General features: G+C 44.3%; 5 protein-coding genes across 21 annotated transcripts; 2 read left to right on the top strand and 3 right to left on the bottom strand.

Annotated features, from left to right (window-relative positions):
- Nucleotides 1-30,059: 30,059 nt before the first annotated feature.
- ASPHD1 (aspartate beta-hydroxylase domain containing 1) lies at nucleotides 30,060-51,782 on the top strand. Its single transcript, XM_033944066.1, has 3 exons — nucleotides 30,060-30,777; nucleotides 51,204-51,317; nucleotides 51,673-51,782. The coding sequence occupies exons 1-3, from the start codon at nucleotides 30,060-30,062 to the stop codon at nucleotides 51,780-51,782; spliced, it is 942 nt and encodes a 313-aa protein (XP_033799957.1).
- An 18,094-nt stretch (nucleotides 51,783-69,876) lies between these two features.
- On the bottom strand, nucleotides 69,877-100,732 carry KCTD13 (potassium channel tetramerization domain containing 13). 4 transcript variants are annotated; one of them, XM_033944315.1, is made up of 7 exons: nucleotides 100,669-100,732; nucleotides 100,181-100,420; nucleotides 99,122-99,291; nucleotides 86,867-86,956; nucleotides 86,713-86,765; nucleotides 78,894-79,089; nucleotides 69,877-71,162 (listed from the first exon to the last, which is right to left on the bottom strand). In XM_033944315.1, the coding sequence occupies exons 2-7, from the start codon at nucleotides 100,413-100,415 to the stop codon at nucleotides 70,920-70,922; spliced, it is 987 nt and encodes a 328-aa protein (XP_033800206.1). In that variant the 5' UTR covers nucleotides 100,416-100,420; nucleotides 100,669-100,732; the 3' UTR covers nucleotides 69,877-70,919. The 4 variants fall into 4 exon arrangements, with proteins under 4 accessions (XP_033800206.1, XP_033800209.1, XP_033800208.1 ...); XM_033944318.1 differs by having other exon boundaries at nucleotides 86,867-86,953; XM_033944317.1 differs by having other exon boundaries at nucleotides 100,635-100,689.
- Nucleotides 100,733-101,345: 613 nt separating this feature from the next.
- On the top strand, nucleotides 101,346-167,930 carry LOC117360496 (nucleoside diphosphate kinase-like). 6 transcript variants are annotated; one of them, XM_033944322.1, is made up of 6 exons: nucleotides 101,717-101,831; nucleotides 106,746-106,923; nucleotides 108,377-108,509; nucleotides 121,360-121,461; nucleotides 121,642-121,754; nucleotides 166,766-167,930. In XM_033944322.1, the coding sequence occupies exons 3-6, from the start codon at nucleotides 108,381-108,383 to the stop codon at nucleotides 166,887-166,889; spliced, it is 468 nt and encodes a 155-aa protein (XP_033800213.1). In that variant the 5' UTR covers nucleotides 101,717-101,831; nucleotides 106,746-106,923; nucleotides 108,377-108,380; the 3' UTR covers nucleotides 166,890-167,930. The 6 variants fall into 6 exon arrangements, with proteins under 6 accessions (XP_033800211.1, XP_033800215.1, XP_033800213.1 ...); XM_033944323.1 differs by lacking the exon at nucleotides 101,717-101,831 and adding an exon at nucleotides 101,848-102,009; XM_033944320.1 differs by lacking the exons at nucleotides 101,717-101,831; nucleotides 106,746-106,923 and adding an exon at nucleotides 101,346-101,539.
- A 4,111-nt stretch (nucleotides 167,931-172,041) lies between these two features.
- On the bottom strand, nucleotides 172,042-447,853 carry TAOK2 (TAO kinase 2). Of its 4 annotated transcripts, XM_033944805.1 has the most exons (20): nucleotides 447,720-447,853; nucleotides 444,703-444,959; nucleotides 444,524-444,595; nucleotides 380,990-381,091; nucleotides 351,619-351,664; nucleotides 350,937-351,033; nucleotides 334,841-334,954; nucleotides 311,511-311,602; nucleotides 311,188-311,281; nucleotides 274,281-274,362; nucleotides 273,825-273,992; nucleotides 273,458-273,664; nucleotides 272,566-272,694; nucleotides 272,112-272,348; nucleotides 266,854-266,982; nucleotides 266,181-266,384; nucleotides 246,913-247,152; nucleotides 225,479-225,691; nucleotides 198,510-198,692; nucleotides 172,042-173,945 (listed from the first exon to the last, which is right to left on the bottom strand). In XM_033944805.1, exons 2-20 carry the CDS (start codon nucleotides 444,832-444,834, stop codon nucleotides 173,454-173,456), a joined length of 3,033 nt encoding a protein of 1,010 aa, XP_033800696.1. In that variant the 5' UTR covers nucleotides 444,835-444,959; nucleotides 447,720-447,853; the 3' UTR covers nucleotides 172,042-173,453. The 4 variants fall into 4 exon arrangements, with proteins under 4 accessions (XP_033800696.1, XP_033800693.1, XP_033800694.1 ...); XM_033944802.1 differs by lacking the exons at nucleotides 172,042-173,945; nucleotides 198,510-198,692; nucleotides 225,479-225,691 and having other exon boundaries at nucleotides 243,280-247,152; XM_033944803.1 differs by lacking the exons at nucleotides 172,042-173,945; nucleotides 198,510-198,692; nucleotides 225,479-225,691 and having other exon boundaries at nucleotides 243,280-247,152; nucleotides 444,703-444,979; nucleotides 447,720-447,812.
- A 22,863-nt stretch (nucleotides 447,854-470,716) lies between these two features.
- TMEM219 (transmembrane protein 219) lies at nucleotides 470,717-550,159 on the bottom strand. 6 transcript variants are annotated; one of them, XM_033946697.1, is made up of 6 exons: nucleotides 550,008-550,158; nucleotides 530,688-530,892; nucleotides 521,463-521,739; nucleotides 517,665-517,812; nucleotides 516,716-516,869; nucleotides 470,717-470,925 (listed from the first exon to the last, which is right to left on the bottom strand). In XM_033946697.1, the coding sequence occupies exons 2-6, from the start codon at nucleotides 530,847-530,849 to the stop codon at nucleotides 470,791-470,793; spliced, it is 876 nt and encodes a 291-aa protein (XP_033802588.1). In that variant the 5' UTR covers nucleotides 530,850-530,892; nucleotides 550,008-550,158; the 3' UTR covers nucleotides 470,717-470,790. The 6 variants fall into 6 exon arrangements, with proteins under 6 accessions (XP_033802588.1, XP_033802589.1, XP_033802590.1 ...); XM_033946698.1 differs by lacking the exon at nucleotides 470,717-470,925 and adding an exon at nucleotides 483,850-483,939 and having other exon boundaries at nucleotides 550,008-550,159; XM_033946699.1 differs by lacking the exon at nucleotides 470,717-470,925 and adding an exon at nucleotides 487,147-487,230.
- Nucleotides 550,160-553,102: the final 2,943 nt, after the last annotated feature.

The raw sequence follows: 553,102 nt of genomic DNA, 5'->3' as shown, positions 1-553,102 counted from the left end.
ATTACGGGCAGGAGGGATCCCAGGCCCTCCTGCCCTCGATGCAAACCCCCCTCCCCCCAATGACCGCCCCCCAAGAACCTCCGACTGCCCCCCCAGCTGACCCGCGACCCCCCTGGCCGACCCCCATGACACCCCCACCCCCCTTCCCCGTACCTTTGTGTAGTTGGCCGGATAGACGGGAGCCAAACCCGCCTGTCCGGCAGGCAGCCAACCACGGAATGAGGCCGGATTGGCCCATCCGTCCCAAAGCTCTGCCTACTGGTGGGGCCTAAGGCGCCTGGGCCAATCAGAATAGGCCCGGGAGCCTTAGGTCTGGGGGGCGGGGCCTGAGGCACATGGGCCCAACCCAACCATGTGCCCAAGGCCCCGCCCCCAGGAGGGACCTAAGGCTCCCGGGCCTATTCTGATTGGCCCAGGCGCCTTAGGCCCCACCAGTAGGCGGAGCTTTGGGACAGATGGGCCAATCCGGCCTCATTCCGTGGTTGGCTGCCTGCCGGACAGGTGGGTTTGGCTCCTGTCTGTCCGGCCAACTACACAAAGGTACGGGGAAGGGGGGTGGGGGTGTCATGGGGGTCGGCCAGGGGGGTCGTGGGTCGGCTGGGGGGGCGGTCGGAGGTTCTTGGGGTGCCGCGGTTGGCTGGGGCAAGAAGGCTTGAGCTCCCTCTTGCCCTGATCGTGTCAGGGAGTCGGGGAGTCGGCGGGGCAAGAGGGCTAGACATCAGAGAAAGGGCGGAACCGCCAAGAGGAAGCAGCAGGAGCTTCTACATGATGGGGGGGTCGGGAGGCTGTGGGGGTGCGAGCAGTCCTGCGGGGGGGGTGAATCGGACGTCGGGGTGGTGGGGCATCAGGCTTTCAGGGTGGGGACAGGACTTCAAGGGGGAGAGGAGAGTCGGGGCGGGCGAAAGGAGAGTCGAGGTGGCCAGAGGAGAGTCGGAGCGGGCGAAAGGAGAGTCGGGCGGCGACGGGAGAGTCGGGCAGCATGCGCGGTATACAAAAATTTTTTTACATATATTTCGGTTTCCCGCGCGCTATACCCGTGTGCGCGTTATCTACGTGAAAATACGGTAATCAGGCAACCCTGCGGCTACCTCTGACAGAAACCGGCATTGGGAGGGGAAATCCTTCCTCCCGACATTTAAACAGCTGATAACTGTGGATTAGAGGGCTGATTCTCCTCTTTGGAAGGAAGCCGACATCTAATCAGGCACCCCTGTGGCTACCTCTGGCAGAAACCGGCTTAGGGAGGGGAGGTCCTTCCTCCCGACATTTAAACAGCTGCCCAACGCGGATGCGTGCCCGAGGCCGTGTGTCTGAAGGGGCGTGGCCTAAGGGCAGGACATGCCCCTTTTGCGCCCCTTTGTCGCCACAAGGAGTGAGGAGCAGGAAGGAGATGATTATAGGGAAGAGGAAGGCTAAGATTACTTCAATAACTGTTGTTTCAAGCCCTATGGATCACCATCTTCAACCCGGATCTTCATTACCTCCAGTAGGTAAGACTGATTTATATTCTCACTCAGCCTATCTCTCCTCGGGTGAACCTACACTTCCACCTCAACCAGCTTTAAACTCCCCGGTGCAAGATGATTCCTTCCCTAAAGAAGGAATGGAATCAACTTCTCCTCAGATAGATGAATTGGACTCAAAGACATTAACTGCAGGGAAACGACTTACACCACTATTTCCAGTATCAATGCCTCTAGTGTCTACAGTTAGTTCTGTTACTAGTGATAAAGTTTAACACTTCAGGATGTCTGGACAATGGTGAATAGAATAGAGAACTCCCTACAGGGCACAGTCGTTAAGCTTTGCCAATTTTCAACCGAGATTACTAATAAAGTAACTGATCATGAAGCTCAATTAGCTTTAGTAGAAAAGAGAGTGGATAAACTAGATCAGTGGTCTCAAACTCAAACCCTTTGCGGGGCCACATTTTGGATTTGTAGGTACTTGGAGGGCCGCAGAAAAAATAGTTAATGTCTTATTAAAGAAATGACAATTTTGCATGAGGTAAAACTCTTTATAGTTCATAAAACTTTCCTTTAACAGTTAAAAGGAAAGATATATAAACTATAAAGAGTTTTACCTCATGTAAAATTGTCATTTCTTTAATAAGACATTAACTATTTTTTCTGCGACCCTCCAAATACTCTATTTTTTTCTGCAGCACTCACATTTAAAGTTCAGTATCTTTTCTTTCTCAAAACTGGCACATTTCAATCACTAAATTGAAAATAAAATCATTTTCCTACCTTTGTTTGGTAATTTCATCAGTCTCTGGTTGCACTTTATTCTTCTGACTGTGCATCCAATATTTCTTCCCCTTTCAACCTCCTGTATGCTTCCTCTCCTCCAGACCTCATTCCCTCCCCCAACTTTTTCTTTCTTTCTCTATGTCTGTCTTTCTCTGATTCCGTGCCCCATTTTTTGCTTTGTTTCTGGTTCCCTGTCCCCCCTCCTTTCTTTCTTCCTTCCTTCCTTCCTCCGTGCCCCATTTTTTGCTTTTTTTTCTGGCTCCCTGTCCCCACCCCACCTTCTTTCTTTCTTTCTTCCTTCCTTCCTGCCCTCCCCCATTCCACCGCTGCCGCGGAATAGGCTGCTGCCGCTGCTGCTATCGGGAACAGGCCGAGATCTCCCTGCTTCTCTTCTGCACGGGGCCGACCAACTCTCACTGCCCAACGTCAATTCTAACGTCGGAAAGGATGTTCTGGGCAGCCAGGCAGCGATTGGCTAGCCAGAACTTCCTCTCGACGTCAGAATTGACGTCGGGCTGCGAGAGTTGGTCGGCCCCGCAGGGAAGAGAAGCAGGGAGATCAAAGAACACGGTGCCTGCCTGATCGCCGATGGCAGCAGTGAGAAGGGAAGGGAAGCAGGTTGGGCACCACTGCTCTAGACGAGCCGCGAGCCGCACTCTAGGGAGAACAGTGGACCGCCCCCCCCCCCCTTGGTACGCCACTGGAGCAGCAGCGTGTCTGGCCGGCTTGTTCGTTCAAAGCCGCGGGTGGTGGCTCCTTGCGAGATCCGTGCCTGCGTCTGAAGCCTCTCTGATGTTGTGACATCAGAGAGACTTCCGATGCAGGAGTGGATAGCGCAAAGAGCCAACAACCCGCGGCTTTGAACGAACGAGCCGGCTGCTGCTCCAAAAGGAAGAGAATGATGCCTCCAGACTGCGGGCCGCAAATAAAACCTGGAGAACCACATGCGGCCCTCGGGCCACGTGTTTGAGACCGCTGAACTAGATGCATGTTTGACTTCTGGTGTGAAAGATAATACTGTTTTGCATTTACAAATGGAAAAAATGGAAAATGCCCGGAGATCAAAAAATCTTAGATTTTTTAATTTTCCTATATCTCATTTTCTTTCACCTTTAGAATTGTTAAAAATGTATATCAAAGATATTCTTCACTATAGGCAGGTTGAAGGATTTACGCCTGATAACCTTTATTATATTCCAACTGGTACTAAAGTTATTGCTGAAGAAGGAAGTTTTGATCATGTGGTATCCCCTGACAGTCTAAATTTATCCCAGTTTTTAGAATCATCTAAAGATTATATAGCTAAGAGAGCGACATTATTAGTGACATTCAGAACTGAATTGGAAAATCAAGCCATATTGAAACTTTATTTTGCAAATAAAACAGCATTATTTTGTGGCCAGAAATTGAATATATTTCCTGATGTCTCCAAACAGACCCAATATAGGAGAAAACAATTTTTACAGCTTAAGGCTCGTGTCTTAGCGGTGGGAGCTTTATTCTTCTAGAAGTTTCCCTGTAAATGCTTAGTGATATGAGAATACTAAATTTGTCTTTGTTGATCCAAATCAATTGGAAAATTTTCTTCAAGATAAATCCCCTGTAAATTCTAATGAAAAAAATGGTGATGCTGAAGGTTTGTGATGTAGCACAATATAATTAAGCCTGATTAGATGTGGATGAATTGTATTTTCCTGATTTTATTATGTTTCTTTTTGGGGGGGAAATCAGCCCCAATAATGTGGACTGGAAGTTCAAAAATGATGGGTGACTACTTTATGTTTGAATTTCTTTTTTGTATTACCTGTATTTGTTATATGATGTAATAAATGAATAAATCTATAAATAAAAAAAAGAAAATAAACATTCTACATGAAACAGACAGCAGCATGGAATCCTTATGGCTAGAAATTTCATGTGCAAAGAGAAGGAGTATACTGTTAGAGCTGTACTACCATCCACCAGGACAGAAGAACAGACAGATGAAGAAATGTTTACAGAAATTAGGAAAGGTGGCAAATTGGACAATAGTGTAATAATAGGTGATTTCAATTACCACAATATTGACTGGAAAAATGTTACATCAGGGACAATTACCACAATATTGACTGGAAAAATGTTACATCAGGGACTGCTAGTGAGGTAAAATTCCTAGATGTAATAAATGACAGCTTCTTGGAACAACTGGTCCAGGAATCAGTAAGAAGGGGGGCTATTTTAGATCTAGTCCTTAGTAGAATGCAGGGTGTAGTATGAGAGGTAATGGTGTTGGGTCTGCTGAGGAACAGTGATAAAAACATGATCAAATTTGAGCTGATATCTATAGTGGAGTCACTAAAGAAATCCACTATGTCAGAATTTAATTCTTGAAAATTCGACAATGATAAAATAAGAAAAATGTTTTTAAAGAAGATAAAAGGATTGGCTGCAGAGGTTATGACTTTAAATCAAACATGGAAGCTGTTTAAAAATACCATCTTAGAAGCCCAGACCAAATGTATTAGCAAAGGTGGAAAGAAGAGCAAATGTCAACCAGCATGGTTAATAAATGAAGTGAAAAAGGCTATTATAGTCAAAAGAACATTCTTCAAAGAATGGAAAAATAATCTTAATTTTCCGTACAAATGGGACACATTGCCCTGACCCCACTTCTGAAAAAAGCTAATCTAGATCCATCCTCCCCTTCCAACTATCGTCCTATAGCAAATATTCCTCTCCTGACCAAAATGCTCAAGGCTATTATATCCACTCAGCTCTCATCTTACTTAGAGAGATTCTCCATTCTATTACCTTGCCAATATGTAATGTAATGTAATGTAATTTATTTCTTATATACCGCTACATCCGTTAGGTTCTAAGCGGTTTACAGAAAATATACATTAAGATTAGAAATAAGAAAGGTACTTGAAAAATTCCCTTACTGTCCCGAAGGCTCACAATCTAACTAAAGTACCTGGAGGGTAATAGAGAAGTGAAAAGTAGAGTTAGAGGAAAAATAAAAATAAAATAAACATTTTAACAAGACAGCATTGATCTAAATACTTTGGAAGGTAGAAGAGAGGAGAGAAAGGAATAGAAGCAGAAGGGGGAGCCGTTGAACAGTAGAATTCTGGAGAAATTTAAATGATAGAAATAGAACAAAACAAAGACAAAAGGCAAAACAATAGATAAGATTAAAGATAAATCATAAGCTGGAAAGAAAAATAAAATAAAACTTTGTCTTCAATCCACGGTTTCAGCGTCAGTGATGAAGTGGAGCAAGTAAGTTTAGGAGGAGCGATTGACGTTTCCAGAAAGGGCTTCTTCAGGGAAGAGACTTGGCAGACAGTCCCAGGATGCCTATGTCTCCTCCCCTGCGATGTTCTCCCATCCATGCATTCCCTCCCAGACACACTGCCCGTGCCCCAGCCGCTCCAAGGAGGCTGCCCCAGATGAGGCCCACGGTGAATGCAGGATTCAAACCCAATTTTAGCACTGAATCCCTGCTGGCCTCTTTAATCTCAAAGATTCAACAACTTCAATCTCATAATAAGTTTGCTATCCTACTGCAATTCAATCTATCTGCGGCCTTTGACGTTGTTCACCATGATATCCTAATTTACCAACTTTCTGAGGTAGGCATTGATTCCATAGTCTTAGACTGGTTCTCGAAATTTTTACGATCCCGCTCTTACACTGTTAACATGAATGGAACCATGTTTTCTCCTTGGAGACCGCTATGTGGTGCTCCCCAGGGATCACCCCTGTCCCCTATTCTTTTCAACATTTATATGTCTTCTTTGAAATTCTTCCATGTAACTCCCTTTGAAACTCTATTTACATATGCAGATGACATCCTTGTCCTCCTTGAGGTAGATTTGAACCTCGCTAACCTCACCAAAAATATAACAGCTTGCATAACAAAACTCCAATCCTGGGCCTTCACTGTACAAATGAAGCTGAATGAGTCCAAAACAAAACTACTCTGGCTTGGCCCAAAATTAGATCAGTTACCCATGCTCATTCCACTATCTTCTGGTCCCACCCTGCAGATCGAATTCTCAAGCAAAGTTTATTGACTTTACACTTTCCTTTAATGATCATCTCAACTCTCTGGTAAAAAAAATGTTTTTTTAGTCTTCACATGTTGAGGAAAGTGAGATCCTGCTTCCGCCAACAACACTTTGCTGTCCTTGTACAATCAATCATTCTTTCCAAACTGGACTATTGTAATTCCATCTATCTAAGTCTAACCAATAAAAATCTTCAAAGACTTCAGCGGATCCAGAACACTGCGGCTAGGTTGATCTTCACAAAAAGCAAATTCGACCATGTTTCCCCGCTTCTGTCAAAACTTCACTGGCTTCCGGTGATTTCTAGGATTTACTTTAAATGTACCTGCCTAATATTTAAGATCCTACATGGCATTCTTCCTCCCCTAATTCCACTATCCTAGAATTCTTCGAGACCTGACACTACCAGATCTGCCCACAAACTCAAACTATCTTTCCTCTTGTTAAAAGGCTTCATGTTTGCAGGTAAATTAGGGAAATCCCTTTTCTTCAAATTCACTGAGCTTTGGAACAATCTCCCTGCCCCGCTGCTGAACCTAGGCTCATTCCAATTATTCCGAAAGTATCTGAAAACCTGGCTTTTCTCCAAAACGTAAAGCTATCTATTTAAAATGTAAAGCTAGCTATCCTCTTCATAACCTCTAATTTCTTATTATGTCCTTCACTCATTGAATTTACCTGTAAACTGTGCTGAGCTCTATCTTTATGGAGATGATGCAGTATACAAACTTAAGGTTTAGTTTAGTTTAATGAAGAAAATAAGAAGCAACATAAGCATTGCTAAGTTAGATGCAATGCATTAATAAAGATGGCTAAAAGAGAATGTGATAAGAAACTTGCCATAGAGGCAAAAACTCATAGTAACAACTTTTTCAGATACATCAGAAGTAGAAAGCCTGTGAGGAAATCTGTAGAGCCATTAGGTCATCAAAGAGCAAAAAGGACACTCAGGAATGACAAGATCATAGGAGAGAAACTGGAGTCTTAATGGAGGAAGATGTAACAGAAACAGTTTTCAAGAGTGTTGACATGGAAGAACCAGTGGTGTACCAAGGGAGGGGGTGTTGTCCACCCTGGATGCAACCCATAAGAGGGTGTTCCCTGAGCTGGTGTCATGGTCCAGGAACGTTTTCCTTTTTGGCAGCATCAGTCTTAATCTTGCTGCTCTTCCGGTGTCAGGCCTTTCTCTCTGTCAGGTCCATTAAGCAGGCAGGACCAGCAGAGAGAAAGGGACGAAGCTGTGAGTTGTGAAGGTTGCCGTTGTTGATAAGAGAAAGAGAGAGAGAGGTACCCATCTCAGGGGGGAGGAGAGAGGGGAGAAATGCTGCACCTGATTGGAGGGGGGGAGATGAAGGCGTAAGGAAGGAAGCCATCCAATTAGGGGGAGAGGGGAATGAAGACCAAGAAAGGGAAGGGAATGGAATGGAGAGGAAAGAGATGCCAGACTCGGTGAACCTGGAAGATATATTTTGCCAAATTGACAAATTAAAGAGTATTAAATCAGTTGGACCAGATGATATACAGTGGGTGACTGGGTGACCAGTCATCTGGATGCCGGGGAGTCCCTGGACATGATATATTTGGACTTCAGCAAAGCTTTTGATAGCGTCCCACACCGCAGGCTGTTGAACAAACTAAAATCAATGGGATTAGGGGATACATTCACTAAATGGGTAAGGGATTGGCTAGATGGTAGGCTTCAGAGGGTGATGGTGAACGGTACCGCCTCCAAAATGTCAGCAGTGACGAGTGGAGTACCTCAGGGCTCCGTCTTAGGGCCGATTCTATTCAATTTATTCATAGGAGATTTGACCCAAGGGCTTAGAGGAAAGGTATCACTGTTTGCCGACGACGCCAAACTATGCAACATAGTAGACAAAAGCAGTGTGCCTGACTTTATGACGCAGGACCTACGGCAGCTAGAACAGTGGTCATCAACTTGGCAGTTAGGCTTCAATGCTAAAAAATGTAAAGTAATGCACCTAGGCAAAAAAAATCCACACAGAACTTACACACTAAATGGTGAAACCTTGTCCAGGACCACGGTGGAACGTGATTTAGGAGTGATCATTAGCAATGATATGAAGGCTGCCAATCATGTGGGGAAGGCTTCGTCCAAGGCAAGACAAATGATGGGCTGCATCCGTAGGGGTTTTGTCAGCAGAAAACCTGAAGTTATAATGCCACTGAACAGATCCATGGTGAGACCTCATCTCGAGTATTGTGTTCAATTCTGGAGACCACACTACCGGAAAGATGTATTGAGAATTGAGTCGGTTCAGCGAATGGCTACCAGGATGGTCTTGGGGCTCAGGGATCTCACGTATGAAGAAAGGTTAAAAAAACTGCGGATGTACTCACTGGAGGAGCGAAGAGAGAGGGGGGATATGATTGAGACCTTTAAATATATCACGGGGCGTATAGAGGTGAAAGATGATATCTTCAGTCTTACAGGGCCCACGGTAACCAGAGGACACTCGCTGAAAATCAGGGGAGGGAAATTTCAAGGTGATGCTAGGAAGTACTTCTTCACCGAAAGGGTGGTCAATCATTGGAACGAGCTGCCTCAGCAGGTGATTGAGGCCAACAGCGTGTCAGATTTTAAGAGAAAATGGGATATTCATGTGGGATCTATAGGGGAGTAAGAATCAGGGAGTGGATCATTGGTATGGGCAGACTCGATGGGCTATGTCCCTTTTCTGCCATCAATTTCTATGTTTCTATGTTTCTATATGTACCCTAGGGTACTGAAAAAACTCAAACATGAAATTACTGATCTGATGTTAATGATCTGTGACCAGTTGTTAAAATCATCCATAAGATTGAAGGGTGGCCAATGTAACATCAATTTTTTTTAGAGTTCCAGGAGTGATCCAGGAAAATACAGATTAGTAAACCTAAGTTCAGAGCTGAGCAAAATAGTGGAAACTACTGTATAAAGAATAAAATTATGGAATACATAGAAACATAGAAATAGACGGCAGATAAGGGCCACGGCCCATCAAGTCTGCCCACTCTAATGACCCTCCCTATTTATCTTTGCGGATAGATCCCACATGTCTATCCCATCTGGCCTTAAAATCTGGCACGCTGCTGGCCTCAATAACCTGGAGTGGAAGACTATTCCAGCAATCAACCACCCTTTCAGTGAAGAAGAACTTCCTAGTGTTACCGTGCAGTTTCCCGCCCCTGATTTTCCACGGATGCCCCCTTGTTGCCGCGGGACTCTTGAAAAAGAAGATATCTTCCTCCACCTCGATGCGGCCCGTGAGATACTTGAATGTCTCGATCATATCTCCCCTCTCTCTACGTTCCTCGAGTGAGTAGAGCTGCAACTTCCCTAACCGCTCCTCGTATGAATACATAGACAAACATGATTTAATGGGACAGAGTCGGAATGGATTCAGACAAGGGAAGTCTTGCCTCACCAATTTGCTTCAGTTCTTTGAAGGCATGAATAAACATATGGATAAAGGTGAGCCAGTTGATGTAATGAATCTAGATTTTCAGAAAGCTTTTGACAAACAAGAATGCAAGACGGGCAATGTAATTGTATTGGGAGACTTCAATTTCCCAGGGATAGACTGGAAACTAGCAACCTCCAACTGCGGCAAGGAGGCCAAGTTCCTGGATGTGCTAGGGGATTGCTTCCTGGAACAAATGGTAAAAGAGCCGACAAGAGGCAACGCCACCTTGGACTTGGTCCTAAATGGCCTCACGGGACCGATAACAGAAGTGGAAGTCGTGGTTCCACTGGGAACGAGTGATCACAATGTAATCAACTTTAAACTTGACATCGGGAAAGGGAAACATGCCAAAACCTTAACCACCACCTTAAACTTTAAAAAGGGTAAATACGATCGCATGAGGGCCATGGTAGAAAAACGACTAGAGAAGATGGTGGACAAACTTGAAACGGTAGATCAGGCATGGTCCCTACTGAAAAATACTATCACAGAAGCACAAGATCTCTACATTCCGAGGATTTCCAAAGATCGGAGAACAAAGAGCAAAAGAGAACCGGCATGGCTTACCATACAGGTGAAGGAAGCCATAAAAGAAAAGAAGGACTCTTTCAAAAAATGGAAATGCATAAAGACAACCGAAGCCTGGAACAAACATAAAGATGATCAGAAGAAATGTCACAAGGCGGTGAGGGATGCCAAACAGGATTATGAGGAAAAAATAGCCCAGGAGGCCAAAAACTTCAAGCCCTTCTTTAGATACGTGAAAGGGAAAAAACCTGCAAAAGAGGCAGTGGGACCCCTGGACGACCAGGGAAGAAAAGGGTACATCAAGGAAGATAAACAAATCGCAGACAAACTAAATTCCTTCTTTGCGTCTGTCTTTACGAAGGAAGACACCTCAACAATACCTGAAGCAGAGAAAGTGTTTCCAGGAGAAATAGAGGACAGCCTCACCACAGTTGAAGTGGACTTAGACCAGATATACTATCAGATCGACAAACTTAAAAGTGACAAATCCCCTGGACCGGATGGAATTCACCCGAGAGTCTTAAAGGAATTGAAGGTTGAAATCGGAGAGTTATTGCACAAACTTGCAAACCTGACAATCAGAACTGGACAGATACCGGACGACTGGAGGATAGCGAACGTCACGCCAATTTTCAAAAAAGGATCGAGAGGGGAACCGGGCAACTATAGGCCTGTGAGTCTTACGTCGGTCCCCGGCAAGATGGTTGAAGCACTGATCAAGGATAGCATAGTCCGGCACTTGGACGCACACGACTTGATGAAACCCAGTCAACATGGATTCAGGAAAGGGAAATCATGTTTGACGAATTTACTCCAATTTTTTGAGACCGTAAACGAGCAAATTGATAGTGGGAAGCCTGTGGACATAATATACTTGGACTTCCAGAAAGCGTTCGACAAAGTTCCACACGAAAGACTTCTCAGGAAACTACAAAGCCATGGCATAGAGGGAGATATACAAAGATGGATAGGCAAATGGCTGGAAAACCGAAAGCAGAGAGTGGGCATAAATGGGAAGTTCTCCGACTGGGAGAAAGTGACTAGTGGTGTACCCCAGGGCTCGGTACTTGGGCCGATCCTTTTTAATATTTATATCAATGACCTGGAGGAAGGAACATCCAGTGAGATCATCAAGTTTGCAGACGATACAAAACTATGCCGGGCAATCAGATCGCAGGAGGATAGAGAGAAACTCCAGAGCGACTTGTGTCGGTTAGAAACATGGGCGGAGAAATGGCAGATGAAGTTCAATGTGGAGAAATGCAAGGTAATGCATTTAGGCAATAAGAATAAGGAATACGAGTATACAATGTCAGGTGCAACTCTGGGGAAGAGTGAACAAGAAAGGGACCTGGGTGTACTGATAGATAAGACCCTGAAGCCGTCGGCACAATGCGCGGCAGCGGCAAAGAAGGCAAATAGAATGTTGGGCATGATAAAGAAAGGAATCTCGAGTAGATCGGAGAAAGTTATAATGCCGCTTTATAGGGCAATGGTCAGACCACACTTGGAATACTGCGTCCAACATTGGTCTCCCTACCTAAAGAAGGATATAAAACTGCTGGAGAGGGTGCAGAGACGAGCAACAAAACTGGTGAAGGGTATGGAGAGACTGGAATATGAGGATAGACTTATAACACTGGGATTGTTCTCCCTTGAGAAAAGGAGAATGCGTGGGGATATGATCGAGACCTTCAAAATACTGAAAGGAATCGACAAAATAGAGCAGAGAAGATTATTTACACTGTCCAATTTGACACGGACTAGAGGACATGGAATGAAGCTGAGGGGGGACAGGTTCAGGACTAATATCAGGAAGTTCTGCTTCACTCAGAGAGTGGTTGACACCTGGAATGCCCTCCCAGAGGAGATTATTGCGGAATCGACCGTCCTAGGCTTCAAGAGCAAACTAGATGCATATCTCCTTAAGAGAGGCATATAAAGATATGGTGGACTATAAATTACGCCAGGTGTACACCTGGCGGGGCCTCCGCGTGTGCGGATCGCCGGACTTGATGGACCGAAGGTCTGATCCGGTGATGGCAGTTCTTATGTTCTTATGTTCTTATGTTCTTATGTTTAAGTTCCTCATGAGAGACTCCTGAGAAAATTAAAAAGCCATGGGATAGGAGTCAGTATTATGTTATGGACTGGGAATTGGTTATTGGCCATTTTTCTCATTGAAGGAGGGTGAATAATGGAGTGCTACAGGGATCTGTTCTGGGACCAATGCTATTTAACATATTTATAAATGACCGGAAATCAAAACCACAAATGAAGCGATTAAGGGTCCCTTTTATCAAACTATGCTAGAGGTTCTTAGCACGGGCTGGCGAGGTACATGCTCCAATGCTCATAGAAATTCTTTGACCATCGGAGCATTTATCATGCTGTCTCAAGCTAAAAACCTCTAGTGCAGCTTGATTAAAGGGGAGATAAAATTGTAGATGACACAAAACTAATCAAAGTTGTTAAAACACATGTGGACTGTGAAAAAGTGCATGAAGACCGTAGGAAATTGGAAGACTGGGCATCCAAATGGCAGATGAAATTTAGGGATAAATTCATCAAGGAGCGCTAACCAATTTAGCGTGTGTTAATGATTAGCATATGCATGGGCATCTATCAGGGCTAGTTCTGGGTGACAGTTTCATAAATATACATAAGCACCTAAGTTGTCATTATACAATAATAGTGGCATAATCATAAAACCAAAACGTAAAAAATAATCCACTTAAGTTGGCACTTGGACATCCTAATTACAGGGACGTCCAAATGTCGATTTTCAAAACCATTTTCCTGGACATCTAGTGAGACGTTCTGCACACTGTGCATCCGGAGTTCAAGAGGGCGTGTTGGGAGGCGTGTTATGGGCGAGCGCAGGGTGTGTTTAAACTTGGGACGTCTTGCGGCGATAATCAAGCTTTTCCCAGGACGTCTTAGAAGGAGCTTAGACAACCAGAGCTAGACATGTTTTAGAAGCATCTAAGCACTACAGAGGTACCCAAACTGACTAGATGACCACCGGGATGCATGAAGGTATGAAACACACACACACATACACATTCCCCCAGAAGTCACTCCCCAAAGATCTACATAAAAAAGTACATACCTGTCTCTAGAACAGCAGCATCTGATATAGGGAAGCCTTGTAGAGCAGCAAGCAGGTGTGTGGAGTTACTTGGTGGATGGTGTAGGGAACCATAGAGAGGGGATTCAGGCCTATATCCCACTCTATCCATTACTTTTATGGAGGAAAGTGTGAGCCCACCAAAACCCTACTATATTGCCATTTAAGTGGCACCTAGAGGAATAAGGGCTAATGGGGTTGGTAGACAGATGGATGTAGTGGGTTTGGGGGGAGCTAATCCTACATTAATCAGTTAGCATGTGGTAATGCAGACGCATTAATTGATTAGTGCAGAAATGTCTACTCTTCACCTTAGACATGCCCTTTGAAAAGATTTAAATGATTTTTTAGCATATGGTTTATATGTGCAGACTGCAAAATTACCGAGGGATGCCACAACACATGCTAGTGCTTACTGCAGCTTCTCATAAAAGGACTCCCCTGTGCACGCTCATTTACCGCTTGAATCTTGTTATAAGTATTTTTCTATAACTATGGGCTCCTTTTATCAAGCTGCGCTAGCAGTTTAACGCGTGTAATAGCGTGCGTTAAAACTACTGGCCGCGCTAGCTGCTACTGCCTCCTCTTGAGCAGGCGGTAGCTTTTGGCCTGCGCGGGGGGGTTAGCGCGTGATGAAAAGTCACGCGCATTAACCCCGCTAGTGCGGCTTGATAAAAGGAGCCCTATATATATTTTTTTAAGTCTTTAATCATGTATCTTCAAACTTCAGCTTCTACAAGAAATTCTTCTTTAAAAAATAAATATTTATATACAAGGTCTGATAAGTAAGTATGCAAACTCATTCTAGAAAAAGTGCTACATTGCTGAATATCACCACGGTCACCTTCTTTTTTTTAAAAAAAAATTTCTTTATTCATTTTAAAGCCATAAGTAAGTGCACAATATAATACAATCATATAACTCTATAAAAGCACTTAAATACAATTACAATTATAATCTATGACAAAAAGATATATCTCCCCCCCCCCCCCGCCTCCCATAATTATATCTAAAAACTGCACTCAAATTGAGAAATTGAAAAATACATTCCAACCCGCCTTCCAACCCACCCACCCTGGACGTGTACAACCAAAGGACATAGTCACCGATCACTCTTTGCAAAATTTTGTCAATGGCTCCCAAATCTTCAGAAACTTCTTATAATGTCCCTGATGAATGGCCATATTAAATTCCATCTTAAAAACGTGACAGAGAGACTCCCACCAAAAGGAATAGTTCAGTCTATTCCAGTTTTTCCAATTCCTTAGAATAAGCTGTATGGCAACCCCTGTCATAATAAAGAGAAGTTTATTATTATGAGATGATATTTAGCTTTTAGCTCTCATCATATTGCCAAATAGCACAGTGTCATATGTTAGTGCCACTGGATTTTCCATTACTTTGTTTACCTGATCCCAAATGGATCTCCAAAATTGAAGTATAAAGGGACAATAAAATAATAAATTATTACATTATATTACATTACATTAGTGATTTCTATTCCCTAATGTCCCAGGTTCGAGATGACAGTGCCAACACCTATTAGACTTGGAACTATCTAATTTCTGTAACCGAACTGGGGTCCAAACTACTCTATGTAACAAAAAAAACCCAAGTTTGTCTCATAGATGCAGACACCGTACATTTCATCCTCCAAGTCCAGATTTGTGGCCATTGAGACGCAGCAATCTGATGCTTTATCTCAATGCTCCAAATGTCATGAAGAATAGTTTTTGGTTTCTTATTCAAAAATCCAGATATTAATTTATACCACTGAGCGGCCTGGTGACCCAGGAAATCCACCTGGAAGTACAGGAATGGCAAACTATATTGATTTCTAAGATTCTTCCAGTCAGGGAACCCCTCCTGAATGGCCTGCTTCAACTGCAACCATCTATAACTTTGAGATTTAGCAATGTCAAATTTTTGTTGCAGTCGTGAAAACTCATGCAGCTTTCAGTCTGATACTACATCATCCGCCTTCATCTAGTGTTTCCAGATGACCTTAAACCCGCCAATATGAATCTTGGGGTTCAACCAAAGGGACTGAGAAGTGGATTTATGAATTGGAATATCTGTTAAATTAGTAATAAATCCTAAAGTCTTCCAGGTGTCCATTAAAATTATATTGTCCTTATACAACCTAGGCATCTTGATACTCAAAACATGACACAATCTCAAAGGAGACAGGAGTTGCCATTCCAACCTTAATCAGTCTGGAAGATTTTCCATGAGCTTGGGGAGGATCCATAACATACCCCGACGCATTATATAGGCTTGATGGTACCTATAAAAATTTGGAAAATTTATCCCACCCTCCACAATTGGCTTTTGTAAGGATACTAATGCAATTCTTGCAGTTTTCCCCAGCCAAATAAATTTTGTAAGAATACTACAGTGGAACCTCGGTTTGCAAGTAACCCGGTTTGCGAGTGTTTTGCAAGACGAGCAAAACACTCAGCAAACTTTTGCCTCGCAAACCGAGCATGTTCTGGTGTACGAGCACCTCCCCCCCCCTTGCTCTAACCAGCATCGCACCCCCTGAACCGGCATCGCAACCCCCCCCCCCCCCGCGAACGCCCCCCGCGAGAACAGCAAAGCACCCCCGTGCTGAAAGTGGCATCCGCCTGCCCTTCCTCCCAAGCACGGTCCTTACCCCTTCTGCTCGTTGTAAGGGTGAATGCGAGCTCCCGCCTCTTGCCTGGGCTGGGCCTTGAGCATCTGCGCATGCTCAAGGTCTTCTGGCTCTCGTTCTTTCGGAGAGAACAAGATCTCCGAGAGAACAAGAACCAGAAGGCCTTGAGCATGTGCAGATGCTCAAGGCCCAGCCCAGGCAAGAGGCGGGAGCTCGCATTCACCCTTACAACGAGCAGAAGGGGTAAGGACCGTGCTTGGGAGGAAGGGCAGGCGGATGCCGCTTTCAGCACGGGGGTGCTTTGCGGTTCTCACAGGGGGGGGGCGTTCGCAGGGAGGGGTTTGCGATGCCGGTTAGAGCGGGGGGAGGGGGGTGATGGAGCAGCGCCGGTAGCCTCGGGGGGGGGGGGTTGGTGGAACGAATTGTTCAAGTTTCCGTTATCTTCTATGGGGAAAATTGCTTTGATATATGAGTGTTTTGGTTTAAGAGCATGCTTCTGGAACGAATTATGCTCTTAAACCAAGGTACCACTGTAGTTTAGTTTAGATACAAGTTATTTGAGTATAGACTGAGAGTGGACTATAGAAATTTAGGCAGCAGATTAGAATGGAGAAAGAAGGGTAAAGGTGGGGTTTAAGGGGGTTAGGTGTAGACTGAGGGTGACCTTTAGTTGAAGAGGAGGGTCTTTACCATTTTCCGGAATGTCAGTGAGTCCATTTATTTCATATTTTATTCCAAGGCCTCAGCACCACCACTCACCACTCAAATCATTTTCATAACGGTAAGCTTTATGTGATAAATCGTCACTGTCCCATATTGTTTTAAATATATATTTATATAGTTTCAATACGGGCCAGTGATGATTTTTCACATAAAGCTTACCGCTATGAAAATAATTTGAGTGGTGAGTGGTGATGCTCAGGCCTTGGAAGAAAATATGAAATAAATGATGCACTTACTCTCCTCCCCAGTGCTAAAAAAAAATTAATTTTATTATTTAGAACATGTGTAGCATATGCAAAAATTACTACAGGAGATCTCAGCATGCTCTGTGGAAAACTTAGGGCCCCTTTTATCAAGCTGCACTAGAGGATTTTAGCGTGAGCAGGCACAGTAAATGCTCCGATACTCATAGGATTCCTATGAGTATAGGAGCACTTACTTTGCTTGCCTGCGCTAAAAACCTCTAGCAAGCTTGATAAAAGGGGGGGGGGGGGGTTAAGGACCCCTAAGTTGCTTCTGCCGTGGAGGAGATGTAACTTTGTGCCGCAGCTTTTGGGGAAGCAATTTATGTAAATTCAAAACTCGATCTTGTTCAAAATTGGCTTAATAACAATAAATTAGCATTAAATATAAACAAAACAAAAGCTATGATCTTTAATTGGAAAAGAGACATCATACTAAACTCGCCTTTTCTACTTAATAATAAGCCACTTGAAATTGTACCTAAAATGAAAATCTTAGGAGTTATAATTGACGAAAAACTAGAATTTAAAGATCATATTAACAACATAGTTAAAGTCTGTTTCTATAAATTACATTTGATTAGATCTATATCCAAATTCCTTGAAACCAAATCCCGCAATATCTTAATTCATTCTCTTGTAATAGCAAAATTAGACTATTGTAACTCTTTGTTACTTAATATTACTTAAAAAGAAAAACGACAACTTCAAATTGTTCAAAATACTGCTATTAAATTAATCCATGACGCCAAAAAATTTGATCATGTAACTCCTCTCTTCATCGAATCACATTGGCTCCCTATTTGCCAGCGAATAGAATTTAAGGTCTTGTTACTCATATTTAAAAATCTGATATTCAATCAACCCCAATGCATTTCTAAAATGTTAATTCCTTATAGTTCCACACGCACACTCAGATCATCTTCCCAAAACTTATTAGTTGTTCCCTCTTTAAAAATAATAGGCACTCGACGATTAGATATGTTCTCTGTAGTTGGCCCCCAATGGTGGAATTCATTGCCCCAATACATAAAAATTGAAAAAGACATTTTATCTTTTAAGAAATCCCTAAAAACATTTCTTTTTAAACGGGCTTTTAATATCTAAAATTTATTTTATTTTTAATTCTGCTTTTAAAATTCCCTTATTCCCTAATGTTTTTTCCTTTAAATGTATTTCCCAATATAATAGATGTAACTTTAACCCCCCTTCCCTCCCAATTGCTGTTGGTCATGTTGGATTTCTATTGTTTATATATACTGTATGTGTTTTAACTTAATTGTATTTTTTACTATGTACATCGCTTTGTATAAAGATATAGCGATTCATCAAATAATTAATAAACCTTGAACCTTGTCTGTAGTTTGCTTTTATGTGTGACTTTTCTAACTAAGCACCTTCTAAATAAAATGACCCACCACATTGTTGAGGTAAATATGAAACAGAAAGAGGGGACAACAAGAAGCCCAGTTCTTAGGCTCTGGTGCTGGTCTGATTTTTACCTGGACAGGTTACACTTCTGACCTGGTGGCAGAATACTACACTTTGCTGCTATACTTGCTGTTTCTCACACTTCCCTAAGGACTTTGCACAGGTCACCCTGCTCATTCTTTCTTGGAAAGCTTTTAATTTTCTCTGGTAGCTGTGGGCAATGTGCCTCTCTGATGCCTTTGAAGGCTATATTCAGTTGGAGGTAGTCAGTGTTTCTTTAAACACCGACTACTGCTGGCTAAAATAGACATATATATTTAGTGCTGGGTCCTATTTAGGCAATGCATTAAATATTTGAATCTTTGATGTTACCCAGAAGCTATCCAGGTCGCAATGGGACAATTCATCGTGGCTGTTTCATCTCGACATTTCATCACAGCTACACTGAAATGGCAGTGCTGAATTGTCTCATTGGCAGCCTGCACTCACCCGAGTTAAGACAAACCGGCCCTGGGCTGAAAACTTCAGAACTCCCTCTGTTAGTGTGAGCACACTAAAACCCCGCAGTGTGGCCGTTACACAGCACCAACTGTCACCGACTTAGGACCTGGGGAGGAAGGACAACTATTCTCCCCCAAGACTGTGTACAGTCACTTCCTAGCGCACTCCCAAAGCACTCCATGTGTCTCACCTTCCACCAAAACAAGGCCTCTGGCCTCCGGCAACGCCACCTGCTGTAAAACGGCACACAGCGAGGAAGAATTTTGGGCAGTCTGGGGGGCATTGCACCCCTAAATGCTGAACCTGCCGCATCTCCATCCTCCTGCAATGCCACCTGCTGCAGTGGGGAAGAATTGGGATGGGGGTGTGGGGGCATTGCCCCCCAAATACTGGTTTGGGGAGGACATCGCCACACTGAATCCTTAATGGCAAAGCAATAATTCATCATAGCACGATTCAGTGTTGAAACGGCTGTGCTGAATTGGCCGCGATGAACTGGCTCTGATGAAACGTCCATAAATCGCCCTTGACCCATCCAGGTACGGCCAATAACACTGTGCAACAGAGGTTTTGGGGCATGAATTGTAGTGGGTGTTCTATAGTGATTTGGGGTTTCTGAATTCATAACTGACCTTAATTTTTCAGAATAACCCTCTGATTTTTGGCAAAAAGAGCATTATAATGCAAAAATTAACATTTTCACTATATTTTCTAATGCTTGGAGTAAATGTATAACATTCTATGAAATATTAAAACAGTTTGCCTCAAACTAGATTTTTGTTTCCCCGATAATCTTGGCAGTTTTAGTGATGAGCACGGGGAAAGGTGTCACCAGGACATTGCTACAATGGAGAAACGATATCAGGGCAGATGGAATTCATCAATGCTGGCTGACTATTGTAGAACATTACGGTAATTAGAGATGCTCCAAATCTCATTTATAAATGCACTTCAGCAGCAAAACAATTCTAGAAAATAATATTTATAGGAACTCTTAAATCGGCGCAATGCATTACTTTGACTTCTCATGCTGTAAATATTTGCAATTTGCTCAAAAACTATACGTGACAGAAGAAAACTGATGCTATTTTCATACATAGGAGGTCAAATTCTATAAAGTATACCTCATTTTCTTTCCCCAGAAAAGAAGTTTAAATTGGTGCGCAGTGTAATTAGTGCAATACCCATACCCACATAGGTCACCAGGCATAGTTGGGACTGCTATTCATGTGGTTCAAAGTCCAACGTCCAGCATTGAATACTGCCAATGCTGAATAACTCTTGACCATCCTAACCCCACCCTCTAACTGCCCTGGCACAAGGCGGGTTTCTTTTTCATTTTGAGAAGAGTATGCTGGAAATATAGTGGAGGTTTTTTTTTTACGCCAATGATATGATGTTACAGTTTGTGTTTACTTCAATGCCTGGTATTCTGCGATTCTGCATTGGGAGGATGAATTTTAAGAACATAAGAACTGCCATCTACGGATCAGACCTCGGTCCATCAAGTCCGGCGATCCGCACACGCGGAGGCCTAGCCAGGTGTACACCTGGCATAATTTTAGTCACCCATATCCCTCTATGCCTCTCGTAAGGAGATGTCCATCTAGTTTGCTTTTAAATCCTAGAACGGTGGATTCCGCAATAACCTCCTCTGGGAGAGCATTCTAGGTGTCCATCACTCATTGCGTGAAGCAGAACTTCCTGATATTTGTCCTGGACTTGTCCCCCCTTAGCTTCAGTCCATGCCCTCTTGTCCATGTCACATTGGACATTATAAATAATTTTTTTTCCTGCTCTATTTTGTAGATTCCTTTCAGTATTTTGAAAGTCTCAATCATATCCCCTCGCAGTCTCCTTTTCTCAAGGGAGAACAATCCCAGTCTCTTAAGTCGTATTCCAAGTTCTCCATACCTTTTATTAGCTTCGTTGCTCATCTCTGCACCCTCTCCAGCAGTTTTATATTCTTCTTTAGGTTGGGAGACCAATGTTGGACACAGTATTCCAAGTGTGGTCTGACCATTGCCCTATAAAGCGACATTATAGCTTTCTCCGATCTACTCGTGAGTCCTTTCTTTATCATGCCTAACATTCTATTTGCTTTCTTTGCCGCTGCTGCGCATTGTGCCGACGGTTTCAGGGTCCTATCTGTCAGTACACCCAGGTCCTTTTCTTGTTCGCTCTTTCCCAGAGTTGCACCTGACATTCTATACTCGTGTTCCTTGTTCTTTCTGTCTAAATGCTTTTCTTTGCACATTTCCACATTAAACTTCATCTGCCATTTCTCTGCCCATTTCTCTAACTGACACAAGTCACTCTGGAGTTCCTCGCTATCCTTCTACGATCTGATTGCCTGCAAACTTGATGATCTCACTGGATGTTCCTTCTTCTAGGTCATTGATGAAAATATTAAATAAGATGGGCCCAAGTACCGAGCCCTGGGGCACACCGCTAGTCACTTTCTCCCAGTCTGAGAACTTCCCATTTATGCCCACTCTCTGATTTCTGTTCTTCAGCCATTTGCCTATCCATCTTAGTATATCTCCCTCTATTCCATGGCTTTGTAGTTTCCTGAGAAGTCTTTCATGTGGAACCTTGTTGAACGCTTTCTGGAAGTCCAAGTATATTATGTCCACCAGTTCTCCACTATCAATTTGTTTGTTCAAGGTCTCAAAAAATTGAAGTAAATTCGTCAAACATGATTTCTCTTTCCTGAAGCCATGTTAACTGGCTCTCATCAAGTCGTGGGTTTCCAAGTGCTGGACTATGCTATCTTTAATCAGTGCTTCAACCATCTTTTCAGGGACAGACGTAAGACTCACAGGTCTGTAGTTGCCCGGTTCTCCTCTTGATCCTTTTTTGAAAATTGGCGTGACATTCGCTATCTTCCAATCATCCGGTATCTGTCCAGTTCTAATTGACAGATTGGCAAGTTTTTGCAAAAGCTCTCCGATTTCAACTTTCAGTTCTTTTAAGACTCTGGGGTGAATTCCATCAGATCCAGGGGATTTGTCGCTTTTAAGATTGTTGATCTGGTAGTATATCTGGTCCAAGTCCACTTCTACTGTGGTGAGGCTGTCCTTTATTACTCCTTTGAACACTTTCACTGCTGAAAACGTAATTATTTGACAATGCCTTCCTATGCTAATGCTTATTTCATCTGATAATATCCTCTTTAGATTTCCTTGACAGCAACATATGATTTAAAGCATGTTTGTATTTAGGAACTGCTGGAATTAGACTTGCTTTGTATGCAAATGTGAATTGGTTTGGCTATTTACTTTAGAATCAATCATTCAAAACCAAATTTGGAAAAATTAAACAGTTTACATCTTATAGTACTTTTACTTTATTTGATTTTTGATACCGCTGCTGTCTGGGTGGGGGGGAGGGTGGGAGGGTGGATGGTTGGGAGGGTAGGGATTGGAGTTGTATTCTGTTATGAAAATGTGATGTGCTGCGTTGTGGTGTTTAATAAAAATGATTGAAACATAGAATCATAAGAACATAAGAACATATGCAGTGCCTCCGTTGGGTCAGACCATAGGTCCATCCCGCCCAGCAGTCCGCTCCCGCGGCGGCCTGAACAGGTCACGGCCTGTCTGAGTCACCAGAAGGGGCCCCCTTGCCACCTTGGTTTCCCATTGAGTCCTATCTTCCCATTGAAGTCCTAACCCTCCGGTCTTGCACATGCACGACCTGGTTGGATTTCTATACTTATTACCTGGTTAGCTTTCTATACCTGTGTTACATCCCAGAACCTCTCTCAGTATCCCACGATCCCCCTATCCCTCAGGAATCCGTCCAATCCCTGTTTGAATCCTTGTACCGTACTCTGCCTGATCACTTCCTCCGGTAGCGCATTCCAAGTGTCCACGACCCTTTGGGTGAAAAAAAACTTCCTTGCATTTGTTCTGAACCTATCTCCCTTCAGTTTCTCCGAATGCCCCCTCGTGCCTGTTGACCCCTTCAGCCTGAAGAATCTGTCCCTATCCACCTTCTCTATGCCCCTCATGATCTTGAAGGTCTCTATCATATCTCCCCTGAGCCTCCTTTTTTCCAGAGAGAAGAGCCCCAGCCTATCCAAACTCTCGGCGTATGGGCAGTGTTCCAGCCCTCTTACCAGTTTCGTTGCTCTCCTTTGGACTCTCTCAAGTACCGCCATGTCCTTCTTGAGGTACGGCGACCAATATTGAACGCAGTATTCCAGATGTGGACGCACCATCGCGCGATACAATGGCATGATGACTTCCTGCGTCCTGGTTGTTATGCCCCTCTTTATGATGCCCAGCATCCTGTTGGCTTTTTTCGAGGCTGCTGCGCATTGTGCAGATGGCTTCAGTGATGCATCCACCAGCACACCCAAGTCTCTCTCAAGACTGCTGTCTCCCAACAATGCCCCCCTCAATTTGTAGTTGAACAACGGGTTCTTTTTCCCTATATGCATGACCTTGCATTTGCATTTGCCATTTGTTTGCCCAGTCTTCCAGCTTGTCCAGGTCCCTTTGCAGGTCCTCACACTCCTCCCTGGACCTAACTCTGCCGCACAGTTTGGTATCGTCTGCAAATTTTATAACCTCGCACTTTGCCTCCTTTTCCAGGTCATTGATAAATATGTTGAAGAGTAATGGCCCCAGCACCGATCCCTGTGGCACACCGCTCGTGACTCCCCGCCAGTCAGAGTATTGTCCCTTTACTCCGACTCTCTGCAGTCTACCAGACAACCAGTGCTCGATCCATCTGTGCACATCCCCTCCCACCCCGTGGTTCCACAGCTTCCTAAGCAGCCTTTCATGTGGCACCTTGTCGAAAGCCTTTTGAAAATCAAGGTAAATGATGTCTATAGGTTCCCCATTGTCCACCCGACTGCTTATTCCCTCAAAGAAGTACAGAAGGTTCATTAAGCATGACCTTCCCTTACAGAATCCATGCTGGCTTGTTCTCAGTAGGCCATATCTCTCGATGTGCTCGCAAATACTGTCCTTGATCATAGCTTCCACCATCTTCCCTATAATTGAAGTCAGGCTCACCGGCCTGTAGTTCCCGGGGTCACCCCTCGATCCCTTCTAGAAGATAGGTGTGACATTTGCCAATTTCCAGTCCTCTGGTACCTCTCCAGTTTTCAAGGATAGGTTGCAAACATGCTGGATTGTGCCCGCTATTTCTTGTCTTAGTTCTTTCAGAACCCTTGGGTGGATCCCGTCCGGGCCCGGCGATTTGCCGCATTTTAACCTGTCTATCTGCTTGAGGACATCCTCCTTACTTACCTCTATGTGTTCTAATTTTTCAGCCTGTTCCCCACTCATGAGCTCCTCTGAGTCCGGTATATTAGATGTGTCTTCTCTCGTGAAAACCGACGAGAAGAACGTGTTCAACCTCTCAGCTACCTCTTTATCCTCCTTAATCACTCCCTTCCTATCCCCATCGTCCAACGGCCCCACCTCCTCTCTCGCTGGTCGCTTCCCCTTTACGTAACTGAAGAATGCCTTGAAGTTTTTCACCTCCCTGGCCAGCCCCTCTTCGTATTTCCCTTTTGCTTTTCTAACCTCTCGGTGGCATTCCTTTTGGCATTTCCTGTGCGCCTGGTGATTTTCCTCCGTTGGGTCCTTTTTCCATCTCCGGAAGGACACTTTCTTGTCGTTTATTGCCCTCTTTACTTCTGTTGAGATCCAAACCGGGTCCTTTGACTGCTTGTTCTTGCCGCCTTTCCTGAAACTTGAGACGTACATTCTTTGTGCTTCCTGCAGGGTGTCCCTGAATAGGGTCCAGGCGCTTCCTACAGTCTCCATCCTAAGGAAGTTTTTGAGCTTCCTCCCCACCATTTCCCTCATAGCAACATAGTTCCCTTTCCTGAAGTTGAGCGCAGTTGTTGCGGTCCTCCTTACTGTGGGTGTCCCCCTTTCTAATGTGAATCGGATCGCGTTGTGGTCACTGTTGCCTAGAATCAATCATTTGATCTGACGTCTTTTGTTGGTGAATGTCGTTTTGTCTTGATTTACTGATATTTTATAATGGGGGGATGTTTATGATGTTGTATAGACATGTATGCATCATATGTGGAAATTGCAGGGAAATAAGATTTTATGTATGTGATATGGAAACCGCATAGTTGTATACGGTATATAAATGTTTTAATAAATAAATCTATATATATAAAATCGGAGGTATGTATGTGTGTATGTGTGTGTGTATGTGCCGCAATCACGCAAAAACGGCTTGACCGATTTGAACGAAACTTGGTATGCGGATCCCTCACTACCTGGGGTGATATGTTCTGGGGGTCTCGTGGCCCATCTGCACACGTGGGCGGAGCTACAAACAAAAAATCAGATTTCACCCATTCATGTCAATGGAAAAAATGTAAAAAGCTGCCATTCTCACAGTAATTCCAACTACCTGGGGTGATATGTTCTGGGGGTCTCGCGGCCCACCTGCACACGTGGGCGGAGCTATAAACATAACATCAGATTTCACCCATTCATGTCAATGGAAAAAATGTAAAAAGCTGCCATTCTCACAGTAATTCAAAAACGGCTTGACCGATTTGAACGAAACTTGGTATGCAGATTCCTCACTATCTGGGGTGATATGTTCTGGGGATGTCGCGGCCCACCTGCACACGTGGGCGGAGCTACAAACAGAAAATCAGATTTCACCCATTCATGTCAATGGAAAGGATGTAAAAAGCTGCCATTTTCACAGTAATTCCAACTATAAAACACTTTCTATGACACTATAACCACTAGGGACATCGTTTCTATTCTACCACGGACACCATACATATAGAGTTTGTATGTTCTAACTGTGTTTGTAACTGTTTCCTTCATGCACCCCAGTTCATAATGTTATTACATTACATGAGTACTCACATATGCTGAACTAGGAACACAGGTTCCATTCTGAACCGGGAAAAAACTGCATGGAGTTTCTTTTCAACCTTTGGATAGGTTCCTGGAGGTTAAGGGGATAGAGGGGTACAGATAGAACTTGAGGTAGGTTATTGAATTGGTCAGTAACCACTTCACAGGTCGCGGACCTGATGGGCCGCCGCGGGAGCGGACCGCTGGGCAGGATGGACCTCTGGTCTGACCCAGTGGAGGCAACTTCTTATGTTCTTATGTTCTTAACCTGAGTTTCCACATTTGGATGCCACTTATTCCAACAGATCTTCCTTTTCAGTTTAAGAGATTGCAAATTCCAGTGAGACTTGCATTCTCTATCACAATCAACAAATCACAGGGACAGACTATTATATACTGTGGAGTGGATTTAAGATCCCCCTGTTTTTCCCATGGACAACTCTATGTTGCTTGCTCAAGGGTGGGTTCACCCAAGAATTTATATGTTCTTGCTCCTGGAGGTGAAACTAAAAATGTTGTTTATAATCAAGTTTTGTGTTAGTTGTATTGTATTCATTTTGTCAAATATTTCACATTATAATTTGAATATTGTACTTTTTATAAAGCTGTTAAAAAATAATTTCATTCACCACTATAAAGTATCTTTATTTGAATCCATTTACAGTGTTATTGCTATAATTAAATACCCGTGCAACGCCGGGGCATCAGCTAGTAAATAATAATGTACAGTGCTGTTGTGATGTGTGAGATTTTTTTATCCACTTTTTGATACTCAGTGCATGCTTTCTCTAATGAATAACCCTTCTGGGCACATATATTTAAACAGTTTGGTCTAGTTTTTTTGGACTATTCAGAGAATGCCATGGTAGTCAGAGCGGATATTCAGTGGGAATATCTGCTAATATGATTTAACTGGGTAGAAGTTTCTCCAGCCAGTTAAATTGTTTTGTATATCAATCCCTCTTGTATTTGGCCCTGTGCAAAAGGAATTGCGTTTCTGATTCTATTTCTTCACAATGCTGCACTGAATACAGCATCCACCAGCCTTCCTTAACGTGGGTGAGATTTGGGGTTCAGCAGGAAGGGTAAAGGGGGGGACAATAAAAGTAGCAAAACATTGGGAACAGAAATGGTGCTTTTCTCTATTTCAATGGTAATGTTTTGTGGGAATTAGTACCCTAATTCTTTTATTGCGCTATTTGATACCTTCTAGTAGAACGGTATAGAAAATTGAATGAATAAATAAATAAATGAAAGGACAAACAAGGGAAGAAGAAGAGGTCGTGAGGGTAGGGGCTATAGAGGGAATAAGAACAGATATGGGGGTCCTTTTACTATGGTGCGCTAGTTTCAAGTTTAATAGGTATTTGATTAATCGCTTATCTTTTTTACTAAGCGACATACAACCCCCCCCCCCTCCCGATTCACGGTTTCCCCAATTGCGAATTCAGTTATTCACAATTTTTTTTTTTTGCCTTGATTTTTAATTGAGAAAGGCTGCCCCGGACATCCCCCAGACCTTACCTGGTGGGCTAGCGGCGACGCGGGCCAGGAGCGATCTTCCTACGCTCCTGCCCCATGCAGAGACGTGCTGTGCACCTGTGCTATGAGTTCCCGTGGTCTCATGAGACTGCAACGGAAGTCTCGTGAGACCGCGGGAACTCGCAGCACAGGCACGCGGCACGGCTCTGCACGGGGCAGGAGCGTAGGAAAGATCGCTCCTGCCCCGCGTCGCCGCTAGACCACCAGGTAAGGCCGGGGATGCAGAAGGGAGGAAGGGGTGGGTCAGAGCCAGCCCAAACAATGATTCGTGATTTTCCTTATTCGCGGGCTGGCTCTGCCCCTAACCCCCGCGAATATTGAGGGTCTGCTGTAATGCTAACATGTCCATTATATTCTATGGATGTGTTAGCGTTTAGCGCATGCTAAATCGGCTAGCACGTCTTAGTAAAAGAGGGGAATGCTGCAAGAGTTAGGGCCTAAACTATACAGTATAAATACACCATTGGTATTTTCTATGAAGTTATTGTTGTATAATTTAATACAATGTGTAAATATTATGCCAATAGTTACACTTGTGTGGGGGGTTTCTAAGGAGAGGAGGGCAATCCCACCTTCTTATGCCCTTCTTCCTCAGATGGAGGCACCAGGTACTAAGCATTCAGAGACCCAGACAACATGACTAAGGGGGGGGGGGCTCCTGTCAGGCTTACCCTAAACCCAGGGACACCCTGCAAGGCAATCGGACACAGGAATGTAATATGTAAATAAGCTGCTCCAGCTCTCTGCCCTTCTAGCGCCAGAGAAATGCATTCCCCCAGCCTGATGCCAAGGGATTTGCTGGTGGTTAGCAGGTCAGACAGGACGAGCGACAGACTGGGTTAGCGAAACAGGCAGAAGGAAGGAGGGTGTAAAAGCATCCGAGACAGAAAGGCAATGGGGGAAGGGAGGAAAAAGTATACATTCTGCATGGTTAACACCTCCCCCCCCCCCCCCCCCCCACACACACACACACACTTTTTTTTTTTAGTAAATGTGCAGATTTTATGGATTTATACAGAGAGGGCGAGTATATGACTAGCTGATCACCTAGCTCAGGTTCTCTCCCTCCCCCCTTTCTCTTTTCGCATTGCAGTGACTCAGCTGCAGCCTCGCAAGGGCAGGCAATGCTCTGATGAGAAAATCAATATTGCACTGCAGCAGGAAGAGAGGCTTGTAATGCCGAGGTGCTGGATCCTCTCAAACCCCCACCCCGCCTGACTGTCCTCAGCTATTGTACAGCAGTCCAAGAAAGGAAGAGGAATCGCATTACATCGGAAACAGCAGGCCACACTTCAGGCCTGCCCTTCATCACCCCTATTATTATCCTGGAGGTCTACCAATACACCTGAATTCTGCCCTGCAGTAAAGGCAGCTTCTTCCATCAACACACACGTAGCTATGTGATGGCTATTACATATGTGACTATATATGTACACATACCCCTATTCATTTCAAATTTTTCCTTTACTGTATGTAACATTGGAACAAGTTGTTTAGTCTACACATGGCTCTGGGAATCCACAAAAAGATACTTTGAGGAAGGGGCTTGGGAGAGAGACATAAAAACCCAAAAGAATTCCAAGCTCTCCCTGCAACAATGTTCCTCAACTTGGTCCTGGAGTACCCCCTTGCTAGTCAGGTTTTCATTATATCCCCAATGCATATGCATAAACTTGATTTGCACGCACTGCCTCCATTATATGCAAATTTCTTTCATGCATATGTATTGTGGACATCTTGAAAACTTGACTGCCATTTTTACCACTGGATTTTTTTATCGTTGTACTTTTTTCATTGAATTTTCATGTTTTTATATGTCAATAGATAATAAATTATCTCCAGAACATCTGTATCCACAGTTTTTTTTGTTTTGTTTTCATTGGCAAGGGAGTACTCCAGGACAGAGTTCAGAAACACTGCCGTACCACAGCCATAATAAGTCAGAACATTACAGGAAACAAAAACCATATTCATCCTCCAAGAAAACTCTGACAAGATTGAAATATCTAGCACAAAAACTGGTGAAACTACAAATTAGGGTTTCAGAGGATGCATGAGACAGTGCTATCCTACAGCTATCTCATGACCCTCCTCCTGATTGCTGTGCTGAGATTACACCTTCCCCCCCCCCCCCCCCATCATTACACCTCACCCCCCCCATCCACTTCTAAGCAGCTAGGACTTGAATTGGTTCCAATTTTCTTTGAAATTCTCAGCCACACTACCTTCTTCTCTTTCCTAAGCATCTCTGTATGAACCAAGTACAGTATATAGGAGTTTAAAACAAGAACAAAGACGGCATTTAAAGTATCTGTGACAGGCTAGAGAGTGTTAGAGGAGGGCTTACAAGGGAAAGGGGAGGAGGGAGAGGGAAAGAGAGAACGCATCAGATCACAGACAGATTAGAAATGGATGCAGCAGGGAAAGTCTGGTTTTAATCCCAGCTCAGAAAGGGATTTTAGAGAGTGGATACATTTCAGCCATTTTTTACCCTCTCCTGTTGCAATGCCGATGTTCAACCATAGTCTTCATTTTCATCTGTGAGGACAGCAAGCTAATGCCTAGGTGCAACGCAAGTTGCTTTATCATTAGTGCATTCCCCCTTCCTCCCAGCCCTCTGGACACAGCAGTGGAACTGTTCAGGGTCAGAGCCACGGTACGTGATCCATTCGAAGAGTAACAGAGAAGGACAGAGTATGCTGCAGCAGGACAGTGAAGAGTGGGCCACCAAACGACTTCTGGACCTATTTCTGGCACTATCCACACTACCAGCGCTGGTGTTCCTTTGGCACTGTTACCGTATGGGCTGGGAGGAGACACCACAGGCCACCCTCGTTCCCCTAAGCTTCCATGAAGAGCTACTGTTTGGTACAGACCTGGGCTCTGGGACAGACCGTCGCCTCTACCATTACCTTCAAGACTATGCTGGGCGCTACTCCTGGTCTGGCATGAGCAGAGTGCACAGGGGAATACGCCGGCAGTCACTGAACTTCAGGGAATCCCGTGGTGTGCAGAATCCTGATGTCTTCTTCCTGCCTGATCTGCCCTCCACACCATACCTCTCCCATGATACACAGCGGCACGATGTCGAGACACTGGAGCATGGATTCCCTGCCATCCTCAAGGACTTTGGGGGTATTCAGCGGGATTTCACCAATGACACCAACAGCGCAATGGCTGCAGAATGGACACCGAAGCCTGGAGGGGGACAGTACACTTTCTACCTCTATCGAAAAGGCAGGCGTATAACTGGAAATTGCTGCAGCTGCCCACGAACATACCGCTTGCTGAGATCCCTACGCACCTTCATTGGAGGCAACGTCTTTGGAAATGCCGGCTTCTCTCTACTGTTCCCTGGTGCGACAGTCCCTGGAAAGTGTGGGCCAACCAACACAAGGGTGAGATGCCAACTTGGTAAGATTGCTCTCCCTGCCCACCGATGAGTTTCGGGGTTACTTCTTAGAGGGGAGGAGAAATGAGTGTTTCCTGTCAGGCCAAAGGAAAGAGACTTGTAGTCGGCATTCCGTGCTACTCCAGCCTGGTGAGAGCATAACCTGCTGGTGCTAGGGAGGCATTTCTGTTATTTGCATTCAGTATCGGGAAACCTGTCTTACAGCACAGCAAGACCATACTGAGCTGGGGTTGTGCCCTGTGCGACTCGCCCACTGGCAGTGCCAATGAGAGGAGCTGGTTGGCAGGGAGCCATTTTTGGTTCCCTCCATATTTGCATCATCTGTGGCTGCACCACTCACACAGCGCTTGGTAGGGCACTGCCCTTGCTGTTGGAGTCCAGAAGGGTGTGCTTTTTCCTAGCGGTGCTACAGCAGCAGTTTTCTCCTAGCAGTGGGACCCCAGAAGGCTTGGTCTCTCTCACCAAACGCCATGCAAGAAAGCTGGATGAGCCTTTACCCAGCATCTAGCACTGAGTTGGCTTGTGATCCTCACAGATGCCAGAGCTAAGCCAGGCCTGGTTTCCTTGCCACTCTGTGCTTGGGGAACACTGTACATAAGAACATAAGAATAGCCTTACTGGGTCAGATCAAAGATCCATCAAGCCCAGTAGCCCGTTCTCACAGTGGCCAATCCAGGTCACTAGTACCTGGCCAAAACCCAAAGAGTAGCAACATTCTATGCTACCAATCCAGGGCAAGCAGTGACTTTCCCCATGTCTTTCTCAATAACAGACTATGGACTTTTCTTCCAGGAAATTGTCCAAACCTTTCTTAAAACCAGCTCCTTGCCCCTGGCCCACACTTGCTTGTTGTGTAAACCAAAATTACATAGAGGGCAGTTCTTAAAAGAGGGGCCTATTCTGTATTTTCCTTTACAGAATACTAGCATAACTGAGTATTAGAAAATGACATAGAGACAAGTTTTTCCCCGTCCCCGCAGGAACTCATTATCCCATGAGAATTTGGTTGAGGAAATGGGAAGAAGTCATGCCTCAGAAGTTTGCTATAGAATTGGTCTTGTGTGCTCATCTGGAGCCTGAATATCCAGGCCACATGAGAGATGCCAGGCCTTACTGTCCTAGGCAACAGCATTCAGCAGCAATTATTTATCATTTACTAGCTGATGCCCCGGCGTTGCACGGGTATTTAATTATAGCAATAACACTGTAAATGGATTCAAATAAAGATACTTTATAGTGGTGAATGAAATTATTTTTTTACAGCTTTATAAAAAGTACAATATTCAAATTATAATGTGAAATATTTGACAAAATGAATACAATACAACTAACACAAAACTTGATTATAAACAACATTTTTAGTTTCACCTCCAGGAGCAAGAACATATAAATTCTTGGGTGAACCCACCCTTGAGCAAGCAACATAGAGTTGTCCATGGGAAAAACAGGGGGATCTTAAATCCACTCCACAGTATGTAATAGTCTGTCCCTGTGATTTGTTGATTGTGATAGAGAATGCAAGTCTCACTGGAATTTGCAATCTCTTAAACTGAAAAGGAAGATGTGTTGCAAGTTTCGTTCAAATCGGGCAAGCCGTTTTTGCGTTGGCAGCTTTTTACATTTTTTCCATTGACATGAACGGGTGAAATATGAATTTCTGTTTGTAGCTCCGCCCATGTGTGCAGGTGGGCCGCGAGACCCCCAGAATATATCACCCCAGGTAGTGAGGGATCTGCATACCAAGTTTCATTCAAATCGGGCAAGCCGTTTTTGCGTTGGCAGCTTTTTGCATTTTTTCCATTGACATGAATGGGTGAAATCTGATTTTCTGTTTGTAGCTCTGCCCACGTGTGCAGGTGGGCCGCGAGACCCCCAGAACATATCACCCCAGGTAGTGAGGGATCTGCATACCAAGTTTCGTTCAAATCGGTCAAGCCGTTTTTGAATTACTGTGAGAATGACAGCTTTTTACATTTTTTCCATTGACATGAATGGGTGAAATCTGATGTTCTGTTTGTAGCTCCGCCCACGTGTGCAGGTGGGCCGCGAGACCCCCAGAACATATCACCCCAGGTAGTGAGGGATCTGCATACCAGGTTTCGTTCAAATCGGTCAAGCCGTTTTTGAATTACTGTGAGAACGGCAGCTTTTTACATTTTTTCCATTGACATGAATGGGTGAAATCTGATGTTCTGTTTGTAGCTCCGCCCACGTGTGCAGGTGGGCCGCGAGACCCCCAGAACATATCACCCCAGGTAGTGAGGGATCTGCATACCAAGTTTCGTTCAAATCGGTCAAGCCGTTTTTGAATTACTGTGAGAATGGCAGCTTTTTACATTTTTTCCATTGACATGAATGGGTGAAATCTGATTTTATGTTTGTAGCTCCGCCCACGTGTGCAGGTGGGCTGCGAGACCCCCAGAACATATCATCCCAGGTAGTGAGGGATCTGCATACCAAGTTTCGTTCAAATCGGTCAAGCCGTTTTTGCGTGATCGCGGCACATACACACATACACACATACACACACACATACATACACACATACATACCTCCGATTTTATATATATAGATTAACATTTTATATACTGCCTCATTTGCAATGCAAGTCCAAGCCATTTGAAGGTGCATAACAGCCAAAGAATGGGAACTTCAGAAGATCTAGATCAGCCTAAGCTACCCAATGAAAGTCCTTGGGGGAGGGGTATACCTTCAGTGGTTTTACCAAAAGCAGAGCCATATCATTCACCTCATACCAGTGTGTTTTAGACATTATTTATTTATTTAAAACATTTTTTATCCACCTTTATCCAATGCGGCTCACAGTATTACATACAAATTTCAGGGTTTGCACAACATAAAAATCCCTGAGGATTTGCAATGGATATGCCTTTGAATTGTCTTCTCCCATTTCAAATGCCTTTATTCTTTCCCCAAGTTTTTCTGAGGTAAAACAATCTGCAGTAGAGCCAACCCTAATAAAAATCCTGGCCCTAGAGACCATAGTCCCAGTGGTAAGAGTGGTTAACATAGCTGGTTTTAAAAAAGGTTTGGACAAGTTCCTGGACAAAAAGTCCATAGTCTGCTCTTGAGACAGACATGGGGGAAGCCACTGCTTGCCCTGGATCAGTAGCATGGAATGTTGCTTCTATTTGGGGTTTTGCCAGGTATTTGTGATCTGGATTGGCCACTTTGAAGACGGGATACTGGGCTAGATGGACCTTTGGTCTGACCCAGTAAGGCTATTCTTATGTTCTTATGTACAGTGTTCCCCGAGCACAGAGTGGCAAGGAAACCAGGCCTGGCTTAGCTCTGGCATCTGTGAGGATCACAAGCCAACTCAGTGCTAGATGCTGGGTAAAGGCTCATCCAGCTTTCTTGCATGGCGTTTGGTGAGAGAGACCAAGCCTTCTGGGGTCCCACTGCTAGGAGAAAACTGCTGCTGTAGCACCGCTAGGAAAAAGCACACCCTTCTGGACTCCAACAGCAAGGGCAGTGCCCTACCAAGCGCTGTGTGAGTGGTGCAGCCACAGATGATGCAAATATGGAGGGAACCAAAAATGGCTCCCTGCCAACCAGCTCCTCTCATTGGCACTGCCAGTGGGCGAGTGGTAAGGAAACCAGGCCTGGCTTTGCTCTGGCATCTGTGAGGATCGCAAGCCAACTCAGTGCTAGATGCTGGATTGGCCACTTTGAAGACGGGATACTGGGCTAGATGGACCTTTGGTCTAACCCAGTACGGCTATTCTTATGTTGTTATGTTGTTCAGCACTCTGGGGACCATTTGATACTCCATCTGTTTTGTAGTCCTGAAGAAGGATGGGTCATTCAAGCCAGATGTCAACCTCAAAGGGGTCAATTATTTAGTTTCAAGTTTATTAAAAATTTGATATACCATCTAAGAGTTATCTTTCTAAGCAGTTATAAAACAGAGGAACTAAAAAGAGAAAGAAACAACTCCATTATCTAGATAGAAAAGGAGAAGAAAAAATGGGGGTCAGGACCCTTCATTTTCACACGATGTGTGGGTGATGGTCAGGAGAGGGGAGATTTTGTCCTCCCTAGACCATCAGAAGCCTGCTTTCATTTTTTAGTCCAAAGAACCAGAGCTATCTAGTTCAAGGCATTGCTGTTTGACCCGAGTACAGCCCTGTAGTTATACTGACAGTTGCTGCCTTCCTGCATTGATAGAGCATCTTGATTCATCTGATGTCATGTGGTAGACCACTGTCAGGGACTTGAGACTCCTGGAGATTCTGGGCTGAGTAGTGAATTACAAGAACAAGCTAGTTCAAATTAGTCCTTGAAGTACATGAGTGCGCTTTTTAATATGACAGTGGGTCAGATTTTCAAGACCCATGAAAGAGGCCAAGATTCTACTCAGAGGCTCCCAGTAGTTTAGGATTATCTCCAACACCTAGGTTCTATGGCCACCACGCTGCATTTGATTGTGTGGGCCACAGCTCATATGCAGCTTCTCCAGTGAGTATTATTAGTCCAGTCATCTCTGCAGTCTCAGATTTTGGATTTCATCTTCCTCTGATGCACCAAGCTTGAGCAAGCCTCTCATAGTGGCTCTTCAATGATAGCGATACTTTTCGAGAATGGACCTTTTGCGGCTGCTGACTTTGGGCGACTAGCGCCCTATGTCCAACATGTGGAGGTAGAACACATGGAGGGCCATAATCAAAAGAAACGTCTAAGTCCAATTTGGACTTAGGGTGCTAGTTGCCCAAAGTTGGCAGCCGCAAAAGGTCCATTCTCGAAAAGCACGTTCAAATTTTTTTTTTCCCCAAAACTCATCTTTCTGTATGTCCAGGCGTTTGATCATCCAAACCGACAGTACATCTATCTTTATACCACATTCTTGACCAAATATTCGTCCAAGTCTGAAACGTCCAGAACAAGACCTTTTGGATGTGGGAGGGGCCAGAAAAGTGATGGACTAGGCACCCAGACATGGCAAGAGAGCATTGAGGCACCTTACAGGGCACTGCTGTGAACTTCACAAAATGGGTGCCACATAAACATCTCACCAGATTATGGTGATCCCCCCAAACCCACTGTACCTACCTATCGACAACCCCAATAGCCTGTATGGCTGCAGGTGGCACCTGTATGGTAGGAGAGTAGGTTTGGGGGGGGTTGGTATTATGTGCCTCGATCCTCCTCTCAAGGGTTCACTTGCCCACCCCCCAGACTACATAAGACCTCTGTGCAGCTCTACTAGGCTTTCTTATGCCAAGTGCTGATGTTTCGGAAGCAGGTATGTACATTTTTATTCTGATTTTTATGGTGCTATGAGGAGGTCAGTGAACACGGGGGGAGTTTGTATGGGATCTTTACTTTGTCCCTGCAGTGGTTCTCTGGACACTTTGGATACCTTTTGGGCACTTATACCTGTTTTTAGATCGCCTAAGTCACAATGTATAAGTTCTATCTAAGCAGTTTCATCAAACTTTTGATTATCCCTGCAGTATGACTAAGGGCTCCTTTTACAAAGATGCGTTAGGGCAGTGTTCTTCAACCTTTTTACACCCGTTGACCGGCAGAAAAAAAGAATTATTTTGTGGACCGGCAAACTACTAGGACTAAAATTTAAAAACCCCATTTCCGCCCCATCTCCGCGAGCTCAGTCCCCACAAATCATCTGATCCCATCCACACAAGCCTCAGTTATGATTTTATATTGAATGTATTTTATTAAAGTATAAAAAGAAACAATATTCTGTACAATTGTCATTTTATAAATACAAATAATTCAGAGCAGGATCAACAAAACCCCTGTCTCCCCTCCTCTTCACATATATCCCCTCTACTATCAAGAAAACCGAACAAGCCAAATTATTACAGAATGCTACACAGAAATATCATGCTAACAGAATACTGCAGTCACACATGACAGGAATAGTTTTAGGGGAGTGCAACTAGGGCAACTGCCCCCTGGTCAGAGAGCGCCCTAAGCCAGCTGGAAGCTAAAGAAGCACTGCCTGTGTTTTGCAGTCCCCAGTTATGTCTAACACCAGCTCTAGCAGGATATATATTTCAAATCTGATATATTCTAATCACAAAATAGAAATAAAATTATTTTTTTCTACCTTTTGTCGTCTCTGGTTTCTGCTTTCAATCTTCTTTTCACTCTCTTCCTTCCAGCGTCTGCCCTCTCTGTCTCTTCAATCCAGCATCTGCCCCTTCCATCCACTGTCTGTCCTCTCCCCCTTCCATATGGTATCTGTCTTCTTTCTATGCCCCTCTCCCCTTTCCATCCAGCTTGTGCCCCCTCTCTCCTTTTTACATGATTCATTCCAGCTTCACTGCTCTTCATTTTTATCTCTCCTACGCCAGATCTATCATCGTTGTCCCTCTCTGCTTATTTTTCTGCTGACCCCTTCCTATCATCAATCTCTCTACTTTCTCATGCCTGTGTCTCCCCTTCCCCTCCTCTAATCTCTCTGCCAGCTGTTTCCTTCCTTTTTTCATTCTCCCTTCCCTCCTCCTGTCCAGCAGTAACTCTCTTCCCTTCCTCCCCTCCCAGCAGCATCTCTCCTTCTCCCTCTCCAGTAGCAGCTGTCCCTTTTTTTCCCTTGCCCAGGAGCTTCCCAGATTCCTTTCCCTCCTCCCTCCCAGAAGCATCTCTCCTTCTCCTTCTCCCTCTGCAGTAGCAGCTGTCCCTTTTTTTCCTTGCCCAGCAGCTTCCTAGATTCCTTTCCCTCCTCCCCTCCCAGAAGCATCTCTCCTTCTCCTTCTCCCTCTCCAGTAGCAGCTGTCCCTTTTTTTCCTTGCCCAGCAGCTTCCTAGATTCCTTTCCCTCCTCCCCTCCCAGAAGCATCTCTCCTTCTCCTTCTCCCTCTCCAGTAGCAGCTGTCCCTTTTTTTCCTTGCCCAGCAGCTTCCCAGATTCCTTTCCCTCCTCCCCTCCCAGAAGCATCTCTCCTTCTCCCTCTCCAGTAGCAGCTGTCCCTTTTTTTCCTTGCCCAGCAGCTTCCCAGATCCCTTTCCCTCCTCCCCTCCCAGAAGCATCTCTCCTTCTCCCTCTCCAGTAGCAGCTGTCCCTTTTTTTCCTTGCCCAGCAGCTTCCCAGATCCCTTTCCCTCCTTCCTTCCCAGAAGCATCTCTCCTTCTCCTTCTCCCTCTCCAGTAGCAGCTGTCCCTTTTTTTCCTTGCCCAGCAGCTTCCTAGATTCCTTTCCCTCCTCCCCTCCCAGAAGCATCTCTCCTTCTCCTTTTCCCTCTCCAGTAGCAGCTGTCCCTTTTTTTTCCCCTGCCCAGCAGCTTCCCAGATTCCTTTCCCTCCTCCCCTCCCAAAAGCATCTCTCCTTCTCCCTCTCCAGTAGCAGCTGTCCCTGTTTCCCCTTGCCCAGCAGCTTCCCAGACTCTGGTAGTGGTTTTCTCCCCTCTAAGCAGCTCTTCTTACTTCCCAGCGCAGCGATTCACGAAGGCAGCCTCGGATCCTTTGTTGGGTCGCGCCGCCTCTGAGGAAAGAGGAAGTTGCATCATCAGAGGCAGCCGTGACTCAGCAAAAGCCCCGAGGCTGCCTTCGTGAATCGCTGCGCTGGGAAGTAAAGGAGAGCTGTAGAGAGGGGAGAAAGCCACTGTCGGAGACTCCCCAAGATCTCTCCGTCCCAGCGCAGACTTCGGATGTTGATCTTGCCGGCCCTGTGCGGACCGGCAGGAAGTTGAAGTCAGTCAGTCTTGCCGGCCCTGTGCGGACCGGCAAAAATTTCCTGTGGACCGGCACCGGTCCGCAGACCGGCGGTTGAAGAACTGTGCGTTAGGGCTTTAACACACGGAATAGCGTTCGCTAAATTGCCGCCCGCGCTAGACCTTAACGCCAGCATTGAGCTGGCGTTAGTTCTAGAAGCGTAGCGCGGGTTTAGCGCATGCTAAAATCCTGTGTGCGCTAAAAATGCTAGCACACCTTAGTTAAAGGAGCCCCAAGTCTAGGTTGGCCCACATCCCGCCCTAACCACTCCTCCAAAAATGCCTCATTCTGCTTTGTGCGCAGAACGAGATTCAGAGGACTAAAAAGTCTCTGGATACGCCTAAAAACCCATTTTGATTATCAGCACTTGGATGACCTGTCTTTTTGATCATCCAAGTGCCGACTTTGGTAGGTTTTTAGACTGTACTGTACTGTATTTCTGTTTCGATTATGAGCCCCATATTGTACCATTGATGATGTAGTTTTTCATGCTTATGGTAGAGTCTTTCAATGATACAAAAAAATCAATTGGAGAACTATATGAAAAGTATTTATCTATGGATGACTTATAATTCCTTACAAATAGATGTGGCTGAAACAAAAATATTATGGAAAGGGCCTGCTGTAGTGCCAATGGAATGTATTGTTTGCACTATAATATAAAAGTTAAATCAGAGGTTAAAAACCTAGGGATAATTCTTTCATCCTTACTAACATTGTAAACTCAAATTGATCAGGTGGTGAGAAAGACTTGGGTAAAATTGAAGAGTGTGTAGCAGTTGAGACCCTATCTCCATTAGTTTCATAGCAATTTTTTATTATTTTCAGTGGCCTCTTTTGTCATATTTTGAATTAATAAGGTTTCATCGTTTAAATAGCTTTTTCGCCTCTACTTTTCATCATCTGGAGAAAAGGACCTGTGTAGCCTGGAAAGCTTGTGCAAACAATATGTCTGTATAATTTTAATGTTGGTTCAATAAAAGGGTATCAGAAATTGCAAAATAAAATCTAGTCCTTTTGAGACTTGGATTACCTTCATAAGTAGCTCACTTGAATTATTAGCCTTCTACTGAATTAATCAAATTTTTTTTGCTATATGTTTGTCTCTATGGTGTGTTAAAGCTCTGTGGTATTTTTTTCCCTTTTTTAATGGAAATTAATCATATCATACAATGTTAGCTGGGAAAAAACCCCATTTAAGCATTAACACCAGAGCAGATTTTCACATGGTAGTGCAAGTGACTGTTATAAATCAACTTGGTTATTGCAATACTATCGTAGTAAAGAAATGACAAAGAATCCAAAATATCACTGCTCATTTGCCCCTCCTTTTACAAAAACGCGGAAGAGGTTTTTAGTGCCGGCCGGCATACCGAATGCTCTGCGCTGCTCTGACGGTCTTAGAGTTTCTAGGAGTGTCGGCACAGAGCGTTCAGTGTGCTGGCCGGTGCTAAAAACCTTTTGCCCGGTTTTGTAAAAGGGGGCATTGATCACATACGAGACAATGCAACTCTATTACTTTCTAAGTTGCATTGGTTACCTACAGGATCTAGGTTTCTTTTTAAAGTTTTATGTACAGCATTTAAAGTTATGCATAGAATACAACCATCTTATTTGAAAAATAATTTGAAAGATATGAGGTACATAATCGAAATGAAAATAAATCAGCACTTGGAGGATCAAAAAGACAAGTCATCCGATAATCGAAACGGGTTTTAGATGTATCTAAAAACAACTGAGGCCTTTTCATTGCTGCTGTACACCCAGAGTGGAAAAGGGCGTTTCTTAAGGAGTGGTTAGGACGGGAGGTAGGCAGGATGTGGGCTGACCTAGACTTATCCCCTCTTTTACAAAACTGTGATAGCAATTTCTAGCACGGAGAGCCACGCTGAATGGCCCACGCGGCTCCCGACACTCATAGGAACTCAGTGAGCGTCGGGATCACCATGGGCCATTCAGCGTGGATCCCGGCACTAAAAACTGCTATTGCAGTTTCGTAAAAGGAGGCCTTAGTCGTCCTGTAACGATAATCAAAAGTTCAACGAGACTTCCTAGATGGAACTTATACATTGTGACTTAGGCGATTTTAAAACAAGTATGTGCCCAGAAGGTATCAAAAGTGACCAGATAACCACTGCAGGGACAAAGTAAAGACCCACACACACTCCCCCAGTGATCACTGACTGTTCCAACAGCACCACCACAAAAATCGGAATAAAAAAGTACATACCTGCCTCCAAAATATCAGCACCTGGCATAGGAAAGCCTAGTAGAGCTGCACAGAGGTCTTATGTAGTCTGGGAGGGTGGGCTAGTGAACCATAGATTGGAGGACCGAGGCCCATAAGCCACTCTAGCCACTACATTCATGGTGAAACATGTGCACCTACCAATACCCCACTGTATTGCAATACAGGTGGCATCTGCAGCCATAAGGGCTTTGGGGTGGTAAATACGTGGGTAAAGTAGGTTTGGGGAGGGCTCACCATGACCTATAAGGAAGTTGTGGTGAGATGTTTATGTGACACCCTTTTTGTGAAGTTCACAGCAGTGCCCTCTAAGGTGCCCCACTACTCTGTTACCATGTCTAGGTATCCAGTCCATCACTTTGCTGGTCCCTCCCACATCCAAAAGGTCTTGTTCTAGGCGTTTTTGACTTGGACAATTTTTTGGACAAGAATGGGGTATAAAGATAGACTACATAGCGATCTGGACGATCAAATGGCTAGACGTACAAGTAGAAGATTCTCGGAAAAAAAATTATTTTGGATGTATTTTTCAAGAATAGACTTTGGACGTTTCCGACTTTGGGTGACTAGCAACTTAGATCCAAAATGGACTTAGACGGTATACCGGACTCTAGTGCAGTTAATAGCCTGCCTACTAGAGTGTCAGAAACAGGAAATACACGGACTTTTATGCCCTTTTTGCAAACTAATATATACAAAAACTACAATTTTCATTTGTTACTTCTATAACTTTCTACAATTATTATTGGTCCTAAGCTCACACTAGCAGGTCACTTATCTAACTCTTACAGGTCTAAATGTTAAATGTACAGAAGGGCAGGGCACATCATGGCTCAAACTCTTATCTATTCAGCTTACAATGTGGTAAGGTAGGGACATACATTTTAGGCAGATGAAGTCAATAGATTGTACACTTTTTTCAGCTATGTAGGCCAGAGCAATATTTTAAACAACAGTTAACCATTTCATGACCCTACATTCCCCCCTTTCAGGCTGGCGTACCTAAGGAGCCAAGCCTTACAAAATAAAGTTAGGGGTCAGGAAAGTCGGGGTTCCCAGTGGGTAAGGGACGATACTGGGAGAGGGCAAGGGCCAATGCAGCAGTGGAACGTTTAACAGCAGAGTCCATAGTTCAGTGGAGCAGCTTTATGGCTATGGGGACCACACAGGGCAGGCAGCAAAGGAGCAGAGAAGACAGGGCGGCAACCAGCAAGATGATCTTCAGTACTGAACCAGAGGGCAACCAGGAGCTGAAGGTACCAGAGATCCAGTCTGCAGTAAGATCACGCCAGGTTTGGACAGGAACATGAGCCAGTTTGGTGATACGATCCACATCGTCCTCAATCATTTTACTCAAGTTCAAGGCAGCAGTTGAAGAGGTTGAATTTACCACAGACACCACCTTCTGTCTAGAGCTAGGCAGTTCTGATAGATAGCAGTGTGCATTTTAGCATTCGCTCTGACAATGGTACTCAAAGCTCAGGTGGTCTTATTAGTTATCAGTTCGAATATAGCTTGTAGACAAATAATGCAGTTCAGCATGTAGATTGGGGTCCGATAGCCCCAGGTGTCATCTTCGGTCCATGTGGCAGGTCCATAAGCAGCAATGATCCATTTTGCAGGACAGTCATCACCCCATTCACCTATTTTAAGGGAATTGGTGGAAGTAGACCGCTATTGGCGATCCCTGGTGTTGAATACAGGGGCTCCCAGGTGTTCACCATCGGCTAGCGGTAACAGGAAGAAACTGGGACGGATCATGCAAAGTACACATGTACCAGTCTAGTTAGCAGGCAACCAAGTGTAGGCAAACAGATCACAGAGCCAATATCAACTATCAGGAGCTGACCATCATTCATAGGAAGTTCCATTAAGCAGTGTCTGAAGGGCACTGAAGACAGTGGGAAGCAACAATGGAGGTTCACAAGGCCCATCGTGATGGTCGTGGACCTCATCTGGAATACTGCGTACAATTCTGGAGGCCTCATTACCGCAAGGATGTACTGAGGCTTGAGTCAGTCCAGCGAATGGCCACCCGGATGGTCTCGGGACTCAAGGATCTCCCGTACGAGGAACGGCTGGATAAATTACGGCTATACTCACTCGAGGAACACAGAGAGAGGGGAGACATGATCGAAACGTTCAAATACCTCACGGGCCGTATCGAGGTAGAAGAAGATATCTTCTTTTTCAAAGGTCCGACGGCAACAAGAGGACATCCATGGAAAATCAGGGGCGGGAAATTGCACGGCGACACCAGGAAATACTTTTTCACCGAAAGAGTGGTTGATCGCTGGAATAGACTTCCACTTCAGGTGATCGAGGCAAGCAGCGTGCCTGATTTTAAGAAGAAATGGGATCGTCAGTGGGATCTCTTCACAGAGATAAATAGGGGAGGGTCATTGGGGTGGGCAGACTAGATGGGCCGCGGCCCTTATCTGCCGTCTTTTTCTATGTTTCTATGACGTAAAAGTGAGGGTCTGTGAAGTCAGGTTTAACATGTCCAACTGCATTGCCTCCCATAGCCACTGTTCTCCCATACCAGTCCCTCCTCATACAAAACATTAAGAGTCTGACCTATAGTTTCAGCAAACTGTATAAACAGATTTCTAGTGATTACAGGATATTAGCATCTACTTTCATAAAACTGGGGAAACACCAAAGAGTGATGGACAGGAGCACATGAGCGGGATACAATTCGGACATATACAACAGTACCTGGGTCTCACCTTTTACCATCAATATACAATACCATGCGGTCTCTGGCCTTTTGGACTTGGACATTGGCATTCCAGTTATATGGGTCAGTGAGAGTGAAAACCATGGGATTACAGTAGCCTGTAGTACACAAGGGGCCGGAGCTAGGACCTATAGTAAGGGAGGCAGACGGGGTATTAGGGGGATATTTGTGTGGGTTATTGTAGGTAGCCCACAAGACACTTTCTCATGAAGAACAGGCTTCACCATTAGTGAAGGTTTCCTCATAGAGGCAGTTCTTAAAGGCATCAGGTTATACAGACATATATACTTAGCACTTTTGGTATAATAACGCTGTCAATCTAGGGAGCCACACAAAACTGTATTAGGGGTAGTACCATGACCTTGAGAAACATCAAATAACACACATGTATCACAATACAAAGACACCGGGCGAGTAGGGTCTACAATAAGAGTCTGGTTGATAAGTGGACCCTCAACATTATCAATGCAGATTTCCGCCCACTTTTAAACTTCATCACCAGTAGGTTGGAAACAGAAAATACCCTCTGATGTTTGACACTTTCTGTACTTAACTCCTTCTTGCAAACAAACATCAGGCAAAGGGCTAGGGGCACTTATTAAGTACAATAGGAAAGAACTACAGAAAAAGAAACATAAGTGAGGGCAACACAAATATCATATCTATATATACTAACAGATGAAACTCATTTTTCTTTGAAAACTTCAAACAGTTATACTCAAGACACTTGCTAAAGGCAGTGGTGAACCACAGGCAGTCAATTAAACTCAAACACTTATAAAGAATTATATTCAGAACACCTGCTAAGTCCAATGGTAAATATTCAGAACTTTTGAGGTCTTAGAAAGCTTCAGCTGAAGATCCGTGTTGTAGTGGAACCAAGTTTCATGTCCAGACATCTTGACAACTGTAAGAGAAGAAATTAGGACAGTAAAAGGACCTATCCACCTAGGTTTCAGGGAGTCTGACTTCCAAGTTTTAGCCATACTGTATTTCCAGGGACATACCCATGGACTTGTGTAGCTATCGGTAATGGGGCCCTTTCCAGGACCCATTTGTGGAGCTCTTGAAGGGCTTTAGCTAAAGATTGGACCTGACTCTGGAGGATATCTGATCCCAGAGTAGCAAAAGAACCAGGGCCTGGGTTCATAATGGGTGGTGGCCGGCCGAACATGAGCTCAAATGGGGACAATTTAGTGGGTTTAGATGGGGTGCATCTAATCTGAAAAAGAACAGAAGGCAGCAGGACAGGCCAGGACAGATTAGTTTCTTCAATTCATTTCGTGAGAAGGGTCTTAAGAGTTCTGTTTATTCTTTCGACCTGACCAGAGCTCTCAGGATAGTAAACAGCATATAATTTCTATTCAATTTGGAGGGCCTGAGCAATTTGTTGGACAACATCGGCAATGAAAGCAGGGCCATTGTCACTGCCTATAGAAACAGGGAGACCAAAGCACGGAATTATTCAGGAGGTGTTTGGTTACGTCTCTGGCGCGTTCAGTGCAAGTAAAGAAGGCTTTGACCCATCTAGTCAGGGTGTCTGTGAAGACTAGGAAGTGACTGAGGAAACGGGAAATGGGCATGTGGGTAAAATCTACAGACAGAACCTGCATCGGATATGTTCCAATAGGTTGGTATCCAAGAGGTGGCAGTCATCTGATTTGGGAATTTTATTCTAGAACCGACAACACACTGTCGGACCATATTCCGGACTAGCTGATCAAGGTGATTGATAAAGAAATGTCTCTTGAGAGTCAATTTTATAGCGGGTTCTCCAGAGTGTGCCAAATCATGGCATCTTTTGACAATCGTGAGGGCCAGGTGTTGAGGAATAACTATGAGGGTACCCGCTGTGCTTGCGTTTGAAGTATCAGTGTGTAGGTCCAGAATTGGCACTTGAATTGGCGCATTTTGTATCCACCCCCCTTTCAGAACAGACTGGCCCAAAATAGTGCATGCCCAAGTCTGTTTCTGAGAAGTGTATTGGGGTGTAAGGGAGTCCAGAAAAGGAATGATGGTGTACAGAGGAGCCGAAGGAGGGGGCAGAGACTGGCAGCTCGGGCTGTGCAGTTGGCAAGGGCATTGCCACGAGAGACAAGGTCCGTCACGCGTCTGTAAGCATGGCAGTGCATAACAGAAACACGTGAGGGTAGTTGTACGACCTCAAGAAGGTCAAGAATGAGGGGAGCATGATGGATCAGGCGGCCGGAGGCTGTAATGAAACCTCGATATTTCCAGATGGCCCTATGGGAATGCAAGGTAAAGAAAGCATATTTGGAATCAGTGTAGATGTTGCAAGACTAAAGAAGCAGAATATCGCAGGGCAGAAGTGAGGGCATACAGCTCAGCTTCTTGGGCGGAAGTGCCAGAGGGCAGGGGCCTGAGTCAGAAGTTTTGGAGGCATCATACAGAGGGTGGGCAATAGGAGAGAAATCAATGATCCAGATGGGACAGTATCCTGCAATACTGAGAAAGGTGCTCAGAGCCTTGCAGTTATCAGGGACAGGGAGACTACAGACAGCCTGGACACGGGTGTAGGAAGGGACCTGGTACCCTGGGAGATTTGAAAGCCAAGGTAGGTGACACGAGGAAGGCATACTTGAAATCAATGTAAATATGGCCACAGGAAAATTTAAAAGGCAGACCCACTATCTGTATCAAGTTCCTACCCCAAAGAGCTGACTTGTAAAATGCAGTTCTGGATCCACCCACTAAGCAGGGTAGTCTGACACAAGCGCTCTCTAAAGCAGCAGTCCCTTCACTATCAGCTGACTGGCAAAAATATTTACTTCCATATAAAAGCATTCCTAAAAATTACATTGTTATACCTAAACTTACATGATTTATAAACAGAAATACAAAATAAAGATTGGAATATACAGTATAACTTTGGATTGCAAATAACTTGGTTTGCAAGTGTTCTATAAGACAAGCAATGATTAAATTTTAACTTGCTATACCAGCAACGTCTTGCAATACACATACATACAGTATAGAAGCATCACATTTTCACAACTGAGCCAATGGTTCCTCTCTATATGACGCTGCAGGAATGCAGTGACTGTTCCAAATGAGCAAGGGCTTGCAATACAAGTATGTATATTTTTGTACACGAGTACCCTGGACTACAAGCATGCTTCTGGAACAAATTATGCTCCCAAACCAAGGTTTTACTGTACTCACAAGTTTAAACATTGTTCATTTTTTTTTACAATCAACATGGGTCTCAGTAGAGACTTAATCCCCCTTCCAACAGAATTTCACAAAGGAGAGAGAGAAGTGCTTAAAGATCAAAGAGATCAAATTACAGATGTAGTCCTTTTCAGAATTTTTAAATTTAGACAAATAACTACTAAATTTGGACAAAGAACTTCTTTTTAGCATGGAATATAAGTTCCAGAAATCATATTTTTCATTTACATACATTTCTGAATATACATAAAAATTTTATAACATAGCCAAAAACTTCAAATGCAAAACCACTTATCTGTTTCAGGAGAAACCGCATTTGAAGTGCTAAACACTTCATAGCCCTTATCACAAAAGGAGGAGGAGTGGTACTCCCCTCTCCTGCTTTAAACAACTGACAGTTTAAAACTTCACTGATACATTTGGACAGACAGAACTCATAAAGAACCCGGGATACTGCAGGACTTGGGAATTAGATGAAGGGAAGAAATTGGCAAGGTCTGAAGCAAGGGCGGTGCTGAATAGAGTGGGGCTATTTTAAAGCCCTGGGATAGACGAGTCCAGGTTACTTGGGAGGTTTGTCCAGTGGAAGGGTTTTCCCATTGGAATGCAAAATGGGCTGACTGGAAGAGGAACCGACAGCAAACGAATGCATAAAAACCTGACGGGTTATGTCCTCTTCCAGGGAGCCAGAGGGGGCCAGCCCACACCAAATATCGGCCATTCTAACTGGCACAGACAAATAAGGGTTGATTTGTTAAGTGTAATCAGAGATAAATCCCTTTTTTTAAATTAGCTAACATATCAAGGGATCCCCACAGGTAAACAGACATCCCCCCATTGTGCAATGGAGGACAAAAACACTTCCCTGAATTCCTGGCCCTGCCCGTCTCCGGACTAGGGAATCGCAGTACTAACAGGTCCACACTCGCTTCGTCCTCAAGGACGTCTCAGACACTCTCAAACACACAAAACACAACAGATTTCAGTTCAGTTACTCAACCAGAAAATAACAGTTCCTAGAATCCTTCCCCACAACTTTTCAGCGACAGATCAAGTGGCTTACTAGGCAGGAAATGAGAGACAGGATAGGGATGATCAATCCCCACTTACCAGATGGTGGCCACTCCAGGACAGAATTAAACTGATACAAATTCTTGTACTTTAAACTGAGACTAGATAAGTCAGTTGAAGCGGTCAAACGTTCTGAGGTCTGCTAACCCCCCAAAAGGAAGGCAGCCGGCTAAGCAGACACGTCAGCCGTAGGACCAGAAACAAGTGACCAATCGAGTAACCAGTGGTCAAGAGACCTTCAAGTCCCTGTTCGGAAGCCAAATGAAAGGTCACTTGGACACACAAAGTCAGAGGTGTGAAGAAAGTACAAGAAATTTATTACGGTATACCGGACTCTAGTGCAGTTAATAGCCTGCCTACTAGAGTGTCAGAAACAGGAAATACATGGACTTTTATGCCCTTTTTGCAAACTAATATATGCAAAAACTACAATTTTCATTTGTTACTTCTATAACTTTCTACAATTATTATTGGTCCTAAGCTCACACTAGCAAGCTCACACTAGCAGGTCACTTGTCTAACTCTTACAGGTCTAAATGTTAAATGTACAGAAGGGCAGGGCACATCATGGCTCAAACTCTTATCTATTCAGCTTACAATGTGGTAAGGTAGGGACATACATTTTAGGCAGATGAAGTCAATAGATTGTACACTTTCTTCAGCTATGTAGGCCAGAGCAATATTTTAAACAACAGTTAACCATTTCATGACCCTACAATGCCACTCCACGTTTTTAAAAGAAAGTTGCATTCCTAATATGTTCATAACTTGGAATATTCCTCTGAAAGAGATTCAGATTAGAGAGAACACCATTTCAAGTGTTTTTCAGATGTGGTTCTTACCCTCTGGAATGAACTTTGTGGGGAGCTGAAAGTCTTACATGTTTATTGGGCTTTCCAAAAGCAACTGAAAATTCAAATATTTAAAGATTATTGACATACAATAACAATATAATACTGATTGCAGGTTATATCTAAGTTTGAGGATGTGGATTGAATTTTAGAAATGCATATTTTGTTTTTGTTTTAGAATTTTAACATTGTAACCTGCTCCACAATTATTAGGTCAACAAGCCTATACACGCCTGAATTAAATTTAATTTAATTAAACTCAACAAGGGCTCTAGGTCATGCTGGGCAGAATATCGAACAGAGGATATTTGCAAAGTGATGATTTGGTTCTCTTTACTGTTTATTACAAAGCTTCATAGGTTCAAGGTCTGGATCAGAGAGAATGCAGGCTTTAGAGCTGAGATTATCTGAGCAGGGAGGATGGAGGGGAGTAAAATATTTTATTTATTATCTGTTTGAAGATAAGTGCTGTTTATATGTTATTCTTCTGATTGTATACTTTGTGCTTTGTATAAGTTTTGAAAATGAATAAAGCTTTACAAAAAAGAAGCTGAGATTATCTGAGCAACCCTGGCTTCTTCCCTTCCCACCCCTAATTTGGAAAAACTTGAGTACTGCCCATGCATGATGAGGGAAGTGAAATTTAGCCTTACTTATTAATTTCCTTTCCTTGAATCCTGCTAGACCATTCTAGGAGTCACCTGGGAAGTCCTGATGTTTTGTTGCACTTCTGCTTAAATCGGTTGGTTCCAATAAGACAGGGACAATGTAACAAAAGGAGTCAGAAAAGAAACTTGGCTGTAATTGAAAAGACTGACTCAGGTAAATTAAACCAACATACGAGAAGGACCCGCTATACTTTAACTTAGCTCAGAGATATATAACTCTGAAGAGGGGGAGGTTACCCCCTCTTGGGATAAGAGTTTTTCATCCAATCATAGAATGATTATTAGTAAAAACGGATCCGACTCATGAAGGTATAAAATAATTGAAAATTGTATATATAACTTTGAATAATACTGCTTTCAAAAAAATTTTAGAGAGTTCAAAAGGTAATTGCGTTCAGGTTGTCACTAGAGGTGTGAAAGTGTACTTAACTTGTATGCAAAATACAGCTTCTCAGGGTCCCGACGTGGCCCCGTTTCGGCGTCTGCTTCAGGAGACCCCGCCAACTGAGAATGAAATTTTTGCGAAAGAGTCACACCATGTATAAATTCTCTAACTGTGATCTGAAATGCAAAAACAAAAGAAAAGAAAAATGCACCAGGAACGAGCGCTGAAACTCAAAAGGCTACTGTAACTGTGCAAGGTGTTTAAGCATTAATAACTGACAAGGCTGGAAGGAGCACAAAGGAGATGTACCAGTCAAAAATTGAAAAAGTTCCGTGCAACGGAGAACGCCGGCACCCGCTCCGATTTTTAAACCGGAGCGGGAGGGGAAAATCCGAGCGTAAGAACGTAATGACGTCATAGATTCACATTGCAGAAGCATGAAAAAAATTTCCTTCCAGCCTTGTCAGTTATTAATGCTTAAACACCTTGCACAGTTACAGTAGCTTTTTGAGTTTCAGCGCTCGTTCCTGGTGCATTTTTCTTTTCTTTTGTTTTTGCATTTCAGATCACAGTTAGAGAATTTATACATGGTGTGACTCTTTCGCAAAAATTTCATTCTCAGTTGGCGGGGTCTCCTGAAGCAGACGCCGAAACAGAGCCGCGTCGGGACCCTGAGAAGCTGTATTTTGCATACAAGTTAAGTACACTTTCACACCTCTAGTGACAACCTGAACGCAATTACCTTTTGAACTCTCTAAAATTTTTTTGAAAGCAGTATTATTCAAAGTTATATATACAATTTTCAATTATTTTATACCTTCATGAGTCGGATCCGTTTTTACTAATAATCATGCTATGATTGGATGAAAAACTCTTATCCCAAGAGGGGGTAACCTCCCCCTCTTCAGAGTTATATATCTCTGAGCTAAGTTAAAGTATAGCGGGTCCTTCTCGTATGTTGGTTTAATTTACCTGAGTCAGTCTTTTCAATTACAGCTAAATCGGTTGGTTAGCTGATAATTTGTCTGCTGTGGGGCTTGTTGGTTCTCCCCTCTGCTTGTGTGGCTTGTTCTGTACATATGTCCTTTTTCCACCAGTTGTGGAGAAATTGGGGGGTTCTGGTCAGTATTTTTCTATTGCATTATCAGGGGATCTAAAATTTATTGGGTTTTCTTTCATTGCTTCACTGCGCTTTGTACAGATGACTGAAGGATAGGCTATAGGCAAAGGCCCTGTTATAGAACATGGTGTTACTACATAGCTGTGTTCTCTGTCTCCATCTACTGGTAAGGTGACATGAATCCTGATAGACTAGTCCAAATGTATGGGTTTAAGGAAAGGAATGTAACAGGTAAAATTATATTTAACCTTTCTCTTCAGTTATAACTTATTTTCTCTGCACTATTACATTGGATCAGCTCATGCTATTGTTCCTAGATCCAAACTTAAACTTCATGACTTGTCCCCCACCCCGTTCCCAATCTATAGTACAGTTCTGCTTCTGCCTTCCAGGTCCTGCTTATATCCAACATTGAAGATTTTATTATTATTATTTTTGTCATTCTGTACTGCAGGCATTAAGATCCCTCCTGGTTGTGAACTAGTAGTAGGTGGAGAACCCCAGTGCTGGGCAGAAGGACATTGCCTCCTTGTGGATGATTCCTTCTTGCACACCATGTCACATAATGGTAAGAGAATACCCAGCTACATCCAAAGTACAAAGACAGCATATGAAATTGCTAATACTTCACGCTAATGATGTGTTAAGTAACATCAGAAAGGTTTGTACAAACTAATGAAATGGACTGTAGACATTTTGAGGGAAGAAGCAAAGGGAAGGACAGTAGCATGAAGTGATGACTGAATTACTACAGCTACTTTCTTTCATTCCTCCCCACCCCACCCCTCTCACAATGTGCCTCAACTCAGTTTCCTCCTGGTCAATCTCAAATTCTTCTAGTTCTCCCAACCCATCTCTATCTCTCTCTCATTCTCTGTTTGAGCACATTTTGGTACTGTCATTTTTCTTTCACCCCTTTGCAGGCTTGGCAGAAGATGGCCCACATGTGGTGTTCATGGTTGACCTCTGGCATCCCAATGTGGCAGCAGTTGAACGGCAGGCGCTAGATTTCATTTTTGCTTCAAGACGATAAAGTGGAAAGAGATGCCCCTAGAGGCTTCCATCACAGAGAAGGGCCAGCAAGCCAGGCAAGAAAGCAATAGCTCAAGAGCTCTTTGTATACAACAATTTCCCTCATGACTTACTATGTCACAAGAAGGTCAAAATAGGGATGGCACCTCCCCCTAGCTCATCCAGTTCTAGTTTTACCGTGTTGAGTTTCTGGACTCAGAGAGGATGGACTTACTTTCCTAGAGAAACTGGAGTCCATGGGTATGAGAGCTAAGACCAACTTGTCAGAAAAGATCTAGGATCCTAGTATCACCTAACATGAATAGGAAAGGGACATTGCCCAGGTTTCCCCTCATTGTGCGGCACAAGTTACTGCCAAGTCTAGACTAATCCACTATTATTACATCTAAAGAGCCACTAGCTGTCCACAGCACTGTAGTGATACATAAGATAGATGAAGTCCCTGCTCCATGAAGCTTGTGTTCTAGTTATAAGCTAGAACTGTAGTTACCAGTTTTAAGTATCACCATGGCTTAGGCCCCCTTTTATGAAGCTGTATTAGGCTTTTTTATTGCCTGCCACAGCAGTATTAGCTCCAGCGATAAAAAAGCCTAACATGGCTTCATAAAAAGGGGGGGGGGAAGGAAATGGAACTGTTGGGAGGGGGAAGGTGGGCAGGCCAAGAGCAGGGGTAACAGGAAAAAGGAGGCCAGATTAAGGAGCCGAGTGACTGTTCTCTGTTTTGTTCCAGACTCAACTCCTCTTCTCCTCTTCCCTGCAGACTGCCTGGAAGGGAAGGGCTGGAACAGCATTCCTGCTGCTCTGGAGTCTGAAAGGAAGTGGTGGAACCTCATTCCAGGCTGTTCCCACAGAAATTAAACCATGAGTATCACCATAAAAACATATTCCAGATTTGAGAAATAAAGATCACGAACAGCTAGGGTTTCTAGATATAAAAGCAATTCCAAAGAGATGAGTTTTAAGCAAACGACGACTGCCACAGATGAAGCAAAACAAAATTGTATTTAATTAATTTGTATTCCACCTGATTCCTAGGCAGGCTCCAACCACACATACATAACTATTAAGGGAAAGCAGCCACCAAAATACAATCACAAGAAATATAAGGCTCCTTTAACGAAGCTGCGTTAGGGCATTAACGCGCGGAATAGCGCACGCTACATTGCCCCGCATGCTAGATGCTAACACCAGCATTGAGCTGGCGAGTTAGTTCTAGCCATGTAGTGAGCGGTAATATCCTGCGTGCGCTAAAAACGCTAGCACACCTTAGTAAAAGGAGCCCATAAACTCACAAAATAAAAAAGTAACATAGTAAAAGACGGCAGATAAAGACCCGAGTGGTCTATCCAGTCTGCCCAACCATACATGCTCCATATATTAATTTAGTTTAAATGGTCCTTTTTCTTTTTTTACTTATTTATCATATTTTCAATATATATCAAGTATCCACTTGTACAGAAAGATGAGGTTAAGTAAGAAAACTAAATACATTACAAATTATAATAATATATCCAACCATAGTAAGAAATTTAAACTTAACTTCAGCTCAAGTCTTCAAATTAAAATCCAAGAAGGAGAATCAGCAAGCAAAAACACAAACTGAAAATTTATATGAAGAAAACAGAAAATTCAATCAGCCAGAAACCCAGAGCCCTGCCCGGTAGTATGCTTAGGTTCCATCTACTGGAGTCTCCATCAAAGCTCACTCCAGCCCATCTTAACCATCCCAGCCATTGAAACCCTCCCCAGCCTGTCCTCAACTGAATGTCCATATACGGGACACAGGCCGTGCAAGCCTGCCTAGTACTGGCCTTAGTTCCTTCAATGTATACCCATTATTTTCTCATTAGAGAGCCTCTGTGTTCATCCCACGCTTGTTTAAACTTACCGTTTTCTTCTCCATCACCTCTCTCGGGAACGCATTCCAAGCATCAACCACCCTTTCCGTAAAGAATAGAGAATAAAGGCCACGCTAGGCATGTTGTGCAACAAGAAAGGGAAAATCTTGAGTTAGAAATAGCGGAGAGGTTATAAACAGCAGCAACTTGTCCCTAAGCAGGAAGAACAAAGGGGAACAGAAGAGAAGAGGAAGGACAGAGCTGCAAGTGATACAATGAATTTTAGAGAGATTATAGGACAGGCAGTTGAATGGCAGACTTTTGAGGAGGCTGCAGTAATGCAAGCAGGAGGCAACAACGGAAAGGATAAAGTATCATCAACATACAAAATGAAGTATGTTTTATTGACATTTTGTATGGGAGCAGACCAGGAAAGAGGGATTAGTCACTGATTTGAGGACAGGAAAGATCATAGCCTTAATCAATCCATGGTAATAGAAAAATGTAAAAGGAAGTGAGTTTTAAGAAGAAATCGATAGACTTGGTCATATTAAGTTTGTGATGATGGGGAAACATTCAAGCAGTTATGTCTGATAAACAAGCCATGATCCAAGACTAGATTCCAGATTGGTCTTGGTGCACTGAGCTTATTACTCCCACGTACCAACTTGCTTAGCTGCTTCAGTTATCTCCGTATATCCCTGGTCACCTTCTCTATTCCTCTCAGGCAAGATCTTTCTGTCTCTTCATCAAAGCACCTGCTACTGCGTATTTCTAAGGACTCTGCTTTTTCTTGTCTTGGACCTTATCTCTGGAATGAACTCCCTGCTCAGATTCATTTTGAAGCATCATATCCCAAATTTAAGAGAACAAGCAAAATGTGGTTTTTCTAACAGGCCTTCTTACAACATTGTAACACATTAAATGACGGCAGATAAAGACCTGAACGGTCCATCCAGTCTGCCCATTAGTTATAACCATTAAAAATACATGATTAAACTAACTTGTCTCTTCTTTGATATTTCTGGGTCATAGACTGTAAAGTCCACTTGGTATTGTCTTAGGTTCCAAATGCTAAAGTTGCCGTCCAAACTCATTCCAGCCTATCCAACCATCCTGTTTGCAGGATATCTACCATAAAATCTGGCCAGTAACATCCTCATGTTCCAAGTTAGTGGAGTTCCCATTGATACTCTCCCCAGCCCATTCTACACCAAATCACCACATATAGGACACAGACTGTACAAGTCTGTCCAATAACGGCCTTAGTTCTTTAATTTACATTCTTCGTTTTCTAATTAGAGATCCTCAGGGTTCTTCCACTATTCTTTTTCCTGCTCCCCTACTCCCTGCCTATTCAACCTCATGTCCTCCTGCTTTCTTTCTCTGCCCCACCCTGACTCTTTCCTTCAACTGTAATATTTTAATTTCATCATAAATGGCTCTGCTGTTCCACAGCAAAAAGGCACCTTTGATTCTGCATCTTTGCTTGGATTTCATGACTCTCTCCTATTTTTGGTTCTCCATTTCTCTTCCTTTGTAATGTTTGGGTATCCCTTAGTGCAGTACTTCTCAACCCTCTCTTAAGGACACACCTAGCCAAGGCCGGTTTTAGACAGGGAAGAGATTAAGAAGGGGGCCCCTGATTCCCTCTCCTCACTGCCCCTCTCTCTCTCTGATCTCCTCTCCTGCCATTACTACCACACACAAGACAATTTGAAATGACTTCACACAAAAAACACAGACTGAGCTTTACTAATTACAGAACAAGAAATCACAAACAGAAATTGAACTGGTATATAGTGGTGTTTCAAGGCCTATAATATCCATGTTTGTGTATATATGTCTAAGGTCAGTGATTCTACTGATATGTAGTTTTTGTGCATAAAATCCTGTAAGTTCTGTTTCCCCCCCCCAAAAAAAAAATGTGTTGGCATTCTAGGGAATAGTTGCAATGCTGCCTTTTTATATGTTGCATGACTACTAGAAGGGCAGAACTGTGGATAGTCACCCTACCACATAAGGTTGACTGTCTGAGTGCCAGCACCTTTTTATCCTAGAAAAAGCTACCAACGATCAAGAGCAGTACAGCTGCTAAGGATGATGCTTCAATAGTAGCCTCTACCCTCAGTCACTAATAACTTTATCAAGGACCAGCAGAGTATAAAGGGATGAGAGATAAACAAAGTAGAGATAGGCTTCTGGAGAACAAGATGGCTCTTGTGAACCTCAGGGAAGAAGTCAGCCGCTGACTGTGAAGGGCAGGCACAACTGAACATGCAAATATGGCAAAGAAACAAGGGCTGGAGGCAAATAGTACTCATCAAACATTGTATACTTGTTTGGTTTGGTGCTTAATTGTAAACCACTATGAAGCCTTGACATAGGCCATTTAGCGGTATATCAAATAACAAATAAATAAATAAGTACAACTACAATAGAGTCTGAGTATCTATCTTGTGCTAAGTGGTTGCGATAGTCCAAGGTCATCCCTATGGTTGGCTATAAAGGGTTTTGGACCAGATTCAGTAAATGGATCCTAGAGTACAAGGAATTTCCCAAGAAGCTAACTAGAAAAGAGAATGCGGCTTGGAACAGCTTTGTCACAGTGGTTTGGGGCTTCCTGGGCAATCAGACGGTCAAAAACTATGTGGAGTTGGTTGAAAATCTGGTGAAGAATTACAGTAAAATGGGCTGTAGGATGTCTCCCAAAGTCCATGTCCTTGATGTTCATCTTGAGATACTCAAGGAGAACATGGGAGCATACTTGGAAGAGCAAGGTGAGCACTTCCAACAGGATATACTGGACTTTGAGCATCACTGCCAAGAACAATATAATGAGAAAATAATGGGAGACTACATATGGGGGATGATTTGTGAAAATGACTTATAATCGCAAATCTTGAAAAACTACTCACTTCTAAATCTTCTGTGGTCATCTTTGTATAACTTCAATAAAAATACAAGTTAATTGTGATTTATATGTTGGTTTTTATGACTTTATAAGAATGAAAAAAAGAAAATTTGGCATTTCACATTTTAAATAAGTAAATTGCAAAATTTGACTGTCCTGGTCACAAAAGCAAACTTTTATGGAAATAACAGACATTTTCTATACTTTTTAGGCATGAGCAATTAGGAAATTACACTTACCAGTACTACCCAGGAACAAAAATCAGGTTACATAGTGATATTCATTGTGGGTACTCTGAAAGTCTGACTGGCTGGGGTGCCTTCCAGTAGCGTAGCCAGCCCTGCAATTTAGGGATGGCACAGGGTAGACCGAGGGGTGACCCCCCCAAAAAAAAAGTTCCAGCATGCTCAGAGCAGGAAGGAAACAGCAGGAACTGTGGCACTGTAGTTATTTTGCTGGCAGGGCTCAGCATCCCAACCAGCAAGGTAAAACGGGGTGCTGGAGTTCTGGAGCCCAAAGTGGGGGAGTACAGGCCCCCAAGCGCCCCCCCATCCCCTCCCCTCCCCCTGGCTATGGCACTGGCTCAGGATCAAGTCTGGAAATCAGTAACTTAGACAAAAGCAATCCTTTAAACTACACACAAGTGAGTTTAAAGTAGGTGGTGAGTTTTGAATTACAAATTATTATGTATCAGTAGCGCAGAGAGGTAGTAGCATTCTAAATACAGTAGATACTCCCTACAAAAGTGTAAACATATAAACAAGATTTCCCTGGATTGCTTTAAAAAGCATTTATTTGACTCTGCTAGTAGGGGGAGAGGGACCTCACCCTTCTGTGCCTCCTTCCTAAATAATTTTGTAGCATACAATTATTTTCACTCCTTAAATGAAATTTAAGCCTCTTCATATTCTTGCTATCCAGTATTTGAAGTTTAATTTGAAATTCTAGTGTTTTATCCTAGCTGCCAATGTAAATAGACTCAGTAACTATTGGAGCATCTACTCTTGGATTGGAGATGTTTACTCAGTCCACCATGATTAAAATCAAAGAACACAGCTGACTGTAAGTACCATATACAATAAAGTTTTACTGAAAAATAAACCCCAGTACAAGCTGAAACTAGTTCCTGATCATCCTCTTTCACTAGATCTTAGAGGAAAGGAGGAAAACAGGCCAGTGCTGCAGCAGTGATCACCACCATCCTAAGGACTTCGGCAACACCATGTGTAGGGACGGAAGATTCTGATGAGGCAGGGGCATAGGAGAGAAACAGCACAGGTAGGTAGAAAAAGCATTCTTCTATCCTCTTCCAATTTCAGCATCACTTATACCACCCCAAACTCAGCTGCATGGGCTACCATAACACTCCTCAGTATGGAGCCCCTTCAGACAGGGCCGACTCAACTATTAAGTAGACTGGACAGTTGCCAAGGGTAGAAGCAAAGAGAAGCTACAGCCAACATAATAGGCTGTGACAGCAACAAATTTATCCATGGAGATTTTCAAATAGTTCATTTATCCAGGAAAAGCGTTGTCATTATGTAAAAAGACAAAGAAAAAAAGCACAAGGGGCTTTCAATTCCTGGATAATTAGCTTTAATTAGAGTTTATTACCCAGGATGTGAAGGCCCCTTTGTGCTTTTTTCTTTGTCTTTATATTTGTTTCTACTTTGGTTCCCTCTATATCTGGTCATATAGTTAAGAAAACCAGATCAGAGTCCAGAAGAAAAATGCCCCACAATGAGAAAAACTTAACAAAAAACGTAGGGATGAATAGAGGACATCCAACGAAAACAAGGAGAGCACCCAAGGTGAAGACAAGTATAATTTATTGTATAAGGCCACAAGAAGTATGCAGAAAACACAACAGGGCACCGTGTTTCGGTGATAGTACACCTGCCTCAGAGGGTCAAAATACTCTGTGTTGCAGGGTCCTCTGGAAACAAAATCCTGTAGGTAATTTACAACATATATACACAGTCTATCTCTGAGTAACAATGAGCAATCCTGGCCAGAATTCTTTCGAAAGAACTAGCTCCTCCCCCTACTAAATGTTTATCAGCTCCACCCTCAGATCTCCCACAGGTTAAACTCTCAGCTTTATCCTCCCCCTTCTCTAGGGCAGAAACCTCCCAGCTCTGCCCAGTGGCGTATCAAGGGGGGGGGGAGAAGCGGGGGGGAGGAAGTCCACCCCGGGTGCAGCCTTAGGGGGGTGCACAGCCGGCCCGGTGCCTATCACGCTCCCACCCTCCCAGCGAGAGCAACAAACCTCCCTCCAGTAGCGTCGGCTGCTTCGCAGCTTTCTCCTCCCTCTGCCGCGTCACTGATGACATCATCAGTGATGCTTCACCGGCAGGAGAAAGCCGCGAAGCAGCCACGCTACTGGAGGGAGGTTTGCTGCTCTCGCTGGGAGGGTCGGAAAGGTTCACTTGGGGGGGAGAGATAGGAGGGTCAGCGGGGGTTCGCTGGGAGGCAGGAGAAGCGGTCTGCCTCGGTGCTCCAAGGCCTGGCGCCATTATCTTCTTCGGGCAGCAGCAGCTTTTACAATTCGCTGCTGTTGCCGGCTTCAGGCCTTCCTCTCTGTCAGGTCCTGCCTACTTCCTGTTTTCATGAAGACAGGACCCGACAGAGAGGAAGGCCTGAAGCGAGCAACAGCAGTGAATTGTGAATGCTGCTGCTGCCCGATGAAGTTCAGGACACCAGGCCTTGGGTGACAGAAGGAGGAAAGGGAGCAGAGGGGGAGAGAATTGGGGAGAGTGTTGCTGTACCCAACTGGAGGGAATGAAAGGAGATGCCAGGGCTTGGAGGGAAGAAGAGACGCCAGGGCATGGAGGGAAGGAGGAAGGTATGCCAGATCAAGCGAAAAGGAAGGGGGAAAAGAAGGAGGAGATGTCAGAGCATGGAGGGGGAGGGAGAGATGGAAGAAAAAGAAAGGAGAGAGATGCCAGGAATCAGGGAAGGGATGATGCTAGACCATGAGGTGGGAAGGAAAGAAAGGAGAAGAGAGAGATGCCAAAGCATAGGGGAGGGGGTGGTGACAGAGAGAATACAGAGAGGTGACAGAGTTGAAATCAATCATGTACAAAGGAGAGAAGGGGCACAGGATAGATAGTTTATGGAAGGAGAATAGGAAGATGCCCTATGGAAGAAAGAGAGCGAGGGTGCACACTGGATAGAAAGAGCACAGAGGGCAGTGAATGGAAGGGGCGAGATAGAGGGTGAACAGTAGATGGAAGGGGTAGAGAGAGGGAAACAGACACTGAATGGAAGTGTGGGGGAGAGGAAGGACAGCTGCTGAATGGAAGTGTGAGGGAAAGGGGGAGCAGATGCTGGAAGGAAGTGGGGTGGAGAAAGAAAAAAAGGGCACATGCAGGATTGAGGGAAGAGGATAGAGTTAGTTACTGGAAGGGGTGAGGGAAAGAGGTGGCAAGCTATAGGTAGACACAGTGAAAGAGGGAAATTGAGGACTGAATAGTAAAAAAGAATTTAGACAGAGGCAGAAAATAAATTGAGAAGGAAGACTAGGGAAGAACAGAGGAAGGGAGCAGAGAGAGAGAGAGAGATGCCAGAGCAGGGGGGAAGGAGAGGAGACAGATACCAGACCAATGGGGGTGAAAGAAGAGATGGCATACAGTTTCTGGAAGGGTATAGAAGGAGAGAAGATGCCATATAGGGGCAGAGAGATGGCAGACAGTGGATGGAAGAAAGAGAGTAACAAGAAGATGAGGAAAGCAGAAACCAGAGAAGACAAAGGTAGAACAAAATTTTTCTATTTATTTATTGCTTTAGGAGACATGTGTCACTGTTTCTGTGGTATTGCATTGTATGCAGATTCCAGCTTCTTGCTGGTTCAATTTAAACTTTGTCTATGTATTTCTATTTTATCCCCCCTTTTACAAAACTGTGGAGCATTTTTTAGCACCAGTCGTGGTGGTAGCAGTTCTGATGCTCAGAATTCTATGAGTGTCAGAGCTGTTACCACCGTGGCTAAAATCCACACTACAGTTTTGTAAAAGGGGGAGGGGTTAGTTTGTGATGACATATTCCATACTAGGCAAAGGTGTTTTCTGTGTTCTGTGTGTTCGAAAGACATGGTTTTCTGTTAGGATTGACTGCAGGATTGATCTGTACTAGTTTGGCATGTTTAGTTTTACAATGGGCGTATTGCTGTTGTACTTCTCACTGCAGTATGTAAGATGCTGCCTTTTCCTAGGTACTCATGTGCGACGTGTGGCTTGTTACTAAAAATCATGTTTTTCGTACAGATGGGGGGGGGGTGCCAAAAAATGATGGGCCCCGGGTGTCACACATGCTAGATACGCTACTGGCTCAGCCTTCAAGTTCTTTCTTCCCCTCCCCCACCAAAATGCCCAGTTTCATCCTCCCCTAGCACCCCCAAGCTCTGCCTACAACATGCTCTCCTCCTGCCCCAGAACAATTCCAGTCTGCATTGTCAGTGTCCTGCTACATCAGTCACCTACCAAAAGATATATTGGGCTGCATTCTCTGCCACCTGAACTCAGACTGCTGATTTAAATCTGACTCCAGGCAGCAGAGAAGGATGTAGCTCACTGTGCAGCCGCTATAGTCATCCTCTTGCCTTACCAATCTGGTAGTTTGTGCTGGAGGAATATTCTGCAAAATTCTCCCAGGAGTCACTTGGACCTACCTACTGTGCCATTGCAGATCTGATAACAGCTGTGCAGTCTCCATTTTTCAAAGTCCCTTTAGCTTGGCTTCTATATTTTTTTGACTTTTATCACCTCTGCTGAAGCTTGTTTCATAGTAGGAAATGGTTACAGCTTGGTGGTCACCTATATTTGTTGTTTAACAATAAAGAATGACTTGGCAGGTACACATTTAGATTATTGCAGTTCCTTGTTTCCGCACTAGAGAAGTTCTATATAGTTTACTTGTTCTCTGCCATGAAAAATTAAGCAAATTCATGCAGCACCAGATTTTCATCCAGTAGCATACTAAGGGGGAGGTGGCGGTCCGCCCCGGGTGCCAGCCCTGAGGGGGGTGCTCCCAGCCTTGCCGTTCAATCCCCCCATCCCCGAAGAACCGCTCGCCCCCTGGCCTCCCTGCACCACCTATGAAGCAGCCCGCAGCGGGATCGCGATGTCGGCGATCCCTGAGCTGCTTCGGCGCTGCTTCCTGTGCCGCGGTCCCGCCCCTCCCCTCCTCTGACGTCGGAGAAGGGGCGGGACCGCGGCGGAGGAAGCAGCTCTGAAGCAGCGAAGGGATCGCTGACATCACGATCCCGCTGCGGGCTGCTTCATAGGTGGTGCAGGGAGGCCAGGGGGGCGAGCGGTTCTTCGGGGGGGGGGGGGGGACTGAACTCAAGGCCGGGAGCACCCCCTCAGGGCCTGATTCAGGTGGTGCAGGGAGGCCAGGGGGGGTGAGCGGTCCTTCGGGGTGGGGCGGGCAGGCAGACCTTCAAGGGGGAGGGAGGGGTGATAAGCAGGCAGGCCTTCAAGGGTGGGGGACAGGCAGGCCTTCAAAGGGGGGACAGTCAGGCAGGCTTTCAAGGGAGGGACAGGCCTTCAAGGGGGGGGGACAGGCAGGCCTTCAAGGGGGGATAGGCCTTCAAGGGGATCAGGCAGGCAGGCCTTCAGGGGGGGACAGGCAGGCAGGCAGGCCTTCAAGGGGGGGTGCAGGCCTTCAAGGGGGGTGCAGGCCTTCGGAGGGGGGGTGCAGGCCTTCGGGGGGGAGTGCAGGCCTTCAGGGGTGGGATGCAGACCTTTAAGGGGGGACAGGCCTTCAGGGAGGGGGGCCAACTGAGAATGAAATTTTTGCGAAAGAGTCACACAATGTATAAATTCTCTAACTGTGATCTGAAATGCAAAAACAAAAGAAAAGAAAAATGCACCAGGAACGAGCGCTGAAACTCAAAAGGCTACTGTAACTGTGCAAGGTGTTTAAGCATTAATAACTGACAAGGCTGGAAGGAGCACAAAGGAGACGTACCAGTCAAAAATTGAAAAAGTTCCGTGCAACGGAGAACGCCGGCACCCGCTCCGATTTTTAAACCGGAGCGGGAGGGGAAAAACCGAGCGTAAGAACGTAATGACGTCATAGATTCACATTGCAGAAGCATGAAAAAAATTTCCTTCCAGCCTTGTCAGTTATTAATGCTTAAACACCTTGCACAGTTACAGTAGCCTATTAAGACGTATTTCCTCAGGTTATTCCTGAGTCTGTCCCTTTTCACCTGAGCTTCCTTTCAGTCAAAACTTGCCTCCTGTGCATTTATGTTATGTAGGTTTTTAAATGTCTCTATCTCCCCTCACATAACAAGATCTTTAAGTCATGCCCCATACACTTTATGATAAAGACCACCGACTTATTTTAGTAGCTGCCCTTTGGACCAACTGCATCCTGTTTATATGTTTTGAAGATTCGGTCTCCAGACCTGTACATAGAACTCTATATGAGGTATCATCAGACACAACTACCTTTTTCCTCTGGCCATTCCTGTCCATGTGCAAGGATCCTTCTGGCATTTGCCATCATGTTTTCTAACTGTTTAGCCCCATTAAGATCCATCAGATATGATCACCTATGTTCCCTCTTTGGCAGGGGTTTCAAAGTCCCTCCTCTAGGGCCATAATCCAGTCGGATTTTCAGGATTTCCCCAATGAATATGCATGGTGTATACTAATAGATCTCACACATATTCATTGGGGAAATCCTGAAAACCCGACTGGATTGCGGCCCTCGAGGAGGGACTTTGACACCCCTGCTCTAAGCTGAGCACATGAGCAATTGCTCATACATTCTAGGAGTGTCGCTCACAGATTTTACTTGGTCGCTCACAAAAATACTTGCAAATCTGGAAAATTGTTGTTTTTTAGAACCTGTTGCTCACATGAGAAAAAATCCTTAAAGGGAGTATTGATGATCACCCACAAGTCCTGCTCTTTTTGTGCACAGAGCACTTCACATAAACCTACACCGTACTTCTCCTTTGGGTAGAACAGAAAGGAAGAACTACACTACCTTAATTTGCCCTGCTTACCTTCTGCTCCAAGAACTTCAGTTGAGACTGAGACAGGCAGGAAACAGTTAACTGGTTGGAGAGAACATGACCATAAGGAATAATCTGGAATCTCGTTGAGAAAGTGTTATTGATCTACAAGAGACAAAACCATTTGGAAAAAGGCTAAAATGTATTTTTCAGGTTTTATCACCTCAGCATACCAAAACATAGAGCATGGGCAGCTACTGCCTTGCTCCAAAGCAGCACACAAACACACACACACCCTTTGGAGATAACATTCCCATCTTAGAAAAATGGTAAGCCAATGTGAACAGAAAAGCTGCCATCCAAATCCATGGCCAGATTATACTAATAGCTTGAACAAAAGCACAGCAGATCACCATGATGAAAATATGAACAGTATTTATAAAAACACTCCCTATCACCCCCCCCCCCCCCCGAGGCTGAATTATACTATAAAATAAATAAATGCATACCATATTATTATGTCTAACAAAACTACAAATGCTCTATCTAAAATACCAATTACCGTATATAAACCATTATATCTTTTATATACCTAAATCACTGTTGACAATTAGACTGGTCAGTACATAAGAACATAGGAGGGAATAGCATTACTGTTACTGGGTTAGACCAATGGTTCATCTAGCCCAGCAGCCAGTCCTCAAGGTGGCCAATCTAGGTCACTAGTACCTGCTACTGATCCAGGGCAAGCAGTGGCTTCCCCCATGTCTTTCTCAATAACAGACTATGGACTTTTCCTCCAGGAAATTATCCAAAACTTTCTTAAAACCAGCTACGCTATCTGCTCTTACCACAACCTCTGGCAATGTGTTCCAGAGCCTAACTATTCTCTGAGTGAAAAAAAATTTCCTCCTATTGGTTTTAAAAGTATTTCCCTTTAACTTCATCGAGTGTCCCCCATTCTTTGTAAATATTGATAGAGTGAAAAATCGATCCACTTGTACCCGTTAGTATCCACTTAGGATTTTGTAGACTTCAATCATGTCTCCCCTCAGCCGTCTCTTTTCCAAGTTGAAGAGCCCTAAACTTTGTAGTCTTTCCGTATACGAGAGGAGTTCCATCCCCTTTATTATTATCTTGGTCACTCTTCTTTGAACCTTTTCTAGTGCCACTATATCTTTCTTGAGATAAGGAGACCAGAATTGAATGCAATACTTCAGATGAGGTCGCACCATGGAGCAATACAGAGGCATTATAACATTGTTAGTCTTGCTAACCATCCCTTTTTTTTTTTTTAGTTCAATATGTTTATTAGTATATATAAAACAAAACAGAAACAAGGAAAATTTCTAACATCTTGTTTGCTTTTCGGCCACACATTGGGTGGAAGGTTTCTTTGTATTGTCTACAATGACACCCAGATCTTTTTCTTGGGTGCTAACCCCCAAGGTGGACTCTAGCATCTGGTAACTGTGATTTGGGTTATTCTTCCCAAAGTGCATCACTTTGCATTTGTCCAGAAAATGCTAATCCAGGATCTCATTTATCTGGCAGTTACTAAAAACAAATGCAGGGATCCTTTAGAATATCTGTAAACAAGTACTTGAACCTTAAGCCAGATACTAAAATCAACTAGCAGAAACATTAACCATGGGATCTCCAGGCACCAGAAGCTCCACGTATCACAAAGTCATCACCCTGAGGGGACTGTGCACACAAGACCAAAAAAGACAGCCAGAGCCCCATAACAGTCTTCACCATCCACACTTAGGAAAAAACAGAGGCTGCTGCAGCTCAAGGGATTCATAACAAGCCAAGCAGAAACCAATTAGCTACAACTAATTTATCTAATTAGTTTTCACCTAGGTATTCAGCTAGGGATACTAAAAGCCTGTTTCTGTTCATTTAGTTTTGAAAACAGACCACCGCTCTCCAAATAGAAATAGAGTGGACTTTTGTCCTTGAAATCTCCTGCAACAATAAATTGCTGAGTCTCTAAGGTTCAACAGGCTTCCATCATTTTTGCTACTCCAGACTAGAGAATGACACGGGGACAAAATTTTCCCCATCCCCACGGGAACTCATTTTCCCGTCCCGTTGAGTTCTTTTCCTGTCCTTGCCCCATTCCTGCAAGATCTGTCCTCATCTGCATAAGCCTCAAACACTTTAAAATCATAAGCGCTTGAGGCTTGTGCAGTTAAGGCAGAGCTTACAGGAACGGAGCAGAGACAAAGACAGCAACAAAATTTGCGGGGATGGGGACAAATTTATCCCCTTGTCATTTTCTACTCCAAACTAACCCCCTCTTCTATTAAACTGCGCTAGCGGTTTGTAGCGCAGACAGCCGCGCTGAGTGGTTAACATTATTGTTGAGTTAATTCTTGAACAGAACAGTTGGTTTAAGCCTGTTGCTATAGGTGCCTCTGCTTCACATGTATTGGGTGGCTCTCAGTGCTTGGGTACTAACTGTAGGTGGAGCTAGAGAACCCAGTGAAGTAAAGCAGAGGCAGAGTGAAAAATGCGGAGTGGATTCCTTCTGCAGAAGCTTGTGGCTATGGGGAATAACCCATCTGTCTAGAACAGGGGTGTCAAAGTCCCTCCTCGAGGGCCGCAATCCAGTTGGGTTTTCAGGATTTCCCCAATAAATATGCATGAGATCTATTAGCATACAATGAAAGCAGTGCATGCAAATAGATCTCATGCATATTCATTGGGGAAATCATCAGACCCAGTATCCTCAATCCCTGAAGTCTTCTTGGTCAGGGAGTAATGGCATCTCATCCTACTTCCTATCCCTCTTGTTTCCCTCCAATTGCTCCTCAGCCTCCTTAGGCTAAACTCCCATAGGGGGAGAAGCTCATTGAGATGGACCAATCTGCTCACTAAAAATAGTTTGTATGCCTACAGCATTGTATGGCCCCCCTAGTACCCCACATAGACATCAAGCATGAGCTGGACAAATTCAGGTGTAAACCCTAGTTGATGGTGGTTAGTCTGTTTTGGCATAGAAACCTCGTGCACCAACAGTCCTGGCCCAGGCTCCACATGCATGCATTTGGCTGAAGATGCAGAAGCACTATCCGAGGGCATTATAGATGTAGACTTGCCACATAAAATGCCTCCAGTGGCTCAGAGGTCCTCAGACAGGGGAGGGTGTGCTCCCGGTACTCACGGCACATGGTACATAATTGCTCCTCAGATACCCATCTGGCACAAATCTGACATGATACTGAGGTCAAATGACCAGAAGAATCCATATTTCTTATCTTTAATATAAAACATGAGGTTTAAGAGTCAAACAGAGGCATTTAAAATTGGCCTGATGAATCCAAAATGGCCACCACAGCTGCATGTGGATGCCACAAAATGGCTCCACAAAGTCAAACCAATGTTATATAGCCTCAGAAACCTCAAAATTCCATTTTTAGAGTCCCCTCTCCCCCTGACGATCCCCTTAGAGGTCAGTGGGACGTATTCACAGTACAGCCAGTGCTGTGCCTCTCTCAGCTCAGAAGCAGGCTGGGAATGCTGGAAACCATTGTCTCAGACCAACCAAAAAATTAAGTACCAAAATTAAAAAAGGCATTGCTTCTTTCTTCTGGCTGCAATTCAAACTGAGTTAAGAGCCCAGGTCCCTGAAACCCCACAATCCTTGGCCTCTTCAGTGGGGGAAGCAGCCAGTACTAGATAAAGCCCTCTGGTCTGAAACTGGTACCCAAATAGCCTGCACTCAAGCCCCAAGCCCCTTAGTACTTGAGGAGCGAGCAATGTTTCAAGGGAAATGGTCTCCGAGCCACAACAGTTAAAGTAGGCTGGCCAGGCAGGTACCCTACAACAGAGTCTCCCTCCCGGCTACAGACCACAACCCAAGCGGGTCTGTGTCTTCACTGAGGCAAAGCTGACCCAGGAGTGCTGGGTATCTCTACAGCACCAAAAGTCTCAAAGGTGGTCAGAAAAAACCAAAATAACAAAGTGCAGAGCACAAGACACCTTCAACTCGTGTATAGAAATTACAATTAAGGAGGTCAGAGCTGGAGCACAGGAGGAGTCAAAAGTGTAAATGAGGACTTCTACACCAAAACTCACAAGTAAAAGATATGCATCCTACTGGTCAAGACTCATATGCCACTTTGCTAGTGAAAATTATGGCATTAATTATATTTCAGTGGTATATCTGGTGGCTAATTTTAGGTGGGTCTGAGTTCCAAAGGGATGGGTACTAAGTTTTCTATGCATCCCTTCTCCCCCCACCCCCATACTCAAAATACAAATGTCTGAGCTTGCAGAGATCCCCAGGCCCTGCCAGCTGAAAACTCTTCTTAGTCAGAACTCTTTGAAGCTAGGTAGCTGGCAGAAAAACGTGAGCATATGAACTGGTGGGAGGATGGTAGTAGCAGCCACTTTGGGACCCTCCCACTGTCTATTTGGCTTTGAACAGCTATGGCTGGGATGAGTCTTCAGTTGGAAGGAATCCCTATGCCATGCTAGCCATAAGAAGAGTGTGTCAAATTTGGGTGGGCCCCTGCCCACCTGCACCTATTCATGTCTGTGCCACTGTTGTGTGCTGGGCTTAGAATAGACATCCTGAGGTGATTTCTGCAAGCCTTTAGCTAGGGAGCATGGACACAAAGAACAAGTTATTTTAAAAAGCTGTAGAGGTGGGCTTTGATTGTGCTTAGTGCTACCTAGCAAGGACAGCAAAAATGCCATTTGCTTCCTCAGATCCAGAACAGCTATCTTGATTCTAATCACAAGGAGCTGGGAGCAGGTGAACTCCCTCCCACCTGTATCCTCAGCAGGCTGCAAGCAGACCATAGGCAGGTGTAGCAGTCTACAATTTAAGTAAAATCAGATGAACTTACCGTAAATATCATTTTACATTTCAACTTTCATTATTAAAATATTATTTTGCAAAACAATACAATACTTATCTCTCTATATTTATACCCTGAACACACTCCCTGAAAAATCTTACTCACTGGAGTGGCAAATCTCATTCTTTGGGATGGGCCACCCTTAACATCTCTGTGCAAGTCAACAATCATGAAACACATTGTGATTTCCAGTACTGAAATAACAGGGGGAAACTGGTATGCACTGGCATAGCTGTCTCTGGGTCTCAGTAGCAGAATAGCATTATCAGAACTGTGTACATGCTGAAGGAAGTCTGCATTGCCACTGCAACTAAGCTAAGGACACTCTTCGTCAGCATTGAACAAAACCAGGAAATCAAAGCTATATGCAGTTTTATTGTTTCAAATATTTCTTTATTGTTAAGAAACTCTGTAGCATCTCCTCTCATTTTAAAGAAAGGATTCTCTGCACATTACAATAAATTAAAACATTGAATAGTAATAAATTACACCAGTAAAGGTGTAGCCTGAGAACTGAGCCAGAGAGAATCAAGTTAGAATAAATAAAAACCCATTTTATTACAGGAGACTAGATCTTGGTCCTCACAAATATATCAAACAGCGTTTGAACATTCTCCTTATCTAGTCTCTCGTACCGATTCCAAACTGACTTTTTGGCTTCAATTTTGAAAAGACCTTCCCTCTAGCCTGTCCAGGTTCTGAAGTTCTCATATGCTCCCAGCCTTTTCTTCCCTTTTATGGTATTATGCTTTGCTAATCCTACTGAAGGTATATACTGCCACCTCTAATGAGTTATTTCAGGACTCTGATATAAAACAGCTGTCTGATCTGTCTTCTCAGTTGCCTTCTCTGTCTCTCCTCTCAACTGCCGATACAAGAGGCACATTGGGGGTCAGAAGTGCTCAAGCACCTACAACTACTGTATGCAAACATGAGACCTCCCGCTTATTAAACCTGACAGATCAACTGAGGATAACTTCTAAGTCTGGGGCTAAGCGAGGGATCTGAGAGCTGCCAAGTTACCCAGTTCTAGGAAAGAGACTTTATGGCCAGTCCTTGTTTTGAACTTAATCCCAAAATAGTATGGCATTCTACATCCCTGATTCTACCCACTGGATTCAGTACTGCAAGTCCTATAACACAACAGGTTGGGGCTGTCAGAAATTCAGGAATGGCCTAAAATCTCTCTCCTAAACCAGGTAGCTTGGCAGCACTGCAGAAAATCTACAATAGAGCTCCTTAGGGACCCCAAAACCAGTAACGTTTGTAGGATACTCACAATGAATAAACTGAATCTCCAGTGCATGAAACTTATCTCATGCATATTTATTCTGAATGTCTGTAGGGTCCCAGGACAGGTATAAGGAGCTCTGGCTTAGGTAATTAGAACTATACATACAATGAGGATAAACAGCACAGTACCTGCAAGTTCAGTTAACATAAGGGCAATTTGTCATCTCTACTTTGCCTAAAAATGATTCTAGCCAATTGTTCATTAAAACATACCCACTCTTGCAAAACAGTTCCTTGTATATTTCCTCTAGAGTCCAATCAGACCTTGAAGGGTCCTTCATGCTGTGCCCCAGAACTGCAACCAAGCCTGTTGGGCAACACTACCCCCAAAACAAACATCTCCAGGGTACTTTAATCTTGGAAATTGAGTTTTGCTCTCAAGTGGTGGGCACGGCATTCTTTGGCAATTTTCCTACTTTATACATCCCTGGCAAAAAAAGGTAATCCCCTCTATACCGAGATGTACTGTCCTATTAAAACCTCCAGATTTAAAATAAATTCTTCTCTGATACTGTGTTCTTAAGAAAAGAAATATCACAGCATTACTAGATTATTACATTCAGCATGGTTAAATGGGCAGGAGAGGCTCTTGCCTGGTTAAATCATGCTGACCAGGTTGGCAGCAGATATTCAGTGGCTCTTAACTGGACAGTGCCATTGGATGTCTGCTCTGACAACCACAGCATCAAGCCTGTCTAGAGCTGGCGCAAGGACAGAGCTAGGAATTTTCTAGGTCTAATTAAGCTAATGGCAGCCTGTAGCTGAATATTGTCCCTATCAATTCTAGTGGTGGAGGAATTACTTCACATCAATTCTTTACAATAATAAATCAGCACGTGCATTCTTATGATACACCACTAGAGGATGCTAGAGTGCCACCAGTTACCCTTTTTTAAAAAACTATCCTAACTTCTCCTTTCAAAAATTAAACTTTTAATGAAAACTTATAGAGACAACCTGGACAAATTATTTGTCTACCTCATAAGAATGAAAATTTCTTCCTTTCAATATTAGTGGGATCACCAGGCAGAAGTAGTAATGTGGGAAAACAATGGAGAAAACAGGAAAGGTCAGTGACCCAATAATTTGGTACAAGAGGGAACAAGGAAAAAAGAATTTTGGCATTAATAAGACTGTGGTTATGTAGGACTGCCTGGTTCTGCTCAAGCCACTGAAATGATGAAACAGGAATCTCAAACACATGGAAGGTTTAGCAAGATGTAGCACAGGGAAGGGATAGGAAGTGGTCTCAGTCCTTGAAAATGGCCTGGTGACCATGGGTCCGCTCATCATGCATAATGTGCCGCCGAACGTGGATTCTCCGCACCCTCCGATGGTCCCGCCCATCCTCATCTTCACCACAGAGTGCCCCCCCTCCACCACCAGAAGCACCCCCTGTGGCCTCCAGCAATGCCCTGTCTGGCACTCGGGGAGTCTCATAGATGAGGATATTCAGCGTTTCCTCAAAGATGCGAGCTTCTGGGAACTCCACCTGCACAGGGGAAGAGGGAAAAAAATGAGAAAATTTAAAACATGGTAATTTGGCAACTCTGCAAAACCCGTCACCTGCAGTTATTTTGGGTTTTCCTGGCAATCCCCAGCACTCTTTCTTAGTATCCCTCTCTTAGCATCCCCCTTCACTGACCCCTTACTCTCTCTCAGCATTTCTACTCCCGCACCCAGTGACTTCAGCATGCTCCCCCAGTATCTATCCCTTCACTGATTCAGTACTGATGCCGATTACTCCTGCTCAGCACCCGAGATGCAGCAGCTGTCTTCATCAATTCTGTGCAGCTATTTTTTGGTTTGAGGGCTGTGTATGGGCCAGAGGCAATTGAATATTTTGCGACTGTCTCTCTAGGCCACTACAGAAAGGCTGGTCCTGTTCTGATGAAGTCATCTGGATGCAACAACAGCAATAAGATGACATCACTGTAGCCCAGCACAGTAAGACAATTTTCAGGGTTTATTCCTCAATGGGATGTTTTATCAGGGTTTTCTGGTTATAACTGAGAATAATGAATACTAAGTGCAAGTTTCATGGTTTTAATTTACTGAATTAAATAGCCAGTTCAAAGGAAACATTTTATCCGAGGCACAGCCCACTTGTACTACAGCAAAAAGTCAATGTCTCAGTCGCCAGCTGCTGGCAGAGGAGCATAAACCCATCTGTTTCTGTGTTGGTCTGGAGGGACACTAAATCTGCTGCTGCTTTCTTAATGAGCGCATACATTTGAACACCTGGTTTGGTGTTTTCCAGTTTCCACTATTTATGCAGAGCTCTGGTTGGAGGTGTCTGAGGCTTGGTAGTGAAGCATGTCCCTTCATTAAGACATGAGTCTTCATGTCTTGTGTCCATGGTGACCATGGGCTAGAACTTTGCTGGTGTTCAGGGCCTATTGTCTTGTTTCTGTTGACTCTTTGTATTCCATTACTTTGTCTATTGTTTTGTGCATTCTGGACATATAATACATTCAATTACATTAATTCTTGCTTTAGACATTAGCCATTTATATATCAATACCTTAAGTGCTCCTATTTTTAGCCTCTATTGGAACTCCTGTTTGCTGATGCTGTAAGTTATTCCGTCTTTGGATTTTTTTTTAAAGTGAGGGACTGTTTACAGAATATGTCTTGGCATAGATGGTAAACATGCAGTGACAATTAGTTTAGTTTATTATCATTTCTAGCCCGCCTTTATCCAAGGCGGGTTACAAAATGTACATACATAATAAAACAAATAAAAATACATAGACAACAATTAACAAAACCTTCCTGGGGGGAAGGAGAATTGAAACAAAACCTTCCTGGGGGGAAGGAGAATTGAATGTAACATGAAGTCCCACTGTACAGGCCTCCAGAGAAATCATGTATGCAAGACTAGATAAAGACATGTTGCTATATTGATTAGAGGGATTGAAATATGGTGCGCAGACAGTTATAGGATTCTCCCACTTGGATGTAGAGACCTGTAATTGTCTTGTCAGCGGAGATGGGACAATCTGGGTCAGCCAGCCTCTAAGCAGATCTTTTCCATGTGGATTTCTCGCTGCAGTGAATTCTGCCACAGCAAAGTACGCCAGCCACCTTCTGGCAGAAGCAGCGCCCACAGATAGCGTGCTGTAGGTCCTTCATGTGGATTAGGTATAACCAATTTCTAAATGAGCCACTAAGATTGAGGCAATGAGGCACGGGTAGATTAAGTGATGCTGCTTGTGTAGGAGCGGAGCTGCTACTGCTAAGTATTGTGAGAAGACTCATGGCACAGAGAGAATGTGCCTTGAGTTAAGGAACTCATTTGGGCATCTCAAAGGATCACAATCTAATCCTATTGAATCCATGTAATAGCAGGGCCTGGTTCTATTGCTACAGAAGAAGCTGTATTAAAGAAAGCATAGCATGTATGTTATGTGAATATTCCAATGTGCTTTTATTAGATTTTTTTAGCCCAAAGTAGTTTTAGTAGAGCAATCAATATCTGCAAATGTGTGGTATCTTCAAACTAAAGGAGAATGGAATATGGATAGAGAAGGCTTTTATTTATGTAGGGATGCAATCTGCCATAACCTAAGAGCCAACTGAGCTTCTCAAAGACGTTAAACAGCCTTGATTCCATACCTGGAGAAGAAGAATCTTCTGCTAGAGGCCTAGGTTTTGAGGACAAGGAAAGCAGGGCAAATGTTTAACGTACTATTATCTGGTAGATTTCAGTATACGGTACTTGCTATGGGCCAGAATACGCTGAATGCCGTTACTGTGCAGGAGAATAATAACTAGAGGGGCGAGAATTAAATTAAGGAGATGAAACTCAAATGAGGATCTGGTTGAGTATGGTTGTAACTAGGATCTATATTTCCTGTACAAAATATATTGCCACCTGTTCTAGGTCCTCCATATACATTATAATCAGCACATTTCAGTGCTAGCACATAGTGCCTTAGCACTCTACAGGATGTCTGGTTTTGTTTACTAATATTCTTCAGACTTCTTTGCAGCAGGATACTTGAGAACGTTGCGACAAGGGGTACAAGGGGATATCCACCGATGGATCAAACACTGGCTGGCAGGCAGGAAACAAAGGGTTGGAGTAAAGGGCCATTACTCAGAATGGCGATGGGTCACGAGTGGAGTCCCACAGGGGTCGGTTCTGGGACCACTCCTGTTCAATATATTTATAAATGACTTGGAGACAGGGACGAACTGTGAGGTTATTAAATTTGCAGACGACACCAAACTCTACAGCAAGGTTAGAACCAAGGAAGACTGTGAAGACCTGCAAAGGGACTTAACGAGATTGGAAGACTGGGCAAGGAAATGGCAAATGAGTTTTAACAGTGAGAAATGCAAAGTCATGCATGTAGGGAAAAAGAACCCGATGTTCAACTATAAAATGGGGGGATCATTGCTGGGGGTGAGCAACCTTGAAAGAGACCTGGGGGTGATGGTGGACACAACACTGAAAGCGTCAGCACAGTGTGCGACAGCCTCAAGGAAAGCGAACAGAATGTTGGGTATCATCAAAAAGGGTATCACAACCCGGACGAAGGAAGTCATTTTGCCGCTGTATCGGGCAATGGTGCGCCCACATCTGGAGTACTGTGTCCAGTACTGGTCGCCGTACCTCAAAAAGGACATGGCGGTACTCGAGGGAGTCCAGAGAAGAGCAACAAAACTGATAAAGGGTATGGAAAACTTCTCATACGCTGACAGATTGGAAATGCTGGGGCTATTCTCCCTGGAAAAACGGAGACTTAGAGGAGACATGATAGAAACCTTCAAAATCATGAAGGGCATAGAGAAGGTGGACAGGGACAGATTCTTCAGGCTGTGGGGAGCCACAAGTACAAGGGGGCACTCGGAGAAATTGAAAAAGGACAGGTTTAGAACAAATGCTAGGAAGTTCTTTTTCACTCAGAGGGTGGTGGACACATGGAACGTGCTCCCGGAGGCTGTGATAGGCCAGAGCACGCTACAGGGGTTCAAGGAGGGTCTGGATAGGTTCCTGAAAGAAAAGGGGATTGAGGGGTACAGATAGAAGTGGAGGTAGGTTACAGAAATAGTCAGAAACCACTTCACAGGTCGTGGACTTGATGGGCCGCCGCGGGAGCAGACCGCTGGGCACGATGGACCTCTGGTCTGACCCAGTGGAGGCAACTTCTTATGTTCTTATTCTGCACAAATCGCTGTGGTAAATGAAAGATATATATTATTTGTGCCTGTCCCTGACCCTACTCTGGCATAGGGAATGGCAGAGAAGGTGTTAATTTAGCTTGAGAATCCTTTCACATTTGTTGCAAGACAGAAGTTTGTTTTTTTTACTGGCTGGCTGAGGTTCTGATTTATTGTTCTGTTTTTTTTTTTCATTGCTTTGTTTTGGTAGCCTTACCTGCTGTCTGCTCAGATACTTGAAGGAGGTGGTGAGGGGAAATTTGGAAAAAGCTTTAAACTAAACTAAACCTTAAGTTTATATCCCGAATCATCTCCATAATTATAGAGCTCAGCACAGTTTACAAAAGCTTAATATAAGGAAGGAACAGCATAATGGGGTTGGAGGTTGAGTATAGGGGGGGGAAGAGAGCCTTACAATTTTGTGAATAGCCTAGTTTTTAGATGCTTTCGGAATAGTTGGAAGGAGCCCAGATTCCGTAATGGGGCAGAAAGGTTATTCCAAAGCCCTGATTCTGAAGAAGAGAGATTTCCATAATCTTCCCACATAGAGGATAACTTTTAGTGAGGGGAAGGATAGTTTAAATTTTTGGGTGGACCTGGTGGTATCGGGACTCAAGGAGTTCCAAAATAGTGGAATTAGGGGAGGGAGGATGCCGTGTAGGATATTAAAAGCTAGGCAGGCGCATATAAATTGAACCCTGGAAATTACTGGAAGCCAGTGAAATTTGAACAGAAGTGGGGAAACATGATCAAATTTGCTTTTTGCGAAGATCAGCTTGGCCGCAGTGTTCTGAATTTGCTGATGTCTTTGAAGACTTTTTTTGGTTAGACTTAAATAAATGGAGTTACAGTAGTCTAGTCTGGAGAGGATGATAGATTGTACAAGGACGGCAAAATGTTGTTGGTGGAAGCAGGATCTTACTTTCCTCAGCATGTGGAGGCTAAAAAAGCATGACTTTACCAAGGAGTTGAGATGGTCATTGAAGGAAAGAGAAGAGTCAATAATGATGCCTAGAACTTTGCTTGAGAACTCAAGCTGCAGTGTGGCGCCAGAAGGCAGTGAGATGAGGGTGGGTAGCTGTTCTAATTTTTGGCCGAGCCAGAGTAGTTTCATTTTGGACTTGTTCAGTTTCATTTGTACTGTGAGGGACCAGGAGTTTCGTTATGCATGCTATTATGTTCTCAGAGAGGTTGGTAAGGTTCGAGTCTGTCTCAAGAAGGACAAGGATGTCATCAGCATATGTTTAGAGTGTTTCAAGGGAAGATGGAAGAGTTTCATGGAAGACACATAGATGTTGAAGAGAATAGGGGATAGAGATGATCTCTGTGGGACTCAGCAAGTCGGTTTCCAAGGAAAGGACGTGGTATCATTTGTGTTAACAGTGTAGGAGCGGAATCGTAAGAATTTCTAGAACCACTCTAAAACTGTGAAGTCAATGCCTATCTTGGAAAGTTGATAAATTAGAATATTGTGGTGGACAACATCAAAAGCTGCAGAAAGATCGAATTGTAATAGGACAGCAAACTTATTATGAGAAAGTAGTTGTTGCACCTTTGAAATTAATGAGGCCAGTAGGGATTCGGTGCTGAAGTTGGGTCTGAAGCCATATTGGTAAGATAAGAGAATGGAGAATCTGTCTAGGTAAGATGAGAGTTGGGTAGATATGATGGCCTCTAGCATTTTGGTAAGGAGAGGGATATTTGCTATGGGACGATAGTTAGATGGAGAGGAAGGGTCAAGATCAGCTTTTTTCAGTAATAGGGTCAAGGCAATATGTCCCATTTCTGCAGAAAATAGGCCCGATAGTAAAGCAGAGTTTGTAAGTCTGGTGAGGGATGAGATGACCTGCGCGGGAATTTTCTCATATAGGTAGGACATTGCCTTAGAAGTACCCACTATGGCGGTATAGAAAAATAAAGTTATTATTATTATTACCCTGTTCCTTTAAATTTGTAGCCTGTTAAGAAATATCCAGCTTCTGTGAACCTGTAGGAGAAATCATTCAAGGATTTTGTGTTATGGGGTGAAAGCAGCAGTCCCTAAGCTGGAGACCTGGCTCTACCCAAGCTCTCCGCCACCAGTGCCAAAACTAGGTGTGGGAGGGCAATAGAAGATGGCCAGTAGTGAAAGGGTGGCTCTGTTGACAGTCTCTGTATGCTGTTTGCTGCGGGACAACCTGCCAGTTCCTGCCAATTTGCTTCTGTTATCCAACATTGGAAAGTTTGCCTCCCTCAGCAGTGCTGAAACAGGGCCCTAGGGGGAGAAAACTGTTGAAGTGTCTATGGAAGTTTGTGACAAAGATATGCTGGCAAGAGGGAGAAGCTGCGCTGTGTGACAGGCTACTGCTTCGCCGATGGGTGACAGCTGCAGGGTCCTAGTACCGTTTTTCGGGTCATCTTTCCTAGCAGTGCCAATACAAGATCCTGGGGGAAGGAAGGGAGCAAACAAAGCGGATGACAATTTGCTATCCAGATATTTCTCAGTGTTATGGGGCTCTATATAAGGGATGAGAGCAGCAGTCCCTAAACTGGAGACCTGGCTCTGCCCAAGCTCCCAGCAACCAACACCAAAACTAGGTGTAGGAGGGCGGTAGAAGCTGAGCCGCGTCAAAAACAACCGCCACTGCTTGTGCTGGTCTCCGGGAGGTAAGCTTCCGTAGTGGTCCTAAAGAGCTTCAGATTCTATGTAAGATGACTCCTTTTGTTATTTTGATGCCAATGTGAAGGTGTGTTTCTCTCTTTGTAGTTAATTAGTTTTTTATGTTTCTGTGAAGAACTCCATGGTTAATAAAGATTTCAGATTTAGCTGTCCCTTGCAGTGATAGTAGTTTGATTGGCTGTTAATCTCCTCTTTTTTCTTTTTTTTTTTTTTTAAATACAGTACTATAAAAATCTAGTGAAAGAGAGAAGAGCTGTGACTATTAGGAGCAGCTAAGGAAAAAAACAAGTATTAAGGGGAGGAGCCACTGAAGGCCAAAAGCTTACTATTGCTAGGGGAGAGCACCGGCACGCAGGATCAGTCCGAGGACTTCGCCAACAAGTGTGCCTGCATCTCCCTTGCTTGTCTCCAGAGAACTCATCTATCACTGTTATTAGTACTGAAGGTTTTCCCTCTGAAGGATGTATGGAAGATCATCATGCAGTGGAAAATAATGCAAAGGCTGGTGCTACAACTGCTGAACAAAAGGACTTCCACGCTACATAAATCACTGTGCAAAGGAAGGACTGATGTGCTAAACTCCAACTGACTTGTGCTAGTCTACACAAAAACACTTCCCACATCTATACTGGAAGCAGCTGCTCAGCTCCTTACTGAAATTGTTTGCCTGACACAAGTAAGAGGTCTGCATCTGTTTGCACTTAGGATGGATTGGAGGCCATTCTTAAGCTCTATGAAACTTGGTCTGAATCCTCATGGCTTTTCGTATCCCTTCCACTCCTCTCTCTCCCAGCAATTCTAGTTGATTTCCTGAGGTTCATTCAAGCAGGGTTTCCCTATGAGCCCAAGAAACTTCTTGAGGCCCTTTTATCCCTTAATTCCCAACATATGTATACAGAAACCGCTTTGATTGTACCCACAGAAAGGTAGTACACTTCTCCCTCCATATCCACAGGGGTTAGGTGCAGAGCCAGCCCACGAATATTAAAAAACCACGAATAATATTTGGGTCGGTTCTGCCCCTAACCCCCGCGCTATTTTAAGCCCTGTAAGCCCCCCCCCCCTTAAGCCTTACCTGGTAGTCTAGCGGGTTTTTGGGGCAGGAGTGATCTTCCCACGCTCACAGGAAATGGCTGCCTTGAGCTCCCGTAGTCTCTCGAGCCATTTCCTGTGAGCAATCTGCACAGGGCAGGAGCATGGGAAGATCGCTCTTGCCCCGAAAACCTGCTAGACCACCAAGTAAGGCTTAAGGGGGGCTTACAGGGCTTAAAATAGTCTGAAAAATTAAAATGGGTTTTTGGGTTTAAAACCGCGAATAACCGAATCCGCAGATTCAGAGGGGGAAGTGTATATCAAATCTATGTCTCTCTGAAGGACCTATTTCCCCTTACCCACCTTGGTTTGCTTCTTCTCTGTAGCGTAAACGATAGAAGTGCAGCAGACCTCTGCAATCTTTCGCCCCTGGCCATAGAAAGACCAGCAGCAGATCTCATCACCCAAGACATCCTTGAGAAAGAGGACCCGGCCATTGAAGCGTAAGGCCAGTTTGTCAAAGAGCTCAATATTCTTCAGCAGGTTGTCATCTGAGTTACTGCGAGCAGGGAGGGAGGGAGGAAGGAAGGCAGAAGGAACAGAAAAGAAGCTTACTGGGGATAATTTCATACTAGATATCTTACAAAAATTTCAGGAACAAACACAGCTATTTTATATGTTTTATAAAGACAGTTTTAAAATAGGCTATTAAAACTATATCCCCAATAGTGCACAAATGCTCTCTCCCAATTTACACATGCTCCAAGGCAGATACAAATAGAAGCATGCACTCTATGATGACGATTCTATAAGTTGGACCTTCCTGGTAGGTGCCCTGATGAACTTGGCATCAGTGTGCCTTACATTTACATGCCTGTATGTACACCTGTCTTGGAAGGGGAGTAACTGAGTGCGCACAAATGCCACAAGAACATAAGAAATGCCGCTGCTGGGTCAGACCAGTGATCCATCATGACCAGCAGTTCGCTCATGCGGCGGCCCTCTGGTCAAAGACCAACGCCCTAACTGAGAATAGCCCTATCAGTGTACGTCCTTGTTCAGCAGGAACTTGTCTAACTTAACTGTATCCATGACTTCCTATTTGTCTGTCTTGCCTGTTTACACTGTAAGCTCTTTCAAGCAGGGACTGTATTCTTACTCTTTGTGACTCTGTACAGCGCTGCTTGCGTCTGGTAGCACTATAGAAATAATTAATAGTAGTAGTAGTATTCTATAAACTGTGTGCATAACTAGGAGACGCATCTCTTGCCATATTCTATGTCCCCTTGCATTTGGGCACTATCCACTGGATTCTATATATAGTGGCTAAAGTTGTGTGTGCAAATTTGGCCCCACGTGGCCAAACTGCATGCACAACTTAATTGTTTAAGTGCATTTTTTTTCAGCGCCATATATAGAATCTGACCCTATGGCACTTACATGCAGTCTTACAGAATTGCACTTAGGGCGCTCACATGTCCAAAGGAGTATCCAACCTCAGGCTCACAGTTATAGCCTTACCCTTCATGTGTGCATATATACACCTTGCTACTCTGGCCCAACTCTATCCAAACTACGTTTCCTGACATGCCTAAATGCACAGAGGCAAGTGCTATCTTTTGGTGCTTTTACTTTTTATGTATGTATATCCTCGTGCAATTTTGCAATATCAATGTTCCCTACGTAAAACATGCTTTACTTTAGTTTGATTATATGTGGAAAATATTTTATAAAATTACGACTCCCACCCACTTCTCCCTGTCTCCCCGTTTCCCGCCATACATTCTCAAACCACCTCTTCAGGCACTTTTGTTTCTTTTCCATAATACAGTATACATCATATTAGCATTTAAAACAGGCTTGTCGAACCTATGTCCATCCAGGTGCTTTTTTTTTTTTTTTTTAATTTCTTTATTCTTTTTCAAACTTACATCAAGTGCACAAAAAGAACAACATGAAATACTATCATATAACACTTGAACATCATACATTATATTCTTAATATGTAAATTAATTAAAAACCCTCCCCCCTCCCATCTTTCTATACAATCATTAAAACTATCATATTCCTTCAAAATTTCAATTTCGCTACATCTTATCTTCCAATCCCCCCACCCCCCTATGTATATTATCAAAGAAAAATGATGCCTATTCACTACAAAAATCAACCATCGGTCTCCATATCTTTAAACAATTTTTATAACTTCCTTTCTGTATTGCAATTGCTCTTTCCATCTTGTAAATATGCTTTTTTTATGGCCCTAATGACTGAGGGCGCTGAACTCAAAACTAACAAATTTCCCCTCAAACATCTGGTAGTAAATACCCAGCCTGCTTCTAAATGTCAAGAGCAGGCAAATAATGTGGACAAATTAAAAGCGAGGGTCCTGCCACTCTCCCCTCTACCCCACCTCATAGCTTGTCAGCATTATTCTCTCTCTCTCTCTCTCTCTCCATTCAGGCCATCTACAGCACTTTCCTTCAACCAGCCCCTCAGCCTATCTACACTAGAGTTGCATGGGGACACAAATCAAACCCGTACCCATAAACTTCAAAAGTAGGTATTTCATTTAATTATGCTACTGAATTAAAGACTCTAAACTAAATTAAACTAAACCTTAATTTTATATACCGCGACCTCTCCATAATTATAGAGCTTGGCATGGTTTACAAGAGCTTAATAAAGGAAGAAATAACACATTGGGTTTGGAGGATGAGTATTGGGGGGGAGGGCATTACTCTAGTAGAGACACATTTACAAATAAGCAAAGACACTTTATTAATTTGGAAATATTAATTGGGAAGAATACATACTTTGTAAACGGGTCTCTGCCAGAGCCTCTAAGGTAAATATAAAATATAAATACTCCAGCTGATGAGGACCCTCAAGCTATGTCAACTGAGGACTTCCTCTGAAAGGTGGCCGAGGGTCCCTTTTGCCAAGCTTGGCAAGCAGAAGTAGCGTCCCCAAGTCACACCTCAGTGGCCCAGGGATGCTGCCAGTGACTGCTACGCTTGATGGAGAGGAGTTCTGGCCACCTATGGAGGAGGTCCTCAGCAGGCGGTGTTTGGGGATCCCCACCAGCCACATCAAGGGTCAGCAAGTACTTCAACACTGGAGAAATAAAACCAGAAATCCAAAATAGAAGCTCTGGGCATAGATTTTGGTTTTGCAAAATATCTTCGAGTCTGGCCGCCCGTTAAAAATCCGTTTCTGGTCTGGGACCTTAATGTAGTGCGGTCTGGCTTGCCAGTCCTCCTTTCGATCCACTGAGATGTTTCTCTCTGGGATTTAACTCTCCAGACTGTAGTTTCTGGTCGCTCTCTTGGGACTGTAGAGTTTCCGGTTGGCAGGCACTATCATGTCGACACCCTTTGCTCCGAGTTCCTGAGAGCAGACAGTTCCTCCTTTCTTTTTGCCAAAGGTGGTTTTGGTTTTCCATATCCATCCGAAAGTGCGTTTCCAGGTTGTTCAACTGAAGGGTTCCAATCTCAGGATCGTCTGCTGAAGAACTTGGACATGCGCAAGGTGCTCCTGCATTATTGCTGAGTCTCATGAGTTTCGCTTTCTGACCACCTGTTGTGGTGGCTCATTTTATTCTGCGGGGTTCTCCCGCTTCTAAGGCTACGATCTCTAGATGGATCCGTAGAGACATATAGTCCACTTACATTCTTGTGGGGCGACTGTCCCCTATTTCTGTTAAGGCACTTTTTACTAAGAGTGTAGCTTCTTCATGGATGGAAGCTAGTTCTGTTTCTCCTGTGGAGATTTGCAGGGCGGCGACATGGTCTTCTTTTCACATGTTTCCCAAGTTTTACAGAGTGGATGTTGCTGCCAACTAGGTCTCTGCTATTTGGGTCCTCGGTCTTAAGGGCTGGTGCAGCAAGCCCACCCTAGCTTATTTGGGGGACTGCTTTTGTACGTCCCTATAGTCTAGATTAAAGAGCTGCACAGGAACAGGGTCAAGAATATCCCACGGGAATAGAAGCACCTCAAGGGGCTCCCACAAATATTATCTCGCTAGCGCCTTCTTCTTCCTGCCCTCCAGCAGTACTCTCCCCTCCACAAAGCCAAGTGCTGGCATCCTCCCTGTGCTCAACTATCCATCCAGGTCTCCAGGTGATAGTCCATTACTGAATTCAAGAGATCAACCAGATCCTTGCCACACAACAACTGTCCCTAAAAAGGTAGCCACGCTTGAGTTGCCTTGGAGGAGGAATCACCAGCCCATTGCCGAACCTAGAGCATTCGGCGGGCCGGAATAAAATCTGCTGACACGCTTGCCAGCACCTTCAAAAGTCATAGAAGCCATCTGCCATGTAGGCCATCCCAGCCCACAAAGCTGAGGAAAATGCGTTTGTAGCTGAGCTAGACAGGCATGTGCCACAAAGGACATAGGCACCGCAGCTCCAATGGCTAAATAGCTGGTTTAAAACTTTCCGGAAAACCACATCCACCTGGCTGACTTGCATAGCTTTCAACACAACTGTCCCATCACTATGGAGAGAGTTGTTCTGGGTCAGCTGAGACAACAGGGAAACTCCTTTGGGCTGCCACAAAGCTGCGGACACTCCTGCAACCAAGGATGCAAGCTAGACATAGACCAAGCTTTTCATAAAGGACCCTCCAAAGAGTCAAACTGCTCCAGAACTATGAACTCATATCCGGATGCCAGGAAAAGTTGAAGATTGCGAACAAATGCTGCAGAGCTAGGGAGAAAAAGTTGAATAAATGAAAGGAGCGGGCTGATAATCTACACTCAACTCTGGTAAAGATGCAGCAATGCGATCCGGTAGCGCCTCAAATTTAAACAAGCACCTGACAGTTGGATCTTCTCTAGGATCCAGAGCCCCAAAGGGATCCGAAGATCCAGCACTTAATTCCAGATTTCCAAATTCAGGAAGTGCAGCACTGTCCAGAAAGAATCAGGAAAGTCTGGAGCCAGATGCTCGGACCCCAGATACAGTCTGGGAAGGAGGAACAGATTGTGCAGGCAGAGGTGCAGAGACACACACCCCCTCCCCAAGGCCACTCAGTTACTGGAGAGGGGGGAACAGAAAAGCACCCAGCAGCCGGACCCCTGGAGTAAAATATGGACCCGCAAAATCTTATAAATTCTGACAAGGTACCTGGACCCTGGGGCAGAGAGTCACTCTTAGATGACTCATACTTGTGCTTCTTAGGCTGCAGAGAATCCATCTCGCGGCGGACAAAGCCGCAGAACCAAGCCCTGAAAATAAATGTGGCCACCCCAACATGCTAGCTGAGCATGTAATCACCTGCTTCTGAGAAAGGGAGTTTAAAAACATAGAAAGATGACGGCAGAAAAGGGCTATAGCCCATCAAGTCTGCCCACTCTACTGACCCATCCTCTTAAGTCTATACCTAGTGACCAATTCTTCAGATCGACCCTCATAGGGATCCCACATAGGCATCCCATTTATTCTTAAAGTCCAGCACGCTGCTGGCCTCGATCACCTTCACCGGAAGCTTATTCCAACGGTCAACCACTCTTTCTGTGACTAAGCAGACCAGCTAACAGGTACCCCAAAGGGATCAGCCTGTCAGCTACAAACTGAAGTCTGTGAATTCTCCAGCAGGCAGAGCTTCAACTCCATGTTAAACGTGAAAATACCTGCGAAAGGGACGAAACTAAAATAATAAAATGTGGAAAGCAGAATCTACACAGCTGCAGCCATGTATGCAAAAGAAAAGACTGCTAGAGGGCGCTAAACTAGCCTGTGAAGTACACTAGAGGCAGAGTGAAAAATCTGTAATGGATTTCTTCAGCAGACCATGCGAATGGTGAGAATTAACTCTATAGTCTAGAACAGGGGTGTCAAAGTCCCTCCTCAAGGGCCGCAATCCAGTCGGGTTTTCAGGATTTCCCCAATGAATATGCACGAGATCTATTAGCATACAGTGAAAGCAGTGCACGCAAATAGATCTCAAGCATATTCATTGGGGGAAATCCTGAAAACCCGACTGGATTGCGGCCCTCGAGGAGGGACTGTGACACCCCTGGTCTAGAATGTCTCACCTATTGCAGTGGAATAGGAATTAAGGGAGTCATTCTCCTTAATCCTATTCAGCTTATTTCCATTTCTTCTCTACACAGGCAGAGCTAAGATTGAAACTGGAAAGCTCCAAGCACATAAACACTGAACTGAAAAAAATACCGAATAAAATAAAGGAAGAAGCAGGATCGTGTGCACAAGGGAAAAACCGCAGCTGGCAGTAGAGCTCCCAGTGAAGTACAAGGATCACAGAAAAAAATCCAGAGTGGATTCCTTCTGCATATGGCTCGCGGCCAAGGGGAAATAACTCGCTTGCCTAAAATGACACACCTATTGTACTGGAAAGCAAGTTCAATTGCAGCCTCACTACTTAATTGGTAACACGAACACTTGTAGTTTTGTGAAATAAGGCTGCTACACAAGGAAGTTGGGAAATTGCCACTTTCATATGTAAGTACTGATACCTCCCCATAAGGGAGCTGCCAGGCCCCGCTGTTCATTTGTTCAATATGCATACCTGTATTTGTAAAATAGTTACTCTTTCTGTACATGCAGGCAAAAACACAAACACTCCTGCAGGTATTTTAGAAAAGGCTCTGTGTTGACCACTGGAACTCAGCAAGTTCCCACCTGGATGACCCGTTTCTGATCTCAATGTTCTCTGTAACATGGGACTTCATATCAGGGCTTCTCAAACCTGTCCTGGGGACCTGAAAGCCAGAATTGCCTATTCACTGTAAATATCCTGAATACCAATCAGCATAAAAATATATAAATAAATTGTTTTATTGCAGCAAACACCAAGAAGGGCTGCATGGCATTTAGCAAGTGCTAATCATTAGCATGCCTTAATAAAAAGACCCCTTAGTCCTGAACAGGTGTAAATGTGTGCAGATGCGTCCGAGCTAGGATTTTTGTAGGTTTTGTGAGATTATTTTATACTACTATTAATTATTTCGATAGCGCTACAGATGCACACAGCGCTGCACAAAGTCACAAAAGAATAAGAAAACAGTTCCTGCTTGAAAGAGCTTACAATCTAAACAGGCAAGACAAACAAACAGGATGACATGAATATACAGATAAGGGGAACGGTTAATCAGCAGGCTAGGTTGGAGGGCAGACGAGTAGGATTAAGGATTGAAAACTATATAAAAATGATGGGTTTTCAGTCTGCTTTTAAACAAGGGAAAGGAAGGGGTTGACGGACAAATTTGAGTAATTTATTCCAGGCATAGGGGGCAGCTAAATGAAAGGAACGAAGTCTGGAATTGGCAGTGGAGGAGAAGGGTAACACTAAGAGTGGCTTATCTGAGGAACGGAGTTCTCTGGGAGGTGTATAAGGAGAAAGAAGTAAGTAGAGATATTGAGGGCCAGCAGAATGAACACACTTGTAGTTCAGCAATAAGATCTTGAACTGTATGCGATGGCAGATAGGGAGCCCTTGAAGTGACTTTAGGAGAGGGGTGACATGAGCATACCGAGGTTGGTAGAAGATGAGTCATGCAGCAGAGTTTTGCACAGATTGAAAGGGGGAAAGGCGACACTGCGGGATACCAGTTAGAAGATTGCAGTAATCTAAGCTTGAAGTTATGAAAGCTTGGACAAGGGTCCGGATAGTGTGCTCAGAGAGGAAGGGGCGAATTTTGGTGATACTGAAGAGAGAGAAGCAAAAGCGACAGATCTTAGCAGCTTGTTGGATATGCACAGAAATTGAGAGGTCGGAATCGAAGACCACTCCAAGGTTGTGAGCAGAGGAGACTGGAACAATGACAGTATTATTATTTATAGAGATGGAGAAATGAGGAGGAGGAGCAGAGGGTTTAGGAGGAAAGAGGAGAAGCTCAGTCTTGGGCATATTTAGTTTAGGCAGATATGTGTCTTTATAAAACAGGCTCAAAATTGTTGTCTACTTGCACCTCCAGCCTAGGTGACCTGTTATAAAATTAACCTCTTACATGGATTTTTGGACAAATATGTAGGGCAGTAGTATATTAAAGGTCAAGTCATCATGTAAAAGGTCAAATGGAGTTTGAGGGAGTCGGTGTTGAGCTGAATTAATGGGGAAAAAAAGCAGGGGAAGTTTTAAGTAATGTGAAGAGAGGAGAGGTACGTCATTAACAGAAGTGACAGCCACTCAAGTGGTCCTCAAACATGCTCTCACCTGGTGTACGAGTACTTATTGTTGCTCCTGTTGTGGAGAAGCTTTACCACAGGCTAAGGGAAAAAAAGAGAGAAGGAAAGAGGATGAGATATGGAGGCAAGGGATCAGTTGTTTAAACCATTGCCCCAGCTGTTTCTGGGGCTTTCCCTCTCACCTTAGCACAGGATGTGATTATTTTCTGCTCTTCCTTTGACGAGGTCACCATTGGGATCAGGCACACTGGGTCACAGCCTTCATTTCTCTGCTGATAAAGAGACAGAGAGAAAATATAAGGCAGAGAAATGATATGATATCTGCAGAAGATAATGGTGTCAGTGCCACTATGTGCATCTTTGGCAGACAAACTTTTTATTTATGCTATGGGCTCCTTTTACTAAGGTGTGCTAGCGATTTTAGTGCGTGAATGCCGAGCGCGCTAGACGCTAATGCCTCCATAGAGCTTGCGTTAGTATTTTCGTTTAGCACAGGGTTTTGCGCACACGCTAATCTTCAGCTTGCACTACAAACGCTAGTAAAAGGAGCCCTATATTTTTATTGTATTATGCCATGGCTTTTTCCCTTCCTCCTTTTTTTTTTAATTCTTTATTTATAATTTCAATATTACATATCAAGCTCAAACTTGTACAGAAAGTAAAAGTTAAGCCATCAAGAATTATACATATAAAGAAAATATACTTCCTAAAGCAATCAAATATGTGCTTAAATTCCACTCAAGCCCTCCAAATTAGGATCCAAAATGTTACCAAAAGTGAGACTAAAGGTAATTTTAACTAGAAGAAAAATAAGGTTTAATTAACTGAGGACAGGACTATCTTTTTTCCTTTGTATTACATGACATTAGCTCTTTTCTTTTTTCAGGCGTGAAAATGATAAGAACATGGACAGTTCGAAAGGTTCAAAGAAAACAAATTTTTGTAAAGAATAATGCACCTTATGTATCAAGACTAAATTGATAAGAAATTCAAGTGAGGTATACAATTTTAATATGTAAACTATTTATACACTTGATGTAAGATGTAAAATGAATAAAGAATTAAAAAAAAAGAATAATGCACAATACATTTACACAGATGACGCAAATAGAAAGTTGCCCCTAGAGCTAACACCCCTAGTTTTAGAAGTAAAAATTCTCGACATCTCTGGGTATCACGAGCTAAATCTGGATACATTTGTATTTTTAGACCCAAGAAATCTTTCTGTTTATTTTTAAAGAAAAGTTTCACTAACCAAGTTTTATTTGGCGCTAAAGCAACCGTCAGAATTAAAGTGAAGGCATGACTTGTTCTTTATCAGAAAGTTCTAACATCAAGGAAACATTTAATGGTTCTTGAACCGATACTTATTGCTGCTTTTTGGGGTCATTAGGAAAATAATAGACCTGCTTTAATGGAGGTACTACCTCCTCTGGAATTTCCTAAACCTCTTGTAGATATACTGCACAAGCATTTTTAACACCAGCCATTGGCAGTAACAGCTTGGACGCTCATAGGAATTCTATGAGCGCCAGAGCTGTTACAGCAGAGGCTGGCGCTAAAAACATAAACACGCTCGAGAAATGGGCTGCGATACGGCCAATGAGGTTTAACGTGTATAGGTGTAAGGTGATGCATGCGGTAACAAAAATCTTATACACAAATATAGGATATTCGGTGCAGTAGGCGGAGAGACTCCCCAGGAAAGAGACTTGGGAGTACTGGTCAACAAGTCAATGAAGCCATCCGCGCAATGCGCAGTGGTGGCGAAAAGGGCTAACAGAATGCTAGGAATGATTAAGAAGGGTGATCACAAACAGATCTGAGAAGGTTATCATGCCGCTGTACCGGGCCATGGTACGCCCCCACCTGGAATACTGCATCTAGCATTGGTCGCCGTACATGAAGGAGGACACAGTACTACTTGAAAGGGCCCAGAGAAGAGCGACTAAAATGTTTAAGGGGCTGGAGGAGTTGCCTTACAGCAGCGATGGCGAACCTATGGCACGCGTGCCAGCTGTGGCACGCGAAGGCCTTGCAGCTGGCACGCGGGAAGGTCCGCAATAGAGAGCTGCACGGGTCGCGGGGATCCCGTGGGGACGCCTCCGAGGGTCGCGGAGTTCCTGCGGGGCTGGATGTACTAAGTCGCGCGGCTTTTCTCCCTACCTGCTCTGCTTGCAGCACAGAGCCGAACGGAAGTCTTCCCGACGTCAGCGCTGACGTCGGTAAACAAAGCCCTCCCTCCCTCCGACGTCTGCGCTGACGTTGGGAAGACTTCCGTTCGGCTCTGTGCTGCAGGCAGGGTAGGTAAGGAGGAGTAGCCTCGCGGCTCGAGTGGCTACCAAGGGAGGGGGGGCGGATCGCCCCACCCCGCCCCGTGTGCAGCACAGCCGGCCAGGTCCCCTTACTTTTGTGGAGCTAACCCGACCGACCGACAACAGCCCTGGTCCGACAAACCTCCCTGCCCTTAACCGCGAATCTAAATTACCTTCTTACAGCAGGGTGGGGACAGAGGGATTCCTCACGGGGACGGGTGGGGATGGGTGGGATTCCTCACGGGGACGGGTGGGGACGGGTGAGACTTTGGCGGGGATGGGTGGGGACAGGTGGGATTTCTGTCCCCGCGCAACTCTCTAGTCTGCAATTAAGATATGCGGCGCGGCGGGAGGTGAGTGTGCCGGTGTCTGCTTTGCAGCTCATCTGGCAACAGGGCCGGACTGGCCATTGGGAGGACCGGGCATTGTCCCGGTGGGCCGTGGCCCATCCTCCTGTGCTGGCTGCAGTCCTGTGAGTGGATGTTTAGCCTGCCTGTCTTCCCCTTAGTATCCTATGAGCCAGGCAGTGTGTGAGGGGGAAGTGGGGGGAGGAAGAGAAGCTTCACACTGAGTCTGTCACAGGAACTCAGTGAGGCTGTAGTGTGACTCCACATGTGACATCTGTAATCAGGAACAGTTCCTAGTGCTCCCATGCTAGAGAGGTGAGGATATGGGGGGATGTTAATGTGTCTAATAATGTGCTCCTCTATAAAAACCTCTGTATCTTCCATGGGGGACATGCTAAATTCGAGGAAATAAAAAAGCTGCTTATGATGATTGCATAGAGAAGTTCAGTAAGCTGAGAGGAGGGCTGGGCTCTCTGTGAACAACCAACACACTAATCCTCTGCGCTGTACCTTATGGAAAACTCAATATAGCAAAAAACAGTAAAGTGTATATGTGGCCCTTCACAGTGCTTTTGTAAACATCATAATAAAATAACAAAGGCTCCAATAATGAAAAATAAAAGTCCTTTTCCCATACACTCAGGTTGCACAAGTCCGGTTTTCACCCGGACAGTATATTTTTTGACCAAAATGGATGTCTACAATTAGTAAAATTCCCCAATCACATATTTTTTTATGGGGACGGATTTGTATACAGCACTTCATTAGATTTTTTTTATTATACAAATTTTATCTTTTTGTAGACTTGAAGTCTTGAACAAAGAAAATGAGTACAGCAAAAACAGATAGTGGAAGACCATTCCAAGAGGCCTGGACAGAGACATATGGAGTGATTGAACGCAGTGGGAAAGCATTGTGTATTATGTGTAATGAAAGTGTTGTGTCTCGCACATCAAGTGTCAAACGTTACTTTGAGACCAACCATAACAGTGTTGCTGAACTTGGTTTAGCTCAAAGAAAAGAGTTCCTTGTAGGAAAATTAAAGAAATATCACTCCCAGTCTCTTAGTTTTAGCAACTATCTTTCAAAAACTAATCATCTTACAGTTGCCAGCTTTCAAATTTCACTGTGCATGGCAAAACATGGTAAGCCCCTCTCTGATGGAGATTTTATCAAAAAGGCAATTTTGGCTGGGAGTAATTCACTCTTCCATGATTTCCAAAACAAGGATAAAATTGTGCAGTGCATCTCTGAGATGCCGCTAAGCAGAAATACTGCAAAAGATAGGGTTCTGCGAATGGCTGCTGATGTTAGTCAACAGCTTACTTGCGACTTACAAAAAGCACCCTTCTACTCCATGTGCTTGGATGAAAGTACAGATATTACTAACCATGCAAGACTAGCGCTCATTTTGCGTTATGCTACTGGTGACATCATGAGAGAAGAGCTTGTAAAACTGCTGTCTTTGCCTGGAAGAACACAAGGGATAGATATCCCAATGCTGTGATGGAGGCTTTTTAATCACTAGACATAAGTCCAGAAAAAGTAGTTTCAGTTACTAGCGATGGAGCACCTAGCATGGTAGGGACAACATCAGGATTCATTCATTTCTTTGATAAGGAAGCAAAACATCCACTGATTCAATTTCACTGCATAATACATCAAGAGGCTCTCTGCGCCAAAGAAAGCAGCAAAAAACTTGACGATGTCCTCAAAGATGTAACAAAAATGGTGAACTTCATCATGGCGCGTGCTCTTAATTTCGACAATTTCAAGCCCCTCTTGATGAGGTTCAGGCACAATATAACACTTTACTGATGTACAATAATGTCCGGTGGCTGAGCAGAGGACGAGTGTTAGAGAGATTTGTGGCCTGCTTGGAAGAAGTAAGGCTATTTATGAACGAAAAGGGGGAAGACTATCCTCAACTCACCAACATGGCCTGGCTTACCAACCTCATGTTCTTTACAGATTTTACTAACCACTTTAATATACTAAACAAAAAATTACAAGGCATGGGAAAAACAGCAGAAAGCATGTTTAGTGACATCAAAGCTTTTGAGAGAAAATTGCATGTTTTTGAAAAAGACCTTGAGAGTGGACAGCTAAAATATTTTCCCAACCTAAAAATACATTTGGATAATTCTACAACATTTGTGGACAGTCATAAAAAACACCATGAAATCCACAAAGCATATTCCACCATTGTAGCCGAAGCAAAGGAGAATTTTAGTAAAAGATTTTCTCAGTTCCGTAAGATGGAGCAGTGGTTCCCAACCCTGTCCTGGAGGAACACCAGGCCAATCGGGTTTTCAGGCTAGCCCTAATGAATATGCATGAGAGAGATTTGCATATGATGGAAGTGATAGGCATGCAAATTTGCTTCATGCATATTCATTAGGGCTAGCCTGAAAACCCAATTGGCCTGGTGTTCCTCCAGGACAGGGTTGGGAATCACTGAGATGGAGACAACCCTTTCATTTATAACTTCCCCAGAAAAGCCCACATTTGAAGATCTTGATCTTTCCTGCTTACAGTGGTTGGATATTCAAAATTTGGAAATGGAGCTACTGGAATTTCAAGAAAGCTCTATCTGGAAAAGTAAATTCAATGACCTGCGTGCGGCTCTTGAACGTATTGAGTGTGAAAGGGTGACAAATGAAATCACTGCTAGCAGTTCTGAAAATGAAATCCTAAAAGCGTGGAATTCTCTGCCAGACAATTTAAATCCATGAAAGCACTTGGGATTGCTCTTCTTACTTTGTTTGGGTCATCCTATGCTTGTGAGCAGCTGTTTTCGGCTTTGAATCATATAAAATCTGATGCTAGAAACAGATTAACGGATGACATGAGTGCTGCATGTGTTGCTCTGAAATTAACGCACTATGAGCCAAGGATTGACAAGTTATCAGCATGCATGCAACAACAAAAATCACATTAATTTTTTTCAGAGCATGCCCAATGCATATGTTTACATGAAGCAGTGTTTTCAGTTTGCAGTTAAGACACTTTCTAAGTTAATTAAATATTATTTAAAGATGTTATTTAAAAAAGGGACTTTACATGGCCCTGTTGTATTCCAATCTGGAATTTCCAATAAAAACGGTTAGTTTAATTGAAAGCTCTTTTGTTTTCTTTAAATCATATTATTAGAAATGTAAAGATTTAACTATTTTCTAATTTGATTGTAAATTTTACAAAAAAACATGTATAGACTCTTTGGGAATACACACCGAGTCTTGACACAGTTAACAGTTTTAAGAAGTTTATCTTTTTTTTTACTCAGGATACATTTGACATGTTATGTGAATAATACATTTAAAATATATTGTGTAACTGAATCAAATTCTTCCTAAATTCATTAAATTGAATGAAATCATTAAAACATTATAAATTGCCAATAAATTGAAATGAAAACCAAAGGATTGTGAATCAAATTGATTCTCTGACAATACAAAGATTGCAACCTTTAAAAATGATGTTACATAGTTCAGGCAACTTTATAAAGAGTTTTTAGATACTAAAATCTTGTTATTAAGGTTTAATTGACGTGCTGGCACTTTGAGGAAATTCTTTGGTTTTGTGCGGCAGTTTGGGCACTCGGGCTCAAAAAGGTTAGCCATCACTGCCTTACAGTGAGCAATTAGAGAAACTGGGCCTCTTCTCCCTTGAAAAGAGAAGACTGAGAGGGGACATGATCGAAACATTCAAGATAATGAAGGGAATAGACTTAGTAGATAGACGGGTTGTTCACCCTCTCCAAGGTAAAGAGATCGAGAGGGTACTCTCTAAAGTTAAAAAGGAATAGATTCCGTACAAACGTGAGGAAGTTCTTCTTCACCCAGAGAGTGGTAGAAAACTAGCTCTTCCGGAGGCTGTTATAGGGGAAAACACCCTCAGGGATTCAAGACAAAGTTAGACAAGTTCCTGCTGAACCAGAACGTATGCAGGTAAGGTTAGACTCAATTAGGGCACTGGTCTTTGACCTAAAGGCCACTGTGGGAGCAGACTGCTGGGCATGATGGACCACTGGTCTGACCTAGCAGCGGCAATTCTTATTTTCTTATGAATCATTTTACATAGGAATAACATAAATAAAAAGTGCAACTGCAAAATTTGAGTCACTAAACCAAAGAAACAATCACCCTATTTCTCTTTCCCTTTATCTCATAAGGCTTTTTAATTTTCACAGGAGTCTGTCATGAGGGACTTTGTCACAAGCTTTCTGAAAATCTAGATACACCAACCACATTTATTCACATTTTCAAATAAATGAAGCAAATTGGTGAGGCATGACTTCCCTTGGCTGAATCCATTAAGTTAGAATAAAATAAATACAGAGATAAATTATGTTAAATTGCCCTGTGACACCTCTAATACCCCTTCTCAGTTCCAGGGCCAGACATGTCTTTACTCGGCATAATATAAATTAGCTAAAAAGAAAATAAAAACAGATAATTTAATTTAATTTATTTCTTATATACCGCTAATTCCGTTAAGTTCTAAGCGGTTTACAGAAAATATACATTAAGGTGCATTAAAATTATAAGTAAGATAGGTACTTAGAAATTCCCTTACTGTCCCGAAGGCTCACAATCTAATTAAAATACCTGGAAAAATGACAATTAGTAGAGTAATAAAGAAAAAAAAAATAGATAACTAGAGTTCATCCATGTTTCAATTTATAGTGTAATTTTTGGGTCACTTTTCCGTATACTTAGGACCAGATTTCCTGAAAGTAATGACATATGTCTTTTAATATAAAGGTCATTTTATCAATGTTCGTTAATTCCCCAACTTTGGAAAGCCATTCTCCAATTCCAGGACTCGCCTCTCCTTCTGGCAAGAACCACTTTAGCCACTAGAACAGCCACCCAACCAATTTAAAAGAGGGCTTCAAGTTTTATGAATTTCTTATGTACCACCAGCAAGCCCAAAAGCTATCAAAGCACTTTACAGGTTATAACTGTGCATAACGAAGTTGAGAAAATACCAATTTAAGATCACTGGGATGGCCTTGTCTGCAGAGCCTCCTTCAAATACCATTGCATTCTATTATAATCCCACCAATATCAAAATACTAACAAAACAGAATGAGAAAACCCACCTTTAAATAGCTTGTGATACAAGTTCCTTTATTAGGGGTATTAGGGATATGGAGCTAGCACCCAACTAGGAGTCAAGTATTGTAAAACCACAAAATGCTCCTACTCAAGTCATCAGCAAAAACCTCCCCATCAGCATTTCATACATATCTCTCTTAATGCAATTTTTTTTCTTTTTTTAAAGTGATTTTCCAAAAATCTTCTAGTAATCTTCAATCAACTTTAAAGACAAAATTTAAATATAAATCAATTCTGTACTTTCTCCAAAAATCTGTGCACAATGTGTTATTAAGTATTCTAGTATGTCTCTCTCTGTTCATTCTATATTTTCTCCAAATGTTAATGCACTGTTATCTCCTCAATATTTAGATTAGGACTTTCCTTTTGATAATGGTGTTCTTTTCTTGTTTTAACTGATTTTATTGTGTTTTGTAAGCTGCATTGGTCTGTTGTAAATTGCGGGATACCAAATTTTAATAAACATAAATGTAATCCTGGGGAGCCAGAAGTATATCTAATAACAGTCAATATCAAAAGAAACATCTCATATTCGTTCGTTCTTCAATCAAAAAACAAGTTATTCATTTATACAGCAACAGGATATTATCTGCAAACACTTCAGGCTGGATTTTCAATTTATGTCAGGCCTCTTCATCTAACCTCTTCACAATAACCTCTCTAACAACTCAGAATTCCTATGACTCCTCTTTCATAGAGCTCTTGTGAAGTCATTTACAATCTACCCACCACATTGTTTCTGCAAACTGTGGAGAAGAAGCATTTATAGCACCATATGTAAACAGTCTTTCACAGAGATTCAACAAGCAAATAGTTTAACCATCATCCCCTGCTCACATATATGAGTGTGCTTCTGGGCGATACTGCTCTGCAAATTCTTTATACATTTTGGAGAGGAGAGTTTTTGTCTTTTTGCCCCAGGAGTCTCTCTTCCAGTATATGATATGGCCTCCTTACATTCTCCCTGTTAACCTGGGCAGTTACAATATACCTAACTGAAAATACCAAATAAAGGGGCTCCCAATGCTAGCTTTGATTTGTTGTCATGATAGCTGATCTTTCTGACAACGGGTAGTTTTCTATCTTCTCTAGGCCCCAGTCCTTCAAATTCCACTGGATTTGGCCAAATCCTGGTGTTCAGAAAGGAGAAAGATCATCCAATCTACCAGACAGAACCAGGGTTCCTTCCATAGCCTAATCTGTAAAACAGTGAGAGAAAAGCTGGACTAACAGATATAAAAGTGGGTGATTTTGAGGCTTTTCTGTGTGCAACATTTCCCAGACACGCCTACTCAAAAATCTATCAGGAAGCAAGCACATCTTGTCCAAGAGAAAAGCCACAGTAAATCTCTGGATTTATCAAATGTAACCTAATGGCTTTAACTATGGCCATTTTATAGTAAACTCAACTTCTTAATAAACCTTGGAGCACAACTGATAAACTTTCCTGTGATAATGCTTAAGTGCTCAACCAACACAGGATACACTCGTTATTAAGGACAGTAGGAGCGGTCAGAGACTGATAAGAAACTATGATGGCAGTTCAAAGTCCGTCTGGAGGACCTTTGCACATGCGTGCAACATCAATGTCCGCACACTTCTGGATGCCTCGAGCTGAAGCCACTACGTTTAGTGTGTCGCAGCTCAACGAAGTTTGCGAGACACTGTTTTAGCATATACATAGCACAAACCCTGTACCATTTTTATTGCCTTCCTCTAAACCACCTCAAGTCTTTTTATGTTCTTGAAGTGATATGGCCTCCAACATGAGAAACAATACTCCAAGCGAGGTCTCACCAACAACTTGTACAAGGGCATCAACGTCTCCTTTCTTCTGCTCATTACACCTCTCTATGTAGCCTAGCATTCTTTGGGCAAGGGCCACCACGTTGTCACATCGTTTTGCCACTTAAGATCTCCAGTCACTGTCATCCTAAGGTCTCTCTCCTGATCTGTAAATGTCGGTCTCTCACACCCCTAACACATACTACTATTCTGGATTTCTGCACCCTAAGTGCATCACTTTTCAATTCTTTGCATTAAATTTTAACTGCGAAACATTTGACCATTCTTCTGATTTTTATAGCTTTCTTCTCATGTTGTCCACTCCCTGTCAGGAGTCCATTCTGTTGCAAATCTTGGCAACATCCACAAAGACAAACTTCTAACCCTTCAGCATACAAATATGTTGAAAAGAATCAGTCTCAGTACCGGTCCTGGAAGCATTTCACTACTTACATTTTTGGCATAATTTTCCTTTGGTCAAACCAAGGGCTAGATGCACTAAAGTCAGCGATCCTCAAACGATCGTCGCTAAACCAGCTTTGATTGGTTTAGCGACAATCTGATTTGCCGACCCGATGCAGAAAATGGCTCACTGCTTGGTTTTCTGCAGGATCACTCATTCTCCAATCCAACCATGAAAATAAGTTCATTAATATTGAAATGCCATGTAAATTAACAGAGCGATTGATGGTCTAACATGGCTTCCTGATGCACACAAAAGTGATCACTTTTAGGAATCCAAAAAAAGCAACTGGTCAAGACCAGTTGCTTACCTGTCTTAGCGATAGGTCAGCCCCTTTTTTTTTTTAACGGACAAAGATACAATATCTGTTTAAGTTAAAAAAATAAAAAAGGAAGGAAAAAGTCCCCCCCCCAATGAAAGGCACCAGGGACTGCCCCCACCCCCATGCCTGAGAAAAAATTGGCAAGAGGGATGCCCACTCTCTCCTGCCATGATGAAACCTCCCCCCCCGTGACAAAAAATTGGCAGGAGGGATGCCCACTAACTCCTGCCATTGGATGCTCCCCCGAACCCTGTACCTTTGTCGTAAATCGGGAGCAGGTGAAAAGCTCCAATCTAAAATAGCAGGCTTTCCCTCGATGCATCATGTGATGCATGGGGAGGGTCCTAAGGCCCTGACTGATTCAGACACCTAAGGCCCCTCCCCAGGGGAGGGACCTTAGGTGTTTGAGTCAATCAGGGTCTTAAGCTCCTCCCTCTGTATCCTGGGATACAGAGAGAGGCGCCTAAGACCCTCATTGGCTTGATTCCACGAAACTCACTATCCTTTCCTTGAGCATTACCTTCTTTACCTTTCCAACTACTGAAGTAAAGCTTACCAGCCTATAATTTTCTATTTTTTCTATTTCTTCTTTATCTCTACTTTTATGAAGTGACCACATCCATTCTTCTCCAATCCCACAGAACCTTCCCCATCTCTAAGAGGACCCACCAGAACATCTCTGAGCTCTCTCAAGATTTTGGGAGGGATCCCATTTGGCCCCATGGCTTTGTCTATTTTCAGATTTTCAAGTTGTTCATAAAAGCCTTCTTCCATATACAGGTACAGTGCAACATCAACTTCATTAGCCTACCAAGGTCCTACTCCAAGATTTTCTTTGGTGAAGACAGAACAGAGCATTTGATTAGCATATCTGTCTTTTCCTCATCATTTTCCACACAACAGTTGATAGTGTCTTCAAGTCTCACAATTCCATTTCTAGCCTTTCTCCATTCAATTGAATGGAAGCTCTAAAATGAGGGGGCATGGGATGAAGGTAACAGGAGACAGACTAAGAAGTAACCTCATTAAATACTTTTCTCACAGAAAGGGTGGTGAATGCTTAGAATTGGCTCCTGGTGGAGGTGGTGGAAACAAAAGATGTATTTAAATTCAAGAAAACTTGGAATAAATACATTGAATCTCTACAGGAGATGAAGGGAGATAGCATGGATAGACAGACTAGATAGGTCATAAGGTCTTTATCTGCCTTCATTTCTCTTTGTTTAATATACGTGAAAAAAAGCAGCAGAAGAAAGAGTAATATACTAGACATGGAGAAAGGGGGGAGGAAGGGATATTGCTGGATTATGATGGGGAGTAGGACTCTGAGCCATTCTGGGGAGACAAGGGCATAGCTACCTAAGTATCAGAAACTCTTGGGCTGGCCCTGTTTCGGGCCTTTTATCCTTTAATTCCCCTTAACATCCCCATTATCAAGTTTAGGTTATTGTTTGGTCTCAACCTGTTATCAAATTCTCTGATTTTTTAATGGGGTTGCCTGAGGACGGAGCTCTCACAGGCAGGACTGCTCAAATCTTTTGCTTCACCTATGCTCTCAGTGGTTTAATATTCTCTGTGCTGAATAAGGAATATTAACAAATCCTCTCTATCATCCATCAATGTGATAAGACACACAATCCATACAAACCGTCAATAGGCCTGGAACAAACTGCACTAATCCCTAAGGTATGCTCTGTCGCTCACAGTGTTCAAATCCAAGTTAAAAGCCCAATCTTTAAGAGTGCTTTCAACTCCTAACTCCTCTCACTTGGGTTCTGCATCCCCAATCCCTATATGTCATGTCTCTGTCTGTCTGTCCCAGTTAGATTGTAAGCTCTTCAGAGCAGGAACCATCTACTAAATGTCAAAATGTACAGCACTGCGCACGCCTTTCAGCGCTATTAGTGATAAATAGTAGTAGTGGTCTTCATTCATTTCCTTTCTGTTTTCATTTGTCATGCACTTTATATATTATTTCTTTGAATAAAAGGTGTGGTCTTTTTTATTATAGCTACATGTGTCTTCCTTATTTTACCTTTCTCCTTGCAATGTTCTCTCACCATGCCACTGCACCCATCTTACCTGCAGTGCCAGTTGACAATCCTCCACCAGTCCCTGGATCAGATAGTACCGAGCCTCACACATCACCTCCTCCAGCTCCCGTTGCGTCTCTGGCAGTGACACGGATCCATCTCGCAAGTAATTCAAGATGGTGCCAAAGTGTTTCCCACTCCGGTCAATTAGAATCCAGCCTACATCACAGAAAGAGAAGAAAGGACATGGTTTAAGGAAGATGAGAAGAGGAATCAAAGCCTCCTTTCTATGGTCCAAAGAGATATTTTTACTGCATGAAACCTCTCTTTTCCCCATTCATTACCTTCCCATCTTTTCGCACTTCCCACTACTTGTCAAGGGTTCCCATGCTTTGTCTTTCAAGAAAGGTGTAGTTGTAGAATGTCAACAAGGTGGTCTTATAACACTTAAGAGGCCCAAGCATACGTTTGTAGAGGGATCCCATTATTTTCTCCATATAAACCTCTCCTTTCCCTTCTTCCTAGGGCTGCCACCTGTCTATGTCTGACAAAACAGGCTAATTCAATCCTACTTTCATCTCCCTGCCTGCAAAAACTGTATAGGCCAATCATAACCACAAATCCACATAGGCAACAAGCTAAAACCAGGGTTAGGCTAGCTTGTTTCTTATGGCAAGGAGTCACGTAGCAACCCTACCTCACTCCTTGTTTTCTTTTTCTCTCTTTCCCACTCCTGTTTCCTGCAACCCTAGACTCCAGCAAACATCTCCCTAACTTCCTTGGCATCTCCTCCTCAGGCTTTATTAAGCAAGCAGCAGCATTTTGGAGGCCATACAGTGGCAGGAGGAGATAGTGGAAACATACAAAGCAGTGACTATCATGGGCTGCCACAATAGTGGAACTCACTCAAAAGGTAGACAGGCTTCCCATTGGCTGAAAGCTAGTCTTGCCCCACTGCCAGGCCAGTGCTCTCATTTCTCAGGCCAGGCCAATTGCTCTCCTTTCTCAGGTCTACATGGGATCAGTATAGTGGTAAGGTCCTTGCACATGGACCTCTTCATAAGCAGACTTGAGGCAGCAGCCCTTTAAGCAAGTAGTGCTTCTGTACCTTCACTATCTGTTAGCACCTCCATCCTTCCACTGAACATGGCTTTCAGCATGGTGTCCTGCTTGGTAAGGGTCTGCACGGTCGTGTAGTGCAGAGTCCCCCCCACATTCAGCTTCACGTACTTGCTGCTCGGATTCAGGGGCTTCAGGTCGAAGGTCACGCCAGCCCTGTGTGGCCGGGTAGGCACCAGGGAGTGACCCAGCTCAGGAGCGGGTAGGGAAGCTTCCGCTGACATCTCGACTGTGATACAGAGACAACAAAAGACGGGTTTGTTATAGCGATCGACATCCTTCAGTCCCGCCCTACCATTTCAATACTGAGATCCACAAACACACAAGCTCTGTCAACAAGCCTTAATTCTGCCCTGCAGCAACCTTTGCTATTTTAGTGCTGAGCCATCCCCACTTACAGATTCATGTGTGTTGTACACGTCTATATTGATACGTATACTCACGTCGAACCAGCTACAAAAGATGTGAAAAACCAACCTCTGATAAGTGGCAGATAGTCTGTCGACGGCTCAGCTTGGGTGGAAGCTGTTTCTTTGTTCCTTCCGGGATTTTTTTTTTTTTTTTTTCAAATTAAACTTTATGGAGAAACGTCAGTGAAACAGTAAACATGGGAACCTCTCCCTGTGCACTGGACAATATATCAACTACTATCCAGCAGCGTTTAAATCTCAGACTTGCAGTGCTGTACAAGCTATAATAATTATTTTATTTTTACATACCAACTGATGTTACCTAAACAGAGATGTTATTTTCATGTCTGCTATTAGAGAGAGGGGATTTATTCAGATAGATTGTAAGCTCTTTTAAGCAGAGACTGTTTCTTCTGTATTTTGATGTACAGTGCTACCTATGCCTAGTAGCGCTATAGAAATGATTAATAGTAGTAGTAGTAGTAGTAGTAGTAGTAATAATAATAATAAATTAGGGGTGAGGGAGTTCTTTCCTGACATTATGCAGTGATATAAATTACAAGGTAAATGTAGGGGCAAAAAGGATGAGGAGATTGTTGTACGGGACGGGTCAATGAAAGAAGAGAGAGAGCGTAGGAGTATCTGTGTTGAAATAAACTACAAATCCCTGCATGCACTAGTAAAGTAAGAGTTGACCATAAACGGCAAGTTGCTGCTGGGTTAACGGAATACCATTTCCTGAATCCCCTTCTCTTTGTACACCTAGCCATTTTTTTCACATCCTTTTTCTTTTTCATGACTGAGCCATGCACTGCTGCATAACTTCAGAGTTCACTAATCTGGAAACAGAATGACAAGCATGACTGGTCTGAGTGGCTCTCGGGGATATGCTGTCTGTCTGTCTCAGTTTATTCCATGCCGTCTACCTCAATAATACAGTAAGTTTCCTGGTTTGGGCGATATCCTGTCAGTCTCTCAATAGATTAGTTCTCTGGTCTGGTGTCTGAGACAGTGATACTTCTTCCTGGTGTTAGTGTCTCTGAGTGACATCCTGCACTGCTCTGGGTGTCCAAGGGGAGATATAGTCTAGTACTGAGTGATAGGCTTCCTTTCTGTGTGTTGGGGGCGTGCTTTGAAAGACACGCCTGTAGGTGTTTGAGGAATAAATGTTCAATTGCAGAGATCCAGCAAAGACTCAAGAAGAGACAGGACAAACATACACGGAAAGAGGTAAGGACAACAACATTGAGACAAGAGAACTTAATAGAGAGGGAGAAAGAAAATATAAAAACAGAAAAGCAGTATTAAACAGAGACAGTATGAAAATGAGAGAAAGTATGATAGTCAGTTTAAAACAGAGATAAAGTGTCAGTTTGAAGCAAAGAAAAAGAAGTACAGAGAAAAGAAGGTAAGTGTGAGAGAAAGAGACCGTGTGGATGATTAAGAGGATATTTGAACTTCTGAATATCATTTTGATAACTTTTCAAGGTCACTGTAAACTCCTTTCTCTTTTATCTGATCATAGAGCTATCACATATGGCTACTATCATGCCTGCTGCTAGAACAAATCATTGTAATGGTGCTACTGTGCTGATCATGATCAAAACTCTTTTACCCAGCCCCCCCCCCCCCTTATAAACACTAATACTGCTTCTCAAATCCAGTTTTCCAGGGCCCCCAACAGAGCTTATTTTATATAACGATGGCCACATGGAATATTATGTTTGCATACATTTGCTTTGAGAACTAGAACTATTTGCACATTTTTTGGTTATGTTGATGTTCAGTTCTGGAGGATCAGCTTTGAAAACCACTAATGTGAAGCAGAAAAACAGGACTCAGGAAGGAAATACCTGTTATCCAATGCCTCACCCTCTCAGATTCAGATATATTAGATTACAAGAAAGCGATCTTGGACCAGATGCACAGAGTTCCAGCAACCGGGTGGAAAACACCGAGTTGGGAGCAAATTTCATTTTCTCAGCAATACAAATAGAATGAAAATTATGTGCACGTTATTTGTGCAGAGTACTGCAGTGAAAGGGGGAGAAACGGTGCCTGCGCAAAAGAGCTGAGCATTAGGCATAGCTCTTGTGCACAGGCCCAATAGAGTGCAAGCAAAAAAAAACAAAGGGAAAAACTCCCAAAGAAAATAAAAAAATTCCAGTCACAGCTGAAGCCTCTTTTACTGTGGCAAGTTTGGAAGTCTTTTTTTTTTTTTTTTTTTTTTTTTTAGTTACATGGTGGCTGTTAGGTGCAGGATACACATGCATACAACACATGCACATTACAGGCCATCCAGAATGTTGCTTGTAGGTTTATATTCTCAGCAACAAGATATGATAATGTGACACTTTTATATTAGATTCTATTGGCTTCCTTTTGAAGTAAAGGTGTTTTTAAATTATGTACATTGGTTTTCTTGATCTTCCATGGAGAAATCCCAGACTTTATGATTAAATTAGTAGAACTACCAGCTGTTGAGACCTATTATTTGATTAGCAATCATCTGAGGCTAAGATTTTCAAATCCTAGAGGTATTAAATATAAAACAATAAACGCTTCATCTTTTCCATATCTAGTGGCAAAATGGTGGAACTCTTTTCCAATACAATTAAGAACTATCCTCCCTTATGACAGTTTCCTTAAAGGCCTGAAGACCTATCTGTTTGCAAGAATCTCATTCACACTAACAGATGATTTTGTAAAGGGTTGAAAACCTATCTGACTGCAAGTTACCTCTTTCACTGTAACAGATGAGCAGATTTTCTCTGTTTTGATCTTAATGTAAGATTGTATGTAATTCCTGGAGATGGCCAGCCTCGAATTAATTTGGAAATCGCATTGAACTTCAATTGGGATATATCAGCAATTCATAAATATTTATGTAATGGAGTGTAATGCTCTCCATTTCTCCAATTTGATTCCTTCTACCTTAACATAGATGCAAAATCAGAGTTCATGTGAAAGCTTTCTTACTCTCACACTCTTTGAGCCCTATTTCTCACTCCTAGAAACATGATGGCAGATAAAGGCCAAATAGCCCATCTAGTCTCATTAGAGCTTCACCACTTTCATCAGAGGATAGCCTTAGAGAAGTAAACCAAGTGGTCCAACTAGTAGGAAGAAATCTGAGCACCCCTTCCAGCCTACTACATCCCCTTGCTCTGTCCTTCATTTTGTCTGTATTCTTTCAGAGGCTCCAAAGAAAAGCCAATATCATTTAATGCTGCCTTGATTCATTTGCAAAGCAATTTTACACGTCATTCTAGATTTATACCGTGGATGTACCTTCTGAAAATTCTCACTCTTTGGCCTTCAATCTCACTCCTAGGTATAATAATAATAATAATAATTTTATTTTCATATATACCGCCCCACCATCAGTTCTGGGCGGTTCACAACAAGTTCAGGGAAGAACATACAATATCACAAGGTCCATCATGAGTAATCAAATACAGAAAATAATAATATTCTATTTAAAAATTTCCTAAAAACTAATAATAAGAAGGCATATTAATTAAAAAAAAGGCAACCTACAGCAATTTCTTTGGAAATCTAGTTCAACTTTAGTTAAAATACAATTTAAAATCATCATTCTAGTTTATCAGAAAGATATGTTTCTAAAGATTTCCTGCATGAAATATAAGAATAAGTTTGAGCGATGGTTCACCTCTGGCATCTCTGTCTTCAGAAATTTTAATTGATTTCCACCCCACTCTATTGTAGACCTTTGAGCTTAAAAAGTTTCTATTCAGAAACATCCTATTATTAGTTAGTTCTTTTTAATAGTATTGCCGAACATACCAGTTGGAATACATAAACCTAACCTTTCATGTTACCTACCTTCTTTCAGTCTTTCTTTACTTTTATAAATTGTAGTTCTTCGCTTTTTTCCTTATTGTCATATTTTTATTAGACTTCTTTCTATTTTACACAATTTGCATTATAAGCCGCATAGATATAACTTGATTAGCAGGCTATCACATAATAATAAACTTGAAACAAAGATCCAATTTTGCCCTTTCACTCGCATCCCAGTGTTTCTTCTTTCCATGGTATCCACAGTTCAGTTCTGTAGACAATAGAAGGAAATGACTGAGTCTGCCACAGCCCTGAGTTCACAGGCCTCACTTCTCACACAGAAGTACAATAAGGAGATCCAGAGCCTTTGTGGGAGAGAAGGGGATAGGAAATATGGATCAGAGGGAGCACAAGCTTAGTAAACCTGTGCATAAATCCAGGCCTGCCCTCAGGTACAAATGAAGGATCTGTATAATGTATCTGCTCCTGGTGGAAAAGTCCATAGTCTGCTATTGAGACAGACAGGGGAAGCCACTGCTTGCTCTGGGATCAGTAGCATAGAATGTTGCAATGGAATGTTGCATAGAATGTTGCAACGGGCAATGGTGCATCCGCATTTTGAGTACTGCGTCCAGTATTGGTCACCATACCTTAAGAAGGATATGGTGTTACTTGAGAGAGTTCAGAGGAGAGTGACACGACTGATTAAGGGGATGGAAAGCCTTTCATACGCTGAGAGATTGGAGAAACTGGGTCTCTTTTCCCTGGAGAAGAGAAGACTTAGAGGGGATATGATAGAGACTTACAAGATCATGAAGGGCATAGAGGGAGTAGAGAGGGACAGATTCTTCAAACTTTCAGAAAATAAAAAAACAAGAGGGCATTTGGAAAAGTTGAAAGGGGACAGATTCAAAACGAATGCTAGGAAGTTCTTCTTTACCCAACGTATGGTGGACACCTAGAATGTGCTTCCAGAGGACGTTATAGGGCAGCGAACGGTACTGGGGTTTAAGAAAGGATTGGACAATTTCCTGCTGGAAAAGGGGATAGAGGGGTATAGATAAAAGATTACTGCACAGGTCCTGGACCTGATGGGCCGCCGCGTGAGCGGACTGCTGGGCGCGATGGACCTCAGGTCTGACCCAGCGGAGGCATTTCTTATGTTCTTATTTGGGTTTTTGCCAGGTATTTGTGTCCTGGATTGACCACTGTGGAGATAGGGCTAGATAGACCATTGGTCTGACCCAATATGGCTATTCTTAAGTTGTTATATATTATTTTTTTAAAAATGTGCCATTTTATCTAACCTTATCGTAGTATGCTTAATTACAGGGTAGGCTATCCTCAGAATCACACACAGTACCTGAAAGCTACTAACTTTCAGATTCTTTCCCAGAATTAAGTTATAAATGCAGAACTTACAAATGATCCTGTTCTAGGAGGGAGATAAAGGCCAGTCCTGGATTTCTGCCAACCTCATCCGAAGCATTATGGGACATGCAGCATAGATTTTAATAACTAGAATCAGGGACTACAAATATCACACTGCTTTAGGATGTAACTTTAAAACTAGGACAGGTAAAATAAAGTCTTCCTCCTGGAACAAGTAACTTGGCAGCTCTGTTAATGTGTATGTACACACTGTAAAAGTCTCTGTACAATGCCATCTTTTCACTTATCCACGTCTTCAGCTGTCCCCACCCTCTGTTCCATCCAAGTCTTGAGGTTATCATAATGTTTTTCCTATTTTCCTCTAAGTTTCACCCTCAGTCCTCATCCATAAAATAATGTGGGCCAACTATTTATATAATTTTGTTGAGCTTGGATTAGCTTCTAGATAAATGGCAATTTGCATTAAACATGGTCAGCGATGTACCTGCTGCTTGATGCAGCTTACATCCCCTCATGTTCTGTTTAAAGTGTGAATGGCGTTTATGTTTTGCTTTGATTTCTAAATAAGGATCCTCTGTGTTTATCCCACGCATTTTTGAATTCCATCACTGTTTTTGTCTCCACCACCTCTCTTGGTAGGGTATTCCAGGCATCCACCACTTTCTCCGTGAAAAAGTATTTCCTGATGTTACCTCAGTTATGTTCTAATTCTACTATTTCCTGTTGCTGAAAAACATCTGTTTGTATATCAGTACCTTTTAAGCATGTAAACAGATTATAAATGTTAATGAAATGAAATAGATTCATCCTTGTCTCTCCAACTCTTCATTCTTTTCCCTCAGGCTTCTTTAGCCCCTTGTTCTTCTCTGATATCTTTATTTTTCTAAGTTCTTTCAACCCATACTCTCACTATTCCATTTTCCTCTTCTCATTTGTATTTGTTCAAAGAAATCTAAAATAAAGTGTGAGGCAGGAGGAAGAAAGACCAACTAGTGGAACAGGACAGCCAAAGCTGCTGTTGCTGGATAATTTTCCTAGCTGGGAGGAGCTAAAACACACACTACTGCTGGCTTGAGGCTCAGGAAAGAAGAGACAGGACCGAGCTTTTATCTTCACACTGAACCAGGGAAGTATACAATTAGCTGAAAATAGAATTAAAAATAGGAAGAGGAGTAGAAAGGGCAGGGCAGAGTGCAAGAGAGAAAAAGAGGGGAGTCAAAGTTTGGAGAAACACCACTCTGTTACATCCCTTCATAGACTGATCTGTCAGCAGCCATTGCTTCGCTTCTGATCAAAGGGGCACAGAGGGAGATCATGTAAGATGCTGACACTGTCACATTATACAATTCTAATTATGACTGTAGCTTCCTCCAGGACAGGGGATGAACTCAGCAAAACATCAGAAGGTTTGGCCCTTGGGAAGGGAGGGGAAAGGGGAACTTGTATTTCATGCCTGGGGAGGGAGAAGGATGAGATGACTCATGACAGGATATGAAAGATGCATGCCTAAACAGGTCCAGGCAGGCCAGTTATGAATTGTTGATAATTATCTATGACAATAGCTGGGTTGAGTAACCTTATACTCCTTTGCCATGGGAGAGGGGGCAGAGGAGGTCCTGTACAAGAAAACATGTTGGAAAGTATAAAGGAAAGAATTACCCAGTTTCAGGCTGGAGATTAACATAATAACATAAAAGTTGTCATTTTGAGACAGACCGAAGATCCGTCAAGCCTAGTATTCTATTTCCAAGAGTGGCCAATCCAGGTTACAAGCACCTAGCAAGATCCCAAAAGAGCAAAACAGATTTTATGCTGCTTACCTCAGAAACAATCAGTGGGATTTTCCCAAGTCCATCTTACTAATAGCAAGGGCATGGATCGCAATGTCCCTCCTTGAGGGCCGCAATCCAATCGGGTTTTCAGGATTTCCCCAATGAATATGCATTGAAAGCGGTGCATTCATATAGATCTCATGCATATTCATTAGGGAAATCCTGAAAACCTGACTGGATTGCGGCCCTCAAGGAGGGACTTTGAGACCCCTGAGCTAGGGTTACCTTATGTAGGGTTACCGGATGTCCAAATTTCCCCGGACATGTCCGGAGGTCTGGGCAGCTTTTCAAAACCTGACACTTTGTCCGGGTTTTGAAAAACCTCCTCAAATCGAGTCGGGCAGGGAGGAAGTTCACGCATGCATGGACTTCCTCCCTGCCTGACAAGAGCAGGCAGTGGGGGGTGGGGCTAGGGTGGGACTGGGAGCAGGATTAGAGCATTACAGGGCAGGGTGGGCATTCCACCTCAGCAGACTCCCTTTCTAAGGACAAATGTTGTTTAGAAGGGGTCTGGATGACCTGATAGCCAGCGTGGCAGATCAATGGCCCAAATCTCTGCCTGACAGTAGACCACGAGCCTCTAGAGCAGCAGTTCTCAACCTGTGGGTTGTGACCCCTTTGGGGGGTCGAACAACCCTTTCACAGGTAACATGTATGCTGCGGGGGGGGGGGGTAGAGATGATGGTGGAAGAGTCAAAAAAAATCAGCAGCTGGAATTCACTGTGCAATCTTGTTCTCTCAATATAGGACAATGGCAAGTAACCAGGAACGTACTTTCATTGCCATCAAACCAGATGGAGTGCAGCGTGGACTGACTGGGAGCATCATACAGCGCTTTGAGAAGAAAGGGTTCCTCCTTGTGGGGATGAAGTTCCTGAAGGTGTGTGTTAGTGATAATTTCTGATGTGCCCATTTCTGCCTTATGCTTCATGGTCCTCTCCATAGCTAACACTTCTCTGCCAGTCGGGTTCAGAATCAGTTTGTAAATTGAATCTCATGAAATAATTGTGCTCCACTAATATTCAAGCTGTTGCTTTTATTTGATTTGTTTTCATTTATACATTACAGTTTCATTATTGACTATTATAATATTATATGAGCAGATCAGAACCTTGGTTTTGGGGAGTTCCTGTGTCCCTCCTTCTCCTGTCTTTTACTCTAGAGCTCTTGCAAGCGTTGGAATGAACTGAAGGGGAAGCAGAATCCTGAAAGAAGGAAAAGGTTTCAAAAGCTGTGATTGACATCTTTCTGCAGTATGCTCGCGAGAATGGACAGAGTACCCTAAGGGTCAGCATACCATTCCTATCTACTAGAAAAGATATTATCAAGGTAAGAACTTAATCTCTTTTGTAACATATTTTTGTCCATTTTTATAGCTCTCCTGGGTCATTTATGGTGCCAAAATCGCTGCCAAAGTAGCCATCTTGGATTTCCTGATTTTATTTTAAAAGTATCTCCCTGCTTCAAAACACCTCATTTGGGTCTAGAATCAATCAGGATGGACTCCATAGGTGACTCCTCAGGTATCATGACATTTTGCACTGAGGAGTGACCATGCACTGCATGCCAGGGCATGTGAGAGGGGGTGAGAGCATTGGACTTAGCCCCTTCCCAGGACCCTCCAGAGACTCAGAGGCAAAGAAAACTCGAATTGGGACATAAACCCTGCTAGAGTCCTCTACAGGCGATTCAGCCCCACCAGCGAAGCGAAAGTACGCAAACACCATTTTTACAGGGAGATCCCCTGAGGGAGTCCTAAAGAGATCCTCCAGGGACTTGGGTTAGGTTTTTACTCTAATTTTGTGTCCTTCATGTAATGAGGCCTATGTAAAGTACAAACAGTCTCCAAGCCCAGCTGAGACTGTGTGGTTTAGCACATAGGAGAGTTTGTCTTTGCAGAATCTGGCTCCTTTTCCAGAAAAGGGACAATAGAAGCCTGAGGTCCAGTCAGAGAAGTCTATGCCTCTTTTCTCCAGAAGTACCTACTCTATAGGAGACACAAATTCTCATGGGTACGAGGACAGCCAGGAGGTTATAGCAGCCCTAGACCAGGGAGAGGATCCAACATAGTGCAGGCTCTGTAAGCCATCCAACTTAAATGAAATCTTTGTAGTCTCTCTACAGCAGCGGTCTCAAACACGCAGCCCCCCAGGGACTATTTTGCGGCCCACGATCTGTCCTCTCCACTTCACAAGTTTTCCGATTGTGGACAGGACAATAGCATACAGACCGCGACTGCGGCTCACCTAAAGCAGGGTTCCTCAATCTGCTTCCCTTCCCGTCTCACTGCCCTCCTCCAAGCCACCACAATCGGGGAACAGGCCAGCGCCGAGGTCTTAGCTCTCCCTGCTTATCTTTCCCAGCTCGGAGCTGACCAATTCTCGCCACCCGACATCAATTCTAACGTCGGGGAGGAAGTTCCGGGCCAGCCAATCGCTGCCTAGCTGGCCCAGAATTTCCTCCTCGACATTAGAATTGACGTCAGGTGATGAGAATTGGTCGGCCCCGCACTGGGGAAGGTAAGAAGGGAGAGCTAAGACCTCGGCGCTGGCCTGTTCCCCGATTGCGGCAGTGGCGGCCTGTTCCCCAATGGTGGTGGCTTGGGGGAGGGCAGGGAGAAATAAAGAAAGAAAGGGGGGGACAGGGAGACAGAAAGAAAGAAGGGAGATGGGACACAGACAGAAAGGGGCATGGAGAGAGAAAGACAGAAAGAAAGGGCGGGCATGGAGAAAGAAAAAAAGAAAAAAAGGGGGCACGGAAAGAGAGAGAAAGCCAGACATATAGAAAGAAAGGGGGCATGGAGAGAGAGAGAAAGAAAGAAGGTGGCAGGGTGAAAGAAATAAAAAGTTGGGGGTTAGAAGGAGACAGATGCCAGACCAGGGGGAAGGAAGGAAGGAGGGAGGGAGAGAAAGGAAAGAAAGATGTCAGACCATGGAAATAGGGACGGAAGAAGAGAGAGATAGAAGGGAAGGGAAGACATGGAAACGTAGATTTTGAAAAGAAAGTAGAAAAATTGAATATTAAGTTAATGCCAAAGATGGATGCAAGGCAGAAAGTGAAGACGGAGAGAAAAACAATCAAAGGACAAGAAGGCCCTGGAAACAGTTAAAAGCACAGAAAAATAAAGTCACCAGCCAACAAAGGTAGGGAAAATGATTTTATTTTCAATATAGTGATTGAAATGTGTCAGTTTTGAGAAAGGAAAGATATTAAACTTTAAATGTGAGGGCTGCAGAAAAAACAGGGTACTTGGAGGGCCGCAGAAAAATAGTTAATGACAATTTTGCATAAGGTAAAACTCTATAGTTTATAAATCTTTCCTTTAATTGTTAAAGGAAAGATTTATAAACTATAAAGAGTTTTACCTCATGCAAAGTTGTCATTTCTTTAATAAGACATTAACTATTTTTTTCTGCAGCCCTCCCAAGTACCTACAAATCCAAAATGTTGCCCCACTAAGGGTTTGAGTTTGAGGCCACTGCTCTACGGGAACTGGATTTAGGGATTCTGCAAACTGCTTCGACATAGTGCTCACTGCTGAGCAGCTCTAATACCCAGGTCACATTTTTCCCTTTGCATTCTGAGATCACTATGATGCTGACTGAGCCCTGAGAAATACCAGAGGGGCCCTTGCGAGGGGCTAGGGCAATGTCTAAGCTGTATCCTATGGCTTTCAATTTCCAGCAACTGTTTACATCATATGAGGTAGATTCTTTGTTGGCACAGGTTACAAATCATACTTCGCTTCCTGGCAAAGGGGGTGTGGTTCTGAAGAATGCTCAGGACTGCAGATTGGATCTGATTCTCAAAAGGCAATTTGAGGCCTTGGCTTTAGGTCTTAAGGCAGCAGTGGTGGCTTCCTTTGTGGTATTTGCCTGCCATAAAAATTGCCGCTGCTAGCTCAGACCAATGGTCCATCGTGCCCAGTAGTCTGCTCCCATGGCGGCCCTTGGGTCAAAGACCAGTGCCCTAACTGAGACTGAGACTAGCCTTACCTGCGTACGTTCTGGTTCAGCAGGAACTTGTCTAACTTTGCTTTGAATCCCTGGAGGGTGTTTTCCCCTATAACAGCCTCCGGAAGAGCGTTCTAGTTTTCTACCACTCTCTGGGTAAAGAAGAACTTCCTTACCTTTGTATGCAATCTATCCCCTTTTAACTTTAGAGAGTGCCCTCTCCTCTCTACCTTGGAGAGGGTGAACAACCTGTCTTTATCTACTAAGTCTATTCCCTTCATTATCTTGAATGTTTCGATCATATCCTCTCTTAATCTCCTCTTTTCAAGGTAGAAGAGGCCTAGTTTCTCTAATCTCTCACTGTATGGCAGCTCCTGCAGCCCTTTAACCACTTTAGTCGTTCTTCTCTGGACCCTTTCGAGTAGTACCGTGTCCTTCTTCATGTACAGCGACCAGTGCTGGATGCGTTATTCTAGGTGGGGGCATACCTTGGCCCGGTACAGCAGCATGATAACCTTCTCCGATCTACTCGTGATCCCCTTCTTAATCATTCCTAGCAATCTGTTCGCCCTTTTCACCGCCACCGTACAGGTCTCATTCCTGGGGGGTCTTTCCGAGTACCGCACCAGACATCCTGTATTCGTGAATACATGCATCACCTTACATTTATCTATGTTAAACCTCATTTGCCATGTGGCGGCCCATTTCTCGAGCGTGTTTATGTCATGTTGCAGGTCTTCGCAATCCTTCTGCCTCTTCACCACTCTGAATAACTTTGTATCGTCCGCAAATTTAATCACTTCATTCATCGTACCAGTTTCCAGGTCGTTTATAAATAGGTTGAAGAGCACGGGTCCAAGTACCGAACCCTGCAGCACTCCACTCGTGACGCATTGTCCAGTTACCCCCAATCTCTGTTTCCTATCTTCCTGCCAGTTTTTAATCCACATGAGGATTTTGCTTCGATTCCATGGCTTGCAATTTTTCAAAGTAGTCATTCATGCGGGACCTTGTCAAATGCCTTCTGAAAATCCAGATATACAATGTCGACCAGCTCACCCTTGTCTGTCTGCCTGTTTACTCTCTCGAAGAAGTGCAGCAAGTTCGTCAAGCAAGACCTTCCCTTGCTGAAGCCGTGCTGACTGGTCCTCATCAGCTCATGTCCGTCAAGGTGATCAGTGATGCTGTCCTTTATCAGCGCCTCTACCATCTTTCCTGGTACCGAGGTCAGACTCACCGGTCTGTAGTTTCCCGGATCTCCCCTCAAACCTTTCTTGAAGATCGGCATGACATTCGCCACTTTCCAGTCTTCCAGAAACCTTCCTGATTTGATCGACAGATTGGCTATTAGTTATAGCAGTTCAGCTATAGCCCCTTTCAGTTCCTTGATCACCCTCGGATAGATGCCATCCGGTCCCGGAGATTTATTGTTTTTAAGCCTATCAATCTGCCTGCATACTTTTTCTAGACTGACCGTCAAACCTGTCAGTTTCCAATCCTCGTTTCCTGCGTATAGCCTGCCGGCTTCTGGTATATTGCATATATCCTCTTCAGTAAAGACAGATGCAAAAAATGTGTTCAGTTTGTCAGCGATGGCTTTGTCCTCCTTTAGTGCTCCCTTTATTCCATGGTCATCCAACGGCCCCACCACTTCTTTCGCTGGACATTTCCCCTTAACATATCGAAAGAATGGCTTGAAGTTTTTTCCTCCTTGGCTATTTTTTTCTCATAGTCTTTTTTGGCCCTTCTTACCGCCTTGTGGCACCTGCTTTGATGTTGTTTGTGCTTTTTCCAGTTTTCATCCATTTTTGACCTTTTCCTTTCTTTAAACTAGGTCTTCTTGTCTCTGATCACTTCCTTCATTGCTACAGTGAGCCATGTCTGTTCCCTGTTCTTTTTCCTCTTGGATCCCTTGGTGTTATGCAGTATATATAGATTTTGTGCCTCGGTGACCGTGTCCTTAAAAAGGGACTATGCTTGCTCTAGCATTTTTACAGTGCTTATCCTCTTCTTAATCTTCTTCCCCACCATGAGTCTCATCCCTTTGTAAGTCCCTTTTTGGAAGTTTAGTGCCATGGCCGACATTCTGGTCTGATGTTTAGCCCCTGTGTCCAGTCGAAGCGGATCATATTATGATCACTGCTTCCCAGCATCCCTTCTACACCTAGCGCCGGTCCGCGTAGTCCATTTAGAATTAAGTCCAGAATTGCATTTCCTCTCGTATTTTCCTTGACAAGTTGTTCCAGGAAGCAATTGCCTAGAATCCAGGAACTTGGTCTCCCTACAGCAGCCGGAGGTGCCTAGGTTCCAGTCTATCGCTGGATAATTGAAGTCACCCATAATAATAGAAACATAAAAACATAGAAAAAAGCGGCAGAAAAGGGCTATAGCCCACCAAGTCTGCCCATTCCAAGTTTCCCTCCCCCTGAATTCACTCCCTTAACCCTTTCAGGACCAAGGGACATATTTGTCCCATAACTTTAAAATCCTATAAATTTTGATTGGGATAGTCTACAGTTCTAAATTTGATATGTACGGATTCCATAGGATACTGCCTTTATGTAAACAAACTGGTTCCGACATTCATTCATTAGCGTCGTTGCCAGATTGACGAGAAGATTCACTTGCCACACTGTCCATAAGCCAGAAGTGTGATTTTTTTTTTTAAAAAATAATGATATTTCACAAAAAAAATCAATTTTTTGGCATCTGCAAGCCCTTTTTACCATAAAAATGTCGTCAAAACCACAAAAATTGGCCTACGATCCTTATGATCCTGAAAGGGTTAAAGATCCCACGCGAGTATCCCATTTTCTCTTAAAATCCGTCACGCTGCTGGCCTCAATCACCTGTAATGGGAGTCTGTTCCAATGATCCACCACTCTTTCGGTGAAGAAGTACTTCCTGGAGTCGCCATGAAACTTCCCTCCCCTGATTTTCAGCGGATGCCCTCTGGTGGTCGAGGGTCCCATGAGCCAGAAGATATCATCTTGCGACTCGATACGTCCCATGATGTACTTATACGTTTCAATCATGTCTCCCCGTTCTCTTCTTTCCTCAAGTGAGTACAGCCGCAATTTTTTTAGTCTTTCTTCATACGTGAGATCCTTGAGCCCCAAGACCATTCTGGTGGCCGTTCGCTGAACCGACTCGATCCTCAGCACGTCCTTTCGGTAGTGTGGTCTCCAAAACTGAACACAGTACTCTAAGTGAGGCCTCACCATGGATCTGTATAACGGCATCATGACTTCAGGTCTCCTGCTGACAAAACCTCTGCAGATACACCCCATCATTTGTCTTGCCCTGGAGGAAACCTTCTCCACTTGATTGGCAGCCTTCATGTCCTCACTAATGATTACCCCTAGATTGCGTTCTGCCGTGGTCTCACCATTTAGTACATAAGTTCTACGCGAGTTTCTCTTTCCCAGGTGCATTATCTTGCATTTTTTAGCATTGAAGCCTAGCTGCCAAGTAGTTGACCATCGTTCTAGCAGCAGTAGGTCGTGTGCATATTATCAGGTCATGGCACTAAAGCTTTTGCCTACTATGTTGCAAAGTTTGGTGTCATCGGCGAACAGTGATACCCTTCCTTTAAGTCCTTGCGTCATATCTCTTATGAATAAGTTAAATAGAATCGGACCCAGGACTGAGCCCTGCGGCACTCCATTGATCACGTCTGACACTTCGGATGGGGTACCGTTCACCACCACCCTCTGAAGTCTACCGCTCAGCCAATCCCCAGCCCATGTAGTTAGTGTCTCCTAATCCCATCAATTTCAGCTTGTTCAATAACCTTCGGTGAGGGACGCTATCAAATGCTTTACTGAAGTCCAAATATACCAAGTCCAGTGACTCTCCGGCGTCCAGTTGTCTAGTAACCCAGTCAAAAAGCTAATCAGATTAGATTTGCAGGATCTACCCTGGGTGAACCCGTGTTGGTATGGATCACGTAGGTTTTCTTCGTCTAGGATTGTGTCAAGATTCCGTTTGATCAGTGTTTCCATGAGTTTACCCATTATAGACGTGAGACTCACTGGTCTGTAGTTTGCTGTCTCTGTCCTGCAGCCCTTTTTGTGGAGTGGGATTACGTTGGCGGTTTTTCAGTCCAAGGGGACCCTTCCTGTGTGTAGGGAAAGATTGAAAAGAACAGATAATGGTTCTGCCAGGACTTCACTTAACTCCTTGAGCACCCTGGGGTGTAGGTTGTCCGGTCCCATGGCTTTGCTTACTTTGAGTCTTGATAGTTCGGTGTAGATGCTACTGGGCGTAAATTCGAAATCTTGAAACGGGTCTTTCTGGTTATCTCCCGTCTGTAGCTGTGGACCAGCTTCCGGCGCTTCACAGGTGAACACTGAACAGAAGTATTTGTTTAGTAGTTCTGCCTTGGCAGAATCTGATTCCACAAAGTTACCATCCGATTGCTTCAGGCGTTCTATCCCATCTTTGTTTCTTTTCCTATCACTAATATAGCTAAAGAAAGATTTATCCCCTTTCTTAATTTTCCGTGCTAGCTCTTCCTCCATTCGGAGTTTGGTCTCTCTGACTACTTTTTTGACAGCTTTAGATCTGTCTAGATAGTCCTCTTTCGCCCCCTGTTTTCCTAAATGTTTGTAGGTGATAAATGCGTCTTTTTTTCTGTTTAACTAGGTCTGAAATTTCCCTTACAGTTGCGTTTAATCTCATCCGTCATCTCTCCATCAATTTCTTCGGACTGCCCTTGAGGTTGGTAGTAGATGACTATCTTTGTTTCTGTTCCTTTTTCCCCATAGAGACTCTACCCTATTTTTCATTTCCGGTGTGTTATTTCCGGTAGACTCAATGCCCTCTTTGATGTATAGGGCAACGCCCCCACCTTTTTGACCCACTCTGTCTCTGCAGTATAGCTTGTATCCTGGTAGCATAGTGTCCCAGATGTTGCCGTGATACCGATGATATCAAGGTTATCTTTTTGTGCCATAGCTTATAATTCACCCATCTTATTCTTCAGGCTCCTTGCGTTCGTGTACATACACTTGAGTTTGCGGCCTGTTACTTTCTTGCATTTCCTTCCCTCTTGTGTCATTTTTGATCCGTCAGGATTTCTGTCTTGCCTATGATCCAGTGAGTCTTCCCCTCTATCTTTCTGCACGGTATTCTCTGGGTCGACTGTCAGCTTTCCTCTTCTTCGACTTTGGAGGTAAGCACCTACCCCCAGATGGTACAGTCGGCGGTAGATTATATTGCAGGTGCTATGTATGACATGTTTAGAGTCATGAGTAAAGTGTCTACTTACTCTATTTCTGCCACAGGATGCTTAGGATCAGAAAATGGGCAGGAGATTCGGCTTCTAAAACCACATTAAGCAAGCTGCCCTTTAAGGGACAGATTCTTTTTGGCAAAGCGCTAGATGACCTTATAACCAGTGTAATGGACTGGCGTCCTATCTCTCTCAGATAGCAAACCACGTGCGCCTCAAGGGTCAAGTTGTGACTCCATTCAAGGCTACAGGTGGCCTCAGCAGTCTTCAGTGAACTTCTCTTCACAGAGGTCATTTCAAGGGGCTAGGCAGAGGTTTGTTGCCTCTAGATGAAACCCTGCATAAGATGCCCATTCAGCACATAATTCCAAAAAGTCCCAATGACGTCAAATCCCTCTCCATTCTTCCCCAGATAGGTGAGAAATTTGCAGAGTTTTGGGAGGCCCGGGAATGAATTTGCACAGACCAGTGTGTACTGGACATAATACAAGAGGGGTACAAGCTGAGATTTTTTTCATAGACTTTCCAGCGGGGAGGCTGGAGAAAGCAACCAGAGTAAAGCAACTGTGCAACAGCTGCGGTAGATCCAGGTGGTGAAAGTGCCAGAGGCTGAATCGGGCTTGGGCAGATACTCTATATACTTCATCATGCAAAGAAAGATTCAAATCAATTAGAGACAGATTCTGGATCTCAAGTCGGTCAATGCAGCCTTAAAAGTGCCCAAGTTCCATATGGAAACAGTAAGATCAATTATTGCCTCGGTTGCTCCGGGGGAATATCTAGCCTATCTGGATCTGACAAAGGCTTACTTGCATATTCTAATTTTTCCAGCTCATAGAAGTTTTCTCAGATTCCATGTGCAGGAGAAACATTTTTAGTTCTCAGTGTTCACATTTGGACTTGCAATGGCACCACCCACGTTTACCAAGGAAATGGTAGTAGCAGCAGCACATTTGCACAGAGCCAGGATTCAAGTTCATCCATATCTGGATGACTGGCTCATCAGGGCTCCATCCCAGACAGAGAACCACAGGGCAGTGACGCATGTAGTCCAACTCTTGCAGTTTTTGAAAGAGTCATCTGTACCCCTCGCAATTCCTGGAGTACTTGGGGATTCTATTCAACACGACAGAGGGCTATGTCTTTCTTCTGGAGGCTCACAAACAAAAGCATTTTAGAGATTCTAGCAATGTTAGCCCCAACGGCATGGCATTATCTACAGTTACTGGTCTATAGTGGCGGCAATAGAGGTAGTACCGTGGGTGAAAGCTCATCTCCAATCTTTCCAGAATGCACTATTGTCCTGCTGGTCACCACTGACAGACTCCCTTCAGATGCCTTTGGAGTAGACAGTGGAAGCCTGTCAAAGTTTGCGATGGTGGCTATGGCCGGAGACACTGTCCAAGGTTAACCTCTACGCATATCAATGTAGGTTTTCCTGACTACAGATGCCAGCCAGATGCCGGCTGTGGAGGTTATTGCGAGGGTCTTCTGGCCCAAGGCCGCTGGGAGCCTTCACAGAGAGCATAGCCTATCAATAGACTGGAACTGAGTGCCATTCGAATGGCGTTACAGGCCTTCCAAGAAACCCTGGAATGGAAAGTTGTCGTAGGCTTCTCAGACAATGCCAAATCAGTGGCTTATATCAAAAGACAAGGAGGCACCAAGAGTGCGCCGTTAAAAATGGAGGCCCAACTGTTTTTTGCTGGGCAGAGAACCATCTGCTAGCCATCTTGGCAGTGCATGTAGCAAGAGTGAACAATGTTCAAGCTGATTTTCTCAATCAACAGATGCTGGACCTGGGAGAGTGGTTCCTGTCCCAAATAATGTTCGACAGGATTGTTCAGTGCTGGGGGCATCTGACATTCCATATGATGGCGTCAGCCTGTAATCACAAGGTCAAAGGTGCGAGCAGTGAAACACCAGTGTAGGCGCTCTAGTACAGCTTTGGCGTTCCAGGGATCTATTATATGTGATCCCACCTTGGCCAATGATAGACCAAGTCATTCGAAGAATAGCGATACATCGAGAACTGGTGATCCTCGTAGCTCCAGATTGGCCACATTGTCCATGAATGGACATGAATCTAGTTTGACTGCAAAGAGATCAGAGTCTAAGATTTCCTCTCAATCCGATGCTGCTCACACAGGGTCCAATCGCCTAAGAGAACTGGAACGCTTTGGGCTTACAGCATGGTCTTGAGCATGCAGACCTAGTATGAAAAGGATACTCAGAAGTGGTCATAGTTACACTCCATTGCTCCAAGAAGCCAGTGACAATAGCAGCTTATGCAAAAGCCTGAAAATCATTTCAACTCTGGTATTTGGAGCAACTGATAGTCGGTTAGGGCTCCGATTGTTGCAATCCTATCTTTCCTTAAGAAGGCCTAGAAAAGGGCCTGATGGTCAGTTCCTTAAAAGTTCAGGTGACCAGTTTTTCTTGTTTTCAAGCTTGTTTGGAGAGAGGTTCACTGGCCTCTCACCCAGACATTTCCAGGTTCTTGAGGGGAGCAGTGCATTTGCATCTGCCAGTGTGTCCAGTTTGTCCTTTATGGAACCTTAATCTCATATTGAGGGGCCCTGAGTAAGGCCCCGTATGAACCTTTGCAGGAGGCCACACTGACGGGCCTCACGGTAAAGATAGTCTTTCTAGTAGCCATCATTTCAGCTAGAAGAGTTTTGGAGCTCCAGGCCCTGTCATGCAGAGAACCATTCCTCAGAATTATGGAGGCAGGAGATTCTCTGCATACAGTTCCCTCTTTTCTGCCGAAGGTGGTGTTGGTGTTCATATGAATAAGAAAGTCAAACTGCTGGCATTCCAGGCCAAAGGCATAAAGAAACAGGACAAATTACTAGCACAGCTAGATGTCAGAAGGGTTCTCCTTCATTACCTGGAGGTGACCAATGATTTTAGGTTGTCAGATCATCTCTTCATCCTAACAGGCTCTGGATGCAGAGGAAGGCCGGTCTCAAAGGTCTTGATTGTCAAATGGATGAGGGTGGCTATTTCCTCTGCTTACATAAGATGTGATAAAAGTCTACCTGTTTCCTTGAAGGTGCATTCCACTAGAGCAAAGTCCAGGATGGTTTTGCCTGAGATTTGTAGGTCAGCTATGTGGTCCACACTATACACATTTACTAAATTTTACATAGTGGATGTAGCAGCACAAAAGAGCATCACTTATGGGTCCGCGGTGCTAGCAGCAAGTTTTTCTGTCCCATCCTAGGCTCAAGGGACTGGTTTGATATGTCCCATAGGTTCAAGATTCATACTTTTTGCAAGAGAATGGAAGATTAGGTTCTTACCACAATAATCTTCTTTCTAATAGAAAAGCACATGAATCCTGAAGCCTCGCCTATCATTTTTCAGTATAGATGGCTTTTAGCACGAGACAGGTATTTTTCTGCAGAGGCTTGTCTAAAGGAACTCAAGACGAAGCAATATGAAGCTATGGCTTCAGAGAGACAGGAGTATCTATAAAGGTTTGCTCTTGACAAAGTCAAAGCCAAACAAATGTTAGTGCTGGTTGCACTTGGGTAGGGGAGGGTCATTAGGGTGGGCAGACTGGATGGGCCGTGGCCGTGGCCCTTATCTGCCGTCTATTTCTATGTTTCTATGTTATTCTGCCTTGTTGATGCTATGTTGCATTTGTTAATGACTTGCGAAGCATATCAAAAGTTTCGGAGTTTCAAAAATAATCGGAGTTTCCTCATGCCCCTCCTTATTTTTCTCCTCTTTCAGGGGTTATCTCTGCTTTGGTACAAACTGAAGAGAGAGGGCAGTGCCCGGTGATTCAGGGAGGTGGAGTTGAAAATATAAGATGATACCTTCTGCATCCCTCCTGTAGAATTCAGACTGTGAATCAGTGCCTTATAATTTTCTGCTGGTTTTAGAAACAACAGCAGGTAGTTTGTCCCTTCCTATTGCAGTAAAATCAAAATAACCCTAAAAATAAAGACAGGTAGCATTTTAGACAAAAATTTCCTTCTGCAGACCTTGTGTGAACCCCATATTTTTAGGTACATTTCAGTCACATAATAGCACCTGTTGAGGAGTGTCTGTCTAGCCATACACAAAAGTTTGTTTTGGCATGCTCCCGCACCATTCATGTATGCTGCTATCTATTTAGGCACTCATACTGCCTTCCTTCTCACCAATTATAACTTCCCATTCACTCTCTCAGCCTCTTTGCCACTAACTCACTCAGCCCACCTACTCACTCATAACGCCTTTGGTTTCCTAACTCACTGGGCTCCTCCATCACAGATAAGTCCTCTATCCACTCACTGGTTCACTCATGCCCCCACACTCACATGCTATGCTATATTTTAGTTTATTTCCTGATTTTGACTATGTCCTGTGACTCTGGGTTGATATCTTGAGGTCACTTTTGGTCTTCTTTTAAAATTAGTACTGTTCTTGGTTACGATTCTGCTCTCAGCTCTCATCTTGCTCATATTCAGATTGAAGAAACTGTAATGTTATTAAACAATGTGTATAAATTGTCATAAAACACAAATTGGTTTCTTTTCCTGTTCCAGGCATCTGACTCCCTCTTGAAGCAACACTATATTGACCTGAAGGACCGGCCCTTTTACCCAGGATTGGTGAAATACATGAGCTCAGGTCCTGTTGTGGCCATGGTATGTGCATCACCAGGGATTCCTTGCACCTTCCTGATGAGCTGGGTGATATATCTTAAGATTCTGCACATTTTCCATTCTGAAAGATTCTGAGGCATAGCCTTGGGATTCCCTGGCTCCTGAGGATAATTTGATATGTCCTGAATTGCACTGCCTATGCTCATTTTTCTATGCTTGCAGGTTTGGGAAGGACTGAATGTGGTAAAGACAGGCAGGGTGATGCTGGGTGAAACCAATCCCGCTGAATCCCGTCCTGGCACCATCCGTGGAGACTTCTGCATCCAAGTGGGCAGGTATGAGCCTCCAGCCCTTAGCCTTTATTTGTCCTCTCCTTCTGTCTGTGTGTGTCACAAACATTGATGAGGCAGACTTCCAGCCCCATCAGGAGCACATGGGTGCAACGGGGAAAGACTGGACAAACTTTTGACCTCCCTCTTTTTCAGTGTTTCCAGTTTGTCTTTTATACAGGCTTGTTCTGAGGGAAGAGGTATATTTCAGACTCACTAGTGAACAAACTTTTCAGAGTCAGGGGGATCCCCAACCTTTGTCAGATAAAGGCTCCCAGCATCTCTCTCTCCAATAGAGTGGAGGGTGTCACTTAACTCTATCCCCTTTTCCCCCTCCCCCCAATACATTTAAATCCTTTAGTTCTGCACTAGCAATGAGCAGCAACACAGTACCCCTCTTTGTGCCAGCCCGAGCCTTCCCTCTGATGCAGCTTCCTGTTCACAGGACCAGGAAGTTGCATCAGAGGGAAGGATCAGAGCCAGCCTGAGCAAGGGAAAATGAGCTCCTGTTGGCAAAGATCTAAAGGATTTAGGTACGGGGTGGTGGTGCTGGAGGAATAGAGTTAAGTGAAACCCCCTCCCAATCACCAGGGGGGTGAAAGGGAGAGATGCTGGGCAGGGAAGAGGAGCAGAGTCGTCGTTCCTACCCTCTGAGCTCAGGCCCAAAATTGGGTGCCTGGCTACGGCCCTGATTTTCCCTCTTTATAGACCAGCCTAACTTTTTTTTAGTTCAATCACTGCAGCAAACGTCATATAACAAGGAGCTTTCCAAAACCCTGTAATAATGATTGCTAAATCCAGTTAGAACATAAAAGTTGCCATATTGGGAATGACCAAAAGATCCATCAAGCCCAGTATGGTATTTCTAACAGTGTATATATATATATATAAATTTCATTGAAAATAATATATACTATATCATGCACCCCCTATCTCTCCCAATAACTCGATCTTTTAACTATAGGTGGATAAATAACCTCAGAATTAGAATGTCTGCTTTGTTATGTATGTGAATAGCAGTACATTTCACAATTTCAATCATAGGCTGTACCAACCTCCCCCCTCAATTTATATCTATGTATTTTTTATCTTTTATTTTATATATAACTTTTTTATCATTTTCTTTCCATTTTCTACCTTTCAATTTTTTATTGAAATTACTCAATTCAGTCAATAAATATATTCCTCAATAAATACTTTAAAAATTAATTGATCTGTTTGAGGAGGGCTGATTTCATTATTCTTTTATAATCATTTCATCGAGTTAAAGTCCATGCTCTTTATAGATAAATTCATAAATTTTCTTCATAATCGTTCTCAATCTCATTCATTTGAAAAACTGATGATGCAGATCTTATAGTCATATCTCATAATCTGCACAGTATTAGAGGACATGACTTCTAAAACATTGTATTTCCTTCAGTTCTACTTAGCTTAGTAGCTCATTCGCTTTTTTCTTTACAGCCAAGCCGCTTCAATACAACTCCAATGCGGCCAGCGTTTCACGGTTTAATCCTTAACCGCTACCTCAGGGATTTATTCGGAGTGATTAACTAAGGCATATATAGATAAATATCCTTATTACTTCTTCCCTTCTTTTAATGTATTCCAATAGAGACCCATGTTATAACAGGTAACACACCTTATCTGTCTCCAGACCTGAAGTCCTCCCCGTAGCGATTACAGAAATGGCGACAGTGTCTTTTTTACTTCGTTAAGCAGAGTGACGTCAAACTAATCAAAATAAAGGAAATGGAACTTTGAACTACACGGCAAAAAATAGGGTACATCCACTCTCGTTCTTTTCATTAGGTGGATATCTTTACCATTCAATAAAAATGATCCATTCCATATTTCTATTAAGTCTGTTTGGGATCAAAGTATTCAGTTTATAGATTGTGGCCGGGCCGGTCCCTGAGTAGGTGGGAAACCAGGCTCAGACCACAGGTAGATTTATTAATGCGCCTTTTATATGGCTGGATGAACAAAAACCCAGAGGACGGATTTCTTAGGAACTGGAACCAGGTTTCCATAGCAAAGCAGCAGATGAATCCAGAGACTAGTGGGTATAGCTCACATCGACCAGCAGGTGGAGATAGAGAACTGATTAACAGTTGGCCTTAAAGCCTGGTGTTCCTCCTGTTGATTCAGTTTTGCTCTATCTCCCAGCAGGGGTGGAGCTAACTCTCTAGCTCCTGGATTCTGGCTGCTGCCGGATAGATTGGTGTTCTGTTGGGATTCCTCTGTTGAGACTAGTTCTCTTCAGTAGGTCAGGGGTGCCTGGCTGACTGGTGCCGGCTTTGGGAGGTACACCTGGGCCCTCCCAGGTCCCTTCTCCACCCTCCCCTCCGTTGAATTGAGGGGTTCCTTTAGAAGCTGCAGGAGTGCTGGCTGGCTTCTTCATTCCAGTATAAAAAAAAAAGGGGCCGACTTCCTGCTTGTACTGAGCCGTGCACTGGTTGACTCGGCTTTCAGTGCATTTACCAACGATAACCTGGCTTCGGGGGTAAGCGGCTGAGCATTTGGGTGAGTAATTTCACTTACTCGGTTACCGTGGTTCTTGGTCGCGTTCCCGGGTGCCGGGCTTGTTGGTGGGCAGAGTCGGCGTTCGGCGGCGTTCGCCGCGTGTGTAAAAAAAAAAAAAAAAACACGTCGGAAGTTTTGTTTGGTTGCCGAGGGGAAGATGGCTACAGAGGCTGGTCAACAGTGTTCGCGCTGTGGGAAGCGCCGAACACTGTCGGGTTTTTGCTCTGCCGGGTGCTTGGACGCACCGGCAGACGATGCCTTTTTGAAGGCTTGTGATGTGGCCATTTCCCGGGTGCGGGAAGCTCGCTCGATGTCCCCGCCGCTCGAAGTCAATGCAGGATTGCTGCAGGGCTCTGCCACGGAGGAGAGGAGTGAGGCGGCGGGGGGGGAGTCGAGAGCGCTGGAGGACGGCGCGGTCCCGCTCCCCGGCATGGATCAGGGCGGTTTAGCGCCCCTTAACTGGGGCTCATTTTCGCCTGAATTTGTGATGCTGTTACACCAGGCTTTTAGGTTGCAGTCTTCGCAGCCTACCCAGCCGGTGCCGGGGGCCGGGCCGTCCCTTGCGGTACCCTCTACCTCTGCGGGGGGGGATGGGACTGATGCCAGACCCACTGCGGGGGCGGTAGGGTCCCCAGGGCGGTCGCAGGGGGCAAAGAAGCGCAGACTAGCGTCTGCGGACGCAGAAGATAATTTGCCAAGGTCCCCTTTCTCGCTTCCTGAGTCGTTAGAGGAAGGTGAGCTATTGGATTGGGACGCGGAGAGTCCCCCGGTTAGGAAGGTGGATGACCCTTCCGCTCTCCGTTTGTTCCATAGAGAGGAGCTTTCTTCCTTAATTTCAAAGGCTTTGCAGAGTTTGAACATTTCTCAGGAGGACGCTAAGGTGTCAGGTAACCCCCTGATGGCAGGTACACGTATGCCACCTAAGTCCTTTCCGGTACATGAAGCCATGCAGGAGCTGATCTCGGCGCAATGGGATGCGCCGGAGGCCAGTTTGCGGGTGGTAAAAGCCATGAGGCTCTTGTATCCGGTTGACCCGACCGAACTTGAAAAGTTTAGGTTACCTAGGGTGGACGCTTTGGTGGCAGCGGTGACAAAAAGGACTACCTTGCCGGTGGAAGGGGGAGTTACACTAAAGGATGCGCAGGATAGAAAGATTGAAGCATCCCTAAAAATGTCCTTTGAAGTAGCTGCGGTTACCTTACAGGCCGCAATCTGCAGCTCTTACGCGGCGCGAGCATGTCTGCAGTGGTCACAAGGGATGACCGATAATTTATTGGAGTCTGGGGGTTCTGTCCCTTCAGAGCTGGCTGATTTGGAGTCAGGCTTGGCTTATTTGGCAGACTCCTTATATGATATTATTCGGGCGTCTGCGAAACAGATGTCTCTTTCAGTGGTATCACGCAGATCCTTATGGCTCCGTCATTGGGCGGCCGATGCAGCGTCCAAGCTTCGGCTGGTGAGACTCCCTTTTTAAGGGGGTTTATTGTTTGGAGAAGATTTAGACAAACTGGTGAAGGATTTTGGGGATGCCAAAACTCAGCGTTTACCGGAGGACAGGGCTAGGCCCCCGGTGAGGTCTTCATCGTCTAGACCGCGTTTCTGGGATGTTAGGCGATCCAGGGCTGGTAGACCTTTCTTCAGATCTACATCTGGCCCGTTCTCTGCTTCGAGACCTCGGTTTCAGCAGAGGAGTTCCTTTCGTACGACGAAACCCTCTTCAGGGCAGTCAACACGTACCCCAGCCAATCGCACTCCACAATGACGGGGGCTTGGCTCCCTCCGCCTTGCCCTTAGGGGGTCGGCTTTCAGCGTTCCGGGCGGAGTGGGCCACAGTCACGTCCGATCAGTGGGTGTTGGACATTGTTCAAGACGGGTACAAGTTGGAGTTCGCCTCTCCCGTCGTAGATTCTTTCTTGGTGTCCCCGTGCAATGGGGCGGCCAAGGGAGACGCGGTCCGCAGGACTCTTCAGGTGCTGCTCGATCTGGGGGCGGTGGTTCCGGTGCCCCCAGAAGAGGTAGGCCGCGGTATATATTCCCTTTACTTCATTGTACCAAAGAAGGGGGGGGTCCTTCAGACCGGTGCTGGATCTCAAAGGGGTCAACAGATTTCTCAGTGTTCGCCATTTCCGAATGGAGACGGTGCGCTCGGTTATTGCGGCGGTAAGACCGGGAGAGTTCCTCACGTCCCTCGATCTCAAGGAGGCGTACCTCCATATTCCGATATGGCCTCCGCATCAGCGGTATCTGCGGTTTGCGATTCTGGGCCAACATTATCAGTTTCGGGCAATGCCCTTTGGCCTGGCAACGGCTCCCCGCACGTTTTCTAAAGTCATGGTGGTGGTAGCCGCCTTTCTACGCAAGGAAGGGATTCGAGTGCACCCTTACTTAGACGATTGGTTGATCCGCGCCTTGTCCCGACAGGAGAGTTTGTCGGTAACTCAGAGAGTGATCTCTCTCCTTCAGTCGTTGGGGTGGTTTGTCAACTTTCCCAAAAGCTTTCTGACCCCGTCGCAGTCTTTAGTGCATCTGGGGGTGCGTTTCAACACGGCTCTGGGGAAAGTGTTTCTACCCCGAGACCGGGGGGAGAAATTGCAGGCGCAAATTCGCCTACTTCTCGGGTCGGCCAGACCTCGAGTGTGGGATTATGTACAGGTGCTGGGCTCCATGGTGGCGACTCTGGAGGTGGTCCCCTGGGCCCGGAGCCACATGAGGCCCTTACAGCAGTCTCTGCTCTCTCGCTGGTCCCCAGCTTCTCTGAACTACAATGTGCGTCTCCAATGGAGTCTTCGAGCAGCTCGCAGCATGCACTGGTGGCTCCAAGAGTTGCATCTTTGGAGGGGCATGCCGTTGGCCACGCCGGATTGGGTGGTAGTTACAACGGATGCCAGTCTGCGGGGCTGGGGAGCCCAGTGCCTGCAAACGTCTGTGCAGGGAATGTGGTCCTCCCAGGAGGCTCAGTGGCCCATCAATTTGCTGGAATTAAGAGCGATCAGGCTGGCGCTGCGGGCTTTTCAGTCACTGATTCAGGACAAGCCGACCAGGATCTTTTCGGACAGTGTCACGGCGGTCGCATATGTCAATCGTCAGGGGGGCACCCGGAGTCCGCAGTTGGCCGAAGAGGCAAGAAATTTGTTTCGATGGGCAGAGGGGCATGTTCCGCTTCTGTTGGCGGCACACATTGCAGGTCACGAAAACGTGCAAGCGGACTTCCTCAGCAGAAATCTTCTAGATCCGGGCGAATGGGAGTTGTCGGCTCGAGCGTTCGGCCTGCTAGTCCGTCGTTGGGGGTTGCCAGAGATGGATCTCATGGCCTCATCCCGCAAAGCGAAGGTGCCTCGATTCTTCAGCAGACACAAGGAAAAGGGATCGGAGGGGGTGGACGCGTTAGCGCTCCCATGGCCTCCAAATTCCCTTCTGTATGTGTTCCCGCCTTGGCCCATGATAGGGCGGGTGTTACAACGCATCTCTCGCTTTCGAGGCAGAGTAATCCTGGTGGCTCCAGATTGGCCGCAGCGGCCGTGGTACGCAGATCTGATGCAGCTTTCGGTAGGCGATCAGGTAGCGTTCCAGGTAACTCCGGACTTACTAACTCAGGGTCCAATATTGATGGAAGATCCGGCCCGCTTTGGTCTTACGGCCTGGCTATTGAGAGGTCAAGGCTAAAAAAGAAGGGCTATTCAGAACGGGTGATTTCCACCCTGCTTAAAGCTAAGAAAATTTCGACGTCAGCCTCCTATGCGAGAGTCTGGAGGATTTTTGAGGCATGGTGCGGAAGACAGGGAATTGCGCCTTTCCATGCATCTCTGCCGGCTATTCTTGCTTTCCTACAGGAGGGCGTAGAGAAAGGGTTAGCATATAACTCTTTAAAGGTTCAGGTGGCGGCCATTGCCTGTTACAGGGGCCGGGTGGCTCGCTCGACGCTCGCGTCACAGCCGGACGTGGTCCGTTTCCTCAAGGGGGTTCACCATATCCGCCCGCCGGTAAAGCGAATTTGTCCAACATGGAACCTTAAACTCGTCCTTGGGAAGTTGCAGGGGGCACCCTTTGAGCCCCTGTCAGCGGCCACTTTGAAAGATGTCACGCTGAAAACAGTATTTTTGGTGGCGATGGCTTCAGCAAGGCGAGTATCGGAACTGCAGGCGCTTTCTTGCAGAGAGCCCTTTTTACGTTTTTCGGAAACTGGGGTGTCGGTGCGTACGGTGCCGTCCTTCCTGCCTAAGGTTATTTCTTCCTTTCATGTGAACCAGAGTTTGTTCCTTCCATCCTTCCGGAAGGAGGATTGGGGAAAACGATTTTTGTCTTTGCGGCTACTGGATGTACGACGTATGCTTCTCCATTATTTGGGGGTGACGAATGATTTTCGTAGGTCGGACCATCTCTTTGTTTTGTTCGCGGGTAAAAACAAGGGGATGGCGGCGTCTAAAGCGTCCATTGCGCGTTGGGTCAAGGAAACTATTGCTTCGGCGTATGTGTTGACAGGGAAGAAAGTACCGGAGCACCTTCATGCTCATTCCACTCGGGCTTTGGCTACGTCTTGGGCGGAGTCCGGGGGGATGTCTTTAGAGGAAATTTGCCGGGCGGCCACTTGGTCATCGGGAAATACCTTTTCAAAGCATTACCGGTTAGACGTAGCGGCCCGTTCGGAGGCAAGTTTTGGCGCTGCAGTGCTGACAGAGGCGGCATTAGCGTCCCACCCAGTTTGAGTTTGCTTTGCTACATCCCACTAGTCTCTGGATTCATCTGCTGCTTTGCTATGGAAGGTAAAATTATGGTCTTACCTGTTAATTTTCTTTCCTTTAGAAGCAGCAGATGAATCCAGAGCCCCTCCCCAAGTGCACTGTCTGTGTGTAGGGTGTTTGGTTGATTGGTTTAGTTGGGCTATGGTTGGTAATTGTATTATTTCATGGCTGAAAAAAAAAAAAAAGAAAAACACATTTTCTACTGGAATGAAGTTTTGTGGCTGCTCATTCTCCTTTCGGGATGCTTGGGCAAAGTGCATAACTGAATCAACAGGAGGAACACCAGGCTTTAAGGCCAACTGTTAATCAGTTCTCTATCTCCACCTGCTGGTCGATGTGAGCTATACCCACTAGTCTCTGGATTCATCTGCTGCTTCTAAAGGAAAGAAAATTAACAGGTAAGACCATAATTTTACCTTATTGTAGTTCAAAAAAAACCCATGTTGGAACATATAGCACGTTCTTCACATTTTCCTTTACCAAGCATAACATGGGCTTCAGTCCTTGTGCCCTGCCTGGAGCTTCCCGGTCCATAAAATAAAGCAGGTTAACATCCTAAACCTTCCAACAAAACAAAGCAAAGGTTTGGCTTTCAAATTCTCCCACACAAAAAAGTGTCCCGGGTTAATGAACGTAGCCAAGCCCAACCTGGGCTAACTTCCAAGATCTTCTTACCCCTCCAAGTCCTCTACAGGTAAGTTAACTAAACAGTTCTCACAATTACTTTTCAATTGGGCAGAATTGCCCTGGCCCTGCTCCAAACACTGCTAGTGTCCAGGGCTTCAATTAGCCTGGACTGGATTATTGAGAAAAGGGGCAATACATCTCACATCTCATACTCCCCTAAGTCCATGTCTTCCGCGGGCTCACTCTCCCCAGGAAAGCTGTTCATTTCCCAGTCCATGGATCCATAACCCTGGCTGGTTCTCCACCCTGTGTCCTCGGGCTGCTTCACCCAACCCCCGTCTTGCCTGGGTGTTAGCTCCTTGCCAACCGGTCCTTTACACGCCCCTCTCTTGGTGCACCCTCCCGGGGTTTGTACAGCCAGGCAAGGTCGCGACCAGGGCCTTCAATTTCCCACCTGCTGGGTTGTCTCCTGGATAGCAAATGGGGCTGAAGAACAGGAATTCCTTGGAAGCTGCACTCCCTGCTGGTGGCTGGCTGATTGTGATTAGCACCACCTGAGCTCCTCAACTGATTTCCCCTTGTTGGTATTTGAGGCTTTCTGACCTGCATACCTCGAGTGTTAACCCCACCCCCTCCTGAGTTGGGTTTAGGTTTCAGAGTAGGAGGAAAGGAGTAATAGGGGGAAGAATTCGGTTCAAGTCCTCTCCCCCTCTGGCTCTTAGGCTGGGATATGACCGGGTTTTTCTCTTCCCTTCCTGGCTGTGCCGGCTCCATGCCAGGTTTTCTCGGGCCCAGGGCAGGGTGCATGCTGAGTTTCGTAGTTCTTTTGACTGGGACAGGGGCTTCCCTGTCACAAGATCCATTTCTGTTCATTTTGAGCCAGAAATCTACTGAATTCCCCTCCTCTCCTCCCCTTATATACTTGGTCTAGAACCAAAACTTTCAAAGATGAAAATTCATGTTGTTTGTCATTACAATGTCCCATTACTTTTCGTTTAATATTACTTTTGTGCTCAGTAAGTCTAATATTTAGTTTGCGAATTGTTTGTCCAATATATATCATATCACAGGGACATCTAATAACATAAACTACTCCCTCAGATTTACAATTTGTGTTGCGGTTAAGTTCATATTGTTTTCCATCATATGGATTCACAAAACATTTCGTACACTCCATGATTCCACACATTTGACAACTACCACATTGGCTATGTCCAGTCATCACATCAGATCCTTATGTATCTTCTTCTGGTAGTACTGATGGGCATAGTAGTTCCTTAAGATTTTTACTCCTGTGATATGTTATCAATGATTAATTAATCTTTTAAAAAGCCTCCTATATTCAGAATGTTCCAAATATATCTTCAGTATACATTAGTGCTGCCCGATTCAGGAAAAAAAATTTCAATTTGATTCAGCCTATTGAATTGGTTTTTCGATTCAATTCGATTTTCCTGCCCAATTGGGTGTTTTTTTTTTCAAACATCCTCGTGGATTTATTTTATAGCCTCTTCACCCCCTTTGCCTTCTTCTAACTACACTGGCGCTGTATTGTGTAAACAAAATTAAACAAACAAAAAAGACTTTTCCTCTCTCTGTTAAATCCTAGCTCACGTTTGCGGTCTAACACCAGCTCTGGCAGGATACACATTTTAAATCTGACATATTGTAATCACAAAACAGAAAATAAAATTAGTTTTTCTACCTTTTTGTTGTCTGGTCATTATTCAAATTTTGTTGGTCTCAGACTCTGGTTGTTTTCTGATAACTTGCTTGCCAGGGTCTCCTTCTTTCTTCCTGCTAACCATCCATCTTCTGTCTCTGTCCTCCCCTTCCGTTTCCCTTCCCTCCCCTGGAGGTCTGGCATCTTTCCTTTTTTTTGTCTCCCTCCACAGATCCACGTTTTCTCAACTACCCTTTCATCCAGCATCTCTCCCTCCTTCCCCACCACCCCAGGGTCCACTATCTCTCTCTTTCTTTTCCCAACTACCCTCCTATCCAGTATCTCTATCCCCCCTCCACACCATCCCTTGTGTCCAACTTCTCTCCCTTTCTGTTCCTTCCCTCCCTAAATCCCATTGTCCATCATCTCTCTCCTCCTCTATTTTCAGACCCATTTCTTCCTCCCCAAAGTCCGGCATATGCACATCTCTTTGAACCCCCCCCCCTTCCCTCCCTCTGTGTACTTCTACACCAGGGCCCCCCTCCCTGAAGGTCTTCCCCCCGAAGGCCTACACCCCACCCTTAAAGGCCTGTGCCACCATCCTTAAAGGCTTGTCCCCCCCCTTAAAGGCATATCCCCCCCTTTAAAGGTCTGTGTCAGTTTTGTTTGTGGCCCCCATGATATTAGGTGGTAGGGGTTAAGTGAAAGGCGTACTGACAAACGCTGGTCCCAGATTCAGTTCCCTCACTGAAGTTTCACCAGGAAGTAGAATAATAGGCACAGCCAGAGGTGATTGCATAAAGAATATATTATAGAAATAGGCTTACAGAAAAGCAATATTTATAAGCATTACAATTAAGCAGAGAGCAAAGCAGTTTCCCTGCCTTACAGATTCCAGAAGGAAGTGTGAAGTTTCAGGGAAAGGCAGAGAGAGAGAGAGAGAGAAAGAGAGCCAAGACCCCTCTCCTCCACAGATTGATAGATAGATTGATAGCTACATTGATAGCGCAGAGAGGAGGCTTTTATACCTTGGCTGAATATAGAAACCTGTATGCCCCAGTATCTTTCTGTTTAGAACTTGCAAACTGTTTGAAACAATGGTTAATTTAATTGCTAAGGAGGGTGTGATACTTGGAAGCATGGTGATGGGATTAGTCTCTGGCTTCTTTGTTCCATGCACCTGGACCCATTGTCCTAAGCACCCTCTTAATCAGACATTAACACCTTTTAGCTAGTCATGATTCAATCAGGGCTACTTGAAACTTAAAACATATCAATCAGGGCTACTTAAAACCGTCTTCCTGCCCTCAGGGTCTATCTGCATTCCCATGCCAGAGTCAGACTGATATAATTTCCCATAGGCCTCGCTGACATAAGTAATGCCAACTGAAAATGCTGAATGGTAGCGACAGCTAGGCTGACAGTCTGCATCCCACCCCTGAAGACCTGTCCCTCCTTGAAGACCTGTCCCCCCCCTTTGAAGGCCTGCTTGCCCCCCCTTGAAGGCCTATCCCCCCTTGAAGGCCTGCCTGTCCCCCCTGAAGGCCTGTCCCACCCCCCATCCCGAAGGACTGCTCACTTCCCCCCCCGGAAGGCCTGCGTGTTCCCCCTGGCCTCCCACTGGGGTCTGGCTTCCCCCCTGGCCTCTCCGCACTGTTTACCTTCGAGGAACAGCCTGCAAACAAGATCATGGTGCTAGCGATCTTTGTACTGCTTCGGAGCTGTTTCGTCTGTCGCGGTCCCGCCCCTCCTCTGACGTTAGAGGAGGGGCGGGACCGCAACAGAGGAAACAGCTCTGAAGCAGTACAAAGATCGCTAGCACCGCAATCTTGTTTTCAGGCTGTTCCTCGAAGGTAAAGAGTGCGGAGAGGCTGGGGGGGAAGCGGGAGGCCAGGGGGGTGGAAGCCAGACGCTGGAGGGGGGAAGCCGACAGCAGCACTTCCCGACTGACCTTCCCCCCTCCCCCTCTAAAGCAGGTGCGGTAGCGGCTGGCCAGCAAGAGCAGCGCTGCCGTTCCAGCTTTAAGGGGCGAGGGGGGTGGGTCAGGTGAATCAGGAAGTCTATTTTTTGTTTTGTTTTGTTTTGAACCAATTCAAATCGATTCAACCGAAGTGAATCGGTGAATCGGGCAGCACTAGTGCTAAGGGCATTTGATAACGAAAGTTAGTAAAAGGACCTCCTAGTGATTTATTAGCAGGATACATGTCGCAATTAGACAATGTAGCAGTTCTATTTAGTTAATATACTTCTCCCTCCGTATTCGCGATGGTTAGGGGCAGAACAGACCCGCGAATATGGAAAAACCGCAAATAACTTTTTATATGTTATTTGCGTTTTTTTTGTAACAGCCACCGTTAATAGTATTGAAATTGTGAATAACAGAAATACAGCTTCTTTCTTCTCGAAGACAGGGAGGCAATGGAGAAATCATCGTCTTTTCGCTAGTAAAGCACAAAGAAAAGTCCGCTCGGAAGAGAAGCAGGGGGAAGCCCAGCGAAGGAAGTTCCCGGGGCAGAGACTGTGTGTGCGCGCTCTTTCACAATTCTAGGCAGCCGCAGCCTTCCTTCTTCAGAATTAGCATTATTATTACTATCACTGCATTATATTTTCCTCACGGGACGTAATAGACGACCCTTTGCTCTTCCTTCTTTATAAGTGTGCAACTAGCTGCTTGTCTGCGCACTTTATTTTCATCGAAAAGGGCCCGAGGCAGAAGAGCTCACAAGAGCTTGCCACGCTTTTTATTTATTCAGTGTTTTGGGGGGGGAGGGTTTATTTGCAGAATGGTGCAATCACCGCGTACTTTTGTTTAATCGCATCTGAAGCTAGGAAGCAGCGTTTTTCTGTGTGAATGCTGGGAAGTGAAAAAATTTTATTGGTACTGTACTTTACTAATGGATGATGTAATTTGGGAGGAGGAGCCAGCATGCTAAAAATAGCGAATAAGTGAAACCGCAGTGCTGAAACCAGAGGGAGAAGTGTATTTCAAACATAAAACTGTGGCTTAAACTACTGGTTCCACCACAAATAAGTATCCATGCATTTAGTAGACATAAAGATTAGGGAAACGTGCCTTGAGACACAGGAAGAAGGAAACTGCAGGCAGCAAAAGCAGATAGGTAATCTCTACCTGGAGAAATCCCAAATGTCTTAATTCACCTCTAGTACTTCCTTGTATTGTAATGTTTATCTTAGGTAGTCCACAATGTACTAAACTGTTCTCTTTTTCTTACTGTAAGTCGCCTTGAACCCTTGTAGGCATATAGTGCAATGCACATATACCAGATTAGATTAAAAGACCATAAACCCACAATTTCCCAAAGCAGTGACAGGAAAGTGAAGTCGGGGGCGTTTCACACCTCTCTCTTAAGGCAATGTGGCACAAGTCCACTGCTAGTGAAAGTGACTTGCAGGACCCGGGGGGAAGGGGGGGCTCGTAATTGGCTCTCACTACACTAATTTTGTGTGCATGTGTGCATTTTCTTTTCTCCTTGAAACAATGAAAGTATTACACACACACTGCTCCTCCCCGCCCTCACCCCACGCCACCTTTCCCGCGAGGGCTATCCAGCAGCCGGGCTGAGGCGCGGGCCCAGTGGCGGGATGACAAGGAACGAACCGGGCGGGCTTCACTCCGTCAGACCTCTGGCATTTCCCAACAACTTCGCCGCATGGTGCAGCCGCACCGAGGTGAGAGCGCAGTGGCTGGGCCCGGCACCGAGAGAGAAGTCATTACCGCCGAGCGTCCCTGAGGGCAGAGACAGCCCGCGCACACGGTGGACAGAGTGTGAGAATGGCCGGCCGCCTAACTGCAAACTGAAAATTCCAACGGCTCCTGCCACGGCCCCGCCGCACACGCTCGGCCCCTGAGGCGCAGCATCCCTTTATTGACTGGCGGTGACCTGGGAAGGGGTGGGGGAGGAGGAGGAGGTGGGAGCTCGCATGCAACGGACCCCCCCACCTCCTTCTCACCCCTGGATTCCGTTCCGTTTCTCCTAGCGGACCTCGTTTCCCCCCCCAGAGGGACCCGATGGACTGAGGGAGAAGGAGACGGAGTGAAGCGGTGGCTGCAGCGGTTGCGGGAGCTGCGAAAACTTTCTTAAAGGGACAGTAATGCCGGCTGCTCGCATGCTCTACACGTTCCTCTCACTTCTTAGCATCATGAGGGGGTTTTGCTACTGGAGGGACAATCCCCCCCCCAATAAAACACCACCTTCTGTTTCAAAAAAAAGGTGACTCAAGAAACTGAATGTCTGCTGGTGAACTCTGCTGCCTTTTTTTTTTTTTTCCTCCTCTTGACGATTTACCTTTTAAGGGGGATTTTGAACCTTGGTGTGGATGGAGAATTTTGTGACTGTAAAATAATTTTGAAAAGGGCCTTCTTTTCTCCATCAGCGAAAGTGGGGGGAGGGGGGAGGGTCAGGCGAATCAGGAAGCCAATTTTTTTTTTGTTTTGAACCGATACGAATGGATTCACCCGAAATGAATCGGTGAACCGATTTGAATCGTGAATCGGGCAGCACTAGTATACGTGCTGTTTCCCAGCTGTTTCCCAGAACACACGTCACACAATCATCCTGAGTAGTTGAATTCTCTCTGGGATTCAGGAGCCATTCTCTATCATTAAACAGTGCTCTTTTATATGCTGCTTTTATTATCTTCATAGGATAGCCTCTTTTTTTAAATTTATAAATTTATTCATTGTTACAACAAATAAAAATAGGAATACACACTAATGTAGAACAAAAATTATTACCGTATTTTCACATAGATAACGCGCACCTATGTAAAACGCGCACACGGGTATAGCGCGCGAAATACACAAATTTATGTACAGAAATTTTTATATACCGCGCACACCCATATACCGCGCATGCTGCCCAACTCTCCCATCGCCGCCTGACTCTCCTTTCGCCCGCCCCGACTCTCCTCTGGCCACCCCGACTCTCCTTTCGCCCGCCCCGACTCTCCTCTCCCCCTTGAAGTCCTGTCCCCACCCTGAAAGCCTGATGCCCCCCCGACGTCCGATTCACCCCCCCCCCCCCGCAGGACCGCTCGCACGCACCCCCACCCCCACGGACCGCTCGCACGCACTCCCACCCGCACTCCCACCCTGAAGGACCGCTCGCACCCCCACAGCCTCCCGACCCCCCCCCCGCCATCATGTAGAAGCTCCTACCGGTGTCCTGCTGCTTCCTCTTGGCGGTCCTGACTCCCCAACACGATCGGGGCAAGAGGGAGCTCAAACCCTCTTGCCCCAGCCAACTGCGGCATCCCCGACACGATCGGGGCAAGAGGGAGCTCAAGCCCTCTTGCCCCCCCGACTCCCCGACACGATCGGGGCAAAAGGGAGCCCAAGCCCTCTTGCCCCGCCGACTCCCCAACTCCTCGACAATATCGGGCCAGGAGGGAGCCCAAGTCCTCCTGGCCCTGGCGACCCCCCCCCCCCGCTAGTTGTTCGGGCCAGGAGGGAGCCCAAGTCCTCCTGGCCCTGGCGACCCCCCCCCACGCTAGTTGTTCGGGCCAGGAGGGAGCCCAAACCCTCCTGGCCACGGTGACCCCCTACCCCCACCCCGCACTACATTACGGGCAGGAGGGATCCCAGGGCCCCTGCCATCGATGCAAACCCCCCTCCCCCCAACGACCGCCCCCCCAAGAACCTCCGACCGCCCCCCCCCAGCTGACCCGCGACCCCCCTAGCCGACCCCCACCCCTCTTCTCCGTACCTTTGTGTAGTTGGCCGGACAGACGGGAGTCAAACTTGCCTGTCCGGCAGGCAGCCAATGACGGAATGAGGCCGGATTGGCCCATCCGTCCCAAAGCTCCGCCTACTGGTGGGGCCTAAGGCGCCTGGGCCAATCAGAATAGGCCCGGGAGCCTTAGGTCCCTCCTGGGGGCGGGGCCTTGGGCACATGGTCGGGTTGGGCCCATGTGCCTCAGGCCCCGCCCCCAGGTGGGACCTAAGGCTCCCGGGCCTATTCTGATTGGCCCAGGCGCCTTAGGCCCCACCAGTAGGCGGAGCTTTGGGACGGATGGGCCAATCCGGCCTCATTCCGTCATTGGCTGCCTGCCGGACAGGCAAGTTTGACTCCCGTATGTCCGGCCAACTACACAAAGGTACGGGGAAGGGGGGTGGGGGTGTCGTGGAGGTTGGCCAGGGGGGTCGCGGGTCGGCTGGGGGGGGCAGTCGGAGGTTCTTGGGGGGGCGGTCTTTGGGGGGAGGGGGGTTTGCGTCGAGGGCAGGAGGGCCTGGGATCTCTCCTGCCCGTAATGTAGTGCGGGGTGGGGGTGCGGGTGCGTGCGAGTGGTCCTTCGGGGTGGGGGTGCAAACGGTCCTGCGGGGGGGTGAATCGGACGTCGGGGGGGAAACTATGTAAAAAAAATTTTGTATAACGCGCAAGGGTGTGCGCGGTACGTAAAAACCACGTATAACGCGCGCGTTATATGCAAGAAAATACAGTACATTAAAGAAAATAAATCTTTCAATTCCAAGTCCACATTATGGATAGATTCTTTTTTCATATTTTATTTTTAATTCCTGTGCTTGTATTTTAAACTCATCTTTTGAAGAACAGATACGTCTTAGATGTAAAAGGTAGTCCATTCTTTAAGGTGTTGGGTGAAAACTAGAATAGTGGAGCAGAGTTTTTATCCGTTGTTTTTTTTTATATACTGTTACTATGTCGTCATTTTGTATCTTCACCAACACATCAAGAAACGAGATCTCAGTCTTGCTATACACATGGGTAAACTTCACCTTCTGATGACAATTATTCAGATAATCAATAAATTCTTCAGCTTCTCCTCTGTATTTTTCCAAATAAATAAGATATCATCTATGTATCTAATCCATAGACACATATGGGGGTAAAAGTGAGAAGAGTATACCCACATATCCTCAAAAGTTGCCATAAAAAGGTTGGCCACAGAAGGGGCCATTGTTATCCCCATAGCAATTCCTGATGTTTGAAAAAATAACTTTCTTTCGAAAAAGAAAAAAACTTTCTTCCATGACAATCTTAACTAGTTGTTCAATGAATTCTGTCGGTACTCTATGAATATGCGGTCTTTTTTCTAAACAGGTCGCAATGATAGACAATGCCTCTTGTGGTATGATTGTATATAGTGAACAGACGTCCATGGTTACCATAAACATATCATTATAATAATAATAATAAATAACAGTTTATATACCGCAGTACCTTTAAGTTCTATGCGGTTTACAAAAGATTAGTGAAGTACAAGTTGAGATAATTTAAGGGATGTGGGAACAATAGGGAGAAAGGGTAGGAACACCGTTAGAGAGGGGAAAGAGAAGAGTGGGTCAGCTGTCTAGGTATTTCAGGAATAGGTGAGTTTTGAGGCATTTCCTGAATTTCTCTTAAGTGGTGGGCAACAGGAGTTGTTCTAGGTCTTTGCCCCATAGAGCTGCTTGATGTGAGAGAAGATGCTCATGGTGTTTTTTTTAGTTTGCAACTTCTAACCGGGGGAGAAACGAAGTGCAAGTGTGAGCTTCTCTTGTGTCTGTTGGCTGAGAAGGAGAAGAGGTCAGTGATGTATTTAGGGGTTAGACCATAGAGAACTTTAAAGCAAAAGCAGGCGAACTTAAACTTTACACGAGCTTCCATCGGCAGCCAGTGTAGCTGTTTGAAGTATGGCATCACATGATCGAACTTCATTAGACCGAAGATTAGTCTGACCACAGTGTTTTGCATTAATTGTAAGCATTGCATATTCTTTTTGCTAAATAGGGATTGCTAAATAGGCGATGTTACAGTAGTCGAGTTGACTCAGTATGAGGGATTATACCAGGAATCTGAATGCAGAGTTATCAAAGTATGCTTTAATGGATTTAAGTTTCCAGAGGGTGAAAAAACCCTTTTTGATTAGGGAGTCCACCTGATCTTTCATGGTGAGGCATTGGTCCAGAGTTACACCCAGTATTTTAATGGTGGGCTGTATGGGGTAGTTGTGTTTGTTGATGTCTAGTGAGGTTTTGGTGTCAAGAGGGCGTGGTGAAGCGACAAAGAATTTTGTCTTCTCTGTATTGAGCTTGAGTTTGAAGTCTTTCATCTAGTGCTCCATCAAGTTTATGGCTTCTGATGCTTTTGGAATTGTTTCCGAGATGGAGGTGGCAAATGGGATAATGATAGTAAAGTCATCAGCGTAACTGAATAATTTTATCCCCAGCTGGGTTAATTGAACGCTCAGTGAGGTCATGTAAATATTGAAAAGCAGAGGGGATAGTGGGGATCCTTGCGATACGCCGGATGGGTTGTTCCAGGTGTTGGAGAGATCATTGTTGAAGCGAACCTGATAGGTGCGGGATGAAAGGAAACCATTAAACCATTTTAGCACTTCGCCCCTGATGCCAATAGCGTCTAGGCACTGTAGCATTTTCATATGGTCTACAAGATCAAAGGCTGAGCTCATGTCGAATTGCATGATCAGGGCATTGAGGCCTTTGCTTAAAAGTAGATGCAAGTAATCTAAGATGGCCGCAATTACCGTTTCCGTGCTGAAAAGCGGTCTAAAGCCGGATTGAGTCTCATGAAGGAGTGAGAACTGGTCCAGGTATTCCATCAATTGGGAGTGTACCAGTCCCTCCATGATCTTTACGATGAGTGGTATGGAAGCAATTGGTCTATAGTTGGTAACTAGGGCTGACGATTCTTTGTTATTTTTTAGGATAGGGGTTATTATTATGTGGCCTTTGTTGGTGGGGAATTTTCCGTTTTTCAGGTTATGGGCTAAGTAGTGCAGTAGTGATAGTTTAAATTCAAGTGGTGCCGCTTTCATGATTTCTGGGGGACATGAATCCAGGAAGCAATATGATTTGGAGTATTTGTTATATAATTTGGTATAGTTATTCCAATCTATGTCTTGAAAGGAATTCCAGATCATGTCTGCAGGGGTTTCATTTCCTTGTGTGTTAGCTATATGGTGATCACTAGGTTCTTTTGTTGAGCAATTGTTTCTTAGGTTTTTAATTTTTGAGTCAAAGTGCAGGGCTAGGTCGTTTGCCGAGGGTAATTTAATGTTGTGTGTAGGTAGAGTGTAGCGGGTGGTGTCGAATAAGTTAGTAATCAGATTGAACAGCTCTTTTGTATTAACTCCTCGTGAGCTGTTGCAGGATGAATTGATTTTGTTTGAGTAGAATGCTTTGCGTTTATCTTTTATCAGTTGTTTGTAGGTTTTTATATCGACTCTCCAATTGTTACGGTCTGATAATTCTCCTGTTTTTTTCCATATTCTTTCTAGACGTCTGGCTAACTGTTTCTGTAATCTATTAAGAAATTCTGTAGTGTCTCTAATATAAGAGGATAAAGAAACTTACCAATATAGATGGACGAAGCTTCCAACAGCGAACCCCTATTTGAAATTATAGGGCGTCCTGGTGGCTGTTCAATCAATTTATTTATTTTTGGTAGCAGATAAAATACAGGGAGTGCAGGGTACAGTACATTAAGGAATCTAAATTCTTTCTTATTCAAAAAACCTTGTTCCTTTTCTGAATATGTGATTTTTATTAATAATCAGTTGTAGATCTTTTGTAGGGTCCCCTTCAAGTTCTGTATAGTCAGAGCATAAAAGTTAACGCCCCGCTTCTGACAAATAGTCTTCTCTATTTTGTAATACAATGGCCTTTCCTTTATCCGCCCTGTGGAGTATTAAATTCCTAATTTGTTTTAATGTATAGATTGCATCATTTTCATCTTCCGTCAGTTGTGTCTCAATTTATATATCTTTTTTTTCTTTTTCTGAAATTTCTTTTGAAACCAGTTGATAAAAAGTTTCAAGAACAGGGTCCATAGGTCCCGGAGGGATCCATGTAGATTTTGGTGTAACAACGGAACTTGCTCCTATATCCTCCGTATTCTTCTTTTGTCTAAAAAAGAGTTTAATTTTCAATGTCCTCACAAATTTTTCAATGTTGACTTTTGTTTGAAAATAATCAGGTCTTTTAGTAGGTACAAATGTTAATCCCTTCGACAGAATTTGTCTTTCATCATTAGTCAATACATGTCTAGAGAGGTTGATTATGGGAATTTCTGATATTGATTGGTCTGACTTTTTTGAGAACGTGTCTGCGGTCGTGAATTGAAATTTTGGAATTGTCCTCGTGTATTTCCTCTTCTCCAGCATCCCCATCGTTGATATCTCAATCTGTTGTCTAAAAAATCTTCATCCAAACTATAACTAGTAGTACACTTCTCCCTCGTTATTCGCGGGGGATAGGGGCAGAGCCGGCCCGCGAATGGCGAAAAACTGCGAATATCCGGCTCTGACCCACCCCCGCCTCCCTTCCGCCTTCCCCTGGCATCCTGGCCTTACCTGGTCTAGCTGGTTTTTAGGGCAGGTGCGATCTTCCTACGCTCCTGCCCCGTGCAGATAGCCATTAAGAAATGGCTGTGGGGAGTTCCCGTAGTCTCTCGGGATGCCGGGGGGGAAAGACAAAAATATGTTTTTTTTCCCTCCTCCCCCCCCCCAAAAAAAATCACGATTATGTGAAATCGCGAGTAGGGAAACCGCGAATGGGGAGGGGGAAGTGTAGATGACTCAGAAGTTTATCAAAAGATACTTTCTTACTATTTCCATTACCATTCTGCCCACTCTTCTTCTTATTCAAGCAGGGGTACATTTGATATTTCTCATAATCCTCTTCATCTCTCTTAAACTTCCTAAATTTATCTCTCTGGATTTCCACATGAAACGTATCTACCCGTTGTTTCATACTATCTTGCTTGCTCTTAATTTCTATCTCCCCTGAGTTTTCTTTCAACTGTTTCAATTTTCCTTCTATCTCTACTTTCATATCTTTCATACTTTGTTGTGTTCTTTCAATAATTAGTATCATAAGATCCAGGGCGCATTTATTAAGTATTGCTACCCACTTTTCATTAAACTCCTTATCTTCAGTAAATAATCGTGGTTCTTTATAAATTCGAAGTCCCCTAGGGATATATTCTTTTTTATAGTACTCAGTTAGGGTTCCTTTTACTAAGGCGCGTTAGTGGTTTTAGCGCGCGCTACAATATCGCACGCACTAAATGCTAATGCCTCCGTAGAGCTTGCGTTAGTATTTTTTGTTTAGCACATGGTTAGCGCGCGCTAAAAACGCTAGTGCACCTTAGTAAAAGGAGCCCTTAGTGTTGCTCCATGAAGTTCTGCTCTAAAAAAGTTATATATAAAATAAAATATAAAAAATACGTAGATATAAATTGAGGGGGGAGGTGTTATAGCCTATGATTGAAATTGTGAAATGTGCTGCTATTCACATACATAATAAAGCAGTCATTCTAATTCTGAGGCTATTCATCCACCTATAGTTAGAAGATAGAGTTATTGGGAGAGAGAGGGGGTGGATAATATAGTATATATTATTTTCAATGAAATTTATATATATACTCTATAGTGAAAAATACACTGAAAGTATATTAATTTCTAACAGTAGCCAACCCAGGTCACGAGTACCTGGCAAGATCTAAAGAGTAAAATGGGGAAACTCACTGCTTATTCCTTGGATAAGCAGCATAAAATCTAAGTCCATCTTAATAATGGCTTATGGACTCTTGTTTTAGGAAATTATCCAAACCTTTTTTAAACCCTGCTAAGCTAACTGCATTCATTAACCTCATTCTCTGGCAACGAATTGCAGAGTTTAATTACACATTCTTTGGTTTGTTTTAAATCTACTACATAGTAAGAGGATTGCTGGGAAACTTTATCTGAATTCTTTGTTTTTGAGGCCTACCAACACATACCATTGCAGTTATCATCACAAATCAGTACAAGAACTTCTTCCAACAGCTAATTTTATTTGGTAGCTCATTAGACTACCAGTTTACTGGTCATGGTAAGTCCACAGCATATTCAGCAAGCTTTGACTTGGCCTCAAGATTTACTAAGTGCATGCTTCATTGGGAGTTGCAATTTAAATTCTTAATGAGATTGTACATAGCCCCATCTAGAGCATTTTGAGCAACTCTGTGTGCTAAGGACCATTGTCAAAAGTGTGCTCAGTCTCAAGCCTCCTTGGGATATATGTTTTGAACATGCTCCATGATACTTTATATTTGGACTGCACTAGGTAACTGTTTCCCCACACATGGTGTGTGATATTTTATTAATACTTCTAAGTCAACAGGCTTAACAGCCTTTGTTGAACAATCTGTTTTGATGGGAAAGAAATTTATCTTGCAAACCTGGCTTTTATCTACACTGGCTTCATTATCTCAGTGGAAATGTTAATGATTGCACAAGCATCTTTAGAAAGGCATGGATTCTCTGACATGGACTCTTCCCTCGGAGAAAAGTTTCATGTGATATTGTTTATTGAAAGCTTTTATACCACTACTAATGAAGGGGGTGGGATCATGCCATATGCTTGTAACAGACTTCTCAATGCCTGAGCCTTTCTGCTATTTTCCTTTTCACACATCAAAATTATTGGTTGGGAGGGGATGGAGTTATTTCACATTTCTTTTCGGCATAATCATTACTGATGACATTTTGTACTCGTTTGCTATGTTATAATTAATAAAGATGACTAACAGTGCACGTGGGGTTTAGGTTCAGGCCTATGCCTACACAACCAGACCCAGATTCAAGTGGTAAAGAAAAACTCTTTAATGCTTAAAAGAAAGAAAAATCCTGAACCCTTTTACTTCACAGGAAAAGGTATATAAGCAGCAGTCTCTTTTTTCAAGAAGTAAAAGTCTTGGTATTTCTTAGGTCTTGACTGCCATGTCCCAAACACAGTCCTTCTTGAGACAGGTAAGAAGTTCTGGACCATCCAGACCTCAGAATGAGACTCATAGGTAGTTCAGCAAAGGAAAAGGTTGGCTTATCTCAGCCAAGCAGAGTCTCTAGGGTTTGTAGTCAAGGTGCATATAGAAATCACCTCTTCCTTCTTTCCTGGGCCTCACTAACCTAGCTCTGGCCCTACCTCTTATATTTCTTGGTCCTTGCCTCCCTGGCTCTTCCTTCCTGTGTCACTTCCCCCTAAGGAGGAGCTATCTATATTAAGGTGACTCTGGCATCATGAGGGAGTGGTAGTGGTATCCAGCAAGGGGAGTGGTAGTGTTTTATAGACTCCCTCACAGTGACTTTAAAAAAAATCTACTACTTAGTAGCTTCAGCGCTTGCCCTCTAATCTTAGTAGTTTTGGAAAAACTAAACAAGTGATTCACATCTACCCATTTCACTCCGCTCAGTATTTTATAGCCCTCTATCATCTCCCCTAAGCTGCTTCTTCTCCAAGCTGAAGAATCCTAGTCGCTTTAGCCTTTCCTCATAGGGAAGTCATCCCATCCTCTTTATCATTTTTGTCACCCCCTCTGACCCTTTTCTAATTCCATTATATCTTTTTTGAGATGCGGCGACCAGAAATGCACACATTATTCGAGGTGCAGCTGCACCATGGAGTGAAATCTTTGATTTCCGTTCCTTTCCTGGTAATTCCTAACATTCTGTTTGCTTTCTTAGCTGCTGCTGCACACTGAGGAGAGGTTTTCAACTTTATCAGCAATGACACCTAGATCCTTTTCCTCGGTGGTGACTCTTAATGTAAAACCCAGCATCAAGTAGCTATTGTTCAGGTTCCCCTTTCCTAGGGTTAGCAGATATCCGGGAAAACCTGGACATGTCCTCTTTTTAGAGGACTGCCTGGGTGCCCAGATGGATGTTCCAAAACCCAGTAGTTTGTCCAGGTTTTGGCAAGCCCTACCTCTCAGCCGCGTCTGAAGGGCCTCTGAGCATGCGCGGATGACGTCACACAACATCTGCACATGCTCAGAAACACTCCAGATGTGGCCTGGTGGTTTGGGGGCGGGGCTAGAGTCGGAATGAGGTGGGGCCATGTGTCTGGGTTTTTCTGGACAAAAATCTGATAACCCTATCCTTTCCAACATGCATCACTTTACACTTGCTCTTATTAAACATCAACTTCCATTTGTTGCCGGGTCTCTCAAGGTCCTCTTGCAATTTTTAACAATCCTGTTGCAATTTAACAACTTTGAGTAACTTTGTGTCATCAGCAAATATAATTTTCCAGTGCAATAGGTGAGACATTTTAGACAAGTATCCCAATGGCCGCATGCTATATGCAGAGGGAATCAACTCCGGATTTTTTCTGTGACTTTTCCTGCACTTCACTGGGAGCTATAGCACCACTTGCAATTTTACCCATTTGCAAGTGTGCCTGAAAGAGTATTTCTTTTCTGCTCTTCCCTTTTTCTTATTTTATTTGGTGTTTTTGTCCTCTTTTAGGGATTTCTTTGTGCTCGGAGCAATTCGTAAGCTCTGTCTTTGTTGAGAACACACAGACTTCAGTCTGCAGCTGACAGGCCGATTCCAGTGGGTACCTGTTAGCCAGCCTGCATTTATTTCTTAGGAGCTTGGAGCCATCCCCACATTTTTCTTCCTTCTGCCAAACAGAGGTTCAAGCGCAGGATATTAGGCATATCTAGGAAACTCAACAGTGTCTCGCAAGGTGCTGGCTGTATTTTTTCACCTCCACCCTTTCCTGAGTTCATCTGTCGGTCTACGAGGGTGGAGATATGGTCAGACACCATGCTTGACTGGCAGCCAGATCAGCATCGAAGAGACATTCCCAGCATGAAGCAGTGATTCTCTGATTCCAGCTACTTTAGATGGCTGAGGCAGGCTGCAGCACATTTCCAGCACAGGTCACAATGGGTAAGGCTATCACAGCCTGTGAGTTGGATTGGAATGGGGGGAGGGGGGGAGCGGAGAGGGTTCAGAATTTGGCAGTTTTGAAGGTTTCTGCATGTTCCCTTGTGTTCCCAACCCTGAAAAATCCTAAAATCACTGATTTTTTGACTTTGTGAAAAATATTGCAACTTTGGTACAAATTTCTTAGTGACAGCCATCTTGGATTTTTAGCGATCTTTTTTTCAAAAGCTCCCTGCACTTTCAAAACTGCAGTTTTTGCCTCAAAACTTGTTGGGATGGAGTCCTTGGGCTCTCCTATTAGGAATTATTGTCAGGATTGCGCATATGTAGTGCCTCAGGAGCGTACTTGCAACATGTGCCATGTGACACGGCTGGGAGGGGCAGTAGCCAAAGCTTAGCTTCTCCCCTGACTGATCAGGAGACTCAGTCTCCCCTGACTGTGTAGGGGAGCTTAGCTTCTCCCCTGACTGTGCAGGGGACAAAATGCTCAGATAGCCTGTTGGGATGGTCTTCTCTCTGTTTGGAGCTCGGCAGGGCTGAAGGTTCCACATGGCAGGACGCAGACCTTCTGCATTCCAAGAACATAAGGTATAGTCATCAAAGAGTGGCCCTTTGCCCCAGGGTCCGGAGGCTTTCCCAGATAGCATCCCAGATAGAGCCATGTCTCATTGGTATCCTATGTGCAGGAGTGCTGGCAGCACAGGTGACTAAGCGCACCTCCCTTCCCAGTGAGGGTGGTGTGGTATTTAAGGACATGCAGGACTGCCAGGTGAATGTGGTCTTCAGGTGCCTATTTGAGACACTGGCTTGAGACATAAAGGCTGCTCTAGAAGCATCCTTTGTCATATGCACTTGTCTGTCCCAGCTACGTGCTCTGGTGAGTGAGACTGTAGATCAGGCTTCTTTTGGCTAGAGTAGATTATGTGGCTGATGCCCTGACTGGCCTTATGCAGGTCCTGGGTAGGCTGTCAGCGTATTCAATATCTGCTGACAGAATGCTCTAGCTTAGACAGTGGGCCAATAGTTTGGACGATCTCATCCATTCTGTAGTGAACCGTCACCCTCTGACTGTGCCTGACAGCAGACCCAGAACCTCTAGAGGTTCAGGGTGCTCTATTTCGTAGTTCCAAACATTCTCACCCATAGTCAAGCTCCATGTCTCTGGGATTTTCCCAGGGCTATAGGTAGAGGTTCTCAGGCTCCTGGCATAGCCAGTCTTCACCTCATGTTTGGCTCCCTCTACTAAAAAAAACAAACACAAAAAAGGCACTCTGCCGCCAGGCCAAGGGAGGTCTTTCTATATTTCAGGGTTGGAATCTCATCTCATCTAATCAGAGGATTCTGAACATTATTTGTTCTGGCTATGACCTAGACTATGGCCAGCCTCTGTGAACTCTCCCATGGGGCACCCAGACAAGGCAGGCAAAGTGTGCACCCCTGTACAAAGATTGTTGGCTATAATTAAGCTTTTCTCTTTTGCAACCAACAGACATAAGAGAATGTAAACGTAAAAAACATCATCAAAATTTTTTTTCATATCAAGCAGCGCTATGGGGTAAGGATTTAGAACAATTGCTTTTGCTTACTTGCACTTATGGGAAATTTAGGAGACATCTAAAAACATATCTGTTTTCAAAGTATTTAGGCAGTTAATTTGTCAAAATTTTATTATGCACTATTTTGATCATTTTAGTGTCTCTAATTATTGGCTTTTAACTTTTTTAGTTCTATTCAACTTATTTTATTGTGTTTTTTTTAACTATTGTAAACCGCATAGAACTTTACGGCTTTGCAGTATATAAATTATTATTATTATTCAGGCTATGGAACCGGTGCCGCCCTAAGTCTTGGGCTCACACAGTTACTTCATGTTCATTCTCGTGCCTCAGGAGGATTCAGACAATTGAAATTCAATCCTGGATCTTACACACATAAATGCAGCACTCAAAGTTTCACGCTTTTGCATGGTATCAATGTGGTCTGTCATAGCGGTGGCAGCTGTGGGAGTTTCATGCCTCTGTAGCTATGACAGAGGCTTCCTTCCATATTCTCACACAGGCACTTCTTCCAGTTTTATCTTCTGAGAAATCTTTACCAGTTTTTTGCCTGCCTAATCCATTTTATACTTCTTCTAGGTGATAGTGGTCGTACCAGACCACTGGAAGAAGATGGGGCTGCAGGTGCACCCGTTCTTGGACGTTTAGCTGTTCAGAGCCCCCTCGCCATCAAAGCTCACTCCAGTAAGATGGGCTGGAGTGAGCTTTGATGGACTCTAGTAGATAGAACCTAAGCATATTACCGGGCAGGGCTCTGGATTTCTGGCCTAGAAATATCAAAGAAAAAGGACCAATTAAATTAAATGATTAATTTATGGAGCATGTATGGTAGGGCAGACTGGATAGACCATTCAGATCTTTATCTGCTGTCATTTAGCATAGTTACTTACCGTAACAGGTGTTATCCAGGGACAGCAGGCAGATATTCTTGACTGATGGGTGACGGCACCGACGGAGCCCCGGTACGGACAATTTTAGAGTGATTGCACTCTAAGAACTTAGAAAGTTCTAGCTAGGCCGCACCGCACGTGCGCCTTCCCGCCCGACGAAGGCGCGCGGTCCCCAGTTAGTATAAGCCAGCTAATAAGCCAACCCGGGGAGGTGGAAGGGACGCAAGAATATCTGCCTGCTGTCCCTGGATAACACCTGTTACGGTAAATAACTATGCTTTATCCCAGGACAAGCAGGCAGCATATTCTTGACTGATGGGTGACCTCCAAGCTAACAAAAAGAGGGATGGAGGGAAGGTTGGCCATTAAGAAAACAAATTTTGTAAAACAGATTGGCCGAAGTGTCCATCCCGTCTGGAGAATGCATCCAGACAATAGTGAGATGTAAATGTATGAACTGAGGACCAAGTAGCAGCCTTGCAGATTTCCTCAATGGAAGTGGAGCGGAGGAAAGCTACAGAAGCTGCCATAGCTCTAACTTTGTGGCCTGTGACAGAACCTTCCAGTGTCAGGCCCAACTGAGCATAACAGAATGAAACGCAAGCAGCAAGCCAATTGGATAGAGTGCGTTTAGATACAGGATGACCCAACTTGTTAGGATCAAAGGACAAAAAAAGTTGAGGAGATGATCTGTGAGGCTTAGTGCGGTCGAGATAGTAAGCCAAAGCACGTTTACAGTCCAAAGTATGTAAAGCCTGTTCTCCTGGATGGGAATGAGGCTTCGGGAAAAAAACAGGTAGGACAATGGACTGGTTAAGGTGAAAGTCAGACACAACCTTAGGGAGAAACTTAGGGTGTGTACGCAAAACCACCTTATCATGGTGAAAAACAGTGAAAGGTGGATCGGCCACTAGTGCATGTAACTCACTGACCCTCCTGGCAGAGGTGAGAGCTATAAGGAAGATCACTTTCCAAGTGAGAAATTTGAAATGTGCTGTGGCCAAAGGTTCAAAAGGAGGCTTCATTAAAGCAGAAAGAACTATGTTGAGATCCCAGACCACAGGAGGGGGCTTGAGAGGTGGTTTCACGTTGAAAAGGCCCCTCATGAACCTGGAAACCAAAGGATGAGCAGAGAGGGGTTTTCCATGAATTGGCTCATGAAAGGCAGCAATGGCACTGAGATGAACTCTGATAGAAGTAGATTTGAGACCAGAGTCAGACAAGGAAAGAAGATAGTCCAACACCAGTCCCACTGCTAGAGACATGGGATTATGGTGATGTAAGAGGCACCAGGAAGAAAACCGAGACCATTTCTGTTGATAACACTGAAGGGTGGCCGGTTTCCTGGAAGCATCAATGATAGAACGGACAGGCTGAGAAAGGAGTGAGTGAGCCGAAGTTAGCCCGAGAGATACCAAGCTGTCAGGTGCAGAGACTGTAAGTTGGGATGTAGTAGGGACTGTTGATGCTGAGTAAGCAGAGAAGGAAACAGTGGAAGAAGTATGGGTTCCCTGGAACTGAGTTGAAGTAGAAGGGAGAACCAATGTTGCCTGGGCCACCGTGGAGCGATGAGAATCATGGTGGCTTGTTCCCTCCTGAGCTTGAACAATGTTCGCAGCATGAGCGGTAGAGGGGGAAATGCATATAGGAAGAGATTGGTCCAATCCAGGAGGAATGCATCGGGTGCCAGATGGTGAGGGGAGTAGAGGCTGGAGCAAAACAGGGGCAGTTGATGATTGTGAGGAGCTGCAAAAAGGTCCACTTGAGGAGTGCCCCATTGAGCGAAAATGGACTGGAGAGTTAGGGAGTCGAGAGTCCATTCGTGAGGTTGGAGAATTCTGCTGAGATTGTCTGCTAAGGAATTCTGCTCCCCTTGAATGTAGACAGCTTTCAGGAATAAATGACCGAGCTGTTGCCTAAGACCAAATCCGTTGGGCTTCCTGACACAACAGGCGAGAACCCGTCCCTCCCTGTTTGTTTATGTAGTACATTGCAACTTGATTGTCTGTGCAAATGAGTAGTACTTGAGGAAAGAGAAGATGTTGAAATGCCTTGAGGGCATAAAACATTGCTCGGAGTTCCAGGAAATTGATGTGGTGTTTCTTTTCTTGGGCAGTCCAAAACCCCTGAGTTTGGAATTCGGTCAAGTGAGCTCCCCAGGCATAAGGGGATGCGTCTGTGGTGATCACGAGATGATGAGGAGGTAAATGGAACAGTAGACCTCTGGATAGATTTGAAGATGTCAACCACCAAAGAAGCGACTGTTGAAGAGATGATGTCACAGATATGTGTTGTGAGCAAGGATCCGTCGCTTGTGACCACTGGGTTGCTAGGGTCCATTGAGGAGTACGCAGGTGGAGACGTGCGAAGACATGTACTGTCGAAGCTATGTGCCCCAAGAGCACCATCATGTGATTGGCAGAGATGGTAATCTGTTGAAACACCTGCCGACAGAGATGAAGGATGGTCTGAAGGCGGTTGGATGGAAGAAACGCCCTCATCAGAACAGTGTCCAGAATGGCTCCAATGAATTGAAGCCGCTGGGTTGGAATGAGGTGTGATTTGGGTAGATTGATTTCGAAACCTAACAGTTGAAGGAAGTGAATGGTCTGGTTGGTGGCAAGCAGAACCGCCTGAGGAGAATGAGCCTTGATCAGCCAGTCCAAATAAGGGAAGACTTGAAAATTGTGAGAGCAGAGATAGGCTGCTACCACAATCAGACACTTGGTGAATACCCTGGGAGAGGAGGCCAGACCAAAGGGTAGCACCTTGTACTGATAATGATTTTGATTGATGAGAAAGCGTAGATATTGTCTGGACGTCAGATGGATAGGAATATGTGTGTAGGCCTCTTTGAGATCGAGGGAGCATAGCTAGTCGCCCTGAGTGAGAAGAGGGTAGAGGGTGGCAAGAGAGAGCATTTTGAACTTCTCCTTGACCAAACATTTGTTGAGATCTCTGAGATCTAAAATAGGTCTGAGGTCTCCGGTCTTTTTGGGAACTAGAAAGTACCTGGAGTAAAATCCCTGACCTCGCTGATCTGGAGGAACTTCTTCGATGGCATTGAGAAGGAGGGATTGAACTTCTTGAGCAAGAAGGAGGGACTGAGACTTGTTGGAAGCAGACTCTTTTGGCAGGCCTAACGGTGGAGGAGTCTGAAAATTGAGGGAGTAGCCGTGGGCTATGATAGAGAGCACCCACTGGTCGGTGGTGATTACCTCCCATCGAGCCAGAAAAATTTGTAGGCGACCTCCTATAGGCTGTGGAAGAGGACATGAGGGAGGATGACTGGCAATGCCCTGGAGAAGAGAGTCAAAAGGGCTGAGTCGGTTTAGGCTGAGCAACAGGTTTTATGGCAGGCGGCTGTTGTTGGCGAGCCTGTTGTTGTTGCTGCCGCTGTCTCCGAGGCTGAGGAGGATGAGGCTGAATTGGCCGAGCAGAGAAACGACGCTGATACAACGTCTGCTGCCTAAAAGGACGAGTAGGAGGGGGGTTTCTTTTTGTTTTTCAATAAAGTATCCCACCTCGTCTCATGAGCCGAAAGCTTCCGAGTGGTGGTATCCAGAGATTCTCCAAACAGCTCATCACCCAGGCAGGGAGCATTGGCAAGGCGGTCCTGGTGGTTAACATCAAGTTCTGAGACGCGAAGCCATGCTAATCATCTCATAGCTACAGACATAGCAGTAGCTCGGGAGGTCAGTTCAAATGTGTCATAGATGGAACAGACCATAAACTTCCTGAGTTGCAGGAGACTGGCAGTGCATTGCTGAAAAGCAGAAAGTTTGCAATCTGGAATATATTTCTCAAAAGTGGCCATCTGCTGTATAAGATGTTTCAGGTAAAAGGAGAAGTGAAAAGCATAGTTACCTGAACGGTTGGCCAACATAGCATTCTGGTAAAGTCGTTTACCAAATTTGTCCATAGCCTTGCCCTCTCTGCCAGGAGGAACAGAAGCATACACACTTGAGCCTGCAGATTTTTTGAGGGTTAACTCCACCAGCAAAGATTCGTGTGGAAGCTGAGGTTTGTCAAACTCTGGAATAGGAATAACTTTATAAAGTGATTCCAATTTCCTTGGAGCTCATGGAATGGTGAGAGGAGTCTCCAGATTTTTGTAAAAAGTTTCCCTTAAGATATCGTGAAGGGGTAATTTCAAAAATTCTTTGGGAGGTTGGTCAAAGTCCAAAGCATCCAGGAATGCCTTGGACTTTTTAGAATCAGACTCTAATGGGGAGAGAAAGGGTGTTTGACATCTCCCTAAGAAATTTAGTGAAGGAAGAGTGCTCTGGCTAGCAGGATCCTGCACTGATGGGTCAGCCTCATCCGATGAAAAATCCTCCTCGGTACCGAGGGGATCCTCGGAATCATCCCATAAATCAGGGTCACGTACCGATGGAAGACGGCCCTGAGAGAGAGGAGTAGAGGATTCGGTATGCCTGGTTTTGCGTACCGATTTGCCGGAACACATCGACACCATACTTGGTGAATGTAAATCGGTACGGGTGTCAGAGAGCGGTACCAGATCAGAGATAGCATGAAGAGCTCGACGAAGAGACTTTGGCTCTGCCGATAAAATAGGCATAGACATAGAAGCAGATTTAAGCGGTGCCGATAACGTCGATGCCGACAAAATGGGCTGATCGACGATCGGTACCGTAGGCTCAGTAGGTACCAACACTGGAAGGTTCGGAGTTAGCAGAGCCGGGAGCAGGTGTTGTAATTGCTCCTTGAGCTGGACCTGGAGGATGGATGCTATACGCTCATCCAGAGACGGTCCCGATGGCACTGGTACCGCTTTTTTCTTGCTCGGTACCTGCGGTGCAGCTCGACGCTCCGGGGAAGTTGATGCCGATGAAGAGGCAGTCACTTCTATGGGAGCGGAGCGTTTACGGGGCCGGCGTGCAGTTTTCGATGGTGCCAACAAGCCCCGCCAGGGCCGACCGAAAAAGTAAAAAAAAATAGACCTTTTTTTTATTTAAGTAAGAAAAGAATAAAAAAGGGAACGTGAAGAGTTTCACGAAGAAAAATACGCGAGCGGGAAGGCGAAAAAAGGATTATCCAACAGCCGTTGGAAAACACGCGTCTTCTTAGCTCCGCGGAAACTAAGAAACTGGGGACCGCGCTGAAGGGACACGTCTTGTAGTTTTCCATAGAATGTGTTTTGGAGCAGTAAGAAACCCAGGCCCTGTTTGTTTTTCCTTCTCTGTAATAATGCAAGGACATCCATGTTTGAAAAGATGTGTGTTCTTATGCTATGTTTAATCCCTTCTCTGTAATAATGCAAGGACATCTATATTTGAAAAGATGTGTGTCCTTATGCTATGTTTAATCCAGATATTGTTTGCCTTCTCTTGCCAAATATTATAAGGCTATTCTATTATGTAGTTTTCCTTAAGTTGTGTTTGAAGTTGTAAATCCAGATTGTTTGCCTTCTCCTGCTGATATACTACAAGGCCATTGTATATTTGAGAGATGTGTTTTCTTATTCTGTAGTAAAGTGAATCTAATTGTTTTCTTAGCTGTATTTGTATGAAAATTTAGATAAGGCTTTGTTAGCCAAAGCACCTTTAGACTTTGGCTTTAGATAAGTAAAGGATTTTGTTATTTCTTTTAAAGTTGCATGTGATCTGATATGGTTTGCATTTACGTCATATGCTGACGACCCTTACCCATGTAAGATGATATAAATTGAGGTACAGAATATCCAATAAAGTGGACATGTTTGAGAGACAATAGGTGTCTGTTTTCTCTTAGATATTGTCCCCAGATGCATCTGCTTGTCAAATGACAGAGTGTGTACGGCCATAATCGGGCCTTAACAGTGGGGGCTCCTCCGGGAGGGACGTTGATATCACCGGTATTTTGTGAGTATTTCTGAATTTTGAATTCTGTTCTTTAATACTCACGGGTATTAGGTGCCCTGTTCCCACCCTTTATTTGTTAAATATAGATTTTTGGGAAGTCTATAGCGGAGTTTATAACAATAAAGAAACTCCTATTGTTCTTTTGGGAAGAACTATATTACTTATAGAGCTGCCTGCGCACTCTGTCGTTTGTGGGGTTAACACTTTTTGTATGTGCTTTCTCTCTTCTCTCGCTATTCTTTTCTATTGTTTAGAGATAAGATTTTATAGAGTATAAGACTATATTGTATATTACTGTTCTGTATCTCGCTTATAAGGTAAGATAAGCGGGATTCCTGCATTGCTATATTGTTTTTGTAATGGGTCAGAACGGTAGTAAGGTTCCCCCCCCCCCTAAGAAAGCTGAGACCTGTAAGGCTTACGTTGCCCGTGTATGTGACACGGGATATTATCTTATTGATCCTTGGATAGATAATATGGCTGGCTGGACTGAAGGACTTCATAGTTCGAGTCCGTTTCCCCGAGATGGGGCAAATGATACGTTTCATATGGATATGATAAAGGGATTGTGTTTGGGGGATCATGAGGCATGGCCATATTATTTAGGGGATCCACACTGGGACAAAGAATATATGAGAAGGGGAGGCATTAATTGGCTTACATATGCTCCTTATTGGTCAGCTACTGATAAAGATAAAACATCCAAGCTGTCCATTCTTTCCCCTGCTCAATTACATGCTGCAGAACAATCTATCTGTGCTGCTAGCCCTCCTCCTTATCATTTACAAATTCCTTCACCCAGTGCTCCTCTTAAACTTTATCCCTCTTTATCTAAGGATGATATTGACCTCCTTATCGGTAGTACTCTTATTCCTCCTCCCCCACCACCTCCCGTCCTGTCCGGTGCAGTTGCATCAGGACAGGTTGCTGACACTTTGTCCCAAGACATTACATTTCCCACTGTATCCACGACCAGCCCCACTGTTCGGGGGCCGATAATCTCTTTTTCACCCCTCCACACTCGTAGCGGTACTCAAAGGGTTGCGGAAGTACAGGAGCTGATGCAAGAACAGATGCCCTTTCTCACAGTGGGGGATACTCTTTTGAAGAAACCCATTGAGTTAGAAGACATTAACAAGATCATTAAACACTGCCCCAAGCCTCTTGTCTCTGCTAGTGCGACTTTTCACTATTTAAAACGAGCATGCAAGGGTCGAAATTATACGCAGGAAGATATGCGCCTTATTATAGATGGCATTGTTGGACACAGTTCCCCTTGGGACTGGTCTAACGTCCCTAGTATTAGTGTTTTAGAGCCTGCTACTGTCACAGCTACTGCTTATAGACTGAATACTGAAGCAGGAAATGCTGTTATGTGGAATGAATTACAGGCAGAGCTTGATCGGTGTTTTAAGTCTCGATCTTCCCTTCCTATTGCAGTAGCCTGCAAACAGAAATCAGGTGAAACTGTTGTGGATTTCTGGAAGAGGTTTAATGAAACCTGGACCCAAGAGGCGGGTCTCAGTTCTCATGCTAATATGGATTCCCTACTTATTCAGACTTTCCTTTCTAACCTCCGTTCTCCCTTGCAAATTCTGGTCAAACAAATGATTTCAGAATGGCCCACTAGTTCTCGTGCTGAATTTCAAAATAAATTAATGGAAAAAGAGGCAGCAGGTTGTTTTGAGATCTCTAAACCTCGGGAAATCCTGCATCAGGGCCAGCTACCCACCTGGGGACCGCGCCTGACTACTACTCGTGGAAGAAGGGGTCACGGGTTTCGCAGGGGGAGGGCTCCAGTCTCCGGTCGAGGTGGTAATAATCCATCCAGAAGTACTGGATGTTTTAATTGTGGGGACCTTAGTCACTGGCTTAATCAATGCCCTCATCCCAGACCCCCCGCATTACCAGTTCAGCCCGCCCCACCGGTGGTGCCTACCCCTCCCTCTACTGTGAGACCATCTGCCACTTCTCCTCGTTTTCCTATCTCCTGGCACAGCCCCCCTACTCCCCAATGAAGGGGCCCGGAGGTTTACACCCCAGCATTCACTTTGGTCTCTGCCTTTGCTAAGGATTCTCCTATGATATCTCTTATTGTACAAGGGAGTCCAGTGCCTTTTCTTGTAGATTCGGGTGCCACTTGTAGCACCATCAGTGAGGATTACTATCGGGGCCCACGCATGAATGCTGAACCTTCTATGGGAATTAATGGGGTTTTGACTAAATCCTATCGTACCACACCCCTGTCTGTAGCTCATCCTGATACAGGCTTTACTCTTTTTCAGCACTCCTTTCTTATTATTCCCCATTGCCCTGTCAGCCTTCTTGGTCGAGATCTTTTTTTTCCTCTTCTCATTCAGCTCACTACAGATGATACAGGAGGTTTGCATGTCTTTTCCTCCGTTATTCCCATTCGCCCTCCGTCCACCCTTTACCTTTCTACTTGCCCTGACACACTTTTGCCCCTTCCCCCAGACTCTCCGGTCTGGGCTTCTACTGACACTGATGTAGGCTTTATTTCATGTACCCCCTATCGTGCTTCTCTGAAATCACTCATTCCTGTTTTCATTAAGCAGTACCCAATCTCCCAAGAAAAGGAGAAAGTCATGATTTCACTAATTGCTTCATTTCTTTCCTCTGGTATTATTAAAACCACCATCTCTTCCTACAATACGCCCATCAATCCTGTTGTCAAAGCTGATGGCACCCCCCGTTTTGTTCAAGACCTTAGGGCTGTTAATGCTCTGGTGATTCCCATTGCACCCATTGTCCCGGATGTCCCTTCTCTACTCTCCTCCATTCCACCTGCAGCTCATGTTTTTTCAGTCATTGATTTGAAGAATGCTTTTTTTTCTGTCCCTGTTGATGAGGACACTCAGCCCCTTTTGCATTCACTTTTAAGCAACAGCAGTATACCTGGTGTAGAATGCCTCAAGGATATGTTGATTCCCCTGTGGTTTTCTCCATTGTCCTGCGGGCTACTTTACAGTCATGGACTGCCCCCCATGGTTCTATTCTCATTCAATATGTGGATGACCTTCTTTTGTGTTCCATAACTCAGGAGACCTGTCAAGCTGATAGTCTGCACCTTTTACAATGGTTGTCTCTGTGTGGTCACAAGGTGTCACGAAAGAAACTACAATGGTGTAAAACTGAAGTGGAATACCTGGGTTTTGTCCTGACTCATGGTCAGAGGAAAATTAGCACTTCTCGCATTGCTGCTGTTCTGAGTTTGCCTCGCCCAGCTACTCAAAAAGACATGCTTACTTTTCTTGGTATGATTGGTTACTGCCGCCAATGGATCCCTGATTGTTCCTTCTATGACCAGATTTTGAGACAGACCCTAGGTACTGAAATGACTGATCTTATCAGATGGACTAAAGAAATGTTGGACGCTTTTGGACATTTGAAATGTGCTTTGGTTTCTAGCCCCGGCTTGGGTCTTCCTGATTATGAACAAATGTTTCATCTCTTTGCTCGTGACAATTGTAAAACTATGGCGGGCGTCCTGGCTCAGGATCATGGCGGTAAGTTACGCCCTGTTGCTTTTTTTTCTAAAGTTACCCCTGTTCAAGTTCAAGGCATGCCTGCCTGTTTAAGGGCCCTAGCTGCATGTGCTATGGTGGTAGAGATGGCTACTCCTCTAACCCTTGGTCACCCCACTACCCTTCATACTTCTCACGATGTCCAAGCCCTCCTTCGCAATATTCATACCCAGCATATGTCAGCTCAGCGCCTTAGTGGTTATGAGGTCATCCTCCTTTCTAATCCCAATCTCACCATCAGATATTCTGCCCCGACATATGGCCCTGCTCTACTTTTAAATGGTCTTTTGGGTCTTAAGGGTGAACAGGATGCGCTTCCTCCTGATCATTCCTGTGTCTCCTTGATATATCAAGACACTTCCCCTCGCCCTGATTTGTCCTCTACTCCTCTCCCTGATGCTTCCTCCATTTTTGTTGATGGTTCTTGCTCACGTCCTAGTGACAACACCTTCCACACAGGATATGCTGTGGTTGAACTCCCTGATATCATCCATGAGGCCTTTTCCCTCCCCTATCCATCGGCACAGGCTGCTGAACTCATTGCTCTTACTCGCGCCTGTCACCTTTTCTCTGGTAAACGCGTTAATATTTATACTGACTCTAAATATGCCTTTGGTGTTGTACACGACCATGGTGTTATCTGGCAGCGTCGCGGCTTTGTGGCCGCTGATGGTAAGCCTATTTCTCATTCTTCCCTTGTTTCGGATCTTCTCTCTGCTTTACTCCTGCCTGCTGCAGTTGCTATTCTTCATTGTCGTGCACACACTGGCCTTCAGACTGAAGTTGCCAGAGGTAATGCTCTGGCTGACCGCATTGCTAAACAAGCTGCTTTGGACCCCCCTCCTTCTTCTGTTCTCTTTCCTCTTCTTTCTCCTCCTGCTTTTCCCCCTTCTTCTCTTTTTTCCCAGCTTCAATCCTTTGTTACCCCCTCTGAACTTGATGCCTGGCAAATTGCTGGTGCCCAAAGCCGCCCTTCGGACGGACTTTGGTGCAAAGAGGGGAAACCCTGTATACCAGCCGCTAGTTCTCCCTTATTCATTGCTCAATATCATGGCATTGGTCATCGTAGTGCTCGCTCGACACTCCAGCTCCTTGCCAGTGATTTTTTCATTCTTGATCTTCGCTCCCTGATACAGACATATATAGCTCGATGTCTAACTTGTCTCCGTGCTAACCCCAACATACCCCATAAAGCACCACACCAGCATCTTACTTACCCCACTTCTCCTTTTTCACACTTACAGATTGATTTTACTCATATACCTCATGCCACTGGGACCCGCCAGGATTATGCTCTTGTTATTGTTGACATGTTTTCCCGATGGCCTGAAGTCTTTCCCACTACAAATGAAACTGCTCAGACTGTAGTGAACATTTTACTTCGTGAAATCATCCCTAGGTGGGGATGTCCCACACACATCAATTCAGATAATGGTCCTGCTTTCACTGCCAGAGTATGCAAAGCTTTAGCTACCGCACTCCGTATTGAGTGGAAATTTCATCTTCCATATCACCCACAGAGTTCTGGTATTGTCGAACGCATGAATAGGACTATCAAAGACAAAATCAGGAAAGCCACAGCTGGCACGTTTGTGAATTGGAAAAAATTCCTCCCTATTGTTTTAGCTGAAATCAGGATGCAGCCTCACTGCACCACTGGCTACTCTCCCTTTGAGATTCTCATGGGACGACCTTTCCCCGCCCCATGGGTAGACAGACCCTCCATAGTTGAGAGTAGTGATCTTCCTTTGATACAAGAAGAATATGTTCGGAAGCTCATTGAAACATTAGGGCATGTTGAAAGAACTGTGTCTTGCACTTCTCCTTTCTCTCCACAGACTCCTACCCATTCCTTCCAGCCTGGTGATGAAGTCATCATCCAGAAGCTTTTCAAGGATCGGAAGCAGACGGATTTCCCCTTTGGCCCTCCCACTACTGTGATCGCTGTGACCAGGACCGCTGTACTCACTGAGGAGTCTCCTGTTTGGATCCACGCAAGTCGCTTGAAGAGGGTTAACCTAAAACCCCAGAAGCAAGCCGTCTCTGCGCAGATTTCACCCCCTTCAGAGGAACAACATGATGATCTCATCACAGCATTCCACCAACTTTATCTTTCTCCTCCTGGCAGCGCTGCTGCTAGTTTTCTTTCCTGTATGGATCATTTCTAACTGTGTCTACAGGGATGATGTGTCCTGGGTTCACGACACTTTCTGCCCATACCCATCTGTAAATAACACTCCAACAATGTACTCATCTGCAAACAGCACCCCCGGCGCCTCTTTGCGACTGAGACGTCAAGCTGGACTACTCCCTCGCAAAGGCTGTCCTTCAATTGGAATTCAGAAAGATAGACAGTATACTACCTTTTGGTATAATTCCAGTAGTGTGCAAGTTGCCACCTTCTCCTTTGAGTATTGTGACATTATGGACTGCTCATCAATTGATATCCCAAGGCTATGCCATTGGTCCTCAGAGATTCCTAAAACTAAAGATATATATATATGTGTTACTGACTTACGTTGGGGGGATAAGTGTGCATCCTGGGGAGCAGTAGGGTGGAATACTGGCACTGACTGGGCTTATAGACCAGAAAGTGCTCTAAAAAAAAGTGGATCAAAATGGTAAATCTCTGCTTACTCGTATGACCCTTCGTAAGACTGGAAACTGTTATAGGAGAAGGGCTCCTGAACAAATTATTAAGCTTTCTCTTACTATTGACAACCCTAGACCTACTGATGAAGGTATGTACGTTATGGGCATATGGTTTAAGGGTGGGTCTAGCTATCCGACCCATCAGTTTTTCTTACGGGATCTATCTACCTCCACTCATCCTCTCCCGCCATTTTGTGGGGGCCCCAAAAATACTAACCCACTGGCCCCTACATTCAATAAACTTACTGACATGATGGCTATTGCCAATCCCACTTTTGAAGATACTATGGCTGTTGAGGTAGGGTTTTCAGAACGTAACCTTTGGTTAGAATGGATGAAATTCACTGCTGATCAACATAATAAGAGTAATTGTTACATATGTGCTCAAGCTAGACCCCATCTAGGAACCGTACCTCTGGACCTCCCTCCTGGTATCCAACCATGCTTTTTTGGGTTATTTACCAATATCTCCTCTAATTTTACTGATCCCCTTTGTGCGCTGTGGCGTTCTAAATACCCTTTGCTGCCAGGACAGAAAACACTTGACATAGCCGTTACTATCTATAAGGGTAATTACACATGTCATGTTTCTAATTTGACACAGGGAAGTTTTGTGGGCAACTTTCCCCCAGGTTATTGTTCTGTCTTGGATTATAGGTATGCCCCATTGTTACAGCATCAGATTTTCACTCTAGGTGATATTTACTGGCTCTGTGGAGACTTTAGGCTCCGTGTTAAGCTACCCAGCCAGTGGATAGGCCAGTGTGCTTTAGCTAAGGAGGTTATGCCTCTGCATATCCTTTCTGAAGGGCACTCTTCCTCTTATTCACTTTCTTCCTCTCCTCTGTCTCGACATAGACGTGATCTCCTTGGTAGTTTTGATCCGCATGTATATATAGATGCTATAGGGGTCCCAAGAGGGGTCCCAGATGAATTCAAGGCCCGAGACCAGGTTAAGGCTGGGTTTGAATCCCTTATTCCCCTTATTACTATCAATAAGAATGTTGATTGGATTAATTACATTTATTATAATCAGCAACGCTTTGTGAATTACTCTAGAGATGCCTTGCAAGGTATTGCTGATCAGTTAGGCCCCACTTCTCAGATGGCTTTTCAAAATCGTATGGCCCTAGATATGATTTTAGCTGAGAAGGGGGGTGTTTGTAAAATTCTTCCCAGTACTTTATCGTGTTGTACATTTATTCCTGATAATACAGGTCCTACAGGAAAAGTTACTATGGCCATTCAGAAATTAGCAGACCTCTCTGCTGAGCTCAAACATAACTCTGGTTTATCTCATCCTTGGGACCAGTATTTCAGTTGGATGCAGGGCTGGGTAAAAGACCTTCTTATTGTCTTAATCACTATTATTATCTGCATTCTTGTCTCTTATGTAAGTTTTCGACTGCTCATGCGCTGTGTTATTCGTATTACAGCTCCTAAAACTCCTCCTCGAGAGACATATTTGGAATATCTCTCCCTCCAAGCTCATGCTGTACATTCATGACGTCATTTACATGACGTAAGAGGGGATTTGAAGGGACACGTCTTGTAGTTTTCCATAGAATGTGTTTTGGAGCAGTAAGAAACCCAGGCCCTGTTTGTTTTTCCTTCTCTGTAATAATGCAAGGACATCCATGTTTGAAAAGATGTGTGTTCTTATGCTATGTTTAATCCCTTCTCTGTAATAATGCAAGGACATCTATATTTGAAAAGATGTGTGTCCTTATGCTATGTTTAATCCAGATATTGTTTGCCTTCTCTTGCCAAATATTATAAGGCTATTCTATTATGTAGTTTTCCTTAAGTTGTGTTTGAAGTTGTAAATCCAGATTGTTTGCCTTCTCCTGCTGATATACTACAAGGCCATTGTATATTTGAGAGATGTGTTTTCTTATTCTGTAGTAAAGTGAATCTAATTGTTTTCTTAGCTGTATTTGTATGAAAATTTAGATAAGGCTTTGTTAGCCAAAGCACCTTTAGACTTTGGCTTTAGATAAGTAAAGGATTTTGTTATTTCTTTTAAAGTTGCATGTGATCTGATATGGTTTGCATTTACGTCATATGCTGACGACCCTTACCCATGTAAGATGATATAAATTGAGGTACAGAATATCCAATAAAGTGGACATGTTTGAGAGACAATAGGTGTCTGTTTTCTCTTAGATATTGTCCCCAGATGCATCTGCTTGTCAAATGACAGAGTGTGTACGGCCATAATCGGGCCTTAACACGCGCGCCTTCGTCGGGCGGGAAGGCACTCACGCACGTGCGGTGCGGCCTAGCTAGAACTTTCTAAGTTCTTAGAGTGCAATCACTCTAAAATTGTCCGTACCGGGGCTCCATCGGTGCCGTCACCCATCAGTCAAGAATATGCTGCCTGCTTATCCTGGGATAAACAATGTTACTATGTAAATTAGAATTTGCCTGACCTCTTGTATACTCTTTCCTAGTATCTCCTTGTCAAGTTCCTGACAAAGTGGTTGCAGTACAGACGCTTCAGAATTTTCTAGACCTTGGGGCAATTATTTCCATGCCAAATTCTCATTGGGGAATAGAAAGATATTCCATCTATGTTATAGTACCAAAGGCACATCTTGGTCATGGTAGTGGGTCAAAGGGATCATAGTAGTGCATATGAGACAATTGCAGAGTTCTCTTCTGAGTCATTAATCATCAATTTCATGGAGTTTGGAAGTTTAGCTGCTTTGGACAGTCCAAGCCAGAAGCAGCATAAACTGGTGGCTTCTGTTGCAGAATCTGCTTCAAGAAGTAAGCCTTTAGACTCTACACTGGAGAGCAATAACAACAGATGCCAGCCTTTTTGAAATGTCAGGGTCAGATTGTGCAAGGAACTTGGTTGATACAGGAGAAGTCTGGTCCATAAACTGACTACAGCTCAGGTTAGTTCATCTGGCACTTTGCAAATTCTCTTCAATGATATGAGGCAAAGTAACATAGTAGATGATGGCAGATAAAGACCCGCATGGTCCATCCATTCTGCCCAACCTGATTCAATTAAAAATTTTTTTCTTCTTCTTAGCTATTTCTGGGCAAGAATCCAAATCTCTGCCTGGTACCGTGCAGTCTCCATCAAAGCTTACTCTAGCCCATCTACACCATCCCAGTAATTGAAGCCCTCCCCAGCCCATCCTCAACCAAACGGCCATATACAGACACAGACCGTGAAGTCTGCCCAGTACTGGCCTTAGTTCTTCAATGTTTACTATTATTTTCTGATTCTAGATCCTGTGTGTTCAGCCCACGCTTTTTTGAACTCAGTCACCGTTTTCCTCTCCACCACCTCTCTCAAGAGCGCATTCAAGGAATCCACCATCCTCTCCCTATAGAAGAATTTCCTTACATTGCTCTTGAGTCTACCACCCCTCAACCTCAAATTATGCCTCTGGTTTTACCATTTTCCTTTCTCTGGAAAAGATTTTGTTCTATGTTAATACCTTTCAAGTACTTAGTACTTGAACGTCTGAATCATATCTCCCCTGTCCCTCCTTTCCTCTGGGGCAGTGTATTGCAAACTGTGTGCCCCCTGAGATTTCAGGTGTGCTGCAGTACACTGGGGAAGAGGAGAGGTGCTGGTGTCGGCTGACTATCTACAGGACGTACCTCTCGCGATCTCCCAACGCTGGCAACTCTTCTCTCTGCCGGCCCTTCTCTTCAGCGCAGGTTCTTCTCTCGGCACAAGGCCCGTTTGAAGGGCTTTTGCATATGTGCTGACATCGGCACGCTGATATCACGCGCATCACCCTGACGCCTGCACACTTCCAGGTGTCTCGAGCCGGGGACACTAGGTTTAGTGTGCCCCAGCTTGAAAAAGTTTGTCAGATACTGCTTTAAGGTATACATATTCAGGGCTTCCAGTCTCTCCTCATACGTCTTTTGGTGCAAACCTCCTATCATTTTCATCACTCTCCTCTGGGCCACTTCGAGGCTCCTTTGCCAGATACAGTCTCCAAAACTGAATACAATACTCCAATTGGGGCCTCACCAACGACCTGTACAGGGGCATCAACACCTTCTTTCTTCTACTGGTTACACCTCTCTTTAGTAGTCAGAGTTTATTCCAACAATATAACAACCATTGCTTACATCAATAAGGAAGGCAGCACCAAGAGTCTAGCAGCATCTCAAGAGTCTAATTTCTTGCATGGATGGAAAAAAACTCACCAGTTCTATTGGTGGCTTTCATTGCAAGAGTACATAAAAATCAAAGTGGATTTTCTCAGCAGGAACTCTGTAGACCAGTGTGAGTGGGAATTCTGTCTTCCAGCATTTCAGCTCATCACAAAGCAGTGGGGTTATCTTTTTCTAGATCTCATGCCAACAAAGCCAATGTAAAGATTCTGCATTTTTCAGTGGGAAGGAGGCCTAATTCCAAAGGTCTGGATGCCTAGATTCAGCCCTGGCCTCCAAATCAGTTATTTATGTGTTTCCTCCGCTGCTAATGCTAGGTCAAGTTCTTCTGAGGATTTTCAATTATATCAGCAAAGTCATTCTAATAGCTCTGGAGTGGCCAAGGAGACTGTGGTTTGTGGACCTAAGACTCAAGGTCAATCAGCCATTACACCTGCCACAGTGAAAAAAGGCTTCTTCAGAAGCTCCTGGTGCTGTAAAATTTAGTTCATTTTCATCTTACAGCTTGGCTCTTGGAAGGTCAATGTTGAAACATAAAAGTTATTCAGATAATATGATTTCCACTTTGCTTTAACCTAGGAAATTTTACATATCCACAATTTATGTAAGGATTTGGAACTTGTTCAAGTCAGGGTGAACTGAAAGAGCAATATCTCCTTTCAAGGCTCCTATAGTTCACAATTTAGCCTTTTTTCAAGATTGTCTGCAAAAAGGGTTGGCGTTAGGTTCCTTCAAAGTTAAAGTGGCAGTGTTGACTTGTTTCCAAGGATGTATAGAAAGATTCTCTTTAGCATCTCACCCAGATCTTGTACGTTTTCTCAAGGTTGTTTCACAAATTGAACTCCCTCTCCTTCGTCCACATCGAGTGGAATTTGAATATTGCACTTAAAGTGTTAGAGAACCCTCTGTTTGAACAGTTAAGGAAAATGATTCTGAAGGATTTCACTCTCAAGACAGTATTATTATTAGCTATTACTTCACAGCATAAAGTTTCAAAGTTGCAAGCATTCATGGAGGCAGTAGTAGTCATTAGAACAGTTCCTTCTTTCATTTAATTTGAATCAGTATATGGTTCTTCCTTCCTTTTATAAGGATGATTATGGACATGAATTTAATTCACTTCATTTGTTAGAAGTACACAGAATACTCCTCAAGTACCTTTAAGTTATCAACAAGTTCAGTAAGTCAGATACATTGTTTGTCCATTTGGGTCGACTGAAGAAGGGAAATGCAGGATCTAAGGCTACAATTGCATGTTGGATTAGATATGATCTCTTCTAGAGAAAAACAATCTCATATTGGATTAAGAGCTCGTTCTACTACAGGTATGTCAACATCTTGAGAAGAGTCTCATACATTAACTCCAGGTGAAATTTGTAGGATAGCTTTCTGGAGGTCTCTTCATACATGTAATGCTAAGCATTACATATTGGATTTGAGGGCCAGAGTGGAAGATTCCTTTGGCATTGCAGTTCTCAAAGCAGGAATTTCTTCAACTCACCCACCTTAAGGATTTTGATACATCCCACAGTTTCTGGATTGGTCTATTAAGGATAACAAGGAAAAAGAAATTAGGTCTCAAATTTTGTTTCTTTTAGTCTTATCAGACCAGTCCAAAGTCCCACCCATCTGCTATAATGTTGATTTTGGTTTTGGCTGCAAGTGTACACTGTTCCTTCTTGTTTTACTGTTGTTTTATTTGTATGCTGTTCTTTTCTACTGCATGTGTTTTGTTTTACAAATGAATTTAATCACATAAGTAAAGTTTATTGTTTTAATCTCCATTGCTTTCTTTCAAAATACTGAACTTCTGTAGCTGCACAGTACCAAAGTAGTGTGGGTTGCACAACTCTTTATTCTCTGCCTCCATCTACTGGTTGACAGACACAAAATTACAGGGCCCAAACTGATTTGGTAGGACTAAAAGAAAGACAGTTATCAGGAAAGACCTAATTTCTCCAACGAACTGCAAGTGCCAGAGTACAGGAGTTATAGAATTATAAACTTAACCTGTTTATCAAATCTTCCCACTTTTTTGCAATTTTGCTTCAACTGTTCCTTTCCAGAAGGGAGTTAATGACTCATGTTTTCCCTTCTTGTTCTCAGGAATGTTGTCCATGGTAGTGATTCTGTGGAGAGTGCCAAGAAAGAGATTGCACTATGGTTCAAGCCAGAGGAGCTGGTGACATATTCCACCTGTGTTCATGACTGGATCTATGGGACTAATTAATCAGCACAGAGAAAGGGCTCATAAACAAGGTGCTAGGCTTGCTGTTGGGGTGAGAATCCTAGAGACTACCTTGTGTAGAGTCTCTGTGTACCTGAAGACTGAGGTGATAGCCATCCAGTGGTGAGGCAAGTAGGACTTCCAATTGGTTTTAGCTTTTTCAGGACAGCTTGAGCTAATCCTGGTTACCCAGTGCATGCAGGCAGGCACTTGTACTTCTGGTGTACCTAGTGATCCCCTTAAAGAAAGGGGGACAACAAGCAAAAATGGAGTAAAATCAGGTCTAGATCAGCATATCCTGAGAATCTGGAGCAATATTAGCAGCCCTAGAGAACAAAATTGATGTCTACTAGTGTAGTGTTTCCTAAGTTGGTCCTGGACTTTCCCTCTTACAAGTCAGATTGTCAGAATATCCATGATAAATATGGATACACTTCCTCCAATGTATGCAAATCTCTTTCATACATATTCATTGGGATATAAACCTGACTGACAAGGGGTACTCCAGGATAGAGATGGGAAACATTATACTAGTGCAGGGGTGTCCAACCTCGGCCCTTGCTAGGTCGGGCTTTCAGGATTTCCCAAATGAATATGCATGAGATCTATTTGCATACAATGGAAGCAGTGTATGCAAACAGATCTCATGCAAATTCATTGGGGAAATCCTGACAACCCGACTGGATTGCAGCCCTCGAGAACCGACATTGGACAACTCTGTACTAGTTTAATGACATAACTTCCTTTTCCAAGCTTGTCCCTGAGATGCCTGCACAAAATGGTTGTTGCCTTGGTATATGGGATACCAGCCTGCACTGGACTCTTACTCCTTGTAGATGTAGGCTTGTTACCTGTTCTTTGATTCTCCCGTGCCCTTCATTCTGAATGTTACAGGCTAATTGGGCAATTTCAGTTATCTATGTTACAACATTCCTGTATCTGTCTTTTTCATTGCTGTTACTAATTTAAAAATTCAAAGCACCCTCTAATAAAGAGACAAGTGTATGTTTCTCTGTCTGTTTTCAGCTTGTTAATTTGTTCTTACATGTGTATGAATTTCACACTGGAAAAAAAGATGTTAGACTGAACAAGTGCAATTGACATCCATTCATTTGTCAAAAAAAAAAAATGATACTGCACAAGCAACAGCAAACTTTTTTTAACATATTGCCTCCATCTTAGAACAAGAACATTAATCAGTAGCTTCTCTCACACATAAACTTATAAAACACCTACATGCTAAAAAAAAAGAATAAAAGAATTCACATTTTTAATAGCCAACATTTTATTAAAATTTATTTCTTTTTTGTTTTATACAGTATGTTGTAAGTCCTTCTCATACGCAGCTAAATTGGTTACTAATAGATTTTTTTCTGTTTTGTTTTTGCTAAAAAATTTTTATAGTACATTCTTTTGGAGACCACTTTTTTTAAAACTTTTTTTGCTTTCAATAAAAAAGGAAAATTTCACTTCATACACTGAAATTCCAGAACCTGTACACATCGAAGGAAAATAAAATGCCATGAACAAACAAAATTTGGCACAAAAAATTAAAAATATCACTACGGTAGTTCTTTTGTTTTTAAATAAAATGAAAATACAAAACAGTGAAATTATATATATCTATATATATTTATTTATATATATATATACCCTTTCCCCATTTCTTCCCTCTGCCTTTCACAGACAACATCCACATCCACTTACGTTATAGACAACAAAAGGGCTTTGAAATTGCAAAAGTGGCACAGAGCCTGGTTCTCTCTGCCTTATAAAAGAACTAGGAAATAAAAGAACTGAGAAAGTGTAACATATCCTTACTTTTTGGGCAAATATTGTAACAAGATAATCTGATGATGAGCTTTTATACATCTCCCCTTCTACCACCAAGGAATTCTAAGATATTAAAAGACTGTAGTGACTGATGTTAAATATACACCAATACAGTGGTACCTCTGTTTACGAGCGCACCAGTTTGCGAGTTTTTTGCAAGACGAGCAAAACACTCGGCAAACTTTTGTCTCGTAAACTGAGCACTGCCCTGATAAACGAGCACTCAGAAATGGTGGCCCAGGGGTGAATACCTGCCTGCGGGTGTTGCAGTGATTCCAAAGTGGTGCCTTCCTTCCCTCGAGGTCCCCATGCAGGTGCCCTCCCGCTTCGGCCAATGCCTCTGCCGTCCATCAGCGCTTCCCAGCTCCCATCCAAGCCGGCCGCCATCCTGAACGAGCATGCGTGCAACTTCACCTCTCCTAAGTCAGCCGCTGCCCCGACAACACGCTCACCACATACAAGCACGCAGGACGTCCTGTGTGCTTGTACGTGTTGAGCGTGTTGTCGGGGCAGCGACTGACTTAGGAGAGGAGAGGTGAAGCTGTGCGCATGCTCATTCAGGATGGCAGCCAGCTTGGATTGGGAGCCAGGAGGTGCTGACGGACGGCAGAGGCATCGGCCGAAGTGGGAGGGCAGCCACACGGGGATCCTGAGGGAAGGAAGGCACCACTTTGGAATCGCTGCAGCACCCGCAGGCAGGTACTCACCCCTGGGCCACCACTGCAAACTTTGGTTGTGGAATGAATCTTCTGAGTTTTCATTAAGGCCTATGGGGAACTTTGCTTTGATATACGAGCGTTTTGGATTACGAGCATGATCCTGGAACGGATTATGCTCGTAAACCAAGGTACCACTGTATTTGCTTTAGAAATAAGGTATATTTTGATTAGACTGGAAAAGATTGATGGGCAACTTTCCAGTGAGTACATGATAAAAAGTAATATGTTTAGATGGGTCATTTGGCCTTTATCTTGGGTCATTTGGCCTTTATCTGCTGTCATGTTTCTATGTTTAAACCAAAACAATTTATTTTCGAAACATGGAAGAACTTTCTAACTGCAAGATAGTCAAGCACTGGAATGATTTGCTTAGGAATATGGTGGGAAAAGCTATTAAAGGTTTACAGTTCCTCATAAGATGTTGTCTGGAGGCAGGAAATTGTATGATATCACAAGTTTCCAAATTGAGTCCTTTGTACCTTCATCCAGGTCTGTTTATAGGAATAACCAAAATATGCTGAAGCAGCCTATTTTTTTTCTGATTAGATGTGCAAATATAGTCACTAGTATTATTCAAAATAGTATATGGCTTGATTTGAAGGTGGAATATAAAGAAAAGTTCCAAAGTACAATTAAAATATACACCAAACTAAAAGGATTTTTTCAGAGACCAAGATGGCGTTGGGGGCAAATCTGTGTGCAGAGCGTCTCTGAGATTGAGATTCTAACAGATGCTCACACTTTTGATGTTTCTTCCTTTTTCCTGATGGTGGGGAAATGAAAAAGGAGAACACGGTTGGGTCCTCCAGTGACCAGGAGCCCAAGGTGACTGTTACAGATAACTATTCCCGAAGTAACTTCACACCATACGATGGAGAAATTGGCTTCGGGAGAGATGCTGGAACCAATGGCAAACCTTAGTCTTGATCGGGTTTCTTTGAGCCCGGATCCGGGGCAGGCTCCGCTCCAACCCGGAAGAGAAAGCCCCGCAGGTTACTTTGAGTACTAACTCTACTGGAGATGGAGGTTTGGCACTGACTCTTGGAGGAACAGCAGGAGAAAAGTTGTCAGAAGAGAATGGCCCTGCTGCAGCCCTGATATCAGCACCCTGCAAAGTGGCTACAGAAACATCAGATAACTGGATAGATTTGGTCAAGCCTCTAATAGTCAATTTGGATGCCTATGGAAGGCTATGAACATCATGGACTCCCAACATGAGGAAAGCTCTGACTACACTATGGAATGATAGTGTCTCTATCAATTCCATGGTGACTACTTAAGGTGAATTGCTCAGACAACACGATGAAACTATCCAAAAGCATGAAGAACAGATTAATCAAATTAGGACCTTAGAAACTGAATTTATTAAGGAGAGGTCTGTTACCCAGAAAATTTTAGAATTTATGGAGAACAAATAAAGGAGAAATAATTTAAGAATTCTGAACTTTCCAAAATCCCCAATTTATCAGCTGTTGAAATGATAAGGAGATATATGAGAAAGATATTGTTAATTTCTACTGAGAATTTACCTCCAATATTGAGAGCTCAATATATCTCTATTGGGAATAAAGTAGGAAATTCAACTCCTAATATGACTAGGGGGGATGATGTTGAGATGAATCTAACTAAATTTCTGGAAAACTCCTTGGAAGTAATTACAGAGAGGACTACCCTCATTGTGACATTTGCTTTGGAATTTGATAGGGACTTAGGTCTCCTTTTATCAAGCCGCGCTAGCGGGGTTAGTGCGCCGGACATCTCATCCCACGCTAACTCCCGCAGCCGGCTAAAAAAACTAACGCCTGCTCAATGCAGGCGTTAGTGGCTAGTGCGGCAGGCAGTTTAACGTGTGGTATTATGCGTCTTAAACCCCTAATGCAGCTTGATAAAAGGACCCCTTAGTCCTTCAGACTTATTTCAGACATATTAATGAGCAATTTCTAGGTTCAACAATACGTTTGTTTCCTGACATATCTCAAGTAACAGGAAAAAAGGAAGGACATTTTGGTATATAAACCTAGAATCCAAGCCTTGGGTGCATCCTTCATATTGAAATTTCCTGCAAAATGTTTTGTGACTTTAAATGGAAAAAAATTACCTATTTTTTTTAACCAAAGCAATTGTTAGATTTCATTGTGGCTAAAGAAAGGGGAGGCTTACGATTGGGTCAATAGTCTCTCCTATAGCTTAAAACGAACCAGCTGCCGATTTTGCACTCCTGTCACTGTTCCCCCCCCCCCCTTTTTCTTTTATTTAAAGTTTTTCCTTTTTTCTTTGTTTTATTTCCTTTACTTGGTTTCCAATATTGTGGACTAAATATGATTAATTTACTATTGGGTGACTTGTTTCACTGTAGAAGTTCTGTGGGTTTATCTTATAGATGTGTATTCAAGTATTATATGCTTGTCTATATTGTAAAATATTCAATAAAAATAAAAAGATATACATCAAAGAGGAAGAGGGGAGAGTGTGGCGCAGTGGTTAAAGCTACAGCCTCAGCACCTTGAGGTTGTGGGTTCAAACCCACGCTGCTCCTTGTGACCCTGGGCAAGTCACTTAATTCCCCCATTGCCCCAGGTACATTAGATAGATTGTGAGCTTTCCAGGATAGATAGGGAAAAATGCTTGAGTATCTGAATAAATTCATGTAAACCATTCTGAGCTCCCCTGGGAGAACGGTATAGAAAATTGAATGAATGAATAAATTATGAAAAATGGGATATCTGAAGAACAATCAATGGCATCATCACTTATTCTTTCTGCTTTTTTCCCTATTTACAAGCATAATTGTGTCATCAGAATGAATCACTGCGGTTTGGGAAAGGCCAAGAAGAGCTTTAGTTTTGTGATTGGTGTCAGAATGCAATATTATAGTTAGGAGTGGGGAGGAGGTGAAGAGGTCAGTCAAAGCATTTGGAAACCTTTTGTGAGTTTTGAATGACAGTGTCACTCTTCTTCCATTTCAGGACATGATAGGCTGCAGCAGCATATTACATAGAATATCATGCTCCAGTTTTGGAATGCTTCTCAACAGCTGAACATAAAACATGTCAATATGCACCAGGTTCATTTTCCTTTACAATCCTCTGTAAAATTGAATACTGTCAAGCCCTTGCCATGCACCGAGGGACATCACAATGTTGCAGTACCACTCTATGAGGTTCCAAAAGTGCCTGTTGACATCACAATTCAGCTCTGCCACTGAGAAAATAAACATGTCACACTAGTTTAGCACACTGAACAAACTGATAAAACAAACAAATAGAAGTGGATGGTTATCACTTTTAAAAAATGAGAGAGATGGTAGATAAGTTGTCCAGTTGACATCAGAAGACTAGAAAGAGACCCATCCTTCTCTGATGGTAAGGTCACCACCCAGACAAATCATTGGGCTCTACTCATGTAACATGATTATAGAAGCTATATGTCTATGATTTAGGGGAGGAGGCAGAAAAACTCTGACTTTTAAATAAATCTATAACTGGTGGGGGGGGGGGGGTAAGATTTTATACAGAGATCTACAGAAAAAATAAAAATCATTTGTTCAAAAACTCACCAACAAACGTTCAGGAGGAATCTGATAGTCTTCCTTCAAGTTTGTTTTGATCCCCTGAAACTCACCACTGACAAACTATGAGTTAGAACCTGGTTGTGGTGACAAGCACTTAACCTTTAGTAGGCACCAGAACAAACTACAGAGGTAGAAATACCTCAAACCCCTTCTCCTCTTCCTCCTGGATACATTCTCTTTTTATCCTTTTCTCCCATTCTGATTCAATAGGCTATGAGGGAGAGGCAGGGGTCTTCAGAAGAGAAAGAGCCCCAGCAATCCAACCATAAGGGTCAAAGCAAATTGTTGGGCTACTCCATCTCTGTGCTGCCAGTGGCCTCTGCTGGGACTGACTCCCATAACAAATGCACTTATATATATATGTTTGTTAATATCTAAAGATATTTATATTCACAAACTCTTCGCTCTATTCATGGTTCATGTCTGTTAGAGAGGGTGGAGACTTCAAGAGTACGAGAGATGAGTGCCATTGGAGATCTGAGAGGTCACACTTGTGCTCCGGGTGATTCCCGGCTCTGAGGGGCTCCCAGAAGCTGTCCGACGCAGGGGCTGTGGACTGTTGCGAAGCATTAGGACATTGGTACGGCCTCCTGTGGAAGAGGTGGTGGAGGCAGAAACAGAGGAAGAAGAATGACCCCAAGCAGAAGGCGGAGCCAGCATGGGGGACTGGCGCCATGCATGAGGGGTCCCACTATTTTGAACTCCATGGCTCCAGTGTGAGCCACTGCGGGGCACTGGGCGGGAAGGCCAAGGTTGTGGTGGAGCAGAATATCCCTGGTTGAAGGCTTCTGCTGGGATGCCTGTTAGTGCCATGTTGCTGAAGCCTAGACGCATGCTCTCTGAGTCAAAGGCCTCAATTTCCCGAGCCTGGCGCTCCAGAAGGCTGCGAATCCGCTCCGACCTCTCATTCTGCAGTGCCAGCATCTCTTCCTCAATCTAATATGGGAGGAGAGTGATAAGAGAGGAATAAAACAAAGGTAAGAAAGAAAGCAAACAGAAGAGAATAAAATAAAACCACCACTACCAAACTGGATCACACTGCGATTTCATCTTGCCCAACATTCTGTGCCTGATAGTAACAAGCAGTGGGCTATATGATAAATATTACTTATGGTGAGTTGTCCATCCAAATCACACCTTTTCAGTTTCTATTATTGATGGTTTATAAATACACTCCCCCCTCCTCCCCAATATTTAGTGGGACTTAGCCAGCCAACAACAGCTTTTGGGTTGGATAAGTACTGTTCGGCTGGCTAAACTCCAATATTCAGCGGGAGATAGTCAGCTATCTCCCGCTGAATATCTCTGCTTGCCGGATTGGCCAATGATCAGCTATGTTGCATGACACAGCAGGTCACTGCCAATATTCAGCGGCTGGCTGGCTAAGGCTAATGGCTAGAAAGACCCGCCTAAAAAGCAGATCTTTTGCCACTCTGCCTTAGCTGGCCAGCTGCTGAATACTGGCTTGGCCAGCTTTGTTCAAGGCAGTGAACTTTGACCTGCATACAGCTCCGGCAATGAATATTCAGGATTGTCGAGGACTGCTTAGGTAGCCGGGCTGCCTCCCACAGTCTCAATATCAGGCCCACTGAATATAAGGTTACAGCCCTATCACACTAAATAGTCTATGAGTTATATCTACTACATATTCCATGGATTTTGTAAAATCCCTTTTGTTTTTTTGTTAGTTTATTTTCAAGTTTATAACACTACACCAATATGCAAGTGTTCTCTTTACCAAACAATTCACTCAATAACACTTAAAGTAAATTCTCCTAACATACGACCCCTTCCTTCCCAACCATCTTGATCAATCCAGTGTCATATCAAAAACGCAATATAAAGGAGAGATAGAGAAGTAAAAAGAATAGTACCCTGTCCCTCAGACAGACCTTTCTTTACTTCTCACCCTGACTAAATAGACCAGGGGTAAGCAATTCCAGTCCTCGAGAGCCACAGGCAGGTCAGGTTTTCAGGATATCCACAATAAATATGCATGAGAAAGATTTGCATTCATTAACTCTAAACCCAGAGACTTTTAAAGATAAATTACAAATTTAAATAATAGCTCATCAAGTTCAGTTTTCAGTTCTACCAATAGTCGTGGTTCTGGTGATCTGCTACTCTAGTTTGTCAAATTGCCCCATCACATCTTCCAAGTTTACAGAGATTTGTTTCAGTTTCTCCAACTTATCCCCATTAAATATCCATTCCAGAAATGGTAACTGCAAAGAATTCATTTAGGGAAAAATTCTCACAGATGCGCCGAAGGTTAGCTGGCAGTAGGGTGCCCTACTGCCAGCTAACCAACCAATCCAGAAGCAAGTTTTCTAAAAAAAAAAAAATTGAGGTACAAACGGCGCCTTCATTTACAGCACCAGTGTTGCGCTTACAGAAGCACTTAGGGTCATGTAAGGATGCCTTGGGCTAGTGTTGGCATGGCTTGCACTAGAAGTGGCTTTAAGCATCCTTAGGCACCCCTAGGCGCCTTAAATGTAGGCTTCTAAAATGTTGGCCTACATTTAAGGCACTGGTATAAAAAAAAAAAAGTGGAATTCTATAATCAGTGCCGGTTCGTGATTGACATGCTATCGGTGGTCACTTCTTAGGCAGCCACTGATACCTGCACCGATTATAGAATCCCCCCCTTAGTCTTTCTACTAAGGCCTTATCCTTCCTAGTGCTCCTTTACCTTTTTATCGTCTGGCAGTCCAATTGATTCTTCTACCATCTTTTTGCTTCTAATGTACCTAAAAAATGTATTAATATATGCTTTTGACTCCAAGGCAAGCTTATTTTCTTTGCCTTTCTTATCAGGGTTTTGCACTGGATTTGCCATTCCTTATGCTGTTTCTTATTATCTTCATGATTACAAGTCAACAAAGTTAAGAGTGTCAAACTCTCTGTATGGGCGCTCCCAGGCAAGCAAGCTATAGTCTAATTAACAAACGAACCTCAAAATCCAAAGAATAGCCTCCTGAAGTACTAAGACTTAAGACAGGGAGATGATAGACTATCACAGGTCCTGCTCCGGAAAAAGAGCTTGAGAGAAAAAACTCCCTTCACAGGGAGAAAAATCTCAAGGCTCAAAAAACCGGGCATATATAATTAAAACTTGATACTTGAAGGGAGTGAAAATCAAGAGGTAGGTCACTAAACTGGGGAGGCAAATTTTCAGATGTCATTTAGCATTAGAAGAACAAGCAAGCGTTGAAAACATCAAACTTAGCTTTTTGCTGCAAGTTCGGGTCACTTTCCTTGTTGCTGTCTGTGCAGTGCAGTCTATCTGCCTCTTTACTACAGTCCAAGCACTAAGAGACATCCAAAAACCGCCATAGGTTGCCAACTCCCAGATATGTTTCAATCAACAAGAGTAACCTTGTTACGCATATTAGTTGCTGCGTCAGGATGAACGAACCTCTCCATTAACGACTGCACAGAGTAAAGGAGGCGGGGCACTATAAAAACTGACCGGGATAACATCACTGAAGGCGCGAAAATCAAAAGTTTAAAACTTAAAGGGAAAAATCTTCTTTAAGCAGCAGTGTAAAGCTGCTGCCGCAAAGCCCAGAGAGAGAATACTTAAAGCACACAAAAGATATCTTTATGAACGAATGTTAGGAAGTTCTTCTTTACCCAACGTGTGGTGGACACCTGGAATGCGCTTCCAGAGGATGTTATAGGGCAGAGTACGGTACTGGGGTTTAAGAAAGGATTGGACAATTTCCTGCTGGAAAAGGGGATAGAGGGGTATAGATAGAGGATTACTGCACAGGTCATGGACCTGTTGGGCCGCCACGTGAGCGGACTGCTGAGCGCAATGGACCTCAGGTCTGACCCAGCGGAGGCATTGCTTATGTTCTTATGTTGTTTTTAGATTTTTTCTTTTTATTATAATCTTTTAGATTTAATAACTTATTTTTAAACTTATTTTTTAAAAAATATGAAACATCCCACCCACCACAGACAAAAAAATCATTGTGACAACAGAAAAACAAAAATCATCCAAAAATAGCATTTAATAACTTGAAGGAATTCATTTCAAAATTCATATGAGAAATTCCTTATGAAAAAAAAGTAAGTAGAAATCATTGGAATACTGCATTTAATAACTCAAAGGAATTCATTTAAAAATTCATTTGAGAGAATTCCTTATGAAAAAGATTAAATAGAAAAATTCAATAAGGAAATTTAATAAGAAAATTAATTTGAAGAAAGCCCTCCATTCTACCATCGTATTTAGACCATAGGGTTCTATGGTCTGTAACTCAAATATCAGCCTCTGTTCCCTTCTACGTAACCACTTTTTGATGTCTCCACTCCTTTTTGAAAACCACAGTTATTGGAGGATGGTACATCGTAAGTCATCGAATTTATAGCCTAGATCTTGACAATATCATGCCAGCGGGGCTTCCAGTTTCTCCCCTTTTCATACATGAACAGTATTCTATCAGTCTCGTATTAAAAGACCGGGAAGTCTGACTGATTTAGATCTTCTCACACAGACATTTGATCATGTATATCACGTTCTTAGAACTACATGTAAACGATCCTTTTATTACACTACTTTTGGTTTCCTGGGCCCATTTGACGCTAATGCCTTAGATCGTAACATCAGTCCCAAATTGATCAGAAGTATAACTACTCAAACACAGCCAAAAGGCCACCAGTAGACCTAAAGAAATATAAATAGCTCATACATAGAGACAAAGACTAAATATCTCAAGTGCCCAAAGACGGTGACCAGAGCCAATCATAGTCACTCGACTTATATTAGGGCTATCACTGATACAGTGTCTTATTTTCTCTATGAGCAATAACTCTTTAAGAACGTAGAATTATAAACTGATATAGGCATTAATTTATGCTGTATAATACTTAGCTCGGGTCATAAATCATGCCCGGCTTTCATCCCCGACGGAAGATCTCCGTTTCGCTCTGGATAAACTAATGAGAGCTTCTTCAGGACAGCATTATGTTATGCCGATTATTACGATTTAACACCCGCAACTGACAGTGTGGAGGCTTAAAGATCGTAACATGACATATTGAACAGTGTCCACAGTTTTTAAATCCTTGAAAATCTGTTTTTTCTTGGGGTTCACACATCAGCGTTACAAAGACGATCTGAATAAAGATCTTATCTTGAAAGATGAAATGATTATTTTTTAAGGCTAGCTCAGTAAGGGGAATTCAGAAGGAACTTGCCAAGAACGCAGACGAGCTTCCAAGGCATCTATGACAACTTGAAGCGCTTCCACTTGTGGAATGAAGGTGTATAGTGAGTGAACATCTAGAGCGGCAAGCACAGCTTGTGTTGAAATCCTTGGTGTGTTTTTAACAATTTCAAAAAATTTTATTAGAGAAGGTACTGAAGTAGTTAACGGGATGATAAAAGAGTACTTATATTTACAGACTCTTTCTAAAAGGGAGTCTCGGGCAGAGACGATGGGTCGTCCTGGAGGAGAATCGAGATTTTTTTTTGATTTTTGGAAGCGTATAAAGAATAGGGGTTTTAGCTTTACAATAATTCAAAAAGAAACTCGTTTTTTGATAAATATCCAGACTCCAAAGCTGCTGCTGTTAAGATATTAATTCAATACAACAGATACTCATGTGGGTTCTCATTGAGCGGGCTCTAGGTGGAAAGATCTGAAAGTTGTTGAATTTCCATTAGGTACAGCTCTATCTTTATCGGCTCTGCGAACCACTATATATCTTGTTCTAATTCACTCAACACATTATTTTCTTTTTTTTATTTATTTATAAAATTTACACATTTATTGTCAAGCATATCATCTTGTACAGAAAGTGAGATCAAGAAAACATAATAATATTATTTACTCTCAAACCTGAAAGCAATTCAAAATAATAAAGAAAGTATACATCCTAACTTAATCACACACTAGTCCTCAAATTAAGATCCAAGATTAACGATAAGAGTAGAAATTAAATTAAAGTAAAACGTTTTAACAAGAAAAATCACTTAAGCTACTACTGAGAAGTGAGCTAATTATTATTATCACAATGGTACAGATGGTTCTACAAACTCAAGTCGTTTCGCAGAAAGGAAAGTAGTCAAGTGAGCTGGATCTACAAATACATATTTCAAGGAACGGTATCTTATGACACATTTACAAGGATACCTAAGAAAAAATAAACCCCCTATTTGAGTCACTCCTGGTTTTAACATTAAGAATTCCCTTCTTCTCTTCTGAGTCTCTCTCGAGACATCAGGAAATATCTGGATATGAAACCCCAAAAAGTCCTTGGCCCTATTTTTAAAGAAAAGTTTAAGAATCCAATCCTTGTCTGGGGCCAAAGCCACAGTCAATAAGAGAGTGGCTGGAGTAGCCAATTCTCTATCTGATTGCTCTAACAAAGTGGAAACGTCCAAGGGTTCTTTCTGTGGTATTTCTTCATCTTCTTTCTTTTGAGGATCCTGATTTCTTATAGGTAAATAATAAACCTTTGTAAGAGGTGGTAAAGCATTTTCAGGTATTTTAAGAATTTCCAGAAAGTATCGCTTTATCATATCTCGTGGAGAAATTGATAATACTTTAGGAAAATTAATTAATCGTAAATTATTAATCCGAATATTGTTATCTAAAGCTTCCAATTTTCTCTGCATAATCATATTGTCTTTAACAAATAAATCTTGGTTACTCTTAATTGTTTTTAAGTTCTTCTTTTCTTCTTGGATATCTAATTTCAGTGATACAGTCTCTTCCTTTAAAGTTTTTATCTCTTCTTTCTGGATTTGTATTTCTTTGTCCAAATTTTTTACCTGTAAGTTAAGGGCATTTCCGAAATTGGACACTAAGTCCCAGAGAGAGTTTAGAGTGACTTCAGAAGGTCTAACAGGAGAAACAAAAATTGGTTGTGTCATTAATAAGTGTTCACTCGGCTGTTTTACCTCTCCGGAGCCTTGATCCCCTTTAGCTGGAGTTGTTCCTACCGCCGGTTTTTCTAAAAGGAGTAACTCACTTTCAGCTTTCTTCAATTGCAAGCCCTCCGACATGCTGGCCTCTCGAGAGGAAAACACTTCCTCCTCCGGCGTGCTCTCCTCTCGCGGTGAGCTTGCTCCCAGCGGCAACGGCTGCAGGGGCGGTGACCTTACGTCGGGGCTCAGAGAAACTTCTAGCCCAAGGGAGTTCGCCGCGGCACTACTCTCTGCCGGCGCTCCCAGCGGGCGATTCCCCGACGATACCTGCTCACTCAACAAACGCCTAAAAATGGCATCCACTGCAGGCAGAGGGGTCTCCGAGCGTCGGGAGGCACCACCGACGCTTCTTCCCCTTCTCTTAGGCATGTTCCAAAGGTAAGAGAGACACTCGTACGCGTCTACTCAGCAGCAGCAAGCGGCAGCCATCTTGGATCAACACATTATTTTCTTGTAGAGTCATATTATGATAGAGTCTAGATTTTCTCTTTTCAAAATTTACAACATCATGTAAAACAAGTATGTGTCCAACATCAGATCAAGTGATCCCGGGGGAAACCAGTCACTTTTTTCATATGTGTCAGAGATATTTCTTTTCTTCTCTGTATTACCCAAAAACAAGAAGGAGAAATTAGGTTCTTACCTGCTAATTTACTTTCTTTTAGCTTCTCCAGACCAGTAGAGGTTAACTTTACGAATGGGTATATATCTAATCATGACCAGCAGGTGGAGACTGAAAACAAAACTCTGGGACAGTATATACTATCCTCCCTTCTCTATTTCCCTCAGTCTGCCGAATAGCCAAGCAGAACCAAGAACTGGAAAACAGGAAGAAAACAATACTCCGAACAGGAGTAACAAATAACATACCCAAATGCTGTTGGAAAATGCAGAGGAGAAATACCCGAAGGAAAATGTCCCCACAGCTCGCCAGCTAAGCCAGCCGAGCCACAGCCGCTGTTCTTTAATTCTCCCCGGCCCTAGAAAAATACTAGAACCCGCAGCAAAAAACAAAAACTGCCCGCGAAAACAGCCCCAACAACAACAACAACAACAGACAGGGTGGGGACCTCTACTGGTCTGGAGAAGCTAAAAGAAAGTAAATTAGCAGGTAAGAACCTAATTTCTCCTTCTTTAGCACTCTCCAGACCAGTAGAGGTTAACTTTACGAATGGGACGTACCAAAGCAGTCCCTCTCACGGGCGGGACCCCCGAAGGGCCGATACCAGAACACGCTCACCGAACACCGCGTCCCGACGCGCCTGAACATCTACCCGATAATATCTAACAAAAGAATACAAGGAGGACCAAACCGCAGCCTTACAAATATCCACCGGAGGCACGAGCGACGACTCAGCCCAAGAAGCCGCCTGACCCCGAGTGGAATGAGCCTTGAGAAACTCCGGAACAGGCTGCTGTTTCAGAAGATAAGCGGAAGCAATCGTCTCCTTGATCCAGCGCGCAATAGTAGCCTTAGAAGCGCCAGCTCCCCGACGAGGACCAGCCAGGAGGACAAAGAGATGATCGGACTTCCGGAATTCCTGGGTCCGCTGCACATCAGAGCGAAGGACCCGACCGACATCCAACTTGCGCAGCTGCCGTTGCTCAGAAGAGCCCTCCCGACCACCCAAGACCGGGAGAACCACCGATTGATTGACATGAAAAGGAGAAACAACCTTCGGCAGAAAGGAAGGAACAGGCCGCAAGACGACCCGCTCCCTAGACAACTCCAAGAAGGGAGCCCTACAAGAGAAAGCCTGCAGCTCAGAAATACTCCTAGCAGAAGTAATGGCCACCAAAAAGACCGCCTTCAAAGTAAGGTCCTTCAAAGAACAGTCGTCCAAGGGCTCGAAAGGCGGGCGCACCAAAACAGAGAGAACCAGATTAAGATCCCAAGAGGGAACCGAGGGCCGTAGGGGAGGCCTAAGCAACTTGGCCGCCCGCAGAAACCGAATCACATCAGGAAGAGCCGATAAACGCTGACCTGACACCAACCCTCGAAAGGTCGACAGGGCCGCAAGATGAACCCGGAGAGAAGACCAAGCCAGGCCTCTATCCAGGCCATCCTGCAAGAACTCTAGAATGTTAGGCAGAGAAGCGCGAAAAGAGGTCACTCCCCGCGCCCGACACCATTCCTCAAAGAGACGCCAAACCCGCACATAAGCCCGAGAGGTAGAAAGCCTCCGGGACCCCAACAGTGTAGCGATCACCTTGTCTGAATATCCCTTCTTGCTAAGGCGACCCCTTTCAAGAGCCACGCCGTAAGACAGAAGAGAGACGGGTCGAACAAGGGAATGGGACCCTGCATCAGAAGGTCGTCCGAGAGAGGCAGAGGAAGAGGAACCGCCACCAGGTGTCTCACCAGATCCGCATACCACGGACGTCGAGGCCAATCCGGAGCCACCAGCACCACCAAACCCGGATGGTGAACAATGCGAAGAAGCACTCTGCCCACCAGCGGCTAAGGAGGGAACACATACAACAGCCCCTCCGTTGGCCACGGCTGGACCAGAGCATCCAGACCCTCGGCCAGCCCTTCCCTGCGACGACTGAAGAAGCGGGGCACTTTGGCGTTGCCACTCGTGGCCATCAGGTCCATCAGGGGCTGCCCCCAATCTTGCACTATCAACCGAAACGCTCCGGCGCCGAGAAACCACTCTCCTGGATCCAGGAAGTGACGACTGAGGAAGTCTGCCTGAACATTTTCTACCCCGGCTATATGAGAAGCCGAGAGGTCCAGAAGATGGGACTCCGCCCAAACCATGAGCCGAGCCGCCTCCTGCGCCACAGGAGTGCTCTTGGTGCCCCCCTGACGATTGACATAAGCCACCGCCGTGGCATTGTCCGACAGGACTCTGACCGACTTGCCCAGCAAAAGGGAGTGGAAAGCTAACAGCGCCAGCCTGACCGCTCTGGTCTCCAACTCGTTGATCGACCAGGAGGCCTCCTCCGCGGACCAGGTGCCCCGAGCTGAGTGGCCCATAAACTGAGCCCCCCAACCGAGGAGACTCGCATCCGTAAGGAGCACCGTCCACTGCGGGAGATCCAGACCCACCCCCTGAACCAGGTGAGGGGTCCGGAGCCACCAGCGCAGACTGCAGCGCGCCAAGCCTCGCAGGGGAACCGGAACATCCAAATCTTGCCTCCGGGGAGACCACCTCCGGAGCAGAGCATACTGAAGAGGACGCATGTGGGCCCGCGCCCACCTCACCACGTCCAGGGACGCCGCCATTGACCCCAGGACTTGGAGGAAATCTCGCGCCCGAGGACCCCGGGACGCCAAAAGCAGGCGAATCTGAGATTGCAATTTGCTCACCCGGGCCTCTGGAAGGAAGACCTTCCCCAAGGAGATGTCGAACATAACCCCAAGGCACTCCAGACGCTGAGCCGGGACCAACCGACTCTTGGAAAGGTTGACCACCCAGCCCAGCGACCGGAGAAACTCCACCACCCGAGCCGTAACCCGGGAGCTCTCCTGCAACGACTTTGCCCGAATCAACCAGTCGTCCAGGTAGGGGAGAACCAGGATGCCCACCGACCGCAAGGCTGCCGCGACGACCACCATTACCGTGGTGAACGTCCGAGGAGCCGTGGCCAGACCAAAGGGAAGCGCACAGAACTGAAAGTGCCGCCCCAAGATCGCAAAGCGAAGGAAGTGCTGATGAGAGGCCCGAATTGGAACCTGCAAGTAGGCCTCCGTCAGATCGAGAGACATCCAGAATGGGCCGAAAGGTCCCCTCCTTTATGGCCACCACAAAGTAAATGGAGTACCTGCCGGTGCCCCACTCCGTAGGGGACACCGGCACCACTGCCTCGAGATCTAGCAAACGCTGAAGGGTCCGACGAAAAGCCTGCGTCTTCCATGGAGTCTGACATGGAGAAGCGAGGAAAAGGTCCGGCAGAGAGCGGGTAAACTCCAGAGCGTAACCGTCCCGCACCACCTCAAGGACCCACTGATCGGACGCGATCTCGGCCCATTTGGGGAAAAATTTGCGCAGCCGGGCCCCCACCGGAACCAAAGGGGGCGCCGGCAAGGAGTCATTGCGCAGGACGGGAAGCGGGGGAACCGGCGGAGGGATTCCCTGCCCCCCGACGGGCCCCCCGAAAGGGCTGCATGCGCTGGAAGAACCGACCCCGGGAAAAACCCTGAGCCGGGAAAGAAGCAGCCCCACGCCCCGGGCGATACTTGCGAAATTCCCGCAAACGCCCCCGGGCAGCCCCACACCTAGACGCAGGGCGGGCACGGTCCTCAGGCAGACGGGGCACCTTCGAGTCCGTCAGAGTCTGAATCAACTCATCTAATTCCTCTCCAAACAAAAAGACCCCCTAAAGGGAACTTTAGTAAACTTAGCTTTGGACGCAGAATCCGCCGCCCAAGCGCGCAGCCACAAAATACGCCGCGCGGCCATGCCATAGACTTAGCCGAAATCCGCACCAAGTCATAAAGAGCATCTGAGAGGAACGAGGCAGCCATCGCAATCTTCGCTACCTCCTGATCCACTAGAGACCAGTCATCAGACTCCCGATCCAGGACACGCTCAGCCCACCGAAACACGGCGCGAGCGACTAGCTCCCCACAAACAGCCGCCTGGACCCCAAAGGCAGAGACATCAAAATCATACTTAAGAAGAGTCTCTAACGCACGCGCCTCCGAGACCCTAAGAGCAGAACCGTCCATAACAGGCACGGTATGCCGCTTAGGAAGTGCCGAGACCACCGCGTTCCCCATTGGCGAAATTAAGGTAGCCCTACCTCCCTCCGGGACGGGATACCCAAGAGCCAAGGCGCACACCAAACGAAACTGCGCCCATAGGCCACTGCGCCAACACAAAATCCCGCAAATCCTGACGCACAGGAAAAGAGCGGGAACCAGGACAGACCCCCTGAAGCAGAGGGGCCCCCATACGCGGGGTCTCCGGCGGCGCCACTGCAAAAATGCAGCACCAAGGAGACCTGCTACACAGGTCTAAAAGCTCATCCCTCTGAATAAAAAAGCGCACCACGGACGCAACTGCTCTGGAAGACGGGAAACCCGCCGCCCCGCTGCCAACAGGCGTCCCCTCTAGAGGATCCTGGAAGCCCGCCAAAGCAGCCAGGTCCTCAACCAGGCCAACACGCTCCTCCGCCCACCAATTCGCAATCCAAGCCCCCCCGCGGGCGCTTGGATGAGGGAGGAGGAAGAGGGGACGCCAAACGAAAAGAGGGAGGCAAAGCCATAGGGGGCGCGGAGGGAAACCCCCCCCGAAACCCCCCAGGCGCACGTGGGACCCCCAAAAGTCCGCACAAAGAAAGAAAATAAATTGGGGGCAAAAAACCCCTGGGGGTCCCCAGGGACTCCCTGCCCCAGCAGGGGTCCATGCTGAAACCTGCCCCTGTGTTCGCCATACAGGGGGAAGGTCACCTGAGGTTGCAGACAAAATGGAGGGGCCAGACAAAGAAAATGGCGAAGTTCCCGCCAAAAATGCTCCCTCCATGGCCTGTAGCGGCTGAGAAGACTGAACAGTCCCAGCCGCTAAGACAGGCAAGTCGGCATCAGCTGTCAAAAAATCAGCTGAGAGGGAATCCTTCGGGGAATCCCTCCGTGGGCGGTTGTGGAAGACCGGGCTTCCCCACTGCTCCAAGCCGACTCGCGAGGCACCATCGGCGGGGAGCTCTGGGCGCCTGCAGCCGCTGCCGACGGAGCTCCACCACCTCACCGACCCAAACCGCCGAGTTCAGGCCGGCCGCGAGTGCCTCGCGGCTGGACTAAAATTGTGGCCTACTCCCCCGGAGAAGGGCACAATTGCTCCAGACGCGACCTAGCTATAAAAAAGTGCTGGTTACATGAAAAAATACAGTAAAATACAGTTTTCTTAAAGGGAAACAACCCTTCAGACCAGCACTACCTCAGGATTTTTTTTTTTTTTTTTTTTTTTTACAGAACAGACTCCACAGGCTCTCGAAGCAATATGCCTTGCTTGACTTAGGGGGCAAGGCTTACTGCTGAGGCTCCTCTAAAAAAATGTGGGGAGGTGGAGGAAGTGGGGGGAGGGACCCCGCTCGTGACCCGCCGGGTTTGACACCCCCGAGGTCGGACGGACCCCCAAACAGGGCCCGACCAAGCTCCGTCCGGCCAAAAACAGGGACAATAAACCCCTAAACAAATTCCAACAGCCCTACCAAGAGAGATGGGTACAGATCACTCAACACCTGCTGGAGACTGAAAGAAGACTGAGGGAAATAGAGAAGGGAGGATAGTATATACTGTCCCAGAGTTTTGTTTTCAGTCTCCACCTGCTGGTCATGATTAGATATATACCCATTCGTAAAGTTAACCTCTACTGGTCTGGAGAGTGCTAAAGAATAGTTGAATCTTTCTGACAAATTTCTCCAAGTCAATCCTAAACTGAAAAGTATCATGACCTCTCATAGGTACAAAAGATAGTCCCTTTTCCAGCACGTCTAGTTCTGCTGAGGAAAACTGACGAGATGTTAAATTGATCACAGCGAGTCGTGCCTGCTCTTGGATCTGGTACGGTATGTCCCTCGACATCCTTTCTGCGGACGTCTGCAATTTCTTCTCCATCCTCCTTGGTTTGAGCCTGCAAAGATGACCCTTCCCCCGATGCTTCTTTCATTTTCTGAAGAATATTTTTTTTAGCTTTAATAGCCATGGACAAGTTATTATATAAATTACCTGCTTAGCAGAACAATCAGTGTGGGACTTTAAATAAAATATTTTCCCTGCATTAGGGTTTATGATGTATTCAATTTCTCAAACGTGTTTTCAATATACACATTTGCCACATTTATAATGCCTCCTCCTGGTGCAATCATCATTGATCTTATTCATAAAAGGTGACAATATCTCAGCCAAGTGTCTACCCCAAGTAAAGGCAAACATGGGAGAAAACTGCAATTGAGGATTTAAATCCAATATTCCCCAATACTTTTTAATTGCCTGCCTTACTCTTATAGCTTGCTTGGAATATGGTAACTCACAAATTAAGATATTACTACGGCTCTGCTTATTATTCTCACCCATCAATCATTCCCTATGGAGCTCATAATCAAAACTTAAACATGTCTAAAAACCTGCCCAATTCGGCACTTGAACAACCTAAAAGACAACCAGTTGTCCAAGTGCCGATAATCAAACCAATTTTCTGGACGTGTTGCGGGACTTTTCAGGCCTCTGAATCCTGCTGTGCATCCAGAGCTAAAATGGGCATATCTGGAGGAGTGGTGTGGGCAGGATAGAGTATGACCTAGACTTAGTCGTCCTTCAGGGATAATCAAAGGTTTTACTAGACATCCTGGAAGAAACTTAAATGTTTCGAGTTAGACAATGTAAAAACAGGTATAAGTGCCAAAAAAGTATCCAAGTGACCAGATTACTACAGAGACAACGTAAAGACACACACACACTCCCCCAGTGTTCACTGACCCCCTCACACCACACAAAGATCTGGAGACAGGTATGTACCTGTTTCCAGAACATCAGCACCTGGTATAGGAAAGCCTAGCAGAGCTGCACATAGGTATCTTAAAATAGTCTGGGGGTTGGGATAGTGAACTATAGAGAGGAGGACCCAGGCCCATAAGCCACTCTAACCACTACATTTATGGTGGAACATGTGCGCCCACCAAAACCCCCTCTACTGCCATATAAGTGCCACCTGCAGCCATAAGGGCTATTGGGGTTGTGGACAGGTGGGTGTAGTGGGTTTTGGGGGGCTCACCATAACCTATAAGGGAGTTCTTGTGACATGTTTATCTGGCACCCTTTTTGTGAAGTTCACAGCAGTGCCATGTAAGGTGCCCCACTGCTCTGTTGCCATGTCTGGGTGGCCAGTCCTTTACAAGACTGGCCCCTCCCATGCCTAAATGGTCTTGTTCTGGGCGTTTGGGACTTGGACAAAATTTTGCTATAAAATGTGGTATAAAGATAGACATTCTGGCGGTCTGGACGAACAAGAGCCTGGACATCCAGATAGATGATTTAAAAAAAAAAAAATTCTAGACATATTTTGCAAATGATGAGGCTATGGAGACGCTCATGGCCACTCCCCTTTACTTGCAAAAAAAATATTGATCTTTAAATTGAAAATAGTAATTTTTAATGACCAGTCTAGACCAGTGGTCTCAAAGTCCCTCCTCGAGGGCTGCAATCCAGTTGGGTTTTCAGGATTTCCCCAATGAATATGCATGAGATCTATGTGCAGGCACTGCTTTCAGTGCATATTCATTGAGGAAATCCTGAAAACCTGACTGGATTGCGGCCCTCAAGGAGGGACTTTGAGATCCCTGGTCTAGACAAATCTTTCAAAAACTGCTGCTTCTGTCCCCTAAGCTGGTGCTGACTTCAGCTATCATGAATTACATCCAGTGCACATTCCTGAGGAATGTTCATGTACAACATATTCTCCAATATCTGAATTAAATGAGATAGATCCTTCATATGAGGGAGATTCCACCACAATAGATTGTAAGTGAAAGTCTACATACTGAGGCAATGGTTCTTAAACAGAACCTTTACTAGAAACAACGGGATGACCAGGAGATCTCTCTAATGACTTATGAATCTTTGGCACAAAATAAATTTAAGGTACTTTAGGAAATGGATTATGCATATAATCAAACTCCTTAAACGTGATCAGGCCTGCTTCCCTGGCTTTTATCAAAAGTGTTACCACCTATTCTAAAAATTCTCTAGATGGATCTTAGGCCAACTCAAAATAATATTGACAATCTAATAACTATACCCTGTACTACTATCACACCTCCCTTATCAGCTCTCAAAATGCATATAGATGTATCTTCCCAGAGAGATTAATTAAATTGTTGTACTGAAACATTCCTTGTGCTTCAATATCCTCTGATTCTTTCCATATCAACCTTTGAAAAGTTTCAATAATAGGATCTAATTATTCAGGAGGAGTCCAAGAAATTTTACCTTATATTTTTGAAGAAAAGCACTCTGCTTTACCCTGCTCATCTCTCCATGTTGAGTGAGAAATACCCTGAGATGTAACTTACGAATAAATTTATTGCGATATTATAAGAACATAAAAATTGCTATACAGAGACAGAACAAAGGTCCATCAAGCCCACTATCCTGTTTTCAACACTGGCCAAACCAGGTCCCAAGTACCTAGATAGATCCCAAATAGCAAAACAGATTCTATGCTGCTTATCCTAGGAATAAGAATGGATTTCCCCATGCCATCTCAATAATGGCCTGACTTCTCTTATAGGAAATTATCCAAACCTTTTTTAAACCCCGCTACGCTAACTGATTTCACCACATTCTCCGGCAACAAATTCCAGAGTTTAATTTTACATTGTATCTATAATAATAAAATTATTATAGATACTTTTATACTTTTACCGCTGTATTCCCTGATCCCTGATCTGTAGGGCTGTGGTCGGCAGGAGTGAGCATGCGAGACACCAGGACTCCTCCCCCCGAGCCCCAGACACGCTGACCGGCGGGCCTCTCAAGCTGCAGGGATGGCGGAATCACTACCGAGACGGCCGTTGGCTTCAGGCACGTGCGGCGGTTGTTGGCGTCTGAAGGCTGCGGCGGCTTGAGGTGGCTGTCGGCGGAGGGCAGACGCGAACGGAGAAAAGGGGTGCTGCTGGACAGGGGAAAAGGTGCTGATGGACAGGAGGGCAGAAAAAGGAAGGGAGGTGTACTGCTGGACAGGGGGAGCAGGAAAGAGGTGCTAATGGACAGGGGGGGCAGAAAAAGGAAGGGAGGCGTACTGCTGGACAGGGGAAGCAGGAAAGAGATGCTGATGGACAGGGGAAGAGGTGCTGATGGACAGGGGTGGTAGAAAAAGGAAGGTAGGCGTACTGCTGGACAGGGGGAGCAGGAAAGAGGTGCTGATGGACAGGGGGGCAGAAAAAGGAAGGGAGGCATACTGCTGGACAGGGGGAGCAGGAAAGAGATGCTGATGGACTGGGGAAGAGGTACTGATGGACAGGGGGGGCAGAAAAAGGAAGGGAGGCATACTGCTGGACAGGGGGAGCAGGAAAGAGATGCTGATGGACAGGGGGGGAAGAAAAAGGAAGGGAGGCCTACTGCTGGACAGGGGGAGCAGGAAAGAGGTGCTGCTGGACAGGGGGGGCAAGAAAAAGGAAAGGAGGCCTACTGCTGGACAGGGGGAGCAGGAAAGAGGTGCTGATGGACAGGGGGGCAGAAAAAGGAAGGGAGGCATACTGCTGGACAGGGGGAGCAGGAAAGAGATGCTGATGGACTGGGGAAGAGGTACTGATGGACAGGGGGGCAGAAAAAGGAAGGGAGGCATACTGCTGGACAGGGGGAGCAGGAAAGAGATGATGATGGACAGGGGGGGAAGAAAAAGGAAGGGAGGCCTACTGCTGGACAGGGGGAGCAGGAAAGAGGTGCTGCTGGACAGGGGAAGATGTGCTGATGGACAGGGGGGGCAAGAAAAAGGAAAGGAGGCCTACTGCTGGACAGGGGGGAGGTATAACAAAGGGAGAAGGGCTGCTGCTGGATAAGGGGTGCAGTGAAGGGGTGGTGGTGGACACAGGGGAGGTAAAAGGAAGGGAGAATGGACAGGGGAAGCAGGCAAGGGGTGGTAGTGGACAGCCAAGGAAAAAGAAAGACAGACGAAGGAATGACAGAAATAAAGAAAGCGGCTAAGGAGAGAGAGAGAAAGAAATAAAGACAGACACACACACATAGATTCTAGCACTTATTAATGTAATGGGCTTTAAGACTAGTAAAGAAATATTTTCTCCGGTTTGTTTTAAATCTACTACTCAGTATCTTCATTGCATGTCCCCTAGTCCTAGTATTTTTGGAAAGAGTAAACAAGTGATTCACATCTACCTTTTCCACTCCACTCATTATTTTATAGACCTCTATTTTATCATCCCTGAGCCGTCTCTTCTTCAAGCTGAAAAGCCCTACCCTCTTTAGCCTTTCCTTATAGGGACGTTATCCCATCCTTTTGATCATTTTTGTTGCCCTTCTCTGTATCTTTTCTAATTCCGCTGTATCTTTTTTGAGATACGACGACCAGAACTGCACACAGTATTCGAGGTGCAGCCATACCATAGAGCAATATAAGAACATCGTAACATTTTCAATATTGTTTTCCATTTCTTTCTTAGCAGTTGCTGCACATTGAGCTGAGGGTTTCAACATATCCTCAAAGATGACACCTAGATCCTTTTCTTGGATAGTGACTTCTAACACAAAACCCAGCATCACATAGCTGTATTTCGGGTTCCTCATTCCCACATGCATCACTTTGCACTTGCTCACATTAAATGTCATCTGCCATTTTGACGCCTAGCCTTCCAGTCTCACAAGGTCCTCTTGCAATTTTCCACAATCCTCTTGCAAAGAATTATATACCCTGTGGGTATAAATAAGCCAAATTGGAAAACTGCTTCAAGAAAGCATTTTTGACAATATCCTTCAAACATGGTGCTTCATAGGGTGCTACACCTTTTCCCCAAGCAGGCAGAAGTGCTGCAGAATACACCTGCAGAAGGTTCAGAACCAGATATAAATGAATTCCTTTGGGATATTTTTGCTGTATCTGTGTGGGATCACCAATGTTCTCCTGAAAACTCGACAAAGCACAACGTGCAAAATTCTTCATTCTGCAGAGTTCCAAAGAAAGTGCAGTTTGATTTTCTTCACTTACAGCTTCCTGTCCCCTGCGTTGAATGAAGCCTTTGGCTGTTGTGGCCCAAAGTATATCCCCTGGCCCGCTATTGGATGATGCATGACATGACAGCCGGAGAAGACGTCTTGATAAATGTGAAGGCTCTGGCAAAGAGTTGTGGGTGGAAACCTGGAACTGATATTTATAGAGTATTCCATAGTCCTCCTAAAACAAGACCCTTGTGGTGTCCTGAAGATACTCTCTACACTTCATAATGTCCAGCTGTCTGTCCTTTTCATATTTTGGGGGGAAGGGATTAGGTGAAAGCAATGTTACTTACCGTAACAGTTGTTATCCAGGGACAGCAGGCAGCTATTCTCACTAGTAGGTGATGTCATCCGACAGAGCCCCAATACGGACGTCTCACAAGCATATTTTGCTTGAAGAAACTCAGAAGTTTCGAGATGCCCGCACCGCGCATGCGCCAGTGCCTTCCCGCCCGATGGTCCGGGCGTGTCTCCTCAGTTCAGGTAGCCAGCAGAGAAGCCAACCCAGGGGAGGTGGGTGGGACGTGAGAATAGCTGCCTGCTGTCCCTGGATAACAACTGTTACGGTAAGTAACATTGCTTTATCCCAGGACAAGCAGGCAGGTATTCTCACTAGTGGGTGACCTCCAAGCTAACCTCAATGGGATGGTGGGAGAGTTGGCAACTTAGGAGAATAAATTCTGTAGCACTGTTTGGCCAAACTGTCCTTCCCTTCTGGAGAAAGTATCCACACAATAATGAGAGGTGAAAGTATGAACCGAGGACCAAGTGGCAGCCTTACAAATCTCCTCAATCGGTGTCAATCTGAGGAAGGCTACAGATGCTGCCATTGCTCTGACCTTATGGGCTGTGATCTTATAGGGAAGGGGTAATCCAGCCTAGGCATAGCAGAAAGAGATACAAGCCGCCATCCAGTTGGAGACGGTGCGCTTTGATACAGGTCGTCCCAACTTGTTTGGATCAAAGGAGACGAAAAGTTGAGGAACAGTTCTGTGTGGTTTGGTGTGATCCAAGTAGAAAGCCAAAGCATGTTTACAGTCCAGAGTGTGAAGAGCTGATTCTCCAGGATGAGAATGAGGCTTAGGAAAAAACACAGGAAGCACAAAGGATTGGTTGAGATGAAATTCAGAGACCACTTTAGGCAGGAATTTCGGATGAGTGCGGAGGACAACCTTGTCATGATGGAACACTGTGAAAGGTGGATCCGCCACTAAGGCCTGAAGCTCACTGACCCTGCGAGCGGACGTGAGGGCCACCAGAAAAACCACTTTCCAAGTGAGAAACTTCAATGGAGCCTTGTTGAGAGGCTCAAAAGGAGGTTTCATAAGTTGAGAAAGGACCACATTAAGATCCCAAACCACTGGAGGAGGTTTGAGAGGAGGATTGACATGGAAAAGTCCTTTCATAAATCTGGAAACCACAGGATGAGCAGAGAGAGGTTTCCCCTGTAGAGGCTGATGGAAAGCCGCAATAGCACTCAGGTGGACTCGTATAGATGTAGACTTGAGCCCAGACTGAGACAGGTGTAGAAGATAGTCCAATACAGAAGACAGGGAGGCTCGCTGAGGCTCCTTACGATTAGAAGCACACCAGGAAGAGAATCTAGTCCACTTCTGGGGGTAGCATTGTCGAGTAGCAGGCTTCCTGGAAGCCTCCAGCACCTCCCTCACTGCCTGGGAAAACTGGTGAGGAGTTACGTTGAGAGGAACCAAGCTGTCAGGTGGAGGGACTGCAGATTGGGATGAAGTAGAGATCCCTGATGCTGAGTAAGCAGTGAAGGAAATACTGGTAGAAGGAATGGCTCCCTGCTGCTGAGTTGAAGTAGAAGGGAGTACCAAAGTTGTCTGGGCCACCGAGGAGCTATTAGAATCATGGTGGCAAGGTCGGATTTCAATTTGACCAGAGTCTTTTGAATGAGAGGAAATGGAGGAAATGCATACAGAAAGCGAGTTCCCCAATCCAGGAGAAAGGCATCTGCCTCGAGACGATGAGGAGTGTAGATCCTGGAGCAAAATTGAGGTAGTTTGAAGTTGTGGGGAGCAGCAAAGAGGTCTATCTGAGGTGTTCCCCACTGAGCAAAGATCTGACGAAGGAGGTTGGAATGGAGCGTCCATTCGTGAGGCTGGAGGAGACGACTTAAGTTGTCCGCCAAGACATTGTCCTTCCCCTGAATGTAGACAGCTTTGAGGAAGGTGTTGTGGTGAACCGCCCAATCCTAGACTCTGAGAGCTTTCTGGCAGAGGGAGGCCGAGCCCGTGCCCCCCTGCGTGTTGACGTAATACATGGCGACCTGGTTGTCTGTGCGAATTAGGACCACCATGTCGTGAAGCAGATGTTGAAATGCTTGAAGAGCATTGAAGATGGCTCTGAGCTCCAGAAGATTTATTTGATAGAGTCGGTCCGCACTGGTCCAGAATCCCTGAGTGCGAAGACCATCCAGATGAGCTCCCCATGCATAGATCGAAGAATCGGTGGTGAGGACCTTCTGGTGGGGAGGAGTGTGAAACTGCAAACCTCTGGATAGATTCGAAGAGGTCATCCATGAAAGCAGAGACTGCCGAAGAGCAGGAGTGACTGTGATGTGCTGAGTCAACGGGTCTGACACCTGAGACCATTGAAAAGCCAAGGTCCATTGAGGAATCCTGAGATGAAGTCTGGCAAAAGGCGTCACATGAACTGTCGAGGCCATGTGGCCCAGGAGCACCATCATGTGTCTCGCTGAGATGGACTGGCGAGAAGACACTAACTGGCAGAGGTGAAGAAGAGCATCCAGGCGCTGAGGAGGAAGGAATACCCTGAGCTGAATGGTGTCCAGAACCGCCCCGATGAAGGGGAGAGACTGGGTAGGCTGTAGATGAGATTTGGGAAAGTTGATCTCGAAGCCCAAACTCTGCAGGAACCGAATCGTGGACAGGGTCACCGAGATGACCCCCGGAGCCGAGGGGGCCTTGATGAGCCAGTCGTCGAGGTAGGGGAATACCTGAAGACCTCAGTTCCGGAGTGCAGCAGCCACTACCACCAGACACTTCGTGAAGACTCTGGGAGACGAGGACAGGCCGAATGGAAGCACTCTATACTGCAGATGTAGATGTCCCACCCGAAATCTGAGGAACTTGCGAGAGGCTGGATGAATGGGAATGTGAGTGTAGGCCTCCTTGAGATCCAGAGAGCATAACCAGTCGTTCTTCTCGAGGGGGTAGAGAGAAGCAAGAGTCAGCATGCGAAATCTCTCCTTACCAGAAACTTGTTGAGGACCCGAAGGTCCAGAATGGGTCGCAGGTCGCCCGTCTTCTTCGGGACGAGGAAGTACCGGGAGTAGAATCCCCGGTTGTGTTGGTCCACAGGGACCGGCTCGACGGCCCGAAGCCAGAGTAAAGCCTGAGCTTCCTGAAGAAGAAGGGCAGTCTGTGTCAAGTTGGAAGGATACTCTCTTGGAGGGTGGTCCGGGGGGACCCGATGGAATTGAAGAGAGTATCCTTCCCTGACGATGGAAAGGACCCAGAGGTCGGTGGTAATAACCTCCCAGCGATGAAAGAAATGATAGAGGCGACCCCCAATGGGAAAAACAGGAGGATGCAGAACGAGGTTGGTTATGCTCCCTGAGAGAGAGTCAAAAAGGCTGAGGAGCCTTGGGGACAGTAGACGGTTGAGGCTTCTGTTGAGCCTTCTGTGGAGGTTGTCTCTTCGCCGGTTGTCTCGCAGCCGGAGCTTGCCTCGGAGTATAACGCCGCTGATAGATCAAGGGTGGTCTAGTAGGTTGAGACTGTTGAGGCTTAGGCTTGGGCCGAAGGATAGACTGAAAAGACTTTTCATGGTCAGATAACTTCTTCGTCACAGTCTCGATGGACTCGTCAAATAAATCCGCTCCTGCACAAGGAACATTGGCAAGTCTGTCCTGGAGGTTCGGATCCATGTCAATGGTCCGAAGCCATGCCAATCGACGCATAGCCACGGAACAGGCGGCAGCCCGTGCCGAAAGCTCAAAAGCATCGTAAGAGGATTGCATCAACTGGAGACGTAGCTGGGACAGCGAGGCCACTACTTCCTCGAATTCGAAGCAAGCCTGAGACTCAATGTAAGGTGTGAACTTCCGAAGCACAGGCAGGAAGAACTCCAAATAAGTTGCAAAATGAAAAGTGTAATTCAAAACTCGGGAAGCCATCATCGAGTTCTGGTATATTCTCCTCCCAAACTTATCCATGGTCCTGCCCTCGCGACCCGGAGGCACCGAGGCGTACACCTGGGACGGATGAGAGCGCTTGAGGGAGGATTCGACCAGCAGGGATTGGTGAGAGAGTTGAGAGCCCTCGAACCCTTTGTGATGAACCGTGCGGTATCGTGCATCCAACTTGCCCGGAACCGCAGGAATGGAGTATGGTGTTTCAAAACATCTCATAAACGTTTGATCGAGTAGTTTATGTAGAGGCAGGCGAAGAGACTCTGCAGGAGGATGAGGCAAATGCATGGTGTCAAGGTATTCCTTGGAGTACCGAGAACCGGTGTCCAAGGTAATGTCCAGGTCATCCGCCATCTGCCGGAGGAAAGAAGAAAAAGACAATTGATCCGCCAGCACAGGCCTCCAAGAAGGACTGGATGAAGTCGAGGCCTCGGGATCCACAGAGACCTGGGATCGACAGGGAGAATAAGAGGTACTCGGTTCCTCATACTCCGGCCCCTGTGGAGGAGACATGTCAGATGAAGAGTACCCCATGTGTTGCAGCTTCTTCTGCGGCGAAACCTCAGAGTGCCGCAAGGAGTGCCGTGAAGAATGTCTGGACCGATGCCCCTCTCGGGGTCTGGAGGGAGATCTAGAATGACTATGTTTAGCATGGTCCCCCGACGCCTCAAGCGAGCAGATGGGACTCGAGGCCGTGGAGCGAAGAGGCGGGAGATTTGACGCCTCTCGAGATGCAGTCCAGGCCTGATATGGAGTGCGGAAGAACTCTTCCTGAGACTTGCGATGCCCAGGGCTTCGATTACCCGAAGAGGAATGCCAGACCTCTTCGTCTGGAGGCGTGATGGGCTTTAAAGGGGGCATGTCACTAAAGGAGGCCCGCCTCGAGGGACCGGCCGCCGCACGCCGCTCCTCCTCGCTAAGCAGCGAGACCGACCGGCAAGGAGGAGGAGGAGGGGGCGGTCCGCCCCCCGGAATCGGAACCGGGAAGTCACCCTGGATGGTGGCGATTAACCTGGGTCCCATGGTTTGCATGAGCTCGACAAACTGAGCTTCCAAAAGGGACCGCAACGAAGCCGATATGGAGGGATCCGCACCGAAAGGGGGTCCTCCAGCACGGTCTTCGCGCTCCTTCGTGGTCGAGTGCTTTTGCTTGGAAGCTTTCGGCACTTTGATAACCACGGGTGGAATGGTAGAAGGCGGTACCTGATCCGAAGAGACGGAAGGCACCGGCGCCGAAGACGGGATCGAAACCGGGACAAAGGAAGCCGGCTTCAGTAGACTCGGAGCAGCAGGAGTGGTGGTGGGCTTCGTATGGGCAGGCGAAGCGGCAGCCGAAGTTGAAGATGAAGGTTCTTTCGCAGCTTCCATTTTGAACATCGACTCCCACAAAAAACAGCGACGCTTAAACACCCGCGCTGTAAGAGTCGAACAAGGCCGGCACGATTTCGGGAAATGTTCTGGACCAAGACACTGCAGGCAGCGTCGATGCGGGTCCGTCAGCGAAATCGCACGCTGGCACTTGCTACACTTTTTAAAACCAGTAATTGGCCGGGACATAGGCCGAAAAAGCTCCACCGTGAGATCAAAGGAGCGGGGCCTGAGCCACGCGGCCGACCCGGCCGAATCGCCGGAAGAAAATTTTTTTTTTTTTTTAAAGGAAATAAAAGAAATAAAATACACGATAAGAGTAAAAAGAACTCAAAACCGCGGCTATTAGAAGGCAAAAAACAGGAATTCAGTCAGCGCAGAATCGAAGTAAAACTTCTCAGCTCCGCAGAAAGAAAAGAACTGAGGAGACATGCCCGGACCATTGGGCAGGAAGGCACTGGCGCATGCGCGGTGCGGGCCTCTCGAGCCTCTCGAAACTTCTGAGTTTCTTCAAGCAAAATATGCTTGTGAGACGTCCGTATCGGGGCTCTGTCGGATGACATCACCCACTAGTGAGAATACCTGCCTGCTTGTCCTGGGATAATTTATAATTAAAAGTTTTTTGCACTTACTTTACATATTTTTAATATTAAAAAAATCCTTTTTAATACACTGTATGGTAATATTAATATCATGCATGGTTAATACATTTATGATAGATCTAATATAGGCCCCATTTATCAAGCTGCGTTAGGGTTTTTTAATCACTGGTTTCTGCAGTTAAAGCTCCAACGCTCATAGGAATTCTATGAGCATCAGAGTTTTGCCGCAGAGGCCAGTGATAAAAATCCCTAATATGGCTTGATAAAAGGGGGCCATAGTAAGATTATTGATGCCTTAGCATGTTTAAATGTAATTATTATGTTAAAAGATTTGTGTATTGTGAACAGAATATTTAGCTTCACTGAATTGTGTTTTGAATTTATGTAGAAGCTATTTTTGGTGTTTCTCACCATATTGTATTAATTATATAGGATATAGCGTTAACTGTGTGCTAACTTCATGATATATCTGTCAGCTTTTCCTGGGTCAAAGATCATACTGATATAAAGTAAAGAAGGAAATAAAGAGATCAAAAACAAGTGACCTACCTATACTAAAGGACCCATTCTCAAGTCCAATAGCACCTGGAGAAGACCTCAGTGGACCCAAAACAGTTCAATAAGAAACAGCCATCCTTAGTTCCAGTAATGGCCAGAGGGACTTCCACTGCACTAGACAATATAACAGAGCAGCACTCAGAAGGAGCCTCACTGCATCTGAATGAGTAATACTCACCCTCTGCTCTAGCAGGGCTCGTCGGATGGACACCCGTTGTTCCAGGTCCTTTATTTCCCTTTCATGCTGTGTCTCTGTATGGATCTTTATCTTGCTCTGGTAAGCATTGAGGAGTTCCAGCTCCTGCTGTAGTTGCATTCTCAACACCTGGTACTCGGCCTCCTGAGTCTCGTCTAGACGCAGCTGCAGAAAGCAGAAATGGAGGAGACAGGAAGCTCAGGCGAATGGTAAATTATGGCCTGGAGGAAAGCAATTTAAGTATAAGGTTTTGCTATCATTTAACTATGAGTCTTCTTGTAAATAGTACTTGAGGTCATTAGCTGACAGAAGTCCAAGGCTGCATTGTTAGAATCAGCTCTGTCAAAGCCTGACTTCTACTCCCAGACAAATCAAAGCTTCTTACCTGTTCTCCAGGAGCAACAGGAGATCCTCATGCATAAGTGTTATCAACTAACAAAGCCCAGGCTGAAGAAAAGTAAACAATGTGTTAAGAGCTTTCTTGAGCAGTGCACCTCACATGTGCATGATTTCCTATGCTAGTGTGAGGCCATCTCAGTTTAAAAAAAAAAAAAGCTATACATATTAGAAGAAGCCAACTCTTGGGGGAGACAGGCGAGTTTTGTGAAGACTGATCCTGCTGTCACTGGAGAAGACCTATTAAGAGAATCAATATTGCTAATCTCTGAGGGCAAGCAGATATGTACTCCTTACACATGGGAATTCTTAGCCACAGACTGCCTTGTAAAAAAACAGAGGGGAAAAAAGAAAACCAAGTTATAAACATATTTCTGTAAGTGACAGAACTTTTTTTTTTTTAACACAATGACAATCTGAAAATAATTTTTTTTTAAAATGGCTTTGAGGAGAATGTATGTGGATTCGAAACCTGAGATTTCACAGAACACAGTGGCTAAATCTAGTGCATGGTCACAGTCTTGCAGAACTTTTTCATGAAGGCATACCTAAAATGTATCACAGACATAGTTATGGCTCTAACATTATAACAGTCTTCATGGGTCAAACCTGTAAGGGCAGAAGTGAAAGATGTATACTGTCTAACTGGATAACAGATTACATTTAGCTACAGCAGTCACAGGTTTATTGGGGTCAACCCTCCCACCCCAAACCTGGGTAGACTTACAGTGTACTCCAAGTACAAGACTAAGGCTCTTTTGTAAATATATGCATGGTAAAAATTGGTGGAAGGACAATTCACTGATTAAGATTAAAATTTGACAGGAACTTAGGCTGTGTGTATAGAATTGAACTACTGCCAAAAATCTTGTATAGGGTTTATTTATTTAATTAATAGTCTTATAGCCTATGTAAACCAGAAATGCATTCACAATCAATAAAACAATAAATCACTAAGGCCTGGAGCTCACTAAAACTGCGTGCAAAAGTAACCACCACCAAAAGAGACCTTCCAGATCAAGTATATGAGCTAAATTTAATGGTTTGAAAGGAGAGTTCATCGGCCTAGATTAGAACCACACTCAGGTACCAAAACACAGTAGCAGATGAAGGGAGGTTTCAATAGAAGCCAGTCCTCAAAAATCAAACTAAAGATGGTAGAGAAACAGACTTATTTTCTATATGGTGGTCATATGCCCAATTGCAAAGGTGAACCCTAATGGAGTAGGTTTTTACACCTGACTCTAAGGAGAACGTGTTGAAACAGTTTTGAGTGGGTCAGGAAACGAGGTCTGTGGCTTTCAATCACCTCTTCAGCTTAAAACTATAACACCTATATTAGGGTCTCTCCTAGAAGTCAAAAGAATTCAGTAACTGAACATTGTCCTTTCAATGTCCAAGCTGTGAGGGCTGGGGCTCTGAGATTAGGCAGAAGCAGAGTTTACTTATTCTGTGTTAACAAAATTGGGATAGGACCCCAACCAATCATTTTCCCTGACAATTCCTTTAGTGGCAGGAACCAGATTTGTCTTGGCCAATAAAAAGCAGTGTATATCAGTTACCCCTCTTTTAATTTTTAAACTTTGTCTTTAGGGACCTGTAAGATATGCTTATAAAAAGTCTCTCTCCCAATCTGAAGAAAGGCACTGGAGGCTACTTAAAACTGAGAACCTTTTGAGCAAGTGGAACCAGTTCTGATGATACCAGTAGAGTGCTTTATGTATCATGGTTCTCAGCCTCTATGTCTTTGCTATGAATGAGATGTGGGGATGTGTAATGGAGATGCCAAGATCAAGGCATGGACAGGACATCCCTTGCAGTCCATATGAGTCTGGGACTACTGAACAAAAGAAGATTGTTTTGCATTTTTATTTCTGGTTAAAAAAAGCCTATTTGAGGGGTTCCAAAGATTGGAAAATGCTGTGCAAAGTTTTTCAGTCCTGGGACCACTCATGAGATTGAAGAACTTAAGCCTGTCAGCTGTTACTGAATACCAGGAAAATAAGTTGGAAGGCTCAGGAAGTCTCTCAGCACCCGTGTTTCTTTTAGTTTCTGTTTACTTCTTGTTTCTCGTTTGAAACTCACTTTGGCCACATCGCTGGACCCAGGAGCAGGCAGAGAGGCTTGCCGGCGTGGGAGCGCACTTCGCCCCTCCCCCCTTCCGACAGGACTGCACAGTGCCGACATCGCTGGACCCAGGAGTAGGCAGGGAGGCTTGCCGTGTGGGAGCGCACTCCGCCCCTCCCCCCATCCGACGAGACTACACTGAGCCAGTTGGAAGGCTCAGGAAGTCTCTCAGCACCCGTGTTTCTGTTAGTTTCTGTTTACTTCTTGTTTATCGTTTGAAACTCACTTTGGCCACATCGCTGGACCCAGGAGCAGGCAGGGAGGCTTGTCGGCGTGGGAGCGCACTCTGCCCCTCCCCCCTTCCGACGGGACTGCACAGGGCCGACATCGCTGGACCCAGGAGTAGGCAGGGAGGCTTGCCGCGTGGGAGCGCACTCCGCCCCTCCCCCCATCCGACGAGACTACACTGAGCCAGTTGGAAGGCTCAGGAAGTCTCTCAGCACCTGTGTTTCTGTTAGTTTCTGTTTACTTCTTGTTTCTCGTTTGAAACTCACTTTGGCCACATCGCTGGACCCAGGAGCAGGCAGGGAGGCTTGCCGGCGTGGGAGCGCACTCCGCCCCTCCCCCCTCCCGACGGGACTGCACAGGGCCGACATCGCTGGACCCAGGAGTAGGCAGGGAGGCTTGCCGCGTGGGAGTGCACTCCGCCCCTCCCCTCACCCGACGAGACTACACTGAGCCAGTTGGAAGGCTCAGGAAGTCTCTCAGCACCCGTGTTTCTGTTAGTTTCTATTTACTTCTTGTTTCTCGTTTGAAACTCACTTTGGCCACATCACTGGACCCAGGAGCAGGCAGGGAAGCTTGCTGGTGTGGGAGCGCACTCCGCCCCTCTCCCCATCCGACGAGACTACACTGAGCCAGTTGGAAGGCTCAGGAAGTCTCTCAGCACCCGTGTTTCTGTTAGTTTCTGTTTACTTCTTGTTTCTCGTTTGAAACTAACTTTGGCCACATCGCTGGACCCAGGAGCAGGCAGGGAGGCTTGCCGGTGTGGGAGCACACTCCGCCCCTCCCCCCTCCCGACATCGCTGGACCCAGGAGCAGGCAGGGAGGCTTGCCGGCGTGGGAGCGCACTCTGCCCCTCCCCCCACCCGACGAGACTACACTGAGCCAGTTGGAAGGCTCAGTGAGTCTCCCAGCACCTGTTTTTAGTTTGTCTCTTTCTTTTTGCTTTATTTGAATCTCACTTTGGCCGACATCGCTGGACCCAGGAGCAGGCAGGGAGGCTTGCCGGCGTGGGAGCACACTCCGCCCCTCCTCCCCACCCGACGGGACTACGCTGAACCAATAAAAGATTCAGCGCTTAACAGCACACTGTCTAAGACGCTCATAGCACCTTCGTGAAGCGACCAAGAAGCGATCCACCCCCACAACACTACCAAACGTAAAACCAACCGGAAAACAGCAGCCAAACCACCAAAGACCCTTCTACCACCTTTCACCAACCACCAAACAAAAAAAAAAACAAAACCCAAAATGAAGCTAACCTCACGAGCCCAGCACTTCATACTGTTAATCCTTCTTTTAACCAGCGGGAAGACAGCAGCAAATAACCTCCTCCCTACACCCGCTACAGATATAAATAAATCTCTCTTCCAAAATAGGAGAACATCAAGTGACAGAAACTCAAACCTACAATCTAACTAACACTCTACACTCCATTACCACAGATGGGGAAGAAGACCAACACACACTAAGACTCGGAAAAGATAGAAGGGGACAGATTCAAAACGAATGCTAGGAAGTTCTTCTTTACCCAACGTGTGGTGGACACCTGGAATGCGCTTCCAGAGGACGTGATAGGGCAGAGTACAGTAATGGGGTTTAAGAAAGGATTAGACAATTACCTACTGGAAAAGGGGATAGAGGGGTATAGATAGAGGATTACTGCACAGGTACTGGACCTGTTGGGCCGCCGCGAGAGCGGACTGCTGGGCACAATGGACCTCTGGTCTGACCCAGCAGAGGCACTGCTTATGTTCTTATGTTATGTTCTTATATATCCAAACACAACCCACAACTATCACACAGAGATATCCACACTCAAATGTACCTACTTAAATATCAGAGCGCTAGGTCCAAAAACAAAGCTTATAAAAACCTGGATAACACAAGAAAACCTGGACTGTCTTTTCCTCACAGAAACCTGGCTAACCTCTGACTCAGACCCCAGAATAACTGAAGTCTGCCCACAAGGATACAAAATTACAGTGGTCTGCAGAGAAAAAAAAGAGGCGGAGGCCTAGCAATCTTAATCAAACAAGATCTAACCCTTAATATAATTGAGAAAACATCTAACCCGTACATGGACCTTTTAGCTTGCCAACTCTCAAGCACCACACTAAAAGACACACTAAACTGCATGCTCTGCTACATAGCACCGGGAAACTGGTCTTTAGCAAGAACCGAAGTGGAAGACTTCATATACCAAAACTCACTAATAGCAACCTACAACCTACTCCTAGGAGACCTAAATCTACACCTAGATGATCAATCATCCAAACAAGTAGACAACTTTCTCTCATTTCTCAAAGCCTTATCCTTCTAAATGCTAAATCCACAAACAACTCATGAAAAAGGCCACCAACTTGATATTGCAGCCTTCATGACCCACCAACCATACTTAACAGAAATTCATACATCTAACGGAACATGGTCCAGATCCATCTGGTCAGACCACTACACCTACACTTTCAACATCAACTGGACCAAAAACAACAAAAAAACTATAACAAAACTCAATAAAGTAACATACACCTCACGCAAACACATCGAACCCTCCATATTCTGGTCTAAAATAGATGAAACTATTCTAGAAAACAACCCCGAGGACTTCATTTTACATTGGGAAAGACTTTGCTCCAACACCCTTGATGATTTAGCCCCACTGCAAACCAAATCCAGACCCAGCAGGTGATCAGATAAATGGATCGACTCCGAACTGCTACAACTCAAAAGACAATGTAGACGACTAGAGAGAAAATCGAACTCGGATCATACAAAATCCGCCTGGAAAAAAATCAACAAACAATACAAATCACAATTAAAGGACAAAAGAAAAGCACACTACACCAACCTAATAGGCACTGAAACCCAAGACACCAAAAAACTATTCAAAATTCTAAAAACCCTAACCGACACCAAACCCTAACTGACCTCTAACAATACTACCCCCCCCATCAGCCACTCTATTAGCAGAACACTTCCAAAATAAAATTACCAATGCAAGAGCTACCCTCAATGACACCTCTACCCAGCCTAACGAATTCACAATTCTCCCCATAGATAGAGATTCTACTGCAGCAGAAAGAATATGGTCTCAATTCCCCAACATACAATGGCCTGAATTCAACAAATACTACAAAAAATACAGCCATGCATCCTGTGACCTCAACAACTGTCCACCATATCTTCTAAAAACATCCAGCACAAAATTCTACGCTCTTCTTCTAAACTGGATACAAATCTCGCTAATAAATGGCCACTACCCTGCCAACCTCAGCGAAATCATCATCACCCCGATCCTCAAAGACCCCAAAGGACCGATAGATCAAACAGACCCATTGCCTCTATTCCACTCTACGTCAAAATAATAGAAGGACTAGTTGCCAAATTCCTCTCCAATTACCTAGAAAACCATAACATACTCCATCCCACACAATCTGGCTTCAGAAACAACTTCAGCACACGGAAACACTACTAGGATCTCTCTTGGACACAGCCAGACAATATCTCAGCACAGGAAAGAAAATGATGCTCATACAACTAGACCTTACCGCTGCATTCAACTTGGTGGACCATAACATTCTACTACAAATCCTGAATACAATAGGCAGTGGCGTACCTAGCATATGCGACACCCGGGGCCCATCATTTTTTGACACCCCCCATCTATATGAAAAATATGATTTTTAGTAACAATCTACATATCGCACAACAAGAGTGTACCTAGGAAAAGGCAGCATCTTAAACACTGCAGTGAGCACTAGAACACCCACACATACATTGTAAAACGTAAACAGTCGATGCTATCAGAAAGCCATGTCCCTTTCATACACACAGACAGATACACCTTTGCCCAATATGGAATAATCACAAGCTAAAATAGAAATATGTAGACAAAAGTTAAACTAAACTGCCAAGAAACCAGACTCTGCATACAATGCAATACCACAACACCACAAAAATAGTAATACATGTCCTCTAATACTGTGCAAAATATAAAGACAGTAGATGTAAATTTGAAAAACTGATACATAACAATCACCACTTTACAAATTAACAAATAAAAATAAAACAATAATGAGAAATATGAAAATACCATTTTATTGGACTAATCCCCGTAAGCTCGGTCCTCATCCCCACAAACCACCTGATTCCATCCACACATATTGAACTTATTATATTAAAGTATAAAACGAAACAATATTCTGTACAATTGTCAATTTATAAATCAGCATCTTCTCCATTTCCCTTCAGCGTCCTCAGCCCACTCTCTCTCCACTTTCCTTCAGCGCACGCACATAAAAACAAGCAAGTAATTTTATATCATTTTCATTCTATTCATTCATAGAAATTAAAGTCTAAATAATGCCAGTCACATAACAAAACATGATTTTACAAAAATAATTCCCTGCAGTCAAGCCTGCAAGGATAACTAGATGTCTTTCAGCAGCTCCCCTCCCTCCCTCCCCGTTACCTTCGTGGCCAAGTCAAAATGATCTACCAACAATAAAATTTTAAAAACACAAAGCACATTGTATGCAGAGAAAATGTTAATTATCATTTATATTTCTCGGGTTTTCAAAGAGGTCAAGGCAGATGACTTTATGCAATGTCACCTCAGTAACAACTATACAAAAATAGACAAATATACCCCCTCCCTTTTTATTAAACCGCAATAGCATTTTTTAGCGCAGGGAGCTGCGCTGAATGCCCCACGCTGCTCTTGATGCTCCCTGCGCTAAAAACTGCTATTGCAGTTTAGTAAGAGGGGTCCATAGTGCAAAATATAGACAGCATATATAAATTCTCAAACAGACACATTTTGATCACTAAATTGAAAATAAAATCATTTTTCCTACCTTTGTTTGGTAATTTCATCAGTCTCTGGTTGCACTTTATTCTTCTGACTGTGCATCCAATATTTCTTCCCTTCTTTCAGCCTCCTGTATGCTTCCTCTCCTTCAGACTTCATTCCCTCCCCCAACTTTTTCTTTGTTTCATCCTGTCCACTTCTTTCTCTCTCCATGCCCACTTTCTTTCTTTCTGTATGTCTGTCTTTCTCTCTCTCTCCGTGCCCCATTTCTTTCTTTCACCCTGCCCCCTTCTTTCTTTCTCTCTCCATGCCCCCTTTCTTTCTCTATGTCTGTCTTTCTCTCTCTTTCCCCATACCCCATTTTTTTCTTTCTTTCACCCTGCCCCCTTTCTTTCTTTCTGGATCCCTGTCCCCCCCTTGCTTTCTTTCTGGCTCCCCCTCCCTTTCTTTCTTTCTCCCTTCCCTCCTCCATGCCACCGCCGCTACCACCACCATGCTGCCACCACCGCTGAGGAAAGGCTGCCACTGGCCATCAGAAACCTGCCAGCGCCGAATTCGCCCTCCTTCTTTTTCCGCGGGCCGACCAACTCTGGCTGCCCGACGTCAATTCTAACTTCGGAGAGGATGTTCCGGGCCAGCCAGGCAGCGATTGGCTGGCCCAGAACGTCCTCTCTGACATCAGAATTGCTCGGCTTTGGGAAGAGAAGCAGCAGGGAAGGAGAGTTCGGCGCCGGCTTCTTTCTGATGACGGCAATGGCAGCCTTTCCCCGGAGGCAGCCTATTCCCCGGTAAGTGGCCAGCTGAACACACCCTCGGGCCTTGCACCTGGGGCGGACCGCCCTCTCCGCCCCCCCCCCCTTAGTACGCCACTGACAATAGGTATCACAGATAAAGTATACACATGGTTTGAAGGATTCCTTAAATCAAGAACCTATAGAGTACAATCAGACAAACAAAAATCTTCAGGGGAGATCAAGAGGGGAAATTATCATGCATGGAGGTAAGCCTCGAAGACGTTCTCAGGCAGATAGATAGATTAAGAACAGACAAAGCTCCGGGCCCAGACAGGATCCACCCGAGAATACTGAAAGAGCTCAGAGATGAAACAGCAGAGTTATTGCAGCATATTTGCAACCTGTCCTTGAGAACAGGGGTAATCCCGGAGGACTGGAAGATAGCGAATGTTATACCAATCTTCAAAAAAGGATCAAGAGGCGACCCGGGAAACTACAGACCGGTGAGCTTAACCTGTTCCGGGGAAGATGGCCGAATCACTGATCAGGGAAGGTATCAATGAGCATATAGAAAAAAATAATCTGATGAGATCAAGCCAGCATGGTTTCTGTAAAGGCCGATCATGCCAGACAAATCTACTGCATTTCTTTTGAGGGGATAAGTAAGCAATTGGACCATGGTGACCCCGTAGACATCGTATATCTAGATTTCCAAAAAGCCTTCGACAAAGTGCCCCATGAACGTCTACTGAAGAAACTGTGGAGTCACGGGGTGGAAGGGGACGTGCACAGATGGATCAAAAATTGGCTGGCGGACAGGAAACAGAGGGTAGGAGTAAAGGGGCACTACTCTGACTGGATAGGGGTCACAAGTGGTGTTCCGCAAGGGTCAGTGCTGGGACCACTGCTGTTCAATATATTTATTAATGATCTAGAAACGGGGACGAAGTGCGAAGTTATCAAGTTCACGGATGACACAAAACTCTCCAGCAGCGTCAGAACTGTTGAGGAATGCAAAGAACTGCAGAGCGACCTGAACAAACTGAATGAGTGGGCAAAAAAATGGCAGATGAGCTTCAGTGTGGAGAAATGTAAAGTCTTGCACATAGAGAAGGGGAACTCCATGTACAGCTACACGATGGGAGGGAGGGTACTCGGGGAAGGCAGCCAAGAAAAAGATCTGGGGGTATTGGTGGATAACACAACGAAGCCGGCGGCGCAATGTGCAGCGGCCTCAAAAAAAGCGAGCAGAATGTTGGGCATTATCAAAAAAGGTATCACTACCAGAACGAAGGAAGTATCTTGCCACTGTATCGAGCAATGGTGCGCCCACATCTGGAATACTACGTCCAATACTGGTCGCCATACCTCAAGAAGGACATGGCAATACTCGAGAGGGTCCAGAGGAGAGCAACGAGGATGATAAAGGGTATGGAGAACCTTTCATATGCCAAACGGTTAGACAGGCTGGGGCTCTTTACCCTGGAGAAGCGGAGACTGAGAGGGGACATGATAGAGACTTCTAAAATCATGAAAGGCATAGAGAAGGTGGAGAGTGACAGATTCTTTAGACTAGCAGGGACAACTAAAACAAGAGGTCATTCAGAAAAACTGAGAGGGGACAGATTCATAACGAATACAAGGAAGTTCTTCTTCACTCAGAGGGTGGTGGACACCTGGAACGCGCTTCCCGGAGAGGTGATAAGACAGAGTACAATTCTGGGGTTCAAAAAGGGACTGGATGACTTCCTGGAAGCGAAGGGGATAACAGGGTACAGATAGAGGTTTACCTTACAGGACATTGAGCGAATAGGGTATGGATATTTTAGGTTAGGTAGGGAACACTTTCAGGTCATGGACCTGGGGGGCCGCCGCGGGAGCGGACTGCCGGGCACGATGGACCCCTGGTCTGACCCGGCAGAGGCAATGCTTATGTTCTTATGTTCTTAACCTTGGTCAAACCCCTGCGGAGTTCCCCAAGGATCCCCTCTATCCCCGACTCTCTTCAATCTCTATACAGCCACCCTCAGCTCTCACCTGGACAAACAAGGCATAACCTCCTACAGCTATGCCGATGACATTACCATTCTCATGCCCTTCGATCAACCTGAACTCTCCATGACGAACACAATATACCAAACACTAAAATCAATAGCAATCTGGATGAAAGATCACAAACTGAAATTGAACCCAGATAAAACGAAATTCATCCTCCTAGAAAACAACAAAATACCAACCATAACCAACATTGAAATCAACGCAATCAACTACCCTATACAAACCACCCTAAAACTGCTAGGAATAACTATCGACAGATGCTGCACCATGCAACCGCAAATCAATGAAACAATACAAAAGTCATTCTTAGTCATGAGAAACTTAAGACAAGTTGGAAATTCTTCGAGAAAACTCAATTCCAGCTCATAGTTCAGTCCTTAATACTAAGCCTACTTGACTACTGTAATATCATCTACCTCCCATGCCCTACAACCATAACAAAACAATTACAAACTATCCAAAACACAACACTAAGACTCATCTACTCATTAAAGAAACATGATCACATTACAGAAGCATATCTCCAATCGCACTGGCTTCCGATCCCAGCAAGAATACAATTTAAATTCTACTGCCTACTATTTAAGACTTTATACGGAGACAGTATAAACTACCTGAATAACCACCTCATCCACAACACCGCAACCAGACATAGGAAAACTCACACCCCATTCTCATACCCCCCAATTAAGGAGGTCAAACGGAAAAAAACTATATGATGGCCTCCTGGCCACTAAAGCAGCCAAACTAGACAACCAAATCTACTGACGGCATCCCTCGACTACAAGACTTTTAGAAAAGAAATAAAGACCATACTCTTCAAGAAAACTCTGAAAAAAGAAATAATACCGAAAGTCAAACTCCACCTCTCACTAAAGCCAACTACCCCAAACAAATAACCTTACCCATTTCTTACTCTTTTTGAAAATGACCAATTTTTTTTTGTAAGTTCTTGTTGTAATACATCTTGGATAATTCTTTTGTAATCCGCCTTGAACTGCAAGGTAATGGCGGAATAGAAATCCCTAATGTAATGTAATGTAATTTGGATGTGACTGGTAATGGCAAAATTCCCAAATATTGATTGATATAAACACAGCAACTTGGTTGTCTGTCTAAACCAGTGGTCTCAAACTCGAATCCTTAGTGGGGCCACATTTTGGATTTGTAGTACTTGGAGGGCCGCAGAAAAAAATAGTTAATGTCTTATTAAAGAAATGACAACTTTGAATGAGGTAAAACTCTTTATAGTTTATAAATCTTTCCTTTAACAGTTAAAGGAAAGATTTATAAACTATAAAGAGTTTTACTTTATGCAAAATTGTCATTAACTATATTTTCTGCGGCCCTCCAAGTACCCTATTTTTTCTGCAGCCCTTACATTTAAAAGTTTAATAGCTTTCCTTTCTCAAAACTGACACATTTCAATCACTATATTGAAAATAAAATCATTTTCCCTACCTTTGTTGTCTGGTGACTTTATTTTTCTGTGCATTTAACTATGTTTCCAGGGTCTTCTTGTCCTTTGACTGGTTTTCTCTCCATCTTCACTTTCTGCCTTACATCCATCTTTGGCATTAACTGCTTTCTTTTCAAAATCTATGTTTCCATGACTTACCTTCCCTTCTGTCTCTCTTCTTCTGTCCCTATTCTCCCTGTTTATCTTCCCCAGCGCGGGGCCGACCAATACTCGCCACCCGACTTCAATTTTAACGTCGGGGAGGGACTTCCGGGCCAGCCAGGCAGCGATTGGCTGGCCCAGAACTTCCTCCCCGTTAGAACTGACGTTGAATGGCGAGAATTGGTCGGCTCCGAGCTGGGGAAGATAAACAGGGAGAGTTAAGACCTCGGCGCGGCCTGTTCCCCGATTGCGGTGGTGGAGGCCTGTTCCCCGATTGTAGTGGCTTGGGGAAGGGCAGGGAGAAGTAAGACCTCAGGCGCTGGCCTGTTCCCCGAATGCGGTGGCTTGGGGGAGGGCAGTTGGAAGGGAAGTAGATTAGAGACCCCTGCTTTAGTCGAGAATAGATTGCGGGCTGCAAAATAGTCCCTGGGGGGGGCCACATGCGGCCCGCGGGCTGCGTGTTTGAGACCGCTGGTCTAAACTAACATTGATCAATTTTAGAGTAGAAGAATATTCAAATGCAACAAAATATTGCTTAGAGTTCCAGATGGTTGATTTGTAGCAGCTTTTCACATGGCAGCTCGGTTTGCTAAGTAAGGTGGGAGTCTAATTGTGCTACCCACCCAAAGCTGGAAGCATCTTTAGGACCAAGTGGTACTCCAGTGCTGCAAATAGGACATCCACCACTGCATCACAGTTTGCAGTAGACCTAAAGGGTTAAGTGTAGAAAGACTGCTTGTGCTGGCTCTATTGGAACTTGAAACTCAAAGAGGTTTTCAAACTATAGATGGACAAATAGGACTACATATCGCTATAGCCATCTGTCCTAGCAGATGTATATATAGAGGCTTTGGCTATGACAGCCAATTTTGCAGAAATGAAGCATCAAGGATTAGAATCTGTCTGATAGCAGAAAAGCTTTCACTTGTACCATGCCTAGAATAACTTCTGCAAAAGAAATCTCAGTCATAGGGACAAGGTTGCTTTCTTGAAAATGATGATGACGCCTAGACTCTGTAGTATGCAAATTTGTTTAGACTCTGAGGGCTAAAGTTAAGCTCTCTAAGGAAGCAACCAAAAACCAGTCGCTGAGGAATGGAAACACCATGAAATCTTGCTTATGCAGATTTCAACAAACTGTCCACAATGATTTTTAAAATCTTTTTGTTAGATAATGACTCCTAATATCAAACCTACCACTGAGTACTAGTAATTGGGATTATTTTTCCCTATATTCTTGTAAACATTAAATTTCATCTGCACTCAGATGCCCTGTCTTCTAGTTTCACAAAATCCTTTTTGCAAATCCTTAAAATATATATATCTTCTTCACAAGAATTGGGAAAGCTTTGCTTTTGTGTCCATTCATCAGAACAGAGAAAAGCCCCAAACAAATCGAGGGAGTGAGACTTATTCTTTGGAAGAGTCACATAACCTCAGAACCTTATAATTCATTCCAAGCTCTGGGAGAGCTTGACTAAATCCTGCTTGTCTATTGAAAAAAAAAAGCCCTCTTTCTCCAATTCGTTTTCAATCTGCTTGTTGTTAGTTTTTATGCCTTCTTGTTTTGGTGGTTTAAAAGGTTAATCATTCCCTATTTGATTTTTCCATGCTGTTCTCAGATGTCTCTTTTCCAAACTGAAGAGTTCTGAGCTGTTTTGCTTTCTTCATAAGGGAAGTGTTCAATCACCTTTATCATTTTTGTTCTCCTTCTCTGAATCTTTTCTGGTTCTGCTATATTTTTGAGATGGGGCAATATTGAAGGTGTGGACACAGAAGGGACAGAGGCATAATGAGATTTTCTGTTCTGTGTTCCATTCCTTTTCAAATTTTCCTCATCATTCAATGAGTATATGCTTTTATGACAGCTACACAAACCAGTCTCCAAAAAGTATATGTAACTGCTATAGATGCTTAAAAAGATACAAAAAAAAAAAAGCAGTACTCGTCAATGAGTTCTTACAGGGGACTTGCCTGCATACATAAGCACTTGTAAACAAACAACTATTTAAATAATTAATTAATTTGTGAAACTATAAAGTGTGAAGGGTCAATGAAGGGAGAGAATTTCCCAGCACTTAACACAACTGGGCGCAAATTGAAAACCCACTTACCCGCACACCATCACTGGACACCTCACATGTGCTCAAAATAATTAATAAGTGTTCAAACTAAACAGTGATATTGAAAACCTATACATCACTCAAGTACAACTGTAAAGCAGGGAAGAATCAAGAATGCTGCCAAAACCGGCAGGCAGTTGGTGACACGTAGCAGGCTGAGGAGAGTATGGAGCACTACAGCACACTAGACTGAAAATTTCAACACACTATCCACAATGACTTGGGGTGGGGTGACTCCTAACATCAAACTCAGCATTGTGCACCTGTTTCTCCCTATGTATCTGTTTAAACATTAAATGTCATCTTTTTTTGGGGGGGGGGGAGGGATACCCTGTTTCCTGGTCTCATAAGCTCTTTCTCTAAATCCACACAAGTTTCTGCTGTTTTAACCGCTTTGAATGATGCCATCTGTAAAATTTGATAACCTCATTCACTGTTCCTTTCTCCAGATTGTTTATGAATATGATAAATAGTACAGGTCCCAGTGCAGACCCTTGGTCACTCTACTTTGCATCAAGTGCATACCAAATGATAGATAGCAAAGGCCAATAAAATAAAATGTTTTTGGTGCCTTGGGTTTTTGATCTGTTCTGGGGCTATTTAGGGTGCTGATTCAGAAAATTGCATTGGATAGACCACATCAGCTCTAGTTTCTTGGATATGGTTATATGATAGTAGATATGCCTTTGGGCAAAAAAAGATTGGCTTCCGAGGGAATATATGCTGGTTGGAGGACAAATGTAATCAATCAACCTTTGATAGCACGAGATATAATCATACTGCCACCACTACATATAAAGCTAGGCCTGATGAAACAATTTGTAAAGGCTCTGAATAAAGACGGTTCATGCATTGAATACATAGCACTTACCATGGAAAAAATGAAGGCAGGAATTTTCAATGGTCCACAGATTAGACAACTTATAAATGACCTACATTTCATAGCATCAATGAATGAAATCGAATCATGTGCCTGGTCCTCATTTGTTCTTGTTGTGAAAAAATTTATTGGAAACAAGAAGGCAGACAACTACACACAATTAGTAGAGGATATGTTCTTTTATTTCAACAGGCTTGGCTGTAACATGACTATTAAAGTCCATTATCTACACAGTCACTTAGATCGTTTTCCAGAGAACCTTGGTGACTTAAGCAAATAGCAAGGTGAAAGATTTCACCAAGACATAAAAACAGAGGAAGCCAGATACCAAGGAAGATGGGATGCACACATAATGGCAGACTATTGTTGGAATCCTATGCGGGTAAGGTCCTACTCTTAGAAGCCTTACAAAAAGGAATCTCTTGTGTGTCAAATGACTGGAAAATTTGTATCATAAACCTGTGTTTTTGGTATAAGATAAGTAGATTTTCATGCTGTACACTTATTTTTTAATTTCAATATGTTTCCTTCATGCTTAAAAGATATTAATTTAAACATGATATTGAAATATCCTGATTTTTTAATGGGCGAGCAGTGTGAAGAGTGGTATATGGCACATGTTCTGTATCTCAAAAACTAGAGCAGATAGGAGAAAACTGGTGCCATTTTTGGAATCAGAAGGTCAAATATACCCAGAAACAGGTCTAACATTTGAGGCACCCAATTGAGTGTTGGCTAGTGCAATCATACACTAGAGGCCCACATTTTGTTGTTAGGCTCTTGTCTGCATTTTCATACTATAAATACTGTTATTTTGGGTTGCTAATGGGATAGAGCTGTTAATCTCATATAAAATACTATAAATTTATTTAGTGCACATTATGTGAGTTCATCAATGACCTATAAAGGGCCAATAATAAAGCTATTGATAAGTGCAGAGTTAATCACCTATTTTAAAAAATCTAAATTGGCTCTTGGTATCTCAGGAAAAATGTCTCTCTTGCCCTCTTAATTGGGATAATAAACTATAAAATAATAAGTAAACACTTTTTTCTACCTTGTCTGGACATTTTGTTTTTCCATCATTTTGGCCACAATTTCTCTTTCTGCTTTTGTCTATCTTCTACTAATTCTCTTTCTAGTGTCTGCTGTTCATTTTTTTTCTCCTCTTCCCTCTTGCTCCATTCCCTCACTATGCCTGTCTCCAACATATTGATTTTGCCCTTTCAGCTTTACTCCCTTTTTTTCTTTACTGCCTCTGTCCATTCAAATCTCACCTTCTTTCATACTCTTCTTTTTAAATTTTCAGCTAGTTATCAATTTTCCACCTCCTCTCATTCTGTAGCTTTCCAATTTCCCTTCTCACTCCTTTCCCAGCTTCCTATTTCCTTACTCCCCATTACCACTGTATTCAGTGTTCTTTTTCATCTTCTACTTTTTGACCTCTTCCATGTGGCTCATCATTTCCAAGAATCGCCCTTCCTCTCTCATCAGGCTATGTCTCTCTGTCCCTTTCTCTCTTTCCTCTAGCATCTTCTTATCCCACCTCTATTCCCTCCTATGGGTTGTCCAGAAATGTTTCTATAGATTAAGAATGATTCGTTCCCTTTCTAATTTACTGGAAGCTGCCGCATTGAAAACTTTAATTCATTCATTGGTTATTTCGTGTTTAGATTACTGTAATGCCCTCTATAAGGGAATCACAAAAAAGGAGATCAGGCAATTACAGATCATTCAAAATACCGCTATTAAAATCATTAGCGGGGCAAAGAAATATGATCATGTCACCCCTCTTTTAGTCGATGCTCATTGGCTGCCAATCGAATACAGAATCAATTATAAAATTATACTTTTAACATTTACCACTAAAATGAATAACCAACCTGATTTCATTAACAGTCTTTTAATCCCGTATGTAACAACTAAATCCCTTCGTTCCACTTCTCAAAATCTTTTAGTTATACCATCATTAAAATCAATAAATACTTTACGTACCAACAACTTTGCTGTCACTGCCCCTTCACTTTGGAATCTACTGCCTATAAATCTCCGCAACGAATTAGATATAAAACAATTTAAAATAGCATTAAAAACATTTCTATTCCGAGACGCCTTTTGTTAAATTGCCACTTTTCTTTCTTTTCCTTTTTTGACAATTTTTTTACCTAACCTACTGTTTTAGCCTTTATGATTTATCTATCCTATACTTATTGTAGTTCCTCCCCATCTGCCCTATTGTTGCAGTATGTTTGAGTAAGTCGTTTGTCTTCCCTGTTTTAATATGTTTAATTTGTTTTTGTGTAATTTTATTATGTTAACCGCTTAGAAGTTGGATTAAGCGGTCAAACAAATTTTTAATAAACTTGAAACTTGAACTTGAAACTTGAACTTGATCTTTCATCCTCTCTACCCATGGTTCAACATCTCTCCCTCTCTTTTCAGTTCTTCTCTCCCTCCTTGATGCTGAACAATAGGTGGGTGGGAGAGAGGGAAAAAATATGCTGCATCTCTTTCCCTTCCACCCTCCGATCTAACATTTCTCCCTCTCCTTCCATTCCCAAGTCCAATTCTCTCCCTTTCTTTTCCCAACTGCCCTCCCATGCCATATCTCTCCTTTTCCAACTATCCTATCCTCCTATTCTATATATCTTCCTCCCTCTATACCACCCCTAGATCCACCATCTCTGCCTTTCTCTTTCCAACTGTCTTCCCTTCAAGTATCTCAGTATACAAGAATAAAGTTATTATTATTATTATTACCCCTTCACAGCACCCCACGTCCAACTACTCTCCTTTTCTCTCCCTCTGGAACATTGCCCACCATCCCTCTCTCTAGTACCCTGTCTCTGGCCCTATAAGTTCTTTCTCTTCACTCCCCACCCCCAGTCTAGCACGTCTTTGAAACCCATCTCCCATTCTACTTTTTTATAAAACCACTCCAGAGGGCTTCCTGGCCCAGCACATCCTCCCCTTCACCTCTGCTCAAATCCATTTTTGTTGCAGAGAAATGTCAGCTGCGGCAGCGACTCTGAAACGCAGCCTGTGGCCTCCCTCCGCACTTTCCTTGTGCCTCTGTGCACTTGTGCAACTTCCTTTTTCAGCTTGGGTGGACTGTGGCACAAGGAAAGCGTGGAGGGAGGCCATAGGCTGCTGCATCTGGCATTCCCCTGTGACAAAAATGGATACGAGCGAAGATGAAGGAGACATCGGACCCGCGCACTTAAAAGGGGGAGGATATGCCAGCTCCACAAGGGTCCCCCAGAACCTTGGGGCCTAGGGCAACTGCCCTGTTTGAACCCCCAAACGCCGGCCCTGGGCCAAGAGCAGCTGCTGTTTGCCCTCTAAAAATAGCCCTAAAGCACCACACCGGCAGCCCCCCTGACGTTTTCGGGCCCGAGACTCATGCCTACTGGGCCTACCCTTTAATACGGCCCTTGGCCCGCTGTGACTGTCTTTAAGATGGAGGCCCTGAAAGTGGCGTCCTTCCTGTCTGCTACGTCCACCCTATAGAACCTGGTAAAGGTATGAAGGGTAGCCCATGTAGTGACTACAAATCTACTTGGGCAAGACAGCCCTATTCTCTATCCACGAGGCAGCAACTTCTCTAGTGGAGTGTGCTTTCAATGCTATCAGTAGTTGTTTACCACAGCCCACATAAGTAGAGGAAATGGCCATTTTAATCCATCTGGACATCAAGGCTTTAGACACTGACCTCCCTTTCTTGGCATAACTGGTGAGAACAAAAGGTGATCTGAAAGGTGAAACTTGTTGGTAACTTCGCGTATTGAAGAAGCACTCGCTTGACATCCAGCAAACGCAACACTTTATCCCTTTTTCTAAGACCCCGTAGAGTAAAAAGTGAGCAAGCAGACTTCTTGATTGACGTGGAAGGCCAAGACTACCTTTGGTAAGAAAGACAAAACCGTGTGTAAGGACAGCCCTGTTTCCCTGAAGCTAAGGAATGGCTCCCTGTAGGAAAGAGCTTGTAACTCGGAAATCTGTCTCACTGGCTGCCACCAGGAACACTGTCTTGGCTAAGATCCAAGAGGGAAACCTCCTTTAAGAGCTCATATGGAGAAGTACTAAGACCTTGCAACACGATGTTAAGATTCCAGGAAGGGAAGGGGGAACGCACCAGATAGCACAACTGCAAAGCCCCTTTAATGAGTTGGGCGACATCTGGATGAGAGGCCAAGGAGCCTTGTTTCCCCTGAGATAAGAAACAGGAAAGCCCTGCTACTTGCACTTTGAGAGAACCTATTGAAAGCCCTTTCTGAAGTCCCTCCTGCAAAAAATCTAGAACAACCAAAATTGGAGCTTGCCAAAGCTCTACATCCTTCACCGCACACCAGCGCTGAAAGGACTTCCAGGCCTTAGCACAGGCTGCCACCATGAATGGCTTTCTTTGCTCAACAATGTGGTAACAACCACATCTGAATAACACTTGTGTGTCAGGGCCGCTTGCTCAAGAGCAAAGCTTTAAGCATAAAGTGTTCTGAATTCTTGATAGGAACTGGTCCCTGAGTGAGAAGATCCACTTGGACCAGAAGTCTGAGGCTTTCATCTCTCTGGAGATGAGCTAGGTCTGCATACTATGGTCTATGATGCAAATCGAATGCACCTAGGTCTACAATGTCAGGATGTGTCGCAATCCTACAAATGACTCAAGTGAGCATGGGTTATGGGAAAACACATACAAGAGCTCTTTCCTCCAGCCACGGTTGGACGCTTCCAATCTTTCACTTCCAAGCTTGGCTCTTCAGCTGTAAAAACAATCACAAGTACCTCTTCTGGGCAGAGAAAATGGGAATGTGAAGAAGTTAGGGCTTTGTCAGACTGAGGGAGGCGAGAAATTCCCCTGGCGCCACTGCTGCTATGACTGACCAAATGGTCTCCATGCAGAAGTGCAGTATCTTCAGAGCCACATTAACTGATTTCATACTGGGATAAAAGTGGAATGAAATCGGTTCTGCTATCTTCCCAGTCCATGACAGACTGACCCTCTTGGGCCAAGTCTGAGTCCTCGTCTGGTCAGAGCATCTGTCAAGAGGATAACCCTCGCGCTGTCGCCTCTGGTGCACTACTAAAAGCCACCGAGGACCTTCGGCAGTTCAAATAAGCATTCTACATAAGGATCACAAAATCTGTACTGGCAGTCCTCCTGAGCTCTGTGACCCTCACAAGTCTGTACTTGGCCAATACAGATTCAGAGAGTCCTGGAAGATGTCTCTTCCCTTGGAATGTGCCTCCTGTGGATCCCCAGCCCTGAGGAGGCTAAGCCTGAGGCTTCCACCCCTCCCCCATGTGCTCTGTTGCAAATGGGATATGGATACTCCTCGGTATGCCATCCAGCACAAACTTGGCATGATATAGGAGTACAAAGACCTGAGAAGTCCATCCAAGTTGATTTTGAGCAAAAAAATCGAGGGGTTTTGAGGCAGATGGAGGCAAAAGAAAATGAGATTGTTTAAAATACAAGATGGCCGCCATCAGACAGATCATGCAAAAAATGGCCCATGCGACCTCCCTGAAGGAAACAAAATCACAGGTTTTGGAGAAAGGGGATATGGGCTTTGGGGTCAGAAATCCTCAAAATTAACTTTTAGAGACAAGACCCTAACATTCAGGACCACTAGACACATTGCACTAGAAATATGTTTTACTGCGTAATCTGCATTTTCTCTTATCTACACTAGTTTTGTGTGGTAGTACAGTCTTTAGTGCTTTCTATGTTACTTTGCTGTAATGCATTATATACTGGTGCCACTCTGCTTGTCTCATAGAAACATAGAAAATGACGGCAGAAAAGGGCCACGGTCCATCAAGTCTGCCCACTCTAATGACCCACCCCCCTAATTTCTTCCATGAAGAGATACCACATGCTTATCCCATTTTTTCTTAAAATCTGGCACGCTGCTGGCCTTGATTACCTGCAGTGGAAGATCAGTCCAATGATCAACCACCCTTTCGGTGAAAAAATACTTCCTGGTATCGCCATGAAGTTTCCCACCCCTGATTTTCAACGGATACTCTTTTGTTACCGTGGGTCCTGTAAGAAAAAAGATATCTTCTTCCACCTCGATACGGCCCGTGACATATTTGAATGTCTCAATCATGTCTCCCCTCTCTCTGCGCTCCTCGAGTGAGTATAGCTGCAACTTACCCAGCCGTTACTCATACGGGAGATCCTTGAGTCCCGAGACCATCCTGCAGGCCATTCGCTGAACCAACTCAACTCTCAGCACATCTTTTTGGTAATGTGGCCTCCAGTATTGTACACAATATTCCAGATGAGGTCTCACCATGGATCTGTACAACGGCATTATGACTTCGGGCTTTCGGCTGACGAAACTTCTACGGATACAACCCATCATTTGTCTAGCCTTTGATGAAGATTTCTCCACTTGATTGGCAGTCTTCATGTCATCACTAATGATTACCCCCAAGTCTCATTCTGCTGTAGTTCTTGCTAAGGTCTCACCATTTAGGGTGAAAGATCTGCATGGATTTCTGCTGCCAAGGTGCATGACCTTACACTTTTTGGCATTGAAACTTAGTTGCCAAGTCGTGGACCAATGTTCCAGTAAGAGTAGGTCCTCCAGTCATTCCTAGCTATCTGCTCAAAGACAAGCACATTGTCCATTTCTTATATATTTTTTCTGTGTATTTTACATTAACTGGACCCCTGAGGAAGGTGTGTTCGCTGAAACACGGACCGTGTGGAGTCCGGTTGGACTATTACAGTTGAATTTTTATGGTTTTATTATGAAAAGTGTTTAATAAATCATTTTCAGAACATCTATATCCACAGTCTTTTTTTTTTTTTCATTGGATTCACTTTACTGTGGATTATTGGGTCTTCTTTTTTCTTTTTGTTGTGTTACCCAAAGTATGCTGCCATTCAGTAAGTGACTAGTTGCTTATCTAGATCATGTTACACTGTTTTCAAAGGATTGCACTAGCTCCCAGTAAAGCAGCACATTTGATTTTAAATATTAATTTATCTTGCCATTTATGCAAGATTCCTGTACATTTAGTTGACATTTTTCATAACATTCTGGGACTAAGAAATTAGATGTGCCGTCTATTCCTTTTTCTGTTAGATTATGATTTCAATCATTGAGTTGAGGATATACAAACTGTTGCTGACTGTAATCCACTTTCAGGCAAATGATCTAGTTTTCTCCCTTCCTTTGTTTTATGTTGCTTGTCCAGACTCTTGTTCTTTTCCATTCAGATTGTAGTTCTCCATTTTTGGGGTTTTGAGTTGTAAATCACCATGGCTATTAAACAAACAAACAAACATTTTCAGGAAGCAGGATAAGTCCTCTTTATCTGGTTGAAGATTTGGTGGCTAGGATTGGGGAAGAGGGAGACAACGGCAATGTACAGTTACATAGCATTTGGGAGGTAGATATCAGGAATACTGACTTTATTTCAGTATTGCTGTTTTATGGTTTTGTTTTTTAATTTCTCTGTTTATTCATTTGAAAATAATATCAAGCATTACACTTGTTAAGGAAATACGAAGAAAAGATTTTTTTTAACAAAGAGAAATAATAACAAGTAACAATACAACTTCTTCTTAGACCCCAAATAAAACCATGGGGGGAACGTCCTCCTAAAGGGACTTTAAATTTAAAGAACAAGAAACAATAACAAAAAAAAAAGGCTTTAATGGATATATTCCTCTCATTTTATAACACCCATTAGTCCCTGATGATCTTTTTCATGTCTAGAAAGCTCCTAAGATGTTCTGGAACAAAAAAAGTACATTTCATCCCCAAGTATTTAATGAGGCATTTACAAGGGTAAACCAATTGGAAAGTGGCTCCAAGATCTTTCACTTCTTGCCTCATTACTAAAAACAATTTTCTCCTTTCTTGTTGTCTCTTTATTAATATCAGGATAAATCCAAATACGCTATCCCATAAAAGGAGCTTGAGCTTTACGAAAATAAAGCTTCAATACAGCATTAAGATCTTGCTGAAACACAAATGAAATGAGCAAGGTAGTTCTTTCCTCAATTTTTGTAGTAGATGTTTCCAGGATTTCTGAGATATTTCCCAATTCAAGTGGTTGAGGTATAGGTCCTTGATTTACTGCTGGTGTTTCGCTCCCTAATTTCTTTATAGGACAAGGTAAATAATAAATCTTATTCAAGGGAGGAATAAGTTCAGGAGCAAAACTCAGAATTTGAACCAAATAGTTCTTGAATAATTCAATAGAAGAAATTTCTACCATCCTTGGGAAATTTAATAGTCTCAAGTTCAATCGTTTATTATAGTTCTCTGGTTGTTCTATTTTCTTATGTACTAAAAGTTTGTCCTTAATCAATTGAGCATTAACTTCTTTAAGAGCATTTATTTCTTCATTAGCAGCTTGAAACTTAAATTCATTTTCATTTTTTATTTCCTCAATTGTTTTTGCAAAAGAATCTACCTTTTTCACTAAGGAAGATGTTTCCTTCACTGTTTTTTGTAGCGTTCCGTCCATCCTCTGGATCGCTTTCCAAACATCTAGCAGGGTCACCTCCGAGGGGGTCGAGAGAGTCAAATGACTGTCTTCCACCAAAGGTTGCATTTTATTCACTGAGACTCCTTCCTCCGTCTTGCTTCCCTCACTGGAAATAACTCCCGCAGCCACTTTGGCATCGGGACTTCTCTCCTGCACAGACGGGTCGGTTGCGGGACACGGAGGTACTATCGGGTCAGGAGGCGAGAGAGAGACTTCCAGCTCTGGAGAGGCGCCCAAGTCCCGGGACGCCAACTCAAGCTAGCCTCGCGATCTACTCTGGAGAGGAGTTCTAGCGGTAAAATCCAGCAGAGTCTGTCGCAGGGGCATAGAAGTTCCAGCCGGTGAGGGAACAGACATAACTAAGCCCTTCCTTTTGGTATGTGGCATTTCGTTGAGGAAAAAAGGTCAGAGACTCGCCAGCAACACACTAGTCATGCCACCATCTTGAACCGCCCTCCCCCCCCCCTGTTTTATGTTTTTACTGTAATTTATCTAGGACAGCAATGAATAGTATGGCATATAAATTATAATAAATGAAACGATGCAGACTGATGCATCAGTCACGATTCTTGGCTAGCAGATCAGCTTCTATGATGGTTTTTCCTTTGCCTGTTGGGGCATACTCTGATTCAGACAGTGCCTCAGTGAATGCACTCTGAATAGATATTGGAGCATCTGGTACTGATGCCCTTATTCTACTTTAATACATGCTTCTGTGATCAACTGAATCTCCTTCAGCTTCAATGTCAATCCAGCTGATACAGATTCATTTCTAGGTGGCAATTCAGCAGCTGAACCTTCCTGTCTAGTTCTTCATTGAAGACTTCAGATGCTAATGATGCTTAGGATTCAGGAAGCAAGATGATATTTTCCTAAACATTTGAGGTGCATTGTTGGCTGGACCCCTGGCCAGAGCACTGTATGCTCCAGATGTTTATTTGCATTTAATATACTACCCTTCATTTTACGTAACAAGGCAGTATACAATCAAAAGTAGAAAAGCTGAAAAATCATATTTACAGTTGAAAGCAGAAATTAAGGAGTGAAAAAGATAGTAGAGAGGTGCCATCTATGACAGTCCTATCTTAAATGGAAACTCCATATGTTTTATTAAATGAATGAGTCTTGAGAGCAGCTTTAAATTTAGTATACAATGGTTCTCTACCTGTAATGGGTCAGGCAAATACATTCCATAATACTGGTCCATGAAAAAAAAATGCACCACCTCATGCTGATTCAAGCCATGTTGAACTGGGAGGAATAGAGGAAATGGAAGCCATAAAAAGAATACAGAAAATGTTAGGAGGTAAGATGAGGCTAAATATGAAGAAAGACTAGTATATAGTGACATATGAATCAGAGTGAGCAGTTTAAACTGTACACAGTATGTGACAGTAAGCCAGTAGGTGTTGAATGGACAGTGGGAAACAATATCAGATGTAGATGATAATGAATGGTTCTCTGTTTTGATCTTGTTCCTGGTGTTACGCATCAATACAGATACTTCCTGACATTGGTTCCCTCAATGCCAATGTAATCATTCATCACATAAATTGGTGAAGCTTTGACAACAGTCTATCTCGATGGCCTTTACTGATGCTCAGCATCGAGGAGGGTAATGTCAATAATCCACAGCACCCAGTACACCTCTACAGATCTTGGGAGTTGTTGTCTTCAATGCACAAGCCATAAATAGATTAACCAAAGTAGAGAATGACACGGGGAAAAAATCTGTCCCCATCACTTCCCCGTCCCCGTCCCACCATCCCCTTCACCACCCTGTCACCATCCCCACAGCATCCATACAAGCAGAAGGAAAGTGTGGGGACGTGGCCCACCTTACCGGTTTCCAGGGAGCAGGGAAGGAGAGGAAGAAGAAAAAAAAAAACACCACGCGATCAAGAAGGGGAGTTGGAGTTGAGGGGGTGTTCTTTCTTTGCTCCTGAATCTGGTTGAGCTGATCGCAATGGAATCCAAGATTAGCTGATCTTGGATTCCCTCACGATCAGCTCAACCAGACTCCGGAGCAAAGAAAGAAACCCCCCCCCCCCGGGAACCCTGGGCAGGCAAGCAGAAGGAAAGTGTGGGGACATGGCCCACCTTACCTCTTAGAACTTTCGTCCAAGTTCTAGCTCCGAAGTTTCCAGCTCCAAGTCCGCAGTTTTTGTGTCGATGACTCCAGTCCAGTGACCTGTCCTGTTCACAGCTCCAAAATCCTTCCCAATCGCTACTGCTGTACTACTACAATCCATTAAATGGGGTTTTCAAAATCATGTGTGGCAGTAGATTTGGTCCCCTCACTGCATGAGCAGGAAGAAGTGACCCAATCAAGAGCCAGTGCAATAAAGGAGGCGGAGTCAATGTGGCAACGGCACAAGTTGGCAATGAGGACAGCATGGCCGCCGGAGGAACTTGAAGACCAGTCACCAGGCACGGTAAATTACGGTCACGAAGAAGGGGGTGTGTTTATCTGCGGGGACAAATCTTTTTACCGTTCTTGCGGGCGGTGAAGTTTTGTTCCCGTGTCTGCTGCGATTTGGCCTATAGCGTTTCCGTGGCCTGCGTGCAAACCATGACTTCCCACGGGGTTCGCTCACCGTGTCCTTCTCTAAACCAAAGTGCTTTCCTTCTGCTCTCCACAACCACAAGACCCAAAAGCATCAGCTTTTAAAAAGTGGAACATTGAGGGATACTGTATTCAAATCCTAAGCATGACAGGCAATTTGTGGATGTCTGTGGCATTGCCGTGTCATATTACCTGCACTTTTTGAAGCTGTTGGAAGCCTGTTTCTGAGACATCAGTAAAAAAAACAAACAAACAAAAAAGGCAAAATGAAACAGCTCCATGCTTTGACCAATGCAGACTGTTGCAACCAAAAATAAGCAAACTGTAAAAGAAAAAAGGAGAAAAATCTAGGGAGGACAAGTGTGAAACAAAGGTGGCTGTAACATGAAAAGGCATCTTTTAGGCTAAAAAGTTACACGTGAAATCTGTGGGGGAATATGCCCACTGTTGGGCCTCAAGGAGACCCCAGGTAACACTTTGTGACAACACTAGCACAGAAGTCCTACACATGCACTATTTTAGGAAGCTCAGTTTACTTTTCTCCAGTATAGGCTGACATATAACATGACCCATGTATGACGACTGCATATCCTGCCTATCATTAAAACACAAAAGATACATAGACACAGAGAGGGATCAAAAGACTGAAATAAATAGTAAGAAAGTAACACAGCAAAATGGAAAGGGTACAAAAAGGCATAGAAAAGAGGATCTGAAAGTCAAAAGAGACATACACACAGAAATACAGAAAGGGGACTTACCACTTGTGTGCACGGTTTCTTGTTGATGCTGTTGCCCTACTGCTCGGCCAGAATGGACAGACATACACAGAGGCACACAGATAGACACAAACAGAATCGCGCGCACAGAGCTAGGCAGGAGAGGGGGATGTACCGCCTGCGTGGAGAGCATCTCATTGATGCTGTGGTCATACTGCTCAGCTAGAATGGCCAGCTTCCTTGTCTGCTCGTCCTTGAGTCGCTTCAGGATAGCCTTGTGCTCACTCTTGGGCGTGGTCTCCAACAGGTGATTCCTCAGTGCTTTGTACTGCCGTGTCTGTATCTTGCATGTGTCCTGGAACTGCTTCTTGATTTGGAGCTCCTTGGACTGTGTGAGGGGGATGGTAGGCAGGAGCAGAGATCCATAAGTGAAAGGACAAAAGGGTGGAGGGCAGAAAATTAGGGAGTAAGAAAACAGAAAAACAAACAGATTGTGAGGATGTAAGGAAGGACATGGCAAAAACGTAAGGACAGAAGAAAGAGAGCAAAAAAGTTAAGGTGGAGCAGGATGAGAGGGTTAATGATAAGATGGGGAAGCAAAAAAATGGAAAGCATGTAGGAAAGAAATGAAATGAATGCAGAGATATAGAAAGTTAAAAAAAAAAATTATGAAGGAAAGAGAGAATGAGAAATTGAGAGGAAGATGAACATCATAGAATCAGATAAGAGAAATACATTTTAAAGATATGGGATGGAAGAGGACAGGCATAAGAAAATCAAGCCAAGGGAAAGCATAGAGGCAAAAGACATTGAGGAACATATGAAATCAAATATCAAACAGAAAGCAGGATTGTGGTACACAAAATGAAACAGATGAGAAAGTGTGAAATTTAAAAATAAAAAATCAAATATGAAATAGAAAGAAGCAGATTGCAAGTAAACAGGGGGAAAGATTGGAAAAACACAAGAGAAAAAAAACAGGAATGTGAGCAAGGAGATTCCCAAAACAAATAATAAAATCCTTTAGATCATTTAAATAACTTCAAAAGTTCAACTACTGTGTGTCCCATTCTCCCTACCTACTGAGATGCAGCAGACATTGCTCAGTCTTTTGGCTTTACCGCATTGCATTCCCATCTCTGAAGATCGTCAGTCAGTACCTATTGCATACCTTTCTCCATCTCTGTTTTATTGCTCTGTATACTTTCACCTCCACTCAGTGAAGCTGTTCCATGTACCCATCAACTACACTTTCTGTGAAACTATTTCCAGCTACATATTACAGCACAAAAACTCAAACAGTAATGCACAGGAAGAAATGAAACACCATTTTGTTTTTCAAGAGAGTGATAGTTAGGAAATGCAACTATTAATATATTTAAGGTGGATGAGCTGTTCTCCAATTTCTTTCTCAATTAAAGAAATAAATAAAAGTGAAAAGGATTAGATGCTCTCCAGTTTTAGTGGAGGATGGGAGCCCTATGAATGCTGTTCACTGGACAAAGGACAAGTTCCCAATATTTATACTAGCTTGTAGAAATGCAGAGGTAATCAAAAATCAGCACCAAACTGTAATCTTCATATTTGCTGTCAGTGAAAGTTTTCAAGACAGTTGGGTATCTCATTAAGGTTGCTAAGAAAAAGCCTGAAAGTGCAGACTAGGCCCACACCCTCTCCCTTACTCATGCTATCCAGAGGAATTATTTTAGATCAGTGTTCTTCAACTGAGTTGCCCCTGGAGAACTCAGAGCTGTTTTGTTTTCCTGCTGCTATTCTGCTTCTCTACACAGGCTCAGGTCAGAAAGGAGAAAGTGGATGAAGAGTGATATGCTTGAAGGAAAAGGCATTTCTCTGTAAACAAAAGAGAATGTATTTGGGTATGCTTACAACCTTGAGGATACCCTCTCTTTCTTTGAAAATGGGCTGGTTGGGATGGATAGCCTTGACACACACTGGTCAAGTGTCATAGCCATGCATGGAAAGATATTTGGCAACTCTCCTTCAGCTCATTAGAATCCAAAGTGGCCCCAGCTTAAAAATTAATGAAGACCACTGTTCTAGATGATCTCCATTAGGGCTGCCCCTTTGGTAGATGATATTTCCAGAGAAACAGAGTTTTGTGGCTTGAATAGCTATTTGGGAAATAGAGTGGATTTAGCTTGAGAAAGATTGTTAAGCATGATTTAATCTATTTCTTCCTAGTGAAGGTGGGAATTTTTTGAATTTAGGGAATGTATTCATTTTTACTGTTCCATTATTATGCATTTTACCAGCATGCTATTTTAAGATATACCTTGATTACTGCATTTATTACCTGATATAAGCCACTTTGAATCAAACTTGTTTCCATTAAGAATATAACAATGTTGTTTCCACCCGCCAGGAAATTAGCCCTGGTGTATAAATGATCCTACTTCAGGTGTTGTCTCTGCTGGAAGATGTTCTAACACTCCCAGCTTATATATCTTCATATAGTATGTATTCTATGTGCATATCAACGAATACAGAGCTCAGTATGTGTTTTTCATCTTCAGTTGATCTGTCCAAGCTAAGTAATATTCAAATACCACTGGGCAAAAAGCTGGTTCACTACTGTCTTCATCAGAAATGATTTATCCATACTATTTTAATAATCCACATATGATTGGGAAAGTTTCTGTTACATTGTCTGGAAGAACCAAAGGCCCCCCACAAAAACTCAGACAAGGCATATTAATGCCCTCTCTGCAGATCTGTTACTAATTGGAATACGGGAAATAACTACCAATAAGAATTATGTGCAAAGGAAAGTAAAGCTATTATAACAAAGTATTATGACCTTTTTCATCAACATATTTCAATACAAACAGAAATATGGAAAATTTAAAGCAGGTCAGCTTGTGAAAAAGGATACTTAAGAAAAGAGCAGAATTGGGAGAAAATTGATAACTACGTATTATACCAGTATTCTAACCACTGCCAGAACTGGTGCTCTGTAAATTTTATTTGTTTTCCCTAGTGTGTTCACCAGACCAATCCATAACTTATGAATTATGCCTGTCAACAAGTAGATGGAGACAGAGAACAAAGTCCTGCAAGTCCTGGCCTATAAGGAAACCTTGCAGGCTTAGATATTTAGTATTTCTCTGTCTCCAACAGAGATAGGCAAACTGTACAGTTTCAAGGGTGGCCTGGCAATGTGAGCTCCTGGGCAAGTTGGAGAGCTGGCATCCAGTTGAACAAGGGGTATCTTGAAGATTGAATTTCATTGTCATTTTAGGGGTCTCAGAAAAGTCTGAGTTAACCCTCCCGACCCCACCCCACTCTACCTGTCCTTCCCTTTTGCTTTCTGTGAAGAGTCAAAAGACAAATGGATTTGATATACCACCGTTCTGTGGTACAACCCAAACTGTTTATATTATATTATTATATGCAAGTACTTTCTCTATCCCTAGTGGGCTCACAATGTAAGGGCTGGAGCAATGGATGGTCAGGTGACTTGCCCAGACTCACAAGGAGCCTCAGAGGGAATCAAACCCCGTTCCTCAGGTTCTCAGCCCACTGCACTAACCATTAAGTTACTCCTTAGACAGCTAATCTTCAGATTGCATTTCTCAGAAGTTCTGCTTTACAAGAGAGCAGCAAGACCAGCAGTGACTAATGGACTCAGGTGAGGCAGAGCTGGCATCTAAAGGCAGATGGAAGAGTCTTCACATTCAAGAGCACTCGTTCAGGTTGCTAGAATCCTAACAGAGGTGTGCTTCATGCTGAGAGTGGCCTGTTGCATTACTTTCACAGCTGCAGCAGTATCTTGTTTGTAGCAGTAGGCTGGAAGCCCCACTTGAGCGTATTAATAATAATAATAATTTTATTTTTATATACCGCTAAAGCCAAAGTAGTTCGAGGCGGTTTACAATAAGAAGAGCTGGGCAGTCAGCGAAGATATAACAATGAAGTCCTTGAATACAATGAATTTTTAGAACAACAATGATGTCTTAGAATAGATGCATATTTGTGGGGGGGAAGAGAAACAGAGTGAAAGTTGGATTGTAGGGACGTCAAGTACAAGTAAGTGGAATACAGGGGAAAGTCTTTAGGAGTTCTTGGTTACAAATCGGTTAAACAGGTTGGTTTTGACTAGTTTTCTAAAGTTAAGGTAGGATGAAGAGTGCGTGATGAGATTACTTAGCCAGCCGTTCTGTTGGTTTGCTTGAAACGCAAGAGTTCTGTCAAGGAATCTTTTGTATCAGCAGTTTTTTATTATTGGGTGGCTGAATATTTGTATTCTGCATTTTGGCCTAGTGGAATAGTCCAATTTAAAGTGGGTGATCAGGTATAGGGGGCCAAACCCAGAATGGATGTAAAACAAAGGCAGACAAATTTGAACAGCACTCTTACGTCTAGGGATAGCCAGTGGAGTTTTTGGTAGTAAGGGGTTATGTGGTCCCATTTTTTTATACTGAAGATCAGTCGTACTGCTGAATTTTGTATGATTCGGAGTCTTTGAATGGTTTTCTTGAAAGAACCCAGATAAATGATATTACAATAGTCGAGCAGGCTTAAGATTGAGGCTTGCACCAGTAGTCGGAATGAAGCTGTGTCGAATAACTTTCTGATGGTTCTTAATTTCCATAGTGTTGAGAAGCCTTTTATGATCAGTAGCTCTGTGTGAGAATCAAGAATGAGGTGACGGTCCAGCGTCACTCCCAGGATTTTTATGGTGTCGACGAAAGGGAAGTTCTGTCCGTTCAGGGAAATTGAAGTGTCTTTGATTTTGTTGTTCGGGCTGGCTAGGAAGAATTTGTTTTTTTCGGAGTTGAGTTTCAGTTTGAATTCAGTCATCCATGATTCGATTTGCTTTAAAGTTAGTTCTAGATGTTTCTTCATCTCAGGAGTCAGGCTTGTTAGGGGAAGGATTATGGTGATGTCATCGGCATAGATGTCAAACTTGATTTTTAGTTTTTGTAGTAGATTCATCAGTGGGGAAAGGTAAATGTTGAATAGAGTGGGAGATAGGGGGGAACCCTGTGGGACTCCGCATAGGATTGCCCAGTTGGAGGATTGATTATAATTGCTATAGACTTGGTACGATCATTTAGTCAAGAATCCTTGGAACCATTTTAATACATTGCCTGAGAGTCCGATTGTCTCTAAGCAATCTAGTAGAATGGCATGATCGATTAAATCGAAAGCACTACTCAGGTCCAGCTGGAGGATTAGTGCACTGGAACCTTGGCTGAATAGATTCAGGAGGGAGTCCAGTAAAGAAGCAATATCTGTTTCCGTGCTGAACCCGGAGCGAAAACCCGATTGGTTGTCATGAAGTATGCTGAATTTATCTAGGTGTGTTACTAAGTCCTGGTTTACCAATCCTTCCATCAGCTTTACAAAAAAAAGGGATGTTTGCAATGGGTCTATAATTCGATGTCAATTGGATAGATTCCCTGGGGTTTTTAAAAATCTGTGTGATTAGAATCTGACCTAACTCCTCGGGGAATGTACCAGACGATAGTAGAGAGAAAAGCCAGTCGTGTAGCTTGGCTTTGAAGGTGACTGGAGCAGCTTTCATGACGTTTGGTGGGCAACTGTCCAATCTGAAGAACAAATCGGCATATTTCGAGTAGAGTTTGCAGAATTGATTCTAGGTGGGGGTAAAAAAATTGTTCCAGTATATATCTACCCTGGATTCGTCAATGTGTTGGGCGACTGGGTAGTTCAGATGGTTGGATGTGGAGATCGGTAGGTTGGATCTTAGGTTGTTGATTTTGTGGTTAAAAATTTCAGCTAGCACGTCGGCTGATGGTGGAGGGGTCTGTAGTGGGGCGGAAAAAGTCCTGTATATCGTAGAGATTGTTGACGAGTTTGAATAGGGTCTTGGTGTTGGTGTTGGGGGAAGCCTATTTTTTGCGTGTAAAAATTCGTGCATTTTGTAGTTATGAGTTTTTTATATTCTTTTAGCTTTAGTCTCCAATTTGTTCTACTTGTATTATCTCTTGATTTCAGCAATTGTCTTTCCAGTTTTCTTAGTTCACGTTTTGCTGTTCCTAACTCGGCATCGAACCAGCCGTCCAGATTTTGTTTCTCATTTTTTTTAGTTTGATGGGGGCCATCTTGTTTAGGATTTGTGTGCTCGTTTCGGTCCAGGAGTCTACGGAGAGGGAGTCCGAGTCTGAGGAGATGTCGTAGTGTGTCCAGAATTCCACTGGGTTTACTAAGCCTCTGGTGGCTGTCATTTTTCTAATCCTTTTAGCTACCTTGAGTTTGGATGAGGAGCGTTTGGATTGTCAGTTGAGTTGGAAATTGCATAGACGGTGATCCAACCTTAGGGTATCAGTCCAGGTGGTTTGGTACCAGAATATTTTTGGGTGGATAAGGTTTTTGGATGAAAAGGTGACTAGATCTAGTTGATGTCCTTTTTGATGGGTTTTTTTCTGGGAGAGGCACAAGGAAGTCTAGCAAATTGATAAAGGATAGTAATTCGCCCTGCTCTACCTGCTCTAGGTGGATGTTCAGATCACCAGTTGTAGGGACCAGTGGTAGAGTTTGTAAGGAGGAATTCAAAAAAGGTTTCCTTGGCAATGGACCATTTCTTGGGGGGAATGTAGAATAGTGTGATGATTAGGTTCTCTTCTAGTTGGTCTGACCAGAGTTTACAAGAGAGGATTTCGATGTCTGCTGAGGATTTCGAGGCTAGGATGAAGGATTCAAATGAGTCTTTTACAATGATGGTTAGTCCTCCTCCTCTTCCCTTGTTTCTGTATTAAATGCTGTCTTCATTGTGGACTTTGGTTTTCGACATTAACACAGTGTGGCTCTTGCTCTGCTGCTCCTTCTTCATCTCCGGGGGGAGGGGGGCGGGTGTTCAGCAAAGAACAGAAAATTATTTTTCAGCTGAGCCCAAGTACAGTATAACAGGCGCGGTGGTTGAAGCTACAGCCTCAGCACCCTGGGGTTGTGGGTTCAAACCCCGCGCTGCTCCTTGTGACCCTGGGCAAGTAACTTAATCCTCCATAGCCTCAGGTACGTTAGATAGATTGTGAGCCCACTGGGACAGATAGGGAAAATGCTTGAGTACCTGATTGTAAAACCGCTTAGAAAACCTTGATAGGCGGTATATAAAATCCTAATAAACTTAAACTTATGCAGGGCTGTATGCTGTGTATGGTATGGTGCTGACAGACAGCAGCCTCAGGATGCAAGAAATCTAAGAGGATTATCTGGAGCTTCTCAATAGAAAAAACCCTGAGGACAACACCTCCCTACTTTGAGTTTTTACTTCATAGAACATTTTTGATGAAACATGCTTAAAAGACTCAGGATATGGTTCCCACACCCTCAGCTCCCATAACCTCAGCCAACATAAGAACATAAGAATCGCCACTGCTGGATCAGACCAGTGGTCCATCGTGCCCAGCAGTCCACTCACATGGCGGCCCCCAGGTCAAAGACCAGTGCTCTAAATGAGTCCAGCCTCACCTGTGTACGTTCCAGTTTAGCAGGAACTTGTCCAACTTTGTCTTGAATCCCTGGAGGGTGTTTTCCCCTATAATAGACTCCAGAAGAGCATTCCAGATTTCTACAACTCTCTGGGTGAAGAAGAACTTCCTTACATTTGTACGGAATCTATCCCCTTTCAACTTTAGAGAGTGCCCTCTCGTTCTCCCTACCTTGGAGAGGGTGAACAATCTGTCTTTATCTACTAAGTCTATTCCCTTCAGTATTTTGAATGTTTCGATCATGTCCCCTTCTCAGTCTCATCTTTTCAAGGGAGAAGCAGCCCAGTTTCTCCAATCTCTCACTGTACGGCAACTCCTCCAGCCCCTTAACCATTTTAGTCGCTCTTCTCTTGCCCCTTTCGAGTAGTACCATGTCCTTCTTCATGTATGGTGACCAGTGCTGGATGCAGTACTCCAGGTGAGGGCGCACTATGGCCCGGTACAGCGGCATGATAACCTTCTCCGATCTGTTCGTGATCCCCTTCTTTATCATTCCTAGCATTCTGTTTGCCCTTTTCACATCCTCTTTTGAAAACTCTAGATCAGTGTTCTTCAACCACCGGTCCGTGGACCGGTGCCGGTCCACAGAAATTTCCTGCCGGTCCACAGGGCCAGCCCGTGCATCAGGGCCAAAACAGTGTTCTTCAACCGCCGGTCCAACGTCAGAGGGAAGGCTTCCAGATGAGGCACGGGACGCACAAGGAGCTGCTGCCCGCAGCTTTGTGCACTGCATCAGTGAGGAAGAGGGAGCCAGCTTGATGATAATACCAGGGGGGGCATAAAATGGCCAGGCGGGAGAAGGCCAGAAGATAAGGCATAGCATGGAGGGAGGGAGACAACAAAGGTAGGGGGAATTATTTTATTTTTGAATTTAGTGATTGAATTATGTCAATTTTGAGAATTTACATCTGCTGTCAGTGTGCTTTGTGTAGTTTAATTTTGTGGTTAACCATTATGTGTTGTAAATAAGATTATATTGTGTATCTGTGAAAAATGAATGGAAAAAATAGTGTTACAATTAGTACTATTATGGAGGCAGGGTCTGGAGGGGAGATTGGATAGAGATGGGTGGGGTCTGGCCCATGACTTAGCCCAGTGTTCTTCAACCTCCAGTCCACAGAATAATTATTTTATTTCTGCCGGTCCATAAGTGTAAAAAGGTTGAAAAACACTGCTCTGGATAACTGATACTCCCAATCTGTCACAATTAACATGTGAGGAATCTGTGGGAACCCAAAGTTCAGCCTTATTGAACCCTTGGAGAAATCCCTATGGGAGAAGGCGAGGACCCCTCTGTAGTATGTCTGTTTCAAAGAGAAGAACTCTACAATTATTGGAGGCCTTAAGTATTCCTAACGCTCTGCTCCAAGAGATTCCCTTGAAGAGGATTCATTTTGGAAGGGATTAGAAAATGTTCTAAGGTTTCCCAGTTCATCAGGCTATTCAACAAAGCTAAGAGTTAGCAGAGCCATGAGGAAGCTATGTCCCCTGTCTCTGAAAGAGAAAGGAAAAATAAGACATTCTAAGGTGGATGCACTGGAAATGATGATAACCAAAAAGATCACCATTCCTTGGAAGGTGAATCTGTGCTAAAGGATATTCAGGACTGATAGTTGGCATCAATACTCGAGCAGGCATTTGAAGATTCTGCTGCTGTACGTCTCCAGGCAGCAGTCCTACAATTCTAGAGCATGTCTTCACTGTCTTCAACAAGAATAAGAGGTCATATCTCTAGATGATAAAGAGATGGCTGATGGCTCTGCATGTCTGAAAGCAGGTTTAGCTTATGTGGCAGATGCCATGTATGACCTTATTCACACATCGTTGAGGGATATGGCTATCATGGTCTCAGCTAGGTGCCTGCTTTGGCTCCATTATTGGTCTGCTGCAGCTTCCAAGACATATCTTAGCAGGCTCCCCTTTAGGGGAAGTTGTTCTTTTGAAGAGGATCTCAAGAAGTGGGAGCCCAAGCCGCAGAAGTTATCTGAGAATAAGCCTAGACCCTCTTTTTGGTTGGTCTCTAGCAAGGTTTAGTGATACCTGGAGGTATTGGTCAGGACCCTCTGGGTCTTTTCAGTGATCCTATTTTCAATCACAGACAGTGCCATTTTGGGGTAACAGGAAAGGAAGAGGCAAGTGAACTCATGCACCGGAAGCTACAAACAGCTACTCAATGATGTGCTGAAGTCAATTCCTCATCATTTTAGATAGGTGGCCATCTTTCTGGTTTTATTGGAGGAATGGACTCAAATCATATTTGACCAATAGTTATCAGATATGGTTGAAGTTGCAACAAACAGGAGTATTCCCATTCTCCCATGGATTCTTTTATTATTCCCCCTGCTACGTCCTAGCCAAGATAGTAGGCTTGCAAGTCACCATTCAAAATCTTTGGGTAGAACTACAGCTCCCAAATCCAAAAGAGTGGGGATTATAAAATATGCCATTTAAATCTTTGCCCCATAAACAAAGGAATTTTCAATCCAATCCTAAACCTCAAAGGGGGTCAATCAAATGCTTTGTCTCTCATTTCAGAATGAAGACCTTACAGTCAATGATTGTTGCAGTCAAACAATGGGAGATTTCAGCAGCTCTAAAGGGCAATTCTCTAACTTGGTACCTAATGTTCAAAGTCAAGTGCGTGTACATGTTATAGAGTAGCAGCAATTATGCAAAACAGAGGTGCCAAAAATTTGCAGGTACATTCAAAGTTCTAGGTAGGATACAAGCCGAAGTTACTTAGCACATAACTGCAAGGAGATGTACACGTGGGGGAGAAGAATGGGCATGCCATGGGTATGTCACCAAATGATGTGTGCAACTTACAGAATACCACTGCTTGTGGTATTGCGGTATACAAATAAAAGTTATTGCATTACATTAATTTCTTTTATTCCGCCAATACCTTGCGGTTCTAGGCGGATTACAAAAGGATGAGATTTTGGTCATATCCAGAAGATTACAGGGAAGTTATTGGTTGGAACATTTATACTCTGGTTATTATTATTACTGGTGCACTTAAGTGCACCAAGTAACACTTGTAGCCACTAGCCACTGTCCTAGGTGAGCATGCCTATATTGTGGCATACCAACAAGGCTTTGTGCTAGCACTCTTTAATGGTTTAGGCATCCCCTGAAGCCATAATAGAACTAGCACTAAGGGAATTAGAGCCATATTTTGAGTGAAGCAAAGAATGCTGTATACTGCTCTCACCTAAGCAGTATTTTGATATAGCCTTTAGAAAACCCTTGACAAGCCAGAGAAATGGGTTGTAGGGCAAATTAAGATAAGTGCTGGCAGTTTGAATGTTATTTTGCTTGCTAATGCAAGGTAAACACTGCATGGAGATAAATTCTGATAGCAAGACAAACATTGCACCCAAGTCAATATAAGGAGACACTATTTTGTCTATGTTTTTGGCTCCAGCTCACATTAAAATAAAGAGAGGATTTTTAAAAATTGATGATAGAAATCTGTTACCTACTTTATGCTAGTTGTCTTGATTGGTTTCAACCAGTGCAGGTTTCTGAGATCTTTATTCCTCTCTGTATAAATGGCTGGATATTTCCTCTGTTCTTATTTCTAGCAATCTCTGTTGTGGTATCTTGCTTACATCTTGGCACCAAGTTATAGAATTACTCCACTAGACCTCACAATCCAGTTTACTACACATCAGAAATTCTAGAGTTCTGCAATTCTGAGCCAGCATTACCAGTTTCAAGCAATGCTTTTGGGTTGGCCATGGCTCCTAGGACAGTTTCCAAAATGGTGGCAGTCATAATGCATTTCTCTGTTGAGAGAGAGCAAGGGTTCACCCCTTTCCGGATAACTGGTTGATCAGAGCCAACACAGGGCATGAAAGTGTGCAACATCCCAAGCAAGTCAATCGTTTCAATCTCTAGGTTGGTGATAAATCTCCACAACAGTGGTTCAAACCCATTACCAATTGAATTAGTTGGGGCAGAGATTTGACACCATGGCAGCAAAAAGTTTTCCTTCTGAAGCACAAAATTGAGATATTCCAATTTTAGATTCGACATCTCCTAGGCATTCAGACTTCTCAATCCTGCAATTATATGCAGGTTCTGGGGTCTATGGCAGCTACCATAAATGTGGTGTCTTGGGCTTATGTCCAAATACGTCCCTTCCAGAGGTCTTGGCTTAACAGTTGGTCAGATCAGAAAGCTACAAGTACCATTACCACAGACAGTACAGATCAAAGTCAGCATGCAACAGTGGCTCCATTCTTCAATCTTCTCAAAGGAGTATATTTGAGACTATAACCTGGATGATTGTGACCCCAGATGCCACTCTGTACAGCTGGGAACTCACTGTCAGAGACAAGTGGTTCAGGGATTATGATCAGTGATCCTCTTTATCTATCAACTGTCTAGAACTGAGAAATGTATGCAAGGTGTTGCAGGCCTTCAGCGCTCTGACCATGGCAAAACCAGTCAGTGTATTTTCTGATAATAAAACAGTGGTAATATACATAAACAAGCAATGAGGCATAAGAAGTGTGACAGTAGCCCAGGAAGCATTTCTGCTTCCTCGCTGGGCAGAGGTGCATCTTCTCACTTGTTTGGTGGATTTCCTGAGTAGGCATACCCTCTGTCCAGGGGACTGGGAGCTATTATCGATAATCTTCTATCATATACAGACTTGATAGGCTCTACCATTCATGGATTTGATGTTTCCAAGTTCAATGTGAGGATAACTTGCTTTCTCAGATGCCAAAACAGTATTCCAAGGGTCTCGACACATTGATCCAGTCCTACAGGTCTCCTTTGTGTGTTCAGCAGCACCTGGCCAATCATTGGCCATGGAGAGTAGACTACTGCTCATCCAAACCCAGTAATTATAGTGGAACCAGACTAACATAGAAGACCTTGGTTTGCAGATCTAATTTGGATCCATTGTACTTAGCCTCTCCATCTTCTCCAGAAGAGCCTCCTAGTGCGGATCTTGTGGTGATGAAAGATCCCTCTCCCTACTGCCTTATGGCTTGCTTCTTGAGCATCGCACTGAAGGCGGTATGGCTACTCTGAACGTGGTTTAATGGACAGAGTCAGCATGGATTCAGTCAATGAGGACTTATCACACAAATTTGCTTCATTTCTTTGAAGGCATGAATAAACATGTGGATAAGATGAGCTAGTTGATGTAGTGTATCTAGATTTTCAGAAAGCTTTTGACAAAGTCCCTCATAAGAGACACCCAAGAAAATTAAAAAGCCAATGTTCTGTTGTAGAATAGAAACTGGTTAATGGATAGAAAAGAGAAGGTAGGGTTAAATAGTCATTTTTCTCAGTGGAGGAGGGTAAACAGTAGAATGCTATTTATCGTATTTATAAATGATCTGGAAGTCAGAACAAGTGAGGTGATTAAATTTGCAGATGAGACAAACTATTGTGACGAATTGCAGGAAGACCTTACAAAATTGAAAGATTACGCATCCAGATGGCAGATGTGGACAAATGCAAAGTGATGCACTTTGGGAAGAATAATTCAAATCAAGGTTACTTGATGCTAAGATTTACCTTAGGCTCCGCACCAAAGAAAAAGATCTAGAGGTCATTGTAAACAATATACTGAAATCTTCTGCCCAGTGTGCAGCAGTGGCCAAAAAAGCAAACAGTATGCTAGAAATTACTACAAAAAGGATAGAAAAATAAGATGAAGAATACTACAATTACCTCTGTATCATTTCATGATGCAACCTCACCTTCACCTTGAGTATTACATGCAGTTCTGGTTGCCACATCTCAAAAAAGATATAGCAGAATTAGAAACGGTTCAAGAAGGGTGACCAAAATGATAAAGGGAATGGAACTTCTCTCATATGAGGAAAGGTTAAAGAAATTAGGGCTCTTCAGCTTGGAAGAGACAACTAAGGGAGGATATGATAGAGGTCTGCAAAATCCTGAATAGTGTAGAATGGATAAAAGTTAATCAGTTTTTACTCTTTCAAAAAGTACAAAGATGACTTAATAAATTTACATGGTAATGCTTTTAAATAACTAACTTTATTTTTTTGTATACCGCCATACCCGGAAGAGTTCTAGGCGGTTCACATCAATTAAACAAGCTTACAAGTGGTTTACATCAATTGAGCAGGGTTACAAGCGGTTCGATATCAATTGATCAAAGTTGCCAGGGGGGGTGAGGGAGGGATGTTGAGGGGAGAGGGGTTGTTTAGATGGAAGAGGCGATTGGATCCTAGTCTTGGAAGAGGCGGGTTTTAAGTAGTTTTCTAAAGCCGAGGTAGTTGGTGGCCTTGAGGGCCATTTGGGATAACCATGGGTTTAGCTTAGTGGCTTGGAAGGTGAGGGTTTTGTCGAGGAATTTTTTAGAGTGGCAAAGTTTAAGGGAGGGGTAGGCAAAGAGTTGGATTCTGCGGGAGTCCTTGATGCTGTGCTTCAGTGAGAAGTGAGGGATGATGTAGCTTGGGGATAAGCCAAATACCGTCTTATAGCAGAAGCAGGCGAATTTGAATAGGACTCTGGATTCTAATGGCAGCCAATGGAGTTTGTGGTAGAAAGGGGTGATGTGTTCCCATTTTTTCAGGCCGAATATGAGGCGGACAGCAGTGTTCTGGATCATTTTGAGTCTCCTGATGGTTTTTTTTGTGGAGCTCAAGTAAATGATATTGCAGTAGTCCAATATGCTAAGGATGGAGGTTTGTACAAGCAGGCGGAATGAAGTGTCGTCAAAGTATTTTTTTATGGTGCGGAGTTTTTTCACTTAACAAATAGTTGAGCTTTGGAACTCATTACCAGAGGATATGGTTACAGCGGTTATCTGGATTTAAAAAAGGTTTGAACAAGCTCCTGGATGAAAAGCCCATTGTCTGCTATTGAGAAAAACATGGGGGAAGTCACTGCTTGTCCTGGAATTGGTAGCATGGAATATTACTAGTATTTGGGATTCTGCCAGGTACTTGTGACCTGGATTTGCCCACTTTTGGAAGCAGGATACTGGGCTAGATGAACCATTGGTCTGATTCAGTATGGCTATTCTTACATTCTTAAGATATTATTTTGATTCTGCATGCCAGAAAGAGATGGGATGTCTTGTCAGACTGTATCTCCCATTAAAGCAATGACATTTTAGATTTTAGCTTCCTCTAGGAGAGTCACAAGAAGGGATTGGCCTTACATTCCCCTAAGGTTCATAGCTGTGCTTACATTTTATTTTTTGAGGCCATCTTTGGCTACTTATCCCAACTTAGTTTGATTCTTAGAAGGGTCGATACACTTCAGGCTCCCACTGTGTCCATGAAGTCCCAATTGAAGTTGAAATTTGGCACTTAAGGCACTAGGCCTTCCACCTTTAGATTCCTTGAAGGTGATGGCTTAAATATCTTGTGATTTTTCTCTTAGCCATTTTATAGACTTATACGATTTCTGAACTTCAAGCTGTTTTATAGAGATCCCTTTCTGGGTTTTATAAAAGCCAAGGTTTCAGTCCATATGGTTTCCACCATTTTTCCAAAAGCAGTTTCTCCATTTTACTTAAACCAATTTCTAAACCTTTCTCATTTTAGGAGGGAAATCTATGGGACTTTGATGTCAGCAGAGCCCTCATGAGACACTTTAGATGTAACCACCAAGTTCTGAAACACTGGCAGATTATCCTTTATGGATGAGTTAAGAAGGGTGAAACAGCCTCCAAAATTACAAATGCTCATAGAAACAATTTCCTTGGTCTATATTCTCAATGGTAAGCAGGTGCCAAGGGCCTAACAGGATATTTCACTAGAGGGGTTCCACTTCTTGGGCAGAATTTCATGCAGTGTCATTGGATGATATATGTAGAGCAGCAATTTGGTTCTCTCGTCATGCATTTGAAAACACTAGTCTACATATGGTTGCTAGATCAGGTTCCATTTTCAGTACTGAAGCCCTTAGAGCAGGAGTTCTGACTTCCCACCCAGTTTTAGAATGCTTTGCTACATATCTCTACAGTTCTGGACAGGTCTGGTGAGCATGTTAAGAAAGGATAAATAAGATTTTTTTTCTGCTAATTTTCTTTCCTTGAGTTCCATCAAACCAGTCCAAGTCTTCTCCCTATACCAATTATTCTCTGGCGTTGATTCAGGTTATATTCTTTTGCTTTTTCTGTTCCCCTCCCCCCCCAAAAAAAAAGAAAGAAAGAAGAGTAATGAATCAGAAAGAAGGGGAAAACAAGTTTCCTTTGTTTTGTTATAGAAATTTACTCTGGACTGCACCCATCCTGTAGAAGATGGAATCATGAAGGCTGCTAACTTTGAGCTGTTCTTGCAAGAACGAATCAAAGTAAATGGAAAAGCTGGTAATCTGGGTAGTGGAGTGGTGACCATTGAGAGGAGCAAAAGTAAAATCACTGTAATCTATAAGGTTCCCTTTTCCAAGAGGTATCTGAAGTACCTCAACAAGAAATATCTAAAGAAAAACAATCTTCGTGATTGGCTTCGTGTCGTTGCTAATAACATAAGAACATAAGAACTGCCATCTCCGGATCAGACCCATGGCGGAGGCCCAGTCAGGTATACTTCCAGATTAACCAGGATAAAGAGGAAGAAAATAGATTTAAAGGCTCCCTCAAATGTTTTCTTTTTAAGGATGTATTTGAAAATTATGATTAGGGCATTAGTACCCCTAAGTTTACTTGCCTAACTATCAAGGCACCCTAATTCTTTTTCTCGTTTTTCCTCCGCCCTCCTTTTACTCATCCCTTAAATGTTTCCTTTACTCTAAAATTGTAATTCCCCCCTCTTTTCCAACTTGTCTCTAGTCAGTCTAGTTTTGGTGAATGTTCAGACATGTATGTTTTTGTTTTTTAATTTGGTGTCCCCCATTTTAATAGATATATATTGCTTAGAAATTTTAATAAGCGTTTAATCAAATTTTAAATAAAACTTGAAACTTGAATCTTAAACACTTCAGTATTGGATAAGAAGAGGGGGGGTGGGATTAGGAATGATAATAATAGATAACTGTTAATTATTAAGATATGAGTGGGAGGGGTGGGATTCTTTTCTATATATATATTTGGAGGTATACAAATAAGATTGTCAAGTGATTAGTTAATATATTTCTGGATGGTTATTGTACACTTGTTGTAATTTTTGAAAATGAATAAAGATTAAAAAAAAGAATTGAAGTTCTAAGCCTACATGGTGCCTTTATAGGGTAGCACTCACAGGACTGTTCTCCATCTCCATTTGCTGACTGACAGGCCTAAGTCATAAATTCTGGACTGATCTGGTGAGACTCAAGGAAAGAAAATTAGCAAGACAGATCCAATTTCTCCTTTAATACTTCTTATATATGTGATACTTGGTAATTGTTGCATCAAAGGAAGAGAATCAGGCTAAGTGTGAGTGTGTAAACTGGTAAGCCTAGCTTCCAATCCAACTTCTACCACATCACTTCACCATCATCAAGCACCCAGGGCCATCTTCAAATAAATAAACCTTCATGGTCATCATTTTGTATTTACTAGTTAAATTGTTATTAAACCTCTTTTATTGTATATTTGCCAAGTTTACCTCTTTAGATGGAGGGATTAGAAAAACAGCTTGTCCTCTGATTTTGATGCTGCTCTTTCATGGGCCTACTGTAACTGGTGGTATTATGTTTGGAATTAACCCAGACACATGGAAATCTGGATATTCAGGAATCACCAAGGGGACCTTCAAACAGATGTAATCCTTGCGATTTCTTAAATAAAAGCATGAAAGTGCTGAAAACATAACATATTTCTTCCCATATAAACGCTAGGGAATTAAAGTACTCTGAACTGTTCAAACACCCGATCACTTCACACAGTATGAAAAGAGAGTTGCAAGTTCTTTTCCACAAGAAATTGCAAAGTATAAGCCTTAAGAGTTTTCCTCCTAATGACCATAATGTCTAGTATGAGCACCTGTATTTGCATCTGTGTGTCTCCTCTAGCTAGCTCACATTTGCTCAGCTCACTAGGTCATACCAACTTTTCTTCATAATAGTTTTGATTGTTGAAGGCTGACAATGGAATGCAAAGTTTAAGACAAGTTTACAGAATATAGCATTAATAAAGAGTGACAATGAAACACAGAATTTGAGAAGTGCTCTACACAGATTTGATCAGTTATTTATGTGCTATTACTGAATTATGGCTATACTATGTCTGCCTTCATCAGTTAGAGAGAAACTACAGCTAGAGTTTTGCATTCCATTGTTATCCTCTTGATTGCTGCAGAGTAACATAAAACTGATTTTCAATAATCTGAGAAAATATGAGCTAGCAGAGTCACAGAGCAGTTACACATGTACCATCTAAAGGAGAATCATTTATATACAGGGCCAGGGGTGTTAATGAAAGACACTGTCAAGGGGCACAATGCCAAAGCTGCCTTCTCACTGCAAATATGCTTTTTCAAGAGAAAGGGAGATAAAGGAAACCAACTATCACAATTCTGCTCTCCCTTACCCATTAGGATTTATGAATGGACAAAGCAAACCCACACATCACAAGTCACTTAAAACAATTTTGGCTTTTTATTAAAAGAACAAAATGTGTACAAATGTTGGGTGATACGGGGCAGGGATAGATGGAGAGTGTCAAGAAGGTGAAATCAGACATCACTTTTAAATTAAAAAAATATATATATCACAGCAAAATAAAAAAGGCACACCACAGACAGTTGATTTTATAAGCTTACAAAAATGTACAATAGAAAATAAAATTTAAAAATCAAATAAATACATTTAAGAAGCAAAATGCATTACAAATAAAAATAAATATATCAATTTATATATATAATTTGAATATTTGTTTTATATGCAAAATGTGGTTGGGACATTAGGAAGGTTTGTGTGATTATTAATTTTTTTGTGGGGTGGAAGGTATCAGAGGACCCTGCCCTGAGATACTCTGACTGGTGGAATACAGTTATAAGACTGTTTTGCCCTGAAAGAACTAAGGCACTGAAGGCAAGATGCTATTATAAAATCAGTAGCAACTTCTATTAGAATCTCACTCACACACTCAGATCTCTCACACTTTTCTTTACATGTGTTCCACAGTTGCTAATATTGGACAGCCCCAAGATATCCCATAGAACCAAGGAAAATGTGTGAGACAATATCTGAAAACTAGTAAAAAATTTTAGTTGGCTACATTTACTTAATGTACAGATGGAAAGAAATATGCACACAGAGAGGGACCCATCCAAGAAAAACAGCTACAGGTCTCATAATGACACTATGGACTCTCTCCCCATCCTGAGCTGCGATCATACCAATGCAAGGTGACAAATGTGCTTCCAAGATTAAAAGCCTTTCCTATCTAGCATTGGGGGGAGAGGGGGAGAGAATCAACAAAAATGAAACAACAGCGACAATATAAGGCTAGCAGCTCAGAAATTAAAACTTCAAGAAAAGGAGGTAGGAAGAAAGATAATGTACTCTATTCTGTAGAGTGCAAGAGAAAGACTGTCAATGAATATACCAGGAACAAATAGGTAGGTCCAGAGAGTTATAACAAGTTTAACCAAGTTAAACACACAAGCTTTAAGAGGTGAAGACATATTAGTAATGAGACAATAAGGATGCAGACTCTCCCAGAGAACAGTGCCCAGAAAAGCTCAGCTCTTTAAGTTATCTGCAACTATTCAAAGTAAATTAATCCCTAGCATGCACTGAGGTTTAAAGGCTCATGGTCAACCAGCAACCATCCATACACAGGAAAGTGGAACTCCTTTCACTGCAAGAAATAAAAACCCTCACACATACCATCATAGACACAATCAATCAATCACACACACAAACAAAAATACTGTGCAAACTTACTGCATTTTAGGCCACTACATAGAAAGTGACAACTCTTGTTCAGTGGCAATTGCCCTGGTCAACAGATTGCTGATTTTATATTTGGTTTGTCCTTTAAGTTACTAAAAGTGTTTTTTCCCCTTGGAAATTTTCAGCAGCAAAATATTATATTCATCCATTACAAGTATGGTGCTGAAATCTTGTTGGTATGTCTTTCCTACAACCAGTGTTAGCGATATGACACATCACACTTTCACCTGAGATTTCAATACAAACAAGGAGCAATCAATTGTGCATGACATCACTGTCACAATATGAGTGCCTCCAGTAAAATGATCATTAAATCTAGCAAAGAATATTGTTTCTCATCTTGCATCCAACTGCACAGTAAAGAATCCCAATAGTTTATTTTATAAAATGTGGATTATGGGAGTTCCTGACTAGAGCAACAATATCTAAACAAGAACCCTTTTCTGCGTAATCAGATAAACAAGTTTTTAAAAACAAAACAAAAGTCTATGTATATCAAACATCATTTAGGGGAAAAACGTCAAGCGTTCTGAAAGGGAAGTAGAAGAAATTAGAGTTGAAAGTGCACAACAAGACATGGCTATTATTCTGCGTTTGATTTAAGTCAGGGTGTCTGGCTCTAGTAATACCTGGAGGACAGCTATCCTCTACAAAGCTCTCCTTGTATTATATACAGTATCTCCAGAGTGTGATCTAATTCAAGGAAGAGAGAGTACAGACTGCTCAAGAACAGGCAAAATTGATAAGCCAAATTATCAGAACACAGGATGAAAACAAGATACTTAATTCTCACAAGTATGTGTCTCAATCATTCCCCCTTGGGTGATACCTATAGGTGCCTCTGCTCTGTGACCCCCTAGCTTACATACAAGTTTACTGCTTATACATCACTAGATTTTACTTGATTAAAATCTGTTGGTTTACCAGTCACTGCAGAATGACAATGGAACACAAGGCTCAGGAAGTATTCACTCTACTTGTGACATTTTGTGACCTGTGGCTTCTCAGCCATTGGCTCTGAACAAGTGATACAATGGCCAAAGCAGGTGATGGCTCATCTCCAGGGTGGTGGGCGGCGATTGCTACCTCTCCTCACCAGCTGTGTACCACGGCGGCGGGAAATAAACAGGACCTGTCGCTGTGCCCTGCTCAGAAGACGGGGGATGCGGCTGGGTTTCTCCTCTGTCAATAACCTCATGCCCTTCAAATATAGCAGGGCTGTAGGGGGAAGCTTGGTACTCAGTTTCTTTGCTAGTGCCACCAGCCACAGGTTCAGCCTGCGCATAAGTTGAGTTGGAGGGGATACCAGGGTGCTCCAGACCCAGTGCCAACCAGACACACCATCTTTGTGGTGCCCCTGAGAAAGAACTGGGATCCTGCTTCTGAAACCAGCCTTATAGGTCTTGGGGAAGAGGTAGAAAAGGCGCTTCTCGCTCACCACGCCACAGCGCTGTAGTGCTCGGAAGGCAGGTCGGGGCAGACGAAGAAGGGCCCGGAGCCAGAGACGAGAGACTTTTCGAGGTAAGCAACGTAGGCACTCTCTGACAGGCTGGAAGACCAGCACCACAAGCAGGTAGAGGGAAAGGAAGAGGTATGGAGAGGTGAGGAAATATACAGCAATCAGGATGACTGGAACATAGTAGAGGTACAAACGGTAGCTGAGGGCCAGAATGATAAGACAACCACCCACCTTGGCCACCATCAAAAAAACAGAGGCAGAGACCAAGAAAACACTGTGTAAGAGGATATATGCCACAACTAAGGACACTGCCACAGCTTCTGAAGCCAAAAGGAAGGCATCAAGTCTTGATCCCCCACCCCGCTGCGCCAGAGTCAACAGCACCACCAGCAAGAGGAAAACAAATGGGAAGCCAGGATAAGCTGCTATCAGGAAGGCCAAGGTTGCACAGAACACATGGGGGAGTAGGGTAGGCAAAAAGGAGCTGCGCTGGGCTATGGGTTCTGGAGACGGTCCATCAGAGAAAGAAGGGTCCTCAACATCTGGCAGCTCTAAGCCATCCTCATAGGAGGCTGGGAAGGCATGAGTTTCCAATGACTCAGAGCCTCTCTTGCCGGCTGAAGACTGCAACTCAAAATATGGCACCTCACAGAGGCAGCCATCAGCAGGGCCACGCACCCCGGCCTCCTCCTCTACACAACTGAGGGGTGCTGTGTCCCCAAAGCTGCTGAGGTTGAGGGAGTCCAGATCACAAAGTTTCCCCTCTTCCTCTTGCTCTGGCCTATCTGCCATAGCTTTTGGGAGCCCCAATTCGTGCATTTCACCCTCTGCATCTCCCAGGGGACCTACTTTGAGGCTCTTGGGTTGCTGGCGGACTTCAGCAGCATGCTTCTGGCGTAGTTCCTGTTCACGGCGTTTGTTGTATTCCATTTGATTGGTGAGCTCAGTCTGGTGCTGCAGGCGGGTCAACTCAGTGCGAGTACGTTGCAGTGTGTGCAAATGACGGAATTCCAATTCCTGTGTAGATTCATGCTGTCGGAGCAACATAGCACACTCCAAGTCCTTCTGTGTCTGCTTCTTATTCAAGTCCTGTAGGACAGAATGGAGAGTTCAGGGAAGGAAATAAGATGCCACAATTACTGAGAACCACATGACTTACTATTAAAATTTTTCAATACATTGTCAAGGTGTTAACTAATGGTGAAACACTAATAATTGGCAGAAAGTAGGTGCTTACCTTTAATAGGGATAATTAGCTACATATTAGTGATGTCATTCAACAGTGCCATGGACATATTAGTCCCCCTAGAATTCTGAAAAGCCTCAAAAGGCATTTCTGAGCATATGTTAGCCACCCCCCATCATAGTACCCACTTATTTTCACTCCAAATACAGGCAGGCTTATTCATGAGGGGAAAACAGTTGTGTTTGTGAGGCTAACATCCTGCTGTCCATGGAGAACCTCCTTTTAAGGCAACGGAAAAGTTGAATTAGTCAGCTACACACTAGTGACTCCCAAGCAAATGGCTGTGAAGGGATGTTATGTAGAGAAATCTATGTCCACCCTTTACAGCCCATGCATGCTGTAGTAGAATGAAGCCATGTAGATGAGGTTAAGTTAAAAGTAAAGCAAAGACAACAATGGAGAATACCAATGAGTGATAAGCATTATTGGGAAAAGTACAGAGAAAATGAAAAGGAATATTGAAGGCCTTGCACTATGGTACACCAGATCGTGAGCAACGCAAACAAAAGTAAAATAATGAAAAAAGGGAATTCAGACCCCAAACAATGGGCTCAGAAAAGACTAAAGGCACACTTGGTGCATTGAAGAAAAAAAAAAGGTTACTGAAGATCCAGAGTTGAAACTGTTCAATAAGAATATATTTTAGATCCGCTGATATGTCCACGATGGAAGAAATACAGCTCCAAGGTACACTTGGCCAAAAAAACCTGTCACGTCTATTTGTAGATGGAAAGCCAGTTATTGAGATTGAGAGTGTGACTTGGCAACAGTCAAGTAATTTGGGTCCTGGGGGACAGACAAGAGTATTGGGTTTTTTTCCACAAAAGGCAAGAGCTCCTTATAGTCTTCTGTATGAAGCCATTTTGTTTAGGACAGCTCAGATTTGGTAGATTTTGTGTGTGTTTGCTTATAAGTAGATACTGAGTGCATTCTAGAAGCCAGCTAGCTAGAGTCCTATTTTCTATGGGGAGCATGTGTGAATTTAAATCCAAGGAGGCAGAACACAGTGGAGATTGCCTATGGTCTCTGATTTCCTAGCGATGAAGGCAATTGCTACTCTATAGTATGGAGTACAAAGTTTTTCCATCTAGACAGGAATGCAGCTGAATGCAGTCACTACAGGATCTGTCAAGGGTGAAAATACCGGCAGTCAAGCTACACTATGAACTGAAATAAGCGTGCTGGTAGAAACTACCAGCAGATGAATGTCAGATTTCCAATGGCTTTTTCCAACATCTCAATCTAAGAATTCATTTATCTTGAGCTATTACATTTTGAGCATTCTTAAGATCAACAAAATTATTTTTCAAATTATCCAATCTAGAGGACTGCTGGTTCAATTTAGTATCAACATCTTGTATTTTTAGAAGTAGAGGATAAGGATATTGAAACAAAAACCTTTTACAAAGTCGCAATGGTTAGCCACAAAGTCTCCAGTGTTACCACTGATGTTTCTCTAGTTGATGTAGTGGAACAGAGACAAAATAAGTAGTTTGAGAGGTAGCAGTTTCAGTTACCAAATCTAAAAACCTCAATATACCAGGCTTCCGCTAGTTATCAATGCTTTCCTCCATCAGTGAAGCTGAAATTGATTGAAACACCTGAGAAAAATCATCATCGCCTGGAATCTGTTGACGGATTTGGCCTGTGCTCCTGAAGTCACATAGATCCTTCCTCCTTGCATGGTGTTTCCTTAATGTTTAGTCCTGGGCATGGACAGGGTTCAGGTCCTAGCAGGTTCACTGGCCAAATCAGGACTCTTCCCTGGTCCAACAGTGATTCTGCCCAAAGTAGCAGTGACTGTATAGGTGGTAATGATGCTCTGATAAGAAGAGAAGTTACAGATGAGGGGGGAAGAGTTCCCCTAATCTTGCCTCATCATTTCAGCATGTAAATAAAGTGAATTCAAAGAGAAAATGCCTCAGCATCACGCTCCAAATGCCCATCTTGTCTCTGGAAAAATTTTCTTATTAATAGTGTTCTACTTGCACCTTGTAGATTTCTCATATGAAATAAGTTATTCCATGCTAACATGGTGAGTTATAGAAGCTAAGAGGTAAACAATCAGAGGTGGATGCAACAAGATATCCTATCCTTTGATGACTGGAGCTATATAGATATAGAGCTTTGCTGGTTCCATCAGGAGGTGGAAAACAAGGACTTTCCTAATTTCTGAGCATATTAAATCTGTGTTTCATGTGAGTTGATAAGACAATTATGAGGGTGAATCAAAAATTAAAGGCAATTGTTAAATTATGTGATAACTGGAACAGAGCTAGCAAAATGCAACATATGTACTCATACATTGCCTGCTGGATAGTTCATTCACACACAACACAGTGCTTGGCTTTTAGTCATGTGGCAGCCACAAGTTCAGAAACATGTATGCTCCAAAGACAACATACAGTAGTGTGCTGTCTTTGGACAAAGGGAATGAAACCTGTGGTAATTCATCATCGGATATTGACTCAGTATGTACATAGCACCATGAATCAATGAAAAGTTTAAGAATGGGTAAAAAGGTTTAAAGCAGGAAGAACAGGTGTAACCAACCAAGGTTGTTCTGGTCATCCATCAACATCGTGTACACAATAGCATATTGACAGGACGGATTGCCTTGACTAAAGAAGACTGACTGATAACGGTGTCTCAGTTGGCTGCAAATTTGGATATCAGCTATGGATCTGCATTTGCCATAATGCATGGTGACTTGGGATACAGGAAAGTCTGTGCACGATGGGTTCCCAAACAGCTTACTGATCTGCACAAACAACAGCATGTGGAGTTTGAGACCCAGTTCCTGAGACGGTAGGAAGAAAACTTGAGTATTCTGGAGAGAACAGTCACCATTGATGAGATATGGGTTCATTACTGCGACCCGGAAAGCAAAAGACAAAGCATGCTGTAGCAGTAGCCTCTGGAAGGGAATGGCCACAATATATTTTGAGCTTGCAAGATATTTTGGTAAGCCATAGCTATTTAATTTTCCCAAGGTCATTTGATTTAGGCTTTAATTCTAATGAAAAGAAGAAAAACCATTTTCCCCTCCAGAATCCCAAACTGATTCAGCATGTGTCTTTAAAAGGGGAGCAAATTTATCTGCATGTGCAATGGGTTTGTACTATTTTGTTGGAGTCTATTTTGACTGTGTGCCATGTGTGGATTGTGGATCTTCAGCATATCACAATGCTAGCAGTGCTGGAAACTGAATGAAAAACTACCCTATTTGGCATCTCCCAAACCAAGGAGAAATGGCAGAGCAACATCAACATAAGAGGAGTGAAACATACAGTGTGCAAAGGGATAAAGAAGCATGCTCTGTGCATCACAACCACAGTATAGAAACATAGAAACATAGAAGATGACGGCAGAAAAGGGCTACAGCCCATCAAGTCTGCCCACTCTGCTTATCCACCCCCTGTCTATACCCTACTGACCCAATTTCCTTATCTTGACCCTCGTAGGGATCCCACATGGGTATCCCATTTATTCTTAAAGTCTGGCACACTGTCTGCCTCGATCACCTGCACTGGAAGCTTGTTCCAATGATCAACCACTCTCTCTGAGAAGAAATACTTTCTGGTGTCGCCATGAAATTTTCCGCCCCTGAGTTTGAGCGGGTGCCCTCTTGTGGCCGAGGTCCTTTGAGAAAGAAAATATCATCTTCCACTTCGACACATCCCGTGAGGTATTTAAATGTTTCGATCATGTCTCCCCTCTCCCTACGTTCCTCGAGAGTGTAGAGCTGCAATTTGTTCAGTCTCTCTTCGTACGAGAGACCCTTGAGCCCCGAGATCATCCTGGTGGCCGTCCGCTGAACCGATTCAATTCTGCGCACATCTTTACTGTAATGTAGCCTCTAGAATTGCACACAGTACTCCAGATGAGGTCTCACCATGGCCCTGTACAACGGCATTATGACTTCAGGCTTTCGGCTGATGAAACTTCTATTGATAGAACCCAATATCTGCCTTGCCTTAGATGAAGCCTTCTCCACTTGATTGGCAGTTTTCATGTCTGCACTGATGATTACTCCTAAATCTCGTTCTGCTGAAGTCCTAATTAAAGTTTCTCCGTTCAAGAAGTACATCCTGCATGGATTTCTGCTTCCGAGGTGCATGACCTTACATTTCTTAGCATTGAAGCCTAGCTGCCAGGTTGAGGACCAACTTTCCAATGTAAGCAGGTCCTGCGCCATATAATTCTGTAAACTGCATTCACTTACTATATTACATAGTTTGGCGTCATCGGCGAATAGTGTTATTTTACCTTGAAGCCCTTGAGTCAGATCCCCTATGAATATGTTGAAAAGAAGTGGATCCAGGACCGAGCCCTGCGGCACTCCTCTGGTCACCTCTGATGTTTTAGAGAGGGTACCATTAACCACCACCCTCTGAAGTCTGCCACTCAGCCAATCATTGACCCATGTAGTTAGTGTCTCTCCTAACCCCATCGATTCCATCTTGCTTAGCAGCCTGCGGTGTGGGACACTGTCAAAAGCTTTACTGAAGTCCAGGTACACGACGTCCAAAGACTCTCCCAAGTCCAACTTTCTTGTTACCCAGTCAAAGAAGCTGATGAGATTGGATTGGCAGGACCTACCCTTGGTGAATCCATGCTGACTGGGATCCCAAAGATTCCCTTCATTCAAGATAGTGTCCAATTTGCTTTTAATTAGCGTTTCCATGAGTTTGCACACTATTGATGTGAGACTCACCGGTCTATAATTCGGAGCCTCTGTCCTGCAACCCTTTTTATGCAGAGGAACGACATTAGCTAATTTCCAGTCCAGGGGAACTTTCCCCTTACTTAGGGAGAGATTGAATAGCTCAGCCAACGGTTTCGCCAGGACATCGCTCAATTCTCTGAGCACTCTTGGGTGCAAATTGTCTGGTCCCATGGCTTTGTTCACCTTGAGTACTGCCTACTCTGCTGAAGCCCCAAAGATCCTCAACAATGCTTCATTTTGCATCAATATGTTGTAGGATTTAGATAAGTTCCTGCAAGAAAAGTACATTATTAAGATGGAGTTGAGAAAATTCATTGCTTATTACTAGAATACGCCACATAACATGTTTTACTCTTTTGGGATCTTGCTAGGTACTTGTGACTTGTTTTTGTAACTGCTGTAAACAGGACATTAGGCTTGATGAACTTTCAGTCTGTCCCATTAGGGTGATGCTTATGTTTTTATATACTTAAATCATTTACTTCACTGAACTGACCGTCCAAGTACCACTGGAAGGAGGTGATGATTTGTGCTTACAACCAGCTGTAGAACATACATGGTGGCAATAATTCAGAATTCCTTGGCTACTGCTGATGCATCAGGTTGAGTTGAGGAGCTAGCATCAAGGCACAGAAGGATAGCAGGATAGGATTTCAGAACAGGACGCTGACTAAAGAAAAGAAAGTTATTAGGTAAGAATTTCTTTTTCCTTTCTTATTGTCAGCTTACACAGTTCTAAACCAGTGAGATGTACTAAAGCAGACCTAATGGTTGGGGAAAGACAAGGCCCCCTGAATGACTGCTTTGCCAAAGTCCAAATAGACCATGGCAAGAACATCCAACCTGTAACGCTAGCAAAAGAATACAGCAAAGACCATGATGCTGTCCTGCAAATCTCAGGTGAAACAGCAGGAGCCTCCATTCAGGAAGCCTCCTGAGCCCTGGTTGAGTACCTTGAGGTACTGAACAACCCATACCTATATAGACGGACTCAATAGCCATCTTAATTCACCTTGCAATAGATGCTTTAGAGGCCACCTGACCCTTCCGAGGGCCATGAAAGAGCACAAAGAGATGATATGAGAGACAAAACGATTTGTCTCCTTCAGGAACCAGAGAAGCCCTCCGGACATCCAATTTGTGAATCTTCCAGTCCACAGAACAGCCCTCTGCCTTGAAGGAGAGCAAACACACCATCTGATTCACATGGAACGGAGGCATCACTTTTAGCAAAAAGGACACCGAATTCACTGCAAAAGACAGATACGGTTCCCGGCATGATAGAGTCTGAATTTCTGAGAACCTCTGAGCAGAGGTGATCACTACCTTAAACACCATCTTAAGTGTGAGATTCTTGATGGAAGCTGAGTGCAAAGGCTCAAATGGAGCCACCGACAATGCCTGGAGAACCAAATTGAGGTCCTACAAAGGAAAAGAAGGAGAAAGCAAGAATCGTGCAACCTCCCTGTGCAGAGCCAGAGAGATGTACTTCACCTTCATCCAAAAGCTGGAAAGAGCCACAATGTGGACCCTCGAGGAGCTCAAGGCAAGCTCCTGTTCCAGGACCCCCCCCCCCCAACACACACACAAATTAGAAACCTGAGCTCTCCAGGGGGATATGGCCCACAATGATTCAAAAACTCACCAGACCCTGACATAAGCCAGGGACATGGAGATCTTCCTAGACTGAAGCAGTGTAGGAATCAGTTCACAGAAACACTTCAATAAGTGCCACCTTTCAAAAGCCACACCATAACCAAAAGGGATCTGGAAACTCCATATCTACGAGCCGATGACAAAAGAGCCCCTGACCCTTGGGCAAAGTAAGAGGGATGTCAACCAGTAGGAAACAGACATCTGCATACCAAGGTCTGCATGTTCAATCTGGTGCCACCAACAAGACCAAATGAGAGTGATATGTAATCCTGCACAACACTCAGCCCATCAGAGACCACAAAGAGAACACATAGATCAGCTCTGCTACTAAGGCTAAAGCAAGGCATCTATCCCGAGCCGATGAGTTTCTTTATTTACTGAGGAATTGGCTTGAGCCTTCGCATTGACTCAAGAAGCCTTCAAGCTGAACTGAGGGGACCCCCAATGGACCACTATGACCTGGCCTACTGTTCCAGCTCCTACTCTCCTGAATCCAGAAGAGATTGGCTGAGAAAGTCCATTTGCACATAGTCCTTGCCTACAATATGGACAGCCGATCGAGACTTCAGATTTGCTTCCACCCAATGGCAGAGGGTCACCACCTCCAAAGCCACAACCTGACTCTGGGTCTCAACTTGCCTGTTTATGGACAACACAACAGCGTCTCAACATCACACTAACCACTTTCTCTTCCAGGAGTGGCTGAAACTCCAGCAGAGTCAACAGATCTGCCCAGGTCTCTAAGGGGTTGATGGACCAGAATGTCTCCTGGCTGGACCTGATTCCCTGTGCTGCTTGCCCTAGACAGCAAGCTCACCAGCCAAGGAGATTCACATCAGTAGTGACAAGCATCCACTGAGGAGGATCCAGAGGGTACCCCCCTCAATAGATTCACTGGACTGTCCCACCAGGCCACACTAAGCCTGACCAGGGGAGTAAGTAGAAACTGAAGTTCTCAGAGGACAGAGCCCACTGGGATAATACAGCCTGCTGTAGGAAGGTGCATATGAGTTCTCACCCAAGGCACCACCTCCAAAGAGGCTGCCATGGAGCCCAGGAACTGCAAATAGTCCCAGACCATGGGCTACAGAAGCTCACAAAACTGACATTTGTGCCCGCAGCTTCTCCACTTGCCCCTCCAAGAGAAAAAACATCACCTGGCATGTGTCAAAGTGAACTCCCTGGTACTCCAGAACCTAAGATGGAAAGAGATGGCTGTTGGCCCGATTTATGACCCAATCCAGGAGAGAAGACCTAATTGGTAGCCTGCCTATCATCCCTGCTGAGTATGCATGAATCAACCAGTTTTCCAGGTAAAGGTGTGTTAGATAGATTGTGAGCCCACCGGGACAGATAGGGAAAATGCTTGAGTACCTGATTGTAAAAACCGCTTAGATAACCTTGATAGGCGGTATATAAAATCCGAATAAAACTTGAAACCTGAAACCCAAGCCCCTTGTCATCGAAGATGCGCTGCCACCACCACCATGGAAAACATGCAAGGCGCTGCAGCCAGGCCAAAGTGCAAGGCACAAAACTGAAAATGCTTTCCCAGAACACAGAAATACACAATAGGATAACAGAGATAAGCCTCCTTGAGGTCCAGAGAAGTCAGGAACTTCCCTGGCTGCACTGATGTCATCACTGAGCACATCTCCATCCAAAAGTGCTGGACATTAAAACAAGAACTGACTCCTTTGTGGTCCAAGATGGGACAAAAGGAGCCACCCTTCTTTGGGACCACAAAACACATGGAGTTCCATCTCAGGCTGCACTCTGTCACAGGTACAGGCTCCACCGTTCTGATAGCGTGCAGGTGCTGCAGGAAGGCAGTGATAGCTTATTGCTTCAAAGTTGAGCCCTAAGTATGGCAATAAAGGCACTGGGCACTAGATGGTCTTACTCCATAGAATATTTCTTGCCGACCACCTCTAGAATCCACTCATCTGAGGTGATACAAATCCACTTGAACCAGAAGAGAGACAGCCTGCCTCCTACCAAGAATGACAAGGGGTCTGGTGCACCCTCATTGGGCAGAATGGAGGGCCACGGCTCTACTGGAAGCGCTAGCAGGACCAGCTTTTTTGGGACCTTGAAAGGAACCCTTCTTGAAGGACCTGCTCTGGCTGCCCCCTTGAGACAGAGCAGAGGGTGGGCTGAGACCATCCCAATGCCTTAGCATGCCTCTTGGAAGCAGAGGAATGCTGAGGGTCTTTCTGCTGCAGCTCAGGGAGTCAGAAAGGCCATACCTCCCTCATATCCTTAACCAGCTTCTCCAGATCCTTGCCAAATAGCATCCGTCCCCTATAAAGCTGCTGACTCAACAGCTTTTTAAAAGCCACATTTACCACTCAGTGGCACAGCCACAACCATTGGCAACCAACCACTAAAGCGGCAATTGAGCAGGAAGCCAAGTAGACCAGTTCATACAAAAACACCCAAGGCAGTCCTTGACTACAAGCAAATCACCTCTGTAGACTCCAGGAAATAATGCAACCACTGCTGCATGGCCCTTGCCACATAATAGCCACAGATGGTGGCCTGAATACTGGAGATCCCCATAGAAAAGGCAAGAGCTGCTACTCCACCTTCAGATCCAGGTTCCCTTGGACCAGCACAGCAGTCTCCTTAGTGAGCAGGTGATCACAGCACTCACATTAGAAAAGAATCAATATCTTTCAACCTCCACCACAGCAAAAGTTATAAAGGTGATCCAGTGTCCTGACGTCTTTAAGGGGTCCACCATCATGTAGATAAGAGCCTTGTGAAGAAGAAAATGCTTAGAGGGCCAGAGAGGGCCTCCAGCAGCGGATCCCCCTCAATGGGGTCAGCAGCCAGAGTCTGAAGCATAGAATGGACCTTGAAATCCCCACACCAGATATATCAATAAGATGAGACAGCTCCTCTCATCATCATATGGAACCACTCTTCCTCACGTTCTTGAGAGGGGGGAGCCTTAAACTCAGAGTCCTCCATGGAATGAGAGTCCGAGAAGTCCTCTGAATCTTCCCCCACCTCTTCTGAGGAAATATTGGTGGCTCTCCACTTGGTTCTACACTGCTTAGAATCCAAACTGAGGCCCCACCAGAGGGGAGGGGGGGGGTCCTACCTTCTGATTACAACTGTTGTTGGACCAACTGTGTTAAGCTCTTAAGCCAAAAAGCTCCAGGGGCCCCCCCATGGGACTTTCCCCCAGTGTGGTGGAGGTAGGCCCCCAGCTCAGATGTGGAAAGGACAGGCTCCTGCTGCTGATTTAGTGGGAGATGAATTCCCCAAGGGATTCAAAATGGGTAAAGGGGTGGGACTTGATATATGCTTTTTCTGTGTGTGGTTACAATCAAAGCGAGATCCCTCGGGACCAAGTCAAAAGCCTCACCCAGTGGAACTAAGGAGTAGAACTGGGTGCTGCGAAGCCAAGCTCCAAACTCAACCAGGTGTTAAATTCTGGTTGCCTTATCTCAAAAAGGATATAGTGGAATTAGAAAAAGTTCAAAAAAGAGTGACCAAGATGATGGAACTCCTCTTGTATGAGGAAAAACTGAAGAGATTAGAGAAAAGAGATGGCTGAGGGGAGAAATGATTGAAGTTTACAAAATCCTGAGTGGTGTGGAATGTGTACAAGTGGATCAGTTTTTTACTCCATCAAAAATTACAAAAACTAGGGGGCATGCGATGAAGTTAAACCAATAGGAGGGAATATTTTTTCGATCAGAGAACAGTTACTACTACTTTTAATCATTTCTAAAACACTACCAGACATACACAGTGCTGCACAGAGTCACAAAGGAGAAAGTCCCTGCTCGAATGAGCTTACAGTCTAAACAATCAAGACAAAACCGGATAGGGGTTACTGTTAAGAGAGGATGGATAAACTGCTAGCTAGGGTGATTAAGCTCTGGAACACATTGCGAGAGGATGTGGTAAGATTGGTTAATGTAGCTGGTTTTAAAAAAAGGTTTGGACAAGTTCCTGAAGAAAAAAATCCATAGTCTAATATTGAGGCAGTCATGGGGGAAGCCACTGCTTGCCCTGGATCAGTAACATGGAATATTGTTACTACTTGGGTTTTTGCCAGGTATTTGTGACCTGGATTGGCTACTATAAAGACAGTATACACTGGGCTAGATGTACTATTGGTCTGACCCAGTAAAGCTATTCTTATGAGTACAAGCTGGCACATATGTACTCAATTTCCAGACAAGTATGTTGGCACATTCCACTGAGAAGCTTACACTAAACGAAGAAGCTTGGAAAGATATTTGTGTAATAACTGGTGACTAATGCAGGTCAAATAAAATATGTGTTACATGATCAAATTTTCTCTTTCCAGATATCAAATCTGTAGCAGTATTTTGTACTAGCTTCAATCTATTTTAACTGTTTTTGCCCAACCCATTATACAAAGTTGCAATAATCTAACTGACTGATTATCAATGCAAGAACTATATTTACTTAATCAGATAAAAATGGTCTCAACTATTAAATCATGCTTTTTCCAGATGTGGTTGATTAAACTACTACATTTATTTGCAAGCTAAAACTCAAAGACCTATAACAATGAATCCCCATGGTCCTGACACACTGTGCGCCTCTTTAGATATTACTCAGGCCTGACCTATTCTGAGATAAGAGTTGTTCCACATTATTCAGCTTGGCTTCTAAATGCCGATTCTTGTTTGTTTTTAATACATATTTTCTGGTAAACGGTTACATATGGCCTTGAACAATAATTTTTCTCCCTTATTTTCTCAGCAAAGCTTGCCTCCCATCTGTGCTTCAAGGAGGCCTCTGCTGCTAACCACATTTAAGCCTATACTTGGTCTCTTCTGCATAGCTTCATCCTATCCCAGCATGCTATATAGGCTGTAAAGAGTGAATACATGCTCATCCACATAACATTCCTTCATAGACCTCTGCCTGGAAGCCACTAGTGTGCGACTAACTCATCCTATTAGTCTGTAGAGAAAATTAGATTACTTACCTGTACTGGGTGATTTCCAAGGAAAGCACAATAAGTTATCTACACAAACCCACCTGCATTCCTCCCTGGTGAACCTGCCTACAGCTAGAGTGGTAATAGGTAGACAGTGGCTAGCACATTCTCAGAAATGCCTTTCTAGGCTTTCCTGTAAGGGAGCTCATCAATCTAAGGCATTGTCCGATGATATCACCAGTATATGACCGACTCTTCCAGCTTGTCCAAGGAGAAAGAGAAATCACATACTTGTAGCAGATATTCTCTGAGGACATCAGGCAAAATATTCTTACAGGTGGGTGATGACATTCGACAGAGCCTGGCATGCAGCCTGTAAAAATAAATTTATGCGCTGTACTACACATGCATGGGTGCCTTCCCACCTGATGCACCTGCACAGGTCCCTCAGTCCTATAATACAGCTGATAGAATACAACTCTAAGAGGAGGTAGGAGAGTATGTGAGAATATTCTGCCTGCTGCCCTCGGAGAACACCTACTACAGATAAGTAACTTCACTTTCTCCAAGGACAAGCAGGCCTTCTATTCTCACAGGTGAGAATCCCTAGCTACCAGGCTCACTGAAAACAACAAGGCTAAAGGCAAAAGAGACTCAAAACATTGAGTTCTGTTCAGCGATTAACCTAAGAAACAAAATAAATGCTAATGTGGAGAGACGCAACATAGAACAGAATAAAAAATGGGCATGGGGTGAAGTTGGAGTTGGATTCTAAACACCGAACAAATTCTGCAGGACTTTAAAACTGAACCAGCTGTCATATCAGGAATTTTGTCAAAGCCAATAGCAAGAGGTGAATATGTGAACAGATGACCACATTGCAGCTTTGCATATCTCCTCTATGGAGGTTGATCTCAAGTGTGCTACTGATGTCGCCATAGCTCCAAAATTATAAGCCTTGACATCACCCACAAGAGTCAGCCCAGCCTGAGTATAAGTAAAGGAGATGTTTTCTGCTAACCAACTGGAGATTATGCATTTGCTGATAGCTACTCTCAATTGGATTTGGGTAAAAATAAAAAGAAAGCTGGGTGAACTGTCTATGAGCTTTAGTCCACTCCAGAAAGAAAGCTAAGGCTCGCTTGTTGGCAGAACAATTGACTGGTTAAAATGGAACTCCATCACAACTTTAGCAAGAAACTTTGGATAAGTAAGGAGAACTATTTTGTTATGATGAAATTTAGTGTAAGATGGGTCTGCTACCAAAGCCTGAAGCTAACTTACTCTGTGAGCTGAAATGAGTGAAATGACCGTCACCAGAAATACCACTTTCCAGGTCAAAAACTTCAGGCGACAGGAATCAAGTGGCTCAAAAGGAGCTTTTATCAGCTGGGTGAGAGCCATGTTAAGATCCCATGACACAGCAAGAGGTTTGATAGGAGGCTTAGTTAATAACAAACCTCTCATGAATCAAACAACTAGAGGCTGTACAGAGATGGGCTTATCCCCTACACAAGAATGGTAAGCACTAACTGCACTGAGGTGAATCTTTACAGAGTTGGTTTTCAAACCAGACTCAGAGAGGTGCAGGAGGTATTTAAACACTTTTTGTGTAGGGCAAATTAAAAGACCTAGCGCCTTGCCTTTACATCAGATGGTAAACTTTCATTTAAAAGAATAGGACTTCTTAGATGGAGGTTGGGATGCAAAAGGGATCCTTTGTTCTGCATGATGAAGGTTGAAAAACAGTCCAATCTCTACAGTTCTTCGAAGGACAAATCCAGAAGAGGGAACCAGATCTGCTTCAGTCAATAAGATGCAATTAGGATCATGATTCTACAATCCTGCTCGAGTTTCAGCAAGGTCGTTCCTATGAGAGGTATCTGAGAATATGTGTACAGAAGATCTGTCCCCCAATTTAAAAGGAAGGCATCCGACACTACTTAAGAACATAAGAAATTGCCTCCGCTGGGTCAGACCAAAAGGTCCATCGCGCCCAGCAGTCCGCTCATGCGGCGGCCCATCAGGTCCATGACCTGTAAGGTGATCCTTGTCTAACCCTTTGAACCCCTTTATCCTTCTATCTATACCCTTTGATCCCCTTTATCCTTCTATCTATACCCTTTCCTAACCTATATCTATCCCTATCTGTATCCCTCAGTCCCTGTATCTTTCAGGAATTTATCCAGTCCTTCCTTGAAACCCCGGAGCGTACTCTGTCCTATCACAACCTCCGGAAGCGCATTCCAGGTGTCCACCACCCTCTGAGTGAAAAAGAATTTCCTAGCATTTGTTCTAAACCTGTCCCCTTTCAATTTTTCCGAGTACCCCCTTGTTGTTGTTGGTCCCAATAGGCTGAAGAATCTGTCCCTTTATACCTTCTCTATGCCCTTCATGATCTTGAAAGTCTCTATCATGTTTCCTCTGAGTCTCCGCTTTTCCAGAGAGAAGAACCCCAGCCTTTCTAACCTGTCAACATATGAAAGGTTTTCCATACTTTTTATCAGTTTTGTCGCTCTTCTCTGAACCCTCTCGAGTATCGCCATGTCCTTCTTGAGGTACGGCGACCAATATTGGACACAGTACTCCAGGTGCGGGCGCACCATCGCATGATACAGCGGCATGATCACTTCCTTCGTATCGTGCGATACTAGTCTGTCATGTAATCTGAAAATATGCGTACAGAAGACCTGTCCCCCCAATTTAAAAGGAAGGCATCCGACACTAGTCTGTCATGTGATCTGAGAATATGCGTACAGAAGACCTATCCCCCAATTTAAAAGGAAGGCATCCGACACTAGTCTGCCATATGATCTGAACCTGGACTAGTACTGAGGAACCTTGTTGAGATGAGTGGCAAAACGATCCAGCAAAGTGGTGCCTCACTCTTGGAGGATCTTGAAGGCTACATCCATGTTCAGCAACCACTCATGAAGTTGCAAAGTCCTGCTCAGTCCATCCGTCAGACTGTTGTCCTTGACTATTACATAAGTGGCAGAAAAGGCTATCCCATGAGGGAGAGCACTCTGTCACATCCCTACATCCTCCTGACAAAAGGAGTAAGAACCCATACTCCACTGTTCATATAAAACACTGCAACCTGATTGTCCATTTGAATTAGAATAATTTGATTCTGTAGTCAATCTTTGAAAGCCTTTAGAACTCTCCGTATAGCTCTGAGTAGGAGGTTAATGTGGATACCTGTTTCTTGACCTGACCATTTCCCTTGGGTGTGAAGCCTATCTACATGGGCTTCCCTTTTCAAGTTGGATACATTCGTCATTAACACCTTTTCAGACCGTAGATAGTTGGATCGAATGGTCCACCAGAGAAAAGACTGTCTTAATGCTGATGTCACATGGATGGCATCTGCTAGGTTCTCAATAGCCTGAGACCAATGGGACACTAGGGTCCACTGGACTTCACTCAAATAGGAGACATGCCATGAGTGTAACATGCAACTTGGAGGCCATGTGTCCATCAATCTTAACATGTGCCGAGCTGTGACTGCCTGCTGCCTTGGACTTGTGAGGCCAGTTACTAAGGAGTCCACCATCACTTGGGGCAGGTAAGCCAGAGCCTGCATAGTGTCTAGCAGGGCACCTATGTACTCCATTTGATGAAAAGGAAATAGGTGGGGTCTTGGGGTAGTTTGCTCAAGCACCCAAATAGTTCTGCACATGGACTTTGAAGCCCCTTCCTGAGTTGTGTTCTTGACCAGCCATTCATCCAGATATGGAAACACATACACACTCAGTCTGTGTAGAAATGCTGCTGCTACTACTGCTAGACATCTGGTAAATACTCTGGAAGCTGACACAAGGCCAAAAGTCAGAACACAGTACAGGAAGTGGTGTTTCCCTATTCAAAGTCTGAAATACTTCCTGTGATTGGGAAGTATCAAAATGTGGGTGTAGGCATCCTTCAAGACCTGAATCATGGGAAGGAGGGTGCCCAGACAGAGAATCCTAAACTTTTCTTTGACCAGAAATTTGTTTGAGACCCTTAGGTCTAGGATGGGACAAAATCCACCCATTTTCTTGGCCATAGGAAAGTACCTCAAGTAAAATCCCTTCCCTTTTTGACCATATTGGCCTGTAAAAGGGTGGCGATTTCCTAAGTTAGGACCTATTTATGTGGAAAGTTGAGGTAAGACACTGTCAGTGGGTAATATGGTTGTCTTTTATGTCAATTCAGGGCGTAACTGAGATGGAATATTTGAAGTACCCACCAGTTGAAGGGTACAAGGGGCCACCTATAATGGAAAAAAATTCAGCCTCCCATCCACCAGCAGATCATATGGGACGGTTACTTGGACTGTGGTTATGCTCTCCTAGAGCCAGTCAAAAGCTTGCCCCTTGCTTTGACTGGGGAGCTATCTGAACCTTCTGCTAACAAGGCCAGAAATGCCTAGGCAGAGATTGCTTGGCAGAGCAGGAAGGAGGTAGATAACCACCTAGTGGAGGACACAGCTACAAGTTGCCAAGACAAGGACTGGATGGTGTTGGTATGCTTCTTAATAAGATCAGCTACATCTTCTACCTTGTCCCCAAAAAGACTGTCTCCATGGCAGGGAACATCTACTAGCCTCTCCTAAACCGCAGGTTCGAGGTCATGAACACACAGCCACGAGAATCTGCATATCCCCACACCTATAGCAGAGTCTGGACACTATATCAAAAATGTTGTAAGCACTTCTGGCCAGATACTTCCGACATTGCAACTACTTGCTGGCCCGCTGGTGAAGTTCTTGAGCCTACTCCAGAGGGAGAGAGTTTGAAAGAGTTAATGTACTACGTACCACAGACTTCAAAGTAAATGCTCGTATAGAGCTGGATGGAGGAAATAAGCATCAAGGCCCAAAAAGTCCTCCTCCCAAATGAATCAAAAGTCCTGGTCTTTCTACCTGGGGAAGCAGAGGCATGAATCCTTGAGATTTAAGCTCGTTTGACAGCAGATTCTATTACCAAAGACTGGTGAGGAAGGGGAGTCCTCTGGAATCCAGGAGCCTCTAGGACAGGATACTGCATATCTACCTTCTTGGTTACAACCTACACAGAGGGGAGTTTCCTAGTTCTTTCCCAGTGCATCTTTCAGGATAGGGTGCAATGGTACTGTGACCCCTTCCCTGGGAGAAAACTCAGACCAAGATCGCCAATATCTCAGCTCCTCTACCTCCAACTTAAATGAGATAGCTGAAGCCATCTCCCACACAACACCAGTGAAAGAGAGACTCTGTTGGTGACTTTCTTCTCTCGAGTTGGCATAGGATCTAGGGTCTAGACAATTCAGCATGGCTGTTTCAGCACAGCCATTTCAGCATGGGACAATTCAGCCAGCCCAGTTTAGCATGGCCGTTTAACTGCAGTTGTTTCATCGCAGCCATTGTAATGGTGAGCGCCTACCTTGCTGAAGCTGCAAGGTTTGAAAGAGAGGGGGGGGAATAACCCCCCTCACTCCATTAGTACTTCTTTCCTTTCCCTTCACCCACTCATGCTCTTCTCCTGCCTTCAAGGTTTGAAAGAGGGGGGCATAGTTTGTCCCCCCACCTACTGGTACTTCTTTCCTTTCCCTGCACCCACCTGCGGTCTTCATCTCCTGTCTCTGCATTATCTAGTGACTTCAAGGTTTGAAAGGGGGGGGGAAGGACATCATCACAAATCAATCAGGTGCATTCCTTATATTAGAACAGAAAGTTGGCCAGAGGAAGACTTCCGGGGTAAAAGGTGGACTTTAGAGGGTGTCTTAATATTAAGAGATGAAATAGTCCATGCTGAAAGGGCCGTGATGAACTGTCCCATGTTGAAAGGACTGTTCTGAAAGGGTGCTGAAATGGCCATACTGAACTGGTCGTGCTAAATTGTCTCATTCTCGGATAAGAAGGGACTCTATATGACTCCTCAGAGAAATAATGTGGGTCCTCATCGAAGTCAAACTCCTCATCCAAATATGGATTAAAGGAGAGAGCCTCAGCCTGCCTCAGCTCAGTGGATTGATGCCCTGCCTCAAAGGGCGCCAAGGTACAGCCGTATCATTTGACTCTGGGGAAGCTTCCTCCCCCCATGTCGAAAGTGGCACTGTATGTGTCGGTGTCAGCACTCTTCAAGGCACTGATGTTGAGGATCTTTCCACAGGTCTCATGTGAGCTTCAAGGGGAAGGGCAACTAGTGCAAACACCCTCAAAGCCTGAGTGGGCTGCAACTGAAGGATCTGCCCTAACTCCTCCCTGAGTATAGCTCGGTACCACTCATTTGAAATAGGAATTGGAAAAGGCAAAGCCAGTGGAAGGACAGCCTATGAAGGCATTGGTGCTGAATCAGAAGCAGAGACCTGGTTGCCTGGAGACTTTGCTCACCAGCACCTCCACTAGAGAGAGGGAGCTATCCCCTTGATGCCGATTCTTCTTGTGTATAGGAGTATCCAATGCCCTAGTGCACCTGGCACTGTTTGAAGAGGACCATTGCTTGCGCCTCTTGGGCTTCCCTCAATGGCCAGCATCTGTGCAGAAGAGGACGATGTTGAACCCATACACAATTTCCGTATCGGGTCCAATGCTGACTGGTCCCAGAGCTGACTAACAGTGCCCAATGTCGGTGCTGGTCTTCTCCCAGTGTTCCTGATGTCTGGGCAGCCATTAATGTTGATGTCAATGGACCAGTCTTCAAGAAGCCAAAAAGCGTCTCATGTTGAACCTTCTGCGCTAAGTGTCCTCAACTGCCTTTGTAAACAGACAGAACAAACATTAGGATCAAACGTTAGCATCAGGTCCAAGGCATCCGATGCATCAAGCCTGTGGGTTCATCACCGAGATTACCCAATTACACTGGGCACACTTCTTGAAGCTACTGGGGGTCTTCTTCAAAATCGAAACAATACAGTATCAAGGCCAAATTAAACTTCTCAATTTTCGAAGCAAAAAGGGGCATGCTAAAATTGAGGCTAAGGCTCAGGCTTAAGTATAGGCCTAACACCATGAAAATGAAAGGAAACGTTAAATGTTGTAAAAAAAAAAAAAAAAAAAAAAGGAAATACACAGGTTAGGTAACAAAAATACTTTAAAGGGAAAATAAGATGATAAATCTGAAAAATCCTGTTCAGGAAGGCCCAGGCATGCACATGAAAATATTCTCTAGTGAGAGAATACCAAGACATGTCTTATCTGCTCCGCAGAAAAATAATGAATGAGAAACCTGCGATCATGCATCAGGTGAGAAGGAACCCGTGTGATACGGCACTGCTAGAAACTTCTGATAAATTTATGCTAGCAAGCTCCATGCCAGCTCATCAGATGGCATCACCTAGCTTTGAAAAGAGAAGGTCTGCTTGTCCTCAGAGAATAACTTTATCAATGCAAGATATCTTAGCTCAGATGTTTGGTATAAAGAGATACCAAAAACAAGGCAACTTGAATTGGAAGAAACACTGGTACATTGAAATTCCCGCATGTTTAGCTGAGTATTCAGTGACAGACCACCACCATGATGTGTATTTATTGATATTGGGGTAAAGATGTTGTTTCCAACCCAGTATCCCTCCTCTTGCTCTAGGCACACCTCCCGCAGCAGGTCCTGATCTAGATTGTGACGGGCCAACAGCATCTTTCGCTTGTACTGGCGGCACTGCAGTTCGAGGTACTGTCGCTGACGGCGCAGTAAATTGGCCTCTTCTTCAGCTTGGTAGTGCTGCATGCTTTCCTTCTGTCGCAGTAGCCATTCCTGCTTTTCTCGCTTTGGTGTACTCTGGTTCTCATGCAGCTCCTAACACAAGTAGAAAAGTGGGTAAGAAAAGCTGTACACATAGCTTAAGGCAAATCTTTCATCATGCCGCAGCACACTATATGTGTTTTATATATCTATCTATAAAGAAAATTGTATGCATTCATACATCTTTATGAAGAGAAACTAACAATTCTTATGGGAAATGTCATGAATGCACAGTGAAAGGCTTCTGCCTTTTCCAGAAAGCAATGGAATCCAGTGACATGTATTTGGCAATAAGCCTACCACTAAACAATATAGCCAGCACAGCACACACACTGATTTAAAAAAAAAAAAAAAAAAAAGGTTTGAGGCATGCCCTTCCCATTATAAAGGACATGATACTGTCTTTTCTGTGGTATAAATGGGCCAGGTCTTCTCCATCCATTCTATAATTCTATAATTGTTAATCTCTTTCCTCCCATGTGTATTATTCTTCCTGTGTGTATTATTCTTCCTTTTGGATTACCTCTTTGAGTTGCTCCTTGCGCAGCTTGTATTGCCGTTTCTGAGACTCCAGAAGATTGGTGAGCTCTTTCTTCTGCTGTCCTAGGATATGCTGTTGGAACTTCTTCTCCTCTGCCATAGCTGCCTTGGTCTGTTGAGAAAGGATGACAAGTCTGAGAAAAAGTCAAGAAAGAGAAATGCATATGCACCATAAAGAGAGAGAAAAACATGGAGGTGAGATGCAGAGAATATCAGAGAAAAATAAAGATGCAGACAGCAACACAAGAAAAAGAAAGCAAGAGAGAGAGAGAGAGAGAGAGAGAGAAAGAGTGTGTGTTAATGGTAGTTCTTGGAAATCTCACTTGCAGGTACTGACAGCATGGAACAATTACCCACAAAGCCAAAATAATCAAAGCAGCACAGAATGAAAGATTAGAGCCCAGATGCACTAAAGTCAGCTATCACTGCTAAACCTGTTTTGACACCTTTAGCAACAATTTCATTTGCCAACCCGATGCAGAAAATTGCAAACCCAATGCAGAAAACGGCTTCCCGATGCACAAAAAAAAGTGATCGCTTTTAGTGACCCCAAAACAGCAATTGGTCAAGACCAGTCACTTACCTAACCATAGTTTAGTCCTTTTTTTTAATGGGCAAAGATACTGTGCATGTTACACAAGCACAATATCTGCCCCATTAAAAAAAAAGGTACCCCCACCCCATCGAGCCTCGACAAACCAACACCAGGAACCAACCCCCTCTGCCTGCAGCACTGATAACGGCAGGAGGGATGCCCTCTTACCATAGTGACCCCACCCCCTAACGCGAGAAGAAATGGCAGAAGGGATACTCACTCCCTCTTGCCATGGTGACCACCTCTCCCTGCCTGCCACCGGATGCTTCCCTGAACCCCTTCCCCCGATACCATTTTTTGAAGATGGAAGTACTCAAAAAGTCCACCCATGCAGGACTGCATCCTTTTCCAGCGGCCCCGCCCCGGCGTACCAATCAGCAAGCAAGGCTTTCATCTGTGTACGTGCTGAGCTCACTGCTCAGCATGGCTATTTCCCGCCGCGACGCCGGACTTGTAAGTTGCATGCCTGCATCGCCAGAATTTAGGTAGGCTGTTTTCATCCCCATGGGAGTCTCTCTCGTGCGCTATGGCTCTAAGTCAGGGGTGCCCAACACGTCGATCACGATCAACCGGTAGTTCAGGAAGGCAACATGAGTCGATCGCAGAGCCCATCCCGGGCTCCGTGATAGACTCGTGTTGCCGTCCCGATCTACCAGGCCTATCAGCCTTCCTCTCCCCGACGTCAAAGACGCCGACGCGGGCATTAGGCTGTTTTTGTCATTTCGGGTGGGGGGTGGCAGCGGCAGCAGCAGCCTGAAAAAGAAATCATCCTGGCCGGGGTCGGTGTCATGTTCCGGAGCTTCTACAGCCTTTCTATCTCACTTCTACCTGCTTCCGGCCACCACCCTGCTCCGCGGCTCTCTTCAGCAACTCAGCAGCAGCGATCGACACAAGCTTCTGACGTCGGGGCCTACCCTCTGCGAGTCCCGCTTGTTTCAACTTCCTTTTTCCACAAAGGCGGGACTCGTAGAGGGAAGGCCTCGATGTCGGCAGCTTGTCTTGATCACCGCTGCTGACGAGTTGCTGAAGAGAGCCGCGGAGCAGGGGGGTGTTGCCAGGTGCAGGTAGAAGGGAGAGAGCCAGATGCAGGACTCGTGGGTGAGGGAGGAGAAGAGAGAGATAAAGAGAGAGAGAGGGGAGGGAAACAAAAGGAAATATTTCATACTGGGCTGGGCCGGAGTGGAGGGAGGGTGGAAAGATTCTGGCTACCGGGTGCAGTAACAAAGGAAAAGGGGGGAAAGCTGAAAATGGAGATAGTGACACAAAGAAGAGAAAGAGTAAGCAGGATCTACTGAATAAGGATAGAGATACAGAGGGGACATGAAGAGGAGGTGAAATAGAGACATAGAAGTAATGCTGAAAAAGTGGGGGGGGGGGGAGATAAAGACATTGAAAGGACAAATGGTGAACATGGGGTAAAGACAAGGACAGAGACAAATGAAGATTCTGAAAAAGTGGTGAGATAGGGATATAGGTGAGATGGACACAAAGAAGGGTGATGCTGGAAAATAAGTGAAATGGTAATTCTGACAAACACAGAAGGAAAATGCTGGATCAAGGAGAGATGGGGCTCAGCCTGGATGGAATGAGGAGAAATGCCTTGTTGGCCCGGAACTTCCTCTCCTATGTCAGAATTGACATCAGGGAGCGGAATGCTGGTCAGCGCGACGCTTCTGCAGGGAAAGCTTGGGACAGCGGTGGCTTGGGGGCTATTCCCCGATGGCGGTGGCAGCAAACCGAGTGGCTTGGGGGAGGGCACGGAGAAAGAAAGAAAGGGGGCAGACAGGGAGACAGAAAGAAGGGGGAACAGGGAGACAGAAAGAAAAAGTTGGGGGAGAGAATGAGGTCTGGAGGAGAGGAAACATACAGGAGGCTGAAAGAAAGGAAGAAAGATTGGATGCACAGTCAGAAGAAGAAAGTGCAACCAGAGACTCATGAAATCACCAAACAGCAAAGGTAGGAAAAATGATTTTATTTTCAATTTAGTGATCAAAATGTGTCTGTTTTCAGAATTTATATCTGCTGTCTATATTTTGCACTATGGCTCCCTTTTACTAAACCACAATATCATTTTTTAGCGCAGGGAGCCTATGAGCATTGAGAGCAGCGCGAGGCATTCAGCGTAACTCCCTGTGCTAAAACCTACTATTGTGGTTTAGTAAAAAGGGAGGGGGTGTATTTGTCTATTTTTGTATTTTGTTACCGAGGTGACATTGCATAGAGTTATCTGCCTTGGGAAATGTATATGGCAGATATCTTTGTTTTGTGTTCAAAAGAAAAGGAAATGCATTTCTGGTTTTATTTCTACAGTGTTGAAGTACTTGTTGACCCTTGCTGTGACTGGTGGGGATCCCCAAGCACCGCCAGCAGAGGACCTCCTCTAGAGATGGTCAGAACTCCCCTCCACCAAGCGCAGCAGTCGCTGGCAGCATCCATGAGCCACTGAGGTACCAGCATCTGTGACTCAGGGACGCTACTGCTGCCTGCCAAGCTTGGCAAAAGGGACCCCAGGCCAACTGCAAAGGAAGTCCTCAGCTGACAGTTTGTGGGTTCTCATCAGCTGAGTATTTATATTTTATATTTACATTAGAGGTTCTGGTAGAAACCCATTTACTTTTTTTTTTTTTTTTTTATAATTCTTTATTCATTTTTAAACTTTCAACAAGTGTACAATATAAGTAATACATAGATTTACTAACATCACTTGATAAATCTATCAAGATCATAACAAAGGTATATATATCTAAACCCTTCTTCCCCCCTCCCTTTCCATACAATTATTTAATTGAATCAATCTTTGTCATATTTCTTTTTTTACATTTTTATTTTTTTTTTCATTTATATAAACCCTCCCCTTTCCCTTCCAATCATAAATAATGTTAATAAAATGGTGTTTATTCATTACAAAACAATGTCAATGGCCCCCATATTTCAATTAAACCTTTTATAATTTCCATTTTGTATTGCTATTGAACGTTCCATTCTATATATGTGACATAGTGAATTCCACCAGAAATTAAAATTAAGTCTTGTGTGATCTTTCCAATTTGTAGTAATATGTTGCATGGCAACTCCTGTCATAATCAATAAAAGTTTGTTATTACTTGCCGATATCTGACTCTTTTTCCTCATAGATATGCCAAATATCACAGTATCATAAGTTAATGCTACAGGATTATCTAATAAAGAATTTATTTGATCCCAGATCGAATTCCAAAAGACAGAAAAATAAAAGATGATCCAAAGTCCCTACTTCAAGCTTACAATGCCAGCATCTATTAGACATTGAACTATTTAATTTTTGTAATCTAACAGGGGTCCAAAATGCTCTATGCAAAAGAAAAAACCAAGTTTGTCTCATAGATGCTGACAGTGTACATCTTATTCTCCAAGACCAAATTTGTGGCCATTGAGATGCCAAAATTTGATGATTAATCTCAATGCTCCAAATATCCCTAAGACCATTTTTAGGTTTTTTATTAACCAATTCACTAATAACTTTATACCACTGTGCGGCCTGGTGACCCAGAAAATCTGCCTGGAAGCATAAAAATTCCATGCTGTATTGAAAATTTAAAGTTTTCCATTCAGGGAACCCTGCCTGAATGGCCTGCTTCAATTGCAACCATTTATAAAATTGTGATTTATTCAGTCCAAATTTATTTTGCAATTGTGTAAACTCAAGCATTTTTCCATTTGAAATAACATCATTTAAAGTTCGTATTCCTGCATTTAACCAATGCCTCCAGACAATCTTAGTTCCGCCAATCTGAATCTTGGAGTTTAGCCATATAGATTGATTTGTCGATTTACTAATAGGAATTTCAGTTAAATTACTTACATATCTTAGAGTTTTCCATGTATCTAATAAAAGTTTATTTTCTTTATACAATCTGGGCATCTTGATACTGAGAATGTGACAAAGATGTAAAGGAGACAGGAGTCGCCATTCCAAGTATAACCAATCTGGAGTGTATTCAATGAGATTTGGGAGGACCCAATACATACCTTGACGTAAAATATAGGCCTGATGATACCTATAGAAATTTGGGAAATTTACCCCACCCTCCTTAATTGATTTCTGTAAAGATACCAAAGCAATTCTAGGTGTTTTGCCAAGCCAAACAAACTTAATAATTATTGCATTCAATTTTTTATAAAAAGAGTTCTGAAAAAATACCGGAATCATACACATTTGATAGCAAATCACAGGCAATATCATCATTTACAAAGTATGTATTCTTCCCAATTAATATTTCCAAATTAATAAAGTCTCTTTGCTTATTTGTAAATGGGTCTCTACCAGAGCCTTTAATTCAGTAGCATAATTAAATAAAATAACTATTTCTGAAGTTTATAGGGAAGGATGGTGACGGAGGGGATTCCTCGCGGGGACGGGTGGGGACGGAGGGGATTCCTCACGGGGACGGGTGGGGACGGAGGGATTCCTCACGGGGACGGGTGGGGACGGAGGGATTCCTCACGGGGACGGGTGGGATTTTGGCGGGGACGGGTGGGATTTCTGTCCCCGCGCAACTCTCTAGTCCAAGCTTTCTAAATTGTATTCAGCAACACAGACATATTGTGAATGACACTGGCAGCTTTTGCAGACATGGCAAAGAGACCTGACCTTAGTGAGCCCTTACCTCTTTCTCAAAGATGGCCTGGTGCTTCTTTGAGAGTTTGTCAGCTTCAGCACTGAAGTTGCTGCGGTGGGCCTCCAGTTCCTTATCCAAACGCAGCTGATGCTCATCCAACTCTGCCTTTAGTTTGTTCTCTAGTGCCATCAGTTGTTTCTGGTGCTGCCGCCGCATTCGCTTATAGCCTGTCATCTGCTCACGTAAAGCAGAGTCCTGTTCATGTTCCTGGATCTGACGCGTTACCTGTGAAGAATAGTGGAGGAATCACTTAGGGCTGTGGTACAAGTAGGCCTAATTTTATTTGCACTGCTGCTGAGACTCACATGTGAAAGCATCTACCACCGTATCATGACAAATTGAAACCTAGGTACAAATTCCATAATTATTACCAGATCTTAATTTAAAGAAGTTAGAAACAAAATGACCCCTTTCGTAGCACATTTTTCCCAGCAGGGCTCACCAATGAAGCAGTACGAATAGTGGCAAAGTGGTCCCGGTTGCGGCAATAGGCCCGTCGGCGAGTGGCAGATGATGATTGCTGGGGCTCTATCTCTGGTTGATATGGATCATCATAGAGGTTGTCATGGCCCTGAGGGAGAGAAAGTATTTTTTTTTTATCCCTACAAACAGCTAGCCACGTTGTCAGAAGCTTTCAAAACAAAATCAGGCCTTCATCTTTCCCCATCCATTTCAAAGTTGTTAACCAAAACTTCTACATGAAAAAACAGTGCGTAATGGATTGTCATACTCTAAAAAGATAAATATACCCACAGGAAAATCTGGGATTTCTATTTATGTTCATGTTTATTGTTCACTTGATAACCTGCTAGTGCAATAGGTCATAGCGGCTAAAACCTCATAGAAAAGAATGCCAATATTAAAAGCAAAAATACTACAGTCAAACAGGATAATCAAACATACTATTATAAAAACAATAAAATAATTAAAATACACATAACTAAAAGTTCATAACAATAGGAATACAAGTACCTGTTATTCTATTCAGTCCACAAATATGGATCAAGTTGGTGGAAAATTAAAAATCTTTAAAAGTATTTCTGAGGCTCTTTGGGAGTGGTGGAAATCTATATCTGTTTCTCTTCTCCTAGCAATGTGACCACCTAATCAGCTGTTTTTTTAGAAAGATAACTTTAAAAAAAAAAATTAATCCTTGTGATTACTGCTCAAGAGGCACAGAACTACTCTGGTTCTAAGCTGCATATTTCCTCCACTACTAGTGTTCCCATCAATTTGATGATATCAAGAATCATACATCAGATCCTGAACTCAAGACCATTTGTGCTGAACCATATCAGTTAGTCGAAAGCCCAACCCCCATTCTGTGTGCATACCGGCAGACGGTGAATGACAGAGCTGTTGGACGTGACTGTATGCTCGCCCTCTTGCATCATGGCCATCTCACCGCTGTCATCTGAGGCATCAGCCAGGCTGTTGACACTGCTACTCTGACTACTGGCACTGATCGACATGCTGGGTACTGAATGACTGCTTTCCATGCTGTTAATTGTTCCGGTATGCTGTAAGAATTGCTCTACCTCCTGCAGGAGGGCAGAAGAAAAAGAAAAAAAAATAGAATTGAGCCTACATCTGAAAGGGAACATTCAAGCTTCACCATTTATTCAGATCCCCACCCCAAAAACTTTATTGCAAGTCCTTCTTCAACTCTTTTCAGAATTCTTCTTGCCTATGCCTTCTCACCTCCTCCTCTTCTGGCACCTCAGCATTAGGCCCATTCTGGGCCTCCTGGAAGAGGATCTTCTTCATCTTGCGATATTGCAGGTTGTCCAGCTCCCTTACAGCATCCTTTGTGCGCTGAATGAGGTCCATGATCACTGTTTGGGGGCGTTCACGAAGCAGAAAACGGTGCTGGGGGAAATGGAAAACAATATTAAACAGCTTTTCCTGGTACAGTTTCTTCTAAAGATTTCACCATTCTCCCAGCATATCTCATAATTATACCGCAGATAGACACATGGTTATCTCTAGAGATGAATGCTCTGGTAACACATACCTGAGAACTCTGAGGAAGCTGTCCTGCATTCCAGATGAGGGAAGAAGCAACATTGCTTCCATATGAGTAAACTAGGACAAAGCGAGATAAATCGAGTCGTCCCAAGAATCAATGGAAGAGAGGCTTTCCCACCCTTTACAAACCTTTAATAATGTGTCTGATGTGGGACGGTCCTGGGGGATCTTTTGTAGGCAGGAGTCTACGAAGTTTCGGATGTATTCAGACCTGAAGGAAAATGGAGACAGATTCAGGTAAAGGTTCCCAAAATTCCAAACTCTACCTCCAAAAATACCCATTCCTCTTGCAACTCTATAAATAACTGCTTTGCAGGAATTAATCTCAACAGGAGATATCTGTGTGTGCAGATCCTCTGCTATTCCCCAGCTTCCATAAGGTACATTTTTTTTAACACATTCATTTACAGTACTGCAGATTACAAAGAAATGCATAGCAGTCACCATGCATTGTCAGCTTTGCCTAATGATGTCAGATTAATATGGAAAAAATTGTTTTTAATTTGATATTTTTTTCCTCGAGTCCAAGCAGTCCAGTCCAGAATATATGAGTTATGCTTGCAGAGAGAGAAACTGGAGAGCTGCAATTTATGCCCTATACTGTATTAGCAACTGTGCAGTCATAGTTTCTCAGTATTTCCTATATTGAAGCTCCCTTACAGCCTTTTCCTCCACTTACAGTAAAGCCTATGGTTCCAATCAAGAATATCTGCTCCCAAGGATCTAGAGGAACTTAATTTATCCACAGACATTATAATCCTTTGACTAAAAGACAAAGTAGAAAAGGAACTTGACATCTGCCAACATTGGAGGGGGGGGGGGGGGGAGGCATCTGGACTGGTCAGGTTAGACTCATGGAAAGAAAATTATCAGGTAAAACCAAATTTTTCCTTCCTTTTCATCCTACCACTCCAGCTAGAATGTGTAGAATGTAGTAGAACACTTCTCAAACCAAGTGTAAAGAAGACACTCCTGCTGAGAGGATCCCTGCCCAAGAGCCAACTCCTCTTTGGCCTAAACATTTAAATTGTAAAGCGTCACAAATTAATAAAATGTTGACAAGTTAGTTGCTTTGCAAATTTCAAGTAACAAAATGGTCTGCACCTCAGCCAAGAATCCACCATTCCTCTAGTTTAGTGTACTTCCTTTGAGAATGTACTGTATGCCAAGGAACTGCCTCCTTAATCTAGCATACTTTAGTGGTTACCTCACCCTTCCAGGTACTACCCAACAAAATGAAGAGCAGATTGGATCTATGAAACTTACTGGTTACCAAGTAAGTATTGCAGCATGAGAAGGGGGAGGGGAAAGTCCTGCAAGCTCAGGTGAAGACCCCCGAGAATTTCCCTGTCACAGCAGTAGCAGGCCAAAGCAAGGCCAGTACAGCTAAGACCTAAAATGGTTGCTGAAAAAGCAAATGGACTCTCTGACTAGAAAATTGTCAGCTCTGAGAGCAACTGTGAAAGACACTTCTGCTTTTTCCTAGAAACAACAAGTGTAGTTATAAAGGAAAACAGTTCTGATGAAAAATATAAGTAACATGATAACTTTCACTAGAGGAAAGAAGAACCACGGACATAAGTATACAAGAAGGCTAACCACAGAGCTGAAAAGCCATTAGGCCCAGGTGCTCAAAAGAGGAACTTGGTATATTAACGGGACATTTATGGGGAAATGAGGGAGAAGCTTATGAGAAAAGGCGTGACACAGAATCACTCAATTTATGTTAACCAATCCATAGCTTAATATATGAGATAATGAATATGATTAACCAATGAAAGTGTGAAATGTAACATGCACCAATGTGGGCCAGAGCTGTCAGAATCATATAAAAGAAAGCTCCCTGAACCATGGTTTCAAAACTTATCGGAAGTTCTCCATCAGTCTGGCCAGTCTGATGTATGCTCTATCACTCTGTATGCTGTGTGATTTGTTCCTGTAAGCTATTACTATTTGATTATTAAACCTCATATTATTTGTATCAGCATAAAGAGAGTTGAGTGGTCTATCTGTGAAGGCCTAGGGTCTTCAAGCAGTACCCTACAGACATCCAAACATCAATTATCATAACTATTCTTCTCAACCCTCTCTGCAAAAAGATGGCAAGAAGACCATCTGATTAACTTGAAAGGCTGACACCAGCTTAAAGCTATACCACAGAGTGTGAGCAGTGCACCTCTAAGAGAATAGGATATTATATAGGGCCTGTGTGTCTCAATCTCAATTACATAAAATGAATAGAAGGATAGTCCCATGTGTGGGAAATGGGAATGTGAGAATAATATTTTCTTTCACGCCATGTGGGACTGTCACCAAATTAAAAAATTTTGGAGAGCAATCAGCACCTTTGGAAAGGGTTCTCCAGCAAAATATTTTATTTCAACCATTGAGTATACGAGGTCTGACAATTAAATTTGCGAACTTGCCTCCATGCACTTATGTTGGCAGCACTGTACAAACAATTTAGCAAGGTTTCATAACCTTGGTATATCAGTGTCTCACAACTGTGTTTGTGTTGATGTGTGGCAGTGTCTTGCTAAATGACTTTCATTATAGTTGTTACATGTTTCTGTGTACCGTTGCAAGAATGTCAGAGCTTGAATTAGAGCAACGAACAAACATGAAATTTCTTGTTAAACTCGACAAGAGTTGAAGTGAAATCAGGGACATGTTAGTCCAAGTTTATGGGGATAATGCCATGAAGAAATGGGCAGTGTACAAATGGATTAAAAGTTTTTCGGAGGGGAGAAAAAGTGTCACTGACGAAGAAAGGTCAGGGCAGCCAGTAACAAGCAGAACTGACGAAAACATTGCAAAAATTAATTAAATTGTATGTCAAAATTGTCAGCTGACTGTGAGAAGCTGAACAAGTATACATTGACAGAGAAACAGGAAAATTTTAACTGAAAATCTGGACATGAGAAAGGTATGTCCAAAAATGGTCCCAAAGGAGCTCACCTATAAACAAAAGCAAAGGAGAGTCGAAGTTTGCCAAGACCTTTTGGAAAGGCAAGAAGATGTTTTAGGACATGTTATCACTGGTTATGACAAAAACCTCCCCAACCCCAAGAAAACAAACCGTCCCACCTTTTATATTGTCCCTAAGGTCCATAAGAAGGTTTGTCCTCCACCAGGCAGACCCATTGTGTCCCTCCGGGGCACGGTTCTGGAGCCCTTATCCAAATTCATAGATTGGTTCCTCAAACCGTTAGTAGCTCGTGCACCATCTTATCTCAAAGATACTACACATTTCTTAACATGTATTTCTCATTTAACAGATATTCAAGATTCTCACATACTAGTTACCATGGACCTTGAGTCCCTTTATTCCAATATACCTCAGTCAGCCGCTCTTGAACTTATTTCTAGAATATTCATGCAGGACGTTCATCATGATAGGATTAGGGCAGATTTTCTTATCCAGTTAACACAATTAGTACTAAACCATAATTATTTTCAGTTCGACCAGCAATTTTTTCTTCAGACACATGGGGTCGCAATGGGTACTGCTGCAGCCCCTAGTATTGCCAACTTATATGTTTCACGGTTTGAGGAACGTTACTTATATTCCTCAGCCTGGTACACATACATCAAAGTATGGTATAGGTTTATAGATGACGTTTTTTGCATCTGGACGGGACCTACAGAACTATTATCTTATTTTGTAGATTGGTTAAATTCATTGGACTCCAACTTGAGATTCACCATAGAGTCCAATTTATCCCATATATCTTTTTTGGATGTATGGGTTACTAAGTCAGAACATATTCTAACCACTACAGTGTACAGAAAATCTGTTGAAGCTAACAACTATCTCAGTTACACTAGTTGCCATCCCACGAAACTAAAACAGTCCTTACCGGTTAGTCAGTTTCTCCGTGTCCGTAGGATATGTTCTGACATCAAAGAGTTCCGCTTTCAAGCGAGGAAACTTTACGCCAGGTTTAAGGAGAGAGGGTACCCTCATAACGTTCTACAGAATGCTTATAATAGGGCCCTTTTTGCCAATAGGGAACTCCTTTTATCGGCGACTCCTACACAAGAGGCGGATGGTACCACATGCATATTGACTTTTTCTAATCATGCTGCCCGTGTCGCTCAGAGCATCCGGAAACATTGGTCCATTCTACAGCTTCACCCGGTCTTTCAGGATTTTCCCCGCATAGCGTATTCTCGGGCAAAAAATTTAGGAGACTACCTGGTTCATTCTAGGTACAGCAAGAACAGGGGTCTTGTTATGCGGGAAGGCTGTCATTCCAGATGCAGTGACACTTGTGATATTTGTCACACTACCATTCAGGGCAATCAGTGGCGACATCCCAAAACTGGCAGATTATATACTTTGAAGTCAGACACTACTTGTAAATCCATGTGGGCTGTTTATGTCATCATTTGCCCTTGCACTATGATCTATGTGGGTCGTACACAGAGAACTGTCAGAACCCGATTGATAGAACACCAGTCACGGATCAACACTCAATCATTGAATTCTCCTATGGTCCCCCATTGTATTCAATATGGCCATACTTTTCGAGACTTACGCTGGTTCATTATTGAACACTTGTTTTCTGACTACCAGGGCAACAAAGTCAAGTGGTTACAAAGAAGAGAACAATATTGGATATTCGAACTACAGACCCTAACTCCTAATGGACATAATGACTATATTGAATGGCAACTTACGTATTAGTTTTTTATTTTTTATTTTCTGCGTACTGACTTTAGATTAATTTTCTTTTTTCTCTTTTTCGCATAAATTGTACCCTCTTTGGGGCCTGAATTTGCTGACATATCGTACTCATACTTTTACTTTTCTTTTTGTATCTAGGGAATTACACTCTTTCCCTTAAGAAGTTGGTCATCTGATTTTTCTATCCAATAACATTAGTGGCTGCAGTTTAAATCGGAGGCGTTCTCCTCCGTTAGGTGCCATTTTCTGCCTTACTTTCCAAGCTACGTCGGAGGAATCACCAGTCTTACTACAGTCCAGTTGTTCCTGAGGAAGGGGGCGTGCACCCCCGAAACGGAGTCCCGTTGGACGGATGATGTTACACATCGGCTGGCTGTTCTACTGTCTAGAGAAGCTAAGTACTTCCATTCATTGACTGGCTTGGTTCAGATTTGGACAGATTTGGACACTTTCCTTCCTTGGTTGGCCCCCCTGACAAGGAGTAGAGACAAGAATTTCTTTAACCTTTTAGTGTGTTTTTTTGATTTTCAAAATCTTTTTTCACACGTAGCACTTTTTGGGGGTGCACTTGATTTATTCTCACTAACAGGAAGAACCCGGGGATGTTTCACAGTTTACACTCTTTCTGAGTGTTAGCCGGTGACAGCCTTTCCCTTAGTGGGCGGCTGTGTTACTGAGGGTTCTCCTGTTTCACACTATGTGTAATTTGCTGGTTAATTTAGATTGAGGTTTCTGCCTTCTTGTCTCTCCCCCTTGTCAGTTTGTTTTCTTGGGGTTGGGGAGGTTTTTGTTGTAGTTATATATTTTTCCTCCCTATATATTTTTGGGTTCCATTTTGTGATCACTGGTTATGAGGCATGATAAATGTTTCTATCATAATGTTACACAAAACTCCAAAAGCTCCTTTTTAACGGTGCCTAGAGTTTTAAATCTCAGACCAAACTACAGGTCACCCGATATCCCTGAGATATGTCAGAGAGAGGACATAACAGTTGCGGTCAGTGTTCTACGTGTTCCGTAAAACACCCTCGCCTATTATATGAGCACACATAAGAACATAAGAACATAAGAAATGCCATCTCCGGATCAGACCTTCGGTCCATCAAGTCCGGCGATCCGCACACGCGGAGGCCCTGCCAGGTGTACACCTGTTGTAATTTATAGTCCACCATATCCTTACATGCCTCTCTTAAGGAGATATGCATCTAGTTTGCTCTTGAAGCCTAGGACGGTCGATTCCGCAATAATCTCATCTGGGAGGGCATTCCAGGTGTCAACCACTCTCTGAGTGAAGCAGAACTTCCTGACATTAGTCCTGAACCTGTCCCCCCTTAGCTTCATTACATGTCCTCTAGTCCGTGTCAAATTGGACAATGTAAATAATCTTCTCTGCTCTATTTTGTCGATTCCTTTCAGTATTTTGAAGGTCTCGATCATATCCCCACGCAGTCTCCTTTTCTCAAGGGAGAATAATCCTAGTGTTATAAGTCTGTCCTCGTATTCCAGTTTTTCCATACCCTTCACCAGTTTTGTTGCTCGTCTCTGCACCCTCTCCAGCAGTTTTATATCCTTCTTTAGGTAGGGAGACCAATGTTGGACGCAGTATTCCAAGTGGGGTCTGACCATTGCCCTATAAAGCGGCATTATAACTTTCTCCGATCTACTCGAGATTCCTTTCTTTATCATGCCCAACATTCTATTTGCCTTCTTTGCCGCTGCCGCGCATTGTGCCGACGGCTTCAGGGTCCTATCTATCAGTACACCCAGGTCCTTTTCTTGTTCACTCTTCCCCAGAGTTGCACCTGACATTGTATACTCGTATTCCTTATTCTTATTGCCTAAATGCATTACCTTGCATTTCTCCACATTGAACTTCATCTGCCATTTCTCCGCCCATGTTTCTAACCGACACAAGTCGCTCTGGAGTTTCTCTCTATCCTCATGCGATCTGATCGCCCGGCATAGTTTTGTATCGTCTGCAAACTTGATGATCTCACTGGATGTTCCTTCCTCCAGATCATTGATATAAATATTAAAAAGGATCGGCCCAAGTACCGAGCCCTGGGGTACTCCACTAGTCACTTTCTCCCAGTCGGAGAACTTCCCATTTATGCCCACTCTCTGCTTTCGGTTTTCCAGCCATTTGCCTATCCATCTTTGTATATCCCCCTCTATGCCATGGCTTTGTAGTTTCCTGAGAAGTCTTTCGTGTGGAACTTTGTCGAACGCTTTCTGGAAGTCCAAGTATATTATGTCCACCGGCTTCCCACTATCAATTTGCTCGTTCACGGTCTCAAAAAATTGGAGTAAATTCGTCAAACATGATTTCCCTTTCCTGAATCCGTGTTGACTGGGTTTCATCAAGTCGTGTGCGTCCAAGTGCCGGACCATGCTATCCTTGATCAGTGCTTCAACCATCTTGCCGGGGACAGACGTAAGACTCACAGGTCTATAGTTGCCCGGTTCCCCTCTCGATCCTTTTTTGAAAATTGGGGTGACGTTCGCTATCCTCCAGTCGTCCGGTATCTGTCCAGTTCTGATTGTCAGGTTTGCAAGTTTTTGCAATAACTCTCCGATTTCAACCTTCAATTCCTTTAAGACTCTCGGGTGAATTCCATCCGGTCCAGGGGATTTGTCACTTTTAAGTTTGTCGATCTGATAGTATATCTGGTCTAAGTCCACTTCAACTGTGGTGAGGCTGTCTTCTATTTCTCCTGCAAACACTTTCTCCGCTTCAGGTATTGTTGAGGTGTCCTCCTTCGTAAAGACGGACGCAAAGAAGGAATTTAGTTTGTCTGCGATTTGTTTATCTTCCTTGATGTACCCTTTTCTTCCCTGGTCGTCCAAGGGTCCGACTGCCTCTTTTGCAGGTTTTTTCCCTTTCACATATCTAAAGAAGGGCTTGAAGTTTTTGGCCTCCTGGGCTATTTTTTCCTCATATTCCTGTTTTGCATCCCTCACCGCCTTGTGACATTTCTTCTGATCATCTTTATGTTTGTTCCAGGCTTCGGTTGTCTTTATGTATTTCCATTTTTTGAAAGAGTCCTTCTTTTCTTTTATGGCTTCCTTCACCTGTTTGGTAAGCCATGCCGGTTCTCTTTTGCTCTTTGATCTCCGATCTTTGGAAATCCTCGGAATGTAGAGATCTTGTGCTTCTGTGATAGTATTATTTACCTTCTGCCTGTCCATTGGCTACTTTCCACAGGAACTTGGCCACATCCTCATATCTCCAACCATCAAAAACCCCAAAGAATCACTCTCCACAACCACCAACTACAGACCTATCGCCAACATACCCTTCTTCCTGAAAATTATGGAAGGCCTCGTAAACCAGAACCTCATGTCCTACCTCGAAAAATTTAACATCCTTCACGATTCCCAGTCTGGATTCCGCACAAACTACAGCACTGAAACCGTCCTAGCATCTCTAACCGACTACCTTCTCCAGCTATTCTCACAGGGAAACAGCGCCCTAATACTTCAGTTTGACCTCAGTAGTGCCTTTGATCTGGTAGACCATGACATACTACTCTACAACCTCGATTCCATAGGCATCTCAGGACAGGTACTAAACTGGCTTACAGGCTTCCTAAAAAACCGCACCTACCAAGTACACAGCGAGGGAACCTACTCTCACACCTGGCCCAACCCCTGTGGTGTCCCACAAGGCTCCCCCCTATCACCTTCTCTATTCAACGTTTATATGACCCCACTGGGACACATGTTATCAGACAAAAAACTGAAATCCTACATCTATGCAGATGACATCACAATTGTCATCCCCATCCACTCATTCACGCAAGAAACAGAGCAACTCATCTCATCAATACTTACAATGGTCGAACACTGGACCACCCAGTCCAAACTGAAACTAAATCCAGAAAAGACCAAACTCTTCCTAGCAAGTCCCAACCACAAAATAACGACCACCACCTTACAACTCAACGGCCTAACTTATCCTATTAACCCCACCATCAAAATCCTGGGAGTCATCCTAGACCGTTGCCTGACCTTCGAAGACCACACCAACACCCAGGTCAAAAAATGCTTTCATACCCTCTGGAAACTTCGCACCATCAAACATTACTTTGACTTCCCCTCCTTCAAACTGCTGGTTCAATCCCTAATCCTAAGCACACTGGATTACTGTAATATAATTTATATAGGCTCCTACAAGAAAACCATCCAGCGACTGAGACTTATCCAAAACACTGCAGTCCGCCTAATCTTTGGCCTCAAAAAGTCAGACCACATCACCCCTTATTATAAAAAACTACACTGGCTGCCAATAGAAGCGAGAGTCATCTTCAAATTCGCCTGTCTCTGCTTTAAAACCTTAACTGGCTTATCACCGATTTATCTGTCTCACCACCTCGTGTTCCCCAAAACCACAAGCACGCGTAATACCAACCTGTTTACCTACCCTTCCCCAAAGGGATGCACCTACAAAAGATTCTTCAACAGAACTCTCTCATACCAAGCTGGCAGATGGTCAAACTGCCTGACCACCCTTATTTCATCGGCCCCATGTTACTTATCCTTCAGGAAATCTCTCAAATCTTTCCTCTACGACAAATTTCTTGAACCTCCCCCATCACCAAATAACTAAAGACTACCTCATTAGTTGGCCTCTCGCACCGCCTCACCACTACAAACTCAACCCTGCTGTATATGTACTGTCCCCTGTATGATAAACCTACTTTGTTTCTTTACTGTATAAAATACCTATACTGAATATGTACAGTTCGCACTGTATCATCGCTGTAAATGTACAGTCTCTTGCTCTGTAAACCGCTCTGAACTGTTTGTGGTACTGCGGTATATAAAAATAAAGTTATTATTATTATTATTATTATTTTTCAGTATGGACCATGCCTGATCTACCGTTTCAAGTTTGTCCACCTTCTTTTCGAGTCGTTTTTCTACCATGGCTCTCATGCTATCGTATTTACCCTTTTTAAAGTTCAATGTGGTGGTTAAGGTTTTGGCATGTTTCCCTTTCCCGATGTCAAGTTTAAAGTTAATTACATTGTGATCACTCGTTCCCAGTGGAACCATGACTTCCACTATTGTTATCGGTCCCATGAGGCCATTTAGGACCAAGTCCAAGGTGGCGTTGCCTCTTGTCGGCTCTATTACCATTTGTTCCAGGAAGCAATCCCCTAGCACCTCCAGGAACTTGGCCTCCTTGCCGCAGTTGGAGGTTGCTAGTTTCCAGTCTATCCCTGGGAAATTGAAGTCTCCCAATATAATTACATTGCCTGTCTTGCATTCTTGTTTGATTTCCTCCATCATTTCTGAGTCAGTTTCCTCCGCCTGTCCTGGGGGACGATAGTAAAGGCCAATTTTCGTATCTGCTCCAAATTGACCAGGAATCTTGATCCAGAGTGACTCAAGCTTCTCTTTCATTTCTGTTGTAACCATTTCAACAGAATCTATTCCCTCTTTAATATATAGAGCAATACCTCCACCTTTCTGCCCTACTCGATCTCTTCTATACAGCTTGTATCCCTGTAGTACTGTGTCCCATTTGTTTTCTTCATTCCACCATGTTTCTGTTATGCCAATGATATCCAATATGTCATGTCTTGCTATTGTCTCTAGTTCCCCCATTTTGTTACCTAGACTTCTAGCATTCGTATACATACATCTAAGTTCCCTACGTGTTACCTTTTTGGACCTTCTACTCTTGGCCGTCCCTGTAGTTTCAATTACGATATCCTTAACTGCTCCTGTGTTATCACCCTTGTTTGCTGTGTGGTCGTCCCCTCCTGTGTCTGATTTGTCCCTTCCTGCTTTTTCTCCCTTATTTGCCGTGAGGTCGTCTTCTCTTGTGTAGGAGTAGTTTTCCTTGGCTTCTTCGTCGGGGCATCCTGCTATCCGTGCCATCGACCGGTGGTCGACTGTCGGCTTTCCCCTATCTTTCAGTTTAAAGCCTTCTCGATTGCCTTCTTCATGTTGCCTGCCAAAACTCTTGCTCCTTCTTTGTTGAGGTGTAGTCCGTCCCTTCTGTAGTACTTGCTTTTTCCCCAGAACGCCGTCCAGTTGCACACGAAGTCGAAGCCTTCTTCTTCGCACCATCGTCTCATCCAGGCGTTGATTACTTGCAATTCCCCTTGTCTCTTTCCATCCGCTCTTGGTACTGGGAGGATCTCAGAGAAGGCCACCTTCACCTCCCTGATCTTCAGTTTTCTTCCAAGTGAGCGGAGCTGGCCCTTCAGCTCTTCCCTGTCATACTTCCGCCCGCTCACATCATTTGTTCCCACGTGGATAAGCACAGCGGTGTCCTCTCCCCGTGCGCCATCTATGATCCTGGAGATCCTGTTGGTCACATCCTTCACTCTTGCTCCAGGCAGACAGGTGACGACTCTGTCCTCTCTTCCTCCTGCGGTGTGGCTGTCCACATGTCGTATAATGGAGTCGCCATTGAGAGTTACGACTGATTGTAATACCAAAGGGGTGGTGTACATGATAAAATGCCCTTGCAGCTTGCTCTGCCTTGGACACACTGTTAGGAGCATTAAAACACGTATTGCTGAACACCTTAGTAAAATCAGAGGGATAATGTTACAGCTCCATTTACTGCACATTGGCAAGAACAAGGACACACCCCAGATGAACTTCAATATACTGTTTTGGAAGCACCCAAGTTTTTTGTGTATTTTTTTTTTTTTGGGGGGGGGGGAATCCTTTAGAAATATTGTGGAGAAAAGAGCGGCAATGGGACACAATTATTCCGAAAGGTCTAAACAGGAAAGTTGAGTGGTGGGCTTTTTGGTTTCATTAATTTACATGGTTGCAAAATGTTCAGTTTCTTTCATCACTTCTCATGTTTTGAAAGTTCCTGCGGTTTGCGGGTGAAGTCACTTCTGGTGCAGAGCCATTTAAAATGTGAGACGTTAAGTTCTTGCTGTCTGATTATGTATGAGAAAATGTTACTTCAAAGACAGGTACCTTCTGAAGCCTCCCAAACATGTACTTCAGGTATTTTTTGAGCTATCAAGTTATGTAGCAGATTGTAACCAAGCTTTTTGTATGTTTTGTTTACAGACCAGGGATTGAACAAGTTTCACCAATGTCAAATAATGGGTTTTCTGAAGCAGCAGCTGCGAAATGCGTCAGAACCCAAAACTTTGTAAAGATCATTTGATTTTTTGCAATGACACCAGATAAGTTGAATTTTCATTAAGATATTTATGAACAGACAGTATTACATTAAACAAGTGCAATGCTTGAGAGTCCAGACACAGACTTTTAAGAGCTCGGGCGTAACCCGTAGTTTGGGCTGAGATTTAAAACTCTGAGCACTGTTTAAAAGGAGCTTTTAGAGTTTTATGCAATTTTTTTAAAATCATTTTATTAAACAAATTATCAAGAATAACTTCTTGTACAGCGTATGATCAAGACAATCAACAAATATACCAAAGGAAAATAAAATGAAGATTTAAAAAATATATTCTTCTGCTTAATCAATTTTAAAGTCCCGTATTTATAATCCAAGCTGGTAATCTGAGTGAAAACCCCCCACAAAAAACTACATAGATATAACAATTTATCAATTAGGCGAAAAGCTGAGGATTGATCACAGGAGCAAATTACTTGACTAAGTTGTTACAACCTCACCTTCAAGACGTTTCATAGAGAGAAAACCCGTTAGCTGTGAAGGTTCGAAGAACACATAATTAGAAGATTTATACATTATTATACATTTACATGGATAATGTAATAAGAATACAGCCCCCATCGCAGTGACCCCGGGTTTAAGAAGCAAGAACTGTTTTCTGCGTTTCTGGGTTTCTTTTGTCACATCAGGAAATATTTGAACTCTCCGTCCTATAAATTCTTTATGTCTATTTTTGAAATATAACTTTAAGATCCAATTTTTGTCAGTAAACAGAGCAACTGTAGCTAATAGGGTAGCTGGCTTAGTTACCTCCTGCATTGAGATTTCCAGGATTGTGGTTAAATCCATCAGTTCGCCTGACGTTGTTCCTCTGAAATCTTTGTAGGAAGATAATACATTTTTGAGAAGGGAGGAAAATTATCTTCTGGAACATTAAGTACTTCCTTGAAATATTTCTGTAAAACTTCTTTAGCGGACAATGAAGGTACCTTTGGAAAATTCAAAATTCTGAGATTATTTATTCGGCTGTTATTTTCCAATACTTCAAGCTTTCTTCTTAAGTTGAGACTATCTCTAATTTAGGTTGTTTGCACTTCCTTTACTTCCAATATCTCTTTCTCAACTTTTTCTATATTAGACTTCACAATCATTATATCCTGTTTAAATCCATTTAACTCCTCCCTTTGTTCAGACAATTTATTTTCTAAATCCTTTATTTGCGGTGATAAAGTCTGTCTCAGCGCAGTCACTAAATCCCATAAGGAATCCAGGGTAACATTGGTAGGTTTAGGCAATGAAAATGTACTTGCAGTTGTTGATACAGCCTGTGGTATCTTTCTCCCATAGAAGTCTAGTCTTTCACCTTGGTCTTAACCACAGGAATATTCTCCAGTGCTTCGCTCGATTCAGCCTCTCGGGATATAGTGTCTGCCTCTTTGGACTGACTACTTTCCCGCGGCGAGCTTGCACTCTGTGGTTGAGGGGGCGGAGTTCTAGCGTCGGGGCTCAGCGTCGATTCCAGCCCAAGGAGACTCGTAGTAGCCTCACTCCTAGCCCACAGCTCCAGCAGGCGATTCCCCGACAGTGTCAGCTCCTGGCATAGACGCCTCAAGAAATCATCAAGAGTCACCTGTGGAGGGGTCACCAAGCGCATCAAGGCTCCAGAAACGCTTTTCCCTCTTCGCTTCAGGTTTGTCAAAACAAGAAAATTGGCTGACGAATTCTATGAGCGTCTCTCACAGCCTCAGCAGATCGCGGCCATCTTGGATCGACTATGGACTTTTTCAGTTTTGTGCGATATTGTAAAAGAAATATTTATTGTGCCAGTTAGTGTGTGCATTTTCTATTGACAGATTTGATCTGGCTGATTTGACAAAAAAACTCTCCCTATTTTTGTGGGTATCATTGGTGATGAAACATGGGTATATCAATAAGACCCTGAAACAAAGAGTCAAAGTGCACAATGGAAATTGGTCAATTCTCCAAGACCAAAAAGTTCTGCCAGTCGAAAATCAAGAGTCAAAACGATATTGCTAACCTTTTTTGATATTAGAGGGATTGTTCATTATCAATTTGTACCAACTGGACAAACAGTTAACCAAGTTTACTATTTGGAAATGCTGAAAAGGCTGCGTGAAAAAGACAAAAACAACCTGAACTTTTCACTGACAACTCAGCTCTTGCATCACGACAATGCAACGCTCACATGGCACTCACTGTGAGGGAGTTTTAAGCCAGAAAACAAATAACTGTACTGGAACACGCTCCTTACTCATCTGATCTGGCCCCCTATGACCAAAATGCTTGATGCTATTATATCTACTCAGCTCTCATCTTACTTAGAGAGATTCTCCATTCTATTACCTTGCCAATATGGCTTCAGACCCAATTTCAGCACCGAATCCCTACTGGCCTCATTAATCTCAAAGATTCAAAAACTTCAATCTTGTAATAAGTTTGCTATCCTACTACAATTCAATCTATCTGCGGCCTTTGATGTTGTCCACCACGCTATCACAATTCGATCTATCTGCGGCCTTTGATGTTGTCCACCACGCTATCCTAATTTACCAACTTTCTAAGATAGGCATTGACTCCACTGTCTTAGACTGGTTCTCAAAATTTTTATGATCCCGCTCTTACACTGTTAATTCGAATGGCACCATGTCTTCTCCTTGGAGAATGTTATGTGGTGTCCCCTATTCTTTTCAACATCTATATGTCTTCTTTGAAACTCTTCCATCTATTTCCCTTCAAAACACTATATAAATATGCAGATGACATCCTTGTCCTTCTTGAGATAGATTCGAACCTCACTAACCTCACCGAGAAAATAACAGCTTGCATAACAAACTCCAATTCTGGGCCCTCACTGTACAAATGAATCTGAATAAGTCCAAAACAAAACTACTTTGGCTTGGCCCAAAATTAGATCAGCTACCCACGCTTATTTCACTACCTTCTGGTCCCACACTGCAGATTGAATTCTCAAGCAAGAGTTAATCAAGTGTGAATTTATAAGTTCATATGATTTTATCTAATACATTTGTTGTAATATGCAAAAATTAATAAAGAATTAAAAAAAAAATCTCAAGCAAAGTTTTGGGCATCATTATTGACTCTACACTTTCCTTTAATGACCATCTCAACTCTCTTGTAAAAAATGTTTTTTTAGTTTTCACATGCTGAGGAAAGTGAGATCCTGCTTCCGCCAACAACATTTTGTTGTCCTTGTACAATCAATCATTCTTTCCAGACTGGACTATTGTAACTCCATCTATCTAAGTCTAACCAAGAAAAGTCTTCAAAGACTTCAGCGGATCCAGAACACTGCGGCTAGGTTGATCTTCGCAAAAAGTAAATTCGATCATGTTTCCCACTTCTGTCAAAACTTCACTGGCTTCCAGTGATTTGTAGGGTTCACTTTAAATGTACCCGCCTAACATCCAAGATCCTACATGGCATTCGTCCTCCCCTAATTCCATTATCTTGGAATTCTCCGAGACCTGACATTACCAGATCCACCCAAAAACTTAAATTATCTTTCCCCTCATTAAAAGGCGTCATCTATGCAGGAAAATTAGGTAAATTTATTTTCTTCAAAATCACTGAGCTTTGGAATAACCTTCCTGCCCTGCTGAAGAATCTGGGTTCCGTCCAATTATTCCGAAAGCATCTGAAAACCTGGCTTTTCTCAAAAATGTAAAGCTCACCACCCTCTTTATAACCACTAATTCTTATTATGCTCTTCCCTCATTTATTAAAGCACCTGTAAACCTTGACAAGCTCTATCTTTAGGGAAAGGATGCGGTATATAAACTTAAGGTTTAGTTTAGTTTACCTGAAGATAAAGGAAATATTGAAAGGAAGAAATTTTGATGACATTCAAGACATCAAGGATAATACGACAACAACTCTGATGGATATTCCAGAAAAAGAGTTCCAATTGCTTTGAAGGGTGGACTAGGCGCTGGCGTCAGTACATAGTTTCCCAAGGGGAGTACTTCAAAGATGACCATAGTGATATTCAGCAATGAGGTTTGTAGCAATTTTTCTAGGATGAGTTTACAAACTTAATTGTCAGACCTCATATTGTTAGGGATAGGAGTGGAGGGGAGCAGAGCCAGGGGTTGGGTAACAAAGTCTTGTAGAGTAGGGATGTGATACATTCTACAATATTAGACACAGACTAAACTGCCATCATACTGGCATTGGATAAATAGGTTGTATGAACTCCTTTTAAAGAAGTTGAAAGAGCTGCACATAAAACTTTTAAGCAATAATCTCACATTTTTCAATATGGCTCCTGTATATTCAAGTTTTACACAGAAAAGCACATAGCTTTATTTTGAATCAGAAGGTGATATCTCTTTAATGGTGGGAGGAGTTAATGAGTCATGAATTTATATACTGCATTTCCAAGGTACAATCATGCAGTATTATATTCAGGTGCTTTCTTTGTTTATATTTATTTATTTCATACTTTCCATACCTCTCAAACTGATACAGCAAAACTGAACTGTTTACAGACTAAATAAAAAGAAAGGAAATTGACTCCAATAAAAACAATAGAAAAGGAAGTAACAGTCATATTAGTACAATCTCTCCACCAGAAAGATGTATTCCTAGCCTACTATGGACTCGTCGAGCTGAATGAAGTAAGGTAAATGAGAAAGACCACTTTCCAAGTAAGGTACTTGAGATGAGCTGCAGACATTGGTTCAAAAGGAGACGTCATCAAAGCAGCAAGGACCACATTAAGATCCCAAATTACTGGTGGTTTGACATTGAAAAGTCCTTTCATGAAACTGGACACAAGAGGATGAACAGTGAGAGGATTCCCATCGACTAGCTCGAGAAAAGCATTGATAGCACTGAGATGAACTCTAATTGAAGTGGTTTTGAGACTTGAATTGGATAAATGTAGAAGACAGTGCAATACTGAAGAGATTGAGGTGGATTTAGCCTCCTGATAATGAAGAGCACACCAGGTGGAAAACTGTGTAGATGGTTTTCTGGATGCTTCCAAGATTAGTTTGACAGGCTGAGAAAGATGAAGATCAGCTGATGTTAGACCAAGAGGTACCAAGCTGTCAGGTGCAACGCTGAAAGATTGGGATGCAGAAGAGATCCGTGATTCTGTGTGAAAAGAGATGGGTATTGAAGGGGTATTGCTTCCTTCATATTGAGTTGAAGTAGCAGGGAAAACCAAGGCTGTCTGGGCCACCGAGGAGCTATAAGGATCATGGTGGCAGACTCCTGATTTAGTTTGACAAGCATTTTGAGAATGAGAGGGATTGGAGGAAAGGCATAGAGAAACTTGTAAGCCCAATCCAGAAGAAAAGCATCTGCTACCAGACGGTGAGGAGAGTACTACCAGGAGCAAAACTGGGGCAGCTTGTGACTGAGGGGGGGGGGACGGACATAAACAAGTCTATCTGAGGAATCCCCTACTGAGAAAATATGGGACATAGAACTGCAGAGTTGAGTGTCCACTCGTGTGGCTGAAGAAACCTGCTGAGTCTGTCTGCAAGAGAATTCTGTTCTCCTTGAATATATATTGCTTTCAGGAATATATTGAGAGCAATGGCCCATGTCCTAATCTTCTGGACCTCCTGACAAAGACAGAGGAACCCCGTGCCTCCTTGTTTATTTATGTAATACATCGCGACCTGATTGTCCGTGCTGATAAGAAGGACGATGTTGGTCACAATGTACTGAAAAGCTCTGAGAGCATTGTAAGATTGCTCTGAGTTCCAACAGATTTATATGGCAAAGGCGGTCCTGGGTAGACCTTGCGTATGAAGACCGCCAGATGAGCTCCCCAAGCATAAGTGGACGAGTCCTTGGTCAGAACTTTCTGATGAGGAGGGGTATGGAAAAAAAATCCTCTGGACAGATTGGAAGAATTCATCCACCACTGCAGTGACTGTTGAAGCAAAGGAGTGACTGTAACTTGTTGGGAAAATGGGTCAAATGCTTGAGACCACTGAGATTTGAGAGTCCATTGCGGTATCCCGAGATGAAGTCTTGCAAATGGAGTAACATGCACTGTGGAGGCCATGTGACCCAGGAGTACCATCATTTCTCTGGCTGAGATTGATGGCAGATAAGCCAGAGTGCAAAGCTGAATCAAATTGTCTTGTCTTTGCTGTGGTAGAAACACCCTGAGATGAATAATGTTGAGCTGAACTCCTTTGAATTGTAGTTTCTGAGATGGCTGAAGTTAGGATTTGGAAAAATTGATTTCGAAACCCAACTATTGAAGGAAAAGAATTGTCATGCAAGTCACTACTGTCACCCCTTGAGAGGTAGGATCCTTGATCAACCAGTCATCCAAGTAAGGAAAGACTTGAAGGCCCTGAGACCGTAGTGCTGCTACCATTACCACTAGGCACTTGGTGAATTCCCTGGGAGAAGATGCAAGGCCAAAGGGTAGTACTTTGTATTGATAATGGTGATGAGCCCTCTGGAAACGGAGGAATTGCCTGGAGGCTGGATGTACTGGAATGCGAGTGTAGGCTTCTTTCAGTCGTTGCGATCTAAGAGGGGATATAAAGTTGCCAGGGATAACATCTGAAACTTTTCCTTCACTAGAAACTTGTTGAGTCCCCTGAGGTCCAAGATTGGATGAAGACCTCCCGTCTTCTTCAGAACAAGAAAATACCGGGAGTAAAACTCCCGGTTCCTCTGTCTTGGAGGAACTTTCTCAATGGCATTGAGAAGGAGAAGGGATTTTATCTCCCGAAGAAGAAGGGACATCTGCTGAGGATGAAAAGAAGATTCTCTTGGAGGATGATCCGGAGGTATGTTGACAAAGTGAAGAGAGTATCCCTCTCGAATAACTGTTAGCACCCAGAGATCTGTTGTAATCAGTTCCCAGCGAGGATAATAAAGCTGAAGCCATCCTCCAATGGGTTGAGGGAGAGGCTGGGCTAAAGGAACAGCGGCTATGCTCTTGAGAAGCATGTCAAAAAGACTGAGCAGGCTTCTGTGGAGCTGCGGCTTGAGTTTTTTGAGGACACTGTTGTTTCTGTGTCTTCTGCTGTGGTCTAGTAGGAGTAGCAGGTTTGGAAGAAAAACATCTCTGATAAGAAGACTTGAAAGGCTTGGAAGTTGAAGGCTTAGATTTGGATTTAACCAAAGCATCCCAATATTTCTCATGATCAGTGAGCTTTTGGGTAGAATCACCAAAGAGCTTATCACCCAAGCATGGAATGTTAGCCAATCTATCCTGGAGGTGATATCCATGTCAGAGACTGAGCCATTCCAGATGTCTCATTGCCACTGACATAGCTGAAGTTCTGGAAGACATCTCAAAGGCATCATAAGCCGATCTTGCCATATACCTTCTAGCCAGGGCAAGGGTGCGAGTTGTGACGAAAATCCTATAATTGCTGTGAAGGAATGTACCTATCAAAAGAGGACAATTTCTTAACCAGATGTTTCAGAAAAAAGGAGTAGGGAAGGGACACAGTCCACCAATTCCAGGAACAATCAATTTATTAAAAATATATTAAACATACCATGAAAATAAGCCTCAAAACCACATCCAACCCGAATCAAAAATTTTTTTTTACAAGTAATAGGTGATGAATAAGATGACTGAACAAATATTTTCAACTGATTTTGTCAATATTGTTACTTATAAACGCAAAAAACTTGCTGATTGAACCTATTCTATGATCTAGTTGAAATACTGTTTTTAAACACTATTCATTTTCACAATACCACATGGGACTTTCCCTTGAACACTATACTTATACTGAGAAGTGAACATATCATAATGTACTGGAAAATCAGATCATAGGACTTCTTATGATCTATACATCATTCCAAGTCTACATCTTGTGTTTTTGTTTCCATAATCATTTATGCTCACTCCTCCTTCCAATCCCTAAATATTTTTGTAAAGTAATTGTGCCTAAACACAAAATCCTTTCTTAAACATTCTATTGCAAGAAACACTTTACCAATGTCATGACGACTAAACATCTCTACAAAGAAAGGCAACACTTATCTTTGGTGGAATCTGCCACGGTCAGCGCTGATCTGCGCTACAGTCTCCCAACACCCAATGCAGGCTGTTTGTCATGACAATTGAAGGAAGCTTTCAAATAAGGAAATCATGAAAAAGTTTTCCAAATACATGCAGTAGGAGACAGCACACTTTCAAAATTCCCCGAAGAAGATCCGGTGTGGATTGAAACTCCCGGATAAGAGGGCGTCGGGAGACTGTCATGATGATGTCATAATCAGCACGGAATATATTCTGTTACCTGCTGATGATTCTTTTTACAATTGAAACCATTCTATATCCCCATTTAACCCTTCAAGGATTAACGTGTGTCAATTAAACATACATCGATGTTCATGCATCAGCAGAAATTGAGAAATATCACTGGTCATGCTCGAAGCCTTGAGCAAGACTGTGTATTTTAAATCCTAAACTGCATGGTGTGTTTCCAACCAATGAACCTGCACTCTCCCACAACGTATGTTGCTCAAATGCTCAGCAATACGCATTTTTATTGCCTTCTTCATATGTCCAATGTAATATTTATTACATGGGCAGACTATGCCGTATACTACTGCCATAGCCGAGCAATCTGTGTTGGTCCTAAGCATATATTTTCTGCCATTGAACAAGGGAATATCTATACTATCCCCTTCATATACATATCTACAGTATACACAATTTCTGATAAGGCAAGAACATCGATTTATATTTAATTGGCACATGTTAATCCCTGAGAAGTTAAATGGGGAAATAGAATGGTTTCAATTGTAAAAAGGATCATCAGCAGGTGACAGAATATATTAGCGCTCTTGTTTCATTTCTCCCATGCTGATTATGACATCATCATAACTGGATGATTTAATGCTGGAAGTGCAAATGAGAAAGGAAATTGTGTTGGTAGAGTTTAGTGTGTCCGTATTTGGTGAGCCCGTGAATGGTCTAGCTGTGTTGAGGTTTGTAGAGAAAGTTTTAAATGGTTTTATGGTGTTGGAAGTTGTTGTGTGAGTGTGCCGATATATGTTTATTTTGTTATAGTGTCCCCTCCTGAACAAACATCATCAGGAGAAACTCGAGTCGGAGGGTCGACCAGATAGAAGACACTAGCACCATTTTGATCCTCACAAGGCTGCTTAAGCAGAAGCAATGACTGCCAAGGAGATACGGATAAGTCAAATTATGATTAAACAGCTTATTTAGAACAGGTCTATCTATGCAACAGAAAAGCGGTTGAGACAGTGAAGGCTTTGATGGTCTTAATGGCAACCTATGTTGTGTTTATTCATTATGCACTTTGGTTGTGGATCTGAGCACTTTACATCATCATTTTAAATTAATTAAAGAATATGTAGCTAAAATATGTTTGGGTGATAATTTGGAATTACAATACTGCAGGGCCAGGAATTTCACAAGCCAGTGACTTTTTATTATTTTATTTTAAAAAGTTATTACTCGCTACATCCTACTAACCTGAGTGATTCATAAGGCATTCCTCTTACATGACGATGAACCTGGGAGAAAAACCCCTCAGGCCCTACTAATTCTTTCACGCTGACACCAGGACCCCAACTGAGGGAGGGATCTGCTGCATTGACCTTTTGTTGTGCCATCCCAGGGAAATACTATGCCTATTGCTGACTGAGACAAAATGGTAACCTCCCCTTCTTCCTGCAGCAGGGAAGCTCTTTCAGCTCCCCATTCACATTTAAAATTTGTCCACATTCTCTCTCATCCTTGAATCTGATGAGGACAATCCCCAACAGCTGGAATAGACCCCTAAAGAGTGTAGTCAGCAGCACTTTACAGTCTCCTTCAGTGATTTCATTTTCCTGGAAGAGCCCCAATTACCACCTGCAGGTTTAGGCCTGCTCCATAACATCTGTTTCTGATGTAGTAATGTAATGTAATGTAATTTATTTCTTATATACCGCTACAAAACAGAAACTAAACTAAACTAAACCTTAAGTTTGTATACCGCATCATCTCCACAAAAGTAGAGCTCGACACGGTTTACAGGAATTGATATAGAAAGGAACTCCAATGAAGAGGGGAAGGACTTAGTAAAGAGGAAGATAGAGGGACTTAGCATATCGGACTTAGCAAGAGGGGGGGAATAGTTACAATTTAGAAAAAAGCCAGGTTTTCAAATGTTTTCGGAAGCGTTGGAGGGAGGTCGTACTCCGAAGCGGGGCAGAAAAGCCATTCCACAGCTCGGTGATCCTGAAGAGGAGGGATGTCCCTAGTTTTCCTGTGTGGGATATGCCTTTTAAAGAGGGGAAGGATAGTTTGAATTTTTGTGTAGATCTGGTGGAGTTAGGATGCAAGGAGATCCAAGATAGTGGGAAAAGAGGAGGAAGGATACCGTGTAGAGACTTGAAGGCTAGACAGGCACATTTGTAGTGAACCCTAAGGATTACTAGGAGCCAGTGAAGCTTAGACAGAAGCGGGGAGACGTGGTCGAATTTGCTTTTTGCGAAGATTAGTTCTGAATCCGCTGAAGTCTAAGAAGGTTTTTCTTTGTTAGGCTTAAGTAGATGGAGTTACAGTAATCTAATCTGGAAAGAATGATGGATTGGACGAGGACGGCAAAGTGTTGTTGATGGAAGCAGGATCTCACTTTCCTTAACATGTGGAGATTGAAGAAGCATTTTTTTACTAAGGAGTTGAGGTGATCGTTGAAGGATAGTGTAGTCAATGATGATTCCCAGAACTTTGCTTCAGTGCTCAAGCTTCAATGTGGTGCCAGAGGATAGTGGGATGAGGGTGGGTAGCTGATCTAAATCTGGACTGAGCCAAAGTAGTTTTGTTTTGGTCTCGTTTAGTTTCATTTGTACGGTGAGAGCCCAGGATTGGAGGTTCGCTATACATGAAGAAATGTTCTCGGAGAGGTTGGTGAGGTTGGAGTCAGTCTTGAGGAGGACAAGGATGTCATCGGCGTAAGTGTAAAGTGTTTCCAAGGGGGATAGTTGGAGGAGTTTCAGGGAGGTCATATACATATTGAAGAGAATTGGGGATAGAGGAGAACCCTGAGGAACTCCGCAAATCGGTTTCCAAGGGAGGATGAGGTGCCGTTCATGTAGGAGCGGGAGCGTAGGAATTTCGAGAACCACTCTAAGACTGTGGAGTTTATGCCAATTTCAGAGAGTTGGAGAATTAGTATGTCATGATGGACAATGTCGAAAGCTGCAGAAAGGTCGAATTGAAGAAGGACAGCGAACTTGTTGCAGGAGTGAAGTTGTTGGACCTTTGAGATTAATGAAGCCAGTAGGGATTCGATGCTGAAGTTGGGTCTGAAGCCATGTTGGTAGGGTAGGAGAATGGAGAATCTCTCGAGATAGGATGAGAGTTGGGTGGCTATGATGGACTCCAGCATCTTGGTCAGGAGAAGAATATTTGCTATTGGGTGATAGCTGGAGGGTGTTGAGGGGTCTAGATCGGCTTTTTTCAGTAGAGGGGATAAGGCAATGTGTCCCATTTCTGCCGAGAATAGGCCTGAAAGTAGGGCGGAGTTTAGAAGTTTGGTGAGAGATGAGATGGCTTGTGTGGGAATTTTCTCATATGGGTAGGAGGGGAAAGGATCCAAGGTACAGTTGCAGGATTTTAGCTTGAGGCAGAGTTTGGAGACCAGGGAATCGGATATGAGCTCGAAGGCGGACCAGGATCTGTCGGCTGGGATATGGTTGGCGATGGTTAGGGTAGGGTTGGAGACGGTGAGCACCAGGAAGTTATAAGAGGGTGCTGGTGGGAAAGAGCGTCGTAGGGAAGTGACTTTCTCATTGAAAAATTTTGCTAGATCCTCGGCAGATGGAGACGAGGGGAGTGTGGTGGAATCATGTTTAGAGGATATGGAGCGCCAAATGTTGAACAATGTATTGCTTTGGTTGTTGGATCTGGAGATTTTGTTACCGTAGTAGCTCTTCCTTGATTTTTTTAGTTCAATGTTGTAGAGCTTAATATTAACCCTCCAGGACTGTCTGTCTGTGGGGGATTTAGATTTTTTCCATTTGCGTTCCAGTATTCGACATTTCTGCTTCAGCTCTCTGTGATAAGGAAGGTACCAGGGGGCCTTGCGGGAGTAGGAAACAGTTTTAGTGGATAGTGGTGCGAGGGAGTGGTAGGTGGTCTCAGAGAGGGTGGTCCAATTGTGCCAGTTGGATTCAGGATTTGGAGAGTTAGGGCTGGTGGAAATTAGGTTGAGGAATTTGGTCCAGAACAAATCGCTAGTGATTTTTTTCCGGAAGTTAATGGAGTTGGAGGAACGAGGTAGAGACCCGAGGTAAGACATGAAAATGGGGAGGCAGAAAGCCCCTAAAAAGTGGTCGGACCAAGAGACATGTTCCCAGTGAGTGTCATCAACTGAAGTTTTGTAATCGGTGAGATCGAGGAAATTGATGAATTCTAGTGTGCCCCTTTTCATGGGTTGGGGAGTGAGCCGGGGGGGGGGGGGAAGCCTAAAGAAGTGAGGAAGTTATTGAGATCGGTTGCATCCTTGTTGGTGGTGTCATTTAGGTGGAGATTAATATCCCCAATGATTAGTAATCTTTGAAATTTGAGGAAGGCGTTTGTAATGGTTTCAAGGATGAGTTCAGAGGATTTGTTCCAGGGGGATGGTGGGCGATATAATAGCAGGATACCTAGTGGGTGAGGATGGAGCTCGTCATTGACAGAGACTAGCATATATTCTAGAGATGCATGGCTACCCTTTTCGAGAAGCTGGACGTCGAAGAATGATTTGTGGAGGAGTGCTAAGCCACCTCCTTTTCGGTTAATTCTGAGGGAGAAGAGGCCTTGGTACCCATGAGAACAGAGTTCGTTTTGGGAGAATGTATCGTCTTTTGCGATCCATGATTCTGTAATGAATAGGAATCCGAGGTTAAGATCTTCAAGTAGGTCCTTCAAAATTTGGGTTTTGTTGAATGCAGATCTGGCGTTACAATAGAGAGACGGGACTGGGGTGAGGGAGTCAGAGGCATGGTTGGGAAGGTTGGCAGGGGGAATGGGCTTTAAGGAGGCATGATTGATTCTTCGGGGGTTTTTTTTTTAAAGTGATAACTTCTGGTGCGCAATAGCGTGGGGATATTGATAGGGCAGATAGGACTAACATTTATGGGGTCAAGTAAGTTGGGAGAGGGAGGTTTCAGGCAGAGGGAGATATTGGAGGATGAGCAGAGAAGGAGAAGAATAATCCATGGAAGTGGTTTCATGGTGGGGTTAGGGAAGCCTTTGGAGGGATAGGGGCTTGAATGAAGGAAAGGCTTGGTAGTTGGGCAGAACTAAAATAATTAAATGGAATCTGGAGAACCTCCATTGTAGCCGGTAAAGGAGGAGGCAGACACCGGAGCAGCATTTCTGTAAGCACTTAGCTTTAATTACTTACTTCAGCGAGGGGAGGCAAATCGCGGTTGCAGGCAGCGTGGGGTAGGCGAGACCTAGCTCCGCCCACCCCCAGCGTGTCACCAACACCGCGACTCGGCTCCCCCTTAAAGGGGAGAGCGCCAACAGCGCGCGGCCGTCCGGCGAAGGCGAGCGGCAAAGGCGCTCGCCTTAGCGAGAGCGCCTTTGCGAAGACGCCTTAAGAAAGAGCCAGGAAGGAAGGCCAACAAATTAATTTAACAAACTCAGATGGTTGGTTGGGACAAAGGGAGGACAACTAATTGGTAGGAGGACTTGCTGATACTTATTGGTACAGAGGGACAACACATATAGCACACATACAGCACAGGCAGCTTCGAGGAGGAACAGGTTATGAGCAACCACGGAAACCAGAAGATGAGCTTTCCAGTCTTCTGCACCGGCTGCAGTATGTATGAGTACCTCCCCTCGGGAACTATGGCATACATTTGCAGCCGGTGCAGGGAGCTGGAAAGCCTGAAACAGCAAGTCTGGTTGCTAGAGGGAATGGTGAAGGAACTGGAAGAACTTCTCAGCAATAAAGAGGCAAATCGCACACAGGGGAGATTGATTGTGGAGTCTAGCACTAGTGAGGTGATTGAAGAATTGGAGAGATACATCGAAGATGCCCACCATCAGATTGTGGAGACCCCAGGGCTTGAGAACAGCATCCGAAAAACCCAGGAGGGAGGAGGATTTGAAGAAGAAAGGGGCACCAATCCAATCAGCACAGACGACAGACCATCTGAGGATATGACGCAGATGACAGAAGATATGACTTACGCCGAGGATACGGACTTAAGACCCCCGAGGAACCTCCAACTAAAGAAGATTGGGATTATAGTCGGAGATTCTATAATAAGAAATGTGGACAGCCACACTGCGGGAGGAAGAGAGGATAGACTGGTCACCTGCCTGCCTGGAGCAAGAGTGAAGGATGTGGCCAGCAGGATCACCAGGATTTTAGATGGAGCAGGAGGAAAGGATACGGCTGTGCTTATCCACGTGGGAACCAACGATGTATGCGGACGGAAGTATGACAGGGAAGAAATGAAGGACCAGTTTCGCTCACTTGGAAGGCAGTTGAAGGTCAGGGAGGTGAAGGTGGCTTTCTCGGAAATTCTTCCGGTACCGAGAGCGGACGAAAGGAGACAGGATGAACTGAGAGCTGTGAATGCCTGGATGAGGCGCTGGTGCGAAGAGGAGGGTTTCGACTTCGTGCGAAACTGGACAACATTCTGGGGAAGAAGCAGGTTCTATAGAAAGGACGGACTACACCTCGCCAAGCAGGGAGCGAGGGTCCTAGCTGAGAATATAAAGAAGTCCATTGAGAAGGCTTTAAACTAAAGATCAGGGGAGAGTCGACAACCGGTCGATGGCCCAGACACCAGGATATCCTGTGGAGGTAACTTCAAGCAACCACACTGATATAGGGCAAGAACAGGAAGATACTTCAAGAGCCGATGAAAAAGATCAAATGGATACAAAAAAGGATGTGAGGACCAGTAAATCCAGTAAATTAGTACTATTTAGATGTATGTACACGAATGCCAGAAGCTTAGGAAACAAAATGGGCGAGCTGGAAGAATTAGCAAGAAGAGAACAACTCGATATCATAGGAATAACAGAAACATGGTGGAATGAAGAAAATGAATGGGACACGGCATTGAAAGGATATAGACTATATAGAAGAGATAGGATTGGGCAAAAAGGGGGAGGTATTGCCCTGTATGTCCAAGAAGAAATAGAGTCGGTTAGAGAAGGAGATACAGAAGCAAATGGTAAACTAGAGTCACTCTGGATAAAGATTCCTGGACGAAAAGAAGCAGACACACAAACTGGACTTTATTATCGACCCCCGGGACAGACTGAAGAAACAGACAATGAAATGATGGAGGAAATTACTCGGAGAAGTAAATCGGGAAATACAACTATCATAGGGGACTTCAACTTTCCGGGGATCAACTGGAAATTGGCAACGTCAAACTGCGGCAGGGAGTTAAAATTCCTTGAAATGTTAGGTGATTGCTTCCTTGAACAAATGGTAAGAGATTCGACAAGAGGAAATGCAATCCTGGACTTGGTCATAAATGGCATTGCTGGAAGGACAGCAGATGTAGAAGTTATGGTCCCTCTAGGGACAAGCGATCACAATATGATCAATTTTACCATTGGCATTGGAAAGGGGAAACCAATCAAGACTAAAACCACGACCTTTAACTACAAAAAAGGAAATTACAACAGCATGAGAACTATGGTTAGAAAACGGCTAAGGAAGGGTATAGCAGACATCCAAACAGTTGAACAAGCATGGTCTCTACTGAAAAACACCATCACAGAAGCACAGAATCTACACATTCCGAGGATATCCAAAGGTAGGCGTAAAAAGAACAAAGGTGAACCAGTTTGGTTATCCAAAGAGGTAAAAGATGCAGTGAGGGAGAAGAGGAACTCGTTTAAAAAATGGAAACGAGAAAAAACGATGGAAGCCTGGAACTGTCACAAAATCGACCAAAAAAAGTGTCATAAAGTGGTAAGAGACGCCAAAAAAGTCTATGAGGAGAAGATAGCGCAGGAAGACAAAAACTTCAAGCCCTTTTTTAGATATATAAAGGGAAAGAAACCAGCAAGAGAGGCGGTAGGCCCTCTTGACGATCATGGAAAGAAAGGGTCAATTAAAGAGGACAAACAGGTTGCCGATAGGTTAAATTCATTCTTTGCCTCAGTCTTCACAAATGAGGACACTTCAATAATGCCAGACACAGGGAAGATATTCACTGGGGGCACAGAGGAAAGCCTAACAACAGTGAAGGTGACGTTGGACATGATTTACTTTCAGATTGACAAACTAAAAAGCGACAAATCCCCTGGACCGGATGGAATTCACCCGAGAGTATTAAAGGAACTTAAGGAGGAAATTGGCGAACTATTACAAACCGTAGCTAACATGTCAATTAGAACTGGACAAATACCAGAAGACTGGAGGATAGCAAATGTCATCCCAATTTTCAAAAAAGGATCAAGAGGGGATCCAGGAAACTACCGACCTGTGAGCCTCACATCGGTTCCAGGGAAAATAATTGAAACACTAATCAAAGAGAACATTGTACAACACTTGGAAGACCACAATCTAATAAGGGCTAGTCAACATGGCTTCAGGAAAGGGAAATCATGTTTGACAAATTTACTACAATTCTTTGAGAAAGTGAACTAACAAATGGATAGAGGAGAACCAGTGGATATAATTTACTTGGACTTTCAGAAAGCGTTTGACAAAGTCCCTCATGCAAGGCTTATGAAGAAACTACTAAGCCATGGAATAGGAGAAGTACACAGATGGATCGGCAAATGGCTTGAAAACAGAAGGCAAAGGGTTAGCATAAATGGGAAATTCTCGGACTGGGAGAAAGTGACTAGTGGCATGCCCCAGGGCTCGGTTCTTGGGCCTTTCTTGTTCAATATTTTTATAAACGACCTGGAAGAGGAAACAACATGCAATATAATAAAGTTTGCAGATGATACAAAACTATGTCGGGCGGTTGGCTCTCTAAGGGACTGCGAGGACCTCCAGAAAGATCTGAACCAGCTGGAAACGTGGGCGATAAAGTGGCAGATGAACTTTAACATAAACAAATGCAAGGTGATGCATCTAGGAAAGAAAAACAAGGAACATGAGTACAGGATGTTGGGGGTGAAGTTAGCAAAATGCGAACAGGAAAGGGATTTGGGGGTACTGATTGACAGTACCCTAAAACCATCGGCACAATGTGCGGCGGCAGCGAAGAAAGCAAACAGGATGTTGGGCATAATTAAGAAGGGGATTACGAGTAGAACGGAAGATGTCATAATGCCACTTTATAGAACAATGGTACGACCGCACTTAGAATACTGTGTCCAACACTGGTCTCCATACCTTAAAAAGGATATAACTCTGCTGGAGAAAGTGCAGAGGCGAGCCACGAAACTTATCAAAGGAATGGAACATTTGAGCTACAAAGATCGACTCAGGAAGCTGGGACTGTTTACCCTTGAGAAGAGAAGACTGAGAGGGGATTTGAAAGAGACTTTTAAAATATTAAAAGGATTTGATAAAATAGACCAAGAAGAAGCATTACTGAAATATTCTGATGTGACACGGACAAGAGGACATAGCCTGAAACTGAGTGGCAGCAGGTTTAGGACAAATGTCAGGAAATTCTGTTTCACACAGCGCGTGGTGGGTGCTTGGAATGCACTCCCGGAGGAGGTTGTGGAGGAGACTACTGTTATGGGATTCAAGCGCAAGTTGGATGCACACCTTCTTGCATATCATATTGAGGGATATGGTAAATCCGGGTCTCCTAAAAGGAGTACCTAGATGGGCCGCCGCGTGTGCGGATCGCCGGACTAGATGGACCTCGGTCTGATCCGGTGAGGGCGTTTCTTATGTTCTTATGTTTAGCAGAACTTAAACAGTTAAATAGAAACTGGTGATCCTTAGCAGTACTTGAACAGATAGTTAGGAAACTGGTGATCCTTAGCGGAACTTAAACAATTAGATAGGATCTGGAGATCTTTAGCAGAACTTAAACAATTAAATAGGATCTGGTGATCCTTAGCAGAACTTAGACAGTTAAATAGGGTCTGGTGATCCTTAGCAGAACTAAAACAATTAAGTAGGATCTGGTGATCCTTAACAGAACTTAAACAGTTAAATAGGATCTGGAGATTCTTAGTGGTTGGGCAAGAAACTATGGGACTTCTATAGCCAATGCAATTGGCTCTGCCAACTTTGTCCCTTAATGCGCCGCTAGTTCGCATTGCAGAAGCGACCTCTCTAGGCTCTACTTGAACTGCCAAACAGCTTGACATCAGGCAGGTCCCAAACACCTCCCGACCTTATTCCATCTATGCCATTCCTGACCCTGACAATGGCCTGCTGATAGTAGCTCTTCCCTCCCAGTGTACTGTCCACAGCATAGCTGGAAGGGAGGGGGTTGCAGACAGCACCAGAGCTCTCTCCTGGTCACTGCTCTGACACCTCTTCCATTCTGCAGCTATTGAACAGGACAGGAGCTTATGTTCTGGAGGCTCACGGCCCTTTAAGAATTGCCTGTTTACTTTTTTTTCCCCCTGGATATTAAAGGAGCAGTAAGATTGGGTCTATACTATCGTCCACCTGGACAAACGGAAGCAAACGACAAAGATCTGGCGGCAGAATTGAGGCGGGAAGGCAACAACAGGAATGTGACAGTAATGGGAGATTTCAACTACCCCGGGATAAACTGGAGTATTGGAAACTCAAACTGTGCGAGGGAAACAGAATTCTTAGAGGCTGTGAGCGACTGCTTTATGGATCAGCTTGTCAAGGAACCAACAAGAGGAGATGCCACTCTTGACCTAATCCTCAACGGATTAGGGGGACCTGCAAAAGAAGTGGAAGTAGTAGGGCCAATAGGAAACAGTGATCACAACATGATCCAGTACAAATTAGGAGTAAGTACAACAAAAGGGAAAAGAACCACAGTGACAACGCTCAACTTCAAGAAAGGGAACTATGATGCTATGAGAGCAATGGTAAGAAAAAAACTTAGAAACAGCTCAAGGAAAACAGAAACTGTAGAGCAAGCCTGGTCTCTATTCAAGGGCACAGTGCAAGAAGCACAACATATGTACATCCCCATATTTAGAAAAGGGTGCAAAAAAAACCGAACAAAAGACCCCGCATGGATAAACAATGAGGTGAAGAAAGCGATAGGAGACAAAAAAAAATCATTCCGGAAATGGAAAAAGGACCAGACTGGGGAAAACTGGGATGAACACAGGAAAGGACAAAGAGAATGTCACCAAGTGGTTAGGAGAGCGAAAAGAGAATACGAAGAGAGACTAGCCAGGGAGGCAAAAAACTTCAAATCATTCTTCAGATATGTTAAGGGGAAGAAACCGGCGAGGGAGGAAGTAGGACCGTTGGATGATGGAGATAAAAAGGGAGTGATAAAGGAGCAAAAAGAGGTAGCTGACAGGTTAAACAAATTCTTCTCGTCAGTCTTCACAAGCGAGGACACATCCAATGTACCGGAACCCGACGTGATCTTCCATGGTGATCAAGAAGAAAAACTGTCGGCAATAGAGGTGAGCCATGAGGATGTCCTCCAACAGATAGATAGATTGAAAAGCGACAAATCACCAGGCCCAGACGGAATCCATCCTAGGGTACTAAAAGAACTAAGAAATGAGATAGCGGAAATACTCCAACGAGTTTGCAACCTATCCTTGAAAACTGGAGAGATACCGGAGGACTGGAAGATAGCAAATGTTACACCTATCTTTAAAAAGGGGTCAAGAGGAGACCCGGGAAACTATAGGCCGGTAAGTTTGACATCGGTTCCAGGCAAGATGGTAGAAGCACTGATAAAGGACAGCATCTGTGAGCACATAGAAAAAAATGGGCTGATGAAAGCGAGCCAACATGGCTTCTGCAAGGGAAGATCGTGCCAAACAAACTTACTGCACTTCTTCGAGGGGGTAAACAGCCATTTGGACAAAGGGGAACCTGTAGACATCATCTACCTTGACTTCCAAAAGGCCTTTGACAAGGTACCCCATGAGCGGTTACTTAGGAAGCTGTGGAACCACGGGGTGGAAGGGGACGTACACAGATGGGTCAAACACTGGTTGGCAGGCAGGAGACAGAGGGTTGGAGTGAAGGGTCACTACTCGGGATGGAGAAAGGTCACGAGTGGAGTTCCGCAGGGGTCTGTACTTGGACCGCTGCTGTTCAATGTATTTATTAATGACCTGGAAACGGGGACGAAATGTGAAGTTATAAAATTTGCGGATGACACTAAACTCTGTAGAAGGGTCAGAACTACGGAAGAGTGTGAGGCCCTACAAAGAGACCTAAGCAAACTGGAGGAGTGGGCAAATAAATGGCAGATGAAATTCAATGTAGGGAAATGCAAGGTCATGCATATAGGGAGAAAGAACCCGATGTTCAGCTACCAAATGGGGGGATTAGTATTAGAGGGAAGTAACCTTGAAAGAGATTTGGGTGTACTGGTGGATACAACAATGAAGTCAACGGCGCAATGCGCAGCAGCCGCGAAGAAGGCGAACAGAATGTTGGGTATTATTAAAAATGGTATTACGACCAGAACAAAAGAAGTCATCCTGCCGTTGTATCGGGCAATGGTGCGCCCGCACCTGGAGTACTGTGTTCAGTATTGGTCACCGCATCTTAAGAAGGATATGGCAATACTTGAGAGGGTCCAGAGAAGAGCGACACGAATGATTAAGGGCATGGAAAACCTTTCATACACTGAAAGATTGGAGAAGCTGGAGCTCTTCTCCCTGGAAAAGCGGAGACTCAGAGGAGACATGATAGAGACCTACAAGATCATGAAGGGCATGGAGAAAGTGGAGAGAGACAGATTCTTCAAACTTTCAAAACATAAAAGAACAAGAGGGCATTCGGAAAAATTAGAAGGGGATAGATTCAAAACAAATGCTAGGAAGTTTTTCTTTACTCAGCGGGTGGTGGACACCTGGAATGCGCTTCCAGAGGATGTAATAGGGCAGAGTACGGTACTGGGGTTTAAGAAAGGATTGGACAATTTCCTGTTGGAAAAGGGGATAGAGGGGTATAGATAGAGGATTATTACGCAGGTTCTGGACCTGTTGGGCCGCCGCGTGAGCGGACTGCTGGGCACGATGGACCTCAGGTCTGACCCGGCAGAGGCATTGCTTATGTGCTTATGTGGACCAATCAACTCCTCGTCACCTGATTTGAAAGATGGTGAGAAACCTAAACTCCTCTGGGCAGTGGCGTACCTAGGGTATGTGGCACCCGGGGCCCATCATTTTTTGACACTCCCCCATGTAAAAAATATTTTTTGTAATAACCATGAAAAATAAATGGTCATAATAGAAACAGGCACTGAAAATTTTCTTTTATTGCACCTCATATATGTAACCATTAATCCAAACATAACATAAATTATGTCTGAATTGTCATGACATCAGAAGTACATATGGAGCAGTTGCAGGTGATGCTTGGGACAGTTCTGATTGTGTTAGTTCGGTTTTATATGTTTTTGAATAGAAGGGTTTTTATTTCTTTTTTGAAGGTTTTGTAGTTTGTGGTCGAGGTCAATAGGTTATAGAGTTGGGGGTCGAGTGTTAGGAGGTTGTCGAACAGTTTTTTTTCTTTTGACGATTTTGGTTGGAGGGTGTGTGAATGGTGCGTGAGTTCTCCTATGTCTGGTTGAAGTGGATTGAATTATTTAGCTGAAGAAATTAGTTACCCCCTCATCCCACACACATTAATTCTCTTCCATTTTTGTTCCCATTCTAAAAAACACTGATAAGTTCCCAGAAAAAAAAAATACATTAAAATAAGAAGTGAAAACAAAGGCCCCTACAGATGAGAACATAACATAAGAATTGCCTAACTGGGTCAGACCAATGGTCCATCATGCCCAGTAGCCCATTCTCATGGTAACCAATCCAGGTCATTAGTACCTGGTCAAAATCCAAAGAGTAGCAACATTCCATGCCACCGATCCTGGGCAAGCAGACACTTCCCCCATGTCTTAATAACAGACTATGGACTTTTCCTCCAGGAATTTGTCCAAACCTTTCTTAAAATCAGCAATGCTATCTGCTTTTACCATAACTTCTGGCCACTTCATTATTAAGCTTAGTTCTTTCCTTCCAAACAGAGACCTTGCTAGATGTCAAATACAGAAAGAACAAGGTAACTTCACAAGGACTTAGCTGTGCAGGAAATGTGAATCTCCTCATACACCCACCATATAGTGCAAAAAATGTGCAAAGATCTGTTTTTTTCTTTCAATCACTACATAGTCTAATGCCACACAAGTAGCACTGTTACAAACATATTCTGAAGGTCAATGCTAAGGTTAACAAAGTTTCCTTCCTTGGACCACAAGGAGATACGGACAAACCACTAGAAGAGATCCCAAAACAACTACCCAGGCACAACACCCAAAGACCCACTCAGTGTGTGAACCAGTTGAGTGGAGTGGACTAACTGGGGAGTGGAAATGGGCCCAGAGTTTGCTCAGAATTTCCCAGACCACCTCTTCCTCTCAACACATTGACACGCTGCTGCCGCCACCACTATTAGGAACACCTCAACGAGTAGGCCAGCAATGCTTATAAACTTTATAAAACACATTATTATATTTTCTTATAAAGCACATATTTTAATTGAACTCTCTGACATCCTCAGCCTTGCCATTCACAAAAATAGAAGGAAGAAAAGTTCCCGTTTCCTGCTGTCTCATGTCTCCGGCCTATACAATATTTTTCTTCTGCAGACCCTTCAAAAGTCTGACCAAATCCTCGTTTCACTTGCATTATAAAGTACTGAGGATGCCATCTCTCTACAATCCCAGGTCCTAAAGTCTAAGACAGTAGCGCAAACTAGTGCTGCCCGATTCAAGAAAAAAAAATTTTTGATTCGATTCAGCCTATTGAATTGGTTTTTCGATTCAACTTTCCTGCCCAATTGGGTGTTTGTTTGGTTTTTTTTAAACATCCTGGTGGGTTTATTTTATAGCTTTTTCACCCACCTTTGGCTTCTCCTAACCACACTGGCGCTGTGGTGTAAATAAAATAAAGAAACAAAAAGGACTTTTCCTCTCTGTTAAATCCTAGCTCACGTTTGCGGTCTAACACCAGCTCTGGCAGAATACACATTTCAAATCTGACATATTGTAATCACAAAACAGAAAATACAATTAGTTTTTCTACCTTTTGTTGTTGGTTATTTTTCAAATCTTGTTGGTCCAAGGCTCTGGTTGTCTTCTGATAACTTGCTTGCCAGGGTCTCCTTCTTCCTTCTTTCTGCATGCTAACCATCCATCTGCCATCTCTGTCCTCCCCGTTTCCCTCCCCTCCCCAGGAGGTCTGGCATCTATCCTTTTTTCGTCTCCCTCTACAGATCTATCTTTTCTTAACTACCCTTTCATCCAGCATCTCTCACTCCTTCCCCACCACCCCAGGGTCCACCATCTCTCCCTTTCTTTTCCCAACTACCCTCCTATCCAGTATTTCTATCCCCCCCTCCACACCATCCCTTGTGTCCAACTTCTCTCCCTTTCTGTTCCTTCCCTCTCTAAAAACTATGGTCCATCATCTCTCCCTCTTCTCTATTTTCAGACCCATTATTTCTTCCCACCCAAAGTCCGGCATATGCGCGTCTCTTTGAACCCCCTCATTCCCTCCGTGTATTTCTACACCAGGGCCCCCCTCCCTGAAGGCCTGTCCCCCCCTTAAAGGTCTGCATTCCACCCCTGAAGGCCTGCACTCCCCCCCCAAAAGGCCTGCACTCCCCACCCCGAAGGGCTGCACCCCCCCGAAGGCCTGCACCTTCTCTGCGAAGGCCTGCACCCCCTTGAAGGCCTGCACCCCCCTTGAAGGCCTGCCTGCCTGTCACCCCCCGAAGGCCTGCCTGCCTAATCCCCTTGAAGGCCTATCCCCCCCTTGAAGGCCTGTCCCCCCCTTGAAGGCCTGCCTGTCCCTCCCTTGAAAGCCTGCCTGACCACCCCCTGAAGGCCTGTCCCCCCTTTGAAGGCCTGCCTGTCTGTCTCCCCTTTGGAGACCTGTCTGTCCCCCCCCCTTGAAGGCCTGCCTGCCTGTCACCCCTCCCTCCCCATTGAAGGCCTGCCTGCCTGCCCCACCCCGAAGGACCGCTCGCCCCCACCTGGCCTCCCTGCACCACCTGAATCAGGCCCTGTGGGGGTGCTCCCGGCCTTGAGTTCAGTCCCTCCCCCCCGAAGGACCACTCGCCCCCCTGCACCACCTGAATCAGCCCGCAGCGGGATCGCGATGTCAGCGATCCCTTCGCTGCTTCAGAGCTGCTTCCTCCGCCGCAGTCCCGCCCCTTCTCTGACGTCAGAGGAGGGGAGGGGCAGGACCACAGCGCAGGAAGCAGCGCCAAAGCAGCTCAGGGATCGCCGACATCGCGATCCCGCTGCGGGCTGATTCAGGTGGTGCAGGGAGGCCAGGGGGGCGAGCGGTCCTTCGGGGGTGGGGGGGACTGAACGGCAAGGCCGGGAGCACCCCCCTCAGGGCAGGCACCCGGGGCGGACTGCCCCTCCCTTAGTACTGCCTCTGGGTATTCTTCTCAGGTGTGGAGTCTACCAAGGGGATCAAGATTCCTCTCCATCCACTCCAATGGGCTATCAACTCTCCAGCCAGGCCCAGGAGCCATCACAGCAGCCCAGAACACCTGAGAAGGGACATTCATCATATCTATTGAAGATAGAGACTGCTAGGGAGCTATTAACTGCACAGTGGATAATATAGGGAAGAAGCTGCAGCTCCTCAGGTTCTATGTCCATATGCTGTGGTTGGGGAGCACAACCCATAAGTTCCGGGCTGGTTATATAGGACAAAAAGGAACCTGGAAATATCTACACAGGAAAGAAGATATCCTGAGTTTTCTACCCCTTTGTAACTTTTGTGAAAGATGTAAATGAAGTCACTGAGCAATCCCATATATGGGCAGCACCCATCATATGAAAGCAAAAAAATAAAACAACAAAAATAAGTCTCTGTCTCTATTTCATAGAGCAATGTTTCTCAACCCTCTCTAGGAGGCACATCCAGCCAGTCAGATTTTCAGAATTTCCACAATTAATATGCATAAGATAAATCTGCATATACTGGATACATTCTGTATGTAAATCTTTCATATGCATATTCATTGTGATAATCCTGAAAACCCAACTGGCTAAGTGTGCTCCTGGAGAGAATTGAGATAAACTGTTATAGGGCATTCTCTGCAAATTCCAGAAGAGTGACTTACCAATGGTTGGACTGGAGCACTGGGGATTCATTTTGAGCAATGTGGTATAAGGCACTCATAGCATTCATGTTGAACAGGGGAGGCTTCCTTTCAGCTGTGAGTGAAAGAGGAAGGCAATAGACAGAAAGATGTAAAAGAGAAAGTCAGGCAAACATCAGACTAGGTAGAGGGAATCAATTACCTATATTTTAAAGATGTAAGGCCTACGTCTCTAGACTAATAGACTCTACTTGGTACAACCTATTGTTTCATGGTAGATATCTTATAAGAACATAGTCTTATGTAGTTCATGCTGATGTTTCAAAAGTAAAGATTACCGATACCTAGCTCAATGGTAGTGATTCCAAGGGACCATACATCAACTTTCCCATCATACTGCCCTTCGTCCATAGCTAGGATTACTTCTGGGGCCATCCTGAAGAAACAGCAGAAGAGGGGAAAAAAGATCCAGCATCTCAGATTAGAGGCAAATGATTCACACAGTATTAAGTTAGCTCCTTCCTTGCTCATGGACTGAACAATATTCCTTCTAATTTTTGATGGGCTATGTATACAAATATTTTCTATGGGACCATCCATTTTTTGTACAGAATTTTAAAAATGCCGAAGTTCTGGCATTTCCAGGATGCTTATGGCTACCTCCCTTCAGTCCTCTTTAAGCACTGCATAACCACAACCCTCAATGAACCTTATACTCCCTGCGAGCCTTGTGAGAACTGGCGGCAGCCATTCAGGAAGCAGCACAGGGCCGGGCGGGAGCTCAAAAAGCTCGCTCCTGCTTGCCGGCCTGGGTGTGCGGCTGGCTGCTGGCCACGAGATCGGAACAAGGGGCTTGAGAACGGAAAGCTCGTTCCTGCCCATACACCACTGGACCACCAGGGAAAAGTTAAGCAGGGAGGGGGTAAAAAAATTGTTAGCATTGGCCAGGATGGGAGACAGGAGGGATCCCTTCTGACCTGGCCTAACTGCAGATCTGCAGCAAGTCTGGGAGGGTGTCAGATGGTGAATATAGGCCTGAATATAGGACGAGACTTCCATTTTTGGGCCATTTTTTTGGCCCAAAAATCTCAGCCTATATTCGAATATATATGGAAAACTGCTTAGAAGCACCAATGTACAATAGGCCATCAAGGCCATGCAAATAAATACATTATAAACAGAGTTCAAATTTATACTCTAAGAGCTTAGTGTGCTACACAAAGTAAAAATATATATATTGGGACCCCAACAGGTTTCCCAAGGATCCCCACTTTTACTATCTATGTTCAACCTTTTAATGCAATCCTTGGGAGCAATGATCAATTAAAGCAATGATCCTACTCCCATTTCATATCAAGCTATGGAATCAACTGGCTCCTCAGATCAGATCCCCCAAAGAACTCCTGAACTTTAGGAAAGCAATAAAAACTTACCTTTTCACCTAATCCCCTTCCTATTGTAATATGAGTGAAAAGAAACGTATTTGAAATTAGATCATCTGTTATGTGAAGCTAGGATGAACCCACTATATTGTAAATATAGTAAACTGCAATCCCATTTTGACTGTATATTATGTATGTTACCCTGTAACCCATTCTGAGCATACTGGGGAGAATGGGATAGAAAATTAAATAAATAAATTGTTTAGCATTTTGCTGGTTTAATTACATGACATTAAACATAAAATTTTATTTCATATTTTTATAGAAAGCATAATTCTATAAAAAAGGTATATGGAAAAATTTGATCAATACCAGATAATTTTTATTCCGCAGGTCAAACCAAATCAGTATATAATGTATAGGGTTATGGCTCACCAACTGGCAAATGGAAACAAATGGAAGAGCTGTATATGCTGCTTTATCTTAGTCACTACACAGCCACAGCTCCCCTGCTTCATTCACAGTGAGGAATCTCAGGTCCCCTTAAGGCAGTGATCTCAAACCCGCAGCCCGGGGACCACATGTGGCCCAACAGGTACTGTTTTGTGGCCCGTGGTCTGTACTAGTGCTGTCTGTACTAGTGCTGCTCGCTCTTTGCAGCATCCTCCAGCTTCCTCCTGGCCTCCCGATCTTACCTCCAGATAATTACCACAGCCTGCAGAGAGGATTGCTGGTGCTGTAGCAATCCTTGCAGGTTGCCGTCGTTGTCAGCAGCACATTCCCTCTGCCGCAAACCTGCCCCTGAAGTCAGAAGAGGGGCAGACCATGGCAGAGGGAATGTGCTGCGGAGGCTGATGGCAGCTTGCAAGAAATGCTACAGAACTGGTGATCCTCTCTGCAGGCTGCTGTAATTAACTGAAACTAAGACCGGGAGGCCAGGGGGGAAGCTGGAGGATGCTGCAAAGAAGGGGGGAACATGCAGGCCTTCGGGGGGGGGGGAGATTTATAAACTATAAAGAGTTTTACCTCATGCAAAATTGTCATTTCTTTAATAAGACAATAATTTTTTTTTTTTTTAGGCCTTCCAAGAACCTACAAATCCAAAATGTGGCCCTGCAAAGGGTTTGAGTTTGAGACCACTGCCTTAAGGGAAACCTATCCTTGAAGACCCAACTATGATTCCTCTCTACTTATCATAACTCAAGACTTGAAGAAGGCATGCAAAGGAGCCTAGCATTAGCTAAAGGAAACCAGGATGTGTATCTGGTCTGTCTGGACTTAATAAAAGAAAATAATCACAGACCATTAATTTTTCCTTCCTTTTTGCTCTACCAAGCAAGTCTAGAATGTGTGGGATGTACGTAGTAGAGAACTTCTTAAACTCAGAAAGAAGAAGACCCCCTGCTGAAATTACTTCTACCCTAAGGGCCACATCCTCCCTGGCTTGGATGTCCAATCTGTAATGTTTTGCAAATGAATACAACATAGATCAGGTGGTGGCTATGCAAATCTCCAATCATCTCTGCCCATCTCTCTCAGTAGGCTTCTTGGTAGCTCGTATTGGCTATCTGCAAGTAATGCACCAGTACTCTATGGACATCAAAGCATCTCAGGTGTTGAAGCTCCCTTCCCAATCCTTTCTACAAAAGGATGGCAAAGAAATGAAAAGCTGCGACCACCTTTGTGTAAAAAAGTAATTGTCCCAATAGACACCCCTGCCTCTATAAAGCGTAAGAAGGGGTCTTTCTACATGATAAGGCCTGCAATTCTGAAATTCTCCTGGCCAAGCAAATAGTAACCAGGAAGACCATCTTCAACCTAAGATTTTTCAAGATAATAGACTACAAAGACTCAAAAGGAGATGCCAACAATATTGGTAGAACAAGATTTAAGATTCCAGACCTGCTCAAAAGCACATACTGAGGCTTTAGGTGAGTGACACCTTTAAGGAAATGCTAAATTTCCTCAGAGCACATAGCCATCCAGACCACTCCAAAACAAGACAACACTGCCACCTGCACCTTCATCAAGGCCAAGGCTAAACCTTTTTTGAGGCCCTCTTGCAAACAGTACAGTTTCTTTGGCTGCGCACCAGACTTCATATATCTGCTAGACTCCAGTGTAGGCCTAGGAGGTAATCTACTTCCATGTCTGTGAATGTGGCAAAATGATCGTCTCTCTATATCACTTGTGCCCCAAACACAATCTCTCAAGAGCTAAGCTTTAAAGAGAAGGGAGACAGATAGCACAGTTACTTACCGTAACAGGTGTTATCCAGGGACAGCAGGCAGATATTCTTAACGCATGGGTGACGTCACCGACGGAGCCCCGGTACGGACATTTTTAACTAGAAAGTTCTAGTTGGCCGCACCGAGCATGCGCGAGTGTCTTCCCGCCCGACGGAGGAGTGCATGGTCCCCAGTTAAGATAAGCCAGCTAAGAAGCCAACCCGGGGAGGAGGGTGGGACGTAAGAATATCTGCCTGCTGTCCCTGGATAACACCTGTTACGGTAAGTAATTGTGCTTTATCCCAGGACAAGCAGGCAGCATATTCTTAACGCATGGGTGACCTCCAAGCTAACAGAGAGGGAGGAGGGATGGTTGGCCATTAGGAAAATAAATTTTGTAACACAGATTGGCCGAAGTGTCCATCCCGTCTGGAGAAGGCATCCAGACAGTAGTGAGTAGTGAACGTGTGAACTGAGGACCAAGTGGCAGCCTTGCAGATATCCTCGATGGGCGTGGAACGGAGGAAAGCCACAGAAGCAGCCATAGCTCTGACCCTGTGGGCCGTGACAGCACCTTCCAGTGAGAGACCGGCCCGCGCATAACAGAACGCAATACAGGCAGCAAGCCAGTTGGAAAGCGTCCGTTTAGAGACAGGACGACCTAGACGGTTAGGATCGAAGGCCAGAAAGAGCTGAGGAGACGAGCGGTGAGCCCTGGTACGGTCAAGGTAGTATGCAAGGGCACGCTTACAATCCAGCGTGTGCAACGCCTGTTCCCCAGGATGAGAATGGGGTTTAGGGAAAAAGACAGGCAACACAATGGACTGGTTGAGGTGAAAAGCCGAGACCACCTTGGGAAGGAATTTAGGATGGGTACGCAGAACCACCTTGTCATGGTGAAAAACAGTGAACGGTGGATCGGCGGCCAGTGCATGCAGCTCACTAACCCTCCTGGCAGAGGTGATGGCAATGAGGAAAAGCACCTTCCATGTTAGAAGTTTGAGCGAAGTTGTGGCAAGAGGCTCAAAAGGAGGTTTCATGAGGGCTGATAAAACCACATTCAGGTCCCAGACGACAGGAGGAGGCTTCAGAGGTGGTTTGACATTGAGGAGGCCTCTCATGAACCGGGAAACCAGAGGATGAGCCGTGAGAGGTTTTCCGAGGATAAGCTCATGAAACGCAGTGATGGCACTGAGGTGGACTCTGATTGAGGTAGACTTGAGGCCAGCATCGGACAGAGAGAGCAAATAGTCCAGTACAGTTTCCACCGCCAATGAGGTGGGATCGTGAAGATGCAGGAGACACCAAGAGGAAAACCGGGTCCATTTCTGATGGTAACATTGGAGAGTGGCCGGTTTCCTGGAGGCATCCAAAATGCGACGGACAGGCTGAGACAGATTCTCTGGAGAGGTCAGCCCGAGAGAAACCAAGCTGTCAGGTGGAGCGAAGACAGATTGGGATGTAGTAGAGACTGATGCTGCTGTGTAAGTAGAGTAGGAAACACAGGAAGAGGAATGGGCTCCCTGGAGCTGAGCTGAAGCAGGAGGGAGAACCAGTGTTGGCAAGGCCACCGAGGAGCGATGAGAATCATGGTGGCCCTGTCCCTGCGGAGTTTGTATAACGTCCACAACATCAGAGGGAGTGGAGGAAAGGCATAGAGGAACCGATCCGTCCAGTCGAGCAGGAATGCATCCGGGGCCAGACGGTGAGGAGAGAAGAGTCTGGAACAGAACTGGGGCAGCTGATGGTTGTGAGGAGCTGCAAAGACGTCCACCTGTGGAGTGCCCCAGCGAGCAAAGATGGAGCGGAGTGTTGGAGGGTCCAGAGTCCACTCGTGAGGTTGAAGGATGTGGCTGAGATTGTCGGCCAGGGAGTTCTGTTCGCCCTGGATGTAGACAGCCTTGAGGAAGAGACTGTGGTCCGTGGCCCAGGTCCAGATGCGGAGAGCCTCCTGACAGAGGAGGCGAGATCCGGTGCCGCCTTGCTTGTTTATGTAGTACATGGCGACTTGATTGTCTGTGCACAGGAGAAGAACCTGAGGGCAGAGAAGGTGCTGGAAGGCCTTGAGAGCATAGAACATGGCTCTGAGTTCCAGGAAATTGATGTGATGTTGACGCTCCTGAGGGGTCCAGAGTCCCTGGGTGCGTAGATCTCCCAGGTGAGCTCCCCACGCATAGGGGGAGGCATCCGTGGTTATGATCATGGAGTGAGGGGGTAGATGAAAGAGTAGACCCCTGGAAAGATTGGAGGAGTTCAACCACCATTGAAGAGATTGCTGAAGAGACGATGTCACAGAGATGGGATGAGAAAGAGGATCCGTGGTCTGTGACCATTGGTTGGCTAGAGTCCACTGAGGTGGAGTCGTGCCAGAGGAAGTATATGGACCGTCGAGGCCATGTGGCCTGTCGAGCAGGGATGGTTTGATGAAGGAGCACCTGACGACAGAGGTGGAGCAGGGTCCGGTGTCGGTCGAAGGGGAGAAACGCCCTCATCAGAGTGGTGTCGAGAACTGCTCCGATGAACTGAAGTCGCTGTGTGGGAAGCAGATGCGACTTGGGGTAGTTGATCTCGAACCCCAAGAGATGGAGGAAAGAGATGGTGTGATGAGTGGCTTGCAGCACAAGTGGAGACGTAGTTGCTTTCACCAACCAATCGTCCAAGTAGGGGAACACCTGGAGGTTGTGAGACCTGAGGAAGGCCGCCACCACAATAAGGCACTTAGTGAACACCCTGGGCGATGATGCGAGGCCAAAGGGAAGTACCTTGTACTGATAGTGGCGGTGCTGAATCTGAAAGCGGAGGTAGCGACGTGAATTCAGATGGATGGGGATGTGAGTGTAGGCCTCTTTGAGGTCTAGGGAACATAGCCAGTCATGTTGAGAGAGAAGAGGGTAAAGCGTGGCCAGGGAGAGCATTCTGAACTTCTCTTTGACCAGACACTTGTTGAGGTCCCTGAGATCGAGGATGGGGCGGAGGTCACCTGTCTTCTTGGGAACCAGGAAGTAGCGGGAGTAGAATCCCTGACCCCATTGGTCCGGAGGCACCTCTTCGATGGCATTGAGAAGAAGGAGGGATTGGACCTCCCTCAGGAGGAGGGGGGTTTGGGAGGAGTGAGAAGCAGACTCTACGGGAGGATTGTCTGGTGGAAGAGTCTGGAAGTTGAGAGAGTAGCCGTGGCGAATGATGTTGAGGACCCAATGGTCTGATGTGATGACCTCCCAACGGCTGAGGAAGAGTTGGAGGCGACCTCCGATAGGCTGAGGAAGAGGCAATGATGTTGGGAGACTGGCTATGCCCTGGAGAAAAGAGTCAAAAGGACTGAGATGGTTTTGACGGAGGTAGAGGCTTGGCAGGTTGGTGAGACTGAGAGCGAGCCTGAGTTTGATGTTGTTGCCGAGGTCGGCGGGGCTGCTGTTGAGGCGGGTTGAGAGGTCTGGCCGAGAACCTGCGCTGGTAGGAAGACTGCTGTCTATAGGTGCGAGCAGGTGGAGTCTTCTTTTTAGGCTTAATCAGAGTGTCCCACCTGGTCTCATGTGCTGAAAGTTTCTGGGTTGTTGAGTCTAGGGACTCTCCGAAGAGTTCATCACCCAGACAAGGTGCGTTAGCCAGGCGGTCCTGGTGGTTAATGTCTAGGTCAGAGACTCTCAGCCATGCCAAACGGCGCATGGCCACCGCCATGGCAGATGCGCCAGAGGTCAGCTCAAATGAGTCGTAGATGGAGCGAACCATGAATTTCCTGAGTTGGAGGAGGCTGGAAATATGTTGCTGGAAAAGAGCCTGAACCTTACGTTCAGGAAGATATTTCTGTAAGGAGGAGAGCTGTTGCACCAGATGCTTCATGTAGAAGGAGAAGTGGAAGGTGTAGTTGTTGGCTCTATTGGCTAACATGGCATTTTGGAAAAGGCGCTTACCAAATTTATCCATGGTTTTTCCCTCTCTGCCAGGAGGGGTGGAGGCATATACACTGGAACCCTGAGATTTTTGCAAAGTAGATTCCACCAGGAGGGACTCGTGGGGCAATTGAGGTTTGTCAAACCCTGGGATTGGAATAACCCGGTACAAGCTATCCAATTTACGAGGGGCTCCAGGAACCGTGAGGGGAGCTTCCCAGTTTTTATAGAAAGTTTCCCGTAAGATGTCGTGGACGGGCAACTTCAGAAATTCTTTGGGAGGTTGCTCAAAGTCGAGGGCATCGAGGAAAGCCTGAGACTTTTTAGAGTCAGACTCTAAGGGAATGGAAAGAGCTGCTGACATCTCCCTAAGGAATTTGGAGAAAGAGGATTGCTCTGGTTTTGAGACGGTGTCGGTCATGGAGGGTTCTTCATCGGTTGATGAAGCGTCATCCTCGGTACCGTGAGGGGAGTCTTCCCACAAGTCTGGGTCACTAACGTCGGGGTGCGTACGTTTGGACATCGGTGTGGAGGGCTCGGCATGGCGGGTCTTTGAAAGAGATTTGCCTGAGCGCATCGAGGCGGTACCAGGTGAGGAAGACCGATGTCGTTCCTGGGACCGGACAGGGTCGGCAACATCACGGGTATGTACTGTAGGTGTTTCTGCCAAGAGCACCGGCATGGAAGTATTAATCGGTACTGAGGGGGTCGACACCGATGGGACAGTTGAGGCTCGTACCGGTCTCGTACAGGAAGGTGCGTTGCCAGCAACTCCGGCAACAGTTGTTGGAGCTGTTGTTGCAGCTGCTCCTGTAACTGTGTTTGGAGTATGGCCGCGATGCGGTCGTCCAGGGGAGGCACCGGTACCGCTTTTTTCTTCTTCGGTACCATAGGTGCCGCTCTACGCTCCGGCGATGAGGAGGCCGATGATGAGGCACTCACCGAGATCGGAGCGGAGCGTTTGCGGGGCCGGTGCGGTGCCGGGAGGGCCGGTGTCGCAACCGTGGCAGGAGGGCGCTCAAGGGAAGTGGGAGGCTTCTTAGCTGGCTTACCTGGGCCCAACGACCCCGAGGAAGGGTCCGGTGGTGTCGATGTCGTCGGTGCCGACTTTTGTGGTGCCGTCAACGTCGCAGCCGGTTCCATGGCAGATCCGGTACCAAACAAAATATTTTGCTGGATCTGCCGATTTTTCAAAGTACGCTTTTTAAGCGTAGCACAGCAGGTGCAGGTATCAGCCCGATGCTCTGGACCCAAGCACTGGAGGCACCAATTGTGTGGGTCGGTGAGGGAGATCGGGCGTGCACACCGCTGGCACTTCTTAAAACCCGGTTGAGGGGGAATGAAGGGAAACACGGCCTCCGCAAATCGAATCCGGAGGCCTGTATGGTGGCAACAGGCCCCGCCGGGGCCGGCCTGAAAAAAATAAGGAAAACTCAACGTTTTTTTTTTTTTTTTTAAACAAAAATAAAGGGAATCCAATAAGAAAAATAGGAAAAAAGTGAGAAAATACGCGAGCGGGAAGGCAAAAATTAGTTTTTCAACGGCCGTTGAAAACACATGAGTCTTCTTCGCTCCGCGGAAACGAAGAAACTGGGGACCACGCACTCTTCCGTCGGGCAGGGAAGGCACTCGCGCATGCGCGGTGCGGCCAACTAGAACTTTCTAGTTAAAAAGGTCCGTACCGGGGCTCCGTCGGTGACGTCACCCATGCGTTAAGAATATGCTGCCTGCTTGTCCTGGGATAATGTCCATGACTACCGGTCCTTGATATAGCAGCCCTCTGTCCTGAGGAAGCTTCAAGCCCTTTCCTACTCGAAAGTGTACCAGGATCTGTGTACGAAGGATGTCACAACCAATATGGCACTACCAGCACCACGGTTTTGGGGTGCAACTCAATCTACTGAAGGACCTGGGCCAATATTGCCTTGGAGAGAAAATATAAGGAAGGCCTAGCTGGCCACACATGCAGGAGGGCATCCATCCTGGATGACACCTGTCCCTTTGTGCTACTGTAAAAAAGTGAAACTAGAATTCTGTCTTGATGCCATGAAGTCCATCACTGGATTTCCTCTCTTATCAGTGAAAGCCCTCTGGAACTAAGATCATTCCCCAGTATCCAGAGAATTCACCCTTAGATAATTTACCTGAACATTTTTGGTACCTGTAAAGTGAGCTGCTAACACCTTCAAAGACCAAAAACAGCTTCTCCTAAAATACTCCAAAGAATTTTGCAGCCACAACACCTGCCCACCTTACTTGATCAAAGCAGCCACCCCAACAACCATAGAAAAAATAACCCAATGGCTCAACTATCACCTAAAAACTGTCCTTTTCCCAAAATCAGGAGGAGAAATTACCTTAATGCCCATCCCCAAGAATCTAAAACTCAGCTCCTCTGATGTGACCAATTATTATTGGACAGTAGCTTCCATCCTCCTATTTATCAAAATGATGGAAGGATATGTCACAGAACATCTTGAATGCTACTTACAATGCTTCAACATCTTCCACTCTTCACAACTGCAATTCAGGAAAAATCACAGCACTGCAATTCAGGAAAAATCACATACAGCAAGGAACTACTAAGCAAGAGTCACAGTACAATCATATTCCAATTTGATCTAAGCAGTGCATTTGACCTAGTAGACTTCGATCAAATGTCTGAGATATTCAGGGATTTCGGATTTAGCAGCCCAGTTCTCTCGTGGTTCAAAGGCTTCCTAATCACTCGGCACTATGCCATATGTAAGAATGGTGTACTTTCTGACAACTGGCACCCCTCCCTATGGGGTCTCCTAAGGATTCCCATTTTCACCATCAGTATTCAGCCTTCTATTGCAATCCTTAGGAGCCAATCTAGATCTTACACAAATAAAAAACATTTCACCTACGTGGACGACATAACAATCATGCTGCCTGTAATGGCTGCATTAGCCAACACTCTTACAACTGTCAAAAAATGTGTCCACATCATAGAGAACTGGACCTCAATTTACCGTCTCTAATTAAATAAGAACAAAACCAAATTACTTTGGCTAGGACCTTCAACTGACCCATGCTATACTCCAAGGATTATAGTAGACCACATAGACTTTCCATTAGAACTATAATTCCAATTCTTAACAGTAGAAATCAATAACCGCCTACCCATGAAGAGCCATGTACAATCAATAATAAAATAATCTTTCCTTGTGATGAGAAAGCTAATATCCATCAGAAATTACTTCAGAACAGAGGCTTTCTGAATTTTAGTGCAATCCCTAATCCTATCTTGACTAGACTACTGTTATATAACACTAGTTCTTTGCTCTAAAACATTGCTATTGCAGCTACAACTAGTTCAAAATACAGCAGTAAGACTCGTACATGGACTACGGAAATCAGAACACTTAAAGCCCTCCTATATGTAACTACATTGGCTGCCCCTAACTGCAAGGATCAAGTTTAAATTAGGCATCACTGCATTTAATATCCTGACAGGGAATGCCCCAGACTACCTAACACAGTTGGCCATCCTACTCTAGTGTGCCTCCAACAGATATTCCACCAGAAATATTTTCCATTTCAAATTCCCAGCATGCAACAATATAAAGTCTACCAGGCAAATTACCTTATCCATCCAATATCAATTAGCAAAATGCTGGAATCATCTCATACACTATGATCTTGTGACCACTATCTCAGGTTCAGAAAACTTTTTAAAGCTTTTCTGTACCAAGACAGGGAGCCACTCAGCTGTTGGGGCTTTTTTCTTTTTAATGGCACAGATGTTGTGTGTGTGTTTGTGTTACACATGAAGAATATCTGCCCCATTAAAAAAAAATGCTGTGCCATTTCCCCCTCCCTCCTCCACACTCCCCCTGCTGATGACGGTCCTCCCAGATGACAACCCCCTGATGAACCAGAATGGAGGCAGGAGGGATGCCCACTCTCTCCTGCACATCGATAGCAATGTTGTATAAGGCACTCATAGCAATCACGATTCTTTTTGCCATGCTAGAGTATCGATTGGTCGGTTAGCTTGCATGGCATTTCAATATTAATGGCCTTATTTGCATGGCTGGATCAAAGAACGAGAGATTGCAGGGAAAAACACGCAGCGAGCTGTTTTGTGCATCGGGTCAGCAAATATGATTGGTCACTAAACCGTTCAAACTGGTTTAGTGATGATCATTAGATGATCGGAGAATTTACTGCTTCTAGCACCAACCTCTTGTAATGTAATCCAATCTTGAACTGAATAGATCAAAGGCAGAATAGAAAAGCTGATTAACATAACACCTCCACTTGGAGGCCATTCCATGAATACACTATCCTTTCCATGATGTAGCATTCACTCAGATTACTTCTAAGTCTGTCTCATTTCACCTTCATTTTATGTCCCCTCTTTCCAGATTCATTTCCTATGCATTTATGCCATGGAAGTATTTAAACATCTCCTATCATATCTCCCCTCTCCCACCTTTCTTCCAAAGAATACATATTGAAATTGCTAAGTCTGCTCCTGTACACTTTATGACAAAGACCATTGACATAGGGCTGCAGGAAGATTAAAACTTTTAATCACAATGAATCATGTTTCATGTTGTGTGTTAGCAATTAATCATGATTAATATGTAAGATATTTTTAAAGAAAATACAACGAACACAAACAAAAAAATTCCTGAAATCATGCATAAACCACTTGTTTATCTGCAGTTTTCTCTCTCTTTTTCATCTAATACCTAGTCCCTCATTTCCTGTCTCTGTACTCACCCTCTCAGCTCTAGCCTGGTCTTTCCTTTCTCTTGCCTCCAGGTCAGTGTGTTTCCTCTTTTCTTTTTCCCCCTCATCTCTCATATCCAGTATCTCTCTCTACCTCTGTGCATCCAGTTTCCCTCTTCTTGTACCCAGATCCCTTAATTGATCTCTCATCCCCTCCCCAAATTCAGCATCTCTTTCCCTCATTGCTCCCCCAATGACGCAACTATATCCCTCCTTCCTCTGATGCAGCACCTCCTTGCCCTTCCTCCCCTAAGTTCAGCCCTCCTCAAAGTAGCAACTATCCCTCCTTGCTCCGAGTCCAGCATTCTTCTCTCTCCTTGCTCTCCTCAATGTGGCAACTCACTACCTTCCATCCAGTGTCTGCCCTCTTTCTCTGCCCTTCCCTTCCATCCAGCTTCTGCCCTCTTTCTCTGCCCTTCCCTTCCATCCAGCGTCTGCCCTTTCTCTCTCTACCCTTTCCATCTAGTGTCTGACCTTAGTACACCACTGCCCCACCCCGTGCTCTGGCAGCTCCTTCTCTTCCATCTGTCTCTCCCTTCTTCTTCCCCCCCCCATACTCTGGCATCTTTCTCCTCTGCTTTTGTTATTTCCTAACTCCACCCATGGTCTGGTATCTCTAACTCCTTCCCTTCCATCTCTCTTTTCCCTCCCTTACGGTTTGACACCTCTCTCCTCTGCTTTCCTTCCTCCCCCCGTGGTCTGGCATCTCTCACTCCTCTCCCTTCCCTGGTCTTCCTTCTTCCTCCTTCCTACTCAATTTGGTAGCTTTACTTTACATCTCCCTGCCCCCCCAATCGGGTGTGACATTTCTATCCCCTCCCCCCCCTGTGGAATGGGTACCTCGCTCTTTCTTTTCTCCTCCAGGCTGCTGCTTGCAATCTTCAGTCTGCCGGCAATGTCAGTCAGCTGAACACACTGCCTTTGGCGGTCCTGAAAGCTTTCCCTCTGCTTCAACCTTCTTGTCCTGCAGAGGGAAAGCTTCCGCGGCCACCAAAGGCAGTGTGTTCAGCTGACTGATGATGCTAGCGGCCCGAAGATTGCAAGCACCTGCATCGTTTTGAAGGTGCAGCCTCCAGAATTGTACACAATATTCTAAATGAGGTCTCACCAGAGTTTTATACAGAGGAATTATCACCTCCTTTGACCTAATGGCCATTTTTGCTATGCATCTAAGCACCCTTCTGGCTTTAGCCATCACCTTTTCTACCCATTTGGCCACCTTAAGATCATCACATATGATCATACCCCCAAGTTGCACTCCTCTTTTGTGCACATGAGTTCTTTACGCCCTAAACTGTACTGTTCCCTTGAAGCATATAGACCATCTCCCAGACCTTGTGTGTTACTCTTCCCTCACTTTTCTATTATATGTTGTATTTCTTCCCTCCATCCCTTTGTGTCTCCCTCTGTTTTTATAATTTTTATTTTTAATCTTACTAGTTTTTTTGTATCCTTATTGTAAGCCACTTAGTTATACGATTTGCGGGATATCAAGAATGAATAAACTTGATCCTGCATATTTTAGTATTACATTTTAGCTGCTAAATTCTGGCTCAATCTTCAAGCTTTGCTAGGTCCTTCCTCATATTATCCACACCACGGGGTGTCTACCCTATTGCAGATTTTGGTATCATCTGCAGACAGCCCTTCAGCAATATTACTTACAAAAATGTTAAAAAGAATCAGCCAATACCTGAACCTTGCACCATACCACTAGCAACATCCTTTTCCTCAGACTGTGCTCCATTTACTACTACTCTGTCGTCTTTCATTCAACCATTTCTTAACCCAGCCAATCAATTTAGGGTCTATGCTAAGGGCACTCAGTTTATTTATTAGTCCTCTATGCAGAATCGTATCAAAAGCTTTGTTAAAAATCTAAATACACTGCATCTAGCATTCACCCTTGATACAACTTTCTAGTCACACATTCAAAGAAATGAATCATATTTGTCTGACAAGAGCTGACTCTATTGAAACCATTGGATTCCAGAAAACTTCCCTATTCTGTGTTTTAAAAGCATTGCCATTAATTATTTACCACAGAAGTCAGACCTACCAGCTTATAGTTCCCAACCTGTTTCTTACTTCCGCTTTTGTGGAGAGAGACCACATCAGACCTTCTCCAGTCCTCTGGGACAACTCCTGACTCTAGGGAAGCGTTGAATAAGGTCAGCCAGTGAGCCACCAGAACTAGTTCCTTCAGTACCCTTGAACATATGTCATCTGGCCCCACTGCTTTGTTAACATTTAATTTAGCCAGCTCCTCACATACAGTCCCCTGGAAATTGTTTAGGAACTACCACATCTCCATTCCTATTTGTGTTTGTCTTTTGCTGTCCTGCTTTTGAGCCTTCAGTTGTGAATGCAGAACAGAAACATTTAAGTAATTCCACCTTATCTTTTTCAGCATCTACATATTTCTTCCCTTCACCTTTGAGTCTCACAATAGCACTTTTGTATTTCTCCTATCACTAGCATATTTTAAAAAAAATGTCTTGGTTTCCCATTTTACTATACTGGCTATTTTTAATTCCATTTGCATCTTTGCTTTCCTGACTACTTTGCCAGCTTCTCTTAGATTTTCCAGATATTGTTGCCTGTGTTCCTCTTTCTGTGATCTCCTGTAGTTTATGATGACTAACCTCTTTTTCCTTATCTTTTCAGCTACTGTTTTTGAGAACCAAAGTGGCCTTCTTTTCCTCTTACTTCTATTTACTTTCCTTACTAAAAGGTTTGCTGCCCTTAAAATAGTTCCTTTCAGTTTTGCCCACTGCTTTCCTACTTCTTCTAGATGTTCTCTTTCAACTAATGATTCCTTGAGGTATTCTCTCATTTGAACTAAGTTTTTTGACACCTAGAACTTTTACACTCTCCACACCTATTTTAATATTAAACCACACTGGCTGGTGATTACTAGATGCTAGATGATCACCTACTATAATATCATCAGAAACACTTTCTCCATTTGTAAGCACTCAGTCCAATATGGCCTCATTCCACTAGAGTTCCACTACTTACTGCTGGAACAGTTCACTTATGAGAATCCAGGATCCCCCTACTTCTAGAAGACCTTGCAATAGGAATACCCCAGTCAACAGCAGGCACATTACCATAGGCAAGATGTGGACACATTGGGCTATATTAATAAAGTTGTTCTTTTTCATTCTACTTGATCCACTGTCATCTTTTACTAGATAGGGAAAATACTTAAGAGCACCTGATTACTATTCAATGTATTGTAAACCACTATGGGTGAATCTCTTAAGAAAAGGCAGGTAATACATCCCAATAAATAATAATAATCATATGGTTTTCTAAGAATCATGTCTCCATGGCTGCCACTAAATCCAAATCAGCCTCCTCCATCACTGCCTCTAGATCCAGAAGTTTATTTCCCATACTACGGGCGTTAGTGTACACCCATTTTCCCCATATGTGCAGAGGTATTTAATGCTTACATAGGAACATAAGAATAGCCATACTGGGTCAGACCAATGGTCCATCTAGCCCAGTACTCTCCACATTGGCCAATCCAGATCACATATACCCAGCAGAAACCCAAATAGTAGCAAAATTTTACACTACCAATCCAAGGGCAAGCACTGGCTTTCCCATATGCCTTAATAGCAGACTACGACTTTTTCCTGCAGGAACTTGTCTAATCCTTTTTTAAATCCAGCTACATCAACTGCTGTTACCACCTCTTCTGTCAACAAGTTCCAGAACTTAACTATTCTTTGAATAAAAAAATATTTCCTTCTATTTGTTTTAAAGAGATTTCAAGGCTACCCTCTTAATAGATGGAAGTCCCAAACCTTTGAAGACTAAATTTGAACTCCAAAAAACAGTAATTGCTGTACTGGGGGACAGATTTACAATACACTTCTGAGAAATCGAACCACATCTGGATACACCAGCATACAAGTCTTTTCCAAAGCCCTCTAAAGCAAGATAACACTGCTACCTAGAACTTCAAGGAACCCAGGGGCTAAGACTCGGTGGGGACTATTTTGAAGAAAAGATAAACTGTGAGCTCTGGAGCAGGAAAGGGAGAAATTGCTTTATCAGAACACCAAGATTCAAATACTCAACAAATCCTTGCATATACTGTGGAAATGGAATGCTTTCTGGCTTAAAACAAAGAGGCAATCACTTCCTCTGAATATCTTCTGTGTCTTATGCATGACCTCTCAAAAGCCAAACTGTAAGACAGAAGGAAAATCAGGTCTTCCATGATTACTAGCTCTTGAATTAGAAAACCTTTCTTCTGGGGATGAAGTTGTGGCTCAAGGTCTGCGAAAACGGTCTCCAGACCTGGAGGGCAGAATACTGGAACTAGAAGCACTTCGAACAGTGGAAGAGGAGGACAGAGAGGCAGAAAACTTCATGACAGAGGAAACCATTGAGGAAAAAGTCAGGGAGTTAGAGAAGTTCATTGAACAGGCATACAGGGAGGCCGTGAAAAATCACCAACAACAGTGGAGCTGCCAAGATACACCTACAGTGAGGGAGGACAACCACAAGGAACACGAGTCCGGTGCAAGCCAACACCAGGATGAGGGAAGATGGACTCGGACCTACCGCTGGAGAGATAGTCATACACCAGGGACACAGACCTGAGGCTAGAGAGGCAAGAGAAGATAGAGAGGACAGCAGTCATCGTGGGGGACTCCATCATCAGACAAGTCAACAGCCACATAGTGGGAGGAAGACAGGATCAGCTGGTGACATGCCTACCGGGAGCCAAGTTAGAAGATATAGTGAGCCGCATCGACAGGATCATCGATAGCGTGGAAGAGGAAGATACAGCGGTGGTGATCCACGTGGGGACAAACAACGTGAGCAACAGAACTACAGCAGGGAAGGACTGAAGGACCAGTTCCGGATGCTAGGAGGGAAGCTGAAGACCAGAACGCCAAGGGTAGCATTCTCGGAGATCCTGCCGGTACCCAGGGCCGACGAGAAGAGACAGACGGAGCTGCAAGCAGTCAACGTATGGATGAGGCGCTGGTGTGAGGAAGAAAAATTCCACTTCGTACGCAACTGGATGATGTTCTGGGGGAAGAATAAGCTATTCAGGAAGGATGGACTGCACCTCAGCAGAGACAGAACGAGGCTACTTGCAATGAACATCAAGAGAGAAATTGAGAAGTTTTTAAACTAGGAAGAAGGGGAAAGCTGACAGTTGACCAACAGTCGATGGTTCGGGAACCGGTATACCCAGAAGACACCATGCAAGAAGATAGCGGGGAAGACTCACCGGATCATAGGCAAGACAGAAATCCTGAAAGATCGAAAGGGACACAAAAGGGAAGGAAATGAAGAAAGTAACAAGTTGCAAACTCAAGTTTATGTACACGAACACAAGGAGCCTAAGGAATAAGATGGGGGAATTGGAAGCTATGGCACAAAAAGATAACCTTGACATCAACTAAAGATCACCCTCAGTCTACACCCAACCCCTTAAACCCCACCTCTACCCTTCTTTCTCCATTCTAATCTACTGCCAAAAATTTTTGTATAGTCCACTCTCAGTCTATACTCAAATAACTTGTATCTAAACTAAACTACTTATATTTAAACTACTGCTCTTAATTTGCTGTATAGTCCCTATATTTACACTGCTGCACAGTCTCGTATGTCCAAGTATTTAAATCTACTGTATAATCTTGTATGTCCAATTCACTCCATTGTGAATGTTTACTTGTAAACCGTTCTGTGCTACTGAGAGGACGGGATAAAAATCGAAATAAATAAATAAATAAATAAATCATCGGCATCACGGAAACATGATGGAACGAGAAAAATGTCTGGGACACTGTGCTACTGGGATACAAGCTATACTGCAAAGACAGAGAAGGTCAAAAAGGTGGGGGTATTGCCCTATACGTCAAAGAGGGAATTGAATCTACCAGAGAGAACACGCTGTAAATGGAAAATAAGGTAGAGTCTCTATGGGTCAAAATTCTGGGAACAAATGGAACAGAAACGAAGATCGGCATCTACTATCGGCCCCCAGAGCGGTCTGAAGAAATTGATGGGGACATGACAGACGAGAAGGGGAAATGAAGGATGAGATTAAATGCAACTGCAAGGGAGGCAACGCAGTTATCATGGGTGACTTCAACTATCCAGGGATAGACTGGAACCTAGGCACCTTCAGCTGCGCTAGAGAGACCAAGTTCCTGGATGCTGTAGGCAATTGCTTCCTGGAACAACTTGTCAAAGGAAATGCAATTCTGGACTTAATTCTGAATGGACTGCGAGGACTGGCACAAGGTGTAGAAGTAGAGGGGACGCTATGAAGCAGCGATCACAATATGATCCGCTTCAACCTGGACGCAGGGGAGAAACACCGGTCCAGAACTTCTGAAAGGGAAATTACGAAGGGATGAGACTCATGGTGGGGAAGAAGATTAAGAAGAGGAAAAGCACTGTAAAAACGCTAGAGCAAGCTTGGTCCCTTTTTAAGGACACAGTCACTGAGGCACAAAATCTACATATACTGCGTATCAACAAAGGATCCAAGAGGAAAAAGAATAAAGAACCGGCTTGGCTCACTGTAGAGATGAAGGAAGCAATCAGAGACAAGAAAACTTCATTTAAGGAATGGAAAAGGTGAAAAACTGGAATAAGCACAAACAACATCAATGCAGGTGCTATAAGGCAGTAAAAGGGGCCAAAAGAGACTACGAGGAAGAAATAGCCAAGGAGACGAAAAACTTCAAGACTTTTTTTGATATATTAAGGGGATACGACCTGCGAAGGAAGCGGTGGGGCCGTTGGATAACCATAGAATAAAGGGAGCGCTAAAGGAAGATAAAGAAATCGCTAACAAACTGAACACATTTTTTGCGTCTGTATTTACCGAAGAGGATATACACAACATATCGGAAGCTGACAGACTATATGCAGGAAACGAAGACGGGAAACTGACAGGGTTGACGGTCAGTCTAGAAGAGGTATGCAGGCAGATTGATAGGCTTAAAAATGATAAATCCCCAGGACCAGGTGGCATCCATCTTAGGGTAATCAAGGAACTGAAAGGGGCTATAGCTGAACTGCTTCAACTAATAGCCAATCTGTCGATCAAATCAGGAAGGCTGGAAAGTGGCGAATGCTACGCCGATTTTCAAGAAAGGTTCGAGGGGAGATCTGGGAAACTACAGACCGGTGAGTCTGACCTCGGTACTGGGAAAGATTGTAGAGGTGCTGATAAAGGACCGCATCACTGATCACCTTGATGGACACAATCTGATGAGGACCAGCCAGCAAGGCTTCAGCAAAGGAAGATCTTGCTTGACGAACTTGCTGCACTTCTTTGAGGGAGTAAACAGGCAGATAGACAAGGGTGACCAGGTCGACATTGTATATCTGAATTTTCAGAAGGCGTTTGACAAGGTTCCGCATAAACGACTACTTCGAAAAATTGCGAACCATGGAATTGAGAGTGAAATACTCACGTAGATTAAAAACTGATTGGCAGATAGGAAACGGAGAGTGGGGGTAAATGAGCAATACTTGGACTGGAAAAGCGTCACGAGTGGAGTGCTGCAGGGTTCGCTGCTTGGACCTGTGCTCTTCAACATATTTATAAACAACCTGGAAATTGGTATGAGTGAGGTGATTAAATTTGCAGACTATACGAAGTTATTCAGAGTAGTGAAAATGCAGGAGGATTGCGAAGACCTTCAACGGGATATAAACATGCTCAAGAAATGGGCCATGACATGGAAAATGAGGTTAAACGTGGATAAGTGTAAGGTGATGCATGTTGGTAACAAAAATCTTATACACGAATACAGAATGTCCAGTGCAGTACTTGGAGAGACCCCCCAGGAAAGAGAATTTGGTTGTACTGGTCGACAAGACAATGAAGCCGTCCGCGCAATGTGCAGCGATGGTGAAAAAGGTGAACAGAATGCTAGGAATGATTAAGAAGGGGATCACGAACTGATCGGAGAAAATTATCATGCCGCTGTACTGGGCCATGGTATGCCCTCACCTGGTTACCTGGAATACTGCGTCCAGCACTGGTCACCGTACATGAAGAAGGACACAGTACTACTCGAAAGGGTCCAGAGAAGAGCGACCCAAAATGGTTAAGGGCTAGAGGAGTTGCTGTACAGTGAGAGATTAGAGAAACTGGGCCCCTTCTCCTTGAAAAGAGGAGTCTGAGAGGGGACTTGATCAAACCATTCAAGATAATGAAGGGAACAGACATAGGGCTAGATAAACTAAGCAAACCAATCATGTACTGATCGGTTTGCAAGCCCTTTACGACCAGATTTCCCTCCTGCACTATTCACTAACGCCTGTAGCGATCTGATCTTGATTGTCCCATGCAAATTAGTAAAACCCCATGCAAAATAGCCAAGCGATTGATTCACTAACAACTGCTTGGCTATTTTGAGTCAGGTTTTACTATTGGAAAACCGACTGCTGCAGACCTGTCGGTAACTGAGTTACCGCCAGGTCTGCAGGCTTTTTGACAACCTGCCTGTCATTTTTATTCATTTTTTTCCATGGCACAGATATTTTTCATGTGTTACACAAGCAAAATATCTGCCCCATAAAAAACGAATAAAAAATGTACCCCCTCACTAAAAGGCGCCCCCCCCACGATCGCTGCCGAATGCCCCGGCCTCCCCCCTCAACCTGCACAGCCCTCGCTCCCTCCCTGACCTGCATGGCCCACCCCCGGCACGAAAATGTTGGGAGCAGGAGGGGTGCTTGGTCCCTCCTGCTCCTAGTCCTCCCATCCTACTGCCTACCCCTGGTCGTCACAGGGGTCAGGCCCAGCCCACCCACCCCAGTACCTTTGCAATAGTTGGGAGCAGGAGGGGTGCCCGGACCCTCCTGCTCCTTCTGCCAAGGATCGCCATCTTCGGGAGCAGGAGGGGTGCCAAGACCCTCCTGCTCCTTCCACTGCCAAAGAAAATCCATCTTTGGGAGCAGGAGGGGTGCCCGGACCCTCCTGCTCCTACGCTGATCTTCGGGAGGAGTAAAGTCTACCTGCTCCTGCTCCCTGGGGCCGCCGCTGCCCAATAGAGGCTTTAGGCCCCGTCCCGGCGCATCATCTGATTGGTCCCTTTGGAGGGACCTGGGGCACCTCAGCCAATCAGGGACTTCCTTAAGGAGTAGTCTAGGGAAGCCCCTGATTGGCCAAAATAATGGTGCACCACTGGCTGTGTAATCGAAGGGCAAGAAGGAGGGGCGCAGGGCAGGAGCGCGGAAAGTTTGCTCCTGCCCATACACTGCTGGACCACCAGGGATGCGAGAAGAGGTACGCAGGGGGGAGGGGTGTTAAAAAAATTGTTAGCATTGGCCTTGACGGGAGGGATCCCTCCTGTCCCGGCCTACCAGAGGCCTGAATCAAGTTCGGGTGGGGTCGGGTGATGACCCAAATATAGGACGAGATCTCCCTTTTTGGGCCATTTTATTGGACCAAAAATCTCATCCTAATTTTGAGTATATAAGGTAAATCTTTATTTTACCTATCTAGACAAATTTCAGTGCATTTAGCCAATACCTGGGGAGGTTCAGGATAGGCTGTCCTCATTAGAATATGTGGAACTGGGATAAGGTCTTGGCAGAAACATGCTTCTCCTATACTCCCATTACAAGACTAGAGGATCCTAGCAAATTCAGGTCTATTTCCTTCTGAAATTGGTACTGAACAATCAATTATCACCTAACACTTTGGCTTACTTGCCAATCATAATACAGAATATTACAAAAACTTAACTTCCAGAGGAAAATATACTGTCCAAGCTGCATGCCGAGTTATTGTTTTCCAAGTGTAGAATACCTACATGTGACCCAGTGTTTCCAAATTGCAAGTTGTGACTTAGGGCTGCTGGCCCTAAGTAAACCTACTCTTTCTCTGACCTTCCACACCAACCTGCAACTAACTGGCTGTGGTATTCAGTAATGACTTTTTCTCTATTCCTGCCTCTTACAAAGGCTTGCTATCAGACAAGAAACACATCTTAAAACTCTATTATCTTAAAACAGATAAAATCTTAATGAATGATTAACTTTTCCCATGATAAGATATTTGATTAGGGGGGAAAAGGCATGGGTTTTACTTGTTGTTATTATATAATACATGAGTATGTTGTTATTATATAATACATAGTTTTCACAGTAAGGATGATTTTATGTATTATTGAATAGGGAGGGAGGGGTGGGGGATTATTATATTCAATTAGAATGATATAAATTTTAGATTTCTTACATAATATTTAAAATATTATAGAATATTAATTTGTAATGAAATGTTAAACTTTATGCTTATATGAGAGTTAATCAAGTGTGTATCTTTAAGTTCATATGAGTTTAATTGCTACACTTGTTGTAACATAAAAAAATGAATAAAGAATTTAAAAAAAAAAACCAACAACTCTATTAGCACATCATAATGTTAACAGGAATCACTTTGTGGGTGCCAAGCACCCCAATACTGAACAAGGTCCTTCATTATGTCCAGGGAGGGGTAATTTATATTGAGTTTGACCCCTCCCTAACCTTTTTGAAATTTTGGCACCTATGCGCATGTTGACTTCTGGCCTTGACTTAGTGAGAATAGCAGATTTAAAGTCATCTGGGAAAACAAAAGGGTATGCTATTTTGCTCTGGTCAGCATGCAAGATCATGTGGCTTTTCAAATCTTACAATGAGGTCATGTTGGGGAAGTACTGGAATAGCCCAAGGGAAAGGAGTTAGGATGCCATCTACTTGTCATTTCAAATTGGATTGAAAGGAAAAGAAGGAAAGTTTTACCAGGAAAACAAAAGCTTCTAGCATACATTTAAAAAATGTATTGTCACATTGACTAATAAACATTAATTTAATACATTCAATGAACATATTGATACCATTTTAGGGCCGAGAGGGCTAAACTTACCCTTAATACAGGTACTTGCTTATAAAAAATTCTCCAATTGTGTGCCACCAGTCTATTTAGCTGCTCTATCACATCCTAGTTACTATCATAACGTTTTACTGCAGTAAATCCCTCCTAATCTTTTTTTTTTTAGCTCATGAAGTGTGTGTGTGATTAGAAATTTAGCAGTTAATATGCTATTGTCTCACATTAGAACCCTTTTTGAATCATTCCACTCTCGCTCTGTAAGTACAATCACTTATGTTCAAGTTATTCTTGCTGTATACCACACTTTAGGTGAATTTCTTCAATTTGGCAGTTAATAAATCCAAACAAAAAGTGTGTAAATGAAGGATTTTTAGCCAGTAAGCTGAACAAATCACTAAACAAATTACACGTTATTCAATACTTAAAAGAACATTTACATACATAGGATATTTACAGAAGGAAATGATGAATACGAGTATTTCACATTTCCCAAGATAAAAAATTGTTTCTTATTGAGAACACACTACTCACCAATATGGCGTTCCCACAAAAGAGTTGGCTGGAGCCACAATGGAGGCGGATCCAAAGTCCCCAAGTTTGACTAACCCAGGCTCTGTCAGGAGAATGTTCCCAGCCTTCACATCTCTGTTTGGAATAATTAAGATATCAGCAAAATACTATTATTTATTTTTATAGTTCTACTAGATGTATGCAGTACTGTATAACAGTGGTAAGTATTTTGGTGTGATTAAGTTCCTACCCTAAAGAGTTTACAACAAAATATTAAGTTCTTATCTTTCCTAATCTTCTTTCTTGTAAATCCTCACTTTATTCCGGGACCAGTAGGTTGTTTACCTCCTCCCGCCAGGGATCTGTAAGAAGCCTCAGACATTTGAAGCTTTTACCCTCTCCCTCTTGCACTTTACCACTGAGCATGCTCCTCTGGACTCCAGTCAGTCTTTAAGCAGCCAGGAACATCTGTAGATGATAAGAAACAAGAGAGAAAAGAACGGGGAACTCCACAAGCAAATCAATTCTGCTCATATAAACAAATGCAACAACAATGCAAAACGAAAGAACAGGTTATAAAACACTGAAAACCTGAATGACAAAACAGTGCTAAGAGGAGCCATAGCCTGCACTGTCAAAAGGGGGCACCTGAACTAGGGAGCACCCCCTATTTAAGTGCTAAACCCAGTCTGATGGCACTCTTATAAAGGCTGGTCAGAAACAGTAATCCAGCTTACCAGTACCTGTAAGGCAGGCAATCAGCAAATCAGAAAACTCAAGGCGAGTTCCAGGAATAAAGTGAGGATTTAGAAGAAAGAAGATTAGCAAAGATAAGAACCTAATCTTTCATTCTTGTACAATCCCACTTTATTCCGGGACCAGTGGGATGTAACAGAGCAGTCCCGAAAAGTCAGGGTGGGACTAATGAGCCTGCTGCCAACACAGAGGAATCAAAAGAGGCATCCGGAACTTGGAGGCTGGATGGTGGCTGGCTGACAGTTGAGCTCCCTCCTTTTAAACAACAATTCTTCATCTATTTAATTATAAAATCCTCTAAAAGGACATCAACCAAGCAAAAGAAGCATATGGTATATGCGTTATGAGAAAAGACCAGCTGTAAATTCTAAACATCAGCAGATACTATGAGCCGTACGCCTGCTCCTGCCTTTTGCCTGCTCTCACCGTAACTGAAATCTCCAGGGCTCCCAGGCCACCTCTCTTCCTCCGAGGCTCTGCGTGTGAGCGAGCTCAGCCCCCTCACCTCAGAAGCAGCCGGGAACCCTCCTGAACTGCGGCAGTTGAGCCGTTCGCCTGCTCCTGCCTTTTGCCTGCTCACACCGCAGCTGACATCTCCAGAGCTCCCAGGCCACCTCTCTTCCTCCGGGGCTTGGCGTGTGATCGAGTGCCGACCCCCAGAAGCAGCCGGGAACCCCTCTGAACTGCGGCAGTTAAGCCGTTCACCTACTCCTGCCTGTTCCCTGCTCGCACCGCAACTGTCACCTCCGGAACTCCCAGGCCACCTCTCTTCCTCCGGGGCTCGGCGTGTGAGCAAGCTCCGCCCCCAGAAGCAGCCGGGAATCCTCCTGAACTGCGGCAATTGAGCCGTTCGCCTGCTCCTGCCTTTTGCCTGCTCGCACCGCAACCGACATCTCCAGAGCTCCCAGCCCACCTCTCTTCCTCCGGGGCTCGGCGTGTGAGCGATCTCCGCCCCCCAGTAACAGCCGGGAACACTCCTGAACTGCGGCAGTTGAGCCGTTTGCCTGCTCCTGCCTTTTGCCTGCTCACACCGCAACTGACATCTCCAGGGCTCCCAGGCCACCTCTCTTCCTCCAGGGCTTGGCGTGTGAGTGAGTCATCACTGGACCTTCCTGTACCTCAGCGCAGCTGCCAACTCTGCTGCAGAAAAAGAGGAGGAGTTAATGTGCCCCCGACCAACATGGCGCCCAGAATAGACCGCCCCCCTCCCTTACGATGTCACTGTTCAGTTTTGTTGGGGCAGGTCGCGTCGGTGAGGATTGCCGAGTTGGAGCTGAAGTATGCGGGCAAGGAGATGCCTCCGGCGCAATCGCTCACCCAGCCCCTCCATCCCATCATCGCCGTCACCCCTGTCACCGAGAAGCCGGCAGCCAACCCGGCGCTCGCCCGCCGCTAGAGGCACCCGGCCCTGACGCCAGCCTGGGCCTGCTGAGCAGCGTCGACTCAGAGAAGGCGCTGCAGCCGCTAGCTTCGGCCATGATGAGGAGCGACCCCCACCGCCATCACGAAGGGGAGGCCATGGTTGGCGCCGCAAACAGTCAGAGAGACGCGAGTGGTGCCTGTCCTGAAAGGAGACAGATTCAGCAAATTTGACATGCAGGCGGAGAGAGTGAATATCTTAGACGAGTTGATGACCGGAGACACTGGATTTGGGGCTTCCGGTTTGCTGACAAGGATCGGATGACATCTGGAGAAGTTTCGCAGCCAAAGCAGTGAAGTCATTTCAAGCTGGACTTCAGTCTTGACTGTTTGTTTTTATTTTTTCACTTTCTTTTTTAGTTTATGATATTTTATTTTTAAATCTCATTCATTGTTTTGCCACTTGGTTTTTGTTTCCTACTTTATTATTTAAATTTCATTTAAATTTCCCAAGAATTCTATAGTTTCAACGGTTCTCCCTTCTGCTTCTATTTCCTATCTCCCCTCTTTTTCAACCTTTCAAAGTCCTTTAGACCATTGTAGTCTTATTAGAATGTTTATTTTCTTATTTTTTTCTCATCTATCTCTATTTTATTTTTTCATTACTCTACTAATTGTCATTTTTCTAGGTACTTTAGTTAGATTGTGAGCCTTCGGGACAGTAAGGGAATATCTAAGTACCTATTTTACTTATAATTGTAATGCACCCTATTGTCTATTTTTTTCTGTAAATCGCTTAGAATCCTAACGGAGTTTAGCGGTATATAAGAAATAAATTACATTACATTACATCCTGCTTGGCTGCCATTTCGCTCCTATAAAACTTGGTGAAGGTGTGTAAGGAGGACCACAAAGCAGCCCTACAAATCTTATCCAGAGACACAGCAGATGACTTTGCCCAAGAGGAGGACACTCCTCTGGTCGAATGGGGAGGTTTCTTCTCAGCCGCCACATAAGCCACCGAAATGGCCGAGCAAATCCATCTGGCAATGGTAGCCTTAGAGGCTGGCCTACCTTTGCAGGCAGGACCCGCCAGAACAAATAGGTGCTCAGAGAGACGAAACTTATTGGTAACTTCCAAATATCACAACAAAAGTCTGCGCATGTCTAGTATTGGTGCAGCAATGTTGTCTGTGGTAGGTGTCAAGCTTTAGATGCGTTGCCTGGAATTTTGCGATACTGTGCTGGGAGGATGAATTTTAAGAAAATGCTAAAAACTCAACTGTTTGTTAGGACATTCCTGTGTTAGTTCTTTTCTTTTTTTATGAGTGCTGTTCGCAATTGTGTCTGTATGTGGTGTTCAACCTGTTATGATTGTAATCTTTGTAAACCGTATAGTTAATATACGGTATATAAATTTTTAAAATAAATAAATGTGGCAATCACTGCTGATGAATAGCCCTGGCCCATCAAGATCATGTGCTCAAGAATTATATCGTAAGACCAAAGCGGTCCGGATCCTGTAGTGCGATTGGCCCCTGAGGAGGCAAGAGTGACAAGGCAACCAGAGCTCCCAATCCTGCTGGAGCCAAATCAGGTTGGCATACCACGGCCGTCTCGGCCAATTGGGAGCCACCAGGATCACCGGCTCCTCATGATCTGCTATCCGTCTCAACAGATACCCTATCATGGGCAAAGAAGGGAAGACACAAGGAAGAACCTAAGGGGGCCAGGGCTGAACCATTGTGTCCAGGCCTTTGTTGCCGGCTTCTCAACGATGACTGTAGAATCGACTAGCCTTCTTGTTCGCCGCAGTCACTATGAGATCCATCCCAGGGTATCTCCACTGGTGCAAGATGCAAACGAACGCTCTTCGAGAAAGAGACCACTCTCCGGGGTCCAGCATCTGACTGAGAAAGTCTGCTTGAATGTTGGCCACACCTGCCAGGTGTGCTGCGGACAATGCCACAAGGTGCCTCTCTTCCCACCAAAAGAGCAGCCAAGAGGGACTCTTTGTGTCCCACTACCGATTGACATAAGCCACCGCCGTGGCATTGTCCGAGAACACCCGTATGGCTCGATGATGAAGACAATCCTGGAAATGGAGAAGAGCCAGCTGAATTGCCCACAATTCAAGGCGATTGATCGACCACTTGCACCCCAAGGGCGTCCACCAGTCCTGCACCAGAACAGACATGCACACTGCTCCCCAGCTCTTGAGACTCGCATCCATCAGCAGGATAACTCAATCCAAGATCCGGAGTGGGAGGCCCCTGGACAGTGAGAGGGGATGCAACCACCATTCCAGACTGTTGCTTGCCACTGCTGACCAAGGCAGGAGCGCAAGTAATGGGTCCCGCTGCAGATTCCAGCATGACAGCAGAGCCTCCTGCAGTGAACGCAGCCTGGTTCTTGCTCACGGGACTGCATCGATCGTCCCCAAGACCTGGAGATATTGCCACGTCATTGGGGTCAGAGTACCCAGGAAGGTTCTGATGACCTGACTTTGTTCTGCCCCATGTGAAATCGAACTCCCTGGTACTCCAAATCCTGGGTGGGTTCGATGTTGATCACCCAGCCCAGACGTTGCAGAAACTGGACCACCTGCCAGACCGCCTGATGCCCCTCGGAGAGAGAGGGAGCTCTGATCAACCAGGACACCCAGGGAGCGAAGATGGGCTGCCACCACCACTATCACTTAAGGTCCGGGGTGCCATCACCAATCCAAAGGGGAGAGCCACAAACTGAAAATGCTGCCCCAAGACATGGAACCGCACAAACTTTCAGTGGTCTGGGAAAATTGGAATGTAAAGATATGACTCCATCAGATCTAGTGAGACCAGAAACCCCCTGGTGCCACTGATGCCATCACTGAACGCACAGTTTCCATGCAGAAGCGTGGCACTTTCAGAGCCGCATTGACCACCTTGAGATCCAGAATCGGTGTCTAGTCGTCTGATCCTTTCTTTGGAATGATGAACTTAATCGAGTATCTCCCAGAGCCCATGTCTCGCTCTGGCAAGGGTTCAATTGCTAAAAGATCCAAAAGTCTGTTTACCATGGCCTGCACCCGAACCACCTTCTCAGGATGGCCTGTAGGGAAATCCAGAAAATACTTGGTTAAAGGACAGAGAAACTCAAATTTGTGGCCATAGCGGAGAAACTCCAGAACCCAGTGGTCGGAGGTGATGAACTTCCATTCTGTTAGAAAGGCTGACAACCTCCCCCCCCCCCCCCATGTGTGGTTGAGAAGATGGCGGCCTAGCGTTAGAACTGTTTCTTAGCGGAAGCCACTGGCCATCTTGTCGCTGACTGCTGACGGTTAGTCCCTTTGAAGCATGGTCTGGCAGATAAAGAGGATCGCTGTCCTGAGGAAGAACCTGAGGACAGATGGGAACACCGAAAGGGACAAAAATTAGAATGCCCTGAACTCTTGGAAGGGCAGGGCCTGCTCCAAGGCAATGCCTTGGGTTTGTGATCCTGAACACTGGCCATAAGGCCATCCAGACCTGGGCCGAACAGGAGCCGATCCTTGAAGGGCAACCGGCTCAATTTAGCTTTAGAAGATAAATTACCAGACCACTGCCTGATCGAGAACATTCTGCGAGCTGAAACAGAGTAGGTGTCAAGCTTGGCAAAAACTTTCAAGATGTCGTACAAGGCATCAGCCATGTAATCCACTCCAGAGATGAGAAAATCAAAATCATGCAGCACCAAAGTGTCAGGATCATGGTGCAGCTTGGAATCACATGTCCGAGCAACGAAAGATGAGGCAGTCGCCACTTTGACACCCGCCGCAGCCGAGTCAAACAGATGCTTAAGGATGAAATCCACGCGTTGGTCCTGAACATCCTTCAGGACTACCCCTCCATCTGTGGGAAGAGATGTGCACTTGGTGATCTGTGCCACTGAGGAATCTACCTTTCGAGAAACAAAGCGCTTGTTAAAACCATCTGCCATGGGATAAAGCTTCGCTATGGCCTGAGCACATTTCAAGGGACCTTCCGGATTGTCCCAGATATCTGAAATGATACGAACCACATCAGGATTATCAGGAAAAAAGGCAGATTTTGGAGATCCGTAACATCCGCGGCTGCTGCAGTACCGCCTGGCGAAATCAGAGGAATCAAATAGAGTGTCCAAAGCAACTGCAGGCACCGTCATCTTACACTTCGGAGCCCCTGCAGGAAGACAAGGGGAAAGATCCAGGTCCAGCAGAGCAGGAGTCCTTGTGACTGGCCCAGAAGTCGGAGGAAGGGAAATAGGCAGAAACTTTTGAACTAAATATGCCTGATAAAGCATATTCACAAAATCCAGGGAGAAAAAGTTTCCCGCGGTGGGAGCTGACTTCAGCGTCTCAGATTTGGAATGCTTGGAAGACTTGTTAAATTTTTTGCCGGATTCACACTTGCATTTTGCTGAAATGCCGCCATTGCAATCCCCAGGGTCCCAGACACCAATTTTGCAGGAGTCAGGGCAGAAGGAGCTTGAAGGACCTCCCCATGCAAACCTTTCCCCCTCGTGGGCCACAGCGCACATGGAGCACAGCTGCGCATCCGATAGTCATCCACCGCAAACAAGGCATGAATCCATCCCATCCTGTCCTGAGGAGGACATCAATGAAGTTTTCTTGCAAAAACGAAGCTCAGAAGTATGAAAACTACTACCATGTTTCCCCGAAAATAAACCCTAGCATGATTTTCGGGGTAGGTCTTAAAATAAGCCCTAGTTAAAACGCTTCCCCCCACCGCCACTGACGCAGCCCCTTCTATCTCTCCCTCTCATCCTGTCGGACCGCTTAAGCCGCTCAGTGCAGGAAGTTCGGCAAGTCTCACAAATAGCGTGTTCACTACCTTCCTGTTGCTGCCATTCCGCTCCCTGTTAGCTTGAGTAGCGCGGTGTGAGAAGTTTGGGCAGGTCTCGCGGTTTAGAATCTCGTTACAGGATCGGTAAATTTAGTAAATCTAGACCTAACTTACTTATGTTTTGTATTTAATAACTGATTTGTATTAGGGCTGCTAGTTTGCATTTTATTTTTGAATGCTGCTGTATTTAATTACCCTGTTTATACTCAGCACTGAACCTAGTTCTGTCTGCGGAAATTTGGCATATAAACATTTTAAAGTAAAATACATTTTCATTATTCATTCACTCCTTCCGGCATAACAAACTCACATTGAACATCCTTAAAACTACCAGTGTCCTTTTCACGACCTCCTCAGACGATCATCTATGTTTACCCATTTGCATTGATTCCTCCCCAATTAAAATGGACAGCAAAGTCAAACTTCTCGGTGTCACCCTTGACAAGGACTTTACCTTCCAACAACAAATTAATGCAGTTATGCAGAAATGTTTTCATAAGCTTAGGCTCATCCGATCCATCACTTCTTTTCTTGATCCTCCCTCTATTAACATCCTGATTCATTCTCTCATAATTTCAACTATAGACTATTGCATAATCCATCAGGGCATAATCCATCGCTTACAACTACTACAAAATATTGCTGTAAAATTAATTTATCATGCAAAAAAATTTGACCATGTTGCTCCTCTCCTCCGTAAAGCACATTGGTTACCCATTACTCATCGCCTCACCTATAAAATACTCCTTCCTCACTTTCAAAACAAAAACCTCAAACCAACCAGCATTCATTGATAAACTACTGATCCCATATTCTTCATCCAGGGCTCTCTGATCTAACAACCAAAACCTACTTTCCATACCATCAGTACGTGAACTGTTCTACAACACCACTTGCAAATCCATCTTTTCAGTTATCGTTCCTTCTTTGCGGAATGCCCTTCCATTAGATCTTCGTTAAGGACAATAGTATTATATTTAACACCTGGAAAACTTTGAAGTTTATTAACAAATTAACAGAGATCCCAATAGAGAGATCTACTTATCAGTCCTTATGGCTAAAGTCTAAGATTCAAATTGGCAAGTCTAAAGTTGCCTGAAAGCATTGGATGCAGGCGGGTATATGCACATTAGATGATGTTTTGTCAAACGAGAAAATGCTTGATTTTTCACGGCTGCAACAATTATTTGGTATTTCAAGATCTCAAAATTATAAAGGTTGCAGTTGAAGCAAGTCATTCAAAAGGGGTTCCCTGATTCGAGAAATCTTAAAAATCATTAGAGCTTTCAGATCCTATGCTTCCAGACAGATTTGTTGGGACATCAGGCTGCCCGGTGATATAAACTGATATCTAAAATCTTGAATAAAAAACCAAAATCTAGTCTTAGAGAATTTGGAGCATTGAGATAAAGCAGTACATTTCTGCATCTCAATAGCCACAAATTTGGTCTTGGAGGTGAGATGTACAGCGCCAGCATCTATGAGACAAACATGATTTTTCTTGCTACATAGATCTTTTTGGACCCCTGGTTAGGTTATACAAGTTAGATAGTTCCAAATCTAATAGATGCTGGCACTGTCATCTGGTGTTGTATCTATTATATCTTTTATACTTTTAATGCTTTTATATATTTTTTAGAATTTTTCATTATTAAAGTGCCAGTGCTTTTGCTTAAAAAATTTCTTTAAATACACCAATAAATAGAGTGAGACTTAGCTTTGAACCATTAGTGTCTCATTCCCCACCGACGCGTTTCATTCTTCATCAGGGTCGGGGATGATACATAAATGGTAAAAAAAATAAATTCCATTAGTTCCCCTCTACCGTCTAAGTCTGAGATAGTAAAATAGTTTAGTTTGTATTCTAGCTCACAGTTCTTCAACCGCCGGTCCGCGGACCGGTATCGGTCCGCAGGAAATTTTTGCCGGACCGCGCAGGACCGGCAAGATTGACTCATTTGAACTTCCTGCCGGTCCGCGCAGGACCGGCAAGATCAGCATCGGAAGCGTGCGCTGGGCCGGAGAGATCTTGGGGAGCCTCAGACAGTGGCTTTCTCCCCTCTCTACAGCTCTCCTTTACTTCCCAGCGCAGCGATTCACGAAGGCAGCCTCGGGGCTTTTGCTGAGTCGCGGCTGCCTCTGATGATGCAACTTCCTCTTTCCTCAGAGGCGGCGCGACCCAACAAAGGACCCGAGGCTGCCTTCGTGAATCGCTGCGCTGGGAAGTAAGAAGAGCTGCTGGGAGGGGAGAAAACCACTATCAGTCTGGGAAGCTGCTGGGCAGGGGAAAAAAGGGACAGCTGCTACTGGAAAGGGAGAAGGAGAGATGCTTCTGGGAGGAGAGGAGGGAAAGGAATCTGGGAAGCTGCTGGGCCAGGAAAAAAAAGGGACAGCTGCTACTGGAGAGGGAGAAGGAGAAGGAGAAATGCATCTGGGAGGGGAGGAGGGAAAGGAATCTGGGAAGCTGCTGGGCCAGGAAAAAAAAGGACAGCTGCTACTGGAGAGGGAGAAGAAGGAGAGATGCTTCTGGGAGGGGAGGAGGGAAAGGAATCTGGGAAGCTGCTGGGCCAGGAAAAAAAAGGACAGCTGCTACTGGAGAGGGAGAAGAAGGAGAGATGCTTCTGGGAGGGGAGGAGGGAAAGGAATCTGGGAAGCTGCTGGGCAAGATAAAAAAAGGGACAGCTGCTACTGGACAGGGAGAAGAAGAAGGAGAGATGCTTCTGGGAGGGGAGGAGGGAAAGGAATCTGGGAAGCTGCTGGGCAAGATAAAAAAAGGGACAGCTGCTACTGGACAGGGAGAAGAAGAAGGAGAGATGCTTCTGGGAGGGGAGGAGGGAAAGGAATCTGGGAAGCTGCTGGGCAAGGAAAAAAAAGGGACAGCTGCTACTGGAGAGGGAGACGGAGAGATGCTGCTGGGAGGGGAGGAAGGGAAGAGAGTTACTGCTGGACAGGAGGAGGAGGGAAGGGAGAATGAAAAAAGGAAGGAAACAGCTGGCAGAGAGATTAGAAGAGGGGAAGGGGAGACACAGGCATGAGAAAGTAGAGCGATTGATGATAGGAAGGGGTCAGCAGAAAAATAAGCAGAGGGACAATGATGATAGATCTGGTGTAGGAGAGATAAAAATGAAGAGAGCAGTGAAGCTGGAATGAATCATGTAAATAGGAGAGAGGGGCACAAGCTGGATGGAAAGGGGAGAGGGACATAGAAAGAAGACAGATACCATATGGAAGGGGGAGAGGACAGATAGTGGATGGAAGGGGCAGATGCTGGATTGAAGAGACAGAGAGGGCATATGCTGGAAGGAAGAGAGTGAAAAAAAGATTGAAAGCAGAAACCAGAGACGACAAAAGGTAGAAAAAAATAATTTTATTTCTATTTTGTGATTAGAATATATCAGATTTGAAATATATATCCTGCTAGAGCTGGTGTTAGACATAACTGGGGACTGCAAAACCCAGGCAGTACTTCTTTAGCTTTCAGCTGGCTTAGGGCGCTCTCTGACCAGGGGGCAGTTGCCCTAGTTGCACTCCCCTAAAACTATTCCTGTCATGTGTTACTTCAGTATTCTGTTAGCATGATATTTCTGTGTAGCATTCTGTAATAATTTGGCTTGTTCAGTTTTCTTGATAGTAGAGGGGATATATGTGAAGGGGAGAGGAGACAGGGGTTTTGTTGATCCTTGCTCTGAATTATTTGTATTTATAAAATGACAATTCTACAGAATATTGTTTCTTTTTATACTTTAATAAAATACATTCAATATAAAATCATAACTGAGGCTTGTGTGGATGGGATCAGATGATTTGTGGGGACCGAGCTCGCGGAGATGGGGCGGAAACAGGATTTTTAAATTTTAGTCCTAGTAGTTTGCCGGTCCACAAAATAATTATTTTTTTTCTGCCGGTCCACGGGTGTAAAAAGGTTGAAGAACACTGTTCTAGCTTACCGGAAATGTTCAAGCTATTAGCATTTAGCTTACTCCATAGAAAATCATGCCGGGACTATTAACATGGCCGCGGCGCTCTGAGCAATACTAAAGAAACCAACACCCATTCCATGTGGGAGGCCCTTCCACCAATCAAAGGGCCTCCCACATGGGATGGGTGTTGGTTTCTTTAGTATTGCTCAGAACGCCGCGGCCATGTTAGTAGTCCCGGCATGATTTTCTATGGAGTAAGCTAAACGCTAATAGCTTGAACATTTCTGGTAAGCTAGAATACAAACTAAACTATTTTGCTATCTGAGACTTAGACGGTAGAGGGGAACTAATGGAATTATTTTTTTTTTTTATAGTTTATGTATCATCCCCGACCCTGATGAAGATTGAAACACGTCGGTAGGGAATGAGACAGTAATGATTCAAAGCTAAGTCTCACTCTATTTATTGGTGTATTTAAAGAAAAATTTTTCCAGGTTGGTCGCCCATGGAGAAGCAGCTTATAGGTGATGGAAAGTGGGGGGAGGGGTGGAGGAGGAGCAGGGTATGATGGGAGGAGGTTGAACAATATGTGACTCCGAGGTTCAGGTTCTTTCCTGTCCATCGGAGGAAGCTGGGGAAGACAAGGTGAGAGAAAACCAGTCCATATTCACTGCAAAGCTGCCTCCGATGGGCAGGAAAAGTAGTTCTGTGTCTCCCCAGGGGGATAGGACCGGGGTGGTTCTGTGGTCTCCTCGAGGGACAGGTCCGGAGCGGTTCTGTGGTCTCCTTGGGGGGGACCAGACAGGGGTGGTTCTGTGGTCTCCCCGGGGGTGGGGGGTTGATTCTGTGGTCTCTCCGAGGGGACAGGACCAGGGTGGTTCTGTGGACTCCCCAGGGGGGGGAGTAGGAGCAGGACTGGGGTGGTTTGGTGGAATACCCGGGGTGTCGGGACCGGGGTGGTTTTGGGGACACCCATATGGGGGCAGGACTTAATATAAATTACCCCTCCCTGGACATAATGAAGGACCTTGTTCAGTATTGGGGTGCTTGGCACCCACAAAGTGATTCCTGTTAACATGAGGCCTGCACATTATGATGTGCTAATAGAGTTTTAAGATGTGTTTCTTGTCTGACAGCAAGCCTTTGTAAGAGGCAGGAATAGAGAAAAAGTCATTACTGAATACCACAGCCAGTTAGTTGCAGGTTGGTGAGGGGTACGGGGGATTTCTCTGCGGTTGTGTTCTGTGGTGCCTTCCCTTCAGTCTTTCCCATCTGCTATACTGAGCAGTCGGTGCCTTAAGGTTGCAGAATGGAGATACAGGGGAGGGGGCTATTCTGGTGGTGTCCAGGGGTGTCGCCTTGGTTTTTTCCCATTGGAGCTTTGCAGATTTTTTCGGGGGGTTCCTCCGTGGGGGAGGAGTGGGGCTGGCTGGGTATCCTTGCCTATCTGGTAGCGGGGTGGGTTCGGCAGGGTTTGGGACTCTTCCGTGGGAGTCCGATCCTGGCTTGCAGGACGCCCGATGGGGCTTTGGGGAGGTCAGCTAGCCCGGAGTTGGGGCTTTGGCGGGCTCCTTCTTGGAAGCCACCTTGTGATAGGATAACTGGGTGTTCCATTCTTCTGGCGGAGGGGCAGGTTTGCCTGTAGGGGGTCGTGTGTTCCGGTGAGGGTTTTCACGGAGTGTGGATAGGTTTGTGGCCATAGGTGATGTGAGTCTTCCTCCCTCTCTGGAAGGTTTTCGGGGGTGCAGGCTCCTCGGAGTGCGGGGGAGGGCGTTGTTTTGTGGTGGTACGCGTTCGGGGTGCTACTGCTGGCCTTGTCCTGGGGGTAAGGGATGCTTCTGGCCATTCTGATGCTGTTCCCGTGGGTCTGTGTTCCTTCCGGGCCCCTGGGATGTGTTGGGTCCAGTGGTCATGCCCAGAATTCAGTGGCGGACGTGGGTGGTGTTCTCCTGGTAGGAAGCGTGAGTTCGGTGTGTACAGTTGGGTGGGTTTGCCTGCTATCGGTGGCGTATTTGGCTGTGCCCTTTTGGTGGGGGTGCCGGCCTTGTTGTTGCTTAGTTGCAGGGTTGGGAGGGTGCATTTCTGTGCCTCAAGCGCATAGGGCCACAGATTTGGGTGGGAGGGCCTGTAGTTTACAGGCCTGTGGCGGTGATCCCAAGCTACAAGCTTTGGCTCATCAGAAGATGAGTGGTTATGTGGTAGTGTGATCAGCTGAGGGGTGACGTCACGGGTCATGTGACCCGGCATGGGGGATATGGAGGTACATGCCTTACACCCACAGGCTCATCCGTGGATGAGCTGTTAGGGGGAAGTGAGCTCAGGGGAGCTAATGGGCTTTTAGGCACATGTCACGGAAAAGGGGCATGGATGTCCATGCCACCCCCTAGACTCTTGCTTCATGGCGGGGTCAGGTGGAATTTATTTATCAAATTGCAATGTTTTTGTAGCTCGGGAGGTGACACAATTGTTAATTGCTTATTTACTTCTTGTCCCAATAAACAAAGCTGCGGCCTGGTTATGACCATCAACAAACAGTCTGTGATTATTTATGGTTGTCATTATTGTGGAGGTTTGGTGTACAGGAAGGTAAGGGGGTGATGGGTGAGGTGGGGCAACAACTGGGCCATTCCAGATCCATATGTTATAATGAAAAATTCTAAAAAATATATAAAAGCATTAAAAGTATAAAATATATAATAGATATAACACCAAATTGAAAAGTTCCTATGAGGAAGGCCACCACACATATCTGCTATTTTATAGCTGTGTGTGGTATACTGAGGAACTTCGGTGTGGGGATTTAACTATTTTAGTTTGTGTAATAAGGATGTGCAACTAAAGAATTATTTAAGTAGAAGATCTTATTTTGCATCTGTGCTAGCAATTGTTCTTGAAGAGGCACTGTCATCTGGACATTGGATCATCTGTTGTTTTATTGTCATATGATACTCAACTTTTGGAAGTTAATATGTGGAAAGATAAATGCCATATTGGAATCATCAATTTCATTGTCATATGAAGTAGTTATATGCGGAACATTATTACATATTAAGCCTCCCATGGACCGTTATAAATGTAGGCTTTTCCTAATTATGACCGGGATAGCCATGAAGATGATAAATCGCAATTGGAAAAATTATGATCGCCTCAGTTTTCCTTTTTGGTGGGTGAATTTATGCTCCAGTTATAAATATGAGAAAATGAAAGCTGATATATTTGGGGCATAGCAATATATTTAAACTGGTTTGGGGCCCGCTGACATCTTTTATTACTTCATTATAGTTGTTTGTAAGTCTTAATTTTTGTTATTTCCTCATGCATATCCAGGGAAGGGGGGAGGGTGGGGGGTTTATTTTTATCTTAGTTTTATACCTTTGAATACAGAGTGGGTGGGAGGTGGGTGGGATTGCATTCTTATTCTATATAAGGAAATTTTAGTGAATGATTATTTGTATTATATGTATTTGTGCTTTTATTGATTAGACGGGTGAGTGGGTTAAAATGCTTGCTTATAGATGTTTGAAAGATGAATGTGCTTTTATTGTTTTATTAGATGTTCAATTGATTATTTGCACTGTTCATATTTGAAAACTCAATAAAGTTTAATAAATAAATAAATAAAGCTATACTTAAGACTTTTCTCTTTAAAAATGCCTATATTCTTTAGTCCCAGCCCTCGCTTCTATTGCCTTTATATCTCGTGAAGTCCTTTGGAAAACAATATGCTGAATTGCCCTGAAACACCAAAATGCTTCTCTTGAAGTGCTCCCCGCCCTAATGTGTCTCCCTTTTTTCTTTATTTCACTTCAATGTATTTACAAACTTCCCCTCCCCCTTCCCTTTCGTTCCATGTACACCCGGGTGAACTTGTCAGTATTTTTAACATTTGATAAAATATTTATTTTAATTCACCTCTTTTATTTCTTCTTTTAATCTCATTTTATTGTTCAGTTTAGACACTTGTTTGATAGATGGTACAGTCAAACCTCAGTTTACGAGCGACACCCCCCCACACACACACGCAATCCTACATCCCCCACCGAGCACCCAAATAACATCCCTTATCCCGATTTGGCACCAGCACTAACGCACAGGACATGTCGATGCCGGTGCCGGTGCCCAAAGATCCTCCCTCAGGGCTGGGCATCAAAGATCCTCTCTCTTGGCTGGGCTAGGCTGAGCTGGACTGAACCTTGAGCATTTGCGTATGCTCAAGGCCTTCTGGTCTCGCTCTCTCCGAGGGAGGATCTTCGGGCACCGGCATCTCCTGTGCGTTGGTGCTAAATCGGGGTAATGGATGTTATTTGGGTGCTCGGCGGGGCGATGTAGGATCACGGGGGGGGGGCATGTGAGCGGGGGGGAGGATGCCAGATCGCAGGGGGGATGCCGGATCGCAGGAGGGGAGGGTATGGAGCAGTGCCTATGGCCTCGAGGGGGGGAACGGAGCAGCACCGGTGGCCTCTAAAGTGGGGAACGTATCAAACGAGTTTACATTCATTCCTACGGGGAAACTCGCTTTGATATACGAGCAATTTGGTTTACGAGCATACTTCTGGAACGAATTATGCTCATAAACCAAGGTTCCACTGTATATCAAAAATAAAGAAACTTGAACTTAAACCCAAGTCTATATGCAAATATTTCAAGTATTATCTATGTTTTATAAATAGAAAACACTTTTTTAATAGCAGGGAAACAACTCACCACTTCAACATCAGAATATTTCAACAAAATAATATGACTCATAAGTATGCTGTCTGAGACAACCATCAGGGTTATTTTCTAGTAGTGCATATCAACATAGTGTGCATTATCTGCCAGAGGAACCGTCAAATAAAATAGACCTTGCAGCAAACAGCATGTGCTAAATGCATTGGGAAATGCTTTTAGTAAATGATCCCCCGATATTATTATATTCTGAATTAAATGAAAATTTCAGGTCTTCATAGTTTATGGAATGTATTCAGGTCACCAGGTATGATGAGAAGTTGTATAAACAGAAAGCTCTCTGATCCAGGGCTTCCCAAATTGTGGTTCATTACCACAAATGGGGTTGCAAAACCTACACTTGGGGCAACAACTTGAAAAGGCTATCCATACAAACATTAGCTTGTGCCTTTAGGGGTCATGTGCTTTCTATGGCCACAATAATGGGGTTATGGCCACAGAAAGTTTGATAAAGAGCTACTCTATTCTATTCAATTTCCATTATCTTACCTGTGAATCATGTTGTGTGAATGTAGATAGGCCAAGCCCTGTAGGGCACCATGAGTGATAGCAGCAATTTCTACCTCCTGGAGGGGTTTTTTATGCACTGGAAGTAAAGAAAATGGGTACTATTAGCCTGAGGTGCTAGAAATAAACATTATGCAGTGCTTGGCCTGCTCCAAATTATAACCAGGAATCTCAGAGGGGCCGAGGCTCTGTTAGAGATTCATACTACACTAATGAAATGAAACAGACTCCTCCACTCTTTCTCAGAGACCAGAAAATAACCACAGAAAGGAGAAAAGGACAAAGGAGTGGCAAGTATTAGCGAGGCTGAGGATAAGAAACACTGTTTATCCCATGTGTACAAAAATGGCATGACCATTCTTCCATGAGTGAAACCCTAAAGTGGGCAGAAAAAAATGGACAGACAACTCCAGTTAAGGACATATTCTTTAGTTTTTTTCAACAGTTTCCCTGTACCAAAAGTAACCAGGGTTGGGGGGGTACTAAAGTCACTGCAGGGGGGGGGTTAGGGGGTTTGCTGAATTCATAGCGATCCCTACAGGGAAAGAAACCCTTCATGTTGTCTCTCAGGCAACTCCAGCAATTCCAGTATAGATATACCCCCTCAAAATAGCAGAAAGGTGACAATACAAAGTCCTTGATTACTCTAGAGTCAGAAACTCACCCTCCAGGAGGTCTGAGGCTGACCCGAGACAATACTCCATCACGAGCTGAATATCCAATATGAGCAGAAGGATTCCCAAAGGAAAAAAAAAAGTTCTAGTTTAACAGCAGGACCCTCTTGATAACATCACATTCCATGTTAGATTCAGCAATTCCCAGCTATGATTTAACAGCAAAGAATTAGTGCCCCACCTCTCCAACAGCCTCTATTTAAAAAAAAAAAAAAATGCACCAAAGGTATACTGAAACACCAGAATGGTTTGCTATCATCAAGGATAGGGGGGGACATCACGGCTGACAGTAGTGATCAGCTCTTGTCACAGAGCTCAGAAGACCTTTAAACTAGGCTCCTGAGTATATATGGTAGTTTCTGTCTCGCACTACCCATTCAAATCTCTTCAGTTATGATACGGAGCTAACGTCAACTGAGGGTAAAGCAGGATTGTGTGGCTGTTCTATTTGGCTGTCCACGGAGAACAGCTGTTATGGGTGTGCAACACTGCTTTCTCCATGGACTATCAGGATGAACAAAAGTCACATGTGGAGATTCCCAAGCTGAGAGTTGAATCAGGTATTATAAAAAAAAAATACAACTTGATAACAAAAAAGAAAGAGGCGAGTTGAAGTTTTCACAGATTAATTGAATTTATTACAGCATTAACAAATGAACAATCAGTAAATGCAGGTTGCTCAATACAGTAATGTTTAGCAAATGTATATCAAAATCAAAAATCTCAAATGCTGCACAAGATGCTTAAAAGACACTGTTAAGAGCAGCTACGCCAGATGGACTAGTCCAGAGAGACCACACGCAAATTGCTCCCTCAAAATACAAAAACAGTGCTCCTTATGCTTATTTTCCCACACTTTTAATACATTATTATTGTTTTTGTATTTTGAGGGGGCAATTTAGTATTGCGTGTGGTCTCTCTAGACTAGTCCAACTGACATAGCTGCTCTTAGCAAATGTATATGGCAATGACCAAACAGCTGCTTGGCAAATGTCTATGATTGAAGAAGAATAGAAATGTGCCAAGGTTATGGACATCAGTCTAAGCAGTTACTCTTGGTGGAGTTTGAACAGAATGCAACTGGTAACAAAAAAGCAATATAGCTATCTGTCCAGTTTCAAAAGAGTTCTTTTTGAAGCATGAAAATCTGGATTGTTTGGATTAAATGAGAGAAATAATTGGGATGAACAATTTGGTCTTGTTGTCCTTTGTAGGTATAGACAGTCCAGAGAATGCAAAATGGATTGTTCTAACATGGCATGAGGAAAAGGAGAAGCTGGTAAAACAATAGGTAGATTTAAACCAAAGGGAGACACTACTTTTGGCAAGAACATAGAGGTCTCTTACTTACATCCTATCAAGAAGAATTTGAAGGTAAGGTTGGTAAAACACCAGAGCTTGCAATTCGTCGATTTGTCTAGCAGACATTATGGCAATTAAAAATAAAGTTTTCCACATAAAGAATTTTAAGGTTGATGGTTCAAGGTTTTCAAGAGGAGGACCAGTACGAAATTTCAGTATAAGATTAAGATCCCAATATGGGAGTGGCTTCTGCACAGGAGGCTTGATTTGTAAGAGACTTCAAAAATCTTTGAATCACTGGATGTTGTGAAATAGGAGTTGAGTGAATGCCTTTTTAGAACACACTGATGGCACTGAAATAGGCACAAACTGAAGAGTAGAAAAGACCAGTGTCTCAAAAGTAGATTAAATATTGCAATAATATAGATATAGGACATGAATATGACATATGGGAATGAGAAGTATACCAATTTGAAAAGTGTTTCCATTTAAACATGTAAGCTTTTATACAATCAAAAAAGCTAACAACTAGGAGAACTGACTCAACTTCTGGAGTGAGAGTTAATGAACAGAACGGCCTCCATTCAACCTCCATGCAGTGAAAGCTGGTGATTGGAGATTGATATAATAGACTGTTTCTTTGTCTAGAGTAATGAGATGCTGAATGAGAGGTAGGTGAAATGGCAGTTGATGATGAAGGTGGTAAGGAGAACCAAGGTTGGAGTAGTCAAATTGGAGCTATTAATATGATGTGAGCTTTGTCCTGACATGACTTTTGCAGAGTTTTTGGAATAAAAGAAATTGAAGGAAAAGCATAGAGCAGACCAGTTGACTAAGCGAGAAGGAAAACACCCTCTGCAATCCTAAAGCTCGTAGGATGATGGGAGAAAATCTTTTTGCATTTGGTGTTAGTTGCTGAAGCAAATAGTTCTATGGAGAGAAGATCAAAGCTGTGTATGACTTGTAGGAATATGTTTATATCCAGAGACCACTTGAGTGGGAAAAGATAACAGCTGACTGTCTGCCAGGATATTCCATTCTCCAGGGAGATAAATAGCTGTTAGAAAGATGTGAGACTCTGCAAAGTGACAAATTCAAAATGCTTCTTTGCAAAATAGAAAAGATCTAGTTCCCACTTGCTTGTTTAAATAATACATTGTGACTTGATTGTCTGTTTGAACTTGTACAGTTTGCTCTAGAGCAGTGTTTTTCAAACTTTTTACACCTATGGACCGGCAGAAATAAAAGAATTATTCTGTGGACCGGCATCGGTCCGTGGACCGGCGGTTGAAGAACACTGGGCTAAGTCGTGGGCCAGACCCCGCCTATCACTACCCAATCTCCACCCCAGACCCCGCCCCCATAATAGTACTAATTGTAACACTATTTTTTCCATTTATTTTTCACAGATACACAATATAATCTTATTAACAACATATAATGATTAACCACATAATTAAACTACACAAAGCACACTGACAGCAGATGTAAATTCTCAAAATTGACATAATCCAATCACTAAATTCAAAAACAAAATCATTTCCCCTACCTTTGTTGTCTCCCTCCCTCCATGCTATACCTTACCTTCTGGCCTGCTCCTGCCTGGCCATTTTATGCTGCCCCCGGTATTATCTTCAGGCCGGCTCCCTCTTCCTCACTGATGCAGTGCACAAAGCTGCAGGCAGCAGCTCCTTGCGCGTCCCGTGCCTCATCTGGAAGCCTTCCCTCTGAAGGCTTTGTGCACTGAATCAGTGAGGAAGAGGCTTGAAGATAATGCTGCATCAATCGCACCATGAACCAGCATTTGAAGAACACTGTTTTGGGCCTGATGCACATGCTGGCCCTGTGGACCAGCAGGAAATTTCTGTGGACCGGCACCGGTCCACGGACCGGTGGTTGAAGAACACTGCTCTAGAGATCACCATGTGCCCTGAGTTATTAAGTGGGACATATGAGCTCCCCAACCAGTCTGGGAGGCTTTGGTGGTAAGTGTGGTCCGAATGCAAGGTAGATGAAAACATTTCCTCTGGAAGTGATCAGATGCTTCAGACTACCAATGAAGTGCCTGACATGAAGTTTCTGTAATTTGAGTGTTCATCAGAAGATGTTAATGTACAGTGCTGCGTGCGTCTAGCAGCGCTATAGAAATGATAAATAGTAATAGTGGTAGTAGAAGATGATCTTGATGTTGGTTCTACTTTGCACGTAGGTCCCACTGAAGAAGTCTCATGTTGAGACTCGTGGTGCAGAGTCCAAAAAGGGAGTAGTACCTTGTACTGATAATAACAAGAAAGGCATGAAATATAAAAACAGAGAAAAATGAAGGCAAATAAATACCATATGGCCTATCTAGTCTGCCTAACCATGGCATCTATTATCCCTTCCTCTCCCTTACAGATCCAATGTACTTGTCCAAGCTTTCTTGAATTGGATACATTTTTTGTATCTACCACCTCCACCAGGAGGCCACCCTCCCCCTTACCTTAATTCCTTAATGCAGTTTGATCAGAGCTGTCATAAGAAATTGCTCCATGTCTCTGGGAGAGCTGCCTAGGATTGGGGCAGCCAAAGATCACAGAGCTGAAGTTGATGGCTCCTCTATGGCTGAGGACATGCTGGGGCACCAGCCTGTCCAGGGGCAGCTGGTAACATAGGGTACTTCTATTGAACAGGTCTCCAAACGAGGACCCGACCCGCAACTCCCCCCGGTTCCCCTCCAAAAAAATAAAAGAAACACTCATCCACCCTGCCCTCTTAAATTTTATTTTAACATATGAGGTTCTACACCGATAAAAAAAAGTCTAATTGTTGAAAGGAAACCAAAATGAAGCGTACACAATTATCTTTTAAAAAAGTAAAAATCCGGACAGCACTAATGAAAGAAAATTTGGCCAGGACCTGCCCCTACCCCTCTCTCAGTTCCGGGCCGGCTAGGGCTGCTCTTTATTAGTCAATAGGTGGGTGGATGGGAGTTTGGTATGTGTATGCTCGACTGTTCCAGCCCCAGCGGCAGAGCTCCGATTTTGGCGCAACTCCCTCTCATGCTGGCGGGGTTGTGATGCACCTGACAGATATACCATCGGTTCCCGGCTTCCTCAAGAGCCCAGAGATGGTAGTGCGCCGTTCCCTTGGCAGTCGGGGCAAGGTGGGAAGTGCAGCCGATCAGCAGCATGGCGAGAAGGGTGAGTGCTGGCGGCAGGACGGCTAAATAACGATGGCTTTTCCTCCTTCACTGAGCAGCGCAGGGACAAGGCAGGAAACGAAAAGCTTGCGCCTACCTTCTGCGTTGCTCTGCCGCACTGCCGCTCAGGAGTCAGCCGGAGGGAAGGGCAGGAGGCTGAAAGCTCCTGCCCTATAGCATTGGACCGCCGTAGGAATTAAGGTAAGGGGTGGGTGGGTGGGTATTCGCTCCATAAGACGCACCCTTATTATCAATCCACTTTTTGGGGTGGAAAAAGTGCATCTTATATCTTTTTGAATATACAGTCTCCAAAATTTTACTCAATACTCTAAATGGGGTCTTGTCAGTCTTATACAAGGGCATCATTCCCTCTTTTTTCAACTGGCAATTCCTCTCCCTATGTATCCAAACATTCTTCCAGCTTTCGCCGTTGCCTTTTCAACCTGTTTGGCCACCTTAACATAACATAAAATCACATTTGTATACTGCAAAATCTTGCAGCTCTATGCGGTTTAACAAACTAAGAAGATTGAACAATCTCAGTGATTAACAAGTCAATTCTCCAGGAATTTTGCAAATAAACTTGGGGCTCCTTTTATCAAGCTGCGCTAACGGTTTAACGCACGTGATAGTATGCATTAAACCGCCAGCTGCGCTAGCCACTACTGCCTCCTCTTGAGCAGGCGGTAGTTTTTGGCCAGCGTGGGGGTTAGCGCGTGATGAAAAATCACGTGCATTAACCCCGCTATTGCGGCTTGATAAAAGGAGCCCTTGATTTTAATAATTTTCTAAAATGTATATAGGATGAAGAAAAATATAATAGTCTAAGAAACTCTGTATCACAAATCTCTTATATGAACAACCATGAGCAGAAGGAAAAACAAACAATGCAGAGGCTCGCAACCAGCGAATGGGATTGATCAATGTAAATTGGTCAACTAAATAATTGGGTGTGTAACCATGCAAGGCCTTATAACACAAGATTCCAAACTTGAAAAACAGCTTAGTCTCTACTGGCAACCAATGAAGTTCTTTATAGTAAGGTGTAACATGATCTGTCTTCTTCAAATTAAAAATTAAACGCAAGGCAGTATTTTGTACAATATGTAATCTTTGATAATTTTTTACAATTACCTGCCGGATTTACTATATTACAATAGTCCAAAATACTCAACACTAAAGATCGTACCAATAACCTGACTGAAATAGTGTTGAAGCACTATCTAATTGTTTATAGTTTTCATAATGTAAAGAAGCCTTTTCAGACTAGAACATCAATATGATCACTCATGGATAGATTTTTATCAAAATATACTTCTAAAATCCTTATTTTTGGGGTAACAGGGTAGGTCACTCCTCCATTCAGGGTCAAATTTTCAAATACTATCCACAACCTTGTCCGGCTCCTCTTTTATGCACAAAAGTTCTTCACCCCTGGCCTAAACTGTACCATTCCCTTAGGTTTTCGTAGCCCAAATGCATAACCTTGCATTTCTTAGCATTAAATCATAGCTGCTAAATTTCAGATAATTCTTAAACTTCGCTAGCTCCTTCCTCATGTTCTCCACACCATCAAGGGTGTCTCCACACCATCAAGGGTGTCTACCTTATTGTTGATTTTGGCATCATCTTACTAGACAGCCCTACCGCAATATCACTTACAAAGATATTAAACTAGAAGACACCTAAGAACCAAATTTTGTGGAATGTCACTGATAACATCCCTTTTCTCAGAGCGATTTCCATTTACCACTATCCTATGTCTCCTTTTACTCAACCATACTTTGGGGCCCATACAGAGGGCACTAAGTTTATTTATTAGATGCCTATGTGGAGCAGTGTCAAAAGCTATGCTAAAATCTAAATACACCCCATCGAATGATCTTCCTCTGTCCAAAACTCTGTTCACGCAGTCAAAGAAATTGATCAGATCTGACTAGCAAGACATAACACTTGTGAATCTATGTTGCCTCGGGCCCTGTAGTCTATTGGATTCCAGAAACTTCATTCAAATTTTCAAGTTTCAAGTTTAATATTTATTTGATTAATCGCCTTGTCAGTATTCAAGGCGATTTCAATTTTAAAAGCGTTTTCATTAATTTACCTACCACAGAAGTCAAACTTACTAGCCTGTAGTTCCCTACCTCTTCCTTACTTCCACTTTTGTGGAAAAGAACAAAATCTGCCCTTCTCCGGTTCCACTCACGACTTTAGAAAAGGAATTGTCTGAAGGATGGATGGGAATGTGAGCATATTCATCCACTAGATCCACAGCTACTAACCAGTCATTTTGGCAGAGGAGAGGAAGAATTGTAGTCAAGTGTGTTCATTTTGAATTTTTCTTTTAGGGTACAACAGTTCAATTTTCTGGGGTCTAATATGGGACATAGTCCTCCCTTTTACTTGGGAATGCAAAAGTATTTTGAATAAAATCCTCAACTTTTCTGGCCTGGAGGACCTCCTCTATACAGTGAACTTGAAGAAGAAACTTGACTTTGCTTTTTAGAGTAGTTATCCGATGAGGAGTTGGTGGACAAAAGGATGGAAGGCGTGATGGTGGTTGACTGCTGAGGTGAAGTCTGTAGCCACTGTGTATAATGGAAAGAACCCGAGTGTCTAGGATAATCTTTTCTCACTGAAAGTAAAAAGCAGTCCTAATCTTCCTTCTACCAGCTGTGTGGGATGATGTGGGTTTAAAGGGAACCGACACTCAAAAACTAGGCAAAGGTTTTAGATGAGTTTGAGGAGTTGATAAGTTTACATTCTCAAGGCTGAGAAACTACATAAATGAACCCAATCTGACTTACAGTGCATTCCAAAAATCAATTAAAACCGCCCTATTCGCCAAATTCATTGACTAAAACTGTCCTCTCCCTCACTAGGATTTCCCCTCTGTAAACGCCTTTTCCTTCCCTCAAGAAGATCCTTTATTGTATTCTTTATCCATAGAACTCCAATTAGTATGTAAGTTTTCTATTTAGATTTATTGTATTGTATTAAGACTTACTGTATTGTATTCAGACTTATTGCTATTCGCTGACTGTCCAGCCTTCTTTCAATGTGAACCGCCTAGAAGTCGCCTGACTATGGCAGTATAGAAAAATAAAGTTATTATTATTGTTTAAATGTTTGATTGCTTCTGGTAATGAGATTTGTTGTAAGGATAGGAATATTGAGCATACTTTTTGTAAGAACCAGAAGTTCATTTATTTTGCCGCTATTCATAGCAAATATGGCCAAGGTTGTTCAATATTAACCAATGTTTAAAAAGTGGTATTGGTCACCTTTATTTTTATGAAAATGCTTTCAACTTTCTTACCAAAAAGCTCATCATGGACATCCACTCTGATCCCAGAGGCTTGGAACCAAGCAATTCTACATGCCACTATGGCTACAGCTGCAGTTCTGTAAGTTGTGTCATAAGGGTCGAAAGAGAATCTGATTAAGTTTTTAGTGCATTCATGTAAATCCTGAAGAGTTGATTGGACAGAATCAGATTGATCAATCTTTTCTATAATTTCATAAAGATATTGAGAGATGAGAAACTGATGAGCTGCAATTAGGGGGTGAAGAACTTATGTGCATGGCAGAAGAGTGGGACTTGGGTGTGATTGTATGTGATGATCTTAAAAGGTGGCCAAACAGGTTAAAAAGATGATGGTGAAAGCTAGAAGGATGCTAGGGTGCATAGGAAGAGGTATGGCCAGTAGGAAAAAGGAGATATTGATTTCCCTGTATAAGATTTTGTCGAGACGTCATTTAGAATATTGTGTACAATTCTGGAGACCATATCTTCAAAAAGATATATAAAGGATGGAGTCAGTCCAGAGGAAGGTTACCAAAATGGTGCGTGGTCTTCTTCATAAGGCGTATGGTAACAGACTTAAAGATCTCAATATGTATACTTTAGAGCAGGGGTGTCCAATCTTTTTGCTTCCCTGGGCCGCATTGGCTGAAAAAAATGTTTCAGGGGCCGCGCAAATGCTGCAGCAAGACAGAGGAGGGAGCTGGCAAGATAGTAAACACCCGGGGGCAGCAGAGGAAAACATTACCCTCATCCGGGGCCTCACAAAATACTTCATGGGGCCGCAGGTTGGACACCCCTGCTTTAGAGGAAAGGCGGAAGAGGGGAGATATGATAGAGATGTTTAAATCCCAAAATTTAACTACAAAATATTACTCACCAGAGATGGGTTACACTCCCCCGATAACCATTTCACAAACCAGTGGAGAAAAAGCCTCAAAAATTTAAATGCAGCAATAAACCACTTCAATACTGTTTAAAGTCCAAGCTGCTTATGTACTATCACTGGCAAAAAAACTCCACTACCACTGAAATGTAATTATCAAAAGGGTAATATACCCATCACTGTGCACAGGAAAAGCAAAAAAAGTTTTACTTAGCTTGGGACCATGGTCTGAAATGCCATGCTGTGCTGGTAGAAAATGTCTGGCCAGACTGTAGATGAAAACACCACGGCACCATTTAGATGTGCAGTCCAGAATCCATGCCCAATCCTCCAACAAGTGACTTGTTTCGCCTCTCAAAGGGTTCCTCAGGGAATGTAAGAGCTGGAAAACTTCACTCCTCTTCCGTGCACGCTGGCACAGGAAACACCTATTGCTAAAAAGAACTGCAGGATCCAACTTCCGGTAGCACTTCCGAGTTACAGCGTCATAGCAACAGCCAAAAAACGGCTGCCATTCGTCCATACAACTGTCATTCATTCTTCAAACTGTCACTCATCCAAAGAATGCCACCCACTCCAACCGCTGATTAAGGCCATTAGGCCAAATAGTATCCAAAAAGAAAATCCAGCGCTGTTCATGCTGGTACAAAAGTCTCTTCACATTGCCCCTCCGCGGGGTAACAGGAATGTGTTCTAACACAAAACACACAAAATCATCAAAATCTTGCCGTTCTTTGGCACAATGGCAATTATAACCCCCCAAATGTTATAGCAATAGTATACACTGTAGACCCCAAAAGCCAGACTGGCATGCAATCACTACTTTGAATCTGGATGTTCTGACAGAGATAGTAGACACAAGTAACAGGGAGGGGCTCCAAAATGACACTAGAAAAGTTATTAGCAAGGTAAGAACCTCTTTTTCTAGTACAATAGGTGTGTCATTCTGGATGAGCAGGCATACAAAAGTAGTCCCAGAAATCTAGGGCGGAACCACTGCGCCAACCCATAACACTGAGGACCCAAAGGCGGAGTCTTCTGTTGCTACTACATCCACTCTGTAAAATCTGGAAAATGTATGTAGAGTGGACCAAGTCGCTGCCCTACAAATCTCCTCGGGGAAGGCCGCCTGAGTTTCTGCCTAAGAAAACTGCCACGCTTCTAGTCAAATGTGTCCTTACAGAAATTGGCAACTGTGACCCACAAGAAATATATACAGACAAAATGGTCTTACGGACCCGTCTGGAAATCGTGGCCTTGAAAGCCAGTGCACCGTGCCCACCTGTATTTGTAAGCATGACAAGAGAGCATGAACTCATTGGTGACCTCACGATATCAGAGAAGCACTCTTCTAACATCTAACTGCTGCAGAATCCAATCCTTCTTGGAACCTGAGAACATTCTGACATCCTGATAGACAAGGAACTCAGAAACAACCTTCGGCAAAAATAGGTGGGATGGTGTGCAACACAATTCCAGCTTCAGTGAATTTAAGGAAAGATTCTATACATGAAAGATTCTATACATGAAAGAGCCTGTAGCTCCGAGACTGTTTTCGCAGAGGTTATGATCACAAGAAAAAAATCAACTTGAGCATCAGATCCATCAAAGATGCTTCCATCAGCAGCTTGTATGGAGCTTGGTTGAGCTGCAAAACCATATTAAGGTCCCAAGCAGGGAATGGAGGTTTACCAGGAGTCTGAGATACAATGTTCCCTGTAAGAATCTGGTTATGTCTGAATGAGATGCCAAGGTAGCTCTTTGGTCACAAGCCCTAAACGAAGGAAGTCCTGCTACTTGGACTCTAAGATGACACTGTAAGACCCTTGTCAAGGCCAGCCTGGTGGAAGGCCACAGAGACAAGGGCAGAGAAAGTTTCCTCCTTTTCCTTGATGCACCAGTGCTGGAAAACTTTCCATGCCTTAGCATAGGCAGAGACCATTGACGGCTATTTGGACCTAAGCAGAGTACCAATGACTGCCTCTAAGTATCCATTGCATGCTAACACCCCGCGCTGAAGAACCATGTCATAAGAGCAAAGCGATGTGGAGCTTCTGTAACCAACAGGTCCCTGAGAAGAAGGTCTGGCAGTACTCATAGGTTGAGACTTGTGCCTGTCTGAAGACACAATAGGTCTGCATAGCCAGTCTAGAGCCAGTAGAATGACTGCTCTCAGATGGCTTTCAATCCTGCAGAGAATCTGGTCTACCATGGGATACAGAGGAATAAGGTCTCAACCTTCAGCCACAGCTGGACCAGAGTGTTCTGACCTATGCTTCCAGGTTCGGCTCTTCGTCTGTTGCTATCAGATTGAACGTTGCTTGGAACAATGGCTTGGAAGGCTGCTACAGACAGCGTTTACTCTCCTGGATTCAGTGTTTATCTACTGAGGAAAATGGCTCAGAAATTGTCCATTCCCACTACATGTTCTGCTGAGAATGCCTGAAGATGAAGCTCCGCCCACTTGAACATTAGGTGAGCTTCCAGACTTAGCTATGCATTCTTGGTGCTTCCCTGTAGCATTGTCCAAGAAGACTCGAACTGCTTGTCCCTCTTCTGCATTCTGCAATGCCAAACAAATGGCTCGAAGTTGTAATTTGCTGATTGACCACTATCTTTGGAAGGTCGACCAATACCCCTGGATTGGGTATCCGTTATAGTGAGGTCCCCCCTCCCCCCAGCTGAACAGGTTGGCATCCACTGTCACAATTACCCAGCTGAATATTCGGAATGGTTTGCCCCTTGACAACGCTTGCGGATGGGACCACCACTCCATCCTAGCCCAGGCTACCAGTGCTAACAGCAGCGGTATCTGCAGGAAGTTCAATTCCAATGACCACCGAGAAAGAAATGCGTGCTGGAGAGGATGCAAGCAAGCATCAGCCCAGGGAACCTCATCTATTGTGGCTGTCCTGGAATCTAGTACTTGGAAGTAGTGGCACATGGACGGAGCTGGAATGGCTAGCAAGCTCGTTATCTGAGTGCAAAGCTTCGGACTGCATGCCTTAGGTAGACAGACACAGCCATTGACCATGTCAACCCCCCCCCCCTTCCCTCCAGGAATTCCAGAGAATGTGATTAAATCAGTTGGCTCTTTCGGAAATTCACTCTCTGAAGGACCCTGACCACAAGATCCACTGCTTGCTCCCCCCTTCTGGAAACAACAAAGCTTTGATCAGCCAGAAGCCCAGGTATGGCTAAACCTACAAGCCTAATCTGCATAGGCGGGCAGCTAGCACCACAATTACTTTGTGGAATGTGCAAGGTGCTGAGGTCAGTCCAAAGGGAAAGGCCGAGAACTGGTAAAGGTTTACTAGGACATAAAACCTCAGGAACTCTCTGTGGTCTGGAAATATGAGAACGAGCAGATACAGCTCTGTCAAAATCCAGAGAGGCCAGACACTTCACTGGAGCTGCTGCTGCTATGACCGACCATACTGTCTCTCTGTGACGTAAGATCCACAGATTTCTACTTGTCTGAGCCCTGTAGGGTATCCTGAAATATATGGAGAATATGCTTGCACCTGAGTCTTTGGTCGGAACCAATTCTAAGACAGAAATTCTAACAGCCTTTAAGTTGTAACCGTGACCTTGCTTCCTTTCTTTGGACATCACACCTGGGAGGCCACCAACCAGTCCATCAAAGGCTGGATGAATTCAAGCTTGCAACCACTCTGAATGATCAATCACAAGCTGTGTCCAGGGTACCATCTAGTCAGAGAGCCGTCCCCTTATCTTCATGAGAATTGCTCTGGATTTGGCATCATTGTGCTTTCATGAAGATTGAATTGGGACAAAACTGGTGGTTTGGCTCTGCCTGGGGGACCTGAGCATCACCGTCTGGATCGCTGGCTCCGAGAGGCGGCTCCTGCTGAGGACTGCCAAAAGTGCCTGGAGACACAAAAATTAGACTGTCCAGTGCCACTAGAAGTTCGTGGTCTGCTGCCAGGCAGCCAATGATCTGCCAAGCTGGTCATGCGATTGTCCAATCCCATTCGGACAACATTTGACCCCTGAAAGGAAGTCTGCTGATAGTAGCCTTGAAGGAGGAACCTCCAAGCCCATTGCCTGTTCCAGCATTCTGCAGGGAGAAATCGAAAAAGCCAAAACTTGGCTCATGACTCTGATGTCTTAGAGAACATCGGCTACATTATCCACTCTATCCAATAGAAGCCAAGAGAAAGGCTGACCCTCCGCCAGCTCAAGACTCTGCACACTGGTATCATGGGCCCGTGTTACAAAGAAGGTACTGCAGCTGCTTTGATTCACAAGGACAGTGGTTCAAATTGCCTATTAAGAATCACATTCACTTTGCAATCTACATAACCTTAATACCACGCCTCCAACACTTGGTCAGGGATGTGTGCTTGGTAACCTGCGCTACCAAGAAATCTTCTTTGGGCTGGATGAACAACTGTTGACACCTCTGTGCCCTTAGATACAGCTGAGGCATTGTCATGGTTACTGAGAGGGACTCTGCAGGAGCATCCCAATGCTCAGGGACCAATATAGCTTTACCAGGATGCCAGAAAATGCATAAGACTGGGCTCTTATTCCACTCATTACACAGCAGGGAACATAGGGAATCTGCTGGGCGATCAAAATGATCAGTCACACATCTAACAGAACTGAAAGTCTGAACAGTCAGACTGGGGGGGGGGGTGTCCCCTTGATCAGGGGCCACCACCGTATCTGGTGCACACGCAACTGCCTGCGACCCTGCAGCTTCCAACAGCGAGGTCTTGTACTGTGACAGTAAGGGCATAGAAAGAGACCATCCTCTGAGACTCTTTTGGAAAGGCCCAGCAGTACCTCAGGAAAAATCTGCACAGCATCCTCCAATGAGCGCACCATTTTTAACACCCCGTCCAGATGAAACAAAAGAGCGAACAGGTGGCGCCAGCGGTACCAAAGTGCCCTATCCCGCAAATACTTTAAAACAGGCCTCAAGACAGCTCTCCTCTGTAGTGTAACTGCCGCCAGATCATGATAGAGTTCAATAGTTTGATTCTCCCACTGGATCGAAGCCTGGACTTGGGCTTTCATCATAACCGTCTCTAAGTTTGTAATCCTGGAAAACAGGCTATTATATCACAGGGTCTGTTAGCTTGAGGGGCCTGCACTGCTCTGTGTGCCCATTCGAGGCGGATATCAGCCGGTGCCACCTCCGACATCCCATCCGAAAGGAGGTGGCTCGCGATATGACGAACCACCATATCACAATCCATAAACTCAGCAGTTTCCGGGAGTCTGTGAATCCGAATATTCGCCCGCCGACTACAGTTTTTGAGATTCTCTATTTTAGTCAGCAGATATAACTGTGTATCCCGAGAATCAGTGTGTTGAGTTTCTAATCGGGAAATATCCCTCTGTTGTTCTTCTATACGATTCTCTGATTCGTCCATGCGCCTTCCCAGCTCAGAAATCTCTCCTTGCAAATCCGAGGCAAGAGCTGTCAAATTAGCACGAACCGCTTTCAGATCCGTCTGGATCTCCTGAAACATGCCCTGGAGCTCCGACATAGCATCATTCGACGGAGGAGCCACCAGAGCAGGCAACGATGGGGTTGGGGACTCCGGAGCCAATCCCACACGTGGCAAGGCCGCCGATGCTTTCGGGCGATCCCCAGCATGGTCGCATAATCTTTCATCGTGCGCTTGCTGAATTGAGCCATCATGGGTACGGGGCAACACACTGTACCAACGTGGAGTAGGGAAAGCAGAAAGAAAGAACGAAACACCGGGTAGGATGCCAAAAATCGCAAATTAGCTGGTGGGGAAAGCGGCCATCTTGAACAAATTTGAGGCAGATGTGCCCTGGGAGTCCTAACTCCCCTCATTCGCCTCCTGGTGCACTGCCAGACTCTCCCTGTGGATTTTAGTTATCCTGAAAGGCTCTCCACACTAAACTGACAAGTTCCAGAGAAAATTCCTTTGAAGGCAGCGTGGAGTCTTCTTTAGATGACTCCTGCTTGCGTATCTAGAGCTCCATGCCCCTAAATGTAGGACAACAATCATTTCGGGGGGGGGGGGGTGCCTGTACCTCGAGGAGAATGGGCGGTGCCTGTACCTCGAGGAGAATGGACGCTTGAACTCTCTGCCCTCACTGGAATTTACTGATCCAGCTGTTTTTCTAACATTATACCTTGCACCATATTGATGTCTGCTAACAAACAGCCACACTCTGATCAGCAGTAGCTGCAATAACGGTAAGATCAGACAAGATTTTTCAATACCTCTTAAAATGGCAGCTAGAAGAATTGCACAGTCTTATAGATCCTACCATGACTAAACTGTCTTCAATTAAGTCACTGATTCAAACCAGTGCTCAAAATATAATTGAACTATGAAATGTGACTAAACTTTCAGTACAAATTACTGAATGCAGTGAACACACTTCACATGCTAAAACAAGCATAATACTAAACCAGAAAAATAAGAAAGAACAGAATGTTCATGATATAACAAACCAGTGAGATATGTATACTTTTATATAGTCCATCACCATTCTTCTTTCCTATTACAATTATAGTTCAGCCCTCCTTTCCATTTGTTCCTGTACGCTTTGTAATGTTTTTGTCTTCGTCATATTCCCTCAAAGTTTTTAAATATTTTTATTCACTAGTTTTGTTCATTGCTTAGAAATAGAAAAATGATGGCAGATAAAGGCCAAATGGCCCATCTAGTCTGCCCATCCACAGTAACCATTATCTCTTTCTCTCTCCAAGAGATTCCACGTGCCCTTTTGAATTCAGACACACAGTCTCTGTTTCCACCACCTCTTCTGGGAGACTGTTACATGCATCTACCAACCTTTCTGTAAATAAGTATTTCCTTAGATTATTCCAGAGCCTATCACCTCTTAACTTCATCCTATGCCCTCTCATTGCAGAATTTCCATTCAAATGCAAGAGACTCGACTCATGCGCATTTACATTACATAGCTATTTAAACGTCTCTATCATATCTCCCCTCTCCTGCCTTTCCTCCACAGATTGAGATCTTTAATGCCTTATGATGAAGACCACTCACCATTTTAGCAGCCTTCCTCTGGACTGACTCCATCCTTTTTTTTTATCTTTTTGAAGGTGCGGCCTCCAGAATTGTACACAATATTCTAAATGAGGTCTCACCAAAGTCTTGTACAGGGGCATCAATACCTCCTTTTTCCTACTGGCCATACCTCTCCCTATGCAATCTAGCATCCTTCTAGCTTTCGCCATCACCTGTTTGGCCACCTTATGATCATCACATACAATCACACCCAAGTTCCGCTCTTCTGTCGTGGACATAAGTTCTTCACCCCCCTAAACTGTACCATTCCCTTGGGTTTTTGCAGCCCAAATCCATGACCTAGCATTTCTTAGCATTAAATTTTAGCTGCCAAATTTCAGACCATTCTTCAAGTTTCACCCGGTCATTCTTTATGTCATTCACATCATCCGGCGTGTCTACTCTATTGCAGATTTTGGCATCATCCCCAAAGAGGCAAATCTTACCCAACAATCCTTTAGCAATATCATTTATAAAAATGTTAAAAAAACAGGCCCAAGAACAGAACCTTAAGTCACACCACTGGTAACATCCCTTTCCTCAGAACGATCTCCATTGATCACTACCTTCTGTCGCCTTCCACTCAACCTGTTCTTGATCCAGCTCGTCACTTTGGGACCCATCCCGAGGGCACTCAGTTTATTTATCAGACGTCTGTGTGGAACATTGTCAAAGGCTTTGCTAAAATCTAAATACACCACATCTAGCGCACATCCTCTATCCAATTCTCTGGTCACTCAGTCAAAGAAATTGTTCAGATTTGTCTGACAAGACCTACCTCTAGTGAATCCATGTTGCCTCTGGTCCTGTAATCCACAGGATTCCAGAAACTTGACCATTCTCTGTTTCAAAAGTGTTTCCATTAATTTGCTTACCGGCCTATAATTCCCTACTTTTTCCTTACTTCCACTTTTGTGGAGAGGGACCACATCCAACCTTCACCAGTCCTCCAGTACCACTCCTGACTCTAGAGACTCGTTGAAAAAGTCAGTCAGTGGAGCTACTAGAACTTCCCTAAGTTCCTTCAGCACCCTAGGATGTTCACAATCTGGCCCCATCATTTGTCTATCTTTATTTTAGCTAGCTCCTCACGAACACAACACTCTGAAAATCAATCAGGGTCTATTACTCCTCCATCCCTATTCATGTTTTTCTTCTGTAGCCTTTTCTTTACCATTCTATACCTTTCTATATATTCTTCACCTTTGAGTCTCACAATGCCACTTTTGCACTTCTTCCTATCACTAATATATCTAAAAAAAAGTCTTGTCTCCATGTTTTATCGTGTTAGCTATTTTTTCTTCCATTTGCATCTTTGCTTTCCTGACTACACGACCAGCCTCTCAACTTTTCCAGATATTTTTGCCTGTCTTCCTCTTTCAGCAATCTTTTGTAGTTTATGAAAGCTAACCTCTTATTCCTTACCTTCTCAGCTACTACTTTTGAGAACCATCTCTTACTTTTACTTACTTGCCTCACAAAAAGGTTTGTCGCCCTTACAATCGCTCCTTTCAGTTTTACCCACCACATTTCCACTCCTTCCAAACATTCCCATTCAGACAATAATTCCTTGACGTAAACCCCCATCCAAACAAAGTTAGTTTTTTTTAAAATCTAGAACCTTTGCTTTTGAATGAGCCATCTCTATACCCATCTTAATATTAAGCCATACCATGCAGTGATCACTGGATGCCAGATGATCACCCACTGTAACATCAGAAAGCACTTTCCCCATTTGTAAGCACTAAGTCCAGTATGACCCCATACCGTGTGGGTTTCATTACCAACTGCAGGAACAGTTCTTCTTGCAGAGAATCCAGAATCTCCCTACTTCTAGAAGACCCCGTAATAGGATACCCCAATCAACATCTGGCATTTTAAAATCACCTATTAGCAAGACTTCCCCTTTTTCAGATATATTCTGAATGTCTACTATTAAATCTCTATCTACTTCTTCTGTCTGTGAAGGAGGCTTGTATATTACACCAATGTAAATATATTCACCATTCCCTCTTTCCAAATTGATCCACAGTGCCTCTTCCTTGCCCTGCAGATCCTGCAATTGTGTGGCTTTAACATGATCTTTAACATATAACGCTACTCTTCCTCCTTTTCTTCCTACCATGTCTTTTCTGAACAGATTACAGCCCGGTATAATTACATCCCAGTCATGGTTCTCTGTGAACCATGTCTCTGTGATCACTACTATATCCAACTCCTCTTCTTCCATCACAGCTTCTAGATCCAGAATCTTGTTTCCCATACATTGAGCATTAGTATTAACTGCTTTCCAGACATTGCCCCCTTTTCCCATCCATGTAGAGGTATTCAGTGATTTACATACCTGAGGCTTATATTCACTCAGGACTGAACTCTGAGGACTTTCTTAATCAGACTCCACAGATGATCCTTGAGGGGAGGAATGCTGGCCTATTTTAAATGGTATATCAAATTTTAATAAAACTTGGAAACTTGAAACTATATTATATGTTATATAATAGAATAGAGAATGTGCTGGAGTTATATAGAACTCACTTGGCATTTATAAGGGGGGGGGGGGGTTGCTTTTGAGCTCCACTTATCCTGCTCGCATTTGGAGAAGTTAAAATTGATGGAGGTATTTTTTCCTTCTTAATTTCATTTCTTATTTCTGTGTATAGATTATTTTTTTCTGATAATTACCAGACCAGAATTGGTGTGTTCCAGTTGAGTGTTAAGGATGGGTACTTAAATGACCATATAGTACTGCTTGATATGTCTTTACTCCTTTCTATTTCCAATCGTATGTACAAATCTATTATATTTATGTATAACTGAGTAATGTTACATATACGATCCTACTTAATTTTGCATCCCTAAAATGACTAAAATATTTTCACTAAAAATATTTTCAATTAATATTAACCATCCCATTATAAGGAAAAAAGCATTTAATTATCTAAAAAACAACAACCCCTAAATCAGATATTTGTATGTTACAGTAAACTCATCTTAATGATAAAGAATCAAATAAATTGCAGGGAAGTACTGGGGTTTTTTTCTCTTCTGCCATACATAAAAAAGAGGTGTTACTATTCTAATTAGAAATACTATTATTGTTCAAATTATTAACCATTTTGTTGACACGGAGGGAAGATAGATATTGCTGAATCTATCTCTTGACAAATTTGAATATTCCATCCTGAACCCATATGCTCCCTCTGTAACTGCTACAGAATTTTTTCAGGATATTTATAAATATGTGTTTTCCAATTTTATAATTGCTGGAAATTATAATCATATTATTGACATTATTATTGATATAAAGCCTGTTAGAAAATCAGAGGCCACTAATAAGGGATTACACCATCTCACTGATGAATTAAAATTGAAGACTTCATTATCCTTCATTGCTAGAATATACATTTTGTTCTCCAGTACATAAATCTTTCTCCAGAATTGACTTTTTCCTTGTCACTACTACTTTTGTGGATTTGGCTATTGATTGCTCAATTGAAAGTATCTTAATTTCTGATCATGCTGCTATTTCCTTTGAATGTATTCTTAACATCATCCCTAATTCCCCTTCTATATGGAGATTCAATGATGCTTTGTTGTTGAAGATTTTGTTAAACATATGCACATAGCTATTGATGATTACTTTAACACTAATACTGGGTCTGTATCATCTATTCTTGCTTGAGGTTACAGCAGTGTGGTGACAACGTTCTAGAATAATGGTAACATACCGAGGGCCTCAAAATAGTACCTGGTGGACTGCATGTGGCCCCTGGGCTACGAGTTTGAGACCACTGATCTATTCTCTTACTACGGGACGCGTTTAAGGCAACTATTACAGAGGCCTTATTATTCAATATACTGCTAAAATAATAAAAAAAATGAAACACTTATTAAGCAAGAAATATCTATAAAGGCTCTTGAAAATAAATTAATTGAACGCTGGAATTCTGATACAGTAAATGAATTGATTAAACTGAAATTTGCTTATGAGCTGCTAAGCAAAAAGGCTAGGGAAGAAATATTTGTACAGAAACCCTCATACTATAAAACATCTAATAAGGCTGGAAGAGATTTAGCCAATTATCTCAAAGGGGAAAAAAAGGCATTTGATTATACATATTACTGATTCATCAGGCAATTTGCTTACTAGATCTGATGATGTTATACAACAAATATGGCGCTCAGAGCGGTGAGCTGGACTGTAGTGCCAAGGGGAGTTTGATGCACTTCAATGTCACATGCGTTCTCGGCACTGGTGTGATATAGGGAGCTTAGTACCGAATAGTGATGTCACCGGCAAAAGTGAACAGAGCTGGAAAACACTGGCAAAGAGCTGTTTGTGGCTACCCTTTAGCAGAAGCTTGGAGAACAGAATCTGCTGGATTTTGAGTGCTCTTTTGTTGTTTTCTTTTTTCCATTTTTTTGTCTGGGAGATAAAGTAGTAGCAGTCAGATGACAGCCCACTGAAACGGAATGACCAGAAGCAGCAATTTGAGATATCATAGTACTCTTGGTATGGATAGCTGGATTATCTTGCAGGTGCAACCTGAATTTTTGCTCTATTTCCTGAAAGTAAGCATTCTGAATGAAAATCTGTGATAGACATCTTGCTAGCACAAGTTATCAATTTTTTTTTTAAACCTGGCTTCTTCTCTATGTCAAAGAGTAACACTGCCAAATCAAACTTAATTGCTAAAGAGAAAAAGAATCAGACAAAGATGTTAAGCTACTGACTGTTGTGGCGGCTAAAAGTTAACCAAAGATATTCAAATGGGTAGTGCAAGGTGGGAATTACCACACTTGCTCAGAAGCCTAGTTTAAACATCTTCTGTTCTTTGTGACAAGGGTTGATCAGCGCCATCAGCTTTGACATCACCCACATGTATGGCTGTTGTTCATTCTGCTTATCCATAGAGAATAGAGGACAAATTCTGAGCTTTAGATTCCATCTCCTCTCTCTAGTATGGTAAAATACAAAATAAAGTGTTATGTAACTGATATATACTTCATAGTTATATTGTATAAATGAAAATAATATTTTAAACTAGAAATTTCACGGTGCTGCCTGAAGAATATAAGAAAAAAATCAGACTGGTTATTCTAGAAAGCAATATCATTTACAGTGTGATGAGGAAGAAAAAGTTTAGTCTTACTAGCCAATTTCCATTCTTCCAGTCCACCAGATCAGTCCAGAACACATGGGGTATGTCCATCATCCAGAAGAAGGAGACAAATTAAAAATCTGCGAGTATTGTCCTAGAAGAGGCACCTTGTAGCCACCGGTTACCAGTATTCTTGAAGCAAAGCAAATGTTGACCAACCAATCCTACCTCCAAACTAGATTCCCTCTTCTACTGGGGGATGCACTAAAGTCAACGATCATCGCTTAACCTGTTTTCACAGGTTTAGCGACAATCGCTGATAACCAACCCAATGCACTAAAAGGTCTACTCTACCACATGTGATTGCCCATTTTCCGATCCAATTCGACCCATGCAAATTAGTAAAACCCCATGCAAAATAGCCACGCGATTGATGCACTAACATCGCTTGGCTATTTAGCATCAGGTTTTACCGATCATAAAACTTGATTGCTCTAGACCTGTCGGTAACTGTATTACCGACAGGTCTGCCTGGGTTTTTTCTCTCCAATGGTACAGATATTTTGCATGTATTACACATGCAAAATATCTGCCCCATTTTTTAAAAATGAAAAAAGTCCCCCGCCGTGGGTCGGGGGGTGAGGGAAGGGTGGATGGTGGCTCAGGGTGCCGGCACAGGGTGGGAGAGCATGGCGCAGGGGGAGGGGCTTTTTTATGGGACAGGTTGTGTATGTTTAACTTGCACACAACATCTATTCCATTAAAAAAAATGCAGAAACCCTAACAGCAATGACAGGAGGCTGCTTCCCAGCAGAACATACACCCTGAATGGGGAAACCTTAACAAGAACTGTCGAAGAACGGGACCTGGGTGTAATCATTATCGAAAATATGAAGACGACCACTCAGGTGGAGAAAGCTTTGGCCAAGGCTAGACGAATGCTGGGTTGCATCCGAAGAAATTTTGTCAGCCGAAAGCCTGAAGTCATAATGCCTTTGTACAGGTCCATGGTGAGACCTCATCTGGAGTACTATGTTCAGTTTCGGAGGCCATATTATCAAAAAGACGTGAAGAGAATGGAATCAGTCCAGCGAATGGCCACCAAGATGGTCTCAGGACTCAAGGATCTCCCATATGAAGAGCGTCTAAGCAGGCTGCAGCTATATTCTCTCAAAGAACGCAGAGAGAGGAGAGACATGATAGAGACATTCAATTATCTTACAGGCCATATCGAGGTGGAGGAAGATATCCTTTTTCTTACGGGTCCCACGGCAACAAGAGGGCATCCGCTCAAACTCAAGGGTGGGAGATTTCATGGTGACATCAGGAAAGGGTGGTTGATCGTTGGAATGGCCTTCCACGTCAGGTAGTTGAGGCCAGCACGTGCTCGACTTCAAGAAACGATGGGATAAACATGTGGGTTTACTTCGGGGAACTGCTTAGGGGAGTGTTCTTTTAAGGGGAGGGTTCTTTTGAATGGGCAGACGGCCCTTTTCTGCCGTCATATTCTATGTTTCTATGTTAGGGCTCTGTGCATGTGTCAATTGCTCACTGAGTGATTGAATCGGTGCGTTTGCATACAAATTTGCACGGAGGTGCAAACTTTGATACTGCATTGATCGCTTTTGAAGAATCGGCCAGAGAATCGGCCAACAGCGTTCGAGTCACTATCTTTAGTGCATCTAGCCCACTCTTATCTCACAGATACCCAACCCCAGGAACCACCGAGAGCTCCAGGCACCTCTGCAGATCTCAACACAGAAAATAATGATAAAAACAGAATCAAATCAAATTTGAACCACAGGGAAGGTACATGGACTGGTTTACTTGGGACTCAAGGAATGAAAATTAGTCAATAAAACTAAAGTTTTCCTTCCTTTTCCTCCTACCAGATCAGTCCAGAATACATGGGATGTAGGAAAAAAATCCTCACACTGAATAGGATGACAACACCCTTGCCAAAAAGACAAAAACTCCAAAATGAAGCATCTTCTCTGTTCTGAACATCCAATCTGTAAAACTTAGTAAACAAATACAAGGAAGACCAAGTGGTTGCTCTATAAATTTCCACAGGTAAAACCCATTTGGGACTCTACCCATGATGCTGCCATATCTCTGGACCCTAAACTCAAAGGGAAGGTTCACTATCCTTCAGCAAATGGCAAAAAGAGAAGCAATCTGTTAGGCCTAATAGGCAATAATAGCTTTTGTAGCTGCTTTGCCCTTCTTAGCTTCACCAAATAAGGTAAATAATTGGTCTGATCTACAAAAATAATTTCTTCTAGGTACCGGAACAACACTTCAGAAATCTAAAAAAAAAAAAAAATCTCTGAATCCTAAATTCTTCCCCAAATCCTCCTACCAAAGGCAGGCAACTTCACTACATGATTAACATAGAAGAAAGATACCACATTCAGCAGAAAGTAGAGAACTGTCCTAATGGAAATCCCTGCTTTTATAAAATGCAAAAAGGAATATCAATAAGAAAGGACCTGTAATTCCAAAATCCTTCTGTCAGAAGAAATAGCCACTAGAACACTGTTTTACATGTAAGAACTTCAAAGAAACTTTTTCAGAGGCTCAAATGATGTGGCAACCAACCTTCACAAAACCAAATATGGATTTCCAGCCAGTATCACATTACACAGCAGGGGATGTAAATGCATAATATCTGGATATGAGCTAACCAAACTCTCTTCTAAACAAGTCTGATAAAACGCCAGCACCACCACTCAAAAGAGTAGTCAAACCTTTCTGGAGCCCATCAAGTAAAAAGGACATTATTTGAACTACTGCCACTCAAAATCAGCACATCACACTTCAAAAATGCTCCAGATTCTTGCATAAGCTAGCAAAGTAGAATGCTTCCTAGCCTGTAAGTGTGTGGTAATCACTGTTGTCTAAACCTTATTTATACGTGCCATCTCAAGGGACACATTACAAGACAAAAGCAAAACAGGTCGTCCATAACTTTCAACTCTTGCCACAGAAGGTCATTCTACTGCAGAAGTTTCAGACTCTCCACTTTCTACAAGTAAATGAGGTCTGCAAGACACAGATGCCTGGGCCAATTTGACACTACCAGAAATCACCAACCTGGAATAAGATTCCATCTTTTTCAACAGTCAACCCATACAACATTCCTTCATAGGCCAGCTTTATAGCAGGACATCCTCTCCCACTGCTCTCTGGTCTCTCAGTTGACAAATATATAAGTACTTTGGCACTTTAGCTGGATACCATTATTTCCATCGCTGGGAACCCCCCTGGTGTTCCAAGATCATGCCAAGAGCTCTCTTTGGCAATTCCCATTTCCTCAAGTCTAGAACACGACTGTTCAAATACAATGCACTCCAATTAAGTGTAAGGCTTTGGGACCAAAATTTAACTTGCACATAACCAGAGCAACCCTTTAATAACATTATATCAGTAACCAAAGTCAATGTAGCATAACTTATTACTTTTATAGGAAAGTCAATTTTCTTACAGTGCCAGATGTAAGGCACAGAATTTTCTAAAAATATCAATAAAACTGGTCACGCACAATTGTTGACAAGTCATTAGCCTGTTAAATGGGAGGGAAAAAAACAGTAACAGTTTTCTGTACAGTGTACTGTCTATTTGTGTTGTAAACAAGGTAATATTTTTAACTCTGGCACCCATTACCCTCAAGGTAAGCCCTCACAATATTCAAAAACTGTAATGCAACAGCAAATGTCACAATGGGTCTTAAATCATGCTTGCTGCCAACTTCCTGCACCACTGCCTCATCATCTGAGTCTCCAGCATCTTCAAACACAAACTACAAGTCTGAGCAAAGTCAGGGCCAACCCTTCCCCCTCTCACCTCAATGGCTTCCAGTATAGTGATATATAACTGTCACACTGCACAGCGGTTGTACATCATAAAGCTGAAGCCAATGAGGTTAGGGGGGGAAGGGGGCAGTCCAAGCTCTCCTCATTCTCCCTCATTGGCTCCCAATGTTATGTGTAGCTGCCTGTGTTATGTGGCATTTGTACATCACGAGGCTGGGAGCGAATGAATATGCATGAGATCTATTAGCATACCATGAAAGCAGTGCATGCAAATAGATCTCATGCATATTCATTGGTAAAATCCTGAAAATCCGACTGGATTGCGACCCTCGAGGAGGGACTTTGACACCCCTGGTTTAAGCAGTCAATTAAGATCCAGCAGTCTGAATCTAAAGACCTAACTGAGCAAGTTTCAAAGTCTCTCAAATCCCTAATCTCAGACTCTTAGCCTGTGCAGGACCTTCTGACTTCAAACCGTCCTTGAACCTTAGTCCCATAGATAAGGTTCTCCTAATGCAGCAACCAAAACAGTGAATTTATTTTTCACGCTTTCAAAAAGTACAGAGACTAGGGGACACTCAATGAAATTATATGGAAATACTTTTAAAACAAATAGGAGGAAATATTTTTTCACTCAAAGAATAGTTAAGCTCTGGAACTTGTTGCCAGAAAGATGCAATAACAGTAGTGGTTAGCATAGCTGAGTTTAAAAAAGGTATGGACAAGTTCTTTGAGGAAATGTCTGTAAGTCTGATATTGAGACAGATATGGGGAAGCCACTGCTTGCCCTGGGATAGGTAGCATGGAAATGTTGCTACTATTTGGAATCCTGCCAGGTACTTGTAACCTGTATTAGCCTCTGTTGGAAACAGGATACTGAGCTAGATAGACCATTGTTCCAACCTAGTATATCCTTATGTTCTTATACAAGAGTTATGTAAAAGAAACATGAATTCCAGGGAAAATATCACTAAATGCTGCCCTGGGACAGGACCTCAGCTTCAGGAACCTGACCTCCATTCTGACCAGATTGCATATGAAGGGAAAAGGCACCTTCAAAGCCTGAGAAGTCAGACATCCAGCATGAGCAGAAGGATCCCAAAAAGGGTGGTTGGAGAAGATTCTAGTTTACCATTAGCTTCTGTATGCCCTAAGATAAAATGACCGCTTCAGCATGAGGCAGCAGCAACCCACTGCTTACCTGTTACTGGCCTTGCTATTTTGTTAGCTGCTGCAGAATTAAGAGAGGAAGTTCCAAGCAGTTCACCTTTATAAATTTCATAGTGCAATAGCCTCTGTCAGGACGTACATCAATAGGCACTACTAACTCTTTACACATGGTTCCCCCAAGACAGCATGTTGATTCTACTGTTCTCAAAACAAACCACCTCAAAGGCAGGAAACGCACCTGGGCTCAACCACCACTGCTTGGCAGAGCGCAGTGCTCCCACCATGATCCATTTACCTGCGAATTTGGTCCTCTACCATTGCCATGCATACATCAAGCTGAACTCATTCTATACAACACAGACAAAGTGCCGCTCCCAGTGTAATCTCCAGTGAGGGTTATGGTACCATTCAGAACCTCCTTGCAGCATGAAAACCCCGTTTTTAGAAATGTACAAGGGCATTTCAAAAAGTAACAACAAATTTACAGTATTTAATGAAATGAACACCCCTGGAATTTCAAACTCCCATGCAGGGAAGATACATTCTTAGAGGAAGTTGACAAAGCTTAATAGATGGCATGTTGTACTTAATCAATAGGGCACCATACGCAAAATGGTGGCACCCTTAGTTGTTTGTACAGTAGAGGAGTAGTCATCAGATTTTTGTAGTGGGAGGGTATGAAACCTCATAAAATTCATAGAAGAATGCTACAACAGTATGGAGATGCCTGCATGTAGATGCATTTAAAAATGGGCAAATATCAATCCCTGAGAAATACTCTGGTTGTCTCAGCACGGCCGTTACTGATGAGAAGGTGAGTTGTGCTGATGCCATTATTCATGAAAATGGGCACATTTCTTTAGAAGTTCTGGACAGGGAATTGGATGTCAGTATCTGTACATACCATTGTCATGGATGTTCTCAAGTACTGCAAGTTGTGCGCATGGTGGGTGCCTAGGATGCCAACTGATGAGCATGAGATGATTTGTGTGCAGCCTTTTTGGCGCAGTATAACTATGAAGGAGAAGGCTTCCTGGCATGTATTGTCATAGGGGATGAAATCTGGGTGCATCACTATGAGACTGAAAGCAAGAGGCAGTCTTTACAATGGTGTCACACATCATCTCCAGTCAAGAAGAAGTTCAAGTCTCAACCCTTCAATGGAAAGATCCTGATCACTCTCTTCTAGGATATGAATGGACCATTTTTGAAGCACTATCAGGAAAAGGGTGAAACAAGTTAAAGTTCAAGTTTATTTGATGAATCGCCTATATAAAACATTCTAAGCGATGTAAAATTTAAAAACAACTTATGGGGGAACAGACAATCTTAGGACACTTTTAAAAAAAACAAACAACAATTTGAGAAAACAAAAACAGTGACTAGTGCCCGATATAGTGCAATTTGGAAGAGGAACTGAAGCCAAAAATATGGAGCCGTTGCAGAGGCATTTTGTCTAAAGGCGTTCTTCTTCTTCATGATAATGCATGCTCTCACTTGGCCACTGCAACTCTTGACACCATTCGGAGATTGAGATTTCAGATCTTATAGCATCCTCCATAAAGCCCTAATCTTGCTCCCTCTGAAGGATGCTTTGAGAGGACGAAAATTTGAAAGTGCTGATCAGGTCAAAGAAATAGTGCATTCCTGGCTGAAGGCAGAAAAAAAACCTTTTTTTCTCAATGGAATAAAAAAGTTGGTGCAACAGTGTGAGAAGTGTGTTGAAAAGGAGGGCGATTAGGAATATGGCATATAATTTGTATCTCTTATTGAATTATGTATCTCAAAATATTCAATTTGTTGTTACTTTTTTAAATGTCCTTGTATTAAAAAAAAAAACCAAAAAACTGAACTAAACTAAAACTTAAGTTTATAGACCGGGTCATCTCCATTGCTAAAGGAAGGTAGAGGAAATTAATCGCAGCTCCCTCCTGTCACCATATCCCTTCCCAGATCAGGGAGGCTTTTAAAAAAAAAAAAAAAAGAAAACAAACTAGAGAGAATTCTGCTGGTAGTTTAGGGAAGAGATCTAGACTCCTCCTATCTGCTGAGATGTGGCACTGTAACTCTGGATTCCTCTCTTGTCCACTTAGCAATATTGGGTGGCAAGTTCAACTGAGCCCAGGAACTACTTTACCAGCCCAAAACTTCACAGAATGTCCAATCACTATCTACTGGAGATGAAGAATACTCGAAAGCTGTGTCTAATGGTGTCCCTTAAAGGGTATAGTTCTTTAGTCTGCCATAATTCTCACAGGCTAATGGACAATAACTCATGTACACTGGACTGGTCTGATGGAAGAAAAAGGATTGGGCACTTTAGGACTCGGTAACAGATGGCTACTTCTAACTATATAGGGGTAGGCAAAACTTACACACATATACACATAGTTAGAAATAGGCAACATCCTTACTGACTTACCTTACAGTCTCTCAAAACATTACACATATGCACGTAGTTCAAAACAGAGGCCAGTCCTACTGATCAAATTAGACTGCTTTAGCACTTAGAATGTATAATGTAATCACTCCATTATCATACCTTAAGAAACTCATGCAGTAATCCATGCTTGTACCAGCAACTAAAAAACTCAGAAGCTAGTTCACTAAGCCTTCTTCCCTTAATGTGTACTATACAGTATAATCAAAAGCAAAATTGCATAAAAAGTAACCAATATTTATACTATAAGCAAATAAGGAAAGATTAGGTTCTTACCTCGGTAATCTTCTTTCTAGTAGACAGACTCTAGTAGACTATTCCTGAACTTGTAGGTAGTCAACTTCTTCTTGTGAGAACTCTTGTAGGGAGCTTCATTTGCATTCTCCTCCCAATCCCTCCAGGCTGTCCTTCAATTCCTCAGTTTGTATCAAAGCAGACAGTCAGCCCTGGAGAGGAAATAGAATATGGAGGGGTATGGGGATACTCCTCAAGAGACACGTCTGTTCTGCTCATATCAATAAACATACAACAGATAAATAAAACTTAACCACTGCAATACTTAATAAGGAGAATGAAAAAAAAAATAAGCAGAAAAGACAAGCTTCTACAGTCTCGCTTGTAGGAAAACAACTGAGGAATTGAAGAACGGCCCAGAGGGATTGGGAGGAGAAGCAAAATAATGCAAATGAAGCTCCCTACAAGAGTTCTCACAAGATAAGGCTGATAGAGTGTCTGTTGCACTAGAAAAATTAGTTATTCCGCACCCCCCTCCCCTCCAGAGTATTTCCTGGATCCCTTTTATACTGCAGCCTTCACTCCCTCCTGACACAACGTTACATTGCCTACAAAATGTCACAGCTGTTAGACATTTTGCATCCAATCAGTCAAGAAATTCCTTCTCTCTCCCGATTCTGTGCTTGGGTTGAGGTCTGAACCCTGCCTCTCTTTCCCAGCATACACTCATGATACCTATCTGCCTCCGATACCAAACAACTCTTTGAAGAACTTGCATGAAAAAATGAAGCTTGCTGCTCCTGAACCAAAGTTAGTCTGGCCATAAATTCATTTTCAAGGTGCTTCTCGCCATAAAGCCTCGTCCTCAAACTTACCCAAGCTGTATGTTCTCGTAGATAGCAGCCTTTGTACTCAATGGTATTGGGATGCTGGAGTTTTTGTAGGAATCGTACTTCCTTGATGATGTCCTGCCATTTCTACATAACAGAGAACAAAACAGCAAAAATTTAATAAAGGCACAAGTGGTAGGGCTTCCAAGCATGGTTTCCCTAAGCTGAATTTTGCTGGTTTTTTGATGTAGAAAAAAAAAAAAAAAAAAAGAGAGAGTAAAAATTAATTTTTAAAAACAACGGAGCTGAGAAGCAACAAATTCTGTACAGTACATAAATATAATTCACTTGAGCTAGGATTTGGAAAGGAAAGGAATGTAGTTAAATCTTAAACACCAAAACATACATTGAGAAAAATACAGTGGAACCTTGGTTTACGAGCATAATTCGTTCCAGAAGCATGCTTGTAAACCAAAATACTCGTATATCAAAGCGCATTTCCCCATAGGAAATAATGGAAACTCGCTTGATACGTTCCCACCCCACCCCCCTGAGGCCAGCAGCGCTGCTCCCCTCCCCGCTCGCAAAGGCCCCCCCACCGCGCAAACCAGCACCCCCCCTTGTGAACCGGCAACCCCCGCCCGAACAACTTGAAACTTACCCCCCCCCCCGTCTGGCATCAGCACGCACCTAACAGGACGTGCTGGTGCCGCTTGAAGAACTTCTTGCCTCTGCCGGGCCTTGAGCATGCATCTGCACATGCTCAAGGCCTTCTAATTCTCCCTCTCGCCGAGAATCTTGGAAATCTCCGAGAATCTCAGCGAGAGGGAGAATTAGAAAGCCTTGAGCATGCGCTGATGCATGCTCAAGGCCCGGCAGAGGTAGGAAGTTCTTCAAGCGGCACTGGCACCGGCACGTCCTGTGGGCTGCGTGCCGGTCCCAGACGGGGGGTAAGTTTCAAATTGTTTGGGGGGGTGCCGGTTCTCGGGGGGACCTTTGCGAGCGGGGGGGGGGGGCGATGCCGGTTCTCGGGGGGGGGGGGGTGCTCGCAAATCGAGTCAACACTCGGTTTGTGAGACAAGTTTTGCAAAAATGTTTTGCTCGTCTTGCAAAACACTCGCAAACCGGGTTACTCGCAAACTGAGGTTTGACTGTATTTAAAAGCAATTTACTTTTTACATTGTGTGTGGAGTGGGAGGGTGTATAGGCATGACTTGGGAGGTCAAGGGCTGAATAATTTAAAAAGTTATCTGTTCAATGGTGACATTCAGCTGCTGAACAGGCAACTCATGCATTTATGTACAAAACACATAAATAGCAAGTAAAACTGTAAACAAAATGTATCTTATTAAAATCACAAGTGAATTTTCAGCAGTGCCAATTATTTGAAAATCACCACTGAAAAGCCACATAAATTTAAAACTAAAACTTTAAATTTATAAAAAGTTATGCAGCTGGACTGTTTCTGAGTATGTATTCTAAGGGGATTTAGCATTGTACTAGTGAATAAGAGAGAGCAGCTGAAGAGAATTTACAGTTAGTAGCAATTAATGGTACAGAGGTTGATTTTAAAAAAAAATTAAAAAAAAGCACACACTTTTAGCTCTTCACTTAGATGCTTAATTTTTTGGCTAAAAATTAGTTTGTCTGCAAATCATTTTCCAAAATTTGATGCCCTATTTTACAATGTTATAATTTTATTTACTTATTGGGATTTATTAATCACCTTTATGAAGAGATTCAGCTGATATGGTGTACAGAAGAAGTAGGAGTAGCCTAGTGGTTAGAGCACTAGGGAAGTCTGGTTCAAATCCTGTTGCTTGGGCTACTTACTCACTTAATCTCCATTACCTCAGGTTAAAACTTAGATCAGAAGGTTCTGGGAACAGGAAAATACCTATTGTACTCACTTTGAACTACAACCGAGAAAGACGTGCGCTAAATCTAAATACCATATATACTTGAATATAAACAGAGGTATCATTTTTTCTCCCCAAAAAGGGGGGAAAAGGTTGACTGAAATATAAACAGAGGTTAGAAATTTGGGTTATCATGATGAGCCAATCTATAAAACTACTCACCCTCTCTCCATTAATTATCTCATAAGTCACTAAACATAATAAAAATATCTGTGATGCATATATCCCAAAGTTAACATATTCACAAGGCCCCTACATAGGAAAACACAATTTCAAGCAACCACAAACATAAATAAATATAGACAAAAATCAAACTTAAAACTCAAGAAGCCAAATGCTGTATGCAGTTCAACACCAGAGAAAGAGAAACAGCACTCTACACTTTGGACAATAAAAGAAAGCAATGTAAATTTACTGTAAAATTGCATTTTCTGTACATGAAATTAAAAATAAAATTCTAATTTTCTACCTTTGTTGCCTGGCCATTTTATTTATGTTTATCCCAGTTTCCAGTTTGCTTTTTTCTATCTTTTCTTAATTTTCTTTCCAGGGTCTTCAATTTATGTGCCTCTTTTCTCCTTCCTTCACTTTCTCTCCTACAACGTACATCCATCGCTGACCTTTTCCTTTCAGTTTTCTTCCAATTATTTTTATGCATCTCTATCTGCTTCTTCTTACAGCTTTCTATCTTCCTCATCCTATTATTATCAAGTTTCAAGTTTATTAGGTTTCTTGATTAATCGCTTAATCAAACTTCTAAGCGATGTACATTTTAAAATTTACATTTGTTAGGTGACAATACAATAAAGCACAGTTACTTACCGTAACAGGTGTTATCCAGGGACAGCAGGCATATATTCTCACATGTGGGTGACGTCATCTACGGAGCCCCGATGCGGACAGCATTTCAAGCAAACTTGATTGAAGATTCAAGCTTGCTGTGCTGCAGCACGCATGTGTGCCTCCTGCTCCACTAGAGGGCGCATCCCCTCCTCGTGGTCTCCAGTTCACATATCCAGCAAAGAAGCCAACCCCGGGGAGGTGGGCGGGTTGTGAGAATATATGCCTGCTGTCCCTGGATAACACCTGTTAAGTAACTGTGCTTTATCCCAGGACAAGCAGGCATGATATTCTCACATGTGGGTGACCTCCAAGCTAATAACGAAGGGGTGGAGGGAAGTTGGCAATTTAAGAAAACAGATTACGTAATACCGATTGGCCGAACCAGCCATCGCTTCTGGACAGTGTATCCAGGCAGTAGTGAGAGGTGAAAGTATGAACCGAAGACCACGTGGCAGCCTTGCAGATATCCTCAATAGGCGTGGACCTGAGGAAAGCTACTGAAGCTGCCATCGCTCGGACTTTATGTCCCGTAACTCGATCATGCAGCGCGAGACCAGCCTGAGCGTAGCAGAAAGAAATGCAAGCAGCCAACCAGTTGGACAAGGTGCGCTTGGAAACTGTGCGTCCCAACCTATTAGGGTCAAAGGACAAAAACAATTGTGGAACTGTACGATGAGACTGAGTGCGTTGAAGGTAGAAAGCCAACACCCTCTTGCAGTCAAGAGTGTGGAGCGCCACCTCTCCAGGGTGAGAGTGGGGCTTGGGAAAGAACACAGGCAGAACAATGGACTGGTTGAGATGAAAATCAGATATCACCTTAGGCAAAAACATAGGGTGAGTGCGGAGGACCACCTTGTCGTGGTGGAATACCGTGAAAGGTGGGTCCGCCACCAAGGCCTGCAGCTCGCTAACCCTCCGAGCAGAAGTGAGAGCGAGTAGGAAGATCACTTTCCAAGTGAGGAACTTAAGATGACACTTATCCATAGGTTCAAATGGAGGTTTCATCAGTTGAGCTAGAACCACATTAAGATCCCAAACCACCGGAGGCGGTTTGAGGGGAGGATGAACATTCAAAAGCCCCTTCATGAAACGGGAAACCAAGGGATGGAGTGAAAGAGCCTTCCCTTCCAGGGGCTGATGAAAGGCAGCAATGGCACTGAGATGGACTCGAATGGAATTGGTCTTCAGGCCAGAGTGAGATAAATGGAGCAAATACTCCAGAACCAAAGACACAGGGACCGACACTGGGTCCTGGCGGTGAGAGGAGCACCAGGTCGAGAATCTAGTCCACTTCTGGGAATAGCAGAGTCTAGTCGAGACTTTCCGAGAAGCCTCCAACACTTCCCTGACCAACTGAGATAAGGGGAAGGAAGTCAAGGGGAAAGAAACCAAGCAGTCAGATGAAGAGACTGAAGATTGGGATGTAACAGTGACTCTGAGAAAGCAGAGAGGGAAAGATAGGTAGAAGCAGAGGTTCCCTGACACTGAGTTGAAGTAGTAGGGAAAACCAAGGCTGGCGGGGCCATCGAGGAGCGATCAAGATCAGAGTGGCCCTCAGAGATTTTAGATGGACCAGCGTCCTCAGAATCAGAGGAAACAGTGGGAACGCATAGAGGAATTTTCCCTCCCAATCTAGGAGGAAGGCATCGGCCTCGAGACGGTCCGGGGAGTATATCCTTGAACAGAAGAGAGGCAGTTTTTGATTGTCAGGGGAGGCGAACAGATCTATCTGGGGGCTCCCCCACGTGTCGAACACCTGTCGCAGCACCTGAGAATGCAGGGACCACTCGTGTGGCTGGAGGAGGCGGCTGAGCCTGTCCGCCAGGCAGTTTTGTTCCCCTTGGATGTAAACCACTCGAAGGGAGATGTTTTGGGAGACCGCCCACTCCCAGAGCCGTAAGGCCTCCTGGCAGAGAGGCCAAGACCCCGTCCCTCCTTGCTTGTTTACGTAGTACATCGCCACCTGGTTGTCTGTGCGGACGAGAACCACCCGGTCGTGAAGTAGATGCTGAAAGGCCACCGCGGCGAGGTAAATGGCCCGGAGCTCCAGCACGTTGATGTGGCAGCGACGGTCCTCTGTGGTCCACAGACCTTGAGTGTGTTGACCGTCTACATGAGCCCCCCAAGCGTACTCCGACAAGTCCGTGGTTAGGACCTTGTGGTGTGGAGGGGCGAGAAAGAGGAAACCCTTGGAAAGATTCGAAGAGTCGGTCCACCAACGGAGCGATCTTTGCAAGGAAGGAGTCACTGTCACATGGCGGTTGATCGGGTCCCGATCCTGACGCCATTGTGATGCCAAAGTCCACTGTGGTAACCGCAGGTGAAGGCGAGCAAGCGGGGTAACGTGGACTGTGGAGGCCATATGGCCGAGGAGCGTCATCATCTGTCGTGCCAAGACCGAGGTCGATCTCAATATCTGTCGGCTCAGATTTACCAACGCCTCCCGTCGCTGAGGGGGGAGGAAGGAACGAAGACGGACCGTGTCCAGCACGGCCCCGATGAATTGTAAGGACTGAGAGGGGCACAGCTGGGATTTTGGAAAGTTTATCTCGAACCCCAGACACTGAAGCGAAGTAATAGTCTGTCAGGTTGCTGAGATAACCCCCTCCCTGGTCGGGGCTTTGATCAGCCAATCATCCAGGTATGGGAATACTTGCAGACCCTGGGAGCGTAAGGCAGCCGCGACCACTACGAGGCACTTCGTGAAGACTTGGGGGGACGAGGACAGGCCGAAGGGGAAGACCCGGTATTGTAGGTGGAGGTCCCCCACCTGAAAGCGGAGGAATCTGCGACAAGCAGGGTGCACCGGAACCTGGGTGTAGGCCTCCTTCAGATCGAGGGAGCAGAGCCAGTCGCCCTCGTCGATCAGGGGGTAAAGAATTGGAAGGGAAAGCATCCGAAACTTTTCCCTCGTCAGAAATTTGTTCAGGCGCCTCAAGTCCAGGATCGGGCGCAGGTCTCCCGTCTTCTTTGGTACAGGAAGTATCGGGAGTAAAACCCTTGGCCCCTTTGATTTAGGGGAACCGGTTCCACCGCCCGCAGGCGAAGGAGGTCCTGTGCCTCGGAGAGGAGGAGGGACAGCTGCGCTCGATTGGGAGGACATGCACTCGGTGGGCTGTCGGGAGGAACCTCCCGAAAGTTGAGCGAGTACCCTGATGAGATCACACCAAGGACCCATGAGTCCGACATTATGGCTTCCCAGCGAGGGTAGTAGGTTTGTAGGCGGCCCCCGATGGGAAGGAGACCAGGTGGAGGTGCGGACGGGGCCCACCCCCGTCCGCTCATCCCGTCAAAAGGACGGAGAAGGCTTCGCAGGTGCAGTGGGCTGTGATTTTGGTGGAGCCCTAGAGTGAGCCCGGGGGTGTCGTGGCGGCGGTCTGGAAAAGGCCAGAGTGGACTTCTGGGGGTAGCGGCGAGGCAATCCCCGGAAGGGGCGAGAGGCTTGCAGTTTAGGTTTTTGCCGGACAAGGGATGCGAAGGAACGTTCGTGTTCCGACAACCGTTTTGTAGCTGCCTCGATGGTGTCGTCAAACAGTTCCTTCCCGACGCAAGGGAGGTTAGCTAACCGATCTTGCAGGTTAGGGTCCATATCGACGAGCCCTAGCCACGCCAGTCGGCGCATGGCCACCGCGAAGGCTGCGACCCTGGAAGACAGTTCAAAGCCATCGTAAGCGGCATGGAACAAGTGCAGTCGGAGTTTGGAAAAATCCTCGAGGAGGAGGCCAAACGCTGCCTGGCGAGGGGCAGGTAGGTCCCCGAGAAGGAAGCCAGCAGCCCAATAAGGTGTTTCAGGTAGGAGGAAAAGGTGAAAGTGTAGTTCAGGACCCTAGAGGCCATCATAGAGTTCTGATACAAACGGCGTCCGAATTTGTCTAGTGTCCAGCCTTCGCGTCCAGGAGGAACCGCCGTGGACACTCTAGAGGGGTGAGCTTTCTTCAGAGAAGACTCCACCAGTAAGGATTGGTGGGACAACTGTGGTTGCTCAAACCCCGGGCATGGCACCGTTCGGTACTTAGACTCCATTTTAGATGGGACCGCCGTCACCATGTAGGGAGTCTCGAGGTTCCTTATGAGGGTCTGCCGGAGTACCGGGTTCAGCGGTAGCCGGAGGGACTCTCGGGGCGGGGAAGGCATATCCAGCTCCGCCAGGTACTCCTTGGAGTACCTCGAGTCGGATTGTAAGTCCAAGTCAAGGGCACGTCCCATGTCCTGGACGAACCTCGTGAAGGAAGGTCGGTGGGATCCCGTGGCCCCTTACGGGGACGGTGACCGAGACCTCCGTTTCGCCGAGAAGGAAGGGGAAGTCTCCCTCGAATAGCGAGGTTCTCGCTCAGACCCTCGATCTGACGCCGGGGACACGCTACGGAAACGCTCCCGTGTCGAGGACCTGCGTCGCCTCGAGGAGCCCCTTGGGGACGCCGCCGGGGTACGGGGTACCGACCGATGTCGGGTCAGGGACCCCTCCCCGGACTCCCTCGGCGAAAGCCTGGAGCCTCGGACCGGAGCCCCGGTCCGAGGGGGAGTCAATAGGAGCTGTGGGTTAGTGAGAGACAGCTCGGTAGCCCGTAGCGGTCCCCCCGATCGGGTCGAGGGGGAGCGGCCTCGAACCGGAGGCGAACTCCGGGCCTTTTAGAGAGGGGCTTCGATTTTCGTTTCGCCCCGCGGTGCTCCGCCGGGGATGCGCGCCTCGAGTGCCTCGGAGAGGAATCCGAGGAAGAAGAGAGGCGGCTAAAACGGCGTGCTTTGCCTCGAGGGGTCTCGACGTGCTGCTCAGGCTGGTCCGGCGCACGCGAGGTCGAGGTCGAGGCCGGTTGATGGTGAGCCATGGCAGCGGAGAGCTCCATTGTGATCATTGCTCGGAGCAGCTCCTGGAATATTGGCACGGACAGCATCGACAGCATGTCCGAGGCCGCGGTGCACTCCACCGGGGGTGATCTCGATTCAGAGCATTCCCGAGTGGTGGAGGCACGTCCCAAGGTCTTCGGGGGTTTCGCCGGGCCCATGGGCAAGGAACTCCCCCCTTGTCCGGCCATTGTCCCTGAGGTTGGCTTCTTAGGAGGTATGGACCCTGAGGAAGGAAGAGGGGACTTACCCGGAGCCGAAGACTTCTGAGAGCTCAGGGTCTTCGAGGTCGAGTCCCAAGGCACCCGAGGCCGAGATCGAGGCCGGGGCCAATCTCGAGGCCGAGGTCGAGAGTTGATCGGCAGCAAATAGGTCCGCCATGCGGGCCCGTCATCGACGGAGCGCCCGGTGTTGGAAGGTTGCGCACCGGGGGCAAGTTTCTGTTGGATGATCGGCCCCCCAGGCAGAGGATGCACCAGCGATGCGGGTCTGTGAGTGATAGAAGACGCTCGCACCCGGTGCACTTTTTAAAACCTGAAACGGGCCGGGACATAGGAAGTCCAGGCGACCGCGGCCAATCAGGCCACGCGGCTGCGACGACCCGGGAGCCCCCGGATCGTGAGAAAAAGCGCGAAAAGCGCAACGAGCAGGAAGAAGAAAGAATTTTATACGCACAGCGACTTTTAACGAAGAAAAAACAACAAATCGCGGTGCAAAGAAGGCACTGGGGCAGAGCTAAGAAAAAATGTGTCTTCTTAGCACAGCGGAAAAAAACAAACTGGAGACCACGAGAAAGGGATGCGCCCTCTAGTGGAGCAGGAGGCACACATGCGTGCTGCAGCACAGCAAGCTTGAATCTTCAATCAAGTTTGCTTGAAATGCTGTCCGCATCGGGGCTCCGTAGATGACGTCACCCACATGTGAGAATATCATGTCTGCTTGTCCTGGGATAAATAAAAATACTTAAAAAAGGACAAAATTACACTCAATTTAACATATTCATAACATTAGGTGAGGAGGAATGAAATACAATTCTTTAAAGTAAAGAGAAGACATTAAGGGAAAATACAAGAGGATAACTAATAAAAAATATAATAAAATAGAGTAGGGTAGTAAGATAATAAAATTAGTTTAAAAAGGCATCCTTGAAGAGAAATGTTTTTAAGTTACTTTTAAATTTTCTAAATTCCTTCTCTTCCCTTAAAGATATAGGGAGAGCATTCCAAGTCTGCGGTGGAGTACATGAAAAAATAAATTGTCGTCTAGTATTTATAATTTTCAACGAAGGAATAGACAATAAGTTTTGTTCATTAGATCTTAAAATTCTCTTTGTAGAATATGGAATTAATAACTTAAATAAGAAAGCGGGGGTCATATTATAAAGGGTTTTGAAGGTAATTATACAAAGTTTATACGTTATTCTGTTATCCAGTTTTGTTTTGGCTAACTCTCCTCTCTTTCCCCCCCCTTTCAGCATCTTCTCTCTCTCTCCCCCAACCTCTATTTTCATTCTTCTAACCAGGATGCACCGATTCTTCATGGCAGCTGGCAAACAGCATGGGTGACCACTGCAGCCGCTGCTAGGAGGAATCAGCTACCTGTCTCACATTTCAGGACTGACCCGCGACTCCATTCCCCACAGCCAGACCTCTAGGTAGGTTTAAATTTTAATTTTTTATATATTGGTTACAGAAGTACTCATGCATAGACTCGAATATAAACCAAGACACCTATTTTTGAGCCATTTGGCCCAAAACTCTCAGTTTATATTCGAGGGGAGATCTGGGGAACTACAGGCCGGTAAGTTTGACTTCAGTCCCAGGCAAGATGGTGGAAATACTGATAAAAGACAGCATCAGTGAGCACATAGAAAAAAATGAACAACTGAAAGCAAGCCAACATGGCTTCTGCAAGGGAAGATCGTGCCAAACAAACTTACTGCACTTCTTTGAAGGGATAAACAGCCAGATGGACAAAGGGGAGCCCATAGACATTATTTATCTCGACTTCCAAAAAGCCTTTGACAAGGTACGTCATGAGCGGCTACTTAGAAAATTGCAAAACCACGGTGTGGAAGGGGACGTAAACAGATGGGTTAAACACTGGTTGGCAGGCAGGAAGCAAAGGGTTGGAGTGAAGGGCCACTACTCGGACTGGAGGAGGGTCATGAGCGGTGTTCTGCAGGGGTTAGTGCTCGGACCGCTACTGTTCAATGTATTCATAAATGACCTGGAAACGGGGACGAAGTGTGAAGTTATAAAGTTTGCGGATGACACCAAACTCTGTAGCAGGGTTAGAACGGCGGAAGAATGTGAAGACCTACAAAGGGACCTAAACAAACTGGAAGAGTGGGCAAATAAATGGCAAATGAACTTCAATATAGAGAAATGCAAAGTCATGCATATAGGGAAGAAGAACCCAATGTTCAGTTACAAAATGGGGGGATCAGTGCTAGGGGAAAGTAACCTTGAAAAAGACTTGGGTGTGCTGGTAGATACAACAATGAAATTAACGGCACAATGTGCAGCAGCCTCAAAGAAAGCGAACAGAATGTTGGGTATTATTAAGAGAGGAATTACGACCAGGACGAAGGAAGTCATCATGCCGCTGTATCGCACGATGGTGCGCCCGCATCTGGAGTACTGTGTCCAATTTTGGTCACCGTACCTCAAGAAGGACATGGCAATGCTTGAGAGGGTTCAAAGGAGAGCGACGAAAATGGTAAAAGGGATGGAGAACCTTTCTTACGCAGACAGGTTAGAAAGGCTGGGGCTCTTCTCCCTGGAAAAGCGGAGACTCAGAAGAGACATGATAGAGACTTTCAAGATCATGAAAGGTATAGAGAAGGTAGAAAGGGACCGATTCTTCAGCCTATTGGAAACCACAAGAATAAGGGGGCACTCAGAGAAATTAAAAGGGGACAGATTTAGAACCAATGCCAGGAAATTCTTTTTCACTCAGAGGGTGGTAGACACCTGGAATGCGCTTCCAGAGGTTGTAATAGGACAAAGTACCCTACCGGGCTTCAAGGAAGGATTGGATAATTTCCTGAAGGACACGGGGGTTGAAGGATACAGATAGAGGTAGAGATAAGGCTAAGGGGATTAAAAGGACTTACATGCCAGTCACCTTACAGGTCATGGACCTGATGGGCCGCTGCGGGAGCGGACTGCTGGGCACGATGGACCTCTGGTCTGACCAGCGGAGGCAACTTCTTATGTTCTTAACTAACCTGACATTAAATATACAATTTTGTTATCAGCATAACAGTAAAACTTTATAAACAAATGCAAGGAAGACCAAGTGCTTGCTCTACACACTTCCATTGGTGAAACTATTTGGGCCACTCTCATGACACTGTCATACCCTTGGTGAAAGAGGCCCTAAGCTCACAATATAAGCACAAATATAATCAATGAGGTAAACTTGGAGACAGACAATTGAATTCTAATAATAGGAACAACATAACAGGTACAAATAATTTCTCCATTTTTGACACTAACTTCCTTTCCTTAAATCCTACTAGACCAGGGATTGGCAACCTTTTTAGAGCAAAGAACCAATTTATCCAAAATGCTAGACCCAAAATTTGCAAAGAGCCGTAAAGAAACATAGAAACATAGAAATAGACGGCAGATAAGGGCCCACGGCCCATCTAGTCTGCCCACCTTAATGTCCCTCCCCTACCTTTGCTCTGTGAATAGATCCTATGTGCCTATCCCATTTGGCCTTAAAATCAGGCACGCTGCTGGCCTCAATCACCTGTAGTGGAAGACTATTCCAGCGATCAACCACTCTTTCAGTGAAAAAGAATTTCCTGGTGTCACCTCGTAGTTTCCCGCCCCTGATTTTCAACGGATGCCCTCTTGTTGTCGTGGGACCCTTGAAAAAGAAGATATCTTCCTCCGCCTCGATGCGGCCCGTAAGATACTTGAACTTGATCCTTCAGATATCACTGTTTTAGAACAGTTGAGACATCTTCAATTACAATATAACAAACTACTGGCCAACTCTGCTGGTAAAACGCTATTTATGAAAGAGGCAACTTATTACGCAGAGCACGATAAGTCTGGCCATCTCCTTGCCAATTAATTGAAGGCGCACTCAGAATGCACATATATCTCATCTATTAAATCCAAAGATGACCTAATACTGACGGACCGGTCCGCTATTTTGTCTAGATTCCATGATTACCAAGATGAATTATACTTTTCCCAAATCATTGATGATGCTAACATCTCTAAGTTTTTCAATAATATTGAATGCCCCACAATTGAAGCGCAAGACAATGAGGCTTTCTGTGTGCCACTTATGGAAGCTGAAGTATATGATGCCTTGTCTAATATGGCTAAGCGCAAAACACCTGGCCCAAATGGCATTCCAGTAGAATTCTACCTCACCTTCAAATCTTTACTCCTGCCCAAATTAACAGCCTTCTACACCTACTTGATTCAGTCACAAACTATAAAGGGGTAATTTACTAAGGCAGTGATAGTGTTATTACCTAAAGCTGGCAAAGACAAACAAGTCCAAAGCTACAGTTGTCTATGATCAACGTGGATGCCACACTGTACGCAAAAGTGCTGGCCACGAGGCTACAAAAAATTCTGCCCAAATTAGTATCAGCTGAGCAGATTGGGTTCATGAATGGACGACAACACCAGGCTCTTTTTCAATGTCCCACAACAGGTAGGTACAATGGACACGTCTTATCTTGCCATTGGATTGGATGCCGAAAAGGCATTTGACAAGGTGGAATGGTCTTTCTTATTCCAAGTCCTGCGTTGCTTTGGGTTCACTGAAACTGCTATCAACATGATTAAAGTGCTCTATGCCTCTCCATCTACTAGAATCCAAATCAAGAATAAACTGTCTGCTCCTTTTCATCCCAATCATGGCACTCGTCAAGGGTGTTCACTCTCACCACTATTGTTTAACATCGCACTGGAACCTCTACTTCTTACCATCAAGAAAAATGTTAATATCTAAGGAATAGCCATCGATTCTCTCACCGTCAAATACTCTGCATAAGCAGATGATATCCTTCTTTATACCACACCTGCCTCTATTCCACACCTGTTGGATTCAATCAGTGCCTATGCGACTGTCTCCAGTTACAAGCTCAATCGATCCAAGTCAGAAATAATGCCTCTCAACCATCCTGAGGTGAAACTTGGAATTGATCATTACAACCTCACGTGGGCAGCCAATACATTGAAGTATTTAGGTATTTTCTTCACACCTACAATTGAAGAAATCCTACAATTGAACTTATCAAAGATACTCCAGCTGATTAAGGGTCTGTTGTCTCATTGATCACTACTGCGCCTCTCCTAGTGAGGGCGTTTGAGCACCATTAAAATGATGCTCGCTCCTAAGGTCAACTACTTCTTGAGTATGATCCCAATTTTATTCCCAGAATCCTTGTATACCAATCTTGAAAGGCTACTTTCCTCCTTTTTATAGAGATCTAAACCTCTTCGAATTGCGCTAGACAAGTTGAAATCTAACAAGGAATGTGGTGGAATTAATTTTCCAGATTTACATGCTTACCATACTGTATACCTAATGAAACAAACATCCTACTGGTTTTTACCGTCATCATCTGATTACTCTCCGATATGGCTTCAATGGGAAAAAACTACAGTTTGCTCCTCAAACACTTCATCAATTACCATTTCTGCAATTACATAAATATGTCATCTCAGACCCCATCATTCACAGTGCAAAACAGGCCATTGGCACTGTTGAAAAATATCTTCCTCGGGTTCAAACCATGGTTGCATCATTGTGAAATAATGCTAATTTTAAAATACATAATGAACCTATATGTTAGAACCTGGCAATCCAGTGGTATATGGTCTGTGCAACAACTCAGATGACTCTTCCTGGCTGTTTTTTGCTCATCTCCAACAGCATTATCAGCTCTCTAATTTTCAGCATTTCAAATGGATACAGCTGGTGCATTGTCTGTCTGCATTTATGCAGAAGCATCAGTTATCTACCAGCCATCCAAGTATGTTGCCTATCATGTTGCAGCTGCATGCTTCCCGTGGCTGTGCATCCAAGTGGTACAAGTTTTTACAGTCAGAGAAATTTAAACGCCTGACTGGTACGGAACATACTTGGGAATTTGACCTACAGATCACTTCACTGAGCAATGGAATCAAGTATGGTTATCACTTTTACGCACGTCCAAATCATCATCCCTGCAACAATCAATGTTTTTTGTCCTTCACAAAGCAATTTGAACTCCACTCAAATTAGCCCATTTTAAAAAGTCTGAATCTGGTAATTGTTGGACTTGTGCTAAGGAGAAAGGAACTTTCCTCCACCAATTGTTCCATTGTAACATGATTCAACTATTCTGGCAACTTGTATGGAAAACGTTAGGCAAAATATTTTCTCTCTCCGAGCCCTTACTGCTATCATCATCATTTTAGGAACCAATGGACTCCAATACACCTTAGCTCCTCATGAATAAGATGATGATTCTACTGCTTCAATTGGCAATAAAATTGGCACTGCAACATTGGAAGAACACCTCTGTTGTTGATTACAATATGTGGTGGAATACTGTTTGTGTTACAGCCAAGTTTGAAAGGGCCGCAGCCATTAAGAATAGATCACTTGTTGCTTTCAAACATGACTGGAAACTCCTGTTGGACACATCCGACGTCAGAATTGATGTCGGAGGGAAGGCTTGTGGGCTAGCAGTGTGCAATCGCTGCACGCGCTGGCCCTTCCCAGAGTTGCGGTGGGGGATAATTAAATGTGGGTGGCAGGGGGTGGCGGCGGACCAGGGGGGAGGAGGAATCGGATCAGCCCGTGTACCACAGGTTGAGAAACCCTGCTCTAAAGAACCAGTAACAGTTGTGCTGCAGGACTCCTTGAAAGATGGTGACATTGAAGATAGTGGAGAAAGTTGGACCTATGCCTTTTAACATATATGAATGGTGCAAATGGGCTACAGATATTCCGATTCACTGGGATCTAGTGAAGTATAAGAGGAAAATTTCAGATTCTGATAAATTTATGCATCTAGCCTTCGGACTGCACTGTTATAAATCTGGCTCTCTCACACACCTATACCAGTTTGTAAAGAGGGATACTGAATAACTATTTCATTGCACTTCCTTGCAAAGTACTTAGAACTCTTTCTCCCCTGCCAAATGATACCCTAGAGCAATTTGCATATAGAGTTTGGATGCTAGACGCAGTCCTTAAGAAACAAGCATGCTGGCCTGATACAGAAGAATACGGTCAGAGGGCAAAAGGAATTTCTCTTAGAATTACGGTATTATCCTCTGAGATTACTAAAAACACCTCATGTTGTTTTCTAAGGACCCTAAAACAACCCCTTTTGACACTTTAATGTTCAGGATTGGTTCTGTGTAGAATGCTCAGCCATCCCAAATAATTTCAGTGTCAGATGCAAGGAGGTAGCAAGCTGAGGGATTGCCCCAATATACAAAAAATACCAACACATGAAATAGAGGACAGGCATCCTGGAAAGGGTATGACAGAGGTAATTAAAGAAATTCATCCAGCTACATCCCTTTCCATGAGCTCAAGGCCCAGAAAGATGAATTAAATGGGAGCAGGATAGACATAGCTATATTTCAACTCTTACCAAGTCAGGCAGTGAAAAGAACCTACAGAGTATCTAGCAGTAACAAACATGTGGAGCAAAAAGCCTCAAACATAAGTAGCAGCATAAATATAGAAACTTCTAGCTATCTTCAATCTTATTACTGGCATAGAAAAAACTCCACAGAGAATGTGCTCCAGATCTCAAAAAGGTCCAAACCACTGTCTGTGCACAGGAAAGTTAGAAAAACACTTATCTTTAGCTGGAGAATCAAACACTCAGTTCACAGTCCCCAATTGTTCACAAAATCTTCAAGTCTTTAAATTTTCAAACACTCCAGTAGCTCCAGAAGTTTCACTGCTTCAGCAAAAGAATTCATAATCCTAATAATGTTCGTTGTTTTGCCAGATCATCTGGCTGCATCAGCGGAAGTTCTTCAAATCTGTGCATTGTTGGCTCTCAACTTGGCAAACCCTAAAAAAGAACCTTGGATAGGGTTACCAGATGTCTGATTTCCCTTAACATGTCCTCTTTTTGAGGACTCTTTAGGACAACGGTTCTCAACCTGTGGGTTGAGACCCCTTTGGGGGTCGAACGAACCTTTCACAGGGGTCACCTAAGACCATCGGAAAACACATATTTCCGATGGTCTTAGGCAGTGTTCTTCAACTGCTAGTCCGTGGACCGGTGCCGGTCCACAAAAATTTTCTGCCGGTCCACAGGGCCCAAGACAGTGTTCTTCAGCCACCGGTCCACAATTAAATCAACGCGGCGTCTTCGGGCCGGCTCCCTGAGTGCTGCAGTGCACAAAGCCATGGGAAAAGGTTCCTACGCGCGGCCTGCGCCTGAACTCAAAGCCTTCTCTCTTATGTTAGAATGTCAGAGGGAAGGCTTCCAGATGAAGCGTGTTTTGCGCGTGAGGAGCAGCTGCCCATAGCTTTGTGCAATGCAGCACTCGGGGAGCCGGCCCTAAGACGCTGCGTTGATCGCACAGTGGACCGGCCCAAAGATAACACTGGGGGGCAGGCCAGAAGGCAAGGCACATGGAGGGAGAGAGACAACGGTAGGGGAAATGCTTTTATTTTTTTTATTTAGTGATTGATTTGTCTGTTCAGGAAGAAATGCATTTGTTTCTTTTCCTCTGGGGTTGTACTGCTTGCAGAGTCCTGCATCTTAGGGTTTGTTTGTAAATATTAGTACATTTAGTTTTTGGTCCTGCATTTGCATGGGGTTATCTGTTTTCTGGTAGGAATGAATGTTAAAAAGCATACAGTGTGCTTTGTGTATTTTAATTTTGTGGTTAACCATTATGTGTTGTTAATACAATTATATTGTGTGTATATATGAAAAATGAATGGAGAAAATGGTGTTACAATTAGTACTATTATGAGGGCGGGGTCTGGGGGCGGAGATTGAGTGGAGATGGGCATGACTTAGCCCAGTGTTCTTCAATTGCTGGTCCACGGACTGGTGCCGGTCCACAAAATAATTATTTTATTTCTGCCTGTCCATAGGTGTCAAAAGATTGACGAACACTGGTCTTAGGAACCGAGACACCGCTCCTCTATCCGTCTCCAAGCAGGTCCACCCACATATAGATACGCCCACAAACATTTATTTGTAATTAGAAATAAATATTTCACAATATATAATTACATATCGTTTTGGTGATTAATCACTATGCTTTAATTATGTTCAATTTTTAATAATGAAAATACATCCTGCATCCCAATCCCCTTTCTCCTTCCCCCCTTTTAAAGGAACTAAACGCAAAAAGATGTATGACAACTTACTTGCAACACATGCAGCTAAATTGGACCCCTCCATCACCAACCTACTGACAGCATCAACTGACCTCAAGGCTTTCCGCAAAGAAATCAAGACCCTACTATTCAAGAAATTCACCCAAACGTCCTAATCCCTTCCTTTTCCCCTCAATCCCCCTCTTAGAACCCACTCATCAAAATTGCTTTAGTCCTTACGCCTTAATTGTAATTTGTATTTCTCTTCCTGGAAATGTCCAGTTATCGTTCTGATGTAATCCGCTTAGAACTGAAAGGTACAGGCGGAATATAAGCCAGTAATGTAATGTAATGTAATGTAATATCAGATATTTACATTATGATTCATAACAGTTATAAAGTAGCAACGAAAATAATTTTATGGTTGGGGGTCACTACACATATATTAAAGGGTCGTGGCATTAGGAAAATTGAAAACCATTACTTTAGGAGGTCTGGGCGGCTTTTCAATTTAACAACTTTTGTCCAGGGAAACCGGACATCTAGTAACCAGTGTTCCCTCTAAGCGGGCGGGTGTTGTGAGCAAACTTTTTTCACCGTGAGCCAAAAATATCGGGCGCCAGCAAGTTATGAGCCAACTCGCCCGATTCTCCTCTCGCCGCCCTGCCATCTGCCGTACGCCTCTTCCGATCGTGCGCTGTGACGAGAAACGTGTGCGCTGCGATGTAATATTTTGTGCGCCAGCGCACGCCAGCGCAGCTTAGCGGGAACACTGGTTCAAATGGTTTTATTTATTTCCCCAAATTTATTTTTGTTATACGCATTGAAAATATTTGATATTGCGTTTAAATCAAAATCTCAATAAACTTGAAACGAGTGCCCGTGAGATTGTGGGAGGGTTAAATACTCAAAACTTAGAAGTTTTTGCTACGCCAGCTTTCTGGTATCTTTACATACAGTGGCGTACCTAGCATATGTAACATCCGGGGCCCATCATTTTTTGGCACCCCCCCCCATCTGTAAGAAAAACATGATTTTTAGTAACAAACCACACGTCACACATGAGTACCTAGGAAAAGGCAGCATCTTACATATTGCAGTGAGCAGTACATCAATACACCCATTGTAAAACTAAACAAGCCAGACCAGCACAGATCAATCCTACACCGTCAATCCTAACAGAAAACCATGTCTTTCGAACACACAGAACACAGAAAACACCTTCGCCTAGTAAGGAATATGTAATCACAAACTAACCCCTCCCTCTTTTACAAAACTGTAGTGTGGATTTTAGCTACGGAGGTAACAGCTCTGATGCTCATAAAATTCTGAGCATCAGAGCTGCTACCACCAAGGCTGGTGCTAAAAACGCTTCACAGTTTTGTAAAAGGGGGGATAAAATAAAAATACATAGACAAAGGTTAAATTGAACCAGCAAGAAGCTGGACTCTGCATACAATGCTTCACAGAAACAGTGACACATGTCTCCTAAAGCAATAAATAAATAGAAATTTTTTTCTACCTTTGTCTTCTGTGGTTTCTCCTTTCCTCATCTTCTTGTAACTCTCTTCCTTCCATTCACTGTCTGCCGTCTCTCTTCCCCTATATGGCATCTTCTCTCCTTCTATGCCCCTTCCAGAAACTGTATGCCTCCCCCTTCCATCTCTCCTTTCACCCCATTGGTCTGGCATCTCTCTCCTCGCCTTCCCTCTCCCACACCTCTCCTCATAGTCTGGTATCTCCCCTTCCCTGATTCTCTGGCATCTCTCTCCTTTCCTTTTCTTCCATCTTTCGTTCCCCCTCCATGCTCTCACATCTCCCCCTTCCTTTTCCCTTAGACTGGCATACCTTCCTCCTATGCTCCAAGCCCTGGCATCTCCTTTAATTCCCTCCCTCATCTTCCTTCTCCCTCCAGCTGGGTACCGCAACACTCTTCCCTGCAGCTCTGCACTTCCCCACAATTGCCATGCTTCGGTTCCTCTTCTTCCTTCCTTCCTCCCCCCCCCCCCGCGGGACCCTGCGGCACCATCAACTCTTACTCCCTCTAATGTCGGCCCTGCAGCTCCAGACTTCCTCGCACCTTCTCCCCTCCCCCTTTGGATCGCTATTATTTTAAATGTTATAGCCGCGGAGCTGTATCCATCAGTGGAGATGTCTAACCTCGGCCTGCCCCGGAACTCTTACTGCAGCAGACGCCCGTCTAGGCAGGAACAGGAAGTCACTGTTGCAGTAAGAGTTCCGGGGCAGGCCGAGGTTAGACATCTCCACTGATGGATACAGCTCCGCGGCTATAACATTTAAAATAATAGCGATCCAAAGGGGGAGGGGAGAAGGTGCGAGGAAGTCTGGAGCTGCAGGGCCGACATTAGAGGGAGTAAGAGTTGATGGTGCCGCAGGGTCCCGCGGGGGGGGGGGGGGGAGGAAGGAAGGAAGAAGAGGAACCGAAGCATGGCAATTGTGGGGAAGTGCAATCCCCCCAATGCGTCCCCTTACCTTACCTCCCCTTACCTTTGCGACGCGTGTGTGCGCTGTGAAGAGAAACTTTGCGCTGCGATGTAATATTTTGTGCGCGCGCGCAGGCCAGCGCACCTTAGCGGGAACACTGCGTAGTAACCCAACAGCAGCTCAACCTATATGGAGTCCTCCTTCCTCCCCCATCACTCCCACGTGAACTAAACACGCTGCCTTCAGCAACCTGGAAGCTTTCTCTAAGCAGAGAAAAAGTTTCTGGGTTGCCAAAGACAACGTGTTTAGCTCACCAACCCTGACGAAGGCTGAAGGCTTACAGCAGCACCAGGTGAACAAACACAGGATCTAGGAGGGGGGAAGGGAGGTAAGAAAGATGCTGGATCATGGGGATAAGAAGGAAAGATGCTGTACACCTCCAGGGGATGAAAAGGAAACAGCAGATAGCGATACCAGACCACAGGAGGAGGGGAAGGGAAGGAGAGATGTCAGACCACTGGATGGGGAAGGGGTGGGGGGAAGAAGAGAGAAATGCCAGAGCAGGGAAAGGAAGGAGGGAGATGAACAAGGGAAAGACAGAAAGAGATGCCAGACCACAAAGGGGTGAGAAGGGAAAGGAAAGAGGGGAGAGATATGCCAGACAATGGAAAGGAGAGGATAAAAATCCCAGACCATAAGAGGGGGAAAGGGGGAAGACAGATGTAAGACTATACGAGAAGGAAAGAGTGGGAGTAGATGGTACACAGGGATGGAGGGGAAGAGGAGAGAGGGGGTGGACATGGTGCACAGAGATGTGAGGGGTGGGGAAGTAGAAGGGGAAAGCAATGGAGGAGATGGTGCATAGGGATGGGAAAAGTAGAGAAGGGAAGAAAATGAAAGAAATGCTGTTTATAGATAAATGGAGAAGATGGTACACATAGATAGATGGGAAGTGGAGACATGGAAAAGTAGATGGGAAGGGAAAACACAGAAAAGTGGGAAAACATGTCAAAGTGGGAAAAGTAGATAGATTAGAGGAGGAAGCAGTAAAATGGAAGTTGAATGTTAAAAGTTAATGCCAAAAGATGGATATAGGGCAGAAGATGAAGGAAAAATAAACAGCAATTGAATAAGAAGGCCATGGAAACAGTTAAGAGCACAAACAGAAAGAAATGCAACCAGCGACTGAGAAAAGTTGAGTAGAAAAAATAAAATCACCAGACAACAAAGGTAGGAAAAGTGATTTTATTTTCAATTCAGTGACTGAAATGTGTCAGTTTTCAGAATTTACATCTGTTGTCTGTATTTTGCACTGTTCAGGAAGAAATGTATTTTTCTGGTGTTGTACTGCATGCAGAACCTGGCATTTTAGGGTTTCGTTTGTGTATATTAGGACTTTTAGTTTGTGGTCCTGAATTTGCATAGGTTTCATGTGTGCTCTGCATGTGTGACCAAGGTCAGGTGTTTTGGTAGGAATGAATGTTGAGAAGCGTTATTGGTGTCATGGACCCAAGTAGAAAGATATTTGTCGGCAGTTTGTCCAGATTTTGAAAGGCCCTGAGCTCGGGGCCACATCTGGAGGATCTCTGTGCCACATCTGGAGGATCTCTGTGCATGTCGATGTGATATCACATGCATGCGTGCATGAGCTTGATATCATTGCATCAACACCCACACATGCGTAGAGGCCCTTTAGACATGGCCCAGAGCTTGAGAAAAGAAACATAAGGTTCGTGTGGGGGCAGGGCTGTGGACGGAACAAGCCGGGGCCAAGAGTCCTCTTTTTTAAAAGAGGAAATCTGGTAACCCTAACACTAGGGGATCTATTTCCAGAACATCATGACAAAAACTGAAGCAGAAAGAGGGGGTGATTGTCAGGGAAGACATGAAGTCTGCAAATCAAGTTGAGCAAGCTTCATCCAAAGCAAGGCAAATCATAGGTTGCATACGCAGGAGTTTCGTCAGCCGTAAACCTGAAGTCATTATGCCACTGTATAGATCCATGGTGAGACCGCACCTGGAGTACTGTGTGCAATTTTGGAAGCCGCATTACCGCAAGGATGTGCTGAGACTGGAATCGGTCCAGAGAATGGCCACCAGGATGGTCTCGGGACTCAAGGAGCTCCCATACGAGGAGCGTTTAGGGAAGTTGCAGCTCTACTCACTAGAGGAACGTCGAGAGAGGGGAGATATGATCGAGACATTCAAGTACCTCACAGGTCGCATCGAGGTGGAAGAGGATATCTTCTTTTTCAAGGGTCCCGCGGCAACAAGGGGGCATCAGTGGAAAATCAGGGGCGGGAAACTGCACGGTGACACTAGGCAGTTCTTCTTCACCGAAAGGGTGGTTGATCGCTGGAATAGTCTTCCACTTCAGGTTATTGAGGCCAGAAGCGTGCCAGATTTTAAGGCCAAATGGGACAAACATGTGGGATCTATCCGCAAAGATAGATAGGGAGGGTCATTGGAGTGGGCAGACTTGATGGGCCGTGGCCCTTATCTGCCATCTATTTCTATGTTTCTATGTTTCTATCCAAAGTTCCCTGTTTCTGGAGGTACTATTTCCAAGTCACCCCCACAGTCAAAAGTTCCTACAATGCATCATGCCTTAGGGAAACCCCAAAATGTATCATACCTTAGAAAAATGCAAATCATTCCATTTTATTTATTTAAACCCTGTGGCCATATTGTATTCAAAGAAAAAAAAAATCAATTTCTGCTCTAACTGATGTAATCTCTTAATATTGCCTCAAACCAGAGATGGAACACAACAGTCCAACACAGTGCAATAAAATTATTTGCAAAAATTATTTTTATTAGTACAATGTCATGTAAGAGCATCCAGTTCCCTTCTGTGCTCAATGTTATATAGCTAAGTTCAAAAAGCCATGCTTGCAGCGGTCTCAAAGTGTGACCTACATCAGTGTTTCTCAACACACGGTACGCATACCCTCTAGGGGTACGCAAGCCACTTGTAGGGGTTAGGCGGCGTGGATCTGTAGAGCGGGTCTCCAGCCCCCTTCTTCCAGCGGCATGCCCCCTCCACATACTCGAGAAGGTCCTATCGGCTCCACCCACTTTGACACATTTGCATCAGAGGGGTGGTACCAACAGGGCCTCACAAGCGAAAGACTGGAAGAATCTAAGTCAGTTAAGCTAGTGCCAGTGCCGGGCCTTGTATAGACTCCGGACTCCATAACTTGCAGCAGGAGGGTGGCAGAAGATGGAGGGCTCTTCATCGCTGGAGTTAGCTTGGTGTTGCCTGGAATGTGGGGCCACCCTGGCTGACCAAGAAGGTGGAGCTGAGCCTTCCGGGTCAACCGGGTTGGCCCCACAGTCCGGCCAATACCAAGCTAACTCCAGCAATGAAGAGCCCTTTGTCTTCTGCCACCCTCCTGCTGCCCATCAAGGAGTCTGGAGTCTATAAAGGGTCCGGCACTGACGCTAGCTTAACTGACACAGAGCCTTCGAGTTTATCAGCTCGTGAGGCCCTGTTGGTACCGCCTCTCTGATGCAAACATGTCAAAGTGGGTGGAGCTGACAGGCCTTCCCGAGTACATGGACATGAAGGCTCATTGTTTCAGTTAGCACCGGTGCCGGGCCCTGTGTGGAATCCAGCTTCAAGGTCAGGCAGTGGTAGGGCAGCAGAAGGAAGAAGGTTAGTGGAGGATAAATGCTTGATTTGCTGGGGGGGGGGGAAAGGAGAGAGGGAGCCATGTTGGACTGAGGGATGTGGGGAAATGGAGAGAGTTGGTAAGGCTGGCTGGTTGGATGGGTGTGGAGAAATGCTGGACATGGATGGAGGAGAAGGGGAGAAGAGATATGCTTCTTATGGGATGGAAAGGAAAGGAAGAAAGAGGAGGAAATGCAGATGGATAGAGAAGAGGGAAGGGGAATGAAGAGAAAGGGAAGATATGCACATGTATGAAGAGGAAAAAGTGCACATGGATAAAATGGAATAGAAGGAAATAGAGAGAGGAGATGCACAAGGCTGGAAGGGAAAGGGAAAAGGAAAAGATGCATGTGGATGGAGGAAGGGAGGGGCATGAACTTGGGACACAGAAGGGAAGGAGGGAATAGAAAGGAAGAATTGTTGGGCATGAGTGTGTGAGTGAGAGGAAAAGAAGAGGAAAATTGTTGGGCATAGAAAAAGAGAAGAGTGAGGTAGAGGTGCATGGGGATGAGAGGGAGAAATGTTGGATATGGTCATGGAGAGGGAACAGTGAAAGGGATGCAAGGGGGAAGAAGGTTGGACATAGTAGTGGAGGGAATGGAGGGAGAGATGTGACATGTGCTGGAGAGGGGTGATAGGAGAAATGTTGGGCATGGGGCTGGTGGGCAGTGGTGAAAGAGGCTGCACATGATCCAGGGGATGAGAGAGGGAGAAATGTTGGATGTGGCAGTAGAGGGAGTGGGAGAGATGCACCATGGATCTCTCTCTCTCTCTCTTTTCCTACTCCTTTTGCAGCAAGGCAGGAATGAGAGAAAGACAGATGGACAGAGAGAGAGAGAGAGAGAGAGAGATATGTTGCCAATGGGGGTGGAGGAAAGAGGAAGAAAAGTTGGACTCATGGAAGGACAAAGAGACGTTGGTTGGGGAAGGGAATGAGGTCCGGAGGACAGGAAGCTTGCAGGAGGCAGAAAGAAAGAAATGTTGGATGCACAGTCAGAAGGAAGTGCAACCAGAGACGAATAATATCACAACAAAGGTAGGGAAAATGATTTTATTTTTAATTTAGTGATCGAAATGCATCAGTTTTGAGAATTTATATCTGCTGTCTATATTTTGCACTATATTTGTCTATTTTTTTCTGTAGCTTTTCCAGAGGTGACTTTTGCATATTTTAAAGTCATCTGCCTTCACATCTTTGAAAACCCCCAATATAAATGATAATTAACATTTTCTCTGCGTACAGTGTGCTTTGTGTTTTTTTATTTTGTGGTTACCATTTTGTATTGTTAATAAGATTACAATGTGTTAATAAGATTACAATAAGATGAAAAAAGAATGGAATAAATTGCATTACAATTAATACTATTATTATTGGGGTGGTATCAGGGGTGGAGCTTGGGCTGGGCTACTCAGTTGATATTTGTTAGACTTAGGGGATACTTCGCTTGAAGAAGTTGAAAAACACTGATCTATATAATAAAGTTGACAGGAACACACTAACAGATAAAACTACATTTGAGGAAGTACATGTAGTAAAGAATCTTAAATGCACAGTCCATCTACCAGGAATACATACCGTATTTTTCACTCCATAAGACTCACTTTTTCCACCACCCCCAAAAGGGGGTGGAAATGTAAGTGCGTCTTATGAAGTGAAGATACAAATTAAGCCCGCTGCAACTTGTAAACCCCCCTGCCGCCGCTGCATATTTTTAAATCCCCCCTGCTGCCGCCACATTTTATTTTAAACCCCGCCACTGCTGCATCTTTAAAACCCATCCGCCCACCCACTCGCTCGCTGGCATCGTACCTGGTGGTCCAGTGTATTTCCTGGCCAGCAGCAGCACAGGCCAGAAGCGCAGGGATCAGGAGCAAACCCTCTGCGCTCCTGCCTGGGCCCGCGCTGATCTCCGAATGGCTGTAGTCAGCTCTCACGGGACTCGCGAGAACTGACTGCAGCCATTCGGAGATCGGCGCAAGCCCAGGCAGGAGCACGGAAGGCTTGCTCCTGATCTCTGTACTTCTGACCTGTGCGCCTGCTGGTTGGGAAAAATGAGAGCCATCTAAGGAGAGAAGAATTTAAAAAGGTACCGAAGGGATATGATTAAAGGTACATGGGGGGTGATTAAAAAAGGTACTGGGGTGATACGTGGGGGGATGATTTAAGGTACTGGGGGGGCACATGGTTGTATGGGGGATAATTTAAGGACGGGTATGATTTAAGGTATTGGGGGGCACGTGGAAGTATGGGGGATGATTTAAGGTGCTAGGGGGCATGTGGTTGTATGAGGGATAATTTAAGGTAATGGGGCACATGGGGGATGATTTAAGGTACTTGGGCACATGGGGGTATGGGGATGATTTAAGGTACTGGGGGGCATGTGGTTGTGGGGGGGGATAATTTAAGGTACTGGGGGGCACATGGGGGATGATTTAATGACATGGGGGATGATTTAAGGTATTAGGGGGCACATAGTTGTATGGGGGGATAATTTAAGGTACTGGGGGACACATGGGAGGATGATTTAAGGTACTGGGGGGCATGTGGGGGTATGGGGCCTGCCTGCCACTAGGCCTGCCTGCTCTGTACCCTGTCTTGACCTACCACTAGACCACCAGAGGGGGGGGGGACAGGGTGCAGAGCCTGGCAGGGAGAATTTGGGTCAGAATGTTTTTTTCTTATTTTCCTCCTCTAAATCTAGGGTGCGTCTTATGTCAGGTACGTTTTATGGAGCGAAAAATACTGTACTTCAGTTCCTTCTTGCACAATATCACAGGCTGCACATCTACCACAGCAAAATGTCCCACTTGTCCTTGTTCCCTCAAAGACTAAACATCTGATTTACAGAAATAGTACCTCAGGTTGCCACTTCTGCTATAAGCAATCACAATCAGTGTCCTGAAACTATTGCTCTACTTGTAATATCTTCCAATATTGTTTAATCTTCTTACCTAATACATTTGCAACTGTAGAAAATCTCATGATGCAAGCATAGACTGATCCAGACCTTTAACTCTAATAGCTGTTCACAAGGATTACATAAAGCTCTCTTTTTGCTTTAGACACAACTGAAGGAGGATATCCTCTCTCTATGAACCTGGTTTTCAGTTTCTCCGCCTGTATAGAAAATCAGTGGTATAATCACAGATCCTATGATATCGTAGAGACTGAGATACAGGCAGACTGTTCTTCAGTCTAGAATACTAGAATAATCAAGCAAAGCATTTCTATCGGTAGGTTTAGTACAAACTGTGGTATGGAATTGTTGATCTTCCCTTATAACTGTAACATTCAGAAAATTTATATTAGTAGCATGAAATTTTAATTCAAATTTAATAGTAGAGTGGCACATACCATATATACTTGAACATAAGATGAGATTTTGGGGCCTAAAAAAGGGGCCCAAAAATGGGGGTCTCGTCTTATATTCAGGTCAGCGCCCATCCACCCCCCCTCCCGGACTTGTTACAGGCCCCTGCCGGGCCTGCCATATGACCTGGTAGGCCAGGACAGGAGGGATCCCTCCTGTCTCAGCCGACTCTATGAACCGGGCAGAAACAAACTTTCCATGCTCCTTCCCCATGATGAGCCCCTCTGAATGGCTGCTGTGAGTTCTTGAGGTCCAGTGGTGTACCGGGTAGGAATGAGTTTTTTGCGCTCCTGCCTGGAGCTGAGCCACTCACTGAATGCCTGTCACCAGTTCTTGCGGGGCCCATGAGAACTGGAAGCAGCCATTCAGGGAGTGGCTCAGGGCTAAGCAGGAGCGCAAAAAGCTCTCTCATACCAGGTATACCGCTGGGCCGTGAGAACTCGAGGCAGACATTCAGGGAGTGGCTCAGCACAGAAAGCTTGCTCCTGCCCAGTACATCACTTGACCACCAGGGATTCAAAGAAGGCTCAACTCGGTTTACAATAAAAATTTACAAAGATATGTTGATTTTAAGATAAATCATTAGCAATTACATTCTAAAAAACGTTGAAACATCGTAGTTTTTAAAATTTTATGGAAAACCTGAAAGGTAATACATGATCGTATCTGAACGGGGAGGTCATTCCATAATACATAAGGTGACAAATTATTTTCTTCATCAAAACGGGACATCTATTAATATTCAGTCCTACCCCCAATCCCACCTCCAATTTCTTCCATTCATTTTTCATGTACACATAATATCTTATTAATTCATAATGGTAACCATAAAATTTAAAAAACACACAAAGCACACTATACGCAGAGAAAATGTCAAGGCAGATGACTTTAAAATATGCAATGTCACCTCAGTATATATAGAAAAATAGACAAATATAGTGCAAAATATAGACAGCAGATATAAATTCTCAAAACTGACACATTTTGATTACTACCGTATTTTCACGTAGATAACGCGCACCCGTTTAAAACGCGCACACGGGTATAGCGTGCGGGGAACACAAATTTATGTAATAAAATGTTAATATAGCGCGCATACGCGTATACCGCGCATGCTAAAACCTCCTCCCGCCTACTCCGAACTGGCATCCTCCCCCCCGCTCGCGTCACCCCCTCCCCCTCTGATCCGAGATAATCTGATCCGGCATTCCCCCTGCGAACCGGCATCCTCCCCCCCCCGCGATCCTACATCCAACCCAGCACCGCAAATACAACTCTTACCCGATTGGGCACCGGCACCAGCACCAATGCACAGCATGTGCCAGTGCCAGTGCCCGAAGATCCTCCCTCATTGGTTTGGTTTGGGCTGGGCTGGGCCGGGCGGTGTGAGAGAGATCCTCCTTCTTCCTCTGCCGGGCTGGACTAGGCTTTGAGCATTTGCGCATGCTCAAAGCCTTCTGGTCTCGCTCTCTCCGAGGCTCAAAGCAAATGCTCAAAGCCTAGTCCAGCCCGGCAGAGGAAGAATCTCTCTTGCACTACCCGGCCCAGTCCAGCCCAGCCCAGCCCAAACCAAACCAACGAGGGAAGATCTTCGGGCACTGGCACTGGCACATGCTGTGCATTGGTGCTGGTGCCGGTGCCCAATCGGGTAAGAGTTGTATTTGCGGTGCTGGGGGGGATGTAGGATCGCGGGGGAGGGGGGTGACGCGAGCGGGGGGGGGGGGAGGTGCCGGTTCGAAGGGGGAATGCCGGATCAGAATGTAAAAAAAAAAATTGTAAAACGCGCTCACACGTATAACGCGCATGGTTATGCCCGGTTTGTAAAATCGTGTATAACGCGCGCGTTACATGTGTGAAAATACGGTAAATTGAAAATAAAATCATTTTTCCTACCTTTGCTGTCTAGTGATTTCATGAGTCTTTGGTTGCGTTTCCTTGACTGTGCATCCTTTCTTTCTTTCTGCACTCAGGCCCAACAATTGTCCCTTTCTATTCCCTCCCTCCTTCCTTCCTATGTCTTTAGTGCCCCCAGTGTCTCTTTCCTATGGCCTTAGTGCTCCTTCCTGCGCCCTTAGTGCCCCCAGTGCTTCCTTCCTGGATCCTTAGTGCCCCCAGTGCTTCCTTCATGTGTCCTTAGTGCCCCCAGTGCCTCCTTCGTATATCCTTAGTGCCCCCAGTGCCTCCTTCCTATATCCTTTGTGCCCCAGTGCCTCCTTTCTATGTCCTTAGTGCCCCTTCCTATGTCCTTACTGCCCCCAGATCCAGTGTCAGTTCTCCTTTGTACCTTGGTCACCCTCACTGCCAGGCAAACTAGTTGGAGGGAGGGTTCTCGAGTGGGCAGACTTGTTGGGCCATCGGCCCTTTTCTGCCATCATATTATATGTTTCTATGTTTCCAGCCAGCCAGCCACCCTCACTGCCTTCCAGCCAGCCACCCTCACTGCCTTTCAGACAGCTACCCACCCTCTCTGCCTTCCAGCCAGCCAGCAACCCTCACTTCCTTCCTTCCAGCCAGCCAGCCACCCTCAATGCCTTCTAGCCAGCCAGCCAGCCACCCTCAATGCCTTCCAGCCAGCCGCCCTCACTGCCTTCCAGCTAGCCAGCCAGCCACCCTCACTGCCCTCCAGCCTCCTTCCCTCCCTGCTGTGCTAAAGCCAGCCTGCCTGTCTGCCTCACTCCAGCGCCGAAGCCTGCCCCCCCCCCACCGAACCGGCCGCCAAGAAGTCTACCTCCGCTTCAATTCCACCCCCTCCGGTCCGCCGCTGCAACTTAAAAATAAGGAAGGTCCAGGCACGGCCTACAAACCTTCTTCCCGACGTAAATTCGGATGTCGAAGAGGAAGTTCCAGGCCGTCCAGGCAGCGATATTTCTTATTTTTTGTTGTGGCGGCAGCAGCGGCAGCGAACTCGGGGAGGAGGGGTGTTTAAGGGGCGGTATGCTTCGTCAGGTAGCAAGCCGCAGCAGGGACCTGTTCGGGGTAGGGCAGGCTTCAGCGCTAGAGGGAGGGAGGGAGGCAGGCAGGCTGGCTTTAGCGCAGCAGGGTGGGAGGAAGAGAGGGGAAGCGATCGCCTGTCCCATTGTCCCTGAGCACAGCTTCGGGACGCTGTCTCTGAAAATGGGACATTTCGGCGTCCCAAAGCTGTGCGTGGGGACAACGGGACAAGGGATCTAAAAACGGGACGGTCCCGTTCAAAACGGGACGTATGGTCACCTTAATAATATAGTCAATAAGAAAACATCACTGCAAAGGACACACTAAGTGCCCATCCATAAGGGGTCCTTGCGGTGGGAGAGGAGGGGGGGGAGAGGTGTTTTGGTATACAGATTTTGTATCAGGGTGAGCTTTGTAGCTGGGGAATTGTTCCTGTGTAGAGAGGATTGTTCCTGCCTAGAGAGGATATTTTGTATACTAGGTAGGAGACTACAAGGCTATGGAACTTTGGATTCTTGGATGATGTGTACTGAACTGAAACAAGTTGTTATTTCAAAAATTGTTAATAAAAATTTATTGAGAAAAAAAGAAAAGAAAACATCATAGCAAATGAAACACAATCACTGAGAAACAACCTGCTGTGTGCAACTGGCACTAACATTAAGGGGACCAGAGGCTGAGGAATACACTTATACATACTGGGTTTGTTGGCGTTTAGCCATCTGATTGACAGGAGAACTCCAGGCCTGGAACACAGAAATATCAGGGCAGAAAGCAGGAGATACAGGAAAGACAGAGGGCAGGTCATATGGAATCCACAGTAGATTAACTGAAAGAAGATTATCCAGGCAAGAACCTAATCTTTCATCCTGTTACATCTACTCCGGATTCTACACGTGTGGTGACGTACCTGCAGAACATCGGGAGAGAGGGGGGAAAGGTAAAGGGTACAGGGCAGGGAGAGAGGACAGGGTGGAGAGCTGGGCAGGGAATGGCCGGGTGCAGATCCTGGCAGGGCAGATGAATATTAACATCCCCCCCCCCCCCCCCCCCCGGTTTATATTTGAGTCAACCTTTTTTCAGGACTTATATTCGGATCGTCTTATATGCGAGTATACATGGTATTCAAATAACCCACAAATGACTTTAAACCATCCATTGTATCATTCCACAGCAAAAAAGATGTCATCAATAAAAAGGCTTCCCACAAGAATAGGAAGTATACCAACTGACAGCCCACTTCAAATTCAAAAACCATATAGTAAAGTGGCTATTTGACTTTATGCACTATTAACCACACATTTTTCCCTCTTCAATAGTGCTCAGAACATCCTTAGCTTCAGACCAGACAAACAGGACAAGCCCGAAAGTGTATACCATCTGTATCTTAACCTTCAATCATCACACTGGAATTATTATTTTGTTCTCTTATATTTGCACTGTCCAGAACTTTTTAAATTCCTTCAAAAATATTTTTACACTTATCTGAGGTGAAAGAAGAGGTCTAAATAATTCTCTGGGTCTTGACGCATTTAGCAACGGCTGCTTCAGAACACCCACACAGCAGAGGCTTTAGCGTTCAAAAAGACAAATTGGTCTGTCCCCTCTCTCCACTCCTTGAATTCAACTCTGCAGATGCAGGTCTGCAGAGTTGAAGTCAACCTGTGGAGAGAGAAGGATGAGAGGGAGAAAAGCACAGTTACTTACCGTAACAGGTGTTATCCAGGGACAGCAGGCATATATTCTCACATGTGGGTGACGTCATCTACGAAGCCCCAGCGCGGACAGCTTTTCAAGCAAACTTGATTGAAGTTTCAAGTTTGCTACACTGCACCACGCATGTGCATGCCTTCTTGCCCACTAGAGGGCGCATCCCACCTCGTGGTCCTCAGTTCCATAACCAGCAAAGAAGCCATCCCCGGGGAGGAGGGCGGGTTGTGAGAATATATGCCTGCTGTCCCTGGATAACACCTGTTACGGTAAGTAACTGTGCTTTATCCCAGGACAAGCAGGCATGATATTCTCACATGTGGGTGACCTCCAAGCCAACCAAAAAAGGGCAGGTGGGAGGATGGCAATTTAGGAAAACAGGTTACGTAACACCGACTGGCCAAACCGGCCGTCGCTTCTGGACAAAGTGTCCAGACAGTAGTGTGAGGTGAACGTATGAACCGAAGACCAAGTGGCAGCTTTACATATGTCCTCCACAGGAGTAGACCGGAGGAAAGCAACAGAAGCTGCCATCGCCCGGACCTTATGCCCCGTGACTCGACCATGGAGCGTGAGACCAGCCTGAGCGTAGCAAAAAGAAATACAAGCAGCCAGCCAGTTGGACAAGGTGCGCTTGGAAATAGGATGTCCCAGTCGATTAGGATCAAAGGACAAAAACAATTGAGGAACCTTCCGATGAGACTTGGTACGTTGGAGATAAAAAGCCAACGCCCTCTTACAGTCCAGCGTGTGAAGCGCCACCTCCCCAGGATGAGAGTGGGGCTTCGGGAAGAACACCGGAAGAACAATAGACTGATTGAGGTGGAAATCAGACACAACCTTAGGAAGAAATTTAGGATGGGTGCGAAGAACCACCTTGTCATGATGGAACACAGTAAAGGGCGGGTCCGCAACCAAAGCCTGAAGCTCACTAATCCGACGAGCCGACGTGAGCACAAGTAAAAAGACCACCTTCCAAGTGAGAAACTTAAGAAGAGACTTATCAATCGGCTCAAAAGGAGGTTTCATCAGCTGAGCCAAGACCACATTAAGATCCCAAACCACAGGAGGAGGTTTCAGAGGATGAAGAGAGAGAGAACGTCCCTCTAGATGCCGATGGAAAGCAGCAATAGCACTGAGATGCACCCGGATGGAAGTCGTCTTCAGCCCAGACTTGGACAAATGCAACAAATATTCCAGAACCGAGGACACCGGAACCAAACTCGGATCCAGATGGTGCGAGGTACATCAGGATGAAAATCTGGTCCACTTCTGGGAATAACAAAGCCGAGTCGAGGCCTTGCGCGAGGCTTCCAACACCTCCCTGACCTCCGAAGTCAGGGGGAAAGGAACCAAGCCGTCAGATGTAATGACTGAAGATTGGGATGCAACAGCGAACCCCGACTCGAGACAGCAGAGAGGGAAACACAGGCAGAAGTAGAGGCTCCCTGGCACTGAGTTGAAGGAGCAGGGAGAACCAGTGCTGACGAGGCCAACGAGGCGCAATGAGAATCATAGTGGCTCTGGATGACTTGAGGTGAACCAACGTCCTCAAGATCAGAGGAAAAGGAGAAACGCATAAAGGAACCTCCCTCCCCAGTCGAGAAGGAAGGCATCTGCCTCGAGACGGTCCTGGGAGTAAATCCGTGAACAATAGAGGGGCAGTTTGCGAGTCTCCGGGGAGGCAAACAGATCCACCTGAGGAGTCCCCCAGCGGTCGAAGACCTCGCGTAGAACTCGGGAGTTGAGCGACCACTCGTGCGGCTGGAGAAGACGACTGAGTTTGTCTGCGAGGCAATTCCTTTCTCCCTGAATGTAAACCGCCCGCAGGAAGATGTTCTGGGAGGTCGCCCATTCCCAAAGGCGCAAGGCTTCCCGGAACAGGGACCAAGAGCCCGTCCCCCCTTGCTTGTTCACATAATACATTGCCACTTGGTTGTCCATCCGTACCAGGACCACCTGATCGCGCAGCAGATGACAGAACGCTCGAGCTGCCAGAAAAATGGCCCGAAGCTCCAACACATTGATGTGACAACGACGGTCCTCCGCCGACCATAGTGCCTGGGTCCGCAGACCGTCGAGGTGAGCCCCCCACGCGTACTCCGAAGAGTCCATGGTCAGGACCTTGCGATGTGGAGGGACAAGAAAGAGCAAACCCCCGGAAAGATTGGAAGAGTTGGTTCACCAACGGAGCGATCGTCTCAAGGAAGGAGTGACCGTTACAGGAAGGGAGAGCGGGTCTCGATCCTGACGCCACTGGGAAGCCAAGGTCCACTGAGGGAGTCTTAGATGCAATCGGGCAAACGGCGTGACATGAACTGTCGAAGCCATATGGCCGAGTAGAATCATCAGCCGGTGTGCAGAGACGGAGCGCTGCAGCAGAATCTGACGGGCCAGGCGAAGCAGAGCCTCCAGTCTCGACGAGGGCAGGAATGCACGAAGGCGAACCGTGTCCAGCACGGCCCCGATAAACTGAAGGGATTGAGCCGGGCACAACTGCGATTTGGGAAAATTTACCTCGAACCCCAGACGTTGGAGAAAAATGATAGTCTGTCGGGTCGCTGAGATAACCCCCTCCCGGGATGAAGCTTTGATCAGCCAATCGTCCAGGTAGGGGAAGACCTGCAGACCCTGGGATCTTAGGGCAGTCGTGACTACCACCATACACTTCGTAAAGACCCGAGGAGACGAGGCCAGCCCGAAGGGAAGGACTCGATATTGGAGGTGCAACTCCCCCACCTGGAACCGTAAGAACTGGCGGAAGGCGTGATGCACCGGAACATGAGTATATGCTTCCTTTAGGTCCAGGGAGCACATCCAGTCCCCCGATTCTAACAGAGGGTACAGGACTGGGAGGGATAACATACGGAACTTCTCCCGGACAAGAAACTTGTTGAGCCTCCGGAGGTCCAGAATCGGGCGAAAGTCCCCTGTCTTCTTCGGGACCAAAAAGTACCGGGAGTAGAACCCCCGTCCCCTTTGGTTCGGGGGAACAGGCTCCACCGCCCGAAGGCTCAACAAGGATTTGGCTTCCGATAAAAGAAGAGGAAGCAGGTCTCGACAGCCACGAGAAGCCCCCGGCGGATGCCCCCGGCGGCATGGCTAAAAAGTTTAGTGAGTAACCCTCGGATATGATCCGGAGGACCCATGCGTCCGGCGTGATCTCGGCCCAGGCTGGGAGGAAGGCCTGCAATCGGCCCCCGATAGGAAGGGGGTCCTTTGACAATGCGGAGGGGACCCGCCCCCAACCGCGCATCACGTCAAAAAGACGGAGCGGGTTTAGACGCTCCTTGCGCCTGAGGCTTTGGTTGGGATGCCCTGCCCTGCTGCTGGGAACGCCGGGGCGGAGGCCTGGAGAAGGCCGGCGTCGACTTCTGCGGGTACCGCCGCGGAGGAGGTCTAAACGGCTTCTGCGGTGGAGCCCGGGGTTTAGGACGGACCAATGAGGCAATAGAGCGCTCATGTTCAGACAAGCGTTTGGTCGCCGCCTCCAAGGACTCGTCGAACAACTCAGAGCCAACACAGGGGAGGTTGGCCAGACGTTCTTGCAAGTTCGGGTCCTTATCCAAAGTACGAAGCCATGCGAGACGGCGCATCGCCACCGCAAAAGCGGATACGCGAGAGGCCAACTCAAAGGCATCGTAGACTGCGTGAAAAAGGTAGAGGCGCAGCTGGGATAAATTGGTCATAAAGGCTCCAAAATCCTCCTTATGGGAATCAGGCATGACTCCATAATACCTGGGTAATGCCTTCACCATCTGCCTTAAATAGGAGGAGAAGGTGAATGCATAATTAAGGACCCTGGCGGCCATCAAGGAGTTGGAATAGAGGCGACGACCAAACTTGTCCAGGGTCCGCCGCAGAGACCCGAGAAGGCTGGGACTTCTTCAACGCCGACTCCACCAGCAACGACTGGTGAGACAACTGGGCTTTATCGAATCCCTTGCAGGGGACTGTGCGGTATTTAGACTCCATCTTAGACTGGACAGCTGTGACTGTAAGAGGGGAGTCCAAGTTCCTCAGGAAGGTCTGGTGTAGGACCTTGTTAAGAGGCAGCCGGTGGGTCTCTCTGGGAGGAGAGTGCAAATCCTGCTCCTCCAAAAATTCCTTTGTGTATTGAGACCCAGCCGCCAGATCAAGGTCCAAAGCCCTCCCCATATCAAGCACAAATCTTGAAAAGGAGGAGGGCTTCAAAGGAGGCGAGGGAGAACGAGAAGCCCTCGTCGCCAAGAAGGAAGGGAAAGCCTCACGGGAATAACGAGGTTCCTTCCCCGTGCCCGAACCCGAACCCCAAGAGGCCGCACCAATCGACCTCGACGGGGTCGGGGACCGGCCATGCCCCGAGGAACCCCTGCGGGAAGTCCCCGGGGTATGAGGGACCGAGGCACGCCCCTTCCGTCTCGGCGAAGAGTCCCTCGAGTACTCAACCTCGGAGGAGCGGAGAAGCCTCGGATTATCGAGGCGAAGCTCGGAGACCCGAAAGGTCTTGGCCCCGGTCGGCGAGGAGCGGCCGCGTCGTCGAGGAGAGACCCGTTGACGTTTGGGCTTCCTCGACCGACGCTTCGCCCAAGGCCGACCCGAGGGCGAGGAGCCCCTGGAGGACCTCGACGAGGACGAAGAGGAAGAGATCCTCCGAACCCTCCGCCCCTTGTCCCGAGGCCGCACGCTCCGGTCAGGCTGGTCAGCCGAGGTCGAGGGCAAGGCCGGGGCCGAGGCCGAAGCCATCCCGGGGGCCGAAGTCGAGGGTGCCGAGACCGAGGCCGCCGACGCGGGGGCCTCCGAAGGCGGCTGGAGGTGCGCGAGGGCGCCGGACAGCTCCGAGGTAATGAGCGCATGGAGTAAGTCCTGAAAGGCCGGTACCGCCATCATGGCAGGTAGATCCGGGGCCGGCGGGTGCTCCCTCGAGGGCGACCTCGGTCTCGAGTATTCCCGCGGGGCACCCGACTTCGACGCTCGGGGCGGGGCCAAGGACAACCCACCCGCCCCCATCGATGATCCTGAGGATGGCTTCTTCGCTGGAAGAGAAGAAGGAAGTGAGGACTTACCCTTCGCCAGCTTCGGGGTCGAGGAGACCGGCTTCGACGAAGCGGGCTGTCGGGGCGAGGTCGAGGGCGACGAGGCCGAGGTCAAGGCCGGAGCCGAAGCCGAGGCCAACGTCGAGGCCTTCCCCGCCCCGGTGTCCACCGCAAAGAGCTCCGCCATCCGAGCATGACGGCGGCGGAGGGCCCTGGACTGAAAAGTAGAGCACCCAGTACAGGAATCGGTCGGGTGCTCCGGGCCCAGACAAAGTAAGCACCACCGGTGAGGATCGGTGATCGAAAGGAGCCGATCGCACCGGGTGCACTTTTTAAAGCCCGTCAAGGGACGGGACATGGACACAAAAAACGGCCGGGCACGAACGAGGTCCCACGGCCGCGGCTACCGGGAGCCCCCGGAGCCGAACGGAAAATCTTTTTTTTTTTTGAATTTTTCAACGAAAACTGATACACAAACCAATAAAACAACAAATTAAGCACAGCAACCGAGAAAAAAATACCCAGCTGCGGTGTCAGAAGGCAAAATCGAAGAGAGCACAATTTCCACAGGGCTTCTGGCTCCGCGGAAAAGACTGAACTGAGGACCACGAGGTGGGATGCGCCCTTTAGTGGGCAAGAAGGCATGCACATGCGTGGTGCAGTGTAGCAAACTTGAAACTTCAATCAAGTTTGCTTGAAAAGCTGTCCGCGCTGGGGCTCCGTAGATGACGTCACCCACATGTGAGAATATCATGCCTGCTTGTCCTGGGATAATGTTGGATATGGTCAAGACCCAGAGAATTATTAAGACATCTTCTTTCACCTGCATGTAAGGGAGAAAGAGGACAGACGCTGGATAGAAAGAAAAGGGTGAAGAGAAGATGATTAAAGCAGAAACAACAAATGGTAGAAAAAAAATGAGTTTTTGTTGCTTTACAATAAAATAGTATTGTAGTTATACTGATAAATGTTTATAAACAGAAAATGGAAATATTTTATTGAACTAAATTTAATACATTTTTTACTAACTTTTGGTGTCCAAATCCCCTTCCCTCAGGTCAGGATAGAATACCGTAACAGCAGTATACTGTAATGACCTGAAGGAGGAGGATTTGGCCTCAAAGCTAATTGAAAAATGGATTAGTCCAATAAAATAGTATTTTCTTATTTTCCATTTTTGTTTTATTTCTATTTGTTAATTTGTAAGGTGATGATTGTTATTTCTCAGTTTTTTCAAATCTACATCTACTATCTTTATATTCTGCAGAGTATTAGGGGCTATATGTCACTGTTTCTGTGTTGTTTCACTGTATCCGAAGTCTGGCTTCTTAGCGGTTCAGTTTAACTTTTGTCTACATATTTCTATTTTTAGTCTGTGATTACTTAATCCATACTGGGTAAGGGTGTATCTGTGTTCTGTATACAATGGTACCTTGGTTTACGAGCAAAATTCATTCCAGAAGCATGCTCATAATCCAAAGGCTCATATATCAAAGCAACTTTCCCCATAGGACAGGGGTGTCCAATGTCGGTCCTCGAGGGCCGCAATCCAGTCGGGTTTTCAGGATTTCCCCAATGGGTGCGTGCACACAAAATGGTCGTGTGATCGCAGCGCTCCTCTTACCTGGGCAACCGTTGAATAAATAAAGATTTCCTTTTAAACTGTTTTCGGCTGAAAACATCGGAGAGGACAGCGGGAGCATGGCGAGCACCCGACAGAGTAAGAGTGAAACCGGAGGGGCTGTGAAAAGGCAGAAGCAGGATCAAATTACCCCGAGTAAGGTTCCGCTTCCTGCTGATGTATCAGAGGAGTTAAGCAAAGCTGAAGTTATGGGGGAACTGAGGCAAATCAAACAAATGCTGACAGAGACTGTGAGTAATATGGCAGAACTGAAGGAAGAAATCCTGAATATACACAGACAAATGGAAGTAGCTAATAAAAGAACAACAGAGTTAGAAGTTAAAATGGAGAGCTTAGAATGTGAAGGAAAAATATGCAAAAATGACAGTTTGGAAATAATTCAATTGAAAAGTCAGCTGGAAGATTACGAAAACCGTGGAAGAAGAAAGAATATAAAACTTTTTAGAATACAGGAAAATTTGGAAGGGAAAAATGCAATACAGTTTTTAGAAAATTTAATTCCTAGATTATTGCAGTTGGATTTCAAACAGCCTTTGGAAATAGAACGGGCACACAGGATTCCAATAAAGAGTCTGGAAAATCAAGGGAGACCAAGACCATTAATATTCAAGATGTTAAGATACCAGCAAGCAATAGAAATTTTAAATGCTGCCAAAAAAGATAAAAACTTAAACTATAAAGGATCCAAAATATGGTTTTTACCAGACTTTGCTAAAAATACAGCAAATATTAGGAAGAAATTCCTTGATCTGAGATCTCAATTAAAGGAAAAAGGATATAAGTATGGGTTATATTACCCAGCAAAAATGAGGGTATCTTGTGGGGATAAATCTTTGTATTTTGTTGACCCGGAAAAACTAAAGACCTTTCTTTCAAAATCAGAACCTATGTCATTTTAGCACAATGGGTGTTGAAATGAAGGGATAAATACTAAGACTGGATTGGTGGATATTGAACAAAAAATTAAATATAAAGAACTATGGGACTTTAGTTTGTTGGAAAAAGAAGAATATGCAACAAAGAACAGGAAATAAAAATGGACAAGTGAAAAAGAAAATAAAAGAATGTAAAGAAGAAAGAAGGATAGACTGGAAAGATATTAAAGTGAAGTTATTAGACTGAACTTTTAGGAGACTGAAAGATGGATGGTTGGAGTAAAGAATGAACAAGAAGGATTAAAGGACTGGACAAATTAACACAAAAGGAAAAGTGAAGACTGAATAGGAAAATAAATAGATGTGAAGAAGAAGAAAGCAGGACTGATAGACTAAAAGGATATTATAAAAAAAAAAAAAAAAAATGAATGACATTTGGCAGTCAAAAGTCTTTAAGAGTGGATGGATGGAGATAAGAAATAAATATGAAAGTTCAGTTTATTTAATAAGTCAGAAAAGGAGAAAGTAAAGAATGAAAGGACAATAAGGAAAAGATTGCAGAATGGACTAATGATAGAAAGGACAAGATATATGATATTTAAATGCAAGTAAAGGAAAGGAAAATGAATAATATAAAAGAAAGATACATAAGAATTTATTGGTAGCTGAAGGAATGTAAAGATTGATGTTGTGATAATATAGTTTTAAAAAGATTGGATTTAATTTGGAGAAGAGGAAATATAAAAAGGGGGGGAAAAAAATTATTTTGAAAATGAAATACAAATGTTTAAATACAAATAGAGGATAAAAACTTATAAAATTGAAGTTTGTTTTTTTTTTAACAGAAATATATGAAGAGATGGATATTTGTTGTTGGATATTTAAAGGAGGATAGGAGAAGATGGATTAGATAATATAAGATATAGGAAAATGATACTTTTTATTAAATATATGACTATGATAGAATTTTCTTGAATGAAATAAAATGTTGGGGGAATGAATTAGAGATTGGTGAAATGATAAAAATGCATTAATGGAATGTTAGGAAATAAATATGGTTATGTGACTAAAGGTTAAATAATAGATAGAGAAATTAATTACTTTAAAATGGAAAAAAGAAAAAAAAAGAAAAAAGGTTTTATGATTAGAAGAGAGATATAATTAGATATGTTGTGGAGAGGTAGTGAGATTGTCTCAATAAAGGATAAAGGGGTTATTAATAAATATTGGTTGCCTGGGGGGGAGGGGGGAAGTTGGGATTACTGTCCAATGTGTGTCCTTAAGCAGTCATTATATTAGGGAGGGAGGGGTGGGAAGAAGGTGGGTATTAAAGATATTACTAGGATGATTAAGGAAAAGATTAATAAGGGATTGGGTAATTTGGAGGTAAGAATGTGTGCCATGGGGAGAAGTTTTTTAGATCTTAGTTATGGAAGAAGGGAAGAGGAAGATTATGATAAGGAGTATAAAATATATTATGTCTTTTAAGATATTTTCTATTAATGTCAATGGCCTGAATCATGTAATCAAAAGGAAAAAGGTATTATCATTTTTAAAGAAGCAAAACGCGGATGTTTATTGTCTGCAGGAGACCCATCTTAATATAAAGGAATCACAGAAACTAACGGGTGGGTGGGTGAAAGAATGTTTTTTTGCTCCAGCAGAGGGTAAAAAAGCAGGAGTAGCAGTTCTTATAAATAAAAATGTATGGCCAATTTTAAGATAGTAAATTCGGACCCACATGGAAGATGGCTACATGTTGATATAAGTATGGGAAATAATGCCCTGACGTTGTTCAATATATATGCCCCTAATTCGAATCAATCAGAATTCTTTAAAAAATTGCAGAGTATGTTGTTACCACTGGCTGCTTCTAATTTAGTGGTGGCTGGAGATTTTAATGCTGTAATGGATCCATTAATGGATAAAAAACCAGGTAAAAGTATAAAATCTTTAGGTTTAGATAATTTGGTTCAATCATGTGATTTGAAGGATATATGGCGTATTCTTCATTTTAATGATCAGGAATTTTCATTTTGTTCACAGGTTCATAAATCATTTTCAAGACTAGATTATATTTTTATTTCATCACATAAGGTGCAGCAAGTGATTAAGGCTTCCATTGATCCCATTATCATTTCGGATCATGCGGGAGTATGGATAGATTTACAATTAGATCAATTAGAAAATAGAAGACCTCTTTGGAGATTTGATAATGCATTGCTTGTGGATGAAAAATTTTTGGAAAATTTTAAAACACAAATTAGTGATTTCTTTCAAATTAATTTAGTGGAAGATACATCTATTGAAAATGTATGGGACGCTTTTAAAGCGACTATGAGAGGTCATATTATATCATATTCGGCTTTTGTTAGGAAACAGATTAAAAAACAGTATATAGAGTTAGAAAAAGAAATTAAAATACTAGAAACTAAATTGGTAAGCAAATGGGAACATGATGTATTACAAGCTCTTTTGAAAGCAAAAGGTAAATATAACGAATTAGCTTCAAAAATGATAAGAAGAGACTTGTTTTCCAAACAGACAATGTATTATGGAAATTCTAATAAGGCGGGAAGATTATTGGCAAATTATCTTAAAAGCAAAAAAAAGAAGAACTAACATTAATGGGATAAAAGATGATAATGGTATAATAACCAATCAAACAGGCCTATATCTTTAATAAATGTGGATAATAAACTTTTGGCGAAAATTTTGGCTTTGAGATTAGCCAAAGCTCTCCCACATATTATAGACACGCATCAGACGGGTTTCGTTGCTAAAAGACATTCCTCTAATAACTCTAGATTATTGTTTCATATGTTAAATTTATTAAAAAAATGGATGAACCGGCTTTTACAGTTTCCTTGGATGCAGAAAAAGCGTTTGATAGGGTAGAATGGAATTTTATGTATCAGGCTTTAGAATGGTTTGGTATAGGTTCTGGATTTATACAAATGGTAAAAACATTGTATAGCTTCCCGATTGCAAGATTAAATATTAATAATATGATATCTGATGGTTTTCAATTGCAGAGGGGAGTTAGACAAGGTTGTCCTTTATCTCCTTTGTTATTTGATGTTGTATTAGAATCCTTATTGTTAGCAATACAGCAAGCAAGGGGGATACAGGGTATTCCATATTCTGATATGGAATATAAAATTTCGGCTTATGCGGATGATATTTTACTTTATTTGAGGAATCCAGAGTCTACCTTATCTTGTCTATTGGAATTAATTGATATGTTTGGCAAATTTTCAGGTTATAAAATTAATTGGAGTAAGTCTGAACTTATACCTTTAAATGTTCATTGTGTAAAAGGATTATTTGACGCTTTTCCGTTCATATGGAAAGAAGAAGGATTTAAATATCTTGGCATTCAAGTTAAAAATACAATTGAAGATACAGTAAAAGAAAATGAAAAATTTGTATTGAAAAGAGTTACAGAGTTATGTGAGCAATGGAATCCGTTACATCTTTCTTGGTGGGGGAGAGTTCAAACTATTAAAATGATGATCTTGCCTGTAGTTTGCTACCAAATGAGTATGATACCTATTTATTTTCAGGGGTCCTTTTATAAAAAGCTTAATAGCATTTTAACGAAATTTCTTTGGCTTGGTAAAACACATAGAATAGCTTTGGTATCTTTGCAAAAATCAATTAAGGAGGGAGGGGTAAATTTTCCAAATTTTTATAGGTACCATCAAGCCTATATTTTACGTCAGGGTATGTATTGGATCCTCCCAGAACTGATAGATAATGCACCGGATTGGTTATATTTGGAATGGCGCCTTATGTTTCCCCTAAATTTAGTTCATCTTCCAAGTATCAACATGCCTAGAAGATAGAGAGAAAATAAGATATTAATGGATACTTGGAAAACGTTGAGGTTTATTAGTAAATTAACACCTGTCCCAATAAACAAGTCAATTAATCAGTCTTTATGGATAAACTCCAAGATTAAAATTGGCGGAGCTCAAATCCTTTGGAAGGAATGGATTATTGCAGGCATTAGATCTCTGAATGATGTTATTTCGGAAGGTAAACTGCTGGAATTTTCACAATTGCAACATAGATTTGGTCTTAGTAAAAAACAAAGTTTTAAATGGTTGCAATTGAAGCAGGCCATTCAGGTTGGGTTCCCTGAATGGAAAACATTGAATAATCAATATAGTTTAGAGTTCTTATGCTTCCAAGCAGACTTCCTAGGGCATCAAGCCGCATTGTGGTATAAATTAATATCTGGATATTTGAATAAAAAACCAAAAAATGGTCTAAGAGACATTTGGAGCATTGAGATTAAGCATCAAATTACTGCATCTCAATGGCCACTAATTTGGTCTTGGAGAATGAGATGTACAGTGTCAGCATCTATGAGACAAACTTGGTTCTTTTTATTACATAGAGCTTTTTGGACCCCTACACGTTTGCAAAAATTAGATAGTTCTAAGTCCAATAAATGCTGGCACTGTAATCTGGAACCTGGGACGTTGGATCATTTACTATATCATTGTCCCTACATTAAAAGTTTTTGGAATGCAATTTGGCCACAAATTAATAAATTGATGGAAAATCATGTAGCAATATCATATGATACAGTGTTATTTGGAATGATGATGAGAAAAAAAAGTCAAATTTCACCAGAAAATAACAAGCTTTTACTAGTCATGACAGGGGTTGCCATTCAGCATATAACCAATAACTGGAAGAATCATAGTAACCTTAATTATACATTTTGGTGGAATACAATTTGTCATATATTCAAAATGGAAAGAGTAATAGCAATACAAAGAGGGACATATCCTAAATTTATAAAAATATGGGGGCCATTGACAAAGTATTGTACTGAATGAATAATAGGATTTATCTTCTTCTTTTCTTCTTTTTCTTGTCTTCTTTATGGCACACATGGAGGGGGGGTAGTGAAAATAATTTTACATAACATGTTATAATATGGTATACAATATGTATAAGGTGATTGGAAAGTACTTGAAGGGTGGGAGGTGGGAGAGGGGATAAAAAAAATTTGTTCAGAATATTATGTAATAGATATAAAAGTGATATTGTGTATTCATTAGTTGTAACTCAATATTTTGTACACTTCATGTAAAATATGAAAATGAATAAAGAATTATATAAAAAAAAAAAAGGATTTCCCCAATGAATATGCATTGAAAGCAGTGCATGCACATAGATCTCATGCATATTCATTGGGAAAATCCTGAAAACCCGACTGGATTGCGGCCCTCGAGGACCGACATTGGACACCCCTGCCATAGGAGATAATGGAAACACAGATGATTCATTCCACAATTCACCTTGATAATGAAAGAGCACAAGCAGCCCTCGCCCGGTTGGAGCGTCCAGCCAGACCCACTCCCGGGGCCCACAAGAAGGCAACAACAGCAAGAACCCAAGCGTAGGACCGTAAAGGGCGGCCAACGTGGACGCTGAAGCAACAGGAGAGAAAGTGGCTCACAGGCCCAACATCCTTCTCCTCTTGTAAGCCTCCTTGTCACGGCACAGCTCACTCCCCCTGCACATGCTGTGTTGCAAACGGCCGTGTCATCCTCCCATTTAACTTTGATTGACACTTTCAACCCGCACCACCGTCCGGTACGCCTTGACTGCACATGCACCCGCAGAGCCAACATCAGGGGACAGACACCGGCTCTCATTCTCCACAAAATGGAGGCCACCGAAAAGAAGGGTGCGAGAATTTGAAGGTTGGTTTGGAATGGAGGGTGACGGGAAAGCGCGTGTGCAAATTTTCTTTCATTGACCACGTTGGGAAATTTGGTGCATCTTCTCTGTTCTGGTAGCACTTGCGCTGGTGGTTTGGAGGACTCGTTTACCGAAGTAACGCTCATTTTACGAGTAAAAGTTTGCTGGAGTGTTTTGCTCGTCTTGCAAAACACTCGCAAACCACGTTACTCACAAACCGAGGTTTGACTGAATATGAAAAGGACATTGAACATAAGAACATAAGAATTGCAGCTGCTGGGTCAGACAAGTGGTCCATCATGCTCAGCAGTCCGCTCATGCGGCGGCCCTTGGTCAAAGACCAGCGCCCTAACTGAGACTAGCCCTACCTGCGTACGTTCTGGTTCAGCAGGAACTTGTCTAACTTGTCTTGAATCCCTAAAGGGTGTTTTCCCCTATGACAGACTTCAGAAGAGCATTCCAGTTTGCTACCACTCTCTGAGTGAAGAAGAACTTCCTTACATTCGTACGGAATCTATCCCCTTTTAGAGAGTGCCCTTTCGTTCTCCCTACCTTGGAGAGGGTGAACAAACTGTCCTTATTATCTTGAATGTTTCAATCATGTCCCCTCTCAATCTCCTCTGCTCGAGGTAGAAGAGGCCCAGTTTCTCTAATCTTTCACTGTACGACAAGTACTCCAGCCCCTTAACCATCTTAGTCACTCTTCTCTGAACCCTTTCGAATAGTATCGTGCCCTTCTTCATGTACGGCGACCAGTGTTGGATGCAGTACTCCAGGTGAGGGCGCACCATGGCCCGGTACAGTGGCATGATAACCTTCTCCAATCTGTTCGTGATCCCCTTCTTTATCATTCCTAGCATTGTTTGCCCTTTTTGCCGACGCCACACATCCCAAGTCTCTTTCCTGGGAGGTCTCTCCAAGTATCGCCCCGGACATCCTGTATTCGTGCATGAGATTTTTGTTGCCTACATGCATCACTTTACACTTATCCACGCTGAACCTCATCTGCCATGTTGATGCCCATTCCTCAAGCGTGATTATGTCACGTTGTTTCCTGTTAGCATTGACTGTGCAGGACTGATCTGTATTAATCTGGCTCGTTTAGTTTTACAATGGGTGAATTGATGTTCTAGTTCAGTGTTTCTCAACCTGCGGTACGTATGCGGGCTGCCTGTAGATATACGGCCTGGCCACCACCAGGGATCTCTTCCTACCTCTAGCCGGGAATCCCTGCCCCTCCCCCCTCCCCCCCCACTGAAGCTGCCGCCGTCGGGATGCCTCCCTGCCGCTGTCGGCACTACCGCTGCAAAGCCGACCTGGAGCTGACACACTCCATCCCATCCCCAGCAGAAACTCCATCGCAGGACACCATTTTCTATTGAAAGTATATTTGCAAATGGGGGGGGAGGGTGAATTAAAGTTTTACTATAGGTTTAATCAATAGTAAAGAATATTTATATTTGTATATTTTTGATTGAATGCTAAAGAAAAGAGTGGGTGGGAAGGGAATAAATGTATTTATTTGATGTTATACTAGAAAGAAATTCAAGTGATGTATTTAATTTTAAATGTTTTATTATTTGTACACTTGTTGTAAGATTAAAAAATGAATAAAGAATTTAAAAAAAAAAAAAAAAAAAAGAAACTCCATAGCAGGGACAGGCCATGACCAAGTGCAGCAGCCGGCACATGAGACTTCCCCCTGACGTCAATTCTAAAGTCAGAGAGAATGTCCCGGGCCAGCAAGGCAGTGATGAAATGTTGATGATATCAAACCTCATTGCTTATGCCAGAAGACTATCTGAAAATGTTAATAAGATAGAGGCAGCTGATATTAATGAAGTGCTGAATATTGACAAAGATGCATCTATTGTGCATTCCTTCAGTGATAGTGAGATTGCTGAAATGGTGTTAAATAAAGAAAAGCTTGAAGATAGTAGTGATGATGAACACCTTTTGAACAGCGGAGAAAAAAATCCCTATAGATGATATGGTGAAAACTATTGACCAGTTAATTGCTGCCATGGAATGGATCTAGGACGATTCATCGTGGCCAGTTCAGCACTGAATCATCATCCTTCAATGAAACAGTCATGAAGATTTGATGGGTCTGAAAACTACTGCAAGGCAGGAATCTAAGGCTGACTGCATTGTGGGAGGGCAATGCCCCCTACACCCCCCTCCAAAATTCTTCCCTCCACCCTGTCTGCGATCTGCCAGCACCTCTCCAAGAATGGGATGATTTGCAATCTGGCACCTCTTGGGTGATGCCCCCCCACACCCCTTCAAAAATTTTCCCTCCCCCTATCCTCCCTGTCTGCTAGCCACTGGCACCTTTCCTTGTTCCTTGAAGGGGATGATTCAGCGCGGTCTCCTCCCTGTCCACGGCGACAACAGAAAGGATGATTTAGCACAGTTGATTCATCACAGCCGTGCTGAAACGTCCCACGATTAATCGTCCCATTTCGCATGGAACAATGTGCATTTATCAATGAGCATGAGATCATGGCAGTGTACTCGATCAAAGAGAGACTATTGAAACAGAAACGTTTGTAAATTAGACAGGTGACACTAGAAGAAGTCTGTAAAAAGACTGCCACTGTTCCTGCACCATCAGCAGATAATGCATGTTAAGACATTTTTGGCTAAGAAAGACATGCGTGACTAAAGACTATGTTTGGAACAAGTTTGTGTTTGAAGTGCTTGGAATATTTAATGTTTGCAACTCTTTCCCCAGTAATGCACACTCTTTTGGCCCCTTTTACAAAGCCATAAAAGGGGCCCTTTGTAAATAGTGTGACTCTTTCCTCAGTCGTGCACACTCTTTCCATAAACAACATGGTGCATGTTCATCAGCTGTTGTCAGTGTTGGGAAATTGTTGGGATGAGCACGGTAAAATTATGTTCTTACCTGTTAATTTTCTTTCCCTTAGACGCAGCAGATGAATCCAGAGACCAATGGGAATAGCCCACATCTACCAGCAGGTGGAGATAGAGAAACTGATTAACAGGCGGTCTTATAGGCTGGTACTCCTCCTGTCTCATCAGTATAGCTCCTTGTCCAAGCATACGTAATCTAGCAATAGGCATAGCATGTAAAAAACTTCTTTCCCAGAACAAATCTCAAAATGTAATAATACAGAAACCAACCTGTCACAATATAAACTGCGAAACTTGCAAAAGAAAAAAACCGAGACAATATCCAGAAAGGGTGGGGCTCTGGATTCATCTGCTGCGTCTAAGGGAAAGAAAATTAACAGGTAAGAACATAATTTTACCTTCCCTAGCAACAGCAGCAGATGAATCCAGAGACCAATGGGATGTAGCAAAGCAATCCTCGATCTGGGTGGGAAGCAAACGCCGCCTCCGCAACAACCGAAGCACAAAACGCCCCTACCGTAAGCGCCCCCACATCCAAGCAGAAATGCGGAGAGAATGCACTCTTGTAAGACCAAGTAGACACGAGACAAATCTCCTCCAAGGAAAAACCCCTGGGCCGAGCCCCAAGAAGTAGGCATCGCTCCTGCAGAATGGTCATGAAGTCGTTCACCAACTGCTTCCCTGCCAGCAAGCAAGCATAAAGAATGTCCTCCTGGATCCATCGAGCGATGGAGGCTTTGGACGCCGCCATTTGTTTGAGGCGTCCCTTGAAGAATACAAAAAAGGTGATCTCAACAACAAGAAGAAATTAGAAACCTTGCTCGCAGAGAATGCTACGCACTTTCAAAAAAGCCAGTGAGGAAAAGCACGTCTCCCCAGTTCACCTCCCAGGAAGAAGGAAGGCAAAGTGAGCGTGTCATAAAAGAAAGGATGACACCTCCTGAGAAGTAATTGTGGTACCGTCTGAACTGATACCCCAGATTATGGAAATCAGAAATAGGAATCCCCGCTGAACAAGGCCTGCAACCTGGAAAACTGCAGAGCCGAAGCAATGGCTACAAGAAACCCCGTGTTCCATGGCACAAGAAGGACATGAAGCCTTCGGAACTGCGAAGAAGCACCTGAAAATTGCATTCCGGACTTTCTAATTGGTGTACAAATATACCGCACTCCATTTAGGAACTGAACTACATGAAGCTGAGAAGTAATATACCTGGCTCTTGTAACCAACTAAGAACGGCACTAGAAGCGGAAGAGAATTGAACGCTAAGCCCCCGGCAATTCCCCTGTGCCAAAAAGGAACTCCGGAAGGGTGCAAATAAGGAGAAGTATCCAAGAAAGGAAAAACCTCCAAAAGGAAGCAGAAGCCACAGGTTAAGACGTCTGTAGCGCCTGGATAAGAGAAGAAACAACCTGCTTCGCATAACAGGTCAGTCATGACTACTCAAAAGCTAGGTCGTAATACCAAAGTAGTACGAATATCCATATTGAGCGGACCCTAGGTAAGCAAATCCGGACATACTCGTAAACTTCATAGTCCGGCTGTCGAAAGACTCATCAGATCCGCATCTCAAGGATGGCGCCGCCAAGCCAGAGATTCTACAAATACTGTGCCCGGAAAGCGAGCTCGAGATAGCAAATCCAAGCTAAGATCAGCCAGGGGAAAACACTGAAAAAAGGGAGAAACGAGAGGCGAGAAAGAAGTCACGCTGCTACTCCCTCAGACTCCCCGTCCCTGTGCCGGCTGAAGAAGCTAGAAAGCTTGGAATTTTGAGACGAGGCCATGAGGTCTAGGACCAGGAGATCCCGCATCCATAAAAAGAGCTGGAACGCCTGAGCCAAAATTCCCAATATCCAAGATGTAGAAGATTTCACTGCTGACTGTCCAGCACCTCTTATTTGAATTTGCTTCCAGTGTACTTGTATTCATTGATTCTATTTTGTAACTTATCGCTGATTGTCCAGCGCCTCTTGTTGTAAACTGCCTCGAACTACCATGGCTTTGGCGGATATATAAGAAAATTAATGATTATTACTCACCTATACATCTTCTAGAGCGTACACAGCGCCGCACATATTAACATACACAAAATGGGCCATGCTCCGATGGCACGGAGAGAAAGTCTATCTACATTCTTTCCTGACTCATAACATGAATCGCCAACAGAAGAGGAAGATAAGGGTCCACCCATCGAAGTAGAACCACAACAGTATCCGCCAACCGAGTACCGCACCTACTGCCCAGGCTGTAGAAAAACACCCCCCTCATAATACTGACTGAAAAGACCTACAGTGTCACTCCGGAAGAATGGTCTGAAGCTCCAGAAAGGTAGCCTGACCATGCTCCAGAGTAGACGAGTGAACAAGTACTGAGTCGCCTATTAATACCAGACTCCTGGAGCTGAGGATGGAAGGTATCCAGCCCCCCCAAACCGACAGCCCGGGATGTGTGGTGACCATAAGCTAGTCCAGCAAAGACCGAGTCACCAAATCCTACAGAGCTATGCTTGAGGAGCCTACCACAGAATTGGAGCCCGAGATATCGGGAACCACCGGAACAAAAGCGACTGCTGAAGCGTTAGCATGGGAAAGCAAGCCAAAGTTCCCAGGGGAGTCTGCAACATGGAATCTTAAACCGGTACAGAATCCCATACTCTTGGTCATAGTGACCAAAGAAGAAGAACGCAAACCTGAGACTGAGACATCTCGTCCCAGCCTCAGGTAAGAACTCAGTTCACTCCCATATGAATAAAAAACAGCTTCCCGATATACCTGTAGGTAGTACAAGAGAAAAGAGCGTCATGCAAATTCAAAGTCCAAAGAACCGAGTAAAGAAACCACCCCCTATCAAGGCAGGCAAAAGGCCCGATCAGACGACGTCCAAATCAAGCAGCCAGACAAGAAGAAGGTAGGCATAACGCCCGGAAGTGACTAAAATTACTGCCATCATGAATTAAAATGAACGTGAAGCCTTGGGTGGCGTGGGGCGAAACCGAAAGCGTTGCTCCAAGAGAGGCAAGCAAACCAAGCACCGATTCGGAGTCCAGTGCAATTACCGGCGATGCGAGAGCCATATTGGGATATGAGAGAATACGCCTGTGAGACTGATCGCCGTAAAGAACTCCCACTAATCGACCCCAACAAGAAAACTGCAACACGTCCCTGCACCTTTGGACCGGGGGAACCAGAATTACCATCTCGAGCGCCAGGAAGTCTCGAAGGGGACCCTGCACCCGCACCACCTTTGGCTGCCCAACATACAGGGAGGTGCAGAAAGAACCAGCAAAGGGAAAGAGGATGCCAAGTTGACCAGTCATGCTCACGGTCCCCCCCCCCTCCCCTCTGTTAGGACATCGAAGGTGTCAGCAGACCCCTATCAAACGACACCCGGGAGGCCGGGGAACGGGCTGGACGAGAGTGGTAAGCTCTGGATGAAAGAAAACCACCTGGAGAAGACTCCAGGTTCGCAACATAAGAAAGATGGTAAGAAGAAGAAGAACCCGGCCAACCTGAACTATACAGCCTGGAGACTGAAAAGAAGGGTCGGAACAGCTAGTAGTGACATAACACCACTTAAGCGTCCCTTAAAACCAACTGCTCTGAAAGGGAAGACCTCACAGTAAGGCACCAACAGGATACAGTGACCCTTGGCAAAGTCCGTGAATCTGGATGGCCGAAAAAGAAGACTCCCCTCCCGAAATAGAAACATCAAGGAGAAGGCAAAACAGCCTGGGCTTCCGTCTCCAAGAGTAGCCTAGTACAAGGCATCAAGGAGATGGGAATGCTCGAAGAACTATGTACACAGGGAAAACTAACGGGCTACGTAGCCAACGGCAGGAGAATAAGGTGCCACATAATCCAGAATGGCAACCAGGAAACACAGTCCTGGCGTTGCTCCAGAAATGAATGAAACTGAGCACTGCACACTGGAAAAGGCTAGGTGCGACCCAGCCATCCCGCGCCATCAGCACCGTGCAGGTCAACCGGATACCTAGCACACCAGTACCAGGAAAATCGTTATAGCACTACCAGATACCAGCCGCGCGGCCCCAAGGCATCAAGCAGAGGAAAACAGACCCCAGGCAGAATCCTTACCATACAGTCACCCTGGGAGATAATAGGATAGGACTGAACCAAGATCCGTAAACTCCCTGCTGCTGATCTCCCTCAGTGGCAATTTGCCTGTATCAACCCAGTGCAGGGAGAAGCTGCAGCTGAGAAACCAAGCATGGGTCTCCCACTCCAGCAATCTGAGGCACAGCCAGAAGGCTTCTCAAGAACTGCCGCTGGAGAAAAACTCTCACAGGGAATCAAACTGATGCGGCAACAGCAAATGTAACCCACAGCCGCATCAATTTGTATTACCCTCCTTTTTTTTTTTTTTTTTAAATAAAAAGAACAGGGAGACTGCGGGGAGCGCCGAGAGAAGTCAGCTGCCGAACCGACTCCGAGGACGCAGCGGCGCCTCCGCCAGCATCTGAGCCTTAGTGCGAGCCTCCTGCTCGCTAAAAGGCACCGGTTCCGCAAACATGTCCATGCGTGCAACCGGAACCCCGCCGCGGCCTACGCCGGGTAAACGGCAGCTATAGGGAACAGGCCGGAAACTGTAGGGCCCTCCCGACCAATCATTAGCACAAGCCCGCGTCTCCCGCGCGTGGGAAGGAACCGGCTCGGCCAATCGCACCCAATTCAGAAAGTTGGAGCCCACCAGGCGAAAATAAGTCTAAAACATGAGCGAACTGTCCCAAGTGCAGTGAGTCAGAAATAAATAATCAAGGTGGCGAACCACGCGACTGCACAGCCGCAGTTTCCACAGAATTTACAAAAAAAACATAACCCACAGAACTCAGGACACCAACAACAAACCCTGCAGTTCCAAGACAATTGCAAAAACAAAAACTCACAGCTCCAACCCACTAGGAAATATAAACCACAGTTGAAATACACAAAAAGAAATACTCACAACCTTGTCGGCAGGGCTGGCAGACGCCGGCAGACACTGGTCGAGCCCCACAGGAAGGGCGCATTCATATATAGTAAGTTAGGTCTCTTTCACTTTTTTTTTTTTTTAATAAGGGAAAGAAGAAAAAGAGAGACCTAAGTATACCCTCTATCACCGGAGGGAGGGTGAGGCAGGGACAAGGGAGGGCCCAAGTGTAACCTCCAAAGCCGGCACCGATTAGCCGGACACCCCTGTCTCACTGAAGAGAAGGTCTCAACAGGAGAAATAAATCAACCAGCTCACTGAAGAGAAAGCCTCAACAGGAGAAAAGAAAGGCCCCTTCACAGCCAGAGTCCAGGAGCTAGTGGAACAGCGACCACACCTGCTGGGAGATAGAGAATACTGATGAGACAGGAGGAGTACCAGCCTATAAGACCGCCTGTTAATCAGTTTCTCTATCTCCACCTGCTGGTAGATGTGGGCTATTCCCATTGGTCTCTGGATTCATCTGCTGCTGTTGCTAGGGAATCCTATATTTTATATCTGTTCTTCATGAAAATATTAGGCAGGGACATGCCAGCCAGTGCAGGCATATGACAGACTGAGGGCTCTTTGGTGAACAAGTTTGTGTTTGAAGTGTTTAATGTTTGCCTTATTTTGAAATTTTAAAAAGTCTGGTGGCAATTTTATGGTCTGTCTTTTTCTGACTTTTAACATTACCATCCCAAAATCCAAAAAAATTCCCAAACCAAAATATGCCTGTCCCAAGGATTTCAGATAAAGGATCTGTACTACAAGAGAACAAGATACATTTGATTCTTTAACCGCCTACCTTGAAAAATGGGAATTTTCATGGAAGTCATGTGTTGGCTTTTGTACAGATGGAGCTCCATCTATGGTAGGTTGAATGAAAGGGTTTGCAGTAGAGAATGACACGGTGGCTGTTACCCATGGGTAACCTGCCGAAATGGGGAGTGAAAAAAATAGTGGTCACTGCGAGAATGGGGACAAGTCCATTCACTGCCCCACGGAATCTTGCAGTGCCCCACTTGTCTCTGCAGTGAAGGGAACACGTGCGGTCACAGAATGTGCGGTCCAGCAACCCCCTCCCGCCTGATCGCCATGTCCTGCCATCTCCCTACCTCACCCTCACCTTATGTGGCAAATTTAATTTTTCTTCTCCCAGCGACACGCTTTCAACAAGTCGCGCGCGCAGCTGCTTCAGTTGAATCTTCTCCTCTGACGCAACCAGAAACAGGAAGTTGCGTCAGAGGAGAAGATTCAACTGAAGTAGCCGCACACACGACTTGTTGAAAGCGTGCCGCTGGGAGAAGAAAAATTAAATTTGCCACATAAAGTGAGGGGAAGGAAGGGAGGGAGGGAGATGGTGGGACGCAGCAATCGGGCGGGAGGGGGCTGCTGGACTGCGCAATCCGTGACCGCGCGTGATCCCTCACAGTAGGAAGGAGAGAGTGAAAGAGATACTGGGCCAAGTGGATGAAGAGGGAGACCAATATTGAACCCACAGCAGGAAATAGAAAGGGGAGGACAGGCAGGTGAGCCAGATGCTGGAAGTGGGGGGAGAAAGAGGGAAAGAAGCTAGATGGGGTTGGAGAGGAGAAAGACACATTGGTGTGGAAGAGGAAGAGAGGGGAAATCAGGACTTAGGAATGTAACAGAAACAGAGGGGAAATTATGTGCATGGGGGCAGGGACAGAGATATAAGGGAAAATTATGTCCTACCTGTTAATTTTCTTTCCTTTAGTCACAGCAGATGAATCCAGAAATTAGTGGGATTACGTCCACCAACTAGTAGGGGGAGATAGAGAGCACTGAATTGACCTCGGGTATATCTTGGATGCACATCCTCCTGACCAATCAGTATAGGTCTTCTCAAAGCAGTTGAAATAAATCATATAAAAGTAAATCACATAAATCACATCAACCGCATTAAACATATGAGACATAGGACACCTATGGAATTTCTTCCGTCACATGCGCTACATGAATCATGGATACAAAAAAAAAAAAAAAAAATCGAGACTGCAACTTTAGTCTAAAGGCAAGCCCAAACTGCTTCTGAGAGCGACAAACCCCGCATCAGGGTGGGGCTCTGGATTCATCTGCTGTGACTAAAGGAAAGAAAATTAACAGGTATGACATAATTTTCCCTTCCTTGTCAACAGCAGCAGATGAATCCAGAAACTAGTGGGATGTACAAAAGCAGTACAAACGTAGGGAGGGAAATAAAGTGAACTGAAAAACCTGCCCTGCAGGACATGTCTAAGGAGATAGCTTAACTGCCATCCGACTAGGACCAAACACGGTAAACCAAGCCGCAAGCGAAATGGCTCCCCAGCCAAGACCAACCCACCACCCATGTAGCAGCAACTAGGGTTGGCCGGTTAGCAGTGGCAAAGGCAGTACTGCTGGAAGCGGCATCCTTACTCCGAGAGTTGAAATACTGATAGCGGCAGCGATGTCAGCTGAAACTGCAGTGACCCCCCAATCCGCGGCGGGAGGGAAGGGCCTCAAGGGACCGTCCTTAGGGCCTCCGATCGCCCGCTGCTGCCCGACCTGGCTGCAAGCCCATGCTACTACAGCTGAAGCAGCTTCCGCTTCCCTATGGCAGAAAAGGGCTACAGCCCATCGAGTGGGCAGACTTGATGGGCTGTAGCCCTTTTCTGCCGTCATCTTCTATATTTCTATGTAGGAAAGGAGTAAAAATACACCCCATTTGGGTGCCTCCCTGAAGAGAACAGCAACCCCTGTAACTCCATACCCATAGCCCAAGTGAGCTTAAGGAACTGAAGTATCCTAGTCCTTCAGGGGGGGAGAAGGGAAAAGGGGACCTAGGAGCCCAGGTGATGCCCCTCCCTCCAAGGTAGGCACCGTACAGCTCATATCCCACAGCTCAACTGCGGCCTACTCCTCAGGAATCTTTCTCCACCGATGCCCGAGCCACAGGAATCGGCCTGAGTCACAGGAATCGGTCTTCCACTGCGGCCTGAGCCACAAGAATCTCTCATCTGAGGCCTGAGCCCCAGGAATATGTCTTGCCCTAAGGCCGGAGCCCCAGGAATATGTCTTGTCCTGAGGCCGGAACCCCAGGAATATGTCTTGCCCTGACACCAGAGCCCCAGGAATCTTCCTCCCACTGAGGCCCGAGCCCTCAGGAATCTTCCTCCCACTGAGGCCCGAGCCCTCAGGAATCTTCCTCCCACTGAGGCCCGAGTCCCCCAGGAATCCTCCTTCCACTGAGGCCCGAGTCCCCCAGGAATCCTCCTTCCACTGAGGCCTGAGCCACTGGAATATCACTCAACTGAAGCCTGATCCACAGGAAAATTGCTGAACTGAAGACCAAGTCACAGGAGCATTACCCATCTTAGGCTTAAACCACCAGAATCTTTTATTTATTTATTATTATTATCTTTTTTTTTTTTTTTTTTAAACCGAGGCCTAAGCCACTGAAATTTCCACATCTGAGGCCCCAGGAACATTTTCCACCAGAGGCCTAAAGCCCCAGGAACATTTCTCTCTACTGAGGCCTAAAGCCCCAGGAACATTTCTCTCTACTGAGGCCAAAGCCACAGGAACATTTCTCTCTACTGAGGCCAAAGCCACAGGAACATTTCTCTCTACTGAGGCCAAAGCCACAGGAACATTTCTCTCTACTGAGGCCTAAGCCACAGGAACATTTCTCTCTACTGAGGCCTAAGCCACAGGAACATGTCTCTTTACCGAGGCCAAAGCCAAGTACTCACATGCTCCTGCACTACCTGAAGGCAAAGGGAGAGGTGTTAGTGCTGCAGCGAACAGAGAACTGTGTCGACACCCATGGTCGGGCTTTTCTTCTTATGGGAAAGGACCCTTCGACCACATCAGCTTCTTCTTCTTCTCTCCACTGACAGGGAGGGTGGGGAAGGGACCTGGGTGGGGCCAGGTGTTGCCCCTATAGTTGGTTCAATGTGGCCAATACCCCTAGGCTCTACTGAAGCCGCAGCAATAGGAGCAAATAGCCTTCCGTCCTCCGGAGCCAAAACCAGGAGCTAGAATGATAGCAGCCATCTTTCAGATCTAGGAAACCAGTGCTGGAAGCTGCAGCGAAACCTGGCTGAAATCCACTGCAGAATCCAGGAACTACAAGAAACCCATCCTCAACCTGCTGGAGATAGAGTATACTGATTGACCAGGAGGATGTGCATCCAAGATATACCAAAGGTCAATTCAGTGCTCTCTATCTCCCCCCTGCTGGTTGGTGGATGTAATCCCACTAGTCTCTGGATTCATCTGCTGCTGATGACAAGGAAAGGGGAGATACATATGGGGGGAAATTATGTGCATGGGGGTATAGGGATAAAGGGGAGATACATGGGGATGGTATATGGACACGGTAGGAAGGGAGGGGCAATGCCGGACACAGATACAGATAGATATTAGAAATGGGGAAAATAGGAACACAGAAGGGAGATGGTTTGTGCGGATGGGATCAGATGGTTTGCGGAGACGGGACGGGGACTGAGCTCACGGGGACGGGACAGAGAAAATTTTTTTCCCCGTGCCATTCTCTAGTTTGCAGCACTTGTAAAATAGCAAAATCCCAATGTTATTATAATTCATTGCTTACTACACAGAGAGGTCCTCGCTTCAAAAACAGTAGGCATTGAATTTTAAAAATTATCTTGACCAAGCTGTTGAAATAGTTCAATTTCATTAAAAGCAAACCTCTAAAGACTCATTTATTTAGGAAAATTTGTTCTGATATGGATTCACACAACAGACATTTAATTTCACACACAGAAGTGAGATGGCTATCAAGGGGCAAAGTGCAGTGTCATGTACATGAACTCTAAAAGGAGATTCTTGCATTGTGAATTTTGGATTTCCAGGCTAGACTCTTTAACAGAGATATTTAGGCACCTCTATAACCTTAATACAAGTATGAAAGATAAAAATGAAAATATTCTAACTTGAACAGGAGGATTTTGACGTCCATGAAGGGAGTACAGCTCAAACAAATGGTGCTAGAGCCCACTAGGGCCGAGGCCATCCTAGACCTCGTACTTACAAACGGCGAGAGTGTCTCGGAGGTCTCAGTGGGAGAAAAGCTAGCTACCAGTGACCATAACATGGTATGGTTCAATCTCAGGAAAGGTTTCCCTAAATCACAAACTAAAACGAGGGTACTCAATTTCCGGGGCACTGATTTCGCACGTATGGGAGATTTCGTCCAACAGACGCTGCAGGATCAAGAAGCAACTGATAATGTGGAAACCATGTGGTCAAACCTGAAATTGACCCTACACGAGGCAACTATCCGCTACATAAAATTGGTACATAAACAACAAAGACACAAAACACCCCAATGGTTCACTGAAGAGGTCTCGTACCTCGTCAAGGAGAAAAAAAGAGCATTTCTTTCATACAAACGTACGGGAACAGATGAAGCTAACATTGAATATAGGGCCAGATCTGCAGCAGTCAAAACAGCAGTCAGGGAGAGCAAGCTCGCAGTGGAAGAAACTCTAGCAAAGAACATTAAGAAAGGAGACAAATCCTTCTTCAGGTACATTAGTGACAGGAAAAAAAAACACAAACGGGATAGTACGCCTCAGAACACCGGATGGGAATTACGCGGAAACAGATTCCGATAAAGCCAAATTACTGAATGAATACTTCTGCTTGGTTTTTACCTGCGAGGCACCAGGGAAAGGGCCACATCTGGAAGCCATGTCAAGCGTGGAAGACCCATTTCAGAATTTTGAGTTCACACCAGCTGATGTCTACAGCGAATTGTCAAGACTCCAGGTGAGCAAAGCCATGGGTCCAGACGAATTGCACTCAAGAGTGCTCAGAGAGCTGTGCGAGGTCCTGGCGGAACCATTAGCCATGCTCTTCAATCTCTCCCTAAAGAAAGGGAGAGTCCCCCCTGGATTGGAAAACAGCGAATGTTGTTCCTCTGCATAAAAAGGGATGCAGGGCAGAGGCCGCGAATTACCGACCAGTGAGTCTCACATCGATAGTATGTAAACTCATGGAAACACTAATTAAACGTAAGTTGGACACGATCTTGGATGAGGGGAATCTCAGGGATCCTAGTCAACATGGATTCACTAAGGGTCGGTCGTGTCAATCCAACCTCATCAGCTTCTTTGATTGGGTAACAGGAAAGCTGGACTCAGGAGAGTCTCTAGACATAGTATATCTGGATTTCAGCAAAGCTTTTGACAGCGTCCCACACCGCAGGCTACTAAACAAGATGAAATCAATGGGGTTGGGTGAGACGATAACTGCATGGGTCAATGATTGGCTGAGTGGTAGACTTCAGAGGGTGATAGTCAACGGTACCCTCTCTGAAACATCAGAGGTGACCAGTGGAGTGCCGCAGGGCTCGGTCCTGGGTCCTCTCCTTTTTAATATATTCATAAGGGACATGACACGAGGGCTACAGGGTAAAGTGACATTATTCGCCGACGACGCAAAACTGTAAGTGAAACATAGTAAGTGAAAGCTTTTTACAGGATAGTATGACACAGGACCTTCATACTTTGGAAAACTGGTCCTCGACATGGCAGCTAGGCTTCAATGCTACGAAATGTAAGGTCATGCACCTCGGTAGCAGAAATCCGTGCAGAACTTACACCTTAAATGGAGTAACATTAGCTAGAACCTCAGTAGAACGAGATTTGGGTGTAGTCATCAGTGCGGACATGAAGGCTGCCAAGCAGGTAGAGAAGGCCACATCCAAGGCAAGGCAAATGATGGGATGTATCAATAGAAGTTTCGTCAATCGGAAACCAGAAGTCATAATGCCGCTGTACAAAACCATGGTGAGACCTCATCTGGAATACTGTGTGCAGTTCTGGAGGCCACATTACCATAAAGACGTGCTTAGAGTCGAGTCGGTTCAGCGGATGGCTACTAGGACGATCTTGGGGTTCAAGGGTCTCTCGTATGAAGAGAGACTGAGCAGACTGTGGCTCTACACTCTTGAGGAACGCAGGGAGAGGGGGGACATGATTGAGACATTTAAATACATCACAGGACGTGTCGAAGTGGAAGATGACATCCTCTTCCCCAAAGGACCCTCGACCACAAGAGGGCATCCACATAAACTCAGAGGGGGGAAATTTAGTAATGACACCAGGAAGTATTTTTTCACGGAAAGGGTGGTAGATCACTGGAATAAGCTTCCGGTGCAGGTGGTCAAGGCCACAGGCGTGCTTGACTTTAAGAGCAAATGGGACATGTACGTGGGATCCCTAAGTAAGATGATTCACTAGCATCTAGACTTATTGGGGTGGGCCAGTAGTGTGGGCAGACTTGGTGGGCTATAGCCCTTTTCTGCCGTCATCTTTCTATGTTTCTATGAACAGACAAGCTAATTGCATTTCAGAAAAGGGTAGCAATTTGGAAAAAGAGATAAAAGATGGAAAATTTTTAAATATTTCCTTTGCTACGTAAAACCCATATTAAAAACATGGCTCCTATCGTTATTGAGCTTTTGACAACTCTGGAAGAGAAATTTAACTTTTATTTTCCATCATTAAAACATAAGAAACTAAGACTGGGTTTGAAACCAGTTTGTGAAAATTCCACCCGATGCTGGTATGAAGTTATCTGAAGAAGATACGGCTTCTATATCAGTGATTATGGACTAAAAATAAACATGAAGAGATGTCTACTGAAAAATATTTTTTAGTTAAAGCATATCCTTCAGCAACTAAAAAAAGCTTTGTTCGTTTTGATACAGTTTTCTACTTCATACCTATGTGAATTAGGGTTTTCTTCACTAACATTAAAAGCAAAACAAAAGAAAGACTTCAACGCATTGAAGATGAAACGAGTATGTTTGTCTCAAATTCATACCAACATTGAAAAAGTCGTCAAAAAAAATCAAGCTCATGTTTCAGACAACTAGGCTTAATTTATTAAAACAATGTTATTAATAGCTTTCTGAAGTTTATTTTTATTCATAGTTTAGTTAATAATTTTTAATTTTGTGCACAGAGTACACAGGAAAATTTTCCATTTGTTTTACAGTATGCCAGAAATGTTTGAGAACCACTGGACTAAGAAATAACCTTAGAAAATACTTTTTCACGTAAAGGGTGATGAATGCTTGGAATGGTGTCCTGGTGGAGGTGGTAGAAACAAAAAATGTATCTGAAAGCACGTTGGATCTCTAAAGGGAGAGGAGGGGATAGTTGATATAGCATGGTTGGGAAGACTAGATAAACCATATGGTCTTTGTCTGCCTTTATTTTTTTCTCTCATCCAAGCAGAATTCTGCACCTTCTGTTTTGCCTCAGTCCCCTCCCATCCCTCTCCCGGATCTGGCCTCTCTTCTGACCGAACCTCCACCCCCACCCCCACTCCATGAAATCAGACATACCTGTGGGCCTCTCAAGGAAGCAGCAGTGGTGGCAGGCAGTGCTGTGAATGGGCTGCTTGTGGCCAGTCCCACCAGGGCCTTCCCTCTGATGAAGCAGCAGAGGGAAGGCCCTGGCAGGGCTAGCCACAAGCAGCCTGTTCACAGCACTGACTCTGCTGGCCGGCTGCTGCTATAAGAGACCTGCAGGTATGTCTGATCTCATGGAGGGTGGGGGTTCAGTCAGAGGGAGAGAGGCTAGAACATGAATGCTGGACTGCAAGTAAGGAAGGAACATGGATGCTAGACTGCAAGTCGGGGGGGGGAGAATAGGGACGGGATGGGACATGGATGCTAGTCCAGCAGAGGAAGGAGGAGAGAGGACCCTTAGGTAGAGGGGAAAGGAAGTGAGAAGGAAACCCAGGCTAGAAAGGAAAGTGAGAAGAAAGACATGCTTGACTGTAGAGAGAAGGAGAGAGAGAGATATCAGACCATGGGGAGTAGGGAAAGGATTCAGTGTGCAAATTTAAGGTTTATTAAAATTTGATTACTGCTTATAAAAGCAATCTAAACAGTGTACATAAATATAACATTAAAACTGTATAGTAAAAGATAATCACAAAAGACATGACAAACTGATACATATAAGGGATAGAGAAATACAATATTTAAAGAAAAGAGAGACATCAAAAGGAGGCAAATACGGGAGGGGATTAAAATCCTGTCAGATGGTTAAGTTAATTAGCAATCAAAGGTGTTCTTAAACAGGAATGTTTTTAAACTTAATTTTTTTTTAATTTAAAAATAAATTTTATGAGGTTGGAATCTTCCCATAGAGAGGAGAGCATATTGTTCCAGAAAGTGGGTGTAGTAACAGAAAAAATTGCTTTCCTAGTTATGTGATAGGGGATGGAAAAGGAAGAATTGATTCTTAAGCCAGTAGAGAGGGACAGAGAGATGCAAGACCATGGGGGCCAGGGAGGGGATTCAGGGTGTAAGTGAGAAAGGAGTACGATTTAGAGGGAGACAGAACTAAAGTTGGAGTGAGAGAGGGAACTCAGGAGGCTGGAACCTGAGAAAGGAAAAGGCAGGAAGGAATTTCAGTCCTCAGGATACTCTATGCAAAACACCACAAATAAACTTTGCAAAATTTTGAAATCTTGTGTGCAGAATTCTGCCAGAAGAGTGTAAGTTAAAATAATGCCCTATATAGGGAGGAGCCTACAAGTTTTTCTTTATCTCTACTCACTGGTGGAGAGCTATAAACCTATTTGCGCTGGACTGATCTGGTTGACAAAAAGAAAAGGTGGGGGGGAAGAGTGTGGCGCAGTGGTTAAAGCTACAGCCTCAGCACTCTGAGGCTGTGAGTTCAAACCTATGCTGCTCCTTGTGACACCGGGCAAATCATTTAATCCCCCCATTTCCCCAGGTACATTAGATAGATTGTGAGCCCACCGGGACAAACAGAGAAAAATGCTCGAGTACCTGAATAAACTCATGTAAACCGTTCTGAGCTCTCCTGGGAGAGCGGTATAGAAAATTGAATAAATAAATAAATAAATAAACTTTGAAGCATAATGATATAAACAATTTGGGGTAAATTCTATATATGGCATCCCGATTGTAGGCAGCGGTAGGCATCCTACCGCTGTCTAATCAGCCAAATTGGGAAGCATGTTAAAAAAAAACACAAAAAATCCAAGGCAGGACACCTATACTATAGGCTTCAGTCGCAAGTGCAGGGAGACGCGTTGGAACTCTTAAGATTGGCCAAGACTCTTGGGCATGGTTTAACCCAGAAGTGGCCTTGGGCGAGCTTAAGCAACCCTAGGCATCTCCCTAGGGCCATGGTAGACGCCTGAAATAGACACGGCCACTGAGCTGATCACAGCAAGGGAATCTCCCTGCCGTGATCAGCTGAGTAGCAGTGGTAGGGACACTCCCTCCCCACCCCCGAGGCTGTGTATGGCAGGAGTGTCAAAGTCCCTCTTCGAGGGCCACAATCCAGTCAGGTTTTCATGATTTCCCCAATGAATATGCATGAGATCTATTTGCATGCATTGCTTTCATTGTATGCTAATAGATCTCATACATATTCAATGGGAAAATCTGGAAAACTTGACTGGATTGCGGCCCTCGAGGAGGGACTTTGACAACCTCTGGTCTACTGCATCAGGAATGCCCAATTCTTCCTGCTGCCACCTCCAAAACCCCCCAGACTGTCCGCGGCAGGAGGGATGCCCAATCCCTCCTGCCGACACCCCGAACCTCCCTCAAAGTCCCCTGAAAGAACTACCCCAACCGCGATAGGCAGGAGGGATGCCCACTCCTTCTTGCCAGCAGCCTCCCCCCTGAACTGATGACCCCCCCATTGACAACACCTCCAAACCCCTCACCCTGACTCCCCTCTGTACCTTCTGTAGTACAGCCAATTGGAAAATCTAAAGGCCCTGATTGGCCGAGGAGCCTAGGTATCTAGCACCGGGAAGGGAAAGGCCTGCCATTGTAAAGAGGCAGGCCTGATGGCCGAAGGGAATAGGCATCTTTCCGGCCTGCAGTACTAAAAAAGGTACCGGGGTGGGCAGAGGGGGAGACCTGCTGGCAGGAGATAGTGGGCATCCCTCCTGCCTATCATAGTTTTTTTTGGGGGGGTTGTTTCTGGGGCATTCTGGCAGGAGTGATTGAGCCAAATTGATAACTTCTCCCCTTAATATTTTTTACCAAAAGTCTTTTTGATTTCTGTTTTGATACACAGGTCAGCACATCGCCCATTTTCCAATCTTATTTCCTTTTTCATATGGCTGAGCTGAAATAAGTCACAAATGATGGTACAGTATTTCTCATTTAACATTACTTATAAACCACTTCCAGCCTGAAGAAAGGCCAATTACCCTTTAAAAGTACATTGACACTACCTCTCAATGTGTTATTTTTACCACAAAGACATCTGCAGAATCAGTAGCTAATCCCACCATTTCACCAGTCCACTGCTAGTGACTCTTCCTGTGTTGCTTTTCAGAAAACTAGAATGGATTGGAAAATCTCTATAGTGCAAAATCTCACCTCGTTTGACTGCTTCCCACTATACGACATCTTCTTGATGGCAACTACCTCATTATTCTGAACATCTCGAGCCTACAGAGAAAAGGGGGAGAAAGAATACATACAAAGCACATCAGTTTATCAGTGAATGAGATGTGTGTGAAAATTTGGGAAAAGAAAAAATTACTTTCACAACTTACAAAATAGACAGCACCAAAGCTGCCATGCCCAATCTCCCGCAGGTCCACAAAAAGTTTCTCTGGGTCCTCCTTATAGAAGAGGTCTGCTACTTCTGGGTCTTTCAGGCTTCCAGCCCGGGCATTGGAAGGCATAGTCACCGCCACCGTGCAAACCTGTGGCTCCACAGCGCTTTACGGTGAGACGGAAAGGTGGAGGCAGCCTTTTTAGCCAGGGCAGAGTAGCTGGCACAGCAGAAGCTTGTGTATCTGTCCAGTTCCTGCAAGGAACATGGGAAAACTAAAGCACATCAATTCATGCATTCTAGAAAATAAGATGAGCAGGTATGAATATATACAGTTTAACCCTTGCACTAGAAATAGTAAGCAAAACCAACATTTCATCCAGTTAAAATACAACGTAACTTGTACATTAAAAAAGGGGGAAAAATAAGCATTTTATACTTAATGTCAAGCTATGTAGTTCAATATACAACATATAACATGATTATCCTACACATTTCTAAATATGACCTCTCATCAGTTAGCATCAATACTCATTTTCATTGGACAGCAAAAGGTCCAAGCACATGCAATGCTGCCTGACCAATTGCAACTCTTGTTTATTCCTGAAGTGCTATTAAAAGCTAGGATTTTAAGCTCTACAGGAGGAAAACATTAAAGTTTCTTTTCTCAACTTTGATTTTTGTGAAATATATGAAATAAAAATAACCCCCACCAGACATCAGGAAGTCAGCAACAAAAGTCCACTCTGAATGTCATGAAACATCTTGCCCTGGACACAGAAGCAGGGAAATCCAGGAAGGTCATTGGTGTTTTCTAACTCCTGATTGCTCTCTGGATCCTAAACAAGACTGAATGGCACACTTTCACCCCCACCCTAAAACTACTACCTCCCCTTTTGAAAAGGAGAGACGCAGCAACAGAAGCAGGAAGGGTTGTTGGGTAATTAATGGAAATGGAAACCCTGGGCAGCTGTTAATGAGAAAAAGATTTTGCTAGATTATTTTACAGACAGCAGACACATGCACACAGTATATGTATGCAGGTGCGCGCATGCCTGCCTGTCTACAACTGCCTTAACTTCTTCCTAGCCCCTTAGTTACAGCCTTGCCATTGGCTCAGCATCAAACCCAAAGCATTGGAGCCCTGAGCAGGCAGAAACAGGAAGGAAGGGAAGGAGGAGGCAGGATTTCCATCTTTCTCCTTCCTATCAGCATAGTCTTCACTGGGTCCTAAAACAGGCTTTCATCTTTCTTACACAGCAGTTAAAAAATTAATGTTTACATGATGTGTGTGTCTGTACAATAGCTAGTATTTTTTACATCCTTCTTCCCCATTATCAACTTGCTAGATCCAGTTAAAGCAATGAAAATCAATATTCTTATTTAACACAAAATTCTGAAGCTCTATGTCATTTAAATGTGAATTAATAAAAACATTTTCTATCATTTTGATCTTTCCATAATGATTCTGCAAGACAGATCTTGATGAAAGACGATTAGGAAGCATGAAGCTAAGAGGTAATGTATGATATTTCCCTGTTAAGAGCCATATGAGACAAGGAGAACACAAAAGTGATATATAAAGGTTCCCTGATGACAGCAGGATGCGGAGGAGGCAGCAAAGAGACTGCTATGGTTCCCTGGCGAGATAAAGGCCCAGCAGGAAAGGATAAAATAACTGCAGCTAACCCAAAAGTACTGTGGTGATAAAATCCCCAAACGACAGGCTGCAGATCGACATCAAAGAGCAGAATATCACGCTGTTGCTATGGCAACTGGAAGTCTCAGGCTGATAATTATGGATCCACAGACTCAGATATTCTGGGAAACCAGCAACAAACGCACAACCCAGCAGCAAGCCGTCAATCTTGCCGGCAAATAAAAACCACACACACACACGAACTGATTAGGGCAGGGTGAGATGCAGAAAAGTCAGAAGGCGGTATTAGCAGCTCTTCAACTAACCCTTATTATCTTTGGTGAGCAGAATACATATGCATTGACAGATCTGCACGTGTAGGTCTCAATATTAGACGAGCAAGGGGTGCAACGGGCACAACTAAAGTACACTGTCAGAAACAGATAGGTGTTCTCGGTAGTAAGAAAAGCAAGGATACTAAACGGGATAGAAATGCATTAAAAACATGTATGTACATGGATACAGTACTGCAAATACGGGGATCTTGCAGATAAAAGCTGGGGGAACCAATAATAAGTATAAACAATCATAAAGAAATTGAATGCAAAATAAAACAGAATCCTCTTCAATAAGGCGGGGCAATGAATATTGATAGGTGCAACAAGAGATGCAAGGCTTTGGCCTACATAACACCCCCCCCCCCCCAATACACACACACAAAAAAGAAGCAAACAGGTTGGGGAGATCAATATATGTAGAAATTACCATAATGTAAGGAGCTATTATAGTGTCTTACACAAACCACAGTCCCCACATAATTATAAAAAATAGACCTCTTAAGACACCCGAATGCAAGCATTCTATTTTCCTTTTACTCCATCCCAAAATTAACTTTCGAGAACCCTCTCAGCTTCCAGGCTCTGTGCATCTATGCATACAAAAACACATTCGCGTGCCTGTCTACAACATGTAAGCTCTTTAGGACAGGGTCTCACTCTACCTTTACATTTGTTTCTGGCTTTACAAGTACTTTACACTTAACCAACAGAGACATAAACATACTCATGCATACACACTATATTTACAGGACAGGGGGCGGCGCCTACCTGCAAGGACTAAGGGAAGTTCCCTCACACCCTCTCCATGTATCCAGGCAAGGGGGGTCACAGATACCCTTAAGCATGTACCTTATATTTGGCTGCCTTCACATACCAAACCCCCCCCCCTCTCACATGCATTCAAGGACTCAGCGCTCTCCTCCCCCCTCCCAACTACCTCTTCCCCGGCCGCGGTCCTCCATCTCTCTCCCTCCACTCTCACTCCCCGGCCGCAGTCCGTCACCTCTCTCTCTCATTTTGAGCCCCCACTCGTCCTACCTTCAGGTTTCTTTTTGAAGTCACCGGCACCAATTCATACCGGTCGCCCGCGGCGGCCCTGGAGCTTCTCCTCTGCCGCCTCTCGTCCCGCCGGAAACAGGAAGTTGCGTCAAGGAGGGGGCGGGACGAAAGGCGGCAGAGGGGAAGCTCCAGGGCCGCCGCGGGCGACCGTTGTGAATTGGTGCCGGTGACTTCAAAAAGAAACCTGAAGGTAGGTCGAGGGGTCGGGAAGTATGAGAGAAATGCTGGACTAGAGCTGGAGTTTCAGAAAGATCAGACTGGAGAGGGGGGTCGCCTGTGAGTTATTCAGTGCTTCGTTGCTTCTCACCGACATTGATACACAAGACCAGCTTCAGCCTCGTTAAAGTTCTCTTGTTCGAGTTGTCTGGGAGCTACCTAGACTAGAAGGATGCAGAACTCGTCCTTGAAAATTCCTATGGAGAGAGTTCTCGTTGGATAAAGCCTTGCATGTGTCTAGTAAAGGTAGAGTTACCATATCTTTCTCCAGGAAACCCCAGACACATACGGTAGTTATATACGGCTTTTCTTAACAATTTTTTGTCAATGCAGTTAACAAAGTTAAAATAATAGGCACACCAAAACTACCCTCTCTGTCCCAATTGGGCTCACAATCCAAGCTAAGTGCCTGGGAGGAAAACTATGCATTTGTAAAAGACAAAAAAGAACCCCCAGAGGAAGCACAGACTATAACCATAAGGAACCCCGGTATTTAAAAAAAAAAAAAAAAAATTGTAAAAATAAAATAAATACATAAATTACAATAATTCAAAATAGAAAAATGAGAATAATAATAATAATAATTTTATTTCTTATATACCGCTATACCATAAGTTCAAAGCGGTTTACAACAAGTTACATACAATGAGAGTAAGAGATGTTTACAACAAGAAGTAAGAGATGTTTACAACAAGATACATACAATGAGTGTATGAGATGTAAGGGGAACAGAAAAAGTACTTTCTGGGAAACAAATTGCAAATGGAAGAGAACCAAGATGGTTTGAATCAAAAGGAAGTATCTAGTCAGAGATTGGGGTGCAGGGAAAAACAATTTGGGTTGAATACCTTTACAAATGGGAAGAAGGATGAGTTAATCTAAAATCAAGAGAATTGGGGATTGGGATGAGGATAGCTGAGGGGGATTGGGCAAGAATTGGGAATTAGAATTTGTTAAAGAGACAGGTCTTCAGTGATTTTCTGAAGTCGGCGTAAGAAGTGGCCTCGAGAATGGGTTTTACGAGCCATGTGTTCAGTTTGGCTGTCTGGAATGATAACATTCTGTCTAGGAACTTCTTGTAAAGACATGATTTCAGGGATGGGTAATTAAAGAGATTTATTCTGCGAGAGCTCTTATTAGAGCTGTTAAGGATGAATTGAGAGGCGAGGTAAGTTGGTAGCATTCCAAAGATAGCTTTGTAGCTGATGTAGGCAAGCTTGAAGAGTATTCTGGATTCCACCGGCAACCAGTGGAGTATCTGGAAGTATGGGGTGATATGTTCCCATTTTTTTAAACCAAAGATGAGCCGGACCGCAGTGTTCTGAATTAATCTCAGCTTGTTAAGTGTCTTCTTATAAGCTCCCAGATATATAATGTTGCAGTAATCCAGCGTACTCAAGATGGATGATTGTACAAGTAATCGAAAGGATAAATCATCAAAGTATTTTTTAATGGTGCGGAGCTTCCATAGGACTGATATACTTTTTTTTGAACATTAAGTCTGTATGCTTTTCCAGGATTAGGTGTTTGTCAAGGGTGACTCCTAGTATTTTTATAGTTTGGTCAATTTCGTAATCACGGCCATTCACGTGAATCGTGTTGTCTTTTATCTTTTCATTGGGAGATGCCAGGAAAAATGTAGTTTTTTCTGTGTTCAGTTTTAGTTTGAAGGCCGTCATCCAATGCTCTATTTGCTTTAGGGTGTTGGTTAAGAGATTAATAAAGTCTGACGACAGACAGGTTAGTGGTAGCACTACAGTAATGTCATCAGTGTAAATGTAAAAGTTGAGTTTTAGGCTTTGTAGCAGGTGTCCCAATGTGATATGGTAGATGTTAAATAGGGTCGGAGATAGCGGGGAGCCCTGGGGCAACCCGCAGTTGTTTTTCCAGATGAAGGAGAATTTGTCTTCTTTGAATACCTGATAGGATCTGAACTCGAGGGATTCCTGGAACCAGTTGTAAGCGTTTTCTGTGATGCCTAAGGATTCTAAACAGTTCATTAAGATAGTATGATCTACTAGGTCGAAGGCAGAACTTAGATCCAGTTGTAGAATCATTGCACTGGTGCCTTGACTGAGAAGGGAATGTAGGTGGTTTAGGAGTGAGACCATAATTGTTTCGGTGCTGAAGCCGGGTCTGAAACCTGATTGGTTGTTCTGCAGAAGGTTGAATTTGTCTAGGTAGGTATTTAGTTCAGCGTTTACCAGGCCTTTTGCCTTCTTTGGTACAAACTGAAGGGGGCAACAGAACCCTCTAGTGAAGGAGGAAGAATTCAGAAACTGGAGGGATTCCTTCAGCACGGCTCACGACAATGAGGATATTACCCATCCGTCCAAAATGACACACCTGCTACTAGAAAAGATATTAGCAAGAACCTAATCTCTTTTTCCAGTGCAATAGGTGAGACATTATACGGGTAGTATTCCCATAGCCGCATGCATCTGCAGAAGGAATCCACTCCGGATTTTTCTTCTTGCCTCTTCTGTACTTCACTGGGATCCTTAGCTCCACTTGCAGTTCTTTCCCTCTGCAGGCATGCCTGCAAGAGTGTTTGTTCTGCTCTCCCCATTTTAATCAGTGGTTTTTTTTATCCCTTTTTGGGGGGATTCTGGTGCTTGGAACGTTTTGGGTTATTTTTCAACTCTGCCTGCCTGCCACATAGACTTCGATCTGCAGCTGACAGGCCGACCCCACTGAGTACATGTTAGCTAGCCTGCATAGTTTTTTTGGGAGCTCAGGGCTGTCCCAGAAGTGGTCTCACCTACTGTTAAGCAGGGGTCGAGTGCAGGCTGTTGGGTGCCCTTAGGAGACTCGGCAGTGTTTTTAAGGGTGGAGGTGCAGTCAGACTTAGGGTCTGACTGGTAGCCCAAAGATCAGTTTTCCAGAAACAAAAACATGAAAAATTATCAAATACATAGGCCAATACTCTCCTCCCCAACCTACCCTCTTCCAGATCCCAGCACAATAAGTAAATAATAGCATCAAAATTCACAGGACCACTCATAGGAAACATAGAATAAAGCTCTCAACAGAACCTATAGATCCTAAGAACATCCCTCTCCCTCAACCTGATGGCCTGCCTCTGAAGTGAAAAAAAAAAAAAAAAATCCCTGGTGTCTAGTGGCTTCCTGTGCTGACTTCCAAAAATAATACCTGTAATATAGGCCCCTGCCCCCACAAGGTGCACACTACCAACTAAGGGAGGGGAGGTGATCAGATCAGGGTTGGAAGAGGTGGGGTCACCAGACTACCAGGGCTGTTGGTTTTGGCTAGGAGCCTGTTGTTTAAAGACAGTTAAACATATAACTTGGCTTTATAAAATACGGTAGGGGTATAAGTTGAATTTTTTTTTTTAGCACTCTTTTGTAAAATTATGTTCCTCTATTCTTGACAAGTGAGGAACTCCATGGATGTATTAACAGATACCCCAGTCTAGTGGCTGGTGTGCCATGGTGAACTAGGCAAAGTCCTTAAAATGGAACAGTTGTGCATATGTTTAATAAAACTAGGCAAAATACCTAGTGTATGTAAATACAGCACATCTTGATCTACTACTGAAATGTCTCCAAGCCTTAAATAGCTGAACATAGGGATGAATTTAAATGAAACATGAAAATTTTGTTTTGTAGAAAAGCTGGGTTTTTTCCCTTGAGTGAATACAACCTCTAATTAAAGGTAAAAGGGATGGGACTTGATATACCACTTTTTCTGTGTGGCTACAATCAAAGTAGTTTACATATTTTAGACAGGAACTTATTTTGTACCTGGGACAATGAAGTGTTAAGTGACTTGCCCAGAATCACAGGGAGCTGCAGTGGGAATCAATATCGCAACCTCAGGGAGCTAAGGCAGCTGCTTTAACCACTAGGCCACGCCATTTATTTTATTATTGTTTAATTAAATTTTTTTTAATCATGTTTATTAATTTTCAATAAAAGAGGCAAACATAACAATACAACACTGAAGAAAAAATTGCCATAGACAAAGAGCAAAAAACAGAGATATCTTCACAAATATCAACAAGTGAATCTATCTATCCCCTCCCCTCACCCCAGAGAAAAAAGAAAATGAATTTTATTCTTAGTTTGTTCTAAGAGTTTGGTTCACTGAAGTGTTTTTTTTCTTTTTGTAACTATGGTCAGGTCTCTCTTGGCTGATGTGCCTTGTGTTCTTAAAAGCACAGTTACTTACCGTAACAGGCGTTATCCAGGGACAGCAGGCAGATATTCTCACATGTGGGTGATGTCATCCACGGAGCCCCAACGCAGACAGATTTTCAAGCAAACTTGATTGAAGATTTCAAGTTTGCTAGTGCTGCACCATGCATGTGTGTGCCTTCCCACTCCACTAGAGGGCGCATCCCCTCCTCGTGGTCTTCAGTTCAGATAGCCAGCAAAGAAGCCAACCCCGGGGAGGTGGGAGGGTTGCGAGAATATCTGCCTGCTGTCCCTAGATAACACCTGTTACGGTAAGTAACTGTACTTTATCCCAGGACAAGCAGGCAGCATATTCTCACATGTGGGTGATCTCCAAGCTAACCAAAAAAGGGACGGAGGGAAGTTGGCAATTTAAGAAAACAGATTACACAAAACCGACAGGCCAAACCGGCCGTCGCTCCTAGACAAAGTATCCAGACAGTAGTGTGAGGTGAAGGTATGAACCGAAGACCAAGTGGCAGCCTTGCAGATCTCCTCAATTGGCATGGACCTGAGGAAAGCGACAGAAGCCGCCATCACTTGGACTTTATGTCCCGTGACCCAACCATGCAGCGAGAGACCAGCTTGAGCGTAGCAGAAAGAAATACAAGCAGCCAACCAGTTGGACAAGGTGCGCTTGGAAACAGGACGTCCCAACCGATTAGGATCAAAGGTCAAGAACAACTAAGGAACCTTCCGATGAGACTGGGTGCGTTGGAGATAGAACGCCAACGCCCTCTTACAGTCAAGAGTATGAAGCGCCACCTCCCCAGGATGAGAGTGGGGCTTCGGAAAAAACACCGGAAGAACGATAGACTGATTAAGGTGAAAGTCTGACACCACCTTAGGCAAGAACTTGGGATGAGTGCGCAGGACCACCTTGTCATGGTGAAAAACAGTAAAAGGTGGGTCCGCAACCAAAGCCTGCAGCTCACTAACTCTGCAAGCAGACGTGAGCGCAAGCAGGAAGATTACCTTCCAAGTAAGGAACTTCAGATGAGCTTTGTCCATGGGCTCAAAAGGAGGTTTCATCAATTGAGCGAGGACTGCATTGAGATCCCAAACCACCGGGGGAGGCTTGAGAGGAGGATGGACATTCAAGAGCCCCCGAATGAAATGAGAAACCAAGGGGTGGACAGACAGCGACTGCCCATCAAGCTGCTGATGAAAGGCGGCAATCGCACTAAGATGGACACGGATCGAGTTGGTCTTGAGGCCAGACCGAGACAAATGAAGCAAATAATCCAAAACCGAAGACAAAGAAGCAGACAAAGGTTCCACCCGATTCGAAGCACACCACGTGGCGAATCGAGTCCACTTCTGGGCATAACACTGCCTAGTAGAAGCTTTCTGAGAAGCTTCCAGAACATCCCTCACCGACTGGGACAACTCAAAGGAAGGAGTCAGGTGGAAAGGAACCAAGCTGTCAGATGTAGAGACTGCAGATTGGGATGCAACAGCGAACCCCGACTGAGACAGCAGAGAAGGAAACACAGGCAGAAGCAGAGGATCTCTGACACTGAGTTGAAGGAGCAGGGAAAACCAGGGCTGCCGAGGCCACCGAGCAGCTATCAGAATCATGGAGGCGCGGACCGATTTGAGATGGACAAGCGTCCTTAGAATCAACGGGAAGGGAGGAAATCTGCCCGTCCAATCCAAAAGGAACGCATCAGCCTCGAGACAGTCCTGGGAGTACACCCTGGAGCAGAAAAGAGGCAGCTTGTGATTGAGGGGGGAAGCGAATAGATCTATCTGCGGCGTTCCCCACCGAAGGAATACCTGACGCAGAATCTGGAAGTGGAGAGACCATTTGTGCGGCTGCAGGAGGCAGCTCAACTTGTCCGCTAGGCAGTTTCGCTTGCCCTGGATATAAACCGCACGAAGAAAACATTATGGCGCAACGCCCAATTCCAAAGGCACAGAGTCTCCTTGCAGAGGGACAGGGAACCCGTACCTCCCTGTTTGTTAACGTAATACATCGCCACCTGGTTGTCCGTGCATACCAGGACCACCTTATCGTGAAGTAAATGGCGAAAGGCCATTACCGCATTGTAAATGGCCCGAAGCTCCAACACATTGATGTGACAATGCCGGTCCGCATTTGACCAAAGGCCCTGCGTACGCAGACTGTCAAGATGTGCCCCCCCAAGCATACACCAAGGAGTCCGTTGACAGGACACGGCGATGCGGAGGAGCGAGAAAGAGCAACCCTCTGGAAAGATTGGAAGAGTTGGTCCACCAATGGAGTGAGCGACTCAAGGAAGGGTTCACCGCAATGCGATGAGAAGCGGGATCCTGATCCTGTCGCCATTGAGAGGCCAGAGTCCAGAATCAGCCGGAGGTCCCAGGTCTTTTTGGGGACCAGGAAGTACCTGGAATAAAAACCCCGCCCCCTCTGGGAGGGGGGAACCACCTCCATCGCACGAAGGCGAAGAAGCGCCCGGGCCTCCAGAAGGAGCAAGGGGAGCTGTGTCCGATTGGAAAGAGACCCGCTGGGAAGACTGTCCGGCGGCAACTCCCGAAAGTTCAAGGAATACTCCTCCCTGACCACGGTAAGGACCCAAGTGTCCGAGGTAATACGAGACCAGAGTGGGTAAAAGGCTCGGAGACGGCCTCCAATGGGAAGGGGGCAGAAACCATCGTGGAGGGGGCCAGCCCCCATCCGCCCGTCAAAAAGACGGCGCCAGCTTAGACATCGCAGGGGTCTGAGGCTTTGGAGCAGCCCGCTGCTGCTGCCGCCAGTGAGGAGGCGGGCGCGAGAAAGTAGGTACTTTTGCGGGTACCGCCTGGGCGGAAGTTGATAGGCCTTAGAAGGCCGCACCAAAGCAGCGAAGGAACGCTCGTGTTCCGAGAGGCGCTTAGTGGTCGCCTTGATCGAGTCATCGAAGAGCTCATTCCCCTAACAGGGCAGATTGGCCAAGCGGTCCTGCAGGTTGGGGTCCATGTCCATGATGCGGAGCCACGCCAACCGGCGCATGGCCACCGCAAAGGCGAAAACCCGGGAGGAAAGCTCAAAAGCATCGTAAGCTGCATGGAAAAGATGCAACCGAAGCTGGGAAAGAGTGTCCACCAACTGCCCAAACTCCGCCTGGCGGGAGGCGTGCAAGTCACCCTGAAAGGCGGGCAGGGACTTGATCAAGACCTTAATGTACGATGTAAAGGTGAAAGTATAATTCAAGACCCTGTTGGTCATCATAGAATTTTGGTAGAGACACCTGCCAAATTTGTCCATGGTCCGCCCCTCCTGTCCCGGCAGGACAGCCGGGAGGGATGGGACTTCTTAAGCGAGGACTCCACCAACAGAGACTGGTGGGACAGTTGAGCCTTCTCAAATCTCGGGCAGGGGACAGTCTGGTACTTAGATTCCATCTTGGACGGAATAGCTGGAACCGCATAGGGGGTTTCCAAGTTCCGGAAGAAAGATTGGCGCAAGACTGGGTTCAACGGGAGCCACAGAGACTCCCGCGGAGGACACAGCAGGTCCTTCTCCGCCAGAAATTCCTTGGTATACTTGGAGTCGGCCTGGAGATCAAGGTCCAGTGCCCTCCACATATCCTGCACAAACCTCGTGAAGGAGGATGAGCGACCCTCAGACCGACCCCCATGGGGGGTGGTTGAACGAGACCGAGGCGTTGCCGAAAGGAGGGAGAAGCCTCCCGAGAATAATGAGGCGGCTGATCAGGACAGGCGGCGCTTCGAGGACCCTGAGGCAAAGACCCCGTGGTCCGAGGCACCACGGTCCGCTGACGCCAAGGAGACAAGCCCCAGGAAAAAGCGGGAGAACCCCTCGAGGTCGGGGCCTCCCGGACCCGAGCCCCGGACAGGGAAGGCGACTTGAACAGCCGGGGGTTGGAGAGGGACAACTCCAAAACCCGGAGAGCCCTCTCACTGCGAACCCCCGGGGACCAACCCCGCCTCGGGGAAGAGTCCCGGGGGTGCTTTGCCGAACATCGAGACGGGGTCGAGGCCCACTCCGACCGGCGCCTCAACCTCAGGCGCCCCGAGGGCGAGGAACGCCTTGAGGCCCGAGGCGAGGAGTCCGAGGATGAAAGGCGCCGAGACCGACGCACCTTGCCCCCAGAGGCGTCGACGCGATGCTCAGGCTGGTCCAGCGCTTGGGAGGTCGAGGCTGGGGTCAAATGGGCCAAAGCCGAGGTGAGCTCCGAGGAGATCATAGCCCTTAACATCTCCTGAAACACGGGCACCGTAAGCATCGAGGGCATATCAGGTGCAGCAGTGCATTCCACCGAGGGCAACCTCGAAGATGAGTATTCCCTAGAGGTGGAAGCACGCTTCGAGGGCTTGGCTAGTCTCGACGAGGCCGGTGGAAGGGCACCCCCACCATGAACAGCCGGAGACTCCGAGGTTGGCTTCCTCTCCAGCGCTGACCCTGAAGAGGAAGAAAGAGGGGACTTACCCGGAGCCGGGGTCGAGCCCTTTGGGGCCGAGGTCGAGGCCGAGACTGGTGCCGAAACCAGGGTCGGATCCACAGCAAACAGTTCAGCCATGTGGGCCCGACGATGTCGCAGGGCACGAATCTGAAAAGTAACACCTGGGGCAATCGTCGGTCAGATGGTCAGCTCCCAGGCACAGGATACACCACCGATGCGGGTCGGTGATTGATAACAGCCGACCGCACTGGGTGCACTTCTTAAACCCGGTAAGGGGCCGGGACATAGAGAAAAAACAGGCCGCGGCCGAGCGAGGCCAGGCGGCCACGGCAAACCGTGAGCCCCCAGATGCCGAAGTCACGGAAGTCAAACTTTTTTTTTTTTTTTAAACAAAACCCGAAGGCAAAAGGGCGCACAGCGACTCCGAGGTCAAAACAAAGAAGCCGCGGTGCTAGAAAGGCTCTTTAACACGGAGAGAAAAATTACAGGGCTTTCTGGCTCCGTGGAAAACTAAGAACTGAAGACCACGAGGAGGGGATGCGCCCTCTAGTGGTGCGGGAAGGCACATGCATGCGTGGTGCAGCACTAGCAAACTTGAAATCTTCAGTCAAGTTTGCTTGAAAAGCTGTCCGCGTCAGGGCTCCCTGGATGACGTCACCCACATGTGAGAATATGCTGCTTGTTTGTCCTGGGATAATTTGCTGTTCTTAAGTTCTTTGCAAGCAGTGAAATAACTTTTTATTGGGCCACTGTAAGAATTTCCCAATAATGTTGCTGTATAAGTTTTTCAGGCGTTGTGAATGCGTAGCCTATGGTTAGTGAACCTGGGTAAATCACTTAACCCTCCATTGCCCCAGGTATAAAAACTTATGAGCCACCTACTACTACTTATCACTTATACAGTGTTGTACATGTTGACAATTATTGATGGTCCCTGCTCGGAAGAGTTTACAATCTAACTTGGACAGACATGACATATAGGGTTGGGGATGCAGAACCCAAGGTGACAAAATACCTGTATATAATTTATTGGAATTTATTAAGCACCTTTTCGTGAAGAGATTTACTCATTGGTTTACAATATATTGAATAGTAATCAGATACTCTTTAATATTTCGCCTATCAGTCCTGGCTAACTGTGGTACCTGGGGCAATGGAGGGTTAGGTGACTTGTCTAGAATCACAGGGACTAGGCTGCGACTGAACTCACAACCTTAGAGTGCAGAGTTAGCAGCTCTAACCATTAAGTCACTCTTCCCCTCCAATATATGTAATCTGCTTTGGTTATACCACAGAAAAGTTGTATATCACATATATTACCTTTACCCTTTCAAGGTGGCATTTTTTCACCCTAATACAAAGCAGTGGAATTTATTTTAATGTTGTTTGACTTTCTTACTCTTTTTTTCTAATGTTCAGAACAGGTTTATCAAGAAGGGATATCAAGATGAACTGTGGGTCAAAAGTGCTGAAGGTGTTGGTAGGTCACCAGTTTGAGGAAACAGTGCTTACTTGGCTTCACACTATCCTTTTCTACCAGAGCACTTGTCAATTCTGCTATCAGAAAGAAGAAACCTATTGCACTAGACAGTGATAACACAAAGCACAGATCAAGACTTCAAGGTCACTTATGTCAGAATGCCATCTGTTGATGTTGACAACATTTTAAGAATGGCTATGGGAGATTTCAACATAGTTTTTCCATCTATGTAATCAGGTTGTGTGTCCCATTATAACATGCAGAAATGGTGTACAACAGGGATGTCAAAGTCCCTCCTCGAGGGCCCCAATCCAGTCGGATTTTCAGGATTTCCCTAATGAATATGTATGAGATCTATTAACAAACAATGAAAGCAGTGCATGCAAATAGATCTCGTGCATATTCATTGGGGAAATCCTGAAAACCCGACGATTGCAGCCCTCGGGAAGGGACTTTGACATTCCTGGTGTACAAAATGCCAAGTCTTTAATCAATAAACATAAATATGAACATAAAACAGTTTGTATCCAAAATATGGTCCAAGAAGGTTGGTGAACCGGGACCTGACACGGTCTATGTTTCGAAGAAACACTCCTTTCTCAGGGGTCCTAAAAAGTATCACATGCTGAGATACCATATGAATAAAAACTGAAGAAAGCGGTTTTACACTGGTAAACTGCTGCACAGTTGTGTGGACAACTAAGCAACCTGGGTAGGCTCCTTCACAATGCAGATTCACTGGGAAGGAGTGTTTCTTTGAAACACGGACCGTGTCGGGTCCCGATTCACCAACCTTCTTGGACCATTTTGTATACAAACTGTTTTCTGTTCATATTTATGTTTATTGATTAAAGACTTGGCATCTTGTACACCATTCCTGCAGTTTTTTCCTTTGTTTATTGATCAACATATCACTGCAGTTCCATTGGATTTTTGCTTGTGTTTCCCATTATAGCATGTCATCTGCAAACATGAAGTAAACCCAAAACAGAATGTAAACTAATAGAAACTGGAAAGGGCCATGAAAGCACTTTAGTTAAATGAAGAAAGAAATGTTGCATTAAAATCACTCCTAAATTCATAAACTAAATAGTTGAACTTCATATTATCCCAGGACAAGCAGGCAGCATATTCCCACACATGGGTGACGTCACCGACGGAGCCCCGCAGCGGACAGCCTCGAAAGCAAACTTGCTTGAAGATCTCGAACTTTCGAGCACTGCACCGCGCCTGCGCGCGTGCCTTCCCGCCCGAACTAGGGGGCGCATCTCCTGAGAGGATCCTCAGTTCGTTTAATTCCGCGGAGACAAGAAGACACGTTCTCTTTCTCTGCAGCAATTGCCTTCTCATCACCGCGGCTGTTTCTTTTTTAAAGTCGGTCGCTGTGCTTATTTCTTTATTCCTTTCTTTTTCTTTTCAAAAAAAAAAAAATATTGTTTTTCTTTTTTGTTCGGTCGTCGAGCTTTGGGCCTAGGCCTAGGCTCCTTCGTTCGACACGGACTTTATTTTTTCCATGTCCCGGCCTCTTACCGGGTTTAAACGTTGTCGACAGTGTAATCGGGTGATTTCTGTCACCGATCCCCACTGCCGTTGTTTACAGTGCCTGGGTTCATCTCATTCTCCAGAAGATTGTCATCGCTGCTTCACCCTTACTCCAAGGGCCTTTCGACGACGTTGTGCTCAATTTTTTCAACTTTTTGGCATGGAGCAATCTTCGGATCCGGCCTCGACCGTAGCGGCTGCTCCGGTCTCGAAGGCTTCGACTCCGACGACCTCGACACCTGTGGTCTCGAAGGCCTCGACCCAGACTCCGGCTGGAGTTTCGGTCTCGAAGGCCTCGACCTTTTCTGCCTCGGTTGCCTCGAAGACGACGCCATCCACGAAGTCTTCTACGGGGGGTAAGTCTCCGAGTTCCCTTTCAGGTGCCGTATCCAAGAAGCCACCAGAGTCCTCGGCACGTCCACCTTCGAAGCGTACCTCCAAGATAAGGGAATACTCACCTTCGAGGTCGCCCTCTTCGGAGCGTACTGCTGCACCTACGAGGTCAGAATCTTCTGTCTCGGTGCCGATGCTAGAGAACATGCTGAAATCTATCCTTACCACTCAGATTTCCTCCTTGGTAGCTCAATTGGTCCCGTCCTCGACCTTGCCTCGGACTGATCAGCCTGTCACTCAACCAGAGCTTCCAGTCTCCCGAGGCCGATCCCGGACACCGAAGAACATTTCTTCATCAGAGTCTTCTCCGGGCTCACCTCCTCCGAAGCATCGATCGAAGCATTCAAGACCTGTTACTTCTAAGCTTCGGAGGGAGTCTTCGACATTGGATACCGAGGCTTCTTTACCTTGTTCTTCGAAGTCAAAGTCGAAGCATGGATCTCGACGAGCCTCGACTCGAAGCCCTTCTCGATCCAGAACACCGTCGAAGCCAGTCCGTCGAGACAGTCCTACACATACCTCGACTCATTCTGTAACTCGTACACCTACTACTTCTCCTTCCAGGAGTTTGAAAAGGAAGCATTCTCTTACTCCAACTCATAGTGCAGCTTCTTCGGTCACTCTGCGTTTGGAATCAGACCTTTCACCATATTCTAGAGAGGCTTCTCCATCCTATTCAGTTCAACATAAATCACGCAGTGGTTCTCCTGAGGACACATCTGATCCAAAATCAGTTTCTTTTGCCAAATTTATCTTTGACATGGGCCAAGCTCTCAAGATAGACCTTCATTCAGACTCAAAATATACTCCTGAGTACTTAGCGGATATGGAGCTTCCCCATCCTCCAAAAGAGTCACTCAGATTACCTATGACTCCTGTTCTACAGCAGACCTTCTCTCGCAATATGGAAACTCCTTATTCTATCACTGCTATTCCATCCAAATTAGAATCTCGTTATAGAACGTTCCCCTGTAAAGGGTATGAAAAGTCTCAGCTTTCTCATCAATCTCTAGTTGTAGAATCATCATTGAAGAAAGCACATCCCTCCAAAATCTATGCTTCGGTCCCTCCTGGTAGGGAGGGCCGTACCATGGATAAGTTTGGACGTCGTTTATACCAGAACTCTATGATGGCAAATAGAGTTCTTAATTATAATTACATATTTACGTCCTACTTCAACCATTTTTTAAAGATTTTATCTTCATTTTACCCAGACATCTCTACCAATCGCCTATCAGAATTTAAAAATATCCTTAAGACTCTTTCTCAGTTGAGACTTTTCATGCTACAAGCTTCCTATGATGCCTTTGAACTCTCTTCTAGAGTGTCGGCATTTGCAGTAGCCATGCGTAGGTTAGCATGGTTACGGATAGTGGACATGGATCCTAACCTTCAGGATAGATTGGCTAATCTTCCTTGTCAAGGAAATGAATTATTCGATGACTCTATTGAGGCAGCTACAAAGCGTCTTTCAGAACATGAACGCTCTTTTGCTTCCCTCATTCGTCCAAAACCTAAACCTGTACCAACTAGAGGTTTCAAACAAACTCCACGTCGCTATCCGCAGAAATCAACTCCTGCTTTTTCTAGACCTCCTGCTCGTCGGCCTCCTCCACAACAAAGGCAACAAAAATCTCAGACTCCTGCTGCCACCAAGCCTGCTCAGTCTTTTTGACAATCTCGACCTGAGCATTCAAATTTCTCTGTTTCCAAATTCTCACCTCCCCATAGGAGGTCGCCTGTCCACTTTTTATCACCAATGGGAGCTCATTACTTCAGACCTCTGGGTACTTACCATCATACGAGAGGGATACTCTCTTCGACTCCTTCAGGCACCTCCAGATCGCCATCCAAGAGAGTGTCTTTCAAATCAGTCGCATTTTCCCCTTCTGCTTCAAGAAGCTCGAGCTCTTCTTCTCCTACGAGCAGTGGAGGAAGTTCCTCTTCCACAAAGGAACTTGGGATTTTATTCCCGATATTTTCTAGTTCCCAAAAAGACGGGGGATTTGCGACCGATTTTGGATCTCAGAGCTCTCAACAAATATCTAGTCAAAGAGAAATTTCGAATGCTCACTCTGCCAACTCTATATTCCTTAATGGATCAAGGGGATTGGATGTGCTCTCTCGATCTCAAAGAGGCCTATACTCATATCCCTATTCATCCAGACTTTCGCAAATATCTCAGATTCCAGGTAGGAAATCTTCATCTTCAGTACAGAGTTCTCCCCTTCGGACTGGCTTCTTCCCCCAGAGTTTTCACCAAATGCCTAGTGGTTGTAGCTGCAGCTCTTCGCAACCAGGGTCTTCAAGTATTTCCATACCTGGACGACTGGCTCATCAAAGCTCCCTCTTTTTCAGAGGTTATTGCAGCGACCCAACAGACTATTCTTTTTCTGCAAAGTTTGGGATTTCACATCAATTTTCCCAAATCTCAGCTGACTCCTTCTCAGTCCCTCCAGTTCATAGGAGCTACTCTGGACACTATCAATCTGAGAGCATATCTTCCACAACCACGTCAGGATGCACTCCTTCAACTGTCTCAACAATTCTGCCAACTTTCCTCTGTTCCAGCAAGGAAAATGATGGTTCTGCTTGGTCACATGGCTTCTACAATTCATGTGGTTCCTTTTGCCAGACTTCACCTTCGCATTCCTCAATGGACACTGGCATCTCAATGGCAACAATCAGTGGATCCACCAACTCGACTAATTTCCATCACGCCTTCATTAAAGAAGTCTCTCCGCTGGTGGATGCTCTCTTTGAATCTTTCAAAAGGTTTACTGTTTTATCCTCTTCCTCATCAGAAGGTCCTCACAACCGACTCGTCAATGTATGCATGGGGAGCTCATGTGGACGGTCTTTGCACTCAAGGGCTCTGGACCCAAGCGGACCGGAGGTGTTCTATAAATCTGTTGGAACTCAGAGCGATATTCCATGCTCTCAAAGCTTTTCAACATCTACTTCACGACATGGTGATTCTAGTACGTACCGACAACCAAGTAGCCATGTATTATGTCAACAAACAGGGAGGGACGGGATCTCACTCCCTCTGTCACGAAGCTCTGAAATTGTGGCATTGGGCGATTCTTCACAACATCTTTCTCAGAGCGGTTTATATTCAGGGTCAACAAAATTGTTTGGCGGACAAATTGAGTCGTCTTCTACAACCTCACGAATGGACACTCAATTCTCCTACTCTTCGCCAAATTTTTGCTCGTTGGGGGACTCCACAGATAGATCTGTTTGCGTCACCTCTCAACTTCAAACTGCCTCAATTTTGCTCCCGCATCTATACTCCTCAGCGTCTCGAAGCGGATGCGTTTCTACTGGACTGGAGGAATCAATTCCTTTATGCTTTTCCTCCGTTTCCTCTGATTCTCAAGACTCTGGTCAAGTTGAAATCAGACCGGGCCACCATGATTCTGATAGCTCCTCGGTGGCCCAGGCAGCCTTGGTTCTCCCTTCTACTTCAACTCAGCACCAGGGAACCTCTACTTCTTCCAATATTTCCTTCTCTACTCACGCAGAATCAAGGATCTTTGCTTCATCCCAATCTACAGTCTCTACATTTGACAGCTTGGTACCTTTCTCTATAACAGACTTTTCTCAATTCTCTCCGTCTGTGCAAGATATTTTACTTGCTTCCAGAAAACCATCAACTAGACAATGTTATGGTCAAAAGTGGACAAGATTCTCTGCTTGGTGTTCTACACGTAATTTACTTCCCAGATCTGCTTCCTTGACATCAATTCTGGACTATTTACTTCATTTATCACAATCTGGACTTCAGACTACATCTATCCGAGTCCACCTTAGTGCTATAGCTGCTTTTCATCAGCCTTTGGATGGAAAATCCCTTTCTGCACATCCTATGATTTCTCGTTTTATGAAAGGACTTCTCAATCTCCATCCTCCTATTAAACCACCTCCTGTGGTTTGGGACCTCAATGTTGTTTTAGCTCAACTTATGAAATCTCCTTTTGAACCACTTGACAAAGCTCATCTCAAGTATCTCACTTGGAAAACTGTTTTCCTGATCGCCCTCACTTCTGCTCGACGAGTCAGTGAGTTACAAGCACTAGTGGCTGATCCACCTTTTACAGTTTTTCACCATGACAAGGTTGTTCTACGTACTCTTCCTAAATTCTTACCTAAAGTTGTTTCAGAATTTCATATCAATCAGTCTATTGTTCTGCCTGTATTTTTTCCAAAGCCTCATTCTCATCCAGGAGAGGCGGCTCTTCATACATTGGACTGTAAACGTGCTTTGGCTTTCTACCTTCAACGCACTCAACTTCACAGAACATCTCCTCAACTTTTCATATCTTTTGATCCGAACAGATTGGGTCGTCCTATATCAAAACGCACAATCTCCAACTGGATGGCTGCTTGCATTTCTTTCTGCTATACTCAGGCTGGTCTTCCTCTGCAAGGTCGAGTGACGGGCCACAAAGTTAGAGCTATGGCGGCGTCTGTAGCTTTCCTCCGATCAACTCCTATTGAGGAAATCTGCAAGGCTGCCACTTGGTCCTCGGTTCATACTTTCACTTCTCATTATTGTCTGGATACCTTATCCAGGAGGGATGGCCATTTTGGCCAATCTGTTTTGCAAAATCTTTTTTCGTAATATGCCAACTTCCCTCCATCCCTTTCTATTTAGCTTGGAGGTCACCCATGTGTGGGAATATGCTGCCTGCTTGTCCTGGGATAAAGCACAGTTACTTACCGTAACAGTTGTTATCCAGGGACAGCAGGCAGATATTCCCACAACCCTCCCACCTCCCCTGGTTGGCTTCTTGGCTAGGTATCTGAACTGAGGATCCTCTCAGGAGATGCGCCCCCTAGTTCGGGCGGGAAGGCACGCGCGCAGGCGCGGTGCAGTGCTCGAAAGTTCGAGATCTTCAAGCAAGTTTGCTTTCGAGGCTGTCCGCTGCGGGGCTCCGTCGGTGACGTCACCCATGTGTGGGAATATCTGCCTGCTGTCCCTGGATAACAACTGTTACGGTAAGTAACTGTGCTGTATCCACTGAGTAAGGATTATGGCTGGGTCCTGCGGGACCCTGTGCCAGGGGTACAAGTCCCCATCCCCCTGCTCACCCTGTTTGGTATACTCCCTCCAGACTCCCCTGCAGCTCCCAGGCATTTAAAAAAACACCTATTTGGCTTTGCCTGGCTTAACTTTATTCCCTTGTGCAGGGAATAAAGATATAGAGAAGGTTCAAGAGACTCTCAGGATGCACAAGACACCCCTCTGTGTGTGGGTAGGGAGTAGTTTGTCCCTCTTCTGCCACAAGTAAGCCCACATCACCTGAGACCAGTGGGCCCTAGAGGTGGTCTTAGAATTTATTTATTTAGATTTCTATCCTGTCCTCCCGTGAGCTCAGAACGTATTACAAAAGTACAGTAGACACACAGTCAGTTATATTAGACATTCACAGTACAGTACTCCTGCAGCTTACCCACCCACTCCTGACTAGAGAATTACACAGGGACAGAATTTGTCCCTGTTCCCATGGATAACCACGGGAAACCATCCCATATCATTCTTTAGTGTCTATCTCAACCTCAGTCCTTCTACACCAGCATTCTTCAGTGTGAGGCTTGAAGGTCAGTGGCTGTGCCCATTCATATTCTGATTCTTCCCTCTCTCCTTAACCCTTTCAGGACCAAGGGACATATTTGTCCCATAACTTTAAAATCCTATAAATTTTGATTGGGATAGTCTACAGTTCTAAATTTGATATGTACGGATTCCATATGATACTGCCTTTATGTAAACAAACTGGTTCCGACATTCATTCATTAGCGTCGTTGCCAGATTGACGAGAAGATTCACTTGCCACACTGTCCATAAGCCAGAAGTGCGATTTTTTTAAATAAAAATAATGATATTTCACAAAAAAAAATCAATTTTTTGGCATCTGCAAGCCCTTTTTACCATAAAAATGTCATCAAAACCACAAAAATTGGCCTACGATCCTTATGGTCCTGAAAGGGTTAAAGAATAGCGCTGAGATGATTTCCCGCATTTAACCACAGGGATAGGGACATATTCTGTCCCCATATTATTCTCTATGAGTCCCTGACAATTCCCTGGCTTCCTAAACAGCTGGCTTGGAGTAAACAGGCTGCTGCCCCTTTTCTTCAGCATTTCCTGGAGCTAGGGCAGGGGTGGGCAACACCGGTCCTCGAGGGCCGGAATACAGTCAGGTTTTCAGGATTTCCCCAATGAATATGCATTGAAAGCAGTGCATGCAAATAGATCTCATTCATATTCATTGGGGAAATCCTGAAAACCCAACTGGATTCTGGCCCTCGAGGACCGGAGTTGCCCACCCCTGAGCTAGGGGTTGTTGAACCATTGCTTCACAAAGAGTATGGTATGGGGCATTATTCTATTTACTTTTTGGTCCCAAAGAAAAGCGACCCCTTCCACTCCATACTGGCCTTGAAAGGAGTAAACACCTGTCTGTATGTACAGTGCTTTCGCATGGAAGCCTTCTGGTCTGCTATTGCCTCAGTTTGGCTGGGCAAATTCTAGACATCCTTGAACCTCACGGAGATCTATCTACACATTCCCAGTGCAGCCCCTCACAAGTGTTATTTTTGCTACTATGGTTTTGGGCACCTTTTCCAAGGTTATGGGGGTGGTTGCAGTTTATCTGTCACCAGAAGATCAGGGTCCATCCTTACCAGGATGACCAGCTGATTCAGCCTGACCTCTTCTCAGGTCATCTCTTGGTTGGATACTCGGGTCTGGTCGTAAATTGAGGCAAGTCTTGGTATTCCTTCCAAAGTAGTAGGCTGAGAAATTTCAGGCACAGCAGTGCTGATTGTATGAGCTCCCGGTTCCCACAGTATGAAATTATTTGCAGTAACACTGCTGGTGATGCAGTGGGAAAAGGCTCACATGCAGCTCTCACAGTGGGCTTTGTTGTCTTCAAGTTTCAAGTTTATTGGGGTGAACATTGAAGATGTTATACAATAAACAAACAAGAAAGTGAGGCTAGAAAATATGGTAGGGGAGGTAGAGTTACAGTATTAGTGGTGAAAAAAGCTTGAAAAAAAAAGAGAAAAAAAAAAAAGTACCTTTGAGTTGAAAGAAGAGGGGAGGGAAAGGATAAAACGTTAGGGATGGGATCTGATAAAGATCTGTCCTGTTATTGTTTCATTATTTTTGGTTGGGAAAAGTAAACCGCATGATTTATTGATATTAAGAGAGAGTTTGTTTGCATGAAGCCAATCGCTGATTTTATCTAGTTTGGTATTGATTTCTTGTATTTCAGAGATGTTTGAAGAATCAACAGGATGCAGTAATTGAATATCATCGCGTATGCGAAGATCGTGAAACCAATTGACTGGGCTAGAGTGAGGAGAGGAGAAATAAAGATATTAAATAGCAAGGGAGAGAGAATAGAGCCTTGAGGGACGCCGTACGTTTGATCGATAGGTGGTGAGGTTTCCTCTTTTGAGTGAACTTTAAAACTACGTTAGTTAAAATAAGAGGTAAACCATGAAAGAGCCTCACAGGACTTCCACCATCCTCTGCCTCTTTCACCCACATGAGAATCAGTCTGATCTGTTGAAACAGTTCAGTTAACCGCCTGAGAAGGGTACCACTGGGGTCCTCCACAGTGGATTGCTTGTCAACACAGATGAGAGTCCCTTATCTGGGGACGCCTTGATCCATCAATTGCTTGGAATCCTGAGCAGCCTACCTGGCTCTTTTAGAGTTCCTGCTGTTGCTTTGGGGAAAAGCTGTTAGTAGGGTAATGTCAAACAATGTCACTATGGTGGACTATATCAACAAGCAGGGCAGTAGTCTTGGAAACAGCGTGTCTCTGTATATAGGTCGACGACACACAGGGCCTTCTTTTCTTAGTGGTCCATATTGCAGGCAAGGACAATGTACTAGTGGACTTCTTAGTCACATTCCCTTGCATCTATACTATATGTGAAAGATGCTAATCTAGAATTGGAGCTTAGACAATGGGCCTTTCAGCTAATTCTCAACCACTGGGGCCCCCTGCTGCTTGATCTGATGGCTTTGGACCAATACAAAAGCAGGTGTTTCTTCCAAAATCAGAGGCAGCTAGTCTCAAGGGATAGGTGATGTAGTTCAGCCAAGGCCACTAGAGGAACTTTTGTATGTCTTCTCTCCATGTCTTTTGTACAGAATTGCCCATCAGCCTTGTCTCACATCTACCTATCACAGGTAGTTTTACCTCCTTTTTTATGCTTCTTCATATTTATTTTATTTACTGATTGCGTTTAGCTCACAATTTTTCAGTAGCAGCTCAAGGTGTGCTATTCACACACTAGGTATGTTCCCCATCCTTAGAAATGTCCAAAAAACGCGGATCCAAGATGGCCGCATACCTTAAGAGCTGAGGAACGCTCCTCAGAACTCGTCTGATATAAAGAAATTTTTGGCGAGAGGGGCTAGTACTCACAGACATGCCAAAGAGACGAGGACGGAGTGCTGCTGCTGCCTCTCGGCACACCGCAGGAATCTCGGTCGGCACTATCGACGAATTACTGAGGAGGATACAAAGTGCCCCACCGGCGTCAGTTGTGGGCCCGCTGGAGACGCTGAGAGAAGGCGGGACCGCGGCGAATCTCCTTGGGCCGGACACCACTCTCAGCCCTGACGCTAGAGCGCCGCCCTCACAGCCTCGGACCACAAGCTCTCCACGGAGTGGGGAGACCCCGTGGATTGAATTGTCTCCTCCTCTGGAGGCAAGTTTACCAGCGGAGAGCCTGGGAGATGGGGAACTTCACCAGGAGAGCCCCATTGGGGGAACCGAGGCAATATTAACTTCAAGTGAAGGACAAGCCCAGAAGGGAGGAACCCAAGTGGTTTTAACTGACGGTGAGCATTTTTTCACTAACCAGGGTGAAATTTCTATAATTAAACCCACTGAAGTGACTCTGGAATCACTATGGGATCTTGTGGCTAACTTAGGTAAAGCCATAAGTCCCCATTTTCAATACATAGAAGGGAAACTAATTGAACAAACAAAAGAGATAAAAGAACTTCAAAATGATATGCTTTTGTCTAAAGAGACTAGTGGGAAAATGGAACAGGACTTGATATCTTTTAAAAATGTTCAAGAGACACTAATTAAAGATAATACAAATCTTAGGAGAAAAATTGAGTCTTTGGAAAATAATGCTCGTAGTAATAACCTAAGATTGATTAATTTCCCAAGGGTCGCTATGGTGCCCCCTAGAGAAATGGTTAAACGATACTTAAAAGAAATACTGGGAGTCACGGAGGAGTGTATGCCTCCATTCTCCCAGGTTTATTACTTGCCTACAAAAAATCAAGTTCAACCATATGTGACTAACAACCAAGAAGCATTAGATGTTTCAACTTTACTTGAAACATCAGAAAAAGAATTGGCAACTCCAGCGACATTAATTCTAACAGTGGCTCTTCAGCCAGATAAGGCATGGATTTTGAGACTATTCTTTAAAAATAGACAAAAAGAATTTATTGGACTGAAAATCCAGATGTTTCCTGATCTCTCACGTGAAACGCAGAAGCGACGACGTGAATTTCTTCTTCTGAAACCAGGTGTTTTAGCTTTAGGGGCTACTTTTTATTTAAGGCAACCTTGTAAGTGTATAGTGAATCACCGCCAGATCAAGTATGTTTTCTTTGAACCATTTCAGTTAACTAATTTCTTGGTATCATCTCGTCTGAAGGAAGAACAACATCATTAGCTCATTATTTAATATAGGCATTAGTCCTCAGCTCTATAGTTTCATATTAGTGATTATTTTCTTAATATTCTCGCATTTTGTTAATCTTGGATCTTAATGTAGGACTTGAGTAAAGTTGGCATATATATATATATTTTTTTTTCTTCTTTTCTTTTGTCTTAATGTTAATCTGATGTAATATGTTTATATGTTAAACTTCTTTCTGTACAAGTTAATATGCTTGATATAAGTTTGAAAATGATAAATAAAAAAAAAAAAAGAAATGTCCAAAACACGCACAAAATGGAACCAGAACTAGAGCCAGGGAATAAAATTGCAATGCTACATTGAAGATTATAACAAAACACATACTGGAACCTTGGCTTAAACCTTGATCCTACATGGGCCGTGTTTCAACAAAGATTGCCTTCCACAGAGGTCCTTAGGGTAAACAGAGAGAAACGGATTGCTTGACATGGAAAAACAGACATGCACATTTACTCAAAAATGAATAGTGAAAAACTAAAACTTAAATCATGAATTGAAAAGTAAATAGATAAATTAATTGGAGGAAAAAAAAGGGGGGGAAAAACATGCTGAGACAGATGTGGAGTGGAAGGAAAAGACCAAATATAGAGAACAGTTGACCGTTGTACACATCTATGGACTTATGGTACAGAAAGTGAAAAAACTCTATGGATTAACTAGTCTAACTTTGTACATGAGACTTGCCCAAAATTATAAAGAATGACAGTAGGATTTTAACTTTTCTTCCCTAAGTATCAACCTGCCACTCTAACCATTACAGTATGTTCCATTCCACTGTACTCCTTCATAGGAATTTGACTTTGGTCAGTGTGCACTGCTTCAGCAAACCCTGTAAGATACCATCTCACAGAAACAGGAGGCTGTTCAGCACAAAGCGACACTTCTGGCATCGCAAGCAGTATATTACACACAGGTCATTCAGGGAGAATAGCAGCTTATGATAATCTTTTTATTCTCTTTTAATGGGCCCTATCCAATCTTTTGCCAATAAGAAGACAAGGAATAATAAATCTTATTTATTATGCAGATATCTGTACAATTTTTCTCTTCCAGAAGCAGTGGTGCACAGCCTCTGCCTACAGATGCACCCTGGTCCACTTCTCCCTAGGAGGATGAATACAGATGGCAGCAAAACAGAGGATCAGGCCAGTGAGGAAGAGCAGCAGAAGACTTGCATACATCAGGCGGATCTTACAGATGTGTCTTTCAGCCTACAGGATCAATTAAATTTAAAAAAAATGTACATTAAGGGAAAGATATAGACATACGCCCCAATCTCACAGATAACCTTTCACTTAAGGCCCAAGACACTAAACTACTAGCTTTTTACATCCATTCTCAGGTATTTCTGCATCTCAGATACATTTTGGTAGCCTATTTGAACAAAGACAGTGCTAAAGCAAATTTATCAGATCTTTGCCACTTTTGAAACCTACACTTAAGAATAAGATATGGGCCACAAATGCTGTATGTCAGGGGTCTCCAAACTATAGCCTACAGACTAGTTTTCTCCTTGTTCCCCAGGTTGAACTGCTTCCGACCAATGTTCCTTCTAAGGCAGGGAAGCAGCTGTGCAAATCATGATGTGTTCTGAGCAGCAGTTGGTTTGGGCTGGACTGGTGAGGGGGGGGCAAAGGCAAGCAATTTTTGAAAAGACTGTACCACAAACATGCACTAGAACATCACTAAATTTGTTGGAAAACTAAACAAACCAGATTAGAATAGATCAATTGTTAATGCTAACAGAAAACTAAACTAAACCTTAAGTTTATATACCGCATCATCTCCACAGATGTGGAGCTCGGCATGGTTTACAAGAACTTAAAATATAGGAAGAGAAAGAAAAAAAAAAGGTTTACATGAACTTATATATAGAAGAGAAGAGTAAGGGGAGATAGAATTACATTTTAGTGAAAAGCCAGGTTTTCAGTTGTTTGCTGAATAATTGGAGGGAGCCCAGGTTCCGCAGCGGGGTAGTAAGGTCATTCCAAAGACCTGTGATTCTGAAGAGAAGGGATTTTCCCAGTTTGCCTGCATAGCGAATACCGTGTAGAGAAGGGAAGGATAGTTTATACCTTTGGGCGGGTCTGGTAAAGTCAGGACTCGAGGAGTTATAAGATAGTGGGATTAAGGGAGGAAGGATGCCGTGAATGATCTTAAAAGCCAGGCAGGAGCATTTGAAATGGATTCTGGAAATCACTGGGAGCCAGTGAAGTTTGGCTAGGAGTGGGGAGACATGGTTAGACTTGCGTTTTGCAAAGATCAACTTGGCTGCAGTATTCTGGATTAGCTGGAGTCTTTGAAGACTTTTTGATAGGCTTAAGTAGATGGCATTGCAGTAGTCTAGTTTGGAGAGGATGATGGATTGGACAAGGACGGCAAAATGTTGTTGGCGAAAATAGGATCTTACTTTCCTCAGCATGTGGAGGCTGAAAAAGCATGATTTAGCCAAGGAGTTGAGGTGGTCATTGAGGGAGAGAGAAGAATCGATAATGATGCCAAGGACCTTGCTTGAGAACTCAAGCTGCAGTGCAGCGCCTGAGGGTAGTGCGAAGAGGGTGGGCAGGTGTTATAATTTGGGCCGAGCCAGAGTAATTTTGTTTTGATTCATTCAATTTCATCTGTACCGAGAAGGACCAGGAATGGAGTCTCATTATGCAAGCTGTAATGTTCTTGTGGAGGTTGGTGAGGTTCTGGTCTGTCTCAAGGAGGACAAGGATGTCATCAGCGTATGTGTAGATTGTTTCAAGGGGGGATAATTGGAGGAGTTTCAGGGAGGACATATAGATGTTAAAAAGAATAGGGGATAGGGGTGATCCCTGAGGGACACCGCAAGATGGTGTCCAAGGAATGGACATGGTACCATTTGTGTTGACAGTGTAGGAGCGAGAGCGTAGGAAATTTGAGAACCACTTTAGGATGGTGGATTCAATTCCTATCTCGGAAAGTTGATAAAGTAGTATGTCGTGGTGGACAACATTGAAAGCTGCAGAGAGATCGAATTGTAATAAGACAGCGAATTTGTTACGAGAATGTAGGTGTTGCACCTTAGAAATTAAGGAAACTAGAAGGGATTCGGTGCTGAAGCTGGGTCTGAAGCCATATTGGTAGGGATGGAGGATGGAGAATCTCTCTAGGTAAGAAGAGAGCTGGGTGGCGACTATGGCCTCTAGCAGTTTAGTTAGGAGAGGGATATTTGCTATGGGGCGGTAGTTAGATGGTAAGGAAGGGTCAGGATCGGCTTTTTTCAGAAGAGGGGACAAGGCAATGTGTCCCATTTCTGTGGAGAACAGGCCCGATAGTAAAGCAGAATTTATAAGCCTGGTAAGGGAGGAGATGGCCTGCGCAGGAATGTTTTCGTAAAGGTAGGAAGGGAAAGGATCCAGGATGCAATTGCAGGATTTCAGTTTGAGACAGAGTTTAGAGATCTGGGATTCGGATATGAGTTCAAAGTCAGTCCAGGATCTATCAGCAGGGATAGGGTTGGAGTCGTTGGGAGGCAGAGAATTGTAAGAGACTGATGGGGGGAAAGAACTCCGTAAGGTAGTAATCTTTTCGTTGAAAAATTTAGCTAGGTCGTTTGCGGATGGGGGGAAGGGGAAAGGTGGAGTCATTTTTTGAGGTTAGGTTGCGCCAGATGTTGAACAGTGTACTATTATGGGGTTTTTATCTGGTGATTTTATCCCATAGACATTCTTCCTTGCTTTTTTTAGTACTGTGCTTTAGAACTTGATGTTGTCTCTCCAGGATTGTCTGTCTGAAGGGGATTTCAATTTTTTCCATTTACGTTCCAGGGCTCGACATTTCTGCTTTAATTCCCTGTGGTATGGAAGATACCAGGGAGCCTTGCGGGAGTGGGAGATAGGTTTAGCAGACAAAGGGGCAAGAGCACGGTAGGTAGTCCCGGAAAGGGTTACCCAATTATGCCAGTTGGAATCTGGGTCGGCATGTTTAGGAAAATAATAATAATAATAATAACAGCTTATATACCGCAATACCGTGAAGTTCTATGCGGTTTACAAAAGATTAAGCAAAGGTACAAATTGACTGACTTCAAGAGGGGAAGAAGAAAGAGAAGTAATTAGACAGGAAATTCATTGTTGAGGAGAAAAGTGATCAAAAGGACAGTAGGTCGCTATTGAGAGGAAAGAGATAAGTGGATCAGTTGTCAAGATGTTTTAGGAACAGGTGTGTTTTTAGACGTTTCCTAAATACCTCATAAGTAGAGGGCGAAAGTAATTGTTCTAGGTCTTTACCCCATGATGCTGCTTGGTGTGAGAGAAGGAATTCATGGTGTTTTTTCAGTTTGCAACCTCTCACTGGGGGGGGAAACGAAGTTGGAATGTGAACTTCTCTTGTGTCTGTTGGTTGAGAAGGAGAAAAGGTCAGTAATGTATTTGGGGGCAAGTCCGTATAATGCTTTAAAGCAGAAACAGGCAAATTTGAACTTTACGCATGCCTTCATCGGCAGCCAATGTAGCTGCCGGTAGTAGGGTGTCACGTGGTCAAATTTTTTTAGTCCAAAGATTAGTCTGACTGCTGCATTCTGCAACAGTTGTAGGCGTCGCATATTTTTTTGGGAAATTGCCAAATAGGCGATGTTACAGTAGTCAAGCAGGCTTAGTACGAGAGATTGGACTAGGATTCTAAAAACCGATGTAACAAAATAAGCTTTAAGGGATCTGAGTTTAAGGAAAAGGGGGGAGTTGGTTGAGAAATTGGGTCCAGAACAATTCACTTGTGATTTTTTTGCGGTAGGTGATAGAGTTTGTGGGTCGGGGTGGAGTGCCAAGATCTTTCACATAGACCTTTACCCAGTATAGAAGTAACTACAAAATAAAAATAGAAAAATTAAACTGAACACTCAAGAAGCCAGACTCTTCATACCATCCTGCTTCTGCCCTCCTCTCTCCTCCCCCTTCCATCAAGCATCTGCTCCCTCCTTCCAACTTCCATTCAGCATTTGCACTCTTTCTCCCCGCTTCCATTCAGCAAGTGCTATATCTCCTCCCCATGTCCATCTGGCATGTGCATCTATCTTCCCCACTTCCATCCAGTATATGCCCCTGTTCTTCCCTAAACCATGCCAGTTTTAACACAGTTAAGTCTACAATAAGAACATTAAAAAAAATGATGAGGACAACTTTAGGAGAGCTCTGCATAACATATATAGAACAAAGAAAATCAATAAATACAAAACCACATGCTCAGCAGATGGCAAGTGTACAGTACTTAATTTTCTGGAGATAAAAGTCCAAAAATGAAAAAAAAGCATTTTAGGTTCTAATGAAAGTTCGAGCAGGAAAAGAAACAAGCCAAGACACTCACTGCACAAGTCAGAATGTGCCTCAGAAAGGGGCAGAAAAATCCGGTGCAGGCCGCAAGCAGCTATTCATTGGCTTAAGGCAAATAGAGGAGTGTTGAGCAACTGCTGCGCTGGGGTCTGAAAAACCCAGCTGCGCAGTTTAGAGGGAACATTGCTTCCAAAATCAGTGTTCCTGCTAAGTTGCGCTGGCGTGCGCTGGCGCACAAAATATTAGGTCGCAGCGCACAAGTTTCTCGTCACAGCGCAGGACCGGCAAGATTGACTCATTTGAACTTCTGCAAGATCAGCATCGGAAGCGTGCGCTGGGCCGGAGAGATCTTGGGGAGCCTCCGACAGTGGCTTTCTCCCCTCTCTGCAGCTCTCCTTTACTTCCCAGCGCAGCGATTCACGAAGGCAGCCTCGGGGCTTTTGCTGAGTCGCGGCTGCCTCTGATGATGCAACTTCCTCTTTCCTCAGAGGCGGCGCGACACAACAAAGGACCCGAGGCTGCCTTCGTGAATCGCTGCGCTGGGAAGTAAGAAGAGCTGCTGGGAGGGGAGAAAACCACTATCAGTCTGGGAAGCTGCTGGGCAGGGGAAAAAAGGGACAGCTGCTACTGGAAAGGGAGAAGGAGAGATGCTTCTGGGAGGGGAGGAGGGAAAGGAATCTGGGAAGCTGCTGGGCCAGGAAAAAAAAGGGACAGCTGCTACTGGAGAGGGAGAAGGAGAGATGCATCTGGGAGGGGAGGAGGGAAAGGAATCTGGGAAGCTGCTGGGCCAGGAAAAAAAAGGACAGCTGCTACTGGAGAGGGAGAAAAAGGAGAGATGCTTCTGGGAGGGGAGGAGGGAAAGGAATCTGGGAAGCTGCTGGGCTAGGAAAAAAAGGGACAGCTGCTACTGGAGAGGGAGAAGGAGACGGAGAGATGCTTCTGGGAGGGGAGGAGGGAAAGGAATCTGGGAAGCTGCTGGGCAAGGAAAAAAAAGGGACAGCTGCTACTGGAGAGGGAGACGGAGAGATGCTGCTGGGAGGGGAGGAAGGGAAGAGAGTTACTGCTGGACAGGAGGCTGGGAGAAAGAAAGAAAGGGGGCAGGCAGGGAAACAGAAGGAAAGAAGAGAAACAGAAAAAAAGAAAGAAAGGTCAGGGAGAGAGGAAGAAAAAGTTGGGGGAGGGAATGAGGTGTGGAGGAGAGAAAGCATACAGGCTGATAGAAGGGAAGAAAGATTGGATGCACAGTCAGAAGAAGAAAGTGCAACCAGAAATCACCAGACAAGGTAGGAAAAATGATTTTATTTTAAATTTAGCAAAGTGGAGGCAGTATTACCACAGTTTTCAAAGGAATTTGCCCAAATAACTTAATAGTTAACTGGGTAAATTCCCAGAGATGAAAACTTCCCTTCACTTACTATGCACAGTTCTGAATTTATATCTGCTGTCTATATTTTACAATATGGTCCCCTTTTACTAAACCGCAATAGTGGTTTTTAGCGCAGGGAGCCTATGAGCGTCAAGAGCAGTGCTGGGCATTCAGCGCAGCTCCCTGCGCTAAAAACTGCTATTGTGGTTTAATAAAAAGGATGGAGGGTATATTTGTCTATTTTTGTATGCTATAAAAACCAAATACAGAGAGAGACTGAGAGCTGTTGACGAAGAGCTACGTGTGTGTCTTTCTTCCATTCCAGCCAGAATATCAGCTTTGTGTTCAGCCAAACAGGCCCAGGTTTCGCACTGAATAAAGTATTTTATAATTTTTATAATTTTTATTTCATAATAAAGTAATTATAAAATACTTTCTTTGTGTTTATTTGATTCCTATTCAAGAGAATTACTTTATATATAGTCAATATAGGCAGAGAGTTAAATTTTTTAACATTTTCTAATGGTGGTGTGCCTCGTGATTTTTTTCATGAAACAAGTGTGCCTTTGCCCAAAAAAGGTTGAAAAACACTGGTCTAGAAATTGAAAGCATCAAACGTATTGTCTTCTGGACTGTTTTTAATTTACAGTTTACACATATGGATGTAACAGACATAACTACATTTGTTGTAAAACATTTATTAAGATATCATTTCATCCCTACAATTTCTGTGTTCTTAAAAATATTATTTAACGTTATTTAATTTAGCGTGTAGGCCTAAAATTCCTTTGAATACCTCGTCCTCATGTATCAGCAACTTTGACAACATATTTATTTGGCTCATAACTTGCTGGCGCCCGATATTTTTAGCTCACAGTGAAAAAAGTTTGCTCACAACACCCGCCCGCTTAGAGGGAACACTGCTAATCCATGCCACTTTTTCGCCTTTCCTCCTTCCTCTATGAATGTGGCATTTCTCACTATCCCTCTTCTTAATCTCCAACAGGGGCAGTGATTAACACATGCTATATCCTACACCTGCTGAAAACAAAGTTGAGTTGGAAGAAGACTCCAGGGCCTGCGGGAAGTAGTGTTAAGTGCTGCCACTAAAGAAAAGGCAACTGTGAAGGGAGGGAAGTAAGCGAGAGAAATGCTGGATCCATGGAGGTGGGGAAAGGAAGAAAGAGGGAATGATACACTAAGGAGAGGTGGGGTTGGCAATCTTTTGACAGAAACCCAACACCTGCCTCACTTCATGACCTTCATCTCTTGCTACAGCATTCACCCTCCCCCACCCAATCATCCCAGTGTCTCTTGTTTATTAATTTGCTATACAGCTACATTTGTGAACAAGTCAGCAATTTACACGAATAGAAACACATAAAGGAAAATAGAAAGGACCTCCATGAAACGATAGAAAAGTATAACCATTCAACCACATAAAATAAAGAAATCAAACGAGGGGGGGCTGGCCAAGATGGCACTATTCTGGCGGCGTTAAGATCACTCCCGACGTTGCTTTTACTTGCTAAAGAATGCCGCACACTAAAAGGAAGGGAAGTGTGAGGGCACCTACCTCCTCAATGCCCACTTACCCCAATGCAGCAAACGATGGAGCATTACCTGCCAGCAGTTTGCTCACGTATGGGCGGTTTGAGCCCCACTACGAGGGAGAACAGAGAAGGCTTGACCTCGATGGGGAATGAGACCTTGCTTTCGCCCGCAACTGGAGTCCCACCTCCCTGTCCGGCTGATGCTGCTGACCTGGAAATAGAAGGCAACGGTGCCGAAGTTGCTCTGGATGCTTTCACAGAGGCGGGTTCCTCGACGGATGAGCTTCTGCCAATGCGAGTCATCTTGGAGGAATTTTCTCCCGCCAGTGAGGATACTTTGAAAGCTATCTTAAAGACGCTTCAGAAATTGGAATCAGCAACAGTGAAGATGAACGATGAGGTAAAAGCCCTAGTGGCAAAATTGGATACCATATCTAAAGCTTTTGAACAGATTAATTTGGAAACTAAAAACTCTATTATGAAAATACAAGATGAGGTGCAATCTCTTCAGGCTCATAGAGCAGTCGCAATAAAAGACAGTACCTTGCTTCACCGTAAAATAGAAAATATTGAGAATTTCAATCGGTGATTAAATGTAAGAGTATTGAATTTTCCTAAATCCTCTGGAATTTCTCTATATGATATGTTTAAAAAGTATTTGGTGGAAGTTCTGGGTTATTCCGCAGAATTTATACCTAAATTAAACAAAATTTATTATCTCTCTCTATCCACAAAAAAAATCCAGGGGAATATGGAAGAAGAAAAAAATGCTCAGTCTTTACAGATTGACTTTAAAAATATTTCTGCAATTCTTGAGGAATCTATTACAGAGTCAGCCATAAGAACAACATTATTGATATCCTTTGTCTTCCAACAGGATTTGGACTCATTTATGAAACAATATTTCAAGTTTTCAAAAACTTTATTTTATGGTAAACGAATATGGGCATACTTAGATGTCACCAAGACAACCCAGGAAAGGAGGAAACAGTTCTTATCCTTGAGACAAGATGTAATTTCTCTAGGGGCCACCTTCCTATTAGCTACCCCTGTAAATGTACCCCTATTAGCAAATAGGAAGTGTACCTTCCTATTAGCTTACCCCTGTAAGTTTAATTGATAAATGTACTTCTCTTACTTTTGGGCCAACCCCACTTTTATTTGGAGTCTAAGGAAGGGTTTTCAGTTATACTTCATATTTGTGAGATGCATACTTAGAATATTTTCCTGTATTTCTGTAACAAGAAGTTTGTGTTTCTTGTAATTTTTTTGTTTAAAAAATTTATAAATAAAGAAATCAAACATACCTATCATAACCTAAGGCCAGTTTATCTGTCACAACTATTTAATTTTTCTTCTCTCTGTCTACCATCCATCCTGTCCCTATTCATTCCTTCCAGTTTCTGCCCTCTTTCTTCTCCCATGTTGGCACCTACTCTGAGTTCTTGTCCTCCCCATGTTTCCAGCATTTTCAAAATGCCCTTTTTATTCCTCCCTTTTCCAGTACTGCCCTTCTATGTCCCCATCTCTACACTACCTCCATATCCAACATCTATTTTCTCTGGCTCTGTCTTTCCTTTCACACAACCCACTCTGGGGTCAGCATCTCTCCTTCCCTGTCTCCAACACCTCCCACCCCCAAACTAATCTTTCTCTTTCCCTCCTTTCTGCCTCCTGCATGCTTTGTCTCCTCCAGACCTCATTCCATTCCCCAACCAACATCTGTTTTTCCATGAGTCAAACTTTTTCTTCCTCTCTCCCTGCCTGCCCCCTGCCACCCAACACACTCCATTCCTTTTCCTTCCTCTTCCTGCTCCCTCCCCTTTCTGTCTCCCTGCCCCCTCTTTTTCTGTCTTTCTTTGTCCCTCTGCTCCCCTTTCTTACTTTCTTTCTCTCTGCTTTCTGTCTCCATGCCCCCCATTCTTTCTTTCTGTCTCCCTACCCCTTTTCATTCTTTGTTTCCATGCCCCCTTTTCTTTCTGTCTGTCTTTCTGTCTCCTTGTTCTGCCTCCCTGTCTTTCTGTCTCCCCAAGCTACCACAGGGGTTGTCGTCTGGAAACAGGTCCCCAAGCCACCGCTGACATCTGGGAACAGGCCCCCAAACCACCACCATCGTTGCTGCCGAGTTCTCCGTTTCCTGATGCTGCAACAGGCCAGCAGCCTTCCCCCTGACGTCAATTCTGACGTCTGAGAGGAAGTTCCGGGCCAGCCAATCATTGCCTGGCTGGCCCTGAACTTCCTCTCCGATGTCAGAATTGATGTTGGGGGGGGGGGGGGGAGGCTGGCTTATCCGGCACTTCTGAAGTTGTTGCTGGCCCATTGTGGCGTCAGGGAACAGGGAGAATGCAAAGGCAACATAAATCTATCGCGGAGCCTGGGATGGGCTCCGCGATTGACTCGCGTTGCCTTTGCGATTGACCTTTTGGGACCCTTTGATGTAGATCTTTGGAATAGTCTCTTGGTAGAGGTGGTAGAGACAAAGACTGTCTGAATTTAAGAAAGCATGGGTGCTAAGATCTCTGCATCATTTGTTGGATTTGGGGGGTGGGGATTTCCCTTCTTTTGATCAGATGAGAACCAAATGGGAGTTACCGACAACACATTTCTGGGCTTGTCTGCAAGCCCACCACTACTATATTCAGAAAAAGGGATTCTGGGGGCTCTCAGGCAGAGGGCACTAAATTAGATAGGTATTTTTTTGTCCTGCCCACCCCTCAACACACTTTCTAGGTGGTATAAGATAATCAAGGAATTGGTGGATTGTGACTGGTTTGACCCAGGTGGCTCAAAATTAGGAAAGAGAGTTGGCCCATTCTCTAGATATCAAGCAATTTCAGGCCATTATACAAGTGGGATTGAGATTTTTCAAAATGACATACCTCAGAGAGACCCACTTTAAACTTCTGCACCGGGCATACCTGACTAGAACTCGGGGCTACACTATGGGCTTGTGGGAGGCCTCGTACTGCCTTCATTGTAAAACTCATGAGGGCACTTTTGCACACACCTTTCTGGAGTGTCCGCAATTGATCCTGTGGACTGCGGTGCTTAGCATAGTGGAGGGGCTAAGGGGGATTAGATAACTCTTTTATAGGGAATCAGCGTCTTTTAGTAGATAATCATGTCCCAGAGCCTGATCGTAAATTTCTGGCTCTTGCATTTCTACTGGTGGGTAAGGCCATTTTGAAACATTGGCTGGAGGAAGAAAGTCCTCCCGTTGCTGCTTGGACCTCTTTGATGGAACAATTGGCCCGATGTGAACTCTTGGCAGAACGGGGGAAACGTCAGACTCCTGAGTGGCAACCCTATGCGTGGCTGTGGCAACAGTGTTTATCTTTGTGAGGACCTCTGGATGGAGCCTGAGTTGAGGGGCTCCTGTCTGTTTCTCTCCTAGCCTCAACTGGGCAACATAGGGATTGGGGGGGCGGGAGGGTGTGTGTGAGTGAGTGGGGTAAATGGTGTATGTTTGGTGGTGTTTCTTGGGTTTTACTTTTGTAGATTAGGGAATGGACAAGGGAGTGTTGGGTGGCTCTTAGCCTGGGTTGGGTTCTTGTAAATGAGCTGACAGCTTGCCATGGGGCGGCTGAGCACTGCAGGTTGCTTGCTGATGCTTCTTCCTTTGATTGGATCTCTTGTGTTTACATGTTCTGTTGTTCTTGATTCTTGTCTTTTTTTCTGAGAGCATGTATTTGTTGCGTTTTGGCTATACTGTTTGCTCCAATGAAGATATTATAAAAAAAATAAAATAAAAAAAGCATGTGACAGACATATGGGATCGCTTAGGGAGAGGAGATAGTGGATGTTGTGGATGGACAGACTGGATGGGCCATTTGGCCTTTATCAGCAATCATGTTTCTAGATACCAATATATAGTGCTACTAAACACGTGTTAAAGGTACGCCTTTTGTGCATTTATTAAAAGCATACCAATAGGTCTGTGGCTGCAGATTGCATGGGAGGTGGTAGTTAAAGAATTCCTATAAGCTCTGCCTTAACCGCGCAATGCTTGATCACTTATGATTTTAAAGTGTTTGAGGCTTGTACAGATGAGAATGGAGCTTGCAGGGACGGGACCAGAAAATGAGTTCCTGTGAGGATTAATTTTTCCCCGTCCCCACGGGAACTAATTTTCCAGTTCCATCCCTGCAAGCTCCATCCTCAACTGCACAAGCCTCAAACATTTAAAATCATAAGTGATTGAGCCTTGCGTGGTTAAAGCAGAACTTATAGGAATGGGACATTGACAAAACTTGCAGGGAAAATTAAATTCCTTTGGGGACGGGGACAAATTTGTTCCCATGTCATTCTCTAGTGATAGTTAAAAATAAAATACAGGGTACATTCATCATACTTTTATAGGGTTGGGGGGCACCATATAATATATGTGAATGTTAAAAGCGAGTGTCATGCACGTTTATTAAAAGCATATACCAACAGGTCTGGGGCTACTGATCGCACATGTCCTACAGTGTGGAAAAAAAGCATATGAATATCTTGCATTTTCACATCTGCATGGTTTGTTGGTAGTTCTCTGCCTATGATTGACACTAATGTGTACCTATGATATAGCTTTTCCTGGCGCATGCACACATTTATACCTCTTTCAATGAACTATTCCAGGGGTGCCCAATAGGTCGATCGCAATCGACCGGTAGCTCGCCAAGGCAAAGTGAGTCGATCATCCAGGACTCCCTTTGCCTTGGCGATCCATAGGGCCGATCAATCTTCCTCTCCCCGACGTTAATTATGCCATTGGAGAGGAAGTTCAGGCCAGCCAATCGCTGCCTGGCTGGGCGGAACTTCCTCTCCGAAGGCAGAATTGACGTCGGGGAGAGGAAGATTGATCGGCCCAAAGCAGAGAGAGCATGGGGCGTCGTCGGCGTTATCCATTGGTGGCATTTGGGTCCCGTTCCCCAATGGCAGCGGCAGTGGCTTAGGGAAGGGAGAAAGAAAGAAAGGGGCGCAGGCAGGGAGACAGAAGGAAAGAAGAGAAACAGGAAAATAAGAAAGGGGGCATAAAGAGAGAAAGAAAGAAAGGGCAGGGAGAGAGGAAGAAAAAGTTGGGGGAGGGAATGAGGTTTGGAGGAGAGGAAGCATACAGGCTGAAAGAAAGATTGGATGCACAGTCAGAAGAAGAAAGTGCAACCAGAGACTCATGAAATCACCAGACAAGGTAGGAAAAATGATTTTATTTTAAATTTAGTGATCAAAATGTGTCTGAATTTATATCTGCTGTCTATATTTTACAATATGGTCCCCTTTTACTAAACCACAATAGTGGTTTTTAGCGCAGGGAGCCTATGAGCATCCAGAGCAGCGCTGGGCATTCAGCGCAGCTCCCTGCGCTAAAAACTGCTATTGTGGTTTAGTAAAAAGGGAGGGGGGGTGGGTTTTGTCTATTTTTGTATGGTTGTTACTGAGGTGACAGTGCATAGAGTCATCTGCTTTGACCTCTTTGAAAAAACCCCAGAATAGGAATGATAATTAACAATTCTATGCGTACAGTGTGCGTTGTGTTTTTTAAAAATTTTATTGTTGGTAGATCATTTTGACTTGGTCATTTTAAAAATAGCTTGCGAGTCAAAAAAGTGTGGGCACCCCTGAACTATTCTGTACATGTGTCAGTCGCTTTCTCCAGCGATTGGTCTAATGCAGGGGTAGGCAATTCCGGTCCTTGAGAGCTGGAGCCAGGTTTTCAGGATATCCACAATGAATATGTATGAGATGAATTTGCATGCATTGCTTCCTTGAGATGCAAATCTATCTCATGCATATTTATTGTGGATATCTTGAAAACCTGACCTGGCTCCGGCTCTTGAGGACCGGCATTGCCTACCCCTGGTCTAATGGAATTTCTGTAGGCCATATTTATATGCAAACTTTTTTTAGCATCACTTGTTGTTTTGAAATCAGAAAATTTACCAGCTCACAGGATTTTTAATATGGACTTTTGAGCATCGGGCCCTCAGTCTTGTTTTCTCTCTGATACATGTTGACTGCATGGCTTTCACTCTGCAGAAACAACATTTTATTACAGCATGACTTCTATTACTTTCTCAGCCAACTGAGGCACCTGTGGGAAAAACGTACATCACCTAAAGCCAGTTCCCACTTATAACACCAAAATCAGATTAAGCGCAATGCATGAAATCCAAAAACTTATGACTGCTGGCTACTCAAAGTTCAACAAGAGCCTCAGGGATTTGTCAGAGCTCAAGTATACTCATATATTCCAGAGTTTCTTTAAAAAAAAAAATGGCCGCATATTAGAAGGGCTTACGGGACACGACAACATACCCTTCCTTTATGGAACTGAAATGCCTGAAATAGATCAGAAGTGAAGTGACAGATATACAATTTCAACTTAGAGCTTCCAATCTAAATACTCATTCAAGTAACTAAGGTAAAATATTCTTAGTTCAATTTTTCTTGCTTCATACACATTACATGCTATCTTTGCTGAAGATCTCAGAAACAACATTCCACTGTCCCATGTATACAGTCTTTCACAGGGAGAATTATGTGTTAAATCCTCTCTGGTCACAGCTCAAAGATTTGCATTTTGTTTGTTCTCAAGATCTATATTTAAATAATTATTTATATAAATTAAGTTAATATTGATTTTTATTTGATATTTTTACTTATCTTGGCAGCAGTTAACCTTAATTACATATTGGTGGACTTAGCGGTTGGACCCAACATGTTTCGCACTAGCTTCGTCAGGGATCCACTCACTGCCGCTGTCATCTGACTCTCATAACGTAACGTAACATCTTGACGTCATCATGAACTAACTTTATCAAAAGTTCTTAACTTTGTCACATGTAAAGGCTTTAAAAAGTGAAGACTGTACTAATTTTAAATAGTGAATGATACAGTGACAAAATTCATCACCGTTCCCGTCCCCGCGGATAACCACAGGAAACAATCCCATGCCATTCTTTAGTGTCTATCTCAACCTCAGTCTTTCTACACCAGCATTCTTCAATGCAAGGCTTGAGGGTCAGTGGTTGTGCCCATTAATACTATGATTCTTCCCTCTCTCCTTAAAGAATGACATGGAGATGGTTTCCCATGGTTATCCGCAGGGATGGGAACGGTGATGAATTTTGTCACTGTGTCATTCTCTAGTTTGAAATACAATGATGAATGAAAAACATCTATTGGTATGCCTTCTCAGATAATTCCACTCCACAAAATCATTCAAGCATTCAGTTTTAACAGACTGTAAAGTGTGGATCCAAAATTGTTCCCTATATGCTAAATATTGTATATAATCCCCGCCCCAACAGAAGAGTGAACCACTGAATCTCTGAAAAAGAATATCCGTTTTGAATTAAATGGTAAACTATAGGAGCTGTGATGGTCTGAGTATTCATTTTACTTTGAGGTTCTATAAAATGTGTTCTGATTTTCCTAGATTTACACCCTACATATAGTTTGACAGGGACATTTTATTTATAATATATATGACTCCTTCAGCTACACATGATGTATAATGTCTTAACTTACACTGTTTGTCACTCTACAACTGAGTCCATTCTAACACAAAAATCACAAAGTCCACAAGGTACATGTAAACCCTCAGTAGGGGAATAATCATGATGCAACACATTTTTTTAACACTTGTTTACATATGTTTCTTCCACTAGTAAAAGCAATACAAGGACCTGACTGAAATACAGTAAGGAGTTGTAAAACATGCCAAATGTTGTTGAATAATGTGAGCCACATTATGGGCTAATACAGAATGATTTAAAACAGTGTTTCTTGATTCCGTAACTTGGCTGCAACAGGGATGGCTGTGTAGCTGTTGAGCTCCTCCCTTGGGCACACATACTGCTTGTTTATTGATATTATATTTCCTCCTCCCAAAATTTTTTTATTGATTCCAGATGGCCACAGGAAGACAGACTCACTTAGAGGCTTCATTTGCTGCTCAGGCAACGAGTAAAAGATCAAAGCCTGACCCTGTGACTCCTTCTAAAGTGCCTTTGCCAGGTGACTCCATTGAGATGTTTGAACAATTGATGGAGAAAATTAAAAATGTGCAAGAGCAACACACTAAAGTTAGTCTCAGTTCAGGAAGAACTGGTTAACCTGACTCAACAAATACAGATCTCCAATTCCAGGTTGGATGGCTATGAACAACGGATCTCTCAATGTGAGATAAAAATGGTCCAGCGCCAGTCGGATCATAAAACAGTCCTGGCTCTCACAAAGAAACTAGAAGATATGGAAAGTAGGGAAAGGAAAAGTAATTTATGGTCTTCCTGAAGGTATTGAGGGGAAGGATATTATAGGATTCTTGGTGGATTTTATTCGTAAAGTGCTCTCCATAAACTTTTCTCAGCTTCTGGAATTAGAGAGGTCTCATAAGATCCCATTCAGAAAGAATAGCACTACTACTGGACCCAGGCCCATAATATTTAAGCTTTTAAGATATCCACAAGTACTGGAAATTTTGAGGGTAGCCAAGGAAAAAAGGAGCATAAAGTGGCAGGATTCTAAACTGTTTTTTTCCCCCCAGAATTTGCAAAAGCCACAGCTGCTACAAGAAAACAATTTTTGGCACTTCGGCCACAGCTGAAGCAAATAGGGACAATGTACGGTCTATTCGACCCTGCTATGATGAAGATTACTCACAGGAACAAAACTACACATTACAAGGATCCATTGAAGTTACAAGAATACATCAGTCAACACTTAGGTTGAATGTCTTAAAACAAGGATGGTTTGGCTTTAAATCACTACTGATTTTCCTTTAATTATTTGATTACATAGTTTGGTGACATTTGTTCTAGATAAAAGGATGGTAATTTTAATTTTTAACTTTTGTTTTTGCTGTTTGACCTTAAATCGCTTGGACAGTTATAATTTGAATTGAGTTCTTTTTCTCTCAACGGTGAAGAACCGAACGTTCTTGAGAGTGATGGTGGATCACCAGAGTGAGGCTTGGAACGCTGAGAGTTGATATCACTTACCCCTGCTGTTCCTTGATTTGGCTTGCTGCGTCGCCGGTGCTCTGCTGAAGGTCCTCGTGGATTTGGATAACCGGGATTGCAGTGGTTTTGCCTCTGGAATGACTTTTTGAGTGCAGGGGCTCTCCTCCTTTTTGGGCCGGTTTCTGGCTCATTGCGCATGTGCGGCGGACATGGTAATGCGGTCACACACGTAGCACTGATTGGTTGAGCCACCCGATCCTACTCCATGATTGCGTAGTCAAGTGCAGGGTCAAAGCTTCAGAATCAGGACAGTGCTGCTACCACAGATGAAGAACGGCTGTTTGTCAGCCACCCTTTCCTGCCAGCAACAGGGCAATCAAGTTTTAAGTTTATTAAAAATTTGTTGTACACACAATATCAAGTACTTCAATGCGTATGACAATTTAAAAATAGGAGACAAAAAATAAAACAATTTTATACAAATAAACATACAGTATATATGTACAAATATTTACCGATACAAAAGGAAAGGGGGATGAACTACAATCTTTAAAGAAAATAAAGAAACATTTAGGGAAAAAACATCTGGAGGGTAACAAAGAATAATCATGAAAGCACGAATAAGCTTAGAAGAGAAGGTAAAGAAGATTGCGACCTATACATAAGATCTGATTAAAATTAGGAATTAGAGCATAAGCATTAATGATAGATGAATTATCCTATCTATGTCTCAAATGCGTGGAAATGCGTGAACTAATCTAAAGCGGAGAGGCATGAAATAGCAGCTTCTGTAGCCGACATTAAAGCATTAGGGAAAGCAAACAATTTCTTACGAAAGCTGCAAGAGGCTCTGAGTCATTTCAGTGGGGAAGGGAGCCTTCTGAATGGGGCTTGAGTCTGGCCTGATAGGACATCTACAAGCTAGGAGACCAGCAGTTTTGGAGCTGTTCCCAACGTCCGTGGATGCTGGAGGGGGTTGGTAAGGGAGGGGGTAAGATTTGTTGGAAGCAATGTGCCATGCCTAATGTAATTGGTAGAACAAGCCTCAGCTTTGGTCCCTTGTGTATATCAACATCTGTTGAAACTGACACACTTCAAATACTGAAAAATAACTAGGTATGGGGCTGACGATTACTGAACTATGAATGGGGGAAAAATAAGTTGGTAGGAGTACTTGGAGGAATGAAATGAATTAATTGACTAGTAGATATAGTGATTTTTAGGGCAGTTATGAACAGAAAATGTAAAGGAATTAATGGGCACAGGGTGTGTTTGGTTAATGTAGGTTTGAGAGAATTAAAGGAAAAGGGGTAAAAGTATTTTTGGATTTAAATAAGTACTGTTAATGAGGGGTATTGTCTTATGAATCATTTTACTTTACTGATAGCGGGGCTAACTAATTTATGTTGCATACTGCTTATGCCGTATTTTCAATCCTTACTAACATTTGTAGTTTAATTTAGAGAATAACACGCCCGTCCCTGGACCACCATCCCCTTCACCGCCCCGTCCCCGCCATCTCCTTCACCGCCCCATCCCCGCAGCATCCACCCTTCCCTCTCGCCACCTTACTGCCCTTTAGCAGCCTGAGAATCTCCCTCCCTCCCCTTTACCTTCACGGCATCAGAGGAGAAGCTTCTGCCCACACACATTCGACTACAGGCAGGCAGGCTTTGCCAGCTTCAATAAGTTTCTTTACTAAAGTGATGCGAAGGTAAGGGAGAGGAAGGGGGCCATTCGCGATCAGTGACCGTGCGCCTTCCCTCCCTTAACTACGGGGACAAGACCATTCACCACTCCACGGGGCGGTGGATGTCCTTGTCTCCGTGCTCGAAGTGGGCACCCCCCAACCCCCCCGTTTTGGCAGGTTACCCGCGGGTAACTGCCACCATGTCATTCTCTAGTTTAATGTGATAGATGATTATATTAAACTAGTCTTTAAGCCTGTTACATTAACGGGTGCTAGAGTAGATGTCTGGGTACTTTTTTTCTGTCTCTCTCTCCTTGCACGCTGCTGGTCTGTCATTTTTTCTGTCTATGAATCTCCCTGTGTTCTTAGTGTCCTAAGTGCCCCTTTCTATGTCCTTAGTGCCCCCAGTGCCTCCTTCCTCCCCTCACCCCCCCTCAAATGCCAGCCTGACTGCCTCCCATCCCCCTTCCATTGAAAACCCCCCCCCGATGCCAGCCTGCCTCCCATCCCCCTGAGCAGCATGTTTCCATGGAAACCATCCCACCCCCGAAGCCAGCCTGCCTGCCTGCCATTTAAAAACCCCCATCCCCCCTCCGATGCCAGTCTGCCTGCCTTCCACTGAAACACACCCACTTCCCCTCCGATGCCAGCCTGCCTGCCTCCCATTCCCCTTCCATTGAACCCCCCCGATGCCAGCCTGCCTCCCATCCCCCTGCGCAGCATGTTTCCATGGAAACCACCCCACCCACCCCACCCCCGATGCCAGCCTGCCTTCCATTGAAACCCCCCCACCAATGCCAGTCTGCCTGCCTGCCCGCAGCATGTTTCCATGAAACCCCCACCCCCCTCTGATGCCAGCCTCCCATCCCCCTTCCATTGAAACCCCCCATGCCAGCCTGCCTGCCTCCCAAAAAGAGCTGCCTGGCATAAGGATTATAACAATGCAGCCCCAGCTCTTCTTTCAAATACAAAAACCGTCTCGTCAGCTCTTAGCACCGCTTGTAGCATCTCCCCCACTGCCACCCAGCAACTGAAGCACAACGAATCGGGCCAGGCCGCACTCACCCAGGCCTGCTGCTCCAACTGACTATGCAAAGTGGAGCCTCTTAGCTTCTGCACCATGTGCGCGATAACAAATGGCAGCTCCCCTTCGCTGTGTAGCATGCCGGAATGCTTTCACCTCCCACAATCGGCAGCTTCCTGTTGCTGAGCAACCGAAGGGCGGTTCAATCGGCCTCTCCCGCTTCACCAAAGCAACGAAGAGCAAAGAGTGAGAACTCATGCGCGCGGACAAAGGGGCGGGCGTGTTACTGATGTGCCTAGGGTGGGGGGAGGGGGGATTAGTGGGGTATTAATGGTATGCCTAGGCTTTGCGGCGGCGGGAGGGCAGGGTGGGGAGTCGCAGCTGTTACCTAGCCGATCCTTACATGCGCACTCCTACAGCCACAGACCTACAGATCATGGAAGCATGCAGTTAGGAGTGTGCATGTGCAGCTAGGGTTTTATTATATAGGATATGGGGGATAATTGGGGTAGTTTTAGAGTGCCTAGAGAGTTACGGTGGTTGCTAGTCGTTATGGGTGCACCCAAGTTTAGGAGATACTTATTGGGATGGGTTTGGGGTGGGAGGAGGGGGTTTATTTGGGATCCTGGATGTGGGGGGAAATATTGTATATTTATAGGTTCAAAGGGAAATTATGAGAATATTTAGTAGTATGTCATAATCATTTCAAATGGCTTTAAAAATATTTTCGTTAAATATTAATGGACTCAATCATCCTATTAAAAGGAAATAATTCTCAATTTTTTTGAAATAACAGGAGGTGGATGTTTATCTCTGACAAGAAACACACTTATCACACATTGAGGCTGCCAAGTTAGTTGGGGGATGGGTTAAGTACTGTTTTTGTGCTCCTGCGGTGGCAAAAAAAAGCTGGCGTGACAATCCTGGTAAATAAAAGATGTTCCGCTGTATTTGGTAATGTCCAAGCTGATCCGTTGTCAGGTCAAAAGCGCGCCAGGACAAAGGCGTGCCCAGACAATTGAGCGCAGCGCACGCCGCTGCGCCGCTCTAAATTACTGTTTTTAGTGCTCCGACGGGGGGGCTTGGTACTTAATAGACATCACGCTGCATTGTGGGGGGGTGTGGGGGGTTGTAACCCCCCACATTTTACTGAAAACTTCACTTTTTCCCTGTTTTTAGGGAAAAAGTTCAATTTACAGTATAATGTGGAGGGTTACAACCCCCCATAACGCCGGCACAATGTCTATTAAGTAAACTGGGGGGGTTCCCCAACAAAACCCCCCATCAGAGCCCCTAAAAACTGTAATTTAGAGCGGCGCGCGCTGCGCTCAATTGTCGGCACGTGCTTTTGTCTTTCGCGCCGTTGTCTTTGAACCAGCTGATCCTTTGGGTAGATGGCTTCATGTAGATATGACTTCAGGAAAAGATGCCCTGACGCTATTTAATATTTATGCCCCTAATTCAAATCAGACTGAGTTCTTTAAAAAAATCTCCAGCAAATAATTCTGTCATTGGCTGCATCTAATTTAATTGTAGCCGGAGATTTCAATGCTGTCATGGATCCATTATAAACAACCTAGTAAGCAGATAAAATCACTAGGTTTAGACAACCTTGCATAAGCCTGTGGGTTGAAAGATATATGGCGGATTCTTTATTTTAATGCTCGTGAATTTTCTTTCTGCTCACATGTTCATAAATCATTTTCAAGGATTGATTACATTTTTGTTTCAAGACATTTAATCCAACAGGTTATAAAAGCCAGCATAGATCCGATCCTTTTGACAGATCATGCTGGAATTTGGATAGAGTTTCAGTTTGCTGAAAAAGATTTTAATAGACCAGTGTGGAGATTTAATAATACATTGCTTGCAGATTCAAACTTTCTCGAGGAAATTCAGGTAAAAATGAATGAGTATTTTCAACTCAACACCTTGGAGGAAGTCTCTTTGGAAATTATATGGGATGCTTTCAAAGCTACAATAAGAGGGCAAATAATTTTATATTCAGCGCACATTAGGAAACAACTAAAACTGGAAATTTCTAATTTGGAACAAATTATTTTGACTCCTGAGTCATAATTGGTCTCAAAATGGGAACAAAATACTTTGCAGGCCCTGTTGAAAGCTAAATATAGATATAACAAGATTTCCTCACAATTGGCCAGGAAATATTTCTTTTCTCAGCAAGCTCTGTATTATGGAAACTCGAATAAAGCAGGAAGATTATTGGCTAACTATCTCAAAGCAAAAAAGAAAAGTAAAGATTGTGGCTATTAAAAATGAGAAAGGTAAAACTCATTCTCAAATTGGAAATATTTTAAAACAATTTTTGGATTATTACAAAGTTTTATATTCTTCTGAGCTTTATTCAAATAAAGAAAGTGATGGGTTAGAGTTTTTAAAGTTAATTCAAGGGCCAAAAATTCCCGAGCATATAAAAGAAAATCTTGAAGCGCTTATATCACTTAAGGAACTCCAGACAGCGTTGAAATCCCTCAGAGTTGGATCTGTTCCGGGTAGAGATGGATTCACTGTAGAGTTTTTCAAATTACATTTTTACCTCATTTTCTAAATTTATATCAATCACAGCTAAGGGCTCCTTTTATGAAGCTGCATTAGCGGCTTTAGCGTGCGTGACTTTTCATCATGCGCTAACCCCTGCGCTAGCCGTAAAACTACCGTCTGCTCAAGAGGAGTCAGTAGCGGCTAGCGCGGCAGGCAGTTTAGCGCATGCTATTATGTGCATTAAATCGCAAAGGAGCCCTAAAGGTTTTATTTCAGGTACTATGGCAAAATCTTTAACTATTGTTTTGCCAAAGCCAAATAAAGATCCTATGGTTTCCAATTACAGGCCTATTTCTTTAATTAATGTGGATGGAAAACTCCTGGCTAAGCTACTGGCTTTAAGATTAGCCAAGGCTCTCCCTTATATGATTGGAATGCACCAAACGGGTTTCGTTGCTCAAAGACATTCTTCAGATAATACTAGATTGGCATTTCATATGCTAAGTTTATCAAAAACAATGAATGATCCGGTTTTCTCTGTCTCTTTGGATGCAGAGAAGGCCTTTGATCATGTGGAATGGACTTTCATGTATCAAGCGATGGATTGGTTTGATATAGGATCCGGATTTATAAAACTGATTCCCAAACCTTGTATAGCTCCCCTTCTGCCAGATTATATATTAATAATACTTTCTCAGAATGTTTCTGTCTGGAGAGGGGTGTTAGACAGGGATGTCCCCTATCTCCTTTGCTTTTTGATATTGTTCTGGAACCCTTGTTGCTGGCTATACAGCAGGCAAAGGAGATGCAGGTCAGGAATATAAGAGCTCTACTTCTGCAGATGATATTTTGCTTCATTTGAAGAATCCTGAATCTACCATCCCGCATTTACTGGAATTTATAGATCGATTTGGCAAATTTTCTGGATATAAGATAAATTGGAGCAAATCAGAGGTTCTTCCGTTAAATGTGCATTATGCAAATGGATTATTTGATTCATTCCCTTTCCTTTGGAAGGAAGAGGGTATAAAATATTTAGGTATTATGATTCAGAAAACATTGGAGGACACGATGACAGTAAATAAAAAAATCTTTATTGCTGAAAGTCAAAGAAATGTGTGAGCATTGGAACCCTTTACATCTTTCTTGGTGGGGAAGAGTCCAAACAGTTAAAATGATGATTTTGCCTGTAGTTTGCTACCAAATGAGTATGTTGCCGGTTAATTTTCAAGGGTCCTTTTATAAAAAATTAAATAGTATTCTTACAAAATGTATTTGGCTGGGTAAAAAGGCTAGAATTGCTCTAGTATCTTTGCAAAAACCAATTGCGGTGGGTGGGGTAAATTTTCCAAATTTCTATTAAACCATCAAGCTTTTATTATGCGACAGGGTATGTATTGGATCCTTCGTGAAGTCTTGGAGCATCTTCTGGATTGACTAATATTAGAATGGCAACTCCTGTCCCCATTGTGATTGTGTCATATTTTAAGTATCAAGTTACCTAGGATTTATAAGGACAATAGAATTTTATTCTCCACATGGCAAACGTTAAAATTTATTAATAACCTAATACCTATTTCGATTCATCAATCCACGTGTCAGTCCTTGTGGTTGAACTCCAAGATTCAAATTGGCAAGTCTAAGATCCTCTGGAAGCATTGGTTGCAGGCAGGTAAACGCACGTTAGATGATGTGGTATCAAATGGGAAGATGCTTGATTTTTCACGACTGCAACAATCATTCAGTATTTCAAAGTCCCAAGTATTTAAATGGTTGCAGTTGAAGCAAGCCATTCAGAAAGGGTTTCCTGATTGGCAAAATTTAAAGGATCAGTATAGCTTGCCGGGCCTATGCTTCCAAACAGATTTGCTAGGGAATCAGGCAGCCAAGTGGTATAAATTAATATCTGAATTTTTGAATAAGAAACCAAAAACTAATCTTAAAGACATTTGGAGCATTGAGATAAAGCAGCAGATTTCTGCATCTCAATGGCCACGAATTTGTACTTGGAGGATGAGATGTACAGTGTCAGCATCTATGAGACAAACATGTTTTTTTTGTTGTTGTTGCATAGAAGTTTTTGGACCCCTGTTAGATTACAAAAGCTAGATAGTTCAAAATCTAATAGATGCTGGCACTGTCATTTTGATATAGGGACAGTGGATCATCTACTGTTCTATTGTCCCTTGATACTTAAATTTTAGAGATCTATTTGGGGTCAAATCAACATGATCTTGGAAGTTCTCCCCCCCCCTTAGGTATTTAAACGTCTCTATCATATCTCCCCTCTCCCGCCTTTCCTCCAAAGTATAAAGATTGAGAATTTTAAGTCTGTCCCCATACACCTTATCACGAAGACCACACACCTTTTTAGTAGCCTTCCTTTGGACCAACTCCATCCTTTTAATATCTTTTTGAAGGTGCGGCCTCCAGAATTGTACAGAATATTCTAAATGAGGTCTCACCAGAGTCTTATACAGAGGCATCAATACTTCCTTTTCCTTACTGGCCATATCTCTCCCTATGCAACCTAGCATCCTTCTAGCTTTCGCCTTCACCTTTTCAACCTGTTTGGCCTCCTTAAGATCATCACATACAATCACACCCAAGTCTCGCTCTTCCAGAGAGAGCGGGAACTCAAAGGCCTTGAGCATGCGCAGATACTCAAGACCCACAGATCTTTGGGCACCGGCATGTCCTGTGCGTTGGTGCCGGGTGCCAGATGGGGGCAAGCGATGTGTTCGGGTGGGTGGATGGGTGCGTGGGGGATGCCGGTTCGCAGCCACACGGCTGCGAACCGGCATCCCCCACGCACTCATCCACCCACCCGAACACATCGCTTGCCCCCATCTGGCACCCGGCACCAACGCACAGGACATGCCGGTGCCCAAAGATCTGTGGGTCTTGAGTATCTGCGCATGCTCAAGGCCTTTGAGTTCCCGCTCTCTCTGGAAGAGCGAGACTTGGGTGTGATTGTATGTGATGATCTTAAGGAGGCCAAACAGGTTGAAAAGGTGAAGGCGAAAGCTAGAAGGATGCTAGGTTGCATAGGGAGAGATATGGCCAGTAAGGAAAAGGAAGTATTGATGCCTCTGTATAAGACTCTGGTGAGACCTCATTTAGAATATTCTGTACAATTCTGGAGGCCGCACCTTCAAAAAGATATTAAAAGGATGGAGTTGGTCCAAAGGAAGGCTACTAAAAAGGTGTGTGGTCTTCGTGATAAGGTGTATGGGGACAGACTTAAAATTCTCAATCTTTATACTTTGGAGGAAAGGCGGGAGAGGGGAGATATGATAGAGACGTTTAAATACCTAAGTAATATAAATGTGCATGAGTCGAGTCTTTCATTTGAAAGGAAACTCTGCAATGAGAGGGCATAGGATGAAGTTAAGAGCTGATAGGCTCCGGAGTAATCTGAGGAAATACTTTACAGAAAGGGTGATAGATGCTTGTAACAGTCTCCTGGAAAAAGTGGTAGAAACAGAGACTGTGTCTGAATTCAAGAGGGCCTGGGAGAGGCATGTAGGATCTCTCAGAGAGAGAAAGAGATAATGGTTACTGTGGATGGGCAGACTAGATGAGCCATTTGGCCTTTATCTGCCATCATGTTTCTATGATTTAACTTGATGTGTTGGTCCACAGGCAACCAGTGTAGTCTGTACAACACTGAGTAATACGATCTGTTTTTCTGGTGCCTATTAAAAGCCTAGCAGCAGTATTTTGAACCAACTGCAGACGATGTGCATTAGCTTTGCTTAAACCAAGAAAGAGTGTTACAATAATCCAACCTAGATGACATTTTCTTTCTCAAAGGACCCTCGGCCACAAGAGGATATCCGCTCAAACTCAAGGGCGGGAAATTTCATGGTGACTCCAGAAAGTATTTTTTCACGGAGAGAGTGGTGGATCATTGGAACAAGCTTCCAGTGCAGGTGATTGAGGCAAGCAGCGTATCAGACTTTAAGAACAAATAGGATGCCTATGTCGGATCCCTACGAAGGTTAAGTTAAGGAATTGGGTTATTAGGGCATAGACTAAAGGGGTGGGTCAGTAGGGTGGGCAGACTTGATGGGCTATAGCCCTTTTCTGCCGTCATCTTTCTATGTTTCTATTAGATGTTATAAAATATGAATATTTAAAGCAATTTAGTTTTTCTGAAATTGCCATTTGTCCTGCAGATAAAGGAGGACCATCATAGTATGGGAGAAACATCAGTACATTGAGGAAATTAAACATTTATCTGATATTCAATTTTATACTCAATTAGAGGAAGATCCCACTTATCTTATACAGCACATTCTAGTAATTGTTAACAAGTTTGAATCCACAATTTACAGTCTGTTAAACTTGTTGGTTTGAATGATTTTGTGGAGTGGAATTCCATCAATCCTTTATTTAGCATTGTTGCTCAGAAGCAACATGTGTTTCTATGACTCTTATGGGAAATCTGCTTCTTCAAATGCCTCTTATCTTGTAACAATTGCTCTCATTCAACATCAAGTTATGTAAAGCAGCCTTTTTACCATCTGCCAATTAAAGGGTTAACTGAGAAGTAATATCAATATAGTTTTAATTTTTAACATAGAAACATGATTTTAGATAAAGGCCAAATGGCCCATCCAGTCTGCTCATCTGCAGCATCCACTATCTCTTCCTCTGCCTCAGAGATCCCACGTGCCTGTCCCACACTTTCTTGAATTCAGACTAGAGAGTTGCGAGGGGACAGAAATCCCACCCGTCCCCGCCAAAGTCCCACCCATCCCAGTGAGGAATCCCTCCGTCCCCACCCGTCCCCGCGAGGAATCCCCTCCATCCCCGCCCGGTCCTATAAACTTCAGAAATAGTTATTTTATTTAATTATGTTACTGAATTAAAGGCTCTGGTAGAAACCCATTTACAAATAAGCAAAAAGACTTTATTAATTTGGAAATATTAATTAGGAAGAATACATACTTTGTAAATGGGTTTCTAACAGAGCCTCTAATGTTTATAAATTTTTATCAACACAACTAATATACTACTTTATCCTGAAGCAAAAAAAAAAAAAAAGAAAGAAATAGAATTCTTTTCCTACCTTTGTTGCCTGGTTTCTGCTTTCCTCATGTTCTCATTCAATTCCTTCCATCCACTGTCTCTCTTCCCTCTGCGTCTTCCATTTGCTCTGTTACTGTGCCTCTCCCTTTCTCCCCCCCTTCCAAATTGGTCTGGCACCCATCTTCTTCCCTCCGCTCCCCCCATAGTCTGGCATCTTTGTCTTCTTCCCTGCCAGCATCTTCTCCCCACTCTCTCTTCCCCATTTCCTTTCAATGTCCTTCTCCCCCCCCATCTTCCCCATGTCCTGTCAGCGTCCTTCTCTCCCTCTGTCTTCCACATATGCTTTCAGTGTCCTTCTCCCCCCTCTGTCTTCCCCATGTCCTATCAGCGTCCTTCTCCCTCTCTGTCTTCCCCATGGCCTTTCAGCGTCCTTCTCCACCACCACCACCCGTCTTCCCCATGTCCTTTCAGCATCCTTCTCCACCCCTTTGTCTTCTCCATGTGCTTTCAGCGTCCTTCTCCCCCCCTCTGTCTTCCACAAGTGTTTTCAGTGTCCTTCCCCCCCCGTCTTCCCCATGGCCTTTCAGCGTCCTTTTCCACCCCTTTGTCTTCCCAAATGCTTTCAGCGTCCTTCTCCCCCCTCCTTCTCTCCCGCCCCGGGTGCAGCACAGCCGGCCAGGTCCCCTTACTTTTGTGGCGCTTCCCCGACTGACGGACCGATAACAGCCCCGGTCCGACAAACCTCCCTTCACTGTAGCCGCGAATCTAAATTACCTTAGGTTCGCGGTTAAGGGCAGGGAGGTTTGTCGGACCGGGGCTGTTATCGGTTGGTCGGTCGGGGAAGCGCCACAAAAGTAAGGGGACCTGGCCGGCTGTGCTGCACCCGGGGCGTTCTGCCCCCCTCCCTTGGTAGCCACTCGAGCCGCGAGGCCTTCTCCTTACCTGCCCTGCCTGCAGCACAGAGCCGAACGGAAGTCTTCCCGACGTCAGCGCTAACGTCGGAGGGAGGGAGGGCTTTGTTTAAGCCCTCCCTCCCCTCCGACGTAAGCACTGATGTCGGGAAGACTTCAGTTCGGCTCTGTGCTGCAAGCAGAGCAGGTAGGGAGAAGAAAAGCCGCGCGACCGAGTTCATCCAGCCCCGCAGGAACCCCGCGACCCTCGGAGGCTTCCCCACAGGATCCCCGCGACCCTAGGGGGCGCCCCAATGGGATTCCCGCGACCCTAGGGGGCATCCCCACGGGATCCCCGTGACCCGAAGGGGGAACCCGCGGGATGCCTGCGGGTCCCGCGGGATTCCCGTCGTCCCCGTTCCCGTGCAGCTCTCTAATTCAGACACAGTCTTTATCTCAACCACCTCTAACGTGAGACTATTCTACACATCTACCATTCTTTCTGTAAAAAAGTATTTACCGTACTTAGATTACTCCTGAGCCTATCGCCTCTTAACTTCATCCTATGCCCTCTCATTCCAGAGCTTCCTTTTACATGAAAGAAACTTGCCTCACGCATATTTATGCAATGTAGGTATTTAAACATCTCTCAAGTACTAGTAAGTTAGAAACAGTATAAATAGCATAAAACAATAATTTGTTGCTAGCCAGCAGTGGGATTACCTACAAGAAACTAGCATTTCACTGGAAACGTGGAGAAAAAGCCTCAAAGCTGTGTTATAGAGACAGCAATCAACACAGACTTTTAGCCACTCATTTCTTATCACTGGCAAAAAACTCCACAATACATTGCAAGCCCACCACTGTGCACAGAGTATAACAAAATAGGAAAAAAATTTTACTCAGCTTATGAGCGGAAGCTCCAATTACATCTCAGCATTGTTCTCATTTTGAGTAGATATCGCTGTGCTCACATCTCAGCACTTCCAGCATTGTTTTTCTAATATAAGATGATGAACGCCACTCAAAACCAGAGCAATTTGGTGAAGCAACTCCACTTGCTGAAAATTTCAACCTCCGACAAGGCCCTTGTTTCATCCTATCACGGCTGCATCAGGGAAATTTCTGTGAAATATTTAAATATAAAAAATATACAAGCTACCACTGTGCATTTAAATATTTCATGTGGATAATTTCCTAAAAGAAAAGTCCATGAGTCGTTATTAAGATGGACTTGGGAAAATCCACTGCTTATTTCTGTGATAAGCAGCATGAAATGTTTTACTTCTTTGGGATCTTGCCAAGTACTTGTGATCTGAATTAGCCACCTTTGGAAATATGATACTGAGCTTGAAGGACTTTCGGTCTGTTCCAGTATGGCATCTCTTATGTTCGTAAGAATCATGGAGCTACAGCCAATCCAGTTTAGATTTAGGATGCCATCTTGCCTCTGGGAGCTCTCCTTCATATCGCCAATATGTTCCTTGGGGGGTAAGAAAGAATCATCAATAAAACCCTGATTCTGCAGCTGAGACAATAGTTCTTCTAAGGTATTTGCTTCCAAGAGCAGATTGACCTTTTCTACTAGTATCTTGAGATACAGGGTTGATGGAATTGGATCTCTCACATGATCAGGACATTGTGGCCTGCTGTAAAAATGATTCATAAACCCCAGCAATTTGTACTAATAGCTTCCCATTGTTCCAACAAGTTTTGGAGCCTGCAACCCACATGAAGAGAATCAAAAGGTATAAGATGATTTAGTGGCTGGGAGGACTGCCAATAATACTTTCAAATTACTTTCTCTTGAACACTGCTTTTCCATGTTTGGTTAAGGCTGGCACTGAGCTTGTAGTCCTGCATAATGTTGACATCATCTTCTGGAATAAAACTTTGGAAATACTCATATTGATATGGCTTTCTGGGCTGCGTTTGTTGAAGTTTCTGGTACTATGAACTGTGTTCACAGGGTTGGGAAGCAATCTGTCTGAGTCTGAACAAATAGTCCTTTGAGATACTGTAGCTCTAACTTTATTGTTTAAGAAATGCATTTCTGCACTTTGGAAGCTTCGCACCATTAAAAAGTATTTTGATGAAACTTCATTTCGTTTATTGGTACAGTCTTCTATTTTAACCATTCTTGATTACTGTAACATTATGGGCTTCTTTTACAAAGCCGCGCTAGCGGTTTTATCACACGCACCGGATTAGCGTGCACTAGCCAGAATCTACCGCCTGCTCAAAAGGAGGTGGTAGCGGCTAGTGCATGCGGCAATTTAGCACACGCTATTCTGTGCGTTAAGGCCCTAGCGCGGCTTTGTAAAAGGAGCCCTATATATTTAGGTGCTTACAAGAAAATTATTTAAAAACTGAGAATGATTCAGAATACTGCTGTTCGCCTCATTTTTGGTTTAAAAAAATGGGAGCATATTACTCCTTATTACTTGAAACTCCATTGGTTACCGACAGAGTCTAGAATTTTGTTTAAATTTTCTTGTATCTGTTATAAAACAGTTTCTGGATTGTCACCAGGTTACCTTGCGCCTCATTTTTCCTTGAGTCACGCTAACAAGATCACACGCAGAGAACACATGTTTAGCTATCCTTCCATAAAATCCTGTCGCTATAAGAAGTTCCTTGAGAGAACCCTCTCATTTCAAGCTGCTAAACTGAATTCATGGCTGGGAAAAATCATTCTAGAGGTCTCTTCCTATTTTGATTTTAGAAAATTTTTAAAGACACTATTTTCTGATTGGTTGGTATCTTAATGCACTGCTATTTTTTTAACAACTCTTTTTATTTCTTCTGATGTATTTTTATCTGTATTACATGCATCAACTTTGCCGGTTAGATTAGTTTTTTAACTGCATTCTTTTTTAACCTCTTAATCAGTTTAGCTATTAGTATTATTCGTATTATATGCATTTCATTTGCCTGTTAAGCTGGTATTTTATCAGCTTTTTCTTTATTTTTTAATGTATTTTATCCGCATTATATTGTAAATGCATTCCACTCATTATTGTTAAGTTTCTCTTCTTCCAATCTATTGTATTTCATCTGTATTTTATGTACTTGCCCAGTTTGTTGTGAACCACATAGAACTATTTTTGGTATGGCGGTATATAAGAATAAATTATTATTATTAGTCACGTTGTCCTCTCCTGGAGGGCCATATATTTCAGCCTTGATGTTTTATTCCATTTTACAGCTGCTTCAGATAGTATGTCTTGGTAGGGAAGCTGGTGCTGATCATTCCCCTGTGCTGATGAAACCTTGTACAAGAGGTCTTGACGTAGGCTGAATAAAGAGGGGTTTTCCAAATGGAAAACTGCAATTTTTGAAGCAGCTCATGTTCTAGCAGATATACTGTATGACAATCCCATCTACAATCCCACTACCTAAGAACTGATTCCGGTAATTTCACAGCTGCATGAAATAATTGTAAAAGATGTAAAATGTTTGGTCCAGTCTTTATTTGTACATACAGTTGCAAAATTGCTGAAAGATGTAACATGTATTGCCCATTCTTTGTGTGTATATATATATGGATTTGGCATGATATAAGTCAACACATAACATGATCTCTTTGATTGTAGTCCAAGACTAGAGAATAGAGGGAAGTCTTTTTTATTGCCCAGATGTTGGCATGTTCCCAGGGAAAGTGCCTTTGAAATCTTTTTAACAAATCTGGGTATGAAAACTCTTCAAGAAGTTCTTCTTCCTGTTGTTCTTGCAGAGTATTTGAACTAGATATTGCAGTCTCCATAGGGCTGAGGTCCCAATGGAGGGAACATGTGAGAGCTCTCTTCTGGAGTCAGAGACGAGTGTTGCAGGAGCAAAGCAGGTAGTAAAAGTGAAGGGCAAGGCTGACAGTTTTCCTGAGACTGAATTGGCTGTGCCTGTGAAGACTGCAGTAGTAGAAATGATAGTGCTTCTAAAATATGTAGGATGGCAGAGCCTATCCAAGACAACTTAAGGTGTTGAATGAAAGCAGTACTCAAGGTAAGGAACAGCTAAGGCAGTTAGAGGAGAGGCATAATGCCATGATTGGACTTTTGTTGCTTAGGAGGGCTCCCTCTAGCTCATCCCTCCCATGAAGGCCGAGGTGTAGGCTGAAGCAGTGAAGAGAAAGTTGGTGGTAACATGGCCATGAAATGAAAACAAATGAAACATTATTGTCAAGAGAGCACTGGTAGAGCATTGTTCTTTTTTTTAATTTAAACTATTCAATGGATAGTAATATTTACTGAAGAATCCGAGCAACTTGAAATAACTGTGACATGTCCTGTTGACACTGAAAAATGAAAAGAGAGGGCAGGAATAAAAAGAGTACAGGAATCTCTACACATGCTTAGAAAAGTCTAATTTTAGATTTCTCTGAGCAAGAGATTTTAGTCACCATATAGTGTGCCTGCATTTCCTTGTCCGCAGAAAAAAAAAAAGCAGATATTAGGAAACGTCATAGTAGTGGGTGTCCAGACAAAAGGGTTGCATAATAATCAAAAATATATGTTGTTACAGAGTGTGGAATTCTTGTGAGAATTTGCGGGAGCCAGTAAGGAAGCCGCTCAGCACCAAGCAGCAGCACCAAATTGCAAGCCTGCTTGTGCTTCTCAACGGCTGAAGAAACTCATGGCAGCCATTTAGCAGAAGGGCAGGAACTTGGAAAGTTCGCTCCTGCCCACTGCACCTCCAAGGGGGGGGGGGGGGTCGGCAGTAGAGGTATGAGGCTAGGACAGGGAGGGGGGCAGGGTGCAGAGCCTGACGGCGGCCTGCAATAATTTTGGAAGGGGGTGTATTCGCTCAAATATAAACTGGGACCCCAATTTTTGGGCCAATGTTTTGGACCCAAAATCCCAATTTATATTTGAGTATATATGGTAGGTTTCACATACTTGTGAATATAAGAACATAAGTACTGCCATCTCCGGATCAGACCTTCGGTCCATCAAGTCCGGCGATCCGCACACGCGGAGGCCCAGCCAGGTGTACACCTGGCGTAATTTTAGTCACCCATATCTCTCTATGCCTCTTGTAAGGAGATGTGCATCTATTTAGCTTTTAAATCCTAGAAAGGTGGATTCCGCAATAACCTCCTCTGGGAGGACATTCCAGGTGTCCACCACTCGTGTTTTTGTTTTACTTTCATCAGAACTCTGAGTGACTGTTTGTTGGAGCTACACACCACATATTCACCCATACTGCTTGGTTTCCTTACACGGTTGTGCTGGGTCAGGACTGTCCAGGGTTCGAAAGCATCTGGATACAGCTAACCACTGTATCAAAAAGGAATTAAGAATATTTTCAGATATTTTTCCATTGGGAACCATCCCTTTTTTAAGTTAGTAGATGATAAATTCAGGCTTGAGGAAACTTTTTGGCTACTGGGAGTTGTGGTAGACAGTAGAGAATGACATGGGGACCGTTTACTGTGGCAAATCGTGGTCACCACAGTAAATTTGCAGAAATGGAGAAATTTGCAACTGGTTTACCTTAGGAATGGGGACAAGACCTTTCACCGCCCCGCAGGGATGGGGGACAAGACCTTTTACTGCCCCATGGGAGCAGTGAAAAGTCTTGCTCATGTGGTAAAAAAATTGCGCCTGTGTCAGACTCGGCATGTCCTCCCCAGCTCCTCTTGCACCTATTTTACCTTCAGGAGCCAGCCATGCCATGATGAAGACAGAAGGAACCCAAAAACAAAGCCTGAGACCAATGTGATTTGAAGAATTTTATATTTTGTGATTAGAATATTTCAGATTTGAAATATGTATCCTGCTAGAGCTGGTATTAGACATAACTGGGGATCGCAAAGCCCAGGCTGTGCTTCTTTAGCTTCTAGCTGGCTAAGGGCTCACTCTCTCTGACCAGGGGGCAGTTGCCCTACTTGCTTTCCCCTAACACTATTCCTGCCATGTGTAACTGAAGTATTCTGTTAGCTTGATTTTTCTATGTAGCATTCTGTTGTAATTTGGTTTGTTCAGTTTTCACAACAGTGTAGGGGATATTTGTGAAAGGGAGGGGAGACAGGGGTTTTGTTGATTCTTGCTCTGTATTATTTGTGTTATAAAATGACAATTGTACAGAATAGTGTCTCTTTTTATACTTTAATAAAATAAATTCAGTATAAAATCATAACTATTTGAGACATGTGTGGATGGGATCTGACAGTTTGCAGGGACTGGGACCGAGCTTGCGGGGATGGGGCAGGGACGGGGACGAGCTCACGGGGACGGGGTGTGAACGGTGATAAATTTTATCCCCGTGTCATTCTCTAGTAGACAGTTTACTATAAAGTTTCAGGTGAATAAAGTCACCATCTAAACACCACTCAACACATCAAACACACAGGCAACCATTTAAGTTTTGTTGTTTATACCTTTCATTTTCTATTAGAGATCCTCTGTGTTCATCCTATGCCATTTTGAATTTCATTACAGTTTTCGTCTCTACCACCTTCTAGGCATCAACCACCCTTCTCTGTGAAAAGAATTTCCTGACATTACTGCAAGTCTACCATCCTGCAACCTCAATCCATGTCCTTCTCTGGAAAATATTTGTTTCTTTATTAATACCTTTCAAGTATTTAAACTTCTCTGTTATCTCCCCTGTCCCTGCTCTACTCTAATGTATACATAGTCAGGTCTTTCAATCTCTTACAGTCTGTCTTTTGGTGTATGCCCCATACCATTTTTGTCACCTTCCTCTGGACTGTTTCAAGTCTTTTTACATCTTTAGCAAGATATGGCCTCCAAAACTGAGCACAATACAAAAGGTGGGGCCTCAACAACAACTTCGGGGGGTCACGTGATGCACTCATCCTGATCAGACGTGTTTGAGTACCTCTCCCGAACTCTGGGCTGATTTTTAGCCATATCCCGCTATATATCTGCATTTCCAGCCTGTTTTCTTTGGCTACCGGTTGGGGCAGGGTCTTGGCTGCTCGTCTGTATCAATTCTGGCAGGGGCGCTTCGTTATGCCGGCCAGAGTCCAGAGGTCTACTAAAGTTGTAAGAGGCCCTGCTACACCAGCTAAGATGGCGGATAATACTTCATCTGACCGCATGCAGCTCACCCCTACCATCATGCTGCAGGCGGATGCAATCGAGGAGCTGAAAAAACACCTTACAACCTTCTTGGACGACAAGCTAACGCGCCTGCAATCCACGGTTGACGGTTTAAAAGATTCGGTGGAGCGGCAGACCACTCGCCTGCAACACGTGGAGGACAGGGTCTCGGAGCAGGATGATCGCACGGTGGCTCTGGAGGCGGGAGTCCGTGCCCTGGAGGAGAAGTGCCGCAAACTGGAGGATCGGGCTGAAGATATTGAGAACAGGAGCCGTAGAAATAACATACGGCTTATCGGACTTCCAGAATCGATATCAGGTGCGAGTTTGCATGACCTGGTCTCCACGTGGCTGCCTAGGGAGCTGGAGATGGATAATGGAGATTCGCCCCTCCTGGTTGAGCGAGTGCATCGGATCGGAGCCTACAGGGAGGGAGAACGGAAGCCGAGGCCGGTCATTGCCCGTATTCTTAATTTCGCTGACAAGACTAAGCTTATGCTTCAATATAAAGCGAAAGGTACAGTCTCGTATGAAGGCCAGCGGCTTCTCCTGTTCCAGGATTACTCCCCTCGGGTCTCTGAGCAGCGCCGTGCTATGGCTCCGTATTGCACGCAGCTCCACACGAAACAGCTGCGTTTTGCCTTGCAATACCCGGCAAAACTGAGGGTCCACCATGCCAACAAATCGCACTATTTTAACACCCCGGCGGAGATTAGAGCCTTTCTAGAGAGCTTGCCAGACTGAGTATCCAGCACTTGCCTGTACTTTACCTTTCCAGTCTGCACGGCATCGGAGACTCGATCCAGCTCTGTGCCTTGTGAGGATGATACCCTGCTGCAACATTGCTGATCTGGACTTTTTGTGATGCTCACCTTTTTGATTTGGCTTTTTTCCTCTCTTTCCCTCTCTGCTATATTGTTTGGGGACCTTTGGGATCCGGGGAGGACCTGTTGTCTCTAGTTGGGAGTGTGAGCTGGTGAATCTTGGGCTCTAGACCGAGTGGAAATGGTCTCGGGGTCCTGTCCTTTATTTTTCCTATTACTTTTACTATCCTGCTCATGTGATTCTTCTTGCTAGGAGGGGGCTCGAGGCTATGTGCCCCTTTTGTGAGCCTGCTTCTGCTCGTTGCTGCCGTCATGGCTTCGGTTCTCAGCCGGGCAGTGCGTGGGGCGCGTGCTGTTGAGTCCCCTTCGCTTTTCGCTTTTCTGATTTCCTCCTTATCTGGGTTTTTGCTTGCTGTATCTAGCGTCTTCTCACTTTTCTATCCTGACCCTTGGGGTGGGTAGGAGGGGGGTTCTGGGTCTGGGGTGGATTGTCTGGGTAGGCTGGGGTAGCCGTTCGCTGGCTCCAGTGGGTCTCTGGGAGATGGTACTGTGAACTACCTGTGTTTTGTTCCAATCTTACTGTGTATTTCTTTCATGCTTTCACTGGGTTGCCCCCTGATGGGATGCTGTTTTTGGGACTGCTGGGCTTTTCATCGGGGCATGAGGGGATTTCTTTTCACGTATGTCTGGGAGGTAGGGGCTTTCGGGTTTGTTGGGAGTACTGCATTGGTGGGTAGGAGTTTGTGGGCAGGGGTCTGGTAGCTCTATAGAGTGGGTATAGACTGGGGTGTTATGGGGTGGGGTATGGAGTCCAGGTTTGGTTAGCGGGATATCCTTTTCTGCCAGATATCGGCTGAGGGTAAGGGAGGGGGGAGGGGTGGTTGTGTGCAGAAAGTTTTCCGTGGGATTGGGGTATTGGAGAGTCAGGGGAGGACTTTCCGGGAGTAGGGCGTGCGGTGGGTAGGGGGGGTAGGATGTGTGTTGTATGGCTGTGGATGCTTGTCGGGGGGGGTGTGAATGGGGGGGGTGGGGTGGTGATTAAGGGTCGTGATGACTGGGGGGCCGGAGGGGCTGCGGGACGTCTGTTTTTCTCTGGAGCCGGGCTTGGCTGGGAGGTCCGGTTTCTGACATGCTTTTCTTTCGGTGCACATAGATTGCTATGGTGGCTTTTTCTGCTCAGTAGTTATGGTTAACTTAACTGTAGTTACTCTGAATGTAGATGGTATACACTCTCCAGTTAAACGCAAAAAAATCCTCACTTGGCTTCGGCAACACCACGTTGACGTAGCTTTCCTGCAGGAAACACACCTGACGGGTACTGAACATGAGAAACTACGGAGAGAATGGGTGGGGGATGTGAGTTACTCCGCTTACAATGGTAGGCAGAGAGGGGTGGCCGTTTTACTGCACAAACACTTACCATTCCAAACTCATAAGATTATTTCAGATAGAGATGGCCGATATGTCATTGTGGTGGGAGAGGTCTGGGGTTCTCAACTCCTCTTCTGCAACCTATATGCCCCAAATGTTTATAGTCATAGTTTTTTTTCTGGGCTGCTGGGAATTCTAGCTCAATATCCCACTTATCAATTGATTGTGGGGGGGGATTTTAATATTACTGCTGATTCGACCTTGGATTGCTCTCCTGCCAAGCCGCGGCCTAGACACTATGCTCGCATGGGGGTGAATTTTTTATGTGCTCAGCTGGAGGTAGTGGACGCTTGGAGAACTCTTCATCCATTTGATAGGGAATATACCTTTTACTCTAACCCTCATTCTGCGTATTCCCGTTTGGATTACATGCTGGTGTCCACCACTTTTTTCGCCTGCGTGGATAGGGTTACTGTTGAAGATGTCCCCTTCTCTGACCATTCGGCGGTGGTGCTTACTCTAGGGATCACGGGCCAGAAGGGGGATAGAACTTGGCGGTTCCCGGCGGCTTTGTACTCGGACCGAGATTTTGGACTCTATTTGCGGACCCATTGGCTGGAGTATATTGCGCATAATGATACCCCTGACGTGGACCCCGAGGTGTTCTGGGACGCTTCTAAAGCGGTGCTGCGGGGCCATATTATTCAATATGTGGCCACTAAAAGGAAACAGCAGGGAGAGAAACTTCTTGCTCTCACGGACCGCTTGGCGGTGTTACGTGCCCGTCACCGGACGTCCTTGACGGCGTCGGATGGACAACAGATCAAATTGTTACGCCGTCAGATCAATGAGATATTGGACTATCGGGCTCGTCAGAATCTTTATTATCAGAGGTTTCGGCTTTATCGGTGGGGAGGTAAGGCGGGTAAACTGCTTGCGAACCTGGTTCGGCCTTATCGGAAGAAACAAATCATCAGGCAGGTGAAGAATGCTAGGGGGGATAGCGTTACGCAGGAAGCCCAAATCCAGGAACAGTTTGTGGCTTTTTATAGCGCTCTTTATGCGCGAAGGGATTTTACGGAGGCGGACCGCGATGCCTTTTTCCGGGATATTTGTCTCCCACGGATCTCCGTTACTCAGGCTGAACACCTGAGTGCCCCTATCTCTCTAGAGGAAGTTCGTTTAGGGATCCGAAAGTTGAAGCTTACTAAGTCTCCGGGGCCGGATGGTTTCGGTCCGGAATATTACAAACTCTTGCCTGATCTTCTGGCGCAGCCCTTGGGGAATTTCTTTAACTTTTTAGCTGCGTCTACCTCTGGTCTCCGGAGTAACCTAGCCCACATCACCCTGCTCCCTAAACCCGGAAAGGATCTTACCCAGGTAGGATCATACCGTCCGATTTCGTTGCTGAATCAAGATGTTAAATTGTTGGCTTCCATCCTGGCAGCACGACTGAATATGGTCTTGCCCCAGCTTGTCGCGGATGATCAGGTTGGATTTGTACCCCAACGGTATGCTTCTATGAATCTCCTTAAGGCTTTGACGGCGATCCACGAACATCGCGATGGAGGGGGCACTTCTGCTATCGTTGGGTTAGACATGGAGAAAGCCTTTGACAGTATTTCGTGGCAGTATCTCTTTTGGGTGCTTCGGGAGTATGGCATGGACGGGAACTTCCTTATGTGGATTCAGGGCTTGTATACCTTGCCGCAGGCCAGACTTATCATTAATGGAGGCCTTTCGTCTCCCTTCTCACTATGTAGGGGCACGCGTCAGGGATGCCCCCTTTCCCCTCTTCTGTTTGTCTTGGCACTGGAGCCGCTCGCCATTAAGATCCGTAATACTCCGTTGTTGCGGGGAATCCAGATAGGGAGCATGGAGTGCCGTATCACGTTGTTTGCGGATGACATTTTATTATTTTTGGATCAGGCGCCCCTTCATTTGCCGGTGGCGTTGCGTTTGGTAGCGGAGTTTGGTGTACTGTCGGGTCTCCAAGTAAATTGTGCTAAGTCCGAGCTTCTTCCTCTATCTGGCCTGGGTCCTGAACCTTGGCATGCTAATTTGCAAATACCGCCGGTGCGGAAGCCGATGAGATATCTAGGTATTTATCTTCATACTGATCCTCGGGTTATGTACAGAAGTAACGTGCTAGCTGCTATTGATAAAGTTCAAAACTTGTGCTCTGCCTGGCGAGATCTCCCATTGACCCTGTTGGGGAGGGCGGCTTTGATTAAAATGATCCTCCTACCCAAATTGCTGTACCCTTTACAAACAGTGCCTTTTTGGGTGCTGCAGCGAGATGTGGGGCGGCTACGGTCCATTTTTACCTCGTTTCTATGGCGCCAGAAGGCCGCGAGGATAGCTTATGTGAAATTGACTCTTGCTAAAGGGGAGGGGGGCTTGAGCCTCCCGGACATCCGTGCGTATAATGTGGCGGCTCTCTTGCGTTTTGTACATGAGGGGGTGACTGGAGTGGCTCGTTTTTCTCCGTCTGGTTGGCTGACTGGGTGGTGCGCACCCTACACTTTTATCAATCTTCTCCATGTGTCTTCGAGTAAGGCGGGGGGCGGAGTGTTGCCTTCTAAGTTGCGGTTCTTGCGACCCTTCCGTTTGGCCTGGCAGTGGTGGCGTAGATTACAGGACAGGTCTCCGATTGCCTCCCCTTTTTTGCAGCTTCAGGGTAATCCTGGCTTCCCACCGGGTCTCGGCCATTCGCCATTCGTCTCCTGGGCATCTAGAGGGGTCTCTAACCTATCTTTTCTGATTGCGGCCGATACGGGTACTTGTGTCTCGTTTGCTTCTATTCGGGAACGATGGGGCATCCCTAACCAGCAATTTTTTGCTTATTTACAGGCCCGGCACTATTGCCAGACTTTGCATCAACAGTTTGGAGCGGATTGGCTGTGTGGCTCTTTGGATGCTTACCTACTTAATATCTCGGCTTCTCAGAGCTCCCTGTCGGTATGGTACAGGGCGATTCGATCTGTAGCCTCCCAGGACCATTTAGCTGCTCTCAGAGACCGGTGGAACCGCGATCTTGCCGCTCAATATACCCATGATACGTTTCTCGATCTTTTTTACACTTTGCATGCTTTTGTGAAGTCTGCGGCTTGGCAGGAAACTCAATTTAAAATCCTCCACAGGGCTTACATTACTCGAGAGAGAGGGGCGGGCATGGGATTATGGGAAGACCCGATGTGCACTAGGTGCTCAGGAGCTCCGGGGACGCTCCTCCATTCCTTTTTGGAATGCCCTGGCTTATCTATCTGGAATTTTTCTTTTGCACAGTTGCAGTTGGTCTTGCAACGATCAATTGAGTGGGATTACAAGACATTGCTCCTAGGGGACCAGTCCCTGTTGGAGGAGCAGGGTTTCACGATGCCACAAAGGCGCTTCATCTACATGACAGTACTAACGGTTAAACGAACGATCTTACAATTTTGGGTGCAGGTGGGACCTGTCCCCTTGGATAGCTGGCTGACTCAGATGATTGAGCTGGCGCGGTTCGAACTTTATTATTTTAAATGTTCTTTTAATCCTGAGCTTCGGGCTTACCTGGCTCTTTGGAGGGTGTTCCTGCAGCTGCCTCTGGTTCTCCGGCGTGGGGAGGGTGGGGAGGGGGGGATGGTGTGACTGGATGGGGGGTATGGAGAGTATGGACGGGGTTTGCATGTTTGAATGCCTGATCTGCGATGGTTGGTTTGAGTGTTTATTCTTTTGGGGGACCTTATAGGGGGTGGGTTGGGTCTGTTTTCTACTAACATACAAAAAGTCTTGAGGCTTCAATAAGAGGTGGGCTGTTCTTATTTGGAATGACCTGTGCTTGGTGGTTTCTCTTGTTCTTCTGTTGAGGATTGTTCTGCCTCTGTATGACCAGCATGTATCTGCTATTTTGTGTTGCACTGGTGTTTTGTATTATTGGATTTATGCCTGTTTCTTTTGTGGTCTCTTGAATAAAAATGATGTTCAAAAAAAAAAAAAAAAAAAAAACAACAACTTCCACAGGAGCATTGCCATCACCTTTTTTCTGATGGTTATGCCTCTTTCTATGCAGCCTAGCATCCTTCTGACTACAGCCACCATCTTGTTATTGTTACCGTCAGACACAATCACTCCCAAGGTCCCACTCCCTATCTGTTAATGAGAGCCTCTCACCTCCTAAAACATACAACTCCCTTGGATTTCTACTCCCCAAGTGAATCACTTTGTACTTCTTTGCACTGCATTTTAATTGCTGAACATCAGATTATTCTTCTTCATGTTTTTCACTCCCTGAACATGTCCACTCTGTTACAAATCTTGGTATGATCCACAAAAAAAGGAAAACCTTACCTCTTAAGCCTTAGGCAATGTCACTGAAATATATTGAACAGAACTAGCTCCAGCACTGATTCTTGAGGAACGCCACTACTCATCTTTCCTTCTTCTGAGTGAATTCCATTAACCACCACTTTCTGGCATGCGTCTGTCAATCAGTTTCTAGTTTGTTCACCACTTTGAGTCCTAACTTTAGCCTGTTAAGTTTATTCAGGATCCCCAAAGGCTTTGCTGAAATCAAGGTCTTCATGAAAAGATGGTTAAGAAAACTAAAATAATAAAGTAAATTATATCTTGATCCAATTCTCTGTTCGCCCAGTCAAAGTATTCAATCAGATTCACTTGGCAAAACCATGTTGCCTCAGATCTTGCAACTCATTGGATTCTTGGAAATTAATTATCCTTTCCTTCAGCAATGCTTCCATTACTTTCCCAATCGAAGTGAGGCTTAATGGCCTGTAGTTTCCTGCTTCTTCTCTGTCACCACTTTTGTGAAGGACCACATCCACTCTTCTCTGATCTCAAAGAACCTTTCTCATCTCCAAGGATTTATTTAGTAGCAAGAGTATGTCTGTCTTTTTTTCCAAAGGTAAAGAGCATCCTGAATATAGGGATTGCCTCCCACTGTAATTTGTTTAAACTCTTGAAGTGACAACCATAGGATTACTCATAGGGGAGTAGCCTAACTCAACCTTTCTTGGATCTTTGCACCCAAAAGGCCAAGTAGCAAAGTTGGGTCACTTTATAATATTTCTGAAAGTTGGGCATAACTATACCCCCTTGGGACAGAGCGTGACTCAAAATCTCTGTTCACTATTGGTTTATGCTGCCAAATATAGTGGTAAACAATTTTAACTGAGTGAGTAATTATAGTGCATAGTCAAATCTCAAACATTCCATCATATACCCAACACAAAAATATCAAATCTTACTAAGTTTCAGCTAGTAAACATAGAAACATAGAAGGTGACGGCAGAAAAGGGCCATAGCCCATCAAGTCTGCCCACTCTAATGACCCACCCCCCTTGATTTTACCCCCTTAGAGATCCCACATGTGTATCCCATTTCCTTTTAAAATCTGGCACGCTGTTGGCCTCAATCACCTGAAGTGGAAGTTCATTCCAATGATCAACCACCATTTCGGTGAAGAAAAACTTCCTGGTATTGCCATGAAATTTCCCACTCCTGATTTTCAGCGGGTGCCCTCTTGTGGCTGAGGGACCTTTAAGAAAGAAGATATCATCTTCCACCTCGATGCGGCCCGTGATATATTTAAACGTTTCAATCATTTCTCCTCTCTCTACGTTCCTCGAGTGAGTATAGCTGCAATCTATTCAGCCTTTCCTCATACGGGAGATCTTTGAGCCCTGAGACCATCCTGGTTGCCATTCATTGAACCATCTCAACTCTCAGCACATCTTTTTGGTAATGTGGTCTCCAGAATTGTACACAATATTCCAGATGAGGTCTCACCATGGATCTGTATAACGGCATTATGACTTCGGGCTTCCGGCTGACGAAACTCCTACGGATACAACCTATCTTGGCTTGCCTTTGATGAAGCCTTCTCCACTTGATTGGCAGTTTTCATGTCTTCGCTAATGATCACCCCTAAGTCACATTCTGCCTTAGTCCTAGCTAAGGTCTCACCATTTAGTGTGTAAGTTCTGCATGGATTTCTGCTGCCAAGGTGCATTACCTTACATTTTTTTAGCATTGAAGCTTAGCTGCCAAGTGGAGGACCAATGTTCCAATAGAAGTAGGTCCTGCGTCATACTGTCGGGCAAAGTGCTCTTACTTACTATGTTGCATAGTTTGGCATCATTGGCAAATAATGTGATTTTACCTTGAAGCCCCTGAGTCAGGTCTCCTACGAATATGTTGAACAGGATTGGGCCCAAGACCGAGCCCTGCGGCACTCCACTGGTCACCTCCGACATTTTGGAAAGGGTACCATTTACCACCACTCTCTGAAGTCTACCGTTTAGCCAATCCTTGACCCATGCAGTTAATGTTTCTCCCAATCCCATCGATTTCATCTTGCTCAATAACCGGCGGTGTGGGACGCTATCAAAAGCCTTACTGAAGTCCAAGTACACGACGTCTAGGGACTCCCCCGCATCCAGCTTTCTTGTTACCCAGTCAAAGCTTTAGATTGGATTGGCAGGACCTTCCCTTTGTAAATCCATGCTGGCGGGGATCCCATAGATTCTCCTCATCCAGAATCGTATCTAATTTATGCTTGATTAGTGTTTCCATGAGTTTACTCACTATGGATGTGAGACTCACCGATCTGTAATTCGCAGCCTCTGTCCTGCAGCCCTTTTTGTAGAGTAGGATGACATTAGCTGTTTTCCAGTCCAAGGGGACTCTTCGCGTACTCAGGGAAAGATTGAAGAGCACGGATAACGGCTCTGCCAGGACATCACACAACTCTCTAAGCACCCTGGGGTGTAGATTGTCCGGTCCCATGGCTTTGTTCACTTTGAGTCTTGATAGTTCGCAGTAGACGCTGCTGGGTGTAAACTCAAAATTCCAAAACAGGTCTTCCAACCTTTCCCTTGCTTGCAACTGTGGACCGGACCCCGGCGCCTCACAGGTAAAGACTGAACAGAAGTATTCATTTAGTAGTTCGGCTTTATCGGAATCCGATTCTACATAATTCCCGTCTGCTTTCCTAAGGCATTGTATCCCATCTGTGTTTCTTTTTCTATCACTGATGTACCTGAAGAAGGATTTATCCCCCTTCTTAATGTCCTTTGCTAGATTCTCTTCTATTCGAAGCTTGGCCTCTCTGACTGCCGTTTTGACAGCTTTAGACCTGGCCAGATAGTCTTCTTTTGCCTCTCCCTTTCCTGATTGTTTGTAGGAAATAAATGCTTTTTTCTTTATTTTAACAAGGTTCGAGATTTCTGTAGTGAACCACTGGGGTCTATTATTTCTCCGTCGTTTGCTTACTGTTTTTATATAGCGTTTTGTTGCTTCGTGTAGGGTAGATTTCAGGGTTGACCCACATAGCCTCTACATTATCTGTTTCTGCTTGGTCTTGCAGCGCCCAATGGACGAAATCTCCCGTTCGTTTGAAGTCAGTGCCCTGAAAGTTGAGGACCTTTGTTGTTGTGTTTGATCTAGTGAAACCTTTCCTGAGGTTGAACCATACCATGTTGTGGTCGCTGGAGGCCAGCGTATCATCTACCAAAACTTCCGATATGCTTTCTCCGTTGGTGAGTACCAGGTCCAGTATCGCCTGGTCCCTAGTGGGCTCCAATACCAATTGTTTGAGTCGTGCTCCCTTTATGGAGGTTAATAACCTTTTGCTGCCACTGATTGTTGCGGCAAGTGTGTTCCAATCTGCATCAGGCATATTGAAGTCCCCTAATAATACTGTGTCCCCACGCAAAGTGATGTTCTCTATGTCTTCGATTAATTCCATATCCTCGTCTTCCTGTTGTCTTGGAGGTCTGTATACCACACCAAGATACAGGCATTTTCCATTTCCTCTTGCCAGGTTCACCCAGAGGGATTCCCCAGTGTACTTGACATCTGTGATTCTGGTAGTTTTGATGTCTTCTTTAGTGTATAGTGCTACCCCTCCTCCTAACTTGCCCTCCCTGTCTCGACGAAGTAAGTTGTAACCCTGTATAACCATATCCCACACATGTGAGTCCATGAACCAAGTCTCGGATATTGCCACTACGTCTAGGTTCGTTATTTCTGTCACTAAATCCAGAATTTTATTGCCCAAACTGTGTGCATTAACATACATAGCCCTCCATACCTTATGTTTGCTAAGTCGCTGTGTAGAGTTTCCCGCCTGAGCTAATGTGACTCCTAAAGTATTGTTTTCAATGTGTTTGCTAAGTCCCTGTGTAGAGTAAGTAAGCATTTTTAACCACAACAACTAATATTTAATTTATCATCTTCCGGCATTCAGAGATCCTCTGCATTGGGCTGTGTGAAAATATTCATGAAGTCACCTCACAGTCGCCCATTTCTTCATTGGTCTCTTGCCTTCATATCATTTCTTACAAAAACTTTTCAAAATTTATAATGAACTGGATTTAAAGAAAGAAAAACTTATCTTGCATTCCAGCCACTTCACTGGACCACTGCCAACATGGCAAATATAGTGGAACATCTTGTAGTTAAAAATTTTAAATAACAGAGAATAAGTAAAGCTGTAAAAAGATACAGCAGTTTTGGCAAAATAATCATCTTTATTGCAATAACCCTGCCCTACCATGAGATCATTAAGCCCTCCCACTTCTCCACCCTTTAACTATAATTCACTTTATACAGATGCTCTCGTTTAGCCATGAGATTGACCCCGAAATATCGTATGTAGTGCGATGTCCACTTAAATGGATATAGTGATTTTAACCTGTCCACCAACTGGTGAATCAAATTTGAGAGAAATGGTGATATTTGAGAGAAATGGTGTGGCAGGCATGTTAGTCTACTCTTAAAGATAATTTGTAGAAATAAAAAACAAAACAAAAAGAATCTAAGTGGTACCTTTTTTTATTGGACTAACTAAAGCTAATCTAACCATGTTCTAGTTAGTCCAATAAAAAAACTATCACTTAGATTCTTTTTGTTTTCTTTCTACAAATTGATATTTAAAATCTCAGATTTGAACATGTTAGTTTTGAAGCCTGATAATTCCCCAAGATTAAGGAAGGATATCATGAACAGCCAAACAAGATACAAGGCTTTTTAAAGGCAAGGGACAGTGCTTGCTGAGGGTCAGGGAGAGACAGTGGAGAATTCTTGCTATAGGATCTGGGGTATATATTTAAACCTCCACATTAATGTGCTGTAATTTATTTACTGCATAATAATAAAACCACTTTTTGGACTATTCGAATGGTATTATGGTTTGTGTTCCAAGACTGCATCATATTTAATTACCTATATGTGATTAGCATGGTGGCAAATTACCAGCTACCCTATTTGTGATGCCACTGTCTAATCATGAAGGAGTGTAACCTGCATAGAATGGTCTCTTGGGCAGACTGGATAGACCATACAGGTCTTTATCTGCCATCACTTATTTAATATGAGAAAAGAACTTGATAAATTGGGCTTAGCATGCTCAGCCACCTTCCCCATTATTACCTTAGATAGTCTGATGGTCAGTGAAGGGTCTGGATAATAATCTGCTTGATAGCACGATGCCTCTTCCCTCATGTTTGATCTCTGGAATGCAAAGATGGTCCGAGAAAGGATTTGGGAGTTGGTGAAATTATCCATGCTGCATTCTGGTGGTTTCCTAAAGAACCATGAAATGGTAACTAATAATGAAGCTGAGTAGAAACTAAAGATCATGTTTGCCTGCTACAGCTACAGCGATTCTGTAGGGTGTGATGTGCCCAGTGCAAAAATTTGTTTTATGTACCCCTCCCCCCAAAAATATAGCAGCTCACCACTGATCTTTCTGTCCTATGGAATGTTCAACAGCTTTGTCATACTCTAGAGAGTTTAGGAGGCTACCTTCATGTTCTTTCATCAAGAGGAGCTCAGAGTTGGGTAAATAACATCATAGTCCCCAAAGAAATCTATGTATATTATGTGCCTGTGTATGAACTAATGTCTTCAGACTACTGTCAGACTAGTTCATAAAAGATGACAGATGGACAAGCTAGCTAATCACACCAGAGTTGATATCTTACTGAAGACATCACAAAGCTATCTTTAGGGCAGAACAAAATGCAGAGGCTAATTTAAGAGCACAGACAAGCTATTTTTTCCCCTATGTGGGTACCACTTGATAAAGGACAGTTAAGGCACAGCAGCAATAGGTTACAAAGATGTCTCCTGTTTGACAGACTGTGAGGACCAAGTGGTCCTTACCTACTAACATCTATGTTTCTGCCTGCAGCTGATTGCCTGCTATCATCAGGCCAATTATCTGGTGACACCAGTGTGTCAGAGAGAGCACAATTTGAATTTTACAATTCAATGTCTCTAAAGCATGAAAATAAACAAGAGATATGAATGGCTGGTGGCACTCAAGAGTCTTGATTCAATTACTAATTCAGCATTCCTGGGAAAAAACATTCCTTACCTGGTTTGGGGCAGGAGAGAGGTCGAGGCCATGAAAGTGATGCAAGAGTTTAAGGTTCGTTGCTGAGAGCAGGCTTGGCCTTTTCCACATGCATTCCTTTGCCAGGGAGTCACCACTGTCATATTAATCAGTTCCTCTGCCATATCACCTGATTAGGAAGCAATCAACATCGTTATTTACCTATTAAAGAAAAGCTAGTTACCAAGAGACCAAAACTCAACTCCTGTGCTAAAGTCGGCGGCATACATTCCATGCTGCCAGAATAGCGGAGAACACTAGCTCACCAATTCTCAAAGGAAATGGTATTAAAATTATGTGGGGCGTTCAATAATTTACCTACTTGAATATGAAAGAAAATAGCGTGAAAAAACAACTCTGTGCATGTTGTGACATGTCTCAAGGTTTCTCATGCATAGTTGCAGCTCAGTGCAAGTCTAACATTCCAAGAGACAGGATGTCAGGAGAGTCCTCATGCAAATCAAGTAAGAAACTGCTAGATTTGGAGCACCATTCAGTGATAAAATTTCTCACAAAAGAAGGGAAAAAGCCAAAGGAGATCCATGAACGATAACTGCAGTTTATGGTTAGTCTGCCCCATCATTCTACAAAGTAAAATTTTGGAACAAGCAGTTTAAATGGGGTATAGAGTCCATTGAAGATGACTCTCACACTGGATGGCCTGTGGAAGCAACTTCCACAGAAATGTGCAAGAAAATCAAAGATTTAATTTTGTCAGATAGAAGAATTAAGGTTTCCCAAAGAAATGGGCATCTTGGCAGGTATAATCTGAAAATTAATTAATGAAAAGTTGAGCATGTCTAAGGTTAGTTCCAAGAATGCTGATGCCATGTCAGAAGGCCCTGAGGATCCAATGCTGTCATGAGAACTTTGAGATGCTCTGTGAAGACCAAGTGAATTCAAGACAGAAAACTCTGCAGGTAAAGTCATGGCAACTGTCTTCTGGGATGATGAAAGACTTTTGCTTCTGGAATTAAGAACATAACAATTGCCACTGCTGGGTCAGACCAGTGGTCCATCATGCCCAGCAGTCCGCTCACGTGGCAGCCCTCTGGTCAAAGACCAGCGCCCTAACTGAAACTAGCCCTACCAGCGAACTTGTCTAACTTTGTCTTGAATCCCTGGAGGGTGTTTTCCCCTATGACAGACTCCAGAAGAGCGTTCCATTTTTCTACCACTCTCTGGGTGAAGAACTTCCTTATGTTTGTACGGAATCTATCCCCTTTCAAATTTAGAGTGCCCTCTCGTTCTCCCTACCTTGGAGAGGGTGAACAACCTGTCCTTATCTACTAAGTCTATCCCCTTCAGTACCTTGAATGTTTCGATCAAGTCCCCTCTCAATCTCCTCTGTTCGAGGGAGAAGAGGCCCAGTTTCTCTAATCTTTTGCTGTACGGCTGCTCCTCCAACCCCTTAACCATCTTAGTCAGTCTTCTCTGGACCCTTTCAAGTAGTACCCTGTCCTTCTTCATGTACGGCGACCAGTGCTGTATGCAGTATTCTAGGTGAGGGCGCACCATGGCCCGGTACAGTGGCATGATAACCTTCTCTGATCTGTTCGTGATCCCCTTATCATTCTTAGCATTCAGTTTGCCCTTTTTGCCGCTGCACATTACGCAGACGGCTTCATTGACTTGTTGATCAGAACTCCCAAGTCCTTTTTCGTGGGAGGTCTCGCCAAGTACCGCCCCGGACATCCTGTATTCGTGCATGAGATTTTTGTTACCAACATGTATCACTTTACATTTATCCACGTTGAATCTCACAAGACAACCATTACCAGGGAGAGTTATGCCAACACAATGATTGCTTTGTGGGAGTCAATCAAGGAGAAAACACGTAGAAAACTCACAGCAGGCATGTTACTTCTTCACAATAATGCACAAATGCACATGTCACAATAATCACAGGCTGCCATCTGAGAATATGGATTTTAGTAGCTGAACCATCCCATTCTACAGTCTTGATCTGGCTCCCTCGGATTATTTCCTGTTCCGAGTTTTGAATAAATCTCTCCGAAACAGTGGTTTTCAAGTGATGAAGACGTCAAGGAAGCTGTGATGTCCTGGTTTAAAGGTGAAACAGAAAAATTATTTTCAAAGGGATTAAAGTCATTGCAGGAAAAGTGAATAAAGTGAATGGAGCTTAAAGCAAAAATTTTATGAAAACTCTTTTCTTTCCTACTGAGGTATATAAATTATTGAATGCCCCTTGTATATGTCTGCTGTAAAAGTGAAAGCAAGGGGGGAAGAGCATGCAGAAGAGTTTCACAGTAAACGCAGCTCTTGTGTGCATGCATCAGGCAAACCTGAACGTGAAGCCCATATTGGCACTACTCTTCTGCGCCTGTAAATATAAGTTTTTCCTTTTTTTTGGTACTTGAAGGCTTATATTTAAGTGCAGAAATCAAGCACCAATGTGTGCTTTCACTTATCTTCTGAATGATGATGAAAGTTGCATCGCTATTCAGCCCAATCGGTCCACTTGGGAGGTCCTATTTTTCAATTTTTCAATTTTTAATTTTCTTTGCATGGTGTGTGCTGTGTGATAGGGTGCTCCGTAAGGTTAAAATATCATATCACTCTCCTATCCAGACCTGAGTTTCGCTGGAATGGCTTCCTCAGGAGGAGTGTATGTCGATAAGTGATATTTTTATAACTGTTTATACATCTCCATTGCATTTATACTAGTGCACACATATAGTAGTGCAGATCAGTATGCTCATATAATAAATATAATATCACCATTATGGGACTTGGAAGATGATGATGGTCCCAATTTGTTTTCCCTATCAGTTCGCAACTGGAGGAAGCACTTTGATACTGAACACTTTTCACTATTATTATTAATAATCAACCAGTAATTTAATATACAATATCCTTCACCAAGAGTACCTTAAAATTGTCCTTTGCATTGAATGTATTTGCCCTATGCAACAAATGTATTGTATTTCTAGCTGCTATACTTATATTGCCTTATCGTTTGCCTTGCTACTGTGCTCAATCCCCTAAACATTTATTCAGTCCTACACGCAGTACATAGGAATTATCTCACTGTTGCCATGCATCCTTTCAGTCTGTTGTTTTGTATATCTGCTATGTGTGAATTTGTAACTTTGTTGCTATCCTTCCACTGTGTATGTAAAATTGTAACCCGTTCTGAGCTCCTTTGGGAAGACGGGCTAGAAAATCGACTAAATAAATAAATAAATTGTGAGAGTGAGGCGGGAGAGAGTGGGCATCTTTCCTGCTGATCTTCAATTTGGTTTGGTGGGTTTGTTTGGGGTTTTTTATGTGCTGATCTCTACCACCAGTAACTCATCTCAAGTAAATTTAGTGAGCCTATGTGAACATCTGCAAACTTCATTTGCTTGCAGGGTCTTTTGAGAATGACTCGCCTTTTTGACATTATTATAATAGCGATCTCAGTAGCAGCCCATCGGATTTTGTTGTGAAGTTTTGAGAATCTTCCTCATACGGCCTCTTTTACAAAGCCGTGCCAGCGGCTGCTCTGCACTAAAGGCCCCGAAGCCCATAGAGAATTAAAGGGCTTCAGGGCTCTTTCCACGCGGCTTTGTAAAAGAGGCCGATAGTGTCGGGCACAAATCTAGCCACCTTGCTGTGCAGACTAGAAGGGCCTGGCTAGTCTTTATCTGTTATCTGTTACTATATACTACAACTTCTATCAGGTCTTTTCAGTTTAGTGCTTGAGAAGCTTGTGCACAGACACAAGAAAACGAGAAAATAAACTCTTCAGTGATAAGCAGAAAATAGTAACCTCACCCTTCAGTCCCAGCTGATGGCCAGCAATGGTCACTCTCCATGGGCCTTCACCAGGCTCAGACACACCTGAGGCATGAAAGACTAAGGGAACCAGCACAGAAATGTTAACCCATTGCTCGGAAGTTGCTGAGATGTTGAGATTGGCATGGTCAACCAGTGGAAATGCAACATGTTTCCGCAGAGCAGGATTTAGGGACATGACATCATCACTTCCATCCAGGTTCCCATTAGGGCAGAACTGCAACTCTGTGACAGACTGAAGGAAAGTGTTCCAGTCCTAGAGTGAGATAGAGACAAGACACGTAAAAAACAGAAGTACTGTTAGTAATGTATTATTCAATGCAGTACATGTGAAAAAAGGTGCTCCAACATGATACAAGTCAGATGTTAAAAACAAGAATCAATTCACATCAATGTAAAATCAGATGCCACAAAGCAGACCAAGTGATATCTCCACATGAGCAATTTTCAGGCCAGACCACTGCATCAGTGGCCTAATGACTGTATACTGACAGGAAATTTTAAAACAATCCAGGAACATTAAGATTTTTGAAGTTAAAATGATCAGATCATTTAAACCAAAAAGGTCATAAGAAGACCTAAAATTAAATGCAAAGAAATGTAGAGTAATGCATTTGGGGATTAATAATCGGAAGGAACCGTATATGCTGGGAGGAGAGAAGCTGATTTGCACTGATGGGGAGAGGGACCTTGGGGTGATAGTGTCCGAATATCTAAAGGCGAAAAAACAGTGTGACAAGGCAGTGGCTGCTGCCAGAAAGATGCTGGGCTGTATAAAGAGAGGCGTAGCCAGTAGAAGGAAGAAGGTGTTGATGCCCCTGTACAGGTTATTGGTAAGGCCCCATTTGGAGAATTGTGTTCAGTTTTCGAGACTATATCTGGCGAAGGACGTAAGAAAACTTGAAGCGGTCCAGAGGAGGGCAACGAAAATGATAGGAGACTTGCGCCAGAAGACGTATGAGGAGAGACTGGAAGCCCTGAATATGTGTACCCTAGAGGAAAGGAGAGACAGGGGAGATATGATTCAGACATTCAAATACTTGAAGGGTATTAACGTAGAACAAAATCTTTTCAAGAGAAAGGAAAATGGTAAAACCAGAGGACATAATTTGAGGTTGAGGGGTGGTAGATTCAAGAACAATGTTAGGAAGTTCTACTTTACTGAGAGGGTGGTGGATGCCTGGAATGCGCTCCCAAGAAAGGTGGTGGAGAGTAAAACTGTGACTGAGTTCAAAGAAGCGTGGAATGAACACAGAGGATCTAGAATCAGAAAATAATATTAAAAATTGAACTAAAGCCAGTACTGGGCAGACTTGCACGGTCTGTGTACATGGCCATTTGGTGGAGGATGGGCTGGGAGGGCTTCAATGGCTGGGAGGGTGTAGATGGGCTGGAGTAGGTTTTGACGGAGGTTTCGGCAGTTGGAACCCAGGCACAGTACCGGGTAGAGCTTTGGATTCTTGCCCAGAAATAGCTAAGAAGAAAAAATTAAAAAAATTTAAATTGAATCAGGTTGGGCATACTGGATGGACCATTCAGGTCTTTATCTGCCGTCATCTACTATGTTACTATGTTTTAACACATTATGAACCATAAAATTCTACTACCTGTCACCATCTAATCAACCATCAACTTCCCCTCTTCCCTTTCTCCTCCAAACTATCACTGGAAGCTATTCATGATTCATTTGTATAATCTGGAGTAGCAGCCTAGCGATTAAGGTAATGAGCTGAGGAACAAAGGAAGCCAGAGTTCATATCCTGCTGACACTCTTTGTGACTTTGGACAAGTTTAAGGTTTAAACAGATCTGAGATATAGGAGAGGAGTGGCTTGCCTGCAGACAAGATGGTTGGGTGATTCCACAGCTCCTCCTTCCACTGCACCATTCATATGATTTATTCACACAAAAAGATAAATTTTTGCTCTCAAAAGAGTAATAGTAAACTTAAACACCACTCCTTATGACTGAGAGCACTATCGCAATGAAAGAAAAAGCCTCAGGTTTTGTTATAGGCAGAGCCTGAATGCTCAAACCTCCTCCACCCACATCATCGGCAAAAAACTTTCATGGGGGATGTGCAATGCCACGAACTGTATTGGTGCTGGACTACAACTATAACCTATATATCGTAAGGAACTAAGTGTTAGTAAAATGAAGCTGACGTTTCACGGTAAAGATCGTTTCTTCAGGACTTGTGAATTTTCACTTTCCAATACATTTTTCTGAAAAAATAAATATATAAATAAGATTTGTGTCTACTTCATTACCCGTGGTATGTGCTAAAACTTCTATGATAAATGTACTCACTGAGTTGCTTGTTTTCGCTCACCCGCGTCCTGTCGCTGCAGCCATTTTCTCTTTCATCATTTAAAGAGAGATAAACCTATCAAAACTCACCCGGTGTATTACGTAGTGAACGTCGGTTGCTCTTCTTTAACTGGCTGACTCAGCCTTGGTTCTCTAGGATTGGTCATCTCTGGAAAAGCAGCTTAATGTAAAACCTAAAACAAAATCTAACACAACAGAGATTTCCTAATAAAAATAATACCAAATCGATGCTCATGTTTAGACCTGTTGGAATGGTGGATCCAAGTTCATAAATCCATTGCTGTTCTTTTTGTTGTAAACATAGATGTCGATTGCCACCACGTACATCATGCTCTGTATGTTCTAACACGTAACACCAAATTGAGTTTTGATAGGTTTAGTTCTCTTTAAATGATGAATGAGAAAATGGCCGCAGCGACAGGATGCGGGTGAGCGAAAACAAGCAACTCAGTGAGTACACTTATTATAGAAGTTTTAGCACATACCACGGATAATGAAGTAGACACAAATCGTATTTATATATTTATTTTTTCAGAAAAATGTATTGGAAAGTGAAAATTCAGAAGCCTTGAAGAAACTGTCTCTACCATGAAACGTCGGCTTCATTTTACTATCACTTAGTTCCTTACGATATATAGGTTATAGTTGTTGTAGTCCTGCACCAATACAGTTCGTAGCATTGCACATCCCCTACGAAAGTTTTTTGCTGATTATGTGGGTGGAGGAGGTTTGAGCATTCAGGCTCTGCCTATAACAAAACCTGAGGCTTTTTCTTTCGTGGGGATAGTGCTCTCAGTCATAAGGAGTGGTGTTTAAGTTTACTATTACTATTTATTACCCACTTTCACTTGATTCAATATAATAGTTTTTTCTCAAAAGGGTAAATTTCCTTAATAAGCTTACTGGCTACAAGAATGGCTACTGGAAGACAATCCAAGTTAGAAGCAGTGTTTGCGGCAAGAGGTCATGCTAAGCAGGCTAAGCCTGACCCACCAACCCCCTCTACAGTGCCTCTACTGAAGGAAACATCAGAATTTGAACAGCTGATGGTAGAATTAAAATGTATCAAAGACATGCTTCATGATAATACCAAATTAAATCTTGTGCAAGAGGAAGTTCATACCTTATCACAGCAGATAAAGGTATGTGAAAACAAGACAGATCTCTTGGAACTTCGGGTATCTAAAGTGGAAAACCATTTGAACAAATTTCAAATTGAACATAAGGAGGTGCTCGCATCTCAAAAGAGCTGAAGGATGCTAACAATAGAAGCCGGAGAAGTAATATTAGGATTCTGGGGCTCCCAGAGAGGGCAGAAGGAACAGACTACAGTGCCTCACACAACGAACTTAATTGGTTCCAGGAGCAAGTTTGTTATGCGAAAAGTTCGTTATGTGAAACGCGTTTTCCCATAACAATACATGTTAAAAAAAATAATTCGTTCTGTAGCATAAAATATGCTAAGGTGACATAAAAAAAGATAAATTTATCTTGTTAGAGCTGGTGTTAGACACAACTGGGGACTGCAAAGTCCAGGCAGAGGCTTACGGCTCTCTTTGACCAGGGGGGACAGTTGCCCTAGTTGCACTACCCTAACCCTATTCCTGCTATGTGTGACTGTGGTATTCTGTTAGCATGATATTTCTGTGTAGCATTCTATAATAATTTGGCTTATTCAATTTTCTTGATAGTAGAGGGGATATATGTGAAGGGGAGGGGAGACAGGGGTTTTGTTGATCCTTGCTGTGTATTATAATCACCCCCCACATACTCCCCAGTACCTTTTTAATCATCCCCCCTCGGTACCTTTTTTAATTCCTCCCATCTTTCCCAGCCAGTGGCGTACAGGCCAGAAGCGCAGAGATCAGGAGCAATTCCTCTGCACGCCTGTGTGGGCCCATGCCGATCTCCGAATGGCTGCAGTTAGTTCTTGTGAGTCCCGCGAGAGCTGACTGCAGCCATTCAGAGATCAGCGCAGGCCCAGGCAGTAGCACAGAAGGCTTGCTCTTGATCTCTGCGCTTCTGGCTGGGAAATTTGCTAGACCACCAGTTACGAGTGAGCGGGTGAGATTAAAGTTGCAGCAGTGGTGGCTTTTTTAAAAAAATATGTGGCGGCGGGGGGAGGTTTAAAAATATGCGGTGGCGGCAGAGGCTTAAAAATATGCAGCGGCAGGGGGGTTTAAAATATGTAGCGCCACTGCACAGGGAGCCAGGCGGAGAGAGGGCAGTTAAGGATGCAGCTCGGGTGACTTCGTTGTGTGAAACGAAGTTCGTTGTGGGAAGCAAGACCTGAAGTTCGTTGTGCGCAGCGTTCGCTGTGCGAGGCGTCCGTTATGCGAGGCACCACTGTATTTCCTTTTTGGAAGATTTGTTGCCAAAAATACTCTCTTAATCTGAGGTTTCCTTTAGAAATAGAGAGAGCTCACAGAATTCCATCAAGAGCTTCCAACAGACAAAACGGACCAAGGCCTATAATATGTAAAATACTCAGGTGTCAGCAGGCTCTGGATATTTTAAATATGGGCAGACAGTCTAAGTCGCTGAAATGAAAAGAACATAAACTTCATATTGTACCTGATTTTGCAAAGGTGACGGCTAACCGGAGAAAGCAGTTCTTACTACCTTTCTACTATGGATAATATTTCATTACCTATTCCAGTCATTTGGGGACACAGACCAATTAAATCAGACATCAATCAAGCTTTTTTATGTCCTCCTGAACGTTCAAATATCACATTATCCCCTAATCAGATAGTTTCTTCTACACTAATCTCATCATCCCTAGACCAAAAAACAAGACATCTTAATATAGGTTTGATTAACATCCGCTCTATTAAAACTAAATATCATTTAATTAAAGACCTTATTACTCAACGCTCTTTCGATATATTATGTTTAACCGAAACATGGCTCTCTGAAGGCGAAGAAGCCTATCTTTCTTATGCCTGTCCCCAGGGATTCTCATTCTTTTACAACCACTGTCGCAATAAAAGAGGAGGGGGATTAGCGACAATTTTTCGAGAACCTTTATTGTTACATGTTGATAACTCTCCAGCGAATTCTTCTATTGAATTCTTACAGTTTTCATTATTAACTAAACCAAGAACTGATGTACTTTTAGTATATCTACCACCCCCTATTAACTCTGAAAATGTCACTCAACTTCAGTCCCTACTTTTCGATTTTGGTAGCTCCACTTTAAATCCACTAATTCTGGGTGACTTCAATATTCATTTTGATGACCCCAACAACAACTATACTAAAACTATTCTTTCCTATATAAATCAACTAGATTTATATCCATTACTAACAATGCCAACCCATCAAGTAGGACACACAATTGATATGGCCCTAATAACAACTTCTGCAATAAACAATTTTTTGGTAAATTGTTGCCTACCGGTTCCATGGTCAGACCACTTTTTAATTTCAATAACACATACTATTCCACATAATTTACCTTACACTAAGCAACAATCAATTAATTTTAGAAACTTCAATGACCTTTCTTCAGATTTAATTCGTTCTACATTTAAATTGGATTTCTCTGAATCTAGAACTCATTCTTTAGACGACTTAATTAACCAATGGAACATAGCCATAAAATCAGTATTAGATAAACTTGTACCACTACAATCTAAAGTTATTTCTGCTCGCAAAATTCAGAACCCATGGTTCACAGCCGAACTTTCCCTCATCAAAAAACAATTACGATCATTAGAACGTAAGTGGAGAAAAGAAAAAACTCAATTTAATTCTCAAACATTCAATGAGCAATCTAGATTCTATAAATTAAAAATAAACCAAGCAAAAATGAAATTCTATTCTGACAAAATTTTGAAAGCTAAAAATCCATCAGCTCTCTATGCAATACTAAATTCAATAAAAACTCTAAATAAACAACAAACAGAAGCTGCTGGCTCCTCACCCACTGCTCAGGAACTCGCTGACCACTTTATTGAAAAAATTAACAAAATCAGAAATACTTTTACAGTGAATCAACACGTAACAATTGTTCATGAACAAACTGTTTCAGAGTCATTGTATTCAAAATGTTCAAGATTTAAATACCAAGCCTCAAAGAAATTGAGTTTATCCTCAAATCCATTAATATTAAGGGCTCTAAAGCTGATTTAATTCCTCCGTTTATCCTCAAACATTACTTTGATATTTTTGGTCCTTTTATCCATACGCTAATTAATGAAAGCCTAAGTCAAAACACCGTACCAATGGCCTGGAAGAAATCAATCATTCGTCCTATTATTAAAGATAAAAAAATTAGTTCTGAAGATCCATCTAACTTCAGACCAATAGCAAACATTCCTTTCCTGGCAAAACTGACAGAAAAGGTAGTTTTTAATCAAATTTCAGAATTCGTTGAAAAAAACCAACGTTCTACATCCGAACCAAACCGGTTTTAGACATCACTATAGCACTGAACATTCTTTGATTGGTATGACTACCTCTATCCAATATTTTCTAGATCACCATCAATCAGTTCTGTTAATCTCTATTGATCTTTCTGCAGCCTTTGATACGATCGACCACCAACTTCTACTTAATAGACTTCAATCCATCGGTATTACAGACCAAGTTCTTTTTTGGTATGTATCATACTTTACAGATCGTATCTCTACTGTTCTTTTTAAAGACTCAATATCTAAATCCTCACAGACCACATATGGTGTCCCTCAAGGGTCTATTCTTTCCCCTTTGTTATTTAATATCTTTCTTACCCCCCTAATGACCTTATGCCAATCTGTGGGTTTCCAAGTCTTTGCCTATGCTGACGATATCCAGCTCTTACATCCATTGGACGCTAATAAAACTTCTGATATCATAGCGATCAGTGAGAAACTTGATCAGGTTTACCATTGGCTGGATTAACATTAACAAAACTAATGTGATGCTTTTTTCCTGGAAAGACAGTTCTTCTCTTGTCGCTCCCATTTCTATAAAAAATGTTCCCCTGCAATTAATTAGCAATATAAAAATTTTAGGGGTGATCTTTGATCACAAACTGAATTTTCATGATCACATTAGTAACATTATTAAAATAACCTTTTATAGGCTTCGAAAAATTTGATCAATTTCAAAATTTCTATGTTCAAAATCACTTAATATTCTTATTCACTCTTTGGTGATTTCTAAAATTGATTACTGTAACGCTCTTTTTAAGGGAATCTCTTTGAATGAAATAAAATGTCTACAGATCATTCAAAATGCTTCCATTAAGCTTATAACTAAAACTAGGAAGTTTGATCATGTAACTCCCCTTCTAAAGAATGCGCACTGGCTTCCAGTTACCCACCGGATAACATACAAACTATGCATACTCACTTTCAAATCTCTCCTTAATAAAACTCCAGCATTCATATATAAATTATTAATTGCTTATTCTCCAAATAGAACATTGAGATCCAATAAACAGAATTTACTAACAATTCCATCTCTTAAGGTTATTAACACAAGACGGCAATTTATTTTCTCTGTTACCGCACCTCAAACTTGGAACGCCCTTCCCATTTACTTAAGGGAAGAGCGCAATCTGGAGAAATTCAAAAGTAATTTAAAAACATTTCTCTTTAGAGATGCCTTTGGTAATTAACTAAACAGTTCGTAGGTCAAAGTATTTTTATTGTATCATATTATAGCTTTTATTTGTTTCCCTTTTTGTACTTTTCCCTTTTTGTTCTACCTTTCTATATTGATTTTGTATTTCACCTCCCTTCTTTCCTTGTGTTTATGAGTTTGTTAAGTTAAATTTTTAATCCCTTATGTTGTTATACATAGTTTTGTACTGTATTGTTATTGTAATTTTAAATTGTTCATCGCTTAGAAATACGATTAAGCGATTAATCATAAAAACTTGAAACTCAATTGCGGCAGATGGGAGTTCAAGTATGGGCTTCTCTATCCAGCAATTATGAAAATAACTTTCAATAACAGAACCAACTATGAGGCGCCAACTAAACTCAAGGAATTTATCAGCCAGCACCTGGATCCAATGTCTTAGAGTGCAATGTGAACTGATTGTTTATACAGTAAAGTATAAGGAAAGGATTATAAGATCCTCAAAATGAACAAGTTTTGGAATGTTTGCTTTATTTTTATTTGATATTGAAAGTGCTTCGCTGGAAGTTTTACTTTGTTGACCAGTGGAGTATTCTCTGCTAAGTTGTTATCATGATATATATGTAGGAGTTATAAATCATAATACTTGTTATATATGTTCTTTTTTTGTTTTGTTTCTCAGTATTCTACAACTCTCTCTCATTGCTGAGCCTACAGTCACCTACTCTCCCAGTGGATACTCAAGGGATTTCCTTCAACACTAGGGGAGGAGAAACTGCAGTAGAATTCTCTGAACTTAGCTCACTTTGGTGCAAAGGTTGGGAGAGGGAGACGCAGCCATTCAGGTCTGACACCCCCCTTCCCATCTTAAAGCTTGAGGTGTCCAAGCTCCTGCTAACCTCACTGTTCTATTCCTTTTTTTCCTCAACTAAGGGATAAGAAATATCCTGATAGGGGACTCAAGCAGACCTCTATAGTAGACGAAAAGTTACCCCTTTCTAGATCCACTAATCTTGACCAGATCTGGACTGCACAGGACAGCATTTCTACCTTCTGCAGGAGATTGAAGAATACTGGCTAGCTGTGGCCTGCATAGGATACTTATAGAATCACTTTCAAGTCAGTAGTTCTCAGTTTCCATCTGCTGAGAGGAATACATAAACCTATGAGTCAGATTGGCAAGGAGGGATGCTAAGGAAACAGGAGAGTTTTATTTCATAAAAGGACAGAGAAGATAAATCTGATTTCATCTCTTTGCTAATAGAGCTGGATCTATTTACACACAAATATGAATGCTTACCTTTACAATGTCACTGTTCCCGACATCATGTGACCCAACATAGGTTCCAAATGCTGCAAAAGCTACCGCCAGAGCCACAAAACAGAGGAGGAGCATCATCAGTGGAGGGTGCTGTTCTACGTAGAAGCGCAGCCTCTCAGACAGGGAGAAGCAGAAGGTCATAATGCCCGATGGTCAGGGAGAGAAGAACAGCACAGTTGTTCCTCTAAAGGAAAAACAGCAGAAGTTCTAAGTATATAGAACTAGTTCAGAGTCCACATGGAAACTGTGAAGTGTGGCAAAAGAAAGAAAGGAACAAAGCAGAATTAAATCAAATACAAAAAAGGTAGATTAAGAGAGAAGAGCTATGCTTCATGATTAAGGTCATCAGAAGGACATCCTAAATTTTAGTGCATCCCCTTTTCATATGTATAGAATCCATCATTATTGCTTACCTTAGAGAAACTGAGACTACAATTTCCATAGCCTTAAGGCAGTAAACAAGGACTGGCTCAAGATGACCTACAGTTATATAGAGAACCATTTTAAAATGGAGTGCCTAACTTGGCCAGCAAATTTGGAGGTAATTCTGTAACCTAGGTGCTAACATTTACATGTCAATTACCCACATAAATATTTTGAAAAATGGCATTTACATACATATATGTGCATACAGAGAATGCCAAAACTCTGTTTAAGTACTATTCTGTAAATACTCCTTTAACTTACATAGCACATAAGAACATAAGCAATGCCTCTGCTGGGTCAGACCTGAGGTCCATCGTGCCCAGCAGTCTGCTCACACGGCGGCCCAACAGGTCCAGGACCTGTGCAGTAATCCTCTATCTATACCACTCTATCCCCTTTTCCAGCAGGAAATTGTCCAATCCTTTCTTGAACCCCAGTAACGTACTCTGCCCTATTACGCTCTCTGGAAGCGCATTCCAGGTGTCCACCACACGTTGAGTAAAGAAGAACTTCCTAGCATTCGTTTTGAATCTGTCCCCTTTCAACTTTTCTGAATGCCCTCTTGTTCTTTTATTATTCGAAAGTTTGAAGAATCTGACCCTCTCTACTCTCTCTATGCCCTTCATGATCTTGTAAGTCTCTATCATATCTCCTCTAAGTCTCCTCTTCTCCAGGGAAAAGAGGCCCAGTTTCTCCAATCTCTCAGCGTATGAAAGGTTTTCCATCCCCTTTATCAGACGCGTCGCTCTCCTCTGAACCCTCTTGAGTAACGCCATGTCCTTTTAAAGGTACGGCGACCAATATTGGACGCAGTACTCCAGATGCAGACGCACCATCGCCCGATACAATGGCAGGATAACTTCTTTCGTTCTAGTTGTAATACCCTTCTTGATTATGCCTAGCATTCTGTTTGCCTTCTTAGCGGCCGCTGCGCACTGTGCCGTCAGCTTCATTGTCATCTCTACCATTACCCCCAAGTCCCTTTCTTGGGTACTCTCATTTAATAACATCCATCCCATCGTATAGTTGTACCTCAGATTTCTGTTTCCCACATGTAATACTTTACATTTCTCAATGTTGAACTTCATCTGCCATCTCATCGCCCATTCCCCTAGTTTGTTCAAGTCCCATTGCAATTCTTCGTAGTCCTCTTTAGTCCGAGCTCCACTAAATAGTTTGGTGTCATCCGCAAATTTTATTATCTCACACTTCGTCCCTGTTTCTAGATCATTTATGAATATATGAAATAGCAGCGGCCCGAGCACTGAGCCCTGCGGGACCCAACTTGTGACTCTCCTCCAGTCCGAGTAGTGACCCTTCACTCCTACCCTCTGTTTCCTACCCGCCAACCAGTTTCTGATCCATCTATGTACGTCTCCTTCCACCCCATGGCTCTTCAGTTTCCGGAGTAGGCGTTCATGGGGTACCTTGTCAAAGGATTTTTGGAAATCTAGATATGATGTCTATGGGGTCTCCTCTGTCCATCCGTTTGTTAATTCCTTCGAAGAAGTGCAATAAGTTCGTTAGGCACGATCTCCCCTTGCAGAAACCATGTTGGCTGGTTATCAGAAGTTTGTTTCTTTCAAAATGTTCATCGATGTTTTCTTTTATCAGTGCTTCCGCCATTTTCCCCGGAACCGAGGTCAGACTCACCGGTCTGTAATTTCCTGGGTCACCTCTTGATCCCTTTTTAAAGATGAGCATAACGTTGGCTATCTTCCAGTCCTCCGGGATCATGCCTGTTTTCAGAGATAGATTGCAAATTTGCTGCAGTAGTTCCGCTATCTCCTCCTTTAATTCCTTCAGAACCCTTGGATAGATTCCGTCCGGACCCGGGGATTTGTCAGTTTTTAGTTTTTCTATCTGCCTGTGTACATCTTCAAGGCTCACTTCCATGGATGTTAATTTTTCTACTTGATTTCCATTGAAGAATTGCTCAGGTTCCGGTATGTTGGATGTGTCTTCGTTTGTAAATACAGACGAAAAGAACATGTTAAGTCTTTCTGCCACTTCTTTCTCCTCCTTCACCACTCCCTTCCTGTCTCCGTCGTCCAGTGGTCCCACCTCCTCCCTAGCAGGTTGCTTCCCTTTAACATATCTAAAGAACTGTTTGAAATTTCGTGCTTCCCTGGCTAGCCTCTCTTCATACTCTCTTTTGGCTTTTCGAACCACTCGGTGACATTCTTTTTGATACTTCCTGTGCTCTTTCCAGTTCCCCTCAGTTTTGTCCTTTTTCCATTTCCTGAATGAATTTTTCTTATTACCTATCGCTTCCTTCACTATTTTAGTTATCCACGCCGGGTCTTTTGTTCTATTCTTTTTGCACCCCTTTCTGAATCTGGGGATATACAGATTTTGCGCATCGCTCACCATGTTCTTGAGAAAAGACCAGGCATGTTCTACCATTTACCATTTTTTGGAAGTGTTCCTAAGTTTCTTCCTTACCATTTCCCTCATTGCTTCGTAGTTTCCTTTCCTGAAGTTGAAAGTTGTCGCTATGGTTCTCTTTCCTTTCGGTATTCCTACCTCAACCTTGAACTTGATCATGTTATGATCGCTGTTTCCCAATGGTCCCACTACCCCTTCTTCCTTTGCAGGTCCCCTTAACCCATTTAGGATTAGATCCAGAGTGGCATTTCCTCTCATTGGTTCTCTAACAAGCTGCTCCATGAAACAATCTTCTATAGCCTCTAGGAATTCTGTCTCCCTAGCGCATTTTGAGCTTCCAAGACTCCAGTCTATCCCGGGGTAGTTGAAGTCTCCCATAATAACTGTGTTACCGCTTTTGCATTCTCGCTTCATCTCGGCTTCCATTTCTTCATCGATATATCCGGTTTGCCCGGGTGGACGATAGTATAGGCCCATCTTTATTTCAGGCCCTTTCCTTCCTGGTATTTTAACCCATAGTAATTCCAGATTGTTGGTCGTCTCCGCTGTGTCCATTTTTGTCGATTGTATGCTTTCTTTTATGTATAGGGCTATTCCACCTTCTTTCTGTCCTGGCGATAGAGCTTGTACCCCGGCAGTGCTTTATCCCATTTGTTTTCTTCATTCCACCACGTTTCAGAGACTCCAGTTATGTCTATGTCCCCTGCATTGGCCATGGCTTCTAATTCCCCCATTTTGTTTCTTAGGCTCCTTACATTAGTATATATGCAATTTAGATCCTGGTATTTTCTTGTCTTCATTTCCTTTCCCAGTGCTTTGGTCTTTAGTTTCTTCTCTTTTGTTACATTCCTTCTAACCTCCTCTTCTGGGTTAGTCGACTCCTGTAATTTGTCCATTGTTTCTTCCCAGCCTTTTTTCCCCTCAGTATCTTCATGGGATACCTTCTTCCAAATCGTCAACACTTGGTCGACTGTCGGCTTTCCCTTTCTTCTTAGTTTAAAACCTGTTCTATTCCTCTCCTGACATTGTTTGCTAGAAGTCTTGTTCCCGCCGCGCTCAGATGCAGTCCATCTCTCCTGTAGAGCTTGCTCTTGCCCCAGAACGTTGTCCAGTTCCTCACGAAGTGGAACCCTTCTTCCTCACACCATCTTCTCATCCACGCATTTATTGATTGTAGTTCCTCCTGCCTTTTCACATCTTCCCTCGGTACTGGTAGGATCTCTGAGAATGCTATCTTCTGGGTCCTCATCTTCAGCTTCCTTCCCAGAATCTTGAATTGTTCTATTTGCAAAGGGGTATATACACATGGGCAGGGCTCAAACATGCGCATAATTTTTAGAATACCCATTATGTGCACATCTGCAGCATTAGGTCCTAAAACTTACACAAGCTCTATGGCTGGAATAAGTGCTCACTTGTGTTTATACTTGGTTAAGCTAGCATTCTATAAAGAAAAGTAAGCGCCTATGTTCCTTTACAGAAAAATCTCCTACCAGGTACCATTTTATAAAATTGCCCTCCACATGCATAAATTGCATCATTTTTCAAGGGAAAGTGTTAATCAGGGGTGCCCAAAAGGTCGATTGCAATCAACCAGTCGATCGCAAAGGCAACACGAGTCAATCAAGGAGCCCATCCCGGGATCCGTGATAGACTCGCGTTGCCTTTGCATTCTCTCTGTTCCCCGATGCCACAACAGGCCAGCAGCAACTACGGAAGCGCCAGACAAGCCAGTTCCCCCCCCACCCAGGGACGTTAATTCTGACATCGGAGAGGAAGTTCCGGGCCAGTCAATCGCTGCCTGGCTGGCCCCCGAAACTCCCTCTCTGACATCGGCAGTGACGTCGGGGGGAAGGCTGCGGTGTCGGGAAACAGGGAGAACTCTGCAGCAATGGCAGTGGTGGTTTGGAGGCCTGTTTCCAGACGTCAGCGGTGGCTTGGGGGCCTGTTTCCAGACGACAGCCCCGGTGGTGGCTTGGGGAGAAAAAAAAGGGAGACAAAGACAGGGAGGCAAAATGGGGAGACAGAAAGACAGGGAGACAAAGAAAGAAAGAGGAGGGGGCAGGGAGAGAGGAAAGAAAGGGGAGGGAATGGAGTGTCTGGTGGCAGGGAGAGAGGAAGAAAAAGTTGGACTCATGGAAGGACAGAGATGTTGGTTGGGGAATGGCATGAGGTCTGGAGGAGATAAAGCATGCAGGAGGCAATAAGGAGGGAAGAAATATTGCATGCAGTCAAAAGAAGAAAGTGCAACCAAAGACTCATGAAATCACCAGACAACAAAGGTAGGAGAAATGATTTTATTTTAAATTTAGTGATCAAAATGTGTCCATTTTGAGAATTTTTATCTGCTGTCTATATTTTGCACTATGGACCCCTTTTACTAAACCGCAGTAGCGGATTTTAGCTCAGGGAGCCTACGAGTATCGAGAGCAGCACGAAGTATTTAGCGTTACTCCCTGCTCTAAAAACTGCTTTTGTGGTTTAGTAAAAAGGGAGAGGGTATATTTGTCTATTTTTGTATAGTTGGTACTGAGGTGACATTGCATATTTTAAAGTCATCTGCCTTGACCTCTTTGAAAAAAACAAACAAACCCGAATATAAATGATAATTAACATTTTCTCTGTGTACAGTGTGCTTTGTGTTTTTTAAAATTTTATTGTTGGTAGATCATTTTGACTTGGTCATTTTAAAAGTAGCTCGCAAGCCAAAAAAGTGTGGGCACCCCTGATGTTAATATACCTTACATCTGAAAATTTCACAAGAAATGCATGCACAAAGTTTCCCATTTTGTTCGCATATGTGCAGTGGTATGCTGGTAAATGCTTAACAGGCTCTTTTGCTTAAAAAAAAAAAAAGAGAGAAAAAAAAAATATATATATATATACCCCAAGTACATTAAATAGATTGTGAGTCCTCTGAGACAGACAGAGAAAATGCTTGAGTACCTGTATTTAAATTGGTTTCAATGTGGTTGCGTAACTACAGAAAGGTGGTATACAAGTCCCTATCCCTTTATCTATCTATCTATACTTTATTATACATTTTATTGGTGCAAAGGATATGTGCAGCAGCCAATTTACAGATAATATTAAAACATATATTCTTCTGATATATAGACTAAGAAAGTTGAACGAACTAGCAGAATCTTTCACCTCAGTCGCACATGTAGAACATGGTGTGACAGGGACTCTGCGCAGCACAGTGCAGCCATGACCCTGAATCAGGTACCAGCCTCTGGCACTACCCCTGAGAACAGTTTGGAAGCCGAGGGTGTCCCAGAAGAGGACAAAACAACCCAGAACCTGGAATTTTAATCCTGCCTCTTTAAGAAACAGCAGCTTAGAACCCAGACTGGAGAGTAAAGATCCCTTTAAGATTCTTCCTGCAACTTCCAGGGGGGTGGGGCAAGAGGAGGCAAAGCTTCAGAGGTGCAGGGAGAAGGGGAAGCTTCAGAGGTACAGGGAGACAGGAGAAGCTGTGGGGAAAGTGAGCCCCAAGAGTTCAGCTGACCGAGCTGGGAGAAGAACTAACACTATGAGAGTGACGGGGATATGGCAAAGAAGTTAATGCCTGAGGAAATAAGAAATCTAGAAGACTCTACAATGGACTGGGTCTGATAGGGTTGTGGCGAGTAGTTTAGTGCAACAGGAGAGAGTGGGCATCTCTCCTGCTGCGGGAATGGGAGGGAGTGGTGGTTGGGTTGCGGTAGGAATGTCAGTGCAGAAGAGAGTGGGCATATCTGCTGCTGCCAAGGGGGGGGGTCACGACTGGGATTTCAGGACAGCGGGAGAGTGTGGGCATCTTTCCCACTGTTGTGGGTTGTTTTTTTTTGGGGGGGGGTTCTTTACACATTTTTTCTGCGCATGTACCCATTGCTATCATCACCGATGGGCACATGCAAATTTAGTGATCTTCACTGCTGTCCGCCGATCTTATTTGCATGCACAATTTTTTAAGAATGTCTTGGGTTTTTAGATTCAGTATTGTTATGCCCATGGCTGGCCAAGGCATGGCAAGTAGTCACTTTGGCTATTAGGAGTGAATCTTCATGTCTGCTTGCTTTTTAGCTGCAATCCTTGCCTTACATCTGTGCCAGACAATTAGGCAGCCTTACAACTTACTTTTGTGAGAGCAAGTTGTTTATCAACTTGTATCATATCTCTTATACTGTTTCATGTCTTACCAGGAAGGGCCTGAGCTCATTCCATCTGTGAGAGTTAGGAGATAAGGGAGACACCTGTTACTGCAGAAACAGCAGTGTCTGTGTGTGTAAGAAATTCAACACTTTCTTTGCTAAAAAAGACAGTCACAGACTGGACTTTGAATCTTGCTGCAGCCGTGGGAGAGCCGTGGACTGTAACTTTCCCTTGATCATCTAGATTCCCAATCAGTATTGGAGAGAGGCGTGACAGACATGGTTAAGTATTCTATTTGATGTATATAGATATTCTCAGCTTATATCTTGTATATTATCTGATGTCTCTCTGCATTATTTGTATATTATCTGATGTTTATGCAATAAAGAACCATATTACTCTGAAGCTTTGTTGGAGGTGACTTCTACATACCCTTGTTAGATAAACACTTGGCAGAACAAGTATCAAAACAGCTGCATTAGCAGACCGTCATTTTTTAACATGGGTTTGAGAATCCTGGAGAGGACATGACAGGTTTTTGAGAATGCTGGAGATGACATGGGATTTGTGCTACAGCCAACACGCAGGTCGGAAGCCTTATTTTTGTTTTTGTGTGTTCTTGCCTGGGGAATGATATTGTGCTGTGTAGGGTTTTTTTCTGAAGCCACCTGGGTGTGGCACAGAAGACTTGGGGCTAGATTTACTAAGGCCACGGATATGATCCGATATGATCAGTGGCTAGGGGGCTGATTCACGACGTGCCCTCGTGCAAATGAAGGCGATCGGAATCACGTCCCCAACTGACCGCACCGATCGCTCTCCAGTGATCCCAACACATGCACAGACCATCTTCTTTGCCTGTAGATAGTCTGCACATGCGCTGGCCCTCCGTGCCTGGCAGAGCTGGAAACTTTTTAAATACTTTTTAATACTTTGCGAGCTCATGGTTTTAACCCGCTTTAAACCCATGGGTTAAAACCACGGGCTCCCACTGCAGGGAAAGGCAGGAGAGTTGGGGCAGCAAGAGGAAGAGATTTGGGGCGAGAGCAGGGCGGTGAGTCGGGGCAGGAAGAGGAGGAGATTCGGGGTGAATGCAGGCCAGCAAGAGGAGGAGATTCGAGGCGAGAGCAGGGCGGCAAGTCGGGATGGCAAGAGAGATTCAGGGCAGAGAGCAGGGTGGCGAGTTGGGGCAGCAAGAAAGATTCAGGGCAGAGAGCAGGGCAGTGAATCGGGCAGCAAGAGGAGATTCGGGGCAGAGAACAGGGCAATGAGTCAGGGCAGCGCGAGGAGAGTCAGGGCAGGAGAGCAGGAGAATCAGGCAGAGAAAAGGAGATGCAGTTGGAAAGCATGCGAGCAACTGATTCCCAGCAGTCGCTTCTTTTGTTGATCAGCCAGCCCAGTCGGTGTTCCAGATTTGTTTAGTGAATCGATGCCTGCCTACATTTGCATGCCATTCCCCCTCATTTGCATGCGCAAATCAGATTGAAGGTTGCTCGGCACCAAGGTTAGTAAATCGGGTCGGGGAACAATTGGGTCGCAAAGTGGTCAGGACATGATCGGTGACCATAGTGAATCTAGCCCTAAGGATCGAACTGTTGAAGTAACAGCCAGGTCAGTAATTCAGTGGTGCATTTTTGTTTGCTAAAAATTTTACCTTGAAGCATTGTTCACAGACCGTAAAAGACAATGGATAAACTGGAGTCTGGAGGATTATAAGGGAGCAGTCTGGAGGATGGATAAGTCTGGAGGATTATAAGGGGGCAGCTTTATTGTTTTGCACAAACGTAGTAATACAGCTGGGAGGGAGGTGACCATCAGTGGGAATAGCTCTCCCTATCCCAGGCTAACTGGTAATTAAGGCTTGTTAATTATCAGGACAGCACAAACTAAAGCCAAACGAGCAATGCGAAAAGGAAGAGAAATTTGTTCTGGAGTTGCTTTTTTTCCTTTGCTATTTGAGCCCTTTTGGTTGCGGGTTGGGATTGATCAGACAGTTCTAACTAGGTCTGTGCGGACTGCAAAGTGGAACTCATTTTATTGTGTATTATTATTTTTCCCCCTTTTTGCTTTGGCCAGCTGACATAATTGAAGAGTGAACTGTGAGAAAGTATTATCCTAACATTTGGAGATATTATGCCTGATGTTTTGCACCGACTGTGAAACTGCTAACAATAAATGGCTCAGGGTTTCTTTACCGGTGTGCATGGGAGACACTGTGTTTTTTTGGTAACTGTGATTTTACATAGGCCACACATCTTTACTTCATGACAGGGCACCTTGGCTGGGTGTTACATGAACGGCTGGATGTCCCTGCCACAATGGACAGACCCTCAACTGATTCAAAACAGGAGGCCACAAAAAACATGCAGACAAAAACTGGAGATTGTTTAGCATCCCTCCAGACTGGAACAGATGGATGGATTTATGCTCCTCTTCCAGCAGGTGGAGACTGAGAACACACTGAATTGTAGCAGTACAAATAGGCTGTGCACAGTTCTTCAACTGCCGGTCCGCGGACCGATGTCGGTCTGCGAAGGATTCGGGTCCCCGCCGCAACGAAAGGTGCCAGCATTAGCTGACTTGCAACTTCCTGTTGCCATCGCTGTGCCGGGACTCCTGCCGCGTATGCCTCCTGCCTTGTCTCCGCACCTCCAGACCAGCAGCGGCAGCTCTGTGTGCTTTTAACTTCGGCACAGAGCTGCCCCTAAGCAGTAGTTTAGTGCGGTTTCATGAGGCAGCCTCGGGGCCTTTGCTAGGTCGGCCTGCTTTGATGATGCGATGTGGGCCAGCCTAGCAAAGGCCCCGAGGCTGCCTCATGAAACCGCGCTAAACTACTGCTTAGGGGAAGCTCTGTGCCGAAGTTAAAAGCACACAGAGCTGCCGCTTGCCTAAATACTCTTGGGCCGCTGAAGGAGGGCAAAGAGCAGCTGTCGCTCGTTTGGAGGTTTCCCTTCCTCTCACCTTTGCAGGTCCCTTTTTTCCACTTTTTTTTTTTTTTTCTTCAAACGGCAACGAGCCCCAGCATGGACATCAAGTAAGTTCCACTGTTCCTTGCAAGCGGTTCTGCTCTTGCAAAGCTTCCCCTCTGATATGAGCCATTCTCAGGGGAAATAAAGTGACCCGCAAAGGTGAGGGGAAGGGGGGGCAGATGATGGAAGTTGTGGGGGAGAGAGAGAAGGGGACAGATGATGGAATGGAGGAGATGAGAGAGAGAAGGGGACAGATGATGGAAGTGAGAAGAAGGGAGAGAGAGCAGAAGGCAGATGGATGTCAGTTGAGAGGGGAGAGCAGATGCTGAATGGAAGTGGGGAAAGAGCACCTACTGGATGGAAGGAGGAGATAAAGGGAGAAGAAAATAGTAAGATAATGGAGGGGTGAGGGAAAGGGGTGACAAGCTGTGGGTAGATACAGTGAAAAGAGGGAAATGGGACTAAATAGTAAGAAAGAATTTAATTTAGATGGAGGCAGAAAATAGAGAAGGAAGACCAGAGAAGAAAAGGGAAGAAAGAACAGAGAATGATATCAGATTTGAGTGGAGGAAATGAGAAGAGAGAGATGCTTAAAACCACAGGGGGGAGGGAAGGACAGAGATGCCAGACCATGAGGGGAACAGAAGGAAGATGATGGATGCCAGACCAAATTGGGGGGGGGCAGGAGGAGAGATGGCAGGGAAAGACAGACAGTGAATGGAAGGGGCAGATGCTGGACTGAAGAGACAGAGAAGGTTATCATGCCGCTGTACCGGGCCTTGGTACGCCTCACCTGAAGTACTGCGTCCAACACTGGTCACCGTACATGAAGAAGGACACGGTACTACTCGAAAGGGTCCAGAGAAGAGCGACTAAGATGGTTAAGGGGTTGGAGGAGCTGCCGTACAGCGAAAGATTAGAGAAACTGGGCCTCTTCTCCCTCGAACAGAGGAGATTAAGAGGGGACATGATCGAAACATTCAAGATACTGAAGGGAATAGACTTAGTAGAGAAAGACACTATTCACCCTCGCCAAGGTAGGGAGAACGAGAGGGCACTCTCTAAAGTTGAAAGGGAATAGATTCCGTACAAACGTTAAGGAAGTTCTTCTTCACCCAGAGAGTGGTAGAAAGCTGGAACGCTCTTCCAGAGACTGTTATAGGGGAAAACACCCTCCCAGGATTCAAGACAAAGTTAGACAAGTTCCTGCTGAACAAGAACGTGCGCTGGTAGGGCTAGTCTCAGTTAGGTTGCTGGTCTTAGACCAGAGGGCCGCCGTGTGAGCGGACTGCTGGGCATGATGGACCACTGGTCTGACCCAACAGTGGCATGTTCTTAGGGCAGATGCTGGATGGAAGAGAGTGAAAAGGCAATGAAAGCAGAAACTAGAGACGATAAAAGGTAGAAAAATATAATTTTATTTCTATCTTGTGATTCAAATATATCAGATTTGAAATATGTATCTTGCTAGACATAACTGGGGAGTGCAAAGCCCAGGCAGTGCTTCTTTAGCTTCCAGCTGGCTTAGGGCTCTCTCTCTGACCAGGGGGTAGTTGCCCTAGTTCCACTCCCTAACACCATTTCTGTCATGTGTGACTGTGGTATTCTGTTACATGATATTTGTGTAGCATTCTGTAATAATTTGGCTTATTCAGTTTTCTTGATAGTAGAGGGGATATATGTGAAGGGGAGGGGAGACAGGGGTTTGTTGATCTTTGCCCTGTATTATTTGTATTTATAAAATGACAATTGTATAGAATACTGTTTCTTTTTATACTTTAATAAAATATGTTCAATATAAAATCATAACTATTTGAGGCTTTTGCGGATGGGATCAGATGGTTTGTGGGACCGAGCTCGCGGGGATGGGGCGGCGATGGTTTTTTTTAAAAAATTTCAGTCTTAGTAGTTTGCCGGTCCACGAAATAATTATTTTATTTCCACTGGTCCATAGGTGTAAAAAGGTTGAAGAACACTGGTCTAGAGCACAGGTGTCAAACTTTTATGCCCCTGGTGTTATCTTGTGGCCGGTTCCCTCCTCCTCACTGCTGCAGTGTACACAAAGCAGCGTGCAATGACTCCTCACTCGTCCTGCACATCAGAGAGAAGGCTTCTGGTTCAGGCGCAGAATGCGCGAGGAGCCGCTGCACATGGCTTTGTGCAGACTGCAGCAGTGAGAAGGAGGGAGCGGCCACAAGATAACACCAGGGGTATCGGACTGCGGGCCGCATAAAACGGCCAGGTGGGAGCCGGCCAGAAGGTAAGACACCTGCTGGAGGGAGGGAAACAACAAAAGTAGGGTGATGATTTATTTTCAATTTAGTGTTTGAATTGTGTCAATTTTAAGAATTTTAATCTGCTGTCTATATTTTGCACTGTTCAGGAAAAAATACATTTGTTTCTTTTTCTCTGGGAGTTCTACTGCATGCAGAGTCTTGAATCTTAGGGTTTCGTTTGTATATATTAGTACTTTTAGTTTCTGGTCCTGTATTTGCATAGGGGTTATCTGTTTTCTGGTAGGAATGAATGTTGAGAAGCATACAGTGTGCTTTGTGTAGTTTAATTTTGTGGTTAGAAACATAGAAAAAAGCAGCAGAAAAGGGCTATAGCCCACCAAGTCTGCCCATTCCAAGTATCCCCTCCCCTGAATTTACTCACTTAAAGATCCCACGTGAGTATCCCATTTTCTCTTAAAATCCGTCACGCTGCTGGCCTTTATCACCTGGAGTGGGAGTCTGTTCCAATGATCCACTACTCTTTCGGTGAAGAAGTACTTCCTGGAGTCGCCATGAAACTTCCCTCCCCTGATCTTCAGCGGATGCCCTCTGGTGGTCGAGGGTCCCATGAGCCAGAAGATATCATCTTCTGACTCGATGCGTCCCGTGATGTACTTATATGTTTCAATCATATCTCCCCGTTCTCTTCTTTCCTCAAGTGAGTACAGCCGTAATTTTTTTAATTTTTCTTCATATGTGAGATCCTTGAGCCCCAAGACCATCCTGGTGGCCGTTCGCTGAACCGACTCGATCCTCAGCACGTCCTTTCGGTAGTGTGGTCTCCAAAACTGAACACAGTACTCTAAGTGAGGCCTCACCATGGCTCTGTACAATGGCATCATAACTTCAGGTCTCCTGCTGATGAAACCTCTGCGGATACACCCCATCATTTGTCTTGCCCTGGAGGAAGCCTTCTCCACTTGATTGGCAACCTTCATGTCCTCACTAATGATCACCCCTAGGTCACGTTCTGCCGTGGTCCTAACCAAGGTCTCACCATTTAGTACATAAGTTCTACGCGGGTTTCTCTTACCCAGGTGCATTATCTTGCATTTTTTAGCATTGAAGCCTAGCTGCCAAGTAGTTGACCATTGTTCCAGCAGCAGTAGGTCGTGTGTCATATTATCAGGTAATAAGCTTCTGCCTACTATGTTGCAAAGTTTGGCGGCGTCGGCGAACAGTGATACCCTTCCTCTAAGTCCTTGCGTCATATCTCTTATGAATAAGTTAAATAGAATCGGGCCCAGGACCGAGCCCTGCGGCACTCCACTGATCACGTCCGATGCTTCGGATGGGGTACTGTTCACCACCACCTTCTGAAGTCTACCGCTCAGCCAATCCCCAACCCATGTAGTTAGAGTGTCTCCTAATCCTATCGATTTCAGCTTGTTCAGTAATCTTCGATGAGGGACGCTATCAAATGCTTTGCTGAAGTCCAAATATACCACGTCCAGTGACTCTCCGGCATCCAGTTGTCTAGTAACCCAGTCAAAAAAGCTAATCAGATTAGATTGGCAGGATCTACCCTGGGTGAACCCGTGTTGGTGTGGATCACGCAGTTTTTCTTCGTCTAGGATTGTGTCAAGATTCTGTTTGATCAGTGTTTCCATGAGTTTACACACTATAGACGTGAGACTCACTGGTCTGTAGTTTGCTGTCTCTGTCCTGCAGCCCTTTTTGTGGAGTGGGATTACATTGGCGGTTTTCCAGTCCAAGGGGACCCTTCCTGTGCTTAGGGAAAGATTGAAAAGAACAGATAATGGTTCTGCCAGGACATCCCTTAACTCCCTGAGCATTCTGGGGTGTAGGTTATCCGGTCCCATGGCTTTGTTTACTTTGAGTCTTGATAGTTCGTCATAGACGCTACTGGGCGTAAATTCGAAATCTTGAAACGGGTCTTTCTGGTTATCTCCCGTCTGCAGCTGTGGACCAGCTCCCAGCGCTTCGCGGGTGAACACTGAACAGAAGTATTTGTTTAGTAGTTCTGCCTTCTCAGAATCTGATTCTGCAAAGTTACCGTCCGATTGCTTCAGGCGTACTATCCCATCTTTGTTTCTTTTCCTGTCATTAATATAGCTGAAGAAAGATTTATCCCCTTTCTTAATTTTCCGTGCTAGCTCTTCCTCCATTCGGAGTTTGGCTTCTCTGACTGCTGTTTTGACAGCTTTAGATCTGTCTAGATAGTCCTCTTTCGCCCCCTCTCTGCCTAAATGTTTGTAGGTGATAAATGCGTCTTTTTTCTGTTTAACTAGGTCTGAAATTTCTTTACTGAACCATTGGGGTCTTTTGTTTCTCCTGCGTTTACTTACTGTCTTTATGTATCGGTCTGTTGCTTCGTGTAGGATGGACTTCAGAGACGACCACATATCCTCCACATTGTCAGATATTGCTTGTTTATGTAGCTCCTGATGGACAAAATCTCCCATGCGGTTGAAGTCTGTGCCTCTAAAGTTGAGAACCCTTGTTGCTGTGTTTGTCTTAGGGAAACCTTTCTTGAGGTTGAGCCATACCATATTATGGTTAACCATTATGTGTTGCTAATAAGATTATATTGTATGTATTTATGAAAAATGAATGGAAAAAATGGTGTTACAATTAGTACTATTATGGGGCGGGGTCTGGGGCGGAGATTGGGTGGGGTCTGGCCCGCGATTTAGCCTGTGTTTTGGATTTCGGCCCCTTAATGTGATTGAGTTTGACATCACTGGTCTAGAGAATGACACAGTGACTGTGTCCGGCGGCTAGCCACAGGTAGCAACGGTAACCTGTATAAACGGGGGGGGGGGGGGGCAAATCAACTGGTTGCCTTGGGTATAGGGACAAGGCTTTTCACCGCCCCGTGGAGCAGTGAATGCAGGATCTGCCATGAGTTACCTCCCTTCCCACTCCTCCTGCCAGCAGTCCCCTTCACAATCACGGGTCCAGCAGCCCCCCCATCCCCTCCTTGCGAGTCCAGCAGCCTCCCTTCCTATCGCGGGTCCAACAGTCCCCTCACACCCTCCCTCTTCTCTCCCAATCGCGGCTACTGGCAAAAAAAACCCCCAAGCAAGCCTGTAACTCCCCTGGGTCAGCCCTTTTGTGCCTCCCGGGGCAGGCCTACCAGCCTCTTCGAAGCTTCCTGGATAAAGAGACAACATCAAATGCAGGGCTGCTTTGGAACCTTCTTCCCACCAACTCCTTCCTTCCAATGAAACTTCCGGTCAGATTAGTGGGATAGCACACATCTACCTGCAGGTGGAGATAGAGAACCACAAAACACCATATACAAAAAACTTATTTCCCAGAAACAAATTAAAAAAATCAAAGAGTAACCAACTACCAACCATAACAAGAAATATGGAACCTCCCTTGAGGGAATCAATAGCAGATATCCAGACTGGGCGGGGCTCTGTATTCACCTGCTGCGTCTAAAGGAAAGAAAATTAACAGCTAAGACTATTTTTCTTTCCTTAGCAACAGCAGCAGATGAATCCAGAGACTAGTGGGATGTAGCAAAACAATCCTTAAACAGGGTGGGAAGCAAAAGTCACCTCCGCAATGACCGAAGCACCAAAAGAAGTCTCCCCGCTTGCCCCCACATCCAACTGGTAATGCATAGAGAACATATTCGAGGAAGACCATGTTGCAGCTCTACAAATTTTCTCCAAGAAGAAACTCCTGGACTCTCTCCATAAAGTACCAACCACTCTAGTGGAGTGAGCACGAAGCTCCACTGGTATCAGCTTCTCCACCAGCAAATAAGCAGAAGAAATAGTCTCTCTGACCCAAAGGTCCACCGAAGCCTTGGAAGCCGCCGTGCCCTTCCTATGCCCCGAGAACAGAATAAAAAGATGATCTGACCTCTGAAAATCATTAGCGATCCGAAGACAGTGCAAAAATATCCTCCAGACATTTAGAAGCCACAAGGAAGAGAAGCGCGACCCATAATCCTCCTCCCGGAAAGAGAGAAGAAAAAGAGACCAATTGGCCTGAAAGGACGAAACCACCTTAGGAAGAAACAAAGGAACTGTCCGCACCAATACCCCAGCAGTCAAAAACTGCAGAAAAGGATCCCTAAAGGCTCAAGATATCTACATGGTGTCCTGGATGTCTTGAGAAATGTTTATCACCACAAGACATCTATGCACTAAGCACACCCAAATCCTTCCCATAACATGCCTCCAACACGTCCCCTTGAACAATGGACATACTGCGAACAAAAAGCCTAGTAGGATGTCTAGAAAGTTAGTTTTAAAAATTAGCACTTAAGACATTTTGGCGATTAAAACAACCAACTGCCATTTTCTGTCTTTTTTAAGATGTCTTTCTTTTTTTAAAAAATTAGCCCCATAGTATCTGTAAGGGAGAGGAAGAGAGCTTAGATGATATAGGATTTCTAAGGGAGCAGAAGATTGTAGTTGTTACTATAGATGGGCAGATTGGATGGGCCATGTGGTCTTTATCTGCTATCATTTTCTCTGTTTCAGTTAAAATGTTTGAAAACAGGAAATATCTTTTAAGCTGTCATTCAATTCTAGATTTGTTCTGTTGCTTGGTTCTACTTTTGAGACTCTGCTTTCCAAATCCTTCAGCATTTTCCCTCCTTCCAGCTGTTCCCCTCCTCCCCCCAAGCTTTCTTCACACATCTTTTTTTTTCATTCTTCCATTATAGACCTGGAAGTGATGTACTTAGAGGTAGCAGGTCAAAATAGCTCTGACAAATCACCCTCCCCCTCCTCCCCATCAAAGAAAAACCTGACAAAATTTTTTTTTAAATCCTGACAATAGGACCCGACTACAATTTGGCCATAGACAAATGAGCCCTGATAAAAAGGCCTTCCCCTGTTTTACCCATGCTGCTGCTGCGAGCCAAGGTACTTGCTCAGAACCAGTCTTAGGCTAGGGCAATAGGGGCACTCTTCCCAGGTCCAGACAACATTTCTCTCCTTCTCCCCACCTTGAATGAAGTGTCTTTCCCTCCCTCTAGACTGGAGGAAGGAAGAGACAGAGACTACCAGATTGGTGGAGTGGGGATTGGAACAGATGAGGAGAGATGCTGGACTCACAATTGGAGAGAAAGAGTTATGTCAGACCATGGGAGGGGAACAGAGGAGAAATGCTGGACCCGTTGTGTGGGAGAAAAGGAAGAGAGAGGGGAAGGACATGGCACAGACAAGAGATGCTGGGCATGGAGTAAGAATAAAGAGAGGAACACAGGAAAATAGTAAAGAAGGAGTGGATAGGATCACCAAGAGGTGTTGATGCCCCTATATAGGTCTTTGTGAGGCCACACCTGGAGTATTGTGTTCAGTTTTGGAGGCCATATCTGGCAAAGGATATAGAAAAAAAAACTTGAAGCAGTCTAGAGGAAGGTGACAAAAATAGTAAGGGGTTTGAACCAAAAGAAGTACAAGAAAAGACTGGAAGACCTAAATATGTATACTCTGGAGGAGAAAAGGTATAGGGGAGATATGATACAGACATCTAAATACTTGAAAAGTATTAATATAGAACCAATTCTTTTCCAGAGAAAATTGTAAAACTAGAGGGCATAAATTGATGTTGCAGGGAGAAAGACTTAGAAGTAATGTTAGGAAATTATTTTTCACGGAGAGGGTGGTAGATGCTTGGAACACCCTCCCAAGGAAAGTGGTGGAGAGGAAAATGGTGACAGAATTAAAATAAAAGTGTGTGATAAAACGTGGCAGTGGCACATCCTCGCCTTCAAGGGGTGCGCGTCCTATCTTATCTCGACAGCTGGCAGCCCCGACAACCACCATAACCCTCCTCCAAGAAATGGAGTTCCTCATCAACTACATGAAATCCCACCTGATACCCACCCAGGGGATATCGTTCATCTGGGCAGTCATCGACACTACACAGACCAAGGTCGTCCTACGGGACTACCAGATCGACGCCATGACATCCTTGGCCCAGTGCATCCCTGCCAGCAGCTCATCGTCAGCACACTCCCTCCTGTGTCTCAGCTGCGGTCTTTGTTGTCCAGCACTCCAGACTACACATGAGATCCCAGAGGATCTCTAACTAGAAAATGAATGGTAAAAATTAAAGAACTAAGGCTGGTACTGGACAAACTTGTACGGTAAGGAAATTCTTTTTTACGGAGAGGGTGGTGGATACTTAGAATGCCCTCCCAGGAAAGTGGTGGAGAGGAAAACAGTGACAGAATTTTTTTTTAAGCATCCTGTTCCATTCTCCAGTATATGATGGTGACACCTCCAAACTCCCTCACTTTGACTTCTATTTCTACTGGTAGAAATAGTCTGGAGTTTCTCTTCTCTCCTGTATGCTCCAGCTTCCCATTCTGTTCCCTACAAGCTTCGAAGGAATGAGCTACAAGAGAAATGGAAGGTCCATTCCCTACTGTATGAGATTACTTGGTGGACTTCTATATGACCTCACAGAAAACTAGTGCTAAAATCAGTCCTGGGTGAAGGAAAAAAGTGCTAGGATTATCCCTCGAGAGGAAAATTAGAGAGAAAATCTGTTATGGAGGGATAAGTGAAAAAAGAGAAAATAGAAAACACACACTTCTGTGTTCACCGAACCCTAGAGATGCCAAGTTACTCTGTTGAGTTTTTGGGACAGTGCTGAATTTCTAACCACCCTATTATGGTGTGTTATGGGACTTGAAGCACAGATTTCAGTGGGCAGGATCGGGCACTATAAATCCCACACTGTTTTATGATGCAAGTTCAAAGCTAGGATTGGCCAAAAAGTCTCCAGCCTGGAACTCGGTAACTTGACATCTCTATGATACCAGCTCAGAAGTTCCCAAGTATGCAAATAACAGATATTCCAATACTATAAGCGTACTAAAAACACATTTTAAAAAATCAGTGCTGAGTAAAGAAAGGATGTTAAGCCGGATTTGATTTTAAGAACACTAAAAATCAAAGACCAATCCAGCCACCATACAGTCTCGCTCCTCTCCCGCGGGCAAAAAAAAAACCCAACCAAACACTGGTAGCTATAACAGCAAGCACAAAGATGAAACACTCAAAACAGGCTAACTAAAATGTTAGATAAAAGAAGGCAAGAAATAGAAAACAGCCTGAAATGCAAGAGCCAAACTATTCTGCATGCTCTTCTCTTTCATTTACCTCAAATAGAGAACTCAGCTGATGAGCAATAGGAAACGGAAAGGACGGATAAGAAAACTCCGCCCCTACCTTCAGGAGGGCTGAAGAATCGCTCTGTTCAGCTGACTGAGGACCAGGAAGTAGATAGATGTGCATGGTGACGTAACACTGCCGGCTACGTGGCATTTTAACACGTTCTTTTGAATTGTCCTTGTTGCTTCCACTGAACAATTCTGAATGGACGCAGCGCAGAGTAATAAAAAATAGAAAATTATCGTATGTTCATAATTACACTGAAAATTTAAGTGCAACATCAGCAGAACAATAATAAAGACATTACCATACAAGAAGGAATATTCTTAATTCTGCTGTCACATAAGTAAAAGAGACACAAACTATTTCTACTTGTTAGGGTGTGTGAAATAACAGAACATTGCAAAGAAACGCACTCGTCACATAGGTTAGCAAACCAGCATTAATATCCAGAATCGCAACAGCTACAAAAAGCACATGAAAAAGCCGCTATGCAAATATTGGAACATTCCCCAGAACTCAAAGAGGTGTAGACTGGAGAATAAATGTATTTAGTTAAGTTAGTTCGATTTATATCCCGTCCTCCCTGAGAAGTCCAGAACGGGTTACATGGTAACGTACATAATAGTTAACGGGTCTGGGTAAAACCAGGATTTGCAGGATCTCCAGGATCCTCATAAACTTGTACTGAGATCCTGGTAAAATTGCAGGATTTGCAGGATTTTCCAGGATCCTGGTCCACCTTAACAGCAGACCTCCTCTTTTTTTGATTGCCACAGCTGTTTCTACGCATTTACTGGAGTCCCCTACAACGCCGTCTTCTCCTTCTCTGCCGGTCCCGCCCCTTATAACATGCTTTTCTCTTCCCGTGTGGGCGGACCAGCAGAGAATAAGACATAAAACGCGGGGACTCCCTTTAGTTTTAGAATGCCAACCAGACGGGAATAAAAATAGGCTTGCAACTCTGTCTTCTTCTTCTCTGCCGGTCCCGCCCCTTATATCTCTTCCTGTGTGGGTGGACCGGCAGAGAAGAAGAAGAGGTCAGCGCGGGGACTCCCTGCAGAAAGACAGCCAGAGGGGCAGTAAAAAAATAGGCTATAACTTATCACACAGAGGAAAAAAAAGAACAGCAATACTTTGGATTTAGAATTTCAGTAACCTGGTCAATCTTATTGAAACTAATTATCCAGATTTATTCAGTTTTTTTATACTGTTCACCCGGGGAGCTCTGAATGGTTTACATCAGGGGTGCCCAAATGGTCGATCACGATCGACCAGTAGATCGCAAAGGCACAGCGAGTCGATCGCGTTGCCTTTGTGATCTTATTCTCCCTGCTGCTTCCTCAAGCCAGGCCTGGCGCGTACATGCGCCGGACTCACAAGACTTCACCTCTGATGTCAATTCTGACATCGGGGAGGAAGTTCTGGGCCAGCCAATCGTTGCCTGGCTGGCCTGGAATGTCCTCCCCGACGTTAGAATTGACGTCGGAGGTGGAATCTTGTGGGCCCGGCCTTTGTATGTGCCAGGCCTAGCTCGGGGGAAGCAGCATGGAGAAATCGCGTTGGTGATTTGGGGGTGGGGGTAGGAAAAGAATCGGGGAAGTGGAGAAATCGGCACAATGGCTTGGGGGGCAGGGGGAGAGAGAAAGAAAGGCAGAAATAAAGAGGGGGTCAGGGGGAGAGAGAAAGAAAGGTACGCAGGCAGGGGGAGAGAGAAAGAAAGGCAGAAATAAATAAATATTGGCTTTACAGAAGAAGGAAGTGCAACCAGAGACTCATGAAATCACCTGACAAAAAAGTAGAAAAAATGATTTTATTTTCAATTTAGTGATCAAACTGTCCGTTTTAAGAATTTATATCTGCTGTCTATATTTTGCACTATGGCCCCCTTTTACTAAACCACAATAGTGTTTTTTTGCGCAGGAAGCCTATGAGCGTCAGGAGCTGTGAGTGGCATTCAGTGCAGCTCCCTGTGCTAAAAAACGCTATCGCGGTTTATGTAAAAGGGGAGGGTGTATATTTGTCTATTTTAGTATAGTTGTTACTGAGGTAACATTGCATATTTTAAAGTCATCTGCCTTGACCTCTGGAAAGAAAACAGAATTCAAATGATAATTAACATTTTCTCTGTGTACAGTGTGTTTTGTGTTTTTTTTTAATTTTATTGGTCATTTTAAAAGTAGCTTGCAAGCCAAAAAAGTGTGGGCACCCCTGGTTACGAGACATCCCCCAGAAATGTCCTCTTTTGGAGGACGTCTGGAGATCAAGGTGGCTTTTGAAAACCCGGCAAGCAGTGGGGGCAGGGTTAGGGTGGGATTGGTGGTGGGACTGGGACATGATGGGGAAGGGATGGGTGGAACTGGGCGGGTCTAGCGGGGTCCGGGTTTCCAAATGGGTAATCTGGTAACCCTACCTGAGTACACCCCAACCCGCTTATTCTGGCTCTAACAGTGCCACCTGGCCTTCTTTAAATAGCATCAAAAATTGGTTGACAGAACTCCCTGGGAGTAAGAGCAGACTGGCCTCCTAAACATAGAGGGCTAGGGCAAGGTGCACACTATTCCGTACCAGCATATTGCAATTCTGACCCCAGGAAGGGCTGCATCTATCTGGATTTAGCACCCTTAACTACCTATAAGGCAGGAAACATCCAGTCATAAGAACATAAGCAGTGATTCTGCTGGGTCAGACTAGGGGTCCATCATGCCCAGCAGTCCGATCACGCGGCGGCCCGTCAGGTCCAGGACCTGTATATTAACCCTCTATCTATACCCTTCTATCCCCTTTTCCTTCAGGAAATTGTCTAATCCCTTCTTGAACTCCAATACCGTACCCTGTCCTATCACGCCATCTGGAAGCGCATTCCAGATGTCCACCACCAGTTGGGTGAAGAAGAACTTCCTAGCATTGGTTCTGAATCCGTCCCCTTTTAATTTTTCTGAATGCCCTCTCGTTCTTGTAGTTTTTAAAAGCTTGAAGAATCTGTCCCTCTCCACTTTCTCTATGCCCTTCATGATTTTGTAAGCCTCTATCATATCCCCTCTAAGTCTCTGCTTCTCCAGGGAAAAGAGCCCCAGTTTCTC

This window comes from Geotrypetes seraphini, chromosome 5 (assembly GCF_902459505.1).
Source record: "Geotrypetes seraphini chromosome 5, aGeoSer1.1, whole genome shotgun sequence".
Lineage (NCBI taxonomy): Eukaryota > Metazoa > Chordata > Amphibia > Gymnophiona > Dermophiidae > Geotrypetes > Geotrypetes seraphini.
The sequence above is the reverse complement of the archived record's forward strand: the minus strand, read 5'-3'. Positions and strand labels throughout refer to the sequence as shown.

Coding starts and splice junctions, on each gene's coding strand:
- ASPHD1 (XM_033944066.1), top strand. CDS start 30,060: ATGCTGCAGCAGGACAGTGAAGAGTGGGCCACCAAACGACTTCTGGAC. Junction 30,778..51,203: donor AAGGGTGAGATGCCAACTTG/GTAAGATTGCTC, acceptor TCTGTACTGCAG/GCATTAAGATCCCTCCTGGT. Junction 51,318..51,672: donor GCACACCATGTCACATAATG/GTAAGAGAATAC, acceptor ACCCCTTTGCAG/GCTTGGCAGAAGATGGCCCA.
- KCTD13 (XM_033944315.1), bottom strand. CDS start 100,415: ATGTCAGCGGAAGCTTCCCTACCCGCTCCTGAGCTGGGTCACTCCCTG. Junction 99,292..100,180: donor GGTGCTAACAGATAGTGAAG/GTACAGAAGCAC, acceptor TCTGTGATGTAG/GCTGGATTCTAATTGACCGG. Junction 71,163..78,893: donor CAGAGAAGAAGCAAACCAAG/GTGGGTAAGGGG, acceptor TCCCCTGTGCAG/GTGGAGTTCCCAGAAGCTCG.
- LOC117360496 (XM_033944320.1), top strand. CDS start 101,517: ATGCCGTCTACCTCAATAATACA. Junction 101,540..108,376: donor CCGTCTACCTCAATAATACA/GTAAGTTTCCTG, acceptor CTCTCAATATAG/GACAATGGCAAGTAACCAGG. Junction 108,510..121,359: donor TGGGGATGAAGTTCCTGAAG/GTGTGTGTTAGT, acceptor TTCCTGTTCCAG/GCATCTGACTCCCTCTTGAA.
- TAOK2 (XM_033944802.1), bottom strand. CDS start 444,834: ATGCCTTCCAATGCCCGGGCTGGAAGCCTGAAAGACCCAGAAGTAGCA. Junction 274,363..311,187: donor GTGCTCCAGTCCAACCATTG/GTAAGTCACTCT, acceptor ATTTTCCTTCAG/GTCTGAATACATCCGAAACT. Junction 266,385..266,853: donor GCAAGGAGCAACTCAAAGAG/GTAATCCAAAAG, acceptor TACTTGTGTTAG/GAGCTGCATGAGAACCAGAG.
- TMEM219 (XM_033946696.1), bottom strand. CDS start 530,849: ATGACCTTCTGCTTCTCCCTGTCTGAGAGGCTGCGCTTCTACGTAGAA. Junction 517,813..521,462: donor CCATCAGCTGGGACTGAAGG/GTGAGGTTACTA, acceptor CTTCCTAATCAG/GTGATATGGCAGAGGAACTG. Junction 499,502..516,715: donor TGACCATCAGACTATCTAAG/GTAATAATGGGG, acceptor TTACCCCCCAAG/GAACATATTGGCGATATGAA.